This window comes from Littorina saxatilis, linkage group LG3 (genome assembly GCF_037325665.1).
Source record: "Littorina saxatilis isolate snail1 linkage group LG3, US_GU_Lsax_2.0, whole genome shotgun sequence".
In the NCBI taxonomy this organism is placed as follows: Eukaryota; Metazoa; Mollusca; class Gastropoda; order Littorinimorpha; family Littorinidae; genus Littorina; species Littorina saxatilis.
This window is the reverse complement of record NC_090247.1, coordinates 33,144,392-33,619,391: the sequence shown is the minus strand read 5'-3', so window position 1 is coordinate 33,619,391 and position 475,000 is coordinate 33,144,392. Positions and strand designations below refer to the sequence as shown.

At 42.9% G+C, this 475,000-nt stretch overlaps 9 protein-coding genes, 6 long non-coding RNA genes and 2 other non-coding genes across 21 annotated transcripts in view; 6 read left to right on the top strand and 11 right to left on the bottom strand.

Moving 5' to 3' along the window:
* The window catches only part of LOC138962194 (androglobin-like), a 248,118-nt gene extending 216,051 nt beyond the window's left edge, over window positions 1-32,067 (bottom strand). Inside the window, exon 1 of the mRNA XM_070333927.1 lies at window positions 31,671-32,067. Within this exon, the coding sequence (XP_070190028.1) occupies window positions 31,671-31,867 (197 nt within the window). The 5' untranslated portion in view covers window positions 31,868-32,067. The remainder of the gene's footprint in view (window positions 1-31,670) is intronic.
* On the bottom strand, window positions 15,153-22,779 carry LOC138962189 (uncharacterized). Of its 2 annotated transcripts, XR_011454437.1 has the most exons (3): window positions 22,111-22,779; window positions 16,372-16,485; window positions 15,153-15,979 (listed from the first exon to the last, which is right to left on the bottom strand). It is a non-coding gene; the product is annotated as an uncharacterized lncRNA (long non-coding RNA). The 2 variants fall into 2 exon arrangements; XR_011454436.1 differs by lacking the exon at window positions 22,111-22,779 and having other exon boundaries at window positions 16,372-17,546.
* On the top strand, window positions 25,489-29,539 carry LOC138962188 (uncharacterized). Its single transcript, XR_011454435.1, has 2 exons — window positions 25,489-25,786; window positions 26,356-29,539. It is a non-coding gene; the product is annotated as an uncharacterized lncRNA (long non-coding RNA).
* Window positions 32,068-60,159: 28,092 nt separating the features above from the next.
* LOC138962192 (E3 ubiquitin-protein ligase rnf213-alpha-like) lies at window positions 60,160-166,749 on the bottom strand. Its single transcript, XM_070333922.1, has 82 exons — window positions 166,588-166,749; window positions 164,232-164,528; window positions 160,532-161,130; window positions 159,879-160,038; window positions 158,968-159,185; window positions 155,726-155,866; window positions 154,968-155,159; window positions 154,347-154,553; window positions 153,868-154,034; window positions 153,084-153,370; window positions 152,466-152,679; window positions 151,742-151,884; window positions 151,072-151,146; window positions 150,147-150,262; window positions 149,687-149,819; window positions 148,994-149,195; window positions 147,780-148,017; window positions 147,295-147,438; window positions 146,791-146,896; window positions 146,459-146,636; window positions 145,975-146,143; window positions 143,213-143,328; window positions 142,760-142,957; window positions 142,208-142,357; window positions 141,800-141,920; window positions 138,276-138,520; window positions 137,928-138,010; window positions 137,107-137,240; window positions 135,563-135,658; window positions 134,931-135,134; window positions 133,779-133,960; window positions 132,530-132,752; window positions 131,993-132,163; window positions 130,048-130,110; window positions 129,697-129,806; window positions 129,132-129,269; window positions 127,960-128,119; window positions 125,975-126,048; window positions 124,954-125,086; window positions 122,648-122,755; window positions 122,043-122,128; window positions 121,570-121,761; window positions 121,045-121,168; window positions 119,315-119,488; window positions 118,475-118,608; window positions 117,751-117,946; window positions 116,914-117,153; window positions 116,291-116,522; window positions 115,493-115,634; window positions 114,778-115,124; window positions 114,378-114,541; window positions 109,596-109,820; window positions 108,862-109,136; window positions 108,446-108,566; window positions 107,809-107,909; window positions 107,118-107,306; window positions 106,629-106,769; window positions 104,792-104,902; window positions 104,279-104,420; window positions 103,532-103,824; window positions 102,956-103,076; window positions 101,420-101,536; window positions 100,880-100,987; window positions 100,128-100,178; window positions 88,190-88,387; window positions 87,675-87,747; window positions 87,155-87,189; window positions 86,694-86,788; window positions 85,830-85,983; window positions 85,342-85,519; window positions 84,944-85,032; window positions 84,361-84,418; window positions 82,964-83,172; window positions 82,572-82,707; window positions 79,764-79,844; window positions 77,732-77,927; window positions 68,519-68,750; window positions 68,128-68,202; window positions 67,539-67,733; window positions 66,699-66,788; window positions 65,126-65,319; window positions 60,160-64,666 (listed from the first exon to the last, which is right to left on the bottom strand). The coding sequence occupies exons 1-82, from the start codon at window positions 166,745-166,747 to the stop codon at window positions 64,462-64,464; spliced, it is 13,374 nt and encodes a 4,457-aa protein (XP_070190023.1). The 5' UTR covers window positions 166,748-166,749; the 3' UTR covers window positions 60,160-64,461.
* On the top strand, window positions 88,677-99,854 carry LOC138962196 (uncharacterized). 2 transcript variants are annotated; one of them, XM_070333929.1, is made up of 3 exons: window positions 88,677-88,977; window positions 90,730-91,013; window positions 97,010-99,854. In XM_070333929.1, the coding sequence occupies exons 2-3, from the start codon at window positions 90,731-90,733 to the stop codon at window positions 98,053-98,055; spliced, it is 1,329 nt and encodes a 442-aa protein (XP_070190030.1). In that variant the 5' UTR covers window positions 88,677-88,977; window position 90,730; the 3' UTR covers window positions 98,056-99,854. The 2 variants fall into 2 exon arrangements, with proteins under 2 accessions (XP_070190030.1, XP_070190031.1); XM_070333930.1 differs by having other exon boundaries at window positions 88,677-91,013; window positions 98,315-99,854.
* Window positions 126,215-127,919, top strand: LOC138960901 (uncharacterized). Its single transcript, XM_070332534.1, is given in 3 exon segments — window positions 126,215-126,531; window positions 126,823-127,129; window positions 127,905-127,919. Coding segments are annotated over 3 exon segments (639 nt in total).
* On the top strand, window positions 161,870-163,424 carry LOC138962200 (uncharacterized). Its single transcript, XR_011454443.1, has 2 exons — window positions 161,870-162,114; window positions 162,942-163,424. It is a non-coding gene; the product is annotated as an uncharacterized lncRNA (long non-coding RNA).
* Window positions 166,750-166,898: 149 nt separating the features above from the next.
* Window positions 166,899-175,345, bottom strand: LOC138962197 (uncharacterized). Its single transcript, XM_070333931.1, has 5 exons — window positions 175,153-175,345; window positions 173,808-173,863; window positions 168,022-168,319; window positions 167,673-167,780; window positions 166,899-167,115 (listed from the first exon to the last, which is right to left on the bottom strand). Exons 1-5 carry the CDS (start codon window positions 175,333-175,335, stop codon window positions 166,927-166,929), a joined length of 834 nt encoding a protein of 277 aa, XP_070190032.1. The 5' UTR covers window positions 175,336-175,345; the 3' UTR covers window positions 166,899-166,926.
* A 9,131-nt stretch (window positions 175,346-184,476) lies between these two features.
* On the bottom strand, window positions 184,477-184,595 carry LOC138963313 (5S ribosomal RNA). Its single transcript, XR_011454779.1, has one exon. It is a non-coding gene; the product is annotated as a 5S ribosomal RNA (ribosomal RNA).
* Window positions 184,596-187,953: 3,358 nt separating this feature from the next.
* LOC138961179 (E3 ubiquitin-protein ligase rnf213-alpha-like) lies at window positions 187,954-222,520 on the bottom strand. The gene is made up of 11 exons (XM_070332778.1): window positions 222,297-222,520; window positions 221,581-221,752; window positions 204,145-204,820; window positions 202,022-202,647; window positions 199,687-199,715; window positions 198,258-198,416; window positions 193,742-193,959; window positions 191,580-191,884; window positions 190,546-190,781; window positions 189,684-189,914; window positions 187,954-188,038 (listed from the first exon to the last, which is right to left on the bottom strand). Exons 1-11 carry the CDS (start codon window positions 222,518-222,520, stop codon window positions 187,954-187,956), a joined length of 2,961 nt encoding a protein of 986 aa, XP_070188879.1.
* Window positions 222,521-225,413: 2,893 nt separating this feature from the next.
* Window positions 225,414-406,466, bottom strand: LOC138961177 (E3 ubiquitin-protein ligase rnf213-alpha-like). The gene is made up of 84 exons (XM_070332777.1): window positions 406,362-406,466; window positions 405,537-405,650; window positions 392,047-392,212; window positions 390,089-390,385; window positions 383,253-383,866; window positions 365,884-366,043; window positions 365,063-365,280; window positions 364,706-364,846; window positions 363,642-363,833; window positions 362,947-363,150; window positions 362,552-362,718; window positions 358,135-358,397; window positions 357,268-357,466; window positions 356,548-356,690; window positions 356,133-356,207; window positions 354,680-354,792; window positions 354,264-354,396; window positions 353,301-353,502; window positions 352,500-352,737; window positions 351,985-352,128; window positions 351,518-351,623; window positions 350,892-351,099; window positions 350,009-350,177; window positions 349,485-349,600; window positions 348,889-349,086; window positions 348,358-348,507; window positions 347,585-347,705; window positions 346,558-346,802; window positions 345,081-345,163; window positions 338,231-338,364; window positions 337,612-337,707; window positions 337,133-337,321; window positions 334,423-334,592; window positions 333,033-333,255; window positions 331,634-331,798; window positions 329,772-329,834; window positions 318,923-319,032; window positions 317,963-318,100; window positions 317,215-317,377; window positions 316,514-316,587; window positions 313,766-313,898; window positions 312,610-312,717; window positions 312,415-312,500; window positions 310,744-310,932; window positions 309,892-310,012; window positions 308,685-308,843; window positions 301,019-301,152; window positions 300,560-300,755; window positions 298,863-299,105; window positions 298,062-298,293; window positions 297,144-297,285; window positions 296,656-297,026; window positions 295,155-295,318; window positions 294,680-294,904; window positions 294,050-294,306; window positions 293,637-293,757; window positions 282,413-282,513; window positions 281,609-281,800; window positions 280,767-280,907; window positions 279,852-279,959; window positions 279,210-279,351; window positions 278,052-278,347; window positions 277,571-277,691; window positions 276,210-276,326; window positions 275,479-275,589; window positions 274,086-274,136; window positions 271,892-272,089; window positions 271,465-271,537; window positions 270,716-270,750; window positions 257,868-257,962; window positions 257,281-257,434; window positions 255,733-255,910; window positions 254,789-254,877; window positions 254,074-254,131; window positions 245,159-245,367; window positions 244,569-244,704; window positions 244,289-244,369; window positions 243,771-243,966; window positions 235,476-235,707; window positions 235,007-235,081; window positions 234,346-234,540; window positions 233,505-233,594; window positions 232,352-232,545; window positions 225,414-230,654 (listed from the first exon to the last, which is right to left on the bottom strand). Exons 1-84 carry the CDS (start codon window positions 406,464-406,466, stop codon window positions 230,450-230,452), a joined length of 13,563 nt encoding a protein of 4,520 aa, XP_070188878.1. The 3' UTR covers window positions 225,414-230,449.
* Window positions 238,174-241,118, top strand: LOC138962198 (uncharacterized). Of its 2 annotated transcripts, XR_011454441.1 has the most exons (4): window positions 238,174-238,505; window positions 239,093-239,228; window positions 240,021-240,155; window positions 240,975-241,118. It is a non-coding gene; the product is annotated as an uncharacterized lncRNA (long non-coding RNA). The 2 variants fall into 2 exon arrangements; XR_011454440.1 differs by lacking the exon at window positions 240,975-241,118 and having other exon boundaries at window positions 240,021-240,556.
* LOC138962199 (uncharacterized) lies at window positions 248,939-251,315 on the bottom strand. The gene is made up of 3 exons (XR_011454442.1): window positions 250,984-251,315; window positions 250,271-250,406; window positions 248,939-249,478 (listed from the first exon to the last, which is right to left on the bottom strand). It is a non-coding gene; the product is annotated as an uncharacterized lncRNA (long non-coding RNA).
* LOC138963330 (5S ribosomal RNA) lies at window positions 307,403-307,521 on the bottom strand. Its single transcript, XR_011454795.1, has one exon. It is a non-coding gene; the product is annotated as a 5S ribosomal RNA (ribosomal RNA).
* A 4,463-nt stretch (window positions 406,467-410,929) lies between the features above and the next one.
* On the bottom strand, window positions 410,930-447,349 carry LOC138962195 (E3 ubiquitin-protein ligase rnf213-alpha-like). Its single transcript, XM_070333928.1, has 12 exons — window positions 446,997-447,349; window positions 445,681-446,066; window positions 443,743-444,191; window positions 442,300-442,331; window positions 440,600-440,758; window positions 436,049-436,266; window positions 429,820-430,121; window positions 429,065-429,312; window positions 426,082-426,297; window positions 425,028-425,226; window positions 418,188-418,252; window positions 410,930-411,339 (listed from the first exon to the last, which is right to left on the bottom strand). The coding sequence occupies exons 1-12, from the start codon at window positions 447,080-447,082 to the stop codon at window positions 410,964-410,966; spliced, it is 2,736 nt and encodes a 911-aa protein (XP_070190029.1). The 5' UTR covers window positions 447,083-447,349; the 3' UTR covers window positions 410,930-410,963.
* A 2,962-nt stretch (window positions 447,350-450,311) lies between these two features.
* LOC138962187 (uncharacterized) lies at window positions 450,312-455,506 on the top strand. Its single transcript, XR_011454434.1, has 2 exons — window positions 450,312-450,616; window positions 454,616-455,506. It is a non-coding gene; the product is annotated as an uncharacterized lncRNA (long non-coding RNA).
* A 5,327-nt stretch (window positions 455,507-460,833) lies between these two features.
* On the bottom strand, window positions 460,834-470,859 carry LOC138962186 (uncharacterized). 2 transcript variants are annotated; one of them, XR_011454433.1, is made up of 4 exons: window positions 470,280-470,859; window positions 469,411-469,766; window positions 467,398-467,544; window positions 460,834-463,037 (listed from the first exon to the last, which is right to left on the bottom strand). XR_011454433.1 is itself a non-coding variant. In XM_070333919.1 (3 exons), exons 2-3 carry the CDS (start codon window positions 469,760-469,762, stop codon window positions 467,498-467,500), a joined length of 399 nt encoding a protein of 132 aa, XP_070190020.1. In that variant the 5' UTR covers window positions 469,763-469,766; window positions 470,280-470,859; the 3' UTR covers window positions 466,485-467,497. The 2 variants fall into 2 exon arrangements, 1 of the variants encoding a protein (XP_070190020.1); XM_070333919.1 differs by lacking the exon at window positions 460,834-463,037 and having other exon boundaries at window positions 466,485-467,544.
* Between the last annotated feature and the right edge of the window lie 4,141 nt (window positions 470,860-475,000).

Genomic DNA, 475,000 nt, shown 5'->3' with positions numbered 1-475,000 from the left:
CTCTGGCCACAGCCCAACAGTACATGGCTGGAGGGAGTGAGAGAGAGAGGGAGGCGGGGGGGGGGGGTGGGGGGTGGAGGGGTAGCTGGCTAAACTCTGTGAGGTGTCCGGTGTCACTGCATGTCAGCAGGAAGAGCATTGGAGAGAAATAGAGAGGTGTACTCTTCCACACAATTTCCAAGCATCAGTTGTCACGGCTTGGGGTAGGCATTAGTGAGGGAGAGTGTGAGCTGTGTTATGTACAGTGTATTTCCGACTGAAGAGTGAAGTCCCAATCCTGGGCCAGAGGGCGTAAGTGTGTCACAGAGGTAGTGCGGGCATTAATTCGCTCCCGCCTCCTTTACGGGTGCGAAGCTTATTTCGCGACGCGCCCGGCGCTCATGAAAAAACTGGCTATTATAGAGTGCAGGGCGCTCAAAATAGCTCTGGGACTCTCCCAACAAGCGAGTAAGAGTCGAGTCTACAGCGAGTGTGGGTGGCTGCCCCTTGTGGATGAGATAAAACTCCGTTCAGCTCAGTATGCTGTCAGAGCCCACGCGGTAGAGAACTCTGCCTGCGAGGTCCTGACTGACTTTTTTCCTCAGCACCAAAATTATGAGGCCAACACCAAACATAGCACTCAACTCTTGGCCAAAACGCTACCCTTATCCGACACAGTAAACCGCATTCTAGCCGATAGCGGGGTGAAGGTCAGTGAGCTGGCCAGGGTCCCCCCGCCCTCCTACCCGCCTTGGCTTGAGGAAACCCCTACTATCATATACGACAGTGAAGATAATACTACCAAAAAAGATAACCCCGTCTACCTAGCTACTGTTACAAAAGAAACCCTAAACTACAAATTCTCGGAGCATTTAAAAGTCTTTACTGACGGATCCAAATTTGCAGACGGCAGCGTTGGCTGCGCCTTTGTGATCCCAGATCTCAAAATCTCAAGGAAATATACTCTTAATAAAGACATCTCCATATTCTCAGCCGAGCTATTTGCCTTGCTCATGGCATGCACTTTTATAAATGACCTCCCAGTCACACCGCGTGCGGTAGTTTTCTGCTCTGACTCGCGCTCTTCATTACAAGCTCTGCATCGAAACACATCAAATCGGGCAGAGCTACAAAGAGAAATCCTCTTTATATGTCACCAGTTAATCTCATCCGGCACATCCGTATCATTTCTCTGGGTCCCCTCTCACGTAGGGGTCCGGGGAAATGAACTGGCGGATGTCGCTGCCAAAGAAGCGGCAGAATCTAGCCCAGCTAACACTAACATCGGTTACTGAGTAGCCGATTTCTACAGTAAAATCCGTAAACTCATTCGAAGTCAGTACGTAACATCTCTGTCCTATCAACCCATTGATATGAACGATCTACACCCCGATCTCCCAACAAACCTCCTCACTATCTTCAGACGCCTCCGTGCCGGCGGCTGCCGCTTCCATATCTTTAACAAGTCCTGCCATTGTGGAGAACCCTATTCATTTCAACACATTTTCGCTCCATGCGCTACAAATAGAATTACCTTTAAAACCTTATATGACCATATGCAGCTCCATGGTCTGAGTCCCCAGGATTATCTGCGCAGTAGCAGTTCTCTAGGCTGGTCACACAGCTTGCTGCTGTGCCGACTGGTCAGGGACTCGGACATGGGGCTGTGGGTATAACTAAGCCCAGATTATCACATCAGCGTGTTTCAGTTTGAGGTCGAGTGGCTCCCGCCATCCCTCCTGATTCCAGCGACTACCTTCTAGACAACATATCCTCACCCAAGGCCCACTAGTCGCCAAACTGTACATATTGTTTTTATTACCACGGCCTTCGTGGCTTACATCTTAATCCTTTTATTTGTAAAAAGTTTTGAGATTTATTGTTCGTGTTCCTCTTACTTGCTCATCTATTTGGTTTTATTGGTGATCCTGAAAGGTTCCACTTTTTAACTCGATTTGAAATAAAAAAAAAATAATATTACAAGCCCGTTATTCAAGATATAGAATACAGACTTATAATTCTTACCAAGAAACATCTTAACTACTTTTCATTTTAACAAATTCCACAGAGCATTATCAACTCAACCCCACCCCCTGCCCTCCTCTCCTTATTTTTTGTTTCTTTCTTTCCTCTTTTTGAAAGCGGACAAACACTCAAGTCCTTAATGGCTCAAAACCGTAGGACTTTTAATATTAATTTTTAACTGAAGAGTGAAAAGTCACTGCCATGCCACATGATCGGCATGCAGTCAATAAAGCCAGACAAGATGAAAATAAATTACATGATTATGACATGCAGCTCTATCTGCTGCTATTTATTCGAACTGGTTTTCAAGCTTATTCTTGCAAAGCATCTGCACACGCTCCTCTGTGCTGTGTTTGTGTGGCTGCTTTCGTATGTCAGTGCATGGTGAGTGTGTTCACTGCCTTGAGGATTTATTTTATCTCTTCTTTTCAACACTTTTCATACAAATCATTTTTACAGAACGTTTAAAGAAGTATTAGGAGTTTATTGTTTAGCAGCCACAAGAAGTGATTAGCATATAGGCCACGGTCAAAAGATCGTGTAGGTTACCTAGCCCAAAAGTTAGGCTAGGATAGCAACTGATCAAAAGATCAGACAAAGGCTTAACAGCCTAAGTACCAGTCTGATAACATAACATAACATAACAACATAGACTCAATCCTGTTGTTTGTGTGTCTCTGTGTGAGTGTATGGGGGAGGGGGTGGTGTGGTCACCCCTCCCGTGACCGGACACCTGCAATGTACGGACAGTTTTGCTGTGGCCCAAGGGTGTCCGTTCATGAGAGGGACTGCTGTACATTGGTGCTCAGTGATTTACAAGCATGTTTTCTGTTGCTATGTAAATTCTCCTGTCTTATGTAGAACACACACACTTTGTATTACATTTTTTTTTTTTTACAATAATCTCATTTGGTGCTGGGTACAAATATTTTAAAAGTTTTCAGGTTCATGTTATTCTCTAGTTTCACTTTTTGTTTTACGCTCGACACGTGTTTGAATCTGTATCTGTCTGCAACTGTGAGTAAGTACACCTGAATCCAACATACTAAAGAGAAATAGAGAGCTTCAGTATTTAGTCTGTACTTTAAAAAAATTGTTATTGCATGCATTTTTCTTCCGTTGTATTTTTTATGTCTTGAAAATAATAAAAATTGCTTTGAAAATGTATTGTGTACCGCAGTCAGAAGTAATTTATTACTTTTGGGAGTTTAGTAACGTGATATCAGTTTTCAATTGTTCGTTCACTTATATTGCTTTCAGATTTAACACACAAGAAACAGCAGCACGGTTTTCGTTGCGAAAAAGGGCATTGGCAGTGCTACGCGATCGAATTGTGTATTATGTACACGCGGTGTTCTTCTGGAAAAGACCGAAGCGACATGTGACGTCAGTCGTTCAGCCCGCGAGCGGTGGGAGGGGGGTTCACATGGTTTGTTTGTTTGTTTGTTTGTTTCAGACCCACACCCATATACACACATTTCACATGTAAACCATTTGTCCGCCCCCTGTCGATATTTATCGACTAAGTTCCTTGGGTCTTCAGTCTTTGGGTTATAGCTTTCAGTGGAGAAGATGCCAACATGAAATTGCATTATGCTCTACTATTTATTGTCCTTGTCTATCGAACACGAAGAAGTGAAGCTACAATCGCCCCAGGCCATACATACTCTTTGTTTCCTGAGCCTGGACCATTGAGACGGTTACCTCATAGATCTGTTCATTCTTCAGTTTGTCTGTGTCAAAAGTTATACCCCCATTCCACACAACCGTTCTTTGTCCCGTTCCCGTACCAACCAAGGAATCCTGCCACAACAATGGAACGCTGCGCAAACGGCCGTTTTTTTGGCATCTCAGTTTCAGCAGCGTCTGACCATAGTGGCAGCCGTCCTTGGTCGGTAAGGGAACGGGACCCAGAACGAATGTGTGGAATGCGGGTATGACAACTCAGTGTGTGAGAGCGCTACCGTTGCGTCACCGTTGTTTTAAGTTCCTTTAACGATCCAAGCGTTCCGTTACCGATGGGTTCATGTTCCATTAACGTTCATTCTGACCGGGAGGGGAACGGCTAAAAATTTGAACATGCAGCCCAAACTCAGCTGTCCCTACCGACCCTACCGTTCAAAGCAGTTCCGTTAACGATCAGTTACGTTCATTGCGGTTCTGTCCCGATCCCTCCCGTGCCCGCACCGTTCCTTGGTTGTGTGGAAAGGGGGTATAAGACTCAACCACTTGGTTTATGGTGGAGACAGCTGGAAGATCTCTGAATATAATTGAAGAGGAGTAGTCTTCCTTTTAGAAAATGTGTACTCTGCCTTGCAGATTACAAATTTGTGCTGTCGGGGCTGGGTAAAGGGAGTGTGGAGGGTAAGGGGGTGGGGGTGGGTAAGCGAGGGGTAAGAGAGACGAAAGAGAAAACTGGACAGGAAAAAATCACTGCCTGAAGTATTCAATAAAGCCACACACACAAAAAAGAAATTACCACATAATTATGCAGGTTTTCAATTCATATTTTTGCAAAGTATCTGCACAAGCATGTGTGCCTCTGTGAGTATGTTCGTGGCTGCTTTCATGGGGTGCTTGTATCCTCAGGAATTTGAGGATTTCTTTTATCTCGCTTTTTCTGACATCGTTGATTCAACGTCATTTTTACAGGACAGTTTTTTTCCTTTCAGTTATAAGTTGTAGTAGTTTGACCTTATTGTTTTAGGACAAGTAGAGCTCGTTCACCAGTAGCAAAGACTCACTCAGTCCGTCAGTGTGCCTGAGTACAGTGTGTGTGATGGGGGGGGGGGGGGGGGCTCTCCCGTGACCGGCCACCTGCAATGTACGGACAGGTTTGCACTGGCCCAAGGGTGTCCGTTCATGAGAGGGACTGCTGTAACAGCAAGACTAGTGTGAAACATAAGTAATCAATTTATCCACTTGACAATATTCACAACAGGGACCTATCACTCTTCTTTGCATGTTTTTATGCCTACGGATTTTCAAATACTCTGCAACACATGTAACCCAAATTCAACATGTGCCCGTACAATACCGCTTCTTTTATGAAAACATTGCTTCGGCGATGTTGATTTTAATCAACCAATTTTCTTGTACTACATGCAGTGAGGACATACGGGCCTACAAATTGGCTTGCGCGTCCACTGTACCAAACAAGAGAAAATATTACAGATATTGACAACTCCCCGTGCACCAGGAAACATAATGACAGAAACTAACGAGCAATATCCACAAATCGTTTTTGGCTCACGTAAGTGTAGCCTATGCGATCGTAACTTTGTCTGTCTGTGCGTGCGTGCGTATGTGCGTGCGTGCGTGTGTATGTCTGTGGTAGAAACTCTAACATTTGAAGACGTCACATTACATTGACGTCACATTATGACGTAAGAGGGTTAGACGTCACGCGAAGGAAGTACTGAAAGTCTCGGTCATTATTATTTTGAGCGGGCCGAGACTAGTTGGCAGTCGTGTCCCTGTAAGTAGGCTACATGCAGACAGACAGATCTAGATCTAGTGTCTCGCTTTCTTGCACAGTTTCACCTATGATCTTTCTGTGGGTGTGTGTGTGTGTGTGGTGTGTGTGTGTGTGTGTGTGTGTGTGTGTGTGTGTGTGTGTGTGTGTGTGTTACTGTTTGTCGATTTCTTACGTGAGCCTTGATGGCTTCGCCTCTTGTTAGTTGATATCGAGATACGGGGACTATAGTAAGTATACCAAACAAAATTCAGGTATGCCCGCGTTGAAACCGCATAGGCAAACTACCGCCCCTTCCGACAGGAATCGTCACGAGTGCATTGAAATTTTAAGTTTTAGTGATAGGTTTTGCGTGTGTGTGTGTGTGTGTGTGTTTGTGTGTGTGTGTGTGTGTGCACGCGCGCGTGTGAGTGCGTGAGCATGCATGTGTGTGTGTTTGTGTGTGTGTGTGTGTGAGAGAGTGTGTTTTTATGTGTGTGCGTGCGTGCGTGCGCGCGCGTGTGTGTGTGCGCGCGTGTGTGTGTGTGTGTGTGTGTGTGCGTGCGTGTGTGTGTATGAGTGTTCTCGTAGTCTCACGTGACCAAGCCATCCTTCAAGATTTTACCTATGTTCATCTCGTCAGTGCACGTTCCCGGACAGTAAACACGCAGTGAGACACACGCGCGCGCGCGCGCTCGCACTGGCCAGCACGCAGACACTAGCACCCACGCGCAGACACGCATGTATGCATGCTCGCACACAAAGAGGAACACATACACACACATAGGCAAGCACGCACGCACGCACGCGGCACGCACGCACGCGCGCTAGCAAGTATGCATGCTCTCACACAAAGAGGAACACACACACACATACACACACACACCAACACACACACACGCTCGCTCGCTCGCGCGCATACCGTAGGCAAGCAGGCATGCAGGCACGCAGGCGCGCAGGCACGCAGGCATGCACGCACGCACGCTTGCATGTACGCATGCTCTCACACAAAGAGGAACACACACACACACACACACACACACGTGCCGCAATTAGTGAAACACTCACCGAATTTTTCCTAGACCCAGACCCAGTCCAAGACTCAGGGTCAGACTCCTGCGAGACTCTTTTGTTGTGTTGGTATTCATGATGAACACTGGTAATTCTCAGTGTCACGTAGCTGGGATTTGTAGTTCACTCTCACTGTCCACTCCAGAGAATTATCGCGTTTGTCACGCGCTTATTATCGGAGACGTACGTCACTGACCAGTGAGACTATTGTGCGATTGTTTTATGGTGATGGAACTCACGATATACACAGTGTCACAAAAATGTATCATTGAACAGAGAATGACGCCTCTCTCACCACTGTCCACTTCAGAGAATGGTCGCGTTTCTGTTGGGTTTGTATCTCAAGCTTATTATCAGAAATGCCACTGTCCAGTGGCACACGTGCGTCGGTTGCTTCCAATAAATGCTATCACAAAACTGTCAATCACAATGTTTGTTCTGGCTCATTGAAATAAGACAATCCGGACATCGTATATTGAACTGTGCAGGGAAAACTCTCGCAGTGAATTGTAAAAATAGCAAAATATGTAGATCGGTCAACTTTCCAGCTAATTGTACAATGAGTGAAATGCCTGGGCACAGTTAAAACTGAACAAAAAGAAAATACCTAAAATCAAAAATGTACTTAAAGATAGAGAATCACAGAACAAACCCAGACACCCAGATTCTCCAGAAAAAAAGAAGATGCGTCACAAAATGAGCACTCTCTGAAGAAGCTAATGGTAGAACAATTAAACTATTACACAACAAATACACCAGGTGCAACGTACATATCGTCTTGGTCACAATGTCTGGTATCAGTGAGACTTGAGACACAGTTTCAGCAGGCTCTGCCGCGCTGGTCGAGATTGACAATCTTACACCGGAGAAGTTGAATTGTTGCCACTATTTACCTGAAAGCCAATTATAGATAGTTGCTGCCAGTCGTTCTTCTTCCAGTCGCACTCCAGCCTCCTCAACCCGCATGTGTGTTGATACCACTAAAAAACAAGTCGCGTAAGGCGAAAATACAACATTTAGTCAAGTAGCTGTCGAACTCACAGAATGAAACTGAACGCAATGCAACGCAGCAAGACCGTATACTCGTAGCATCGTCAGTCCACCGCTCATGGCAAAGGCAGTGAAATTGACAAGAAGAGCAGGGTAGTAGTTGCGCTGAGAAGGATAGCACGCTTTTCTGTACCTCTCTTCGTTTTAACTTTCTGAGCGTGTTTTCAATCCAAACATATCATATCTATATGTTTTTGGAATCAGGAACCGACAAGGAATAAGATGAAAGTGTTTTTAAATTGATTTCGAAAATTTAATTTTGATCATAATTTTTATTTTTTTAATTTTCAGAGCTTGTTTTTAATCCAAATATAACATATTTATATGTTTTTGGAATCAGAAAATGATGGAGAATAAGATGAACGTAAATTTGGATCGTTTTATAAACAAAATATTTTTTTGACAATTTTCAGATTTTTAATGACCAAAGTCATCAATTAATTTTTAAGCCACCAAGCTGAAATGCAATACCGAAGTCCGGGCTTCGTCGGAGATTACTTGACCAAAATTTCAACCAATTTGGTTGAAAAATGAGAGCGTGACAGTGCCGCCTCAACTTTCACGAAAAGCCGGATATGACGTCATCAAAGACATTTATCAAAAAAATGAAAAAAACATCTGAGTATATCATACCCAGGAACTCTCATGTCAAATTTCATAAAGATCGGTCCAGTAGTTTAGTCTGAATCGCTCTACACACACACACAGACAGACAGACAGACACACATACACCATACCCTCGTTTCGATTCCCCCTCGATGTTAAAATATTTAGTCAAAACTTGACTAAATATAAAAACGATGGAATTTCTGCTACCCCGAGTCAGTGAAGCACTGAAACGTAACTGTGCAGTTGTCAGACTCTTGTTTTCAGTAAGTTCAGGATTGGAAACAGAATGATTCGGTGATTGGTAGAAACCACATACACTGTGAAAGTATATATCTGTAGAGGAACTTTGATTCCAAGGCACAGATGCATAAGCCAAGATCTTTTCTGAATCAGTATGTGAATCATTTTAAACCTGTGCTTCGAGTGCACTGAGAAAAAGAGGGAAAAAAAAGAAAACAAGTCGCGTAAGGCGAAAATACAACATTTAGTCAAGTAGCTGTCGAACTCACAGAATGAAACTGAACGCAATGCAACGCAGCAAGACCGTATACTCGTAGCATCGTCAGTCCACCGCTCATGGCAAAGGCAGTGAAATTGACAAGAAGAGCAGGGTAGTAGTTGCGCTGAGAAGGATAGCACGCTTTTCTGTACCTCTCTTCGTTTGAACTTTCTGAGCGTGTTTTCAATCCAAACATATCATATCTATATGTTTTTGGAATCAGGAACCGACAAGGAATAAGATGAAAGTGTTTTTAAATTGATTTCGAAAATTTAATTTTGATCATAATTTTTATACTTTTAATTTTCAGAGCTTGTTTTTAATCCAAATATAACATATTTATATGTTTTTGGAATCAGAAAATGATGGAGAATAAGATGAACGTAAATTTGGATCGTTTTATGAAAAAAATATTTTTTTGACAATTTTCAGATTTTTAATGACCAAAGTCATAAATTAATTTTTAAGCCACCAAGCAAAAGTTCAACCAATTTGGTTGAAAAATGAGAGCGTGACAGTGCCGCCTCAACTTTCACGAAAAGCCGGATATGACGTCATCAAAGACATTTATCAAAAAAATGAAAAAAACATCTGAGGATATCATACCCAGGAACTCTCATGTCAAATTTCATAAAGATCGGTCCAGTAGTTTAGTCTGAATCGCTCTACACACACACACACACACAGACAGACACACATACACCACGACCCTCGTCTCGATTCCCCCCTCTATGTTAAAACATTTAGTCAAAACTTGACTAAATGTAAAAACAAGCTCAACGTCTGTGTATTTAAGATTGAAAAGACAAAGGGAGGTTTCCATAAAATTACACTGCATGTAATAACCTATCCACCAGAAGAAGTACGATTCAAAAACGGTCGAAGATTCGCTAACCGCTCATAAACACGAACAAGCACCGGTTCTACAAAGGACAGTATGAATATATTCCAAACAGAATGTTCAGCAACGGCTACTCAGACAGCATCAATAGTACCATGGTCCCAATATGGCCACAAGAACCTTACACGACCCGAACTCTGAAGAACAATTAGGAAATGAGAGACATCTAGGTTATACCAGCCACCGCGGCCTTCAGTGCTGTTAAGGCGATTTGTCAAGAAAAGCAAACTGGGCCAGTAGCCTACCTTCTAGACGCAAATCGATACGAGAGAGAATCTGGGCGAGGTGACTTTGTCAGTCATCTTCGGGTAAAAATGGAGAGAGAAAAAACTTCAAGCCGCACACACACAAAGAAAACCAAACCAGCGAAGATATCTGTGCCGATGATTCATCATTGCACGCACAAAAACTAAACAAAACCTTGTGAGAAACAACAAGTCGCGTAAGGCGAAAATACAATATTTAGTCAAGTAGCTGTCGAACTCACAGAATGAAACTGAACGCAATGCCATTTTTCAGCAAGACCGTATACTCGTAGCATCGTCAGTCCACCGCTCATGGCAAAGGCAGTGAAATTGACAAGAAGAGCGGGGTAGTAGTTGCGCTAAGAAGGATAGCACGCTTTTCTGTACCTCTCTTTGTTTGAACTTTCTGAGCGTGTTTTTAATCCAAACATATCATATCTATATGTTTTTGGAATCAGGAACCGACAAGGAATAAGATGAAAGTGTTTTTAAATTGATTTCGAAAATTTAATTTTGATAATAATTTTTATATATTTAATTTTCAGAGCTTGTTTTTAATCCGAATATAACATATTTATATGTTTTTGGAATCAGCAAATGATGGAGAATAAGATAAACGTAAATTTGAATCGTTTTATAAATTTTTATTTTTTTTTACAATTTTCAGATTTTTAATGACCAAAGTCATTAATTAATTTTTAAGCCACCAAGCTGAAATGCAATACCGAAGTCCGGGCTTCGTCGAAGATTACTTGACCAAAATTTCAACCAATTTGGTTGAAAAATGAGGGCGTGACAGTGCCGCCTCAACTTTCACGAAAAGCCGGATATGACGTCATCAAAGACATTTATCAAAAAAATGAAAAAAACGTTCGGGGATTTCATACCCAGGAACTCTCATGTCAAATTTCATAAAGATCGGTCCAGTAGTTTAGTCTGAATCGCTCTACACACACACACACACAGACAGACACACACACACACACACACACACACACACACACACACACACACACACACACACACGCACATACACCACGACCCTCGTTTCGATTCCCCCTCGATGTTAAAATATTTAGTCAAAACTTGACTAAATATAAAAATCAGTACCTTCTACGGATGCCAATCGACAGAAAGAACGTGCATTGGCGAGGTTACTTTGTCAATTACCTGTTGGTAAAAGCAACTCCAGACACAAAAATAAAACTAGAAAAAAACAATGAAGACATATGCGTCGATGGTTGATATGATAATGCATTATGATAAATTATGAAATAAAATTAATAAGAACCAAAAGCGAACACACCTGTTGCTATTGTGTTTTTTTTACATTTAGTCAAGTTTTGACTAAATGTTTTAACGTAGAGGGGGGAATCGAGACGAGGGTTGTGGTGTATGTGTGTGTGTGTGTGTCTGTGTGTGTGTGTAGAGCGATTCAGACCAAACTACTGGACCGATATTTATGAAATTTGACATAAGAGTTCCTGGGAATGATATCCCCGGATCTTTTTTTCTTTTTTTCGATGACGTCATATCCGGCTTTTTTTAAAAGTTGAGGCGGCACTGTCACACCCTCATTTTTCAATCAAATTGATTGAAATTTTGGCCCAGCAATCTTCGACGAAGGCCGGTGTTCGGTACTGCATTTCAGCTTGGTGGCTTAAAAATTAATTAATGACTTTGGTCATTAAAAATCTGAAAATTGTAAAAAAAAAAAATTGTTTTTAAAACGATCCAAATTTACGTTTATCTTATTCTTCATCATTTTCTGATTCCAAAAACATATAAATATGTTATATTTGGATTAAAAACAAGCTCTGAAAATTAAAAATATAAAAATTATTATTAAAATAAAATTTCCGAAATCGATTTAAAAACAATTTCATCTTATTCCTTGTGGGTTCCTGATTCCAAAAACATATAGATGTGATATGTTTGGATTAAAAACACGCTCAGAAAGTTAAAAAGAATAGAGATAAAGAAAAGCGTGCTATCCTTCTCAGCGCAACTACTACCCCGCTCTTCTTGTCAATTTCACTGCCATTGCATCGAGCGGTGGACTGACGATGCTACGAGTATACGCTCTTGCTGTAAACATGCAGTGAGTTCAGTTTCACTCTGTTAGTTCGACAGCTTGACTAAATGTTGTAATTTCGCCTTACGCGACTTGTTTTTATTATGCAATGAACAAGGATTGTGTTAAATAAATCACAAGGGAACTTAATTCTGTGCTGCAACATTTTGTCCTTAAAAGAAGCAATTATATACGAAACAAACGTAAAGGTCAAACAAGTAATTAAAGGCACAGTGCAGCTCACAGCCTTCGTTTTGCGTTTTTGGTGCAGCTGAGTGCATTTACAGTTCAAAAATCCTCCTATGGTAGTAAAACAAACCCAAAACTACCCAACGACGACATCTGTGAAGCTCGATCGACAGTTTCTTGTTCACGCGATCGAGTGCATAAATTAACCTAGTTATTACGTGGTGTTTGGTCGGAGTTCGATTCAACTGAGTGATTCCGGCCTCCATTTTGTTTTACACAAACTCATGATGATGTCTGACATAGTTTGCTAGTGACGTGTCTTTTTGTGCATGATGTGGTGATCTACCTGATCTAAATTTAGATCCAAAAATAGGTCAAGACCAGCCGGGTCCGAGTACGAAATTAATTCGTAAAAAAATCGCAGTTCTTGACTCTTTGGGTGCAAGTCAATGAAACTTGGTAGTTCTTCTAACAGATAGCTGCCTGAGGTATGACTAAAAGCCCCAGGGGCTCCGTGCACCTGGATTTGACAAGTTCAGTACCTTTAAGCACTCAGGAACCGTTTTTAGGAAAATTATTGAACTGCGTCAAATGTAATTGTCTGCAGCAGGACACGGGATTATTCTTAATAAATAAAGTGAATACAAAATAAGCAGTACCAGTATCGTGCCTGACAAGTGAACAAAAAGCAATAAAGCCAAATAAATAAGGCGGAATAATTATTTTTATTTTTTTTATTTTTTATTTTTCGGTACCCCAGACGACCCTACGTTCGCCTCCCGGTGTCACGATTTCATCTTTCGCCTGTGTACATATTTCCCCCTCGACATATACAGTCAAACACGCTTAAAGCCGAACTCGCCCGGGGAATGAAAAATCGTTTCGCTTATCCGAGTTTGTGCATATCCGAGTTCGGATGAGCCAAACCTTTCCCGAGAAATTAACCTGCAGTTCGGCTTAAGCGAGTTTTTTTCAGGATAAGGTGTAAAATCACTTGGAATGTTTCTCTCTCTCTCTCTCTCTCTCTCTCTCTCTCTCTCTCTCTCTCTCTCTCTCTCTCTCTCTCTCTCTCTCTCTCTCTGCGTGGTGTGTGTGTGTGTTGGTGTGTGTGTGTATGTATGTGTGTGTGTGTGTGTGTTCACGCGTGCGGCTCGTGCCCACGTATGTGCGTGCATGCGTGTGTGTGTGTGTGTGTGTGTGTTTGTGTGTGTGTGTGTGTGTGTGTGTGTGTGTGTGTGTGTGTGTGTGTTTGTGTGTGTGTGTTTTCGATAGGGTGTACAAAAGTCCCAATCAAAATAGCATTTATGATAAAGTACCATACAATTCCTCTTCTGGGAGGCCAACAGATTGGGTTATTGAGGCGCAGACTATGTCACACTACAAAAAACAATTATACTACCCGTTTCCCTGTGAATACGTCAGCATTGATATCATCACAATTTCGCCATAGGATTAGGTGTGTCGTTGGCAAAGAATTGAGAGAAAACAAAATTAACGGACTTTTACATGACGATCGTGAACTGACACTTGTTAGCGTCATGGTGCATTTTTAGGCCCGTAGTAAAGAAAAGTTCAAAGTATTCATAATAATAGAGTAGAAGGGTTAAGGCAACTTAAGCATGGTATAACTTGTTCTGTGTGTGGAATATCCTATCTTTAAAACAAGCATGTATACATAAACATATATAGAGCATGAGCCATGTGATTTAACTAAAGTTCACATGTCCAAGAAAAGTGTCCTGTGGCGTTTTCAGCACAAGCTGTAACTTTTCCCATCCAGCGGGAGAAAAGGAGAATACTGTACTAGATGGCTTGCTGCGTGATAAAACGTTTTACACGAGTTGTCTCTACATTTATTCAAGTTTTGACTAAAGGTTTTCAGACACGGTGTATGTGTTTGTGTGTGGTTGTGTGGGGTTGTGTGGGGTTGCATGAGTGCGTGCGTAAGTGGAGCGCGTGTGTGTGCGATTCCAAAAAAACTACCCAACCTATTTTAATGAAACTAATCATTTGAATTTGTGCAAATGATTACCTAGCATGTTTTCTTTTTCAAGTTTTTTCGATAAATAACTTAGATGACGTCATAACCAGCTTTTAAACAAATTGAGGCAGCACTGTGGCGACCACTTTTTCAAGTTACAACTCAAATTTACTGACTTTTAAAAAATTATTATTCTTTGGCTCAGTCCAAACTATGGTAAATCGGTCCTATGTTCGCATGCTTTGCGGAGACCTACGCGACCCTTCCCGTTCTTCGGGTTGCAGCTAGCCTCCCTTGTCTCGGGTGATGACTCCCCAATAAACATGCCAGAACTGGGCCACTGCTGGCGTTTTGATGGCAATGCCAGTTGCCAGAACTACTGCCATCAAAGGCCCACCTATGGCCCAATGCTGGCATATTACCCGTATGCACATTGGCAAATTGATGGGCCATCACTGGCAAGCCAGCACTTTGCCAGCAAAAACCCATCATTTATTTGCTGGCTTTTTGATGGCTTGCCATCATTTTTCCAGCAATTTGCCAGCAATTTGCCAGCAAAAACCCATCATTTTGCCAGCATTTCGCCAGCATTTTGCCAGCATTTTGCAGGTTTTTAGTTCCATATAAAAAAAAAACTTTTTTCCATATGAGACTGTGCCAAAAGGTCAGGTGTCATGTCTACTGTCCCGAATGACACACGATTGCTGACATTTCACCATTGCCAACAGAATAAACAAATAAGAAATAGGTAGAAAATGAATGTGAAAACTGACTTTAATTGTTGATCAGTATTTTCTATACCACTAACAAATAATCTACTTGCACATAGCTGTTTGGCAAATGTATGTTGCATGGGACACACTGACATGAAAGTGGAAGATGTTTTTCCCTCTAGAGAAACTACATATCAAGTTACACTTTTTGTGCTCTTCCATTCCAGTTGGCAATCAATTGTTAACGCATGTTATTAGAAAAAATAGAACGAAAACAGATTAGATAGAATGAAAAATGTACTGGTGATGTCATTTGGGACATACTGACATGAAAACGTCACCTTTTGGCACAGTCTCATATATTTTCCGTTAATGGCCCTTTACCTGCTGAAATTACCGGGCCACAACTGGCCCGGCAAAATGCCATATTTCTGTCTTTACCATTGCCAGCAAAATGCCAATAAGTTGCAGGAAATATACCAATACCACTGATTCGGATAGAATGACGGCTCTATTCATGTACTCGATCTGCACAGTCTTGTTAGCCCATAGATGGTTGTTAGAAGTCTATAAATATGCTTTGTTTTGTCATTTTTTACTGTGAATGTAATAACAATAACAAAACACAGCACATCAATGGACTTTTCAACCCATGCTGGCGGCAAGACGTGCGCAAATAAAGCAAAGGGCAATGCTGTCAAGCTGTACATTAGCAATATGCATATGCGTAATTATCAAATTCATCAGTAAAATGCAATTGAAATGCTAATCACATTTGTCGTGTAACTTATCTGGCAAGTAAAGGCAGTGGTTTTGACAGAATATCGTCATCAACGCAGTTATAGTGGGCACAACAACAATACAGTAATATATATTAAAAACAAAACAAATGTAAAGCTTCCAAACAGCAACGACTCATTACCGAAACATTACAGAAACGTACGCTTTGTTTTCAGTTGCTCACTGTTTTATTTTATTTGTACAGCGTTCTAAATTTCACACTCGAGACATGATGACCAAAGGCAGGAATGTTTCTTGTTCACTTCCCAGTAAACCTCCGTAGGATTGTCTTGATTCTGTCATTTCTCTGTTCGCATCCGCAACGTTGAGATAACGCTTCTTTTCTTTGTCCTGACGTCGTAGCCTACGGTAAGCCATTGAAACTGTCAAGTCCTCCTGCCGTTCACCTCTTGAAACATGAAAGCAAACGAGTTTTGTTGGTTTTAATTCATTATTCCATATCACACACACACACACACACACACACACACACACACACACACACACACACACACACACACACACACACACAACCAAACAACCAAACAAACGCAAGCATACACGCAGGCATGCAAGCAAACAGCACACGCACGCACGCACGCGCGCGCGCTCACACACACACACGCGCACACACACACGCGCACACACACACACACACACACACACACACACACACACACATACACACACAGAGGCATTCTCACAGAGAGGACGACTTCTTGTAATCTATCATATTTTCTGAACTGACTAAAATGCCAAGCAGAAGTAAGGGGTCAACAGGAATATGTATTTTGATCTAACCTGCGAAGCTTACGTTGTCTCGGACAGCTCTCTTGCGTTTCTCTCAGGAACTGAGACCCAGGCGAGCTGCATCTTATCCAGTTGGGCAGTCAGACACTTGCACAAATCTTTGTCCTGGAGTGAATAGACACATACTCAATGTCAACATTCACAAGATGCAATTTGTTTGGTTACAAGTAAGCTTATGGTAATGCCTATGGTGCTTTTCTTTTGACAGAGACAAAACAAACTCAATCACACAAAGAAAGGAAAAAGGCACACACACACACACACACACACACACACACACACACACACACACACACACACACACACAACCGCGCGCGCGGGCGCACACACACACACACACACACACAACCGCGCGCGCGGGCGCACACACACACACACACACACACACACACACACACACACACACACACACACACACACGCGCGCGTGCGCGCGCAGATTCTTTCTTACAGAGAGGACGACTTCTTAAAGTCTATTATATTTTGCGAACTGACTCAAACGTCCAGCAGAAGAAAGTTGAAAAAAAGACCGACAACGGAGGAAAAGAACAAGAAGATACTAGATCTAACGCCGTTGCGACGACCTGCTCACACAACTGTTTGTGAAACTCACCACGCTTGCTTCTAGCCGGAGGAGATCGGACGCGTACTGAAATCGAAGAAGGTGCTTTGGAAATTCCTTGAAGTTGAATGCAAAACAAATAACCGGACATCTGCAGAACCACCGCGGGCCGGATTTAGTTGACAATGCGTCATCATCACGAGTGACGTCAAGATATTTCGACATTTGTTTGTACATTACGTCACTCCAAGTGAGAAAGTCATACCGCTGTGCTGTCGCAGATCTTCTTGCCAGCAATTATCCAGCATTGGCCCACTGCTGGCGTGCCAGCAAAAACCCACCTATAATTGCCAGCAAATCGCCACCTATGGCCCAATGCTGGCAAACAAGCACTGGGCCACCAATGGCGTGCCAACAGTGGGCCAATTAAGGCATTTTACTGGCCGACAATATTACTGGAATGCCAGAGATGGGCCAGTGATGGCAAGCCATAACTGGGCCTTTGTTGGCAAACCATAATTGGCCCAGTGTTGGTTTTTTTATGGCCAGCTTTACCAAACTTGCCAGCAAAAAGCCAGCAGTGGCCCAGTTCTGGCATGTTTATTGGGTCAGTGATCCCGGGTTCAGTTTCAGTGTTGATCTTTTAGAATCAACTAGGTTGACAGACCGACTGATGTCACGTTTTCATATTGCTTTACGCGACCTGTTCAAATATCGAAATGCGAGCGAAAGCGACTGATTTCCTGAGATCCTTAGGAACTTTCAGGAAGTAACAGCAATGATCCTACAAAGCACAACTACCAATCGTCCTCATTCTTCTCCTGGCCGAAATATCAACCTGTCCAGGAATGTTAGGACTGATTGAAGGGAAGCAACTGCGTAAGCGTTACTGCAGCAAGTTTTTTTCGGGTGGATTTTACCTCCCTTGAACTAAGCGTACTTTCACTCCACACCTCTAAATTCCCTTGTGAGAATTGTTCAAAAAGGTGTCAACAGTAAATAGCCGGGCGTAAGCATAAGTAGCAAATACATCGAAATTTAAAATTAAATAAACAGCAAAGAGAATGAGTACGGGAGGAATTCACCTTATGGTTGAAGCACAATGTGCAAACCCCGTTCGGGAAAGTTGACATCATGAGCTTTCAAACGGTTTACAGCTTTTGCTTACCATTCCTGTTGTGCCAAGATCACCATGAGGGGAAAAAATGAAATCTAACACTAAAATGCTCAGATTAACCACAGAGCTATATATAATAACGGGTTCGTGCGTCATGCGTACACACGGGGGTGTTTGTATACACAGGTTCAAACCCACCCGAATAAGCTACCGACTGAGCTACGTCCCCGCCCCATAAATCTCCAATCAAAGTGGAGTTAGGGGGGTGGGGGGTAATTTGGGTACCATCCTGGATGGTCTGTTATGTTTGCCATGCATTTGAAGCTTTGAGTATTCCCGCCCTGATGTTGTCTTGAAGATGCTGGCAATATGGGTCATTCTCTGGAAATGGTTGCCAGTAGTGGTGTTGTCATTCACAGCTAAATTAAAAGAGAACTGTGTGCTTCTGCTACGTTTACCCAACACCCTTTTGTTTGTCGCTTTTTAGAGAGATACATTTCTCAGGATTGTGCATATTTTTCACACCAATTTCTTGTAGGTGTGAACATTTAGATCGAAAATACATCGTTTTTGGTGCCGCCATTTTGTGACATGAGCCAGGTTGGTCTGAGCATAGATATCCCTTGACGTCTGTATAGATCTATGGTCTGAGCAAGACAACCGATCGCCTTGAGAAAGCAATACATGAAAGCAGTCGAGCTACTTTTTTGAAAGAATACACCTGTCCAAGTCATTTTATCGTTTATCGTGGTTACGCGGTACGCAACGGCTTGTCAGTCAACCGGCGAAATGTCTGTCCCGCTTGTCCTCTGCGATGTCCCCGCCCACTCTAGAATGTGTACTTTATTGCGAAATGCGATCGTACACGGCTTATGTGTGTTATTCACAATTCGACACGAGTTTAGATGCTTTTGAGTATAACTCTGTGCGAAGAATTCCAACGTTTAGTCCGAATTTCATCGAAATCAGGGTTGCTTTACAACGCGGTCAGACGCATGTTACGACCCTCATGTCTTAAAAGACTGTTTTCTCGTGAACTAGGGCACCCAACAGCATCACACTTTATCAGAATCTGCAAAGCCACGAACCGAAATTATGACGTAAATTTTAGATCTCGTTTTTGACACGTTTAGTCGTTTTACGTGGGGTTTTTTGCGTGACGTCTTTCGCGTTTGATCTGTTACGACCATGTTTTTCGGCGTTGCAACACGTTTCAGAACATTTTAATGGTAAGTTTTCAGCAGTAATGAAATTGTATGCTGAATTTCAGGTTTAATAAGTAGTTAAAAACTACATAGAATGGTTGCAGAGTAATTTGTTTCTCTTATGCATCGTATCAAAAGTCATTATCTTATTGTAGTACTGTGTGAAATAGCACTACAGTTGTTGTCTCCCTTCCACTGTTCAGATGTTTTATTCTGTACTTGTTTGAACTAATAGTGTTTTGTGCTACAGTAAATTATTTCCCTTGAACCATGTTTGAATATCAGGTGAGCTCAAGGGGATCCACTTTGAAAAGTTTACTACCTCCTTTTTTGAAGATAAGTACACCAAGCTGTAAATTGATTGCAGAAATCCCATCCTTTTGTATTTGTTAAAAGTTTGCATTAAATTTGATAAGAGCTGATAATTATATTTGAGCTAAAAGGATATTTTGTTCAGTCAAAAATTATTGCAGAAGCACTCAGAATTATTTGGAACTTTGGTGCGGCGTATTGATATGTGAAAATCATCTTGCCGGTACGGTTGCACTACTTTTAACTGGGAAAAGGTGACAGGCAGGGGAAATTTTGGTGTCCCTGAAACATCATTGTTGTATCAATGATTGTGGAGTCCTGCTTGTAGCAGGTATGTAAAACATTTTATTGATGATTAGTTCAAGTGTTTATAATCGTTTGGGTGTGGAAAATGACAGAGTATTCTAGAAACTTATTATTTTTTGAGTGCAGCCATGCAACCATTTTTTGCACCGGTATGCTAAGTTTTGAATAGGCATAGATCTACATGTTTCAAAGCACTTGAATGATTTTGTAAAATACTTAGAATTGTCAGCATAATTTGTATGTTGGACATTCTGTTATTTGTGGAAAACATAGAAATTGGATTTTGATTTAAATCTAAATTCAAAACGAATTAGCACTGAACATGTGTATGACGTCACTACCGGAAGTAGTCGTCCGTGTCGCAGTAAGTTGCTGTAGTTGTTAAATGCTTTCAGTATATGATTGATGCTGTGGACAAGTGAAGAGCATTGCTGGTTCTATACTAGATCTGATAGTGATAGAACAGAAGTTGTTGCATTTTTGACATGAGATGATGTCTTAACACTATTGTGACTAGCACTGCCACGGCGTTAACGTCCTGCCTGCCCAAGCTTGCCACCAAGAAACTTCCCAAAAATCAGTAACTGTAAAGAAATCTGTCTAGCAAGCTTGAATTAAGTCCAATCACCACCAAATTTTGTGTACTAATTCAAAAATGGATGCCCCGTTCAGTCGTGCTATTTATAAGTTTGTCACGCGATTTGTTTTAGCAAAGGGGGGTGAAAGGGGGATAATTTGTGTTTTTTAACGTTTTTTTGTGTGTGTTTTATTTTCCACTGCTTTTTTTAAAAGTTATTTTTTAACAGAAAGTATTATTAATAATGTTATAACCAAACAAGGTGTAAAACCTATGAATTAGCTGAAATATTGTTAACATTGTACACAGAAATAAGGAGACAGTACAAAGAAAAAAACAAGCAAATCACGCATTCACTCACAGCATCCTGACTCAAATGAAACAAAACTGTAACACTCACCAAATGATGTCTAGGTAATCCATATTGAATATAAGTCACATTTTCACAACAAAGTACCAACTGTCCACCTATGAACAATTCCAAAAGGATTTGAAGGCTCCAGCCATCCATTGTTATCAGTGCTGCCACGCCCCCATAGCTCCTGCACGATTCCGAGATACATGTTCGTCTAGCAGTATCACCCCCTACCACGTGTAGTTGCCGACTCGTACTAGCAACAACGGGACTGTTTCTTCCTCAATATCACTGCTATTATCGCTTTCTTGAGGCTAAAACGACACGATGTATCATGATCTACAGGATCCTCAAGATCCAACATCCGGAGAATCTCCTCCCGTGACAAGGCTCGCCTTCGATTCATTTTTTTTGTTCGAAAACACCACGCAAATCTGCATTAATTTGATCAAGCCGGAAGAGAAAACCACGTGTATCAAGGGAAACAACTCAATTTACTGCAAGCTTCAAAAACCGGGAAGCAATCACGAGTCGTGTACCTTGTATGTCTAATACTAAAATAGTCGCTTCCCGTCCGTGGGCGTTGCAGCGTTATTACTAATATAGTCGCATCCCGTCACGAAAGTGTTAAGAGAAAATAATCTTTCCTTGAAAAAGGGTAGAATTCTTTTAGTGAGTTTTAATGATCTCATTGTTGTGAATTATGGCAGGGTTCGACACTAACTTATTTGGCCTGGGGCCACACTGGCCCCGGAGATGGAAATTGCTGGGGCGGAAAAAAAAAATCTGGGGCCCACTCTCAGTATTCACGTGCGGCAATGCATTGTCTGTTTTTCTTCATCGTACTGAAGCCAGGGAAATTCTTTCAACCATTTGACATTGAAATTACGACAGCGCTTCGCGCTTATGGCTGCATCGGTCTCCTTTTTTCGTTTCTCTCCACCCTGTCAGGGATGTTCCTTGGATTTTGTCCTTATAGGACAAATGTCCTAGCCTTGCTGAAAGTATAGGACATTTGTCCTGAACTGTAAAAAACAATCGGTCATTTCACTTGGAAAGAAATAAGCCGTCCACATCCTCCTTTGGTACACACACACTGTGACACACACCAGAGAGAGAAATATATTGTAATTGTATTCCAAACTTGCCTTCTTCTAGTTCTTGTGTGTGTGTGTGTGTGTGTGTGTGTGTGTGTGTGTGTGTGTGTGTGTGTGTGTGTGAGTGTGTGTTTAACAGAAAGCAAAAGATCTCAGGTAAAGAAGAAGTCAAGGTCAAAAATGAACATTTTCTGCTGCACCTGATCGCGGTCTTGTTGTAACCCTGGAACAATATGGGCTGTCTGATGGTCATTAGTCTTGCTATGATCCGCGAGACTGCTTGTTCTGAAATTCGAGCAGCCACGTGTGAAGCTGTTGTTTCGGTTTGCTGAAATGCACACTGTGCAAAACATCAGTTTTCTCTCGCCATCGAAATTTAGCCATGGATAAAGTTTAAGCCATGAAGGCACAAACGTCCGTGGTGGTGTCGTCGCCGTTTTCGTACTCACAGTCACAGTGGGTCCGGTCACAGTCACACTTGACGACTGATCATGATCTGACTGTCGAAAACACAGCTTGGGTTGGTCCTTGTCCGGTTTCAATTTCTTCGCAGGCGGCATGATCGCATTCGCAGTTTCTAGAATCTATACAACCGGAAGTTGAACTTTCGGAAATTCTTAAACTGCGCGGTCTTCAAACGGCGAAGTTACTAAACCAAACAACAGAAGACGTTGCCGATTCGGAGATTAGGAGACGTATCATCTGATGCCTGATCTAAATAAACGGATCAATGTTGCCATGTCCGACGTGGCAATAAAACGATCGGTCAGTGTCCGTCTCTGACATAAACTTATCGGACATTTGTCCGCCAGAGACACAAGGTACCGGTCATTAGACCAAGGTATCCGGCCCAGGGCCGAGGGCCGACCCCTGGGAACATCACTGCCCTGTTCTTCATCTTCATTTCCATGTTTGTTTTACACCAGGGATGTGTCGCCACATTTTGCGTTTGGCATTTGAAGGCGTTACTTATCTGTCACGCAAAAGAGCGCAATCTGGGAGTTATTTCCCTTGCGGCATTGTCCTTCGACGATTTCAATGTTTTTTTTTCTTGACTGCGGCATTGATCGTAATGCAAATTTCAGTGACGACTTTGACTGGCGATTTTTAGTGATTGGCTCTGGCATTAGAATTTTCGGTTTGTCATTGTTGGAATTTATCCTGGGGCGGAGTGGGCCCCAAGCTTCGGCAATGTTTGGGGCGGAACACAAAACTCTGGGGCGTTCCGCCCCCCGCCCCCGCTAGTGTCGAACCCTGTATGGTGAATCTAGACCTCACATTTTCTTGAAGAAAATGGTAATCGCGCGTAAGGACTAGACTGTAATTATGCACATGTAGTATTTCTAGTATTCAAGATACTCAAGGCTGCATTATGGCAGGGAGACTTGTGATTTTAGAAAGAAACCTGCTCACAAAAACATTGTTCACAGTATTGTACGTTGCTATGGATACGAGATTGTCCCGCCACTGCTCTTCAGTTGTATTCAGTACTGTTAATGACGTAAAAGTACGTTAGTATTTAGTATGAGAGTATGATTTTGAGAAGAAGCCGTTAGTTTTACATTTTAATCTTTATAAGGAAACAGGAAACATGATTGATTGAAAGGGTCATGTATTGAGGATAGAATAACTTTTGTTGGTTGGAATTGAAGTTGAAGTTAGGATTTTAGGTTATAACATTTAAGGTTTTATAAAGTTTTGCAAGTAGAATAGTACTTGAAGAAGTAATTCACAGTGTGTTTTGATGTTGGAAACATATTTTTTGTCATGAAACCGTACACACCCGCACACACATATCAACACACATGCATACACAAACCACATACATGAAACATCAAGAAGTGTATTGTTTTGTTTGTTTAGACCAGCAAACATTGAGGTAACACATAGATAATGGTGTTGTGATATTTGTGTGTTACAGGATTCAGTTCTGGTCAGAGTTGTAGTCAGAGTTTTCTTTTAGAGTTTTTTAGGGTTGGAATATAGAATCAGAGTTTTTGGATTGAAATTAGAGTTCTACTTTATTGTTTACATCGAGAAAATAAAACAAAGAAAAGAAACAACAGACTTGTAGTTTGCCACTTGCGGATGAAAGGCGCACACATGATCCCACCCTTCAATGTAGCAATGAACTCACCCGAGTTGGTTACATTATGATATGTCGATATGTCTCACGCTTTCCTTATTTGCCAAGTGCTACTAAATCAAACGTGTGCAAGATTGTATGTTACACGCTTTGGAGCATGTGCAAGAACGGATTCGAACTCGAAATCATCCCTCCAAAAGCCCCAAAATGCACACACGACTTTTATTTCTCCTGCTGTTATCGTTTCTTCTCTTTACAAATTCTTCAACGCTGAGAATATTGAAAACGGCACCCCAGACGACAGTACTGTTTCCATACGCGAATTTAGCTGCCTTTGGAAAGTGGCTCGCTCACGAGGCCTGTTAGCCTGAATCTAGAAGGACAGAGTTCTGAACATAGATGACAAAGATCCCGGAATGGACAAACATTTCGCGGATGCAGACACAGAAAGACGTCATGAAGAATGCGATGCTTCAAAAGATACAGACTGTGACGATGACTGTGACGTCATTCACATACACCGAGACGTCATTCACAGTTGCTCGGTCACTTCCGTCAAAAAGTAGATCTCTCCACAATGGCTGCTCCTGTGTTTAGGTTTGTCAAGCTTGAGTACACAAAACGTGTTTGTTCTCTCCTCTGTTGAAGCTGTGAGACATAAATGCTATTCCGACTTGGTCGTGTGACAGAGTTTTCTTCCACACTCGATTAGCTGATGTCTAACTCAGCCTGACGGCTTCGTTAGACAATCAACGTAATCTCGATTAGCTGATGTCTAACTCACCCTGACGGCTTCATTGGACAATCAACGTAATCTCGTGTGGAAGAAAACGTCCGTCACAGGACCAAGTCGGAATAGCAGGTAATGTGTGTATGTGTGTGTGTCATTTTGCATGATTATCAGCAGGTGCCTGTTTGAGGGTTTGTTCGTTGCATGCGTGTACGTGTGAGTGTGTGTGTTTGTGTGTATGTGTGCCCCAGTTTCACACTTGAACAAGTGACTCTGTGTGTGTGTCTGTGTGTGTCTGTGTGTGTCTGTGTGTTTGGACACATGTCGCGTTATTGATGCGTATCTTTTTCTCAGTTGCTTGCTCATACTCGCTCACTTTGTTTTTCAGTTCCACTCCAACCATATTCCGCATAAACTAAACAACCCCCCTGAAAATCTTTACTTTCATCCCCATTTTAAAATACTGTAACAACATACTTTCAGAACTATAAAACGATCAAACGTGTTCTTTGTGTGCAAGTCTGCCCGGTGTTTTGTCCCCCCCCCCCCCCCCCCCCCCCCCCCCCCATATAGCATATTAACTCTAACTCTAAGACAGGCAAATTGGTCCTAAAAGACGCTATAACTTAGTCAGTCACTTTGAAAAAGTCATAGTAAAGGTAACTTTAACCACTTGACTGCCTTATGACGGGTATACCAGTCATGCGCTTGTGCAGCCGCAGCGCCTTAGGACGGGTAAACCCGTCTTCTCCGTTCCGGGATTTTCCAGAAATGCTACGTCACTGCTGACACACAAATAGCAGCCAATGGCTTGGTAGGATACCTCATTCTCATGAATAAACATAAATGGTGACGCGGTTTTGCGTTTGAAGGCTATTTTCGGCCTTGTCGACAGGGTATGGGAGAGAAATCTCGACTCGTCAAAATGGCTAACGGTGACTGTCGACCGGGCCCTAGTAGGGAAAAACAAAGCCGGACTGACGCTACAGGCGGTGCAAATGATTATGGATACTGACAGGGGAAGGGGGAGATCTTCTTTCGGACAATTCGTTGGAAACAGGTAGATGACAGTGATTATAATCCTTTCTTGGAGCGAGCAAAACAGCCACCTGTGTTTGATCCACAGGCACCGGAAGATGCGCCGGACTGATTTTTCAAAAGTTCATATTTAAACATCATTATAAGCCAAACTAATTATCATTTCCATGATTAGACACTAAAAACAGATTCTTGGTTCAATTTCCTTTAAAAACAACATAGGTTTTACTTACCTACCTACTGCCAGTTTGGAGCTAGATTTTTTTGTGAATTATTACACCCCAAACTCCAATATTCCCTGGCAGTCAGGAATGCACATACCCAAGTTTTGATTGGCAGCGAAAGGGTTAAAACAAATATTAGGGTAGGTATTTTTTTACTTCTCTTCTACAAGGATTACAATGTGTTGTAATTTCCTCACTCAAGTATAGTTGGTGTGTTGTAAAAGCGTATGGTGTGTATGCAAGTTTGTGTGTCTGTATGATTTTTAGCAAGTTTACAGGCGTCAGGAAATAAACTTGAGACTTTTCTCAAATCAGTGATAGTTGTTTGATGATCTAAGTTCATGTTATTTTTTGTTTTGTCATGCAGAGGCTGTTCCGTGAAGCTGTACGGGTGCCACAGGTCAAGACCTTGAAGACGGCCGTTCAAGACTGGTTTTTGGAAGCCTGTGATAAAAGAAAGAGACAACAGGCCATGGAAGAGCCTTCATGATTTGGTTTGCAGTAATTGAACTTTGTAATCTCTGTAGGCTTATTTACAATGCTAGTTGCAAAAATTTGATGAATGCAAGATTTGACTCGCCTGAGAAATTGCTAGTGAGTAATTGTATTTCACAGTTCAGGTCTGTGTGGCTGATGGGTAATGTACAGAAGAGTCTGGGTTTTTGTTGGACATTATTTAAGCTAAGCTTTAAACTTCACACTCTTCTACAGATGATGTTCAGACATGATGTACCCTTTTAGGTTGTGTCAGAACGACAGAAGACTAAACTGGAAGTGCTCAACTACCATTACTATCAGTGGAGACGCATGGATGCATTTGAACTTTTCTTGTGGGTATCCCGTACTAAAAATATAGAATACATGATTCTGGGAAAGTTGTTCAAGGGCACTTACACACTATATTCGATTTTTAATACACGACTCAAACCTTCAGAATAATTCAAAATGAATAAAATACAAGTATAAAGAGTTCAGAAAAGAAGAAAACAAAAAGTGAACAAATAGAGAGAAAAGGTTTCAACAATTCCTTGCCATTTATGGGAGTCGAACCCAAGACCGCCAGGACGGCTAGTGTACTACCACTGAGCCAACCAAGCACACAATTCCCACGCATGAACATAGGCAGTTGAACTGCAAACATTCATTACACTTGACTTGGGTTCTTGAGAGTGTGTCGACTCGTCGGTGTCAGACTTTCTCCGTTTGTATTTGGGTTTTGTAAGTTTTCTTAATCTCACAATTATTTGTGGTTGCGGCGATACCCATAGGGCATTTGAGGACTGGGTGGCCGAGTGGTAACGCACTTGCGCTCGGAAGCGAAAGGTTGCGAGTTCAACCCTGGGTCAGTGGTGGGTTCAAGTGTTAGTCTTTCTGATGAGACGAAAAACCGAGGTCCCTTCGTGTACACTACATTGGGGTGTGCACGTTAAAGATCCCACGATTGACAAAAGGGTCTTTCCTGGCAAAATTGTAAAGGCATAGATAAAAATGTCCACCAAAATACCCGTGTGACTTGGAATAATAAGCCGTGAAAAGTAGGATATGCACCGAAATGGCTGCGATCTGCTGGCCGATGTGAATTCGTGATGTATTGTGTAAAAAAAATTCCATCTCACACGGCATAAATAAATCCCTGCGCCTTGAATATGTGTGCGATGTAAATTGCATAAAATAAAAATATAAAAATAAATCCCTGCGCTTAGAACTGTACCCACGGAATACGCGCAATATAAACCTCTGATTGATTGATTGATTGATTTGACAAAGGCTGATGTTACTAAAAAATAGAATTGGTAATTCTGGGAAATAGTCCGCTGGAAGTACTCAATAATCATGCAACCTTTTGATTATTTTGATTCATTAAATAATCCAAAACGTTTGGAATGAAGAAAATACAAGAATTACAAATTACGAATTTGTTTGTTTAAAGTAATGGAAAAAAAATGCAGCGGAAGAGGGTCAAACCCGTGAACAACTATGTAAGAAAAAGCGATCAGGCGCTTTACCAGCTGAGCTAATTTATCTCACGGTTGATTTTAACTTCAAATATTACACTACAGTTCTTGAGCGTGGGTATCAGTATTGACTCAACTCAAGTGTCCAAATCTCCGTTCACATTAGTGTACTGTACATTTTCTTTATCTCACTATTTGAGTTAAGTTATTAACTGACCCTATTCTCTTGTTCACTTTGTTTAAGAATAAAAAGCAGTATCAAGTAGCGTTAACTTCAAGTGTGACCGACATTATGTTGCTGTCTGGCTCCAAAATGCATTGACCAATCGCCGAAAGGCGCTGACGCCATTGCATGAACGGAAGCTAGCGATTAAAAATGGGCGTCGACAGAGCCAATGAAGGGGGGTAACAACTTGCAGTTCTCATTCACTTGTGGTTGTGTTCAGTTGTAGTAAATGTTTACTGAGCCTGAATTTGCTGTGCATGTAAAACACGCCTGTGTTGCACAACATTGGAAAATTTGCCTTTGACAAGTGATTTTCATCAGTGCACTTATATTAGATTTTTTCATGTGTACAATTTTTGTGCTATTTGATGGTTTAAAAAAAAGTAAGCTTATGCTGCAACAAAAATTAATAGTAACAAGAGGCGAAGTCATCAAGGCTCACGTAAGAAATCAACAAACAGTAACACAAACTCAATCACTCCGTCACACACACACACACACACACACACACACACACACACACACACACACACACACACACACACACACACACACACACACACACACACACACACACAGAAAGAGCATAGGTGAAACTGCAAGAAAGCGAGACACTAGATCTAGATCTGTCTGTCTGCATGTAGCCTACTTACAAGGACACGACTGCCAACTAGTCTCGGCGCGCTCAAAATAATAATGACCGAGACTGTCAGTACTTCCTTCGCGTGACGTCTAACCCTCTTACGTCATAATGTGACGTCAATGTAATGTGACGTCTTCAAATGTTAGAGTTTCTACCACAGACATACACACGCACAGACGCACGCACGCACGCACGCACGCACGCACAGACAGACAAAGTTACGATCGCATAGGCTACACTTACGTGAGCCAAAAAACCATTCCGGTCAAAAATCCAAACTGATGTTAAGTGTTTATCTGCTTCACATCAAACATTTTTGTTTAAGTACAGCAGGGGTTATGTTTCTGATATATTTATTACACATGAGCAAAAGCTTTTTTTCACATTGGCCTTCTACGGGTGCAATTCAGTCTGCACTGCATGTGCTGGACTGCTTTTTATCAGTTTTGTTCTAGTTATCCTTTCTTTTGGTCATCTTGAAGCCTATTTGATAATGTTGAAAACTGAAGCTTCATTTTTTGTATTGGGTATTTTCCAGGTTGACTGAGTTGCTTGTTCATGCTTAAATATGTGCCTAAGGTTCACAGCCATATGTCAGGGAAAAATGTCCTTTTTTATACAGTATATTTTTTTTCAATTATTGGAAAGTTCGTTAGGGTTAAAATTATTTTTGATCAAATGAACACTTGACCTTTGTTTTCATTAATAAAATGTTGTGGACTGCAAATTATTTTGTTTGTTTAAGTAAGAGACTGTGCTCTTCGAATGCATTACAATTATTGTGGGATGTGCGTAAAGTGATCGTGTCGTCTGCGTGAGAGTGTGTAATTTGTAAAGCAATATTGTGGCCTGCGTGAGATTTCGTAAAGTGGAGGTGTCGACTGCGTGAGATTGCGTAAAGTAGTTGTGAGCATGCGTAAAGTAGTCGTGTCAACTTCGTGGGAGTGCGTAAAACAATTGTGACATCTGCGTGGTAAGTGCGTAAAGCAATTGTAACATCTGTGTGGAGAGTGCGTAAAGTAGTTGTGTCACCTGCGTGAGTGCGTAAAGCAATCGTGACGTCTGCGTGAGAGCGCATACTTAGTCTTCATGTTGCATAAGTGTGCGCTGGGGGCGCGTATGGTCTTCGTTATCTGAGGGAAAACGAATTCGTCACGCACTGATTTCGATTTGCAAAAACGCGCGCGTATCGAGTGCGTCTTTCGCAGTTGGAACGCATTATTTGGCGACTGCGAGACGCATTCGCTGCGCATAATTTTGCTGGCTGGGAGAGGCTGTTCTTTTATATTTGACATAATTTTAATGCCTTATTAAAACTAAAAAATAGAGTCTCATGTCACGCTTGTGGCAACCTTGTCGAGAGAACGACCCACATGGGAATGGGAGTAAGAAGGATATTGATCACTTAACCCATGTCAAACCGAGCATTATCCATCTCGGAAAGTCACAAGTGGGTGTCATGACTGAGCTCAGGTCAGTCGAGGAGCTCGATTACGTAAGAGCACGTGTGCCCAGCCTAGACGGGGGGAGGGGGTGCTTGGTACTGTATCTTCGAAGTTTTAACGGCCGGGGTGTCTAACACAGGCACCAGACACTGGTTTAAATATTTTTTTTAAACAGCTTTCTCCAAGTAATGATAAAAAAAGGTACCCTTAAAACAACCCAACCAGTGTATGGTGTGGTACGTTTTCTTGTTGTCAGAAATACACTAGAAATATCGAAAATGTTCCTCTTCCGACATTTATGTGCCGAGTTCAATATCGGGTGCCTTTGCCTTTGATGTCTCTGCAGATAAAAGTTACAGGCGAGGTGAGCGATTCCTATTTCTTCTTGTTCGTTCCGGGTCATTGACCACTAAGCTATCTATCCCAGAGAAGGAGCCTGATGTATCATTACGTATTCATGACCAGAATCGCCAGTAGGGGCTGGTTATACGCTCATGAAGGAATTGGTTTGATATGCGACGCATGCAGCTTCTTATCATTCTATCTCCACAACAGCGACATCCCATTCTTGCGACCATTTAAAAAAAAACCACTCGACTACCACAAGAAACAATTCTCTGACCATTCGATCCGGAATGTCGAGTGTTTGAATCCCGACCGCGTCTGGTGGGTTAAGGGTGGAGATTTGTCCAATCTCCCAGGTCAAGTTATGTGCGGACCTGCTAGTGCCTTATCCGGGCCTTCGTGTGCACACGCAAGCACAAGACCAAGTGCACAAGAAAAATATTCTGTAAACTACATGTATGTCAGAGTTCAGTGGGTTGTAGAAACACGAACATACCAATCATGCATCCCCAGAAATCGGCGTATGGCTCCCTAAATCGAGGAGTAAAAAGTGTCATACACATTAACACCCACTCCTGTAAGAAAACACTAGTGTACGCGGGAGTTTCAGCCAATGAACGTAGAAGAAGAAAAAGACCATTCTATTAACACGACATCAGCCATTCTCTTAATCCATAAATACGACATCGGCAGCTATCCGATCATTCCAAAATCGCGACATCAGCTATCCATGATCGAATCATCCAACAAACGCGACACCAGCCATCTATATCCCTTTCAGTTGTGACATCCATCGCAGTCTTGGCTCTGTCCAGTTCCAGGGCACCTTTCATCATCTTTCATCCCATTTCCGCGACATTCACATCAACGACATCTGAACGACATTTCACGTTTATGACGTACGTGTTCTACAGTAAATCCAACAACAAATCAGCTGAGTGTTACCGGTCGTTCGTTCTTCACGCAAGCTCAAGCAGTTTAACGAGAAATTAGTTACGTACGACGACCCCCCGGCATCTATTGCCGTACTGTCTCCGCAAAATCTTAAATTAGTGTACATGTACTCACCCGAAATGGGACACTGAGGCAGCAGACGATCTCCGACGGCTGCCATGATAGGAGTCCAACACCTTGAGAACACTCCCCCTTCTCGGTCCGGCACCGTGGGCTCCTGGGGTTCCGTGGCTCCCGCCCTGGGCATGGGGCACGTGCTTGGAGCCTCCACGTGCACGATGCGGAGAGGAGCCGCTACCACCGTCAGCCATTGTATTGTTGAACCCCAAAACTGTATGGTGGGCGCACTTGGTCACAGAAGGTACGTTTCCATCGTGGCAATGGTCTGCAGACAATGTCAAAACTGAGCGTAAGAAAGCTGTGACTGTGACAAGGGTAGGTTTTCGAGTGAAGTTTGGTGATGTATGAGGTTCAGCGAAGTTCAGTCACAGATGTGTTGCCATCATAAACTGAGAAGAATGCGTTTCAATTCTGTAACAAAAACAAAAACACATCATGAGGGGTTTTTTTTCTCCCGAAATGCAGCTTCAGAATGTAATCGTTTCCTTGGATCTTTTTCCTGAGCTTGTTCAATAGTGTCTCTCAATAGACTTGTAAAAATAAAGAACTGCACACACATAAATATACTGTCTTGACATAAAACACACAACATGAAGGCTGAATAGCGGCGGACAGAGACCCCTCTCTCACTCGTCCATTCCCTCACAGAGATGACTTTACAAAAGACACAAAACACCCAATCAAATCTGCAAATCCGGGGATTATAAGGCATCCGCAGTCCTAGTGTGAGCAAAACACCCAGAACCTTAACACACACTCACTTTTTTCTGGCCACTTACTGCCTGCAAAAAATCAAAATCATGCAGAAAGTATGCATTGACTTTGCAAAGAACAGACACAAACTTAATCCCTTCTTCTGTCCGCAGACAAAAATCAGAAATTCACTGCGGTTTAGCAGAATTTTAGATGTCTCTTTTGTAGGCTACGTACATCAAGCCAAAAGAAATGCAAAGCACATTCACCTTATCTAGCTTTGTGCTGGACAATTAACTTTTTGTTTGGTCTCTAAACCTTCATGTATACCATTCCTTTCAGGAAACAAAGCCTTCTTCTCACCAACCATCCAACTAACTCAACACTCCCCCCCCCCCCCCTTTTTGAAAGCAATCGTCTGCCAATTTTAAAGCCGACTCTTCAGGGTCGAAGTGTCAACGTCGTTCTTCCTGCGTTGAAAGGATTCGTTGGATATAAGCAGGACGTAAATCTTCCCGATCACAGCCACAACTAGCGTGTGTCCTTGCTGTAAAACACTTCTGTCTACACTTTGAAACAAGCAATTAATCCAACAACAAATCGCTTTGAAGATCCTGTTTGAAGGTTTGTCCCAGATAGGCTACGTCCCACTATTTGGAGAAAGAAAATTTACACGAACAGAACGCAAACATAAATACTTTTCGTTATCCAAAGCTCCCTGTGTTCATTTCAAGAATAAGAGTTCTTATCATTGCAATTAAATGTGTTTGCAGTCTTCGGGGGAGGAGGAGGAGGAGGAGGAGAAGGAGGATGAGGAGGAGGGGGAAAGGCATTTTTCTTCCCCTTCTTCCTTTCTTTGCTCAAGTTTTGGTCTGCAGGTCTAAAATGTCTTCGGGTCTCTCTGATGAGCATCTGGAAAAATAGCGATTGTATTTAGGCAACAACAAAAAAATATGTCTGTTTACGGTAACCCGACCGACCCTATTTTTTCGCGCGATCCTAGACTTTTTTTTGGCATTTGGGAAGAAAAAAAAGAAAAAAAAACGTAAAAGTATAGTTTTTTGGAGAAAAAAAAAATTCCCGACCTACCGACCCTATTTTTTTGGCCTATGTTACCGTAAACAGACCTATTTTTTGGGCCTTATATTGCCTAGCTCTGGCTTGCAAAGCCAGGTGCTTTGGTTGTTCACCTGTTTGAAAACTTCATCAGGACATTTAATGAATGCACAACAGACCTCGGTATATTTTGTAATGCCCTATTACTTGACTGCAGGAGTTCTCTTCCTGTAGGTTCGATGTGCCTGGACAGGAAACTTAAAGATACAATGTGTGTGTGTGTGTGTGTGTGTGTGTGTGTGTGTGTGTGTGTGTGTGTGTGTGTGTGTGCGTCGTGCGTGCGTCTGTGTGTTTGTTGTGTATGTCTGTGTTTGTGTATGCCTGCCTGCGTGCCTGTCTGTCTGTCTGTCTGTCTGTCTGTCCGTCCGTCCGTCCACTTGTGCGTGTAAGAACAAGTGAGTGTTTGTCACTGATGGTGATTTTGTTTTTGTTATACCTTCATGACGATATACACACTGAACCATCAAAGTAGTACATATAATAGTTATTCGTTGCCGATAACACGATGGCTTCTTTAAGTATTCCCCCCCCCCCCCCCCCCCCCCGGCAGGTCACTCTCGCTGCGTGAGAACATAATCAAGTAATGGGATCGTCTCTAACGGTAACTCGATATGTACATATCAACCCACTGCTGCATTAAGTTCATTACACAACTCTATATTCATGCACTCAAGAAAAGGGTATATAATTCGAAGCATTCAGTGGATTGAAATGAGACACTCTCATCAGGGCCGGACTAGGAGGAGGGGGGGGGTTATAGGGGTTGCGCAACCCCCCCTCCCTGGCTCAAGAATGTACCTCCCAAACGCTTTTTTGTGTGTGGGGGAGGGAGTTGCATCTGGATCATCATGAAATCCGAGGAGAAATCGCACCTCTTACCCCCTCAAGACATTTTTCTTCAACGATTTTTTGGATGAAAAGTATGAGTCCTTACAATCTCAATTCTTCTTCATTGCCTCATAACTCATATAACATTTTATTGATCCAACAAAGGAAATTAAATTGGTCATCAGCACATATAGGTCATTAATTCATAATTATAAAAGAATAAGAGAAGAAAATTCATAAAACCCATGATAACAAAAAAAATATCTAAAGTAATATATGTACAACTACAATACCCTTTTTACTTGCTGTTTGAATTTACCTTTTTCGTTCAAGGAGAGGCTTCCTTTCCCTCTAGGCAATCCCCACCAAGGGGGCTTCGCCCCCCCCCCCCCCCCCCCCCCTAGTACTTACCTAGTCCGGCCCTGCTTATTATAGTTTTCATATTTTCTCGCCTGATAATAACCTACTTCAAACGAGAATAAAGAACGATCTATCCAAAGAGAAGGTCTGACCTGCATACTCTATCACTCTTCAAGAGGAGCGAAATAGCATTAGTGTCGAAGCAGAAACACGGTTATTTGATTTACAAGTTAATAGTTTGCGCATACATGTATGTATTTGTGATTGTCGTTCTTCAGCTGTCACTTTATTAAAATTTATAGAGCTAAGAATGTGTCTCTGTGTGTATGTGTGCATGCGTGCGTGCGTGCGTGTGTGTGTGTGTTTAACGGACAAACTGAGTTTATTTGTTTAAGTGATTGTTTGATTGGGTGTTTTTGTTATCATTCCTCTCTTAGTTCATTATTCTTATATTCATCTACAACAAATCAGCAATGAATGGTTTGACATTCGATCAATACTTACTACATTTTCTCACGTATCTCAACGGCTTGACACTCCTTTTACTTTGGTTTTGCCCGCCAGGAAAAAAAGATAATAAAGCAGGGATAAGCCACTAGCAGGTCTGCACACAAGTTGACCTGGGAGATCGGAAAAATCTCCATACTCCACACGCCGCGGCCGGGATTCGAACCCTCGACCTTCCGATTAAGAGGCCGACGTCTTACCACCCCGCCACAGCGCCCGTCTTCTGTTCTTCATCAAAGGAGATAACATGAATAATCATAATATCGCTTTCGAATACTGAACTCCCTGGAGTTCGGTGTGTGTTGGTAGTTGAAGTACGCTTTTGTCGGGACGTCTATCACTAAATCATGATTCCTTTCACGCCTCCAGACTCGAAGAAAGATTAGTAAAGAGCTCCTATGACACACTCAAGTACGAGCGGCTTACACACACCCTTCTTCTCAATAGATATGAGGAGGTTTTGTTATTTGTTTTTTGTTTGTTGTTCTTTTAGTCTGGATTCTTCTGCTTCAGTTTTCTTTGATCGATTGATATAAGCCATTCGATCGTGCGAGGGAAAACGCAATCTTTTCCAAACAAAAGTCGACATATACAATATGTATGCAATGTAGGAGGATGTTATATTCTGTCTATTATTCTCAAATCAATAATTTTCAAACAAGAACTTTAGGTCTGAAGCTCGTGCGAAGGACTGTAACACAATATTTTCCAAATAAAATCTGATTTGAACAACATGCGTGTAACGTATGAGGAAAACATGTTCTGTCCCTCATTCCCAAATCCCATTTCACCAGAACCCTTATTAGCACATGCAGCCGTAAATCATATAACAACTACATTATATATAAATGTATGTATACATTTTACTTCAACCTTTTTAGAAGCGGCGGCATCAGCAGATAACTCTTAGTGGTCATTAACTTACATGTATCACCATTACTTGTCTGTTGTTTATCATGTTCGTCCACTTTAAAGGCAATTAGGTCAAAGTACTGGTTAATGTTTGTTTTGACCATACGCGTACCTTTCTTGTTCTTTTTACATTTAGTCAAGTTTTGACTAAATGTTTTAACATAGAGGGGGAATCGAGACGAGGGTCGCGGTGTATGTGTGTGTGTGTGTGTGTGTGTGTGTAGAGCGATTCAGACTAAACTACTGGACCGATCTTTCTGAAATTTCACATGAGAGTTCCTGGGAATGATATCCCCGGACGTTTTTTTCTTTTTTGCGATAAATGTCTTTGATGACGTCATATCCGGCTTTTTGTAAAAGTTGAGGCGGCACTGTCACACCCTCATTTTTCAATCAAATTGATTGAAATTTTGGCCAAGCAATCTTCGACGAAGGCCGGACTTTGGTATTGCATTTCAGTTTGGTGGCTTAAAAATTAATTAATGACTTTGGTCATTAAAAATCTGAAAATTGAAAAAAAACAAAAGTTTTATAAAACGATCCAAATTTACGTTCATCTTATTCTTCATCATTTTCTGATTCCAAAAACATATAAATATGTTCATTTTGATTAAAAACAAGCTCTGAAAATTAAAAAAATTAAAAATTATGATCAAAATTAAATTTCCAAAATCGTTTCAAAAACTATTTCATCTTATTCCTTGTCGGTTCCTGATTCCAAAAACATATAGATATGATATGTTTGGATTAAAAACACGCTCAGAAAGTTAAAACGAAGAGAGGTACAGTAAAGCGTGCTATGAAGCACAGCGCAACCGCTGCCGCGCCAAACAGGCTCGTCACTTTCACTGCCTTTTGCACTAGCGGCGGACTACGTTCAGTTTCATTCTGTGAGTTCCACAGCTTGACTAAATGTAGTAATTTCGCCTTACGCGACTTGTTCATTCTTGATTTTGAAACGTTAAGTGTCTATCTGTTTTGGATTCCCGAATCAATAATGTTCAAACAGGATGTGTGTATGGGTCTAGAGCTCAGTTCAACTCTCTGGCCTTGGGCCTTTCTATATTATATATATTCACTTCGGAAATGTTCATGAAGTCGGTCGTTAGCAAAATGAAATGTTCCATCGTGGGTAGATGGAGTATGATGAGGTAAGCGTCAACAACATAACTATACAAACGTAATACAAAATTAAAGTAGTTTTTGGCTGTGTGTATGTGTGCGTGTGTGTGTGTGTGTGTGTGTTTGTGTATGTGTGCGTGTGTGTGTGTGTGTGTGTGTTTGTGTGTGTGTGTGTGGGTGGGTGTGAGTGTTTGTGTGCGTGTGTGCGTGTCTGCGCGTGTGTCTGAGTGTTTGTGAGTGTGAAAAGTCCTCTTATACAGCTACCTATACTCTTAATACTGAACAGAATGCATACCCATGTTCTGTTTGTCCTGGGTTGTTGGGTGCAGTACCAAACAAAAATAGCAACCAGTTACAGAAATGTAGTGAATTATTTCATGCATACTTCACATGCGGATGTCCATAAAACGGCACTTGGCAATTCAGCTGTGGACAAGTCGCTTTTAGAAAGCCTTGTGTTGAATAGCGTCAATCGTCGCGTCTGACATTCACCAGTCTTACTTTCAGGTACTGTTCGACATTACATAAGAGCTATTTTCAACAACTTAATATAATCTTGTTTTGTTATATTCACGAATAATGTCAATGGTGCACCAAATTATCTCGCTACGTCAACAGTCCGCCTTGTAGTTATGTCCCTGGAATATGAAAATACGGAATGAATCAAGTTTCAAAGTCTGAGTTCCTTTCACCTCAGTTTAAACACATTGGCACGGCTTTCCCATCTGCAAGGTTTGGTACCTTGCAACAAGTTTCTTAGATTTGGAACAATAATCTATCTACAACATTACCAGCTCTTTGTTTGTTTTTATCGTTTAACGACAATCGTTTACCTTCACAACAGTCGCAAAAGCGTGAATCAGTTCCTTTAAACCAGAGCCCTCGGTGCCATCAGAAGGACAGTTCCTTTAAACGTCTACCAGACGGTTTTATTGAAGACATGAATGGTGTAAGTGCAAGGTTGCAAAGAAAGTGTAAGCTTTGATGTAGGGCCCTCTCCGCGCGTGCAATGTGGAATTAAACATAAATGATGTCTTTAAGTTAGGTTTAGTGGGAATCAGTAAATCTGGTACAGTAAGTATAAACCCTCTCATACTGGCCGAACCTTGGAATGTAAGTCAAATTAAGAGTAAGGAGCAAATAATTAATGTGTTAATTTTTGCCTGAACATGCTCGACAATGGTTTTGGGGATTTACTGCTTTCTTTCTTTGTTTCTTTCTCTCGTACATTTCTATAATGTCTTTCGTGCTTTCATGTCTTTTATGTGTTGCTGACTCTCTCTCTCTCTCTCTCTCTCTCTCTCTCTCTCTCTCTCTCTCTCTCTCTCTCTCTCTCTCTCTCTCTCTCTCTCTCTCGCTCTCTCTCTCTCTCTCTGTTGCATTATGTATTAATGACATGCAGCGATTCGATTCGCTTTCAATGCACAACCACTGATCGAATTTGATATTTTTCGTGCCCAATACTGTGGGCAGTGCCGTGTTGAAAGAGTTGAATACTTCAAAAACACATTCATACGACCCGAAGACAGTCTCCATCTGGTTCCAGGCAAGCTACCCAATCCTTTAGTTTTTGCACAGACATAAAAGCGGTCATGTTACTTCACTTACTGAAATGTTTTACCTGTTTCAAAAAAAAAAAGTTTCTTACGATCACTTCACCCAATTGCAGACGACATTTTTCGGTGGTGCATCCGCTTTGCCGCTCAGCCTGGACGGAATAGGACCACTTGAAATGGGAAATTGTTGCGGTACAAGAATTTACTAAATAGATCATGTATGTTATCTTATTTATTGCTGGTGAAGTTAATTATCCTTAGCGGATTATGACTTTATTCAGTTATTCTGCAGAAAAGACAAATGCTGGAGAAAAACTGTCTTTTCTGCAGCATTTCTGCATAATGTCATCTTTCGCCGAAGCAACGTTTTTTACTGCGGTAAAACAGTTTTTCTGAAGCATAATGTTTACTTGGTTTTCTGCAGCATTATTGCGATTAACTTTTTCTTCAGAATAGTCTGTGACAGTTTTTCTGGAGAAAAACGAACGACCTTGTAAAGTAGCGTTTGTATTCGTCGCCCCCTGGGATAGTATAATAGTTTGTTCCGCAGTGTACCAATAGACAGACAAAATACATTCGTGTCACGCACAACTATTGGTAATTCTGGATGATTCCATCTCTCGACAGAGGGGTGGCTCGCGTGCTCCAACATTATAATGAGCCAGTACAAAATGCTGCAGAAAAAGTGTAAACAGGTTTTCTGCAGTAAAACAACAGCACCGTTTTACTGCAGCATTCTTGATTTCAATTTTACTGCAGTAAAATGTTTTGCTCCAGAAAAACCCGTTGCTTCGGCGAAAGATGACATTATGCAGAAATGCTGCAGAAAAGACAGTTTTTCTCCAGCATTTCTGTTTTTCTGCAGAATAACTGAATAATGTCAAAATGCTGAAGAAAAAGTGTAAACAGTTTTTCTCCAGTAAAACAACATCACCGTTTTACTGCAGCATTCTTGATTTCAATTTTACTGCATTAAAACTGTTTTACTGCAGAAAAAAAACGTTGCTCTCGCGAAAGATGACATTATGCAGAAATGCTGCAGAAACAAACAGTTTTTCTCCAGCATTTCTGTTTTTCTGCAGAATAACTGAATAAAGTCATAATCCACTAAGGATAGTTATTTGCACCAGTATCAAAATGAAAGTTCTATAATGTTAAACTTTGACAGACAAACACAATTATAAAGCATAGGCTTGTAGTTTCCCGTTCGAGTTCACATCTTTACTCTTGAAGACGACAAGGGGGAACAACCCCTGATACAGACAGAGCTAACTTAGCCTCCCATTCGCCCGTGGAATTCCAAGAACTTGAACACAACCATAAAACATGGGCACGGAAATGGACCACAGCCCATCTATAATAATATAATGAAGAAAAAATTCAAACAAAACATCTAAAAAGTGCACACCGCACAAAAACGGACTGCTACAGCTATAAATTATGATTATAAGCTACAACTCAAAACAAAACAGTGTGTGACTCAAAGCCCTCGATAAGAAATGCAATTATGTTCTATTGACACTGTATTTACACCCCCGGTATAGGGGTGTGTATAGGATTCGGTCGATGTGTTTGTTTGTTTGTTTGTTTGTGTGTTTGTGTTCGCATATAGATCTCAAGAATGAACGGACCGATCGTCACCAAACTTGGTGAACAGGTTCTATACATTCCTGAGACGGTCCTTACAAAAATTGGGACCAGTCAAACACACGGTTAGGGAGTTATTGGTGGATTAAGATTCTACAAGGACTTATAGAGGGACATATTAATGGTCAAAGGGAAATAACCTTCTCAGTTGGTGGCAGTGAGAATGGTAAGGACGGGGGTGTTTTTCCTACCTCGGAGGAATTTCTTGTTTTCCTTGCTTTTCCGAGCAGTGAATTATGCGGCAAGGTCGATTGGTTTCATCCTCGGTGCAAACAAGGTAGATTTTTCCCCCAAGCGTCTGTCTGTCGTGGCCAATTTGTCAGCGTGTTAAGAGTGTGTCCTGCCTTGTCTTGAAAATACCACTTTCACCCCGTATATTCAAGGCTATACATAGCGTACGCCGCCGTACCGCCAAGCGATTGTTGGCTTGGGTGTGTTGTGCTGTTTGGTTTCCAACGCGCGGAGGCAATTTTATTCCGATCCAGACGTTGCGGCGGTGCACTTCCACACAGCTTTGACTGCTTCAATTCTTTTTAAATGTTTGCACAATACTGGCCATTTTGAATGGCAATATCTCACATATCAACGCAGAACACATCAATTAACATAATAGTTTGGCTTGTCATCCGGCATTTATCGACAAGAACTGATGGGATGAAAGAAGGCGATTATGCTGGAGGGAGGACAGACTCTACAGCAAATCGGTTCGTATGTTCCTTTAAGTGTATCTATATATATATACGACTAGTGTCTGTCTGTCTGTCTGTTCGCGATGCACGGCCAAAGTTCTCGGTGGATCTTTTTCAAATTTGGACACCGTATTCAGCTACACCCCGGACACAACCTCATCGATGAGATATTTCAACACGTTCTCTCAGCGCGCAGCGCTGTGCGCGCTGAACCGATTTTGGTCTGGATCCACTACCAGTAACTCTTCCTTATCTTCTCCAGTGTTTTCAGCCGCGATTATCTCCCTTCCTCCGTGTGGCGTCAATCCATATTCCCGTTACTACGTTACTATTTTTAGAAGGTCACTGCACGTTACTATTTTTAGAAGGTCTCCGGTGTTTTGCGCGTTTATCTCCTTTCCTTCGTGCGCCGGCAAAGCCGGCGTGCACCCGGCAAAGCCGGGTCCCAGGCGCAGCCTGGTATTCGGCCCTACTTCTTCCCGGCGAAGCCGGTACCCGGCGAAGCGGGTAATCATCTAGTATATTATATACTTCTCGTTGAAAACCACACATGTACTAGATACAAACCTTACTCATTTCCACAACCATCAATTTAAGCTGTAGTGGTTTCAAAGAGACACATTTTGTTTTGAATGGGGGACACTTGCTGTGACTTGAAGTTGTTTACACCTGGCGTCACCGCGCTCTCGGTACCGTATAGCCGAATATACGGCCTGACTTTGTACGGCTAATTTGCTTGGGGCACTAAGCCAGATTGATTCATGCCGCGCGTGATTTTGACCTTATTAGGTGTGGGTGTCTGCGCTTGTGTATGAGTGCAGAGGGGGAATTTTTCGTGTGTATGTGTGAGTGGCACACCCGCACGCGCAGGAGAGCACGTGTGCGCGCATACACTGACACACACACTGACACACACACGAGACAAAACATCTATCCGCGATCGACAGAAACCTGCAGGGCAAGGCAGACACTGACACACACACTGACACACACACGAAACAAAACATCTATCCGCGATCGACAGAAACCTGCAGGGCAAGGCAGACATTGACTGACACACACACTGACACACACACACGAGACAAAACATCTATCCGCGATCGACAGAAACGTGCAGGGCAAGGCAGACACTGAATAAAAGGAAGTAACACAAAGGACTAGATTACTCAAACAACAACCGGCCGCCTAAAAAGCGAAAGGTGATCGACTCTATAGTCAATTCATGGGTCTTTCAGAGTCTTTCATAATCAAAAATGCTTTGTCCCTCTCTCCTCAGTGTTCACTGACACTATTCACACACATTCTGTCTCTCTCTCTCTCTCTCTGTCTGTCTGTCTGTCTGTCTGTCCGTCTGTCCGCCCGCCCGTCCGTCCGTCTCTCTCTCTTTTTCTCTCTCTCTCTCATTATCTGTTTATATCTTTGTCTGTCTGTCTGTCTGTCTGTCTGTCTCTCTCTCTCTCTTTCATTTGTCCAAAGCATCAGTGTCTATATATCTATCTATCTATATATATCTATATATACGACTTGTGTCTGTGTGTGTGTGTGTGTGTGTGTGTGTGTGTATGTGTTTGTTCGCCATGCACGGCCAAAGTTCTCGATGGATCTGCTTCAAATTTGGTGTCCATATTCAGATACACCCTGCACAAAATCTGGTCGATGAGATATTTCAACACGTGCTCTCAGCGCGCAGCGCTGAACCGATTTTGGTTCCACCTGAGCTACCCGGGCCCCCATACCGACACACCAAAGCCAAAGTTCTCGGTGGATCTTTTTCAAATTTGGACACCGTATTCAGCTACACCCCGGACACAATATCATCGATGAGATATTTCAACACGTGCTCTCAGCGCGCAGCGCTGAACCGATTTTGGTTTTTGTGTTCATTTCACCATTACAAGTAACTCTTCCTTATCAATCCATATTCCCGTTTCTAAGTTACTATTTTTAGAATGTCACTGCGCTGTCCAGAACGCTTCCCTTGCACCCGTAAGTTGTTCTTACTGTCAAAGTGAAAAGGTCGAATCAATTCATAGCCACGCGAAAAATACACTCTCACCTATCTCTATATATTTATAGATATAGATATACATATATATATACGGCTTCTCTGTGTGTGTGTGTGTTTGTGTGTGTGTGTGGGCAAAAACCTGTGTATTGTAGAGTTCTGTTTGTGATGTGGTCTAGCGGCTTTTGTCTGTCTGTCTGTCTTTACTGACGGATCCAAATTTGCAGACGGCAGCGTTGGCTGCGCCTTTGTGATCCCAGATCTCAAAATCTCAAGGAAATATACTCTTAATAAAGACATCTCCATATTCTCAGCCGAGCTATTTGCCTTGCTCATGGCATGCACTTTTATAAATGACCTCCCAGTCACACCGCGTGCGGTAGTTTTCTGCTCTGACTCGCGCTCTTCATTACAAGCTCTGCATCGAAACACATCAAATCGGGCAGAGCTACAAAGAGAAATCCTCTTTATATGTCACCAGTTAATCTCATCCGGCACATCCGTATCATTTCTCTGGGTCCCCTCTCACGTAGGGGTCCGGGGAAATGAACTGGCGGATGTCGCTGCCAAAGAAGCGGCAGAATCTAGCCCAGCTAACACTAACATCGGCTACTCAGTAACCGAGTTCTACAGTAAAATCCGTAAACTCATTCGAAGTCAGTACGTAACATCTCTGTCCTATCAACCCATTGATATGAACGATCTACACCCCGATCTCCCAACAAACCTCCTCACTATCTTCAGACGCCTCCGTGCCGGCGGCTGCCGCTTCCATATCTTTAACAAGTCCTGCCATTGTGGAGAACCCTATTCATTTCAACACATTTTCGCTCCATGCGCTACAAATAGAATTACCTTTAAAACCTTATATGACCATATGCAGCTCCATGGTCTGAGTCCCCAGGATTATCTGCGCAGTAGCAGTTCTCTAGGCTGGTCACACAGCTTGCTGCTGTGCCGACTGGTCAGGGACTCGGACATGGGGCTGTGGGTATAACCAAGCCCAGATTATCACATCAGCGTGTTTCAGTTTGAGGTCGAGTGGCTCCCGCCATCCCTCCTGATTCCAGCGACTACCTTCTAGACAACATATCCTCACCCAAGGCCCACTAGTCGCCAAACTGTACATATTGTTTTTATTACCACGGCCTTCGTGGCTTACATCTTAATCCTTTTATTTGTAAAAAGTTTTGAGATTTATTGTTCGTGTTCCTCTTACTTGCTCATCTATTTGGTTTTATTGGTGATCCTGAAAGGTTCCACTTTTTAACTCGATTTGAAATAAAAAAAAATAATATTACAAGCCCGTTATTCAAGATATAGAATACAGACTTATAATTCTTACCAAGAAACATCTTAACTACTTTTCATTTTAACAAATTCCACAGAGCATTATCAACTCAACCCCACCCCCTGCCCTCCTCTCCTTATTTTTTGTTTCTTTCTTTCCTCTTTTTGAAAGCGGACAAACACTCAAGTCCTTAATGGCTCAAAACCGTAGGACTTTTAATATTAATTTTAACTGTCTGTATGTTCTGGCATTTGAGAAGCCACAACAGATAATATAGGGCTAAGAAATAAGCTCTAAGTTTCTCAATCCCGTGTGACAGGACTTCGCCTGCAAAGGTGATTGGGATGAACCGCCACGCTGTCTGTCTCTGTCTCGCGATTCACCTCGGCGAAGCCGGGTATTCCTCTAGCCGCGATTATCTCCCTTCCTCCGTGTGGCAATGCCGGGTCCCAGGCGCAGCCTGGTATTCGGCTCTACTTCTTCCTGGTGAAGCCGGTACCCGGCGAAGCGGGTAATCATCTAGTATATATATATATATATACGACTTGTGTCTGTGTGTGTGTCTGTGTGTTCGCGATGCACGCCCAAGGTTCTCGATGGATCTGTTTCAAATATGGTGGGCATATTCAGGGACACCCCGGACATAACCTGGTCGATGAGATATTTCAACACGTGCTCTCAGCGCGCAGCGCTGAACCGATTTTGGTTTTTCTCTGGATCCATTCCCAGTAACTCTTCCTTATCTTCTCCAGTGTTTTCAGCGTTTATCTCCCTTCCTTCGTGTGGCGTCAATCCATATTCCCGTTTCTATTTTTAGAAGGTCACTGTCGACAACGCTCAATCCATATTCCCGTTATATTATTTTTACTCTTCTCCAGTGTTTTGCGCGTTTATCTCCCTTCCTTCGTGCGGTGCGCCGGCAAAGCCGGCGTACACCCAAAGCCGGGTCCCCGGCCGGCGCAGCCGGTATTCGGCTCGACTTCTTCCCGGCGAAGCCGTACCCGGCGAAGCGGGTATTCATCTAGTATATATATATATACGACGTGTGTCTAGCTGTCTGTGTGTGTGTGTGTGTGTGTGTGTGTGTGTGTGTGTTCACGATGCACGGCCAAAGTTCTTGATGGATCTGTTTCAAATTTGGTGGGCATATTCAGGTGGACCCCGGACACAACCTGGTCGATGAGAATTTTCAACGCGTGCTCTCAGCGCGCAGCGCTGAACCGAGTTTGGTTTTTCTGTTCATCTTCCCAGATCCATTCCCAGTAACTCTTCCTTATCTTCTCCAGTGTTTTGCGTTTATCTCCCTTCCTTCGTGTGGCGTCAATCCATATTCCCGTTACTATTTTTAGAAGGTCACTGTCCACAACGCTCAATCCATATTCCCGTTACTATTTTTAGAAGTTTTCCTTCGTGTGGCGTCAATCGCGTACGGTGCGCCACTCACCCGGCGAAGCCGGCGTACGGTGCGCCACTCACCCGGCGAAGCCGGGTATTCGGCTCTACTTCTTCCCGGCGAAGCCGGCTACCCGGCGAAGCGGGTATTCATCTAGTTCATTATATCCACACAAAAACACTCAAAGTTTTAATAACACATTTACTCATTCATGTATATTTAGCATTGTTTTCACTACGTTACATTAACGATGCTTAATATTGTGTATAATATGTAATGTGTAAATATTCATATGTTGGGTTTTTTTCTACCTTTTTTTCTACGTGAATGTCCTTGTAAATATGTGATTAGATTAGTCCCCTCTCTGGTCGAGGGCTGGTTAAAAAAAAGCTCGTTGTATTGCTAATGCCACAAAATGCTTCGAAAAATAAAATTGGATTTGATTTGATCTCTCTCTCTCTCTCTCTCTCTCTCTCTCTCTCTCTCTCTCTCTCTCTCTCTCTCTCTCTCTCTCTCTCTCTCTCTATCTATCTCTCTCTCTCTCTCTCTCTCTCTCTCTCTCTCTCTCTCTCTCTCTCTCTCTCTCTCTCTCTCTCTTGCTCGGAGCAGTAGCTGAAGTGAGCTATTGGTCCCTTTATCGTTTACGTAGTACAAAAACCCATAGCAAGTCTCTATGTCTGTCAAATCAATTTGGACTCGCATGACTTTGTGCAGGTTTGCGATTCGTCAAGCTAGGCCACAGATGAAGCGTGGTTATGATTTTCATTCTTACTGTTATGGTTATACGGTCGACTTGTAATCTGTAAGACAGAGGACTTATTGACATTTCACTTCCATTGTAACCAAACTTTTTTCACACTGACCGACTGACTGGCCATGATTGACTTATATGATTCATTCACTCGTGTGTGTGTGTGTTTATATATATATATATATGTGTGTGTGTGTGTGTGTGTGTGTGTGTGTGTGTGTATCACTCTCCGCTCTCAAACACACACACACACACACACACACACAAGCACACACACTAACACACAACCACGCAATCACACACACACACACACACACACAAACGCACACACACACACACACACACACTGCACACACACACACGCACACCGCACACACGAACACCGAACGAATAAAAAACATAACAACAAAACGTAACCACAAACAAATATTTCTTTCAGATAATAGTCCACCCAGCTTTACCAGAAATCATTGCCTAAGCCTACGTAAGTATCATTTCAACAACAAAATGCTTCAAGAACATTATAAAAACACACTCATCAAAACACTCATCAAGTATAACAATATATCGTACTCACTTTTGGGAGCAGCAGGAATTAGCCTTTCCACACACAAAAAAGTGTATCGGATAGCCTACCTTTTCCTTCGAATACAATCAAATACTCCAAATGTCCAGAACACACAGACGAAATATGATAGTCTTAGAAAGTCACTTCAGTCCACTATTCGTTCGCCCAGGCTGGGACTGCCTAAAGGCCTGCAGCAGAGAAAGTATTCAGTGTCGTGTGGTTGCGATCACTCACGCCGCGACTGCCACTGGAAGTGTTTTGACGATCCCGATCCCGCGTGAATCACTGTCATTCTACAGACTGCCTGCCTGCGGTTCATGGCCCATTCTAGCACAGCCTTTGCCTTTCCCTGTGCTACCGCTGGAAGGGAAACTCTCGGGCCGTTCAAAATGTCATCTTTTCCGAGCGAGCGAGCTCAGCTAGTGACCGATGAAGATCGGTAAATTATTTTTTAACTGTGGTAGTTCTTAATATTATTTTGCATTCGTTTATGTCCCCTTCGCCTGAACTTGTTGCCTTCTCATTGCATTTGAACTCGCAGAAATAAAACGATTAAACTCAATCTTTCTAACTGAAAGTAATTAATAATCCGATCTACATGAATCCAACTTTGAATTACTTAAGAACTAAGACTTGTCACATTGACCAATGAATGCTTGAATGTCGTCTTTTTTCTTTGGTCAGTCCGGGCCAAATTTATTGAAGAAATCGTTGTTACATTAAGTACGTTTTGTTAAATGCGGTCGAACAAAAAACTTGTCACAGATGCCCCCACCCTCCCCCCTCCCCACCCCTCTCTCAGTCTGTCTATGTCTGTCTGCCTTCCTGTCTGTCTGTCTGTCTGTCTCTCTCTGTCTCTCTCTGTCTCTCTGTCTCTGTCTCTGTCTCTGTCTCTCTGTCTCTGTCTCTCTCTCTCTCTCTCTCTCTCTCTCTCTCTCTCTCTCTCTCTCTCTCATAAGGCTCCATATTTGCACTTTTTGTTGTGTCGCCTTTGATTCTTCTAGTGTGTGTCTATCCAATGTTCTGTGCCTGTCAGATCCTGCGACGCCATGATCCTGTGAGATTGGAAAAAAAGTCCCATCGGTCACTGTATTATTCTCAGACTTTCAGACTGACCTCTGTAACAATTCTGTCTTAATTTTATAGAATGTGATTGTGACAATTGTCTAAAGATGTATTTTTTCAACTACTTTTCTGTGAAAAGTTTCCATTTTTTGGTTTGACTCGTTTAGTTCTCAGAATTTCAGACAGACCCCCTTATCGTCTGTAGTCTTAGTTTTATAGCATTTGCTTCTGATATCAAATCTCAAGATCTGTTTTTCTTACTACTTTTTTGTAAATAGTTGAATGTCATTGTTTGATGTCTTGAAAGTATTGATTGGTTTTGTGTTCAGAATGCCCCGCTTATCACCCATGTCTTTGTTTTATAGCATGTGATTGTGACAATTATCAAACCTAACGATATCTTTTTAACTACTTCTTTTGTGTAAATAGTTTCATCTCTTGTTTGATTCCCTTGCGAAGGACTGGTTTCGTTCTCAGACTTTCAGCTAATGGCTGACCCTCTTATCAGCTCTGTCTCAGTTTTATAGCATGCCATTTCGACAACTATCGAATCTCAAGATCTCCTTTTGCCACTACTTTTGTGTGAACAGTTTCATGTCTTTGTTTGGTTTCTTCAAGTATTGACTGGTTTCAAGGGCACACACATTTTAACCGAACCATTCCAAACATAGCCTATATTTGTGTTCTTCAGCCACAAAGAGCACCCACACGTAATCCTATTTAGGCCCCCAAAAAATAGGTCTGTTTACGGTAACATAGGCCAAAAAAATAGAGTCGGTAGGTCGGGATTTTTCTTCTTCAAAAAACCATATTTTTATGTTATTGTTTTTAAATTTTTTTTTTTTATTCCCAAATGCCAAAAAAAAAGTCTAGGGTCGCGCGAAAAAAATAGGGTCGGTCGGGTTACCGTAAACAGACTATTTTTTTTTTGCCTTAGCGATCTCTCTTTGTTTCTACCGTGTATTTACATGCACAGTATTTGGATTTTTCAAGACCTGACTATAGGTTGAAGAGCATAAGAAGAAAAACACATGGAAAGATACCAACTTTACGCCAATCTTGCCATTCCTTCTTATAACTGAAGCATCCTATCAAACGTCGTTTTATGTTCTCCAAACAAACGAGCACCCAGCAAGCACACATACATGTTTTGCTTGAATGGTTGAGGCGACAAGCATCTATGTGTGTTTATTCCAAATGTTGGATTCGTCTTTTTCTTTCTTCTTCTAATTTTTAAAAATCATTTTTTTTTTAAAGTTTTTTTTAGGTTTTTTTTTTTTAGGGGGGGGGGGGGGGATTTCGAAGTTGATTCTCTGTCGACGTGTCAGTCCTCCTCTTCTTCCTCCTCTTCTTCCTTCTGCTTCTTCTGATACAAATACTTTCACAGTACAATGAGAAGGAAGGGTCTGTCGCTTTACTGAAAACACATGTGATGCCATTCGTCTCCAACAGCGCAACAACCCGAAACATGAAACCGTTGATGTTGTACATAATCGATACGCTTAATTATTCTTGGGCCATATATCAGCAGTGGCAACGCACAATGGCATGAACACAAAAATTGATTTTATAATTTTGATAGTTGGCGTGAGAAAACTCTCAGGGCCAGTTGCGTGGAACAGGCGGTTGAACATATTTTCTGTTCTTCTTGATGGTGGAGTTTTCGCTGATAATTTTATCGTTGTGCTGGTAGTGGTGGCGATGGATATAATGACGACGACAACCACGACGACGATGATGACGACGATGATGAGGAGGCGGAGGAGGATTATGATGACGACGATGACGACGACGATGATGATGATGATGATGATGATGATGATGATGATGATGATGATGATGATGATGATGACGATGATGACGATGATGATGATGATGATAAAGACGACGACGATGCAGCTGCTGTCACTGCTGCTGCTGATGATGATGACCACGACGACGATGACTTTTTAAAATGTTGTTGACACGCATGAGGGCGATTAAGGTGTTTCACGAATAAAGATCTGTACCGTATTGAGAAGGAAAGCAGACGAACAGGCACAAATGTGAAACACATACGTTGCAAAGGTTCCAAAACACAACAATCAAAACTCCAAAATGGTTATAAATGGAATGTTCTGTTCAAACAAAAGACAAAACCGTCGCCGCCATTTACACATTCGGCTTACAAACCTTTGAAGTGGCCCAACAAGACATACAAAGCAGACAAGTTAGCGAACGTTTAACGTCTGTTTCTACAAGAAGAACTGATACCAACAAAAACCAAGTCAAGTTAAAACTTTTACTTAATCCGTCTGCCTGAAACAAAATGATCAACACTGAAAATCCGTGATCATGCATCAAACGATCCAAGTGAGACTTGGCTAGCGAAAACCCGAAGACCGAGACGACCGAGACGTGTCACGCTGGTCTCCGCGAAGCATGAGGACATATTTTCTTTAATCTAAGTACAGATTTTCTTTACATTTGAGCACATTTAAACATGACACATCTAAACGTTTGGGATTCACGAAATCATCTTTGAAAATTAATACATGTACACTGCAATAACTTTTAAATATGTTACTTACATTTCAATTTTGATAAGAATGTTTTTGATTTTAATGAACCAATGAATAACATTTTTTAAGCTTCCAAGCTGAAATGCAACCGGTCAAAGATGGTTTTTGCGAAATTTCCATCAATTTGATTGAAAAATGCGGTTGCCCTAGTGCGGTCACAACTTTTGTGAAAAGCTAGATATTTTGTCATCAAAGAAACGTATTTATCTAAACTTGACTGAATGTAGACACGGCAGTCATTCTCACAATGTCGTGTTGGCAACGCTGGTAAAGGAAATTATTTGCGTTAGACATCAGCAACATAGTTTGGTTCAATTATCTCAGTTAGGTTGCGCTGTACTATAATTTCATTATCTATCTCAAAGAGAGAATAACAAACCCCGTGTGCCTGTGTTGCAGGAAACCCAACACGATACTGCTCCATTATCATTGTTATGTTATTATATTGATCTGAAGGACCCGTCCTTTTCACCTGGCCAAACAATCCCCAACCTCTGTGTGTTTGATACTCGATTTGCCAGATACAGTAAGACCCCCCTCCCCCCTTCCCCCTGTTAAAGGCCTCAAAAAATCTGAGATATCAGGTCTTATAATACAAAGGAGGAAGTCTGGAAATTGATGTAAACTTACAAAGGTGAACAGAAAACATTAAAAAGCAAAGCCTTAAAAAAGGGGGGTGATTCTTAAACAGAGGGGGGGGGGGGGAGACGGTGGAGGTGGATGGAGTTTGATGGAGGGAGTGGAGGAGGGGTCACTGTAGTATTGTCGGGGGCCCGTTGTTTGGGCGAACACTCTCCGTCAATCATACACAAGCTTATCTATGCTAAGAGGTTCGTCCAATTTTGCGCTCATCTAGTCACAGTCATGTCTTAGAAATGCTGAAAGAGAAACATGATCTCCAGGACGTGAAACCGGCGCCAGGTTGTTGAGAAATTTAACGAGATTAGGTTGAAGTTACTGTTCGCTAGTTCAATGTATACGTTTTTATTGTTCGACAAGTCGTTGGACATAAAACTTGCATTGTATTATGTGCTCACTCTCTCCGATGGCTCTGTACATGTATGCAGTACGTGGTTAATCGAGAGACTTCTATAACAAAACAAAAATGGTTCAAATTAAGGTGGTTGATATATCGCCGTTTAAAAATAATGGCAGACAAGCTGTCAGGGTGGTCGTGTTGAGACAGACGATCATCGGCGTTTTGTGGAGGAAAAAAACTGGCCTGCTGAATTTAAGGAGAAGAAAATACCCCACGTTTCCATTTGTACTGCATGAGTTCTTTAACATGATTTTTTAAAAGGCAATCAATGAATCGAAGCTCCATGTGACAGCGGCAAACATGCAGCCATTGTAAACATGCGTTCGTTTGTTTGCTGTTGATTTTCTTTCAACAATCGATGCAGCATTTTAGTGAAAAACCTGCAAAATTTGCTTCGCATGCAAGTGTGTGTGTGTGTGTGTATATATGTGTGTATATATATGTTTGTGTGTGTGTGTGTGTGTCTGTTTGTGATTGTGTTTGTGTATGTGTGTGTTGTGTGTGTGTATATATGTATGTATATGTGTTTGTGTGTGTGTGTGTATGTGTTTGAGTCTGTCTGTCTGTGTGTTTGTGTGTGCGTGTATGTGTTTGTGTTTGTGTGTGTGTACGTGTGTGTGTGCGTAGTATACGTGCGTGTCGACACCTGTACCTGTGTTCTCTGCCATAGGTCTCCAATGAATTCCAGGTAAAAAACAAAAGCATGAAATCGATACAGTCGTCATACCGTCGTTAAACCACCAGCCCAACAATGACGTCACCAACAGCGTTGAAGCGAATGACGAAAACGACACTCTAAACAACGAAACCTCCATTGACTTTTCCACCCCTGTTGGTCAGGCTCCAGACTTTACGAGTTTTGCTGACACTCACGTTCGGTCTGATGACTCTTCAGTAGTATCACCGCTATTGCTCCGTTAAACTGAACAACTAGGGGAAGGGCTCCTAATATGGACCGCTTTTTGTTTCATGCTGATAACTAGCTTGTTTTCTTGCGAAGAAGTTTCATTTTGTGTTTGGTAGTCCTGCTCTCTTAGGTTAACCGTTAGGCCTAATTAGAGTAAAATAGCTTTGATAGACATTAACAAAAAATTAAATACAGAAAAAATCACAAATGGTCCATATTAGGAGCCTGGGCGCCTAATATGGACCAGTGGAGAGGCCTTCACGAATCGCTGTAAAAATAATAATAATAATAACGGGCATTTATAAAGCGCCTTATCAGAAGTTCAAAGCGCGTGACAACAATACATGTATACAAAAATCATACAATCACTGTCAGATTCAAACAACACATCATGCACATCTCACATCCCCAGACTCTATTCTAAGGAACTATCCGTAGTGTTGTTGGAACAAGTGAGTTTTCAAATTGGACTTAAAAGATGAAATGGATGGAGAGTGACGTAATTGAAAGGGGAGTGAATTCCATAACTGAGGTCCATAATACGAAAACGTGCGGAAGCCATGAGCCTTGCGTTTAAAGCGACCTTGACAGAGAAGTCGAGCATCATCAGAAGAACGAAGGGTGCGAGAGGGAGTGTAGAGAGAGACCAGTTCAGAAAGATAGGCAGGTGCCGATTCAGAGATGATATTGTAGCAGAAGCAGGCAGCTTTATACCTAATACGTTCAGATACAGGAAGCCAGTGAAGTTCTTTCATGAGAGGAGTGCAGGGTTGTCGATGCTGTGCTCTGAAAATGAGACGTGCAGCAGAGTGTTGTACTTTTTGCGAGGGTTGGAGAGTGGAGTCAGGGCAGCCTATGAGAAGGGAGTTGCAGTAATCTAATCTGGACAGAATGCAGGATGTAACGAGAGTTTTAGTGGCATCAACAGTGAGAAATTTTCTTATGGAACCTATTCTTCTGATCTCAAAGTAACATGTCTGACAGACTTTTTTGATGTGTTGTTTCATTGAGAGGTGGGAGTCCATGATGAACCCAAGATTCCTAGCACTATCAGAGAGAGAAATGTCACTAGAACCTACTGTGATGGAGGCTGGAAGGGAAGTGGTCGAAGAGGAAGCTCCAAAGAAAAGAAGAAATTCAGTCTTGTCATCATTTAACTTGAGCATATTGTTTGTCATCCATGATTTAATATCTGAAGTGCAGTTTTGGAGAGTGTGCGTCACCGCTTGGATTTCTGTAGGCTTGCATGCTTGTTGGAGTTGTGTGTCGTCTGCAAAGAGGTAGTGATTGACTGCGTGTTGCTTGATGACGGCAGAGAGAGGAGTGGTGTATAGTACAAATAAAACTGGGCCTAGAACTGATCCCTGGGGAACGCCGAAACAGAGAGGAGATGGAGGAGATGAGAGATTATTGACAGACACATACTGACTACGGCCCTGTAGATATGAACTAAACCAGTGAAGAGCGGTAGAGTGAATGCCAAAAACAGATTCGAGACGAGAGAGCAGAACAGAGTGATCGATCGTATCGAACGCAGCTGAGTTATCCAAGAGAAGCAGAACTGATAGGTCATCATTATCCAGAGCAGAAAGAATGTCATTCACAACACGAAGCAAAACAGTCTCGGTGCTGTGGCCAGCCCTATACGCTGACTGAAGAGGGTTGCAGAGGTTGTTGGTTTCAAGGTGGGAGAGAAGCTGACTAAGCACTACTTTTTCCAGAATTTTAGAAATGAATGGCAAGTTGGAAACAGGCCTATAGTTTTTCAACTGATTTTTATCCAGAGATGGTTTCTTGATCAAAGGTTTAACTACTGCAGTTTTCAAGTCCATTGGCACAGTGCCAGAAGTGAGAGAAGAGTTGATTATGTTGGTTATGATGGGAAGAAAAAGGTCAAGGTTTTCATAAAACAAGTTGGTGGGGATGGGGTCTAGCTCACAAGACTTTGGCACTGTGTTCTTCAAAATCTTCAAAACAAACTGCTCAGATACAGGAGTGAAGCTATCCAACAAAGAACCAGAGAATTGTGAAGCCGGAGGCGAAGCCACTGGTGGAGGAAAGCTATTTCTGATGGTTTCGATCTTCTCAGTGAAGTAGTCAGAAAATACAGTTGGCAGGTCCTTGGGGTCATGGGTGGTGGGGAGGCTGGAAACCGTCTGTTTTCCAAGCAGAGAATTGAAATTTTGAAAAAGTTCTTTGCATGTTCTACTACCTATAATCTGGGCAGAGAAGAAAGCAGTTTTATACTTCAAAGCCCCCTATACTTCAAAATAACATGATACAACTTAGTGTGCAGGTCAGACTAATTAAAATATGCTTAAGATGTATCTGTTTTGGGTTGATGAGAGCATTATTTAAAGCACACCAGGAAACTAAAGAAGCTTATCAAAAACATAGTGAAAATAAGTGAAATTATCAACTTCCACGAAAAGAAGACTATATGTTATATTTTTTTGAAATCTCGAGGGCTAGTTATAGGTTATTTTCAGCAAGCTTCTTAATGAATTAATTAAAATAGCCTTTAGCTTTTATTTTCTTCGATTTGTTGAAGGTGGTCCATATTGGGGGACTCACACATACTTTGATATTTTGCTATTATGTTTTGTTTGCAGTAGAAACTCGGGGTCAACACTGCTAAAATGTAACAAATACGGTCTTAGCTGTCATATAAAGCAAGTTTTGTGAGATAAAATCTTTGGCTGTGGACAGAAACGAGTCCGTTTTAGGCGGCAAATTTAGAGTGAATGCTGCCAAAAGTGAACAAAATAGAAAAGCCTAACGGTTTTGAGGTTTGTGTTTCTGCAACTGTTTTGACGTGTGCAAGTTATCCAGAGAGGATGAATACAGCGAATGAAATTGTTTTGAGCGCTCTAGCGCCGTTAGTTTGTCAGAACTGGAGGTGGTCCATATTAGGAGCCGGTCCATATTAGGAGCCCTTCCCCTACGAACTCAAGAGCCGGGACTGAGAAGAAAAAAACACCTATAAGAGCTATATCATCGACCGACTCCTCTCCCCAGTCGTCAGGGTGTGATTTCTTTTTTTTTTAAGACACACACACACACACACACACACGCAGCCACACACACGCACGCACGCATGCACAAACACACACACACTATCTGTTGTATAGCACTAGGTTTTTTTTCCCGGAACAGGGACCTAAAAAGGAATCTGACAGAGATTAAGCAAACTTAGAATTTCCAAATAAATGTAGATTATGAAAGGTTGGCCGGTTTGAAAATCCCAGCTTCAAACACATGCAAGAAAAGTACAATTTAGTCAGGTGTGGGTTGTTTTTATTTTCCGTAGCTATATTACACCCAGGTGATAATGACCACCAAAAACAACTTGCAGTTAGTCAACTTATAGAATGTGTGATTTTCAAAAAAAAGGCCATATCTTCATCAAGTTTCAAAGCTTTAGCTTTAAAAACATATATGGAAACCTTCAAAAAGTGACTTCTTCTGTATGTCATTCAACGTCAGATTTGTTCTTCCTTTTGACAATAACGTCGGAAAAACGAAAAAAACAGTCAAAGAAGGAAATACAGAAACTACAAGAGTCCCTAACAACGCCAGCCAAGTATAGACGACCTTTCTGCTGACTTTCAATCAACTGATCCCAATATCAGTCACACTGGCTTCAGAACAACGAACACACACAATTACCGGCACTTGTCAGCAGACTGCGAAGTAATGGTTTCCCTTTCTTTACAGTCAGTGGCCGGTAGAGTCAGACAGTTCTCTCATTGAGTACAAGTGTACAACAGAGAGAATTTTCTCTTCACGGCCATTTCTGTGCTGTTTTGTGGGGACCCAGCGGTGAATGTAGGAGGTATTGTTTGTGAGAAGTCTGAATGAACCCTTTGTGTGTGATTGTTCTTTCTTTCTTTATTTGGTGTTTAACGTCGTTTTCAACCGTTCAAGGTTATAACCCGCGGGGGGAAGAAACAGAAACAAAAAATCTGAAAAAGCAAGGTCTTAACAGCAGAATATCATATAACAGGTGTCATTAAAATAAACAAGTCGCGTAAGGTGAAAATACAACATTTAGTCAAGCTGTCGAACTCACAGAATGAAACTGAACGGACTGCAATTTTTCAGCAAGACCGTATACTCGTAGCATCGTCAGTCCACCGCATGTGGCAAAGGCAGTGAAATTGACAAGAAGAGCGGGGTAGTAGTTGCGCTGAAAAGGATAGCACGCTTTTCTGTACCTCTCTTCGTTTTAACTTTCTGAGCGTGTTTTTAATCCAAACATATCATATCTATATCTTTTTGGAATCAGGAACCGACAAGGAATAAGATGAAAGTGTTTTTAAATTGATTTCGAAAATTTAATTTTGATCATAATTTTTATATTTTTAATTTTCAGAGCTTGTTTTTAATCCAAATATAACATATTTATATGTTTTTGGAATCAGGAAATGATGAAAAATAAGATGAACGTAAATTTAGATCGTTTTTTAAAAAAAATGGTTTTTTTACAATTTTCAGATTTTTAATGTCCAAAGTCATTAATTAATTTTTAAGCCACCAAGATGAAATGCAATACACTGTACCGAAGTCCGGCCTTCGTCGAAGATTGCTTGGCCAAAATTTTAATCACGATTTGATTGAAAAATGAGGGTGTGACAGTGCCGCCTCAACTTTTACAAAAAGCCGGATATGACGTCATGAAAGACATTTATCGAAAAAATGAAAAAAACGTCCGGGGATATCATTCCCAGGAACTCTCATGTATAATTTCATAAAGATCGGTCCAGTAGTTTAGTCTGAATCGCTCTACACACACACACGCACAGACAGACACAGACACACATACACCACAACCCTCGTCTCGATTCCCCTCTATGTTAAATCATTTAGTCAAAACTTGACTAAATGTAAAAAAAGGGGGGGGGGAGGGAGCGTTCATTGTGTCACTTTAACCGGGTTATCAACTACACACGTAAGTCATCGTGGGGCCGTGCGGACCCATGCTTCTCATTTCCTTCTTTGAGAAACATGGGTCCGCATGGCCCCACGATGTTTGTAGTCTAAATATAACCCTTTTTATATTTAGTCAAGTTTTGACTAAATATTTTAACATCGAGGGGGAATCGAAACGAGGGTCGTGGTGTATGTGCGTGTGTGTGTGTGTGTGTCTGTGTGTGTGTGTGTGTGTGTGTGTAGAGCGATTCAGACTAAACTACTGGACCGATCTTTATGAAATTTGACATGAGAGTTCCTGGGTATGAAATCCCCGAACGTTTTTTTCATTTTTTTGATAAATGTCTTTGATGACGTCATATCCGGCTTTTCGTGAAAGTTGAGGCGGCCCTGTCACGCCCTCATTTTTCAACCAAATTGGTTGAAATTTTGGTCAAGTAATCTTCGACGAAGCCCGGACTTCGGTATTGCATTTCAGCTTGGTGGCTTAAAAATTAATTAATGACTTTGGTCATTAAAAATCTGAAAATTGTAAAAAAAAATAAAAATGTATAAAACGATCCAAATTTACGTTTATCTTATTCTCCATCATTTGCTGATTCCAAAAACATATAAATATGTTATATTCGGATTAAAAACAAGCTCTGAAAATTAAATATATAAAAATTATTATCAAAATTAAATTGTCGAAATCAATTTAAAAACACTTTCATCTTATTCCTTGTCGGTTCCTGATTCCAAAAACATATAGATATGATATGTTTGGATTAAAAACACGCTCAGAAAGTTAAAACAAAGAGAGGTACAGAAAAGCGTGCTATCCTTCTTAGCGCAACTACTACCCCGCTCTTCTTGTCAATTTCACTGCCTTTGCCATGAGCGGTGGACTGACGATGCTACGAGTATACGGTCTTGCTGAAAAATGGCATTGCGTTCAGTTTCATTCTGTGAGTTCGACAGCTACTTGACTAAATATTGTATTTTCGCCTTACGCGACTTGTTTTTTTTTAATTACTTCTCGCTGAAATTTTAGGACATTATACGTTATTTGCGTTTTTGACCAAAATATGACATTTTACACAGAGAGTCGAGACAGTCATTGTTCTTCGAGACCGCGATAGCGGTCGAGGTGAACAATGACTGTCGAGATCTGTGTAAAAATGTCTTGACGATTGAACAGCACACACATGCAATCAAACACATGACGTGTGTTTTGTAGTTCCTTTGAAGTTTCGGTCAACCGGAAACGCCCAAATATGAAGTTTTGTAGGCCTCTGACGTCACATGGGCCATCCTGTGGGTGGACATCCTGACGAAGAAAACCCCCTTTGGAGACACAAGGTTTCCATTGCTGGGCAAGGTGATGCCCCCAGTCCTCTGCCTGCCCCACATGCACAGCAATGCTGACAGTGAGAGAGTTTTCTCCATGGTGAGAAAAATTCACACTGAAGCAAGAAGTAGTCTGGGAGCTGACACACTGACTGCCTTCTTGCAGGTCAAAATTAACTCTGATGCATGCTGCCATGATTTTAAGGTGACTGGCAGCATGATTGACAAAGCAAAGATTTGCACAGATGAATACAACAAAGAACACAAGTGACAAGTGAGAGAAAAAAATGAACGAACAAGAGTGCAGTGTAAATGTATTACATGTAGTGGTAAATAAGAGCAGTTTGTGTAGAAAGGAATTTATGTTTTACTTTTATTTTGCAAAAAACAATCTGATTGGTTTTGAGTGTGTATGCGTGAGAAGTTGAATTTGTGCGTTTAACCACATCCACGCATTATAACTATGGTTTTTGATCCCCAACTATGGTTTCTTAAGCCATTTACTATGGTCAGAGGCCAAAAGTACTTGACAGGTATGCATGGCTCAAAGAAGGGAAATCCAATGTCCAATCGATACATAAGAGCTTTTTAGGTGCCTGAGGCATTCTTAAAAGCTCATTAAAAAAATTCCAACTAGTTTAAGAGATATTTGCAATTAAACACCCTTCTGGGTCCACACGGACCCACGACCACCGGCGAAGGTTAAACCAGCACAGTCCATTGCCAGCCTGGCACCAAAATTCTGTATGTCACACAGGGATGAACACATTGTATGCTGGCAAGTGGACATTCCTGTTTATCAAGGTGTACTAGGCAGACACAGTAGTTCCCCCTGTCATAGTAGCTCAGTAGATATTGTCCACGTTTTGGAGAGCTATAGCTGTTGTATTTTTCTGTGATAGTTTTGCAAACCTTTGCGTTCAGCCATTACATTAGCCAAAACTCACGTCTGATTTGACTGCCTCTATTTCAAGAGATACTCAAGAGTTCAATTTAATGACATTCTGTTACAAAGGAATATCTTCAGATGCTGCCATAAGGGGTCATTAACGATGCACCCCCCCCCCCCCCTTTCTCCCTGTGAGGCTTCAACATGTACTCAAAAAAGCAAGATATGCTCACATAACACACGCACCTTGGAGTACAAATTCCCAGTCTCTGATCGAGTACCCAATTTAGAAGAAAATTAAATGTTAAAACATAAGACAAGGAGAGTATACTGCTAAAGCTTTATTTGCAAAAGAAAATAATTGTACAGCATGTGCAGGCAAAAGCAAAAGCTTGCGCAGGTATGTGGCATGATCATAATTCAAGTGTCATTTTACAGCCAATAGGTTTAAAATAGGTTTAAGATACAGGAAAGTAATCACACACCACCTGTAAAAAACAAAACTGTTCTTGTAATTAACTGATTTCACAAAAAGAAAATGTCATCAGCATACACCAGATCATGAAACTAATAAAACAAGAAGAGCAAACGCTCGATCGAGTCACTTTCGCAGTTCTGAATATTATATGAGGCATCAGATGGACAGGAAGAAATTGCTATTCACAACACAATGCATACCTGAAGCATACCTGTGACCTTGAAAAAGGTCAAAGGTCACCAAAGGTCAAAGGTCACCAAAGCAGACGTCAAAGTGTAGAGGTCACTGGGAGTCACGTTCACATAAAATTTGAGCCCGGTCACTTGTATAGTTTCCGAGAAAAGCCCAACGTTAAGTTGTGTGTTGCCGAACAGAAAAGGCTAGTTATCTCCCTTGTTTTTCTGATAACGTTCGTAAAAGGCTACAGATGTAAATACTTTGATGTAAAGAATAATCCTACAAAGTTTCAATCACATCCGATGAACTTTGTCAAAGATATAAAATGTCTAATTTTTCCTTTGACGCTGACCTGTGACCTTGAAAAAGGTCAAAGGTCAACGAAACCATCGTTAAAGTGTAGAGGTCATTGGAGGTCACGACTAAACAAAATATGAGCCCGATCGCTTTGATAGTTTCCGAGAAAAGTCCAACGTTAAGGTGGTGTCTACGGACGGCCGGCCGGACGGCCGGCCGGACAGACTAACACTGACCGATTACATAGAGTCACTTTTTCTCAAGTGACTCAAAAAATGGTTTAACTCTTATTTGCTCCCCCCCCCCCCCTCCCATCCCACCCCCAAAGGACTAGGGAAGTTCATGCATATACTGGATTATGGCACTCACTACTGGGCCCTTGCGCTCATAAATCTCCAAAGCCGGAGAAAATAACATCATGCCGCAAAATTGTCCCATACATGAACGGAGATTAGGATGGAGAGATCCCACAAAGAGATATTCTGATCAACCATGTGCAAAAGGAACACAAAGAGTCATCTTTTATTGTTTAACATTTACTCCTCCTAGTCCGCTGTCCCTGTTAACCTCCCTACAACAACCTCAACTCAGAGGTTCACGGAGTTGAATGTGTTCATGCTCCACTTATCTGAGCAATCAACCCTGAATTCAGGCAAGTGATTCCATCTTATGCACAAAACTAGAGTGAAGTATATATAAAGCGCAATATCCAGCATTCTGTGCACATTTATTTCAGAGCTTTACAAAAATTAAAAACATATGAATAACAATTATATAGTGTGTTCTTGATAATCCGGTACTGGAGTACAAGTTCAAACAACGAGGTCATCTAAGTATGAGAACAATAAAAAAGGCCAAATACATTGGTTTCATGGAATCATATCCTCACAAAACAAGCAAACAAATGTGAGAGAGATCCGAGAGAGAGAGGGATAGAGACCAGGAATGCTCACTTCGATCAAACAATAATGTGTGCACCTATTTGTGATCCATCGTTCCTTCACCGGAACGGATTAATAATGAAGAGACAGGGAGAGTACACTGTAACTACTGCATTACTCCATATTGTTGAGTACCAAGAGCTTCTTGCAAAAAGACTGTATCCACTTGCTGTCATTACCATACCACATACAGCTTTCCAAGTTCACCCTCAGTACAAACAGGATTTGTTGAGATGAAATTAGACATTAGTATTCATGTATGTTTACCTACAAGACGGTCTATTGAAATGAAGCCTAAACCTGATTATTTATGCACAAAAATATAAGTACATCTTTTCTGCAAAACTAAACAAACATACAACATTAAAATCTGTTTTAAAAAGAAAGAAAAAACACGCTCGTGACTAATCTTTGTATATTAAAATGTACTGTCAGTTATGCATTAACCATTTCAAGAAAACAATTGCGTATTATATATGGCAACACATATCACAATAAAAAGAACACTTGTGTAAACATATATCAAAAGTTGTAGACATAAAGCATTACGAACAGACTGTGCACATTGTGAGAATATGCATTCTTACAGTTATACAAACATAATAATCTCATCAAAACTGGTGTGACTCTTCCATCAATAAATACACAAACAGCAAACTTAAATTTTAAAACCGTGTACATGTACATGCAAAATATCCACCAGAACATATAGCCATCAAGTCTGAATATCATTAGCTGTTGATAATTGGTGTGAACAATATACTAAACAGTCAATCAGTAAGAAATCATGAAGACAAAGGTGAAAAATTACTGTATTGTACAGTTAGTAACCCTGTCTAGGACTGATCTGAGTACTGCGGTCAACAAAAAGTTTTTTAAAAACTTGGAGAGAAAAACCTCCCGCCTCCAATAACTGTAAGAAAAAACAAAACAAGGATAAATTCAATCAAATAAAGGAAATATGCACAAAACCAACCAGAAAGCTGTACAATACATTACGACCAAGACCACTGAGAACTTTATCAACATATGGACATAGCAATAGTAATTAAGACACCTTTCAAGACGGACTGACCCTTCATAATTTTGCTCAAGATAAAATGCAACCCCCCCTCCAAACATACACTATACATGCATGTATTGTGTTTGTTGGTCATTTTTGCAGAATCCATCTGATAATAAAAACAAAAGCAGCAAAAATAAACACAATGAAGCCTATCGGCGTGACACAGCACAGAAGTAAACATTGCAATCATACAGCCAAACAAAAGTTTTATATTTCTAAATAACTCATCCAATAATATGCAAAGACACAAGACCATTGCAAACTATTGGCCCAAACCACACTGAACCCTTCTGCCCAAATTAAACCAGGAGACTATCTGTTATAGGAGATACTCCCACAGATGGAATGCAGTTGCCTGAATAGCAGAGGCACAGCGAATCAAACAGTACAACAGTAAAGAAACAACTGTGAACCTCTGAGTACATTTAAGATGGTACATGAAGAGAAAAATACTACATGTTCTTCCCTTCCCTTAAATTAACCCTACCCTAACCCTAATCAGGTGCTTTATAGAAATGTAACTCTACTGAATGAGGATGCAGATATAAAACATGACATTTGTAAATAAAAAATGAAAGCAAAAGTAAAATAGAAAAAGCAAAATGACAGTACATGTATATCTAGGTAGGAAAACAAGATCTGTCAAAATCCAAAATTACCCAATAAAAACTGGATGTGATTGATATGGACAACATTGTCATAAAGGTACGTATTCATATGGCCAAACCCTATAACAACTCTACAGCTACTGCCTAATTGATATGCGCAAAGTCATCAAAAAAGTTCAATTCAAAATGACGAATTAAAAGACAATAATTTGTAACATGCCTGAAGTAGCCGGTAATTATATAATTTACACTGCCGCCAAAAAAAGAGGCAGATATGAACATCAACCACCATCAAAATGTTAAGTAATATAAAAATGAAATATGCAAATGCTCTGATAATACTCACATAAAATCAAAGAAAGTTTACGAATTAATTACTTCTACATGATCACAAGTGAGCAATGGATAAACTGTCCTTCAACCTATGGCTGCCAATACATGCTTTATAAGCTAAATGTCAAAGAGCTAAACACTAAAGTTAAATAACCTTGATTATGAAGAAAATATCACAAAAGCAGACACCTCGCCCTTTTATCAATCAATCCTAACCACGTAAAAATAAAAGAATTTACCTACAATGATTCAAGCCAAAATTAAGGATACAAAAAAGCTCAAAGCATAAGCTAAATGTCACATATTCTAGTCTGACACAGCACCGGCTTCTTGGATCCATGTCAAAAAGTTCAACAATAAGTCATCAACATTGAACTGATCATAATTCAAAATTAACTCCAGACATTTTAAAGGAGTCAATACACACACAACTGCCAAACAACGTCTGCTGACAACAAAAATCTAATAAACACAGTCATGTACTAAATACTTGTAGTCTGCAACACAAAGCAGTGCCCCTGTGGGAATGGCAACAAAACCACGGAACAACTACTGCAGTCCTGCCCGCTCTACAAGGCACTCAAGAAAGAGGACTTGCCAGACCCCACCCCATAGCGGCCTGAAAGCTGTGCGGCGCACTGCCATCTTCGTCGCAGAGTTTGGAGTGTCTATTTGACAAATGGAAAGCAAAAGAAAAACCAGTCATTATTTCTTGAAAACACAGCTTAAAACTGCGTCTGGTGCCGTTTGTTGGCCAGGTGAGCGTGACAGAGCAGCCAGGTAACTGCAGCGTGGCAACAGCGCAGAGAGTCAGGGAAGGCAGACTCGCCCTCCGTGAGGTCTTCAGGAGTCAGCATTCTGGACTGCACCTCTACCGGCTCCTTGTGGTACAGGGGGTACTCCAGATGGCTGGTCAGCATGTCACGCAGTCTGTATATAGGACAGAAAAGTTAATCTCTTAAATTCTGTTCAATACAATCAATTTTCACTGAACTGTCCAGACGAAACACAGCAAATCCTGGCTTCACAACCACTGAGAGCTGACCTTCAGACTAAACAGTGCATATAACAACACATTTTTTGTTTTTAGTAACCTATTTCGATAAAATGATCTCATGTCAAATAAGGGGTCATCCTTTCTTAAGCTACCAACATGATTTTCTTTCACACACATGCATAGTACACTGATGCACATATGCTTGAGTGCGGGTCCACACACACACACACACACACACACAAACACACACACAGGCACGCACGCACGCACGCATGCACGACACACACACACGCACGCACACACAGCACTCCATTCTCATCAGCGCTATTACATAGCTCAAGACGACACAGGAAGATTACTGATCCATAGCTACACTGCCTCCATGCACTCACTTGAAATTTTCTGGCCGAGCATCATCGCCTCCGTCATGGGGCTCTGACAGTCTCAGCATGATGCACTCAAACAGCTGCAGGAGCAGTAACTCCAGGCGCTCAATGGACATTCTCTGACAGGCTGCCTCCAGTTCTTTCCCTTGTTCCACTGTCAGCTCTTCTCGGAGTTCTTTCCTCAAAGTGTCAAATGCTTCCTGCATAGTGTTACACAATTTGTTAATCATCTTCATACCTATAGTCAATGTAAGACTGCAACAACAGCCAATTTGACATTATACGCAGTCATCTCTTGTACATGGGCAGTTGGTCACACAGTATATGTAGGTCATCTTTTCGTCATTATTGTGCACATTATCTAAAAGATTCTTGAAAAGGTCATGCCTACTGGACCAAGAATAAAATATGAAGCACGTATACACTGACAACAAATTCAAATCAGCTTTGCTTAAATTACTAACTCTATCTCACACACTTCCCTCCATACATTAATTATGAATTGCAAGAAAAGCAACTATGAAAAAATGTACATTATACTTTGTTACAATAACCAATATTGAGAAGTCTCCCGTACATACAGGCTCATACGCTTGCACACACACACATGCACACCAGACCTGTTTACCCTGAAATGAGGCAAGTGGAGCAAGGCCATGCTGAATGTGGAGTTTTGGGGATTCAAAGTGGAGTTTACATATATGTATAAAACCACAGAGTAAATATATTGCTGTGCAAACTGTAAGAAATTAAAAAAAAGTATTTTCTGACCTTTATTCACTGCTGTTCTTTCTTTCTGTCTTTATTTGGTGTTTTACGTCGTTTTCAACCACGAAGGTTATATCACGACGGTTCACTGCTGTTAAGTGTTTGATGAGAAGATAACTTTTTCATCAGTTTTCTTCAGATCTAGCTTGAGTTGACAGGGACTTGTAATAGGCACTTTTCAGTGGCAAACTGTGTATGGGATGCTGACTGCACGTGGTGAGTGCAGTCGAACAGACCACCGTGCTGGCAGGAAAAGTCCCATTTGCACAAGGAGCAGTGGACGAACAATTCTCCCTTTCTTGACGCTTGTAGACAAGGGTATTTGTCGTGATAGTTCTTTTTATATTTCTGTGAATGGACAGCAGAAGCACGGTTTTTTTTTCATTACATGTTTTGCTGGTATTTTCTTAACATCACTGTCGTCCGTCTCGCAAACGCGCTTTCCTGAAGACGCCATCTTTGAAAAAGAGAAAGATTTTGAAAACGAGGCTACGATAATGCGTTCAACGTACCAGCTGCCCGCTGGCAGTTGATTCGAAACTGACATGCCAGCCGCAGCGTGCGGGCAGAGATCTGATTGGAGCTATTGTTAGACCGCGCTGCGAAAAGTTGAGCCATTGTTTGCGACCGACTCAAGTTAGGCTTATGCACTGAACGATTGGTACTTGGCTAAAAACGGAGTTGGGGAATTCGAAATGCGGAGTCTCACTTTGAGCTGCGGAGTTGCGGAGTAAAAAAAAAATGCGGAGAAAACTCCGCTCAATGCGGGGGGTAAAAAGGTCTGTGCACACCCATGTGAATACATACACACCTGATAATGAGCAGTAAGGAAGCAAGCTCTCTGGTAACACAGCAACACCCACAGTGACTGCACGTGAGCCAGCTTGCACAGCTGTTGAGCCTGTTGATGTACAAAGCATCAGTTACAGAATTACTTACTGCAAGCAAAACATCCAAATTTGGCACCATGCAGCTGTTAAAAAAATGCCAACAATAATTTAAAATTGCCAACAAACTTTGCCATTATTTCGGCAGGATTGTCAAACTTTTTTGAAGTGGGGGAAAGATTAATTATGCCAAGTACTGCCTAAAATTTCCAAAATGTTCATGGCTATTTCGGAAAACTTGCCAAAGAAAACAAATCCTCTCAACGTCCCTGACTTTGATTCAGAACTTTCAATCCCCTGTATATATTCAAATCACTTTTAATCACGCCTTCATTCAATGCTTTTCTTTTCCGGGCGCAATAAGATGGCACCTCAAGAATTAATACCTGCAAAACATGGCTTTTGAAAACATGCATTCAAGACCCAAGTATTCACAATGTATCCTGAAAGTACGCAGGGAAACAATATTTAATCTTGATCTATATGCAGCTAACTTTCTACTAACATTGACTAATGCCTCCCTTTCTAACACCCTGCTGCAGAACAGAGATGTGCTTGGAAATATCCCTAAAAAACGACCCCCAAAGCTAATGTTCACTTCATAACAACATTGCCTAAAGCAATTAATGCCTTCCATCCCCACATCCTGCTGCAGAACATGCACTGCTGTGTACATGTACAGATACAATTCATTTTTACCCTCTAGAATTTCTAACATTGCAACCACAGAAAAAAATGTCCAACTTTTAGCTTAAATTCCTGACCTTGCGACTACAAAGTGTGCGCTTCATCCTGAGAGATGACGACATAAACTCATGCAGAGAGACATCAGGATTGCCCCCAAGAGCCTTGAGGAAAGACAGCGCAGTGTTCAGGTTGTCGATGGACTGACAGATGTCCGGCAGATTGTCTCGCAGGTCTTCCACGATCTGGCGACGCTCAGCAGGACTCAGGCACTCCTGAAAAGATCATCATAATTATTTTGCTGTATATTCTGAAAAGCTATGGACTAATCAGAAGAATATTATTAGATTCATAGCTGCACCCGTGTTACTCATTACGTGGCAGTTTACCCCCCACTTAAATTCCTGTTTTAACACTTCATGTAATAACATGTGCACAAACATGTCGGAACAAAAAAATCAAACCATTCCTAATTCTATCCATGATCGACCTCCAAAGAAGTTTACAATATAAAAATTATTCTTGCAGTAGTTTATAGTGTTAAAAAAAACCTGTGTCCATAATAATGTTCTACATGAAACCAGAGCAGACATCTGTTTCTGATACAAAATATATACTTGTCCACAACCAACTGCCCGGAGGCACTACAAAAAGCCAATCAACCTGTACCTGTTCAATTTTCTTTCTCATGATGTTGAACAGTCTGGAACTGGTTGTGTCTGCTTTGAAGACCATAGTTTCCACCTTCACAAAGAAAAGAAAACAAAACTTGTTACACTACACTACTGAAAGCATCATAACTAACAAGAACACTGGTCAGAACAAGAAATCTGACGTTGCACATTTTGCAATTCTATTTGATTGTCCGATAAGAATTTTCTCTTGTTGACAAAATTATGTGCAAATGTCCATGCTTGACACTCAGTATGACCAGCAGATCACTGATGAAAGCGATCAGGCCACATAGCGTCTAATTCACAGTGCATGCGAACCTTACAATACAAGTGCTGAAAATATGCTTGTCAAGGTAAAAGCAGCTCAACTTTTGACCACTACTCACAGGAATGTATCCTGCAGGAGCCCTGTATATCCTGGCCTTGCACTGCAGCAGGGAGTCAGTGAGGTGCTGTTGGAAGGCAGCAAAGTCGTAGTCCAGTGTGGCGGCCTGGCCCACCATCAGACTGTAGTTACACTGTGCCAGCACCAGGGGCAGCACGTCACGCTCCGCTGAACACCCCACCACCTGACGCTCTGTCACCGCCTTCACGCTCACCTCCGGCAGGCTCTCATACCTGTGATGACCAATTCAAATGTTAAGCCGCAACCAAATCCAGTCTTCTTTTTTTGAGTTCGCTAAACGACTTTCTCTTCTCTTCCCTTCAGAGCAGAACAAGAAAATATTGACCAAAAACAAAAACCTACAAAGGTGACAAACAAAGAAACAAACAAACTTCAAACCCCACAAAGATATTTTCTGCATGCTGTAGAGTACCCATCATGAGTGAACACCCTGGAGACTATAACAATGAGTGTCCTCAGACTGCAGGTACAAGAGGTATTATCTTTAAATCACAGAGGTCTGGATCTACATGTCCGCTGTTACGTGTCCTCAGTTCAAAAGGCTCCTTCATCACAATGTGCTGATTAAACGAAAAATAGAACTATGGAGTTGCTGCAAAGGCTTCTGCAATCATTGATATCCTGATTTCCTTAAATAAGTCAGAAAGCACAGAGAGAGAGAGAGAGAGAGAGAGAGAGAGAGAGAGAGAGAGAGAGAGAGAGAGAGAGAGAGAGAGAGAGAGAGAGAGAGAGAGAGAGAGAGAGAGAGAGAGAGAGAGAGAGAGTGAGAGAGAGAGAGAGAGAGAGAGAGAGAGAGAGAGAGTGAGAGAGAATGACAAGGGTACATGTATAATTGAAAATTTTCATCTAAATTTTAATTTGATTATATACTTACCCAACTCACATACAGCAATTTACTCCAGTTTAGTGCTAGGACGCTGAATAGCATCGCCTTGGTAACAAGGGGAGGTCACCCTAAAAAAGAGCTACCTTGACCCCTTAACATGACAAAGTCACGCGTGACTTCCTGACCTTGCCGCCATCTTTGAATCATTCAATCGAAAGCGAACATAGAAAAATTTCCCTCTTTTTTAGGAAAAAACCCCCATAACAACCCCAAAAGCGGGGCAGGCGGGCGGGTATCAACTATGTGAGTTGGGTAAGTATATAATCAAATTAAAATTTAGATGAAAATTTTCAATTAAATTACATTCTTATCCCAACTCACATACAGCAGAATGCTAATGAAGGAGGTGGGAAAACAAAATTCCACTTGTCCAGCAGCGACAAAGGCTGGTAGGGAGCTACTGCCACCATGACGAGTGCTGGCCACATCTCGCAGGTAAAAGTTGATGAAAACGCCCTGCGATTTCCAGTAGGCAGCGTCTAAGACCTCTGCCAGCACGCCTGAGCAGAGGACTGCCAGAGAAGTAGCCCAGGCTCTGGCTTCATGAGTTCCTGACAACTACATAGGAAGGACAGAATGCCCAATCCCAACTTGTCTGTGCCACCACGCATACGCTTGTTTAATAAGCGTAGAGACCCATCTTACCAAAGTGACCCGCGACAAGTCCTTGCTCCTTTCAGTGTCAACTGAGATGAAGAGCAGTTTTTGGTCCCTAGACCTAATGGGCGTGGTACGGGATAAGTAGCTGGTAAGAGTACAAACAGGACAATTGACCATATCAGGGTCACCAGACGCAAGAATCCTACTTAAAGGAGGAATGCGAATAACAGAGGAGGACAGACCTTGTTTTTGGTTTTGGCAAGGAACTCCGGCCAAAATCTTAAAACAAAAGAGCCATAGCTCTCAAAAGAAATATCCTTAGCCAGGCCTGAAAGAGCGTGCACCTCACCGCCTCCACGGGCAGAGGCTAACAAAACGAGGAACAAGGCTTTACGAGTCAAGTTAGCTAAGCTCGCTGAAGCTAAAGGTTCGAAATCCGAAGAGGCTAGAAACTTGAGTACCAAAAAATAAGTCCCACGCGGGAAGAGGGGACTTAGCCTTCGTAAAACCAATCGCTGCCCCCTTAAGAACACTAGCAATTACACCGCCCAGGTTAATGCTATGCCCTAATTGCTTCAGAGTAGAAGAAATGGCTGAGCGCCTGACTCTCAAAAAAAGAAGGAGCCAAGCCCTGAGCAGCCAAACACGAGAGATGATTTGCTACATGCATAGAGCGAGGTGAAGTAGCAGTAACTCCATTCTCCGAGCACCACTTTGTCCAAGCTGACCAGATCGAGTGACGCATAAACAGTGCTGGTCGATTCCCTGTGGGCCTTTTGGACAAAGCCTAAAGTAGCGTCTGAGGAGCCAGAACGGCGCAGCGACCTAGAAAGAATGGAGGGCCGTCTGCGAGGCGAAGGAGGACGGGGAACCAATGTTGGCTGGGCCACCAAGGGGCCACCAACACCAAGCAAGGCTGTCCCCGCTCCGCCTTCCTGAGAACCTTTCCCAAGAGATGAAAAGGGGGGAAAGCATAGGCTCAGACGCGACCAGTTTACTTCGAGGGCGTCTGTTTCCCTCCCCTCTGGGTCTGGAAAGGGGGAGATAAAGACCTGAAGCCTGCAGGAGAATCTTGTCACAAACAGATCGACTGTAGGCTTGCCGAAATGCCACCCAGACGTTGTAGGACCTGATGAGTCAGAGACTACTCCGTGTGCATCGTACACTACGGGCGACTGAAGTAGTCCGCAAGAACGTTGAGTATGCCTGGGACGTACTTCGCTGACAACAGAATAAGGTGCTGGCTGCCCCAGGCAAGAATCTGACCTGACCTGACAGAAAGAGCGAGAGACAAAGTGCCTCCCTGTTTGTTGAAATAGGCCGCCATGGTCGTGTTGTCTGTGCGAACCCCAATTTATTCGTTCCTGACCAAAGACAGAAACGATTGGAGTCCCAGGAAAACAGCCTCTAACTCTAGGGCATTAAAGTGCCCCCCACACTGCGTCTCGTTCCACAGACCTGACGCAGTGTGAACAGAAAGATAGGCACCCCAGCCCTCCATAGACGCGTCTGTGAACAGAAACTCGTCCGGGGGGGGCAAACGAAATTGGCCCTCCCTGTGAAATCCCAGGGAGCAGCCACTGCCTCGTTGTGTGCCGACACCAGCCTTCAAGAGAGACCACTGTCTCCCAGCCCTGAAGAGAAGGCTTCCACAGCGAACTCAGGGCAGCCTGAAATGGCCGCTTGTGGACTCTGCCTAAGGGCACAAGAGTGGCCATCGATTCCATTTGGCCAAAAAGAGAGGTCAGAACACGTACAGCCGCTCTCTTTATCAAGGACAGAGTACGAAACAGACTTTGCAACCTGTCCACCCTTCTCTGTGAAGGGCGTACCCGCCAATCGACGGTGTATGTCTTTGCGTGTTGAAGAAAAACAACCCCAATGCTAAAAACGTCTGTGCCAAACCTAGGCTTAGCCACATGATGGTGTTTAGTTCTTTCCGTAACCTCATAGAAAGAAAAGCTGAAACTAAGGAATTCCTGCGAGTCCTTTGTGCTGCGCAGCGAAAGTCGCTGACAGAAGCCACTGCCTCAAGAGGTAGGCTTAGCCGGAAAAGTTCCGACTGAGAGGTTACGAGCAATGGCTCAGTGAGCCTAAAAATTTAGTCAGAATGTGAGCCCATAATTTGGACATGTTCTGGCGACTTGTCAGAAACCAAAGCTTATGACCCTGATGAGAAAGCGCAATTCTGTAAGCCGTAAAAGCTGAGAAAGTTTTAACAGCTTGCCTTGTTTTCACCACAGAGGCAAAAAACAAAAATTGAGGCCTTAGCAACTTCACCCTAGAAGGTGAAAAATAAGAGGTATGCCGCACCAAAGATGGGCGTACATACCGCGAAGCTGCCTAAGGCAGAGGGTTTAACCCAATGTGTGTTTGCTTAGCTCCGCATCTTGCCTAAATAAAGGCCAAATGTGGCCAGCCGACGCAGATCACAGCTTCTCCCAGAAGATGGACCACAAAAAGCAAAGAGCGGAGTAGATCCGCCTCTTGTTTGCAACCTGAGCCAAGCAATATGCCAAGAAAAGCGCTGGGAGGCTCCGCTGTTCAAAAGACTTTAGCCAAAGCTTCTTTTTTTGAGAGTCAGGCGCTCAGCCATTTCTTCTACTCTGAAGCAATTAGGGCATAGCATTAACCTGGGCGGTGTAATTGCTAGTGTTCTTAAGGGGGCAGCGATTGGTTTTACGAAGGCTAAGTCCCCTCTTCCCGCGTGGGACTTATTTTTTTGGTACTCAAGTTTCTAGCCTCTTCGGATTTCGAACCTTTAGCTTCAGCGAGCTTAGCTAACTTGACTCGTAAAGCCTTGTTCCTCGTTTTGTTAGCCTCTGCCCGTGGAGGCGGTGAGGTGCAAGCTCTTTCAGGCCTGGCTAAGGATATTTCTTTTGAGAGCTATGGCTCTTTTGTTTTAAGATTTCGGCCGGAGTTCCTTGCCAAAACCGAAAACAAGGTCTGTCCTCCTCTGTTATTCGCATTCCTCCTTTAAGTAGGATTCTTGCGTCTGGTGACCCTGATATGGTCAATTGTCCTGTTTGTACTCTTACCAGCTACTTATCCCGTACCACGCCCATTAGGTCTAGGGACCAAAAACTGCTCTTCATCTCAGTTGACACTGAAAGGAGCAAGGACTTGTCGCGGGTCACTTTGGTAAGATGGGTCTCTACGCTTATTAAACAAGCGTATGCGTGGTGGCACAGACAAGTTGGGATTGGGCATTCTGTCCTTCCTTTGAAGTTGTCAAGAACTCATGAAGCCAGAGCCTGGGCTACTTCTCTGGCAGTCCTCCGCTCAGGCGTGCTGGCAGAGGTCTTAGACGCTGCCTACTGGAAATCGCAGGGCGTTTTCATCAACTTTTACCTGCGAGATGTGGCCAGCACTCGTCATGGTGGCAGTAGCTCCCTACCAGCCTTTGTCGCTGCTGGACAAGTGGAATTTTGTTTTCCCACCTCCTTCATTAGCATTCTGCTGTATGTGAGTTGGGATAAGAATGTAATTTAATTGAAAATTTTCATCTAAATTTTAATTTGATTATATACTTACCCAACTCACATAGTTGATACCCGCCCGCCTGCCCCGCTTTTGGGGTTTTTATGGGGGGTTTTTCCTAAAAAAGAGGGAAATTTTTCTATGTTCGCTTTCGATTGAATGATTCAAAGATGGCGGCAAGGTCAGGAAGTCACGCGTGACTTTGTCATGTTAAGGGGTCAAGGTAGCTCTTTTTTAGGGTGACCTCCCCTTGTTACCAAGGCGATGCTATTCAGCGTCCTAGCACTAAACTGGAGTTTCTAGCCTCTTTGGATTTCGCCACATCTCGCAGGTAAAAGTTGATGAAAACACCCTGCGATTTCCAGTAGGCAGCGCCTAAGACCTCTGCCAGCACGCCTGAGCGGAGGACTGCCAGAGAAGTAGCCCAGGCTCTGGCTTCATGAGTTCTTGACAACTTCATAGGAAGGACAGAATGCCCAATCCCAACTTGTCTGTGCCACCACGCATACGCTTGTTTAATAAGCGTAGAGACCCATCTTACCAAAGTGACCCGCGACAAGAAATTTACTCCAGTTTAGTGCTAGGACGCTGAATAGCATCGCCTTGGTAACAAGGGGAGGTCACCCTAAAAAAGAGCTACCTTGACCCCTTAACATGACAAAGTCACGCGTGACTTCCTGACCTTGCCGCCATCTTTGAATCATTCAATCGAAAGCGAACATAGAAAAATTTCCCTCTTTTTTAGGAAAAACCCCCCATAAAAACCCCAAAAGCGGGGCAGGCGGGCGGGTATCAACTATGTGAGTTGGGTAAGTATATAATCAAATTAAAATTTAGATGAAAATTTTCAATTAAATTACATTCTTATCCCAACTCACATACAGCAGAATGCTAATGAAGGAGGTGGGAAAACAAAATTCCACTTGTCCAGCAGCGACAAAGGCTGGTAGGGAGCTACTGCCACCATGACGAGTGCTGGCCACATCTCGCAGGTAAAAGTTGATGAAAACGCCCTGCGATTTCCAGTAGGCAGCGTCTAAGACCTCTGCCAGCACGCCTGAGCGGAGGACTGCCAGAGAAGTAGCCCAGGCTCTGGCTTCATGAGTTCTTGACAACTTCAAAGGAAGGACAGAATGCCCAATCCCAACTTGTCTGTGCCACCACGCATACGCTTGTTTAATAAGCGTAGAGACCCATCTTACCAAAGTGACCCGCGACAAGTCCTTGCTCCTTTCAGTGTCAACTGAGATGAAGAGCAGTTTTTGGTCCCTAGACCTAATGGGCGTGGTACGGGATAAGTAGCTGGTAAGAGTACAAACAGGACAATTGACCATATCAGGGTCACCAGACGCAAGAATCCTACTTAAAGGAGGAATGCGAATAACAGAGGAGGACAGACCTTGTTTTCGGTTTTGGCAAGGAACTCCGGCCGAAATCTTAAAACAAAAGAGCCATAGCTCTCAAAAGAAATATCCTTAGCCAGGCCTGAAAGAGCTTGCACCTCACCGCCTCCACGGGCAGAGGCTAACAAAACGAGGAACAAGGCTTTACGAGTCAAGTTAGCTAAGCTCGCTGAAGCTAAAGGTTCGAAATCCGAAGAGGCTAGAAACTTGAGTACCAAAAAAATAAGTCCCACGCGGGAAGAGGGGACTTAGCCTTCGTAAAACCAATCGCTGCCCCCTTAAGAACACTAGCAATTACACCGCCCAGGTTAATGCTATGCCCTAATTGCGTCACGACGAAACTCGAAGTTAACAAGAGCAGAGAAGATAGAGCTCTCTATAAAAAAATCTTGCAAAGTTTCCTAAACAGAGGATAACTTGAAAAGATCATGTGCTTATTCCCCCAGAGACAAGAAAGAGGACCCAGTATAACATACTGTTCTACTGTAGCCGTCTTCCCTACCAGAATAGTGACAACTTTCTCTACCGCATCGTCACGAAACCTGAATGGGTCTAATGACGATGCGATCAATCTCGCCAGAGATCTCTGCAAAGTCTCAGAGAGAGACGATAACTCAAGCAAACGTAAGCCAGTTACCCCAAAGACAAAAGAGAATTCTCCGAAAACGGGACTACTCTGTCTCTGCTGTATCATCTTGCCTAAGGACTGCAAGTTCCGGAAAAGTGGAACGAGGCAAGGCAAACGAGCCAATCAAATTGACTGAATTATGCAGCAGTGTAAACCTCTTAGCCAAACCAGCAGGCAAAGCTGAGGCTAAAAACAAAGAAGCACGGTAAGGCTGCGCTGAATCAGGAGCCAGACCTTTTAACCACGGTACAGCGTGAAACGCACCGCCATACTGCCCAGTAGTCAGTAGCATAGACAGCTCAAACGCTACCAACGGGAATTTCCGAAAACGGGAATTTCCGAAAACGGAACTGCTGTTTCCACAGTCCTTCGCAGAACGGGAATCCCCCAAAGCGGAAGGAGGTTGGGCAACAAGTGTTGCCGCAACCCTCCTCGAACTACCTTGAAGTAACTTCCGCCGCCAAAGCCAGTGCTAGCGGAAGTTCAACCAGTACACGGAAGTTGGCATCTTTGTCAACCTGAACAGAAGCACCAAAATCCGACTCATAATCCCGCACATCCGTGCAACAAGGCAACGAACTTCCGCCCTGACTACAATAGTCAGGCGAAGCGTCACCCAGAAGAGACGACACACGAGGGATGCGATACCCAAGCAGTGTGTCCCTAGGGACTGCTTTCCTGCCCAGAGGGCGGAAGCGGGGAATGTCACCCCCTCCTCAAAACGATACCGTGAAGCCACTTCCTCCGCTAAAGCCAGAGCTTGCGGAAGCTTAGTCGGTATGCGGAAGTTGACATCTTCGTCACCCTGGACGGAAGTGCCAAAATCCGACTCGTAGTCCCTCACTTCCGTGAAGTCAGGCAAGACACTTCCGCCGTGACTACCATAGTCCGACGAAGTGTCGCCCGGAAGAGACGCCCACGAGGGATTTTATACCCAAGCGGTACGTCCCTAGGGACTGCTTCCTGCCTGAAAGGCGGAAGCGGGGAAAGCTGTGAAAGCTGTGCTGCCGCACCAACCGCTCCTCTAGGGAGTGTCGGAGGACGCACTTCCCCTGTTCGGTCAGAGACCGAACGCGTGTCTGGGCTTTTCCCTCGATCTAGACGTTCACTCAATCGGAACGACGTAGACCTAGGGCCTAAGCTTTCGCGCACACGAACCGGTGTGGCTACTCTCTCCAAACACGCACTTCGTTTTGGCCGGAGAACCCGGTTACTGGCGAAGTATAAATACCTTGATCGTCGTCAGTCCAAGAGGCCTGGGAACGCAGCAGGGAAACACCACGGCTGCCCTCAAACGAGGCGTGAACGTCGGCGGACGTAAAAGTGGAGGAAGGCGGACACACACCCTGGCAAGGGAACGCACACCTCCCACACCGGAAGGCAAAGACACATCTCAGCCTTGGTAGACGAAAACTCGGCTGAAAGAGAGGATATCTAAGCACTCAAGGAGTGCAAAATAGCATAAACATCCTGCTTCTCGCTAACAGGGCCTGAACCGGACAAGACCGGTGACGCAGCTGAAGGCAAACTAGGCATAGCCGGAGAATAAGGTAAGTCTATCGCACATCAAACGAGGATTTAGTCAAGGATCTGTGACTTTAATCAAAGCTTAACATGCCGAACTCTACGACTTACGAGAAGGCTTCTTTGTGGGAGAAGGCTCGGCCACCGACTTAGCATTTTTATTCTTTCCTTATCCGACATGGCGAACGGAAAAAATGTAAACAAAGCTAAGTATTCGACCAAACCTAAGTCACAAAACGATAACAAACGACAAAAAAGCTCACCCAAACACACAGTAGGAGCAGAGGGACCGTGTGCAAGTACCAAGGCAGGGTCTGACAAAGGCAGAAGTCAGACAAACCGGCTGAAAGCCGGAGCAAAATCAAAACACGTCTGTAGACACAGATCGCTGGAGAGTGAATGATTCAAAGATGGCGGCAAGGTCAGGAAGTCACGCGTGACTTTGTCATGTTAAGGGGTCAAGGTAGCTCTTTTTTAGGGTGACCTCCCCTTGTTACCAAGGCGATGCTATTCAGCGTCCTAGCACTAAACTGGAGTAAATTGCTGTATGTGAGTTGGGATAAGAATGTAATTTAATCGCTTTAGATAAGCGATTTTTCTAGAAGGGGACAGAGAAAGAGAGAAAAATTTGATAGTCACAAAGAGAGACAGAGAAAAAAAGAGAAAACATGCCTCTGTTTGACCATAGGGCAGTAGGTCTGCATGAAGTCATTGTTGCGACCCAGCAGGAACTGCAGCAGGATGTAGGAACAGAGACCAAGGCCCTGTGTGGACGGCAGCAGGACGGCGATAGGACTGTCTGTTGTCATGCTGGCGTTATGATACTCTTCTGGCAGTGACACCAGGCCTTCCGCAGGGGTAACACATTCTGTAGAGTAGTTCAGATCTATGCTCACAAATTCTGCAGAGCAGTTCAAGTCTACATTATTAACATCATGATTATTTCAACCAGAATAGAAGAAAGAATCCCTCTGACCCAAAACGATAACTGCAACTGTTGCTAAATAAAAAGGATAAACAAAGGACATGAGCTTTGGTGCAGCACAGAATGTTAAGTGTGAATGCAGGCTTCCAGCTGAGCTGTATTTTTACCACACAACACAAAGAGTCATAGGAGAACTATGGACCTCTCTGATCTCGTCTTGTACTGTAAGTAAAGCAACTCTCATTAACTAATGACAGCCATGCAATCCCTCACCATTACGAATATACCTTAAATCTCATCGAACAAAAGCACATGGAAAACCATTCCACACATACTCCTTACTGTTTCTTCTCAGAAGAAGAGCTAGAGATCCCGAACTAAAGAGGTGGAATGACATGATATCAAACTTGACACACAAAAGAAAACTTTTTATTACCAATTCAGTGCCCCATATGGCTTTTTGACCAATCAGGACGGATTCTAGGTGACCCTCAAAATGTTATAACGTTCAGGCAGGGACCCTTTTTGTTTATCACGCTAAAAATTAACAAGACAAAGTAAAAATGTAATTCAACAATATCAGCGTGATTTATTCTAAAGAATGACACTTCAAATGCTGTCAGGCCAGTAATTACTTTCTTTATCTAAAAAATACAGAAAAGCGAGTTTTGTCGGTGGGTGCGTAACGGAACAGCAAGGCACCGCCCATCGTCTGAGTGTGCAATGCCAACCGCTCATTTGAAATCTAAATGATCAAAGTTCGGAAAAATCAAGTGAAATTGCGCCACTCGCTTTACATCAAATGTATCTTTACGTCATTTCCCATCCGTCTGGAGTCGGTTCTAAATCTGTCGCTCTCTGTTCAACGAGAAAAAGCGAAGCAACCGAAACGCATGTTCAACATGGTTTATCTTGTGAGATTGTTGTGTGTCAAAGGCATTTGACCTGTGAATATTCATCACGTCAGGTGTGTTACTCTGATTGGCTGACTCGGGTCACGAGAATTCTTTGACTGACATGCATAATAAGGTAGAAGCGCTCAAGTTCCCATTGCGGCTGTTCTGTCTAATTCGCGGTGTTGCTTCGAAATTTCTTTTGGTCGAATTAAACGGTAATAAAACCGTTATTTCTAATATGCTGACTGTTAGCAGATGATAACAGACATGTCTCACAAACGATATCAGCATTCGCCTAAAAGGCTCATGCTTGATATCTTTTTTTCTCGACATGTCTTGTTATCATTTGCTAACAGTCAGCATATTAGAAACTAGATCAATACCCGGCTTCGCCAGGAAGAAGTAGAGCCGAATACCCGGCTGCCCCGGGTACCCGGCGTACGCGATTGACGCCACACGAAGGAAGGGAGATAAACGCACAAAACACTGGAGAAGATAAGGAAGAGTTACTGGGAATGGATGTACAGAAAAACCGTAAAAACCAAAATCAGTTCAGCGCTGCGCGCTGAGAGCACGTGTTGAAAATTTTCATCGACCAGATTGTGTCCGGGGTGTACCTGAATATGCCCACCAAATTTGAAGCAGATCCATCGAGAACTTTGGCCGTGCATCGCGAAGTGACAGACAGACAGACAGACAGACAGACAGACAGACACACACAAGCCGTATATAGATATAGATAACTCAAAATAATGACAAAATTTACCTCAAGGATTGGTCCAGAAAATCTGTGAGCAAACTGGTCAGCTTGATATACCAAACATGTGAGTGATGCTTAACTGGAGATAGCTATGACATATAATGTTTTTAGCACTATACTCACGGAATCCAATGAGATGTTCCTTCACTATTTCCCAAGCCTGTGAGAAGTTCTTCAGTAGCTCTTGCAGACCACTTGTGCGAACTGTAAATGCACACACAGCAAACCAATACATTGGTGACTTATCTTCTTTTCTTTTCCACTTTTTTGTTTGTTTAATTTTTGTTCCTTTCTTTCTCTCGTGCATTCCTTCTACAGTCAAACCTGCCCTTAAGACCACCTGTCTAAGGAGACCACCTGTCTAAGGAGACCAACCCAAAGTATTCCCAAGGGTTTTTACGACTACAGTGGTACTCCCCATGTAAGACCTCCCAAAATCTGACAAATTTAGGTCTTAAAAGGGGGGGGTCTTACATGGGGGTGAGGTCAGGTCAGAAAAAGACAGTGAGAGAGAAAAAATCAGTGACAGAGAGAAATTAGAAATACCTTCAGGGTCCGTCGAAGTTGTGGCATAATTACAGTTGTGGTTTGGTGAATTAATTTGATAATCTAATTCAATAAAAAGCAAGAGGTATGTATTTTTTCTATTTTTTTTTTTACTTTAATTGTATCCTCTACATGTATTTAAAAAAATATTTGGGAGTCAAAAGAGTTTATGTTCATATGGGTGTCAGTATTTGGAAGAGGACTATACACCTGTCACATTTTACACTGGTTTGAAGAAAGATTTCATGGAAGTCTGAGAAGCTTGAGACTTTCTCTTCAAGTGGTCTTTCTTAATTTGACTGTCAAAATTGAGCAAGACATCAGCCATCATCACAAAACCAACTCCAAACGCGTTCGTTGAGGTCACCATAAATACATTTCCTTGCCTTGGAGTATTTGCGGTCACAATTTTCGCCGGTCTCCCATCGATTGACCACGTTTTCTTGGTCGCTGACGATCGATTGAATCTGAGTTTTTCCTACCTCAAACGACCGCGCGATCGAAATTGCCGTTTCGCCCTTACGGCTCCGTTTCACCACTTCCATCCTCTGTTCCAGAGTCAAAATTTTCCTCTTCTTTCCGCGCGATTGAGCGTTTGAAGTTGAAGGAGAGTTCGAAGCCATGGTCGAAGAAGAAGATCGTTGATGCTCGCGCGTGTGTTTGTTGATTTTTCGAAAGGAAGTGGACAAAGAAAAGGGCATGTTGGGATCAAAAAATTGTGAACGCCGGACATGCGCAATCGAGACCTAAACGCGTCGTCTGTTATATTTCCGGCCGAGTGATTTTTGCGATCTTTTTTCAGAGATTCAAGCAAAACGTTACGATTTTTTGTTAGGTTTTGATTTGAAAATGTCGTTACAAGGTCGCAAATTGTAACAACTAGTCGGTCGCAAATCGGGTTCTGGGGGGAGTCGGCCATGGGGGGTGATTTATATAGCAAAACTAATCCGTCAGCAAGAATGAGGTCTGAGAAGGGAGAGGGTCTCTGATGGGGGGGTCGTTCGTCGGGAGTACCACTGTATAAAAATCAACTGTCTAAAGAGACCACCTGTCTAAGGAGACCAACCCAAAGTATTCCCAAGGGTTTTTACGACTATAAAAATCAACTGTCTAAAGAGACCACCTGTCTAAGGAGACCAACCTAAAGTATTCCCAAGGGTTTTTACGACTATAAAAATCAACTGTCTGAAGAGACCACTTTTGCTCAGTCCCTTGGGTGGTCTCTTTAGACAGGTTCGACTGTATCTCTTTTTTCAGGTTCTTTTTTTCTTTGATGCCAATACTTTCTTTGAGAAATGACATGGCCACATAGGTTCATATCCAAAATAAGAGTTCATGTTTACTTTCAAAGTATCAAGACAAATTCAAAACACTAAAATAAATTCAAAGTATATTAGATACAGATGAACAATCCTTCAGATCATGTTGGTCTCAACACCGTCAGCAGAAATGTCAGGTTCTCAACTGTCAATCTGTCTCTCTAACCCTGGCGGCGATCTGAAGTGAAGACCCTCTTCCCAAAAACAAACAGACATTTTGTAATGTAAAAAAAACAAAGTCGCGTAAGGCGAAATTACTACATTTAGTCAAGCTGTGGAACTCACAGAATGAAACTGAACGTAGTCCGCCGCTAGTGCAAAAGGCAGTGAAAGTGACGAGCCAGTTTGGCGCGGCAGCGGTTGCGCTGTGCTTCATAGCACGCTTTACTGTACCTCTCTTCGTTTTAACTTTCTGAGCGTGTTTTTAATCCAAACATATCATATCGATATGTTTTTGGAATCAGGAACCGACAAGGAATAAGATGAAATAGTTTTTGAAACGATTTCGGAAATTTAATTTAAATCATAATTTTTATATTTTTAATTTTCAGAGCTTGTTTTTAATCCAAATATAACATATTTATATGTTTTTGGAATCAGAAAATGATGAAGAATAAGATGAACGTAAATTTGGATCGTTTTATAAATTTTTTTAATTTTTTTTACAATTTTCAGATTTTTAATGACCAAAGTCATTAATTAATTTTTAAGCCACCAAGCTGAAATGCAATACCGAGGTCCGGCCTTTGTCGAAGACTGCTTGGCCAAAATTTCAATCAATTTGATTGAAAAATGAGGGTGTGACAGTGCCGCCTCAACTTTTACAAAAAGCCGGATATGACGTCATCAAAGACATTCATCGAAAAAAAGAAAAAAACGTCCGGGGATATCATTCCCAGGAACTCTTATGTCAAATTTCATAAAGATCGGTCCAGTAGTTTAGTCTGAATCGCTCTACACACACAGACAGACAGACAGACACACACACACACATACACCACGACCCTCGTCTCGATTTCCCCTCTATGTTAAAACATTTAGTCAAAACTTAGTAAAAAAGACAAACCGTTCCCATCGAGGACTTCAGCCACAGTGAGAGTGGCGGCCTCAGCTCTGTCCAGACGACGGTGAAGCTGCATCATCAGACGTCTCTGTCCTGCCAGGATTGACGGCACGTAGTGCAGGGCATGCATGATATGACGCTGAAACACACAACATACATATCATCACACAGCGCTGTCCTGCCAGGATTGACGGCAAGTAGTGCAGGGCATGCATGATATGACGCTGAAACACACAACATACACATCATCACACAGCGCTGTCCTGCCAGGATTGACGGCAAGTAGTGCAGGGCATGCATGATATGACGCTGAAACACACAACATACACATCATCGGAAGATAAGGCTATGGTAACGTCTGAGAAAAAACCAGAAAAAAACAACAACAACAGTACCTGTGCTTTGAAAAGTCTGAGCACAGGGTATTCCTCTTTCATCTCTTTGCGTGTTTCCACCTGCAAGTGGAACTGCCGGAAGAAATGGTCAACGGTGATGCGAGGCCTGTAGCGCCACACAGAAGGGTTGGCTTGGAGATTCTTCACGTCACTGTCACCTGGTGTTTGGTCTTCATCTTCGTACACCAGTTTCAGCAGTGCGCTCTCTCCTTCAAAAACAAAACAAAAATCATTTTACATAATACACTGGCAAGTTAACATACAAAGAGAATTGCATTTGAGGTGAAGAGAGGAAGACAGAGACAGAGTAAATGTGTGTGTGTAAGCATACATGCATGTGTGTGTAAGCGTGCATGCATGTGTGTGTGCGTTTGTGTGTGTGCCTGTGTGCAGATTGTGTGTGCATGTGCATATAATATTATGTGGGTGTTTCTCATCTTTTTTTACATTTATTCATATTTTGACTGAATATATGTTTTCAGATAGATCAGGAATCTAGACAAAGGTGGTGGTGTATGTATGTATGTATGTATGTATGTATGTATGTATGTATGTATGTATGTATGTGTGTGCGTGGGTGTGTGTGTGTGTCAGTGTGTGCGAGTGTGTGTGTGTGTATGTATATATGTACGTACGTGTGTGTGTATGTATATATGTACGTACGTATCATACGTATTTATTTATGTATGTATGTATGTATGTACCCAAGTATGCATGTATATGTCATATGGATGTATGTGTCTGTGTGCATGTGTACAGAGATTCCAGGAAAACTACCCTACAGATGTGTGTGAAACTTTACATGCGAGATCTTCCCGACAGTATCCCCGACACGTTTTTCTCTCTCATTTTTTCTATAAATGTCTTTGATAAAGTCTTTAAAATTACACTCAGGGAAAATGAGTACTTTTATTACTTCTTTTCTTTTAATCAACATGTTCTGAGTGAGAAACACATACCTTTTAAAATCTCTGAATTGTACCACTTAATGATTTTTCTTGAGTAAAAACTTTAAAAAACTCCTCTTTAGCAAAATTCATAGAATCTATGCCTCATACTTCCATGGTTCACACCAAATTCCGACTCAATCAACCAGAGATCTAACAAACAAACAGAGTGAAACCTATACACCCCCGAATATACAAGTCGCGTAAGGCGAAATTATAACATTTAGTTAATCTGTTGAACTCACAGAATGAAATTGAATGCACTTCATTTTTTCACCAAGACATGCCAACAGCTTCGTCAATCCCCGCGATGAGGAAATCGCTCCCTTTTCCCATGCAACACGAAGTGAAATTGACAAACCAGTCTAGTGCAATAGCGTATTGCGTTAAGCAGGGTTGCTGGCGGCCTAGACTTGACTAATGTATAAAGACAAAAAAAGCAATCAATACCTTGACGGGTGTCGGACACAACAGCTCTGTTTCCATTCCTCACAACAGTGTCTACGCTCTGTTGAAAAGTTTTAAAAAAAGAATGAAAATTATACATTACACTAGCTTTTGAGGTCAACACTAACTGAGAGCAATTAATAATCAGAATTGAATCACTTTATATTGGAAGTTAGATGAGTACTCAGCAAATTATTACTGCATATTATTTTTCATTCCATCTACAGAGACTTGTGTACGTGTGTTTGATTAAGCTCTGACAGCACTTCAAGTAATAATTAATCTTGAATTGCTTACTTGTAGCATGCAGTTTTATATGTACGAACAAAAATTCTATAATCTGTATATTTCCATGAGAAAAAAAGTCATGTTTTCTGAAGTAATAAACGTCCATAACATGCATTCTAAATGTATACAAACCAGGCAATTTTTGAAGAATGAAAAATTAATAACCTTAGCAGAACACTTATTTCGAACTATTAAAGAAAGAAAACACAAAGACAGACTGAAAGAAAAGACGTAAAACTCACAAAAAGAAGGCATTTTGTCAACATAGCTATAATACGAAACAGAAAAATGTATAAACCTTAACAGCTGGTGCGATGAATTTAACTGTGAAATGCTTCTCCCACTGATCACGCTCCTCCTTTGTTTGCAGGTTAACTGCTTTTCCACCTGAAGAAAAAAATAAAAAATAAACATCAGGTAAATGATAAACAAACCAATATTTTATCCCAGGTTTTGTACGAAACAAAGTAAAAAATAAATACACAGAACAAAAACCCAAGAATATTCCTATGATACTTGTTTTCCAGAAACTACTGACCTGCCAATATTTAAAAAAAAACAGAATCTTATTACAAATAATTTCTGAAAAATGTCTACAAAAAAAAGAAGAGGTGGGGATTCTTAAATTGGAGGGTCTTAACAGGGGGGTTCCACTGCACTCTCTTAACCTCAGCTAATCAGGACAGTTTTACCAACCTGCTTGTGCTATGGCCATCTGATGGCAGAGGTGGTGCAACAGGAGGTAGACGTCATCAGCACTGCGACCCAGCACTCTCTGCAACACCTGCATGTCTTGCTGCACGTGCTGCCTGAAAAACTCTGCTGCTTGGTGTGGTGCGATGCCAGGCTTAACCATCTGAGACACTGAAACAAACTGCACACAAAATAAAAGACTTTGACACATAAAGCAAGGTAAAAGACTGTTGTCACACACCTATGAGGGATTGTTGACAGGCAGGTACAACTCAGCGTGAGTTAATTAGCAGTCTGAGCAAAGCTGGCTCTGCACTTAACAGTCAGGTGGGGAACCAAGTGCATGTTGCCATGTTGTACTGTGCAGTGTTGCTGGCGAACAGGTATTAAGTACAGCGTGAATCAGGAACCTGAGGACAGCACACTCCACAACTAGTAGACTAATAAAAGGGAGACAGTGAGAACGCACGGAAAGAAGTGTCTCCACAAACCTGTGCAGGGTTGCTGGCAGCCAGGTATAGCGCAGCGTGAGTGAGGAACCTGAGTACAGCACACTCCACGGCTGACAGCTGTCTCTCTGGTACAGACTCCACCCCTCTCTGGCCTGCTGATCCCAGGATGTGACCCCTCTGGGTCTGGTCACCACTGAAACAATCAATTCCCTCCTTCAAATTTGTCTTGGATAATTGTCTTCCCATTTCCTAAAATTGTCCCAGTCTATTTCCATTATGAAGCCTGTCGACCTAGCCCTGGTGACCATGCATCTCTCAATAACCACCACAAGCATAAATTACAACCACATACCAAAGGATCCCCAACAAAGGTTTTTTTTCCTAATAATTCAACTTTTCATACCAACCATCTGTCTACAGTACAACGACCACTTTTGGAATGTGCCTTGGGTGGTCGATCAGTACAGACAGGTTTGGCTGCATGTACATTCTTTCCATTTGAAACCCTCCAACCGTCCCTAATTCTAAAGTGCACGAGGAGAATGAATAGCATACCCATACCACCATGTCCTTACATTTCATCAATTAAAAAAAACACACAAAAAACAGTCCTCGAATCATGTTTATGAATCACCAACTTGCTTTTCACCTTAATGGTACAATGCTGGCAAGAGCTCATGAAAGAAAGGATCGAAATCTCTTTTGTTCTGGTTGCTTTATTTACATTCAACAGATTAAAGTGTCTCCAATTTGCACACAACCCAAAGCTACGTGTGACTAAAATCATGTTCAGAATCTTGCTATTTATTTAATGATCAACAAGCAAAGCAGCAAACTTGTTATGTGCACGTACATGTACATTCCTCAGCAGCAAACAGAGCAAGTCATGCTTTATGTGTATACCTTGAATTTTCAACATTCTGAGAAGCTGCTATGTGACCTGCTCCTCCAATCTTTTGTCCACAGGGGCACCTGCCCTCGTAATAGGGTTTTCCACACTGAAAATATTTCAATCATCAGACTATTAATGACTCGATCAAGACAATAATTTGTGCTTGTAAGCAAAGCACAGCATGGACGATACATTTTTCACTGATCAGTTGCAAGAAGCTGTTCAATAGTTCGCTGTTGTCTTTGATGATTGAATTAGTTAAACCACACACACACAGACACACATGCACGCACACACGCATGCGAAAGCACAAATAGTAAAGTCTTTAAGATGAAAAAAATAGAACTTGACAAAATCACTGTAACTTAATTACATTTTTCAAAGATAAAAGCAAAACTATATCAGCCAAAATTGTTACTGTACAGGAGACGGGAGGGATCAACATGTACCGAAATAAGAAGATGGGACTCACATCTCCAATCAAGTATCTGTGGCCGTTAGGACATTCTGAAAGTAGAAGGCAGAATTTGTGAAATATTTCAATTAAATTTGTGGGGTACTTGTACACTGTTTAGTATAACTGGTGTTTTATACTAAATTGCACTGCACCAACTGATACTGATCCAGCTTTGACTTAACCTTCAATCAGACTAACCTCTTACAAGGCTGTATGTGTGTGTCACTGTGTGTGTGTGTGTGTGTGTGTGTGTGTGTGTGTGTGTGTGTGTGTGTGTGTGTGTGTGTGTGTGTGTGTGTGTGTGTGTGTGTGTGTGTGTGTGTGTGTGTGTGTGTGTGTGTGTGTGTGTCAGTCTGTCTGTCTGTCCATCACTCTGTAAGGGAATTTTAATTTTTATAATGAATGATAGGACAGTCCTGAGTTTCACATTGAAACTGGTTTGACCTTTGATGCTGTCAGTGTACTGACACAGGCTTAATAAATTTTCAGTGAAAATAGACTTTATACCAATGAAAAACTCAGATTTCAGACTTACGCCAAACTTTTTCATTTAACACTGCAAGAACTTCCTGCAGGTTGTCCTGAGGCATGGTAGGAAGAAAGGCATTCTGAAAAATAAGCAAAAGAAATCATTTCTGGAGAGTATCACAAAACTTGTCCTTTTCCCTTTGAGATTACTACATTAGCAACACATACTTACGGAACAAATAAACTTACACAAAAAGCAACTAAACATTTAGCAAATTTTTTTCTATTCTACTTTGGATTACTAAATAATGTACCTCTTGCCATCCATATATAGGCCTCATTCTGCCTATTGAATACTGGTTGCAACGTTTATAATTTTAGGCGTTTCATAGTAAATATGTGTTCAGCTACACAGTAGCCAGCCCCGTTGACAACCTGAACCCATCATAGTTGCGACTGAATTCATCTGCTTAATACTCATAACTTATCAATTTACTTAATCAAGCATAACTTGCAACATGTTTGGATAGGTGGGGGGGGGGGGGGGAGTGAAGGATAGGGGGCAGGAGGGTGGGGGCTCACCATCATGGTTGCAGGCTGGAAGACAAAGTCAGACAGTGGATGCAACAGGTTGGAGGGGCGGGCACCAGGTCTGAGAGTCAGCCACAGATGAGTCAGCAAGCAGCCCAAGCTCTGTTGACCCAGGTCCTGTGTTTGCTGAACGTGTAGAGACGACCATGCATCTCCCAACTGGTTGTTGCACAGCTGTTGAGCCAGGGCCTGCAAGCACAGAAAGTTTGGTAACATTCTGTGAATTGAACACATGAGTGTGTTCATTATAAAAGATAAAAATGTTAGGCATGCTCTATTTTCACTGAGAATAGTACTGTTCTGGTCTGGATCCCGTACCACTGAATTTTGTGTCAGCTGACAGTATGAACTCATTCAAGAGCCATCTGAATTAGCATGGGAAAGATTTTACCTACGTTATACTAGCTAAGTTGCTGCAAGTCTTGCCAACAAACATTTTTGAATGCTAATAACAGATAACAGCAGCCGCAAATGTCACAAAAAGTCTTGTGGGAAACAAGGACATTTATGGGAAATCGGAATTCCTCTGCTGTAACCCCATGAATATTTATGAGTAGCACAAGGACCAATCGCTGGGTAATGCCAGAGATTGTTCCAGCCAGCTTAGCGTGGATGCTTTCCCTTTGACCTCGTTCGCCCACTCTCTCCTTTGTCTACCTACAGACAACATCATTTTTGCTCCGTCTACTTTTGACTTATTCTTCGTCTTTTCTCTTCTCGCTCTCTTGTGTACTCTATTCTTCTACTTGATCCCGTGTCTTCGTTCAGCGAACATCAAGGTACTGTGATTCATTCTCATTTTTCGTTGATTGATCGTATTATTTTGCCGTGATGCCGGGAAAGCACGCCGTGATCGTTGGCCATTCTATCGGCGGGCGGCTACGGACGGCGGTGTACTGTCGAACAGACGCTCGGTTGTCCCCCGATTTCAAACTTGCGGGAAAGGTCGATTCAGTAACGTTTTTGTGTCGCGGGGGAAAGACTTTGGACACTTTAGAAAAAGAAGACATTCCAGCCCTTTCGGCACGGACACCCGACTTGGTATTCCTGATCATAGGCGACAACGATATTTCCTTCAACACTGACCCGACCGGGTTAGCCGGTCGGATTCTTGCAGTTGCGTCCGTGATAGCAGCTCGAACCGGGGCTCACGTCATCATTTCTAAGCTTTTACCTCGACAACGTGCCCCTTCGTGCGTAATCAAACAAATGAAGGACGCCACTCTGGAAGAAAAACATGCCAGTTACTCTAAAATGTATAATCGTGCTGTGGACGTTATTAACACCGATCTCGCATCGTCCGTGCGGGGCTTGCATTCGGTTTCTTTTTGGAACCACAACGGAAAGTTTGACCGCTCGACTTCAAATTGGCAACTTGGTTCGAAATTCCTTTCTGATGGAATACATCTTTCTCCCCACGGTTCGCACCAGTTTTATAAATCGGTTCGCGGTGCCTTGTTGGCTTGGGCTAATAATGTAGAGTAACTGGCGCCCTACATTTGTTAAATTCAAACAAGCCCCCGCGGGTGTGAGTCACAGCCTGCCATGCCGTGCCCTACATTTTTCAATTCAAACATGTTCGGCGGTTTCCGGTATGACGTCATGATCGGCTCCCTCCGAGCGTACTGTTGTTTCTTTTAGTTGTTGTTGTTCCATCGGGCTATCTATAACTTGATTGTTATTTCGAATCCGTGCACGTTATGTTATTGCCAAGCACTGGCTACATGCCACCGTGCACTTTATGTTGATTACCACGCACTGGCTCTATGCTACCCTGCACTTTATGTTATTGCCTAGCACTGGCTCTATGCCACCCTGCACTTTAAGTCTTTATGTTGATTGCCAAGCACTGGCTATATGCCACCGTGCACTTTATGTTGATTGCCAAGCACTGGCTTTATGCCACCGTGCACTTTATTTTATCGCCAAGCACTGCCTCTATGCCACCTTGCTGCGATTGCCAAGCACTGGCTCTATGCCACCGTGCACTTTCTGTTGTTGACAAGCACTGGCTCTATGCCTCCGTGCACTTTATATTGATTGCCAAGCACTGGCTATTTGCCACCGTGCACTTTATGTTGATTGCCAAGCACTGGCTTTATGCCACCGTGCACTTTATGTTATCGCCAAGCACTGCCTCTATGCCACCTTGCTGCGATTGCCAAGCACTGGCTCCATGCCACCGTGCACTTTCTTTTGATTGCCAAGCACTGGCTCTATGCCACCGTGCACTTTCTTTTGATTGCCAAGCACTGGCCTTATGCCCCGTGCAATTTATGTGGAAGCCCAGCAATGGCCTTATGCCCCTGTGCCTTTTATGTGGAAACCCAGCACTGGCCTTACGCCTTCAAAACTCTCACTTGTCCTTCAGCCTAATTGGGCAGACTGGGCCACTACACTGTGAGTGAGGATGTGCCTCCTTCAAGATAGATCCATATTCTTCCTCCCCCTGCCATGTCTCAGGGCCAATGTATTCACACCTTCCAAACAGAACACTAGTTCCGCTGCCCGTTTGTATTCCTGGTTTGCAGCATGCCCCCTAAGCGCAGAGCTGCCGCTGGTGTTGCCTCGGCCACGGCTAAACTCGTGAGAACAACCCGGGGACCCATCAGAGCTCCAGCACAACCCGGTGAGGACGCCCCTCCGAGAGCCGGGCAACAACCAGCTGCACCCCAAGTAGCAGCTCCTGATCCGGCACTGGTCCAAGCTGTCACACAGGCCGTCCTCCAGGCGTTGGCGGCCCAGGCACCTGCCGCTGAGCCCTCCGAGGACCCGGCGATTAACGTGGTCAACGACGCCGTCGCCGATATAACAGGTACATACCCGACCGTACCCCCCGGTCAGTCCCACTTTATATCATCTTCCAGCCCAGTTACTGCCACTATTTCGGGAAAACTCAAAGACCAAATTTGGCAGGGTCAATTTATTGACCTACATGACCTACTGGAAGACCCCGCTAATGACCCCCCTCTCTTTGCGTTTGACCCGACTTCCCCAACTGGCCTTTATCTCCAGAAGCGCCCTAAAACGAAGCCCCAAATGGACCCAACTACGTGGACCCTTGCGTGGAACCGCTTCTCTGCCATCGTCACTGCCAGACAGCCTGAGCTAGCTCCTGGGCTAGCTCACCACATGGAGGTCGTGGTCCGGATGGCGGGGAAGCGGGGCGACTGGCGCTCTTACGACTCCCAGTTTCGTCGCTTGATTGAGCGGGGGGAAGCCATTTGGGGTACCACCATGGCGATCTTAACTACAGGCCTTGACAGCGTGCGACTGGGGGCCCTGACTGGAGGCCTGCGGTGCCAGAGTGTGGCTGCTCGCAGCGCAGCAGCTGCCGGATTCTCGCACACGCAGTGCACCGAATGCACTTTCACAGTCTTACCGCAAACACAAAAATAAATGCCAACTACAAGAATGACCGCTTACTTGCTCTGATTTTGATTGGAAAGTACATATCTAAGTCCTTATTGACCCAGACTGCTGTTTTTTGGGGGCAAAATAATAATAAATCTGTAGTTTACTTACTTTGATTTTGATTTCTTGCGGTATGTTGTGGTATGTTGCCACTTCCCCTCGCCGAAGATAACTTCCGGTTATAGCCAGTTTCGCGTGCGGTTTAAAATCACCATGGGGAGAAAATGTTCTGTGTACGGCTGTAAAACTAACTACAAGTCAGAAGAAGGATGCGGCAGTGAGAGGAAAGTGTCTGTGTATAGGCTTCCAAGTGATAGCGCTGAGAGAGCACTTTGGATTTCTGCAATTCCGAATGATAACTTCACCGCAAAGCAACACACCGTCGTGTGCGAACTCCACTGGCCTCCTGGGTTCGAAACGATCAGCAAAAACGGTAAACAAAGACCGAAACATCCACCCTCTGTTTGGCCAAATGTACCGTCCAGTCAAATACCGACCCCTGCACCTTCTCCTCGCCCCACGAAGCGCACTTCAAGTTCGCTGAGAAACACAGAAGCCGACCAGCTGGCGTGTTTTCTCAATAGTGACAGCGTCACATTTTGTGACTTGCAGAGCATATTGCTGGCCAGCAAGTCTCCCAAGAGGGATCTCCTTGTTCCCGTTTTTGCATTCATGGATGATAGTGTTGTGCATGTTCAATCAAAGAAAATGGTGAATGGTGTTCCCCTGTTTGTTGTGAGGATTTCACAGGATCTGACTTTTGTGAATTTCCACCTGGGTGTCCGGTGTACAGCTACTACTCTTTCTGCCAACAAGATCACAACATTGCAGACATGGTCAGCATTTGAAGAGAACATTCGGTTTTTGAATTCTCTTGAGCTGGACAACAAGAAGAAGGTTATCCAAGAACAGTTGCAAGCCATGGGGACCCAGCAAATTGGCAAGCCAGTGTATACCCCAGACATGATAATCAGAGCATTCACATATTTTGCGACATCACGCTGCTTGTATGAGAGACTCCGGCACGACTTCCAATTCCCCTCAGTGCGGACACTAACGCGCATCACATCAAAGGTTGCTAAGCTCGATGAGTCCGCATTTTCCAGTGCAGTTTTCAAGTCCTTGGAGGAGCGGCAAAGACTATGTGTGCTTCTTCAGGATGAAGTGTATGTAAAAAAAATGATGCTCTATCATGGTGGACAAGTCTTTGGCAGAAGTGCAGACAACCCACACTGTCTAGCCAAGACCGTGTTAGGCATCATGGTGTCGTGCATGTTCGGTGGGCCAAATTTTCTGTCGCGGATCTTGCCCATTTCCAAGTTGAACTCCACGTTCCTGCACGAGCAAGTCACACTTTCTCGCGACTCCATTCAGCAATCTGGTGGTCATGTGAAGGCCATAATTTGTGACGGGAACCGAAACAACCAGGCCTTGTTCAAAAAGCTTGGTGCAGACCCCCAAAAGCCCTGGGAAACTCAAACAGGCCTGTTCCTCCTGTACGACTTCGTCCACATTTTGAAAAACATTAGGAACAATTGGCTGACAGAGCCTACATGGGAGTTGATATTTGAGGATGATGATGGAGAGAAGAAGACGGCGAAGTGGCATCACCTTGTGGAGCTATACAAGCTGGAGGCTGAGTCCCTGGTGAAGTTATCAGACTTGGATGAAGTGGCTGTATCCCCCAAACCCATCGAACGACAGAAAGTGTCAACATGTCTGAAGGTATCTATCTTTCTTTCTCTCTTTCTCTCTCTCTCTCTCTCTCTCTCTCTCTCTCTCTCTCTCTCTCTCTCTCTTTTACACATATTAGATATATATTATAACTAAGTTCGCATCTCTCTCTCTCTCTCCCTCTCTCTCTCTCTCTCTCTCTCTCTCTCTCTCTCTTTTTGTGATGGGTGGGGGGATGGTAGACAGGAAAGAATGAAATGAATGAATAGGATACAATTATATATTCCTTTGTGACTGTGTGTGTGTGTGTGTGTGTGTGTGTGTGTGTGTGTGTGTGTGTGTGTGTGTGTGTGTGTGTGTGTGTGTGTGTGTGTGTGATCCTCTTTTGGGAGAGGGAGGTGCTGTAAGTTTGGTAAGCTGAACCTGAGAGACAGATCTGTAATCCTAAATAATCTATCTATGTCTAGGTGTTCAGTGAGAAGACCCACCAAGCACTCCTGAAACATCCAGGGATGGGCAAGTTTACCGGTGTTGAGGCCACAGCAAGCTTCATCATGAAGGTTCTGACATGGTGGAAGCTTGTTAACGTGAAGTCCAAGGGCAAGGATATTCGGCAGAACGATGCTCTCCAAGCGGCTGTGTCTGACCCCGGCGACCCTAGATTAGACATGCTGCTCAAGTTTGGGGACATGGCGCAACAAATGGCTGGGAACCAGGGGAGGAGGCAAAAACAACTGACGCGTGACACCGCACAAGCCATCTACCACACCTGCAATGGGCTTGTAAGTCTCTGCCGTCATCTTCTCTCCACTTCTCACGAGTATGTGCTGCTTGGCCAGTTTTCTACTGACCCCCTGGAGAAGGAATTCAGTAAGCTGCGCCAGGGGTCAGGCGGCACATACTTCATCACCGTGCAGCAGATCACAGAGAAGTCCAACATCGACCGAGCGAAGCTGCTATTAGCTCTCAAGACTGACAAGACTGTGATGGATAATGTGGTGCCAGGGCATGCCTGTTCTCAGTGCAACTTTGCTCTTGAGTCTGACGAGAGAGCATGCCAGACTATGGATAACCTCGAGGAACTGGAAGCTTCAGTCCCCCCTGAGACCAAGTCCGTGCTTGTCTACATCGCGGGCTACATCACCAGAAAAGACCCAGAGGAGGATGAACTGAGCCAGTTGGACCAGACAACTTTCTACTTCCAACAGTTTGGGAAATACACTGACTCTTTGGACAGAGGTGGATTGAACATTCCGTCCGATCGTGCATGTCAATGGACAATCTTTTGTTACGTTCTGTTCAACGTGGTGAAAGCGTCAGTGTGCCAACGTTCCTTCATGAAGATTGCCATGACAGTGTCGGATGAACTCCAGTTCCAGATGGAGGAAAGGCATGCCAGAATCATCTCAAACATTTTTCTCAGAAACTTTTGTTGTGCCTCAACCCCACGATCGACCAAAGAGCCTGCGCTGAAATGTTTGAAGCTGTCAGTGTCCTAGTGCTTCTACTCAGGTAAGCCTTCAATACCTCTGATAGATCTATAAAGAAAGTGTGTGATTGAACTACGCCCAGAAATTTACAAGCAGTGGTACATGAAAACATGCTTGTATACATAATATAGTTGTGCGGCCACAGCATGACATCGAAATAAACTTAATTTTAACACTATTTATAACAACAGATAATTACTAAAGCATTAAAAATAAGTCTCTAAACTTTCCTGTTATGTTGATTTAAGAAATAATGTTAAAACTTACAATTATTCACAAAAACACAGTAGGCCTCCAGTCAGGGCCCCCAGTCGCGCGCTGTCAAGGCCTGTAGTTAAGATCGCCATGGGTACCACCCACTTGGAGCTGTTTATGAATGCCACGATGTCAGCTCAGTCCACCTCTCTGGGGCTTCTTGACTCCCTCCCCCATACTTCCCAGCACGTCCCCATCCCCAACGGGGCTTGCTTTGCATTCCACCGGTCAGGCGATTGCACAGCAGGCAGGCGATGTCCATATCAGCATCGGTGTTTTAATGCCGGATGCAAAGCGTTTCACCCGATCACCCGCTGCCCCAAACCAGTGACCCAACCCTTTTCAGTCATGCCTCGATTTTTGAACACTCGCGGTAGCGGCAATCACTCCCAGGACTTTCAATTCGGATCACAACCCCAGCAATCCTTTCGGCCCCGTTTCTCTCACCCAGCCCAACCTAGATTCTCCGGACCACAGAACAACTTTTCCCCAAGATCACAGAACAGCCAATTCTCCTTCCGCCCCAGGTCCTTTAACCAGTAGCTCCCTCCCCACCCCCGTGCTGCCCGACTCCCTCAACGCGTGGTTAGAAGGGTATGATGAAGGGAAGCGAGCCTACCTCTTGCACGGATTCTCCTTCGGGTTTGACATAGGCTGTGACAGTGTGTCTGGGGAGGGAAGCAGAAAAAACCTTACCTCCGCGCTGGAACATCCTGATGTTGTCCAGGCAAAGCTCGATAAGGAGGTCCTCCTGGGTAGGGTTTGTGGTCCTTTTCAGCACCCTCCCATTCCACACCTTTTCACTTCCCCCCTTGGGGTTGTGCCAAAGAAAAACCCCGGCAGCTTTCGAATGATTCACCATCTTTCTTTTCCTCCCGGTTTGTCTGTAAACGATGCTATTCCTCAACATCTAGCCCATGTCGCGTACCAATCCATAGACGATGCCATTCAACTTATCAAGTTGGTTGGACCAGGGGCCTTTTTGGCAAAAACAGACATAGCAGAAGCATTCAGGATCATTCCTGTCAAACCATCCCAGTACCACCTGTTGGGTATGCGATGGAACGACCAGTTTTATTTCGACCGCTGTCTTGCCATGGGACTTAGTAGTTCATGCAACATATTTGAGAAACTAAGCTGTGCCCTACATTGGGTAGCCAATTTCCATCTCCACATTCCTCATATGGTGCACTTAATTGATGACTTTCTTATCATTGAGAAACAGAAAACTCCCTGTCAGGCTGCTTTACAACGTTTCATTCACTTTTGTCAAGATGTGGGTGTGCCCATTGCTGAAGAAAAAACATGCCCCCCTAGTCAGGTTATGTCCTTCCTTGGGTACGAACTCGACACAACTCTCATGGAAGTACGGCTTCCTCTTGACAAAATAACAAAGTGTTTGGAGCTCATTAACCAGTGCCTTCAGCGTCCCAAACTAACCCTGAAAAATCTGCAGTCCATCCTGGGCACACTAAATTTTGCATGCGCAGTAGTCCGCCCAGGCAGACCCTTCCTCCGACGCCTGATAGAGCTGACTGTGGGTGTGTCCAAACCCCATCACTTTATCAGAATTACGAAAGAAGTACGCGCTGACCTCTTCATGTGGACACTGTTTCTCAAAGATTTCAATGGCAAATCTCTTTTCCTTCCTGACAGATTCCTGACCTCGGATTCACTTAACCTGTTCACAGATGCATCTGGTTCACTAGGTTATGGAGCAGTCTTTGGCTCAAAGTGGTTCTCTGGGACATGGAACGACCTGTGGCGCTCCCAGTCAATCACCCTGCTTGAGCTGTACCCCATCGTGCTGGCAGTGGAACTGTGGGGAGAGTCCCTCGCTAACAAATGTTTGTCTTTTTATACAGATAATCTGGCCTTGGTGGATATTCTCAACAAACAGACCTCAAAGGATAGACTTATCATGACATTGTTACGGAGGCTTGTGCTCACATGTTTGCAACTAAACCTTGTCTTCCAGGCTGTCCACATTCCAGGCAAAGACAACACCTTGGCAGACCTGCTGTCCCGTCTGCAAGTGGACAAGTTCAAGCGATTAGCTCCTTGGGCAGACTCCAACCCAGTGCAGGTACCGCTGCTGCCCTGCTTGAACCCCTAACCTCCACGTTAAGCCTACTCCTCAAATCGTCACTTGCCCCATCCACTCAGACGTCATACCGTCGAGCCTGGACCTTATTTGTAGAGTTTGCTGACAAGCATTGCCTAGCAAAAGAACCTCCCATTCCAGTAGGCACCATTGCACTGTTCATTTCCTTTCTCACGAATAAGTCGTACAAGCCAGCTACAATCTCCTCATATGTGTCTGCCCTTGGATACATACATAAGATGTATGCCGTCCCTGATCCAACGTCCTCCTTCATGATTCAAAAACTATTGCAGGCAGGGCATAAGCGCACCCCAGCCCACGATTCTCGGTTGCCACTTTCGAAAAAACTCCTTCTTCAGCTGTTGGATTCACTTACCCATATTGTGGTGTCCCCCTTCGATAAAGCTCTTTATTCAGCCATGTTCTCTTTAGCTTTCCATGCTTTTTTGCGAGTGGGTGAAATTACAGTCAGAAATCGCCAGGATCCCAGCCCTCACCTCATCTCATCCCAACAAGTCGCCCTCTCCAATGGTAAAATCACGTTAAAGTTTCTTTCATTCAAGCACTCTTGTGGTCGCGCATTCACTCTCACCATCCAACCAGGTTCTTCGGCTTGTCATTGCCCAGTTGCACTTCTCTCAGCCTACTTCCAGTTGCGCAGTCCAGGTAACAGCCCTCTTTTTGCATGCGCTTCTGGCAGACCAGTCCTACGTAAGGAATTCGAAACAGTGCTCAAACGAGCTTTGGTCTTTTGTCAGGTTGACCCATCTCATTACCATAGTCATAGCTTTCGTATAGGGGCAGCAACTGCAGCAGCCGAGCGAGGCTTGTCCGATGCCCAGATCCGTCAGCTCGGAAGATGGAAATCGGATGCCTTCAAAACGTACATACGGTCCTCATGGCATTCGTCCGCACTCTAGTTCCAACCCTGCCTTGTCAGAGTTCAGTTATGCTAGGAAGGGCAGAGTGTACTCTGTAACCACCCCTTAGTGTTATTATGTTAATTGCATTGTTCGGTGTGTCTCTCAGTGGAGCAACAGCTAGGAAGGGCAGAGTGTACTCTGTAACCTGTCCCAGGTTATTATGGTTACTGCCCTGTCATGCATGTCTGTTTGGACTAACCTCCTGCAGAGATTTTTTCAGCTCTCCTCCAATAATTTCTTGTCTTTTTTTTTCCAGCTCCTTGGCAAAGGCAGACAGTATTATGACTCCGTACATTTTATGTGTCCATTTTACTGCCGGGAATCTCTCTGTTTCAATTTGTGCAGGATGTTCTCCTGCTCGGTATCCACAACAACAACATAGTCTTTACCAACCACACGGAGGAGGGCCGCTACCAGAACACTGCTCAAATCTACTCATATATGATGACACGTCTGTGTCTCCATCCGTTGGATTTCCCCCTAATCAGTGTTGTTGCATAGGCCACTATTTCTCTTAATTCCTACTTTTGGCGCTGCGCAGCCAATTGCCTGGCAATTGTCAGCGTTATGGCGGAACAGCCCCAAAAGCTTTATGGACTCTCTAGATTTTATAATGAAATTCAATTGTTGGATTCCATGAGAATCCCAAACTAAATTAATTAACAGGTTGGGCAATTAACTATCTATTCTTGAAAAACATAGGTAAGGTAAAATAATTACAGAATTTAATAAAATAATTGTCACTTCGGTGGCCTACTGCAGCAACACTATGCATTGATTCTGTTGTTTTTTGCTTGTATGTTAATTGTGTGAACTGTGTCTTATCTGCCTTGTCTCCACTGATTTCACATAAAAAGTCTTGTGGGAAACAAGGACATTTATGGGAAATCGGAATTCCTCTGCTGTAACCCCATGAATATTTATGAGTAGCACAAGGACCAATCGCTGGGTAATGCCAGAGATTGTTCCAGCCAGCTTAGCGTGGATGCTTTCCCTTTGACCTCGTTCGCCCACTCTCTCCTTTGTCTACCTACAGACAACATCATTTTTGCTCCGTCTACTTTTGACTTATTCTTCGTCTTTTCCCTCCCACCCATCCCTATGTTTACCAGTTATCCCCTTTGTTACATATTGCAATGCAAATTTAGATTCTTATCCTTGTCATGGTGTCATTATATTGCAAGCTATTATTGTTGTCACCTTGCTGAATACAGTATGTTAGTAAATTTGCTTGTACTTTTAGTTCCTGTCACTGGAATGAGTTAGCCTCTAGTCTAACGATGGGTTGTCCATGCCATAATGCTGTCCATGGTTTATTACATTTCATGCCCTTATTGGCTCCTATTCACTTTTGATTCTGACAATTTTTATTCTCCATGCTGCCAGGGTGTGCTGGCACCACCGTTTGAGCTTCGGTGCAGTACCATTATTGATTGGTCTGGAACCGAAACTTAGGCTATAGTCCACAGTTGCACCAGGTCCAGACTACTTCCCTTTCGCCCTGAGCGGTTTTTGGGCTGAGCAGCCGGCGACTGTGGCATCTGGCATAAACATATATCTAAATAATATCAAACTTACGTTTCAATTGTCAGCGTTATGGCGGAACAGCCCCAAAAGCTTTATGGACTCTCTAGATTTTATAATGAAATTCAATTGTTGGATTCCATGAGAATCCCAAACTAAATTAATTAACAGGTTGGGCAATTAACTATCTATTCTTGAAAAACATAGGTAAGGTAAAATAATTACAGAATTTAATAAAATAATTGTCACTTCGGTGGCCTACTGCAGCAACACTATGCATTGATTCTGTTGTTTTTTGCTTGTATGTTAATTGTGTGAACTGTGTCTTATCTGCCTTGTCTCCACTGATTTCACATAAATGTAAGAGTAAGTACCAGTTATCTACAAACCAGATTTGCTACCTGAGATTCACAATCACGCATACAAACAACCCAACAGTCAGGTAGACGCAGACATACACAGCACAAAATAAGAAGCATTTTGAAAGAGCATCTAAGGTTAAGCCAAAGATTGAAGAGAAAAAAAAGCGAAAGAACCGAACATACCTTTTCTCGCAGAACTGCACAGTCTTGTATGAAAGCTTTCACTGCATCAGCCTGAAAATAAAATATAGCATAATGCATTTAAACTATGAAAAAAATATACATTGCCTGTGATTTGTTTAAGAATATGTAGACTCTGAATTGAACAGTACAGGTAAAAGGTGGAGAGGGAGAGGAGAGAGAAATAGGGACCTTGTTTATGTGTGTGTGTGTGTGTGCATGTGCATGTGTGTGTGTATGTACGTGTGTGTGTGCGTGTGTGTGTCATGCATGCCTACTTGGCTACATGCGTGTGTGCTTGTGTTCCCATACGAGGCAGAAAGAGAGCGAGAGAGAAATAGAGAAAGAGAGATAAATAAAACGCTTGCTTTTTAACCTTAAACAAGAAAAGCAAATGCTTACATGTCAGACAAAATGTATGAATCAAAAACAAATTACCTGGTGCTATAGCTTCCAAAAATAATGTTCAAGAGAACAATGTTTTTGTACTTATTAACCCAAGCTTGACCCAACTGCTACCTGTATCATTATCTAGTTAGTTCTCCAATCCTAAGAATATCCCATGTGCAGATAAAAATTAAGATATCATAACTTGATGACATCACCAATAGTCTAGCCAAGACTAAAATACATCAGACACTAGGCTGGGAACTCAAATCAAACAATGACATCATAACCTAACACTGCTCAATACTAAGACTCTCCCTATTGCTCAGGTGAGTCAAAACTTTAAGAAGAAAAAAACATTCCCTTACCCGTTCACTGCGAACCTGTTGGGGCAGAGGGTGCAGCACAGACATAGTCATCTCCCTGTGAAGGGCCAGTAACAGCAGCAGCTCCTTCTGATCACCTCCAGGCAAGTTCTGACACACACAAATGAGATACTGAGTAGACCCTTCACCTCACAAGCTTATGAATGAATGAATGCAAATGAGGTACAAAAAATTCGCTGAAATATGTTTGAAGACCACCAGTACCTTTTTGACAGCATCACTCTTTCTTGATTCAGGCCTTTTCAGTCTTCATTCTGACACACATACACTCTTGTCAATATTGCAGGTAGAGCAAGAACACTGAGCTTGACAATTCAGAACAAACAATGCCATTGATACCTCAATCATTACTCTTTCTGGGTTAGGAACTTGACTTTCTTCACACACTCTTCCTGGAATGTCAGATTGATGTAATTTCAGCTTCCAGCAGTCAAATGCACCTATGGGGGAGGCGTACAATCCATACAGACAAGGATGCAAAGTTTTGGATGCAGTCAGGATAGTATATGACGTAGAACATACCTGCAGAGTATCCAGTAAGTCTTTGAAGTCTCCGTCCAGCTTGCACTGTGCTAGTTGATCGCGGATGGTCTTGTAGTCATGAGAGCACACCAGGTATCTGTCTGCAACTTCTTCCACCTAAACACAGCAGTCAACTGAACAACTCTTGCAGAATTTGTTCCCTGCTATACACACACACACACACACACACACACTTGCACACACACACACTATCACACACATAAACACACTCTCTATTTAAAAGCAATGGACGTAATTAAGTTGCTTAACCATCATCAACAAATCTAAATCCAGCGAGCTTTATAAACACCAAATGCATTTAAATTCACTTTAAAGCTTGGGAGAGGGGAACAAGGGGAGTGGGTTATGATGACCGCACGTGGTTGCGATGCTGTAACCAAGTTCTGTTACAAAATAAAATACAGCTGCTTGAGCAAACACTGGCTCTGATCCTTGATAAAGACTTCTAAATGCTATTATTCCCCCCTCTGCTTCTTTACCTCTGTAAACTTGTAGGGGTAGTTATTTTTCGATAATGACCCAGCAACCAAACAAATAACGACCCAGCAACAGCCTGAATCCTCGATAGTGCAATGGGTTGAGAAGTTGTTCTGTTTCGGTACTACTTTTTGCGACTGAAAAGTTCCGAACACTCTAACGTACGAAGTATACATCTCTGGAGCAAACAATACAAACATACCGCATTTAAATTAACAACTACAGGCCTGAACACATGAATCTTCATATAAAATCCATGAGTTCGGTTGTTTTCTGAATCTAGATTTGCCGTGCTCAAACGTTCATCACAAGCAATTTCCCGCAAGGCAAGTAACTCATACTTTGTCTAGCGACAAGAGTAGTTCCCCTTCTTTTCACTCAGTTTCTTCGACAACAGACTGCAATCCGACGGTCAGTTTTCAACAATATTTCATTTAATAAACAGATCACACGCAACCAAATGCACACATCTCATCAATTTAAACAACATAAAGCGGTTTCATACACTATTTTCCCCAGAAAACTGAACTTCATACAGTTTTTAACGTTGGAACACGGGTGCAAAAGTTCGTCTGCTAGTCCCATTTGACGAAAGAACATTATCCTAAGCGATACCAAAACATATACAGAACACACAATATCTGCCTTTGCCGCCACAGCAGAATAACAGCATATCTGTGTACTTGATTTTAGTCCAAAATAGGAAAACTGACAAGAAGTGTTAACAGAATGGAATGATTTGCACGGAACTATACAACCGCGCATTAATCGATCGCCTGCGCAGGTTGACTGGTTGAGTGAATAGGATTCGATCAAACTTTCGCAAAAGACCTCCTCTTTTCTATGAATAACTGAAGAAAGGAGGAATAAAGAGGTTACACACCTCGTCTCAGTGATTATAAAAAATAATGGTCTCAGTTCGCGGTCATGAAAAAGCTCGCTAAAGCTTGCATTTTTCATGATCCGCTAACTTCGACCATTATTTTTAATAATCACTGAGACTCAGCGTGTAACCTCTATGTACACATCCATCCGTACCTTGTTTGCAGGCTCCTGCACTATAATCCACTCCAGCAATGGTTGTTGTTTCGCAAGCTTTGCCAGGGTGGAGTAAGCCTGGATGCCATACTGCCTGCACAGTTGCTTAACCAGAAACTTCCTGCAAGAGCAATGAAAAGAAACTATAGTTGGACAAAGTGTTTACAGAGGTAACAGAGGGAAAGCCAGTCTTTTTTTCTGCGTTTGCAAAGCCAGATTACTAGAGAAGCGTGCATTAACAGAAAGTCAAGTTCAAGCAAAGATTTGACTTGATAACCTCAACATGAACAGAGTTGATGTCCAGCTGTAAAATTACCATCAAACCCAACGGAAAACATCCCCCCCCCCCCCCTGCAAAAAAAAATTTGGATCTAAGCCATAAAAATACAGCCCCCAACCTAAAAAAAATCCGTTCATAAAAGTTTTGAATTTTTAAAATGAAGGTTAACTTTCAGACTCTCTATGTTCACAAAATAAGGGGAAATATTCTTAAATCAGGCGGAAAAATCTATAATCTGGTGGGGGGGTCTAAAAAGGGGAGTCCCACTCTATCAAGCAACCTCTTCATTTACATACTTGGGCCAGTCTGTGGTGTTGTTGAGGCATAGCTCCTGTAGCTCTGTCAGAACATCTTCCAGCTCATCTGACATGTCCCCTGAAGTGCCTGGGGCCACAAAGGCCTTGTACACAACATGCACGCAGGCGTCCAAAGCATAACGCAGGCTCCCCAATGAGTATAGAGAGGTCAGCATGATGGGCGTTGGCTCCAAAGCGTTGGCCAGGTGTGACAGCGTGCCAGCCAGAGAAAGCAGGTTGGTGTCTGCATCCCTGGTGGAGCTGTTCAGTGCCTCCTGCTCGTGGTGAAGATCCTGTGAGGACATTATTTTTCTCTGATAGAGAGGTATATATCTTGTCTGTAGAAATACTAAAACAACTGAAAAACAACCAAAACAAGAAGAAAACTGGGTGGATCTGCCTTGTCTGTGCAATTCTCTGTCAGCATGTGGTTCTGCCTGTTTCCAGTCAGGTTTGAAGTAAAATGATGTGAGGTGGGATGCAAATCAAGGTACTAAGCTGAACACACACACACACACACACACACACACACACACACACACACACACACACACACACACACACACATTCTCTCTCTTGCTTATGTTAAGGACAGTTAGTTCTGAAATCACAGCTCCAATGGACTGTGTTGACCAGACACAAAGAAAGAGAGGAACAGATCGAGACAGACCGACGTATTGTCAGCGCAAATCAAAACAGATAGACTACTGCCACAGCAAAATAATACCAATATCTGTTGCCACCTACTTCTAGACAGTGAATGATGAGCAGGCTGAACTCCAACAGTGTGGGTGTCCCCACTGTGTCCTTGGATGCTGCTACCTCCTGGTCAACCATCTCTTCAGCATTTCTCAGGAACTCATCAAGATGACTGTACACCTCTTCCTTACTGAAAACAGCATGAACGACAAAAGTTAACCAAGTTCATCATGTTTGTACTATCAATCAATCAATTAATTAATCAATACAAGTTGCATACCAAACGATGAGTAAGTAACACCATGTCTGCGGCAATGTAAAGACTTAAACTAACAACCTTAACCTTAACACACAATGTCACCAAGTACAATATGTAACCTGAAAATAACGTTCACGCATACCTGGAAATTAAAAACATACCTTAATTGTTTGAACGTTTGATCATAAACAAACAAAACATGCTAGAACAGCTGTTAGAGCGAATATAAAAATGATATGATTCCTTCTCCAAAAACAGCGACAAAGTTTTGACTGGTAATGAGAGGTAACTAGAAGTTTCACCTGTGTTTGAGCAGCAGTCGCAGCAAGAATGACCTGAGGACAGGTGTGGGATCAATCAGGTCGTCATGCACTGTCATGTTTTTAGTCTGTAGCAGGGTCCTGCCTTTGGACCTGCACAGTAAAAACAGAATTTCCACTTTCCTGTCGAGCACAATTCACATGCAGGTTCATTACAGTAACAAGAAGGGCAAAGCCCATATGACTCACATGCTTTACACATTTTTCCTACCAAAATACATGTGACCCAAGGTCAAGGTCATCCAAGGTCATGCAACACAAAGCTGTTAATTCAAGACATAGGAAGTACAATGGTGCTTATTGGCTCTTTCTACCATGAGATATGGTCACTTTTAGTGGTTCACTACCTTATTTTGGTCACATTTCATAAGGGTCAAAGTGACCTTGACCTTGATCATATGTGACCAAATGTGTCTCATGATGAAAGCATAACATGTGCCCCACATAATTTTTAAGTTTGAAACAGTTATCTTCCATAGTTCAGGGTCAAGGTCACTTCAAAATATGTATACAATCCAACTTTGAAGAGCTCCTGTGACCTTGACCTTGAAGCAAGGTAAACCAAACTGGTATCAAAAGATGGGGCTTACTTTGCCCTATATATCATATATAGGTGAGGTATTGAATCTCAAAAACTTCAGAGAAAATGTGAAAAATGTGAAAAATAGCTGTTTTTTAGGCAACATTTATGGCCCCTGCGACCTTGACCTTGAAGCAAGGTCAAGATGCTATGTATGTTTTTTGGGGCCTTGTCATCATACACCATCTTGCCAAATTTGGTACTGATAGACTGAATAGTATCCAAGAAATATCCAACGTTAAAGTTTTCCGGACGGACGGACGTCCGGACGGACGGACGGACGGACGGACGGACGGACGACTCGGGTGAGTACATAGACTCACTTTTGCTTCGCATGTGAGTCAAAAATGGACACTAAAAAAATACAAACTGCATGGTAGCACTCTGGAGTCTATCTTCTTTGTTCTTCTGCGTTTGTGCTTGTTTTCTTGCATGAGTTGGCTTTTACATGTATAACCTTTTTTCATCTGCCAATAAACAATGTTTGGAAATACACTGTAATTCTGTCAGGATTTTCAAGCAGTGTGGCAGAGTTAGATACCCTGACATCGAGGCAAGCTTTTCAACGTGAGGCGAAGCAACTTTACGATAATGACCGGCTTTAACCTGCCATTGCAATGAACAACAAACTCTAATACAATTATGTTATGCAGTGTGCACACGATACGATACCCTTTCTTTCAAAAATATGCACATCGGAGGCACAATTCACTGCCAATTGCTTACAGATCACTGCCAGTGATCCCTAAGCACGTGTGTTTTCCTAAACTCATGTGACTTCAAGCCAAACCCGCGTGACCTCGGCCAAAACACGTTGTCAGTGATCACTGTGGGCCCGCTATCATGGCCGCAACAAATTGTAAACTCCGATGAGTATATTATCGAAAGAAAAGGGTTATTCATATTAAGCGCACACTGCATAACACACGCATCAGAGTTACTTGTTCGTCGCGATAGCAGGTTAAAGCCGGTCAGCAGCTTGATGTTGCTTCGCCTCCCTTTGAAAAGCTTGCTTCGATGTCAGGGGCTCTTACTCTGCCACACCGCTTGAGAATCCTTTGAAAGTTAATTTCAGAAAACATCTATTCAGGTAGCCATACTTTCTGTGTGTGTTGGGGGTGGGAGTTGAGTGGGGAGGAAGCAGCAGTATCAACAGGATAAGCATAACGTTGCAAAACAGTATAGGTCAAACAAGACTATTAAACACTTGACATTTTTTCATGTATCCTCCGCCCTTACTTGTGAATGATGTAACCAAAGATGTGCCTGACAGCCTCAGGTTCTGGAGGCTCCTTGCCAGCAAAACACAGCTGGGACACCACCGCCATCAGGAACCCACTGATCTGTCCTTGGTACCGTCCCAACAGCTCTACTGCTTCTCTGAAAGAAATTATGGTACAATGTTAATTTGTTGTAAGCCATGCTGAACATGACCCTGCAGCCACCTTGAAAATTGACAACGGTCAAATAGATTTGCGCCCTGTCTTTAGATTATCAAACCCTAGAAGTGTTTAAAGTTTCAAAGCTCCAGCTTCAATAACGATTCAGAGAAAACCTCATAGAGTTTCAACGTTTAAGTTTTATTTTACGTAGACAGACAGTAGGCTGGCTGGCTGAACGTATATACTGCTCATAACAAAGACTCTATTGATTTTTCAGGTGAGTCAATAAGGAATGTTACTCTCACCATTACCATTTATGAGCTCAAATAAGTATCTCATGTTTCACCTGTCCTGGCGTTTCGAAGCAGAGGGGTCAAAGTTGCGAGGCACCGGTTTCTCACACTGAGGACATTTTGCATCGGTGTGGCCATGACAACTGTCTCTGTAGCAACTGTTGCACAGTGTGTGCTTGCAGGGCAGTTCCACTGGTGCTGTTTCAAACTTCTGCTCACAGTATGCACATTGGCCAACTTTCCTGTACACAGAAAAATGTTGACTGATGAGTCCAAGATTTCTAGATCACATGCAAAATCCAGGGATGACAGTCTGTCAATAATGTCTGAAATCAGAAAAATCTGCATCATGTGACTTTGTAGCTCTGACTTTCGCCGAAGTTTTGATCTGTGATTGACACCCTGAACGATTTTAAAATTGCATGGTCCCTGGGATCAAAAGGATTTTTAATTTTAATGCAGATGTGTCTTAAACCAACTCTGGTAGTCTGCCTTTAAACTAAAATAATTAATTCTGTCAATAAATCTTGACATTACAACAGCAATTATCAGCTATGCATTACATAAGCTGCGTCATAATGACTGATACATATTCTTGCAGCTTAAACTGTAGGGCAAGCACTCAGGCACACAGACACAAAGACAGACAGTCTTAGACAGAGAGAGACACACAGACAAACACACACATACACACAGACAAACACACACATACACACAGACACAAAGCAGCAATACAATTCTTACCCAAGAAGTCCCTTGATCATGAAGCCATTGGCATGCCTGAGAAACTTGTCAATTTGAGCCAGACTCCTCTTGTCTTTCATACTGATCTCCTCATCCAACAACTATTAGTTATCAAAAACAAAAAGAATTGAGTATTAACACAAAGCCTATGTTACAAAGCAATGCTTGCCTCCTCTCTCGTGAACAATATTAATGTTATTCATTATATCATCAATGATTACGTAATTATGAATTTAATCTTGCTACTGCAAATTCAGTGTCCGCTTTACATTTCCTTTTTGCAAGTCTGAGGCAAAATCTATCAAACCAAAAAAACAGACAATAACCGACGTTTTCCAGAAATAACTCTGGTCGTCTTTTCAACTTGCAACAAATTTAAGTGATCATGGCCCCTGTGATTTTGAGTTATGATGTGCATATTTACTTAAAGAAAAGGCGTCGAATCAAGCTGAAAATGCACAAAATGAACATCGCAGTTCATATTACTGCCACGCTCACCCATCGCTTAACACAACATAATTATAGTTGCCTTATTTTAAAGGGGCGCATTTCTTCTACAGCCCATGAAACCCAGAACAAATTTATTTCTGAACATCCTCTATTGAAAGCATGATGTTCCAAGTATAGTTCTAGGTACCTTGCACATCAGCTTCATGTTGATCTTGCCAAGAGCTTTGTGCAGTTTTTCAGGTCCCTGCTTCAGTGGTACCACAAAGTCCAGGAACAGCTTCAGGGTGCTCGCTCGTGCCCACAAGCATCTTAAACAAGTTATCAAGAAATACAATTCATTTCTGCTAACTTTACTTCATCCCAGCTCATGAAAATGTGAAATTGTAAAGAAAAAAACACGCAGTTGACCACCTTCCTCCTCCTCCCCCCCCTCCCCCCCCCCCACACACACCTACACACATTCAGCTCTCACATTAGATAGAAAATGAGTAAGGACTTTTCAAAATATGCAAAAAGACCTGATTTTTCTCTCAGTTTTTTTTAGGTCTTAAAAGGAGGGGGGGGGGGGGGGGTGTGGGTTTCCACTTTGTAACAATCACCCACCTAATTGCCTTAAGCTGCTGCTGACATTTGTTTCCATAGGGAAGTGTGTTCACTGGCTGAGCTTCCTCTTCCTCCTCTTGTGCATTCTCTGCAGCAGCAGCAGGCTGAATGGGTGGCACCAGCATAGCATCGCTGTCGGTCAAAATGCGAAGCACCACGGGTGCCACAGAGCCGTAGTGGACCAGCCATTCCTTCATGGCTTCATCGTTTGATAGCTGATCCTGTCGCGGCTGCATCTCTTCCACCAGAAGTCTCAGCACAACTATGTCCTCAGTCTGATAAATTCAACAAAAATGATAAATCAATCAATTAATCAATAAGTAAAACAGTAAATGAAAGAGGAAAAAGAGAAGAGCAAAACAAGAAATTAGGATGCACGATTGATATCTACTGACAGAGGTATGTTCATGACTCTCACTGAATATAAACTCAACAAATACCTCTGGCTTTGACTCAAATCCTCAACCTCATGCTTCTGGTAACTTGGTGTTTTTTTAACATTCACCTCCACAGAAACCTTTAACTGGACCTGAAGAGACAGAACTGGATCTAAGAGCTTCCTGAATGCTTTTGTAACGCACATCTCCATATCACAATTAAGCTGCCCCAAACAGACAGACAGAGCATATGTCCTAAAGGAAGAAGTTTGACACACTGAACAGCTGTCCTAAAGAAAAGAAAAGTGAGACAGAAGAGCTGTCCTTAAGAGTAAGTACAAGAAATGTGATGCGTACCATCTCATCTGGAGTATTGAGCAGTTCAGCGCTGGGTCCCGCGGCCCCGACCCTCAGTGCCTCCACAGCGTTTGGCCTGACGCCCGACATGTCCAGCACCGCCTGTAGTCGCCCTCGCATCTGTTCCACCAGCATATGTAGCGCCACCACACCCCGCCCCAGTCCCAGCTCTGCCAGGCTGATGTGTAGCTGTTGAAGGCCTTTCTTTATACACCCACACAGCAACTGTGGACATGTCATCATCATCACTTTCATCATCATCATCATCACTTTCATCATCATCATCATCACTGTCATCATCATCATCACCACAACCACCACACCCCGCCCCAGTCCCAGCTCTACCAAGCTGATGTGTGGCTGTTGTAGGCCTTTCTTTATACACCCACATAGCAACTGTGGACATATCATCATCATCATCATCATCATCATCATCATCATCATGAACAGCAGGTGTACAGCAGGGCCGGACTAGGCTAAGAGGAGAGGGGGGGTTGCCAGTGGTGGTCCAGGGGGATGTTCCCCCTGGCAGCAGGGGCGGATCAGTTCATTTTATGGGGGGGGGGGGGGGGTTCAAAAGTATATTGTGAAGATATGGGTGTGAAGGCGCGAAGCACCGATCCGACGGCGCAAAGTGCCTAGCTTGCTAGGGGGGTCCGGGGGCATGCCCCCCCGGAAAATTTTGAAAAAAAGGATGCAAAATGGTGCAATCTGGTGCATTCTGAGGATGATCATTACCAGTTTCAGGCAGCAGATTTTGTCACTGAATAATACCCCAAAAATTGAAACTCAATGTAAAAAAAAGAAATGCATACCTCATTCAATATTTTTATTTTTTGGGTGGGGGGGGGGGGTCCGGAAACCCTAGAAACACCCCCCCCCCCCCCCCCCCCCCCCCGTCGTCCGCCCCTGGGCGGGGTCAAGGGGCAGAGCCCCTTGTGGGGGTCAGGGGGCAAAGCCCCCTGAAGCTGATGGGTAGGTCATATTCTGAGATAGGATAATGGTCGCTCCTTGCATGAAACGGCATAAAATAAGCAATAATAAAAAAAAAATTAAATAAGTAAGGTACATGTTTAGGCTAGGGGGGGGGGGGTTGCGCAACCCCCATAACCCCCCCGGTAGTCCGGCCCTGTACAGGTTAAACACAGACAGGCAAGTCACTTTCTCATGCTGTGAGGAGGTAGGACAGGGAACATGATAATTTTATACGGTTAACAGGTGTGAGGAGGCAGGAGGGAATGTGCCATACAAGTAACAGGTGTACAAGTCAAACAGACAGGTGAAGCTATGTATAGGTTACAACACGAGTGGTTTTTTATATGGCTTGTATTTCAGTCAAGACCCAGCGGATGAATATCATCGGGAGACACGAGCCTCTGGCGAGTGTCTCTCGATTGATATTCCCGCTGGGTCTTGACTGAAATACAAGCCATATAAAAAACCACGAGTGTTGTAATCTGTATATCCCATTCTACCATCAAACACAAAGTGTAGACTACTAGCGGCACTGTTGCGATCTGTGCAGGGTAAAACTGTTGCCAGCGAGACTTAGCCCTTTTGCAACCTTAAACTAAGTGACCGTCGCTGAAAAAATAAAACGAATGAGTGCATCGATAAGTACGCGGTAACACTACTTTCAGACCATTTAAAAGCTTTAAGTAAAGGTTCATAAGTTGCAAGAAAGTAATGAAGTCGAATAGAAATTAATTTAGTTGAAGCGCACAATTCTTTTGTTTTGCGTTTCAGGTCGGCAGAACGGGCGAAACGGGTTTGGGACCCATTTGGCTTACTCGATTCAGAATTGATTCCACGTTGTTTTTCTCGAACGTGTGTAATTAGGCTTATTGACAGAGAAGCAAATCTTAGGGAACAAATATGTAGGTTTAGATTTAACCATTTGCTCCCTATTTGAAATGTATCTACGTGATAAACTGTTTTGCGAGTGTGTTTGCATGGATGAACTTAAACTGGTATGGGTGAGAGGAAAACGCGACCGACACGTCTGTCACCGCCGATTGATTGCATTTTGAAGGAATATGACTGGATTACGGAAAAATATGTGGACTTACTGCAGAGCCAGGCAAAAGAGTAGACTTGCTCGCAAAACACGTGAAACAGCCGATGTTTGATAGCTGAAGGCGCACACCGGCAAAACACACTACCGACAGATTCTCAAAAGTCGTCTGCTAACGATGCAAGGGGAGGGTACTCGTGTTTTTGTTTTGGTTCGCCAGCATCTGGTTATCTTGTAAGTTGAATGTTCGTTTTTTTCGACCTGCATTGCTTTCATAAGGAAAGAAACTTTTGCTTATTGCATCTCATACATCAGATCAGTTCTGAGATTCATTTTTGCGTGCAACTGATATGGTTTTCTGAGCCGTGCAATACGATTTTAGAACTTCATACAAATGTGTCACATTGTTCGGCGCGAGCGAGGTCAAAGGTCGGGAGGAAAGTAGTCCTTTGCCCAAATCGGAATCTGCACTATCATATATTTTTTGGAGTCCATGATGTATTTATTGAGCTATAAAAATACAACATATATACCCATACTGAAGTAACAGAGACAAAGAAGGGAGGTCATGGGATATGTTTCAATATACTGTAAAATCCCTAGCAAACGCCCACCCCCCTTCCGCACAGATTTCGGGTAAAAGTAGGGGGTGGGTGTTTGCTAGGTATACACACCTTTGCAAGATAAAGTGTCATCACATTTTCACGAGAAAAAAAGTGATACAACCATGTCAGAAAAATACAGTGGGACAAGAAACACAAACAGACAAACACAGACACACACAGAGACACACACAAGCACACACACACACACACTCCCACACACATACACCAACAGATATCCACAGTTACGCATCCACAAACATGCGCACGAAGTACGAAAGCACACACACACACACACTTTGACAGATGTTGAGGCTGAGCTCACTTTATTTTGACTGAACAAAAAAATCCAGTGTCACAATAATAACAAGTCGCGTAAGGCGAAATTACAACATTTAGTCAAGCTGTCGAACTAACAGAATGAAACTGAACTCACTGCATTTTTACAGCAAGAGCGTATACTCGTAGCATGGTCAGTCCACCGCTCGATGCACAGGCAGTGAAATTGACAAGAAGAGCGGGGTAGTAGTTGCGCTGAGAAGGATAGCACGCTTTTCTTTATCTCTATTCTTTTTAACTTTCTGATCGTGTTTTTAATCCAAACATATCACATCTATATGGTTTTGGAATCAGGAACCCACAAGGAATAAGATGAAATTGTTTTTAAATCGATTTCAGAAATTTTATTTTAATAATAATTTTTATATTTTTAATTTTCAGAGCTTGTTTTTAATCCGAATATAACATATTTATATGTTTTTGGAATCAGAAAATGATGAAGAATAAGATAAACGTAAATTTGGATCGTTTTAAAAAAAAATCTTTTTTTTTTACAATTTTCAGATTTTTAATGACCAAAGTCATTAATTAATTTTTAAGCCACCAAGCTGAAATGCAATACCGAAGTCCGACCTTCGTCGAAGATTGCTGGGCCAAAATTTCAATCAATTTGATTGAAAAATGAGGGTGTGACAGTGCCGCCTCAACTTTTACAAAAAGCCGGATATGACGTCATCAAAGGTATTTATCGAAAAAACGTCCGGGGATATCATTCCCATAAACTCTCATGTCAAATTTCATAAAGATCGGTCCAGTAGTTTGGTCTGAATCGCATAAACTCTCATGTCAAATTTCATAAAGATCGGTCCAGTAGTTTGGTCTGAATCGCTCTACACGCACACACAGACAGACAGACACACACACACATACACCACAACCCTCGTCTCGATTCCCCCCTCTACGTTAAAACATTTAGTCAAAACTTGACTAAATGTAAAAACAAAACCTAAATGTTTTTTCTCTCCAGAAATCAATTATTTTCATGAATTAGCCTGATCTTCCCAGCGATGGTGATGATTTTGGGTTAGTGATATAGACACATTTTAAATCACTGTTGGTTTCTTTTGGGACTGTATACATGTATTTTGTAAATAAAAATAACCCACTATAACAATAGAATCAGGTACCTTATTCTATTAAAAAAAAAAATTTAAACCGGGGTGGGCGTTTGCTAGGTAGTGAGTGACCCCTCTGCACAACTTTTGGCAAAAAGTGGGGGGTGGGCGTTTGCTAGACACAGGGCGTTTGTTAGGGATTTTACGGTAGTGACGGCGAGGTGGCAGCAGCGGCAAAACCAATCGCAACAGTAGTAACAAAGAACACGTTTCCATATGCACAACGCGATGGTGGCGATGTGCTGCGCAACGGTTTTGGCGGCAAGATTTTGTTCCCTCCTGGGAGCAAAAAAAATTGGCATGGTCTTAGTCATTCCAAATATTCGGAAAAAAACCATAACCAGGTTTTTAATCTATTTTGACTGTTTTTTTACGTCAAATACATGTATTCCCTGAGCTGCACGTCATCCAGCAAGGATTCTTTAAAAGGTTGTCAAGGCATCAGGTTCATTCCGCTTTTTGAGCATTTTGTTGAAATAAAAGTGGATTTTTCATTTCATTTCTCGTCTTTTCAATTTTCTCACCAACATAACTAGCTTCAAATATAGTTGACCTTAAATACAGCATGGTTGAGAGAGATTTTGACAGATTCATCATCAGAAGTCAAGCCAGAAAGAAAAAAGTCTGCCTGCCACGCCACTTTATCAGCCTTTTTGTCGCTGCCGCCACCGCTGTCGCGTCGCTATATGGACACATAGCTTAAGTCACTCACTTCATGCTGTGATGCAGTCAGAGGGAAGGTGAAGTGCAGCAGGTCACAGGTGTACAGGTCGAACAGGTGTGGCAAGTTCTCCTCGCTGTCACCCAGAGCTCTGTTCACGCACCTGCCCAGAGTGGACTGTTCCACCACACTGCCTGCTGTGTCCAGCATTTCACCTGAACACAAAATTACATTTAGTTGTTCACTGTAAGAAGGAAATGGTTTCCACTCCTTGAATGGACTCAAGTTTGAATAAAATATTAATGTGCAACCTCGTTCATATATTGAACGCTGAATACAGAATTTTGAACAGCTTACACAGTCCTAAGAAGTTGACAGTGTCTGGTTCAGCCCAATACACACTCCCAAAAGCAAATATTTAACACCAAAACTAAAATTTAAAAAATTCTACCTTGCATGTTCTTGGCCTCACAGATGGTGCTGACTACCAGGTCCCACAGCAGCCAGGAGAAGGGGAGACAAGCAGAGAAAGGGAGAGCAGCGGCCCCTGTGTGGCGCACAGTGAACTCGTCAAGCTCATCCTTTCCCGACACAGACAGCAGCTGCTTGTAGTTGAGCTGACACACACCTTGCAGCACGCCCAGCCACAGCTGCCCCACCCACTCAGGTGTGGGAGTGTCCTGGCCGGAGGTGTAAGCGTTGTAAAGAATGTCCAGGTTGTGGTTGGTATCCAGGTAGGCGACAGCACCGGCAAGGACCGGCACCACTTTGTTCTCCACATACTGCATCCAGGAACTTCTGCAATTGAAAAAAAAATTGTGTAATCTCGTGGCACAATGCAAATACAGTTATAGCTGTGATGAAAGAACGCCTTGGGACCTAAGTGTCCCACACCTACATTGTAAGTTGCCTTTCATAACAGGTATATCTTGTGGAAGTTTATAGACAAAAGGACAACCGAGAGTGTCTTTTTGCGAGTTTGACTCTGTTCTTGCCATGCTCCAAAGCATGTAACATACAATATTGCACACGTTTGATTTAGTAGGGGTAAAGAAGGAAAGCGTGAGACATAACATAATGCACAAAAGAACAAACATGCACACACGGTCAGACAGAATTGACCACTTTAAAAAGGAGGTTCCACTGTAGCATTCTAGCACACAAACCTGAAAGTTCCTGCCTTATTGACGGAATCCAGTTTAGCAGCTTCTCTGGAGAGCCAACGTTCTGCTTCAACTGAACAAATCTCCTTCTGCTTTAGTATAGATCCCACCAGCTTGTGCAGTCCTGCAAAGAACTCTTTGTTTTCTGCAAGAGAAAGTAGCAAAAATGTTTTGTCTTCATGTTTTTCGAGTATTACAGAGACCTCATCAACGCTTGTGCTCCAATGCATCAAAATTGCCTTTGCACACACACAAGTTTGGACCAGATTTTGTTTTCACAATTAACAATTCATATGCATGTTATTTTATTAAAACTTGCTATGCTGAACAAGACAGAATCTTGTGCTTTTCAAACTGAGAGTTTCTATAACAGGGGTCTGGTGACAATGACTGAAATAAGGGTAACCCTAAAACTGACCCAGCCAAAACTCAACTTTTTAATTAGAACAAACAATTGATCACAGAACATTAGAACTGGCAAAATTCAGCGACTTCAGCGTACACAAAGTGGTAATTTTTGTACGGCTGTCTTGCATACTTTGTCATTATCACATGCTGACCAAGGTACGCAGATGTCCACCAAGAGGTTGAAAACGGGAAATTAGGGCATCATTTCAGGGAGTTTACATGACAAAAGTTGCCTTCAGGCCACATTGACCTGAAGTATTTCTTCCAAAATTGTAGGATACATGTATTTCCTTTTTTGTCTGCTGTATACAAATATCGGCACTATAATTACAGTAACCATATAAATATCCTTATTATTCATGCTTTGGCAGCAGAGAGACACACAATGCAAACCTTCAATCAGGTGGAGTAGCACTGTGATACGATGTGTTGCACGTGCCGTGCCCTCCTCAGTGTCCCTGACCTGAGCCGCTGCCGCCTGAACGCAAGATGTAAACAGCTGCTTGACGTATCGTGGATCGAACCCCTGAGGGTGGGGGATGTGACACTCAGTGGCAACCGTCTCAGTAGTAGGACTGGGTCCGGCTTCCACCAGTACTTGTATGTCATCCACATCAACCGCCATCTAACAAACACACCATCTCCTTGTGTTCAAGTTACAAGAATCAGGGAACAAACAGAAGGCAACATAGAGAGGAACCCCCGTTGACAACTTGAACAATTCTGAGAAAATCAGGTCTTAAGCGGGCGCACGGCTTGAAAATCATGTCAAAGCTGTATCTCCAGTGTTTATTTAACCCATCTTTATAAAACTTGGCATACTAATGTAAATAACTAAGATGATCCTTTATATAAAGTTTTAGCAAAATGTATACATTTTCAAATTATTGGCCCCCAGAATTTGTTTCATAAAAGTTAATGTTTTTTCTACCAGTGGAATTGGTTTTCTCATTGTAAAGATCTACACCATAATACATCTGCATAGCTTCTTTGGGCGAGCAGTAATAAAATCTTACCTCTTCAGGTTGTCCACTTTCCGCAGATTTTTCAGCTTCATCCCAAATCTTTGAGGCAGGCTGGATGCTGCTGGTGCTATCATTACTGCTGTTGTTACTATTTAGTTGCTCTGAATCAGCGGTGGATGCAGACGCCATGATAAGTTCGGCGGGTGTGTGTGTCTGGAGAACAGTGATGGAAGGAACATTCCCCTCTGGAGCCCAAAGGTCGTCGATGTGTAGGCAGTGCCAATTACCTCCCTGGATTGTAGAAATCTGGGGTTTACACAAAACGAGAGAGAGAGAGAAAGAAAGAGAGAGAGAGAGAGAGAGAGAGAGAGAGAGAGAGAGAGAGAGAGAGAGAGAGAGAGAGAGAGAGAATGTGTGTGTGTATGTGTTAGTGTGTGTGTTAGTGTATGTGTTAGTGTATGTGTGTGTGTGCGTGTGTGTGTGTCATCACAAATTCCCAACCTTGGGCAATTAAAGATTCTGTATTCTGTATTCTGTATTCTGTGTGTGTGTGTGTGTGTGTGTGTGTGTGTGTGTGTGTGTGTGTGTGTGTGTGTGTGTGTGTGTGTGTGTGTGTGTGTGTGTGTGTGTGTGTGTGTGTGTGTGTGTGTGTGTGTGTGTGTGTGTGCATGCATGTGTACTATTCATGTCATAAAGACGCTCGTGTAATTCCCCTCATTCCAACAACAGTCTGTTCACACTCTGGTGGCGGTCTGATGGTCTGATAGAACACACCAACTCGAACAGTCCTACATGAATAAAAACAAGGGATTGCCTTGTCATTAGCTGCAAGAAGTTGTAACATCAAACGAGCAGCATCATAACAAAACTGTCTCTTACGCTACCCACCAGGAATCCAGTGAAGCAGGCGCCAGCGAGGCGAGGCAGCTGGATGATGAAGACCACGTGATGGTGCCTGGAGTCTGGCGGTCGCAGGTCTTGCATGCAGTATTGGGCACACTTGATCAGGTTCTGGTTCAAGTCCCCACTGTCACACTGCACTAGCAGCAGCTTCTGGCCCTCCTGGTTGTCAGTGAAGAACAGTCTGGAACACAACGAGATTGAAACACTCAAGACAACTCAGCTTTTCTATGAATTATGACACTCTACATCAGGGTTTAGTTCCAGTCCCCTTTGTTGACAATGAAGAACTGTCTGGAATACAAGACTTAAGCAACCGTCAATCCAAGTGACTTTTTGAAACTTTATTCTGACTTTATATGTTCTTTATCTTACTCTACCAGATCTAAAATGTAAGAAAAGACCTAATGCAGACAAAAATCTTTATTGAGGGCAGATTCTCTCTCAGAAGCAGCGCAGCTGAACACTTCACAAAATCCTTTGCATATAAACAAATTCTTGGTAGTGTAAGGAAAGCTTTTTGAGCTTTAAAACTAAGCAGAATCTGAAACAGATAGACTGGGAACCTTCCTAAATCAAGAACCTGAAAATCAATATATTAAAACAAGAAAGGTTACATAAGTTATGTTCACTGAAACAAATACTGGACAATACTCCAGCAAGAAAAGTCAATAATGTTGCCCATTTAAACTGTGCCACAGACAACACATACCTGAGCTGTTGGCAGAACTGCTGCTCGGTGTCAAAAGCCTGCAGAGACAGCAGGGTGATGGAGCTGACACCTGGCAGACTCTCACACAGCTCCACTCTCTCTTGTTCCGTCAGCAGTTTGGAGTGGGTCGTCACCTGTACACAACACACAGTCTCTGTGAAAAGTCTTCAGCTTGGGCTTACACAACATAAACATCTGAACAAATACTGAACTATTGCTACATATGATACAAAATACATTGAAATTACTTCATACTGAACCTCCTCCAATGTTTTCTTTTTGGGGTATTTGGTATATCTTATTGTCATTGGGGAATTCCCTCAAGGATAATCGGGCTGTTATCCACAGGGATAGCATGCAGCGACATAGTCGTGCTAAAGAAAAGTTTTCCTGCATGAACATGTGTATTTGTGTTTTCAAAGGCATGAGACTTTTCGCTGTGACCTTGGTATCTTTATCATGCTCACGGGGGTGTTTAGACACCGACGAGCTAGAGTCTGCACAAAGTTGACTCTGGGAAATAAATGCCTTGCTGAACATGGGGTTTGTACTGACGTCAAAAGCAACAACTGGTTTCAAAACCAGCACTGCTACTAACTGAGCTATTCTTGTCCAAAGAACATTTTTCAAGTTCATTTCCTTGCAGCATTCTGATTGCTCCCAGACATAATAATCACTGTATCTATGTATTTCTTTGTCACTCAACTTGTTTCAAAGTTTTAAAAGCAAACATTTGATTTGTTTTTTGTTGTTATTCACTTATTTCATGTAACCCCCCGGTTCTTGAAATACATCTTGCCTTGCCTTGTTAAAGGATTAATTTGAAGTGAGAAGGTATACCTGTGCCATGATCATGGCGGTGGAGTGTAGCTGCAGTCGTTGTAGCAGGTACTGGTGTAAGTGTTCATGCTGCTGCTCCTGGTGGTAGATCTCACCCCACTCTTCCTCCTGGGACCTCACCACAGCGTCGGGTGTGGCACACCACAGCAACATGCGCTGACACTCTCCCAGCACCTGGTGTGGTCACAAGGCAACATGTAATATTAAACACAGACAGACACACACCGTCTGGTGTGGCACACCACAGCAACATGCGCTGACACTCTCCCAGCACCTGGTGTGGTCACAAGGCAACATGTAATATTAAACACAGACAGACACACACCGTCCGGTGTGGCACACCACAGCAACATGCGCTGACACTCTCCCAGCACCTGGTGTGGTCACAAGGCAACATGTAATATTAAACACAGACAGACACACACCGTCCGGTGTGGCACACCACAGCAACATGCGCTGACACTCTCCCAGCACCTGGTGTGGTCACAAGGCAACATGTAATATTAAACACAGACAGACACACACCGTCCGGTGTGGCACACCACAGCAACATGTGCTGACACTCTCCCAGCACCTGGTGTGGTCACAAGGCAACATGCAATATTAAACACAGACAGACAGACACACACCGTCCGGTGTGGCACACCACAGCAACATGTGCTGACACTCTCCCAGCACCTGGTGTGGTCACAAAACAAAATATAATATTAAACACAGACAGACACACACCATCCGGTGTGGCACACCACAGCAACATGCGCTGACACTCAAGTATTCATTTCATGAAAAGCCACATGCAATGTAGTGACTTTCTGCCGGCCCAAAGGGTGTCCTCTCATCACAGGTACCACTGTACCAAGAATGTACACTATACACATGTATATTTGTCCCACCATCCCACCATAGAGGTACCTGTGATTTGAGGCCCCTCCACTAAGATTGCATCTCCTAATTAAGGACACTTTCATTTGTATCCGTGAACAAATTATATTATTATGTAGCTGTCATGATAGGACACCTGGCATGAAGGGACACTTCTGTTGGGCGAGAAGGTGTCCTTTAACCTTTTAACTACCATACCCCCCGATACCGCCCGTCTTCCGCCATTGCCGCTATTCCCATACCGCCCGATACCGCCCCTCGCCGGTGTAGCTTCTGTTTCGGTTGTTTGCGGTTGTTGTGCGCAAGCAGTAGTAATAAGACGGTTGCAAATGCATTGTGGGATTGTCTCACTTCCGCCAAGTTGTGTTTGCAAGTGCTTTCGACTTCAGTGCGAGTTTCAATCGATCTTTTTTCACGGGATTTTTGTGTGCGTGTCTCCGACATGGATTCCGAGGACAGCGATCCAGAGTTCACTGCTCTGCTGGATAATCTCATCGAAAATCGACATGAATTGGAAGATTCTGGCTCCGACATCAGCGTTAGTTCAGTGAACACCGCTGATTTGACTGACTTCGATCATTTATCAATCTGACTACTAGAAGCTGAGTAATAATAATTTAAACAAACATACTCGTTTTTGACTGTCTTTGCTCAAAATAACTTGGGAGCTGAGGGATTCTACAATAAAAAAAAAGTTGGTAGTTAAAAGGTTAATCTAAGATACTATTGTTACAATTATACCTAATGCTGACACAAAGAGAAAGGCAAGATAACCTGCTTATCTTCCAATGGGTTGTTTCATCGGTACCATTGCACATACTGCCAACACAAAAAGAAAGACAAGTTACCTGCTTTTGTGCTGAAGGGTTCTTTGCGACTTTCAGCTCCTCCCAGACTTTTAGCACAATGGCAGGGGCTGTGTCGGGATGATAGCCCATGAAAGCATCACCCACTGCTTCCTCCTTCCGGTTTCTGTCAAGACAATATGATGGCACAATGCAATGGAGAAAAAAATGCAGAACAAACTGAGCAAAACACTGAAAACTGGTGTGTTGTTTTGGGGGACACAATTTCAGCAAACTTTATCATCTCAAACAAACTACCACTTTGAGCAAACCGAATCATCACAAACATCAGAAACTGCAGACCACCCGAACAGTTCAACACAAGGTAATATGAAACAGCTGACAGTCTTCATTAAGAAATGAACAGACGCATGTTAGAAGAAATCTACTGACAACAAAGACTCAGTCATACTCCCTGCAAAAACTATGGAATTGACATGATTAAGAAAGAGCTTCTGAAGGGATAACTCTATGAAACACATACATATGCATACTAAATGCACATTTTAAAAGGTATGTGACAATCACCTTGTCCTGAGGCGAGTCATGACACCAGGAGGGGTGACAAAGTCCTTGGCCCACTTCTCCAGCCTCTGAGCCATGGCCAACTGAGCGTGAGTCATGATGTTGTTGAGCGTCAGGAAGTGTTTCTCCAGTCGGTTGATGAGCGGGATGGGGAACTTGTCGTACACCACCTGCTTTTCCGCCACCACAATCAGTCTGCAGGTATAACAAATACAAATCAGAAGACAATGTCAGTGACAGCAAATGTATAACTGCAATGCTACTTCTTCAGCATCTTCTGAAGTGGTATAAATGCTTATGTGTCTGCTTTACTCCCCCACCTCATTCACATGCTATGTTCAAAGAATGTCATCTGTGATTTTTCTACAACTTATTATTTGGTACTCCACAACAGAAACAACATTGTACTATGATGCACAAAAATGCAGCAAATGGAATAAATGATAGCTTTCCTCCATACATACACCTCCACTTACCTGAACTGCCGATGGACCCTGCATTTGACACGGTGAGTCCCCAGTCCAAGATCAACGTAGCGTTCCCCTCCCAGCGTGGCATAGTACTGCACACAAGATACAGCTTTTATTATACAAAGCGCTCTCTTCAGTTTAACACACAGCTACTCAGTCCTCATCCAGACTCCCAACAAACTGTACTGTTAAAATACTGCTCATCTAGTACCATGTGTTGTGTCGTGTCGTGTCGTGTCGGTGTCGTGTCATGCTGTGGTGTGGTGTGGTGTGGTGGTGTGGTGTGGTGTGTGTGTATTGGTGTGTGTGTGTGTGCATGTGAGTGTGAGTGTGTGAGGGGAAAATACCCAAGATGAATGCATAGCACATCAAGGCAAACACGAATTCCGCTGACATGACCACAATCACATCACATACACCTTTGCAGGGTGTACTCATACACAGTCATAAGAAGCTGACCAACCTCAATAATTACCTGTTTTAGGTAAAATGTTCATGTGTCACAGAATTCTACACAAGTCAGGTTCAGCATCAAAATCATGTCTCCTGTCTATTCAATGGTTACAGCGAAGTAATTGTGTCATCAGATGGTATCAATATGTGAATCTGACCTGGTTGAGAGCGTCATAGAGACTCTCGTAGAGGTTCTCCAGGTTCAACAGGATCACTGTCTGTCCTGTCTCCATGCACACCTTGATGCGGTTGATGTTGCGGCAAATCTGTGATGAAAGAATAAGTAAAAAACAACAACAAAAACAAGAAAGGCCATTTTTTGGAGCCTTTGGACAAAGACACAAAAAAAATTTTAAAATAAAAAATTCTCTGGTATGTCAACATAGTAATCTTTAAAGTAGAAGGAATAACGCATAATGATGAGATAATCAGGGTTCAGCCTGGGAGAATAAGACGGGCCATTTGTCCCCCTTAAAAAAATTGTCATATCTACATAGTTGAAGGCCTGACATCCCCCAACCACCCCCATCCCCCTCTTGAACCCTTGAATTGTGTTGGTCAAAAACAGCTAAATACTGTGTTGTGTGTGTGTGGATGTCTGAGACAAGACAGACTAAAACATTTCACTATGTATAGGGTTGTCCTAGATTGATTATACGTTTGTGACAGGGTGACCAGTCACTAATTATAGAGTTAAGCTGTTGTCATTGTCCAGTTTAGTCTTTGTTGCCGATCATTTTGTGTTAGGTGTCTATTCATTGTTAACAAAAAGTACTGGTGTGTACCAGCCGTGCTCAAACATAGCTTGTTTACATTTGAGCGGCGGCCATGTTTGATTCTGTCTAAAAATAGATTGAGTGCATGTGCTATTTTATGCAATCTAAGGCTTTATATTACTTTTAGATGTTAATAATGCATGGATATAGATATTATGTTGCTGTATGTTCGTGCTTAAGTACTTTTTAAGGCCCTGTTGGTCCTTAAATTGCTTTAATGTTCGATCAGCTTCGACCCCAAACGTCCCACGCTATCTGAATTTTAGCGCCCAGTAGGTGACGTCTGGAATTTCCCTATTATCTCCATAATTGTAACTTTTCCATAAATCTAACTTAGTGCACTTCATTTCTTATTCCCTTAAGATACTTTTTGAGTTAAAGTGCATTAATAACTGTCTGGATCGAGTAAATCAAAGTTTTCCCCTCAGTTCGACCGGTGTCTCGCCGCGTGACGTCACACGCGTCATTTTAGTATCTGTGTTTCTTTATCAAGTTTAACGTCACATAACTCGTCATAAGTTCCATTTTACCACAAGTATGACACATGTATGGAAAGTTCAGGAGTTCATCTTGTAATGGAGTGAATTGTATTTGGTGCAGGAAGTGATCGAGTTTAGCAATCTTTATTTTGCTGGGTTTTGATCGTTAATCGGTCATTCATTCTGAGTAATTAGTCATAATTACTTTTTGATCTGGACTTCTAAAGTTATATTTTATAACATGTGTTATAAGTATTTTTCACGCTGGTTTTATAGCAACAAACCGATTTCTAATGTGTGCATTTTTTGTAAAGTTATTAGCTGTTAAAGATTCTAAACAAACACAGATTTGGCTATCAGGCAGTGCCAGACGGCCTTTTTGGAAATTGCTGAGAGCCGCTTGCAGTGCAGTCCGCGCGGGCAGTATAAATAGCATCCCGGTACCAGCATAAGAAGAGGAGTCATTCAGGAGGAGTCATTCAGTCATTCAGTCAGTCAGTCATTCATTCGTTCAGTCCGTGTCTCGGCTGACTGAGGAGATGTAGAGCAACTTTGTATGTTGTGGCTTGTAGCCACCGGCCTCGGTCGGGTTGGCGAAGAGGAGGAGGGAAGATAGAGAGACAGAGGAATAAAGTTTGTCATGCCAGTAACCTGCTGATGTTGTCACATGTGTCATCTGTTGTGTCCGAGAGAGTGAGTCCAGAAAGAGTCCGTAACACATCAAGAGAAGAGAAACAAAAGAAAAGAACAACAGAACATTCTTTTCCGAACCTCTACACGTTGATGATGTCTTGTGACATTTTATACTCGAACAAGCCCACTATGGCTATCTTCTTCGACATTCCTGCAGATAGGCTTGTCTCATCAAAGTATCAAGATAACAATCATATTGATGAGAGACTAGAGATAATTCATGCATGTCTTTGGGGATTTTCAAACCCTGAGACTTTTGCTGTGAGCTTGGGATCTTTATCGTGCACATGTGCGCACAAGGGGGTGTTCGGATACCGAAGAGTGTCTGCACCAAAGTTGACTGAGAAATAAATCTGTCCAAACCCACACTAGTAGAGACAAACTTGTTACAAAGACAGTACTACTGACTGAGCTACGTCCAAACTCCGTCCACACCTCAACACAAATGGATCATAATATTAACTTCTTTTTGTTTGCCACTTATAAAGCAAACAAGAATTCACTTCTGGTCCTTACCTGTGTGTACTCTTGGTCTTTGGGAAAGCTGCTGCCAAAAATGGGAACCACGCGACGATCAGCCAGCAGGTTTTCTGACAGAATGGTCAAACCTCCATAGTTTTCAGTCAGCAACAGCAGATAACGACTCTCCCTGCATGAGAAATAGTATACGTAAATGCACAGAAGTTTTGAAAAGTGGCAGAAAAATACAACAAACAATACAAAAAAGTTGTAAAGTTGAACAAACATGTGACTTATTTACGGCATGCTCTTTTTCTCCCTTGATGTCTTCAAATAGAAAAAGGTGTTCACACTGACAGAATATGCAAAGACTGTGAGCAACAGACACAGTAATATGCTACAAACATACAGACATACATACAAACACCCACACAGACACAGGTATATGCAACATACAGGCAGCTAGACAGACTGTCCCACACAGATAAGGTGGCCGAGTGGTAACGCACTTGCGCTCGGAAGCGAGAGGTTGCGAGTTCGACCCTGAGTCAGGGCATTAGCAATTTTCTCCCCCTTTCCTAACCTAGGTGGTGGGTTCAAGTGCTAGTCTTTCGGATGAGACGAAAAACCGAGGTCCCTTCGTGTACACTACATTGGGGTGTGCACGTTAAAGATCCCACGATTGACAAAAGGGTCTTTCCTGGGAAAATTGTACGGGCATAGATAAAAATGTCCACCAAAATACCCGTGTCACTTGGAATAACAGGCCGTGAAAAGTAGGATATGCGCCGAAATGGCTGCGATCTGCTGGCCGATGTGAATGCGTCATGTATTGTGTAAAAAAATTCCATCTCACACGGCATAAATAAATCCCTGCGCCTTGAATATGTGCGCAATATAAATTGCATAAAAAAAATAAAAAAATAAAAAAATAAAAAAATAAATCCCTGCGCTTAGAACTGTACCCACGGAATACGCGCGATAAAAGCCTCATATTGAGATACAGATATACGTAACACACAGACAGACAGACAATGATGCACACCCCCACACACATACATAAGAAACAGTCACTCACCCTCCCATACTGTCTCCGCTGAGAGCAGCTTGGATGAGACCAGACGGCGTGCAATCAGGGTCACCGTCACGACGCTGAAACAGCCAGAAACATGAATGCTTTAATTGTTATAGTGTAACTCCCCATTTAAGACTCCCACCCTGTCAGAGTGTGGGTCTGTGTGAGATTATATGTCTGTCAGAAGTGTGGGTCTGTGTGAGATTATATGTCTGTCAGAAGTGTGGGTCTGTGTGAGATTATATGTCTGTCAGAAGTGTGGGTCTGTGTGAGATTATATGTCTGTCAGAAGTGTGGGTCTGTGTGAGATTATATGTCTGTCAGAAGTGTGGGTCTGTGTGAGATTATATGTCTGTCAGAAGTGTGGGTCTGTGTGAGATTATATGTCTGTCAGAAGTGTGGGTCTGTGTGAGATTATATGTCTGTCAGAAGTGTGGGTCTGTGTGAGATTATATGTCTGTCAGAAGTGTGTGTCTGTGTGAGATTATATGTCTGTCCGAAGTGTGGGTCTGTGTGAGATTATATGTCTGTCAGAAGTGTGTGTCTGTGTCAGATTATATGTCTGTCAAAAGTGTGTGTCTGTGTGAGATTATATGTCTGTCAGAGTGTGGGTCTGTGTGAGATTATATGTCTGTCAGAAGTGTGTGTCTGTGTCAGATTATATGTCTGTCAGAAGTGTGGGTCTGTGTGAGATTACATGTCTGTCAGAAGTGTGGGTCTGTGTGAGATTACATGTCTGTCAGAAGTGTGGGTCTGTGTGATATTACATGTCTGTCAGAAGTGAGTGTTTGTGTGAGATTATATGTCTGTCAGAAGTGTGTGGCTGTGTGAGATTATATGTCTGTCAGAAGTGTGGGTCTGTGTGAGATTATATGTCTGTCAGAAGTGTGTGTCTGTGTGAGATTATATGTCTGTCAGAAGTGTGTGTCTGTGTGAGATTATATGTCTGTCCGAAGTGTGGGTCTGTGTGAGATTATATGTCTGTCAGAAGTGTGTGTCTGTGTGAGATTATATGTCTGTCAGAAGTGTGGGTCTGTGTGAGATTATATGTCTGTCAGAAGTGTGTGTCTGTGTCAGATTATATGTCTGTCAGAAGTGTGGGTCTGTGTGAGATTATATGTCTGTCAGAAGTGTGTGTCTGTGTGAGATTATATGTCTGTCAGAAGTGTGTGTCTGTGTGAGATTATATGTCTGTCAGAAGTGTGTGTCTGTGTGAGATTATATGTCTGTCAGAAGTGTGGGTCTGTGTGAGATTATATGTCTGTCAGAAGTGTGTGTCTGTGTGAGATTATATGTCTGTCAGAAGTGTGGGTCTGTGTGAGATTACATGTCTGTCAGAAGTGTGGGTCTGTGTGAGATTACATGTCTGTCAGAAGTGAGTGTTTGTGTGAGATTATATGTCTGTCAGAAGTGTGTGTCTGTGTGAGATTATATGTCTGTCAGAGTGTGGGTCTGTGTGAGATTATATGTCTGTCAGAAGTGTGTGTCTGTGTCAGATTATATGTCTGTCAGAAGTGTGGGTCTGTGTGAGATTACATGTCTGTCAGAAGTGTGGGTCTGTGTGAGATTACATGTCTGTCAGAAGTGAGTGTTTATGTGAGATTATATGTCTGTCAGAAGTGTGTGTCTGTGTGAGATTATATGTCTGTCAGAAGTGTGGGTCTGTGTGAGATTACATGTCTGTCAGAAGTGTGTGTCTGTGTGAGATTATATGTCTGTCCGAAGTGTGGGTCTGTGTGAGATCACATGTCTGTCAGAAGTGAGTGTCTGTGTGAGATTATATGTCTGTCAGAAGTGTGTGTCTGTTTGAGATTATATGTCTGTATGTATTTGTGTCAGTCAGTGTCTGTGTGAGATATGTTTGTCAGGGTGTGTGTTTGTGTGAGATTATATTTTGTTAGAATGTGTCTGTGTGAGATTATACGTCTGTCAGAGTGTGTCAGTGTGAGATTATGTGTCTGTCAGTGTGAGATTATGTGTCTGCTTACCTTCTCTTTACACAAACTAGAGGGCAGCTCTTTCCTGAAGGATTCCACGGGGTCGATGGAGTCCAGGCCGCCAAAGTTACGTCTGATTGCGGCGATCAGCTGACGGGGAGATGGTTGCTGCTTGGAATGTGCCGCAAACGCATACACCATCTTCACCAAACTAATGTCAAAAGAAAATAATTTTTTTAATTTTTGAGCTTGTTATCAGAACAAAAATAACATATCTCTACATTTGTGGGTTCAAGGAGTAATAAAGAATTTGTGTCTTATATTGTGTATTTGATTTAAGGTAAACTTTTTATCAGAGAAAATACTGATTTTAAAGCTTCAAAGCTGAAATGCAATCCCATAGTCCGGACTGAGACAAAGAATGTTTGACAAAAATGTCAAGGATTTTGATTCCTCCTTAACAACGGATATGATGTCATCAAACGTTTTTATACACAAAATTAAAAACAACCCCCGGGGTTGTCATCTGGAAGAAATCACATGCAAAGTTTCATAAAGATATATCCCATAATTTTCTGGGAATCGATCTACACAAACACATGCATGGGCATGACACACACACACACGCATGTAGTCAAGCAGGCATGCATGCATGACACACACACACACACACACACACATTCATAGCAATCTCTGCAACTGAATCTTGAATTTTTGTAACCAATCTGCATCAATTCCAGTTTTCAGAAACAGGCCTTATGAAATCCATGACAGGCAATTTGCAAATGACAGATTCCTTTTCGACTCTGAATTCATAACATAGTCATGCCTGACGAACAAGAGAAATATAAAAATGTTACCCTTCAGAGGACTTTTTATGTTATGAGACAAAATTTTAGTAGTGAACTTATGTTAAAATATGCTTTATGATCATGTGTTTGTGTTATTTGTGCGATGTGGTGCCAAAAGACAAATTTCCATGTTTATGTAAAATGAAAATGGACATTAAAGTTTTCTTAACTTATCTTATCTTATCTTATCTATCCAAAACCATATTAAAGTACAATTTTATTGCTGTCAAATTAAAAACTCTTGTCTTGTTCTCGATTTGGCAACAGCACACCAAAGGAGGAGTAATGGTTCAGGGCAAACATTTAACTGCACAGTACATTCAAATTCTGTGCTTAAATGTGTACATGAGTATTATAGCAAACAGATCTTACCTGTAGAAGTCCCGTAGTCCAAAGAACTCTCGCTTGAGCTTGGCTTCATCAAAGATTGAGAGGTATGCCTTTGCCATTCCTTGAATCAACGTCTGCATGTTAAATTCAGTCAGCGTATCTTCAGTTGAGCAGATGCCCCTAGAAAACAGAACAAACCGGCAAAACATTTTTGAAAATCATGTCACAGAAGCCTCAACCCAATATCAATACACTTGTGGCATGTTTGACGATAATTAACGTTTCATAATGTTTCATAATGATAAAGGCAAAAGTACTATATTCTTTACACATTTCAGATGGAAGATATCCCTCACAAATGGCTAACAGTTTGGCTGAGCAAATGAATGAATTATAAGCAAATACGTAAAGGTATCCAATACACACACACATATCTGCCGACACAAATGCGTGTATGCACTGATGACATAACAGAGAACATTTGGCACGATGGTGGAATAAACAAAAAGAAATATAAGAAAACAATGACAACAACAAATAATTTAAAAAAGCAACAACTTAAAACAAGCAAAAACAACGACAAAAACCAAGTACCTGTCAGACTTACTTTGCTGTCTCAATGAGCTCCTCTTGGTCAGGGACGTCTCTCTGCACCAGAATGCCACGGTTCATCTTGGCTGGGTCCAGCGCCCAGTTGGAGATGCCAATGAAGGCCACCTGTACCAACATTCAACACCTCCAAATTGAATGAGTCATTTTAGACCATGCTCTGTAGCTTTTGCTCTTGCTAACCTCTTTCATATGTAAGCTACGAACTTTTGAGACAGCCCTCATAATTATATCGGCAGGCATGTGTTGAAAAGGGAAGCAACTCCCAATAGGATTTATGAACTAAGTTGCCAAAGTGCCAGTAAATTCTCACTTGCTACAAGTGAGTCAATGATCACGCTGAACTGACCTTCTTGCTGTCTTCGGGCACCTCATCTCCTGGACAACCATCCTCCAGTAGCGGATGGAGAGTCTGCAGAAGAAAATCACATACCTGACGACAAAAGATTCAGGACTGCAGTACATGCAGCTTTATTACACCTAGTGAACATGTAGAAATGCTAACTTTTTTGGTAACACCCTTGTATGAATTGTGGTAGTTTCTGTAACTGCACTATCACCTGCTCTTTCAACCACCTTACAAACTGTATTGGTTGTTCTCGGAAACATGTGCGGTGTATATAGGGTTCACTCTTATTGAGAGCTGACAGTTCTGTCACAATAAGCAGATAGTTTTGAATATTGTTTATAATGATCTAATATTTTTTTTTTTAAAGAGTTTGATTTGATGTGTTTGGTAATAGGATCATCGTTTTTTTTTTATAGAAACACCCACTTTCGACATGCCGGATTTGTAACATCAGTTTGCTGAACAGAACAAATGCTCTTCCAGACAGGATATCGTCGTTGTAATTCACAAACCTTGTATCTCAATTTTTGCTGTTTTGAGAAAAACAGAAAAAAATGTTTTGAAAAATCCCAGCTTCAAATATAACTTCAATTCATGGGTTGATATTTTCTTTAAAACAGTGCAATACCATTCTTAATGTGTGTTAATGTCAGTTATTAATGATATTCCATACAACTGAGAAAATGTTAAGACATAGGAGCTTTTTATCCAATGGACTCATCCAGAATTGGTATATACGAGTTTTGTTTCATATATGCTAAAAATACAACAGCAGAAAGACCGTATCTTTCATATTATGACATACTTTCCGTCCAAGTGTGGCACGAAAACCTCGTAAGTTTAACTTGAGCTTTTATTTTTGCCGCTCACTTCAAACAAACAAGGATACGAGTTTTCTTCTCAGGAACTTTTCTTCACTTTAGAAAGAAGTTGAAGCTACGAGCTTTTATCACCACACGAGCAAACAAATAAGGGAGCTTACTATTGTTTTAGTTCCAAAACCTCAGAAATTGAGATACAAGGTTTGTGAATTACAGCAACGATATGAGAGTTTCTATCACATATTAACACCATCAATTGACTTAATACATGTTGCACAACACATTCATTTGCAGAAAAAAATCACTTTGAAGAAAATGTCATGAAATAGAGCGCGACAACATTTATGTTTTGGTTGGGACACAAGGACTCCACTTTCAGTCCTGAACTTCAGTGAACAATTGTGTGTATAGCTTGCCTCATCTGCATTCTTATTCATAAGCACAGGATAGCTGAGCAATAGTAGACTTGATATGGCTGATGGGGTCTATGTCGACCAAAAGAGTGGGATTCTCAGAGAGTCTGTAGGTGGAGTTCCTGTAGGAGGATTCCCTGTATACAGGGAATCCCACAGGGTGGAGTCCCTGTAGCGTTTCGGTGATCTCGCTGAAAGTCATGTGATGCTTAGCGAAATCGGTAGAATTTGATGTTTTTCAATCTTTTTTATATTATTTAGAAATTCGAGTATGGCTTGCAATTTTTTATTGAAAACAAGTTTAAATCGATAACTAAATGAAAGGAAATGCAGCTAAAATAAATTACTCGTATTAACGACAAACTGCAAAGCGTTCCATTAGCATTACACTTCCATTTGATGCCAAGGAGTTACTTCAAGCTTACGAGAGACAATTTGATGAAGTGAGATTACCTTAACCAAATCATTTCGAATCATACAACGTTCTTGCCAAAGCATGTTAGCTTGGCTGAATGCTGCTTGCAAATTCCAGAATTCTAACAGATTTTCTTGTGGAACCACCTTTTTCTACATGTGATAAACTTCTGTCTCCACTGGCATGTTTACTTTTTGGAGCCCATGTCACAGAAACAGGCACATGCATGTTTCCGAGAACAACCCATATCAGTTCTCTCTCTCTCTCCCTCACCCAACCCTCTCTCTCTCTCTTACCTTGAGCGGCATCTTAGGGGAGTCCTCAGCCAACCCCACCTCATCCAGCACAACGACCGACACAAAGTTGTCCTTATTCTTGCCGCTCTGGAACTGAGCACACTGTCGGAACGTTCCGAGGATGCCATCCGCTGTGGCCAGGGGACTGCACTGGAACGACACCATCTGGGCCTGGGGAAACAAAATGGGTTTTCATGAGTTTGAAGTGAGTGTGAACAGGAGCAGACACTGTGGCATATCCTTCAGACAAGCCCCCTCCCCACCCAGCTGCATGTTCAGGCCTGAAAGGATAACACAATCCGTAAGCAAAGTCTGTGGGGCACCACTGGAGAGCTTTGCATAATGTTCTTATTCATCTCATCAGTGGTTGTTTGAGTATAAAACAGCCGTCAAATGTAAAAGTAGAAGGATGAGTTAGAGTACAATCGAACTGTAGCTAGTTCAATATTCACATGGCTAAAACAGTACAGGAAAAATTTAAAACATCTGAAAAATACACAATGTTCAGTCAGCACAACACAACGCAATGCCAGTGACCTGTTTGAGAGTCTTGAAGAGCTCAGAGTATGCCGAGTTGCCCTGCATGCCGTCAGAGACGATGGTTTTGGCCAGGGACTTGGAGGAGCCAGGCTTGCCGACCAGGAAGAGAGGAATACGCAGCTCCACACACACCACCATCATGAAGACGTTCTCCTTCAGCGCCTGGTTGCGAGCGATGTTGTCTTCCAGGCGTACACTGTCCAGGAACACGTCCTGACATCTGAAATTGGACACATAGACTGGATTCACCAAGCTATTTAAACGACATCTGTGAAAATCTATTCAGAAAGGAGACAAGTTATCAATCCCTACTACAAGAAGCTTGAAAAATCTTCAAAACTGCCCCTGAGAGACTGACATTTTAACATGTTTTGTTTTGACGTCCACTAGACCTGTAGAAAACTGCTTTTCCTGCCTATTATGAGGAAGGCATACACCTGTCCATGGTAAGGCCATATCCCTGTCAATCATGAGGGTATTTTCCTGCCTATGAGGACGTATACATGTCTACGATGAGGGCACATACCTGTCTATGATGAGGGGGACATATACCTATGATGAAGGCATATATATACCCGTTTATGAGAGCATATACTTGTCTGTGATAAGGGCATATACCTGTCTATGAAGACATATGCCTGTCCATGATGAAGACAAGTACCTGTCTATGAAGGCATATAATTGTCTATGATAAGGGCAAGTACCTGTCTATGAAGGCATATACCTGTCTATGATGAGGGCAAGTACCTGTCTATGAAGGCATATACCTGTCCATGATTAGGGTAAGTACCTGTCTATGAAGGCATATGTATCTGCTTATGATGTGGGCACATACCTGTCTATGATGAGGGCACATGCCTGTCTATTATGAGGGCACATGCCTGTCTATGATGAGGGCACATGCCTGTCTATGATGAGGGCACATGCCTGTCTATGATGAGGGCACATGCCTGTCTATGATGAGGGCACATGCCTGTCTATGATGAGGGCACATGCCTGTCTATTATGAGGGCACATGCCTGTCTATGATGAGGGCACATGCCTGTCTATGATGAGGGCACATACCTGTCTATGATGAGGGCACATGCCTGTCTATGATGAGGGCACATGCCTGTCTATGATGAGGGCACATACCTGTCTATGAAGGCACATACCTGTCTATTATGAGGGCACATACCTATCTATGATGTGAGCACATACCTATCTATGATGAGGGCACATACCTGTCTTTAATGTGGGCACATACCTGTCTATGATGAGGGCAAACTGGTCCACACCCTCAGGTAGGGTGAACGGAGGCTGGAACTGCTTGGTGATGTGTTCGTCATAGTCACGTTTACTGCGCAGACATGCTCGGTAACACACACCCAATGCCAGCACTACAGCTCTTGTCAAGTCAGACAAGTCATCATCATCATCATCATCATCCTAGAACAAAACAAAGTAAAAACCGGAAAATAACTAAAGGTATTAAGACCAACATTTTCAATAATTGTATTTGTACATCTAAATGTCCTACAATATGTGTGTGTGTGTGTGTGTGTGTGTGTGTGTGTGTGTGTGTGTGTGTGTGTGTGTGTGTGTGTGTGTGTGTGTGTGTGTGTGTGTGTGTGTTGTGCATGCATGTGCGTGCATATATGTGTACGTGTAAGTGGATGCACACATGTGCAGGTTTGATCCTAGCATTTAAAGCCCAGATGACCGAGTGAGATGCACAAGAGCCAGTGATCTGCATGACTGGTATTTCAAGTTGCTTCCTGAATTTGCTTCAAGATAGAAACTCCTATCACACATTTAGTATCGTGAAAAAAACATAAAAAACAAATAATACATCGAAGCACTGCTTTTATAAGACACCTGATTTGAGACTTCACCCTTCTAAAACCTCAGATATTTCAATTCATAAACTTCGTAAATGTATCTCTCTTTTAAGATTACCAACTGTATAAGACCTGATTTTCTTAGATTTGGGATGTCTTTCTTTCTTTACTTGGTGTTTAACGTCGTTTTCAACCACGAAGGTTATATCGCGACAGGGAAAGGGGGGAGATGAGATAGAGCCACTTGTCCATTGTTTCTTGTTCACAAAAGCACTAATCAAAAATTTGCTCCAGGGGCTTGCAACGTAGTACAATATATTACCTTACTGGGAGAATGCAAGTTTCCAGTACAAAGGACTTAACATTTCTTACATACTGCTTGACTAAAATCTTTACAAAAATTGACTATATTCTATACAAGAAACACTTAACAAGGGTAAAAGAAGAAACAGAATCCGTTAGTCGCCTCTTACGACATGCAGGGGAGCATCGGCTAAATTCTTCCCCCTAACCCGCGGGGGGTTTGGGATGTCTTAAAAGGGGGTTCCACTGTAGCATTCTCCCTCCGGTCATAGTACCTCTTCTTCCTCATCATCAACCAAGTCCAAGGAAGATGAGCCAAGCGATTCCTCCTGGTCATCATTGTCCCTGTATTTGTGTGGATACAGTTTTCTGTCCAGTAGTTTGAAGAGTGTGCGTGATTCCTGTGCTTGCTGAAGGAACCAAGCGGTCACTGTCAGTGCGCGGTCCACATCACGCAAGCTCACAAAACTGCACTCATCCTACAGGCAGACAAATTATTAGGGTTTTTATTCGGGTTATTAGCATTTACAAAACGAAACCATTTTACCAGACTCAAGAGAATAACAAGATAAAAGAGTGTAACTCTCTGCATCTGCCAAAGTACTTCTCTACCACCCTCCCCAAACCTATGTGCACAAGACCATACCAGCACACACACACACACATACTCACACATGCACCCAACACACACACACACAGTTTGCCTTTACAAACCCTAAACAAGGCGCAGGGCACAAACATGTATACAAAGCAAACTTGAGGTATGGAAAATTGCCACCCTGCCAGCCCCAAGCCCTTACAAGTAAACAAAAGGAAAGCAAAATTTAATTAATGTAACCCAGAATGAAAGAGAAAAAAGAAAGATAAGGAAAACAGACACACAATGAAACTAAAAAATTAATCTTACTGCAAGCAAACGCATGAACTCCTGTGATTCCATCAGGATCTTGCACAAGACGTTCATACCCTCTTCGTCGAGGTCACCAAGTTGTCCATTTCGCACCTGCAACACATGCAAGGTTTGGCATAACAAAACCATCCATACAATGGTACCTGCGATGCGAGGATCCTCTGTTGATAGGACAGCTCCCATGAGAGGACCATCTCATCAAGTCCTTTGGTCTATTATCATGAGCAAAATGTACCTTTCACAACAGGCCACCTGCATTGTGCAGGGACTGGGTGGCCGAGTGGTAACGCACTTGCGCTCGGAATCGAGAGGTTGCGTCTTCGACCCTGGGTCAGGCCGCTATTTTCTCCCCCCTTTCCTAACCTAGGTGGTGGGTTCAAGTGCTAGTCTTTCGGATGAGACGAAAAACCGAGGTCCCTTCGTGTACACTACATTGGGGGTGCACGTTAAAGATCCCACGATTGACAAAAGGGTCTTTCCTGGCAAAATTGTATAGGCATAGCTAAAAATGTCCACCAAATACCCGTGTGACTTGGAATAATAGGCCGTGAAAAGTAGGATATGCGCCGAAATGGCTGCGATCTGCTGGCCGATGTGTATGCGTGATGTATTGTGTAAAAAATTCCATCTCACACAGCATAAATAAATCCCTGGGCCTTGAATATGTGCGCGATATAAATTGCATAAAAAAATATAAAAAATTAAAAAATAAAAAAAAATTAAAAAATAAAATTAAAAAAATCCCTGCGCTTAGAACTGTACCCACGGAATACGCGCGATATAAGCCTCATATTGATTGATTGATTGATTGTAGGCACACTTTTGGCTTGTCCCAAGGGTGTCCTTTTATTGCAGGTCTACTGTCATGTAACACATTGGTCCTCTATTTCAAGACCTTTAAATGTCAGAGAAAACTTAGGACTCAAAGAGGCAAAAGTTAAAAAAAAGGTACAGCTGTACCTGTGAAAGGGCACTCTGAGGACCAGGCTAAAGTGACCTTACATTACAGGTTGCCTTTCATGAGATGGATACTTTGGTGAAATTAGGTCCAACCAAAATGTCCTCACATTATGGGTGGTTTTATATCAAAGGGGTCCTTTGGTGAAATTAATAGAGAAGGTAGGCAACATGAAGTGTCCTTTATAGGGAGGTGTTCTCTCAACAGAGGGGCCTGGCATTACAGTTATCACTGTAACTATAACTTATTTATGACGAGTAAATCTAAGGAAATACGGTCTTATAAGAAGAGGATGCCTAAGAATGGTGAGTCTTAAAGCAGCTGAGTTGTCACTGTATGACAGTAAGTGAAAGTGACTCAAATGATGGGAACAGCTTGAGGAAGAAAATCAAGTACTCAATAAGTTCTTCAACACTGGATAACTCGCATACATGAACAGAAGACAACAAACTCCCACACTTTCAGTGGAATCACCTCCTCAATGCAAACTACTGAGATTTGTAGCGATTGGAGTCTGCCTCAGAACACAATTTCCGTGATCTCTGTAGCATCAGGCAATATAACAAAGTTGAAAATGACTTACATAGCGTCTGACCATCTGGCGGATGTAGAGTTCCTCCACGCGTGTGTTGAGCTGCCCAAAGTCCCAGACCAGCGGCAACATGCTCTGAGGCAGAGGCTGCACACGGTACACCAGGCGACGCATCGGCACTCGACCTGTGGGACAGCATACAATAAACTTATTAGTTTTGTCTTGCTCTAACAACAGGCTAAATTACCATATATGGGATACCGTATACGGTATAATATGTAAAGTGAAATTCTCATTTTTACAAAATGTTTACCGCAAGAACTGGTTTAAATCGGCAAGAGGTGTGTACTCAATAGACTGCCATTACTTACAATTATTCTGAACCTAACCAAGCTGTTAAAGAGCTGATGTCTGGACCTAGAAAAAAGTTTTTACCATTACATGTATTACGATACTTATGTTGTCACAGAGCACTTTGCTGTGATTGGTGCCATTGTTATTGGCAGTTTATTGATTTGAACCAAAATATTGAGCAATTCTAAGCTTCTTCTTCTTCAGAGTTCATGGGCTGCAACTCCCACAGACCTGCCAACCCTTAAGAAAGTTTAAGTGTAGCAATTAAAATAAAAATCAGAATTTTCAGCGTAGCATTTCTAAAATGTATCTGCACATCCACATTTAGGGTATTTTGTGCAAGAATAATACATTTAAAAAAAGTTTAATTTAGAAAAAAGAAACATAATGACAGTGCCACTTTTCCGTGTGGAAAATGTTTTATGAAACAAATTGGGACCGCTACACGGAGTGAGAATCATAAATGAGTACTAGGACTCACAAGAAAGAGCATGCTTGTGATTATTTATCCAACATACCCAGCTTGTCCACGGTCTTCTCAGCATCGACGTGATAGCCAAGTCCTGCGTTCTCCAATCGTTCAATCAGTTCATCAGAATGTCTGGAACATACCAATGCAACTTTCCTTGAGAAACTTGAACCTTCATCTTGTGTGCAATAGAAGGAAACTCTCTCCTTGAACAGTTCAAACCAGTTTAACAGGCAGTCTTGAACAAACATGTCTTGCAACGCAGGATTAATTCAGTATCACCCATTATGTATACGTGAAATGATAAGCAATGCCCATTGTGGGAACACCCGTTACGGGTAGAAGTGTTCAAATGACACCCCATCAACACCAATAATAGCACCCAGGCAGCACTCACTTTCTGTAAGGGTTGCAAGCAGCCACCATCTTCAGACTCTGACTCAGGTTGCTGTGCTGTCCGTTGAGTGTTCCGTCACACATGACTTCCTTGATGACCCCTATGGCTTCTGTGGTGTTGGCCTCGTCAAAGAACAGAACAGTGTACACTGGGCGATGTCCAATGGCCCCAGCATTTCTCTGCGCCACCTTATCTGCCTGTTTCACCTTCTTGATGATGTCTTCACCTGTGATTCCTCCATGGACCTGTAAAAAAACCAAAAAACGATGACATTAAGGGCAGACACCACAGTGAAAAAAGTGATTTTTTTGTTCCCTGGTCATTTCCGTTTTCTTTCTGATTCTGGATTTTGAACCTCTTCTGGTTACTCTGATGTACTGATTTTAGATCAGAATTAATCATAAACGGTCAAAACGGCTAAATGAACAATGTATGTGTATGCAATTGTGTATTGAAAACACACAAATCAGCAAAAAAATGCGTATGTTTGAGTGGTGACTGTGAGTCAAACAAATCGTGAACGGTAGTCACGTTTGCATGACTGGAATGAGTTGTCTTTTCTTTGCTAAGATCAGTTCATACCGCGGACAACGGGAATTTCCGTTTACTGGTTTCGCGCCGTTAGTAACAGCAACAAGAAGACATTCCAAAGAGCCGAAGAGAACCGATGAAGATTCCGGGAAATTCCGTATGAACAATTTTCGCTACTGACCAATCGAATCGCGGATATTAAACTTCGTTTATGCTCGGTCTCGTTCGGTTCGATTCGGCCTTCCCAGAATGCAATATTCTTCAATTTCCGCCAGATCTTGGCAAAGGCGATGTGAAACATCTACAGCTGCGATTTTCCTTGGATATCTTTGTGGAATCTTCAGTTTATCACACGTTTTACCCCGATTTCAGTGCTAGACACGCAAAGGATGATTATTGGGTAAAATCAGATCAGTTGCAGAGGCTGGCGTGACAGAAGTTTAAAAAGAAAGTGCGAGTCGATAGTGTCGTCTGCTATTGCTACGAACGAATCGGAAGATCAAGTTTGTGCATTCAACTTCGTCCAGAATGAAAATTGGCTGGAAACTATGCTGCTTCCCTTGCAACAGCTGGGTTGGAGCAAGAAATCACCATCGGTGGTGTACGTTTGAAGCACGTTTCCATGTGTGTTTTGAACCACGACTTATTTTAGAGTTGCGGAGCGGAATGTGTACGGCAGTAAGGACAACACGGAGTTCGCCATTTATGGCAACGAAAAGGCAGACCCTATATCTTTTTTCGGGAAAAAAGCAAATAAACTGCTTAAAAAAAGAACAATCAATACAAAAATGACTTTGTTCAGCCATGGTGCAACACCATGCATCTCCTGGGAAATCTGCTGCAGCTGAATACTAGCCCAAGCAGAGCAGTAAAGATTCCAAGCAGCTGATAAAGCTTGTAGTAGGTATGCATTTTTTCTTCTTTTTTTTGACAGAAATGTAGAAGTTTATACATGTGTTTGGTTATGTTTGCGGCTCTGGCTCTGTGTGTTCATGTGTGTGACTGTGTGTGACTGCTGAAGAAGAGAATCTTACAACACCCTGATGCAAAGAAACTGAATAGGATGCAAAGTCAGTAATGTGCGGCTACTGTGAAGCTTGGTTGTCACAAGGTTTGTCCTGTTGGGGCAAAACATCTGTTCTTTCCTCGTTTATTTTCTTGAGCATATTACTTATAGCTTCCTCCTGTGATCAAAGTTTTCTTGTGGCACAAACAAACATGCATTCACATGGACCAGTGAGTGAACATTGCTTGTGGTCATACTTCCCATGCAGACCATATGGTTTCTGCATGCAGTCAGAGACATACATACAGAGATGCGAAGCGAGGGCCGCTCGCATGAAGTATGTGCAATAGCTGTAGACCAGACCAGCACTGCCTTAGCACCGTTCACATGATTTTTCAACATCTTTTTGTTCACTGCTTGACTATTAGCACTGACATAAGCATGCGCCGAAATAACGTGTTATCACATATTACAATACCTGTTTTTCAAATGTGTGTGTAGGAGGGGGGGGGGGGTGTCATTGTTGGGAAAATGTGAATAGCCGTATTGAGTTTGTAATAGACATATCATATTATTAATTTTGAATTTATGTTCTCTACAGATGGTGAGGTGGAAGCTGGAGAGGAGCTTCCAAAGTACCCATGGCACTGCATGGCAATTCACAGAAGTCAACCCAAATATCGTAGTATAAAAAGTAAAGGACACTGTTATAAATTTCCCTGGTAAATCAAAGCAAGTCCAAAAGAGGTCCAAGATAAGAGGCTTCACTGGTAACAATTTGGGAATTATGGATGGGCATAATTTATGCAGCGTGCACATAACGGATGAGAGTTGATCATTGTGACCTTGGAACAGGTTCCTTGGTGCTTGCAGAACACTGCCTGGTTTTTTTTAACATTTTGTTGAATTTAGTTTCCGTTTTTCTTGTGGAACTCAGCAAGACTTGTTGTTTTGTCAGTGTTGTTTTGTTACATGTTTCGTAAACGTTTGTGTGAAAAAAAATCATTTTCTTCATGTTTTGTGCATTTTCTCAAAACTACTTTTTTGTCACTTCAAAAGCCTAAGGCTTTTTTTCTAATAAACTTGCGTTGTTGAAACTTTGCGTACATCTTGAGTGTGTTATTTTGCAGAAACTGATTGAGGGATTTGTTGAAAAAATTTTTTCTTGAGAAGTTATACCCTTTTTGGGGGCGTTTTTTCATGAAATTCAACATCACTCACTTTCATCATTGATATTTTTTAAATGACTTGAGATATCAAAAAAAGCCTCAATCAGTTTCTCGGCATTGTGCTGAAGTATAAATAACAAGCATCAAAACTAAATTTCATGCAGTTTTAAAAAAGCCTTAGGGTTTTAAAAAGGGGCAGTTTGGTGGCCATCTTGGATTGCTACCATGGCAACCGATGGTCCAATTTTTATTTTTTTTCCATTTTCTCAGGAGATAGACTGAGTACTTAAATTCTAAAACAATTGTTGACCCAAGAGTTATGAAACAAAAAAAATCACTTTTAACACCAGTGCCTCCCCTTAACATCTAATATAGCAGTGGTTTATTTCTCTTAGCTCACACAAATATGAACTTGCTGTCAGAGGTCAATAGAATGTAAAGCAAATAAGACCTAATTCAAACTTTTAGATACAATTTCTTTCTCTCCTTCTATGATGAAGCACTCATGTTGTGTCTCCATGTAGCCAGATCAAAATCAACAAAATAAAACAAACAAGCAAACAAACAAATTTGTAGGAAGACAACGCAGCTGTTTTTCAGTCACATCCATTTCCTTTGTCCTTACATGACATCAACTTAATTGACTTGCAGCACTGTAAAAAAGCCCTAATACCCTAATTCTTTACTTTACGAAAGAGAGTTTAATAATTGTCACCTTTTAGATTAGTGACCAATGCACTCAAGCGAAATTTAAAAAAATACATATATTTTTTCAAATATACAACAAAAAGCAGAGAAAAAAAAGTTAAAACTCGTACCTTGACCAGCACCATGGTGTTGATGTCTTTCTGTCGGGGAGTCTGCAGAGCACACAGAAACTTGACCAGTCGTGTCTTGCCGCACCCCGTTTCTCCCATCACGATCACTGGGATGTTGCACCTGCAAAACACATATGCAAGCTCAAGAAAACATTATACCAAATGTAAAAAAAAAAAAAAAAGACCAGCAGCTTGCTGAGAATGAGGTCAGCATTCTGGATAGTTTCATCAAACCAATGCAATAAACAGAAAAAACAACAAGCAGCCAACCAGCCAAGCAAACAACAAACAACAAAATCAAGACAATATTACCCTATGCCTATTCAAGCACGCCTCCTTTCCTACTTATGCAGATTGATATCTGCAAAGCAAAATTTCTACTCTGTTGCTACCTCTACAAAACTTCACCTGAATCTCATGTAGATGGCCAGGATTTTCTTGACATTGTCTGTGGTCAGTTCATAAGTGTTGTCAGGGTCGATGATCTGTTTGTGGTCGTCAAAGATTTCCTCGTCATACAGACCCAGCACTCTGTACAATCGCAGCAGCCTGTCCTCTCTGTAAAGAAAAGATAACATAATGTCAAGACAAGTTTGAAAACAAAAAGAGTAAAATAGCATTACATATTCAGATTTTTGTAAGCTGCATGGATACTTTGTACAAGAAATAGAATTTTTTTTGAAATAACTGTAAGAATTTGTATGTGGTGGGGAAGAGTTGTAATCGACAGTGCATAAAAACCCTGACAGAGTTAAATAGTTAAGGAAAATCAATCTATTCCATGTTTCCTGCTTTTCAGGAGATATACAAAAGCAGTATAAGAAGAACACTGCCAAGATGCTATAGGTGCTCAGAATGTATAAATATTCCTCCATATATGTTGTAGACTGGATTCCAATTACACAATTTTTTTAATAATCTGAAACATAAAAGGCTTTAAAGTAGCAAAAATATGAGTACCTTGGCAAAGCATCAAAGTTCTCGGTCAGAGGAACCCTGTTGAGAGCCAGGGCCTTGAAGAGCTGCTTACTCATGATGCCCTGTTCCAGCACCTTTCCTGTCTGTTGGTCCACCAGGTTCCCACTGGCTGCATCAATGGAGAATCCCAGGAACGTCATGGAGTGCCCATCCGGGTTGAAGAAGATGTATGGATGGGGGCTAGAATTAAACACAAAACAATAATTGTGGTTCATCTTTTTTGTGACCATCAGCAATGGGGATTTTGCATTGATTATCTCATTCCAATTTTGTGTTTTTTTCTTCTTAAGAAAGGACATCTTCTGACATCGTTTTGTCCGAGATCTTGACCAGAATATACCTATCAGGCAGGTCACTTACAATTTACGGGACCATTTAAACGGGCCCCAAGGATGTCTGTATATTGCAGGAACCACAGTACTAGAATGAACTTGCCTGTTTTCCCAAGTGCGTCTCATCTCGTACTGTTGAATGTCTGTGTCCTCAGGATCCTCGGCCACCAGGGCATCCAGCGACTCCTCACTAACGTTCAGAGACCTTGTGGCAAAGTCCTGGAAACAGAATTTTAGAACTTGTGTTGTTGCTTCTTCCTTCAGTTTGAACGAGTTAATATCTTTCAAACTGTGTTCTTGTTTTTACATTTAGTCAAGTTTTGACTAAATGTTTTAACATAGAGGGGGAATCGAGATGAGGGATGTGGTGTGTGTGTGTGATTCCGAGAAAACTACTGGACCGATCTTCATGAAACTTCACATGAGAGTTCCCGAGTATAATATCCCCAGACGTTTTTTTCATTAGTTTGATAAATGTCTTTGATGACGTCATATCCGGCTTTTTGTGAAAGTTGAAGTAGCACTGTCACGCTCTCATTTTTCAACCAAATTGGTTGACATTTTAGTCAAGTAATCTTCGACGAAGCCCGGACTTTGGTATTGCATTTCAGCTTGGCGGCTTAAAAATGAATTAATGAGTTTGCTGATTAAAGTTGTGATTAAAATCGATTATTCGCAAACAGATTTATAATTGATGGCATTGTATTCCTCATCTTCTTCTGAATTAAAAAATAGATAGATATGTCATGTTTACTTTAAAAATGTGCTCAGAATGAAAGACAAGAAGGGCAAAGCCCATACGACTCACATGCTTTACACATTTTTCCTACAAAAATACATGTGACCTTGACCCAAGGTCAAGGTCATCCAAGGTCATGCAACACAAAGCTGTTAATTCAAGACATAGGAAGTACAATGGTGCTTATTGGCTCTTTCTACCATGAGATATGGTCACTTTTAGTGGTTCACTACCTTATTTTGGTCACATTTCATAAGGGTCAAAGTGACCTTGACCATGATCATATGTGACCAAATGTGTCTCATGATGAAAGCATAACATGTGCCCCACATAATTTTTAAGTTTGAAACAGTTATCTTCCATAGTTCAGGGTCAAGGTCACTTCAAAATATGTATACAATCCAACTTTGAAGAGCTCCTGTGACCTTGACCTTGAAGCAAGGTAAACCAAACTGGTATCAAAAGATGGGGCTTACTTTGCCCTATATATCATATATAGGTGAGGTATTGAATCTCAAAAACTTCAGAGAAAATGTGAAAAATGTGAAAAATAGCTGTTTTTAGGCAACATTTATGGCCCTTGCGACCTTTACCTTGAAGCAAGGTCAAGATGCTATGTATGTTTTTTGGGGCCTTGTCATCATACACCATCTTGCCAAATTTGGTACTGATAGACTGAATAGTGTCCAAGAAATATCTAACGTTAAAGTTTTCCGGACGGACGGACGGACGACTCGGGTGAGTACATAGACTCACTTTTGCTTCGCATGCGAGTCAAAAATAGGTTCAGCAAGTACTACGGACGCGTGCTTCGCGGCGGCGAGAGTGACCCGTCTTGGTCTTCGGTATGGTTAGCCGAGACTATTTGAATGTAGTCTCGGCGATGATTGGAATTTGTGGTGTTGATCTTGACTACCGTATTTGACGGATTACAAGACGCACCGTTTCATAAGCCGCACCCCCGACTTTTAAAAAAAAAATTGGGATGAGCCACGTATAGGCCGCGTCACTATATTAGCCGCCGTCGAAAAAAATATAATCAGATCGTGTCAATCAATCAAAACAACCAGGCAAACGAAAGTACGGTATTTGGCGAAATCGGCTCCGAGAATAAACAAGTGAAACAAAGAAGAAAAGTGAAAAAGTTTGAAAAAAAATATCACACACACACAATTTGTAACCAACACACACATGTAGTCCTGCCCGGAATAAGCTTTTTTGGGATGATTTACGACTTTTGCGCACATTTCGAGCAGACGAAAACACAACAAGGCGGCTCTCGCTCCTCCAACTATCGCGAGACACACAAAAACGAAATCTCGCGCGCGCGAGATCCTGATACATCCGGTGTTTCTCTGTACGCTATCTTATCACGACGACTTGTTGACAAACGAAGATTCGCGAAAGAAAGAGAAAAGCGCCGAGACTTGAGTAGAGAGCTAATAAAGTACCGGTAATCGCTAATCGAGCGAAATGAAAATCCGCGGCGACTTCCATTAGGTGAATCACTGAATGCTATTCAAGTTTAGGTAACGTTTTAGCCGCATCTTTTTATAAGCCGCAATGCGATTTTTAAAAAAAAAAAGTCGCGGCTTGTAGTCCGTCAAATACGGTAAATGTTTTTATATCGTTTCACGCGACTTGTTTCTTTTGGTTTGAGTGTCTTCATGTCTCCGGGGCAAGCTGTTGTGCTAAAAGAATTAATAAAATTATTTATGTCGTTTTAACCCCCATTCAATAGGAATGAGTTAGCGTCACACAATCCACAACGGAAACATACGCAATTTTTATATATTGCTGTTTCTTCAATCCAGATTTGCATACACATACCATACCTTGTTCATTTAGCTGTTTTGACCGTTTATGATTAATTCTGATCTCAAAATAAATTGTCAGAGTAACCATAAGAGTTCAACATCCAGAATCAAAAAGAAAAGAAAAATGACCAGGGAACAAAAAAACCCAACTTTTTTTTCACTGTGTTGTCTCCCCTTAAGCTTTCAAAACCCTTTTTTTTGGCAAAGTGAAGCATTATTTGAAATGCAGAACCGTATAACTTTGGAAGCAATGTGAGGACCTTTTCCCTGAGGTATTTTCCCTTTAACCTGTAGGATAACTACACTTACCCTTGACATCTCGATGAGGAATCTCAACACAAAAACAGAAAATCCTGGCAGATCCTGGGTTGTGGCCATGCCACAGTAGACTGACTTCTCAAAGTCCCGAAGTTGTTTGTCCAGGAAGCACACAAAGTGGGTCAACTCTGACCATGAGGGATTCACAACTCCACAGTACCTGAAGTAAAACAGTTAAACAACTCTGTATTGGTCAATATCATTGTAATCCAGTATGTATGTAACCAGAACTTAAGCTGATATGCCTCAGGGTACTGTAAACGCATCTGAGAGTATTGCTATTCCCATTGCATAAAAACCTGACCACGTATACAAAATGGACTGAAATCATTCATTATAAAAATTACAACTCTTTCCCGGTTTTGGGACAACTTTTTTTTTACATTTTCAAGCCAGGCTTAAGCCAGGGGTACTGAAGGACTAATAAATCAGCCACCATTAGAAGTGACGAGCAAAGAAAAAGCCCTGTAATTACTTGAGAAGTGTAGCCAGACACTCTGCTTTCTTCTCCGCAGTGTCAAGCTGCACATTGGTCTGTTGTTTCGCCTGAGCTTGGCCCTGTGTTTCCAGGTCATTCAAGTAGCGGAATGGTCTCTGGTACGCTTCACTGCGAAACTCTTCATCATCGAACAAGCAGTCATGCTTCTGGTAATCTGTGCCATAAAAAGAGTGAACATAATAATTTTTACTGAATTAATAAATTTTGTAAAAGCTTCGAGTATCTGCTGTATAACACAGCTCTTTTCAAAAATCTTCTTTTTTTTCTTTTTCGTTTTTGATAGTATGAGAGTTGCTTTGCACATTTACCTGGCATTGCTTTAAGCTTCTTCATGATGGTCAGACTGTCCTGGGGTGACCAGCAGCTGAGGCTGGGCAGGACATCAAATATCTGATGGACCAGCGCCTCTCCTTTCTGCACAAACAGAATGCAGTCAGCACTCTCTCTTTACCCCCCGAGTGTTTATCATAATGCATCAAAACTCATATATAGTTTCACACTGAAAGAGTCTATACACGTATTTATAATATCATTTTTCCAACAAAAGTACTAATAAATACCTTCCATCAGATAAGGCATCCTTCTGAAAGCTTCCAGCTACACTCATCAAGAAGAAAGGTGACAGACACAATTAAGTCTGACAATACTTCATTTTGTCCAAGTCAATTCAGAAGTATATATTGATGGTTTGTCTTAAAAGATAAGAAAAGGAGTTAAACAAAATAGTTTTGATGTGAGAGTGATGGTGGTGAGTTCAGAGGTACAATCAAGGTGAGTTCAGGGCTTTGATCTCTTAAAAGAAGCCAACTTACTTGTGCATCTTTCTGGTCCAGTAGGGGCATGGTTTCTATAAGGTATAGGTCCAGAGGTGAGCGCAGCCACACCTGTCCATGATGATCAGTGACACGGCCCAGCACCAGCAGGTTGTACAACAGGTGATCCACACCTTCCTGTACCTATCATCACACACATATATATGTCAGTGACAGAGCACACCTGTCCATGACGATCTGCAGTGATAAAGCCACACCTGTCTATGATGACACAGCCCAGCACCACTAGGTTTTACAACAGGTGATCCACACCCTTTTGCACCCTCAGTGGCACAGCCAAGTAGCAGCAGGTAGTACAAAAGGTTATTCATACCGTTGTGTGCCTCTCATCACACACATATACATGTATATCATGTCATAAATGTAACATGGTAGGGACTGTCATTTTTCAGAGGGGGGGTATTGTTTTATCAATGGTACTACCAAGACAGAAATAAACTACTCAGACAAAATGAAGTACATACTTCGTAAGAGATGTCGAGATGCACGATGCGGGGGAGGACGTCCCCAGGGTGCAGTGTGTGGGGCAGCAGACAGGCAGCCATGTCCTCAGTGTCCGCCACACGCCCGTGCAGGGGGATCGTGATGGACACCGGTCTCCTTTCTCTTGGCACAGTTCTCTTCAGTTTTGCTGTCAACCGCTGCTTGTACAAAGTCTTCCCGACCCCTGAGCGTTTTGATCTCACCACGCGCACACACAGGCTGCAAAGACAAACGACAAACAGATTTTTGTTTTACAATAAATTCTTATTAAATCCAAACGAAACGCTTCATTACTTTCAGAAATGCTTTCTCCTTATCCCTTCCCTGTCCATCTCCTTGTCTTTATATTTGATGCAGAATTGCCAAGTTTAGATCTGGAGCTACACTCACAAACTAAACGCAAATCAAAACAATCAGATTTTTTTTTAACCAGATACTGTCATTCCTGTGACAATATTAGCCCCACTAAAAATCAACCAAAAAGAAGACAAGTTGCATGGCATAAAGCAAAATTAATACATTTAATCAATCTGTGGAATAACTCACAGAATGAAACTGAATGCACTTTCTTTCACCTTGGTAGAGAAAGCGCTGACACATTGTGTTGCTAACACAAGCCCAATGAACCTAATTTGCATATAATGGGGGTTTTCTTGATTTTTCAGCTTGTTTTTGATCCAAACACAACAAATGAATATATATTTGGATTCAGGAGATGAAAAAGAACCCAATGCAATCAATTTTAAATCTGGATCGATTTTAATAACAAATTTAATCAACAAACTTATTGACTAATTCTTAATGTCCTGAGCTGAAATGCAATCCTATCAGTCAGGACTGAGTCAAAGAATGTTTGACCCAAATGTCATTAAATTAGATTGAAAAATGAGGGCATGACAGTGCTTCCTCAATTTTGGCAAAAAGCTGAATATGAAGTTCTCATAACATTTATCCAACAAAAATGAGAAAAAAAGTACGGGTGGGGATATCACCTGCAAAAAATGTGTATGTCAAGTTTCCTGAAGTAGTTTTCTGGGAACTGCTACACACACACACACACACACACACACACACACACACACACACACACACACACACACACACACTCCACCACCCTTTCTTGATTCCTTGTCAATCTCTTAACATTTAATCCACATTTTAACAACAAAAACAACAACAGTGCCACAATGCGTACCTCTCAGGATCCAGAGTAGATGCAGAAAGTCCGTCCGTTTCACCATGGAGATGAGCAAAGCGAGATCGTAGGTAGTTGCGCACTCGATTAGTGTTGCTGAGAGAAGGCAGAGGCCGTCTGTACTTTTCCATGGCAGCCACAATGCGAGCACGATACTCATTCTCCGTTGCACAAACCACCACCAGCTTGTAGTCTCTGTCATCTTTGAAAAGAGGATTGACCAAGTGAGTAAAATAAATAAAAACGCAATGAAACTTCTAAGGACAAAAAAACAAAGCACAAAATCATTGCAAGGACAACACAGAATACACAATATAAAAAAAAAATTTAAAAATAAAACAGACTAAGAAAAAAATGAAATCTTGCATGAAGGCTGGACGGTTTAAAAAAAGGGGCAAAAATACCCTTGGAGCTGAAGACAGCAGTAAAATGAGCTAAGGAGAACAAATCTCCTGGCACCATTGACAATTAATAGTACTGAATGGAACAAGTGACCTTCATTTTCACCCCATGACATATCCCACTCTAACCTCTGTTCAGTGACAGCAGTTGTGATCTTGTTTTTTTCATCCTTTTTTGTGACTCTGTCTGAGATGAGATAACCGTTCCAGTGACTCTGAGTTGTTGTACAAGTTTCTTCACATTTCAGGAGTCATGCCTAATTATTTCAAAGCTGGGCACTAAAGTTAGTACCTGACATGGTTGTGTACTCTTTGATTTTCTTCTCCACTTTCTCCCCTACATCATAGTCCAGGCTGTCAGCAAAAGCCAGGCAGTACACCTTCTGCTGGGTTCCGAAGAATGCTCGCCTCAGGAATATGTCCACCTGGTAAGTATAGTTAAACTTGATTAACGGAATCTGTACAAAAGAAGTATATTATTGCCGTAAGCACAAATGCATCTCCGCCTCATCATACTTCTGTATGTGTTATTGTCTTCATGAATGTGTCAGTCCGTCTCCCTGCCTGCCTGTTCATCTGTATGTGTATGTTCTGTCTGCATGCACAAGCGCCCTTGGAGAAGGATAGAGACTCATGCAACAGCATATACACAAACTCAAGAGTTTGTGTAGCTATTGCATGAGGATCTCTATCCTTCTTCAGTTTAGCAGGTCAACGTTGAAACAAAAAAACTTCAGCAGACATCAACACACCTGTTGAAAGCTGGTATTCTCTGTACACAGCAGAACCTCATCCGGTTGAGGCAGCAGAGAGTCTGGGTTGTTTTCAGGAAACATGTACATGTAGGTCACTGTGTTCAGCACTTCACCTGTAATACAGCCATACAGACAACTGTTGAAAGTGGTATGATAAATTTAATTCCTTTGTTTTAATGACACTGATAAGTAAAATAATCAATTAAGGCCTAGGCGCCGGCCAATCTCTAGAATAAATGATGGAATAACCTGTTTTTTTATTTTTTTAATTGGCTGTGGAAGAGTTGTTCCCCTTTGAAACGGTATGCCAAACAATTGTTGCTGTAAGTGCACTCAAGCTACCATGGTAAGACAGTGAATAATTGGTTTCAATGTGCACAGTTGTGCAGTGTCAACAAAAAACCCCGACAGGTATTTCTGGAATAAATCTACTTCTTCTTCTTCTTCGTACATGGGCTTAGACTCCTACGTTCACTCAAGTTTTTAGCACAAGTGGATTTTTACATGTATGAACGTTTTTACCCCGCCATTTAGGCAGCATACGCCGATTTCGGGGGAGGCATGCTGGGTATTTTCATATTTCTATAACCCACCAAACTCTGACATGGATTACAGGATCTTTTCCGTGCGCACTTGGTCTTGTGCTTGCGTGTACACACGAAGGGGGTTAAGTCACTAGTAGGCCTGCACATAAGTTGACCTGGGAGATCGGAAAAATCTCCACCCACCAGGCGGCGGCACCCGGGATTCGAACTCACGACCTCTCGATTAGGAGGCCGACGTCTTACCACCACGCCACTGCGCCCGTCCAAATACATCTACTAATAGTAAGCAAATATGTTAACAAAAAATTTACAAAATAAAAAAGAAGAGAATAAAAAAAGCTTAACAAATAACACAATCACAAAGGTTCCATACTCACGTCTAGGACAGAGGATGAGATTTGGAACCTTTGGCTTGAAGTTTGGAGGCAGCGTTCTCTCAAAGGTTCTCTGGTCTGAAAGCAAGCACAAACATTTTTATATTGATCACATCTCTGATTTTTGTGCCAGAAAATATTTTCTACAATCTTGTACAACTGTCGAAATTAACAGTATGATCATATACTACAGATGTTTATCTTTAAAATGATACCAAACTTGACAAACCTAAATAAATAAAAGGAATAGCTGTGATGCAAAAATCACCACTGAGCAAAAAGATCGTCGTTTTGGAGACAATTAACAGACTTCTGACAAATTAAAGGAAAACGTGTTAATGGTGTTTGTAAAATAGGTTTGTTTATATGCTGTAGTCTGATCTTCCTTCACCTGACCATTGAGTCAGAACAATCGACCAAACTTTGGTCGTACTCTCTGACAGATCGAGCTCCTCGTGCTCAGATAAGCAAGTGAAGGTGCAATGAGTTGATCCTGTAGTCTGTAACTTGTTCTCATCATTTTGTTGTCTTAAGTATGTTTCAGGTTGACATCCAGCAGACAAAGATCAGACATATTTTGATAATTTTCAAAGATCGATCACTGTGAAGTTTACATTTCTAATAAGAAGTACAGCGAAATGTCAGCTTTTGCAACTATGTGAAGATACATTACCTTTTGCAGCAAGGCATCTGAGCACAATGCCAAGGTGTTCCAGACTGAGGAAATCCATTCCACTGGATGACACTGTCTCCAAGAATTTGGACCACACATTACCAAGGTTGCAAACAAGTGACTTCAGTGTCGTTCCTCGCTCCCTAAGAGCACAAAAATGTTTTACACATCACACGATGTAAGAATATTCAAATTATTTTTCTAAATCTAATTTTAATAGGAATACTTATCATACCTCAGAGAAAGTTTCCTGTAATAAGTAAAACTGCTGTTCAAGCTCAGCTCTTATCAACTATTCAATCACTAACTTGGACTCATGAGCTAGAGAAAGTCAATCAAAACTCTTGTTTGCTTTCCAGTAAAGAACTCTTTAGAAATAAAAGTTTGATTCAAAGTGGGGAAAAATGTCACCAAGTGCACAAAAGACATAATTGACATTTGAAGGCAAAGCCAGTCAAACAAGGTATTTTTCCTAAATTAATAGCCTTGTAAAAATGTGCTTTACTGAACCCAAAGGTTTCCAAGAGGATACCAGAAGAAAACAGCAGTCAAGACATCGATCATTCCAACCAGCGTCTCACAGCTGTTAAACATTTGAAGTATAAATAGCTCAATGCTCAAGGCAGACAACCTCTGCATAGTAGCTGCTGTGACAAGTGAGACTACTGCGTTAGCCTGTCATGAAAGCATTCCATAGTAAAGATAACCTGTGTTTACACTGTACCTTCTGTCCATGTTCTCCAGCCATCCAATGGCGCTCTGCGTGATGGTCTCTGTCCTGGTCACCCATTCCTTCAGCCGCTGACCCACCATCTTGTGACCCCTCTGTTCCTCCTCCTTCTCCCCTTGTTGGGGCTCTCTGTCCACGCTGCTTCCTTCTGTCTCGCTGTCCTGCTCATCCTCATCATCATCCTCGTGTTCCATGCACCATGCAATACCTTTAAGCACAAAAAATAATCATTGTTACAGATTAATTATTCAATTAATAACCAAATTAATCAATTTACTATAAAAAAAATTAAAAACAAAGCACACTTATATTATCAGCTGAAAGTTACATAAAGCTGCTCAAATCAAAATTACCACATCACACTATCTTTATACTCAGCTCATCTTCCGCTAGAGATCAATGGATGCGGAGGTGAATGTAAATCTGAGTACACATACTCAAAAAGGGCATCCTGAATTTTGTTCAAGTGATAGAAAAGTGAAGCAACGTACTTCTTAACACAAACATACACTACAATAACTAAATCAAAAATACAAAACCAAACAAAAACACAAGTCAACTTTTTAATTAAATGCAAATAGCTTATTTGTCTACACAAGTTTTTCTTCATACCTGCAGCAACGTCTTCCACATCAACTTCTTTCAAGGCTCTCAGTGCCAGAGGCTTGCTGAATCCAGCGTCAAACATTTCCATCATGAAAGTTTCAATGGTCTCCTTGTCATCCACAGCCTGGGTTTCTTCTGGCAGTTCTGATTGCTGCTGAGACTGTGGTTGTCGCTGTTGCTGCTGCGGTTGTTGTTGTGAGGCATCTATGAAATCCATGGCCTCCTGTAGAGCCTGCTCCAGGTCCTGAGGACTGCAGTCTGCCTTCAGCAGTGACAGCATGGGGTACACGTGTCTGTGGAACATCAGGGAAGAATTTATGTCTTCAACAAGCCACGGCAAGTAGTAAAAATCCACCCACAGCTTAGCTCTCAGATCATAAATAAGAGGAATATAAATCATCTGGACTCCCACTAATAATCTCCCCAAAACAAACAGAATCTTCACAGGAAAAGAGTAATGATCACTGAAACAAACGACGAATGAAAGAAGGCTGAAACAATCGTTTCTTTTCAACTGCAACTGTGATGAGCTCTTCTTGTACAAAAAGTCACTGCAACCAGATTTTCAACAATGGCATTTTTTCGGCTGCACAGTGACCCCAGCACCCCCCCCCCCTTCTCCTTTTAAAGACTGCGAAGTGAAAATCAGGCCTTAAAACGGAGAGAGAGTCTGAAATTGAGGTAAATTTGATGAACTTATAAACAAAACATCTTAAAACGCAGGGCCTTCAAATCTGGGAAATTTTAAGATCAGGGCATCTTTAAAGGTGCAAATACAACGACATCTTACTGTGAAACATCATCAGAGCCGACTCTGACCAGCTGTTGCTGTAGGAAGACGAGCTGTTCCACAGTGTAGACGTTGAGCTGTGGGTAGTCCTTGCGCTTCTTGTCCACGTACTGCAGCCACTCCTTGTGGCAGTGCTCCAGGAACCCCGCCACTCCAGCAATGAACTCCTGTAGCCAGATTAAAGTAAGTGAATTTCTGTTGACAGTTCACCACAATTCAATTCTGACTTTTTTTAAATTTTTTTTTTTTTTTACATCTGTGCTACATATATCAAAGGTATTTCTTGAAAACTATCCGCAAGCAAACCACAAACAGGCATGAACCCCTGCTCCCCCCCCCCATCAAGTACTTTAATAATGAGTAAACAAATTTAGCAATCTGGGAATATCAAGAATGATCTCTGGAGCTTTGAAAATGCTAATAATTCGTCAATTGTAGCAAAATGTCACGTCTAACAAATGAGGATTAACAACTGTTACCTCTAAATCTTCTCCCCTGCCTTTGCTGTGACCCCCCTCGTGGCTGCGATGTCCCTTCAGTTTGCCCTGACTGGAGAATTCGGAAACACAGCACACAGGTTTCTTCATGTCACACAGGAACTCCACACTCCAGTCCAGGAAGAGCACACAGCCGTCGCTACACAGCTGAACGTACGTCTTGCCCAGTCTCACCAGGCTCTCCATGATCTGCACAGTCATTTCTACTTGCATTCACAATCCTATCATATGCAATACCTGTTCAATCTGCAATTAACACAAAATACAATTTAGGATTTAAACACCCAAGCTGCTCCTTTGTGTATAGTCACTCAACAATAAAAATCTGTTGTAGTAAACCTTCATCAGCAAAAAGCATCAGTTGTAAGTGTAACAGATTTTGTGTTGACACCCCCAAAAAAAAAAACCCAAAAAACATGCAGTATAACTGCCAAAGAAGTTCTTTTCTTCCATCTTTGAATTTTCAATATTGACTCCACTCTGCACCAGACTTTTAAAGACAATGTATTGCTTACTTGCAGTGATAAAAATCAATTGATTCCCATAACAAAACTGATCATCCGGCAACACTGTACAAACACTAACAGAAAATCATAAACTCACGGTGATAAAGCGATCGACATTCTCCTTTCCTTTCTCAGCCTGGCCGGCCACCAGCATCAAACGACTCTGCAGGTCCAGCAACTCTTCGTATGTGTATCTGCGAGGAGGAGTCACTCCCCCACCTTCTTTCATGTTCCGCATCTCGGAGTTTTCCTCTTCTGACACCCTCAGCTGTATCACACTGTGGAGACTCTGAAACATGGGACAGATGTTTAGTGCTCATGTTGCTAGCAGTGATCAAGTCATGTCAAACTCAAAGATTTATTTGAATACACCCCTTTGGGGGTACATGAAAAATTGTCACAAAATAATCCCCTGGATTTGGAGTATGACTGCCTAAATGACAGAGGACAAAACCTGCTATACCTGTATAAGCCAACTCATGCCTACGAGTGTACGCGGGAGTTGCAGACAACAAAAATAGAAGAAGAAGAAATGTAAGTAAAATAACAACAAAGGCAGAAAACAGTGTTGTTTTGAACATAATTCATCTTCATCCCATTACCAAAATATCAAAGAAGAAAAGTTTTCCCTGTTGCTTTTGCTCACCATCAATTTTTCACAGAGAATATTCGTTTTTGGCTAACAAACAGCACCCTGTGATGCCTCTTTATGCTAAGGTTTGTAAGCAAAAGACTCCCCACTGAAATTGGGGATAAATAGCTACAGATTTTCATTTGCTGTCTCTGCCATTCTCAAACTGAAGACATATGCATGGACAACAGCATAGTTGTCACAGTAAAAAGTCCTTTACTTACAAGCTCTTGTTTTGCACCCCCACCAACTCTGAAGACGCCGCGTGCATTGATGTTGCCGACTTGTGAAAGTGAGGTTTTCTCCACAGAACCATGGGACTTCTGAACGTCTTTGAACCAGTTCAAGTACCTGCTAGAGTCCATCTGCGTTCATAAAGGTTAAGTAGTAAGTGTCAGTGCTGATATCTTCACATTCATAACCAATTGATCTGTCAGCTTTAAAGGTAAGGAAACACTTTTAAAAATATTTTGCAAGCACTTGGGAAGGTTTCACACAGCCACAAATCATTACTGAAAATGTAATCACTTTTTAAAATTCTATTTCATGATAAAATTTCAGAAGTGAATTTAAACTCTGTACCGAAGGTAATGTCTCAAAATCCAGGATAAAATGAAACACCCTTTATATAGGAGTTGTTCTTTGCTACTGGTGACAAGAGGGGGTCAGCTCACAGGGACGCATTTTTCAATATAGTCTAGGGGAGAAACTGGTCACAAAGCACCCAGTACATGCCAGAGAGATAGGAGAATCGCCACAATCAAAGAAAATACCACAATCATTCAATAGATATGGAAATGTTAAGATTTACTGTGAAAATGCTAGCAAAAATGGCGACCAAAAACGGGAACGCACACTAGGAGTGTCTTTGCCGACTTACCTCCCGTTCTGTGTTGTTGATAATATTCGTGTCTGTGCTGTTTTTGTTTAAATAGTATCTAATAAAACTGATGCAGTTCTTGAAATGTTGCAAATTATTGTTGTCTTTGTGAAATGCGAGTGTTCTGAGGCGTAATCTGCATACGGCTGATGTCACACATAGGGTACCCCACTTAGATCAGCGTATCACTCCAAATGAGCTTCATAGTAGAAAAGCAGAACACTGCATAACAGATCTACAAGACTGAGCCAGAATCATTGAAATTTACTTCCTGTATAAAATATTGCAATCAAATTTGTTCACGCCGTCACATATGCAACGCAGGTTACCCTCGCCTTCGATTCAAAGTAACTCCACTCTGACTGAATTACCATTGAAACGCAGATAACGAACTGATTCGGAGATTACACGCCACACATTTATGATGTTTTACACACAAATTTCAACTGTGTTGTTTCGCGATAAACAGCCATAAACAAACAAATATGGCGCCGTCACTTCGCCTCGGAAGGAGAAACGCAGGTTACCAAGAGGTTGTTTTCGATACCGATCTGATTAAAATCATCGTTTTTCACGAATGAAGGCTCTTTGGCAGATCTGGCGAGTTAGAAACTGTCTATGCATGTTTCATTTAATGTCAAATGCGTACATTCTTGTCGATATTGTTACCTTTGGGCTCATAAATGAAGTCAATGGTCGTGTTTTCCTAAAGTGACTTTTGTCAGCATAGAACTTACTGTGCTTCGATCATTGACTGAGAAGAATCTTCCGATGACACTAGTTCATTTCACTACGCGACTGCAGATCTGCAAGGAAACTTATGGCAGGGGAAATAAGCTTAACTGAAGACGAATAAGCGGAGTAACTGTTCTTCAACGGATTGCTCTATAAATATTTAGATCTTGTCGTCTGCTAGTCTGCTAGTAAGTAGTCTTCGGTCGTGTGAAAGTCACATCTATTTCGACTGTGTGCATCGATCCGTGTAGTGAAATGTTGATCTTTGATGATTTGGCAACATAACTTCGCTAAATGTGCTTCGAGTGTATCTCCCCGTTAACCATTTGAAAACGTCTTTTAACAAGACCATGTTTCGACAGCCCAGACGGGGCGGATCCTCGATAGCTCACAGGGTATATAATGTTTTCCGCCGTTTTTTAAAGAATCCTTTCAAATTTGCTATTCCAAAAGTACCCTATGACACGACTCGAGTGGCAAAGAACATTCTCTGCAATTCCTGTCTCAGTCCCTGCAGCCGTTTCGGGTCCTATCATCATCATACAAGCACACACACGTACAGACACACAAGAACCAGCTTTAAAAGTTAGATTATGTAAGAACCATGTGAACCAGTGATTTCTTCTTATGTACATCAGATAATACAGTATTTCTGCTTTATGAAAAGCTATATTTCTATAGATCCCTGCGCCTTGAGTCTGAGTCTGGAGATACGCGCGCGATATAAGACTTCATATATTATATTTCAAAAACAAAACTAGAGATTTGAATTTTGACCACTTTTCCCCCTTTCTGTCACCAGTACTGAAGAACAACACATAAACAAAAAAGCAAAATAACCACAAAAACAGCATGTAAGCATACAGTTACCTGTAAATGCAGAACAAATACAGAACAACAAGCACAAACTGAGTGGGCATAAATCCAGAGTACTATCAATCAATCAATATGAGGCTTATATCGCGCGTATTCTGTGGGTACAGTTCTAAGCGCAGGGATTTTTTTTCTTCTTTTTATGCAATTTATATCGCGCACATATTCAAGGCGCAGGGATTTATTTTTGCCGTGTGAGATGGAATTTTTTTTACACAATACATCACGCATTCACATCGGCCAGCAGATCGCAGCCATTTCGGCGCATATCCTACTTTTCACGGCCTATTATTCTAAGTCACACGGGTATTTTGGTGGACATTTTTATCTATGCCTATACAATTTTGCCAGGAAAGACCCTTTTGTCAATCGTGGGATCTTTAACGTGCACACCCCAATGTAGTGTACACGAAGGGACCTCGGTTTTTCGTCTCATCCGAAAGACTAGCACTTGAACCCACCACCTAGGTTAGAAAAGGGGGGAGAAAATTGCTAACGCCCTGACCCAGGGTCGAACTCGCAACCTCTCGATTCCGAGCGCAAGTGCGTTACCACTCGGCCACCCAGTCCTGTACTAGGCCTGACTTATGTTCAAACATGAAACTGAAAATCCTAGGAGCCCTAAACCTAAACATATATTGCTGACAGAAACATAGAATTAAGTGTGAAAGTCATGCCGGGAAAACAATTTTGACCTTTTTCCCAAACCAGAAATTGGGAATACACCGGAAAATGTGCAGCCTTGAAAAGATGAACCTACCCTGGCGAACACCTCTTGATAACGACCACCTACAAATTACAACCATCCCAAAGAAACCCAAACAAGTTCTTTCTAATACAATTCACCTTGCCATAATGACCACCTGTCTAAAGGGACCACTTTCAGTTGGTCCCTTGGCTGGTGCTTATAAACGGGTTCAACTGTAGATATCAAATTAAAAAAAATTGGCTCAAACTGCACTCAGCTGGCTGGCTTACCAGCTTTTCTGGCAAAGATGGATCCGCTGCAACATTTGCAAAGACCAGTTTGCACTGCTGCAGTAGATGCTTGCATCCCTTGTCCTTCTCAAGGAAAATAAGCGGAGCGTATCCAATGGCGGCAGCATGGAAGCAGTTGACTCGCCCAATCGCCCAGGGCTCCTCACCAGCAGAGATGAAGGCAAGGTCCACATACACATTCAGCTCTTTCACACCATCTGAGAAAAATAGACATACCCTTGTAACCCAATCTGGTAAGATATTAACCTGTTACCCGATGCCTAAAACAAAATTATTCAGCCCTGAAAGTCCAAAGAATGGTCCACTAGCTTTGGCTAGTGCTTCTGAAAATGTACTAGCCAGAGAGCATATTTTACAAGCCAAACCAAAAAGATTGTTTCAGCAACTTTACTTGCATTTGGCAAGTAGTTGAACATTTCTACTCGCCAGTTACATGTTTCTACTCGACATGGCAAGTAAAATAATCGCCACTTTTAGGCCTGTTAATGTTATTGAAAGAAAGTGAAAAAGGTCAGCCAAAAATATATGCACATTATGACTAAAAGACTTGCAAATATCAGAATTGTGCTCCTTGAAAAAGGCTTCAAGCCTCAAGCTAGGTGAATAAAATTCTTCCCGGGTTTAATGCTTTTTTTTTTACAATTTTATTTCAATGATAGTCTCCTTCCTAGAAAATTGTTTACGAAAATAGAAAAGAGACACTTGATAAAACATTTTGGAGACAGGTACAGAAAAAAACAAAAACGAGATAACAGGAAGGCACTAAAACTAAATTCTACTTTTACCCTGAAAGTCTTCTGCAAACAATACATAAAATGTGTAATGATGTACAAATAGCATATCAAGCACTTCACATTCAAGCTAATTAAAAGTGATTTTTCTGGAGTTACCCTTCATGTTCTCTCGCAGCCATTTCACAAAGTCCAGACACCGTGGATCAACAAATGTCCCCAAGCAGTCTATATCTTGTGCATCAATGTCTTTAAGTTGTGTGCACAGCTGAAGCACGGAACTGTTCACGTCTCGGATTGGCAGGTTCCTGTTATGACCCTGAAAGAATGATTTTTATCAGCTCAGCTTATTGGCGTTTCAAGGTCTGCCACAGACACAGGCACTCCACTTACCTCAAACTCTTCTGACCTGTTACTAATTGTTCCCCCTCACCACCCCTTTCTGAAAATCACATTGAATAAATACGCTTTGATCAGAATTACCCTTGTGCAGGGGTACCTGTGATAAAAGCTGGGGCATTCTTCAAACCAGCCAAAAGTGTCCTGGCTTACACTGCAGGTGGCCAAGCTTTCATGACAGTTGCCTTTACAGTTGTTGACCGGGAGGTGACCTATCATCCAGAGGGCCATATACAGAAGGTACCACTCTATACCCAAAGCACATTCTGATTTCTGAAAGGCCCTTTTAGGTACCCAACTGGAATCTGCTAGCAACCGCCCCACCCCTCCCCCCCCCCCCCCCCCCAAAAAAAAAAAACCCACCTGACAGGAAGAATTAAATTAGAAGCAACAAAGTACCAAGCTCTTCTTACCAAGTTGCAGATTTTCTCAATGTCTCCAAATTCTCCTTCGACATCATAGGCCTCTTTAAGCTTAAGGAGCACACTTGCTGCCTTGACGTGTTCCTTGATTTTGGTGAAGCAAGTGAACTGTTTAATCCTTTCATCAACCCATCCAGCTCCTGAAGCATTGCTGTCAAGTTTGTGGAGCTCATCTGCAATGTCGTTGAACCTGTACATTCCTCCTTCTGCTCGAAACATGCTGAAAACTTTCTCTGTGGCAGAGAGAGTGATTGTTCCTGCAATCATTTGTTCGCACAAGCTCTGCCATTCTCGGCTGACATCCTTCCAGAGGATCTGAAATGCCCTCCAAAACCCAACGCTTGAAAGGTCCGTCTTTTGTGCCATGTCACAGAACAATTTCTGAAAAACGTAAGAGGTGATTTTGCCTCCAAACTGAAGAAGAACTGCATGGATGTCTGCAGGCAGCTTCCAAGGGTTGGCACAAGGTTTGTATGTTTCAAGGCTTGCCACACTGTCAGGGGGGGCTGTATCACACACAGATGACAGGGGGAGAGTGTGAGTCTTGTCCCGCATCTCTTCTGCATTCCTTAAGACAGCATGGAGGTCCTCTGTAATCATACCAGTTGTTATGAAACTTAAATTGCTTCATAGCATCTGCTGCATAACTCATAACTCATAACTCATAACATTTTATTGATCCAACAAAGGAAATTAAATTGGTCATCAGCACATATAGGTCATTAATTAATAATTATAAAAGAAGAAGAGAAGAAAATTTATAAAACCCATGATAACAAAAAAATATCTAAAGTAATATATGTAAAACTACAATACCCTTTTTACTTGCACACTTGACACACCGACACACCAACACACATGCATACATACCTACATACATACCTACATACATACATACATACATACATACATACATACATACATACATACATACATTCCATGTTAAAGTGTAGTTAAGAACATCACAGTAATTATATCATTGTTTGGATTAACAGATAAGTTTTTATGTAAATGATGATAACAACAATCCATAATTAACGCTATTGCACTACCAAAAGAAGAGACCAACCAAACACATAAAACCAATCACAGTAATCATCATCAGTTATCACAGGTATCACAGTAGATTAGCCATCAGGTAGTTTGACTCAATTGGGCAAGTATAGTGTCAACACCATCACAACAGTGCTAAAGCTCATTATCACAGCACTGAAGATATCTGTTACATTCTCACTGATAGCTTCCAACTTTTTACCAAATAAATAGGATTCAAAAAGCAAATATATTTTTTTCTTCTTCACACAAGATTTGACCTGAAAGGTGATTAAATACATTTCGGCTTCTGCCATAAATGATTTTATGACGAGCTACAACCATCTTTTAGCCTAACATTCGATGGAGGCTAAAGAACACACTTATCCCTAAACGGTTCAGTTGTATGCAGACTCAGTGTCACGTGGGAAGAGTCTAGCTTTAGCCTCTTCGGATCCTGAGTCTACACAGAGAACAACGCTAAACGAATTTGCTACAAGGAAAAAGAAAAGACGACCAAGCATCCGCAAGCGACGATCAGGGTTTCAATTTTACTCTCTTTTATCTTTAGTAGTCTTAAGTTTATTAGGTGAAAGAATCGTGAATTTTGTCAGTAGATTAATGACTTTAACTTAATCGATCGGAAGCGTGGGTCGACAGAAGACCGGTTTCCTTTGTTCCCGGGATGGCAGAACGGGGGCTGGCACTAACAAGTAACAGCCACAGCGCTGGAAGTGTTTTTGCGCTGGAGGATATCGCCTATCGCTACACTAGAGGAACTCTTTAATCTGCTACCTTTAGTTGGGGACAGTGCTGCCGTCGGGCAACGTTTTCGAACTTATTCCTCCTGAATCAGTGAATGTCGTAACGAGCTAAAAATAGCAGTAAGCTTCCAGCAGCATGAGTTTACACTGTGCACGCGCGTGATGAGTCATGCGACCTACTTTGGACAAGCAGTGGAATCGGGTTGCTTTTAGAGTGGCGAGTTTCACCCCAAAGCTAACAAGCTTACCTGCCCAAGTTCGAACGAGAAATTCGGAAGTAATCAATTCCATCGAATATTCATTGAGGATGAAAGTAGCTTGTTCATTTCAATGCTTGTGATTCTCTCAGGTGCCAGGATAAGGTTCCGTTACTCTCGCTTACCCCATAACACATGCGTATGCATGCATAAAGAGCGATTACTTCCCTTTGTTTATTTGGTGTTGAATCACAAGCTTTGGAGTGCAAATGTTAGCAATACTAGTGGCGTAGCAGTAGCACTAACAAAAATTAGAAGTTCACCCAACAGCAAGAATAACAAGCAAGCCGAGTATGCAGGGCAACAACTGATAACCATGTTAATAATAATATACTAATTGTTTAACAGTTACTTAGTTGATCAGGTAACAACATGTTCGGGAGGCCGACCTCCTAGAGCAACCCAGGGGAAGAGACCGACAAGGCCACAGGAGGAGCTGCCTAGGCCGAGGGAGGCTGAGAACAAAATACAGCGCCGGACAGGGACCGCAGCTGCGTCTTCCCACGTGCCTAGCAGTGACAGTGACAGCCAGGGGGCCTGGTTTGAAGAGGCGGAGCACGCCAGCAGACAAGAACCTCAACAACAGCAAGGTACTGATGCGGGCTTCGTTAACAGGTTAAAATCCCTAGAGGTGGCGGCCAATCAGGCTACACAAGATTTTGAAGCCAGGATTACGGCGTTAGACTCAGGCTCAGAACTTTATTACAAAAGGATAAAGGTTTTAGGCAAAGCCTATTCTTCCAACCTGTCCTTTATACAACACATATCAATCAATAAATATGAGGGTTATATCGCGCGTGTTCCGTGGGTACAGTTCTAAGCGCAGGGATTTATTTTAATTTTAATTTTATTTTATGCAATTTATATTGCGCACATATTCAAGGCGCAGGGATTTATTTATTTATATAAAGACAGACGCACATTACAAATATGAATTCAATCATATAAAATACAGAAATACATTGTATGGAATGCAACACAATGTGCATTTAAGGAATTACATAAGGAGAACACAAAATTACATTGACATAGTTATACCTTTCATTGGGAATAAAGTTGCTCCGATCAGCTACACATCCGTCAACACTAGTGCAAAATGTTTAACAAAATAACAATCGAACAAGACATTTCATTCACGAATGATGTGTGAACGTGACTGTCTCTTAAACATTTTCACTGAAGTTGCATTTCTTATCGGTTGGGGGAAGGAGTTCCAGAGAAACGCTCCCGAGAAGGCTAAGCTCGATTTGTAGAGGTCTATGCGAGGTATAGGAGGGACGAATTTTTGGGACCCATACCCCTTTAGGCATGTTTGAAATGTGATTGCAAATATTTAGGACAGTCGTCATTTAGAATTTTATACATGAACACAGTCTCGTTTAACGTCAACTGATCTTTCAAAATCGCAAATTGACTGTTTATAACTGTACACTTTCTCTATCTTCTCTGCAGTTCTGAGCGAACGAGAGAGAGAGATAGAGAATGTGTGTGTGTGTGTGTGTGTGTGTGTGTGTGTGTGTGTGTGTGTGGGTGTGGATGGCCGGGTGGACAGGGCATGTGTATACTCATGCAGTCAACCCTTTTATGACCTCACAAATTCAACCCAGGACACAAAGTGACTACATGAATTATCCATACCTGTTTTCAGGAAATCCTTGCAGAAATCCAGCAGTTTGTCAAGGTTCTTGCTTGTGGTAATGCACATCTGCAGCTCATGACCCCTCAGATCAAGAAGTCTGGACACTGAAGCTTTGTCATGACCAGCCGCTTCCAGCAAGGCTAAGAATTGCTCACGATTGGCTGTCAGTAGCTGCAGGGTCTCTACCCGAATGTTGCCCTCTGTTAGATTGTCCAGCAAGCGTCCCAAACAGGACAGTGCTTGCTGAATGTGCTTTGCTGCCAGAGTTGACAGGCTGTCTGAGTTGGCCTTTTGTGCTGTTAAACAGAGAATGATTGAAAACAAGACTATAGCCAGCACAAAATGTCTTTTTTTACACAAAAAAGATAGTCACAGGATGTTGCAGTACACAAAACAATTAGGTGACCTGAGCTCCATATAAGCGTTAAGATATGATAAGTTATTAATTCAAAGGTACAAAACAAATAAACAAAGGCATAATAACTTTCAGAAGACTAAATTGGCAGAATGTAGATGGAAACAGTACTATACAAAATTAAGATTGCAGGTTCTGCACAAAACAAACACACTTTCCCATAAGAATCACTGAACGTCATGTAAAAATGTATACAGCAGTCCCTGCAATGTACGGCCCCCAGCGTGAGCGGACACCTGACATGTACAGACACATTTGCTCGGCACGGAGTGTTTTCCTTCTATATTTGTCCCCCCTTAAACGGACACCTGCAAAGCGTGGACGCGGACACTCATTTTCGGTCCCAACAGCAGGTCATACCTCCAATGTACGGACAGACCATCGTCAAATTTTCACCACAACAAAATCGATAACAGAGCAGTCCGGTTCTTGGTACAAAGATCACAGCCGCAATGGCGTGATGACAGTCACTGATAACTTGAGTGCACGTGTACCCATCAGGAGGGGGGGTAGTTTTGGTCAGGAATGGAGTACATGCGAAGATGCCAACATGAAACTGCACTGTGCTTTTTATGCTTGTCTGTTGGACGTAAACAACAGAAACCACAGTCTATGAAAGTCCTGAGCGAAAGAGAGTGAAAAACCGGCCACAGTTCTCATCATGAGTCGGTTGCCTAATCTGTGAACCCTTCAGTTGTCTTGCTTTGTCAAAAGTTACGACACAGTCAACTGGTTTTGCTCTGAGTGAACAGTGCAGCTGGCCTCTCTGGCCAAGCGGTACATGGCTGGGAGTGAGTGAGAGAGAGTGGTGGTTGGAGGAGTAGCTGGCTAAACTCTGTGGGGTGTCCGGTGTCACTGCATGTCAGCACTGAGCAGGAAGAGCATTGGAGAGAAATAGAGAGGTGTACTCTTCCACACAATTTCCAAGCATCAGTTGTCACGGCTTGGGGTAGGCATTAGTGAGGGAGAGTGGGAGCTGTTTTATGTATGCCTACAGTGTATATCCGACTGAAGAGTGAAAAGTCACTGCCATGCCACATGATCGGCATGCAGTCAATAAAGCCAGACAAGAAGAAAATAAATTAAATGATTATGACATGCAGCTTTATCTGCTGCTATTTATGCAAACTGGTTTTCAAGAATATTCTTGCAAAGCATCTGCACACGCTCCTCTGTGCTGTGTTTGTGTGGCTGCTTTCGTATGTCAGTGCATGGTGAGTGTGTTCACTGCCTTGAGGATTTATTTGATCTCTTCTTTTCAACACTTTTCAAGCATCTGCACACGCTCCTCTGTGCTGTGTTTGTGTGGCTGCTTTCGTATGTCAGTGCATGGTGAGTGTGTTCACTGCCTTGAGGATTTATTTGATCTCTTCTTTTCAACACTTTTCATACAAATCATTTTTACAGAACGTTTAAAGAAGTATTAGGAGTTTATTGTTATTGTTTAGTAGCCACAAGAAGTGATTAGCATAGACTCAATCCTGTTGTTTGTGTGTCTCTGTGTGAGTGTATGGGGGAGGGGGTGGTGTGGTCACCCCTCCCGTGACCGGACACATGCAATGTACGGACAGTTTTGCTATGGCCCAAGAGTGTCCGTTCATGAGAGGGACTGCTGTACTTTTAAATTTGTAAGTGTCCCCAAAAAGTATAGATACCACTGTAGTCTGACAAAATCAAGGTTGCCTAAAATAATACAGCATGGTTCCTTCGCTTATGGCATAATTCCGCATAAGACACACCTTTAACCTGCCTGTAATATTGTTTGTTTTTGTGGTTTTGTGTTATTGTTGTATAATTCAAACTTGAAAATTACAAACACATTACATATTTTTCATTAATACTTGTTAAAAATAATTAAAAATCACTATTTTTGTTCCTCATCAGATGTGCAATATAAAAATAACATACAGAACATGAAGATATAAGGTGAATCAGCTCACCAAATCGTTGTAGATAGTTGACCATAGGACCCCAAGTGATAACAAAAAGTGCAATGTTGTCTTCATGTGTGATGTTCTCTCTCCACTTTTGCTCAATGAAAGCAGACAGAAGACTAATCAGATGAGCACCTTGGTTCTGGCTGAGATGTCTCGAATCCATCTGTATGGCAAAATTAAAATTATGCCGAGAAGGATTGAAACAAAGTGCAAGCATGCATTCTAAAACAAGCACTGTCTCCATATGTAAAACAAATCAATTTTGCCAAATCCCTCAGTCATACAAAGAGTCAAAATAGTTACTTTTTATATCTGTTTTTCTTCTTCTTCTTCAGCATTTCTTCATAGTTGTTGGGAGTTATGGTACACTATACAGATCCTTTGCTCAGCAAGGGGGTTTGGATGTGAATATATACTTGCCTTAAAAGCTGCATCCAGGGATTCAAATGCCAGCTTGTTCAAGATGCCAGCAAAAGCAGGTGCCACTGTGTACTGCTCAAGATATACTTCAAGCTTCTGATCAGGAGACAACTGAAGACACATACAATTTAGTGCAAGATATAGGCAATCACAAAGAATCTAGCAAACCAAACAGCCTCGAGCACATAACAGAGTAAAACTGAGTAGCTTTTCTCAAAAAGATAGAAAACAAAAACTTTAAAAATTAAAAAATCAACAACAAAATCATTACTCTTCCTCCACTCAACATTCTGGGCTAAACAATATTTCCATGTGAACATTTTCATGCTGTGTTAGCATATATTTTTCCATAAGCTAATGGTTATCTTTTTGAACAACTGGAATGATCGAGTAACCTTATTATAGTTGCTGTTGCAGATGTGTATGAAACAAATTGGAAGGCAACAAACTAGCAAAGTGTAAATTATTCCTTGTGTCTGAAGGCCAATATTCTATCAAAAACCCTGTCCCTTTTAAGTGAAGTAAATATTAAAGTAATTTGGGAAAGATAACTGATGATAAAGACACACACACACATACGCACGCACGCACACACTTACATCACATACTTATAGGTCACCGAAATAAATGAAACATAAAAAGTGCACTTTATTCAACATAAAACCCACTTGATTCAGTTGTTTCTCAAAGCCTTCTGCTAGCAGTTTCTTCACAGTTTCCTTCAGGTGCGAGTTGTTCAGGTCCTCCTGAACTTTTGCAAGCAAGTTGTCCCACATCTGTAACACAGCCAAATATCATCCTTGTACGATTCACAAAATCAGGGAGTCTTTTATTTGACCAGTACATGGCTAACCATGAGTCGCTAACCATGCATGCATCTAACATTTTTACCAACACTTAGACACTGGCGCAGACATACTTCAGTTTACTCAAATTAATGTACAAAAAACACACTGCTTAATCTCGATCTTTTAAAGCATCTGAAAGCTTCTGGCAAAGTGGATTATGTTTATTCACCTGCAAGGTCTGGCGACGAGTGCGGGCAGAGGATTTTACAAAGGAGAGCCACTGGCAGGTATTGGCAGCTACTGCTTTCACATCTTGCCTCCACCCATGTGCAGACACACCATCATTCTGTTGGCACATCTTCTCCTCTAACACAGCCACTTGGTCCAGGGCAACAAACACCAGGTGTGTCCCAAGCAAGATGGTATCATCCGTAAGGTTTCGCTCGTTTGCTGTCAGCGCTTTGTGTAGTTTGTGGATGATCTCAGCACTACAGCTAACACCCTTCATATCCCAGCAGTCTGAGTTTCTGAGAAAAAATATTAGAAAAACACAAAGGAAAGATTTTAGTGGCTTCCTTTCATTGTGACTGGCTTAAACAAATGAAATGTTAGCAGGTAAAGTGCAAAGATATGCAGACCTGAGAACCCCTGGTTTGCGCTTGGAGTATTCTCAGACAAACTTGGTCAGATAAATGAGTGTATGTACTCCACACAGCATTTGAACAACCATGACTCAAACATGCTTTGCACACGTCCTTTACAATTTCTTTTAATGTTTAATGACGAAAACTGCAATCATTGAATGATCAAATGCAAAGTTATCTTTGTCATTCCTGTATATTTACTGGGGCATTGTTTATTTTAATTATTAATCTATGTGTGTAACTAACTGGGTGTGTAAAAATCCGTTTTGTGTGTGTGTGTGTGTGTGTGTGTGTGTGTGTGTGTGTGTGTGTGTGCGCGCACATGTGTGTGCATGTGTGTACTACTACTTTCAGCCAAAAATGGAAATGGCCAGAAAGAATTTCAATATCAATTTTGATATGTACATGTATTATGTTCATAACTGCCTGTTGCTGACAGAATACCAAGAAAAAAGTAACCATGGAAGTGAACTATAGTCCTGTGAGGTTACCCTCATGAAAATTCGGGCTGCTTTCTCCCAAGAGAAAGCTTAGCTGCCATACAGCACGGCGCTACCCATTTTTTCTCTTTTTCCTTCATGCATGTATTCATGTTTACAAGCCCCGAGACTTTCGCTCTGAACTTGGATTCTTTATCGTGCGCATGCGTGCACACTGGGGTATTCGAACACCGAGGAGAGTCGGCACAAAATTGACTCTGGGAAATAAATCTCACCATACGAGGGGATCGAACACACACCGATAGAGACACATGTTTTAAAGCCATTGCCGCTACCGACTGAGCTATTTCCCTGTTTGATCGTAGGTGAATCTTTTCTTCGGGAACACTGATACTTCCCCATGTTCTTGTCCAGAAATGCATGTTTGACTTCTGCTGTGCTGAAGCATGAGTTCATTTTTACAATCAGCTCAGAAAACATAGCTTCGGCAAAAACTGCGGCCTGCTCCTCAGGTATAATTTTTCGAGGGTATAAAGTCTGATGCTTCATATGCCCACTGCGCTTTTCTTGTTCATTTCACGTTCTTTGCGCGTATTCGACCCACAGCATCTGCCAATGTCAGAATGGGCGATAGAAAAGTCGACTTGACCAGTATTTGCAGTGCACATAGGTTTTGCCAGCATTCTTCAAGTGAAAGTCCTGTGCCCGACAGATTTCTTCTTAACCACTGGTTGTGAAGCAAGTGACAACTGTGTGGTTGTTTCGGCATAAATGGCGGCGAGTTTCGCTTTATCTGTCAATGAAGCGAGTGACAAAGAATATCTCTGACCCCACCCACCCTGCCAACCCCCTGTTTTAGGTGTGTGCGTGTGTGTGTGTGTGTGTGTGTGTGTGTGTGTGTGTGTGTATCAGTGTTTGTGTCACTGTGTGTGTGTGTGTTGTGTGTGTGCGCGAGTGGGTGAGAGGGGATGGGAGAGAGAGAGAGGGATAAGGAGAGTAAGAGAAAGAGAGAGCTTAGCTTTCACATGTGCATTTCATTTGTGCAATTTTATTATATACACTAACATTTGGTTACACATGTATATACATATATCTACAACAACTATTTAAAAGACATGATGATGACATGCCACGATAGCTGCAAAACGAGTGTGTCAAAATATTGGATTGGTTTTGAGATGCGCTTGTGAAGAAAAGAAGTCTAGGATTTTTTTTTTTTTCACGGACTGTACTGATTGCATTTTAGACAATCAAGCGTACAAAATACGGCAAAATTGTATGGGTTCCCAGATCTGCATATGGTATGTATTTTTCAGAATCATACAAAATACATAGCTATGTCATAATTATGCAGCCTGTCATTCTGTAGATCTCTCAAATCAAGTAAATGAAAGGCTGTAAATGTTTGAGTTCACTGCTATTTCTAAGTCATAACTGCATAAAAGTCATAAAACTAAAAACTGTTCTTGATCATCCAAAATTAAGATATGATCTGTGGACATTGTAAGAATAAAATAGTAAAGAATGCCTCATATTATGCTTTAAGCATTTTGTTAATCAATCAACTGAGTTGAGTGACTAAATGTCCAAACGAGAATGAGACATAAAAGCATACTTTTAGGTGTCGGTTGACACAGAGAGATAGTCAGAAAAAGCAAACACCTTAGGAGAATATATGTCAGAAAGAGAGACACCATGCACCTTAGGAGAATATATGTCAGAAAGAGAGACACCTTAGGAGAATATATGTCAGGAGAATATATATAATCAATCAACTGAGTTGAGTTGTGAAAATAATATACTGTGCCGTTAAATACATGCATAAAAGAAAGCCACCATTGTACATCCTTATGAAATTCGCCAGATAGTTTCGCTTTGTGTCGCTGCTGCTGAAGGGGTTTAATCGTGTCCAGTATCCGCCGCAGAAAGAATTTTCCTCCTCTGACAGCCTGACAGGCCCAATTAAGGGACCCCGCTATGCTTTGTAGCTGAGTTTTTGTCGCGCGCTTCTTTCCTCGGATCTGGAGGAGTCGCTGCCGCAGTTGCTGCAACTTGTCACTTCCAAGTGACAGGGTGTTGTTTCGCGTGTCGATGTCGACACCGAGAAACGTGATACGTTGAGTAGGCCCCACCACCTTCTTCCAGCTAATGTTGAAACCCAGTTCCCTCAATAATCTAATTAAAGACAGTAACATGTCATTGCACTCTTGTCTGGTAGCTGCTACCAGAAGAAAATCATCAATATACGCTAACACACCTGGCATGCCTTTCCGTGCCATGCATCTGCGAATAGCTTGCGACAGGCGATGGAAGTGTGACGGCCCTACATTGCTGCCAAAAGGCAGCCGACTGTCAAAGAGATAAGTAGGTTTCTTTTCACCTGTGAAATGCCATTTCAGCCCAGTCATACAATAATCGTCCGGACTGATGCATACTGACCGATAGGCGGACTGCAAGTCTACTTTTGCACACCAATACCCTGTCTTCGCTAGGGCGCACGCGTCAGATACGGTTTGAAATTTAGCTGACTCAGGTATAGAATAGTCGTTCATTGCCCTACCTGTGGGTTTGCTAGCGTCATGGATCAACCTGATGCTGCCATCATCCTTGGGAATCGCAGCGATAGCACTTACCACAGTTGGTTTTCTACTAGCTACAATGTAATAACCTTTTTCTATCTGATCTAATAGCTCTTTTTCCACAGCTTTATGGTGTTCGTTCGATGACCTATGGTTTGTTTGCTCTACGTCTAGTACGCCTGCCCTACTCTCTTCTGTTACACGGAAACCGTTTCTTATGCCATCTAATAAAAAGGTTTTGTCGTGATCGCCTTCTAGCACCTTGTGCCACATTTGAGATTTAGCATTAATGGAATCACTATTTCCGAGAAATTCGCACTTATTGGAATCTAGCTGAGGGAACGGGCTGTTGAAGGTGGGGCCTACCGTTTTGTCGGCAATTCGTTGCGCTGTGTCCTAGGCTGGGGAGGTGGTAGCTGTCACTTTGTGGTCCTTGCCGGGGTGGCCCATGCCGCAGGTGTCGCAGACGTGGAGGAATCTGCAGCGGGACCCATTGGGACAGTCGCCTTTGTTGGTATACAATAAGCACACTTCCTTCCCGTTGGGTCCCGCTGGTCGCCGGGAACCGCCGCTGGCCGTCGTAGCCTTGCCGCCCTTGTTGTCTTGGACGCCATGCTGGAGCCGGTCCCGCAGGATCACCGTGGACAGGTGGGGGTTGGGGGTTCCCCACTTGAATCCGCTGGACGACTGGCGCCTTCTATACTCGTCGTCGTACAGAAGCACCGACTGCCACAAGTATCTGGCCCCCAGCTCGCCTATCATCTCTGTGTACCGGAGGTAGGCGGTCGAGTCAAACCCGGGCTTCTCAGCAATCAACCTCGCCATGATGCGTGCGTTTGCCACAATCCAGTGGCAGGGGGAGACTTTGTCAAGTTTTGGTCTCTGGTTGAGTTTTAGGATGACACCTCCCCCGAGTGTCACCTCTTCCTCGGCCGCCATCGACCCCGGCACAAAATCCAGAATGGAAAGATAGGAGGTCTCACCTGTTGGCTGCAGTGACAAGCCGCCTAACAGTCCCTGGAGTGGTTCCACGCTTTTTTCCTCAGTCACCCGCTGGGATAGTGGCCCTCCCCCGCTTCGCTTTTGCAGGGCCGCCACTGCTACTCTCAGCGCTACGTAGTGGCCACGCTTGAGACCCAGGCCCTCCAAATCCTGGGCAGTCGCATTACTCAGCACATTGAGGGTGTTCAACTCCTCATCCTGGAGAACTTTAACCACCGTTAAAGGCAGATCTGTCGCCCACGCTCCAAATTCGAAGTCCATATTGCAGTAAGAAATAGTTGGCATATGCCCGCTGCGCCGCGCTGGTAAGGACTGACCACAATGTGTTGCTCGAGTCCCGTTCTTATAGACCCCCGCTGATGCATCACACGTGCAAGCCCCCCGGCAACATGGACATTGCGGCTGGACTCTTCTCCTTGACTTTCACAAGTCCTCCTCTCCCCTCTCTTTCTAATTACGGGCCTAAGTGTTGATATCCTGCTTTACTACCCTCTCTTCCCTACCTGCCAACACTGATCCCTTTAGGTCTACCTCAAGTATCTAACATCCTCCTCCTCCACCCGCGGCTAATCTGTCTCGTTTAAATAGAGTTTATCTGACGCTGTCCGCTCTATCTAAACTCACACAACATTTGGTTACACATGTATATACATATATCTACAACAACTATTTAAAAGACATGATGATGACATGCCACGATAGCTGCAAAACGAGTGTGTCAAAATATTGGATTGGTTTTGAGATGCGCTTGTGAAGAAAAGAAGTCTAGGATTTTTTTTTTTTTCACGGACTGTACTGATTGCATTTTAGACAATCAAGCGTACAAAATACGGCAAAATTGTATGGGTTCCCAGATCTGCATATGGTATGTATTTTCCAGAATCATACATAATACATAGCTATGTCATAATTATGCAGCCTGTCATTCTGTAGATCTCTCAAATCAAGTAAATGAAAGGCTGTAAATGTTTGAGTTCACTGCTATTTCTAAGTCATAACTGCATAAAAGTCATAAAACTAAAAACTGTTCTTGATCATCCAAAATTAAGATATGATCTGTGGACATTGTAAGAATAAAATAGTAAAGAATGCCTCATATTATGCTTTAAGCATTTTGTTAATCAATCAACTGAGTTGAGTGACTAAATGTCCAAACGAGAATGAGACATAAAAGCATACTTTTAGGTGTCGGTTGACACAGAGAGATAGTCAGAAAAAGCAAACACCTTAGGAGAATATATGTCAGAAAGAAATACACCATGCAACATTTCACCAATGTGATACATATCTGCCTTGAAACCCTGGGTCATTGCAATATTTGTCACATGATACCAGTGATTGAGCTTTTACCTTGGATGAATTTTTTTGAGGTTTGGAACCATCCTGCCAAGGCATGTATTAATTTGCTGCAAAAAATAAAAGTAATTATGATCAGTTGCAAGTATGAGCCCTAATTACCCACGAAAAACCTGTGCCCACTTCTTGCTCAGTATTTAAGAGTAAGTGACTGATTTGAAGAGCTGGTATGAGGCACGTGTACATGAGCAATAAACAGGTGGTAAATCTACCCGTCTCTCTTGATCACAGTTACATTCATGTGCTTTTTGACTTTCTGTTTCAGTTATCCTTTTTTAAATTTTACTAAATGTTTTAACAATAGATGGGGAATCGAAACGAGGGTCGAGGTGTATGTGTGTGTGTCTGTTTGTATGTGTAGAGCGATTCAGAGAAAACTACTGGACCGCTTTCATGAAACTTTATATGAAAGTTCCTGAGTATGATATCCCCGGACGTTTTTTCTTTTTTTTTTAGTAAATGTCTTTGATGATGTCATATCCGGCTTTTTGTGAAAATTGAGGCCGCACTGTCACGCCCTAATTTTTCTATCAAATGGATTGAAATTTTGGTCAAGCAATCTTCGACAAAGGCCAGACTTTGGTATTGCATTTCAGCTTGGAGGCTTAAAAATTAATTAAAGAGTTTGGTCATTAAATGTCTAAAAATTGTAATTAAAATTGTTTTTATAAAACGATCCAAAAATAATTTCATCTTATTCTTCATCATTTTCTGATTTCAAAAACATATTTGGATTAAAATCCAGATCTGAAAATTAAATATATATGAAAATTATGATGAAAATTAAATGTCCGGAATCGTTTTAAAAACAATTCCATCTCATTCCTTGTCGGTTCCTGATTCCAAAAACATATAGATATGATATATTTGAATTAAAAACAAGCTCAGAAAGTTAAAAAGAACAGAGATACAGAAAAGCATGCTATCCTTCTCAGCGCAACCACTACCGTGCTATTCTGGCTAGTCAATTTCACTGCCTTTGCCACGAGCGGTGGACTGACGATGCTACGAGTAAACGGTCTTGGTGAAAAAAAATGCAGTGCGTTGTTTCATTCTGTGAGTACGACAGCTTGACTAAATGTATTTTCGCCTTACGCAACTTGTTTTTTATTTGTCTCCATCCATACATACACGCATGCATACACGCATACACGCGCACCATGCGTGCATGTGTGTCTGTCTGACTGTATGTGTGAAATGTTCAGTTTTGTGTGTACAGTGAAGTGAGAGGTTGGTTGGGACTGACCATGTGTCTGTAAGTACCGCTTTCAGGCATCTCTTGAGTGTTTGTTATACAGACAGCTTTTCTGTAAAAGTATTGTATATTCAGCGAACAAACCTTTCTTTGCTCATCAAATAGATAATTTGTCTCCTGCACATGGTGTGTCAGAGTTGCAGCCATGACATCCACAGGAATTGTGCTGGATACAAGTACTGGCAGCAGTGCCTCCAGCCCCAAACAACCAACAAATGTTCTCACAAACAGAGGGTCCACTTGGAAAGCTGGTTCCAGCATTTTCATAACCTCCTTGTTGACCCTGCTGACAAAAGAAATCCTTGAAAAGGCTTTTTCAATGGATATGCACCGATGAGCGTAGTCTGTTTTCCATGATGATCACATGAATCCTGAAAAACAGTCCTCTATATCATCCAGTTTCAGAAACAGCATTATGTATTGTAAACATGGTGACATACAACAAAAGTGAACAAGTATTCCTAAGAGCTGCATTACATTTATTACAGGCTTGATGACGACTGGTGATGTTGTGATTTGCTATTACAATAGCCGTTAATACATTTCTGATTTCAGGATATGTATGTTTTGAACTTATAACAATACCAACTGCCATGTAGCTTGTCATATGTGTTTAACTCTGTTACTGCTGCAATTTACTATCAGTATAAGTATTAATGCTTTTGTCATTGTAAATCTGTGTTTGCTTGAATAAAAAAACTGTTGAAGAAATTTTTTTTTATTACAGGCTTAGGAACTTGATGAATATCTCAAGTCAAGCTTAACCTCATTTACATAGGGGTGGTATAAAGACATTTAAGCCTCAATCTTAAATGTTGTTATGTCGGGCGAACGATGCACTCCTGTTGACCTTACTGGGAGAATGCAAGTTTCCAGGACAAAGGACTTAACATTTCTTACATACTGCTTGACTAAAATCTTTACAAAAATTGACTATATTCTATACAAGAAACACTTAACAAGGGTAAAAGGAGAAACAGAATCCGTTAGTCGCCTCTTACGACATGCTGGGGAGCATCGGGTAAATTCTTCCCCCTAACCCGCGGGGGGTATTTGATTAGGGTCAACAAGACTTTGGTCATGTTGGGAGGTCATCCTTCCCTAGACGGTGTACAGTTTCAAAGCTCTAGCTTCAACAAGAAAAGCAAATGCTTATACGATTCATGTTTTGTCATATGTATTAAATGAATCAAAGATAAAATATTTGCAGTTGTAGCTTCATAAAATAATGTTCACGAGAACTTCAATTTTCGACTTATTGGAAGAACTACGGAAGCGTCTGAAGTTTCAAACTGTAACTTTAAAAACATTCAGTTCTTGACCCGAACACGACCCTGCTGTGACTTTGAAATCTGACGAGGGTCTGGACCAGGTTTGGTTAGTCTGGAGGTTATCAAATCCTGGAAAAGTGTGTAGTTTCATAGATCTAGCTTAAAAAACAGAGAAAACTTGAACAAGAAGCTTGTAAGCAGGACAGTCAGCTAGCACATCTAACAATACTCATTACTACTACTCACCGATTACTCAGCAACGTCAAAAACCAAATGTCCGATAACCGGCTTACCTTGGTAAAGTGAATATTCTTAACTACAATGCCATCACCTTATCTACCAGTCCCTACTATTCAGACTTTGTCACAAGACAGAGTTATCTACCACACAAGATTAAGTTGATTGTCTAACGATGTTGTCAGGCAGCTAGACATCAACTAATCGAAAATTTTTAATGAAATTTTCATTTGATTAATATACTTACCCGAATCACATAATTAGCATTGACACACTTCGAGATGCTTAGGTCTGATAAATGCTACCCGTCTAGGTATAAGGGAAGCAACCCCAACTAAACAAGTGACAGCACCATGGTTTGTTTGTTTGTTTGTTTGTTTGTTTGCTTAACGCCCAGCCGACCACGAAGGGCCATATCAGGGCGGTGCTGCTTTGACATATAACGTGCGCCACACACAAGACAGAAGTCGCAGCACAGGCTTCATGTCTCACCCAGTCACATTATTCTGACACCGGACCAACCAGTCCTAGCACTAACCCCATAATGCCAGATGCCAGGCGGAGCAGCCACTAGATTGCCAATTTTAAAGTCTTAGGTATGACCTGGCCGGGGTTGGAACCCACGACCTCCCGATCACGGGGCGGACGCCTTACCACTAGGCCAACCGTGCCGGTGACCGAATGATGTTATTCACACAATACCATTTGGCGATCTCTAAAAAATCATTTAAAAACAAACTATACTGTTCAAAAAAAGAAACGCATAGCTTGTAATATTTGGTTAATTTAGTTATATGGCTACAAGGATATCCACCAAACTGCAGAAAATGTTTATCTGGTCGTCGACCTTTCGTCCATTGCCACAAGTGAGCTCTGCACGTGACGCATGCGTTATCAGTGGCTACAATGTCAAAATTGCTCATTTGGCATGACCACTCGTCATGCTTCAGTGTAATGTCGTGAAACTCGGGGAATATTGAGCTCTCACCATGTCTTCCAAAACCCATAAAAGCGGATTGTTCGCCACAAAGAAATCAGACGACAATTCAGCGACGAAAGATGGCCCAATTGAGCAGAGAAGACCGCCAAATTGCATTGGGTCGTTTCAAGCAGACCAAAGTCAAAGTGCAATCGCCAGGCACTTCCACGTGTCCCAGAGCACCATCAGTAGACTGTGGGTCAGGTTTCAAGCCACTGGCTCCGTTGCTGACTTGCCACGAGCGGGAAGACCAAGGGCGACAACTGCTGCTCACGACCGCTTCATACGGCTCCGCCACCTCCGGAATCGTTTCCTGTCAGCCTCATCTTCTGTCCAGGCTCTCCCCGGGCCACACCGATTATCGGACCAGACCGTGCGGAACCGCCTGCATGAAGCTGGTTTGAGAGCTCGCAGACCTCACAGAGGAGCTGTCCTCACCCGCCGCCATCGCCAGAACCGAGTGCAGTGGGGCAACCAGCACCTTCGCTGGACCGTCCGGAATCACTGGAGACACGTGTGGTTCAGCGACGAGTCCTACTTCCTGCTCCAGCGACATGATGGTCGGAGGAGGGTCTACCGGAGAGTAAACGAACGTTACGCGCCCAACTGTGTGGATGAGGCACCCGTTCATGGTGGTGGAGGCGTCATGGTGTGGGGGGCGATCAATACCGCTGGAAGGAGCACCCTGGTGCACGTCCAAGGGCGCATAACTGCCCAGCGATACGTGGAGGAAATTCTGCGCCCACACGCCCTTCCTCTTCTGGCTGACCAGGATGCCATATTCCAGCAGGACAACGCTCGCCCGCACACAGCACGACTCACCACCCAGTTCCTCACCGACCACCATGTCCAGGTGCTTCCCTGGCCATCCATGTCGCCAGACATGAACCCGATAGAACACCTCTGGGATGAATTGGACAGACCTGTGCGCAGGCGAGAAGAAGCGCCGGCAAATCACCGCGATCTATTGCAGGCACTTCAGGAGGAGTGGGACACCATCCCACAGCAAGATATCCGGCATCTGATCCAGTCCATGCCCAGAAGGTGCCGGGCAGTTGTTGCTGCTCAAGGCAGTCACACCCCCTACTGACTTGACAGCCTCGGCACCCAATCGTATTGATTGACTGATTGATTTGAAGATGCAAATGAACTGTGTGTGCATTCAACTGTGTCCATACCAAATTTCAAACAAATAATCTAAATATTGGATTTTCTGTTAATTTTTTTGAAAAATAAAACAAATTTGGCAAGTAGCAACTATTTACTGAAATCAAGAAGTATCTTAGTTCTAGCAGTACATATTGGGCACACCCTGTCGAATGCACACTGGACTGTGTGTATACGCCGTCACAATCAAGGCAAGTAACTCAGTGAGAATAAACATTAGCAAGAACCGCAACTTGAACACACTCGTAACACCTTAACTCATTCGCTGCGTGTCGGAACTGGAATTCCGACACCTGTGTTTAGCGTTGGCCGCGTGCCTGTACTTGAGTTCCGACGAATATCACGAATTTTTAAAGGTGTAAACGGTCCTGCTGACCAAGGGAAACAACCCCTGCAATGAACTTCTATCTGTCTACAGTGAAACCATTCACTGTAAACAGTTCCTTCCTTTCAATTGTTGGGATTGTAAGGCTTCTTTTTAAGCCTACTGTCTATATGATACTTACCGAGACAGTACTATTCTTGCACATTATCTATTATAGGCCGAAAAAATTGGACAAAACGCTGAGTGGGTACAATTATCTCCCATAACCATGCGCCACCGTGGATCCCAAGCACTGTCCGAGTGCTTCCCCCTTACAGGATGTAGGTGGCGCGTCCTCTTTCTTTATGAGCTGCAGACCCTCAAAAAGCCCATAACATATCAAGAGGGGAGGCGGGAGGGAAACTCTAATAGTACTGTCTCGGTAAGTATCATATAGACAGTAGGCTTAAAAAGAAGCCTTACAGTCAATATAACACTTACCTCGACAGTACTATTCTTGCACAGAATACCAGAGTGGTGTGAGGGTGATATGTAGAGTATTAAACTCCTTAATCAAAATCACTTAAATCCAAAAATTAAGATACCCAGGTAATTTTCGAACAGTACTACCGTAAAAGAAAATATACCCAAGAAACATACCTTAGACTGACGTGACCATGCTGGCAACCACTGCTGTGTGGTGAACTCAATGTCAAAGTCCAGGCCACTCAAAGCTTGAATACCACTGAGTCTACGGCAAGTGGCTAAAGCGATGAGGAACAATTAGTCTTAAAAATCAGCAACTTGATACTGATGCCTGCCAGGGGTTCAAACTCATTGCTACGCAGGAGTTTGAGGACCAGAAAGACATCCCCCTTGGGAAATGAAACCCGAGGTTTAGACACCGCTGCATTGCTAATACCCGAAAGGACATTAGCGATGAGGGAGGACCTGATCAAGTGTTCAGGTCTGTGACCAGTAGCGGCCGCAATCGTGGAAGCGATGGCAGATCTGTATCCAAAAAGAGTCTTAGAAGAAAGACTCTTCTTTTGATACACTTCCACCAGGAAGTTGGCCAAGTCCTGTGTTGAGGGATAAAGCGGCTTTATCCCCTTGGACAAGGCGAAGGTGGCCCAAGCTCTCCAGCGTAAGTCGTAGAGCTGATTAGTTGATCGCCTCTTAGCGTTCAAGGAAAACTCTACTGAACTCTTGTGCAATCCTAGTGCAAGCAGTTTGGAGCGCACAAGAGCCATGCGGTCAAGCACAGACTCTCTGGACGTGGATGAGGGAGGCATGATCGAGGCTGGAGCAGACCTCCCCCGTCCAGATCCAGAGGTAGAGGGTCTACGTGGGTGAGACCGCGAAGATCTGGAAACCACGGAGCTGTTGGCCAGTAAGGCGCGACCAAAATCAGTCTTGGTCGTTCCTGCAGATATTTTGCCAGCACCCTCGGAATCAGAGATGTCGGGGGATAGGCGTAAGCATCGAGGAGCCTCCACAAGAGAGTGAATGCGTCCAAGTGGAACGCATTCATGTCTCGAAAGGGGCTGACGTACCTGGGAAGCCGAGCGCTGAATCGAGTTGCGAACAGATCGATCAGAGGACGGTCCCACCTTGCCCACAGACGCTGTAGAACGTTGTGAGCGATGGTCCATTCTGTGGAGAGAACCTGATCGCCCCGACTGAGAATGTCGGCCAGGGCGTTCAGTTTCCCCGGAACGAACTGGACTGACATCCGGACCTGATTGGTCTGGCACCAGAGCAGAATCTCCTCCGCCAACAGGGAGAGGGACCGAGAATTGGTGCCCCCCTGGTGGCGAAGGTAAGCTAAGCATGTGGTGTTGTTGTCCCCGTTGAAAATCAGAGGGGCCAAGGACAGGCCGAATGGGAGGGCCCGAAACTCGAACACTGTGCCCTCCCAAACGAACCGGAGCAGATGTCGGTACCCCGGGGCCACCAGGATGTGGAAGTAAGCATCCTGGAGGTCCCAGACATGGCCCAATCGTTTGGCCGGATGGCCAACCGGACCGACGAAGGGGTTTCCATCTTGAACTTGCACCTGTGAAGGTACAAGTTCAAGGTGGAGAGGTCCAACACCGGCCTGAACCGGCCGTCCTTTTTGGGGACGGTGAACAGGCGGGAGCAGAACCCCGGAGAAGGCTGAGAAAGGGGGTAGACCGCCTTCTTCTCGACCAACGAGTTCACCTCGTCCTGAAGAGCCTGCCATCTGGCAGGGTCTCGAGGAGGGGGGAACGTCCAGGGTAGAGCGGACAATGGAGGTTGTGACGACAGCGGTAGAGAAAACCCCGACCACACCACCCTCAAGAAAAACTGGTTGGAGACCAGTCTGCCCCACATGCCGCGGGCCCGAAAAAGGGAACCGACGGACGAAAGAGGGGCAACTTGAGGGGGCGTCAACGTAGGGCCGGGACTCACTGAAAATTCTGCTGGCGGGCAGGCGCAGGCTTGCGACCACCCCCCCTGGTGGTGCTGCTTCCCCTTACCTGTCTGAGCACCCTTCGTCTTGCTTGGGAACGCGACAGGCGCCTAAGAGGAGGAAGAAGGAGGCAGTGAAACTGGCTTCTTCTTCTTCTTCTGAGGCTGGGAGCTGGAGGTGACTGTAGCACTTCTCTTACTCCCCGCCGCCGTCGCCGAAGCAGCGAGGCCAACCATCAGAGAATCAGTGTTCCTCTGGCGTGTGGACTCCACCACAGAACGAACAGTGTCCGGATGAAAGAGGGAAGAAGGCTGAGGAAACGTGTTCCTCAGACTCTTCCTCATATCCGGAGGCACTATAGAAGTAGGCAGAAAATGATCACGGCCAATAAAGTGGACCCGTGTTCCAATGGCCAATTCTGCCGCAGACGTCACGCACGATCGCACGGCATGCAAAGCCCGATCCACTCGAACCGTGTCAAGGACCCGAGTGGAATCGGACTCTGCCCGATCGGGAGGGTCCAACAGTGTGGACAGCGTGCTCATCCATGTCAAGGCCTGTGATTGGGCCTCGACTGTGGAAGAAACGGTGGCCTCAAGATTGTGGAACGAAGCAGAGCTCAGTTCCACCTTCTTGACCGAAGGCACCTCCCCAACGAACACATCACCGTCAGCCCCACCCTAAACACTCGAAGTCTGGAAAGGGAGAGTTCGAGAGTCAAAGGGAAAAGGGAGGGACGAAACAGATTGGACACGAGGAAACAGTGGAGGTGCGCCTCCCGAAGGAAAGCATGGCACTGAACCCGCGTCCTCCCGAGGAACATAGGTCGCGTTTGCACGTGAATCTGTACTCCTCAGGCGATGTGCTGCCGCTTCCACCGTGGCACTAAGACTAGGGTGGAACAAAAATTGCCGGCGGCCGGATCGTTCATAAAACGAGCCGCCGGCAGACGCGGCGTGAGCCTCCCGCGCCCGGGCCGAAGCGGACTCAAAGGACGAGAGGGCGTCTCAGGGAAGGACGTCCTGAAACTGTTCAAACGTCCTTCTAGCTGTGCGAGGGCGAGCCTCCTGCCTCTCGTCCTCAGACCCCGGGTCCAGGTCCTGTGTGTCAACACTAGACGACAGACGCTTAAGAGAGGCATCCGTGACGTCAAGACGCCGCGTGATGTCTGTCATGTACTGTTGGAAAGTACGAAGCATAGCTTCGGAAGTTCCATCAGAAACCGGCAAGGGTAGAGGATCAGTGTTAACCTCAGGGCGACCCTGATCCTCCTCCCTATCGTCCTCCGACTCACTCTCCTCTTCACTTCCCGACAACTCCTCAAAAGCAGGAGTGTAGGGAGCTTGAGGAGGAAGAGCCGAAAGCGATGAAGCAGGCTGTGAAGAAACGCCCACAGAAACAAGAGGCCGCGAAGACCCCTGCCCCAAAGACGAAACGTCTCCAGCAGCCGAAGGGGGAGAAAAACAACAACCCTGCGACTATTGGGTCAGCCCAGCCAACGAACCCCCGCCATTTATAGACTGAACAGGAACCCATCGGGTCTGATCAGAAAAGAAATGGTCCGGTCCGGTAGGGTGGTCCGGTGTTCCGGTCCGGTGGTCCGGTCCGGTCCCGTACCATCCGGAGGTCCCGTTCGGCACCGAACCATCGTACCCACAGAAGTGTTCGGGTGGTTAGGTCCGGACGTGGACATACCATACCATCCGGACCCGTAGGTCCGGTGGTCCGGTATGGTCCGGTTCGGTGCCAGACCATCCAGACCAACAGAGGTGGTCGGGTGGTCCGGCACCGGACCATCCGGACCCGTAGGTCCGGACCCGTAGGTCCGGTACCATCCGGAGGTCCTGTTCAGCACCGAACCATCCGTAGGCACAGAAGTGTTCGGGTGGTTCGGTCCGGGCGTGGACGTACCGTACCATCCGGACCCGTAGGTCCGGTTCGGTGCCAGACCATCCGGACCAACAGAGGTGGTCGGGTGGTCCGGACCGGTCCGGTAGGGTGGTCCGGTGTTCCGGTCCGGTGGTCCGGTCCGGTCCCGTACCATCCGGAGGTCCCGTTCGGCACCGAACCATCCGTACCCACAGAAGTGTTCGGGTGGCTCGGTCCGGACGTGGACATACCGTACCATCCGGACCCGTAGGTCCGGTGGTCCGGCATGGTCCGGTTCGGTGCCAGACCACCCGGACCAACAGAGGTGGTCGAGTGGTCCGGTCCCGACCGGACCACTGGTCCGGTACGGTACCATCCGGACCCGTAGGTACCGGACCATCCGAACCCGTAGGTTCGGTCCGGTCCCGTACCATCCGGAGGTCCCGTTCGGTACCGAACCATCCGTACCCACAGAAGTGTTCGGGGTCCGTCAAGGGCCAGAGGTACTGTCCCGCACCGGACCCTAAGGTCCGGTACGGTCCCGTACCATGGGTCCCGTCCGGACCAAACCCGGAGGTCAAGTCCAGTCGGGACCCGTGGGTCCGGTTCGATCCCGACCCGTAAGCCTGGAACGTTCCGGACCCTTGGTCCGGACCATCCGTCACCCGAACACCAGACGCTAAGGAATGGCGTGGGGTCAAGACGGTCCGGTCGGAGGTGTCGGTCTGAGCAACAGAAACAATGTTCCCGTCGCCCTGACCATTCGACAGAAGTACCACGTTCTGTCGAACACCTCCACGTCCAGTAACTAGTCGGCCGGAGCGTTTCAAGAGGGACAGCCACCAGTCACACGGACGTCAGAGGGAACCGTAGTAGCAGTGGTCGTAGGCACGAAGCCTGAAACCCCTGCCCCCACAGGACCGCCCTGAACGGGGTCAATTCGCATCCCAACCCCAGCGGGGAGGGAATTCAGAGACCCCGTCATCTCCTCCGATCTCCCCCCCCAGGAGGCCGAAACTACTGTCGAAACAGCAGCAGACGACCCAGCGAGGGAGTTCAGAGGAGGACCCGTGTCCCTCCTGGCTTCCACAGCGGTGGAAACCGAGGAGGGCACAGGAGAGGCACCGGAAAAGGAAGATTTTAATGCCAACTGCACCCGGTGTTCCCAGGCGGTCACCCATCCAAGTACTAACCGGGCCCGACGTTGCTTAACTTCGGTGATCGGACGAGAACCGGTGTTTTCAACGTGGTATGGCCGTTGGCTGTCAAAACCTGAGTCTCTCCAGTAGCCCCTAGATCGGATTCACCAACCCCCAAAGAGGGTTGGGAATCGACCTGCCCCCGGATTCGAGCCAGGGAGGAGAAGGAAACCTTCCCCCCAGGCTTGAAACCGGGAGGAGCTGAAGCCTGAGACTGAGGGCCGGACAACGGCGTCGAAGGGGGGGAAGCCTGTTCCACTGAAGGAGAAGGAGAAAGAAGCTTTTTCTTTCCCCTCGACCTTCCCCGAACCTTCGACGGCGCAGCCCCGCCCGAAGTCCCAGGCTCAAGCCCAGCCTGTCAAGCTCAAACAGGCTTTCTCCGCCCTCCCTCGCCGCAAACGCAAAGCGTTTGGGGAGGGAGAGTCGGAGCGCCGAAAGGTCCCCTTCTCCGTGCGCAAAACATGACGCTGGGCGCCCGGAGAAGGGTTGCCCCCGGCAGACTCTGGTTCCGTAGAACCAGAGCCCAAAACAGGACGAGACATCCTACCTCGCCCTGTACGTACCCTTAAAGACCGAGAATTAACAAAATTCAAAGAAAATTTAGGTCAATACTCAAGTGAATGCGGCGAAACGAGAAGAAGACGACCGGTCACCACGAAGTAGGACGGGAGGCACGCCGAGTCCGCCACACAACAACGGAGGCACAAGTTGAAGGAAACACAACGTAGCCTCAAGCCAGAAGTGGAATAACACACAATAATCCAACAGGTGATAGTCCACACAGAAAAGAAGCCTCTTAGTCCAAAATAATCCGGGAGCGTAGCAGAAACACAGCCGGTCTGACACGCGCGAAAAAAGAAAGAGGACGCGCCACCTACATCCTGTAAGGGGGAAGCACTCGGACAGTGCTTGGGATCCACGGTGGCGCATGGTTATGGGAGATAATTGTACCCACTCAGCGTTTTGTCCAATTTTTTCGGCCTATAATAGATAATGTGCAAGAATAGTACTGTCGAGGTAAGTGTTATATTGACTAATTTGATTTTGTTGACGGTGTGCGACCCACGTGTTTTGACTTTTGATGGCGGATCGTTCTGCTGACAAGACGTAGTAACTTGAAAAGAGTGCTAGAACTTGTTATTCAGTACGGTTCTGATCTTGACCTTAGTGATGATGATAGTGGAGATGATACTTTAGATTCTGGTGACGAGTTTGTGCCAATGGACGATCATTTGGGTGATGATTCGAGCAATGAAAGTGTCGATCATGGCATTGTGTATGATGAACCCATGACGTAGAAAGTTGTTTGTTTTTTGCTTCAAAGAGGTAGTTTGACTGGATGTGAAGACAACAAAAGGTATGTTCTTTCAAATGTTTCATATATTTTCTAAAAGAGCAAGTTTCAAACTTTGCAAAAAATGTAAGGTAGGTAAGGTTATTTTGTGTTGTTGATTTTTATTATTTTTTTTAAAATGGGTCAAAATCGTGCGATTTGAGGGAACACAGGGACAATTTAACAATTTAGACGCGCCTCGATTATGCTTGACACTCACCAGTTCAAGTCTATTTAACAGTAATTTTTGTTTCTGATTCACCAGCAACACTCTTGACATTTGAAACAGTGCATATCAGCTTGATTTTGTGAGAAAAAAAACTGCAGCAGTGTGTTACTGGTGTTTCATTCAAGAACAAAAAAGTTTCAGTGTGCTTCAAATTGGATATTTTGCCTGGATATGAAGACAACAAAAGGTATGTACTTTCAAATGTTTCATATATTTTCTAAAAGAGTAAGTTCCAAACTTTGCAAAAACAAAGGTATGTAAGGTTATCTTGTGTTGTTGATTTTTTATAATTTTTTCAAAATGGCTCTAAATCGCGCGCTGGCAGGGAACACAGGGGAAATTTAGACGCGCCTTGAATGAGTTAATACCCTGAGGGTACGGGGCTTAGGAAGTCTTCTTGCCCCTAGCATAGATTGCTGAGTAAGAACGACCGTTGTGGCTTCTGTGAATGGAGCACTAAGCCAAAAGTTTTAACTGTTCTGAGTTTACTCTGGCCCTTGCCGAGAGCAGTGTGGCCACGTCATTCTCAGAAGAGTCGTCGCGAGAAGTAGTGACGCAGTCATGGCTCCTATGCGTGAACATAGAAGCGTCTCTGCCGTATGTGACAACTCAAAAGACGCATGCCCGACATCCTGTAGGGAGGAGAAGAAGGCGTCGTTAAAGAAAAACCCTGCGTTTTGGGGAGTAGGGCGAAAAGTTCCGGAAGGATCAGAAATGTCGTCCTGAGCAGAGAACACGTATTAAGCTAATGCGCGAAGACTTAGTCCGAGCAGGCCTGAAGTCATCCGATATGGAAGTGGGGTGGGGCGGAATGGCCGCCCAAAGAGATCCCCCTTCCGGAAAAAAGAAAACTAGACGAACCTCTGCCGTTTTTCCCTGGCTTGCTAAAAAAGCAGTCGGAAAAAGGACGTGGTTGGCCTCCTCCGCGTAAGAGAACTGAGTCCCCAAGAGCGGAGGAAGTGTCCTGCCAACATTCAGCCTCCAGTGGAGAAGCTTCTTTCTTTCTTTATTTGGTGTTTAACGTCGTTTTCAACCACGAAGGTTATATCGCGACGAGGGAAAGGGGGGAGATGGGATAGGGGAAAGGGGGGAGATGGGATAGAGCCACTTGTTAAGTGTTTCTTGTTCACAAAAGCACTAATCAAAAAATTGCTCCAGGGGCTTGCAACGTAGTACAATATATGACCTTACTGGGAGAATGCAAGTTTCCAGTACAAAGGACTAAACATTTCTTACATACTGCTTGACTAAAATCTTTACAAACATGACTATATTCTATACAAGAACCACTTAAGGGTAATAAGTGAAGAATTGTATGGGTGAGAAAAGGAAAGTAAAAGGACTTTGGGGAGGCAGAAATAGAGAAGAAACAAGAAAAAGATCCTAATTAGGTTCACGGCATCGAGAGTGATGCGACCTTCTCTCAGAAGTTAGTAGAGAAGGCTCCCCCATCCACCACCCGGGGGACGCGCCTCTACGCCAATTAGGGGGCGCGAGGAGCGGAGAAGCTGATGGGTATCCATCGCTGAGCCCCCGCATATGAACCCTGTGACCCGAAGCAGCTTGCAGCCTAAGCCTCGTTGAATTATTCATTTGTTCCGAGTAAACCTTAGAAAGCAATAAGGCCAAGTCATTCACGGAAGTGTTGAGTGACGTATAAAAAAACGTCATCTTCCTCTGAACCAGCAGCGTGACGGAGGCTGCCCGCCAGTCTGAAGAAAGCCACTGGCTAACTGACGGAGGCGCCTGGCTGTGTGCGTGCCGCCATGGCCGTGCAGGCCTAAAATCGCCCGAGGAGGAGGGGGTTTGTGGAGGCCTAGTCATCCTCCGAAATATGTCTCAGCACAACGTCCGACGCTTTCAACATGTTTGAAGAAAGTAAGAAGGAAGAGCGAAACGGTTGTCGTCCTCCTCGTAGGAGTCCGAGCGCTCTCGTGTGGAGGACCTGTCCAGCAAAAGGTCAGAGTCCAGCTGAGTAACAGGCGTACCACCGCTTGTGCAAGCGATAATCCAGCTTAAACCCCATCCTGCCTCAAGGGAGAGGGTGGGTAGCTGTCGCCACCTCCTGCCGAAAGGCCGGAGAAGAGAGTGTCTGTGCGAAGTCTACCCGTCTCCCAATGCTGTGAAAGCGAGAGTCTAGCTATACTCCTATCCTGCCCCGATGGAGGAAGGGGGTGAGAAGCTGAAGCAGCGTCCTGCCGAAAAGGCAGGGGTGAGAGGGTATGCCACGCAGCCTGGAAAGGTCGTTCATACTCCCCATAAAGCTAAAGTAGTCACAAAGCTTCATCCCTATCACCGCATCTTAGCCCCTATTGTTCCAGCTGAACAGGCTGGAAGGGGTAGGTATGCTCAGTCGTAGCAAGAGGCCTTGTATAGCTTCCTCGCTATGCTGTGTGACGCCAATCTTCACTCCTCCCCTGCCCGAGACGGGAGGGGGTGTGTTTCAAAAATTAGTGAAGCTCGCCACGCTTCCACGCTCTCCTGCCCCGAGGACGGTGGGTGGGTAGCCGAAACAGCCACCTGCCTGAAAGGCGGGTGAGTGGGGATATGTGTCACGGCCGGACCAGGCCTCCCATACTCCACCTGCTGTGCGAGTGGCAAATCCCAGTCCCTCTATTAAGCCACGAGGGCGGAAGAGGGTGGGTAGTTGTCACAGCGTCATACCTGACAGGCGGGTAAGCAGAGGGATGTGACCAAGCCTGAAACGGCTGCACGTAAACCCCATGCTGTGAACTCGCCAGGCTAGCTTGAGCCCTGTCACGCCCCGAAGGGGCTGGGGGAAGGGTGGCAAGACAAAACTGCATCCTGCCTCAGAGGCGGAAAGGACGGGGCATAGCCGTCCGAAACGCCCACCCCGTCGGGGAAGTACTTAGCGGCCACAGAGGGCGCTCTTTGCATTGCCAGCCGAAAATCAGAAGGCAGCGCTGTGCATTAAGCAGCATCCCCCCTGAAGGGTGGAAGGACGGGGTATGAGACGAAACCGTAAACGGCCGCCCAAACCCGTCAAGCTGCTGACGTCCCATAGCCCCACCGGTCTCCCACTGACCCCAAGGGGGGGGGAGAGGGTTGGTAGCCGTGGACAATACCCGCTGATAAGGTGGGAGAGCTCGAGCCTGCGAAGTAGCCCACCGACAGTAAGCTTTGTGAATGCCGAGAGTGAGTAGAGAACGAACGTCCTATCCATGTGGTGTCAAAGTCGAGAATGATTGGGCAGGAAACCAGCGCACACGTGGGGCGAGGTGCATGATGGGTAACCAAGATAGGGGTCAAGCCATAGCTACGGCCATGGTGTCTCTTTTTTAACTTGGTTACCACCCTTTCAAGGGCAGGTAATTTGAGTAGTTTTTGACACCTAACATGTGAGATCACAGTGAATGCATTTAGGAGAATTGCGGTAAGAATATGTAATTTAATGAAAGCGATGTGTACATTTTTTGGCAAACGGAGAGAGTTGTGAGTTTGACTTCGTTTGTGTCAGCTCTGGAATGTGGTACATACAATATCACTCACTTGCTCCAATAGCAACAAAGAAGAAAAACGTGAAATAGTGCAAGATCTGGTATAATGATGACTGTATAACCTGAACTTACGTCATAGTGGCATCCATAAAAGAGCGCTTCCGCCTGGTTAAATGTTCAAGTCCCCACCACTCTGGAGTCATGAAAGAAGCAGATGGTTCAAGATCCTGGTATGGAAAAGACTTCTCCTCAAGAAAATGCAGAAGAGGTACACAGCAAAGCCAGGATGGGTCAGATGCATGATTCAAGTAACCTCCAGGATCTGTGCGCTCAATCAGGGCTAAAACTTTCTTCGCAAGCTCACTGAAAACAGCACAAGAGGACATGGAATTAAATCACCCAAAGGACATGATGGATGTTGAACTGTTATTGACTTAACAGACTGTTTTCAATGCCATCTTTATCAGAATATCAATATGCAACAATGGCTGCGTTTTCAGAATGAACATGTATTTTGATCTGAACGAACTTCATGCACCTTATTTTGGACTTGTAAGAGTTGGGCTTGTCTTGTCAAGATATTGGACCATATCACCACACTGAAAACATTTAAAGCTTAATAAATGTCTTTCAATGTGTTTTTAGTGGTCTCCAGTCTTTTAGAGCAAGGAGGCATACATGTTTTGTCAGCTAGAGTTACATTGGGGTGGTTAAGCATCTTGCTGTATTTCTTTTGAAGTTTAACTTTAAGCATTGAATGTTACCATATGTCTTACCACTTCTCACTAGCCATATTCAGTTTTAATTCAAAACTGTATTTTTTTAATGATTTCCTTATAATGTCAGAACCCTAGAAATTCCAGAAAAATAGTTATTCTTTTCCAGAGCTAAAGAATTCTGGTCTATTATCCTTTTTTCAATAAAAGCCAATTACAGCTTACTCCATAACCATGTACATGTACTGCACAGACTACAAAGAAATGACTGCACTAACCTCTTGTTCATCATGTTTGCTGGATAATGTGAAGTCAGCATGTCAAGATCTGCACATGTTGTGTTGTTTATTTCTGGTCTGATCAGCAAGGAAAAGCACAGAGTCTGGGTGCAGTTGATCTTCAGATCAATTCTGAAATGTTCGACCAGCAGAAGCAGGAATACTCCTAATGTTACAGTTGCTTTTGTTGCAGTCATTTTTTTGATGACTGGAGTCACAAGCACAGTATCCAAGACCTGAAGAACAAGAAAAGCAAATGCTTTATATGACTCCCAGGGCTTTGTCATGTTTCATTACAGTGCCCCCCCCCCCCCCCCCCCCCAATAAAAGACTCTCTCTTTTATTTCCTTCATAGCTCAGTGGACATTTTCAGTAGTCATTCTCAACTTGAAGGTCCTAGTGACCCAGTATAATTAACAGACCCAAGGTGAAGGCTTGATGAGGTACAATGAACTTCCTGTTAAAAACACATGGACAAAACACGTGGAAACTTCACTAGAACAAGGATTGCTTCGCAGGAATGATCAGCACATAGAAGCCCTGTTCGCCCTAACCTAGATGGAGCTATACTCACTTTGCAAAAGTAAATCCTTAATAACACGTTCTCTCACAAAATTCTCACATGCTACACCGCGTGGGAAACATATTTGACCCTTTCGGATTGTACCTTCTGCAGAGACAGCGAAAGATTCACAATCACTTTCAGCTGTGGAAACAAGTAAAACGGTTACATCCCTTTGTTTAAAAACATGACATAATGGTAAATTTGATGCGGTTGTGAAGACACTTTTCTCAATTCTTGTGAAAAACATACCGGAAGTTTGTTGTCCCCCAATAAAGGGGATAGCCAAGACTAATAACGGCGGCCACCATGCGCAATGTCCCAACTCCTACTGGAAGTCGTGAATAGATCTTCTGCAGCAAACATTTTCATGCATTTTTAACTTCCGCATCCATGCCTTCCTTTGAGTGGTTTTAAGCTTCAAATCAAAATTTAACTTCAGGAAGAAAATTTAACATATATGATCAAATACCTGCATCATCATTGCATTATCAATGGACTGTAGAGTGGTATCAAGCATCTGATACATCAAGCTGCTCATGATCTGTGCTGTCTGATCCAGGAAGCTTTCCATGGACTGTCCGTTTGCAGCAGGCAAAAGACTGGCCTTGTAAATGTCCTCAACAGAAGGCAAGAACACCTCAGCAGCAGCAATGACATCTTGACGAAATTTTGTACTGAACTGTCCATATCCAAAGAATCCCCTCAGACGGTTGAATCCACTTTCTTTCAGAGCCCCAGGAAAGTAGGAAACACCATCAAACCTATGCCATGTCCCTGACAAATAAAGACAAAATTAAATTGAAAAATAAAACAGAATAATAACGCAAAATCATATGCAGTCAGAATGAAATGTGTTTGCACTGATGTATCAACATACATACAAAAAGAGCTTCACTTTTAAAGCGTGAGCTATGGACAGTACAGTGGGACTGCTGGTCCACTTTCTACTTATTCAGCATGTACCCTAACTTTCTTTCTTTCTTTATTTGGTGTTTAACGTCGTTTTCAACCACGAAGGTTATATCGCGATGGGGAAAGGGGGGAGATGGGATAGAGCCACTTGTTATATGTTAATTGTTTCTTGTTCACAAAAGCACTAATCAAAAATTTGCTCCAGGGGCTTGCAACGTAGTACAATATATTACCTTACTGGGAGAATGCAAGTTTCCAGTACAAAGGACATAACATTTCTTACATACTGCTTGACTAAAATCTTTACAAAAATTGACTATATTCTATACAAGAAACACTTAACAAGGGTAAAAGGAGAAACAGAATCCGTTAGTCGCCTCTTACGACATGCTGGGGAGCATCGGGTAAATTCTTCCCCCTAACCCGCGGGGGGTACCCTAACTTTGAAGTAACCTTAAAATCATCTGTGCATTAATAAGTCATACTGTATTTTTGTAAACAAATGTTACAGGGTGACACAGTTGTCCCCCTTGTCACAGCAGCTGTTCTGCAGAGTTGTATCATATGCCAGCCTTGTGTATGCATGGAGCATATGTAAAGCTCAAACGGTCGTGAGTTCGAATCCCGGCCACAGCCGCCTGGTGGGTTAAGTGTGGAGATTTTTTCGATCTCCAAGGTCAACTTATGTGCAGACCTGCTAGTGGCTTATCCACCTTCGTGTGTACACGCAAGCACAAGACAAGTGTGCACGGAAAAGATCCTGTAATCCATGTCAGAGTTGGTGGGTTATAGCAACACAAAAATACCCAGCATGCTTCCTCCGAAAGCGGCGTATGGCTGCCAAATGGCGGGGTAAAAACGATCATACACGTAAAAATCCACTCGTGCAAAAACACGTGTACATGGGAGTTTCAGCCCACGAACGCAGAAGAAGAAGAAGAGCAGCTCAAACGTTCAATTGCTGCCGGTGAGACACCTGCAGGTTTTTAGAGCAGTCTGTGAGAAAGTCAGACTCTTGTTTATTCCTAGAATGCTATTGCAAGCCTCCGTGTTCAGTAAAGCAGCGGGTTACTAAATTAGCTTAAATTCATTCCTGTTTTGCCTTCAAAGGTAATTCCAGTGTTTCATACACTTGGTTACATATGGCACCTTTAACTTTCACCGTGCTTCATGGGTCGTGGATGACCCAGAACCTCACAAAAGTGTCTGTATCTCTGTAACTATTGCGAGTTTTTGATTGAGACTTCATGTAATCCTCAAACAGTCCATAGGACCCTCCCATCGACAACTTTCTGGAGGATTCTCTTTGTAAACAAACAAATGAACAATGACGTAATTTGAACTGGGCAGTCTGGATGATGTGGGTTGTGGGCGACCCATATGGAATTAAAGAAGGAATTTTCTATGTTTATCCCTATTCGGTTGGCGTGGGTCGCGTATGACCCATTCTCTGCAAAGAGGCGATAAAAAAACTGTATCCCTATTCGGATGGTATGGTACCTTTTACGTTGAATCCTTCTTTGAAAGTATTGGTCGTAGACTGTGGAGTCCAAATCATGATCTGGTGAAGTTTAAGCTACTTTTGTAAAGCTGCAGAAGCTCAGTAACAAAACACGGTTTATTTAACACAGACTTTCCTATTAAGAGAGACAGATAAGACAGACAGAAAACACAGAGTTAGAACACATGCAAAGAGAAACACAGGGAAGTATTAGTTACCAGCCTTTCCCCTTCTGTTTTGTGGGATCGTGAAAATTCTGTTCACCAAATACGGAGCAGTGCCAAGAAATCTTTGTTGAACTACCTCCCATACAACTTTGAGTTGGTTGTTTTTCTTTGACATCTTCTTCACAGTATACTTGTACGGGAATTCTGAGTCTCTCACATGCTTGGGCATCAATACTTTTCCTTCATACAAAAAGCCAACTGCTGTTTTTCTGCAAAAGAATAATGTACAAAGACACATAAGCAATTAAACAGAAGCAAAATGCAGCACAAGCTAGAGTTAACGCAAGCTGCATCCTCCTAAAGAGCTGTACGTTACAACTCTGTCAGTGCAAGGTCAGAGGCCCGCCAATGACCTTATGCACCATGGCTAGTGTGCAGGATTTGAGTAGCATCAAAAAGATAAGTATGCATACAATTCCCCTTGTAAATATACCAGCATGCAACGCATTAAACTTTATGCAGGGAAGGGCAAACACTCGTCAATTACTAGTCACACCCCCTTTTAGCACTAGGGGATACTGACCACAAGTTTCGCAATTAGACCAATCAGTGACCACTCATTTAGTCATTATCAGTTCATATATGATGTTACTTTTTAAGTGTCACTTCCTCCATTCAAAGCGTAAACACATTAGACAAATTGTTGTCCTATAACAGTATAAGCTCCAACAGTGAACCATGTCAAGGTGAGTGCCTGAAGTTTGTTTTGATAAACGGTGCCTACAATTCTGGCAGTATGAAAATGACATTGTCTGCTGCCATTCCTTCTGCAAGAGTATGCACCATGTGATCAAGTCAAAACAAAATCCGAAGAATCTGTACATTAATTAAGTCACTCCTTCATGTTAATGACTGATTTTTGTAACATAGGTCCATCCCTTAAGTTTTCATTCACTTAAATTGCCATGCAAATGTTTTGTTCGAAACAATTTTCATGAAAATAATGTTATAAATTATTGTCACGTCTGTGGCCACAATTGCCAATTTTCTTTTTGTCAATGTCTTCTTTGATCACGTTGGAATCCTTGATGTGTGTTCAACCTAAGCTTCATAAAAAAAAGCTTTAAGTGTACAGTAGAACCCCCTGTTTACGACTTTGGAAAAACCTTGAAAATTAGGTCGTAAAAAGGGGGGGGTCTTAAAAGGGGGGTTCTGAGTTTTTGGCCGGTCGGTCATGAATTTGGTTGCAGTGTATGTACTGTCATGTTTACACACAAACACACAGTTGCAGTTTACTGTCATATCAACACACACACACACACACACACACACACACACACACACACACACACACACACACACACACACACACACACACACACACACACACACACACACACACACACACACACACACACACACACACACACACACACACACACACACACCAAACACATTACAGCAGAACAACTTGGAACTCAAATTTTAAAGAAAATTTACTCATGGCGTAATGTTCGCTCCCCGCTCGGCGCTGAGTGAAGCACATTTGACATTGTGGCGCAACCAGTAAAATCCGAATGTCATAACTCGATAGAAAGCATAACGACTTTTCTCCCGAATCATCTTTCCGCTCATATGAATGATTCGTCGCCTTGCATCGCTAAACTTGACCACGATCGTTGAGGTCTTTGTACAGGCTCCTCTCTTTGCGTACTTTCGCTTCGCTATCCTTCTCACCATCTAGATAACACCGAGTCATTATCCTTGACGACACACAGGATTTTCGTATTCCCGACGCCCAAGGAAGTCGCCGCGGATTGCCACTTTGCTCGATTAGCGATTACTTTATTAGCTCTCTTCTCAAGAGTCGGCGCTTTTCTTTTTCTTTCGCGAATCTTCGTTTGTCAACAAGACAGTCGTCGTGACAAGATAGCGTGCAGAAAAAACCCAGATGTATCAGGATCTCGCGCGCGAGATTTCGTTTTTATTTCTTCTCGCGATAGTTGGAGGAGCGAGAGCCGCCATGTTGGGTTTTCGTCTGCTCGAAATATGCGCAAAAGTCGTAAATTATCCCACAAAGCTCGGTTGTAAGTCGCGTTGTGGGTCATTATCCTTGAGGATACACAGGATTTGCGCCTTCCCGACTCCTGAGGAAGTCGCCGCGGATTCTATCGTGCGCGAGATTTAGTTTTTTTTCCGTCTCGCGATAGTTCGAGGAGCAAGAGCCGCCATGTATTGTTTTCGTCTGCTCGACTACAAATGCGCGAAAGTCGTAATTCATCCCCAAAAGCTCGGTCGTAAGTCGTGTTTTGGGGTGAGTCGTTCACTGGGGGTTCATTATATAGTAGAATGCATCCGTGGTAGCAAAATCGGTCGTAAAAAGGGGGTGGTCGTAAACAGGGGGGTCGTTAAGGGGGAGTACTACTGTACAGTCATTCCTGTGTAAACGATTCACCATCTCAAGCTGGCCAGGTGAATGCAGGCCTACATGGGATGAATTCCTCCACTTGGACACATACCAAACCATCAACAGCCTTGGTGCTTAATTTTTATGCAGAGTGGGAATTTTTGATGAATTAATTTCTTAATGGATAATTGTGGTAATCTGTAACATTAATTCATCACAAAATGTAACTCTGCACATGTAACAAACAGTCACAATATTGACTGCTATTATGTGTCCAAGTTGAGGGATATGTTCTTATCCCATGTAAAAGTCTGGCCAGAACTGAGATGGTGAGCTGACCTGATTTTATGGCAAGGGCTTTGCCATTAAACAAGAGGGTTGAATGAGTCTGTGAACTGAGATTATTTTGAAAATGATGACCAATCAATTCTAGTATCCTTTTTACATTTAGTCAAGTTTTGACTAAATGTTTTAACGTAGAGGGGGGAATCGAGACGAGGGTCGTGGTGTATGTGCGTGTGTCTGTGTGTGTGTGTGTGGAGAGCGATTCAGACTAAACTACTGGACCGATCTTTATGAAATTTGACATGAGAGTTCCTGGGTATGAAATCCCCGAACGTTTTTTTCATTTTTTTGATAAATGTCTTTGATGACGTCATATCCGGCTTTTCGTGAAAGTTGAGGCGGCACTGTCACGCCCTCATTTTTCAACCAAACTGGTTGAAATTTTGGTCAAGTAATCTTCGACGAAGCCCGGACTTCGGTATTGCATTTCAGCTTGGTGGCTTAAAAATTAATTAATGACTTTGGTCATTAAAAATCTGAAAATTGTAAAAAAAAATAAAAATTTATTTAACGATCCAAATTTACGTTCATCTTATTCTCCATTATTTTCTCATTCCAAAAACATATAAATATGTTATATTTGGATTAAAAACAAGCTCTGAAAATTAAATATATCAAAATTATTATCAAAATTAAATTGTCGAAATCAATTTAAAAACACTTTCATCTTATTCCTTGTCGGTTCCCGATTCCAAAAACATATAGATATGATATGTTTGGATTAAAAACACGCTCAGAAAGTTAAAACAAAGAGAGGTACAGAAAAGCGTGCTATCCTTCTTAGCGCAACTACTACCCCGCTCTTCTTGTCAATTTCACTGCCTTTGCCATGAGCGGTGGACTGACGATGCTACGAGTATACGGTCTTGCTGAAAAATGGCATTGCGTTCAGTTTCATTCTGTGAGTTCGACAGCTACTTGACTAAATGTTGTATTTTCGTCTTACGCGACTTGTTTGAAAGTAAACTGCCTTTTTTTTTAAGGGTATAGAGTAAACAAATGACGTGGAACCAAAATAATATCTAATGTGAAAGTTGAAAATTTTCACGATGGAAAATAGGTCTTTCAGTTTATTTTATTTTTCATTTTAAAAATACAAATAACACAAACAAACAAACACTTTTAGTACTGCATCTGTCCAAGGTGATGCCAATGTGGTTTGAGTATTTTTGGTTTTTTTCTTTTACTGCTGCGTCTTTTATACTTTTACTCTACCCAGCTGTATATAGTCTCCACCACAACCTCTGTCAGTCTGCTTCTTTAAAATTTCCCTCACAAACGTTATGCTGTCAAGTTCTATGCTTTGCAGCATATTGTATCAAATTAAAAAAAACTAATTGGGACACCTACCTTAATTCAAAACATGACTTTTAAGTAAACGACATTCGTCAAACTGCAAATCAAATGCAGAAGATACCTAGTATCATGCAGTCATCAGTCTGCAGTTTAACTGCCTAGGCCAAAAAAAAAAATAGGTCTGTTTACGGTAACATAGGCCCAAAAAATAGGGTCGGTAGGTCGGGAATTTTTTTTTAATTTTTTTTTTCTCTCCAAAAAACCATATTTTTTACGTTATTTTGCCAAAAAAACTAGATTTTTTTTCTTTTTTTTTTCTTTCCCAAATGCCAAAAAAAAGTCTAGGGTCGCGCGAAAAAACTAGGGTCGGTCGGGTTACCGTAAACAGACCTATTTTTTTTGTTGGCCTTAACACACAAAAAGTACTGGTGCTAAATGCCAAACTCAGATTTCTTTTCTGATTAAATAAGCTCTGCACGGAAGACACTTCCGTTGTTCCCTCTTTGTTGGAATATATACCTGACAAATTTCATCTTGTGCCTCTCCTCTGCTGAACTGAAATTCCCCAAATGTGGATGTCCAATAGAAATGTATGCCTGGCAGGTCGCTGGATCCATTGTATCCCACATGTCAGAGATGATGACATGGAAGACAACAGACACCTTCTCCATACTGTTTCTGCAGATTGAAATACAACATGTACAACATGTACGTAAAGTTATGATGTTGCGCTATATAAATGCTCATTTATTATTATTATTATTATTATAATATGAAACTCACATCCTAATTACTCAATGTGGCAAAGCAGAATTGGAAGAAGACAAAACTAAACACTAAGGATGGAACAGATGAAATAATCCTAACAGCACACTGCTTTGGAAGTATCATTAAAGCTCTCATGTATTTATGACTATCCGGGGGTCGAGTGTTTTAAAAACAGGGCCAGCCAACACTGCACAAAAACTGTACCGAATTCTGTACAATGCAGGCAGCCTGCACGCTTTATGCACTCCGAATCCTTTAAAAGCTACCTTCTCAATTACTCATTATTTCATAAACACGTTTCCCACGCAACAACTGTAACAGGTAGAGAACCGGTACATCACCAAAGAAAACAAGGGATAGGAACATTACTGCCCACCATGAGCTACAGTACAATGATCCACGAGGCCAGCAGAGAAACTACTGTAGAAGTGATTTTTGGCTCACGTAAGTGTAGCCTATGCGATGCTAACTTTTGTCTGTCTGTGCGTGCGTGCGTGCGTGCGTGCGTGCGTGCGTATGTATGTATGTATGTATGTATGTATGTCTGTGGTAGAAACTTTAACATTTCGTCATTTGAAGACGTCACATTATGACGTAAGAGGGTTAGACGTCACGCGAAGGAATTACTGAAAGTCTCGGTCATTATTTTGAGCGGGCCGAGACTAGTTGGCTGTCGTGTCCTTGTAAGTAGGCTACATACAGATCTAGATCTAGTGTCTCGCTTTCTTGCACAGTGTCACCTATGCTTACTGTGTGTGTGTGTGTATGTGTGACGGAGTGATTGAGTTTGTGTTACTGTTTGTCGATTTCTTACGTGAGCCTTGAAGGCTTCGCCTCTTGTTTTAAGAGAATGTTGCAGAAATAAGCATCCCTTCACAATTTGAGGGAAATGTGAGAAGCAAAAGTGAGAAACTGGCAGAAAATGTGTGCCAATGAAGGGATGTCACTTGACTCAGGAACAGCTGTAGTATTTATGAGTTAAGTGCTATAATAACAAATTTAAATGTAAATGAAACTTGTCAATGTATCTTAAATTAAAACTCCCAGAAATCTAATGTATACATGTATCACACTGAAAAGATTGGTGTGGACAAGAAAAAGTATAAGTATATATGTTGAGTATAACATAGTGAAATACATGTATTGGCACCAAACCCTGAGAAAACCGTCTTATACTCACAACAATGCATTATTCCCTGCACCGTTTTGCTGTTTCAACAAAAACAAAGCAATCTGTGTTTACAAAATATGATAACAATAAAATGTACAGTTTAACATATTTATTAGTACACCACATATATGTACCAGCATATAGATATAGTTACATGCTGCCCAAATAAAATAACATCCTCATAGTGAAGTCAGTAGGCTTATGTGGTCTAATTTCACCACTTCTACCCATAATAATAATAAAAGACGATTTCCGGGAATAAATCTGTTTTTATGGGTTGTGGAAGATTAGTTTTTGTCTTGCTTTAATTCCATTGAAACACTGAGGTAAGCTGCATGTGACATTGTACGCCAATCACTAGGGAGCTGAGTGCCTGAACAGGAGGCCAGTGATCTGTGAGCTTGAGGGACACAATGAAATCCGCAATGCCGATAATCATCTTCAATGTGTGTACTTTAAAACTAAAAGTGTTATATATCGTAAAATCCCTAGCAAACGCCCAGTACCTAGCAAACGCCCATCCCCCACTTTTGGCCAAAAGTTATGCAGAGGGGTCCATACCTAGTGTACGCCCAACCGTTTTTTTACAAATTTGCTTTAAGACAGTCGGCCTCCTTTATCTACGATTTGTGCACACTGTTCGATGGTTCGCCTTTTTTTCTGGGGGGGGGGGGGGGGGGGGGGGGAGGAATAAAGACCTACAACGCGAGGCGATAAAATTGGCAGGTGCTTTTAATGTGCAAGGCTTTGTAGCATCAGACATGTGGCTCAAGCGCTGGAAACTGCGCCACACGGTTTCTTCTCGACGAGGAACCACTGCCAGCCAAGGGGTCCCTGCCGACTTCGAAGATCAACTTCTTCAATTCCGTCGAAATATTCTGCGACTTCGTCATCGCCATGACTGCCATCTGTCCAATATAATGAACATGGACCACACGATGATTCGGGTCGGGTTCACCAAACCTTTTAAAGATGACATCAGAGACAGCTGGGTTGAGTGGATGAGAGAAGCAAGACCACCGACAGCTGCTGGCAACCTCAAGCAGCCTAGAATGCATGACGTCATCAACTGGGTCAGCAAGGCATGGGAGAACATACGACCTGAAACGATCATTACGTCCTTTCTCAGGTGCGCAATTTCAAACGCCATGGACGGTTCCCAAGATGATAAAATACTTGAGTGGTTTCCAGATGAAATCGGCGCTATCCTGCCTCGCGATCACGGCAATGGAGATGCTCCAGAAGAAGCTGAGAGTGGAGACGACAGTGAAGACGATGATGTTGACTTCGAAGGACTAGAATGAGCCCAGTATCATCAACCCTACCAGATCTCCAAACAAGAGAAGAAACTGTGTTTGTGCTGACGTTATTCTGAGAATTAGAAGAATCAAGGTCACTTGTGTTCTTCTTCTTTTTTTTCTATCACAGAACTTTGATCTTTATTTGTGTAAACAAACGGTGTGTTTATTTTTCATTAAAATTGCATAAATCACTTGGTTGTATCACTTTTTTTCTCTCGTGAAAATGTGATGACACTTTATCTTGCAAAGGGGTGTATACCTAGCAAACGCCCACCCCCTACTTTTACCCGAAATCTGTGCGGAAGGGGGGTGGGCGTTTGCTAGGGATTTTACGGTAATATTGAACGGACAGTGCAGAAAGTTCAGATCAAAGCTAATTTTCATTGGGATATCAGTCGTTGGCATGATTTGATGGGCCTATCATGTCACATGCAGCTTGACTCAGTTTTTCCAAGGAAAAGCAACTCTTTCACCAGTACCCATGCAACTTGACCGATTTATTTCCTAACGTCTACAATTGGTGTCCCTACAATGTGCGTTGCTTCTCTGGTTACATAAAATTGGCGTCACTGTTTGGTTTTCATCACTACCATAAACAAGTGTGAACCAGTTAAGGAGAGCGACGTTACCTTTTGCGCGAAAGATGGTGGTTGAAATTGTTCAAGCAAAATTGATGGATTATCTCCATAATTTGAAATTTGCCGTCCGGAATCCAGAAGGAAAACTGGTACAGGAAAACAGAAGGGACACACACTGTGGGAATGCCAATTGTGTGAACACCAATTACAGGTAGAAGAGGTCAAATAAGACCCTAACAGTGCAATAGTAGACTTCAGGTAGCATTGCAACCTTTGCACAGGAAGGCCTTGTTATTGCATATATAAAACAGTACGCCTCATTACAGAAAAGATGAATGATGCGTTCAAAACTCAAGACAGAAAGTTCATATCAAGGCAGGAATAGAATTAAAATAAACTTGGAAAACTCCTACACATTCAGAAGTCTATAACTTACAGTTATTGAATTAAAGGGAAAATAGTTACCCCTGCTTTTGTTTTTGATGCTGCCTGTGCGTAGCTTTTCTTTGCATCTGGCTGTTTGGGTTTAGTTTGTTCACCAGCAGACTGATCCCCTTTCGTTTTCGGCTCTGTGCTTTTGTTACCACCTTTTCCTCCTTGTTTTTGACCGACACCACTTTGGGAGCTGTTTTTCTGCTCTTTCTCTGCCATCTCTTTGTTGGCCTTGCCTTTTCCTGCAGCAGCATTTTTGCACTGTCCTTCTCCTTTGCTTTGTGCTTTTTTATCCTCAACATGTTTTTCTTTGGTTCCTGTTTTGGTTGCACTGTCCAACTCTGCTTTTAAAGGGTGATCTACAGGAGTACCAGTTGTTTCCTCGATGATCTCTGCCTGATTTGGATTGCTTGCATTCTCCTTGTCTTCTGCTTCATTTCCAGTCTTCTCTTCAGTTTTTGCAGCATACACACGAATGCCATCTGAGGTTGGTTTCGAGTCAGAGTCACTGGTGCTTCTAGATCTTTCCTTGGATTGGTCACATGACTGGCTGAATGAAGGGTCATTGTTCAGAGGAAGCTTGGTCTGAGAAATCGTTATGATTTCCTTTTCCACCATGGGTTGGTTTGCATACTCAGCAAAGTGGCTTTCCCATTCACCTGCAACAATAAAATAATGACAGAAAATAAATAAACAAGAATGTATTAAAGTGATGATAAGCACTGCATTTAATAAACAAGTCACATGAAGCAAAATTAACACATTTAGTCAATCAGTCGAACTCACAGAATGAAACTGAACGCACTGCACCGCTGATCGCTTGAAGTCACAAACCAGTATAGTGCAGTAGCATATAGAAATAAACAGGAAAGTGTGCCTTTTTATATTCTTTTTCACTGTTTGAGCTTATTTTGTATCCAAACATAACATATCTATATGTTTTTGGATTCAGAAATGATAAAGAATAAGACAAAATTGTTTTTGGATCAATCTCTAATTTGTTTTATTTTAATCACAATTTTTTGGAGATTTTGAATGATCAAACTCATTGATTCATTTTTAAGCTTCCATGATGAAATGCAATCCCATAGTCTGAACTTCGTTGAAGATTGCTTGACCAAAATGTCAATCAATTTCAGTATATAATGACGTCACCACAGTGTGGCCTCAACTTTTGCAAAAAATCCGGATATGACGCCATCAAAGACATTTATCGAAAAAATCATTGATATCAGCTGCACAAACTGACATGCCAAATTTCATAAAAATCTGCCGGGCTGTTTTCAAGGAATCACTAAGCACACACACACACATACATGTACACCATCACCCTCGTCTCGATTCCCAGTCTATGCTAAAACATTTAGTCAAAACTTGACTAAATGTAAAAATGACAATTGGGGACACATGAGTGTGATCAGGCGACATGCGTGGACCTTATGAAATACACTTCCCTCTAATAGGCTGCTATATTGCTATTTCATATGTTACGTGGATTTCCATTGGTCGATTGGGCAAAACTGAGCTCAGTGCAAAAGTGATATCGACGACATTTCCGTCGATATCAGTTTTGATATCGACGACCTCTTTATTGCTTCCCCACTTCAAAAACAAAAACACCTAAATTTAAAAACAAACCAATATATATATATGAAAATGTAATTATCCCAGAATTTAGTTGAGCAAGTGACTAAAGACTTTTTGAAAGGAAAGACATTTTAAAATACTGAAAAGTACAAGAAAAGAGTGAACAAAAATAAATAATTATCAGAGGGAGGGATATGGAACAGCCAAAACTGAGACAAATACTTTTGTAATTTCTTTACAGTACATACAAAATGTCCAGAGAATTAGTAATATATCTAACATTGACTGACTGTGTGACGATATCTTCTGCTATTGGTCTGTTGAGACAGTGATATCAAAATCGAGACCACTGTCTCAACAGACCATAGCAGAAGATATCATCACACAGTCCGTCAATATTGGGTAATATTTTATTTTTGTTGTTTGTTTTGAGTAATCCCAACATTGACTATAAGTTAGGAGGGTGTTTCATCTTAAAGGTGCAGAGCACTTCAGAGCACCATTGAAACAATGGTTTGTCTTTATATACTCCCTTTAACTTGGTGACTAATAAACAGTGCCATACAAACCTTCCTCAACAGCACACTGCTGTGAGTGTTGGTGCCACTCGCCACCACTTGATCCCTCAACTTCCATCGGGTGTTCAGAGCAAGGCACTGGTGCTGAAACCTCATCATTATGTACTTTACAAGGAAGCTCTGTTTCATCATTAACATCTGTTTCAGCATTCACTGCAGCAGTACCAGGTGTGCTCGTCTCATCTTCTGGTCTTTCTGTATTGAACAATGTTGTTTCCGTTTTCACTACCTGACACAGTGGCTGATCTGAGAGTTGCCCATTTGCACTGTCTGAGATTTTTTCAGCGCCAGGTATCTTTACATCAGGATTCACATCCCTCTTGACTGCGCTATTCTGATTTCCCTGTTCAGACACATCTTGTTCTCCTGGTTTTGTGCCGCAGAGTGGACAAAAATTCAGTCCTGGAATGAGTTCATATTCACAAAGAGAGCCATCATCATTCTTCCCTTTGCAGATGTCGGGTTGAATAGCGAACTGGTTTGGGTCAATCCTGGTCCCACAAGTGGAACAAAACTTGGCTCCAAACTCAAGGGCCTTCCCACAAGACAAACAGGTAAAAGTATGGTTTTTCTCTCTTCTTGTTCCACAATCTGGACAAAACGTCACATCGGGTGTTAATGTCCGGCCACACTCGTGACCATCAACTTGCCCTTGGCACTTCATTCTCTGAAATGAGAAATTAATCAATCTGTCTAAAAAACACCTCAATCTTGGCTTGTGAAGAGCAAGAATTTCCAATAATTAATACATTAAAAAAGATTGTAACAGGTGCAGTATTTTGCAGACCAGACACCACTCGGATCATTCTACTTTTAAACAAAGTACACAAATACAATTACTACTTATATTTGAAGCATTGCTATATCACAATCACCTGCAATAACAAAATACCTTCGCAACAAGTCAGTCATTTGCACTATTCATGCAACTGCATGTATACCAGTCCAAACCAGACTTTGCTTATAGTTATACTACCTCAAAGTCTACTCATCAAAACTGAAAGTAGCATAAGTTCTATGGCAGTTACAGCTAGGTTTCAGTTTCATGGTACAGTACAACATAGTTCTGCAAAACAAAAGTGAAACTAATTATATAAATGAAAACCAAAAGTACAATCTAGAGATAAGTATACCTGAATCGTGCCTACCTGAATTTTGAATAAGAATCTATTTAAGATCAACCAACCCTCTCCCCAAAACACTTGTCAGACCATTCTGTTTATCTGCTGTCCCATCGTACACATTTTGAAAAAGAAATTAATCTGTTGCAAGAATAAATCAAGATTTATTTACTGCTATTTTAACGTCAGAGCGCAAGATAGAGTAGCTAACACAGTAACAGATCTTTTTTTTTTTTTTTTTTTTTTTTTTGGGGGGGGGGCTTTCAATACCAACAATTTAATTAACACGTACTAAAAACTACTAAACTAAGACCTGGCACCGTACATACCTGTTAGACAAATTCATGACCCAAAATTAGTTTTTACAAAAATCATTCCACGGAAGTCTATCAGGAGGGCAGCTGGCACCAACCGCCGCCATGTTTAATCTATCTCTGATGCTGTGGTGTTTATACAGTTTATAAGAGCACTTCCGTGTTACACGTCTCAGTTCGAGGTGAAAAAACAACACTGACAACAATAGCAACCCTTTTTCAGCAGGAATTGTAAATTATATGCAGAGGTATCACTCGCGGTCGACCACTTACCTCAACCCATCCCGTCGCCTCCGTCGAACAACCAGACGGGAGTTCCCCGGACTGCTTTTTCCTTGCTACTTTCGGTTCCCTCCATTCCCGCGAAAGCAGAATCAATATTCATCCGCCGCTGACAACTTGGCACGAGCACAGGCCCCAAACACAACCTGGCGGTAGTATCGGCTTTCCATAGGCCTGTGCATATTTGAGACCTTCTGGTACTTGAATGTTCCCTTTAATTTCAAAAACTGTACATGTATTGCTCTTTCTTCATCTCAAAATCGATTCAAGGCAATCAGACCACTGTGATTTTGCGAGTGAACTAATTTTTACCTGCTTGGTATGTCACCTTTACAATCATGTGACTACTTCAGTACTAACAGCATTTACGGTCCTCGGCAGGGCCTCACCGTCAGCTGTATCACTTTTTTTTTCGACTCCCGTAAACAGTAAAATTAATTCCTTTCCAACGCATATTTCAAGTTACACGTGCAAACGACGGATATCAACTGAATTACAAGTCACTCCCCCGAAATCGGCGTATGCTGCCTGAATGGCGGGGTAAAAACGGTCATACACGTACAAATCCACTTGTACTAAAAACAATGATGAGTGAACGTGGGAGTCTAAGCCCATGAACGACTGAAGAAGAAGAAGAACTGAGTTTCACGTAGTTATCTGGTGACTTCAGTAGTGCGTGAGGTTTGATAGAGGGAAAGGTTTTCTGTGAAATTTAGTAGTCTTGACTGATGAACTCAGTTGAGACTAAATAGCCTAATATAGGCTAACTTGAGCGCTCACAAAACTGAAATACTGACTTCATTTGAAAACTGAATGAAAAGGGTCAGCTCACCAAAGAGCGGTTTATCGCAAAAATACAAGCCTCTGAACAAAACAGTTTGAAAACAGATAAGAAAAAACCAAATACAAATCAAATGTGCCTCAAATGTTCCGCCGGGAACAAGACTGTTGAACATTAGGCCACTGTCAGAGTATTTGGCGCCTGTGGCGTAAAAAGTGCGAGACGTCTTTGGTGTGTGTACGTGTGCGTCCGCGAGAAAGAGATCATGGTAAAAAAATGAAAAAACATCATGATCATGAACTTCTTATCGCAACAAACAGCGAATTAGCACACAAACACACACACACACACACACACACACACACACAAACAACTTGTACAATAAAAGAGAAACTCGGTGCATAGCAGGATGGGTGCATAGCTGTGCGAAAATGCTGAGTTGAATAAGAATTAAAACGGCCAGTCGCGTCAGCGAAATTAGTACATTTAATTCAATCTGTCAAACTGACAGAATGGTAGGGCCTACTGTACGCACTCCATTGCAGGAAGACCATGCATGCTTCGCTGATAACCCGCGTCCGAGACTAAAAGCGTTGACACAATGATATCAGTGATTCACTGGCATGAAAAAACGTATCTGATCGCTTGAAGTGACAAGCCAGTATAGCGTTTTTCTGTAGTCTTTTTTTTTTATTTTTTTTTTAACTTTCTGAGCTTTTATTTTTTTTAATTTTTATTTTTTTTTAAATTTTTTTAGGAGATCAGACATTGTTAATCACACATGTGCGTGCGTTTTTTAAAAATTTTATATCGGAAGGTTTTTTTTCTTATTTTTTTAATTTTTATTATCATTTTAATTCTTATTAAGTTATTATTGTTTTCCTTCAGTCTCACTCTTTCTCTCAGCTTCACACTCAATGGACAGTAAACAGATCATGGACAATTTTTATTTTTTTTTATTTTTTATTTTTTTTATTTACATTTACCCTCTCTCTCTCTCTCTTTCTCTCTTTCTCACACTTGTCCACACAACATCTCTCTCTCTCTCTCTCTTTCTCACACTTGTCCACACAACATCTCTCTCTCTCTCTCTTTCTCACACTTGTCCACACAACATCTCTCTCTCTCTCTCTCACTCTCTCTCTCTCTCTCTTTCTCACACTTGTCCACACAACATCTCTCTCTCTCTCTCTCTCTCTCTCTCTCTCTCTCTCTCTCTTTCTCACACCTCACACTTGTCCACACAACATCTCTCTCTCTCTCTCTCTCTCTCTCTCTCTCTCTCTCTCTCTCTCTTTCTCACACTTGTCCACACAACATCTCTCTCTCTCTCTCTCTCTCTCTCTCTCTTTCTCACACTTGTCCACACAACATCTCTCTCTCTCTCTCTCTCTCTCTCTCTCTCTCTCTCTCTCTCTCTCTTTCTCACACCTCACACTTGTCCACACAACATCTCTCTCTCTCTCTCTCTCTCTCTCTCTCTCTCTCTTTCTCACACTTGTCCACACAACATCTCTCTCTCTCTCTCTCCCTCTCACTCTCTCTCTCTCTCTCTCACTCTCTCTCTCTCTCTCACTCACTCCCTAGTCTGTCTTTCTCTGCATCCACTTTCTTTCTCTTCGACTTGTCTGTTTTTTCTGAATTTTGTTCTTCGGATTCTTCTGTCTTCTTCTTTGTGCTTCTTTTTTGTTTTGTCTCTCTCTCTCTCTCTCTCTCTCTCTCTCTCTCTCTCTCTCTCTCTCTCTCTCTCTCTCTCTCGCTCGCGCTCGCTCTCCCTCTCTCTCTCTCTCGCTCTCCCTCTCTCTCTCTCCCTCTCTCTCTCTCCCTCTCTCTCTCTCTCTCTCTCTCTCTCTCCTCTCCCCCATACTCTGTCGGTCTCTCTCTCCCCCTCTCTCCCATAGTCTGCCAATCTCTCTCTCTCTCTCTCTCTCTCTCTCTCTCTCTCTCTCTCTCTCTCTCTCTCTCTCTCTCTCTCTCTCTCTCTCCCTCTCTCTCTCACTGTCTCCTCTCGTTCTATCTTCTCTCTCTCCACTTACTATTTTTTTTATACATTTTGTCCTATATTTTCTTCCGTCATCATTTCTCCTTTTGTTACCTAACGTTTCTTTATTTCAATTTCACAGATAGCAACATATATGCGAGTCACAAGTCAATTATTTTTCTTAAACTTAACTCTTTTTTTAAAAATACATCCGATCTCTAAAGGGGTACCGTATCTATAAATACGTATGCACATTTTTGCAATCAAGATCAGCAAATTGACATAGTTTGCTTCTGCGGATGAAATAGAATTCCTAACTTTCTGAGCTTGTTTTCAATCCAAACATAAAGTATTTATTATGTTTTTGGAATCAGGAAATGGTAAAGAATAAAATCAAATCTTTTTTTTAGACGATTAGGTTTTAATTTTAAATAGAATTTTTAGATTTTTAATGACCAAACTTTTTCATTAATTCAGTGTAAGCTTCTGAGTTGAAATAGAATACCAGTCGAAGATTATAATGTAAGTTGACCAATAATTCAATAAATTTGAGTAAACAATGACATCACCACTGTGCGGCATCAACTTTTTGCAAAAAGTCGAATATAAGATTATTAAAAACATTCAAAAATGGAAAACAAGAAGGGCAAAGCCCATACGACTCACATGCTTGACCTTTACATGACCTTGACCTTCAGCTAAACCTAGCAATGACATCATACACTAAGAACTGCTTTACACATTTTTCCTACCAAAATACATGTAACCTTGACCCAAGGTCAAGGTCATCCAAGGTCATGCAACACAAAGCTGTTAATTCAAGACATAGGAAGTACAATGGTGCTTATTGGCTCTTTCTACCATGAGATATGGTCACTTTTAGTGGTTCACTACCTTATTTTGGTCACATTTCATAAGGGTCAAAGTGACCTTGACCTTGATCATATGTGACCAAATGTGTCTCATGATGAAAGCATAACATGTGCCCCACATAATTTTTAAATTTGAAACAGTTATCTTCCATAGTTCAGGGTCAAGGTCACTTCAAAATATGTATACAATCCAACTTTGAAGAGCTCCTGTGACCTTGACCTTGAAGCAAGGTAAACCAAACTGGTATCAAAAGATGGGGCTTACTTTGCCCTATATATCATATATAGGTGAGGTATTAAATCTCAAAAACTTCAGAGAAAATGGGAAAAATGTGAAAAATAGCTGTTTTTAGACAACATTTATGGCCCCTGCGACCTTGACCTTGAAGCAAGGTCAAGATGCTATGTATGTTTTTTGGGGCCTTGTCATCATACACCATCTTGCCAAATTTGGTACTGATAGACTGAATAGTGTCCAAGAAATATCCAACGTTAAAGTTTTCCGGACGGACGGACGGACCCACGGACGCCGGGACGGACGGACGGACGACTCGGGTGAGTACATAGACTCACTTTTGCTTCGCATGTGAGTCAAAAATGGGCGGGGATATTTTTGTTTGTTTGCTTAACGCCCAGCCGACCACGAAAGCCGAAGGGCCATATCAGGGCGGTGCTGCTTTGCCACATAATTATAACGTGCGCCACACTGTGACACAAGACAGACTGAACATGTCTCACCCAGTCACATTATTCTGACACCGGACCAACCAGTCCTAGCACTAACACCATAATGCCAAACGCCAGGCGGAGCAGCCACTAGATTGCCAATTTTAAAGTCTTAGGTATGACCCGGCCGGGGTTCGAACCCACGACCTCCCAATCACTAGGCCAACCGTGCCGGTTAGGGCGGGGATATCATCTGGGAGAACTTAGATGTTAAGTTTCATAAGGATCTGCCCAGTAGTTTGTTTTTTACATTTAGTCAAGTTTTGACTAAATGTTTTAACGTAGAGGGGGGAATCGAGACGAGGGTCGTGGTGTATGTGCGTGTGTCTGTCTGTGTGTGTGTGTGTGTGTGTGTAGAGCGATTCAGACTAAACTACTGGACCGATCTTTATGAAATTTGACATGAGAGTTCCTGGGTATGAAATCCCCGAACTTTTTTTTCATTTTTTTGATAAATGTCTTTGATGACGTCATATCCGGCCTTTCGTGAAAGTTGAGGCGGCACTGTCACGCCCTCATTTTTCAACCAAATTGGTTGACATTTTGGTCAAGTAATCTTCGACGAAGCCCGGACTTCGGTATTGCATTTCAGCTTGGTGGCTTAAAAATTAATTAATGACTTTGGTCATTAAAAATCTGAAAATTGTAAAAACAAATAAAAATTTATAAAACGATCCAAATTTACGTTCATCTTATTCTCCATCATTTTCTGATTCCAAAAACATATAAATATGTTATATTTAGATTAAAAACAAGCTCTGAAAATTAAATATATAAAAATTATTATCAAAATTAAATTGTCGAAATCAATTTAAAAACACTTTCATCTTATTCCTTGTCGGTTCCTGATTCCAAAAACATATAGATATGATATGTTTGGATTAAAAACACGCTCAGAAAGTTAAAACAATGTTGTATTTTCGCCTTACGCGACTTGTTTTTAATTGCTGTACACACACAAATACCCTCGGCTCGATTCCCGGTCTTTGTTAAAACATTTCATTAGAATTGACTAAATGTAAAATGGGGTAAAGGTAGGCAGGCGGTGGGGGGGGGGGGGGGGGGGGCTTGCATAAGAGAGTAGGTAACTGCCAAATCAGTACAGGGGCGGGGATGTAGCTCAGTCGGTAGCGCGCTGGATTTGTATGTATCCAGTTGGCCGCTGTCAGCGTGAGTTCGTCCCCACGTTCGACGAGAGATTTATTTCTCCGAGAGTCAACTTTATGTGCAGACTCTCCTCGTTGTCCGAACACCCCCGTGTGTACACCAAGCACAAGACCAAGTGCGCACGAAAAAGATCCTGTAATCCATGTCAGAGTTCGGTGGGTTATAGAAACACGAAAATACCCAGCATGCTTCCTCCGAAAGCGGCGTATGGCTGCCTAAATGAAAAGTAATGAACCAAATAAAATACATAGATCTACTTCAGAAAGGTCATTTTTTCCCCCGCATAATTATAGTATCGCTAATGACAATGTACCTACATTTTTTCGTCGGTGAAAGTAAACATTTCCCCTGTACTCATCCCTGCAAACAACCCAAATATTTTGTACGTCTGCTATTGCCAACTTCGAGACAAAAAGAGACTTCTGCGCAGGAGAGTGCTTAACACGGTCAAAGAGAAACAAGTCAGGTTGTTCTTAAATCAAATAAAACAGGAAGAGTTGTTTCCCATAACAATGTTCGGCCTTTTCCGGAAGCATTATTGATGACGTTAGATTCGTGTATTTCCGTAATGAATAAGAGTGATTGCTCTTCTCAAATTAATTCTCGTTTTGCCGAAGATGACGTAACAAGTATGTAATTATTCGAGTGTTTCCGCTGAATTTAAGAGTTACTTCCCTTAGCTAATTAATTCCCGCTTTTCACGGACATGACGTAAGAGCTACGCAATCCTTCGGCAATTTCCGTAGAAGTAAGAGTGACTTCCCTTGATAAATTAATTCTCGTTTTTTTCCGATTATGACGTAAAGTTGTTATTGACACTCGGCAGTTTCCGTAATTTTTAAGGGAAGTAACACACACGTTTTTTGGCAGAGGTTATCGTTCTTTCTTACAAAACAGGGGACTTAAATCAGTTTATTGTTGGACTTGTTTTTCTGTTATTTCCCTTTGACCATGGATTTGTATGGGTTCGAGGAGCGGTTTTTGGTTTAAGGTTTTCAAGATCAAAAAACAAGAAAGGTAGGTTGTTGGAACGTTTGTTATTGACAAAACATTCACAAATATATCGACCCAACGGTCTTTTAAGTGCATACAAATAACAAATTTGTTATTTTGTCAATAACAAACGTTCCAACAACCTACCTTTCTTGTTTTTTTATTCTGAATTTTGGAACGTTGGCAATCTCTTTGTTTTTGGATAAGGTTTTCAAGGTTTTAGCTACGAACAATCCCATTTACTTTATTCTGAGGACAAGCCCGTGTATGCACTCAAAATAACAACACAAACAGTTTATTGATTAAATTATTGTTGCATGTTGACAGATGTTTAAAACTATGCCGACTGTGTGTGTGTATGTGTGACGGAGTGATTGAGTTTGTGTTACTGTTTGTTGATTTCTGACGTGAGCCTTGAAGGCTTCGCCTCTTGTTTACTTTGGTTGCAAGAACAGTGCAAGTTCTGTCACGGAAGTTATTTTGTGTTTGTTATTAGGTGTATTTAGATATTTTTCAAACCAAACTATTACTCTTTGAGCTCAGAAGTCCTACTTTTTGACGTATTGGCATGTTTATTCAAGATCAGCTGGACGAGCCATTGTTATCAGGAAACTAAATGAAATTTAGATTTTATGTGAAAAATTAAATAATTATCAAAATGATATCAACAGATTATTAAAAAAATGAAACTGGAAAAAAAGTTATTCATGACGATTGTGTGCTGGGTTTGGCATGAAATTATGTAAAACGGTTAGCTTTCATCCACCAAAACTTCTTTCCGGTCTGTTTTTTCTTTTAATTCCTTATTACTGTTAACAAGAACATTTCAAGAGCTTCAATTTGATATACAACATGTGATAATTACCTGAAGAAATGAGCATAAAACTTAAACATTTGTTGGCCATACCCTTATTTCATTGTTTTCAGCATGAAATACCGTGAACTGGTTAGAGTTAAGTTAACAAAATACACAATTAAGTCACACATTCAACCACACGCACAATGAGAGTGCACACAGGCACAGCAAACACTGTCATCTTAATTAAGCAACAAAAGAAAACAGAACACACTAACAAACAAAAACCACATCTTCATCAATTAGAGCACTTATCGACAGGAATAGCCTCCTTTATGCTTGTTTTGCCAGTTAAAAAACCCAGAAGCAAAGACAGCTGCAACAAACAGTATTGAAGCAAAAATCAAACGAGCAAACAAACAAAACCAACAGCAAAAGTACCACAACAAAATACAACGAAACACGTAAATCATCTAACTAAACATGCTCATAATAACACTAACAAACTTAGCCATCTTAACCAACTTATTTTTGAATGTTACATTCATTAAAGCATTATATTTTATAACATTTGCATGATGCTGAAAATAATTTCCAATACATTTTTTTCGTTCCTTCATGATGCTATCATAATTGACAATTGAACAAAAAGTGAAATTCATCTCCTTTCTCACCACTTCCACACAGCTTACATACTCGTTCATCCCTCGGGATGTTCAAAAAACGTTCCAGGTGAATGGGCAACTTATGATTACTTAACCTAAATTGTTATAATGTTTCTCTCAGGGACCCAGTCAAACACATCGAATATTTTTCAAAACAAAACTCATTCTTATACAAACAATGATTATAACAAACGCTATTGCTGGCATTCCATTCCAGCATTGCAAATATTGGTCTTGCAATCTTTGTTAAAAACATTTAGTGTAAACGGCTGGACAAACCACAAATCTGAAAACCCTAACTGATTTAAAGGTATTGTCATATTTGTATTTTCAAAACATAATTGAAATTTTGTTTGCGTTGCGACCAGTAGAATTCTAAGAGACTCCAGTGAGCGAAACAAATTGTGAGGGGATGGATGAATGTTATTTGATTAAACGACCCACAATGATGTGCTTGGCAAATCACACACACACACACACACACACACACACACACACACAATAACATAATTCTATGAATAGCAGAGGAATAGCTAAGTTCTGTCAAAGTTCAGTGAAAGGGCTACTTTATTTCTTTAAATAAATTTCTGCTTGTGCATGATATTTCAACAGGGAAGACAAATTTGACAAACATTAACAAAATCCAGAACAAGATATTCTGCCAACATTCCAAAATTCAGAATTAAAAAAACAAGAAGGTCTTTTAACTTTTAAAGATGTAACGTTTTGTTTTGTCTATAATAAACGTTCCAATGGGCGGTTCTGGTGAGGTTATGCCCCCTCTTTCTTTCGGCTGGTAACTGGCGCCACCTCGCGGCAAGATCACACGAGAAAGGAAAAAAACTCAGTTGCATTGGTCCCAAATAGCGTATCGGTTTGGTAACAGTTCGTGTGTCGGAGAGAGAGAGAAAGAGAGAACTGAAGAGAGAGAGAGCCAGAGAGAGAGAGAGAGAAAGAGAGAGAGAGCCAGAGAGAGAAAGAGAGAGAGAGTCAGAGAGAGAGAGAGAGAGAAAGAGAGAGAGAGCCAGAGAGAGAGAGCCAGAGAGAGAGAGAAAGAGAGAGAGAGAGCCAGAGAGAGAGAGAAAGAGAGAGAGAGCCAGAGAGAAAGAGAGAGAGAGAGCCAGAGAGAGATCGAGAGCCAGAGAGAGAGAGATATTGAAAGGGGCGGGGTCAGTAACATTATGAAACTCCTTCAGTCTTTTCTTCACCATTCTCCTTCCTCCAACTAAGTCACAACAGAGACTATACTGCTTCTTGGATGCTACTTATCTATGTGGAGACGTAAACACATTATTTTAAGGAATGTAGGCCTATGGTTAAAATAAAGCGAAACCCCCTTCAAAAACCTCCGGCTTATGCTGATGATCCATTTTCTCGACATATCTGTTATCATTTGCTAACAGTCAGCATATTAGAAATAACTCATACTGTACGTTTGACAATATATATCTGCTCACCAACACTTGCACTAATTCTGCTTTTCTTTCGAGTCAACAGTTACAATGTTAAATTAAACAAAAAACACACACACAAAAACACACACTCTTTTCGTTGGTACCAGAGTTGAAATGGAAGATGTAAGACACATTTTCTCAAGGAAATCAGTGTCGGTGTCCTGTGCCTATATATGCGTGTCCGTGTTATGAGCCTGTGTGATTACATATCATATGTGGATATCATTCCAAACACGAACGCAAAAGTTGTCAGTCTGGCGGCTACAATTATCAGAGTGACCAAAAAATGTCAGCTTCTTGCAAGTGAAGCAAATTCGTCATGAAATTCGATTTCATCCCAAAATTCGATTCATCCGAAAACGCGCACAGTCAGTTCTGCCGGATCCCGGGCCTTGGGGCTCCGTATCCGACTTGTCGGTTTCCGAGCCACTCCGACATCACAGGTACGTATGTTTTAACAGCAATATAAGTATGTGCGTGCGTGCGTGCGTTCGAGCAAGAGTCAAACTCGGAAACAGATTTCAAACGAAACGGTTTGTGAACCAAAAAGTAAAATCAAAACACCAATAATTGTTTTACATACAGTGGAATCTCACAACATGGTGAGAATGGTGATTAAATCTGTCTGCGGCATGCTTTGAAACAATGCTTGGCTTGGAGTGTGCCAGACTGGTGTGTTTAGATTTTGGGCCAGTATGTCTTAAAATGACTGAAATTCATCTTCTGCCAGTGACAGCATCAAACCTTTTGGTACTTTCCTCGGGTGGTGTAATTGAAAATGTGTATTTTACTTTATAACTCTTGATCAAGTATGTTAATAGTAATAATTAATACACGAACAAGCTTTTGCTCTACTGACTTGAGGTAGTGTAAATGTGTCTCAATCCCTTCAAAAGTTGTCTCTGGCAGGTTTGCCTCGTTTCAGTAGCTTTTATATGTGCCTCTCTGTGTGTATTTGGGCAACTCAGTTGAGTTTATCAGTTTTAATTCGCCACCAGTCGCATGGACATGTAAAGTTGTTTCCTTTGTTGCATTAGTAAATGTTTTAACATAGATTGGGAATCAAGACGAGTGTGGTGGTGGTTGTGGTGTGTCTGCATCTGCATCTGCATGGGTAACGCCGGCAGAATCCAGAACTTCCTTTGGCTTAGTACCAGGGGAACTGGGGAGAGCACTAATTAGGGTTCGTACTGCCTTCTAATAAGGCAGCACGAAAACTGTCAACTGATGTTTTCTTGGCAGTCTCTTCTTCCAGGTTGTTCCAGTCAGCTGTTGTTCTTGGGAAGAAGGAGAACTCATACTGGGCGGTTTGAGCTATTGTTGGAACATAACTCAGCCATGCAGTTTGGTCACACTGTTCTTGGTCTGGTACATAGATATCAATACACATCTATGGTCTGGTAGTCTTGGTATCGTTGTGTCGGTTTGATACGTCTCTTTCCAGTAGCCTCCTTGGTCATGAAATTGGTTGCATGTAGTGCGGCTGGCATCAGATCTTTTGCTACTTTGAAGAAGAAGATCAGTCGCTGCTGCCGCCTTCTTTTCTGGAGGGTTGGGAGACAAAGGTCGCTCAGCATCTTGGTAACACAGCCGGGGGTGCTGTCCCTGTAGTTATGTGTGTGTAAAGAGCGATTCCCAGAAAACGACTGGAGCGATCATCATTAAACTTCATATGCGAGTTCCTGGGTATGATATCCCCAGACAGTTTTTTTTTCATGTTTGGTATAAATGTCTTTAATGGCGTCATATCCGGCTTTTAGCTAAAGTTGAGGCGGCACTGCCACGCCCTCATTTTTTGACATCAAATGAAATTTCGGCCATGCAATCTTCTACAAAAACCGGACTATGGAATTGTATTTCAGCTTGGAAGTTTAAATAATTAATTATGAGTTTTGTCATTAAAAATCTAAACAATTTTATAAAAATTAAAGTGTTAGAATAGGGGGGGGGGGGTATGATGTAATGTAATTTGTGATAATGTATGGGGGTTAAGATGTAATGTATATGCATGATGATGTATTCTGTGTCGATTGTGAATGTATGGTGGGGTGGGGGGGTACGATTTAATTTAATGAACGATGATGTACTTGGTGTTTGATAGTGTATGATTGTTTGTTAGTTGTAGATATAGTGCGATGTCTGATGTTGTAATGTTTGTGCGTGTGTTATAATGCAATATGTTATGATGTATGATGATGTATTCGGTGCATGATAGTGGAGGTATGCTTGTTAGTTGTAGATCTAGTACGATGTTTGAGGTTGTAATGTTTGTGCGGGTGTTATAATGCAATATGTAGCCGTATGAGGGTTCCAGTGTGTGAGTTGTACATGGCCGGGTGCTAGAGTGCTGCATGAAGGAGTAAGTGCATGTGGAGCTGTATGACTGGGTGAATTGTGGGTTGCGTACGTCCGAGGGGCACATGTAGCCTGTGTGTATGAAGTAGTGGGTATGTTGCGTAAGGGTGTGCTGATATTGAACTTCAGTTGTGTTTTGTAAATGTCTATGTATCAGTGTATCATGTCTTGCCACACACATGCCAAATTTCCTTGTATTGATGAGGACAATAAAACTTCTTGTATCTTGTATCTTGTATCAATCCAAAAACGATTTCATCTTACTCTTTATAATTTCCTGATTCCAAAAGCATAGATATGTTATGTTTGGATTAATTAATCAGTTTGGTAATAAAAAATCTAAAAATTCTAATTAAAATCAAAATTTTAGTAATCGATCGAAACATGATTTCTTCTTACCCTTTATATTTCCCCCCGATTCCCAAAACATATAGATTTGTTACGTTTGGATTAAAAACAAGCTCAGAAGAATAAAGAAAAGTGAGCTTTCTTGTGACGTGCTGTACGCTACTGCGCTATACTGGCTTGTCATTTCAAGTGAACACGTTTTCCACATGAATACGTCTGGTTTGCGGTTATCGTCAAAGTATATTGTCTGCAGTGCGCTCAGTATCATTCTGTGAGTTTGACAGATTGACTAAATGTATAAATTTTGCTCCATGTGACTTGTTTCTGTTCATGTCACAGCAGTGTGCGTTCCAGATGAGTTGGTATATCGTGAACCAGATCATGTTCGATAACTATCGGCTGTGATAGATTTTGCTCTGCATGTCAAGTTGATGCATCCTGATGGAGAAAATCCGTTTTGTTGTTTCCCTTTTCACCGGTGGTCCCATATTGTAGTGGCTGGCATGCAGTTAACTATGTATGTGTGTGTGAAAATATTTCATCCAAGACATACTTTTAGACGAAAGTGAAAAGCGAAACACTTAGTTCGTTTTGGGGAATGCACACGAACAGGGAAACGGCGGAACAGCGAAACGGGAAGTCACCCTCGATCCTCTTTCCCTTTTGGCCTTCAGTCCCCCTCTGCTCCTCGCCTTCCCCACCCTCTACTCGATCAGTGCTCTCTTCCTTGGCCAGTTTTCTGATGTCCATCGATATCAAACCAATATTTGCATGTGTTTTCTGTACTGACGTTGGTTATATACAAAATCCCCCCCCCCCCCCCCCCCCCCCCCCACACACACACATTTTTGTTTGTTAACTGTAACCATTTCTGGTGGTCAAGTCACTAATGATTCAGTGATCATCTTTGTTCCATCACAATTTATTGATTTATTCATTGTGTGGTCGCCCTTTATATACAGGTGGAAGTTGTTGAATTCAACCCCATTAGTGTGCATGAGAGGACCTGTCTAATTCTTTAACATCATAATTGTGCTAATTGGAAAATATCCTAGATAAATTTTCATTTAATTAATATACTTACCCGAATCACATTAGCATTGAGTCACCTGAGATGCTTATCACTGAAAAACGCTTACCCGGCTAAAAATTTTAAAGGGAAGCAACCCCATCACCAAAACGAAAGTGAAAGTAGCTTGGTAATGGGCCAGCACACTGGGAGTTACCTCCCATACGGGTGTGTGCCACGTCACTTCCTCTAGGAACACGTGCCTATTCTCATACGGCTTTAAAAATCTTAAAACCATACGCGGGGCAGGTGGGAGGGAATACAGTATGTGATTCGGGTAAGTATATTAATTAAATGAAAATTTATCTAGGAAATTTTCCATTAAATAACATATTCTTACTCCGAATCACATTAGCAGATAACATCAACAAGGCGGTGGGCTAGAAATGAATCAAAACTCACCATCAAGTTCTGGACAGGAACTGACCTGCTGCTATGAGAGCTGGAAGGCCTCTGGAGCCATCCTGTCGAAGAGCCGAGACGTCCCGAAGATAAAAGTTTATGAAAACATCTTCAGAACGCCAAAACGCAATTGTCAGCACCTCCTCTAGACATCTGGAGCGCAGTACTGCCAGAGAGGATGCCCACACCCTCATTTCATGGGCTCGGGCCGAGTCAAGTGGCAAGGAGGGCATGACCCCCCCCCCCTCTTTGTGCGACTCCACTCATAAGCTTGCTTAATGAGCGAGGACACCCACCAGGCCAACGATACCTTCGACAAATCTTACTCGCGCCTAGAAAAGGGCGAGATAAACAGCAACTTCTGAGAACTAGACCGAAACGGCTGAGTCCGGGCTAAGTACAGACGAAGAGCCCTCACAGGGCAATTGACCGAATCAAGGTCATCCGGGGCCAACGCGCTGATCAGAGCCTTGACTCTAACCAGCGGAGAGGCCTGCCCCGGAGATTGATTCTTGGCCAGGAAATCGGGCCGGAAACGCAAAGATGCGGAACCGTCCGACTAAAAGGAGATATCTCCAGGCTGACCCGACAGGGCGTGGACCTCGCTACCCCGTCGGGCCGTTGCCAACAAAAGAAGAACCAGCGCTTTGCGAGTGACATTGAACAGAATGGCCTCGCTCAAAGGCTCAAAATCCGCAGAACGTAGGAATTCCAGGATTAAAAACAAGTCCCACTTGGGAGCGGGCAAACGAGCTTTCGCTTCCTTCAAGAGCAGCCCTTTTAATGACTGCAGCTATAACGCCCCCGACTCGAACAGACCGACCGATCTGCTTAAGAGTCGCCGAGATAGCGAAGCGCCGGACCCTCAACGAGGAGCCTGAGGCGCCCTGCGAAGACATGAAAGAGAGGCGGTTGGCGACCTGAATAGAGCGCGGAGCCACCGAACTCACCCCTGTAGCTGAACACCAGGCAGTCCATGCCTTCCAGTGGGAAGCATAAACTGACGAGGTGGACGCTCTATGCGAGCGAGCCACCAAGTCCAGACGGATGGAAGCCATCAGGAGAGGCAAAGTGGAGCAAATCTGAGCTTGGAGCTTGTGCACCCTTCTCTGAGAAGGCTGGACAGTCCACGCGACCGTGTCGAAAGACATCCCCAGATAAGTGAATGTCTGTGACGGGGTCAGCTCCGACTTTCCCTGGTTGATCGAGAACCCCAACAAGTTGGATTCTCGAAGAACCATCAGGGTATCTTGCGAACAGCCGCTCTGGGACTGGTTCATGATGAATCAGTCGTCCAGATAAACCCGCAGGCGGATACCCTAGGACCTCACCAGTGCACAGACCTGTCTCACCACCATGGTGAAAATCCATGGTGCGAGGGACAGCCCGAAAGGGAGTGCGCGAAACTGGTAGATCTGATCTCCCCACCGGAAACAAAGCCATTTCCGGTCGGCCGGATGCATAAGAATGAAAGTATGCGTCCGTGAGATCGATCGAGGTCACCCAGTCTCCTGGGCGGAGAGAGTCTCGGACCGAGGCTGGCGTCTCCATCTTGTCTTTTATCTCACTCAAGAAAGTGTTGAGGAGAGATAAATCCAACACGGGACGCCGTCCTCCTGACGCTTTGGGAACGGCGAAAAGACGCCCTAAAATCCCAGGGAGCTATGGACCCGAACTCTCTCCACCGCGCCCTTCTGCTCCAGGGAGGCAATTTCCGACTGCAAGACGGAACATGCTTCCTGCGAGAAGATGGGCTTGAACCGCGGTGGCACTCGGGTAAGAGGCGCCTTTTCCTCCCGCCAGAGCAGGCGGAAGCCCGATCTCACCACTCCCACAATCCATTGGCTGTCTACTACCAACATCCAACGAGAAAGCACACGGGAGGGGCCTCCCGCCATCACCAAGGTGGAAGGCGGGAGGGGGGTGAGATCGGGAGCGCTTCATTGGGGGTGTGGCTTACTCCCAGAGCCGCCGCACCCCCTCCCCGATGCCGTCCTCTTCTTCCTGCCACGAGCGACCGGCAGAGCCTGCCGCTTCTGAGCTGGCTTGAGGTTCGACATGTCTGAGCCTGCTTTTGCTTAGAAGGCTTAGACTGTTTCACCCCCTGCAGAGTGAAGTCGAGGAACTGACTGTCCTTGTTCGACTGAATCTCCTTCTGTCTGGCATCCATTGCCAGAGAACAGAAGCGAGATTCCTCTGAGACCGGGGAGACTCTCAAGGTCTCCCTAGTAGCCAGCTCCGTGAACTGGGACTGCGAGAGGAAGAGATCCCTCCTACAGAGGACCGCTTGGGTGTACTGTAGAGAGGAAAGACGCAATTGTTCCTCATCGACCTCGGCCAAGGCGGTAAAAAAGCGCAGAGACATCGTCCGCATTTTGTTCTTCACTGAGAGTGAAAGGAACCAGCGAATCGATCAATGCCCGATACAGAGTCCGAACAAGAGTCTCCGCAACGGAGGACAGTTCGATCTGCCGACGTCCAACCTCCTCAGCAGAGAGGAGGGAAGCCTCAGAAACCGGCAGAACCAGATCAAGCTTGATCGGTTTAGCCAGAAGAGGCAGCAATTCCCGGGGAACCGGAAGGGTAGCCCTAGGGAGTGCAAAAGACGCCAGCCAGCTCTGGCTCTGAGTGGGCAAGCTAAGCTTCCTATTGCCCGTAGGCACAAAGGAAGAGGCTTGAGAAGCCGACGCCACCCACTGCTGAGCTGATTCCGGAACTGGACCAAAAGGAAGCAGTAACGGAACAGGCACTGGCCGAATACCACTCCCCGCATGTGCTGGACGAACCAGCGAATGCGAAAGTTGGTAAGCCACTGACGGAGACTCGGCGAACCGGAAGGAAGAAACATCTTCCTGTGCCGGCCGGAAGTCCGCCATGGCCGAAGGATCGAACGGAGCGGAAGAGTCCGCAGCCACCACCCCTTCGGGGAAAAAACGAGACGCTACTTCCGCCGCGATGTCAAGAACAGACTTGAGCTTCGACGGAAACACGCCCCGAGACTCCTCGTTGACCACTGATGGAGCATCAGAATAGTCACACATGGAACCATGACCAAAACCACCAGTTCCGGAAGCAGAAGCATGCCCTGGCAAACCGGAAACCGGAATGCCTGTGCACGAACATTATCCTGCAACCCAGAACCTTGTGAAGGTAAGGGTAGGCAGGACGACCATCCGTAAAAACCGGAGCTGGATGAGCTGACGTCACTCCCCCATCCGAGTGGAGTGATGCCTGCTCAAGCCTAGGCACTAAATGGCCGGAAGGCGTACGCTGGAATCCACCCTCTGATATCCGGAAGGAAGCACCAGAAGAGGAAGCAGCGTGTCCGGCCGAAACCGGAAGTGTAGTCGACGAAACCGCGCAATGCGGAATTGAAGGCTGCACTGGTTGACTTCGTGATCCGGAAGGACCGGAAGTCAGTGAAAACTCCATACTGCCGCAGCCGCCGTAGCGTGCCTGCGTGGACGGATCATCACCTCCGGCGAGTGCCGGTAGTGCAGCCGACAGAACCGCGCAATGCGGAAGCGAAGGCTGCACTGAAACCAAAAACACCAGTTCCGGAAGCAGAAGCATGCCCAGGCAAACCGGAAACCGGAAATGCCTGTGCACGAACATCATCCTGCAGCCCAGAACCTTGTGAAGGTAAAGGGTAGGCAGGACGACTATCCGGAAAAACCGGAGCTGGATGAGCTGACGTCACTCCCCCATCAGAGTGGAGTGATGCCTGCTCAAGCCTAGGCACTAACAGGCCAGAAGGCGTACGCTGGAATCCACCCACTGGTATCTGGAAGGAAGCACCAGAAGAGGAAGCAGCGTGTCCGGCCGAAACCGGAAGTGTAGCCGTCGGAAACCGCGCAATGCGGAAGTGAAGGCTGCACTGGTTGACTTCGTGATCCGGAAGGACCGGAAGTCAGTGAATACTCCATCCTGCCGCAGCCGCCGTAGCGTGCCTGCGTGGACGGATCATCACTTCCGGCGAGAGCCGGTAGTGTAGCCGACGGAACCGCGCAATGCGGAAACGAAGGCTGCACTGGTTGACTTCGCGATCCGGAAGGACCGGAAGTCAGTGAATACTCCATCCTGCCGCGACCGCCGTAGCGTGCCGGAGCGGACGGATCATCACTTCCGGCAAGTGCCGGAAATGCGGCAGCCGAAACCGACTGCCGCCGCTGTTCGATCAAATCCGGGGCCTCGTAGGTTATCGCCGGAAATGAAAGATCAGCATGGTATCGGTCGTGACCCGAAGCGAAAGAGCTGTCTCCCGAGAGAGAACGTCCAGGCGCCTCACGAGGGCTATCGGACCAGCTCTGCTTACCAGCCGCAGCTGAAGAGGGAGGACGCTGCTCCAAACCGGAAATGGAAGGCAAAGACACGGAAGCCAACGCCCGGACGTCACTGCCAGATGCCGGAAACGCCAAACAACTGGCGACGGAACGCTGGAACTCTGCCTGCACCAAGCTGCGGATTTCCGGAACCAGTGTCTAAAACAGAAAGGAACCAACGCACCCTGCACAGGTGCTAACAACGAGGACGAAGTCTCCGTAGTAGAGAACCGGAGCAGACGTAACAGTAGCGCTAGGCGCCGCAAAAGATAGCAGAAGTAGTAACAGCGCAAGGCGCCGAAATAGGTACAGACAACAAAGTGCTACGTTCTTGGTCTGTACAAGTAAAACTGCTTAAGAAGAAGCCTAAGGCTTAAATTTCCCCTTGGGGTCCGACTTGCCACAGCGCTTGTCTGAATCAGACATGCTGTCAAATCCATGTAAACAACACGAAAACATTTTACTGAACGTAAGTCTAAACGACTGAAAACTCAGTAAAAACACACACTTTCGCGTCAACAAATTACGATAGCTACACTTGCCTAACAAAAACAGAGGCACGTAGAGCTACAAACAAAGTCACACGAGCTAGTAAACTAACTCACACAACAAAATGGCGAAACACGCAAGTAACTGACACACAAGTCAACAACACGTGGCAACGCGAAAAAATTTACTGACACGTAAGTCTAAACGACTGAAAACACAGTAAACACACACTCTTTCGCGTCGACAAAATACGATAGCTAAACTTGCCCCACAAAAACAGAGGCACGTAGAGCTACAAACAAAGTCACACGAGCCAGAAAACTAACTCACACAACAAAATGGCGAAACACGCAAGTCACTGACACGCCGGTCAACAACACGTGGCAACGCGAAAAAATTTACTGAAACGTAAGTCTAAACGACTGAAAACACAGTAAACACACACACTTTCGCGTCAACAAAATACTATAGCTACACTTGCCCAACACAGAAAGGGGCACGCAGAGCTACGAGCAAAGTCATACGAGCTAGCTAACTAACTCACACAACAAAATGGCGAAACACGCAAGTCACTGACACACAAGTCCGCAAAAAACGGACAACGTACAGTAACGAAAACAGCGCAAACAACCAACAACAAACGGGAACGAGCTCACCAAACTGAAGGCAAGGCGAGCAGAAAAGCTGGGTAACGTGGCCGGCGGGTGTCACTCAAACACACAAGGTCAGCCACAGAGCGTCAAAAAGTGAACCGTCCTCTCTGAGGTGAAAAAGACGTATGAGAATAGGCACGTGTTCCTAGAGGAAGTGACGTGGCACACACCCGTATGGGAGGTAACTCCCAGTGTGCTGGCCCATTACCAAGCTACTTTCACTTTCGTTTTGGTGATGGGGTTGCTTCCCTTTAAAATTTTTAGCCGGGTAAGCGTTTTTCAGTGATAAGCATCTCAGGTGACTCAATGCTAATGTGATTCGGAGTAAGAATATGTTATTTAATTCTAGTTATGCTAAACCTATCACAGAGGGTTGCAATCTTACCATTACACACACACACACACACAACCAACCTGATGAAATACAAGACACAATGACATTTAGAAGGCACAAAACAAAAAGGCATAAATTATTACTACCAAGGCAAAAGCTTTATTGAAAGAAATATGATTCAGCAACATTGCATACATTTGTACTACAATACAAATTTGCTTTGCATGAAAAGAGTTAAATCAGATTCTTGTTATGGTTCATTAAGGGAGAGATACATGTACATGATTCCACCTGCTTATGCATATGATATACATTTAATCATTACTTCGTTTTGAATGAAATAGTATCGGCATTCATTTTCATATTGGAGATTTTGTTACATTTCAAACTCCATTTTAAGATGATAAAAAGTATATACAAAAAATAATAAAAAGGTATGAAAGAAAAAATTACACCGGAAGATTCTAACCTGACATATGAGAGAATAGAGTTATGGATGAAGGTTTTGCTGACAATACAAAGAGTATCAAAAGCACAATGGTACTGTATCAGGGAACTGCAATTATAACAACTTCTTACTGAGAAAATGTCTAGATAGCACATACGAAGATTTGTTTGTTTGTTTGTTTGTTTATTTGTTGCTTAACGTCCAGCCGACTACGTAGAGCCATATCAGGACGAGGAAGGGGGGGATGAAGGGGGCCACTTGTCAAGCGATTCCTGTTTACAAATGCACTAACCCATTACTTGTGTCCCAGCAGGCTTTAGTAAAACTAAATTAATACCTACTGGAAGATTACCAGTTTCCAGTATGTTAAAATAGGCTTAACCGATCTACTGCTGGGCTTACATCAGAACACTAACAGATTAAACTATACATGAATCGCGAGACAAGCGGCAAGAGAAGAGATTTTTTGGAAAAAATACAGGTGAATGAGCAAGAAGGCAGAAAAAAGAAAAGAATTCATGAAGAAAAAGAGAGCACGACAGGAAAGAGGAACCAAAAATCTACCTAACAGCAAACTAGAAAGCTCCTGCGGTTCCAAAAACAGGAGGGGCCTTTAATTTCATAACCGCAGTGCCCCACTGCGGGACATACGAAGATCACACCTACAACATCAGATTACATCAAAAGGAAAATAAAACTGCCTTTATGATTGATATATATAGTTGCTCAACTACAACCTATCCCTTGTCTCACAAAATGACTTGAGCATGTAGATGGCGTGATATTGCAAGTATCAAAAGTGTTCGGTTTTAAAGAACTGTTCCCTCCTCTACTGAATTCAGGCAACATATTCTGCTGGTTTTTCACACATACACGCATACACACACCTTCATTATATCTAGAATATACGGATCTTAACCAGATTACACATAAACCAAGTGGAAAGAAACCATAACACATTAGTATACAAATTATGTTTCAGTCAATATACATTTCTAGTCAATAACAGAACCCGGCCTACAAACAATAGTGAAGAAAACAAAAACATTAATATATCTATCAATCTTTCTTTATTTGGTGTTTAACGTCGTTTTCAACCACGAAGGTTATATCGCGACGGGGAAAGGGGGGAGATGGGATAGTCTAAGCCACTTGTCAATTGTTTCTTGTTCACAAAAGCACTAATCAAAAATTTGCTCCAGGGGCTTGCAACGTAGTACAATATATTACCTTACTGGGAGAATGCAAGTTTGCAGTACAAAGGACTTAACATTTCTTACATATTGCTTGACTAAAATCTTTAAAAAAATTGACTATATTCTATACAAGAAACACTTAACAAAGGTAAAAGGAGAAACAGAATCCGTTAGTCGCCTCTTACGACATGCTGGGGAGCATCGGGTAAATTCTTCCCCCTAACCCGCGGGGGGTATATCTATCAATGCAACCAAGCTAACAGATAAGGATTCAAACACAGTCTCAGCTGCGATTATTAATATCACAATTAGTTACTCAAGTATTACAACTGCATGTGCATGTTATGTATCATCATCATGGATATATGAGTGGCATGCACTCTTGGGTGAACGTTCAGTGTGCATTAAAAGTCTGCTGTCACCATGTCAGGGCTCCCCTCATGAAGGATTATACCTGCCAGAAGACTGTATCACCTTTCTTTATACTCTCATACCACATACAGTTTTCTTGCAGGCCACCCTCATATGCTATTGAGCCCACATTGGTACGGGTACCTAGACAATTAGATAACATCAACATCTCAACTGCAATCACAGACTTGATATACAAGGTACCCAAAAAATCTTCAAAAAGGCTGAAGCCCGGTCACCCTTTTGTTCTTTCTTTATTTCTTTATTTGGTGTTTAACGCCGTTTTCAACCACGAAGGTTCACCCTTTTGTCTGGCCAACCATTTTTATTATACAAAAGTCACTTCTGTCAAATTTGTGTTGTCCAGATTGCAAGCAATGTTTAATATAAAGGCAAGTGTGTGTGTGTGTTGGGGTAGGTTTGGGGTAGCAATACAAGTGAAGATTGAGACAGTACATTATCAAAATGTTACCAATGTTTGTACACAATACATGTACACACTTATAACAACAAATACACCTTTTATTTTTAATTCTCATATGTTACATGCAATATCAAATTCTAGCAAAACATTAAGAAACAATTTTGAATCTTCATTGGGTATGTATGTGAGCGTCCTGTGTGTGGTTAAACAAATATATGATTGTAAAAAGATATCAAAGGTTGAAGTGATAAACACAACAGAGCCAAAACAACCGCAAAGCAGGAATTATACACCTGTACAATATAGAAAAGTATTCATTGTACCGGAGGTATCAAATCCTTATCCAGACACAATTCTTATCAATATAAAATTTATCTATGACTCAAAACAATTGAGCAAATCACGTAATAGGCATGAAAAAATAATCTTATCACAATATAACCTGGAACAATCCTATAAATACGAACACCAAAATCCTACATACTCCTAAACCTCACTCAAAGTTCAAAGTTTTCAGCGCAAACATTCTACATGGGGTCTGCATGTCTGTAACACAACAGACTGACAACTGATGTTTTTCATGCAATAAACAATGTCTAGTGCCTTTATATTAATTAAACACAAAAAGCTAGGGTGTAAAATGACATTGGTTTTGATCAGGTTATGCTTCCAGGTTCAAATATTCAATATATACATCCACCAAATTGTAGTGCATTGCATGTGTATTCTAACACTTGAGAATACACCTCCGAGTACACATGTACATGCATAAAGTCATTTCAGTCAATGAAAGAAGCTAGGTCACAACACTAAAAGCCAAAATACTAAAAGAACATAACTTGTAGGATTGTATCATTTTCTTGCAGCTGGTGTGAACATTTTTACTGAACACCAATATTTATACATTCAATCAGATGTATGATTTGCAACTTCAACACTTGCTGAATATATTTCCGTCAAAGAATAATATGCAAATATGTAACATTTTCAGAAAGATCATTTCTGCCTGACACTGGAATGTGCAATGAAATCCAACACAAGCACCAACACACAAAGATCAAAGGACATATCAACACAACTACAGGTTGTAAAACAGCAGAAAAAACACTTCCATCAAAGGTTGCGTAGATTCTGAACAATAGATTAGCAGCTGTAAAAAGTTTAAATAACGAATAACAAACAGATGTACATATATCAACAAATATCAATGACAAATTTTCACTGTGGTAATGTTTACAAACTGGAGCCCACACGATCTGCTAAGGACAGGATGGTGTATAGTTTTCCACAATGCACATTCTGTAAAACGCAGCAATTATTCCTGTGGTAAATTAAAATAAGACATGTTTCTAGTGGTTGCAGAGCCCATTTAAATCAAATCTTGTACAGAAGAAATAACAATCAATGACAAACAGACAGACAAGCAGATTGCAAACCAGAGCTGGGTGCTCAAAAACAGAAGTCCGAACACAGCAAATCCACTTATACTCGGGTCACATCACAAGTCTATGCATATTGGCTAAAAGGCTCAGTTGACAAAAAAGTCTGTAATTCAGCTATCGAGTTCATTCATCTATCACAACTGATATACTTTCACACAAAGAATGCAGTTGCCGAATTGTAGAGGAAGCAGCAGTGACTGGATACGAACATACTGTTCAAACTGAACTCGGCCTGCTTGTACAAAACCTCTGCTGAAGGGGAAAATACCAATAAAACAATCCTCTTTAAACACAACTTAACCTCGAGATCACCTCGAAAACACAAGAGTTGTAATTAGTGGCGAGGGAGGGAGTTGAGTTCATATATTCATTAATGCACAAAAAGCAAATAAATAACATTAGGGGGAAACATTATAAAGAACACAATGATGTGCAGTACATGTAATGTCTGGCTTTTTTCAAATGAAGTACTTTAGAGAAAAGGGTGATAGAAAAAGCAACAACGGACACTCACACAACTGTGAGGTGCTTCTTTTACAGTTGCACAGTACACTTTTAAATCAACATTGATCCACTCCGACTCAGAGCACAATGACAATTTACATATACATTAGCAAAATGTACATCAACAGTTAAATGAAACAAAAGTGACACCCAACCCATCGCAAATTCATTATTAAAGTTAAAATGAACATGTAATTGCAAGCAAGAACTTGGTAACTAACCATAAGTCTAAAATAACCCTACACCGGAAATAAACATAAAGAAATAAGCACATCTTAATATGAAAGCTATAATAAACATAAAGAAATAAGCACATTTTAATATGAAAGCTATGTTCATGGAATTTGTTCTGCAAAATCTGAACACAATATGTATCATGATCTAATTTATGTTTTGCTATTGCAAAAATAAATGGCTGAGCAGAAAGTGACCACAGACACAAAAGTCTTCACAGACGTTGCACAAAAAAGAACAACAAAAATGTCTTTGTATAGCTGGAGAACAAAAAATCCTGAAGCTTGAACTTTTTGCCCATACTGCCAAGATTGGGAAAAAATCCTCATTTCAGGATGGGAACTTTCATCCGAGCACACTGGAAAAGACTGTTTCTTAAATCAGGAATTCCTGATGGTTTGAAAATTTAAAAAAAACATCAGCAAATCATTTCTTGAATCAAGAACTCCTGATTTCCAGCTGGCAACTTTCTTCCATACACACTGGAAAACAATTCGACATTCCATACGCAGCTCAAAACAGCGACTGCTGTCGCTTGTTGGCCAGGGAGGCGTGACACTGGAGCCAGGTGTTGGTGGCGTGACAGCCTTGCAAGGACTCGGGGAAGGCGGATTCCCTCTCAGTCAGGTCCTCTATGGTCAGCATGCCTTGCTGGATCTCCACAGGCTCCTTGTGGTACAGGGGGGTCTCAAGGTTGGTGGTCAGTACGTCACGCAGTCTGTTCATCACAGAAAAAGTTCAAAAATAACAACTGCAGTCTTTAAACAAAGTTGTGCATATCTCTTAACTCATTCGCTGCGTGTCGGAACTGGAATTCCGACACCTGTGTTTAGCGTTGGCTGCGTGCCGGTACTTGAGTTCCGACGGATATCACGAATTTTTAACGGTGTAAACGGTCCTGCTGACCAAGGGAAACAACCCCTGCAATGAACTTCTATCTGTCTACAGTGGTACCATTCACTGTAAACAGTTCCTTCCCTTAAATTGTTGGGATTAATAAAAATTTTGTTGACGGTGTGCGACCCACGTGTTTTGACTTTTCCAAGATGGCGGATCGTTCTGCTGAGACGTAGTAACTTGAAAAGAGTGCTAGAACGTGTTATTCAGTACGGTTCTGATCTTGACCTCAGTGATGATGATAGTGGAGATGATATTTTAGATTCTGGTGACGATTTTGTGCCAATGGACGATCATTTGGGTGATGATTCGGGCAATGCAAGTGTCGATCATGACATTGTGTATGATGAACCCATGACGTAGAAAGTTTTTTTTGTTTTGCTTCAAATTGGATATTTTGCCTGGATATGAAGACAACAAAAGGTATGTACTTTCAAATGTTTCATATATTTTCTAAAAGAGTAAGTTCCAAACTTTGCAAAAACATAAGGTATGTAAGGTTATCTTGTGTTGTTGATTTTTAATAATTTTTTCAAAATGGCTCTAAATCGCGCGTTGGCAGGGAACACAGGGGAAATTTAGACGCGCAGCGAATGAGTTAACTGAAACATAAAATGAAACTGCACATGCAATCTTTCTCTATGCACATCACAGTGCAACTCCCTCTTAAAGACGTAATTACACAAATCTGAGGAAATCATGTCTGAAAAAGGCGGTAGTCTTAAAACAGGTCAGTTTACAGATGTAATAAACAACAAGTCTGAATAAGCAAGATCTTAAAAAGGAGGACATTTCTAAAAGGGGGCTTCATTGTATATCATTCTCTGCAAAGCAGGTGGCAACTGGAACAAAAAAAGCCAGCAAATGAACAAAAGGCCAAGAGGATTTTTGCCAATGAGACCCAGAGACGTTTTTCACTCAACGCAAGCAAAAAGGGATGAATTGTTACCTGCGCAATATCTGCACTATCTTAATAAATACTGATATAATGATGGAATTTTAACTTTCTTCTTCTTCAGCGTTCCAGAATTTTCTGGTTACGTGTGAGCTCGTTTGCCCATTTGGGTTCCCCAAACTATACTCTGAGAGCATAGTCAGCTTCACTCCGCTTTCATTAAGTAGGCATGCTTGGTATTTTCGTGTTTCTATAACCCACCAAACTCTGACATGGAATACAGGATCTTTTCTGTGTGCACTTGGTCTTGTGCTTGCGTGTACACACGAAGGGGGTTAAGTCACTAGCAAGTCACTGGGAGATCGGAAAAATCTCCACTCTTAACCCACCAGGCGGCAGCGACCGGGATTCGAATTCACGACCTCCCGATTAGGAGGCCGACGTCTTACCACCACGCCACTGCGCCCGTCGGACTTTTAACTAAGCCGTAGCAAACAAGGATGCGTAATTTTTTAGTTCAACAAGGCAAAATGTTTACTCTAAGGATAAAGACAAACTAAAATCCAACATTGATTCAATAAACAGCAGGATGTGCAATATGAAGGTATACTGCTTGCACTCACTTGAAGTTTGCTGGTCGAGTGTCATCATCCTGGTCGCGAGGCTCTGACAGTCTCAGCATGATGCACTCAAACAGCTGCAGTAGCAGTAATTCCAGGCGGTCGATGGACATTCGTTGACATGCAGCCTTCAGTTCGTCCCCTTGTTCTGCTGTGAGTTCAGTGCGTAGCTCTTTGTCTATGGTGTCAAATGCTTCCTGTGATCACACAATGTTTTCTTGTAAGGTAAACATCCTGACCGATGATGGAGTGTCAAGAATAACCTAATTACAACTCAGTTCAACTGAGCAGACAAGGTTATCAACATTGTGATTAAACCTTCACCGTGCTAGCTTCCTGGGTCATGGATGACCCAGAGCCTAACAAAATTGTCTGTTTCTCTGAAACTATTTGGAGTTTTTGATTGAAACTGCATGTAATCCTAACACACCAAAGGACCCTCCCATCAACCAATTTCTGAAGGATTATCTTTGTAAACAAACAAATAAACAATGGCGTAATTTGAACCAGAAAGTCCGGATGATGTGGGTCGTGGGCGACCCATATGGAATTAAAGAAAAATTGTACGATGTTTATCCCTATTCGGATGGTGTGGGTGGTATACAACCCATACTCTGCAAAGAGGCGATAAAGATTTTATCCCTATTCGGATAACTTGGGTCGTGTACGACCCATACTTTTTACGTTGAATCCTTCTAAAGTATGGGTCGTACATGACCCACATTATCCACACTGTGTGGTCCAAAGTGTGATCCGATGAAGGTTAAACCCTTCATCAGGACAGACAGGTTAAGGCTATGCAAGTAGTACATGTACATGAATAGACAAGTTTCACAGAGTAAGATAAATCAATTACTGAATGGGCTCAAGCTAATCCCATCAGTGAGAGGGGATTACAAGAATAAGATGTATCCAGTACCTTCCCTCCTCCCCCCCCCCCCCCCACCACCACCACACACACATACAAACTAACAAACATGAAGCAAGTAACAACAATATGCTTTAATTGACAGTAATGTAATAAGAATACGTGAGTATCCCCCAACCCCAACCTCTTACTCTCCTCCCCCATTTCAGCTGCATCTATACACGTGGCTAATATTCCACCCAACCCATCTTCATTCCCTTGAAGTACGTAGCACAGGAACAAACAGACCTCATTATGAGCAGCCAGGATGCAAGCTCTCTGGTAACACAGCAACACCCACAGTGACTGCACGTGAGTCAGCTTGCACAGCTCTTTAGCCTGTCACACACATGTATACACACTAGAATTCAAGACAATTAAAATCACTTCAAAACCAGTATTTCTATGATTATTACTGCTCTCTCTCAAGTGATCTCTCTCTAAGTGATCTTTCTCTCTCTCTCTCTTGAGTGATCTCTATCTCTGTACATGCATGACTGCAACTGCTTCCGTGTTTCTGCAAGATCAAAACTTAAATTCTGAAAAAAAATACAGTGGTACCAGAGTGTGAGACCCCTCCAATGACAGCCTCATCCCCATAAAAAAACAATTCTGCGGTCCATTATCTTTACAAAAGTAAACCTGTCATCACAGGACACCTGCAATGTAGGGTCACTTTTGGATGGCCCCTATGATGTCCTTTCATGACAGGCACCACTGTTTAGTGATCTGTTTGATTTTTATTTGGTACAAAAAGCTTGCTGTCATGGCCAGAGTTAGAGTCTGCTGTAGGCATGAATTCACACAAGAGATAATTATATAATAACGAAGTTCAAGCCTTTATTTGTGCAAAGTGTTTCTCCCAATCAAAAACCCCATATCTAAGCTATAGTGGAACCCCCCTTTTAAGACCCCTCCCCCTAATTTAAGACTTACCCTTTTAAGACCTTGCTTTCACACATTTTCTGTTTAAACATCTTTAAATTTACCTCCATTTTCAGACCCCCTCCTTTCTAAGATCCGATTTATCTGATTTAGTTCTTACAAGGGTGTTCCACTGCACTGCTTACCATATTCCCTCTCCTCTCACCTTGTGACTGTGCACAGTGCGTTTCATCTTGAGGGCTGTTGACATGAACTCGTGCAGAGGTGCAGACGGGATTCCCCCGAGCGCCTTGAGGAAAGACAGCGCTGTGTTCAGGTTATCAATTGATTGATGAACGTCGGGCAAGAAGCCACGTAGATCTTGCAGAATTTGACGGCGCTCCGCAGGACTTAGGCACTCCTGAAAGTTTCAGCTTAGGTATAAATCATAGAAATGTGCTCCCCTTTCAGCAAAAAATAATCACTGTGCTCTCCTTGTTTTTGTTTGAGGCAAAATCTAAAACATCTGCACTAAGGCAAGCAGAGGATCAAATTTACATTGCGGCATGTACTTTTCTACCTTTGATGTCACAGTCCCGCTTTAATATGATGTCACAAGTACTAACAGAGTCCTATATGGGCCAATAACATGTTCTTTATTGTCGTAAACGAAGTTCACATTTACACCAAGCAAAATGTACTTTTTGCAGTTTGATGCAAAATCTAACACTCCATTTGCACTAACGCAAGTAGAGGATCTCATTTACATCTTGACATGTATGCTTTTCTACCTGTGCTATCACGGTTCCCCTTGTAAATGATGTCACACTTAGTACTTACAGAGTTATATGGGCTTAGAATACATTCATTATTATTGTAAAACATACCTGCTCAATTTTCTCTCTCAGGATCCTGAAGAGCCTGGAACTGGTTGTGTCTGCTTTAAACACCATGGTTTCCACCTGTGGAAAAACATCACACAAGGAAACATGCATGTAACAAGAAATCACTCTAATTAAGACAACTTCACAAACATTTTTATTTGATCCAGTCACTGTGTAAATACATTATATATTTAGAGTTATTGCAGCCCCCATGTAACACACTGTAGCAAATAAGCTTTTAAGTGCAATATGACGAAGCAACATCAGCAAGAAGTGGATGCCAACACATTACTGCACTGTCTATGAAATTCTTGGGGAAAGCCTACTCAGAATAACGTTAAAGACTCCATTAATTATTGCCCTTTCTTGCTTTTCAGGTTTCATTTTGGAAAATTGAAAATCTAGCTGTTTCCTGCTTTTCAGTCTAGATTTTTGAACATTGAAAGTCTACCTATTCCATAAGTCTACTCACAGGAATGTATCCCAGGGTATCCCTTTGTATCCTGGCCTTGCACTGCAGCAGGGAGTCAGTGAGGTGCTTTTGGAAGGCAGCAAAGTCGTAGTCCAGTGTGGCGGCCTGGCCCACCATCAGACTGTAGTTACACTGGGCCAGTACCAGGGGCAGCACGTCACGCTCTGCTGAACACCCCACCACCTGACGCTCTGTCACCGCCTTCACGCTCACCTCTGGCAGGCTCTCATACCTGGGGCAAAAAGGCTTGTTTTACCCTTACAGAAAAGAAAAGTCGCTGCGACCTCGCTGCGACCTCGTTGCGAGGTCGCAGCGATCTAAACACATCGCAGCAACTAGTCGCAGCTGGTCACGGCTAGCCGCGATGTTGGCGCGAGCCTCGCAACAACATCGCGGCTAGCCGCGACCTTGGCGCGAGCCTCGCGACAACATCGCGGCTAGCTGTGACCCTGGCGCGAGGCTCGCGACAAGAGCGCGGCTAGCTGCGACCATGGTGCGAGGCTCGCGCCAACATCGCGGGTAGCTGCGACCTTGGCGCGAGCCTCGCAACAACATCGCAGGTAGCTGCAACCTTGGCGCGAGCCTCACAACAACATCAAAGTTAGCTGCGACAATTGGCGCGAACCTCGCAACAACATCGCGGGTAGCTGCGACCTTGACGCGAGCCTCGCAGGTAGCTGCGATCTTGGCGTAAGTTTCCGAACAACATCACAGCTAGCCGCGACCTTAATGGAGGCTTTTTCAACATCATATGGAGGGGCCTGCTTATAGATCGATTATTGTGTCTGACTCTCTGAGTGGCCCTATTTGCAAATATTCTTACCATCTTGGCACAAGAATGAGACATGGTGGCAGCAAATATTATTCAGAAACATAACACTCAGCTTGCTTCATGTTTTAAAAAACTGTATGAAATATGTTTCATATTACAAAGTAAATATTTTCTTTTGTTTTTAAGCAAAAAGTGTATTTTGGCATTAATTCTTCTGTTAAAGGGATGTATAAATCAGCAGCCCGAAATTCTTGTTTGTTTACCAACTGCCAGAGACTTTTATTCTGTAGTTTCACACAAAATGTTGTTGAAGCAAAATTCAAGGCTTAAACTAAGGTCTTCTACATTTCTGCTTTTTTTTCAATAATCTTATGGTTAGATTTCGCTAAAAAGTTATGTCAGATGATGAATGAACCATGGGGAAATAATTTATCAAAATAAAAATAAATGTAAAAAGTTTTTATTTTTGAGAAGTACTTCCAATGTTTTGATTTCCATGTGGAGAGAGCATGTGTTTTAACTATAAATATCGACCAATCAAATTCATGTCACTATGCTGACAGCCACACCCACACAATCACAGCAACAGTTTGACACAGTGTATTAGAGCGCTGTCCACGATGTTTTGTTAAACGCACGGAATGCATGGTATTTGAGAGGACTTTTGCCCTTGGCATTTGCCAAATAAGGATATCGTACTACGCTGCATTACTTTCATGAATTTTCAATCGGCTACCCTGGCTTCGTCCTTCCTGATCGAAGGGGAGTGTATTTTTGATATTTGTAGGGAATAGCTAGACTTAGTATTTGATGCCGATTTCTGTATAAAAATGTAGACAAACACCTTTAAACTCGAGTATTATATTTTCACAAAGATGGTCGCAACCGTTTATATGGCATGTTGCATTTCCATTTAAAAATCAGGTAAAGTGTTATCTTGTGCTTCTTTAAAATTTGGGAGCTAGAAAGTACCATGGTGATGTGTTGCTAACTGCATTTAGCTTAGGGAGTTTACTATTGCCCATTAAACTCAAAGTGTACAACCAGCCTATATTATAAAGACTTAACAGAAATGATCAGATTCAGAGCATATATGACAGCACACGAATGGAAGCACTATATATATATAGCTTGCACACCAACAAACAAGAGAAATTTTAACTGGCAGTGTGACGATCAAACAATTCCATTAAAAAATATAGCTGGAACCCTAGCTGTTTTGCGCTTGGAGTATTCTCAAACAAATTTGCCTATTTGGCATATATATATATATTTTCAGGAAAAAAAAGGTGTACTCCATACATTTGACCGTTGCAACATTAAAAAGTTTACCAAAACATTAAACCAAATGCTTCTTTCAATGTGTAATGACAAAAGCGGTTACCATTGATCAAATGCAGAGTTGTAAAGTTGTTATAATCATTAAACCATACTGATCGTATTTTTAGACAAACAAGCATACATAGTCTAATACGGCAATAATTATGTGTTCCCAGGTCTTGATCACAGGCGGAAGGTATCGTCCACTGGTCAAACCTTCTTTGTATCACTTAGCTCCTAGCCGCAATCGGGATTTTTTCCACCCCATTTCAAAGGACCAGACCATGCTGTTTTAAAGGTTATTAGAACCACTAACCGATGACTGAAGGTAAGACTAAGAGAAATGCACCTGAAGATGCCAAAAATGTAAAGAAATTCACCGAATAAAATAAAAAATGTATACCACATCAAAATACATACCATTTTCGTTAGTTAATTTGTGTTTACTATGTGATTTTGTATGAATATTTTATTGAAGTACCGTTCAGCCTCACACAGCCTCCGCGCGCTGTGATGCGCAACATTTTTCAGTTCGGTCGTCGTACTTTACGCTCTCTTGCTCCGCGTCAAAGAAAAGTATCTACAATGGGTGTTTTGAAAGAGCAGAGCTAGCTCTATAATTTCGTATATTTTGAGAACTGGAAAACAAAGTGACCAAAAATTGCGGTTGAAGTTTTCAAAATCAAACTACCGACAACTTTATCACACTGCCAAATGAAATACACCATTCGATTCAGCTCGAATTTTTCTTTAAACAAGCAAAAAATGAAGTCAGTCCGACATGTGTCCTCCGAGCAAGACGCCCAAAACGAGGCTCGAATAGCTTTGCCTGCAGTTTTGAAAATGGCGCCCGGTGGCTCAAGCCGCGATTACCGACTCAACAAATTCGACCCAAGCATTCTTTTCGTCCGGCACATCGATTCAAGATGTTCTGTTCGGTAAGTTTAGACATATTAAAGTATTGATTGAATGTTTTTAATGGCGGATGTACGAAATGACAGAAGGTATTTTGTACTGAATTTGACGAAGCGGTTCGACTTCGATGGCCTGTCTGTGTTTCAAGCGGAAGGGTTGTGTTACGAACCGCTTTCGTTTTTTTCTCTAACCCAATAGAATCTAATGACGAAAATAATCATTGACAATGTATCTAAAGATATAAAAAAAAACTATTTCTGGTGCATCTACGAAATGAAAACATTGCATATTGTTCAAAAACTGATTTTATTCAGGTCACGTAACTTCTTCTTTTCTTGCACCAGCTGAGTGGAAACCAAAAGTAGAATTCACCAGCTGACTCTGAGAACGTTTTGCGGACTCGCAATGTTTCGCACATGTATGTCGACTTATTTCGTGTGAGAAAACAGATATTACAGATATATTTTTTATAAAATACTGGTAGCTGCTTTTTCATTTATTGAAAATGAAATAACTGACTTTTCTTCTTTGAGTTTGAATGGTGTTTTTCTTTCTGCAGAAGTAGTGTTTGATGTTATTGTTATAACTTACTTTTTGTTCTTTTCTCCAGATGACACACATGCACCAACAACTTGCTAACTATTTTCTTGCCTCTGGCCGTGGCAGACCTCCAAATCCACCGACCGGGGCTGACAAACAAGGTTTTGCTGCAGTTACAGAGGCAAAGTGGCAAGCCCTCTTCAGTGGTAAGTACTCGGTTGATCACAACTCTTTTTTGTCTTATAGATATGCTTATGTATTTATAAACAGGCTAGCAATCCTTTGCGTCTTTTCTTTATCCACTAAAATTAATTACAAAATAATAATAGACATTGATAATTTGTATTTATTTCTTTGGCTGTCCCTTTTACTATACTGCAGCATAGTTCATGCACTGGTATATTGCTATTTCATATGTTACGTGGATTTCCATTGGTCAATTGGGCAAAACTGAGCTCAGTGCAAAAGTGATATCGACGACATTTCCGTTGATATCAGTTTTGATATCGACGACCTCTTTTAAGTTTATTGCTTCCCCACTTCAAAAACAAAAACACCTAAATTTTAAAACAAACAAAATTAATATATGTATATAAAAATGTAATTATCCCAGAATTTAGTTGAGCAAGTGACTAAAGACTTTTTGAAAGAAAAAACATTTTGAAAAACTGAAAAGTACAAGAAAAGAGTGAACAAAAAGAAATGATAATCAGAGGGAGGGATATGGAACAGCCAAAACTGAGACAAATACTTTTGTAATTTCTTTACAATAAATACAAAATGTCCCGAGAATTAGCAATATATCTAACATTGACTGACTGTGTGACGATATCTTCTGCTATTGGTCTGTTTCGACAGTGATATCAAAATCTCGACCTCCAGTCTCGATTTTGATATCACTGTCTCAACAGACCATAGCAGAAGATATCATCACACAGTCCGTCAATATTGGGTAATATTATCTTTTGGAACACAGACTGATATTGACTTTTTTTCAGGTCCACTCCTGGTTTGAGAAGCTCTTCCCAGAAGTTACCTTTCCTGTGGATCGGATTGGTGGTGTCATTGATCGCACGGAGAAGCAATTCAAGGAGCACCTCAGTGGGGAGACAGGAACAACAGCATTTCTTCAGGTTGTCAGAGATCTTGATTCAGAGATGAGATTCCCAAATTTTGACATAAGAGGGTAAAGGAAGTTTGGCCCTTTGCGTTGCCCCTTGTGGGAGTCAGGGGGCTGAAGCTGATGCGTTTTTAGCATTTACATAACAAAAAATTGCTCAGAAATGAGTCTTAGCAGCAGAATATTTTGATTAGAACTTTGGGCATTGTTCATGCATTTCTAGAATGAATCTCACAAATAAACAACAGTCACTGAAAATAACATCACACTCACAGACTGACAAACACAAGTGTGCACACAAGGACAAATATGTGGTCAAATGGTCTTTCAACACGCTCTTGCCTCTCTATTTGTAGCCCAGTACTTTATTACACCACGTGCATTGTGCCTTCCCCGAACATTCAACTTTTGAACCGAATCTTCTTCGGTAGTTATAATTTCGTCTTTCCACGCCCAAACCCATTTGTTCTTTAGCCCTTTATCAATCTCAGAAGCTAAAGCATGTTCTGTTTCTGCCAACAATCGCATTGACGACGCCATCTTGCTAAAGTGGCTAAAGTCAACAACTAAATCAGCCCATTTAGGAACTTCCGCGATGAAGACACTGATGATGAGGAGAAACTTGTTCCCAAATGGACAGTTCGTACACGGGTTTAAAGTTCATTTCGTAGATTTTTGGTTTTGAGCTCGGCGGAGATTTTTTTGTCAGAGGTATTGTCGGTCCGGACAATCAAAAACCGGTCTAGTCTTTTGGGCGATTCAGTCATTGGCAGGTCAGATTTTTGATAATCAACCTCTACCCCCCCCCCCCCCCCCCCTTTTTTTTCTCAAGGGATCTGGACGATTCAGGAAAACGGTCCTGGGGATCAACTTTTGAGCAGAATTCCGCGAAAAAGGGGAAGAATCTCATCTCTGTTGATTTTGTTTCTGATGCACTCAGCCACCTTGGGTTAAGAAGGGGAGAACTTCTTGGAGAGTGCATACACTACAGGGGTCGACACTAACTTATTTGGCCTGGGGCCACACTGGCCCCAGAGATGGAAATTGCTGGGGCGGAAAAAAAAAATCTGGGGCCCACTCTCAGTATTCACGTGCGGCAATGCATTGTCTGTTTTTCTTCATCGTACTGAAGCCAGGGAAATTCTTTCAACCATTTGACATTGAAATTACGACAGCGCTTCGCGCTTTTGGCTGCATCGGTTTCCTTTTTTCGTTTCTCTCCACCCTGTTCTTCATCTTCATTGCCATGTCTTTTTACACCAGGGATGTGTCGCCACATTTTGCGTTTGGCATTTGAAGGCGATACTTATCTCTCACGCTAAAGAGCGCAATCTGGGAGTTATTTCCCTTACGACATTGTCCTTTGACGATTTGAATGTGTTTTTTTCTTGACTGCGGCATTGATCGTAACGCAAATTTCAGTGACGACTTTGACTGGCGATTTTTAGTGATTGGCTCTGCTGGCATTAGAATTTTCGGTTTGTCATTGTTGGAATTTATGCTGGGGCGGAGTGGGCCCCAAGCTTCGGCAATGTTTGGGGCGGAACACAAAACTCTGGGGCGTTCCGCCCCCCGCCCCCGCTAGTGTCGAACCCTGCACTACTTGGTAGGTATGCAACATATTATGTACTGGTTGGCCTGTAATGTACTGTCTTGATTTCATTTTCGAAATATAGTTTTTCATAATAACTATATCGCTGATAGCTCTACACTTTTACTTTTAGGGTGTATTGCAATTAACTTTGGAAAAAAGGTTAAGCAGCTGTTTATGTTTAAACAAAAAATTACTCACGAGACCTTTAGCTAAACCCATGTGACATTGGTAAAAAAAACCAGCATGAGCGATTGCTAGTGCTGGTGATCTTGTATTTCGGCAAAAAATTGTGAACTCTGATGAACTTGTTCGTCCTGATCGCAGGATACAGCTTGCTCTATTTAATCTGAATTTATGCCAAATGAGCTTTTATTAAATAATTTGAATTTAAACCAATTGTTTGTTTTACATTTGAGAATATGCGTCTGCATGTGTTGAACTGCTTCTGTCTCTAGTCAATTTAGAATGTATGTAGCACAATGGCCTGTCAGTGCAAAAGGATTTGCATGCACCCACAAGCTGGTTGCAGCATTTTTCTGGGAGGGTTTAGGTATATTTTAACTGGGACTTTAAACCATCTAAACAATGTTCAGGGTTTGGTAAAGCATTTCCTCCTGCATAAGCCATAACTGCAGTAAGTTATCACTCATCACTAGGTTGCAGCTCACTTGCTGTGAAATTTGAAGGTCGTTGCTTGATGATTTCATGGACATCGCAGTAAACCGTGACAACTGCACAGGTAGCTGCAGCTGGGTCAAGGAAAGCTTGTACGTGGTAAGAATTTGGAGGACAGGCCAGGGATATCCCGGCTCACCCTGGTCGTTGCTAGCTATAGCTGTGACATGGTCGCGGATATATAGCTGTGACTACCACATATAGGTCCGGGTAATCGCGGCTAGCTGCGAGGTAATCGCGGCTAGCTGCGACCTAATCGCGGTAGCTGTGACTAGCAGGAACAGGTCCGGGTTATCGCGGCTAGCTGCGACCTGGTCGCGGCCTGTAACCTCCTTGGGTCTAATAATTAAGACATCGCGGCTTGCCACGACTAGATCGCAGCTAGCTGCGACTACATCACAGCTAGCTGCGACTAGATCACGGCAAGCCGCAGCATGATCCCAGGAACATCGCGGCTAGCTGTGACCTGGTCGCGGCTAGCTGTGACCTGGTCGCAGCTAGCTGTGACCTGGTCGCGGCTAGCTGTGACCTGGTCGCGGCAAGCTCACAGTAAGGGGTCCAGGACATCGCGGCTAGCTGCTGCTAGGTCGCGGCAAGCTCGCAGGGAACATCGCAGCTAGCCGCGACCTCATCACATCAAGCTCGCGGGTGGGATCTCCATATAAGGATATATAACTACATCGCAGCTAGCTGCGACTTAGTCGCAGCAAACTTAATTTGCATGGTAAATTACGGCCTCGCAGCGACCTCGCAGCGAGGCTCGCTGCGACCTCGCTGCGAGGCTCGCCACAGGGCCTTTTTTTCTGTAAGGGTATCTCTTGAATATATAGAAACTCATCCAATATGAATAATTTTTTGCTCCTTATCTTTGATTCTCAATGGCAGTGTCTGAGCATATTGATGACTGAGGCATTGACAAGGAAAGGCATCCAAAACCATATCACAAACACACTAGCCCGTACATCGGCATCCATGTACAGTCTCATACTCTTTATTTTTATGTAAGACTTAATAATAAAATTCATATCGCTTCAGACCGATTTAAAATAAATCACAAAATTGTTGTGAAAAAAAGGTATAGCTACTGTGAAAAACTATAGGGCTCAATCTTTAGCCCCCAACCCTCCCCCACAAAACTGTTGCAATCATTTCATTACATCTGTGAAACATAAGCAATGCAGTGGAACCCCCTTGTAAGACGTCCACAAATCTGATAAAACCCATTCTTAAATTATTAATAGACAATCTGAAAAAATAGGGCCTTAAATGCAAGGAGGTCGTTCTAAAATGGGGTCTTTTGAAAGCCCGGGGTTCCACAGTGCACAACATTTCACTGATAAAGTTTCAGTAAGATCTGACCTCTGCTTGACCAAGGGGCAGTAGGTCTCCAGGAAGTGGTTATTCTGGCTCAGCAGGAACTGCAGCAGGATGTAGGAACAGAGACCAGGGCCCTGTGTGGACGGCAGCAAAACGGCGATAGGACTGTCTGTTGTCATGCTGGCGTTGTGATACTCCTCTGGCAGTGACACCAGGCCTTCTGTGGGTGCCACACATTCTGTAACGAAGGTTGATGTAAATAAAACTTTATGCCGACTATTTTGTCACTTGCACACTTTAATTCAAGATCATAACTGCATCCTGCTATCCATACTGAATGTTTCTGATTTCAACAATTACCATGTGAGGCAGTTCACTTCAAGGTCTCCTTTGTGGAAATATTGAGCCAATTTACTAGATGTCACTGCTTGGACTCATGTTAAAATGGTCAAGAATAGAATATTTGACACATGCTAAGGATGAGTCAGAAAATGCTTTTATTGTATTGCCATTTCTGCTCTTAATCACTGAACGCAGATTCTACATTTTGACATACTTACGGAATCCAATGAGGTGTTCCTTCACAATGTCCCAAGCCTTTGAGAAGTTGTGCAACAGCTCCTCAAGTCCAGATGTTCGATCTGCAAAAGCAAAAAAAGATTATGACTTTGCAGAAACAGAAAAACATGCACTTCTTCTTCGGACACAGAACCATGATCTAGCAAAGAATCTGAAGAGATGATTACTTTGTGCCTTTCTTTTAATACTGCAAAATCTTCTTGTGCATGTGTATAATTCTCTCTCCCAGCAAAACCAGCACTAGCAATGGGTGTTTCTTACCCTTTCCTTCCATGACCTTGGCCACAGTGAGAGTGGCGGCCTCAGCTCTGTCCAGACGACGGTGAAGCTGCATCATCAGACGTCTCTGTCCTGCAAGGATTGACGGCACGTAGTGCAGGGCATGTAGGATGTGACGCTGCAAAATACACACAATGGAGACATTTTTGCTACTGTAATACGAAAAACAAAACCAGAAAACTAGTTGACGGGAAGAATTTGTGAGAAAAATAAAGCATGGCAGTGGGGCATTCTCACCTCAACCATTGGGGCAAAGCATATCCACACACCATTTCTTCACAAGGTTTGACTATACCTTACAATAGGAAATGTTCTTCACAGTCTAACACATGCAGCCCATCAGTATCATTTAACCCTTTGTATCCCCTTTTAAGATCAACCAATTTAAGACCTCTACCTTCAAAGACTGCATACTTCTCATACTTTTTGTTCATAACCTCTGAAAATCCACCTCCATTATAAAACCTTTGTTTTATGAACTTTAATTTCTTTGATTGTTTTCACCTTAATTGGGACACATGCAAGGGTACCATAGTAATATTTATGAGATGTAAATCCATTAGAAAGTTTACCTGTGCTTTGAAGAGTCTGATGACAGGATACTTCCCCTCCTTGTCTTTGCGAGTTTCAACCTGCAGGTGAAACTGCTGGAAGAAGCGATCCACAGTGATGCGAGGTCTGTATCGCCACACAGACGGGTTGGTCTGGATGTGTGTCACATCACTATGGTCTGTTGTTTGGTCCTCGTCTTCATACACAAGCTTCAGGAGTGCACTCTCACCTGCAACCATAAAAAAAGCAATCAAGTCGAACCCACCTTTACCGTGCTTCCTGGGTTAGGGATGACCTAGAGCCTGACTTTTGTGTCTGCATCTTTGAAACAATTTGGAGTTTTTGATTGAGACTTCATGTAATCCTCAAATGATGGAGGGCTTTATCATCTACCACTTTCGTTTGACATGTACGACCATGCTTTAAAAATGAGGTGTTCAACACGATCCATATCGGGAGACTGCATGTAGTCCAAAGCGTGATCCGGTGAAGGTGAAGACACCCCCAGATTTAAGACTCCTCCCTTTTAACCTTCACCGGATCACGCTTTGGACTGTACTGAGTCCGGATGATGTGGTTCGTGTACGGCCCATATTTACTAAACAAGGATTCAACACCATCAGAACAGGGATAAACTCTTTACCGCCTCTTTGCAGATCTAGAGTATGGGTCGTAGACATGACCTACACCATCCCAATAGGGATAAACACCATAAAATACCTTCTTTAATTCCATATGGGTCGTCCACGACCCACAACATCCGGACTGTGAAGTTCAAAATACGTTATTGTTTATCTGTTTGTTTACAAAAATAATCCTTTAAAAATTGGTCGATAGGAAGCTAGGTTCTATAGTGTTTGAGGATTACATGAAGTTTCAATCCAAAACTCCCAATAGATTTAGAGATACAGACACTTTTGTGAGGCTCTGGGTCGTCCACAAAGGCCTTGCCTTCTCAGATTTTCTATTCATAACCTCTGTAAATTTATCTCTGTTGTTAATGCTCCCTCCTTTTTAAGACTTGGAGGTTTTTTTTTGGGGGGGGGCACTGTCATCATTTTCAATCTTCAATGTGCAAAAACTATGGAACGTGAAAGAACCATCATTATATCTGGATTGTGTTCTTCATAGCTGATCCGGCCACCCTTACAGAAAAAAAGGCCCTGTGGCGAGCCTCGCAGCGAGGTCGCAGCGAGCCTCGCTGCGAGGTCGCTGCGAGGCCGTAATTTACCATGCAAATTAAGTTTGCTGCGACTAAGTCGCAGCTAGCTGCGATGTAGTTATATATCCTTATATGGAGATCCCACCCGCGAGCTTGATGTGATGAGGTCGCGGCTAGCTGCGATGTTCCCTGCGAGCTTGCCGCGACCTAGCAGCAGCTAGCCGCGATGTCCTGGACCCCTTACTGTGAGCTTGCCGCGACCAGGTCACAGCTAGCCGCGACCAGGTCACAGCTAGCTGCGACCAGGTCACAGCTAGCCGCGACCAGGTCACAGCTAGCCGCGATGTTCCTGGGATCATGCTGCGGCTTGCCGTGATCTAGTCGCAGCTAGCTGTGATGTAGTCGCAGCTAGCTGTGATCTAGTCGCAGTTAGCTGCGATCTAGTCGTGGCAAGCCACGATGAATTAGTATAGACCCAAGGAGGTTACAGGCCGCGACCAGGTCGCAGCTAGCCGCGATAACCCGGACCTGTTCCTGCTAGTCACAGCTACCGCGATTAGGTCGCAGCTAGCCGCGATTACCTCGCAGCTAGCCGCGATTACCCGGACCTATATGTGGTAGTCACAGCTATATATCCGCGACCATGTCACAGCTATAGCTAGCAACGACCAGGGTGAGCCGGGATATCCCTGGCCTGTCCTCCAAATTCTTACCACGTACAAGCTTTCCTTGACCCAGCTGCAGCTACCTGTGCAGTTGTCACGGTTTACTGCGATGTCCATGAAATCATCAAGCAACGACCTTCAAATTTCACAGCAAGTGAGCTGCAACCTAGTGATGAGTGATAACTTACTGCAGTTATGGCTTATGCAGGAGGAAATGCTTTACCAAACCCTGAACATTGTTTAGATGGTTTAAAGTCCCAGTTAAAATATACCTAAACCCTCCCAGAAAAATGCTGCAACCAGCTTGTGGGTGCATGCAAATCCTTTTGCACTGACAGGCCATTGTGCTACATACATTCTAAATTGACTAGAGACAGAAGCAGTTCAACACATGCAGACGCATATTCTCAAATGTAAAACAAACAATTGGTTTAAATTCAAATTATTTAATAAAAGCTCATTTGGCATAAATTCAGATTAAATAGAGCAAGCTGTATCCTGCGATCAGGACGAACAAGTTCATCAGAGTTCACAATTTGTTGCCGAAATACAAAATCACCAGCACTAGCAATCGCTCCTGCTGGTTTTTTTTACCAATGTCACATGGGTTTAGCTAAAGGTCTCGTGAGTAATTTTTTGTTTAAACATAAACAGCTGCTTAACCTTTTTTCCAAAGTTAATTGCAATACACCCTAAAAGTAAAAGTGTAGAGCTATCAGCGATATAGTTATTATGAAAAACTATATTTCGAAAATGAAATCAAGACAGTACATTACAGGCCAACCAGTACATAATATGTTGCATACCTACCAAGTAGTGCAGGGTTCGACACTAGCGGGGGCGGGGGGCGGAACGCCCCAGAGTTTTGTGTTCCGCCCCAAACATTGCCGAAGCTTGGGGCCCACTCCGCCCCAGCATAAATTCCAACAATGACAAACCGAAAATTCTAATGCCAGCAGAGCCAATCACTAAAAATCGCCAGTCAAAGTCGTCACTGAAATTTGCGTTACGATCAATGCCGCAGTCAAGAAAAAAACACATTCAAATCGTCAAAGGACAATGTCGTAAGGGAAATAACTCCCAGATTGCGCTCTTTAGCGTGAGAGATAAGTATCGCCTTCAAATGCCAAACGCAAAATGTGGCGACACATCCCTGGTGTAAAAAGACATGGCAATGAAGATGAAGAACAGGGTGGAGAGAAACGAAAAAAGGAAACCGATGCAGCCAAAAGCGCGAAGCGCTGTCGTAATTTCAATGTCAAATGGTTGAAAGAATTTCCCTGGCTTCAGTACGATGAAGAAAAACAGACAATGCATTGCCGCACGTGAATACTGAGAGTGGGCCCCAGATTTTTTTTTTCCGCCCCAGCAATTTCCATCTCTGGGGCCAGTGTGGCCCCAGGCCAAATAAGTTAGTGTCGACCCCTGTAGTGTATGCACTCTCCAAGAAGTTCTGCCCTTCTTAACCCAAGGTGGCTGAGTGCATCAGAAACAAAATCAACAGAGATGAGATTTTTTCGCGGAATTCTGCTCAAAAGTTGATCCCCAGGACCGTTTTCCTGAATCGTCCAGATCCCTTGAGAAAAAAAAGGGGGGGGGGGGGGGGGGGGGGGGGGGGGTAGAGGTTGATTATCAAAAATCTGACCTGCCAATGACTGAATCTCCCAAAAGACTAGACCGGTTTTTGATTGTCCGGACCGACAATACCTCCGACAAAAAAAATCTCCGCCGAGCTCAAAACCAAAAATCTACGAAATGAACTTTAGACCCGTGTACGAACTGTCCATTTGGGAACAAGTTTCTCCTCATCATCAGTGTCTTCATCGCGGAAGTTCCTAAATGGGCTGATTTAGTTGTTGACTTTAGCCACTTTAGCAAGATGGCGTCGTCAATGCGATTGTTGGCAGAAACAGAACATGCTTTAGCTTCTGAGATTGATAAAGGGCTAAAGAACAAATGGGTTTGGGCGAAGATTCGGTTCAAAAGTTGAATGTTCGGGGAAGGCACAATGCACGTGGTGTAATAAAGTACTGGGCTACAAATAGAGAGGCAAGAGCGTGTTGAAAGACCATTTGACCACATATTTGTCCTTGTGTGCACACTTGTGTTTGTCAGTCTGTGAGTGTGATGTTATTTTCAGTGACTGTTGTTTATTTGTGAGATTCATTCTAGAAATGCATGAACAATGCCCAAAGTTCTAATCAAAATATTCTGCTGCTAAGACTCATTTCTGAGCAATTTTTTGTTATGTAAATGCTAAAAACGCATCAGCTTCAGCCCCCTGACTCCCACAAGGGGCAACGCAAAGGGCCAAACTTCCTTTACCCTCTTATGTCAAAATTTGGGAATCTCATCTCTGAATCAAGATCTCTGACAACCTGAAGAAATGCTGTTGTTCCTGTCTCCCCACTGAGGTGCTCCTTGAATTGCTTCTCCGTGCGATCAATGACACCACCAATCCGATCCACAGGAAAGGTAACTTCTGGGAAGAGCTTCTCAAACCAGGAGTGGACCTGAAAAAAAGTCAATATCAGTCTGTGTTCCAAAAGATAATATTACCCAATATTGACGGACTGTGTGATGATATCTTCTGCTATGGTCTGTTGAGACAGTGATATCAAAATCGAGACTGGAGGTCGAGATTTTGATATCACTGTCGAAACAGACCAATAGCAGAAGATATCGTCACACAGTCAGTCAATGTTAGATATATTGCTAATTCTCGGGACATTTTGTATTTATTGTAAAGAAATTACAAAAGTATTTGTCTCAGTTTTGGCTGTTCCATATCCCTCCCTCTGATTATCATTTCTTTTTGTTCACTCTTTTCTTGTACTTTTCAGTTTTTCAAAATGTTTTTTCTTTCAAAAAGTCTTTAGTCACTTGCTCAACTAAATTCTGGGATAATTACATTTTTATATACATATATTAATTTTGTTTGTTTTAAAATTTAGGTGTTTTTGTTTTTGAAGTGGGGAAGCAATAAACTTAAAAGAGGCAGTCGATATCAAAACTGATATCAACGGAAATGTCGTCGATATCACTTTTGCACTGAGCTCAGTTTTGCCCAATTGACCAATGGAAATCCACGTAACATATGAAATAGCAATATACCAGTGCATGAACTATGCTGCAGTATAGTAAAAGGGACAGCCAAAGAAATAAATACAAATTATCAATGTCTATTATTATTTTGTAATTAATTTTAGTGGATAAAGAAAAGACGCAAAGGATTGCTAGCCTGTTTATAAATACATAAGCATATCTATAAGACAAAAAAGAGTTGTGATCAACCGAGTACTTACCACTGAAGAGGGCTTGCCACTTTGCCTCTGTAACTGCAGCAAAACCTTGTTTGTCAGCCCCGGTCGGTGGATTTGGAGGTCTGCCACGGCCAGAGGCAAGAAAATAGTTAGCAAGTTGTTGGTGCATGTGTGTCATCTGGAGAAAAGAACAAAAAGTAAGTTATAACAATAACATCAAACACTACTTCTGCAGAAAGAAAAACACCATTCAAACTCAAAGAAGAAAAGTCAGTTATTTCATTTTCAATAAATGAAAAAGCAGCTACCAGTATTTTATAAAAAATATATCTGTAATATCTGTTTTCTCACACGAAATAAGTCGACATACATGTGCGAAACATTGCGAGTCCGCAAAACGTTCTCAGAGTCAGCTGGTGAATTCTACTTTTGGTTTCCACTCAGCTGGTGCAAGAAAAGAAGAAGTTACGTGACCTGAATAAAATCAGTTTTTGAACAATATGCAATGTTTTCATTTCGTAGATGCACCAGAAATAGTTGTTTTTTTATATCTGTAGATACATTGTCAATGATTATTTTCGTCATTAGATTCTATTGGGTTAGAGAAAGGTTCGTAACACAACCCTTCCGCTTGAAACACAGACAGGCCATCGAAGTCGAACCGCTTCGTCAAATTCAGTACAAAATACCTTCTGTCATTTCGTACATCCGCCATTAAAAACATTCAATCAATACTTTAATATGTCTAAACTTACCGAACAGAACATCTTGAATCGATGTGCCGGACGAAAAGAATGCTTGGGTCGAATTTGTTGAGTCGGTAATCGCGGCTTGAGCCACCGGGCGCCATTTTCAAAACTGCAGGCAAAGCTATTCGAGCCTCGTTTTGGGCGTCTTGCTCGGAGGACACATGTCGGACTGACTTCATTTTTTGCTTGTTTAAAGAAAAATTCGAGCTGAATCGAATGGTGTATTTCATTTGGCAGTGTGATAAAGTTGTCGGTAGTTTGATTTTGAAAACTTCAACCGCAATTTTTGGTCACTTTGTTTTCCAGTTCTCAAAATATACGAAATTATAGAGCTAGCTCTGCTCTTTCAAAACACCCATTGTAGATACTTTTCTTTGACGCGGAGCAAGAGAGCGTAAAGTACGACGACCGAACTGAAAAATGTTGCGCATCACAGCGCGCGGAGGCTGTGTGAGGCTGAACGGTACTTCAATAAAATATTCATACAAAATCACATAGTAAACACAAATTAACTAACGAAAATGGTATGTATTTTGATGTGGTATACATTTTTTATTTTATTCGGTGAATTTCTTTACATTTTTGGCATCTTCAGGTGCATTTCTCTAACCTTCAGTCATCGGTTAGTGGTTCTAATAACCTTTAAAACAGCATGGTCTGGTCCTTTGAAATGGGGTGGAAAAAATCCCGATTGCGGCTAGGAGCTAAGTGATACAAAGAAGGTTTGACCAGTGGACGATACCTTCCGCCTGTGATCAAGACCTGGGAACACATAATTATTGCCGTATTAGACTATGTATGCTTGTTTGTCTAAAAATACGATCAGTATGGTTTAATGATTATAACAACTTTACAACTCTGCATTTGATCAATGGTAACCGCTTTTGTCATTACACATTGAAAGAAGCATTTGGTTTAATGTTTTGGTAAACTTTTTAATGTTGCAACGGTCAAATGTATGGAGTACATGCACCTTTTTTTTCCTGAAAATATATATATATATGCCAAATAGGCAAATTTGTTTGAGAATACTCCAAGCGCAAAACAGCTAGGGTTCCAGCTATATTTTTTAATGGAATTGTTTGATCGTCACACTGCCAGTTAAAATTTCTCTTGTTTGTTGGTGTGCAAGCTATATATAGTGCTTCCATTCGTGTGCTGTCATATATGCTCTGAATCTGATCATTTCTGTTAAGTCTTTATAATATAGGCTGGTTGTACACTTTGAGTTTAATGGGCAATAGTAAACTCCCTAAGCTAAATGCAGTTAGCAACACATCACCATGGTACTTTCTAGCTCCCAAATTTTAAAGAAGCACAAGATAACACTTTACCTGATTTTTAAATGGAAATGCAACATGCCATATAGGCTAAACGGTTGCGACCATCTTTGTGAAAATATAATACTCGAGTTTAAAGGTGTTTGTCTACATTTTTATACAGAAATCGGCATCAAATACTAAGTCTAGCTATTCCCTACAAATATCAAAAATACACTCCCCTTCGATCAGGAAGGACGAAGCCAGGGTAGCCGATTGAAAATTCATGAAAGTAATGCAGCGTAGTACGATATCCTTATTTGGCAAATGCCAAGGGCAAAAGTCCTCTCAAATACCATGCATTCCGTGCGTTTAACAAAACATCGTGGACAGCGCTCTAATACACTGTGTCAAACTGTTGCTGTGATTGTGTGGGTGTGGCTGTCAGCATAGTGACATGAATTTGATTGGTCGATATTTATAGTTAAAACACATGCTCTCTCCACATGGAAATCAAAACATTGGAAGTGTTATACTGTACTTCTCAAAAATAAAAACTTTTTTTACATTTATTTTTATTTTGATAAAAAAATTTCCCCATGCTTCATTCATCATCTGACATAACTTTTTAGCGAAATCTAACCATAAGATTATTGAAAAAAAAGCAGAAATGTAGAAGACCTTAGTTTAAGCCTTGAATTTTGCTTCAACAACATTTTGTGTGAAACTACAGAATAAAAGTCTCTGGCAGTTGGTAAACAAACAAGAATTTCGGGCTGCTGATTTATACATCCCTTTAACAGAAGAATTAATGCCAAAATACACTTTTTGCTTAAAAACAAAAGAAAATATTTACTTTGTAATATGAAACATATTTCATACAGTTTTTTAAAACATGAAGCAAGCTGAGTGTTATGTTTCTGAATAATATTTGCTGCCACCATGTCTCATTCTTGTGCCAAGATGGTAAGAATATTTGCAAATAGGGCCACTCAGAGAGTCAAACACAACAATCGCTCTATAAGCAGGCCCCTCCATATGATATTGAAAAAGCCTCCATTAAGGTCGCGGCTAGCTGTGATGTTGTTCGAAAACTTACGCCAAGATCGCAGCTACCTGCGAGGCTCGCGTCAAGGTCGCAGCTACCCGCGATGTTGTTGCGAGGTTCGCGCCAATTGTCGCAGCTAACTTTGATGTTGTTGTGAGGCTCGCGCCAAGGTTGCAGCTACCTGCGATGTTGTTGCGAGGCTCGCGCCAAGGTCGCAGCTACCCGCGATGTTGGCGCGAGCCTCGCACCATGGTCGCAGCTAGCCGCGCTCTTGTCGCGAGCCTCGCGCCAGGGTCACAGCTAGCCGCGATGTTGTCGCGAGGCTCGCGCCAAGGTCGCGGCTAGCCGCGATGTTGTTGCGAGGCTCGCGCCAACATCGCGGCTAGCCGTGACCAGCTGCGACTAGTTGCTGCGATGTGTTTAGATCGCTGCGACCTCGCAACGAGGTCGCAGCGAGGTCGCAGCGACTTTTCTTTTCTGTAAGGGCAAGGTTTGTTTGTTTGTTTATTTGTTGCTTAACGTCCAGCCGACTATACGCAGAGCCATATCAGGACGAGGAAGGGGGGGATGAAGGCCAAGGTTAAACATCTCATTCTGCAGGATAATTTTCATGACAGCTGCCAATTTTGTCTGAACCTCAAAAAGTTTTCTTCAAAAGAAGTTTTTATAGTTTAACTACTGTCTTTGGGGAATATTTACCCACATTCTGTGTTTATGACTTCAAATTTATTATATCCATTACTGTTTCACACAAAGAAAGAAACATGTAAGTACAAAACAAAAGTGTACCTTTTCTGTTGTCTGATACAATGGCCTGGTTTCCAGTCCTCAAAAGTGTGTCCACGTTCTGTTGTGAAAGATATATAAATTGAAATATTTCAGCACTATCACAATTTATAATACACCAGCTACTTGCTGACAATTGTTACTATTATCACTGACTTGACAGCTGTCAGCTCACATCCTGAAGACAAAAGATTATACATGATTTATTTACTCTATGAAAGCTATACCCTAGCTGCACACACTTCAACACACACACACACACACACACAAACTCACCAGGGGCGGAGCAGTTAAGCCAGAGGGGGGGGGGGGGTGTTACAACCTTGGGTCCCTTGTGGGGTACATGGGCAAGGCCCGGTTGGGGGGTTGCCCCCCAGAAGCTGAAGAGTTTTAGCTATTTTATGAACAATTTATGGCTTATCCTTGATTTTAAACATGATCAACTGGTGTCAGCAGCCACTCATTATTTCTTTTAAAGTTAGTATTATTTTTTTTAAATTTTTGTGACAGCCGGGGGGGGGGGGGGGGGAACCCCTGTAACCCCCCCCCCCCTAATCCGCCCCTGCTCACACACACATACACTTGAAATGTACAATCAAAATATTGGAATCTGATACCAATCTGATAACATAGGTTTCTCATTTTTACATGTCTCGAAAATCTGTGGTACAGTTGTGAAAAGCCTGTCTACAATGCCCTCAGTTGTGAAAAAACTTACCATGACAGCAGGCCCAATGAACATGGCTGCAAATTGCCTCTCCCAATGAGCTCTCTCCTCTTTTGTGTGCAGATGAGTGTGGCGCCCATCTGTAAGGGAAACACATACAACCTAAATGACAAATAGCAAAACGCAACAAAAGATTTGATATGTACACAGGTACCTGCAATGAAAGACACCCTTCCAACCAAGTGAAAGTGTCCCTATATTGTAGGTAGCCTGTCATGACAGGTATATCATACACAGCTATAGGGACTGCAGAAGGTGACCTTTATTGGAAGGTGTCCTCTAATCGGGGGTGCTTCACATTGCAGGTACTACTGAAAACCACTGAAAAAGTAGAATTCTTTCCATTTTACTTTATCTAGATCTGTTGTCGGTTTGCCACATCTTTTATTTTTGCTTCATTAAGAGATCTCTATCTACGCCCTGTGTGTGAGACAAGCACAAAACTGTCCACAGACCATCTACATATGGTCTTATCCACAGCATCCTCCTGTCATGTTCTTCAATAGTGAAACAGTCCTGGTTAAAAAACAAAAAGCAGCTTCTCTCAATATACATGGCTTATAATATGCATACTTAACCGTCACCATGCTTCCTGGGTTGTGGACGACCCAGAGCCTCACAAAAGTACCTGTATCTCTAAAACTATTCAGAAGTTAAATTAAGACTTCATGTAATCCTCAAACACCAGAACAACAGCAACACAAACACATTCTCTCTCTCCCACTTCAGTGAAAGCATAACGTTATCTGGTGTTTCTACAAGCATTAATTGCTTTCACTGCACACCTGCAGTCTGGGCGCACAATAGTTTGTGGCAGTGGTGGTGAAAGAGAAGACATTGTCAGCACTGTGACACACACAAACTCTCTCTCTCTCTCTCTCTCTTCAGTGAATGCATTAGGTTATATGGTGTTTCCGCTAGCACATGTTACACACCTGTCTGTGCACATGATAGCTGGTGACAGAGGTGATGCAAGACGAGGAAGGAGTCGTCAGCACTGCGACCCAAAGATCTCTGCAACACTTGCAAGTCTCGCTGGACATGGTCGCTAAAGTACTGAGCTGCCTGGTTTGGCGGAATTCTTGGTACCACCATCTGAGAAACTGTTCCAGTCTGCACAGTGACAAATATGACATCAAAGACAATCTGAGCAAGTTTATGTTGCAAATCATCTGTTCTTGTTTACTTGTGCAGGATTGACCCTGTTGTGACCTTACAAATTTGATGAGGGTCAACCAGATGTACTTTTCCTCTGTGCAACTTATTTAGGCTCAGGAATTGTGTGAAGTGTCAAGGCTCCAGCTTTAAAAAAAAAGTGACCCTGCTGTGACCTTGACATATGCGGAGGGTCAACCAAACTTTCTCTAGCTTCAACAAGAAGAGCAAACGCTCGATCGAGTCACTTTCGCAGTTCTGAATATTATATGAGGCATCAGATGGACAGGAAGAAATTGCTATTCACAACACAATGAGTCACGTTCACATAAAATTTGAGCCCGGTCACTTTTATAGTTTCCGAGAAAAGCCCAACGTTAAGTTGTGTGTTGCCGAACAGAAAAGGCTAGTTATCTCCCTTGTTTTTCTGATAACGTTCGTAAAAGGCTACAGATGTAAATACTTTGATGTAAAGAATAATCCTACAAAGTTTCAATCACATCCGATGAACTTTGTCAAAGATATAAAATGTCTAATTTTTCCTTTGACGCTGACCTGTGACCTTGAAAAAGGTCAAAGGTCAACGAAACCATCGTTAAAGTGTAGAGGTCATTGGAGGTCACGACTAAACAAAATATGAGCCCGATCGCTTTGATAGTTTCCGAGAAAAGTCCAACGTTAAGGTGGTGTCTACGGACGGACGGCCGGCCGGACGGCCGGCCGGACAGACTAACACTGACCGATTACATAGAGTCACTTTTTCTCAAGTGACTCAATAAACAAGTGTACGTACAGCTACCTAAATGTGCAGGGTTGCTGGCAGCCAGGTATAGCACAGCGCGAGTGAGGAACCTTTGTTTGTTTGTTTGTTTGCTTAACGCCCAGCCGACCACGAAGGGCCATATCAGGGCGGTGCTGCTTTGACATTTAACGTGCGCCACACACAAGACAGAAGTCGCAGCACAGGCTTCATGTCTCACCCAGTCACATTATTCTGACACCGGACCAACCAGTCCTAGCACTAACCCCATAATGCCAGCAGCCACTAGATTGCCAATTTTAAAGTCTTAGGTATGACCCGGCCGGGGTTCGAACCCACGAAGTGAGGAACCTGAGGACAGCACACTCCACAACTAGCAGACTTAATGCAGACATACATGTAAGTTAGGGAACCAAATAGTGTGGTGTGACAAACCTGTGCAGGGTTGCTGGCGGCCAGGTACAGTGCAGCGTGAGTGAGGAACCTGAGGACAGCACACTCCACAACTAGCAGACTTAATGCATACATACATGTAAGTTAGGGAACCAAATAGTGTGGTGTGACAAACCTGTGCAGGGTTGCTGACGGCCAGGTATAATGCAGCGTGAGTGAGGAACCTGAGGACAGCACACTCCACGGCTGACAGCTGTCTCTCCGGTACAGACTCCATCCCTCTCTGCCCTGCTGCTCCCAGGATGTGACCCTTCTGGGTCTGGTCAGCTCTAAAAGATTTTTAAAAAATTGTTTGAACTGAGCGCGCTTTATTAAGGAAGTCTGAATAAAAGAATAGAGTAGTGTAGTAGCCCATTTCACCATATCATTCCATAAAGCTTAACACAGCAAGACATGTCGTAAAAATGTAAAAGAGTATAAACACTGGCTATAGTCAGGATACACAAACTGAATCCTGTCAAAGAGCTAAGAAAAACAGTTATACATCACATGATCAGCTTTCATCTAGTACACTTAATTTCCCTCTCCCAATGCAATAAAGGAGAATGTGAAGTGTGTGTCTGTCTGTGACAAAAACAATGAGAAAATCAAAGGTGACCTCATCAACAACGGCTAGTCATATACATGGCGAACTGGCACAGAGACCTACACATGCATGCATGCTCCCCTTACAACCAAATGAGCCACACAAACACTGATTACCCAGATCCTTCAACGTTTTCAGAATTGGGTCGATGGCTAACTCCTCCAATCCTGAGCCCACATGGACACATGCCCTCCTCTGTAGGTCGTCCACACTGAAAATCAATACACACAATGACACTGTATACCGTACTTTCAGGACTATCAGGTGCAACTTTTGTGGTCAACTTTGACCCCTGTACCTAAGTATGACCAGTAGCACCTTGTGTATGACTAAAGAAGAGTACACATGTACCTGCATCGCTATACAAGGAAAAACAACACTCCCTCTGTAGTGTAATGCATGTTTCTGCTAGTATGACCCTCACAAAGTTTCCTGGAACCATCATTCTAAGACATCAATGGCATTGGTCTCAGTTGAAAACTCATGCAGTCATTGACTCAGGTTCGGAAGGTCGGTATCTTTTTAATTAGAAGGGTATGCAGCTGGTAGAGTACAGTGGTGCACATCTGGGAACAATTTATTTCCACTCTGTACTTCCTATGGATTGCATGTCCAAAAGCCCCTATTGCATGTATTTTTCTCATTTTTACCTTCATAGAAAAAAAGCTTAAGCCTCTTCAGGCATGGGAATTGAAAGAAGTAAAAAAGGCTGAAAATCTATAAGTAATAGCTAAGTCGACGGCGCAAATCGCCTTGCCTTACTTGCCCCCCGAAAATTGTTTCTCTCCTAAGAACCCAAATGGTGCAATTTGGTGTCATCTGAGCTCCAAGTTTGCCATTAAATTCAGTTTTTAGAACCATTTTTGCCTCCCCCATTTATTTTTTCAGCGAACACTTTTGCTTTTTCGGCGGAACAAAAAAATATTTCGGCGGAAATTTGCCTTTCGTCAGACAATTCCCATGCCTGTTCTTACAACGAAGTGTTTTGTAGTCCCGAAAGTGCGGTGATCAGTTATTTTTAGGCGACATGCTCTCTTGTTTACTCATAATAAGATGTTCCCATCATTTAGTGGAATTCCTCTTTCAAGACCCCCCATCTCCTCCTCAATTCAAGACTCCCCACACACCCCCTTTAAGGCTGGAGTTCACACCTGAGGCCATATTTCAAAGTGGTTAGGCAGTTTTAAAGGTTTGTTTTTATGTTAGTTCAGTGTTTTGTTTATCAGAAAAAAACAAAATGAATAGAGCTTGTCGCGCAAAATTTTGAGATAGCGACTGAAGTTTGAGCATAGGTATGAGATTTTTTCACGCAAACCCTACTGAAGAAATTGTGATATTGTATTGTGAATATGTTAACAAAAAAACAATCGGATGATCAGAAACTGAAGAAGAGAAATAGGGAAGCAAAATAGAACATCAAACATAGTGATTTTACAGGTGAATTTGGAAAAAAAACCCTTATGTATCCATTTTTGAAGCCCAATTTGAAGCATGGAACACAGTCAAACATAAATCGAAAATTTTTAATTAAATTTTCATTTGATTAATATACTTACCCGAGTCACATATTAGCATTGACGCAGTCGAGATGCTAGGTTGACTGAAAAACGCTATCCCGTCTATAGTATAAGGGAAGCAACCCAAGCAAAAAAGTAGCAAGCTTGCTACCCTGGGTTGCCTCCCGTAGCGTGCATCACGCCACAGATCTCGTACCCGATACGAGACACCCTCATTCGACTTCTAGAATACAAAGAAACTAAAAGCGGGGAAGGTGGGAGGGAATTACCTATGTGACTCGGGTAAGTATATTAATCAAATGAAAATTTAATTAAAAATTTTCGATTAAATTACATATTCTTACTCCGAGTCACATATTAGCAGATAACTCCAACAAGGTGGTGGGTAAGATCAAAAAGTTCAAACTCACTCTAAAGTTCTGGAGAGACAAAAGCCAGCTGCCGCCAAGGAAGGAATAGGCCGAGACCCATCCTGACAGAGGGCAGCAATGTCTGCAGAACCTGATAAGACAAAATCCTAGCGCCAGAAGCTGTGCGCAGGACATCATCCAAACCCCATAGGCCAAAAAGGCCAAGGAGGTGGCCCAGGCCCTGGAAATGGGCTCGGGCCGAGCCGAGGGAAAGATAGCATAAGCTATGACAAGGCGGAGGGCAAGAAAATCCCTTGCCAAGAAACTGGCCCACTGCCAAAAGTCAGGAAAGGATCCCGTGAGAAAGCAACCACTGATTCACTCTAAACCCTTGCCAGGAACTGGCCCACTGCCAAAGGACAGAAACGGACCGAGAACCACCCTGATTGACAGCAGAGATGTCTCTCAGGCAAGAAATGCGAAAGACGACCTCAGAGAGCCATTAAGCTGTGCCCAGCACTTCTTCCAATCTTCTGAACCGTAAAACAGTCCAGAAAAGGACCCCAGTCTTGGATAACCCGACCAAGTAGAGGGAAGGACAAGCTGCCCCCCCCCCCCCCCCCCCCTTAAATGGAAGGAAATGCTAATGGCCTGGAAAAGATCCGTGCGTAAGGTTGCCGGCTAAGCCCTGAAAAGGACCGACCCTCACGGAGACCATAAGGCAACCATGCCAAAGTAAGAAAACTTTGGGATGGAGTGAGGCCCAAAAGGCCGTTGAGAGAACAGTCAGCTCCGGAAGAGTGACCAAACTCCAAACCGGAAAGAGAGAGACGCCTGAGTATCAAGTACCAGGGTCCAACTCAATGAGCAAAACTCAAGGGAGACGGTCACCGGTCGTCCCCTGCCCATCCCTGCGAAAGCAGAGAGAGGGGTAAAAAAGGGGACGAAGCGACCTAAGGTAGTGCATAAGCACCGCAAATGCGGACCCGCAGTGGCCAAATCCTAATGTGACCGGAGACCGGAAACAAAATGACAAAAGCCAGCGTGATCGCAGAGCAGACTGCTTGTAGGTAATTGAAAATGAATCAAAAAACCCGAAACAGAAAGGACGAAGCTGGTAAGAAAGACGGAAAACCGTGAAGCGAACCAGCCGTCAGCCTCCCGAGACCAGAGTTCTCAGTAATAGTCATAGTTGCAAGTGAAAAAGGGGTGACCAGGCCGGAAGCCCAACCCAGCAGAAATCGTCCCAACTCACATCATGCAAGCATGATGGAGAAGAGGAAGAGACGAAATCCGCAGTCACAAGAACCAATTGCCAAAGTCGCAACACGACAGGCAGGAGACTATAACACAGGCTAAGGCCGAGAGCCTTGCTGCCCGTAGGCCGGCCATTGCACCAAAGTACTCAAAGTACACAGGCACAGTAAGAAACCAAAAGTTTCGGCCGCCGAAAAAGATGCTGGCCTAGAGGCCAGCACCGAGAAAACTGGAACATTAGCTAGACCTCTGCCCAAAAAGGGGAGGAGTAGCCAAAAAACCTGAGAAAAAGTGACAAGCCAAGAATGACTTCTCAAACATGCAATGCCCAGACAATGCACCCTCAGGAAAATCTGAATGTTACTTCCGAGGCCAACTCAAGTGAACCTTAAGTTTGGACGAAACACCAGAACGCGTCTGATCGCTAGAGAAAGACAAAGTCAGACTCGGCGAAAGACAAACCTGGACCGAGTCCAGAAGCTCGTGGCAAGAGAAAACGGGGAAGCCCAAAGGCAGAAACCCCCTTTTAAACGGAAATCGACCTCTCAGCACCCATACGCTGGGAAAGAGAAAGAATGTCGAAGCCCGAAGCCACAAGCACAAGGAAAGCAACAACCACCACCTCCAACGGATGAAATGGCTGTTGCTCCCGCCGAGGCTAAAACCCCGAAGCCCTAAGGCCGGCTGTTGTTTCAAAAACCCAGCGTACCTATGACGGCTGTGAAAGAAACAATCTCACCTGAGCTGAGGACGTAGGCCGCTTAGGCTGAGTCCGCTTAGGTATAGCCTGCTTAGGAGCGGCCTGCTTTTGCTGCTTTCAAATTGAAGCTCAAAAGAAGGGAACCGCTGTTCTCTGTTGGTCTCAATCCCCTGCTTCTGGCATGAGAGGCCAGGCTGCCGGAGAGAGACCGTCCACCAAGGATGACGAACTGAGAATGTTCCTTGTCGACTCCTCAGAAAACCGGGAGTGGGCAAGAAACAAGTCCCTTCCGCACGAGACCGCATGGAAATAGTGCAGAGAGGACAGCCTCATCTGTGCCTCGTTCACCCTTGTAAGTGTGGAGAGGAGTGAGACACTTCCTCCGCGTCCTGCCCTTTACTAAGGGGAAAGGGCGCCAAGGAATCTGCCAGAGCGCGAGAAAGCGCCCGCAGGAGAGTCTCGGAAATGGAACTGAGTTCCAAAAGTTGTCAGCCCCCTTCCTCAGAGAATAGGAGATTCTGCCCATAGAACGGCAGAACCGAATCCTTCCTCAACGGCTTCGTAAGAAGCGAAAGAAGATCCGGCGTGACCGGAAACGGTGCACGCGGACGGGGAAAGGCCAACAGGCGGCTACGAGACGACCCTGGCCAAGGCAACTTCCTCTGGTCCGCTAAGGGCACGAAGGAGGAAGCCTGCGCAGGAGCGGCAAGGCATTCCGATGCCGGCTCCGAAGCTGAACCCTGAGGAACCAGCAACGAAACCGACGCCGGAGGCCACCCCCTGTCGAAGAGGGGGGCTCGGCGAAAAGGCAAAAAGGCGAAAAGCTACAAAGGGCGATTCTTCAAACCAGAAGTAGCTGCTTCCTCTTTGCCAACCGAAGTCCTTCCTGTTGGCAATCGATTGTGCTCATTCCCTAACTGAGGGGAGGATGAGAGGAATCAAAAACCAAGGAAAGTGGGAGAGAGGAGCTAGCGGCCACCACCGGAGTGTGTGGATGCTGCTGTCCCAACAGAGGCAAGAAGCCTGTATGCCCATAGGGCAAGCCTTGTTCGAAATTCACCGGCGACCAAACGGAAGCAGCGGGAACTGAACCGGAAAATCCGGGAGGAGCCGGAAGTGCGGCAGCAACAGCAGCGCTATGCCAAAGCTGGTGCTGAGCCACCTACGAGCTGAAGCTCGGAACCCAAAGGTAGGCCGTAGGCCAGAACCGGAAGTGACAGTAACCTGTGCACTACCCGCTTGACCTACCCTCCTGCCAAGGCCGGAAGCGAAGCTGCCGGAAATGGCTGCCGTGCAAAGGGCAAAGCTCAAACCGGAAAGGGCCATGGGCTGCCCACACACCGATGAACTAACATTTCCAGCCGGAGCCGGAAGAGAAGCTGTCGCGAACGACTGCTTACGTATAGCGCAGCTCAAGCAGGATGGGATCATTATTTGTCCACCTTCCAACGAGGCACTACTTCCGTGAACCGGAAGTGCCGCTGTCGCGTACGACTGCCGACGTAAGGCAAGGCTCGAACCGGACGTGACAGTAGCCTGTGCACTAACCAGTGAACCTACACTTCCGGTCGGAACCGGAAGAACAGCTGTCGCGGGCGACCGCTGTCATAGGACAAGGCTCGAACCAGACGTGACAGTAGTCTGTGCACTAGCAAGTGAACCTCTACTTCCGGCCGGAGCTGGAAGCGGCTGCCGCGAACGACTGCTGACGTAAATTTGGAAGCTGGCCAGAGCCGCCGAAGGCAGCTGCTCCTCGCACACGGACCCGAAGTCCGAAACGCCACCGGAAGGGGACGGCTCATAGCCAAAAGAACCCAACAAATGATGCTGCGAGGGAAGGCCGTAAGCCGAACGCCCATCCTGTTGGCCATCGGTGAAACTCGCACCCCTGACTAAGAGGAAGATGAGAGTCACCAACAACCGAAGGCAGCTGAAGAGAGGAGCTAGCGGCCACCACCGAAGTGGGTGGCTGCTGCTGTCCCAACAGAGGCAAAAAGCCTGTATGCCCAGGAGAACCACCGTATTCGAAATTCACCGGCGACACAACGGAAGCAGCGGGAACCGAACCGGAAAAGCCGGGAGGAGCAGGGAGTGCAGACGCAACAGCAGAACTATGCCATAGCTGGTGCTGAGGAGTCTGCAAGCCACAACCCGGGAGCCCTAGGCCGGAACCGGAAGTGACAGATGACTGTGCACGACCCGTTTGACCTACATTTCCTGCCCAGGCAGGAAGAGCAGCTGCCGGAAACGGCTGCTGTAGCAGGGCAAGGCTCGAACCGGAAGGGACCATGGGCTGTCCGCAAACCAGTGAACCAACACTTCCGGCCGGAGCCGGAAGCGAAGCTGCCGCAAGCCCTAGGCCGGAACCGGAAGTGACAGATGACTGTGCACGACCCGTTTGACCTACATTTCCTGCCCAGGCAGGAAGAGCAGCTGCCGGAAACGGCTGCTGTAGCAGGGCAAGGCTCGAACCGGAAGGGACCATGGGCTGTCCGCAAACCAGTGAACCAACACTTCCGGCCGGAGCCGGAAGCGAAGCTGCCGCGAACGGCTGCTTACGTAAAGCGCAGCTCGAACCGGATGGGACCATGGTCTGTCCGCAACCAGTGAACCACCACTTACGGCCGGAGCCGGAAGGAAGCTGCCGCGAACGACTGCTTACGTAAAGAGCAGCTCGAACCGGAGGGGACCATGGTCTGTCCGCAACCAGTGAACCACCACTTCCGGCCGGAGCCGGAAGGAAGCTGCCGCGAACGACTGCTTACGTAAAGCGCAGCTCGAACCGGAGGGGACCATGGTCTGTCCGCAACCAGTGAACCACTACTTCCGGGAACCGGAAGTGCAGCTGCCGCGGACGGCTGCTGCGAGCACATACCTTGTGTCGACCGTATCCCCAAAGGGACCTGCTCAGGTGCACTCCCGCAAGCGGAAGCCACCGAGCGCCGGCCGAGAAGAGAAACGCCTCCCTGTGCACGGACTCCAGAACCATCACAGAAGCCAGCAGGCTGGACAGGTGATCAGGAACAAAGGAAGCCAACGACCGAGGGTCGCACACCCCCGGGAGGGAGGCAGAGCTGGAAACAGGGTCCGTCCGCGACATTTCTGTACGAACGAGCGTCCGAATATCTGGAATCAAAGAAGACAAAAGGCTAGCAACAAGAGCGCCAGCCTCCGGCGCAGGTACAAGGGTAGAAACGGCCGTGGTAGCGGCCACACCCGCCGCCCGCGAGCCAGACGAAGTTTCCTCCGGAGCCTAAATAGGCACAGGAAAAACGAAGTTAGTCTTCGGGTCAGAAACGTGAACCGTGGGGTTCCAGCAGAAGAGGTGGAAGCCGAGGACTTAGGTTTAACAGGGCCTTTGCCCCTAACCTCGGCCTTAGCCGCTCGCTTTTCTCCCTATCAGACATGCTGTCACACAAGAAAAACAAACTACTGAAAATACACAAGTCTCTAGGACGTAAAACTTCAGCAGAATAACTAGCACTAACGTACCAGCTACAAGCAGCTACCAATGCTACTGGTAAACGCTCAAAGTCCGTAGCACGGACCCAAACTAACCAGCAAAAAACACCACGTGTAAGCGAAAAATGGCGACCAAAATGGCGGCCACAGCAACAAACTACTGAGCAAAATTCGTAAGTCCGCGGACGGAAAAATTCTCAGCAGAATGACAATGCAAACAACAACAAAAAGGAACAATCTCACCGCTAGAAACAGCTATGAGCAGACGGGGAGCCGAGGCCGGTAGGTGTCAAGCAGACAGCAAAACCGGCCTAGGAGCGAAATCAAGCACGACCTGTCTCTCTGGCTGAAAGATGTCGGATGAGGGTGTCTCGTATCGGGTACGAGATCTGTGGCGTGATGCACGCTACGGGAGGCAACCCAGGGTAGCAAGCTTGCTACTTTTTTGCTTGGGTTGCTTCCCTTATACTATAGACGGGATAGCGTTTTTCAGTCAACCTAGCATCTCGACTGCGTCAATGCTAATATGTGACTCGGAGTAAGAATATGTAATTTAATTAAAAGTGTTAAAGTGGTTACAGTGTTCAGAAATAGTGTTAAATAACAAGTTGAGTTATCCCTCTTCACAAATTTTAAGAGAAATACACCTCTTGTCGCGCAAAATTTTGAACTGTGATGCTTTCACTACCCCCACCCCCTACTCATTTTTCAGAAAAGAGTGCATATTATCTTCCAAATAGACAAGCAAGGTAGTCAGATGATCAAAACTTCAGAACAAAAATAGGGAAGCAAAATAGAACATGCAACATAGTGATTTAACTGGTGAATTTAGAAAAAACACACTTTTTTACTCATTTTATTAGCTGAATTTAAAGCTTGGAAGACAGAAATAAATAAATTAAAAATGCAAAACTGGTTACAGTGTTCAGAAATAGTGTTAGATACCAAGTTGAGTTATCCCTCTTCATCACAGTTAAAAGAAACGCACCTCTTGTCGCGCAAAATCTTGAACTGTGATGCTTTTACTACCCCTACCCCCTACCCATTCTTCAGAAAAGAGTGCATATTATCTTCCAAATAGAAAGGCAAGGTAATCAGATGATCAAAAACTTCAGAACAGAAATAGGGAAGCAAAAAAGAACACCCAACAGAGTTATTTAACTGTTGAATTCAGAAAAAAAAACCACTTGTTTACTCATTTTGTAAGCTGAATTCAAAACTTGGATGACAGAAAAAAATAAATTAAAAGTGCTAAAGTGGTTACAGTGTTCAGAAATAGTGTTAGATACCAAGTTTAGTTATCCCTCTTCATCACAGTTAAAAGAAACACACCTCTTGTCGCGCAAAATCTTGAACTGTGATGCTTTTACTTCCCCCACCCCCTACCCATTTTTCAGAAAAGAGTGCATATTGTCTTCCAAATAGAAAAGCAAGGTAGTCAGATGATCAAAAACTTCAGAACAGAAATAGGGAAGCAAAATAGAACATCCAACATAGTAATTTAACTGTTAAATTCAGAAAAAAACCCACTTTTTTTACTCATTTTATTAGCTGAATTTAAAGCTTGGAAGACAGAAAAAAAATTAAAAGTGCTAATGTGGTTACAGTGTTCAGAAATAGTGTTAGATACCAAGTTCAGTTATCCCTCTTCATCACAGTTAAAAGAAACACACCTCTTGTCGCGCAAAATCTTGAACTTTGATGCTTTTACTACCCCCACCCCCTACCTATTTTTCAGAAAAGAGTGCATATTATCTTACAAATAGGAAAGCAAGGTAATCAGATGATCAAAAACTTAAGATAAATAGGGAAGCAAAATAGAATATCCAACATAGTGATTTTAACTGTTGAATTAAAAAAACACCTTTTTTTTCTCATTTTTTGAAGCTGAATTAGAAGTTTGGAATTCCTCCGAAAGCGGCGTATGGCTGCCTAAATGGCGGGGTAAAAACGGTCATACACGTAAAAATCCACTCGTGCTAAAAACATGAGTGAACGTGGGAGTCTAAGCCCATGAACGAAGAAGAAGAGGAGGAGAAGAAGAAGAAGTTTGGAAGACAGAAAAAATAAATTAAAAGTGCTAAAGTGGTTACAGTGGTTACAGTGTTCAGAAATAGTGTTAGATACCAAGTTGAGTTGTCGCTCTTTATCACAGTTAAAAGAAACACACCTCTTGTCGCGCACAATCTTGAACTGTGATCCTTTTACTACCCCCGCCCCCTACCCATTTGAACACAAAAGAGTGTATATTCTCTTCCAATTAGAAAAATAAGTAATTTGCAACTGGACATTTTTAAAATACATATTTTCTGTCAGTCCAAGGATTGCTTAGTCCATTAAAAACAAACAGACTAGGATTTAGCGCACCCATTTTAAGAAAAAGTTAACATGATAATTGATATATATATATATATATATATATATATATATATATATATATATATCAGACTTTTTTTTATGCAATTACTACTGAAGATTCCAGACCAGGTAAAACAATCATTTTATATTCTTTGTCACATTTTTTACTTTTTTTTTAATAAATTTATCTATAGCGAGTCTTGTCTCTTTGTGTCATTTAGTTATTTTGAAGAATTCTATCCTGGCAAAAAAAATTAAAAATCCCTACCTACCTACCCTATTTTGTTTACCCATGTTATTAGAAACAGACAATTTATTATTTATTGGCCTAAAGATCTTGAAACATTTGTTTTAATAGAGAAATAACAAGTACAGCCCTTAGCTGTGTCACTCGAATTTCTTTGTCAGGCTGAAACTTAGCTGTTGCGTTGAAGTCTGCTGTGTGTGTCTGGGTCCAAAGCAACTTTCACATTCTCATCTACACATTCTCATCTACACACTCACGTTACTCACACAATTATACAATTCTACCCACAGAGGCGTTCGGGGATGGGGGTCTCGCACTCGGGCGAATCACACCACAAAATACAAAGTATAACGTACACAGATTTTTCTATTGAACCAAAAGGCAAATTAAATCATGAATAAATCAATCAAGCAAAACTTCCACACAATGACACATTCACTCTCGGTTCACACTGCGCTCTGGGCATGCACACTTGGCAGCACGTATACGTTCCGACGCCGTTTGTCTTCCTGCAAGTCCAGCACAGGCACACGATTGTCCAAGAATCACAATAATCCTCGTGAATGTCACAGCAGGCATAGTAAGGTTACGTAGAAAAGTCCAAAAGGGTGCGTTAATGGTGGTAATCCGGCACACACACACCGGGCACACACACACACACTGACACTGACACACACACACACACACACACACACACACACACACACACACACACACACACACACTCCGGTTTGGTAAGTTACCTGATAAATAATGTAGCCTGTAGATTTAACGTGGAGACTGATCAGACAGGAAGAGTAATACTTTCACATTTCCGATGTTCAGCGATAAACTTGTTTTCTTCGAGTTCGAGAGTTCGATCTTCGTGCGATTCTGGCGCGTTGTCACCAAGAACGTTAAAAAAACACAGGATATCATCATGATGCCTCTCTACAAAAACCAGGTCTAGGAACTCTTCATCTAAAGTCAGTCAGTATTAACCTCCTCAACACAATCCTCATCTTGTCCCATAGTGATTTCTGCCGCCAAAGAACATGTGGTTCTCAACTCAAAAGACCGATTTGTCGTCTTCCGGCATTGCGAAATTCAGATCTACCCCAACTTCGTGCGTTGATCTGAGCCGGCAATAAAATGTAGATGCGATAATCTGCAAACATCTCTTCAACACAATCTGCATCTTGTCCCATCGTGATTTCTGTCGGCAAAGAACATGTGGTTCTCAACTCACAAGACCAATTTGTCATCTTCCAGTGTGAAATTCTGATCTGCCCCAAGTACGTGCAATAAAATGTAGAAGCGATAATCTGAAAAAAATCTGTTCGCGTGAACGCTGCCACGTTGTCATCAGTCCAATGTCTTTTATCCAGAGCAGGGACGAACACACTTTTTCATCAGCAGTTTGTTATGTTTATCCGCAGACTGCTTTCCATTAGATCTACTTGTCTGTTTTAGATTGACTCGTATGGTTCTTCAGCCAGGCAAGAAGTGCTTGTTTACAGTGACACGTTCTCACGCACGACATGTCGTAAATGCAAGTTCTAACGATTGTTTTTTATTGCACTGATAGAGAATGTCGATAGTTGTAAACTTCTGACATTTCCTAATGTTTATTTCATTATTTTGCATACGGATATGGCTAATAAGTGGATAATCTGTTACGACACGAAACGCGTTCTAAATCCGGGAAGGGAGGCTACTCCAGCGTACTGTCAGGTGTGTTCTAATACCTTAAGACTCTGTTTTCTTTAAACTTTTTGTTTAAAATCTCTGAAATTCACTTGTTACATAATGCTACTGTTCATGACATCAGAACTTAATTTTCACCAGTCAATAACGATCGAAGATATCAAATTCAGGAGGTGTTGAGGAAGGAAGGAATGTGTGTGTGTGTGTGTGTGTGTGTGTGTGTGTGTGTGTGTGTGTGTGTGTGTGTGTGTGTGTGTGCGTGTGTCTGTGCATGCATGCAAGCATGCGTGTGTGTGTGCATGCATGGGTGTGTGTGGGAGTGCATGCATGGTAGAGACAATGACAATGAAAAATATGATTTTTTATTAGGGTAATAGATTTTTTTATTTTTTTATAATTTTTTTTTTTATATATTCAGTCCTTTTAAAAAAAAAATTTTTGTTTCTCTTTTTATTGTTTTTCATCCTCTCTTCTCTTGCTTGTCCTGACGCTTGTTTCTTCTCCCAGTATGCTCTCATGCCGCCCCTTCCCAGCGCTCACTGCAACATCCACCCCTGAACTTCGTTCCGCCGCCAGACTTGTTTTTTGCGCTTTCTGAGTCAACCAGTGTTGGTCAGACACCTGGGCACCCTCACAATCGCATTTGTGAATTCTAAAGACACTCCAGGGAAGGATGTCAGGCCGCTGCGGTAGTCTACCCTCGGAAGATGACACTGCACTGCTGCTGAGTCACTTCGACAGTGTTCAGTATTGGTCCTGTTCCTGGGCAATGGACACAGGCACCGCTACCTACTAAGCCCCCTACTAACGACATTGACTGTTAAGTCGCGGAGTCAGACTGAGTGAGCGTCTCCTCAGAGAGCAGACCGCCACTGCGTCCTTCCGTTGACCCCCCCCGGAGCATCACATGTTGAAGACTGGCAGCAGAATATTCAGGGATGGCTGGAACAGGACCACTGAGACCAAGGTCACCATGAGAGCCCTGAGCAGGAAGAGTCACAAAGTTTTTATTTTGCACTGGTCAGACACCTGGGCACCCTCACTTCCACTCTGGGTAGGAGCCGACCGAGGCCCGAAAAACCCATGCTCCCCTTATGGGATTCGAACCACGATCTCCCGGCCCGCAGTCCGATGCGCTAACCACTGCGCCACGGGGGCCGGTAGGGTAATAGAATTATCAGTGGTGTCATCTTTTACATTTCTATGGCCCTTGCCCTAAAGAGGGGAGCTAGTCTACAACAGCAACAAAAAGTTACTGGAACCTTGGTTCAATTACACATTCATACACACACAGAGTAATCAAAGTATAACAAGAAGAAAGTGCAAATAATGATCCAAAGCGCATACAACACCACATAAGAAACAAAGAGATAGAGAAAAATCTTACCTCTCCGATCAGGTATCTGTGACCTCTGGGGCATTCTGAAATCGAGGGGAAAGTTGCATGAGAAAGAACCACTGTGCTTAAAAATGAGATTTCAACTGTCAAAATTTGTCCATACAAAGTTAGCAGAAAAGATTACAAACAAAACAACTACACCATGAGGCAGTAGGTAGAAGATGAAAGTATTTCTGCAAGTGATTACCACCCATATGAATGCCATTTTGCTAAAAAAACATGATTTGTACCACATCACAACTATATACTGTTTACTATATCTTAACCTATCTGTTCATATTTAGGATGATGAATTAATTACCACACCCTGTATACAAGAAGCATTTTGATGCTTCGGGTGCATTAGCTACTATGCCGTTTCATTGACACTTCGCAAATGACATGTATTTTTTGTTTTGGTTATTTGCAGACCACTGGGACTTCATCTGGAATGCCAAAAGTCACATGCAGTCATTCATCTTCAGCACACAGCCCTACAACTCTTCGTGGAAAAAAATTGGGTAAAATATCAAAGCAACCCTATGTCCCATGTCACTGCCATATGGCACATAAAAGAACATTATTTTGTCAGAAGTGCAGGTAGCTGATTACACCTAAACATGCACACACCTGGGTATCGTGACTCTTCTTGCTGCTAGTTTTCCTCTGGGAAGAAGCAACTCGAATGTTTCAGCAATTGGACAATTTAAAGAAGTATGAAATGGAATGAAATGATATAAATGAAATTGCATACTTACGCCAGACCTTCTCTTTGATCACTGCCAGCACCTCCTGTAAATTGTCCTGTGGCATGGTAGGAAGGAAAGAACCCTGTCACAAAGAAATTGCATACATGAGAACAGCACATGTGTACGTACATGCACACACGCACACAACAATGTGAACTCATGCGCACAGGTTAAACCAGTGTCATTTCATACATATGGCTCCTACATACACAAAAAGAATGTACCACATTTTTCCTGTTTGACTGTAACCAGATATATGACTTTTGACAATACATTTCTGTAATGCTACCACAATAATCTGTTTATTTTGTTGCAGTTCAACAATCTAGCTCCCTTTGACTGTCAACATCTTCACACAATTCACAAACGTCAGAGCACCAGCTCACATCTGCATGGAGTTGAATGCCTGGTCTAGGACAGCTGCATGTGAACCTACCGCCATGTCTGCAGGCTGATTGACAAGGGCAGACAATGGAAACAGCAAGTGAGAGCGGTATGCACCAGGCCTCAGCACCAGCTGAAGGTGTGTCAGCAGGCACACCAAACTCTGTTCACCAAGGTCTTGGTTGGGACGAACGCGCAGCGGTGACGCAATTGCTCCCACCTTGTTTTCACACAGCTGCTGGGCTACAGCCTGTAACGAGACATATAATATGCAACGATCGTTCTTCTGAAAACTGAGACACAGAAACTGGCAGAGAGAGAGAGAGAGAGAGAGAGAGAGAGAGAGAGAGAGAGAGCACCCATTGCACCTCGGTTCGACCGAAGCTAAGTTAAGAATAAATTCCTGTTGTGCAGCGGGTTAAAGTATACCCTCATACCTCGGAGATATACCTTCACTCCGGTCTGAACGACCTCACGTGACATGTTATATGGTGGAAGAGAATGCTGTCGCTTATTTTCCTTCTGAGGATGAGGGTTTAACATGGATCGGGAACTTACAGGACAACCGCGGCTGTGCTTGCAAGTTTGGATAGTTCTTTCCGTGACTGAGCATCGTTTCAGTCTTACCGAACTGAGGGTGGAAAATAAGCGACAGCATTCTCTTCCACCATATAACATGTCACGTGAGGTCGTTCAGACCGGAGTGAAGGTATATCTCCGAGGTATGAGGGTATACTTTAACCCGCTGCACAACAGGAATTTATTCTTAACTTAGCTTCGGTCGAACCGAGGTGCAATACCGAGAGAGAGAGAGAGAGAGAGAGAGAGAGAGAGAGAGAGAGAGAGAGAGAGAGAGAGAGAGAGAGAGAGAGAGAGAGAGAGAGAGAGAAAGAAAGAGAGAGAGAGACACACAGAGAGAGAGAGACAGAGAGAGAGACAGAAAAATAGAGAGAAAGACAGAGAGATGGTTGTAGGGGGTGGGGGTGGGGAGGGAACAGATGAGACAAAGACACCTACCTACTCGCAAAAAGAGAGGGAGACAGGGAGACAGACCTGCAGAGATATTGACATAGACTTACATGCAGAGATAGGGAGACAGACAGATAGGGACAGAAAGAGGCAGACAGAGGCTGACAGAGGCTGGCATATGGGCAGACAGAGATGATATGCCGGAGGAGGTTAACACTTTCGCGACGGGAGGTGACTATATTAGTAATAGCGCTGCAACGCCCACGGACGGGAAGTGACTATTTTAGTATTAGACATACAAGGTACACGACTCGTGATTGCTTCCCGGTTTTTGAAGCTTGCAGTAAATTGAGTTGTTTCCCTTGATACACGTGGTTTTCTCTTCCGGCTTGATCAAATTAGTGCAGATTTGCGTGGTGTTTTCGAACAAAAAAAATGAATCGAAGGCGAGCCTTGTCACGGGAGGAGATTCTCCGGATGTTGGATCTTGAGGATCCTGTAGATCATGATACATCGTGTCGTTTTAGCCTCAAGAAAGCGATAATAGCAGTGATATTGAGGAAGAAACAGTCCCGTTGTTGCTAGTACGAGTCGGCAACTATAGTGGTAGGGGGTGATACTGCTAGACGAACATGTATCTCGGAATCGTGCAGGAGCTATGGGGGCGTGGCAGCACTGATAACAATGGATGGCTGGAGCCTTCAAATCCTTTTGGAATTGTTCATAGGTGTACAGTTGGTACTTTGTTGTGAAAATGTGACTTATATTCAATATGGATTACCTAGACATCATTTGGTGAGTGTTACAGTTTTGTTTCATTTGAGTCAGGATGCTGTGAGTGAATGCGTGATTTGCTTGTTTTTTTCTTTGTACTGTCTCCTTATTTCTGTGTACAATGTTAACAATATTTCAGCTAATTCATAGGTTTTACACCTTGTTTGGTTATAACATTATTTATAATACTTTCTGTTAAAAAATAACTTTTAAAAAAAAGCAGTGAAAAATAAAACACACATAAATTATCCCCCTTTCACCCCCCTTTGCTAAAACAAATCGCGTGACAAACTTATAAATAGCACGACTGAACTGGGCATCCATTTTTGAATTAGTACACAAAATTTGGTGGTGATTGGACTTAATTCAAGCTTGCTAGACAGATTTCTTTACAGTTACTGATTTTTGGGAAGTTTCTTGGTGGCAAGCTTGGGCAGGCAGGACGTTAACGCCGTGGCAGTGCTAGTCACAATAGTGTTAAGTCAGACAAAAAATACGCTTACCTTGTCTTGCAGAATGTCACAGCCCTGTATCATTTTCTTCACATTCTCAGCCTGCAAGAAAAAATAATATTGTATCAAGATCATAATTTCGCAAGAAATTTTGCAAATAAATTTACCAGCACTACTAAGCATGATGAGTCATGAATGAATAATTCTCAAAACTAATCGGTCACTGTATACAATTGGTTTAATTGTAAAAACAACCATAACAAGAAGAACAAACGCTCGATCGAGTCACTTTCGCAGTTCTGAATATTATATCAGGCATCAGATGGACAGGAAGAAATTGCTATTCACAACACAATGAGTCACGTTCACATAAAATTTGAGCCCGGTCACTTTTATAGTTTCCGAGAAAAGCCCAACGTTAAGTTGTGTGTTGCCGAACAGAAAAGGCTAGTTATCTCCCTTGTTTTTCTGATAACGTTCGTAAAAGGCTACAGATGTAAATACTTTGATGTAAAGAATAATCCTACAAAGTTTCAATCACATCCGATGAACTTTGTCAAAGATATAAAATGTCTAATTTTTCCTTTGACGCTGACCTGTGACCTTGAAAAAGGTCAAAGGTCAACAAAACCATCGTTAAAGTGTAGAGGTCATTGGAGGTCACGACTAAACAAAATATGAGCCCGATCGCTTTGATAGTTTCCGAGAAAAGTCCAACGTTAAGGTGGTGTCTACGGACGGCCGGCCGGACGGCCGGCCGGACAGACTAACACTGACCGATTACATAGAGTCACTTTTTCTCAAGTGACTCAATAAATCATTGGAATGATTCTCAAGTAGAACAATTACAAATCATTTCGAACTTTCAACTTTAATGAGTCAATGGCCAACGAATAACACCAGGCCTATAAAGCTTGAAGACAATGGCATAGTATACAATGAATAATCAGTTAATAGACTCATATTCCAGGCAAGGACGGATTATATTCAAACTGACTATACACAAACACAAAGGGAAAGTTCATACAGTTGAACCTATCAATAATGAGCACCCGATTGAGGAGAGAACAAAATTGGGCGACGTTATAGACAGGTTGTCGCTATGAAAAGGTGAATTATATTTGTGGAGAAAAGAAATACGGGAGTAATTTGTCTTTTCTTCACAAACAGTTTTCTTTATGATTTTGCTAGGTAGGTACGAAGAGAAATGGATAGGGATCAGAAATACATTATCTGGCTCAGTCTTGATTGCACAATATAAAATTGGGTTTGCTCTTTCTCTTAGTAAATGCTGGTACCATGACTAGGGTAGATTGTTTTTGCATGGTAGGTTTGATTAACTTACTGTCCCAAAACTGGTGATTTTCTCACTCTAGCTCCCTTGTGTGGGGGCGGTCTACGACCCCTCCTCCCCCACCCCTGCACGTTTTTTACTTTTTCTTACCATTGAAGCACGGGCTTTTTCTGGCATGGGGTGGAGTACAGACAGTGTGATCTCTCTGTGTAAAGCCAGCAACAGCAACATCTCTTTCTGCTCAGCTTGCACAGGTAAGTGCTGATGGAAAATATGTGTATGCAGAAATGACCATCAGTTGAATGTGACAGCAGGCAAACAAACTTTGTAGTGTAATCACACAAGGACAACATCATATTGTGGGAAACAATGGTCAATTCATAGTAAGGAAAGGCAAGAACAACTTCATAGTGTGGGAATATATAATAACAACTTTATAAACATGGCAAAGGGCATTAAGGCTCAAAATACAGACATAGTTCCAGCACATGTTATCACGGCAGGTCCTGATAAGATTTGAAAAAGACTGAGGGCTAGGGCCTGTTATAAACATTTAATGTCAACCTATTTCAACAGAAAATCAGCATCTCCTTTGTACACACAGTCACTCCATCAGTCATAAGAACCACACATTTTAAGACAGACAGACAGACAGACAAATCCCTATAAAGTGACATGCTGACTGCCACAGACCTATAAAGCCCCACATTTGGTGCCCAGGGCACCAAGCCTTGTCAAAGTAGAAGGCCACAGAGCTGAGCGTCGTCAGCTACACCAAATTTCATCCAGATATAAAACAGAGCTGATCTGTGCATGGAGCCTGATTACCAGTGAATACTGGCCTTAAACAATTGAGGTGTACAAATTGTTGCACAACAGACCTGCAACATCCGCATCAGGTCCTTAAAGTCTCCAGCCAGCCTGCACTGTGCAAGCTGATCACGGAGACCCTTGTAATGCTGACTGCATACCAGGTATCTGTCTGCAACCTCTTCAACCTGCACAAAAATGATTAGCACAATTAGGAAAAAATAACATATACACTGTTTTGGCATGCAATAGCATCATTACTAAACAGGATAATTGTGATCAAAGTTGGATGTTTTGAAAAGAGAACTGATTGTTCCTTTTACTGACAAGCAACAGTTGTTCACCTTAAGCTGTTCTGATTCTTTTTTTCCTCCATTTTAATGAGGGGAACTTACCGTATTTGACGGACTACAAGCCACGACCTTTTTTCAAACAAAATCGCATTGCGGCTTATAAAAAGATGTGGCTAAAACGTTACCTAAACTTGAATAGCATTCACCTAATGGAAGTCGCCGCGGATTTTCATTTCGCTCGATTAGCGATTACCGGTACTTTATTAGCTCTCTACTCAAGACTCGGCGCTTTTCTCTTTCTTTCACGAATCTTTGTTTGTCAACAAGTCGTCGTGACAAGATAGCATACAGAGAAACACCGGATGTATCAGGATCTCGCGCGCGCGAGATTTCGTTTTTTTGTGTCTCGCGATAGTTGGAGGAGCGAGAGCCGCCATGTTGTGTTTTCGTCTGCTCGAAATGTGCGCAAAAGTCGTAAATCATCCAAAAAAAGCTTATTCCGGGCGGGACTACACGTGTGTGTTGGTTACAAATTGTGTGTGTGATATTTTTCTTCAAACTTTTTCACTTTTCTTCTTTGTTTCACTTGTTTATTCTCGGAGCCGATTTTGCCAAATACCGTACTTTCGTTTGCCTGGTTGTTTTGATTGATTGACACGATCTGATTATATTTTTTTCGACGGCGGCTAATATAGTGACGCGGCCTATACGTGGCTCGTCCCAATTTTTTTTTTTAAAGTCGGGGGTGCGGCTTATAAAACAGTGCGTCTTGTTATCCGTCAAATACGGTAGCTTTCATGAATTTGACTTTTGGAGGTGTCTGTGTTTTCAGTTTCACCAAAAAGATACTACCTCATATAAAAGTAAGTTGTTTGTTGCATTAATGGTAGGGGAATCAATGACCTTTCTAGAACTACAATTGGTTTAAGACATGGATAAGCCTCATCACAAAGATCAACACCCAAAGGCATCTGCCTATTTGTTGTTGTGGTTGTGGTTGTTGTTGCATTAACTTAAATCCTTATCTGAGCATTTCACTATGACAGTGACGTTTGTTTTCTTCCTATTAATAGATCTGAGACACATTTAGACACAGCTACGACTCTGAGCAGCTCTAAATCATTCTGTGGAAACCATACCTTCCTCTCAGGTTCCTGGATAACAATCCATTGGAGTAGTGGGTTCTGTTTTGAGCGTTTGACAAGCGTCATGTAGGCCTGGATCCCATACTCTCGACACAACTGCTTGACTACAAACTTTCTGCAACGTCATGCAGTACCATCATTATAACAGCTGAATATCTTAAGCAAATCAAGACAGTTAATTGTAAAAGATGCATAGTTCTCTATAAAACTGAATAGGTAAGCAGAGGGATTTAGACACACACACATGCAAGCACGAACACATCCATGCACACACACAAACCCACGGAAACACACACACACACAAACACATATACAGGTGTACCCACACAAAAATAGACACACACATAAGCATACGCTTGTCATAAAAAAATCTGTGGGTTTAGTATTGAAGACAGCAAGTGCATCCTACATCCAGCAAACTGTGAAATAAACAAGTCATACACTGCACTAAAGCGTTCTCTCAGAAGCAACTTACTTTGGCCAGTCTGATGTGTCATTTTGACACACGTCCTGCAGCTCGGTCAACATGTCTTTCATGCTTGCTGTGACACGACACTGGGAGCCAGTGGTGGCTACAAAGGTGTTGTACAGGATGTGGACGCAGGCATCCAGAGCGTGGCGCAGGTGTCCCAAAGAACAGAGGGATTTGAGCAAATCAGGTGTGGGCATCAGAGTGTCAGAAAGATCCTGCAAGGTGTCAGCCAGGAAAAGCAGGTGGGCTTCCTGGTTGTCCTTGGAGCTGTTCACTGCCTCTTGCTCATGATGCAGATCCTACAGTTTCAAAATATAGTACTGTAAAAGTGTGTTGCACAAAAAAATCAAATTCCTGTTTCGAGGCAAAGCCAGCTAAACTGGTGTGACTTTCAGCTAAATTGGTTTAAGCTTGTTTTATTCGGTTTTTTTTATACACGTTTCAAACAATAACAACATTAAGAACGTTAACAAGCAGACTGCTTATGGACACGTTCTAAAAATTATAATCGGCTAAATCGATATCCCTATAAAAAAAAAATCTGCTTTGTGAAACACAAAGGTTTGCAAGAGCATATCAGGAGAAAAAAGCAGTCAGACCTTATCAAAAACAGCTCTCTAAAACCCACATGTATCTAAACCATGTCACAAGGAGGACTACCGGTTTGGTTTTAAACAAAGTTAACAGTGGAACCCCCTCTATTCATAACCTCTGTAAATTTACCCCCATTTTAAGACTCCCTCCTTTTGAAGACCTGATTTTTCAGATTCTTGGAGGTCTTAAAAGGTGGTTCCAATGTAGGAAAAATCTACATAATGCTAAAGGTACATCTACTACATGTATTTCATAACATCCAGTTAACTGTGCTCAATGCAAAAGATTGTTACTGTCAGTGTCAATCCATCTTGCAGCCAGGAATAATGCACTTATGCACCCACTGTTGTGAGACAAAAGATATTCCTCAGAAGCTTTTTGTTTCAAAACACACACACACATACACACAGGCACACACACACACAAACAACACTCACACACACATGCACAAACGAACATCACACACACAAACACAAATGGAACAATAAAACCAGTGAGTATTCTGTTCGCCAAAAAACAGGCTCTCCTGATCACTTATATAGTAGCGTCAATAACGGCAGCACACACCTCAAGGCAATGAATGATAAGCAAACTGAACTCCAGCCAGGTGGGTGCCTCAACTGTTTCTGTGGATGCACCCTCTTCCTGTTCCACCACTGTTTTGGCGTTCCGCAGAAACTCGTCCAGGTAATTGTATACCTCTTTCTCACTAAAAACATTGCAGAAGACATAAACAGTGTGAAGAATAGCAAAAGTAGAGCGTCCTATAGTTGTGTTCACTCGTGTGCACACATCCCAGGGTGAGCGAAGCTGATCATGTATAATTATGTAACAATTTTTAAGCAACATAATAGCTAGTTTCCCGTGAATAACCCAAAAGTTTGGTGGAGAAGAACTGATGTACACACGTGGCAGGCCTCCCACTGAAGAAAGGCAAACATTCCTCAAATGCTAGGTGCATCCAGACAAAAAATGAAATTGACATTGAAAAAAGTGTAAATTGGATGCAAAGCTGAGCACATTTCAAGTTTCACAGTTCTACATTTCTCAGAAATCCATGAATTTTCAGAAAAGTGGAAGCCCCAATGTGAAAGAAGTAGTAAACAAATATTATTCACAAGTTGCAAAAATTATACAATTAAATCAAGTCAGTCCATCAATTGTCTTTCGAAAAGATGTCTTACAAACATGGAAGTCAAAATGATATACCTGTGTTTGAGCAGCAGTCGCAGCAAGAATGACCTGAGGACAGGTGTGGGATCAATCAAGTCGTCGTGCACCGTCATGTGTTTTGTCTGCAGCAAACTGCCTTTAGACCTGAAGACAGTACAAACCTGGCTTTGAATGTTCATATTTTTCCAGAGACACTTTACCGTCTTCATAGATCTTGATAAGCAAGTAAGAAGAACACAATTTTTCCCAAAGCATAGTTAGTGGTACCTGTGATGAGAGGACACCATTGGGACCAGCCAAAAATGTCCATACATTGCAGGAGGCCTGTCGTGACAGGTATGTTTTGGTACAGATAATAGACAAAGGGACAAAAGAAGGTGTCCTTTATTGGGAGGTGTCCTCTCCCTGATGGGGCCTTACATTGCAGGTATCAAATTACCTTATCTAACTGCACTTATTTCAACCTCAGTCATTGAAATGAATTAAATCTGTGTGACGATCTTCTTATAACCGAACTGGTTTTTACAAAATTGAAGGTTCGGTGTAACTTTTTGCATACACGGGGGTCCCTGTAGTGTCAGGCCCCTTTAATTAAAGGACACTTCCCAATAACGGACACTTTGTCTATAAAGTTAACCAAAATATTCCTCTCAGTGTCTCACAAAAGGCCATCTGCACTGTAGGAACATTTGAGCTGGTCCCAAGAACTGTTCTTTCATGACAGGTACCCCTGTACGGCCTCAGTTGGACAATGCTCTGCATTGTAGACAAAGCACATCATGCATCAAAAAGCATGGATTGTATGTGCATTTATGCCCAAAACGGGTTGAGAGGCTTGTAAAAGGATACACATATTTTACCAAATCTAATAGAGGACTTAGAGTGGGAAGTACAGGAGAAAAGGGATGAATGAAACTCCCCTGACCCCTTTTGGCTCCACTCATCACTGACCTGTGGATGATGTAGCCGAAGATGTGTCTGATGGTCGCTGGTTCTGGGGGCTCCTTGCCAGCAAAACACAGCTGGGACACCACCGCCATCAGGAACCCACTGATCTGTCGCTGGTATTGGCCCAGCAGCTCCACGGACTCCCTGTGATTTGAATACAATGTTTAAGTTCTGTGATATGTATTTTTTAACATTAAAACAGCCAAAAATAACTCAGTTGCTTGATTCACAACAAGATCTATATTGCACTGCAATGTGTATAAAATGTGTACGGCACCTGAAAAATATGTATTTGCACAAAATGTTGTAATGATGATGACCCCCGATAAGTCAAATGTGAATCTGTTAAAAAATACTGCAAAGTAACTTAACAACAAATGTGTTTTCAAAATTAACTCTCTAGCTCTTTCTTTTGTTTAATATTAAGTTTTTGTGATGAAAACCTCTTCAATAGGCTGAAAGGAGTTCAGTGCTATTGTTTTGTTTAAACTTACACTATGTTGGGGCTAATCTGGGTGGTTTTTTTCCTTAATATCTCATTTAAAAATACCCCTAAGGGGGAAAACATTTGAGAAAAAGTAATTGTTCAAGGGAGATAATTTGAAGCGATTTAACACTCTCAAATGTAAACGACACTCCCTTCGTACATCCATCATAGCAGTTGTCAACACATAGACTTCTTATTTAATCTGTTCCAGATCCTGATGCTATTTTCATTCCTAGCTCTTGAGTTGATTTGGCATCAAAGGGTTAGGAGCTCCAGATACATTCATGTTTGATACATTTTCATCTTTACTGTTCAGTACAAAGGCAAACATTGCACGACAAATAATACAATTCTTCACCTGTCATGAGTTTCAGCAGTGGAGGGTTCAAAGTCAGGTGGCACTGGCGTCTCGCACTGAGGGCAAACAGCACCACTCCGGTTGCCGTGGCAACGATCCCTGTAGCAACTGTTGCAGAGGGTGTGTTTGCAGGGAAGTCCCACTGGTGCTGTCTCAAATTTTTTCTCACAGTATGCACACAGACCGACTCTCCTGAACAGACATATATACAATCATGCAAAAATGAAAACATTTCTTCCCCCCAAAAGTAAAATATTTATAGAGAACAGCATTTTTCTGTCAAAGACACAAAAATAATAACAAAATGCTTCTGCTGTACATTCAGGCATCATCTCACAATTGCAACTGGTCCCAGCACAACATACATTTTAAGTCATGGCTGTTTCTCTGTGCTGGAATTTGTTTTTTTTAAACTGGGGCAGGGAGTGGTGTGGGGGTGGGTGGCAGTGTACTTGACTCAAACCCATATTGCTCACAATTAATTGGGCAAATAAAAAGCATATTGATATGAAAACAAACACTGGGAGATAGAAATAGCAGTTGGAGGATGAGGTTGGACTAAGGGTTATCAACAGGAACATGAGGTATCCTTTCTTTTGAACGGTGAAGACTCAAAATTACTGTCAACCCATACTTAAGGAAAAGACATACAAAACACAATTGCAATTTCAACAGGAGTATATTGTCAAGGGGAGACTAGACAGGTGAACTTATTTACTAAAATGTTGGAAAGAAACACGTACTGAACAAAAACAAAAGAAGGGGGAAAGAGATGCATTTCAAGTTAGCTATTTATTTTCTTACCCCAGAAGTCCTTTGACTATCAAGCCATTTGTGCGCTTCAGAAACAAGTCAACCTGCTGCAAGCTTTTCTGTTGTTTCATGTTCACCTCCTCATCCAACAGCTTTTGGTTTGGCAGAAAACAAAGCATAAAAAATACTATGATTAATGAAGATTAACAATCTATCCAACACATCGAGAAGAACATTCATGCTGAACTTCTCTGTGTACAAAAGCCTTTAATTTATAGAATGTCATCCAATGAAGTTCTTAACACTCGCTTTCAAGGGAGTGCACAAACACACTAATGTGCTGCATTAGAGAAAAACACAAGTTGTGACCATGCAATAGACCATGTTTGCAAATAACTCTGCCAGGTTTGTATAATAACTGATCATGTTAGGAGACAAGGAGCTTGCTAGTAAATTGCCTGTAATGTCACGTAAAACTTGCCCCAATGTGTCATTTAAAAACAACTGTTTCACAACCCATACGTCTTCTTCTTCTTCAGCGTTCCCGAATTGTCTGGTTACGTGTGAGCTCGTTTGCCCATTTGGGTTCCCCACACTATACTCTGAGAGCATAGGCAGCTCACTCCGCTTTCGTTGAGTAGGCATGCTGGGTATTTTCTTGTTTCCATAACCCACCAAACTCCGACATGGATCACAGGATCTTTTCCGTGCGCACTTGGTCTTGTGCTTGCGTGTACACACGAAGGGGGTTAAGTCACTAGCAGGTCTGCACATAAGTTGACCTGGGAGATCGGAAAAATCTCCACTCTTAACCCACCAGGCGGCAGCGACCGGGATTCGAACTCACGACCTCCCGATTAGGAGGCCGGCGTCTTACCACCACGCCACCGCGCCCGTCCCAACACAACCCATACAAACCTGACAGTTATTTCCAGAATTTGACTTTAAAGGGAAAATGGCAATGCTACACTTTAAAATTCTACAGTCAGTGACCCATCCATATTTACCAGCAGGTCCCTTCAATGATAGTAATTTCATGTAGATAACCATTAAGGCAATAAGCAGCAGTAAAATTAAAGTTGGAGAATACATGGAATAACCTAGTTTTCTTAGTAGTTATTGAAGAGACTTATACAAATAAATGGAAAAAAATTAAATACCAATGGACACAGACTGCCGTTGCTATGAAAACAGCCGCCATATTGGATTTCTAGGAAACGATTTTACAGCAACATCATACATAAGAATTGTATGATATTTGACACAAGGATACACATGACTTGTATCTGCAATCATATAGAACGATATTGTGATTAAAGACTACAGTTGAATTTAAATTAATTTTTGTAACAAGGATTAATGAATTTCTAACTGCATATTCATTAATCTTTATTTCAAAAATTAATTTAAATTCAACTGTAGCTTTTTGTCAAAATATCGTTCTATATGATTGTAGATAAAAGTCTTGTGTATCTTTGTGCCAAATATTAAGCAATTCTGACGTATACGTTGCTGTAAAACCACTATGGCGCTGTGTATGCCAGTTTCCATAGCAACGGCAATCTATGTCCTTTAGTTTTCGCAATTTTGTCATTTCTTTATATAAGTCACTTCAATAACTACCCAGAAAACTAAGTTACTCCATGTATTTTCCATGTTTCATTTTGGTCATTCTAGTGCCGCTCATTGCCTTAAGGGGTTACTTGTGTGTTCAAATCGCTCGTCAGAAACATTACACATTTTGTGCACAGGTTCCTCTAAGCAATATGGACACATTTGTGCAAAGAAAAAAGGGGGTCGACGTATTAACTTTTTTTTTAGAATTTTTTTACTGGGGGTTGTCAAGTACGATTTTGCGAAAAACACTGCGATTTTTAACATGATCCCAACTGACATATTTAGCTCTACAAATAATAAATGAGACATTAGTTTGTGTATATAAATGAATGGAGAGTATAACTTTATCATAAAACGGTACTTATCAACGTGCATTTTCAGAAAATGATCGAGGTTTATCGAGGGCGTACACATAAAATTATCACTCCTTTAGTAGTAAAAACGTATTTAAAAAAAATTCGCGTGTGAGAAACATTACACATTTTGTGCACAGGTTCCTCTAAGCAATATGGACACATCTGTGCAAAACAAAAAGGGGGTCGACGTATTAATTTTTTTTTTAGAATTTTTTTACCGGGGGTTGTCAAGTACGATTTTGCGAAAAACACTGCGATTCTTAAGGGGTTACTTGTGTGTTCAAATCGCGTGAAAGAAACATTACACATTTTGTGCACAGGTTCCTCTAAGCAATATGGACACATCTGTGCAAAGAAAAAAAGAGGTTGACGTATTAACTTTTTTTTAGAATTTTTTTACTGGGGGTTGTCAAGTACGATTTTGCGAAAAACACTGCGATTCTTAACATGATCCCAACTGACATATTTAGCTCTACAAATAATAAATGAAACATTAGTTTGTGTATATAAATGAATGGAGAGTATAACTTTATCATAAAACGGTACTTATCAACGTGCATTTTCAGAAAATGATCGAGGTTTCTCGAGGGCGTACACATAAAATTATCACTCCTTTAGTAGTAAAAACGTATTTAAAAAAAATTCGCTCGTCAGAAACATTACACATTTTGTGCACAGGTTCCTCTAAGTAATATGGACACATCTGTGCAAAGAAAAAAGGTGGTCGACGTATTAATTTTTTTTTTAGAATTTTTTTACCGGGGGTTGTTAAGTACGATTTTGCGAAAAACACTGCGATTCTTAACATGATCCCAACTGACATATTTAGCTCTACAAATAATAAATGAAACATTAGTTTGTGTATATAAATGAATGGAGAGTATAACTTTATCATAAAACGGTACTTATCAACGTGCATTTTCAGAAAATGATAGAGGTTTCTCGAGCGCGTACACATAAAATTATCACTCCTTTAGTAGTAAAAACTTATTTTAAAAAAATGAAGATCTGTCCAGTAAATTTCTATGAATCGCACACCACACACACACACACACACACACACACACACACACACACACACATATATATATATATATATATATATATATATATATATATATACTAGATGAATACCCGCTTCGCCGGGTAGCAAGTAGAGCCGAATACCCGGCTTGAGTGGCGCACCGTACGCCGGCTTCGCCGGGTCCGAACCATGGACCCGCCAAGCTTAGGTCCCTCCCAGATTCGTGGAATGGGAACGCCAAGCTTAGGTCCCTCCCAGATTCGTGGAATGGGAACAGCACGAAAATGATTCAGTGGCAATAATGCCATTCCTGATCATTATCATGTCGAGTCCCATACTTGTCGACGCCGCCCAATGTAACCGAGTGCCGAAAGACCACAATCACCTTTGGAGACGAAGTCCACTCAAACAGGATTGAGAAATTTAGAGCTTATCTCTAAGCCCTTTTCATTCTGTGATGGCTTCTCAGAGGAAGGCCAGAACGTACAGACTCAGAAAAGCAGCCATACCACATCACAAACAGAACTCTACAATCCACAGGTGTTTTCTACAGACACACACAAACACACACACACACACAGAGAAGCCGTATATATATATATATCTATATGTATAAATATATAGAGATAGATGACAGTGTATTTTTCGCGTGGCTATAAATTGATTCGACCTTTGCACTTTTACAGTGAGGACAACTTACGGGTCCAAGGACACTGCGGTGACCTTCTAAAAATAGTAACAGAACGGGAATATCCGAAGATGCCCCTCATACCGTAGTGCATCATACGAAGGAAGGGAGGTAAACGCTGAAAACATGGAGAAGATAAGGAAAAGTTACTGGTAGTTGATCCCGAAAAAGAAAAAAAATCGGTTTGTGCTGCGCGCTGAGAGCACGTATTGAAATATCTCATCGACCAGATTGTGTCCCGGGTGAACGTGAATATGGCCACCAAATTTGAAACAGATCCATCGAGAACTTTGGCCGCGCATCGAACACAAAGAACAGACACACAGACACACACACAGACAGACACAAGTCGTATATATATAGATAAACCAGGGTAGATAAGTTTGTAAGGGGGGGTGTTTTTAGAATTCAAGAGTGTAAATCGAGGTCGCAGAGCGCCCGAGACTGATCAAGGAGCATACACCCCCCCCCCCTCACCCCACCCACCCCACCCCTTCTCCTCAACCCAAGAAAAAAAAAATCGCACGTGAAATCCATTACACATTTTGAGCACATGTTTCTCTAAGCTATATGTCCACAACTGCAGACAGACAAAAAACGTTGTTTTCTTATTCATTTTTTTTATAAGAGTTTTGTCAGTTTTGGGGGGTACCGGCCGGTGGACACATATGACCTTACAGAAAACACTGTAATTCGTAACGTCATCGTAACTGACATTTTTATCTTTAGAAAAGATCAATAAAACATTACTTTGTGTAGTTAAAAGAATGGAGAGTATTACTTTATTATAATACGGTACTTATCAATGTGCATGCCGAAAATTATCCAGGATTGGCGAGAGCGTACACAACAATTATCACTCAAAAACGCTGTAACACAAAATTGGCTCCACAGATCATAAACAAATTTGAACACAGCTAACTTCACTATATACCGTTGCAATACCTAAGAAAACCATAACGTGTTTCCTTATTGCTTACTCCACAATTATCCCCGCACCACCCCCACCCCCATATCTTGACTGACAAAAATTGATGAAAACATTCATTTGGGAGCCCAGTAGGTCAGGTGGTAGGGAGAAGTGTGCAGAGTTTCATAAAAATCTGTATAGTAGTTTTCTCTGAATCGCAATACAAACACAAACACCCAAACACTTGGTGCCTTTAGTGAACCGATACCCCCTGCCAACCCCTGCCCCCCCCCCCCCCCCCCCCCCCCCGATCCAATACCACCCCCCTCCACCACCCGCCCGCCCCACTAATCACAAATACAACACACACACACACACACACACACACACACACACACCAGGGTGGATCAAACAGTTTGTAAGATGAGTGTCAGTATTTATATATCAAGAGTGTACATCGAAAACGCGAAGAAAACCAGACTGTTTTAATTTAGTGGTAAAAACGTTATAACAAAAAATGTCATCACAAATTATAACCACATTTGAATACAGATAAGTTCACTGTTCACAATACCTTTAAACATTTTTTTTTTAAAGCGTTTCCTTTTTTCTTACTCAAAAATGTTTCCCGCCCCTCCCAGACCTGTTTACCCCCATAAGTGTTTTGGAGTAATGCTCAGCCCCAAAAATAGTAATCCTGGCACAAAAATAGTAATCATCCAAAATTCGTCGCCAATTACAACGCACATGACAACTGTGTCTGCGAAACGCAATCATGCACATATATCCACCATTCACAAACAAAACACATCAGTCAGTTTTTGTAGTCATCATAATTTCAAAGAAGATCACACCAAAAGCACATGCATCACTGATTCTTTTTCTTTTGCTCGTAGTAAGCCTTTCTCAGTGTGTCAAGCGCTTCTCTACTGTACTTGCGCTTGCCAAATGAGTGAGGGCGAGACTTCACCACTAGAATAAGGCTCTCCAGCGTCTCATCATACAGACATGATCTCTGGTCAGTCCTGTGCTTTTTCACCCCATTTTGCCATTGAAAAAAACAATGCCAAACATGTGAATTGATAAAAACAAAAACAAAAATAATAAAAATAAAAATATTTTTTATTTTTATTTATGAAAATCGTAGTCTTGACACGGATAGCGGAATGGCGTATTTTTTGCAGAAAATCGTAATAAATTACGCCAAAATCGTAAGGGTAAACAGGTCTGCCCACCCCATACCTTGGCTGAAAAAAGGTGAAGATACAAATCATTTGTGAGCCTAGCAGGTCAGTTGGAAGAGCACTGACCCAAGTGTTTGAATGCGGGTGAAGGGGTGGGGGTCAGAAAACTTGTTTGCAAGGTTACATAAACATCTGTCCCGTAGTTTTGCCTGAATCGCACTACAAACAATTAGTGTCCTTAGTGCCCCGGGGCAATCCCAACCCACCAAACACCCCCCCCCCCTCCCCCGCCCGCCCTCGTCAACTTTTGATCACATGTGCACACACACACACACACTTACTCTCACACTGACACACACATACACATACACACACACACACATTGACACACACAAACACGCGCGCGCTTTCAAGCGCACACACAAATTGAGTGAGTCTTTGCTAGCCACTGCTTGCACTAAAACGCTAAAATCCACCTAACAATGAAAAATAGAAAAGAAAACACTTTTCTATAACGCAAGTCATGATTTACAGCTCAAAGCGATTTACAATTCCAACAAGAAAATTGGTTGATTAAAGTGTTATTTAGTATAAATATAATTTAAACTCTCTTTTTACTGTGCCTGTGGCTGGTGGGTACCCTCGGTCTGCATGCTTGTATGGTGCATTTGTGTCTTAAATTGTGAGCTGATATTAGGTATGTTTGACCGACCAGCAGTGGGCCGCTCACTTGGCTTTTTACCTGCGCCCGCGTCGCAGCAGCGCTCTTCACAAGCTCTTAGAATGGAATCCAGCGGAGATCCTTTTCGGTTCGACAAATGGTCTGCGCAGCTCCCCAAGCACGGTGGCGGAGGAACTTTCTAAAGAGGGCTTTGACAGCAAACTAGCCCTCCTTCACGCCACCAAGGAGGACATTACTTCGCTCAAACTCAAACGCGGCCACCTTGTCGCTAAAATCAACATGGCCGAAGCAATGTTTTCATAAAAGAAGCGGTATTGTACGGGCACATGTTGAATTTGGGTTACATGTGTTGCAGAGTATTTGAATATCCGTAGGCATAAAAACATGCAAAGCAGAGTGATAGGTCCCTGTTGTGAATATAGTCAAGTGGATAAATTGATTACTTATGTTTCACACTAGTTTTGCTGTTACAGCAGTCACTCTCATGAACGGCCGTTTGCGCAGCGTTCCATTGTTGTGGCAGCAGCCCTTGGTTGGTACGGGAACGGGACAAAGAACGGTTGTGTGGACTTTTGACACCGACAAACTGAAGAATGAACAGATCTATGAGGTAACCGTCTCAATGGTCCAGGCTCAGGAAACAAATAGTATATATGGCCTGGGGCGATTGTAGCTTCCCTTCTTCGTGTCCAGCTCTCTCTCTCTCTCTCTCTCTCTCTCTCTTTGCGAATATGATTTTGAAGCGCATTACATAAAGTCGGTATCTGATATCTAAAGTCCTGATATTTTGGATGCGGAGGAATTTTTCCTGGTGATGATCTGAGGTAACGGAATTGTTCATGCATTCTGAGGGAATTTGACAGGTATCGGGGTGTGTGTGTTGGGGGGGGTGGGCTTTTGGTGTGGGGTAAATGATTAAAACGCTTGCACCCTAACTATGAAAGCAGCCACACACTATGATACTCACAGAGGCACAGAGGCACGCATGTTTGTGTGACGGTTTGCACGAATGACCATTGAAAATTAGTTTTGATAAAAACAAGCGACATTTCCTTTGAGCACACAGGTGCTCAGCCAATGTGTATTGAAACTTGTTCAATTATCCCAAAATGTCATAACGTTTGGCAATATAATTATTTAACAACAACAAAAAGACTACCGGATTCCGTACATAAAAAAGTCAGGGGCTGTAACAACAATTCGCGGCATTGGACTGTGGGAGCACGGACCTACATTCTAATGGATGGCTGGCTTTGGATCTAGGTCACTTTAGCGGGAATATCGGTCAACTTCGAAACCTGAGGACCAGCCACTTCCGGTTCCCCTTTCAGAGTAATGAGATTGCTGGGGCCGTAGAATTTTTCATCCAGTTTTGTCCTTTTTTTTCTCCAAAATTGATATTAGTCGGAAGAAACAAGCACACGTGTGACACGTGTGGTGGGGGTATTTCCCGGCGAGTTTTCAGTGTTGTTGTTGTTGTTGCGAAGCGAAGCGGCTTCCCAGTGCGGAAGGTAGGCAGTTTGTGCATCAAACAGTGTTGTTGTGATGGATGGATGAGTGAGTGATGAGGGTGAATGAGTTAGTTAAACTGTGACTGAATATCTATTGATTGATTGATATTAAAGTGAACATTAGGGGGGGGGGGGGGTGGGTTCGAAATGCACCATTGTGCACTCGCCTTGATGTAAGGAACACTACTGCAGTCTCCAACAGCTTCAAAGTGGGTTAGACAGGCTCTTGATAAAGACTGAGGCAAAATGTGCCAAATCACACATTAATTGTCTTGAAAGAAGGAAAAATCTTCATTTGTCACCTTTCTGCACTTTTTTGACTTTGAGTGCATAGCCACAATGGTCACAGACAAGATGCATCAAACAGATTTGAAAAAGACCCCAAACTGAACTTGTTATGACTATTTGTAACCCCTCTCACCTTTTTGACTTGGCCGTACCCAAGCAAAAGGCCAAAAAAAATCATAACTAATTCCATGTTGACTTTTTGGTGGGGTGGACCTATTGTTCCAGACTCGCCTTGATTAGCGCAACACTAGTGCAGTGTCCAACAGCTTTTAAAATTTGTTTTGACCTCTTGACAATGTACATGTCAACAATCCCTGACTGTTGTGTAGTAAAAAATCTTCATTTGTCACCTTTCTGCACTTTTTTTTACTTTGAGTGCATAGCCACAATGGTCACAGAAAAGATGCAGCAAACAGATTTGAAAAAGACCCAAAAGTGAACTTGTTATGACTATTTCTAACCTTTCCTACCTTGTTCACTTGGCCGTACCCAAGCCAAAAGGCTAAAAAAAATCATAACTAATTCCATGTTCACTTTTTGGTGGGGTGGACCTATTGTTCCAGACTCGCCTTGATTAGAGCAACACTAGTGCAGTGTTCAACAGCTTTTAAAATTTGTTTTGACCTCTTGACAATGTACATGTAAACATGTAACCCTAATCCCTGACTGTTGTGCAGTAATAAAAAATCTTCATTTCTCCCTTTTCTCCACTTATTTGTATGTCAGTGCATAGCCACAATGGTCACAGAAAAGATGCATCAAACAGATTTGAAAAAGACTCAAAACTGAATTTGTTATGAATATTTCTCATCTTTTTTGGACTTAAAAATAATTGGTCAAAAAAAACCAACACCCAAAATCTTCATTTTTCCCTTATTCAAAATTTGTCCAAAAAAAAACAACACCCAAAATCTTCATTTTTCCCTTCTTCACTTTTTGACTGTCAGTGCATAGCCAGAATGGTCACAGAAAAGATGCAGCAAACAGATTTGAAAAAGACCCCAAACTGAACTTGTTATGACTATTCACCTTTTTGACTTGGCCGTACCCAAGCAAAAAGGCAAAAAAATCATAACTAATTCCATGTTGACTTTTTGGTGGGGTGGACCTATTGTTCCAGACTCGCCTTGATTAGAGCAACACTAGTGCAATGTCCAACAGCTTTTAAAATTTGTTTTGACCTCTTGACAATGTACATGTCAACAATCCCTGACTGTTGTGTACTATATGTAGTAAGAAAAAATCTTCATTTTTCCCCTTTCTCCACTTTCTCTTTCATGAGGAAGGGATAATCACACATAGTACGCCAGTGAGGTTAGAATGGTGAGGTGGGGTCTGAGGCTGGTAAGGGATTTGGGGGTAGGACCGACGAGAGGGCACGGATTCGGCGGTTCGCCGTGTCGAGTCAACTTCATATAGATCTGTGTAGGCGATCAACAGCCCCAGCCGATCTGGATCTGTTCAAGTCAAAAGTAAAGTCAAGGATACGAAGAAGTTTACCGAAAAACATCGATCCCAAGGACTCATGTTGTAACTTTTCAAAGCAGTTACATTCAATCAAAGCTCTATCCACATTAAACCGAACGGGAATCGTCGAAGATCCACGCAACTTCACTGCAATGTCGAAAACGAACTCATAATGTCACCGCAGATCTATAGTTGGTTTTGGTTTTGTGTCGCAGCAAAGAAACGAAGCAAATCTCCGGCTTTTATTTCACACTAAAAAAACGTTCATTTAGCGGGTTATTAAAATATATTTCTTTGAGGTTGCAAGGCAATGGCATCGCTGAGATGTACTCCTTCGAACACACGACACAGGTTAGAAATTGACTTCATTTGGGCGCTTTTTACGGCCAAAACAGAGTGAGCTTTTTGACGGGTTTATGGAAAAATCACTTCGGGGGCAGGTCTAAAATCCTGTGTACAGTGCCAAATCATACATCATTCAAAAGAGCAAAGTATGTTCTTTATTCTAACATATGGGCTAGGGTAAGTCATAGATATAAATAGACAGTGTCTGTCTATTATATCTGTAGGCAAGTGTATTCCATTCCTTCGATAGTCTCGTCATCTACACTTGCGTGAACAATGCAATTTTGAGTCTGTTTTGCATAAAAGACCTGCGAGATTTGTAGAAGTCAAAACAACAACTTACAGTCCAGCCTCTCAACTTTCGTTCCATGCAATTTGTTTGTCTGTACGTATAGACTGAGGGGTGCCCCGAAATGATTTGTAATCACAACATTCACAGACTTCAAATACGCCATTGAAAACTCGTCCACGTGCGTTTTAGATATATACTTGGGTGACTAAAACTGTCGTACCTACCAAAGGCCGCTTCGCGTAAGAAAAATGACTACCAGAGTCGCAAGGCTCGGGATTTTTTTTACAAGAAATTTATATTTCGTTGTTCTAGTCCGAATGAATATGAAGATATGGCGAGTTGAAAACGCCGATTCTTTCGCCAGAAACACGACTGTTTCCACACCGGAAAGAAGGAATGGACTGAGCTACTAGAAGCACGGCGCCGTGCGTACAATCGATCGAATGATGTTATTCACACAATACCATTTGGCGATCTCTAAAAAATCATTTAAAAACGAACTAGTTGACATGTAATGAAACTATTTACTGAAATCAAGAAGTATCTTGGTTCTAGCCGTGCATATGACACACCCTTTCGCGAAAGCACACTGAACCGTGCGTATACGCATTCGCACCCGCAAACCACCAACCCAGGCGGGTTATCCAGATCCAGATCCAGATCCAGATCCAAGGGAAGTAACTCGGTGAGTATAAACATGAGCAAGAACCGCAACCCGAACACACTCGTAACACCTTAAGGCTGCAATACATGTAGTTTCAATATTATCATTTTTCCTATTTACAACAGCAAATGTTAGCGTACTAAAACCAGTAAGATAAACAGATGGGGGATGATGGTGGTTGGAGTAGGTAGGGCTAGATCACATATTTCCCAGTAAATGATTGGATCTGAACCAAATGTGATCATACCTTGCACATCAGTTTCATGTTGATGCTGCGAAGCGCTTTGCGAAGTTTCTCAGGCCCCTGTTTCAATGGGCCCACAAAGTCCAGGAAGAGTTTTAGTGTGGTAGCACGTGTCCACAGGCACCTGCAAATGGTAAGAACTGTGTCATGTACACTGACAAATTGTTCAAGAACAAGTGCACAACACTATCATAACAGTCTACTAGAACTGGTGGACATAACAAAAAAAGTGTTCAAAATGCACACTAGCAATAACCTGAGAGCAGATGGGTGTTGCTTCTATGTCTGGGGAGACAGAGACTAAGGGCGAGAGATCTAGAACAGGGTAGGAAAGTTAACAAGTGAAGGAGATGGAGAGAATGAAAAAGAATGAGCGAGGGGTCAAAGTGAGAGAAAGATGGAAGAAAAGAACTCACTTGATGGCCATCAGCTGCTGTCGGCACCTGTCCCCATAGGAAAGAGTTAAAGCTTCTTCCTGCGCTCCTTCTGCAGAGGCGCTTAACTGTTGGGAATGACCAGGCACGTCCTCACTGTCGGTCAAGAGGCGCAGCACCACAGGGGCCACAGAGCTGTAGTGCTCAGTCCACTCGGTCACGCCTCTCTCTTCGTCCAGCTGACTAGGGCGAGGCTGCAGCTCTTCCACAAGAAGCCTCAGCATAGCTATGTCCTCCGTCTGTCCAACAAAATGATGAATTCAAAATCTGTATTTTTAACTTTTTTTTCTTGGTCTTAATTGGAAGCCTCAGAGGTTCACTGTTTAAAAGCAAGTACAGTGGAACCCATCAGGATATGACGCCTTTGGCACCCACTGAAGTGTCCTGAAATTGCAGTCCTCTTGTAGCTGCTTACCTAAAGTCGACCAAACTGGTGCGATCTAAGTCACACTTCTACTGCAAAAATGCCTTCACTCAGCAAAGCTAGAGAGACCAATACCTCAAGTGCTGTGTCTTCCCATGTGTGCCTTACATGTGGACGATTCCTGGCTAAAATAATCCAAAAAAGACAACAAACGAACAAATAAAACTATGACAATGAGCAAAGCATACCATTTCATCTGGAGCATTTAGCAGCTGAGCTAAGGGTCCTGCAGACCCGACCCTCAGTGCCTCCACAGCGTTTGGCCTGACACCCGACATGTCCAGCACCGCCTGCAGTCGCCCTCGCATCTGTTCCACCAGCATATGTAGCGCCACCACACCCCGCCCCAGTCCCAGCTCTGCCAGGCTGATGTGTAGCTGTTGTAGGCCTTTCTTTATACACCCACACAGCAACTGTGGACATTTCATCATCAATGTTATCATCATCATCATTATCAACATCATCATTATCAACATCATCAGCAACATCATCATCATCATCATCATCATCATCATCATGCTTGGCACTATAAAACTGATAGGTAGCTTTTTCAAGCCTTTCTACACCCATTCACAGAACTACTACTGGGCATAGTGGAGCAGAAATGAAGTGTTTGCGGTGTGACAAGAGACAGGCACACACACACATTTAAATGTCACTAACTTTATGCTGTGAATCACTCAAAACAAAGGTGAAGTGCAGCAGGTCACACGTGTACAGATCAAACAGGTCTTGCAGGTTCTCCTCAGAGTTGCCCAAAGCTCTTTGCGCACACCTGCCAAGAGAATTCTTCTCCACCACGTCCCCTGCTGTGTCCCGTAAATCACCTAGGAACAGAATCAAGCGGGTAACTATGTAGAGTAGATTACCCATTGAGAGAGGACACCCTTAGCTGCAGGATGAATTTATGGATGTTACCTGTGTCTCCAATATTGAGTATAAATATGTAAGCAAACTTTAAAAGGATATTGCAAATTGCAAACATAGTCTGTACAATTATAGACTTGCATCTGGGTTTATAAGTTTCATAAATAAGTGTATCTAAATTTTTGAGGTTTTGGAACTAAAACAATAGTTAGCTCCCTTATTTTTTTGCCTATGTTGTGAGATAAGCTCAATTAATCTCCAACTGCTTTCTACAGTGAGAAAAGTTCTTGAGAAGAAAACTTGTATCTTCATTTGTTCCAAATGAGCACCAAAACCCCCCACTTTAGTTAAACTTACAAGGTTTTTGTGCCAAACTTGGACGAAATTAAAACTATGTCAAAATTTGGAAGATACGAGGTTGCTGCTGTTGTGTTTTTAGCGTGCAAAACTACATAATGAAAGTGGCCACTAATGGTTAGGTGACAAACTTTTACCATTTCTGGATGACTCTTTGGATGAAAAACTCCAATATCTCAATATTTTTGCAATTGTATCGAATATAATTTACAACTGACATTAACACAAACTAAGACTGCTGTTGCACTGTTTTAAAGAAAATATCAACCCGTGAATTAAAGTTATATTTGAAGCGGTGATTTTTCAAAACAGTTATTTTTGTTTTTCTCAAAATGGCAAAAATTGAGATACTAGGTTTGTGAATCACAACAACAACATGCTGTATCAGGCAATCTATTCAAGGAAGAATGAGTTTCAACGAATTAAAAAACGCCGGGGTTGCAGGGGCAGAGCCTCTGGTGGAGATCTAGAGGCAATGCCCCCAGAAGCTGAAGCATTTTGGCCTTGCAAATATGAATGTAACCCCCTCTGGTGAAAGAAAATAGTGCATGTAAAGAAGAACACTATGTTGTGCCTCTCACCTGGGTTAAAATATAAAACATGGTAGTTTCGAGACATGTACAGTTCACAATTTATAGTTTAAAAAAAAGAAAAAAGTTTTGCTTTCGCTGAAATCAGCGAAATTGCGGAGATTTGGATGTTTTGATGACGCAATTGCACCTCATTACTGATGGATGTAAGATCAAGCAAATGTTTGTACATTGTAAGGTGTCCTTTCATGACAGGGAGACAGATTAACATGCAAAGGGACTAGAAAATTTGTCCCTTATTCTGAGGTGAAATTTCATCAGAGGGTCCTGACATAACAGCCAATGCTGTAACAGCGACACAGCTCAAGACAATCCAGGAACTACTATTATGACATGAGAACACAACTTACCCTGGATTTTCTTGGCCTCACAGATGGCGCTGTCCACCAGCTCCCACAGCAGCCAGGAGAAGGGGAGACAAGCAGAAAAAGGGAGAGAAGCAGCCCCTGTGTGGCGCACAGTGAACTCGTCAAGCTCGTCCTTTTCGGACAGGGACATCAGCTGCTTGTAGTTGAGCTGACACACACCTTGCAGCACGCCCAGCCACAGCTGCCCCACCCACTCAGGTGTGGGAGTGTCCTGGGGGGAGAGCTGGGGAGGGTCACAGCTGGAGGTGTGAGCATTGTAAAGAATGTTCAGGTTGTGGTTGGTGTCTAGGTAGGCAACTGCACCGGCAAGCACAGGCACCACTTTGTTTTCCAGATACTGCATCCATGCACGTCTGAAAACAACCACAGCAGGATGTATGGTAAGATAAAGCAACGAAAAGGATCCCAGCATTTATCTACATTTTTTGTGTTAAACTTCTACAAGCTGGTAAAAACCTTGCTGTACACACCTGAAAGTTCCAGCCTTCTTGATAGCATCCAGTTTGGCAGCCTCTTTGGAGAGCCAGCGCTCTGCTTCATAAGCCCGCAGTTCTTTCTGTTGTAGAATACTACCCACCAGCTTGTGTAGTCCAGCAAAAAAATCTGAGTTTTCTGAAATAAAAGAGACAATGCCATATTTCTTCTTTTTCGTTTGTTGACCCAAACTTGGCCCACCATGACCTTGTGATTTGAAGAGGGTCAACAAGGCTTCTGTCAAGTGTACAGGTCAACAAATCCTGAAAGTGCTTTTAGTCTCAAAGCTCCAGCTTATTAGTACATACAACAAAATGACAATTTCTCAATATCTTTTTAACTGAAGTTGAACCCATAATGACCTTGTAATTTTTATGTCAACCAGACTTTCATCATGTCTCAAGGTCACGGAACCCTGGAAGCTAGAAGCACGCTAAGTTTCTCATATATCTAGCTCCCTATGCGGAAGGTCGCGGACTCAAACCCCGTCCTCGCTGGTGAGTTAAGGGGGAAGATTTTACTGACATCGCAGGTCAACTCATGTGCAGACCTGCTAGTGCCTTATCCCCCTTCGTGTGTACATGCAAGTACAAGACCAAGTGTGCACTGAAAAGATCCTGTAATCCATGTCAGAGTTTAATGAGTTATAGAAACACAAAAATATCCAGCATGCTGCCTGATTGGCAGGGTAAAACGGTCATACACATAAAAACCCACTTGTGCAAAAAACATGAGTGAACATCTGACAGAACTTCAATGTAAATTTTGTTGTCACCGGTTGACCATTGAAACCTACTTGAGACTCTCCTGATTGCCCTGACTAGTCAGAAAAGAACAGAAAAAAACATCCTGAGCCACTCATTTGACCTACAGTGGAGACACACAAATAAAAGAGAGCCCTGCTCTTCACGTACCTTCAATCAGCTTTAGCATGATAGTAATTCTGTGAGTGGCGCATGCTGTGCTGTCTTCACTGTCCCTGACCAGTGCCACTGCAGCCTGTACAGTGGTGGTGAAGAGATGCCTGACATACTGGGGGTCAAATCCCTGGGGTGGGCACTCTTCCACGCCTTTGACAGCTGCCTCAATGGTGGCGCTAACTCCAGCGTCCAGCTGCACCTGGACATCTTCTACATCCACCTCCATCTGGTGAAACAAACAACATACATGTATGATGGAAAATTTCTTAAAGAGGGAGAAATTATAGAAAATAGAATCCATCCATCGATCTATTCATCAACAAATCAATCAAGCAGTATCCTTCAATCAATGAATTACTTGACAGAGAAGCCATCCCATCTCTCACAAATTCCTTCAAGTGACTTCAGGTACGAGTAGCAGTTTATTGTACAAAATATCAAACAGAAAAAAACAAGAACATAAGACTTTCTTCAAAACTCTGCATCGACCATAAGAAGCAGCGCTGTTAGCTAGCTGTGCCCCTGCATCCTGCATGCTCTATAAGGAGTTCATAAAGAGGACCTGGCCCAGACCTCACCCAAGTGAACCCCTGAAACTCTAAAGCAAGCAGTCTGGAGGACCTACGATGTACTGCTCCTTTTGTCAGGGAGACTGGAGTGTCCATCAGACTAAAGAGCAGAAGTAGAAAAAAAACACCCCAAAAAACTTGCAGAAACTGGTGATTTCCTGAATGGTTGTTATTGTTGTTGTGTGGCACTACTAAATTCAGAACTTAGTTTCAGCCATGCCTTTACCTCTTCAGGCTGTCTTCCATCTCCAGTTTCTTCCCCTTCTTCCCAGATCATGGGGCCATGCTGTTGGTTTAGGCTGTTGTTGTTGTGGTTGGCGTTGTTGCTGTTGATGTGTTCCGGGTCTGTGGTAGGTACGCACGCCATAATGAGCTGGGCAGGCGTGTGCTGCCCCAGAAGAGTAATTGGGGGTAGGGGGAGCTCTGTTGCACGCAATTCGTCAATATGCAGGCAGTGCCAGTCCCCACTCTGAGTAAACAACAGTTAATTTTTGTAAGAAATGCTTAGTAAGGTATCTGTTATTCATCAAAAATATCTATGGACATGCTGTTTGTGAATCAATGGGGAGTGCAAGTTACCACTCTGGGTAGAAAAATCATCCATTTAAAAACAAGAGGCGAAGCCTTCAAGGCTCACGTAAGAAATCGACAAACAGTAACACAAACTCAATCACTCCGTCACACATACACACACACAGTACACACACACAGTACACACACACACACACACACACACACACACACACACACACACACACACACACACAGAAAGAGCATAGGTGAAACTGTGCAAGAAAGCGAGACACTAGATCTAGATCTGTCTGTCTGCATGTAGCCTACTTACATGGACACGACTGCCAAATAGTCTCGGCCCGCTCAAAATAACAATCACCGAGACTTTCAGTAATTCCATCGCGTGACGTCTAACCCTCGTATGTCATAATGTGACGTCAATGTAATATGACGTCTTCAAATGTTAAAGTTTCTACCACAGACATACATACATACATACATACATACATACATACATACGCACGCACGCACGCACGCACGCACAGACAGACAAAAGTTAGCATCGCATAGGCTACACTTACGTGAGCCAACAAGAAGAGCAAACGCTCGATCGAGTCACTTTCGCAGTTCTGAATATTATATGAGGCATCAGATGGACAGGAAGAAATTGCTATTCACAACACAATGAGTCACGTTCACATAAAATTTGAGCCCGGTCACTTTTATAGTTTCCGAGAAAAGCCCAACGTTAAGTTGTGTGTTGCCGAACAGAAAAGGCTAGTTATCTCCCTTGTTTTTCTGATAACGTTCGTAAAAGGCTACAGATGTAAATACTTTGATGTAAAGAATAATCCTACAAAGTTTCAATCACATCCGATGAACTTTGTCAAAGATATAAAATGTCTAATTTTTCCTTTGACGCTGACCTGTGACCTTGAAAAAGGTCAAAGGTCAACGAAACCATCGTTAAAGTGTAGAGGTCATTGGAGGTCACGACTAAACAAAATATGAGCCCGATCGCTTTGATAGTTTCCGAGAAAAGTCCAACGTTAAGGTGGTGTCTACGGACGGCCGGCCGGACAGCCGGCCGGACGGCCGGCCGGCCGGCCGGCCGGCCGGACAGACTAACACTGACCGATTACATAGAGTCACTTTTTCTCAAGTGACTCAAAAATGAACCAGTGTGCATGACTATTTGTCAAATTTCATTTCCAGCATTTTAAGATTTTCACAAGTAAAATACCTGAAATTTCGAGGAAAAGCAATCACTGCATAGCGTACTTCTGAAAACGTATGTGGTTGAGAAGGTTTTACCCATCACAAGGAAGTCTATCATTGCTAACCTAATCAAAACCGAACTACAGAATAAGCATTAAAAAAGAAACAAAGCTAAGCCATCCCTCTACCCACCAGGAATCCGGTGAAGCAGGCACCAGCGATGCGGGGCAGCTGGATGATGAAGACCACGTGATGCTGCGTGGAGTCTGGCGGTTGCAAGTCCTGCATGCAGTACTGGGCACACTTGATCAGGTTCTGGTTCAAGTCCCCACTGTCACACTGCACTAGCAGCAGCTTCTGGCCCGCCTGGTCGTCAGTGAAAAACAGTCTGGAACACAACGAGATTGAAATACATGTACTGACACTTTACAACAAAGACCCATAAAGACTGTGACTAGATATTGTCAGACAGTTGAGACAGACAAGGAATTGAATGTCAAACTACAGACTGAAACCTCCCCTTTACAGACCTACACAAATCTGAGAAAATCAGGTTTTTAAAAGAGTCCTCAAATGGAGGTCAACTCAGACGTTAGGAATAAAAAAGCTGGGTTGGGTGGTGGGGGTGTCCACTGTATTGCCAAAAGGTACCTGAGCTGTTGGCAGAACTGCTGCTCGGTGTCAAAGGCCTGCAGAGACAGCAGGGTGATGGAGCTGACACCTGGCAGACTCTCACACAGCTCCACTCTCTCTTGTTCTGTCAGCAGCTTGGAGTGGGTCGTCACCTATACACGTCACACAATTGTCACAGAAACGTCTTAACCAAAAATCCTTTCATGCCTAAACCTCTTTGACTGATGAGAATAAACAGACCACAGACTATATTGTTATGATGTCTTATGGTGTTTTCATGTTTCTGAGAAGAAAAATGAAATTCTGTATGCTATTTCATCTTTTGCACACATCTCCTGGTCACTTAAATGATATCAAACGGTATCATCACGGGAAGAAAGACTACAGAAAGGGATGGACTGGAATACTTAGAGAGAATGTAAGGCTTCTTTTTAAGCCTACTGTCTATATGATACTTACCGAGACAGTACTATTCTTGCACATTATCTATTATAGGCCGAAAAAATTGGACAAAACGCTGAGTGGGTACAATTATCTCCCATAACCATGCGCCACCGTGGATCCCAAGCACTGTCCGAGTGCTTCCCCCTTACAGGATGTAGGTGGCGCGTCCTCTTTCTTTATGAGCTGCAGACCCTCAAAAAGCCCATAACATATCAAGAGGGGAGGCGGGAGGGAAACTCTAATAGTACTGTCTCGGTAAGTATCATATAGACAGTAGGCTTAAAAAGAAGCCTTACAGTCAATATAACACTTACCTCGACAGTACTATTCTTGCACAGAATACCAGAGTGGTGTGAGGGTGATATGTAGAGTATTAAACTCCTTAATCAAAATCACTTAAATCCAAGGATTAAGATACCCAGGCAATTTTCGAACAGTACTACCGTAAAAGAAAATATACCCAAGAAACAAACCTTAGACTGACGTGACCATGCTGGCAACCACTGCTGTGTGGTGAACTCAATGTCAAAGTCCAGGCCACTCAAAGCTTGAATACCACTGAGTCTACGGCAAGTGGCTAAAGCGATGAGGAACAATTAAAAATCAGCAACTTGATACTGATGCCTGCCAGGGGTTCAAACTCATTGCTACGCAGGAGTTTGAGGACCAGAAAGACATCCCCCTTGGGAAATGAAACCCGAGGTTTAGACACCGCTGCATTGCTAATACCCGAAAGGACATTAGCGATGAGGGAGGACCTGATCAAGTGTTCAGGTCTGCGACCAGTAGCGGCCGCAATCGTGGAAGCGATGGCAGATCTGTATCCAAGAAGAGTCTTAGAAGAAAGACTCTTCTTTTGATACACTTCCACCAGGAAGTTGGCCAAGTCCTGTGTTGAGGGATAAAGCGGCTTTATCCCCTTGGACAAGGCGAAGGTGGCCCAAGCTCTCCAGCGTAAGTCGTAGAGCTGATTAGTTGATCGCCTCTTAGCGTTCAAGGAAAACTCTACTGAACTCTTGTGCAATCCTAGTGCAAGCAGTTTGGAGCGCACAAGAGCCATGCGGTCAAGCACAGACTCTCTGGACGTGGATGAGGGAGGCATGATCGAGGCTGGAGCAGACCTCCCCCGTCCAGATCCAGAGGTAGAGGGTCTACGTGGGTGAGACCGCGAAGATCTGGAAACCACGGAGCTGTTGGCCAGTAAGGCGCGACCAAAATCAGTCTTGGTCGTTCCTGCAGATATTTTGCCAGCACCCTCGGAATCAGAGATGTCGGGGGATAGGCGTAAGCATCGAGGAGCCTCCACAAGAGAGTGAATGCGTCCAAGTGGAACGCATTCATGTCTCGAAAGGGGCTGACGTACCTGGGAAGCCGAGCGCTGAATCGAGTTGCGAACAGATCGATCAGAGGACGGTCCCACCTTGCCCACAGACGCTGTAGAACGTTGTGAGCGATGGTCCATTCTGTGGAGAGAACCTGATCGCCCCGACTGAGAATGTCGGCCAGGGCGTTCAGTTTCCCCGGAACGAACTGGACTGACATCCGGACCTGATTGGTCTGGCACCAGAGCAGAATCTCCTCCGCCAACAGGGAGAGGGACCGAGAATTGGTGCCCCCCTGGTGGCGAAGGTAAGCTAAGCATGTGGTGTTGTTGTCCCCGTTGAAAATCAGAGGGGCCAAGGACAGGCCGAATGGGAGGGCCCGAAACTCGAACACTGTGCCCTCCCAAACGAACCGGAGCAGATGTCGGTACCCCGGGGCCACCAGGATGTGGAAGTAAGCATCCTGGAGGTCCCAGACATGGCCCAATCGTTTGGCCGGATGGCCAACCGGACCGACGAAGGGGTTTCCATCTTGAACTTGCACCTGTGAAGGTACAAGTTCAAGGTGGAGAGGTCCAACACCGGCCTGAACCGGCCGTCCTTTTTGGGGACGGTGAACAGGCGGGAGCAGAACCCCGGAGAAGGCTGAGAAAGGGGGTAGACCGCCTTCTTCTCGACCAACGAGTTCACCTCGTCCTGAAGAGCCTGCCATCTGGCAGGGTCTCGAGGAGGGGGGAACGTCCAGGGTAGAGCGGACAATGGAGGTTGTGACGACAGCGGTAGAGAAAACCCCGACCACACCACCCTCAAGAAAAACTGGTTGGAGACCAGTCTGCCCCACATGCCGCGGGCCCGAAAAAGGGAACCGACGGACGAAAGAGGGGCAACTTGAGGGGGGCGTCAAAGTAGGGCCGGGACTCACTGAAAATTCTGCTGGCGGGCAGGCGCAGGCTTGCGACCACCCCCCCTGGTGGTGCTGCTTCCCTTTACCTGTCTGAGCACCCTTCGTCTTGCTTGGGAACGCAACAGGCGCCTAAGAGGAGGAAGAAGCCTGGCTTCTTCTTCTTCTTCTTCTGAGGCTGGGAGCTAGAGGTGACTGTAGCACTTCTCTTACTCCCCGCCGCCGTCGCCGAAGCAGCGAGGCCAACCATCAGAGAATCAGTGTTCCTCTGGCATGTGGACTCCACCACAGAACGAACAGTGTCCGGATGAAAGAGGGAAGAAGGCTGAGGAAACGTGTTCCTCAGACTCTTCCTCATATCCGGAGGCACTATAGAAGTAGGCAGAAAATGATCACGGAACAGGGCCAATAAAGTGGACCCGTGTTCCAATGGCCAATTCTGCCGCAGACGTCACGCACGATCGCACGGCATGCAAAGCCCGATCCACTCGAACCGTGTCAAGGACCCGAGTGGAATCGGACTCTGCCCGATCGGGAGGGTCCAACAGTGTGGACAGCGTGCTCATCCATGTCAAGGCCTGTGATTGGGCCTCGACTGTGGAAGAAACGGTGGCCTCAAGATTGTGGAACGAAGCAGAGCTCAGTTCCACCTTCTTGACCGAAGGCACCTCCCCAACGAACACATCACCGTCAGCCCCACCCTAAACACTCGAAGTCTGGAAAGGGAGAGTTCGAGAGTCAAAGGGAAAAGGGAGGAACGAAACAGATTGGACACGAGGAAACAGTGGAGGTGCGCCTCCCGAAGGAAAGCATGGCACTGAACCCGCGTCCTCCCGAGGAACATAAGTCGCGTTTGCACGTGAATCTGTACTCCTCAGGCGATGTGCTGCCGCTTCCACCGTGGCACTAAGACTAGGGTGGAACGCGAATTGCCGGCGGACGGATCGTTCAAAAACGAGCCGCCGGCAGACGCGGCGTGAGCCTCCCGCGCCCGGGCCGAAGCGGACTCAAAGGACGAGAGGGCGTCTCAGGGAAGGACGTCCTGAAACTGTTCAAACGTCCTTCTAGCTGTGCGAGGACGAGCCTCCTGCCTCTCGTCCTCAGACCCCGGGTCCACGTCCTGTGTGTCAACACTAGACGACAGACGCTTAAGAGAGGCATCCGTGACGTCAAGACGCCGCGTGATGTCTGTCATGTACTGTTGGAAAGTACGAAGCATAGCTTCGGAAGTTCCATCAGAAACCGGCAAGGGTAGAGGATCAGTGTTAACCTCAGGGTGACCCTGATCCTCCTCCCCATCGTCCTCCGACTCACTCTCCTCTTCACTTCCCGACAACTCCTCAAAAGCAGGAGTGTAGGGAGCTTGAGGGGGAAGAGCCGAAAGCGATGAAGCAGGCTGTGAAGAAACGCCCACAGAAGCAAGAGGCCGCGAAGACCCCTGCCCCAAAGACGAAACGTCTCCAGCAGCCGAAGGGGGAGAAAAACAACAACCCTGCGACTGTTGGGTCAGCCCAGCCAACGAACCCCCGCCATTTATAGACTGAACAGGAACCCATCGGGTCTGATCAGAAAAGAAATGGTCCGGTCCGGTCGGGGGGTGCCGATCCGGTCCGGTAGGGTGGTCCGGTGTTCCGGTCCGGTCCGGTCCCGTACCATCCGGAGGTCCCGTTCGGCACCGAACCACCGTACCCACAGAAGTGTTCGGGTGGTTAGGTCCGGACGTGGACATACCGTACCATCCGGACCCGTAGGTTCGGTGGTCCGGTATGGTCCGGTTCGGTGCCAGACCATCCAGACCAACAGAGGTGGTCGGGTGGTCCGGCACCGGACCATCCGGACCCGTAGGTCCGGACCCGTAGGTCCGGACCCGTAGGTCCGGACCCGTAGGTCCGGTACCATCCGGAGGTCCTGTTCGGCACCGAACCCTCCGTACGCACAGAAGTGTTCGGGTGGCTCGGTCCGGGCGTGGACATACCGTACCATCCGGACCCGTAGGTCCGGTTCGGTGCCAGACCATCCGGACCAACAGAGGTGGTCGGGTGGTCCGGACCGGTCCGGTAGGGTGGTCCGGTGTTCCGGTCCGGTGTTCCGGTCCGGTCCCGTACCATCCGGAGGTCCCGTTCGGCACCGAACCATCCGTACCCACAGAAGTGTTCGGGTGGTTCGGTCCGGACGTGGACACACCGTACCATCCGGACCCGTAAGTCCGGTGGTCCGGTTCGGTGCCAGACCATCCGGACCAACAGAGGTGGTCGGGTGGTCCGGTCCGGACCGGACCACCGGTCCAGTACCGGACCATCCGGACCCGTAGGTCCGGTCCCGTACCATCCGGAGGTCCCGTTCGGCACCGAACCACCCGTAACCACAGAAGTGTTCGGGTGGTTCGGTCTGGACGTGGACATACCGTACCATCCGGACCCGTAGGTCCGGTTCGGTGCCAGACCATCCGGACCAACAGAGGTGGTCGGGTGGTCCGGACCGATCCGGTAGGGTGGTCCGGTCCTGTGGTCCGGTCCCGTACCATCCGGAGGTCCCGTACGGCACCGAACCATCCGTACCCACAGAAGTGTTCGGGTGGTTCGGTCCGGACGTGGACCTACCGTACCATCCGGACCCGTAGGTCCGATATGGTCCGGTTCGGTGACAGACCATCCGGACCAACAGAGGTGGTCGGGTGGTCCGGCTCGGACCGGACCACTGGTCCGGTACCGGACCATCCGAACCCGTAGGTTCGGTCCGGTCCCGTAGCATCCGTAGGTCCCGTTCGGTACCGAACCATCCGTACCCACAGAAGTGTTCGGGCGGCTCGGTCCGGACGTGGACATACCGTACCATCCGGACCCGTAGGTCCGGCATGGTCCGGTTCGGTGCCGGACCAACAGAGGTGGTCGAGTGGTCCGGCCCCGACCGGACCACTGGTCCGGTACCGTACCATCCGGACCCGTAGGTCCGGTGGTCCGGTGTGTTCCGGTTCGGTGCCAGACCACCCAGACCAACAGAGGTGGTCGGGTGGTCCGGTCCCGACCGAACCACTGGTCCCGTACCGTACCATCCGGACCCGTAGGTCCGGGGGTCCGGCAAGGGCCAGAGGTACTGTCCCGCACCGGACCCTAAGGTCCGGTACGGTCCCGTACCATGGGTCCCGTCCGGACCAAACCCGGAGGTCAAGTCCAGTCGGGACCCGTGGGTCCGGTTCGATCCCGACCCGTAAGCCTGGAACGTTCCGGACCCTTGGTCCGGACCATCCGTCACCCGAACACCAGACGCTAAGGAATGGCGTGGGGTCAAGACGGTCCGGTCGGAGGTGTCGGTCTGAGCAACAGAAACAATGTTCCCGTCGCCCTGACCATTCGACAGAAGTACCACGTTCTGTCGAACACCTCCACGTCCAGTAACTAGTCGGCCGGAGCGTCTTATCAAGAGGGACAGCCACCAGTCACACGGACGTCAGAGGGAACCGTAGTAGCAGTGGTCGTAGGCACGAAGCCTGAAAACCCCTGCCCCCACAGGACCGCCCTGAACGGGGTCAATTCGCATCCCAACCCCAGCGGGGAGGGAATTCAGAGACCCCGTCATCTCCTCCGATCTCCCCCCCCAGGAGGCCGAAACTACTGTCGAAACAGCAGCAGACGACCCAGCGAGGGAGTTCAGAGGAGGACCCGTGTCCCTCCTGGCTTCCACAGCGGTGGAAACCGAGGAGGGCACAGGAGAGGCACCGGAAAAGGAAGATTTTAATGCCAACTGCACCCGGTGTTCCCAGGCGGTCACCCATCCAAGTACTAACCGGGCCCGACGTTGCTTAACTTCGGTGGTCGGACGAGAACCGGTGTTTTCAACGTGGTATGGCCGTTGGCTGTCAAAACCTGAGTCTCTCCAGTAGCCCCTAGATCGGATTCACCAACCCCCAAAGAGGGTTGAGAATCGACCTGCCCCCGGATTCGAGCCAGGGAGGAGAAGGAACCTTCCCCCCAGGCTTGAAACCGGGAGGAGCTGAAGCCTGAGACTGAGGGCCGGACAACGGCGTCGAAGGGGGGGAAGCCTGTTCCACTGAAGGAGAAGGAGAAAGAAGCTTTTTCTTTCCCCTCGACCTTCCCCGAACCTTCGACGGCGCAGCCCCGCCCGAAGTCCCAGGCTCAAGCCCAGCCTGTTTGAGCAAGCTCGCATTGAGCTTGCTCAAACAGGCTTTCTCCGCCCTCCCTCGCCGCAAACGCAAAGCGTTTGGGGAGGGAGAGTCGGAGCGCCGAAAGGTCCCCTTCTCCGTGCGTAAAACATGACGCTGGGCGCCCGGAGAAGGGTTGCCCCCGGCAGACTCTGGTTCCGTAGAACCAGAGCCCAAAACAGGACGAGACATCCTACCTCGCCCTGTACGTACCCTTAAAGACCGAGAATTAACAAAATTCAAAGAAAATTTAGGTCAATACTCAAGTGAATGCGGCGAAACGAGAAGCAGACGACCGGTCACCACGAAGTAGGACGGGAGGCACGCCGAGTCCGCCACACAAAAACGGAGGCACAAGTTGAAGGAAACACAACGTAGCCTCAAGCCAGAAGTGGAATAACACACAATAATCCAACAGGTGATAGTCCACACAGAAAAGAAGCCTCTTAGTCCAAAATAATCCGGGAGCGTAGCAGAAACACAGCCGGTCTGACACGCGCGAAAAAAGAAAGAGGACGCGCCACCTACATCCTGTAAGGGGGAAGCACTCGGACAGTGCTTGGGATCCACGGTGGCGCATGGTTATGGGAGATAATTGTACCCACTCAGCGTTTTGTCCAATTTTTTCGGCCTATAATAGATAATGTGCAAGAATAGTACTGTCGAGGTAAGTGTTATATTGACAGAACTTTTCTTCTTCTGCATTTGTGGACTATACAACTAGCATGTACCGTCAAATATATTGCGAATAGAATTGACATGAGTGGCCACTTTCTACCCTGTCATAAAGACAGCTCACCATACTCCATTTTTACTCTAAAATGTGGGCAGCATCACACCCAAAAAAAAGTCACTCGCCTGTGCCATCACCACTTCAGGCTGCTCCTGCAGGTAGTGATGTAGGTGTTCATGTTGCTGCTCCTGTAGGTAGACCTCACTCCACACTTTCTTCTGGGACCTCACCAAAGCGTCTGGTGTGGCACACCATAGCAACATGCGCTGACACTCTTCCAGCACCTGGTGTGGTCACACACAAAACTTAATATTACACACAGACATATAGCGTCCAGTGCACACCACAGCTATATGCCCTGACACTCTCCAAGAAAAACACACATTTACAACTTCATATGGGTGAATGAACTTCACTGTGATAATAACCAGATGAACAACAAACCTCCTTGGAAGATGGAATATGACTACCCATATGGCGGAGTCATTAGGGAGATTTAATAAACGAAACGTCGGGACGTTTCGTTTTGAAGTTGTGGTAAACGTCATCATTTCGGGGGTCTCTCGCTGGAAAGGTGAAGGTCAACTGAAACGGAACGTGGAACGTCAAAACGCAGTCACGTTTTCCACCCCCAAAAAACGAACAATATTTCGTCAACTTTTGTGAGTATTTTTGCACACTAACAGTTTTATTTGTTGGCCATTTTATGCATTGCTAGATTCATCAACCCTTTCACAGTCTTTCAGCGCTGAGAATGTGTTCATTGGAGGTAGACAACTGTTGTGAACTGAAATATTTTGAAGGGTGCTGATCCTGGTACATTTATCCAACTTCATGGTGAAGAAAGCAAATGGCGAAGCAGAAGTAGGTCATCGCATCGAATTTTTATTCTGGCTTCGTATGTGATTTTGTATAAACAAAGTCTGTGTGATTTATTTGGACTGAAAATAATCAAAGTATGCCCGATTCTGGACCACCTCCTAGGGTTTTTTTTTCCATTCTGATCGAGGACAGACGTGATAATTTCACTTGAAGATTTATCGCCCTTCCTTCATTCCGAAACGAAACGTGAATACATCTAAATCTTGTCTGGGGCCTATGCCGTCTCGTTTCACGTTCCGTTTCGCGGGGTGACTCATTCACCAAACGAAACGAGCTGCAAAACGAAACGTGCTGTCCTTGAATCTCCCTAGTGAAAACATGAACACTCTTCCCACTTGGATGGCAGTCACCTTCTCTGTACCAAGTGTCCCTGCAAGTGCTGAACGTACTTAGAAATAAACTGCAAGGACAGCATTACAGAGGAATGAGTAAGAACACTAGCTATTATACCTGTTGCTCAGCAGAAGGATTGTTATCCACGTTCAGTTTGTCCCAGACTTTGAGCACAATGGCCGGGGCTGTGTCAGGATGGTAGCCCATGAACACGTCACCCACTGCTTCCTCCTTGTTCCTATAGAAATAGAAATAATGGCATCATAATCTAATACAATAAAACTCCCTCCTTCTTCTTCTTCTGCGTTCGTGGGCTGAAACTCCCACGTACACCCGTGGTTTTTTTGGTTTTTTTGCACGAGTGGAATTTTACGTGTATGACCGTTTTTTACCCCGCCATTTAGGCAGCCATACGCCGTTTTCGGAGGAAGCATGCTGGGTATTTTCGTGTTTCTATAACCCACCGAACTCTGACATGGATTACAGGATCTTTTTCGTGCGCACTTGGTCTTGTGCTTGCGTGTACACACGGGGGTGTTCGGACACCGAGGAGAGTCTGCACACAAAGTTGACTCTGAGAAATAAATCTCGCGCCGAACGTGGGGACGAACTCACGCTGACAGCGACCAACTGGATACAAATCCAGCGCGCTACCGACTGAGCTACATCCCCGCCCAAAAAACTCCCTCCTAATAATCCCTCTGGATTATGGCTTGAAGTTGTGACCAAGTTTTGCCCAACCGATTCTCTCCCCAGACCTTCAGCATGTTTCATGGAGACCAGCACAACCCGTCTTGGTTTACTGGTTTTGGCTTATAACCAGGTATTGGTAGTCTCGACAGGTTTTCAGAGTCGATCTTTTAGTTTCAGGCCAACAAGTTGACAAAATGTTTGATGCGACTTATTTCTTTTGTTGTTGCACTTTTTTGGTCTCTCTTTTTCTGTTATTTTCCTTATTTCTTCTTTTACCTTTCATTGGCACGGGTCGGAGAGTTGCTCTTGACAAAGTCCTTGGCCCACTTCTCCAGCTTCTTAGCCATGGCCAGCTGAGCGTCAGTCATGATGTTGTTGAGTGTCAGGAAGTGTTTCTCCAGTCGGTTGATAAGCGGGATGGGGAACTTGTCGTACACCACCTGCTTCTCCGCCACCACGATCAGTCTATGTGGAGGGAAAAAAAGCAAATGTGGACAATAGTACATCATTATGAAAAATCGACAAATTAATGTTATTAGGCCAGGCTGAGGGAGGCCTGGCTCACTTAGCATGATGAAGCTCATTCCAACAGAATTTCTCTTGAATATCCAAAAGAAACTCCATGTAGATGGGTACAGCAAGCAATTTTAACTTCAGCTCTTCAACAATAATCCTCATGAGATAGATGCATGTGACACAATCTCCAGTGGAACCGCGATGATAGTGGAACCCCTTTTAAGACCTCTTGATTTAAGGCCTTCCCTTTTTAAGACCTTGATTTTTTTACTTCAGATTTACTGTTCATTAAGTCTGTAAATTTACTTCCGTTTTAAGACTTCCTCATCTCTTTCAAGACTTGATTTTCACCAACATTTTGTAAGGTCTTAATCTTAAAAGGGGTGTTGTACTGTATCAATTACATCAATGCACAGGCTCAATCAAAAGCCAAAATCAATTCGAAGAAACATTTTTGAGTGCCATGCATTATGGTTGTTGCTACCTGCTACTCTGTCCAGGGACACTGGACCAAATGAGCAACAACAAAATTAAACCATATTCACTTATTCATAGCTACAAGAGGAATATGAAAACTCCACCTAAAAATTAGCCAAGCTTGTCTGCAGGTGAACTCCAATTCTGAAGACTAAAAACAATAACAATAACAATAGCACTTTTTGAAAACATTAAAATGAGTGTTGCTGACATAATGATGCAACACTTATTCCGGTTTACTCACAGCAGGCAGAGAAGACAGTAAAGAATGCATTTGGCTTTTTTCCCATAAAATATTTTCAAAAATATTGTCGAACTGCAGAAATCAATAGCGAGATCAAATACTGCACATTTTTATCTTTAAAACCGTATGAACCTTGACACACCTTAATGAATAAACAACATTGCTGTGACGTTAAAATCGCCTTATTTTTAGTTATTTGAGCTAAACAATTGACATTTTGGAGACGAGTAACAGGAAACGTGTAAATGGTGATGTTAAAACAGGATTCTTTATATAATGCAGGGTACTAGTCTGATCTTCCAGAACCTGGCCATTCAGTCTGAACAAGTTCACAAACTTTGCTCATACTCTGACAAGTCGAGCATTCCTCGTGCTCAGGTCAGATCAGTGATAGTGATAGCGGTACTAATACTAAAGTCCGCAACTTGTTCTTGCTGTTTTGTTCTCTGTGTGTTTGATTGTTGTTTTTTGTTTTTATTTTTCCTTTCTTAATCATGTTATGGGTTGATATCCAGCAGACAATTCATATTTGAATAATTTTCAACACGAGTTCACAGAAGAAAGAAACAGACTGCTAAAAATGTCAGATAATTGCTGAAACTTTTATGACCATATTTGCTGAAGAAAATAAATCCTACCAACATCCCTGCATAATAAATGTGCAAGTCATCCTTACTTTCTGCAGAAACACGCTCAAAGCTGTACTTTACCTGAAGTCTCTGTGAACTCTGCACTTGACGCGATGCGTTCCCAGTCCCAGGTCAACGTACCGCTCACCACCAAGCTTGGCATAGTACTGTGGACAGGAACAAAATCAGCATCAATTCATTTCCCTGAACTTAATATTTTAAATGTCAGGCTTTAAAATCTAATTCTTCAAATTTATATGAAATGCAAAGTCTGACCTGGTTGAGAGCGTCATAGAGACTCTCGTAGAGGTTCTCCAGGTTCAACAGGATCACTGTCTGTCCTGTCTCCATGCACACCTTGATGCGGTTGATGTTGCGGCAAATCTGAAAAGATCGAAGAACCTTAACATCAGCTTCGAGTGAGAACAAAACTTGATTTTTTTTCTCAGTTTTACATCATATCAGAAAATTCATGTCAAGTTCAAGAAGAGTTTTGTAAGGGCTACCTCCAACAATTTCAGTCACTCATTGTGCCTGTGGTAAGAGAGTCCAATAGTGACTTGAGATAATTACATAAATCTGAACGAATTACATAAGAACTTCTGCATCCAACATATTGTCAATTATACATTGATAGGCTAGCTTCCATTAAAGACTGACGTCGCTTCGTTCCGTCAGGCTTAAATGATGCTGTGGAAGGGCGTCAATCCACGATGACAACCTCGAAGCCTTTCAATGTTATTGTGATTCAATCTGACAACGATCTCTTTCAAGATTTCATGTGGTCGCAAACAGACCGAATTGGTGCAGTCCTGTTCACATACTCCTGTACTTTCAGTTCACTTACCTGCAAGGGTCAAGTCCCAAAGAAATGTGTTTCCATATTCCTATCTTATCACTCTGCTCCTGTTTTTGTTTTTTCACATACATTTTTTCCTCCTTTTTTGACTGGTCTCTAGACAGCAAACTCGCAACAATTTTCTTTCCATCCCAAAACATTGCCTGACGAAGCCCGGACAAATTCATGCATTAACTTACGTCAAACAATCAAAGTCATCACTTTGCATAACTTATGGTCTCGGTTTTTTGTTTGCCTTCATATTTCCTACTTGTAAAATGACCTTCAAAGCTAACCAAGACTAGTTTAGGTTGTATCATATGCGCCTCGCCAGCAGGTGATCATTGGCTTTTGTAATTAGTGTTCATCGATAATTGATGACCGGTAATTTGTAATGAGTTGGGGCAATCTGACCAATCACAGAATTTCTTTAATTGAAACGCCATCTTGATTGAATGACAATAAAGCTTGCACATGCTCCTTCGGTAGCTGCAACTACTGAACTAGTATTCAATCATATGATTAGAAATGGCTTCAATACACACAATATGACTGAGACATTTCTCAAAAGTCATGAACATACTGTTGCCTCACCTGTGTGTACTCCTGGTCTTTGGGAAAACTGCTGCCAAAGATGCGCACCACGCGACGGCCAGCCAGCAAGTTCTCTGACAGAATGTTTAGACCTTCATAGTTCTCTGTGAGGAGAAGCAGGTACCGGCTCTCCCTACAACATACAGTTGATTACCGAGTCATTTAACACCTCCAGCCCCATCCGTTCTGCTCCCACATTTCCAGCTGACCTTTACACTACAGTGGAAATGACGTAAGACCTCCAAAAATCTGAGAAAATCAGGTTTTAAAAGTGAGGGAGTCTTAAATTAGAGGTAATCTTAAACTGATTACATCTTTTCAAACAGTAGACCAACTGATCGACTTGGCTATTTTTAGGTCAAAGCTAAAAAGTGATTCTTTTATTGGACAAGTAGATCAAATGACATCACTGTGTTAAAATAGGCTGATGCTGAAATAGAGCATTGGGGCTATTGGGGTTATATACTATCAAGTCAGCAAGATGAATACTTAAAGATAAACAGTTTTATCTGCTACATTCAAAAAAAAGAAAGTCACACCCATGCAATATGAAGGTAGTTTATGCATTTGAACAACAAAAAGTATGCCCTACATGCTTGTATTCTTTCACTCTGGATTCAAAATAATAACATGCATTCTTTGAGAGATCTACTCATAACATTGCACATTTTCCCCCTTTTTATATTTAGTCAAGTTTTGACTAAATATTTTAACATCGAGGGGGAATCGAAACGAGGGTCGTGGTGTATGTGCGTGTGTGCGTGTGTGTGTGCGTGTGTGTGTGTGTGTAGAGCGATTCAGACTAAACTACTGGACCGATCTTTATGAAATTTGACATGAGAGTTTCTGGGTATGAAATCCCCGAACGTTTTTTTCATTTTTTTGATAAATGTCTTTGATGACGTCATATCCGGCTTTTCGTGAAAGTTGAGGCGGCACTGTCACGCCCTCATTTTTCAACCAAATTGGTTGAAATTTTGGTCAAGTACTCTTCGACGAAGCCCGGGGTTCGGTATTGCATTTCAGCTTGGTGGCTTAAAAATTAATTAATGACTTTGGTCATTAAAAATCTGAAAATTGTAAAAAAAAATAAAAATTTATAAAACGATCCAAATTTACGTTTATCTTATTCTCCATCATTTGCTGATTCCAAAAACATATAAATATGTTATATTTGGATTAAAAACAAGCTCTGAAAATTAAATATATAAAAATTATTATCAAAAATTTTTTCCGAAATCAATTTAAAAACACTTTCATCTTATTCCTTGTCGGTTCCTGATTCCAAAAATATATAGATATGATATGTTTGGATTAAAAACACGCTCATAAAGTTAAAACGAAGAGAGGTACAGAAAAGCGTGCTATGCAGCATAGCGTAACCACTACCCCGCTCTTCTTGTCAATTTCACTGCCTATGCCGTGAGCGGTGGACCACGAGTATACGGTCTTGCTGCGTTGCATTGCGTTCAGTTTCATTCTGTGAGTTCGACAGCTACTTGACTAAATATTGTATTTTCGCCTTACGCGACTTGTTTTTTTTTAACTGAGCTCTGACCCCATTGTGACCTTGATACTTGACAATGGTCAAATTCTTACACTTTATTTAGGTAATGCTCAGACATGGGATTCAGAAAAAGTGATAATTAAGGAAAAAGAAGGTGGGGGTCTGGGGGCCTTCTGCGGCCCCCAGTAGGGTCCAGGGGCGATGCCCCTGGTCGGGGTCTGGGGGCGAAGCCCCCAGAAGCTGAAGGTTTTTAGTGTTTTAGACACCCAAAAATGGCCCTGAAATGCATATTTCAGCTTAATCATAGCACTCCCCCCCCCTTTCTCTTCCTCCCCATGTTTCTCAAATTAATTTTACGCTAAGACTCAAAATAAGGAGGAGAAAGAGAGAGAGAGAGAGAGAGAGAGAGAGAGAGAGAGAGAGAGAGAGAGAGAGAGAGGCGGGGGGTGGGGGGGGGGGTGGGGGGGGGGGGGGGGGTGGTGGCGTGTGACGGTATGGTTTCAATGTTCTTACTTTGTCGGTGCCAAACGGCGACCCCAGTGACTGATTACCCGACTGGGTTTTCAGGATAGTCAGGTGCTTGTTGCTTTTCAAGTGGCTTTTGAGGGCAGTCTTTCCATTGGAGCCATAGTTGATAACATTAACATCGTTGCACAAAGTGCACTGAGCTTTTCCCGGCAAGTTGATTTTAGCAAAAGCATCGCCAACTTTCAGTTTCACGTCTTGTGTCTTCTGGCCTTTCGCGTATTTCCAGCTCAATGATACAACTTCATCGAGCCAGTCGAATCTCCAGAGATTTTTCTTGTACTTCTGCTGGTCAATTGCCTGGGCTAGAACGGTTTCGTCTCGCTTTAGCTTCCTCATCATTTTGGCAGGTGGCTCGAAGCGATGTAAAAATGGCGCCGAATCATTCTCATACGGTATGCTTATACTGAATCCCCGATAGCTACGTTGAAACGGTGACTGTAGGAGACAAAGAGCGCGTTCCCATACGGATCGACCAGCAACAGTCTGACCATTTTAGGAACCAACCGTTCAAGAATAGTATGGAATGGAGCGTCGCGATCAGCGGACCGGCCGAAAAACTTGGGTCTATACCTACATATACCCCAAAATTTTCTCAGCGGATTTGCACGAATCTCAAGAATGATCCCTGGAGCCTAAAAATTTAAGGAATTCCGTAAATTTACGGAAGAATCCCATGTCTGAATGCTGTAACACAAAAACAAAAAACCCCTCACCCTCCCATGTTGTCTCCTTCCACAGCTGCCTTGATGAGACCAGAAGCTGAACAATCCGGGTCTCCTTGACGAGGCTGAAATAATCCACGAGTAATAATACAGATACTGTGGAGTAATTCACAGTCTACTCACCATTATGCCATAATTGGTAGAGTTTGCAAAGCTAAATGCATATGTATGTGTGTGTGCATGTGTGTGTGTGTGCATGTGTGCGTGTGCATGTGCGTGTGTGTGTTCTTTTGAATGTGTGTTTATATATATATATCCATCTTTCTTTTTGTCATGGTTCAGATGTGTTCATGTCTTTATCTGAATGAGCTACATCCCGCCCCGTAATTGTACATTTTCATCACTTTATTATCCCATTGCTGGGACCACCTGCACCTATGGCAGAATGACCAAGGTCTTTTATGTGCCACTGTGGTGACATAGGGATGGGACATGTGTACCGTCTCTGAGTCTGCACATAAAGTTGACTAGTGTCTGTCCCAGCCTGGATTTCAACCCATGACCCAAGGATCACAGAGTCCAGTGCTCTACCAACTGAGCTAACGGGCCCCCGCCAGCATTCACTCAAACAATCAAAAAGTAAGCATGCATGAACAAGTTGGTTTCAGTTAACCATGAATGAGTGGATCTGTCACTTTACAATAACTTAAAAACAAATATGAATCACAGCATGCACAACTGAGATACTTAACCTTTTCTTCACCACACAAGCTTGATGCCATGACTTTTTTGAACAAGACCACAGGATCTATTGTGTCAAGGCCGCCGAAGTTACGTCTGATGGCGGCAATCAGCTGACGTGGGGATGGCGTTTGCTTGAACTTTGCAGCGAAAGCATATGCCATCTTTACCAAGCTGAAACAAAGCACAAAAAAAGAAATGAAAACTTTAAAACTCTACCATAATTAAACATTTGAAAAGGATCCTATTAAAAATGGTTCGACAAACTACAAGTCCTGTTTGATTTTCTTGTTCTATTTCAGGAAATGCTCTGACAAATAAAACCCTGGTTATATAAGTGTACAGTGTAACTGCTGACTACAGTAGCCAATCAGCAATGCAAACTGATGTAAATGTAAAAGTTCGGAACTCTCTACGGACTAACAAGTTGTAAATATACAGTTGTTAGTAAAAAACAACACCGAAATAAAATAAAAAAACAACAAGGGAACACCATTCAATAACAGTTTACAATCTTTTGATTGCCAAACTAACAAAGACTAAACGCTAGTATGACCATTTGCTGGTAGTGGCACAAGTAGGATGAAAATCACAATATAATATTGGTGAATGTTTCCACTAAAATAAACCGTGACTTTTGTTTTGACTGATAAGGCAGCCAAAATATACAGGTAAGTTTTCAAACTGGACTTTTTTCATGCGAGACTTTAACCATATTTATATTTGCTGATCATGCAAAAAAGAAAATGGAATATAAACCTGTAGAAGTCTCGAAGTCCAAAGAACTCTCGCTTGTGTTTTGCTTCTTCAAAGATCTTGAGGTACGCCATTGCCATGTCATGAATCAAACTTCCCATGTTCAGGTTGGCTTGCTGATCTCTGGTTGTGCAAATGCCTCTGGAAAATCATTTAACAATTAGGACTAGTACAGTGGTACATGTAATAAAAGACCTCTCAAATGAGAGTAAACCTCCCCATACAGGACACCTGTTTTGCTCATCTTTATAAATTTAACCAAACCTTTCGGAGAGGACACCTTCAAAATTCAGAAGCAAAATTAAAGAGAACTCCAGATTCAGATATGTGTATTGTGTAAGACCATTTTGTTCAACATATGTTATTTCATCAAATAGTTTACATTTTGTCATGAAATGCACAGATATCAAGAACATGATTCCAATGACAAAATAATATGAATGGAGACATTTGGCTGGTCCAAAGGGTGCACTAGCTCTCATCCCAGGTACCAAGGCATAACTTCTTTTTATTCTGTGTTCATGGGCTGAAACTCCCATGTACACTTGTGTTCTTTTGCACAAGTGAGTTTTTACGTGTATGACCTTTTTTGCCCCCGCCATTTAGGCAGCCATACGCCGCTTTTGGGGGATGCATGCTTGATATCTTTGTGTTTCTATAACCAACCAAACTCTGACATGGATCTTTTTCATGCGCACTTGGTCTTGTGCTTGCATGTACATATGAAGGGGGATAAGGCACTAGCAGGTCAAGATCAGAAAAATATGCACCCTTTACCCACCAGTCGCGGCCGGTATTCAAACAAGCGACCTTCCGCATGGCAGGCCGGCGTCTTATCCACAAGGCCCTTGTGCCCGTCCCAAAGGCATAACTACATTAAAGGTTTAGTCAGCCTCAGTCTGGTACTTAATAATCTACAAAATGTCTCAGCACTTTTGTTTCTCATTAACAATCTGTACTTACTTTGCTGTCTCAATGAGCTCCTCTTGGTCAGGGACGTCTCTCTGCACCAGAATGCCGCGGTTCATCTTGGCTGGGTCCAGCGCCCAGTTGGAGATGCCAATGAACGCCACCTGTCCACAAAGAGTTATGGCATGATGAGCGGTGTAGGTGTCGTTCCTCTCAGAAGCCCGAAAAAGGCGTTTTTTTAAGCCGTTTTAACGGGTAATGATACCAAAAAACATTTCAGTAACTCCTCATCGCATTGTTTTGAAACATTTGGAGCTTTGTTCTAACACATTTATTAAAAATTTTAGTAGTAAATTTTCATTTGATTAATATACTTACCCAACTCACATATAGCAATTAACCCTAGTTCAGTGCTGGTTACGCTGTACGCGTCCCCTTGGTAACCAAGGGAGACCACTCTAAAAAAGAGAGTGACCTATCCCATAATGCCAGACTAACCACTAGCCTGACTTCCGTATGCGCGCGCATACACCACCATCTTATCATTCCAAAACGAAGCCCAACTCACTTCTTTTTTAGACCCCCATACCACCACAGCGGGGAGGCGGGAGGGAATAAACGATGTGAGTTGGGTAAGTATATTAATCAAATGAAAATTTACTACTAAAATTTTTAATTAAATTACATATCTTACCCAACTCACATATAGCAGATTGCTATCATAGGAGGAGGGTACTCACCAAATCAACCCACCATAAACCGCCCTGCAGCCACCAAAGAGGGCCAAGCAGAGTGGGAATCTAGTGGAATTATGATATTAGGACCTGTCCCGCGGCTACCATAACAGATAGCGCGGAAATGTCGCCCTGTCTCAAGACACCTCTGAGGAAGAAGTTTCTAAAAAACCACCTCAGACCGCCAGTAAGCCTACTCCAGTCTTCAGCCTAAATGACCTGACCGGAGGACTGTCAAAGAGGAGGCCCATGCCCTTGCCTCATACGTCACAGCTACAGAGAGAGGCAAAACTGCCCTAACAACCCCAGACTATGTTTATCAGCAGGTAAAAAACCTGTCTGATCAAACTGGAGAAACCCTTGGTTCAAATTAAATTCACAATATCCTTACACCTTGCTGTGTTAAGTGATATCCTAAAAGATTCTGGCCTCCTGAACCAAGCCAACATCTTGCCAGTATCTAGCCTACAGCTACAATGGCTGGCAGAACCGAAAGATCTGAACTGCCGGGCACCAGAAACATCCCGTAGGTAAACATTTTAAAAGGCATTTCCTGATGTCCAGTAAACGTGTACTATAATAGCGGGTACCTAAAACATCCCGCCATTAGAACCTCATGCCCAAGTACTCGCACGTTCAATGAGCTGCATTAATGACCTATGTAAGTCTCTCGGACTTGAGAACAGGTAAAGAAGAGGCCCACACTCTGACTTCTTGAGTCCGTGCTGCCTGAAGAAGGAAGACTGATTGCCCCCCCCCTTTTCTTGCCACCACTGAAGGCATGCCTAATCAACGTGGCAGACCATCTAGCCAAGGCTGACTTCACTAAGTCAATGCCTCCACGAGAGTGATGGAAATAAATAAAAACCCTTGTTCTGATGATCTAAACTAATCAGAGCGAGTAAGAAAAATATTCACCTTGAAAAGTTCAAAAGGCTAATAGGGCTCTAGCAGAGCCGAAATAAAGCAAAAGGATTGAATTGTATTATCAGAGCTGGTTCCCCAGGTTTCTAAATACTCGTCCGAAATTCGAACAAAACCTAAGCACCATAGATCAGTCTTTCTCCAAAGAAATGTCTATAGCAAAACCCGATAGAAAAACAAACTTACTCCCACCTCCCTCGGAAGTTACCAGAGTAAGTATGACCGCTTCCCGTGTTAAGATTAGTAAGGCTAATTTTGCCAGGAATTCAACAAACCGATCTCAAAAGCTCCAAAACTAGGAGCCAATCTCAAGTCGGGACTGGAGATCTGCTTTCAGCCAACCAAAAGGGAGGCTTCCCTAGTCACGCTGGCTACAAAGAGCCCACGAGAAAAAATTTCCCAGCCTAGCCAGTTCAGTGCAACTGATATCGCGTAACGTCTCAAAACAGAGACATGGGAGAAAATTCGAAAGCCAAAATAGGATGTCCGCCACCTGCAATGAACGGAGAGAAATGGAGTTCTTTCCGTTAATATTACGTCCTTTGTTTCAAGCCAGTCAATGTGATATGAAAACTAAGACGCTGACCCCTATGGGATCTCTAGACCAAATCCGGAGTAAAGGCAGAAGCCCCTGAGCGTCTCCATGACTCCCGAACAGTAGACACCCGTGTGGCTCAAGTGTAAACAACGGCGCCCTCCCGACAGCCCTAAAGACCTTAAGGGCTGTCAACCAATGAGAATGGGCCCATAGTGAAATCGAGAGTATTAACCGGGAACGGGGAGACGAACATTTAGCAGAAGATGATAGTACCATGAGGCAAAAAACTTCTATCAGCGGCACCTCCAACACCACCAGAAGGAGTAGAAGCGCATAGAGAGATAGAATCCAAACCGTGTGGACCTACTCGGCCAACTGACTCAGAGAGTCTGCCAAGCCATAGAGCCTCTCCTGAAGGTACTTCACTGCTAAAAAGAACTCGTGGTGGTAACACCACAACAAAAACTCGCATGCCCGATGTGGCCACACTAAGGAGCGAGATGCCCCCCCTTTGCTTATTGAGAAACCAGGCCACTGAGGTGCTGTCTGACTGAAACAACACATGTAATCCCCTGACATTTGTGCCCCCAAACGTGGAAGAAAACATCAGCACGATCTTCGTAAAAGACCCAAGGAAGGACCCCAAAAAAGTGAAAGTCCTAATCCGCCTCCGGCCGCTGTGTAAAACACGAAGGCAGAAAGAAAAGTGAATCCAAGCACTCAGACTGCAGTTGACATAACTGTCAAAAGTATGAACGAAAACGTGCTATTGTTTGCCCACTGAACCCGACCAGTAAGAAGCCCCGAGGGGATAAAATGGTGGGTATTTGGCAACGTGACAAGCCGGGAAAAAGCTAACAGCAGAAGCTGAGAACAGCCAGCTTAGCGCTTTTCCTCGATCAGAAAGACCGAGGGCTTTTCTTTGCTGTGAGCTTCCCTTAGATAGGGAAGAGTCCACTCGCAAAGAAGAGGAAACGAAAGAAAATCCTCACGCAAGGGAGAGATTAACGACTCCCAACCGACCAAAACTGTCGGCCGAGGCCTTCTCCCATGCGAACAGCAAAGCTAAATCCTTTATAAATGTGTCTTCTACAGCCCGGGGAAAATTGTTCTTACAAACAGACAGTTTCCCCTTGCTATACACATCCCAAAAAAGGACGCCCGTCAACCCCAGGCTACCCGGAGGTAGTTCCGTAGGAAGAACAAAAGAAAACCTTAAGTTCCTAGGCTTGTCGCTAACCGAGCCTATACGCAACACGCTCGGCGAGCGATGCGCTACTTGAGCGGATGACGCAAGCTAAATCCACACCACAACAGGTGCTCCGCCAAGCGCTGCTCCGAAGGAAGAAGAGAGGAAGTAGACTCGTAAGAAACCTTCCGCAATTCCCCCACCGCCGATGAAGGAGCTAAGAACTAGACGTTCAAAGACTTCCCTTCAAAGGCTCAAATCAGCTAAAGAAGCCGCAAACCGCAGCAATCAAAGCCTCCCCAAAAGCCGCCAGCAAAGGCAGAGGTGGGGCCAAAACATCGCTAGAGTACGCAGATTGATCCTGAGGAGGAACAAACACGCCAAAAAAGCTGGAGAAAAGACGGCATATGACGATGCTACCGCTAACCCCTACGGGACAGTAGCGTGTAGCAACCCCTGCTGCCAGCGCCAAAAAGACGGCAGCTTAGCCGAAAAGCAAAAAGAGGTATCACCCTCTGCCACAGAAGCCACATCTTCTATACCCTCATCATCCTGTTCAGCAGTATCCCAACGAACTTCGAAAGGATGAGAACCGGCAACCAATCCCAACAGGGCAACACATGCCAAGAAGAGGGAAAGGCAGGGAAAAACCCCTGAAGCCGGAACTTCGTGAACAGATTCCCCATCCACTTGCCTCATCCCAGCTGAAAGACTGGAAGAGGAAGTGAACGCAGCCTGTGTAACGGCAGAGGAACCGCAGTAACGGAACCTAAAGCCGAAGGCTGACGAGAGCCGCCTACCAAACACCACCGTGTTAACGGCCGAAGCCACAGCCGCAAAAACGGAAGCGGAACCGGCCGTGGATTGCTGCCGTTTCAGTTGCAAGCACCACTGCGCTTGAACTTAGACGGCAACAGGAACCCGACGCCATCCGTCAAAGCGTAAGCACCATCGTCCAGACAGCCTTCATGCACCTCAGCGCAATTCGGAAGTTGACGCCCTGCTTGACTGCCATAGTCAAACAGAGAGCCATCTTTACTGTCCTCTTCCTGCCCCCAGGGCGGAAGCGGAAGCCGCACAGACTGACCAACGTCCAACGACGCGGCAGAAAGCCACAACCTTCCGTACGCTCTACAGTGTCCCTACCCCCCCCTGACCGGCCGCTTAGCGGTCGATGGCCAGGCGGAGTATCAGAACTTTCACCCGTGAGCGAAACGCCCATGGCTACTTTTTACTGTAGACGCGCTACACTTTCCCCGGAGAACCCGGGTACTCGTGTAGCAGACATACCTTGTGACAGCGAACCACCAGGAGACGGCACACCCAACGAAGGTGGGATAACCTAGTCCCCATCCTGAACAGCGTGAACATCCGCTCTGGTCACCGCAGCGGAAGAGCCCGCCACAAACTTGGCCAAAGATGACGACCCTGTCACCCCGGGAGGGAGTGCACGGAGTTCAGCTCGCGTAGACGAAAAAACTTCCGCCAGTGAAGATACCTGTGAACAAAGTGCAAGCAAAAGCGCAGCCACGACCGCGGCCGCCAGCCCAGAAAACAGCAGGAGCAGAAACCGCTTTAGCCGGCTCAGCAACATGAGCGGCCATAACCAAAGGCTACTCCGGCAAAATGGCCGCCGACAAAATGGCGGCATAAGGCATGTCTAGCAAAACATCAACACATTAGCCTGAGTCAAGTTCAAACACCGCCGACGGTTAGTTTAGATTATCTAGGCGTCTATTCGGAGGAGAGGACTCAGCAGCACCTGCTTAGAACTCTGCCCCAACCAAACGTTATCAGCCATAGCAAGACAGACTTGGTCAAAAAAATTTCAGAAAAAAATTTCAGAAAATTTCACAAGTCCAAAATGGCCAAACAACGCCTTCATACAAGTACAAAACAAGAACAATCTCACCTCAATACAGTAGCAAGGTAAGACGACGCAAGAATACCAAGGAGAAGAAACCCGGTCCCACAGACCAAGCAACATCGGCTGAACAACAGCCAGAGCGTACGTAAATGCGACCAGCCAGTCTGACGCTGAGTTTTGGAATGATAAGATGGTGGTGTATGCGCGCGCATACGGAAGTCAGGCTAGTGGTTAGTCTGGCATTATGGGATAGGTCACTCTCTTTTTTAGAGTGGTCTCCCTTGGTTACCAAGGGGACGCGTACAGCGTAACCAGCACTGAACTAGGGTTAATTGCTATATGTGAGTTGGGTAAGATATGTAATTTAATTAAAATACACACGGAATCTTAAGGGCAGGTGGGCCAGTGCAAAATTGATCAAATTGTTCAAAAACCTTTTTTTGATATTTTGGCAGATAATGGTTCCATAACATACCTAAAATGCATGTGTGTCTGTGTTTTTGTCAAAAGTGTCATATGTATGTGTCAATGAAGACAATATTTGAATAGTTCTATCTTTAACGTCGTTTTTCTTATGTCAGCCATTTTTGCGGCAGTTGCATCTTGGGGGTTGCGATTTCTGTGGCTGTAATTTAGCTAGAGCAATAATTTTGTGTGCAGTTTGTGCAGAATATAACATTCTGAGGGACTACGAAAGGTTTTTGTTGCCAATGTATTACAGTCAAAACCCGATTATTTCAAAACATAATTTTGCAGGGGTTACCCTAAAGTTTGACGGTTGTAACAAAGAAATGTCCTTAACTCCAAATATAAATATAATAATCAAAATCTGCTTTGTAATCCCCTAGAGCATACCCAGAAAGATAAAATATAACAATAATTAGAAGTGTGACAATCATATCTGCTGAAATATCATATCCCCCGTGTACTCCACTTTTGTCTGTATTTGACTGTTTTTGTCGCGTAAAACAAAAACCAGCAACCCAAAATACAAAAAGTGACTATTATTTGTCATTGCTTATTCATTTCTTTCATAAAATAACATTCAAACAAAATAAAACATTCAAATAAAAAACACTGGGCCACCTGCCCTTAAGTCATTTGAGACATTCGTCACAATGTTATAAACATAAAAATTTAAAAATAAGCAGGCATTAAGGGGGGACAGGGTAGGCAAGCACTTTTTTTTTTTATTTTGGAAACAGCTTGCTGCTTGTTTGATTTTTGCAAGCAGAATAACCTAATTAAGGGAAACCATTTTAAATTTTGAGTGAAAAGCAATTTTTGGGGGTTTTATTCACCAAAATGTGAGAAAAACGTTATAAAATGTGCTTTTTTTAAAATGTTGCAGTTTGTGAACCAGTGCATGTTTTGATCCAATTTTTCTTCTTTGCAGCAATATGTGTGTGTTTAATAATTCTGTGTATCGAAAAGCATTTCTAAGCAATATATTATTTTAATTTAGCATTTTCAGTTACCGGTTCAGTTTTGATAAGAAAAATACATGAAATCCTAACTGTCAGACTCATAAAAACCCAACCAATGCACTGAACTCTTATTCCATACACAGAACTGATGCTGTACAACTCATAAACAACATATACAAAAACTGAACAAATCCATCAAGCCTTTCAAAAGTTGCAACATTTTAATTGTAGCGTTTTGTCTGAAAATTACATTCAGAGAAAACAGCATTTTAAAGATTTGAACCAGTACATAAAAAAACCAGTAGCACAGTGCACCCTGAATTCATATGTTTTTATCAGAATGACCACTTTACTATGTAGGGAAAAGGATTTGACAATCAAATTATCAGGATTTTTTTTATATACATCATATGAAAACAGCCATCTTTGTTTGTACCGATATGAAAACATGAATCAGAACCAAACTGTCAGACTCATAAAAACCCAACCAATGCACTTAACTCTTATTCCATACACAAAACTGACGCTTTACAAATCATAAACAACATAAACAAAAATGAAACAAATCCATCAAGCCATTCAAAAGTTGCAACATTTTAATTACAGATGTTTGTCTGAAAATTACATTCAGAGAAAACAGCATTTGAAAGATTCCAACCAGTACCTCAAACTAGTAGCACAGTGCAGCCTGAATTGATATGTTTTTATAAGAATAACCACTTTACTATGATGGGGAAATGATTTGACGATCAAATTATCCAGACTTTTTTTAAAAAATCATTTGAAAACTCATCTATGTTAGTGCAGATATGAATCAAAACGAAACTGTCGGACTCATAAAAACACAAGGAATCCACTGTATTCTTATTCCATGCACAGAAATGGTGCTTCACAAATCATAAACAACATATACAAAATTGGAACAAATCCATCTTGCCATTCAAAAGTTACAACATTTTAATTACCACATTTTGTCTCAAATTACATGTAGAGAAAACAGCATGTAAAAGAGTCTCACTAGTACCCCGGTAAACTAGTACCACAGTAGAGTTTGAATTAATGGGGTGTTTTTTTTTTTAACCAGAATAACACTTTAACTATGAAGGGGAAATGATTTGATAATCAAATTATCAGATTTTTTTGATTTAAAAAAAAATTATATGAAAACATTAAAAAAGTCAATTATCTGTGTTTGTGCTGATATGAAAATATTGATCAGAACCAAACTGTCAGACTCATAAAAACCCAACGGATGCACTGATTTCTTATTCCATTGCATAGAAATGATGCTTCAACATCAACAACATTACATAATTATATATACACAAATGGAACAAAACTATCAAGCCATTCAAAAGTTGCAACATTTTAATTACAGTATTTCTGTGCTCAATCCTAACACTGCAGCAAATTTCTGTAAAGCTGAATGTCCCTTTCCATGTACCAACTTGGTCATACACGGATTATTTAAAATGCAACTTTACCACCCGAAGCGTTGCAAACACCGGGAGAAGAGTAAACAACTGCAGACTTGAATGGACACTCATATGCACTCCAGATGCAGGGCCTGTGCAAATCCTTGGGCTGATGCATCACCTTCTTTCATAATCAGACTGCTATCAGACAAGCATTCAGTACAGGATATAAACCTTTCAGCAATAGATTGAGCTGATCAATGTTGACAAAAGCCCAACACATGTCAGCGGAGTGACGTTGCACAGTACCAGTATCCATATCTGCTTGTGATGGGTCAGAAGATGGCAAAGTATCTGTATCTTCTTATGGTTGGTCAGAAGATGGCAAAGCTGATGTTTCTGCTGTGGAAGAGGGTAGTTCCGGTTTAGCAAACTTTTCCATCAGGTCAATCTTTCTCCTCGCTGCCACCACAGGAGGACTGGCTCTCCCCTTGCTCCAACCTAATAAATACACAAACACTGATTTAATATTTGATACAACTGTCCATGGTTTTTGTTTGTAATAAGCTGCAAATTTTAAGACTCAATATAAACGTCAACAAGTGCTTGTACTTTATTTTGCAAATGACCATGTTACATGGGGTGTACCTCAACTTTTTGGCTAGGCTGGTAAATCAGAAATCCCAATCAGCCCCCAACCACTGAACCAGGCGGGTTTTCTTACAACCACCTCAGCGGCTCGTACCCACATATGTCGGTTGACGAACACACACACACACACACACACAAAAGACATTCATTAATTGGCCCCTATCACAAAATGTACATGTCAAGTTTACTATGGGATTTGAGTAACCACACAATCACATACACACAGGAACTAATACTGAAACTAGCTGAATTATTTTCTTTCTTTCTTTTCATATTTTTCTTTTAAAATTAATTTATTTCATCACACTTGCTATGTATTTGCTTGTTTCTTGTCTGTTGTCTGTTTTGTGTGTGTGTGTGTGTGTGTGTGTGTATACATTTTCAGATTTCCTAAACCTAGCACTGTTTGCAGGTGATCTTTATGCTTTTGATTCATGAGTTGCATCCCCAGTCTTTTAGTTTAACTCTTTTTTTTTCTTTGGTGAAGTAAATTGGATCTATTTTTTTTATTCCTTAGTTAATGGAAAAGATTTGACAACAATATTGCTGTCAATGATAGGTTGGTCAGCCATGCTGGTGTAAACCAATCCTTTAGAATTTGAGAACGCTCTCTAGTAGGGTACTTATTTTCCTACGGTCAATGACCAGAAACAGAAACTGTGTCAGTCGTACATCGCTCAGATGCTGCTTCTCAGTTTAACCCCAGACAAAGAATACTGATGACATGTTACACCATAGTAAGCTCTCAAGGACTGGCCAGCGAAGAACAATAAAATAGGGGTTGTGAAGACGATATCACAGAGATGATCGAGGGAGGGAGGGGGGGGGGGGGTGTGTGCGGCGGCGGCATGGTCAGTAAATTGGATCAAGAAACCCGCAAAATACTTCAGACACAAACTGTTTATCATTTACCTGCAAACCCTAACACATTCTTACAACAACAACAACATAACGATGTGCAATAAATCACGTTGTCAAACAAACAAGATCGAAAAGAGAAAGAAGCAAAACCCACCTCGTCGAGTCAAGAATCTTAGAATGTCGTCTGCTCAAATACGATCATGTTGGTTCATTTCGGAGTGTTGTTACTTCCTTCTACTGTTCGCTGCTGCTGGTTCATCTTTCTCTGATATTTCTTGCCACTATGCCGAACATTTCCAATGTTAGGGTTGTTCTCCGCAGCTCAAAACTTTGAAAAATGCTGCTGAATCGGTGAAAACGTCATGGATTTGTTGACACCGGGGGACTGATAAGTTGTCTACTGCGCTTGCGCCAAATGCCTTTGACCTACATATATTTGCATATATTAATTCCGGGGTTTCGGTTGGAACGGATTCTCTCTCTTTGTGCCTATGTCAACGGAAATTCCCCAACGGTGATGACGTCATCTTGAAGAACGGAAATTTCCACACAGTTTGAACAGCGAAGGGTCATGTCATGTGCGCACATTTACCAGCACGGAGTATCCAAAGTTGACCATTTTTTCGATTTTTTTGATAAAACACAGACAAAAACAACAAAACATCGGTTTGAAAATGGTTTTATTTACATGAATACATGTCTAAAATGACAAAAGCAGATTATTGAATGCATTCCAGGATGTTCAAAGGTGTGAAAAATGCAACAACCCCAAAAAGGTGTATGAGACCAAAAATAACTCATTTTGCCTACCCGGTCTGCCCTTAAGAGAAATGAAAGCTTTGAATAACACTTTAAATGTGTACATATTTATCACAGGCTGTTCACAGCGCACTGGTTTAAGTTCGAGTAAATATTCCTGAAAATGCTTTTTCGAGGGCCATGCTCATTCAAGTGTGTCTGCATCGAGCTTTTATAGGCGTAGGCTGACATTAGCAGTCCGCGACGTGAAAGCGTACTATCTTTAAAGATTACTCTCATGTTGATATCCTCATGTAATGTTCATTATTGTTCTCGACGAATATAACAAATTTAACTTTTTTGTGTTGTAGGAAAAATTGTACAGACACTACCTCATGTAAAATCAATCTATTTACTGAATATGGTAAGATTATGGGTGGCCTTTTTCATTCTAATAACAGGTTTTACAATTAATGATCTCGTCACAAAGACCTCCACTTAAACGCATCTGCCTAGACGTAGACCACTGTGGGGACAGTACAACTCACAAAGGACTGACCTTTCTGTTGTCTTCAGGCACCTCATCACCTTGGCAACCATCCTCAAGGAGGGGGTGGAGAGTCTACATATTGGAAATAGAACATCACAAAAGCGATAAATAAAAAGTAATCGCATCACATAACGACTGTTCTCATTAATCTTCACAGCACTAAGCAAAGATTTTGGAAGCTAAATACAGAGCGTTAATATAGTATGTTACTCTTCTCTTTCTTTTTCTCTTGTACTCATGGGCTAAAATTCACATTAACATTCAAATTTCTTTGTGAGCAGACTTTTACATGAACAAACATTTTGTACCCTTCCATTAAAGTAGCCATAAGCTGTTTTGGGGAGTTATACAAGTTTTTGTGTCCATCTTTCTTTTGGCTGATTTTACACCGAGTATCTACTACTGAGTATGAAATACATCATCACAAAGCCTTCTGTCAAATGCTTTACACACAAGAGAAACTGGAATACAAATAACAAGGTAATAGGTACAAAAAACGCAGTATGGCATCAACAGCATGAAATAAAGGTGCTGTGGAACCTCCTTCTTAAGACCTCTACAAATCTGAGAAAATCAAATCTTAACAAGAGGCGAAGCCTTCAAGGCTCACGTAAGAAATAGACAAACAGTAACACAAACTCAATCACTCCGTCACACATACACACCCACACACACAGTAAGCTTAGGTGACACTGTGCAAGAAAGAGAGACACTAGATCTAGATCTGTCTGTCTGCATGTAGCCTACTTACAGTACACGACTGCCAAATAGTCTCGGCCCGCTCAAAATAACAATGACCGAGACCACACACACCACGCGAGAGAGAAAGACTACAGGGAGGCATGCCGTCATGATGCATTAATTGACGTCAAACACTTTTGACCGTGACGTAATCTTATGCGAGCTTTATCCATAGTCTTGGATAACCACTCACACATAGACTCGGAAATGTTAAAGTTTCTACCACAGACATACACACACACGCACACACACACACACACACGCACAAACGCAGACAGACAAAGTTACGATCGCATAGGCTCAGACCTGTTTACCCCCATAAGTGTTTTGGAGTAATGCTCAGCCCCAAAAATAGTAATCCTGGCACAAAAATAGTAATCATCCAGCATTCGTCGCTAATTACAACGCACATGACAACTGTGTCTGCGAAACGCAATCATGCACATATATCCATCATTCACAAACAAAACACATCAGTCAGTTTTTGTAGTCATCATAATTTCAAAGAAGATCACATCAAAAGCACATGCATCACTGATTCTTTTTCTTTTGCTCGTAGTAGGCCTTTTTCAGTGTGTCAAGCGCTTCTCTACTGTACTTGCGCTTGCCGAATGAGTGAGGGCGAGACTTCACCACTAGAATAAGGCTCTCCAGCGTCTCATCAGACAGACATGATCTCTGGTCAGTCCTGTGCTTTTTCACCCCATTTTGCCATTGAAAAAAACAATGCCAAACATGTGAATTGATAAAAAAATAAAAAATAAAAATAAAAAAATATTTTTATTTTTTTATTTATGAAAATCGTAGTCTTGACACGGATAGCGGAATGGCGTATTTTTTGCAGAAAATCGTAATAAATTACGCCAAAATCGTAAGGGTAAACAGGTCTGTAGGCTACACTTCGTGAGCCAAAAACGAGCGAGTCGTATAGTAGGGGTAAATTTACAGAGATTGTGGACAGAAAATCAGAGAAAAACAAGGTATGAAAAGGCAAAGGGAGTCTAATTTAGGGGTCACAAAGGGGGGTTCCACTGTACAATGTAACAAAGCAACGGGTACAGAAACCATGTTATAGCGTCAAGAGCATGGAATAAGGGTAATTCAGCTGGCCCCTCTTCCATCTGCCTCACCTTGAGCGGCATCTTGGGGGAGTCCTCTGCCAGCCCCACCTCATCCAGCACAACGACTGACACAAAGTTGTCCTTGTCTTTCTGGTACTTTGCGCACCGTCGGAACATTCCCAGAATGCCATCCGCTGTGGCCAGAGGGCTGCACTGGAACGACTCCATCTTGATCTGTAAAAGTAATATGCTGAGCCATGGACTTGTTTTGCTAAACTCCCCACCTAACAAGCAAGGCCTACCGAGTATTGTTGTTGTTGAGTGTATCTGCACTTAACACTCACAAGGCCACTTGATGCAGAGGTGACTTTGTCATCCAAATGAGAAGAACATACCATAAGCTTCACAACACTTACAAAAAAGGCTTAACATAGCCTCAAAGTGTTGTTTTTTTGTAATATTTTGTAGGTAATCTCAATGTATTTTATTTTTATATGCACAACTAGTGAATGTTTCTCTTAACTCAGGCTTATACAAATTAATTAAACCTAAGTGAACCTACCTAACCTTTAAAAGTGATTTAGTGACGGTCCCAGTTCATAAAAAGAAGGGCAAAGCCCATACGACTCACATGGTCACATACATGGTCAAATAACTAAACCTAGCAATGACATCATACACTAAGAACTGCTTTACACATTTTTCCTACCAAAATACATGGTCAAGGTCATCCAAGGTCATGCAACACAAAGCTGTTAATTCAAGACATAGGAAGTACAATGGTGCTTATTGGCTCTTTCTACCATGAGATATGGTCACTTTTAGTGGTTCTCTACCTTATTTTGGTCACATTTCATAAGGGTCAAAGTGACCTTGACCTTGATCATATGTGACCAAATGTGTCTCATGATGAAAGCATAACATGTGCCCCACATAATTTTTAAGTTTGAAACAGTTATCTTCCATAGTTCAGGGTCAAGGTCACTTCAAAATATGTATACAATCCAACTTTGAAGAGCTCCTGTGACCTTGACCTTGAAGCAAGGTAAACCAAACTGGTATCAAAAGATGGGGCTTATTTTGCCCTATATATCATATATAGGTGAGGTATTGAATCTCAAAAACTTCAGAGAAAATGGGAAAAATGTAAAAAATAGCTGTTTTTAAGGCAACATTTATGGCCCCTGCGACCTTGACCTTGAAGCAAGGTCAAGATGCTATGTATGTTTTTTGGGGCCTTGTCATCATACACCATCTTGCCAAATTTGGTACTGATAGACTGAATAGTGTCCAAGAAATATCCAATGTTAAAGTTTTCCGGACGGACGTCCGTCCGGACGGACGGACGGACGGACGGACGACTCGGGTGAGTACATAGACTCACTTTTGCTTCGCATGTGAGTCAAAAAGCACTCACAGAAATAATGCAACTCTTGAGATATAAAATAAACCCCAAAAGATGTAACACCTGTTTGAGAGTCCTGAACAGATCTGTGGCTGAAGAGTTGCCCTGCATGGCATTAGAGACGATGGTTTTGGCCAGGGACTTGGAGGAGCCAGGCTTTCCGACCAGAAAGAGAGGAATACGCAGCTCCACACACACCACCATCATGAAGACGTTCTCCTTCAGCGCCTGGTTGCGTGCGATGTTGTCTTCCAGGTGTACGTGGTCCAGGAACACGTCTTGACAACTGCAACAGAATATGCAGACAAAAGCGACTCCTTCACTCACTGAATCTGTACCATATAATATGATCCAGTCGTCTCAGTTATTGTCGGACCCGCAGAGATCATCTGATTCCGTAGGTTTTGAACATTTCTGGTGAAAAGACATTATGGTTTAGTAAAGGGAAATAATTCTCCAAAATTATATAACTTGCTTATTTGTTTTACAAGTTAACTTCTGTTTGTATTCAAAAACTGCTCCCACAAATAGTGGTACATGTAGCAGTTTTAAGAAAGTACTTGGACTGTCAGCAATTTTCAATTAAAAAAAAAAGGCGACCCCAAACTCAGCCAAAATGATGCTCAGATAAGCCCTAGATTTATGTTGGATTTAATCAATTTCCACGCAAGTTGTGACTCAAGCCATAAAAGGATAGATTCAGATAAGGATTTCAATGCTCCCTCTGTGTTCTTATTCACGGATGGTGACAATAGTGATTGTGAAGTGTGTGTATGTGTGCATCACAGTGTCGTATTTCCCCCGAAATGTAAAATTGTTATTGTTTAGTGGCCAACTTTGCAACACAATATGGAAGAATTAACATTTTTATAGATAACTCCATATGTTTGCATCATAACAGATCAGGTAACAAACGCTTTTGCTAAGCTTACTTTTTAAATCTAACTTTAATACTTTTTTTTAATAATAATTTTTTTTTTAACAGCTAAACATTTGGGCTTTTCCAAGTGAATGTTCTGCCATTTTAAACAGTTCACAATACAGCTATTAACAATATTCTCTCAAAACAATGAAATGGTGAAACAAAGTTCTGCAACATCTGCGATAAACCTTCACTGACTCAACATTAAATTGCACAAAATTTTAACAACACTGTTAATTGTCATTTATCCCTCTCTACCAAACGTACATCAAACATGTAATTTCATATACAGCTGCTTGCAACAAGAACAGGCCTTCGATCTCTAGTGTCAAAAGCCTTGGAACACCCTAATGTCAAAAGAATATCTAAGCCTCACTTGTTCAGTTCTATGCTTCTTACTGTCTCAGGTGCCAGGAAACTGGTTCATCATAAGTCTCAATAACTGTTGGTGACATTTAGAGTTCTGTTCCAATTGTTTATTAGATTTATAAGCCTCTCAAGAGTTCCACTTTATTTTGTTAACACACGCACCTTTCAATGATCAATGCAAACTGTTCTGGGCCACCTGGCAGTGTGAAGGGTGGCTGAAAATGCCCGACAATGTGATCGTCGTAAGCAGTCTTGCTGCGCAGGCAAGCTCGGTAACAAACATCCAGAGACAGCACGAGGGCTTTGGTCAGGTTGGACACTCTGCCATCATACTAAGTGTACACACATGTCAACACAACCATTAGTCCTCTGTAGTCTTTCAAAACACAACAAAAACATACACAACAACAAAGAGTGTTGGAAACAAATACAATGTGCATAACAAAGATTCTGAAGCAGAATCCGAAATTCTCACTTAATTGCTCTTAAGTCTGATATTAATTGGGTGAAGTCAACTTCGCCAAGTCTACTTCATGAAGCTCGCTGCACAAAGCTTGGGACTGAATTGTTGGTACCAAAATCACTTTGCGAAGGCTTCACGAAGTCAAATTCATGCTCAATTAAGGACAGCCTTTATTTGAATACCTTAAAAATAACTGCACATAAAAGAGAGGGCAAACCAAATGTCCAAATGAATTAGCTGGATTGATCGACTGATTCTGCAGCATGTAAATACAGCAGACTTCCACTAACTCGCGGTCCACTAAATCGCGAATTCGGCTATATCGCGGAGACCTCTTGGACCCCGAAAAAAACAGGACCGTCCTTTACAAAAAATTTTTTTTTTTTAAATTTAACAAAAAAAATAATTTTTTTTTAACAAAATTAGTCACGTAAAGGCCAAAAAATAGTACAGATCATGAAAAAATTTTCTATCATGACCACGCTATCTCTCTCTGGGTCCGCTGGCCTTTCATCATGCAGTAAGTTGTCATTTCATCTTATCAGTCTCTCTCTCTTTCTCTCCCTCATTCTCTACAAATAGTGTTCTACTTGTGTGTGTGTTTTCAGGTTGTGTACATTACGGGTTGATCAAGACCTGCAAACAAAAGAAAAACAAACCTTTCACGCGCACGTGCCCCACTCAAGTCAAGAACTTTCATGCCACGATCGGTATCATCAAATTGGCCACGTGCCTATAGAGGTTAAGTGTCTGACCAGTCAGTATGGCCAGTCAGGCGTGCAGTTGAACACTCGAGTCCAGCTAATTGCGATCTCTGCTAGACGGTCCGGGTGGCCACAGGCGCCAATCAAGTGCTTAAACTGCGCTTCAGTCTTCTGCAATCTAGTCAGGCATGCAATTTAACACTCGAGTCCCGCTGATCGCAATCTCAGCTAGACGCCCCGGATTTTCTACAGGCGCCATGAAGTGCTTCAGCTTCTTGCGTTATAGCAGGTGGCAGAAAAAGCAAACAATCAAAGAAGAAATCTACATGCTTTCTGCCAAAGACAAAACGCGTGTCAACTCAGACTCACACAAAGCAAAACAAAACAAAAAAAGCTTATCCATGTAACCGACACATCTAAAAACGTAAACGTCAACCAATGATTTTGATCCACCAATCATTCTGATCTAACTATCGTTGGTGTCAAATAGTATGTTGTCAATATAAGACCAGCGCTAAACCCAACATGTATTCATTATGAGTCGGAGAAAAAAGAAAAGAAATCGTCATCTGCTGATAAAAGAAAACGTGTCGTCGCAGTTAATCTTTTGAGAACTTAGTTGCCAACAGAAGCGTCACACTTGCAAGAAACGCAGTAACACATACACATGAACATTGTAGCACAACCACATGTCAGGCGTGCGTGCGCACACACACACACACATGCACGCACATACACACATGCACGCACACACACACATGCACTCACACGGCAAACGCACACACGCCAACGTGACGCTCACAGGCTTTTTGTGACCAACAAGGGAAATAACCGCGTTTTTCTCTGACTCAGAAGAGAATGCGGTTTCTTCCCTTTAATTGGACCCCAAACTGCATCGCGAATCGGATATATCGCGATCAAAAATCTTTGGACTCCAAAGACCGCGAGTTAGTGGAAGTCTGCTGTAAATGGTAATTGTTTCCATAACAGCCAGTCAAACGGAGATAAAACTCTCTTCTGAGAGGAAAACCTCCTCTCCTTGGGAGGTATGGGGGCATTCCCTGCCCCCTGCCGATAATTCTACAAGCAGAAAAATAAATTGCTCCAGCGGAAAATTTCTTTCTTTCTTTCTTTATTTGGTGTTTTACGTCGTTTTCAACCACGAAGGTTATATCGCGACGGGGGAAGGGGGGAGATGGGATAGAGCCACTTGACAATTGTTTCTTGTTCACAAAAGCACTAATCAAAAATTTGCTCCAGGGGCTTGCAACGTAGTACAATATATTACCTTACTGGGAGAATGCAAGTTTCCAGTACAAAGGACTTAACATTTCTTACATACTGCTTGACTAAAATCTTTACAAAAATTGACTATATTCTATACAAGAAACACTTAACAAGGGTAAAAGGAGAAACAATCCGTTAGTCGCCTCTTACGACATGCTGGGGAGCATCGGGTAAATTCTTTCTCGTCCCAACCAATATGGGACTTCCCCTAACCCGCGGGGGGTAGCGGAAAATTGCATCTGCAGAAAAATCTCACCCATGGTCAAACACATGTCACTGAAAAATGTTTCATACATTTTCTGTTAACAGGCATATCCTTACCATGGCGTGATAGCCTACTGCAGTTGTAAAACAGCAATTAACGTATGTGAAGTTAAAATCAAAATGCTACTAGCAAGGCAAATCCACTGATCTTTACCTCTTCTTCCTCCTCGTGTTGGCCACAGTCTTCAGTCTCTTCATCCTCATACTCCTCATCAATCTGAGGCTGCAGTTTTTCATCCAGCAAGTCAAAGAGTACATGTGAGCGCTCTGCTTGCTGAAGGAACCAGCTGGTCACTGTCAGGGAACGGTCAACGTCACGAAGACTCACAAAACTGCACTCATCCTGTACAAGGCAGTAAAACATTGATATAGTGGAACCCTTACTTTAAGCCCCCACCCCTTTTTTCCCCTACAAGCGAAATGTTCATTCGAAATCCGCATTTGAAACAGAATAAAATGATCATGAGACTGTGAAATGCAAATTAGAAACAGATCAATGGCAAGTATGCACAATTGCACTAGCTGTGAAATTGTATAATTGTATCATTAGAAACAGCATAAAATACTTGTTAATATAAAGGTATGAAGAGATCATTACATGCACTAAGAAATGCTAATTAGAAGCAGACTTACAGCAAGTTTTCGCATGAACTCCTGTGACTCCATGAGGATCTTGCACAGAGCGTTCTCACCCTCCTTGTTGAGAAAACCAAGCTGGCCGCTACGCACCTGCAAAGATTGGCTATCGATGACATAATGGAACCCCCATTTTCAGACCTCCAGTTTTAGACTTCTCCCTTTTTAGACCTGTTCTCTTGCATGGTCCGCACAAAGACTGTGTGACTACCTCCATTGTAAGACTCCCTATATTTCAAGATTTCATTTTCTTACATTTGTTAGGTCTTGGGGGGGATCTGCTGCACACACTCATAACGTTTAAGTGCACACATCGTCACCCTGCCTAACATACAGCTGACTATTTTGGTGATGGAATGATTGCAGTGTAAATCAATGCTTGTCATTCCATCAAACGAACCAATGTCTTTCACACATATCATATTGACACAGATTGATGTCAACATCCTTACAATCAAAAACTGTACAAAGATTTACCATCAATGTTACCACAATCATAACGCTTTTGTGTACAAATCATTGTCCTGACATCCAGTTGAGCTCTTGACCATATCAATACGTAACTGACTATTTATCTTAAGTAAATTGCCAGTGTCAAGATCTGCATGTAACTTACATAGCGTCTGACCATCTGGCGGATGTAGAGTTCCTCCACGCGTGTGTTGAGCTGCCCAAAGTCCCAGACCAGCGGCAACATGCTCTGAGGCAGAGGCTGCACACGGTACACCAGGCGACGCATCGGCACTCGCCCTGTGGGACAGCATAAATTCACCATTGGTTGAATTAACACCTTCCTTTGAATGATGCTCTCTTTGATACATCCATCCAAACAAGAAAGAAACCCAAAGACCTGTTCGCAGCAACAGAGCATTCACTGATGCTTGTCCCATGCCTAGCTACCGATGCCCAGCCCTGGTTCTTCTTCTTCAAAGAAGTTGTAACCTAAATTTTGAATGCCTTTAGACATCGTTAATTTCAGATCCAGGGTTGGTTGTTTTTACGCAATATCGGCCAGGTGCTCGCAAAAATTGTTTTTTCTTGATCTTGACACCGTCCTGGTATATATGTTTTTAGTTTTTCACGGACAAAATGGTTTTCGAACAGCTCTCTTCATCTTTTTCCATGCACATTTCTTGTGTGTGTACTACGAGAAAAATATTGAATGTTTCAACTCCACACCCTTAAACCCCATACCCGACTCCAAATCGCAACCTTCCTATTTTAGTCAACCAATTGGAAGTAAGCGTTACGGGCATATGCTTTGGAACATTATATTCGTGCATAGTTTTGTGACACATGTTTTTGTCATTTTGCTGATGGTTTTATTGTCAGGAGATGTCCACCCAAACCCAGGCCCGCCTGGTAGAGAGCATGTTAAAGATACCTCTATTTTGCATATAAATGTACGTAGTTTGCGAAACAAGATTGATATTTTACAATGTGAAGTTAAAGAGCACGATATTGTGACTTTGTCAGAAACTTGGTTGTGTGATAGGGAGGCCCATCGCACATAGCACAATCAGCCATTTTTACACCCTCATAAAACACAAACAGATTAGGTTATAACAGTCAAGCAATGTTTATCCGAATAATGTATATACTTTAAATAAGCACAACAAATTTCAAAGCTCTATGATTTCAGAAAAAAAAGTTACAGGCTAGCAAAATACGGCTAATCGGGCAAAATGACCAAATTTGGAATTGGGCAGAAAAATAGTGTGCAAAAGGTGTTTTTTAAGAATCCAACATAGAAATGATGTTATTGGTTTTTTTTAATGTTTAGGACATGTAACCAATAAAATATGAGAAATAAAAAAAATAAAACTTGTTTTGAATACTTTATAGATGATTTTGTTTTTCAGGCTGTAACACTAAAATGACATGAGAAATGAAAACTGAACTTTGAGCTTGAAGCTAAACCCATCCAATGATTATGTACATATGATATATCAAATTAAAGGTCATCACCTAAGCTATCCAATGACGTATGTTTTGAAATTGATAACATGATTCTGAAAAAGTGTTACATAATATTAAGATTTTTAACATCGCAAAATGTCCTTTCACGCCAACATGCGACAAAGGACCAAAGATTGCAAAAATCAATTAAATTCCTTTAAGAGATGATTCTTTGCTAAAACAGTCATTATAAAAATGTATCTGGCATATTTCATTCATCCTTTAAGCAGTATGTGAGACAATACATATACACAGCAGTTAACGGATTGCATCACAGACAACCATGACCAAAGGCAGAGTCAGAGAGGATACCTGTCACTCAAACAAAACAATTTTCCACAAATCTTCTTTTAACTAAAAGGGAAGTTGCCAATAAAACATAATTTTACCCAAAATTAAGATGTGTACCAAAAAAAAAAGAGTTAAAAACATTAATTTTTTTTTTTTTTTTTTTTTTTTTGCTTTGTTTTTGGATTTATTTCATCATTAAATCCATTTCGAACTCACATTGAAATTAAAATACTGTGAAGAGAATCGATAAAGGATATTACGTTTCTATGCTGTTTAAAAGCAAGTTAAAAGTCGCTTCAAAAAGTTAAAAAGAACTGCATTCATTACATGTGTCATGTCATTTGGAGTCGCGAGCGAGCGACAGTCACGGGACTGACGGAGCTGTTCAACATCAAACCGTCAAGTCTTGACGAAAGTTAAGGATGATTAAATCAAGAGAGGGGGCTGAAAGTTACTATAGTTTGATTACAACCAAGTATAAAGACGACGTGAAGGAAAATTTCAAGACAAAGTCAAAGAAGATGGGCAAACAAATCGATGGTAAAGAAAGCGGCCGTCTGCTTTGGCCTTTCTTCCGACACTTGACTGACCCGAAAAAGGGGGAGTCGGGTCTGAGCAACCGGTCAACTTAGGATGCTTTAGACTTTCTTTTACGAATGTTTGAATGAATTTGTTCAGAACAACAAGTAATTAAATAACGCAACACATCTAGGTCTTTATCCGAATGCGGATAACACGTAAACAAAAACTACAGAAGGACTTAACCAGTCTGTGTCCCCCCACGGAAAATAGACTCGACCGACCATTGAGAAAATTTCCGCGTGCTGGCGACGATGCAGCTAGCGTGGAGCTTCGTTGGTTGTTTTCAGTCACACGATTCACATTATCCTCACTTCGAATCGCTCGCCTTGGTTAAATAACTTACGAAAACTTTCAAAACTTGGCACACGGACTGATGATGATAGTTTCTTCGACGTGTAAACCGGTGAGAACAGATAAAGAACTGACTGAGGCGCAACACGTGTTCGCAGTTTGCAAAGCTGTGACGTCGATGTTGTGAACGTAAACGATCTTTTCATTGGCCTACCGGTTGCCAGAAGCAGCCTTGACCTATGAACTTACGGTACACCAAATTTCATTGGATGTATTTGAATAGTCTTGTTGGGCGACCCATCTAAAAATAGGCAAATTATACACAGTTTGTAGACCGTTCCAACACACCGCGGCGCGAGCTGACAATTTCCCTGCACAGCTCGCGCCGCTACCGCTGTCGCTGTGCGATGAGCCGTTTTCAAGCACAAATATCTCCGCTTTGGAATGATGTACATACTACAAAATCCACACACAGTAAGAAACAACACCATTGAAGAAAATCTTGTAATTTGGTTGTTTTATTACAAATAACAACAGAGTAAGAGGCGAACAAAAGTAGCAAAAATATGATGCGGCTACAGTCGCTTTGAGCTCGCAGCGGTGGGCCTCCCTATGTGTGACTCGATATCAAACGACAGTTTATGCCTCAAAGGATTTCATCCCCCAGTGCGTCTTGATAGGCCAGATGGATATGGAGGGGTAGCTGTTTATGTGAAAAACGATTTTATTTGCAAACCAAGGCCTGATTTGTTAATTCCAGGCCTTGAAGCAGTCTGGGTAGAAACTAAATTATTGCAAGAAACTGTGCTGGTTGGTTCATTTTACCGACCACCAGACTCTCGGATTGATTATTGGCACTTGGTTGACGAATCTGTAAAGCAAGTAATGAGAACACCACATAAATTTCTAATTCTTGGAGACTTTAACGAAGATTTTTTGAATAATCCATCTCCCCACTTTCTTAATTTAATACAAAAAAACAATCTGCACCAGCTCGTTACTGAACCCACACGTATTACAGAAACTAAATCCTCATGCATCGATCTGATCCTGACCACGAGTATAAACTTAATCAGTGAAGTTGTAGTGTTACCCCCCATTTGTAGTGACCATTCTGTGCCATGTGTAAAATTAACGTCACAGAGACTAAAGAAAGGTCAGTTCAAAAGGACTATATATAATTATGCCAAGTTAGATGTTGATACATTTTTGTTTGAATTGAACAAAATTGATCTTTTGAACACAGTTTTAAATGCGTCCATTGACGAAGCTGCTGCCTTGTTTTCTGAACATTTATTCCGTGTTGCAAAAACATGTATGCCTGTTAAGATAATAACAGTACGTGAAGATGATGCCCCATGGATGACTGAACATATTTTACAATTACGAAACGCAAAAAATTGTATACATCAAGTTGCTAAGCGCTTAAATACAACTGAGCAGTGGGCATTATTCCGCCTGACTAGAAATCAGTATACAGATGAAATTCGTAAAAGAAAAAGAGATTATTTTCTAGAACTTGATGAGAGGATAAATTGTAAACAGAACTTCGGAAGCAAAAATTGGTGGCAACTTGTTAATTCCTTCTTGAAGAAAAAAGGTGTTGCATGTAACGAAATTCCACCGCTAGAAGATAATGGAAAAATTATTGATAACATTTGTGAAAAAACGATTTTGTTTAATAATTATTTTGAAAGCCAGTCTAAAGTTGAAAATCCAGACGATCCCCTGCCCGAGGCAAATTGGTGTAATACATCTTTATCGACTTTTGAATTAACAGAAGCTGAAGTTGTCCAAGTGTTAAGGAATTTAAATTTATCCAAGGCCGTGGGCCCTGACGGAATACATAATAAATTGCTTGTAGATGGATTACCTGTTATCGTTCCACCGCTTACAGTTCTCTTTAACAGATCCTTGTCTGAGGGTATTTTTCCAGTTGTCTGGAAAACTGCTCACATTACGCCCATTTTTAAGAAAGGCGATAGGAGTGCTTGTTCCAACTACCGTCCAATCTCTTTGCTGAGTTGTATTGGGAAGGTGCTTGAAAAATGTATACAAATCCGTGTGTTTGGTTATTTGAAAAATTATGATTTGATTACACACTGCCAATCTGGTTTTATTGCTGGTGATTCGACTGTTTATCAACTATTGAGTATATATGATGATTTTTGTGTTGCACTTGATAAAAACATTATGTCACAGGCAATATTTTTTGATGTATCCAAAGCTTTTGATAAAGTCTGGCATCGCGGTCTGCTCCACAAGCTTGAGGCGATAGGTATAAGAGGTCCCTTGCTTGTTTGGTTTGAACATTACTTGAGCGATCGCAGACAAGCAGTAGTATTGAAAGGAACCAAATCAAGTTATGCTACCCCTTCTGCTGGTGTCCCTCAGGGTTCTGTCTTAGGACCTCTTTTATTTTATTTCTCATTTATATTAACGATATTGGTGTTGGTCTTGAATCAGTGTTGAAACTCTTTGCAGACGATACGAGTATGTACTTAAGTTTAGATAACGATGATGTACGAGCAGAGATTTTGAATTCTGATTTGGATAAAATTCGCACATGGGCTTCTAAATGGAAAGTCACTTTTAATTGTCAAAAGACAGAATTGTTGGACATTTGTAGGCTACAAAATGTTTTACTTCCACCATTGTATTTCGAAGATGCACACTTAGTTGATGTTGAAAATCACAAGCACCTTGGCGTCATTCTACAAGGTAATTGTAAATGGGATTCCCACATAAAAAGTCTAATTGCTAAATGTAGAAAGTCAATTGCGTGTTTTGGTTTATTCAAGCATCGTTTAAACAGAAAATCACTTGAAGTTATATATAAATCCTTTATGTTACCATTGTTTGATTATGCGGACGTTATCTGGGATAACTGTACACAGTGTTTGGCAGACGAGTTGGAGACATTGCATCTCGATGCAATCCGAATCATTGTAGGTGCAGTACGTGGCACAAGCCACCAAAAACTGTATAACGAATCGGGTTTTGTGCCCCTGAAAGAAAGGCGACGTCGTCATAAACTTTTGCTGTATTATAAAATTGTAAATCGTTTAACCCCAGAATATTTATATTCCAAACTGCCGGTCCTGGTTTCCGATGTAAATCCTTACCACAGACGACGCCCTCTTGAACGTAAGTTTCCATTGTGCAGAAGTGAGTTATATAAATCTTCATTTTTTCCTTCAACGACAGCTTTGTGGAATAATCTTCCAGAAAATATACAACAAACGCAGTCAGTTGGTGAATTTAAAAGGTATTTGACCGATGGAGATGTTGTTGTTCCACCGTATTATTATTTAGGCAACCGCCAGGGACAGGTACTTCACAGCAGGTTGAGATTAAACATGAGCGATTTGCAACAAGACTTAGTTAACCGACACCTCTCTGATAATCTAGAATGTACGTGTGGAGCATGCCCGGAAGATTCTGAACATTTCTTATTACACTGTCCAAAATTTAAAGAACATAGAACCATTTTATTCAATAGTCTGCCAACACACGTTCTGGACTGCAAAACACTCTTGTTTGGAAATACTGATTTAACTATATCTTTGAACACGAAAATATTCTCTGTTGTACAAGACTATGTTATGTTAACTAATCGCTTCGGCTGATATTATATTAACTGTGCAATTGATGTAGCCAGGCATTCTCTCCCTCCCTCTCTCTCTCTCCCTCTCCCTCTCTCTCTTTCTCTCTCTCTCTCTCTCTCTCTCTCTCTCTCTCTCTCTCTCTCTCTCTCTCTCTCTCTCTCTCTCTCTCTCTCTCTCTCTCTCTCTCTCTCTCTCTCTGTCTTTACCCTATTTGTATAAAATATAATTAAAGATTATCAAGATAAGTGTTGAAGCTATCACTTGTTCGCCATGTTTTGCTATCTGAATGTGTATTGATTATAAGTTCAAGAACGTGTCCATAAGCAATCTGCTTGTTAACGTTCTCAATGTTGTTATTGTTTGAAACGTGTGTATGAGAATTTGAATAAACACGCTTAAACCAACAGAGCATTCTTTTCATTTACACACCATTTAGACACAACCCTTTGAAAGTTACAAACTCTAAAAAACAAAGGGAGTGATGTAAAAGCTCTTAATTCTAAATAGACAATTACATTTAGAGTTATGCAGAAGCAGTCTCTAATGAATTTATATCTTTTATAAAACTTTAATTTCTGTTTTGTTGCCTTTCAACCCTCTTTCACAAAAGTTAAAATTCAAAGAAGCTTCAAGAGTGAAGTGACACACCAGATTAGCACAATGAACAACTGGAATTTCATGGAATTTTCCACAGAAAATTAATGTTCCCAAATCAATGAACTGCTAATCACTTACCCAGTTTGTCGACAGTCTGATCAGCATCGACATGGTAGCCAAGGCCTGCATTCTCCAGGCGTTTGATGAGCTCGTCAGAATGTCTGAAAAGTAGCAAGAAAGAATCCATGACTGACTATTGTCTGAACTACCTAAAAGAAAAATACACCAATTTCTAGGAAAACCTGTAACCATCTTTACTCGCTTATTCATGCTTTTATCTGTGTACTTTTGTATTAAAGTACGACGGTCAACTGAAAAGTATCGGACCCAACCAGGAATGAGTTGACTTACGAGTCTAGAAAAAGTTTACATTTCAACATTGTCCCTCCGGACCTCCACACACTTGTTCCATCTGTGCCTCAGATCCTTATTGTCATTGCTGCAGAAGCCTTTGTATTGCAACCGTTTGAAGTCCTCAAAAGCAGTCATGACGTCATTGTCCGTTTCGTAGTGCTGAACCCTGGGGTACTTCCTCATGGTTGAAAACATAATATCGAGGGTGGCAAATCTGGCGAATACAGCGGATGGTTAACAATTTCCAAGCCGCATTAATGATTTGTTGCCATGGAAACCAAGGACTTTCGGGCAGGGTCGTTGTCTTAACGGAACATCCAATTCCGGAGCGTTCCTCGGTGCTTAGCCTTGATATGCTCTCTTAGTTGACTCGGAAGTATGAAATAGAATTCACCGGTATCTTTTGGAACTAAGTCCAACAGGAAATACCCCTCTGCGTCCAATAAAAAAGATATGCCAAGTGTATCAGCAATGTCATAAATGCCTATTGGTTAATTTTGCATCACCAGCGCGCAGAAAGCATCAACGGTTTCTTGAGATGTAACCATTGGTGGTCTTCCACACTGTTTCTCATCTTAAACGGTTTTCCTTCCAAGCCTGAATTTCGCTAACCACCTTATTACTGTGGTCTATGAAGGGGGATCCCTGCCAAACGTTTACGTCAGGTTTTTATGAATTTACAGTTGGCTAAATATTTTTCTTTGCAAATATTAGATCACTGAGTTTTGTTAGTTTTGTAGAATGTGGGGTTAACAGTGGGGTATGGTACTTTGAGAAACCAAGGCACACAAACTTACCGGTGAAAATATGTATCATTTTGCATGAAATCTTCATAAGAACCTTTCTTAATTCATGCCAAGTTTTAAATGTCTAAGTCAATTCCTTCCTGGTCGGGCCCGGTACTTCTCAATTGGCCCTCGTACATTCCAAAAGAACATTTTTTACGGTTTAACACTGTTTTGTTGTCTTTCACAATCCAGCTGAGGCATCCTTAACTATGTGCTGTCATAATTTGACCTACATTCGTGTGTTGGGATAATTAATCCTGCATTATTTTTTTCATTATTCCAATGAAATAAAAACCAAAGTTGATTGAACAATTTCACTTCACTTTGTAAGCATCAACCTTACAGTTATTAGTTTAGTCAACTCTAGCACCCTAATCCTAGTTCTCGTTGCCACCTTCAAAAATCACACTCACTTTCTGTAAGGGTTGCAAGCTGCCACCATCTTCAGACTCTGACTCAGGTTGCTGTGCCGTCCGTTGAGCGTTCTGTCACACATGACTTCCTTGATGACCCCAATGGCTTCTGTGGTGTTGGCCTCGTCAAAGAACAGAATGGTGTACACCGGGCGATTTCCAATGACTGCAGCATTTCTCTGCGCCACCTCTTCTGCCTGTTCTACCTTCTTGATGATGTCTTCACTATTTGTGCCTCCATGAACCTGCATTGAACAGCTAGGTTTATTGATCTAATATTGATTATGAACTACACATTTTCCTTAAGCTTGTCATGAAGTCGCTATAAATGAATCACTGGTTGTTGCAAAAGAGTGTTTGTACAAATCGAATATGGTTATAACCTGTCTATATAATGACCACCAAGGGGAACGGCCGGAAGTGGTCAGTATAGAAAGGTGGTCGTTATCGAAAGGTGAACAATTTAAACGCAAAATTCATCTGTGGTCCTTCGGAGTGGTCATTGTGGGCAGGTGATTGGTTTCTAGAGGTGGTAGCAAGGGCAGGTTCCACTGCAACTCTGAACTAAAAGATTAATAGTATTTTTTTTACTCAATGGAGCGTTGTTCTCAAATTAGTGTTTATGTTAAAAACCCATTACCCTGATGTTTGTCATGCACTACACACTCATGAGATCCATACATTTCCCAAACATTTTGGTAACTATACCATACAGTTCTACAGAGGTTTTGTGATAAGACATGCATGGTTGGGACCAGCCCTTGGTGTCCTGCCACTATCATAAACTACCTTGTAAGCGCCCATCCCCCTTACTGGTGGCATACTATACATAAAAGGAAAGTGTGTGTGCGTGCCTGTGTGTGTTTTAACCTAAGGCAAATGTCGCCAATGTTTTTACAGAGTGACATCAAATAAACAATTTTAAGAAGAGTTCTGTGATCTGAGCTTCCTAAACCTTTCAGAGAAAGGCATATACAGAAACACACATAAAGCATACAACAGCAAATAAAAGTAAGTATGGAGCTACCTTTACAAGCACCATGGTGTTGACATCTCTGTTTCTGGGAGTCTGCAGAGCACACAGGAATTTGACCAGTCGTGTCTTGCCACACCCCGTCTCTCCCATCATGATCACTGGGATGTTGCACCTGTAACACCCGGAGAACACCTTTCAGCATGGCCAGAACACTTGAAAATTGGTTACTGTCATGATGAAATCAGGATAATACTTTGGTGGTTTTACACAATGAACTTCTTCTCATGTTAGAGCTCTTCTTCTTCCTTCCCTTATTTTTAGAATAGTGCAAGCAACTTAACACCATGCATGGAGCTGTTCATTCATTTGGTAAAGTAACCATGCCAGTGGGTCATTTACCTTATAGGTATTTGAAAAATGATTCCTCGATCTCCTTCCCTCCCTGTTCCACTTTACCTATATGCCCACATACCATGTTTTTGATGCCGATGTCATTTGCTTCTGCATCATTCTTTTCATCTATGACTCTTGCCATCATGTTCTCAAAGAGTCAACACATTACTGAACTAAGTACTTTTCTTTTAATCATCTCATTATTATTTATATGTCCGGCCACCACCAAGTCGACATACTTGTGAATGTTTGGTTTTGTGGATTCCTACATTCCCTAACCTTACCTTTCTTTCTTATTTTCTTCTTGATTATGGAATGATAGTGTCTTTATTTTGGAATTTTACATGTATTTGACCAATGCAGGGAAGTGATATTCGTAGCTGAGATTTGAGGAATCAGAGACAAAGACATGGTCATGCGATTATGCTCACCTGAATCTCATGTAGATGGCCAGGATCTTCTTGACATTGTCTGTGGTCAGTTCATACGTGTTGTCAGGGTCGATGATCCGGTTGTTGTCATCAAAGATTTCCTCATCATACAGACCCAGCACTCTGTACAGCCGCAGCAGGCGGTCCTCTCTGCAAGAGTGACCTTGAATTCTGACAAGGGTCAACCTGGACTTGTGTCGTATGGGGGTAATCAAACCAAGGAAGTGTGTGATGTTTCAAAGCTCCAGCTTCAATAACATCTTTGAAAACCTCAACATTATTTTTTTTGTAACCAGAACTTGACCCAATCATAAACTTGAAAGCTTGAACAGCAACATCAGAGATAACCTAAATGTTAAGTGTTTTTATTAACAGACAGACGGACGGCTGCCAATACATCCAAACACTACTAAATACCAAGACTCATTGATTACTCACACACACAAAGTAAAACAATACAAAACTGGAAAAGTAAAAAGCTTTTCTGATTTCTTCAAGTTTACGAACATGTTTAAAACAAGGTTCATGTACCTTGGAAGGATGTCAAAGTCCTCACTAAGAGGAACCTTGTTGTGAGCAAGAGCTTTGAACAGATTCTGACTCATAACGCCATGTTCCAGCACTTCTCCTGTCTGTTGGTCCACCAGGTTCCCACTGGCTGGATCGATGGAGAATCCCAGGAACGTCATAGAGTGCCCATCAGGGTTGAAGAAGATGTATGGATGGGGGCTGCGGTTTGAGAAATGAAGCAATCAACGTTCAATCCATGCAATATTTGTTTTTCTTCTTGCTGTCTTTACACATCCATGCAAATCAACATTGATATGAACTATAACTACTGGCATGCACATCTTATGAAATAAAATTAGTGGAAGGAAAACAACTCAAATCAGCTTTGAAAACTAGAATACACATTCAGGCAAAATTTTAACATGGCACTTTTCTTCAATATGGCAAGTTACTCACCTACTGTTTTTCTCTGAATCTAAAACTTTAACATGAAAAATAATTGTGCTTTAAAGCAACTGAGAACATACATTTAAAGACTCTTAAGAATATTAATTTAGCAACATCAGTCTTCTAACCTGTCTGATAACATATAATATCAAGGCACCACACATACAAACCTGCTTTCCCATGTGCGTCTCATCTCATACTGCTCAATGTCTGTGTCTTCAGGGTCTTCTGCCACCAGGGCAGACAGCGACTCCTCACTCATATTCAGAGACCGTGTGGCAAAGTCCTGGAAACAGTATTGTAATGTGGCACTGGGTGTAGTTGTTTTCAGGCATATAAACAAAGGCATTTTAATAAGTTTTGGCCAGTCTGTGTCTAATCATCCATCCACTGCACATCATGCACTGGCCGGCAAGGCCCAGCTTAATCATTTTCTTACGAACTTTGTTATTCACACACACACACACACACACACACACACACACACACACACACACACACACACACACACACACACACACACACACACAATTATGACATGACTGAGATAAGGTAGGATAGTGATCAAATGCTTGTTATTGATGATTAGGATTCTTTCTATTAATGTGCCACTTCCTTTTCCATCGATTAAATGTGTGCACTCAGAAGCAAGCATCAACTGAAATATGGCTAATGTGAAAACAAGCATGCTAACCCTTGACATTTGTATGAGGAATCTCAGCACAAACTCGGAGAAGCCAGGCAGATCTTCACAAGTGGCCATACCACAGTACACAGAGTTCTCAAAGTCCTGAAGTTGTTTGTCCAGGAAGCACACAAAGTGGGTCAGCTCTGACCACGAGGGGTTGCCTACTCCACAATATCTGATATGGAAGAGAAAATAAATCTAAACCATTGTCATCTTTCCTTTTCTGTTGGTGTCCTACAGCATCAACATTTTACAACTGTACATATTTTGTTTAATTGTTTGTTTATTTGTTGTTTAACGTCCAGCCGACTACGCAGAGCCATATCAGGACGAGGAAGGGGGGAATGAAGGGGGCCACTTGTCAAGCGATTCCTGTTTAAAAATGCACTAACCCATTACTTGTGTCCCAGCAGGCTTTAGTAAAACTAAATTAATACCTACTGGAAGATTACCAGTTTCCAGTATGTTAAAATAGGCTTAACCTATCTACTGCTGGACTTACATCAGAACACTAACAGATTAAACTATACATGAATCGCGAGACAAGCGGCAAGAGAAGAGATTTTTGGAAAAAATATAGGTGAATGAGCAAGAAGGCAGAAAAAAGAAAAGAATTCATGAAGAAAAAGAGAGCATGACAGGAAAGAGGAACCAAAAATCTACCTAACAGCAAACTAGAAAGCTCTTGCGGTTCCAAAAACAGGAGGGGCCTTTAATTTCATAACCGCAGTGCCCCACTGCGGGAATATTTTGTTTAAAAAAAAAAAAATAAAAAATAAAAAAATAAAAATAAAATTAAAACAATAAAAAGAATGTGATTCACTAACTTTTTTAATTATGGAGAAAAACCACACACAAATGAAACAATGATAGAGATATGAGTACACACTTGAGAATGGTGGCAAGACAGTCAGCTTTCTGCACTGAAGTGCTGTCCTGCACATGTCCCTGTGGTTGTTGTCCTTGTGGTTGTTGTCCTTTTGGTTGTCCTTGTGCTTGCACCCGTGTGGCCAAGCCATGAAGGTAGCGGAATGGTCTCTGGTACACCTCACTGCGAAACTCATCTTCGTCAAACAGGCAGTCATGTTTGTGGTAGCCTGCAGAAAAGGAAAAATGTTGCAAAGCTGTCATTCAAACATTGTTACCATGAAATTTGCCTGAAATTGTGATTTCTGATAATGTACGTAAAGTTTCAATGATATTGCGGCAACTAAGTCATGGCAAGCCATGATGTTCAGCAGCTATGCAGCTGTTGCTGTGATCTTACAGTGACCTGGTTGCAGCAAACTGTCCTTGATTATCTGTGACATGCTGCCGTCATCTGTTTAGAATACATCAAGGTCTTTGCACTCTCGCTGTGACTTTTCTGTTTTGAATGAAGCGTTTCGTTGATTCTTATTGTGCTTAACCCTCATTGAATAACAGTGCTTTAAGCAATGCCTCACAACTGAAAGTATGACCATTTTTTGTCTATCCATTATGAAATGCGATTTACAGTGAAACAACATACTGTACCTGGCACTGTTCGTGGATGTCTGAGTATAGCGAGACTTTCCTGGGGTGACCAACATTTGAGGCTGGGCAGCACCTCCAAGATGTGGTGAACTAGAGCCCTCCCTTTCTGCGAACATAAGCACAACAATTATATCTGTCAAGATTCAACAGTTTCAGAAAACTTGTGTACAAATTAAAAATCTGATTATGTCAAACATCTTGCAAACTTTCAAAGCTTAATCTCAATCTTTTTTAATCTCCATAGCCCTCTGCTGACAATATAACTGCAACCACCCCCCCCCCCCACATCTCCCCCCACCCCCCATCTCCCCCCCCCTCCCCCCCCCCCCCCCCAAAAACAATTCTGTCAGTTTCCTTTTGGCTTAAATTGCATAAATTACCTGACACATATATCATTCTGGATGCATTATCAGAGACATTTATTATCACTTTCCTGAGTATAACATTAATCAGTGGTCTATTTATACCTGTGGGTCTTTCTGGTTAAGCAGAGGAATTGTTTCCACCAAGTAGAGGTCCATGGGTGAGCGAAGCCACACCTGTCCGTGACGGTCAGTGACACAGCCCAGCACCAGCAGGTTGTACAACAGGTGATCCACACCCTCCTGCACCTGTCATCATATACCCGTACCCACTTATCTATCAGTGACAGAGTTAAGAGAATTAATGCGACAAACTGAAAACTACCTCACACATCCCAATGTAAACTACCAGAACATTATCTGCGTGACCAAGTGACAGCTAATTACAGACAGGGGGTGGGTTGGGGTGGGGGTGCATTTAGAGTAAGTGAAAGCTGCCAGCTACATATGACACAGTGTCCACACAAAAATAAAAATAAAAGACTGTGGGAGATTTTCGTAGACTAAGCATTGTTGCACGCCACTGGAAGTCAAAAGGGCATGAAGCATTAAAGTGACCAAGGAGGGGAACATGAAACACAAGAGCAAGTGATCAGTAAATCCTGAAAAGAAGATTCAACCTCATAAGAGATGTCAAGATGCACGATGCGGGGCAGGACGTCCCCCGGGTGCAGTGTGTGGGGCAGCAGACAGGCAGCCATGTCCTCAGTGTCCGCCACACGTCCGTGCAGGGGGATCGTGATGGACACCGGTCTCCTCTCTCTCCGTAGGTTCCTCTTCAGTCTGTCAGTCAGGCGCTGCTTGTACAGTGTCTTCCCAACCCCTGAGCGGTTTGACTTCACCACGCGCACACACAGACTGCAGAGGAAGAAACCATTCCAGGTAAATTCACAACAAACCATTCAGAAACACACACTAATATACGTACAGAGGCAATCAGTGATTATGAAGAAACACATGTCAATAATTATGGCTACCACTATTAAAATTAATGAAAACTGCCTTAACTTTTCTTGGACATCTTTGGAAACATAAGATATGAAAAACAATATGTAATGTGCTGTCCTGAATGTTAATAAGCAAGAAAACAGTCATGCAATCCACTCTAAATCTGTGATGGCTACGTGGGCTAACAGTCTTGAATCCAGTACCTATGCCTTGTGAATGTTTCCTTGAAGTTCTTTTAGCACAGAAAGCAAAAACAGAATGGTGTTTATGCAGTCTCTGTCTACTGAGACCCACTTTCTATAGTGTCTGAAACTACTTGTCAGAAAATGTCCTACAAGCTTAACTCTGTAGAGCTTTACTTGCATATAATTTGTCATCAGTGAACCTAAACTGACAAAAATATATGTATCGATTGAATGTTGGATTTCCCTATTTTGGTCTACAATACAAATAACGTATTATATAACCCCTACCTTTCAGGGTCCAGCGCTGAAGCAGACTGTGCACCAGCCTTGTTAGTGCGGTCAGTGAAACGTGATCGCAGGTAATTGCCCACACGATTATTGGTGCTGAGAGAAGGTGAAGGACAGCGGTACTTTTCCAGGGCAGCCACAATGCGAGCACGATACTCGTTTTCAGAGGAGCACACCACCACCAGTTTGTAGTCTCTGTCACCTAAAAATAAAAAGAATATCAAGTAACTTTTAATCAATTTGCAAAGGTTTGTCAAAAAGAGGGTTGGCAGATGGTAGCTCAGTCAGTAGCGCGTTACCTTTGAAATCATTTTGTGGTTATCGGCATGGGTTTGAATCCTAGATCTGGTGAGGGATTTATTTCCCAGTTAACTTGTGCAGACTGTCCTTGGTGTCTGAACACCCCCGTGTGCAACCATGTGCATGATTAAGATTCTTAGTTCACAGCTAAATTCTCATGCCTTGGAAAATACTAACATTTGCATGCAAATATATAGAAATTTAATAAGTAGCGTTGTACTGTATGGCAGCTGCCCCAAGGAGAAAGCAGCCCAAATGTCCATGAGGGTAACCTCACAAGACTATATGATATAACCTTTGTACTCTCTGTTATTTACTTGACAAGTTTATGTCCAGTCAACTACTGGGGTACCAGTGATGAAAAGACCGCAGAACCAGCCAAAAGTGTCCCACATTGCAGGTGGCCTTGAATGAGAGGGGTACTTGGGTTAAATTAAGAACACAAGAACAAAACAATGTGTCTTTCATTGGGAGGTTATGCCCCCCCCCCCTCCCCCCCCTTCGGAGGAGCCAGACAGTACTCACAAATACCACTGTCATTCTCCTTTTAGTTAAACCAGTTGCATCCAAAAAAGAAATAAAATCAGATTTAGCCTTTAATTAAAAGCCTGCTTATTTAACTTTATTTCTTTCTTCTATTTATATGTGCTTTGTTTTTCCCACCTGTTAAGTTGGTGTACTCTTTGATTTTCTTCTCTGCTTTCTCTCCAACATCATAGTCCAGGGTGTCAGCAAAAGCCAGGCAGTACACCTTCTGCTGGGTTCCAAAGAATGCTCGCCTCAGGAATATGTCCACCTGAACGGCACACACACACAATTAAAGTGAGCTGAGAGAAAACTGTATGCAGTTTATCTTATTGAATCTCTCTCCTCGGTGCATTGCATGTTTGAATGTGTTTTGCTGTTTCAAGCAGGGTACTTAGCTGAAGTAAAAATTTCCCTGAAAATTGTTGATGTTTGATTTAAGAACAGTACATATGGCCTTCTCCTGAAGCAGTTAAACCAAATCAAAACTTTAGGATTTGGTTGATTTCCATCATGCCTGGTGTTTGGGGGTGAAGAAATGTAAAGAAACGGACCTGTTCAAACGTAGTGTTCTCTGTGCACAGCAGAACTTCATCAGGCTGTGGCAGGAGAGTCGTCTCATCTTCAGGGAACATGTACATGTACGTCACGACGCTCAGCACTTCTCCTGCAAAACAGTCACTCAGGCTATTTACCTCTTGAAATAAAGCTCAAAGCTTACAAGGGAAAAAGGGGGAGGGGCGGTGAATGTTCAACACAACAGAAACAGCCTTCCTACAGAGCTGACGTTGTATCTGTACAAGCAATTTGCAGACATGGGATTCAGAAAAAGTGATAATTAAGGAAAAGAAAGGTGGGGGTCTGGGGGCCTTCTGCGGCCCCCAGTAGGGTCCAGGGGCAACGCCCCTGGTCGGGGTCTGGGGGCAAAGCCCCCAGAAGCTGAAGGTTTTTAGTGTTTTAGACACACAAAAATGGCCCTGAAATGCATATTTCAGCTTAATCATAGCCCCCCCCCCCCCCCCCCCCCCCCCCTTCTCTTCCTTCCCATGTTTCTCAAATTAATTTTACGCTAAGACTCAAAATAAGGAGGAGAAAGAGAGAGAGAGAGAGAGAGAGAGAGAGAGAGAGAGAGAGAGAGAGAGAGAGAGAGAGAGAGAGAGAGAGAGAGAGAGAGAGAGGGGGATGGGGGGTGGGGGGGGGGGGGGGTGGCGTGTGACGGTGTGGTTTCAATGTTCTTACCTTGTCGGTGCCAAACGACCCCAGTGACTGATTACAGTGACACGACTGGGTTTTCAGGATAGTCAGGTGCTTGTTGCTTTTCAAGTGGCTTTTGAGGGCAGTCTTTCCATTGGAACCGTAGTTGATAACATTAACATCGTTGCACAAAGTGCACTGAGCTTTTCCCGGCAAGTTGATTTTAGCAAAAGCATCGCCAACTTTCAGTTTCACGTCTTGTGTCTTCTGGCCTTTCTCGTATTTCCAGCTCAATGATACAACTTCATCGAGCCAGTCGAATCTCCAGAGATTTTTCTTGTACTTCTGCTGGTCAATTTCCCGGGATAGAACGGTTTCGTCTCGCTTTAGCTTCCTCATCATTTTGGCAAGTGGCTCGAAGCGATGTAAAAATGGCGCCGAATCATTCTCATACGGTATGCTTATACTGAATCCCCGATAGCTACGTTGAAACGGTGACTGTAGGAGACAAAGACACAGGACAAAGAGCGCGTTCCCATACGGATCGATCAGCAACAGTCTGACAGTTTTAGGAACCAACCGTTCAAGAATAGTATGGAATGGAGCGTCGCGATCAGCGGACCGGCCGAAAAACTTGGGTCTATACCTACATATACCCCAAAATTTTCTCAGCGGATTTGCACAAATCTCAAGAATGATCCCTGGAGCCTAAAAATTTACGGAATTCCGTAATTTTACAGAAGAATCCCATGTCTGAATTTGAAACCAGAAGGAAATGGAATAAAAGGAGAAACTGATCAAGAAAATACTCACTTTTGGGGCACACAATCAGATTGGGCACCTTTGGCTTAACATTTGGTTGCAGCTGTCTATTGAACTGCCTCTCATCTGAAAACAGAGAGAAAAAATCACTAGTAATCCCTCCGATACCAATTCTGCGTTCCTAAGCTTTTTAGTCTTTGGAACACCTTATGGTCAGAGTTTTGAATGCCTTGTGGGCAGCATGACACGGTCATCCAGGGTATATTCCCTCTGATACCAGTAATAGGAACTACCATGTACAACTGAGACTAACCAAATACTTCAAATCTAACTGTCATACCTTTTAGTTGTTTATTTTTGTTTCATACTGCATGAACACTGCGTTCATAATGTATACTAAATACATGTACATTTAGTTTGACCCAAATAGTGGCTTATAATGGCTTGTCCAGAAATATTCTCTCACCTTGGGCAGCAAGATATCTGAGCACAATGCCAAGATGTTCCAGACTGAGGAAATCCATTCCACTGGATGAGACTGTCTCCAGAAATGTGCACCACACTCTGGTCAGGTTGTCTCGTAGGGACTGCAGTGTTTTCCCTCTCTCCCTGGTCACACATCCACAAATTATCTTTTTACATGTGCATCATAAATCCAAATGTCAAAGTAAAAACAGAAGAGAAAACCATGTGCATAATTATAAATGAGTTTGCTAAATGAGGGGAAACAACAGCTCCATATCCACTGACTGCTGTCTGCTCCTCACTGGGAACCAAACTGATATTCATCAACCCTATTATAAACATTTGTACCACATGGACATAGTTTGACTACTATAAAGACACAATGTAGAGCTGGAATGTTTTTATTTGTTGGATCTAAAGCACTTGCGTGTAATCTTTCAGCTACAGGCAAGCCTAACACGAGCATAACCTGCCATGACAAGAGCAGTTAAAACATGAGGCGATGGATTTGCTGTAGTAAGGTCACAAGTGTCCCTTGAATGACAGACATAAACAGATTGGAGAGGTCCGTTATGCATACAAAATAAAAGAATTCCCATCTCACAAAGGAGATAACATTAAATAAGTTCACTCGCTGAAAAGTGTATCGTTCAACCCCAAGCAGTAAAATGCATGTGAACTCGAATATATAGAAAAACGGTAATAACAATTCCATAACTACCTCTTGTCTATTTTTTCAAGCCATCCAACGGCGCTCTGTGTGATGGTCTCTGTCCTTGTCACCCATTCCTTTAGTCTGTCACCCACCATCTTCTTCACACCTCCTACTTCCATCGGGGTATCTTCTTCTTCTTCACTCTCATTCATTTCCTCCTCTGGGTCCTCCATGTCTCCTTCATGTTCCATGCACCATGCGATGCCTTGAAGAAACAAAGAGAACAGAGGCACTTTTAAAACTGAGCAAAAAAAGTCTGTTCCATTCTTCAAATACCTACATCTATCTTCTTCTCAGTAGAACACATCGGGATTGCATAAACAGAACTGTTCTGCACACATACAGTGACATAATTATAATGAAGTATTTAAAAACAAATATTTTGACTGGTGCAACAGCCTGATGGTTCCGACATCAGCCCTCAATGTGGAAGGTTCAGGGTTTGAATCCCGGCTGGGCCTGGTGGCTTGAGGGTGGAGATTTTTTCAAATATATTCGGTCAACTTATGTGGAGACTTACACCCTTTCATTTGTACACATAAGCATAAGACCAAATATTTACAAAAACGATCCTGTAATCCATGTTACAGTTTGGTGGGCTATAGAAACACCAAAAATACCCAGCATGCATTCCCATTTTATTCTGAGGATCTTTGCAAGGTTATGGTTATTCCTATGTCAAGATATGCAGATGCAAGACCCTGCTGGTTCACATAGAAAATCTAATGGTTTCAAAATCACAAAAATAAGGGTTAATGCAACACTGTCACATGAACACTTTCTCCAATGACAACCACTCAAACACATGTCCCTAACTACAGCCACTCAAAGGAAAAATTCCTTGCAGGCAAATATACAATTTTTAATACTTGCCATTGTCAACATCCTCTGTTCCCACTTCATTTGCTGCCTTCATCGCCAAGGTTCTGGAGAATCCTGTTTCCACCAGTTCTTTCACAAACATCTCCATTTTGTCACTGCCACCCACTGGTGGGAGCTTGGGTGATGGTTGTGCAGCACTGCAATGCTCTTGTTGCTGCAAGGTGTCAACATGATCCATGGCCTCCTGTAGAGCCTGCTCCAGGTCCTGGGGACTGCAGTCTGCCTTCAGCAGTGACAGCATGGGGTACACGTGTCTGGTACACACACAACACAAACATCAACTAGATAATATGTACATGACAACATTTAGCAAAAGCTTAAAAAAACGACAATTATTCAACACATAAGATGCAACAAGCAGTGTCGAAGGCTGGTAAGTGAAAAGAAAGTTCTGCCGCGGGATATAAATCAATCAATCAATATGAGGCTTATATCGCGCGTATTCCGTGGGTACAGTTCTGAGCGCAGGGATTTTTTTTGATTTTTAAAAAAAAAATTTATTTTATGCAATTTATATTGCGCACATATTCAAGGCGCAGGGATTTATTTATGCTGTGTGAGATGGCATTTTTTTTACACAATACATCACGCATTCACATCGACCAGCAGATCGCAGCCATTTCGGCGCATATCCTACTTTTCACGGCCTATTTTTCCAAGTCACACGGGTATTTTGGTGGACATTTTTATCTATGCCTATACAATTTTGCCAGGAAAGACCCCTTTGTCAATCGTGGGATCTTTAACGTGCACACCCTAAATCAAATCAATGTGAGCTGCTTCTACGAGAGTCTGTAAGGCATCACACCAGAGCCATCTCCAATGGAAGGAAAAAAGTAAATGCTAAAAAAGTGGTCTTAAGCTTTTAGGACTATTTAGCACCACTGGAATTCACTATCATAGGTGAGTTGTTCTTTGCTACTGGTCACAAGTGGTGGTCAGCTCACACGGACGCATTTTTCAATACAGTCTAGGGGAGAAACTGGTCACAAAGCACCCAGTACATGCCAGAGAGATAGGAGAATCGGCACAATCAAAGAAAATACCAAAATCATTCAATAGATATAGAAATATTAAGATTTACTGTGAAAATGTTTACCTCCAGTTCTGTGTTGTTGATAATAGTCGTGTTTGTGCTGTTTTTGTTGAAATAGTATCTAATAAAACTGATGCAGTTCTTGAAATGTTGCAAATTATTGTTGTCTTTGTGAAATGTGAGAGTGTTCTGAGGCGTAATCTGCATACGGCTGATGTCCCACATAGGGTACCCCACTTCGATCAGCGTATCACTCCAAATGAGCTTCATAGTAGAAAAGCAGATACACTACCAAAACACTGCATAACAGATCTACAAGACTGAGCCAGAATCATTGAAATTTATTTCCTGCATAAAATATTGCAATCAAATTTGCTCACGCCGTCCCACATGCAACGCAGGTTACCTTCACCTTCGATTCAAAGTAACTCCACGCTAACTGAATTACCATCGAAACGCAGATAACGAACTGATTCGGAGATTACACGCCACACATTTATGATATTTTACACACAAATTTCAACAGTGTTGTTTCGCGATAAACAGCCAAAAACAAACAAATGTGGCGCCGTCACGTCGCTTCGGAAGGAGAAACGCAGGTTACCAAGAGATTATTTCCGATACCTGTCTGATTAAAATCATCGTTTTTCACGAATGAAGGCTATTTTGGCAGATCTGGTGAGTTGGGCACTTTCTATGAATGTTTCATTTAATGTCAAATGCGTACATTCTTGTCGATATTGTTACCTTTGGGCTTATAAATGAAGTCAATGGTCGTGTTTTCCAAAAGTGACTTTTGTCAGCATAGAACTTACTGTGCTTTGATCATTGACTGAGAAGAATCTTCCGATGACACTAGTTCATTTCACTACGCGACTGCAGATCTGCAAGGAAACTTATGGCAGGGGAAATAAGCTTAACTGAAGACGAATAAGCGGAGTAACTGTTCTTCAACGGATTGCTCTCACTGATCTAAATATTTAGATCTTGTCGTCTGCTAGTACAAGATACAAGATATTTATTCACCAATTTTGCAAAAGGATTTCATCTTGGCACGGCACGGTAAAAATAAAATAAAAACCAACCAGACACATATGCAGACACACATCACCATGCATGCATACATACGTACATTACACTGTCATGCACACACAGACACAACTCACACACACACACAAGTATTTACATACTCGTGCTTAACCCAATGCCTCCCGCAGCGCCCGCTAGCGCCCGCAAAATGAGCCTTTTATAGTTCCCGTAACGCCCGATAGCGGCCGCTAAACACTAGGTCGCTTACTTTCGGTTTCGCTTTGACCTATCCCATCATTCAATACCGCTAATACGCACTTCCGTTTCCGGAGGAAGTAAGGTGTTTTCCTGTGAAAACTGCATGGCAAAACTAAAAGTGGTTCGATTTTTGTGATTTTTTAAAGTTTGTCAATTTTTTGTGTGGCCAAAATGGAGAATCTTAGCAATGGCGACTTCTGGCGTGCCATCATGGGCGAGAGTGATAGTGATGAAGGTGGTTTTGAGGGGTTTTCTTTGGACGAAATTAACAAGAAGGACGAAAGTGACATTGACCTAGATGTTGTTGTGAACGATGAACAGCTTCTGAGGGAATTTGAATCGAGTGACAGTGATCGTGATAGTGATAACCATGGTGATAGTGGTGACAGTGATATAATTTTACCTGCTCTTGCTGCTCCAAATCCTCGTCGAAAAAAAAAAACGGCTGTCAAAACAGAATCGTAATGAACTGACAACAAGGTGGAGTGATAGAACTACTCCTGTCCAGCCAAAAAAGTTCGATGTTGGTGTGACACCTGTCGGTCCCCGAAACTGTCTTTGGGTGTGTCATCTGCGATCTTCACTTGTGCAAAGGAGAATGTTTCGCAGAGTTCCACCAGCACCTGGCTCAGTCCATCCACTAACTACTTTGTCTCTTATGTGCATCTTCTGTTAATTTTAGTGACTGACAAAATTAGCAAGCCAACAACGCAAAGTTTTGTATAGTTTTTATTAACTCTAATAACAGAATGTCATATCACTGATACTTTCGAAATGAGCATTGTGTAACGTAATACAAACTGGTCCTGAAAAAACACCTAGCACCATTATAATAACTGTTATTTTTATTAAATGATGTTGCTGACTGACTAGCAGTTGTGTATAATTTACAATTTTGCCACTTGGAACATTTTTGTGCCTAAAAAAGCAAGAGAAGGGGACTAGAATATATTCTGAAAACGTGGATTTTTGCATCAGTCAACTTTATCATTTTTTTCCAAGCTGTGGATTAAGGTAAAACTCTCCTGGTGTTTCATTTTAAAGAAGTTAAATCTTTCAGCAATTTTTAGATCCAAACTACATTAAAATGTGAACAGTAGTTATTTTTATATGATTTTTTAAAGTTGGTAACCGGGTGCCTTGTACGGAGTTACTCCCCTTGCACTGGGAAATAGATAAGCAACAGGCTCTCAGAATGCGGGAGGCAAAGGGTTAACCAGCCACATATCTACATCACAAATTCACATCGTCGCCTTGTAAAGGTAAAAGCCATATCAGTTTAAAAGGGGTGCCAGTAATATCAATGCAACATTAGTGAATACTAGAACAATACCTAAAAATTATAGTCTGCTAGTCTGCTAGTAAGTAGTCTTCGGTCGTGTGAAAGTCACATCTATTTCGACTGTGTGCATCGATCCGTGTAGTGAAATGTTGATCTTTGATGATTTGGCAACATAACTTCACTGCATGTGCTTCGAGTGTATCTCCCCGTTGACCATTTGAAAACGTCTTTTAACAAGACCATGTTTCGACAGCCCAGACGGGGAGGATCCTCGATAGCTCACAGGGTATATAATGTTTTCCGCCGTGTTTTTAAAGAATCCTTTCAAATTTGCTATTCAAAAAGTACCCTTTGACACGACTCGAGTGGCAAAGAACATTTTCTGCAATTCCCGTCTCAGTCGGTGCTGCCGTTTCGGAGCCTATCGTTATCATACAAACACACACACAGACACACACAAAAACCAGCTTTAAAAGTAAGATTATGTAAGAATCATGTAAACCAGTGATTTTTCTTTTTGTAAATCAGATACTACAGTTTTTCTGCTTTATGAAAAGCTATATTTTAAAAACTACAGATTTAAATGTTGACCACTTTTCCCCCTTTCTGTCACCAATACTGAAGAACAGCTCAGGTATAACACTATTGAACTGTCAAAATATGCTTTTATGGATAAAACTGCAGTCTTCCTGTTTCTGTAATTGTCCGCATTCAGTGTTTATTATCATTGCTGCACACGCCTTCACAATTCAGCCAGAGTCAACTGTTGAATATCAGCTAACCTCCTGTAAATAAATACATACTTCGAAACATCATCAGAGCCCACTCTGACCAGCTGTTGCTGCAGGAAGACGAGCTGTTCCACAGTGTAGATGTTGAGCTGTGGGTAGTCCTTGCGTTTCTGGTCCACGTACTGCAGCCACTCCTTGTGACAGTCTTCGAGAAATCCTGCCATTCCAGCGATGAAGACCTGCAAGAAGAAAAGATGAACACAAACCATCGAACAGATTCACACACACACACTAATGAGTCATCTAACAGATGCATAAAAACTCTAATGAGTAACACACCAAATGCACACATAACCCAATGATGGGTTGTTCATCTTGGTAACAGTAGTGATCTGAGGTGCAACAGGACTCGCACAAGAGCAAGAAAGTGAAAAAGAACAACCAAACAAACCAATCAATTACTGTACCTCCAAGTCATCTGCAATGCCGCCACTGTCTCTCTCCTTGCTGCGATGTCCCTTGAGTTTTCCCTGATTTGAAAACTCAGAGATGCAGCAGACGGGTCGCTCTATGTCACACAGGAACTCCACACTCCAGTCCAGGAAGAGCACACAGCCGTCGCTACACAGCTTAACATACGTCTTGCCCAGTCTCACCAGGCTCTCCATGACCTGTGGGATATGCATTACCATGATGGAACTCAAATTATACAGACATATTCAGTGTAAGAGTGATATATATGCTGCTTGATCTGTGTCATGTAAGAAAATAAGTTTTCCTTATTTTATCTTAACTTGGCCCCGCTGTGATATTGAAATTCAACGACGTTCAACAATAATTTAATCATGTCTGGAGGGAATCAAACCACAATATGCAAGAGCTTTAAAAGCTCTAGCTTTTAAACTATTTTAGTAAAGGACAATAATTGTCCGCACTTACTCCGTCCTTAACCCCAACATAACCCTCAAGAGTGACGATCTACCAGAATTTCACAAAGTTCTATGTTATCAAACACAGGAAACAAGTCACAGCCAAAGTTACAGTATCAGAGAAATCCTTCTGGGATTTAGGCTGCAAGAACTTGTCCTTCAGACCTATCATCGCTGCTAGTGTTACCATTATTGTTATCATGCCAGATCGACAGAAAGACACATTTTCTTACTGTGATAAAACGATCCACGTTGTCCTTGCCCTTATCAGCTTGCCCTGCCACCAACATCAGGCGACTCTGTAGATCCATCAAGTCGTCATAGCTGTAGACCCGAAGGTGAAAATCATGTGTGCTGTGCTTGCCTGCCTTTTTTGCGAGTGTCACTTCTTCTGATACACTAAGTTGAATGACACTCTGTAGACTCTGAGAAAGAGAGTGCAACTACATCAGTACTTGTTACTCACGTCACAAAGTAAATGCAACTAGATCAGTGTTAATCCAGTTAGAAAGTACCGCATTTTGGGACAACAAGGCACAAGGAGAAAATGAGAAAAATCAACACAAAAAATCTTCCGGTGTATTGGCCGCAAGTCAAAGGAAACACAGAGGGAAAATATTTTTGCTCCTGAATGTGCGGTGAGATCAAAGCCACTGCTGGCTGGCCTTGTGACCTCGGGTCAATGACCAATATTTTCAGCTGAGACCAGCAGCCTGCCTTAGTTGACAAACACAGATCTTCTGACCCCAATCAATGAACGTCCCAATTTTCAACTATGAGACCAACACCTTTGATGTCTGAGAGGAAACTTAGCCATGGTCATAGTAGCAGAAACATACATATCACTAGAGAATAGTGTTATGCTTCTTTGTGAAGTGATTTGGGTACATGTGTGCTTTTCTTTTTAGCCATACACCAGGCGATACCAGTCAATAGGACGCAGGGGTCAAAGTTGAGGACAAAAGTTGCGCCTGATAGTCCCGGAAGTACGGTAAGTGCAACTGTGTCACTGTTAATTCAGTCAGAAAGAAAGTACAACTGTGTCAGTGTTGATCAAGTCAAATGAATTTGATGGTGCTCAACTAAAAGAGTGTGTAAATGCTACACAATGACTTGAGATTCTATATCTTTCTAAACATGTTTTGCTTCATATCTTTAGCAACCATTTGATTTGGTCAGTTAGAAATGGCTTTGACGGTACCACAATTAAATGCATATGCGGAAATGAGTGTCAAAAAGAAAACTTTCTACACTAAAATACCACTTTTGAACTTTGTCCTTTTTTTAAAAAACTTACCAGATCAGGTTTTCCACTGCTGCAAACTTTAAAGACTCCCTTCTCATTGATGCTGGCGACCTGAGCCATTGATGTCTTTTCCACAGATCCATGGGCCATCTGGGCATCTTTGAACCAGTCCAGTAGGTTGCTTGTATCATTCTGAAACCATTTGCATACATTAATACACACATGCAAAAATGAACACAAATGTCAGAGCTTATGGGGGTGGGGGGTGTAGGGGAAGGTAATTGACCATACCTTTCAAACTGGATGCCACAAACTAAACACAAATCACGAACATGAAAGTCTTCTCTTTTGAAAGGTAATTATATTCTGACCAGAAAGCAACATTATCTTCTACATCACTGCTCTTACCAGTTTCTCTGGCAATTTAGGGTCCGCGTTGACATTCGAAAAGACCATCTTGCACTGTTTCAGTAAGTGGCTGCAGCCTTTGCATTTGTTCATGAAGATGAGTGGAGCATAGCCAGTAGCTGAGGCATGGAAGCAGTCAACTTGCGCAATGGCCCAAGGATCATCTCCTGCCGAGATGGATGCAAGGTCCACGAAGACATTCAATTCCTTCACGCCATCTAAAATGGAGAGAAAACGGACATCTTTTGTGTATATATACACCAATCACAGGAACAAACCCATAAAAAAACACATGAAGGCTAAAAAAAAAGGGGCAAGTTCTCCATAAAATTCAAATCTTATTTTTAAGTTGCAAGCTTTCCAGAGTAGTTTGAAGTCTGCAAATGGTACCTGCTAAAGTAATAAAACAGATGTTCCTATTGTGTAAGCAAGGGACAGGCTATGAGCATGTGGGTACTATTGTCACAAAATTAAGTATGGTTTCAGACACATTTTTTTTTCCTCTGAAGTATTTTCTGGTTCTCACAAAACTCCAGAAACCAAAATATCTGAAAGCAGGCGAGTGTCTTCAATTGACCAGCACAACCCACTCATGAACTATGAACCTTGGAACAAATACATGATGCAGGCAATAAGGACAGCTTAGTGCAGTCAACTTATAAGAGTTCAACATTGTACAAAACAAAACACAAAAAGTGCTCTTCCTTCCATGGCCATTCTTATTCTTACCCTTGAACCACACTGCTATTTTCCTTTTTGGATAAAAAAACCCACAACACATTGATTTTTCAACAAGGAAAGCTTAAAAAAGTAACAGCAACCTTTCATGGTGTCTTTCAACCAGTCTACAAACTCCTTGCAACGAGGCTCAACCAGTACTTGCAGGCTGTGAATGTCCTGTGGGCTGATGCCTTTAAGCTGCTTACACACACCCAGCATTGACTTGTCAAGGTCTCGGATGGGAAGAGACCGGGTTTGACTCTGCAATTTTAAACAAAAAAAGATGCAAATAAATATACAAAGAATTTTTTTTGGGGGGGGAGCATCACTAAAAAATAAATCCCTTTAGGATGACAATTCAAAGATCAACTTCAATGTTGGCTTAAGCAGTGTAGGCAGGTTTCACGGTATTGAGACATTCTATTGACTGCACAATGTGCTCTGATTTCTAACTTGCTGAACCAATTTTCTCAGTGGTTTTTTGGCTCACGTAAGTGTAGCCTATGCGATGATAAACTTTGTCTGTCTGTGCGTGCGTGCGTGCGTATGTATGTGTGTATGTCTGTGGTAGAAACTTTAACATTTCCGAGTCTATGGATTACGTCAGTCTCGGTCAAAAGTGTTCGACGTGTGTGATAGAAACTATTTGAAGACGTCACATTATGACGTAAGAGGGTTAGACGTCACGCAAAGGAATTACTGAAAGTCTCGGTCATTGTTATTGTGAGCGGGCCGAGACTTCTTGGCAGATCCAGGGTCTCGCTTTCTTGCATATAGTTTCACCTATGCTTACTGTGTGTGTGTGTGTGTGTGTGTGTGTGTGTGTGTGTGTGTGTGTCTGTGTCTGTGTGTCTGTCTGTGCGTGTGTGTGTGTGTGTGTATGTGTGACGGAGTGATTGAGTTTGTGTTACTGTTTGTCGATTTCTTACGTGAGCCTTGAAGGCTTCGCCTCTTGTTTTATATGCAATGCACAAATGTGTCATTTTGAATACAATTCTGAAAAAAAAATTCGTTTGAGTTGTTTTGTTGGCATTTTATGCACATGTGTTTGGTAGCGATCGTGTGAATCCTGACAGACGCCATTTCCTTCTGCATGACAGAAGCCAACCATTGATGTGAAAATTGAAACGAAAAGGCACTCAATTCACACTGAATGGTCATATTTGATAGCAGAGCTGCAATATCTAACCATACAAACAAAAACAAAAGCACAAATATGAATTTTGCATTACATATTTTGCACACAAAAAATCGAATCGAGAACTGGAAGCTGTCTGTCCGAAAAACTAAGTCTTCACAGATAAACCAAGTAAGCTTATTTTACCACAAGAAATGATAACATGATTTTATTTTGACATTGAAAACACACCTTTATAGTCTGTACTTCATAGGAAAGCATTTACAATGACCGAAATTCCGCGAAATTCCGCGCCGTGTCCATTTCTTGGAATGCCCGACCGTCGTCTGTCAGGGGTTTCCAACGATCGGTACTTTCACTTACGTTGTCATTCCCGGGCAATCCTATGCCGTATGTGACATATTACACACTTTTCACAGTTGAGGCCGAAGGCGGGATTTGTGATTATTTTTTTCAGGTGAGATTTTATTGTTTTTGTTGCCTTTTTGTCGAGTAATATGCCGTCTGTCAGCCAACGATCGCTACCACACGATCGCTACCTCTTCATGCTCGATCAGATTTTTAGCTTTTTCAATGATTATAGAAGTTTGATTAACGTTTCCTTTGCAGTTCTGGATCGGTAGGGTAAAGGTATCTAATTTCGACATAAGATCTTGGGGGTACCTAAATCCGACCGATTTTCCAAGTCACATCAATGACGAGGTGCGCACGTCATCACAACAGAAGGAATGCCATTCATACACGGGCCATTCATGAACCGGTTGATGACGCGACTTTACGGACCAATCGTTTTGTCGCGAGAGTTATTTGCGTCATCGGCACCGCGGCGCGAAAATTTGCCTTGCAAGTGTCTTCTAAAGTTTTAACGTTGAGGGGGGAATCGAGACGAGGGTGTGGTGTATGTGTGTGTGTGCGTGTGTGTGTAGAGCGATTCAGACCAAACTACTAGACCGATCTTTATGAAATTTTACATGAGTGTTTCTGGGAATGATATCCCCGGATGTTTTTTTCTTTTTTTTGATACATACCTTTGATGACGTCATATCCGGCTTTTTGTAAAAGTTGAGGCGGCACTGTCACACCCTCATTTTTCAATCAAATTGATTGAAATTTTGGCCAAGCAATCATCGACGAAGGCCGGACTTCGGTATTGTATTTCAGCTTGGTGGCTTAAAAATTAACTAATGACTTTGGTCATTAAAAATCTGAAAATTGTAAAAAAAAATAATAATTTATAAAACGATCCAAATTTACGTTCAACGTATTCTTCATCATTTTCTGATTCCAAAAACATATAAATATGTTATATTTGGATTAAAAACAAGCTCTAACAAGAAGAGCAAACGCTCGATCGAGTCACTTTCGCAGTTCTGAATATTATATGAGGCATCAGATGGACAGGAAGAAATTGCTATTCACAACACAATGAGTCACGTTCACATAAAATTTGAGCCCGGTCACTTTTATAGTTTCCGAGAAAAGCCCAACGTTAAGTTGTGTGTTGCCGAACAGAAAAGGCTAGTTATCTCCCTTGTTTTTCTGATAACGTTCGTAAAAGGCTACAGATGTAAATACTTTGATGTAAAGAATAATCCTACAAAGTTTCAATCACATCCGATGAACTTTGTCAAAGATATAAAATGTCTAATTTTTCCTTTGACGCTGACCTGTGACCTTGAAAAAGGTCAAAGGTCAACGAAACCATCGTTAAAGTGTAGAGGTCATTGGAGGTCACGACTAAACAAAATATGAGCCCGATCGCTTTGATAGTTTTCGAGAAAAGATATAAAATGTCTAATTTTTCCTTTGACGCTGACCTGTGACCTTGAAAAAGGTCAAAGGTCAACGAAACCATCGTTAAAGTGTAGAGGTCATTGGAGGTCACGACTAAACAAAATATGAGCCCGATCGCTTTGATAGTTTCCGAGAAAAGTCCAACGTTAAGGTGGTGTCTACGGACGGCCGGCCGGCCGGGGACGGCCGGCCGGCCGGACAGACTAACACTGACCGATTACATAGAGTCACTTTTTCTCAAGTGACTCAAAAATTAAAAATATAAACATTATGATCAGAATTAAAGGCACAGTAAGCCTCCCGTAAACCATCACAGATACGGTCAGGCTTTTACACACAGTACAAACACCCTTTCATTTAAACACTCACCGATTGAGAACATCCTAGGTGCCCTCCGTAAAGAGCGAACAATTTTCAAAGAATTTATTTTTGCGTGGTTTATCTTACCCCTGAGCCATTGTGAACTCGTGTCATCCAGTTTCCCTTTTTCACAATGTAGTCGTCAGTTAGTCATTTGAACGTGACTCGATGTGAGCTTATCTACAATAGCACGTTTTTATGCACGAAACAAACGACTGTGGTTCACAAGAACTCTAGCGATGGCTTTTGACTGTTGAGAGGAACGGCGATATGTACTGTAAACCGTCGTCTGCGACGACCCTTGCGTGACCCTGCTTCCGGGCTTTTCTGATCTTGTCTTGATGAAAAACAAATTCTTTTATGATTAAAGAATGTTGTAACAAGCTGTCAATTTATTATTTAGATTTTAAAAGTTAGGTCTAGCGCAAAAACGCACCACGGTCCAAAAACATTCTGATAATCATCGATCCACGGCTATCGACAGTTTACATCGATAGAAGGGAAGTAACTCATTTTTGACCTGAGTTCAGAATGGGTCCAAAAAGTGTTCGAGACAATCTGCAAAATTAATTCTTTAAAAATTGCTCGCTCTTTACGTAGTTAGGGTACCCACAGATGTTCCCGTTTGGTGAGCGTTCAAATGGAAGGGTGTTTGTACTGTGTGTAAAAGCCTGACAGTATCTGTGATGGTTTACGGGAGGCTTACTGTCCGGGCGTGATTTCCGGTATCATATTCATAACAGCCGTCCCGGCCAGCACCAAAACGAGGCGCAATCCAAAATTTTAATAATAAATTTTCATTTAATTAATATACTTACCCAACTCACATATAGCAATTAACTCTAGTTCAGTGCTGGTAACGCTGTACGCGTTCCCCTTGGTAACAAGGGAGACCACCCTAAAAAAGAGTGATCCATCCCATAATATCAGACCGATGTCCGGTCCAACATCCGTATGCGTGCGCATACACCGCCATTTGTATCATTCGAACGAAGCCCAACTCACTACTTTTTTAGAACCCAATACCACCACAGCGGGGAGGTGGGAGGGTTTAAACGATGTGAGTTGGGTAAGTATATTAATTAAATGAAAATTTATTATTAAAATTTTGGATTAAATTACATATTATTACCCAACTCACATATAGCAGATTGCTACTATAGGTGGTGGGTACTTACCAAAACTAGGCACGCAGGACCTGTCCCGCCGCTACCATGGCAGGCAGCGCGGAGCTTCCATCCTGTCTGACAGAAGCGACGTCTCTGAGGTAAAAGTTGACGAAAACGTCCTCAGAGCGCCAATACGCAGCTTCCAGTACCTCGGCTAGCTTGCCGGACCGAAGAACTGCCACCGAGGATGCCCAGGCTCTCGCCTCATGGGTTCTAGCCGCGGTGAGAGGCAACACTGCCCTAGCATCACCCGACTGCACTAGCCACCAGGCATATGCTCGTTTGATCAGAGTGGAGATCCATTTGGCCAGAGTCACCTTCGCTATATCCTTACACCTAGCCGTGTTTAAAGATATGAAAAGAAGCTTTTGACTTTCTGACCTAACAGGCCGAGTTCGAGACAGGTAACATCGGAGAGCTCTCACAGGACAATTTGCAATATCGGGATCTCCAGGAGCCAAAATCTTGCTCAAGGGTGGAATGCGCAAGATTGGAGAAAGCTGGCCAGGTTTCTGGTTTTTCGCGAGAAAGCCGGGAACAAATTTGAGAGAAATGGAACCATCCTTCTCGAACGCAATATCCTTGTCTAAACCCGACAAAGAATGCACCTCACTACCTCTCCTCGAAGTAGAGAGAAGCGTTAAAAACACAGTCTTACGCGTCAAATCGGCCAAAGTGGCTGACAAAAGAGGCTCGAACTCATCCGAGGCTAAGAAACGTAAGACCAGGAACAAATCCCATGCAGGGAGAAGCGATTTTGAACGAGCTGCTAAAAGGGCAGCCCCCTTAATAACACTAGCGATAACCCCTCCGAGCGAAATTTTGTGGCCTAATTGCGCGAGGGTCGAAGAGATCGCCGACCTCCGGACCCTAATAGAAGAGGGAGAAGCCCCCTGATCAGCCAACCAAGACAGATGGTTGGCTACATGAATAGACCTAGGAGAAAGAGGTTTAACCCCGTTAAGCGCGCACCACCTAGACCAAGAGGCCCAGTGCGATGAGTAAACCGAAGAAGTCGATTTTCTATGTGCATGTCCAACGAATCTCAGAGTAGGGGAAGAGGCCCCTGCCCTACGCAAAGCGCTTCGGACAGAATCCACGCGTGAAGGGCCAGGATCTGTGGGTTCTCGTGCTGAACGCCTGACCGAGGCTGCACGAGATCTCCTCTTTTCAGGGCGAGAGGGATTGGGGGCCGAACTGCTAGACGCAGTAGGTCGGGAAACCAGTGCTGGCTTGGCCACAGAGGAGCGACCAGAACCAGCGCTGGTTTCTCCAAGTCCACTTTCCTGAGGACTTTGCCTAAGAGGCAGAACGGAGGGAAGGCATACGCCGGAAGATCTGACCAATCCACTTCCAGAGCATTCACCTTCCAGGCCAGAGGATCCGGGAAGGGGGACACAAAGAGAGGAAGTCTCGCCGAAAACCTCGTCGCAAAGAGATCTATCTTGGGCTTGTCGATCTGCGACCAAAGCCGCTGCAAAGACTGGTGTGTGAGAGTCCACTCTGAATGAACAATCCTGTCCCCTCTGCTCAAAGTGTCTGCAAGGACGTTCAGACTGCCCTTCAAGTACACTGCTGACAACAGAATGTGCTGGGCGTGACACCACTTGAGAATGCGACATGCAATGTCGGAAAGACTGTGAGACCGAGTCCCCCCCTGCTTGTTCACATACGACGCCACAGACATGTTGTCGGTGTGAAGACGTACATGACTGCCCTCCAGGAAAGGCTTGAACGCTAGAAGCGCCAGGGAAACGGCCTCCAACTCCAGTACATTGATATGTAGGGAGGCCTGAGAGCAATCCCAAACTCCCGAAACCATGTGCTCGTCCAGATGAGCACCCCACCCCGTCAGAGATGCGTCCGTAAACAACTCTCTCTCCGGCGGTGGACGAACAATGGGAACACCCCGGAACAAATCCGGAAGAAGCCAAACACCTGTGGTCTGCTGAAACCAAGTTCCCAGTGCGATTGGAACACTCCAGTCCTGGGATGTCTGATCCCACCTTGACTGCAGGGAGGCCTGAAAAGGCCTCTTGTGAACCCTGCCCAACGGAATGAGGGAAGCCATGGATTCCATCTGACCCAGAACCGAAGTCAGAACCCTTGCACTGGCGTGATTCTCTCCGTAGAGAGACCGAATCAGACCCTGAAGTTTGTCGATCCGCCTTTGAGACGGACGGACAGACCACCGAAGTGTGTCGAATTCCATGCCCAGGTAAGTAAACGTCTGGGATGGTTCCAACTCGGATTTTGTCAGGTTGACAGAGAAACCCAGCTGTGCCGCCCGGCTCAGCACCCTGTGCGTATGAGCCTCGCAAATCCCCCTGTTCTGGTGAAGGATTAACCAATCGTCCAGGTATGCTCTGAGACGGATGCCTTCCTGCCTCACAAGAGCGCAAAGCTGCCTGACCACAATCGTGAAAATCCACGGAGCTAAAGACAGGCCGAACGGCAGAGCCCTGAACTGGAAAGCTTTGCCGCCCCATGGGAAGCGAAGCCACTTCCTGTCCGCGACATGTATGAGGACGTGAAAGTAAGCGTCTGTAAGATCGATCGACGTTGCCCAATCTCCCGGCCGTAAGGCCTCCCGAACCGAGGTTGGAGTTTCCATGGTAAACTTGATTACTCTCAGAAACTTGTTCAAAGGAGAAAGATCTAACACCGGCCTCCACGCCCCCGAGGCTTTTGGCACTACGAAAAGTCTGCCGTAAAACCCCGGGGACCGCGCGTCCAAGACCTCCTCTATAGCTCCCTTGAGCAGCAGAGCCGAGACCTCCTCCTGGACCGCGTTCCGTGCCACCAAATCCTTTGGCGCCCTGCAGGGCGGGATTATCCTGACCAGGGGAGCCTTCTGCCCTGACCAGAGAAGCCGGAACCCCGAACACACTATCCCCGTGACCCACTTGCTGGCCACCAGTTGCAGCCAGGAAGAAAGGGCCCTGGACGGGCCGCCCGCTACAACTAGCGCGGGGGCCACCGGGATGTGTTGTTCGGGGAAGTTTCATTGGGGGTGAGGCTTACGCCCCGACCCCCTGGAACCCCCGAAAGACTGACCCCTCTTAGGGTATGGAGCTCCACGCCCCCTACCCCTGGAGGAGAATGACTGCTTCTGGGCCTTCCCACCACCTGACGAAGACGTCTGAGGCTTAGCAGAAGAAAACGCCTGAGTCTGAGACTTGCCCTGAGGCTTCTGGAAGCCCTGTGAAGCCAAACGCGCGATCGCTACATCCCGCGCGTCCTGCGTCTCTTTCTGGAGTGCATCGAAAGACGCCTGCCCTAAGAGAGACCCCTCAGCAAAAGGGGAGACCTTCAGCCTCTCCACAGTCGCGGTGTCCCGAAATCTGGACCCCGACAAGAAGGCTGACCTCCTTGAAAGAACTGCGTGAGTATACAGCCGGGCAGACAAAGCAACCTGTTCTCTAGTCACCTTGCCCAGAGTAGCCAGCAGTGTCGAAACATCTGTCGGCGACGCATCAAACCGAAATTCAAAAGGATCAAGAGATGTGGCAATCGATCTGGACAAAGACCTTTGCAGAGACTCCGACACTGACGTGAGTTCCAGCAAAGACCTTCCAACTTCCTCCACAGCCGCGAGAGAACCGTCAGTACATGGGACAACTCTATCCCTACTGTACCCGTCTTCTCTCAAAGCAGCAAGTTCCGGCGTCACCGGAAGTGCCCCTGACGGCAGAGCAAAAGAGTCCATCAGATCCAAAGGATAAGGGGTAAGCTTCAACTTCGGAACACCGGAAGTAGCCCGAGCCCCAGGCTGAGCCAGCCAAGAGACAACGTCTTCCGGGGCCTCGCCGTGCTGAACCAACAACGGCACCGCCGGTTTGCGTTTACCACACAAGACGTTAGCCATCTCATAGGCAATAGTTGACGATTCCCGGAAGCGGAAGCGAGGCCTTTGCTCCTGTGCACTCCGGAAATCGTCAAAAGCAGAACAAGGTGGGTGAAGCTGAGCCTTGTCCTTCACCACCCCTTCCGGAAAGTATCTGAACGCCGTTTCCGCCGCCAGCGCCACTGCGGCTGACAGCTTCACGGGCAAATTCAGTTGGGAATCCTCTACCACTGAGGCATCCCCGTCTTCCGCCCTACACTCCGACTCGAGATCAAGCTCGGAGCCAGGAGGCAGAACATCAGACCGTTTATCGTCGGCAGAACCGACCACTTCCTGCCCCCTGGGCGGAAGAGGACTAAAACGGTCCCCGATATTCTCATAAAGAGACGTACGGAGGCGTTCGTCCTTTCGCTGCTCATAAGAACTCTCACGACATCCATCGCCAGAGAGAGCCCCCTGAGCTCGCACACCGGCAAGCGGTGTAGACATACCTTGTACTGGTGTCACATTCAGAAGAGACACCAACTTGGTACTCCCATCCTGCGAAGCATGGACATCCGCCCGAGTCACAGTCGCCGAAGGCTTAGCGGAAGTCGAAGCCGGAACTGCAGGAGACTGCCGTAACTGTGCTAAAGAGAGAACATCAGAAACACCCGACGGAAGCGCACGTAATTCCTCCCTAGTGGAAGATAATTCCGACGCAAGTGTCGAAACTTGAGCGCTCAAAGTCAACAATAAAGACGCAACTTCAGCTGGCGCTAATCCAGGGCAGCCATCTGAAGTTGAAGCAGAAGCAGAAGCAGAAGAAGAAGATCTTTTGCCCGAACCACCACTCTTGCCAGAACGTAAACAAGCCTGACCGGAAGTTAAACTGACGTCTGCTAACACGGGAGATTTAACAGAAGTTGAATCAGAAGAAACAGACGCGGATTTTCCTGCGCCCTTCTCTCTCCTCGAGCTACGTTTAGGAGGCGAATCGTCAGGCACCTGCCTCGAACTAGGCTTCCTATTCACGCTATCAACAAGCGCAGCCTCCGCCATAGCGAAAGAACTCACGAAAAATTTCAAAGAAAAACAATTTCAGAAAAATTTCACAAGTACAAAACGAGCGACGAAAAACGTCGCTAAAGTTATAACAAAACGGAAAGATCTCACCACACAGCGTAGGTAAAGGTGAACAGTTAGGCGACGACCAAGGGGAGATGCCAAAGCCAAAGACTATGACAAAATGCTGAAGACAGCAGGAGCGTACATCAGGAGCGTCCTTCCCAGTTGAACCGCTGAGAGAGAATGATACAAATGGCGGCGTATGCGCACGCATACGGATGTTGGACCGGACATCGGTCTGATATTATGGGATGGATCACTCTTTTTTAGGGTGGTCTCCCTTGTTACCAAGGGGAACGCGTACAGCGTTACCAGCACTGAACTAGAGTTAATTGCTATATGTGAGTTGGGTAATAATATGTAATTTAATGGAAAATTTCCTAAATAAATTATCATTTAATTAATATACTTACCCGAATCACATTAGCATTGAGTCACCTGAGATGCTTATCACTGAAAAACGCTTACCCGGCTAAAGAATTTAAAGGGAAGCAACCCCATCACCAAAACGAAAGTGAAAGTAGCTTTGGTAATGGGCCAGTACACCGGGAGTTACCTCCCATACGGGTGTATGCCACGTCACTTCCTCTAGGAACACGTGCCTATTATCATACGGCTTTAAAAAATCTTAAAACCATAAGCGGGGCAGGTGGGAGGGAATACAGTATGTGATTCGGGTAAGTATATTAATTAAATGATAATTTATTTAGGAAATTTTCCATTTAATATCATATTCTTACTCCGAATCACATTAGCAGATAACATCAACAAGGCGGTGGGCTAGAAATGAATCAAAACTCACCATCAAGTTCTGGACAGGAACTGGCCTGCTGCTATGAGCGCTGGAAGGCCTCTGGAGCCATCCTGTCGAAGAGCTGTGACGTCCCGAAGATAAAAGTTTATGAAAACATCTTCGGAACGCCAATACGCAGTTGTCAGCACCTCCTCTAGACGTCTGGAGCGCAGAACTGCCAGAGAGGATGCCCACGCCCTCGTCTCATGGGCTCGGGCCGAGTCAAGTGGCAAGGAGGGCATAACCCCCCCCCTCTTTGTGCGCCTCCACTCATAAGCCTGCTTGATGAGCGAGGACACCCACCGGGCCAACGTTACCTTCGACAAATCTTTCTCGCGCCTAGTAAGGAGAGAGATAAACAACAACTTCTGAGAACTAGACCGAATCGGCTGAGTCCGGGCTAAGTACAGACGAAGTGCCCTCACAGGGCAATTGACCGAATCGGGGTCACCCGGGGCCAACGCGCTGGTCAGAGCCTTAACTCTAACCAGCGGAGAGGCCTGCCCCGGAGACTGATTCTTGGCCAGGAAATCAGGCCGGAAACGCAAAGATGCGGAACCGTCCGGCTCAAAGGAGATATCTCCAGGCTGACCCGACAGGGCGTGGACCTCGCTACCCCGTCGGGCCGTAGCCAACAAAAGGAGAAACAGCGCTTTGCGAGTGACATTGAACAGACTGGCCTCGCTTAAAGGCTCAAAATCCGCAGAACGAAGGAATTCCAGGATTAAAAACAAGTCCCACTTGGGAGCGGGCAAACGAGCTTTAGCTTCCTTAAGAGCAGCCCCTTTAATGACTGCAGCTATAACGCCCCCGACTCGAACAGAACGACCAATCTGCTGAAGAGTCGCCGAGATAGCGGAGCGCCGGACCCTCAACGAGGAGACTGAGGCGCCCTGTGAAGACATGAAAGAGAGGTGGTTAGCGACCTGAATAGAGCGCGGAGCCACCGAACTCACCCCTCTAGCTGAACACCAGGCAGTCCATGCCTTCCAGTGGGAAGCATAAACTGAAGAGGTGGACGCTCTATGCGAGCGAGCCACCAAGTCCAGAGTCAAAGACGACGCCCCAGAGCGCTTCAGCGAGTCCCGAACAACTTCCACACGTGAAGCTTCAGAAGACTGGGCTCCTCGTGTGGAATGCCTGTTCGGGGCTGCACTAGTTCCCCTCGCACGAGTGCGAGAGGAATGGGGGGCCCTTGGGCAAGCCGAAGAAGATCTGGAAACCAGACCTGCGACGGCCACAGAGGAGCGACCAGAAGAAGAAGGGCCGGCTCCTCCATCTCCGCTTTCCGGATTACTCGGCTGAGTAACGGAAAGGGAGGAGTCTGAAGATCTGTATGTGCCCCCCAACCCTCCCTGGACGCATCTGTAAAGAGGTCCAGGTCGGGGAGGGGCACGACGATCGGAACACCTCTGCAGACCCACTCCGTGTGCAACCACGGAAGGGTCGCAGACCGGAACCATCCCTGCAAAGGGATGAGGGCGTCCCAGTCCACCAGAGGAGAGTCCACAAACGGCTTCAGCGCGAACTGAAGCGGACATTTGTGGACCCGGCCCAGTGAAACCAGAAGAGCCATAGACTCCATCTGCCCCAAGATGGAGGCGAGCGAGCGGATGGAAGCCATCAGGAGAGGTAAAGTGGAGCGAATCTGAGCTTGGAGCTTGTCCACCCTTCTCTGAGAAGGCTGGACAGTCCAAGCGACCGTGTCGAAAGACATCCCCAGATAAGTGAATGTCTGTGACGGGGTCAGCTCCGACTTTACCCGGTTGATCGAGAACCCCAACCAGTTGGATTCTCGAAGAACCGTCAGGGTATCCTGCGAACAGCCGCTCTGGGACTGGTTCATGATGAGCCAGTCGTCCAGATAAGCCCGCAGACGGATACCCTGGGACCTCACCAGTGCACAGACCTGTCTCACCACCATGGTGAAAATCCACGGTGCGAGAGACAGCCCGAAAGGGAGTGCGCGAAACTGGTAGATCTGATCTCCCCACCGGAAACGAAGCCATTTCCGGTCGGTCGGATGCATAAGAATGTGAAAGTATGCGTCCGTGAGATCGATCGAGGTCACCCAGTCTCCTGGGCGGAGAGAGTCTCGGACAGAGGCTGGCGTCTCCATCTTGAATTTTATCTCCCTCAAGAAAGTATTGAGGAGAGATAAATCCAACACGGGACGCCATCCTCCTGATGCTTTGGGAACAGCGACCAGACGCCCGTAAAATCCCAGGGAGCTGTGGACCCGAACTCTCTCCACCGCGCCCTTCTGCTCCAGGGAGGCAATTTCCGACTGCAAGACGGAACGTGCTTCCTGCGAGAAGGGGGGCTTGAACCGCGGAGGCACTCGGGTAAGAGGCGCCTTTTCCTCCCGCCAGAGTAGACGGAAGCCCGAACTCACCACTCCCACAATCCATTGGCTGTCTACTACCGACATCCAACGAGAAAGTGCCCGGGAGGGGCCTCCCGCCATCACCAAGGTGGAGGGCGGGAGGGAGGTGAGATCGGGAGCGCTTCATTGGGGGTGTGGCTTACTTCCAGAGCCGCCACGCCCCCTCCCCGATGCCGTCCTCTTCTTCCCACCACGAGCGGCCGGCGAAGCCTGCCGCTTCTGAGCTGGCTTGGGGTTAGACGATGTCTGAGCCTGCTTCTGTTTAGAAGGCTGAGACTGTTTCACCCCCTTCAGAGTGTAGTCAAGGAACTGACTGTCCTTGTTTGACTGAATCTCCTTCTGTCTGGCATCCAGTGCCAGCGGACAGAAGAGAGACTCCTCTGAGACCGGGGAGACTCTCAAGGTCTCCCTAGTAGCCAGCTCCGTGAATTGGGACTGCGAGAGGAAGAGATCCCTCCTGCAGAGTACCGCTTGGGTGTACTGCAGGGAGGAAAGACGCAATTGTTCCTCATTGACCTTGGCCAATGCGGTCAAAAGCGCAGAGACATCGTCCGCATTCTGTTCTTCACTGAGAGTGAAAGGAACTAGCGAATCGGTCAATGCCCGAGACAGAGCCCGAACGAGAGTCTCCGCAATGGAGGACAGTTCGATCTGCCGACGTCCAACCTCCTCAGCAGAGAGGAGGGAAGCCTCGGAAACCGGCAAAACCGAATCACGCTTGATCGGTTTAGTCAGAAGAGGCAGCAATTCCCGGGAAACCGGAAGGGTAGCCCTAGGGAGTGCAAAAGACGCCAGCCAATTCTGGCTCTGATTGGGCATGCCAAGCTTCCTATTGGCCGTAGGCACGAAGGAAGAGGCTTGGGCAGCTGAAGCCACCCACTGCTGAGCTGATTCCGGAACTGGACCAAAAGGAAGCAGTAACGGAACAGGCACTGGCCGAATACCACTCCCCGCATGTGCTGGACGAACCAGTGAATGCGAAAGTTGGTAAGCCACTGACGGAGACTCGGCGAACCGGAAGGAAGAAACATCCTCCTGTGCCGGCCGGAAGTCCGCCATGGCAGAAGGAACGAATGATGCGGAAGAGTCCGCAGCCACCACCCCTTCAGGAAAATAACGAGACGTTACTTCCGCCGCGACGTCAAGAACAGACTTGAGCTTCGACGGAAACACGCCCCGCGACTCCTCGCTGACCACTGATGGAGCATCAGAATAGTCACACGTGGAACCATGACCGAAGTCACCAGTTCCGGAAGCAGAAGCATGCCCTGGCAAACCGGAAACCGGAAAAGCCTGAGCACTAACGTCATCCTGCCGCCCAAAACCCTGTGAAGGTAAAGGGTAAGCAGGACGACCATCCGCAAAAACCGGAGCTGGATGAGCTGACGTCACTCCCCCGACTGAGTGGAGTGATGCCTGCTCAAGCCTAGGCGCTTGAAAGCCGGAAGGCGCACGCTGTAATCCACTATCTGGTATCCGGAAGGAACCACCAGAAGAGGAAGAAGCGTTTCCGGCCGAAACCGGAAGTGTAGTCAACGGAACCGCAAAATGCGGAAGTGAAGACTGCACTGGTTGACTTCGCGATCCGGAAGGACCGGAAGTCAGTGAATACTCCATCCTGCCGCGACCGCCGTAGCGTGCCGGAGCGGACGGATCATCACTTCCGGCAAGTGCCGGAAATGCGGCAGTCGAAACCGACTGCCGCCGCTGTTCGAACAAGTCCGGGGCCTCGTAGGTTATCGCCGGAAATGAAAGATCAGCAAGGTATCGGTCGTGACCCGATGCGAAAGAGCTGTCCCCCGAAGGAGAACGTCCAGGCGCCTCACGAGGGCTATCGGACCAGCTCTGCTTACCAACCGACGCTGAAGAGGGAGGACGCTGCTCCAAGCCGGAAGTGGAGGACAAAGACACGGAAGCCAATGCCCGGACGTCACTGCCAGATGCCGGAAACGCCGAACTGCTGGCGACGGAACGCTGAAATTCTGCCTGCACCAAGCTGCGGATTTCTGGAACCAGTGACTTTAACAGAGAGGAAACCAACGCACCTTGTCCAGGTGCTAACAAAGAAGACGAAGTCTCCGATGTAGAGACAGGTGCAGAAGTAACAGTAGCGCTAGGCGCCGCAAAAGAAGCAGAAGTAGTAACAGCGCTAGGCGCCGAAATTGGTACAGCCAACAAAGTGTTACGCTCTTGGTCTGTAACAAGTAACGTTGCTTTGGAAGAGGAAGACTTAGCCTTAATTTTCCCCTTGGGGTCCGACTTGCCACGGCGCTTGTCTGAATCAGACATGTTGACAACAACACGTGGCAACGCGAAAAAATTTACTGAAACATAAGTCTAAACGACTGGAAAATTCAGTAAACACACGCACTAATGCGTTAACAAAATACTATAGCTAAACTTGCCCCACAAGCAGAGGCACGGAGAGCTACAAACAAAGTCACACGAGCTAGAAAACTAACTCACACAACAAAATGGCGACACGCAAGACACTGACACAAACGTCAACAACACGTGGCAAAGTAAAAAGATTTACTGAAACGTAAGTCAAAACGACTGAAAACACAGTAAACACACACGCTTACGCGTCAACAAAATACTAAAGCTACACTTGCCCAAACAGAAAGAGGGCACGCAGAGCTACTAGCAAAGTCACACGAGTTAGCTAACTAACTCACACAACAAAATGGCGAAACACGCAAGTCACTGACACACAAGTCCGTAAAAAACGGACAACGTACAGTAACGAAACAGCGCAAACAACCAACAACAAACGGGAACGAGCTCACCAAACTGTAGGCAAGGCGAGCAGACAAGCTGGGTAACGTGGCCGGCGGGTGTCACTCAAACACACAAGGTCAGCCACAGAGCGTCAAAAAGTGAACCGTCCTCTCCGAGGTGAAAAAGACGTATGATAATAGGCACGTGTTCCTAGAGGAAGTGACGTGGCATACACCCGTATGGGAGGTAACTCCCGGTGTACTGGCCCATTACCAAAGCTACTTTCACTTTCGTTTTGGTGATGGGGTTGCTTCCCTTTAAATTCTTTAGCCGGGTAAGCGTTTTTCAGTGATAAGCATCTCAGGTGACTCAATGCTAATGTGATTCGGAGTAAGAATATGATATTAAATTGTTGTTTAGGAGAAGTCCACGAAAATAAATTCTTTGAAAATTTCTCACGCTCGACAGAAAGCAGCCAGGATGTTCCCGTTCGGTGAGCGTTCAAATGGAAGTATGCTTGTGCTGTATGTAGACGCTCGGGGAGCTCTGTGATGGTTTACGGGAGGCTTACTGTGCCTTTAAATTTTCGAAATCAATTTAAAAACACTTTCATCTTATTCCTTGTCGGTTCCTGATTCCAAAAACATATAGATATGATATGTTTGGATTAAAAACACGCTCAGAAAGTTAAAACGAAGAGAGGTACAGAAAAGCGTGCTATCCTTCTCAGCGCAACTACTACCCCGCTCTTCTTGTCAATTCCACTGCCTTTGCCACGAGCGGTGGACTGACGATGCTACGAGTATACGGTCTTGTTGAAAAATTGCATTGCGTTCAGTTTCATTCTGTGAGTTCGACAGCTTGACTAAATTTTGTATTTTCGCCTTACGCGACTTGTTCTTCTTTGTTTCTGTTTTTCGACGGCATAATTGGATGACCAAGCAGGCACGGCTACCTACTAAAGTCGTGTTGAGGCAGGCTTTGTTTAGGGATCCTTCTATCTCCCCCCTCCCTATGTGAGGAGAGTAGTTAGGGTACCCACAGTCTTTGGTGGTAAGCCTTCAGTTTGTGTGCGTCACTTATGTGCGTGTGTTTTGTTGTGTGTTTTTTCCACTTAAAATGAAAGTAGATTTGTTTAACATTCTGTATTCATATATGTATGCAATTGATTATTATTATTTTATATCAAAATGAGTGAGTGTCTTTTTATGAACAAAAAAGTGTTCCTTGTTAATGAAACAGGTATCTTGGCTCTTCTTGCCGTTTTCTAAATTAGGGGGTATCGATAGTATAAGTTTATTTCTGCCATTAAAAAAATGATAAAGAAGTACTTATCTGTTTTTATCTTGTACACACATAAATACACTTTCAAAACATGTGACTTTTGTTAGTGTATGGAGACCTTGAAATGTGAAAAAAAACCATTTCGCCGGCCGGTTTAGGTGAAAATGGCGTTCTGATCAAGGACAGCATCATGCAAACATATAGACAGCCTCAGGCAAGGAACTTTGTTGTGAAAATCTGTTATATGTTTAAACTTTATGTAAATCATTTAGTATTAGTGGTTTTCTGTCTTCTTTCTGGAGTCAGGCTTGCATCAAGTTTGTTTGATAGATTTTCACGTTTTGGGGGCAACTTTCGTTTCGCTTGATTTTCTATGGAAAATAAGACTCTGCGTATAATTTTTTTCTTTGTTTTGTGTGGTACTGATCCTAATTAATTACAATAACATCCATGTTCACAGTATTTCACAGTTTTATGTTTGACTGGAAGTGTGAGAAAATGGGAAATGGCTGAAATTAATACCGTGAAACCTGCCTGTACATATGTATGGGTCACAAGCATTTGAAATTTCTTGCTGTAGTTCCTGTTCTCTTTGAGCACTAAATGGGTTTACTACACATTGAAATGTCTTTCACTGGATGCATTCATTTTAGCATTAACTGATTTGTCACCAAGAGATGAAAAGTGCACAAATCATCTGAGCCATTATTGTTATCAAAACTGAAAAGGGCTCCATGCAACAGCTAACAGCTTCTGCAAAAACATCAATGTTTCAAACAGTATTCAGCACACACATAGTGCACACATGTGTATTAATTGACTCCATCTTTAAAAAAAGAAAACAGCATCAATTTTGCAGAGCAACTCTTACCAGGTTGCAGATCTTTTTGATGTCTTCAAACTTCCCAGGTACACTGAAAGCATCCTTGACTTTCAGCAACACAGTTGCAGCATCCACATATTTCTTCATGTCCATGTAGCAGCTGAACTGGTCAATTCTCTCTTGTACCCATTCTGATGAACAATTGCCTGCCACCATCTTGCTCAGCTCATTTTTCACCTCAATCAAGTTGTACGAGCCTTCTTCAGACGCAAACGGATCGAGTACTTTCTCCAGGGTGGTGATCAGAACAGAGCCATCAATCATCTTCTGGCTTAGGGTCTGCCACTGTTCAAGCACATTCTTCCACAACATCAGAAAAGTTTGCCAAAAGTTGCCTGCAAAAGCTTCTGGACCTGCTGCCTTCATACTCTTGGCCTTTTTAAGAAACATCCTCTTGAAGATAACAGACGTAACTTTACGTTCAAAGTCAGGCAAAAGACCCAGCACTTCTTCTGGGAGCTTCCATGGATTTGCCTTTGGCTTGTACTCAGAGAGCTTGCTGATGCTGTCCGGTGGAGCAATCTCAGCAACCTTGGAAACTGGTTCAGATGGGGAACTCTCTTGAATTTTCCTGAAGTTTGCATGAACCAGATCCAAGGTACCTAAAACAAAAAAGAACACATAAAAGATTAATAAACAACAGTAAAGCTGAAGCTGTGTGGTATGTACCATTTACTCTACCATGCAGAAGCCAATTTTTTTGGTGGCATCGTTTCTTTGACCTTAAGGTGCAGAACTGCAAATACCAAACCCATCAAACATAAGTATAACAAGGGTTTAGGCATCCTGAACTCAGGTCAAAATGAGTTCGGCTCATTCTCTCCCTGACCGAACGCTACAGTCCTATGTGAATCTATCAAAACAAAAATACAGAGTTATCTCCCATATGGTTTTCGCGAGCACTGATCTAAATTTGAGATCAGTGTTCGCGAGACGAAAATGATTGCAGATTGGCCGACTTCGACAGTGATCTCAAAACAAGTCGAAATTTTGGGACTGCTGCCGGAAGGAGACCGTAATATATGGTTTCATCACTGTCAACTGGTTACAGAAAAAATCGTCTGCTCCAGTGAGTGCCGAAACCAAACGGTTGATTATCACGTGACACTTTTGCCATATTTAGAGTTGTTTGCACAGTAAATACAGCCGCGAAAAATAGCTCGCTTCAAACTGTCTTACATATCAATTCCTTTGTAATTTAACAAGAAGAGCAAACGCTCGATCGAGTCACTTTCGCAGTTCTGAATATTATATGAGGCATCAGATGGACAGGAAGAAATTGCTATTCACAACACAATGAGTCACGTTCACATAAAATTTGAGCCCGGTCACTTTTATAGTTTCCGAGAAAAGCCCAACGTTAAGTTGTGTGTTGCCGAACAGAAAAGGCTAGTTATCTCCCTTGTTTTTCTGATAACGTTCGTAAAAGGCTACAGATGTAAATACTTTGATGTAAAGAATAATCCTACAAAGTTTCAATCACATCCGATGAACTTTGTCAAAGATATAAAATGTCTAATTTTTCCTTTGACGCTGACCTGTGACCTTGAAAAAGGTCAAAGGTCAACGAAACCATCGTTAAAGTGTAGAGGTCATTGGAGGTCACGACTAAACAAAATATGAGCCCGATCGCTTTGATAGTTTCCGAGAAAAGTCCAACGTTAAGGTGGTGTCTACGGACGGCCGGCCGGCCGGCCGGCCGGCCGGACAGACTAACACTGACCGATTACATAGAGTCACTTTTTCTCAAGTGACTCAAAAATTACACAACACCATGAAAAATCATTATCGACGATCGCGAATCTGCTTATATCAATAATACATTACAAAAAGCTCTAAATATGTAAAACAATCGGTTTCCTTGCCAGACAAGGAAACTCAAGGCATCCTGTCAGGGAGAGAATGAGCCGAACTCATTTTGACCCGAGTTCAGGATGGGGTTTAGGTTCTTGTCGTATGAAACGCCAATGCATGCAGTTATACGAGTAACACAGCTGTTGTCCTCTTTTATAGCTGTGATATGTCTTCATGAATATTTGGGTGGGGGATAGGGAAGGATACCCCCCCCCCCACCCCCCCCCCTAACAACAAAGGGCTACCAACACTGCACAGAATTTCTTTCTTTATTTGGTGTTTAACGTCGTTTTCAACCGTTCAAGGTTATATCGCGACGGGGAAAGGGGGGAGATGGGATAGAGCCACTTGTTAAACTGCACAGAATCCTGTACTAAATTCTGTACTGTGAAGGCAGCATGCACACCTGACTTATAACAATGTGTATGTACCAGCCAGCATCATTGTTCTTCTTCTTCTGCATTTCTAGGCTGAAACTCCCACATACACTTGTGTTTTTTGAAGGAAAGGTTTTTTTTGTGTATGACCGTTTTTACCCCGCCATTTTGGAGAATGCATGATTGATATTTTCCCGTTTCTATTACCCACCCAACTATGACATCGAGAATGATTATTCCGGATGCGGTGGGTTATGGGTAACCAGGTGGGGCAGGGCATAGCAACGGCTATGGTGTCTGTTTTTAGCTTGGTTACCACCCTTGCAAGGGCAGGTAATTTGAGTAGTTTTTTTCGACATCTAGCATGTGAGATTGAAATCAATGCATTTATGAGAATTGGGGTAAGAATATGTAATTTAATTAGTATTATTTTGCTAAGATCATCATGACAAAAAATATGTTGACCTAGCTGGGGGATCGGAAAAATCTCCACCCTTAACACTTTCGCGACGGGACACTGATAAATCAGTAACAGCGCTGACACGCCCATGGACGGGATGCGCATTTTTCAGTAACAGCCATAGAGGGTACACGACTCGTGATTGCTTCCCGGTTTTTGAAGCTTGCAAATAAATTGAGTTGTTTCCCTTGATACACTTGGCGTCCCCTTCTGCCATTTGCAAATTCGCCTGATTTGTGTGCGTTTTTTGAGAAAAAAAAATGAATCGAAGGCGAGCCTTGTCTCGGGAGGAGATTCTCCGGATGTTGGACCTAGAGGATCCCGTAGAGCATGATTCGGACGTATCGTTTTCGCCTCACGAAAGCGATACAAGCAGTGAAAGTGAGGAAGAAACAGTGCCAGTGCCTCGGCCTGTTGTTGCAAGTACGAGTGGGCAAACTTTACGTGGAAGGGGTGGTACTGTGAGACGCACATCTCAGAATCGTGCAAGGGGGCGTGGCAGTACTGACGACAACAATGGGTGGCTGGAGCCTCCAAATCCTTTTGGGCTCATCAACGAAGAGGACATACCAACATACACTGGTGTCTCTGGCATGGAAGTTCCACTTCCCACTGACAGGACCCCACTGGGATATTTCACACTGTTTGTCGACAATGTTGTCATCGATCGTTTTGTCTTGGAGACAAACAAGTTTGCAAAGCAGGTAAAGGAGCACTTGCCCGACTTCTATTACCTGAAACGATGGAACTGTGATACTGGCACTGATTCAACTGAGACGAGAAAGCTCATAGGAATATTGATGGCCATGGGTGTGGTCAGCAAGCCCACAGAAAGATCATACTGGTCGACGAATTCAATCATGGAGACGCCGTTCTTCAACAAGGTATGTCACGATAATGTTATAATTGTTTTCTTCCTTTTTTTGTGTGTGTACCACTGTACTGCTCTTTATATTATATTGCGGGTGTGTGTTTGTGTGTGTGTGTGTGAGTGTGTGTGTGTTTGTGAGAGAAGGAGTGAAAGTCAGAATGTGTGTGTGTATGTGTGAGAGAGAGAAAGAGAGAGAGGGAGAGAGAGAGAGAAAGAGAGAGAGAGGGAGAGAGAGAAAAAGAGAGACTCAGACTCAGAACTTTATTACAAAAGGATAAAGGTTTTAGGCAAAGCCTATTCTTCCAACCTGTCCTTTATACAACACAAGAGAGAGAGAGAGAGAGAGAGAGAGAGAGAGAGAGAGAGAGAGAGAGAGAGAGAGAGAGAGAGAGAGAGAGAGAGAGAGAGAGAGAGAGAGAGAGAGAGAGAGAGAGAGAGAGAGAGAGAGAGAGAGAGAGAGAGAGAGAGGCTGTCATGTTTGATATATGTACCGGTTGTAACGGGTCAGTTGGCCTAAACAATAAACTTTCTGAGTTCTGAGTTCTTTATATTATATTTATTATTTTTAAATTTATATCACTTTTGCAATTATATATATATTGTCATTTATGAATTATTTATTCCATAGTGTACATTTGATTATTACCTCACATACTATATAATTATCATATGTATATATATTGCTGTATTGCAGGTCATGCCACGTGACAGATTCCTCTCCCTCTTCACTTTCTGGCATCTCAATGACAATGAGGAAGCACCCCTGCCAGGCAGTCCAGACTATGACAAGCTCTACAAGATTCAACCGTTCTTCAGTCACCTGCAGGAAAGGTTTTCTTCTGTGTATTACCCGGAAGAAAACATGGCTGTGGATGAGTCCGTTATGCCATGGCGTGGACGTGTGGCCTGGAGACAGTTTATTGCCAACAAACCATGCCGCTACGGAATGAAGCTGTACTGCCTCTGTGAAAGCTCAAGTGGCTACATCGTGAAAATGAAAATGTACACAGGAAAAGATGGCAACAAAAGAGAAGTTGATCATGGTCCAAATGTGGTCAAAGCTCTAACAGAAGATTACCGCAACAAAGATCACACTATCTTCACCGACTCATTCTTCACCTCATCCGACCTTGTGACTTACATGCAGGAGAACGGCACTTCTTACATTGGCACTGTCCTAAAACATCGAAGAGGAAATTCTACCGACATTTCAAGCAAGGATATGAAAGTGGCGAAGGGAAAGACCGTTGTTCGGCAAAAAAACAATGTCGTTGCTGTTCGATACAATGATCGAAAAGATTTCATGTTGCTGAGCTCAAAGTTCACGGCGGAGCCTGTGGACACTGGCAAGACAGTACGACTGACAAGGGAGCAGCGCCAGAGAGGAGAAGAAGCCAGGAATGCGGTGAAGCATGAATGGCGTTGATCACTTCGACCAGCACCTCAGCTACTATTCTTTCAACAGAAAGACTGTGAAGTGGTGGAAGAGAGCGGCCACTCACTTACTCCACATGGCCTTGGTCCAAGCCATGATTCTGTTCAACAAATATGAGGATAAACTCAAACCCCAGGCAGATTTTGTCCTTGACCTCGTCATGCAGCTGACAAACTGTGGAGTAGCGGAGGGACAAGATCCCGCTGACCCACACGCGGAGCGACAGGATGGAGAGATTTTGGCTGGTGACGATGAAGGACAAGGTAATGATGAAGCAGCAGCAGGAGAGGTTGAAGCAGCAGCAGGAGGGGTTGAAGCTGAAGAACCACCAAAGAAAAGGATGCGGGTCAAGCCAATGGACTTCGAGCGACTCAGCCATGCTGACAACCCTCACAGACTAGTCCCTACCCCACGCACCGCAAAGAGCATGCGGGCGTCCAGAAACTACGAGTGCTGCACCATTGCTTCTGGGAAAAGACATACCTACCTCAGGAGAGTGCAGACCACCTACATGTGCAAGGCCTGCAAAGTCCCTCTGTGTTCAGACCCATGCTTCAGCATCTACCACTCAACGAAGGACTATAAGCGCGAAATGAGACGCTATTATAGCATCAATGGCGAAGGAGAGTAACCATTGTCCTGTGAAACTGAAATGTGCATAGGTGTACAGTTGGTACTTTGTTGTGAAAATGTGACATATTCAATGTATGGATTACCTGGACATCATTTGGTGAGTGACACAGTTTTGTTTCATTTGAGTCAGGATGCTGTGAGTGAATGCGTGATTTGCTTGTTTTTCTCTTTGTACTGTCTCCTTATTTCTGTGTAGAATGTTAACAATATTTCAGCTATTTCATAGGTTTTACACCTTGTTTGGTTATAACATTATTTATACTACTTTCTGTTAAAAAATACTTTTGAAAAAGCAGTGGAAAAACAAAACAAACAAAAACAAGAGGCGAAGCCTTCAAGGCTCACGTAAGAAATCGACAAACAGTAACACAAACTCAATCACTCCGTCACACATACACACACACACACACACACACACACACACACACACACACACACACACACACACAGAAAGAGCATAGGTGAAACTGTGCAAGAAAGCGAGACACTAGATCTAGATCTGTCTGTCTGCATGTAGCCTACTTACATGGACACGACTGCCAAATAGTCTCGGCCCGCTCAAAATAACAATCACCGAGACTTTCAGTAATTCCATCGCGTGACGTCTAACCCTCGTACGTCATAATGTGACGTCAATGTAATATGACGTCTTCAGATGTTAAAGTTTCTACCACAGACATACACACATACATACGCACGCACGCACAGACAGACAAAAGTTAGCATCGCATAGGCTACACTTACGTGAGCCAAAAACCGTTAAAAAACACATATTATCCCCCTTTCTTACCCCCCTTTGCTAAAACAAATTGCGTGACAAACTTATAAATAGCACGACTGAACTGAGCATCTATTTTTTAATTAGTACACAAAATTTGGTGGTGATTGGACTTAATTCAAGCTTGCTAGACAGATTTCTTTACAGTTACTGTTTTTTGGGAAGTTTCTTGGTGGCAAGCTTGGGCAGGCAGGAACGCCATGGCAGTGCTAGGCACAATAGTGTTAACCCACCAGGCTTGACCAGGATTCAAACCCACAACCACTTGGGAGGCTGGCGTCTTATCCATTGGCCACTGCGCCTGTCTCTACTGGTCATTCATTAGCAGAAATACATGCACAGTGATGAAAGGAAAGAAAAAGGAGCACAGCCAGAGATCAAGACATCTAACTATTCTGTTGGAAGGCAGAGATTACCTGGTGCAAAACAAGACTGGCAGTGCTGAATCAGCTGCTGCAGTTTGGCACTTGTTTCTGTGAATGCTTTCACCTCAAGACCTCTCAGCATTAGAAGTTTCTCCACGGCATTTTTCTCCACTCCAATGGCCACCATCAAAGCAGAAAATCGCTCACTGTTGGCAAGCAAAAACTGGACTGTTTTTAGCACCATGGTACCCTCAGAAAGCCGCCCCATCTCATTGTGAAGACATGTCACAGCTGTACGGATGTTGTTGCTTGCTTCCTTGCCCAGTCTCTCCATGCTTTCTTCATTCCCTGCAGAATAAAACTTTAAAATTGTTTACAGCGCACTTGTGCCAATGGGTCTGTGTTTCAAATCTGTAATGTTTGACTTCCCCAAAGCTTATTTATCAAATCAGCAGTAGTCTGTAAACTTCAGTTACTGTATTTGGTTCACAATAAAACAATTAAATAGGCCTTAGACATCTAAAGAACATTTTCATCGAGGATGAAAGTCAGCCTTGTTCATTTCAAGGCTTTCTCTCAGGTGCCAGTATAGTTGCACACAAGTCTCACCTACTCTTGTTGCATATGTCGGCTATATCTGAAGTGCTCACAACTCTGTTTGTTAGATCTTAAACATCTAGATTAATCAGCTGACATTTCATGAGATAACACTCCTCTGGTTTTTTCAGCTAGGTGTAAGCTGTCCATTGAGGTTTGTAATGATGACAAAAGTTTTCTCCCCAAATCTTTACTGTTTTAATGTATATTTCCAGAAGTTTTACACCAACATAACCATTCATTTGCTGTCCTTTTTCACTGATAAGGTTACTTGTTTTCAGATACCATTTTACTAGTCTTGGTGCGACATTGTACCTTAGTTTACAGCCATATTTTTATCCATTTACTCAGAATTGTGGCATCCGAGTCATTCTGTAAATACATTTTTGTAAAAGTGGTACTGCATACCTGTCAACCCATACGGTTTTCCTGTATTTTGTATGGGATTTATCCAAATTTAGGTGTGTACGGGCAAACCATATTATAGGGCAACAGCTCTCTTTAACTTGTCATTGCTGTGATCTTGACAACAATAACAGTTTACACATGCAAATGAAGATTAGCTTCAGTGGCCTTCCCTGTTTCAGATAATTGCATGATCTCTGACCAGTTCTGATTTGAGTTGGATACATGGAGTTCTTTTGAAAATTAGAAAGTGGAACAAACTTACTAGTAACTTGTTTTTCTTTTAATTCAATCTATGATTCAACCATCATTTGACAATTTAACCCCAGAAATGATGAATTGAAAAGCAGCATGAGAGATTATGCAAATGAGGACTAAAAATAGACCTGACAGTGCCTATGCCATTTTCCAAACCTTCTTCCTTTTAACCTGAGTGAGCCGTTTTGAAAGTTACCAAATGGAAAAAAAAATTTCATTCAAATTCAAGTTTTGAGTCAGTAGTTATTGATAATTTACCTCAAGACAAGGGAGGCAAATGTGTTATTTTTTGTGGTATTTGTCAGAAATTTTTTAAGCATGGTTGTTTTCTGTTCTGTAGTATGAACATTCATTCCGGGGGTAAACAGCTGGGTTTTGTCCTTTAAAAAAAATGTTACTGTTTGTAAGGGATTGTTTCTAGTCATATTAATTCAGGTTGGCCTTGGATGGGGTTGACAGGTCTGGTACTGCTGATAGGCTTGCGGGTAAAGTGCTACAGTTGAACCTGCCTACAATGACCATCCCTGGGACCAACCATAAGTAGTCCTTATAGATAGACAGGTGGCCATTTTGAAAGGTAAATTATATTGGAAAAAAACTTGCCTTACATGGAAGAAAATTTACTAACACTAAGAAGAGAAAGGTCTTAATGTACAGGGAGTCTTAAAATTGTGGCTTCACTGTAGTGACAAAATCTGCCTTATGCATAAACTTTCATACTTACTCACATGTACTGATGTTACACTTACTGTAATTCTGCAGGTAGTTGACCATGGGTACCCAAGTGACCACGAACTGCAGAATGTCTGTTTCCCACTTGACCTTTTCCTTCCAACTCTTCTCCAAGAAATTTGACAACAAACTGAGTAAGCGTCCATTTCCCGTATCACTTCTCAGGAGGTAAATGTGTTTGTTCTGTAACAGAGTCCATTGTACATACTAACTGGTATAGCCAAAACTTACAGAGAATAACAACACTGAAAGGCCACATTGAAACTGTAGCTTAACATTTTTTGATAAAAATGATAATTTTCAATTTTTTTTACCAGCACACGAGCCAAGCATGACCTTGAAATTGAACATTCTTCAAAAGGATATATAAAACTAAACTCTGCATTTGATTAAAGTTTAAAAGTTGCAGGCTTAGAGAAAAATTAAGAAAATGCTATTTTCCTTTTTACATTTAGTCAAGTTTTGACTAAATGTTTTAACATAGAGGGGGAATCGAGACGAGGGTCGTGGTGTATGTGTGTGTGTGTGTGTGTGTGTGTGTGTGTGTGTGATGTGTGTGTGTGTGTGTGTGTGTGTGTGTCTGTGTGTGTGTGTGTGTGTGTGTGTGTGTGTGTGTGTGTGTCTGTCTGTGTGTGTGTGTAGAGCGATTCAGACTAAACTACTGGACCGATCTTTATGAAATTTGACATGAGAGTTCCTGGGAATGATATCCCCGGATGTTTATTTTTTTATTTTTTCGATAAATGTCTTTGATGACGTCATATCCGGCTTTTTGTAAAAGTTGAGGCGGCACTGTCACACCCTCATTTTTTCAATCAAATTGATTGAAATTTTGGCAAAGCAATCTTCGACGAAGGCCGGACTTTGGTATTGCATTTCAGCTTGGTGGCTTAAAAAATAATTAATGAATTTGGTCATTAAAAATCGGAAACTTGTCATTAAAAAAAAATTGTTTTTAAACGATCCAAAAACAATTTCATCTTATTCTTCGTCATTTTCTGATTCCAAAAACATATACATATGTTATATTTGGATTACAAACAAGCTCTGAAAATTAAAAATATGAAAATTATGATTAAAATTAATTGTCCGAAATCGATTTAGAAACAATTTCATCTTATTCCTTGTCGGTCCCCGATTCCAAAAACATATAGATATGATATGTTTGGATTAAAAACAAACTCAGTACGCTAAAAAGAATAGAGATACAGAAAAGCGTGTTATCCTACTCAGCGCACCATTACCGCACTATTCTGGCTTGTCGATTTCACTGCCTTTGCCACGAGCGGTAGACTGACGAAACTATGAGTATGCGGTCTTGGTGAAAAAATGCAGTGCATTCAGTTTCATTCTGCGAGTTCAACAGCTTGACTAAGTATAAGTTACAGCTCTGTCCATCCATGGTATCGCTTGATATTTTGTCGAGACTGGGTCAATGAATATAATGACGCCACTCGAGGCTCTACCGAGAGTGACGTCATTATATTCATTCACCTGGTCGAGACAAAATATCAGGCGATACCATGGATGGATGGAGCTGTAACGTATGGCATGACCAAAGTAAAGAGAATTTGTCATGGGATGTGGAAACAAATCATTGGAAATTCACCATGGGCAATCAACCCAAGCCTAGAAGTTGTAGAACTATATTTTGTTTCAGTCTTGGCAAGGCCAGTTTTGTCCAGTTCCGGAAAAGACATCATGAATTCATTCACCCTGCCGAGACGAAAAAAACAACTTGATTCCATGGATGAAAACGTATAAGCTTATTATCCCGTGACGCATCAAAGCTAAATTTTGTTTTGAAATGTCTTCACAACGTACAGATAACTTATAACGACATAATCGCATTCACAAGACAGGAAAAACGCACACTTTGTTTTTCGTCTGCTACAAATCTAGTCTTGTTGGTTGACGGAGAGAATAAAGCTTCAATCGCACCTTCATCAACAGGAATAAATGCTCAATCCGCTGTCAGTTCGCAACTGAACCTTGTTTTTTTCTTTAACTTTTTGGCTAACATTGAAACGGCAATCCAAAAGAGTGTTTCAGCTGTTTCAAGACACAGGCTTAGCTCCTTCTTTTGAGTTGCTTTTCAGTCTAAAATGACACCGGAAGCGAACAAATTGTCGCGTATACTGTCGTCACAAAAAGACGTCATGACAAAGTTACACGCAAAGCAAAAGAGACTTTGACGTCATTTACTTTTGTTTGGAATTTTCCGTCTGTTCCTAGCTTGTCAGTGAAGACCTGACGTGAGTAAGCTTACCCTTTGCAGCTGTGAAATAATCAGTCTTGTGTCTCGGTCGTGTAGGTACAGAGTTTGCTTCTGCAATCATTGTGTTCGTGTTGATGACGGCTTCATAAGATTTCCATTTTATTGTTTCTGCGGCTGCGCAAGTTATTTTGCCTAGGTCATGGCCGAACTTTAGGCCTACGGAGAAATATCGCTGGATATTTTCTCCCTAGATTAACAGAGACAAAGAAGGGAAGTCATGCTGTATATGTTCTTATTTCGCCTTACGCGACTTGTTTATATTTGGTCAAGTTTTGACTAAATGTTTTAACACAGACTGGGAATCGAGACAATTAAGGGTGGTGGTGTTGTATGTGTGTATGTTTAGAGTGATTCCCAGAAAATTACTTAGCAGATCTTCATGAAACTTTACATACAAATTCTTTCAGATGATATCCCCAAACCATTTTCTTCCTTTTTTTGATAAATGTCTTTGATGAAGTGACATATTGACTTTCAGTGAAAGTTGAGGCAGAACCATCACGCTTTCATTTGACAATCAAATTGATTGAAATTTTGGTCCAGCAATCTTCGACAAAGTCCAGACTATGGGATTGCATTTCAGCTTGCAAACTTACAAATTAATTGATGAGTTTGGTTATCAAAATTCTCAAAGTTGTAATTAAAATTTTTAAAAAAAAAGAAAAAGAAAATTCAATTAGAGATTCAAACATGAATTCATTGTATTCAGCATCATTCCCTGAATCCAAAAATATATACATATATTGTGTTTGTATAAAACACAAGTTTATGGGACTGGGTGGCCGAGTGGTAACGCACTTGCGCTCGGAATCAAGAGGTTGCGTGTTTGACCCTGGGTCAGGCCGCTATTTTCTCCCCCCTTTCCTAACCTAGATGGTGGGTTCAAGTGCTAGTCTTTCGGATGAGACGAAAAACCGAGGTCCCTTCGTGTACACTATATTGGGGTGTGCACGTTAAAGATCCCACGATTGACAAAAGGGTCTTTCCTGGCAAAATTGTATAGGCATAGATAAAAATGTCCATCAAATACCCGTGTGACTTGGAATAAAGGCCGCGAAAGGTGAATGCTCGCCTAACATGCTTGAGGTTTGCTGGTTGATGTGAATGCGTTATATATTGTGTGTCAAAAATGTTTGTTTGTCTGTCTGTCTGTAAAAAAATTCCATTTCACACGGCAGAAAATAATATGTAAAGCGCGGAGAGCACAGTTAATTGTGGTTCGCGCTATATAAGCTCACCATAATAATAATAAAAAGTTCAGACAGTTAAAAAGGATGCAGAAAATTGCACTTTCCTGTGAAGCACAAACCCAACTGCTCTCTATACCTGCTGTCATTCACGCGATCGATAGCTGACTACTGGCTGTAGCCACGATTTCCACAGGTTATAGAAAGATTTCTTCATACAATGTGTCAGCACTTTCTTGGAATGGGGAACTCAGGTGAAGTCTTGGTGACAAAATGCAGTGTGTTCATGCAGTTCCATTAGTCGACAGATTGACTAAATGTATTCATTTTGCTTTAGGCAACTTTTTATTTCTTTTATTTTTCTGACCATGAACCCACCATGACCTTGAAATTTCAAAAGGGTCAACCAGAATTGTGCTACATCTGGAGGTCCTCAAACCTTTGAATTGTGTGAAGTTTGGAAGCTCTAGCTTCAAAAAGTTTCATTTTTCAGTTACCTGAACAAGGCCCACTGTCACCTTGCAATTTACCAAAGTGAAAGTAGATTTGTGTCATTTCTGGTAGTCATCAAACCCTGGTATTGTGTGAAGTTTCAAAGCTCAAGCTCCAAAACACACACACACAACAAATGACTGGGAAGTTGCAAATTGCCAGACAGCCTAATATCGAAAATTTTTAATTAAATTTTCATTTGATTAATATACTTACCCGAATCACATATTTAGCATTGACGCAGTCGAGATGCTAGGTTGACTGAAAAAACGCTATCCCATCTATAGTATAAGGGAAGCAACCCAAGCAAAAAAGTAGCAAGCTTGCTACCCAGGGTTGCCTCCCGTAGCGTGAGTCACGCCACAGATCTCGTATCCAATACGAGACACCCTCATTCGACTTCTAGAATCCATAGAAACTAAAAGCGGGGAAGGTGGGAGGGAATTACCTATGTGATTCGGGTAAGTATATTAATCAAATGAAAATTTAATTAAAAATTTTCGATTAAATTACATATTCTTACTCCGAATCACATATTTAGCAGATAACTCCAACAAGGTGGTGGGTAAGATCAAAAAGTTCAAACTCACTCTAAAGTTCTGAAGAGACATAAACCAGCTGCCGCCAAGGAAGGAATGGGCCGAGACCCATCCTGACAGAGGGCAGCAATGTCTGCAGAACATGATAAGACAAAATCCAAGCGCCAGAAGCTGTGCGCAGGACATCATCCAACCTCCTAGACCAAGAAGGCCAAGGAGGAGGCCCAGGCCCTGGAAATGAGCTCGGGCTGAGCCGAGGGAAAGATAGCATAAAGCTATGACAAGGCGGAGGGAAAGAAAATCCCTTGCCAAGAAACTGGCCCACTGCCAAAAGTTAGGAAAGGATCCTGTGAGAAAGAAACCTCTGACTCACTCTAAACCCTTGCCAGGAACTGGCCCACTGCCAAAAGACAGAAAACGGACCGAGAACCAACCTGATTGACAGCCGAGAAGTCTCTCAGGCAAGAAAAGCGAAAGACAACATCAGAGAGCCAGTAAGCTGTGCCCAGCACTTCTTCCAATCCTCTGAACCATAAAACAGTCCGGAAAAGGACCCCAGTCTTGGAAAAACCCGACCAAGTAGAGGGAAGGACAAGATGCCCCCCCCCCCCCCCCCCCCCCCTTATTGGAAGGAAATGCTAATGGCCTGGAAAAGATCCGTGCGTAAGGTTGCCGGCTAAGCCCTGAAAAGGACCGACCCTCGCGGAGACCATAAGGCAAACATGCCAAAGTAAGAAAACTTTGGGATGGAGTGAGGCCCAAAAGGCCTTTGAGAGAACGGTCAGCTCCAGAAGAGTGACCAAACTCCAAAAGGGGAAAGAGAGAGACGCCTGAGTACCGAGTACCAGAGTCCAACTCAATGAGCAAAACTCAAGGGAGACGGTCACCAGTCGTCCCCTACCCATCGCTGCGAAAGCAGAGAGAGTGGTAAAATGAGGACGAAGCGACCTATGGTAGAGCGTAAGCACCGGAAATACGGACCCGCAGTGGCCAAATCCTAATGTAACCGGAGACCGGAAACAAAATGACAAAAGCCAGAGTGTTCGCAGAGCAGACTGCTTGTAGGTAATTGAAAATGAATCAAAAAACCCGAAACAGAAAGAACGAGGCTGGTAAGAAAAACGCAAAAACCGTGAAGCGAACCAGCCATCAGACTCCCGAGACCAGAGTTCTCAGGAGAAAAACGTAATAGTCATAGTTGCAAGTGATAAAAGGGTGACCAGGCCGGAAGCCCCACCCCAGCAGAAATCGTCCCAACTCACCTCATGCAAGCATGATGGAGAAGAGGAAGAGACGAAATCCGCAGTCACAAGAACCAAAATGCCAAAGTCGCAACACGACAGGCAGGAGACTATAACACAGGCTAAGGCCGAGAGCCCTGCTGCCCGTAGGCCGGCCATTGTACCAAAGTACCCAAAGTACACAGGCACAGTAAGAAACGAAAGTTTCGGCCGCCAAAAAAGATGCAGGCCTAGAGGCCAGCACCGAGAAAACTGGAACATTATCTAGACCTCTGCCCAAAAGGGGAGGAGTAGCCAAAAAACCTGAGAAAAATGATAAGCCAAGAATGACTTCTCAAACATGCATTGCGCAGACAATGCACCCTCAGGAAAATCTGAATGTCACTTCCGAGGCCAACTCAAGCAAACCTTAAGTTTGGACGAAACACCAGAACGCGTCTGATCGCTAGAGAAAGACAGAGTCAGACTCGGCGAAAGACAAACCTGGACCAAGTCCAGAAGCTCGTGGCAAAGAGAAGACGGGGAAGCCCAAAGGCAGAAACCCCCCTTTAAACGGAAATCGACCTCTCAGCACCCAAACGCTGGGAAAAAGAAAGAATGTCGAAGCCTGAAGCCACAAGCACAAGGAAAGCAACAACCACCACCACCAACAGATGAAACGGCTGTTGCTCCAGCCAAGGCTAAAAAACCCCGAAGCCCTAAGACCAGCTGTTGTTCCAAAAACCCAGCGTACCTATGACGGCTGAGAAAGAAACAATCTCACCTGAGCTGAGGACTTAGGCCGCTTAGGCTGAGTCCGCTTAGGTAGCCTGCTTAGGAGCAGCCTGCTTTTGCTGCTATCAAATTTTGAAGCTCAAAAGAAGAGAACCGCTGTTCTCTGTTGGTCTCAATCCCCTGCTTCTGGCATGAGAGGCCAGACTGCCGGAGAGAGACCGTCCATCAACTATGACGATCTGAGAGTGTTCCTTGACGACTCCTCAGAAAGCCGGGAGTGGGCAAGAAACAAGCCCCTTCTGCACGAGACCGCATGGAAATAGTGCAGAGAGGACAGCCTCATCTGTGCCTCGTTCACCCTTGTAAGAGTGGAGAGGAGTGAGAACACTTCCTCCGCGTCCTGCTCTTTTACTAAGAGTAAAGGGAACCAAGGAATCTGCCAGAGCGCGAGAAAGCGCCCGCAGGAGAGTCTCGGAAATGGAACTGAGTTCCAAAAGTTGTCAGCCCCCTTCTTCAGAGAATAGGAGAGTCTGCTCATAGAGCGGCAGAGCAGAATCCTTCCTCAACGGCTTCGTAAGAAGCGAAAGAAGTTCCGGCGTGACCGGAAACGGCGCACGCGGACGGGCAAAGGACAACAGAAGGTTTCGAGACGACCTTGGCCAAGACAACTTCCTCTGAGCCGCTAAGGGCACGAAGGAGGAAGCCTGCGCAGGAGCGGCAAGGTATTCCAATGCCAGCTCCGAAGCTGAACCATGAGGAACCAGCAACGGAACAGACGCCGGAGGCAACCCCCTGCCGAAGAGGGGGGCTTGGCGAAGAGGCGGAAAGGTGAAAAGCTACCAAAGGTGAATTTCAAACCAGAAGCAGCTGTTTCCTCTTTGCCAACCGGAAATCAGCCATTGCCGACGGCCGGAAGCCGAAGGCGTGGCCGAAGACGAAGCTTCTTCCGGAACCTGAAGTCTTTCCTGTTGGCAATCAATTGTGCTCATTCCCTAACTGAGAGGAGGATGAGAGGAATCAAAAACCGAGGAAAGTGGGAGAGAGGAGCTAGCGGCCACCACCGGAGTGTGTGGATGCTGCTTTCCCAACAGAGGCAAGAAGCCTGTATGCCCATAGGGCAAGCCCTGTTCGAAATTCACCGGCGACCAAACGGAAGCAGCGGGAACTGAACCGGAAAATCCGGGAGGAGCCGGAAGTGCGGCAGCAACAGCAGCGCTATGCCAAAGCTGGTGCTGAGCCACCTACGAGCTGAAGCTCGGAACCCAAAGGTAGGCCGTAGGCCAGAACCGGAAGTGACAGTAACCTGTGCACTACCCGCTTGACCTACCTTCCTGCCAAGGCCGGAAGCGAAGCTGCCGGAAACGGCTGCCGTGCAAAGGGCAAAGCTCAAACCGGAAAGGGCCATGGGCTGCCCACACACCGATGAACTAACATTTCCAGCCGGAGCCGGAAGAGAAGCTGTCGAGGACGACTGCTTACGTATAGCGCAGCTCAAGCCGGATGGGAACATTGTCTGTCCGCTTTCCAACGAGGCACTACTTCCGTGAACAGGAAGCGCAGCTGCCGCGTACGACTGCCGACGTAAGGCAAGGCTCAAACCGGACGTGACAGTAGCTTGTGCACTAACCAGTGAACCTACACTTCCGGCCGGAACCGGAAGAACAGCTGTCGCGGGCGACTGCTGCCGTAGAACAAGACTCAAACCAGACGTGACAGTAGTCTGTGCACTAGCCGGTGAACCTCTACTTCCGGCCGAAGCTGGAAGCAGCTGTCGCGAACGACTGCTGACGTAAATTCGGACGCTGGCCAGAGCCGCCGAAGGCAGCTGCTCCTCGTCCACGGACCCGAAGTCCGAAACGCCACCTGAAGGGGACGGCTCATAGCCAAAGGAACCCGACAAATGACGCTGCGAGGGAAGGCCGTAAGCCAAACGCCCATCCTGTTGGCCATCGATGAAACTCGCCCCCTGACTAAGAGGAAGATGAGAGTCACCAACCGAAGGCAGCTGAAGAGAGGAGCTGGCGGCCACCACCGAAGTGGGTGGCTGCTGCTGTCCCAACAGAGGCAAAACGCCCGAATGCCCAGGAGAACCACCGTATTCGAAATTCACCGGCGACCCAACGGAAGCAGCGGGAACCGAACCGGAAAAGCCGGGAGGAGCCGGAAGTGCAGACGCAACAGCAGAGCTATGCCATAGCTGGTGCTGAGGAGTCTGCAAGCTACAACCCGGAAGCCCTAGGCCGGAACCGGAAGTGACAGATGACTGTGCACGACCCGTTTGACCTACATTTCCCGCCCAGGCAGGAAGCGCAGCTGCCGGAAACGGCTGCTGTAGCAGGGCAAGGCTCGAACCGGAAGGGACCATGGGCTGTCCGCAAACCAGTGAACCAACACTTCCGGCCGGAGCCGGAAGCGAAGCTGCCGCGAACGGCTGCTTACGTAAAGCGCAGCTCGAACCGGATGGGACCATGGTCTGTCCGCAACCAGTGAACCACCACTTCCGGCCGGAGCCGGAAGAGAAGCTGCCGCGAACGACTGCTTACGTAAAGCGCAGCTCGAACCGGAGGGGACCATGGTCTGTCCGCAACCAGTGAACCACTACTTCCGGGAACCGGAAGCGCAGCTGCCGAAGACGGCTGCTGCGAGCACATACCTTGCATTGACCGCATCCCCGAAGGGACCTGCTCAGGTGCACTCCCGCAAGCGGAAGCCACCGAGTGCCGGCCAAGAAGAGAAACGCCTCCCGGTGAAAGGAATCCAGAGACATCACGGGAACCAGCAGGCTGGGCAGGCGATCTGGAAACACCAGGAACAAAGACCAACGACCGAGGGTCGCACACCCCCGGGAGGGAGGCAGAGCTGGTCACAGGATCCCCACGCGACATTTCTGCACAGACAATAGTCCGAATCTCTGGAATCAAAGAAGACAAAAGGCTAGCAACAAAAGCGCCAGCCTCCGGCGCATGAACAGGGTTAGAAACGGACGCGGTAGCGGCCGAACCCGCCGCCCGAGAGCCAGACGAAGTCTCCTCCGGCGCCGAAAAAGGCACAGAAAAGACAGAGTTAGTCTTAGGATCATAAACATGAACCGTGGGGTTCTTAGAAGAAGAGGTGGAAGCCGAGGACTAAGGTTAACAGGGCCCTTGCCCCTACCCTCGGCCTTCACCGCCCGCTTTTTCTCACTATCCGACATGCTGTCACGCGAGAAAAACAAACTACTGAAAAGTAAACAAGTAGCACGGACCCAAACTAACCAGCAGAAACACCACGTGCTAGCGAAAAATGGCGACCAAAATGGCGGCCACAACAACAAACTACTGAGCAAAATTCATAAGTCCGGCGGACGAAAAATTCTCAGCAGAATGAACAATGCAAACAACAACAATGCAAGGAACAATCTCACCAGCTAGAAACAGCTAGGGGCAGACGGGGAGCCGAGGCCGGCGGGTGTCAAGCAGACATCAAAAACGGCCTAGGAGCGAAATCAAAGCACGACCTGTCTCTCTGGCTGAAAGGAGTCGAATGAGGGTGTCTCGTATTGGATACGAGATCTGTGGCGTGACTCACGCTACGGGAGGCAACCCTGGGTAGCAAGCTTGCTACTTTTTTGCTTGGGTTGCTTCCCTTATACTATAGATGGGATAGCGTTTTTTCAGTCAACCTAGCATCTCGACTGCGTCAATGCTAAATATGTGATTCCGAGTAAGAATATGTAATTTAATTGACGATTACTAAGACTCATGATACTCAGATGAGTCAATCTATACATATAAATAAAAGAGAGTGTCTGTCTGTCTGTGTGTGTGTGTGTCTGTGGTCGCCATACCTCTGAGATGGCAAGAGGCAGGAACAAGATAGTGTGCATGTACACTCCCTAGGTGCCGCAGATGTGCACCTGGGTTTTAGTTTCTTGATTCATTGTTTCCTTTCTCAGATTATGGACCTCCCATTTATTGAATACAGCCTATATGGTGCAAGACCAGTTCAGTGCCTACTGTTCACCTGTAGCAAGCACATCATGCCAGTGATATTAGAGACTTGCTATTGCTCCTATGAGGGGAAGAAATGAAGAATGAAAAATTAACTGGACAGTTCCGGAAATTTCTAGAAGGTAAGGGAGATAACTGTTCACCTGTAGCAAGCACATCATGCCAGTGATATTAGAGACTTGCTATTGCTCCTATGAGGGGAAGAAATGAAGAATGAAAAATTAACTGGACAGTTCCGGAAATTTCTAGAAGGTAAGGGAGATAACTCTTTTTTGTCTGTGGTCGCCATACCTCTGAGATGGCAAGAGGCAGGAACAAGATAGTGTGCACGTACACTCCCTAGGTGCTGCAGATGTGCACCTGGGTTTTAGTTTCTTGATTCATTGTTTCCTTTCTCAGATTATGGACCTCCCATTTATTGAATACAGCCTATATGGTGCAAGACCAGTTCAGTGCCTACTGTTCACCTGTAGCAAGCACATCATGCCAGTGATATTAGAGACTCGCTATAATTGCTCCTATGAGGGGAAGAAATGAAGAATGAAAAATTAACTGGACAGTTCCGGAAATTTCTAGAAGGTAAGGGAGATAACTCTTTTTTGTCTGTGGTCGCCATACCTCTGAGATGGCAAGAGGCAGGAACAAGATAGTGTGCACGTACACTCCCTAGGTGCCGCAGATGTGCACCTGGGTTTTAGTTTCTTGATTCATTGTTTCCTTTCTCAGATTATGGACCTCCCATTTATTGAATACAGCCTATATGGTACAAGACCAGTTCAGTGCCTACTGTTCACCTGTAGCAAGCACTTCATGCCAGTGATATTAGAGACTCGCTATTGCTCCTATGAGGGGAAGAAATGAAGAATGAAAAATTAACTGGACAGTTCCGGAAATTTCTAGAAGGTAAGGGAGATAACTCTTTTTTGTATCCAAACAAAGGAGGTAAAGCTAATCATAATGGGATAGCGAGCGTCTTAAATTGCAACAGGGCTCCGCTTACTCCCGGGCGAAGAGAAAGAGAGTGTCTGTCTGTCTGTGTGTGTGTGTGTGTCTGTCTGTCTGTGGTCGCCATACCTCTGAGATGGCAAGAAGCAGGAACAAGATAGTGTGCACGTACACTCCCTAGGTGCCGCAGATGTGCACCTGGGTTTTAGTTTCTTGATTCATTGTTTCCTTTCTCAGATTATGGACCTCCCATTTATTGAATACAGCCTATATGGTGCAAGACCAGTTCAGTGCCTACTGTTCACCTGTAGCAAGCACATCATGCCAGTGATATTAGAGACTCGCTATTGCTCCTATGAGGGGAAGAAATGAAGAAAGAAAAATTAACTAAGTTCCGGAAATTTCTAGAAGGTAATTTAGGGAGATACAGCAGTCCCTGCAATGTACGGCCCCCGGCGTGAGCGGACACCTGACATGTACGGACACATTTGCTCGGCACGGAGTGTTTTCCTTCTATATTTGCCCCCCCTTAAACGGACACCTGCAAAACGTGGACGCGGACACTCATTTTCGGTCCCAACAGCAGGTCATACCTCCAATGTACGGACAGACCATCGTCAAATTTTCACCACAACAAAATCGATAACAGAGCAGTCCGGCTCTTGGTACGAAGATCACAGCCGCAATGGTGTGATGACAGTCACTGATAACTTGAGTGCACGTGTACCCATCAGGAGTGAAGAGTACATGCGAAGATGCCAACATGAAACTGCACTGAGCTCTTTATTCTTGTCTGTTGGACGTAAACAACAGAAACCACAGTCGATGAAGGTCCTGAGCGAAAGTGAGTGAAAAACCGGCCACAGTTCTCAGCATCGTGTGTCTGTGTGTAACCTCTTTCATTGACAAGATACTCTTGTTTCCCCTCAGCCTTGACCAGTGAGTCGGTTGCCTAATCTATGAACCCTTCAGTTGTCTTGCTTTGTCAAAAGTTACGACACAGTCAACTGGTTTTGCTCTGAGTGAACAGTGCAGCTGGCCTCAATTAGCTGACACCTCTCTGGCCACAGCCCCCAACAGTACATGGCTGGAGGGAGTGAGAGAGAGGAAGTGGGGGTGGGGGGGGGGGGGGTTAGCTGGCTAAACTCTGTGGGGTGTCCGGTGTCACTGCATGTCAGCAGGAAGAGCATTGTAGAGAAATAGAGAGGTGTACTCTTCCACAAAATTTCCAAGCATCAGTTGTCACGGCTTGGGGTAGGCATTAGTGAGGGAGAGTGGGAGCTGTGTTATGTACAGTGTATTCCCGACTGAAGAATGAAAAGTCACTGCCGTGCCACATGATCGGCATGCAGTCAATAAAGCCAGACAAGAAAAAAATAAATTACATGATTATGACATGCAGCTCTATCTGCTGCTATTTATTCAAACTGGTTTTCAAGCTTATTCTTGCAAAGCATCTGCACACGCTCCTCTGTGATGTGTTTGTGTGGCTGCTTTCGTATGTCAGCGCATGGTGAGTGTGTTCACTGCCTTGAGGATTTATTTTATCTCTTCTTTTCAACACTTTTCAAACAAATCCTTTTTACAAAACGTTTAAAGAACTATTAGGAGTGTATTGTTATTGTTTAGTAGCCACAAGAAGTGATTAGCATAGACTCAATCCTGTTGTTTGTGTGTCTCTGTGCGAGTCGAGTGTATGGCCTGGGGGAGGGGGTGGTGTGGTCACCCCTCCCGTGACCGGACACCTGCAATGTACGGACAGTTTTGCTAGGGCCCAAGGGTGTCCGTTCATGAGAGGGACTGCTGTAACTCTTTTTTTGTATCCAAACAAAGGAGGTAAAGCTAATCATAATGGGATAGCGAGCGTCTTAAATTGCTACAGGGCTCCGCTTACTCCCGGGCGAAGCCGGGCTTAACTGCTAGTAAATAAATAAATAAATACATACATAAATAAATCTTTGATGCGAACTGTCCTGCCAGGTAGACACCCTTACGCATGTGACCACACTTAAGCTTACTGCAGTTCTTAATTTTATTTTTGTTTCCCTAAAACCATCTATCACAAAACGTGTACAGATGCACATATCATGAATATTTATAATTCTACTGTCAATTGTATTACCTTGAAAGCTTCTTCCAGTGACTCAAATGCCAATCTGTTCAGAATTCCCATGAAAGCTGGCACAATCTGGTCTGCTTGTTTGACAAAGATCTCCAATTTGTCCTCAGGAGGCAACTGAAATGAGAAAATAAAGCAAAGGGAAATTTATGGAAAATTCATATCAGGTTAAAATCATTGTCGCTACATGTATTTCAAGACTTTTTACTTTCACCTTTCCCTTCATTTGTTTTTTCCCAGTTTCACATTAGCTGTATTTTCCGATTCCAACTGGTTATATATCTTAAATCTCTGTTAATGCTATTACTGCATAGTGTACTTTGAATAAGTACAACTTTATGATGAGGAAAAAAAAACCACAAGTAAGTGTTTTCCATCCTTCTTACTATGTGTGAATATTGGAAACAAAAAAGCCTGATAAAGAACAAAAGACAAATGAAAGAGAAGAGAGAAAACATCCTGTACAAACTACTTTTAAGTTATAATGACAAACTTACTCAATAATAGATGAACAATTTGGTCTGAAAATCATTTGGTCCATAAATATGTAATAAGATTAGCTTGATCATCCTCGCAGAGCATGGCTTAAATTGTTTAACTTAGGAAATTATCCTTGTTTTTGCAGCTGAAAAAAATGTAATGCCTGAAATGTACCCCAAAATTCTAGAATGCTCAGTGACTGTTCATTTTCGGTATTCAGTACCAGTATTTTTAAAATCTTGCTGGCTTTAGCATCAATGGTTCAAAGCCAGCAAAACGCTATAATAGGAGTGCATGTGTGTTGTTTTACATTCATCTCTATTTCACAAAGAAATGTACAAAAATTACCATTTCCAGTTCCTGTTCAAATCTGTCTGCGATCATTTCTTCAGAGTCCTTCTTCAGGGCAGGGACGGTGAATGGTTCACACATACCAAGAATGACTCCCCACATCTGGATCAAGAGAGCAACTCAAAGACACTGACTACTGAAGTTTAATACTGGGAAATTAGGAAAACACCTATACTTAGCTCTTTATTTTCCTGATCACTATTGAACTCTGATCAATTTTATGTGCATCTACATTTTACATGACACAGTTAGCTGTAAAATGTGACACCCAGGGAACATGACAAGTATACCTTGGCTTGATTAGGTACCTTCCAACCAAAAGTAAACTATTATAGATTTATTCAGTATCAACGTTGTTCAACTATTAACACAACCAGAAGTTCATTAATTAGAAGTGGTCAACGACAATTACCTGCAGTCAACGTGCAGTGATACAATAGGCAATTGGGCTATTCCCAAAAGCTGACATTACTAAAAAAAGAATGGGTAATTCTGGAAAATTGTTCACTGGAAGTACTCGACAATTATGCAACCCTTTGATTAATTGATCTTCAATACACCACTCAAATCCTTTGGGATTAATTAAACTGAATAAAACACAAGAACTAAGAGTTCCGAAAAACAAGAAAGAATTGAACATTTTTAAAAAAATTAAACATATTTCGCCTGCAATAATATTCAAACCCGTGACTAACCCATGTTACGAATTTGCAATCTGCAGGCACTCTACCAATTGAGCTTTTTGGGCTCACTGTCTTCAGGGGTAACAACAGATATTTTGACTTTGAATATTAAACATGAGTTGTCGAGCATGAAGATCAGTATCAACTAGTTGATTTCCAAGTCGCTTCGTTCATATTTATGTACTGTACGTTCTATCGATCTCACTGTTAGAAGTCAGTTTAGTTGATAACTGCCCCTATGCTCTCCTTCACTACCTATCAGTTTGAAAAGCAAAATCAAATAGCATTTATTTTAAGTGTGACCGACATTCTTGAACAGGCTGAGTTTCTCCACACCCAGCGTGGGGGATTCTCAGTGACGCGACCACCCCAAACCAAGGGCGTCCCCAGGTGACGGATAGGGGAATAGCCCACAGATATGGGGGTTAGCTGCGAAATAAGCTATGCTTGCCTGGATGAATAAGCTATCGCAGACCAACTGGCGGTGATCATACCAGGAGAGGGGCGGGGCAACAGGTGGGTCTGTTTTCCTCCATGAAATACCCTATGTATCCTATGACGAGTTCATCACACGTTTTCTGCCGGCCAAACCTTCAGCGACCGGAAATCGTGTCATCAAATTCATGTGCGAAATGAGTCCCCTTTTGTCTTTTTGGTAAACGCGCCATAAAACGTCTGGTTTTGTATTCAGTCATCACTGCTGCTCAAGAAAACGAATTACAGAGATTGCGCAGTTCAATGCATTTGCAACTGTGCAGTTACCGGCCGGTTTCAGTCGGTGACCCAAATCAGTTGTCAGAGGCATTCGCCAAAAAGACGATTTTACAAGCGATGAGGATGATTGCTTAATTTGTGCTTATTCGAGCTGTTGTGCTTCAGTTTTCAAATTTGGATTACTTACTTCTTCAATCGTCATTTAGGTGAGCCTTACTTTGATGTCTGTCGTTCAGTCTTAGGCCAGTAAGTTATCTGTACTGTACTGCGGTAGTTTTGTCCTGCTGGTCTATTCAATGCAGGAACACTTGTAAATATATCTGCCTGCATGACCTGAACCTAGACACCGTTGTTTACTTTAAAGATGAAAAATAACACACGCAAGGTCCGACCTTCTTCGCCACCTTTTATTTTAACCGTATCTCCAACTTTGTAAGTGGCAATTTCCATGTTGCTGGTCAACTTGATCAGTAGCCGGTGATAGCAAACGACAGATCTGCAGAAGACGACAGATCTGCAGCAGACGACAGATGGGACAGCCTTGTTCTGTTGAACCAGATTTAGCAATCAATGCTCTAAAAGCGATAGCAAATGAACAAAACTGTAAGCATACTGTTTTGGTTTAATTCTTGTTTCGTCGTTCAGGATTTTGAATCAGGATTTTGTTGTCGGGATTGATCTAAGCGGTTGCCTATGAAGAGTACTAGAGTTGTGCGCCTTGAATCACTGTCTGCCTCTCTCGCTCGCTCGCTCTCTCTCTCTCTCTCACCGCTTCGGCCAACTCATAATTTCACTCAGCTCTTTTCATCCCAGCAGATTATGTGTATTCTTTGTTGTTTTCTTTATTTCTTCAATGTTAAAATGTATGTAGATCGTTAGCTAAACGTGAGTTCGACTTTTATACCGCAGAATATCTCAATCGTTTTGCTGAAGTAAAAGTAGTCCCTGTCACGGTTTCAGTGACACGAGTGGGAATTAAGGAACTGTTTGTGGGGCGCCTTTCCCAAATTGCAATGTAATGCGCCTGTGCTAGAACAGCTGCATTGCGGAAAGGTTCTGCTAAACGATCATGAAATGCACGAGGATTTTTGCCGGCGTGAAATCCGTACAGGCTCATGGGGTGATTCTTCGCTCACGGCAAAAATCACGTGTTCCTAGCATGCTATACGGTTGTATGGTAGGCGACCAGTGATTGGTCAGGGAGATCACTTGTCCTGGGACAGGCGATTGCTGATTGGTCAGGGAGATCACATGGTCTTTCTTTCCCGTCTTGCTTGCTTTCTTTTTCTACATGCTTTTGCAGACGGAGGTCTGGTTTGTTTCCGTTGACTAAGATTTGGAGGATTCCAACGCGTTGCAAGACTGGTTTAGGTCTACCAACGGGCTTCTAGTGTTAGTGCAATACACAGAAGGCTTAGGACGGAAGGATTTGGCTACATATTTGCGCTGACGAGCGGGAGCCAAATATTCAAGCGGTTTGCTTGGGAGAGCTACGTTTTACGAGCTGTTGAGGTAATTAGCCGTTACTTTACGCTGGTGACCGGTCAATGTCTGTGAAATGTAAACTCTGTTTTGTTTCTCCATGATAGCGTATAACTTGCTCATTAGAACGCTAAATCTGTACATGTTTTTTGCAGATATGGAGAGGAGGAGAAAATGTCTTGAGTTGTTATTAAAAGTCTATTCTTGCAGGTACCACGTGCTCGCTGAAGGGGGAAGTTAGATATGTTGAAGGGTGGAAAAAGGGGGGATTGTTGCCATGGTCACTGCACCAACTACTCTGTTTCAGCGTGTTGCTACACGTTTGCTGGAGGTTTGCTACCCAGTGCTACCCAGTTTCTACCTGGTTGCTGGAGACGTGCTACACTCTTGCTGGAGACGGGCTACACTCTTGCTGTTCCTTTGCTGTACGGTTGCTGTTCTACGGCTGTTGCTGGTGTTACTGCGACTTTCACCTGTATGCACCACTGCGCCACTGCGTTTTATCGAATGGACCCTGGCTACACTGAGAGTTGAATGCACCCATGCGTAAACGCCCCCCACCTTGTCATCTTTCTAACCCTTTATGAAGAACTTTGAGTTGTGACAACGTGGAGTGTTAACGCCTGTACAGGCTAAGACTTTTTACAGAGCAGCTAAGTGGTTTCTAACTTTACACGGTTCAGCGTGTTCTTATTATTTCATAAACTTTAACTGGCTTTTGTCAGTTATTTTTGTTTTACGACTGTCGTAAAAACACTTTTGGCTTCACGAGAAGAGGGAGGTGGAGAGTTAGTGTATTTAAACAGACGTCTAGAACTTATACCTTTGTTGATTCTAACTTTTTTGTGTGACTGCGGGAGTGGATCGTGGTGTGGTTAGTCAGTTAGCAGTAATTGACCGTATTAGGTCATTCATTTGACCTATAAAACGTGACAGTCCCCGAGTTAACGATAAATAATTATGCAGATGACCTCTATAAATTATTCAATTGTACTCTGAGATCAAAGACAATGACCAATGACAGGTGAGATCGAGACTCGGTTGGTTGTGATGGATTATCCAGAATAATCACCTCCTCAGCTAACAGAGACAAAGAGGCAGGTCATGGGATAACAAGAAGAGCAAACGCTCGATCGAGTCACTTTCGCAGTTCTGAATATTATATGAGGCATCAGATGGACAGGAAGAAATTGCTATTCACAACACAATGAGTCACGTTCACATAAAATTTGAGCCCGGTCACTTTTATAGTTTCCGAGAAAAGCCCAACGTTAAGTTGTGTGTTGCCGAACAGAAAAGGCTAGTTATCTCCCTTGTTTTTCTGATAACGTTCGTAAAAGGCTACAGATGTAAATACTTTGATGTAAAGAATAATCCTACAAAGTTTCAATCACATCCGATGAACTTTGTCAAAGATATAAAATGTCTAATTTTTCCTTTGACGCTGACCTGTGACCTTGAAAAAGGTCAAAGGTCAACGAAACCATCGTTAAAGTGTAGAGGTCATTGGAGGTCACGACTAAACAAAATATGAGCCCGATCGCTTTGATAGTTTCCGAGAAAAGTCCAACGTTAAGGTGGTGTCTACGGACGGCCGGCCGGCCGGACAGACTAACACTGACCGATTACATAGAGTCACTTTTTCTCAAGTGACTCAAAAAGTGATAAAGTGTAATTCTGATAGAAAAAAAATGTGGTAAGAACATATAACTCTTACAAGTTATTTCAAAACATCTGTGAACAGAAAACAGTGAAGCAAGTATATATGGACACAAACCTTCAAGTGCTCTTGGATTTTCTCCTTTTCATAGGAAAACAGCCTCAAAGAATAGTTTTTGACTATCCAGTCACAGGCTGTGCGAATGACTTCACGAGATGTCCTGCGCCACTCTTGTGCCTGGACACCTTCATTCTGCTTGCACAGCGCTTCTTCATCAGCTGCAGTCCGGTTCAGAACAAGAAACATCAATTGGATGGCAAGCATCATTTGGGGGGCTTCAATGTCTCTGATGCTGCATTCCAGAATCGCACGGTACATGGAGTAGACAACCTCACTCCGCTGTTTTGTTCTGTTCACCTGTGCCTCTGATAAGCCACTAAAGAAATGGCACGCACACACACACACACACACACACACACACACACACACACAGTAACACACACACACACCACACACATGCAGTCACACACACAGTCACACACATGTCATTTTTGCATCAAAGGTGTCAAAGGCAAAATCTCAATGTTTTAGATTTAAAAGGTATGTGTGCATATGTGTGTGTGTGAGTTTGTGTTTGTGTTTGTGGTTGGTGTTGTGGTTGGTGTTGTGGTTGGTGGTGTGGTTGGTGTTGTGTTGTGTTGTGTTGTGTTGTGTTGGTGTGTGTGTGTGTGCCCACTGTATTCAACCGAGTTTGAATGTTGTTTCTAAAGCTTAAAAATATTCCAAGTGCATTGCACACGGTTGTAATAACAGTCGGATGTTGATGTATGTCTTAATCAAACTAAAGGTCAAATAAAAAAGCAGCTGGAAGTGTCAAAAATCACACTAAATAGTACAGTCGAACTCGCTTAACTCATTCGAGGCGCGTCGGAACTGGAATTCCGACATCTGTGTTTAGCGTTGGCTGCGTGCCGGCACTTGAGTTCCGACGGATATCACGAATTTTTAACGGTGTAAACGGTCCTGCTGACCAAGGGAAACAACCCCTGCAATGAACTTCTATCTGTCTACAGTGGTACCATTCACTGTAAACAGTTCCTTCCCTTAAATTGTTGGGATTAATAAAAATTTTGTTGACGGTGTGCGACCCACGTGTTTTGACTTTTCCAAGATGGCGGATCGTTCTGCTGAGACGTAGTAACTTGAAAAGAGTGCTAGAACGTGTTATTCAGTACGGTTCTGATCTTGACCTCAGTGATGATGATAGTGGAGATGATATTTTAGATTCTGGTGACGATTTTGTGCCAATGGACGATCATTTGGGTGATGATTCGGGCAATGCAAGTGTCGATCATGACATTGTGTATGATGAACCCATGACGTAGAAAGTTTTTTTGTTTTGCTTCAAATTGGATATTTTGCGTGGATATGAAGACAACAAAAGGTATGTACTTTCAAATGTTTCATATATTTTCTAAAAGAGTAAGTTTCAAACTTTGCAAAAACATAAGGTATGTAAGGTTATCTTGTGTTGTTGATTTTTAATATTTTTTTCAAAATGGCTCTAAATCGCGCGTTGGCAGGGAACACAGGGGAAATTTAGCTGCGCCTCGAATGAGTTAAGACGAATCACTGGGGATCGGAAAAAAAGTTCGTCTTAGCCAAAATTCGTTTTAAGAAAATTGATTGATTTTTGTTTAAATTTTTTTTTTTAAGTCTTGTACATTTTATGGTGTTTCAATTTGTTTCTTTCGCAACTTTCATGCTGCTTCACGTTTGGACAATAAAGTGACATATTCAGTTACATGTTCATGTGTGTCTCATGTTGAGTGATGATTGTTGAGTTTGAGTGAGAGTGAGCACACAGATGTTTCATCCAGTTGTTACGTTTTTGGTCACACACACACACACACTGACACTGTCCACATTCGCGGTGTTCCTATCATTTGTCCGGAATCACTTACCTTGGCGACGGGTAGCAAACCTTGGCCAATTTATTTGTTTTTTGTTTTTTGGTTGCAACATGATGTTCAAATCCAAATCGAAAGCACTGACTGACTGATAAACTATCGCGAACCGGCGAACGTAAACGTTGAGAGTGTGGTTTCCCTTGTCCAAGGGAAACCACTCTGGCATCTATATTTTTTGGCAATGGCTTCCGTTCAAAACATTGATGTTTCGTTTTTGGTATTCGCGAAGGAAATAAACGTCAGTCAGTCATTCATGTTCAGTGTCTGAGCTATCAATCACTTTGATTCTAAATTTAAAATTGTTTTGTGAGTACAGTGTAATCAGTTTAACTTTATTCAGTGATCGGTTGAGCAATGGTTCAAGCAGTCGACGCAAGGGAAGACTTTGACACATGTATTCAAACTTCTCAAATTCCCATGATATGTCGATCTCGGGACGAGTTTAAAGATTTCGTCATAAGCGTGAGTAAATTACAGACATTATGCATGCTTGGGAATCCAAAAAGTGCTCGTTATAAGCATAAATTCGTTACAAAGAATTCGTTTCAAGCATTTTTTTTAAGCATGAAGAAAGAGGTATTCAGTTGGGAACTTAAAACTAATACGTTATAAGTCAAAATTCGTAACTAGCGTGTTCGTTTTAAGTGGGTTCGACTGTATGTCCATATATGGATACAATGCATATTACTCAGCAACAGGAAGTTTTGCAAGAAAATCACATGATGAAGGCTTCAGTCACAACAAACAGATCCCACAGCGTTAACTGTTCTTTGTGTGTGTTCTGCCTATATGGTTTATTGGATTTGTTAATTCTCTCTAACATGAACAGGGATGGGCAAATTACAAAAATTCAACTCGCTACCAGGGCGAGTGACTTCAAAAAAGTTACTAGCCTGCAAGAAATGTCACGAGCCCAGTACATATCACATTGACGTCAAATTGCGATGAGCAATCTATGTTTTGCGTGACTTAATATTTTCAAACTTGAGCAATGTTGTTTGAAACCAAAATGTGTAATTTTTCTCTTCCTAAGTTCTTAGAAAGTTTGAACAAAATAAAACCATGCACCATCGTCTTTCCATTCAACTCCAACGTGCCACTCTCCTCTCTGCTATAGGCAATCATGTTCATTGAATGGTCATGTTTTTCTCTTTCTTATGCTATAATTGAAGGGCGCTGGTTCTGTGCGACGCTTAGTTTTCAAGATAGGTGTGACTGACGAAGAACAGGACGTCACATTCCAATTAAGCACGACTGTGTTGCAGGTGGAAGCCGCTGAGATTGCATTTCTTTGGGAGGTGTCCGCAAAAATAGATATTACACGATATGCGCGAAACAGTTGAGAAGCAGACGATCTCTGAGATCTCTGTTCGTGTCGTGATAACGTTATTTTGTATGATAACGATTCACTTGCAAACTTAAAGTATACAATTTGGTGTGTTAGTGGTAAATGTAAATAGAAATGTGTAATACAGTGGAACCCCTCACAACGACCCCCCTCTCTAACGACTAGCCCGCCACAACGACCCTTTTTTTTTTTAACCGATGTGTTTCCTTATATAGTTGTCACCAGTGTAGCGACCACCCCGCTCTAACGTCTAAGGACCGACCTAACAGCTTGTGTAACGACTTTGTCAGACAAAGCCAAGACTCAGTCAGCGTAACGCATCACTGACAAACCGGTTATAACCAGTTATAACCGTCTTGCGTAAGCAAAGGCACTAATTAACCGCTGAGAGGTGTGATGGTTGGGTGGGCTGAGTAAACATCACAAACCAATCATCGAGAAAACAAACTCACGTGACCAACACACACCGTTCAATTCAGTCAGAATAGACAGTCTTTGGACAGAAGAGCAGTGGAGATCGACATGGCGTCTACAAAGAAAAGAAAATATTTAACTCTCGAAAATCGAGTGAATGTTGTGAACAGACACAAAAAGGGAGAAACTGCCATCGCGATTGCAAAAAGTCTTGATGTTGGAAAATCGCAAATTCAAAGAATTATCCAACTCCAAGAAAACATTCTGAAAAAGGTGGGGAAGTGGTGACAAGGCAGTGAACGCACTCACCATGCACTGACATCATACGAAAGCAGCCACACAAACACAGCACAGAGGCAGAGGCAGGTGTGCAGATGCTTTGTGAGAATAAGCGTTGAAAACCAGTTTGAATAAAAAACCAGCAGATAGAGCCGCATGTCATAATCATTCTTCTTGTCTGGCTTTATTGACTGCATGCCGATCTTGTGGCAGTGACTTTTCACTCTTCAGTCCGACTGTACACAAACCGCTCTCACTCTCCCTCACTGACTACCCTAAGCCCTGACAACTGATCCTTGGAAATTGTTTGGAAGAGTACACCTCTCTATTTCTCTCCAATGCTCTTCCTGCTGACTTCAGTGACACCGGACACCCCACTGAGTTTAGCCAGCTACCCCCCCCCCCCTCTCTCTCTCTCTCTCCCCCCAGCAGTACTGTTTGGTGATGTGGCCAGAGAGGTGTCACCGGCTAATTGAGGCCAGCTGCACTGTTCACTCAGAGCAAAACTAGTTGACTGTGTCTAACTTTTGACAAAGCAACACAACTGAAGGGTTCACAGATTAGGTAACCGACTCACTGGTCAAGGCTGCAGGGAAACAAGAGTATCTTGTCAATGAAAGAGGTTACACACAGATACGCGATGCTGAGAACGGTGGCCGATTTTTCACTCTCTTTCTCGGAGGGCCTTCATCATTGCAGGGACTGCTGTAAAGAAATGCTTGCTCAGAAACTAACTCTTTTTGCATTGAAACATGCACCAGAACTGGTGGACACCATCGACAATGTCAAACATGAAATCGAAGCAGTTTGCTTGAGGAAACGGTCGTCAGCAACTCAAACTTCTGTTTTCTTTTTTTAAGAAAATCTGAGGTGACTTTCTTTGTGGCCCCGCCCCCTCCCTCTCTAAGGACCCCCCTCCATAAGGACCGATTTTTGTCAACATTTTCAAGGTCGCTAGAGAGGGGTTCCACTGTACAGACAAAGCAAACAAATAAATGTGTTTTTCTCATGAAAATGTTGCGTTGTGCGGGTGGCCACGTGATGTACACAAAGCAAAGTGCGGGACGGACTCTGCTCTGTGCTGTAACACTGGCAAGTTCAAAACACGAGAAAAGAATTTCGTTATGCGGGCAGCCACGGGGGATGTATGTATTTTTCAAATGGTTGTAAAATAAGTCTTGTATTTATCACTGTATTCAGGCCCTGTTCTTTTTTTCGTCACACCTAAAACCGTTATTTCTTGTGAGCGACGCATTACTAGGCCTATTTGTTTTTTCCTCAGCATAAATTTGTTTAATCATTTTTACGCGGGTACACCTGACAATAGAAATATGCTTGATTGGAATCACTAGTGAAAGTAGAAACAGGCCAAGATTAGAGCCTCGTTCTTGTGTCAATAGAACATGGTGACAATTTTGCAGATAAGCGAAGTTTCTGCATGTGCAGTACATTGTATTAATTTGACTTTCAAAAATGAAACTCAATAGAACGACCAAAAAAGTTGCTTTGCTGGGCGAGTTGCCAGGCGATTTCTACTAGCCTGGCGGATGTTTTACTCACCCCTGGCGACCGGGGTAACCGTACCTTACTAACCGGACGCAGACCGTTTGTGTCAACGGCATCAAATCTCAACCTTCAGCTCTCCAGTACGGTGTCCCGCAAGGGTCCGTGCTTGGCCCCATACTTTTCGTTCTATATGCCTCCCCTGTGTCCGATGTTATCAGTCGCCATGCGTTGTCGCACGAGAGTTTCGCTGATGATACACAGCTTCATCAGTCTGCCCCTCTTGCTGAAGTTGACGTTCTGGTATCTCGGACACAGGATTGCATTGCGGACCTCAGTGATTGGATGTCTTTAAACAAACTCCAGTTAAATAGTGACAAAACCGAAGTTATGCTGGCCTGTCCCAAGAAATTTCTCAATCACCCTTCTCTTCCTGCCTCTCTCACTGTCAACGAACTACCTATCTCTTTCTCTCCGTCTGTCCGCAGCCTTGGCGTCACTCTCGATCCAACTCTCTCTTTCCAAAAACACATCTCTAACATCTGCAAGTCCGCCTATCTAGAGCTGCGCAAGATTAGTTCAGTCCGTCACTACCTCACCACTGATGCAACCAAAACGTTAGTGTGTTCTTTAGTCCTCTCAAAGATAGATTATTGCAATTCTCTTCTGGCCGGTCTCCCTAAGTACCTTTTAGATAGACTTCAAAGGATCCAAAATAACGCTGCCCGCCTGGTCTTCAAATCTTCCAAGTATGAACACGCCACACCCCTTCTTCACTCTCTACACTGGCTGCCTATCACTAAAAGAATCGAATACAAACTCTCCTCTCTTTCTTTTGCCGTCGTTTCTGGTTCTGCCCCAGAATACTTCTCAGAACTCCTCAATCTCTACACCCCCTCTCGTCAGCTTCGCTACGCCGCCGACACTTGACTCTTCCGACTCCCCACAGTGCAAACAAAGACATGTGGCGAGAGGTCCTTCGCCTATCAAGCCCCTGTGACCTGGAATAGATTACCTCTGCCTCTCAGACACACAGATTCTCTCACTACATTCAAGACAAATCTCAAAACACACCTCTTTCAGCGCAAGTGATTTTCCCTCCAGCATCTCCCCACCCACCCCATCCCGCCCCACCTCACCCCCTACCTAGTGCCTAAAATAACGTGTATATATATTTTCTGCGCTTTGTGTCAGCACTGTTTGTGTGTGTGTAAATAGTATTGTTGACACGTTTTTATACAGTAACCTTATGTGGTTCTTGTGCCTAGGCTGTGTATTGGATTGTCATTGTATGCCTGCATCATTAGTTGTCAGTAATTATTACATGTGCTGATTGTTCTCTTTGCCTGCGCGCGTATAGTATGTTGGTTATGATTGGTCATAGTATGTTTGTTTATGTTTGGTCGTTATCTTTGCCTGTGCGTGTATTGTATGTTTGGTCGTTTTCTTTGCATGTGCATGTATAGTTTGTTGGTTATGTTTGGTCGGTTTCTTTGCCTGTGCGTGTATAGTATGCTTGGTCGATGTATGTATTGTAAAGCGCTAAGAGTAGACATTTTTCTAGAATAGCGCTATAAAAGTTTGCATTATTATTATTATTATTTGGCCATCCCTGATCAACTTATAACTCAAACTTAAAGGTCCTTGTCATATTCTTTCTACAAGGAATTCATACCTTTACAAAAGCAAGCATGTACTTCTCGAATGTGGAATAAAGAAAAGAAAGAGAAAAAGTATACATGTATATCTACTCATCAGCCACAAACTCACATTGGGTCAATGGAGAGCTCATCAGTCCATATGTGAACAGCCTTCTTCAAAACAGCAGCAAGATCCTGAGAAAAAAATATGGTAGTCACTAAATCAGACCAGTGTACCAGCGTCCGTTTTTTTCATGAAAGAAACATCTCTGGAGAGAAAAGATAAGGAGAGACACACACACACACACAAAAGGAAAGAGATAAAAAAGAGAGAGAAATAGCGAGAGGGACATAGAAAGAGGCGGAAGAGGGAGAGAAAGGGGGTTGGGGGAGACAGACAGTCAGACAGGAGACTCAGATCCACTTAGTTCAATAGCAAAGGGAATACTCTTAGGCTAAATGGAAATTTGTGACATTGCACGTGAAAACCCATTGTAGGTGGTACAACTCTGGCATATATTAATGTTTTTCCATGGGAACCATTTGCTGAGCTAAGAATGTATGAATGTTGACACCTTGAGATTTTTAGATTGTACATGGTCAAACGTATATACATTATACGTTTTTTTTTGCACAAGCATGAATATGATGTTCAGCATCCTTTGCTCGGTAATGTTGAACTTAAGCATTGTACAGGGTGACCCAAAAAAAAGAGTACCCAAACAAAACGTCATAAATTGAACAAAAATAAAGCAATCTTCATAAAATTTATTTACACACACAAGTAGCCTCTGCATCATGATTTGCACAGAAAATTTTTGCGTTCTAGCTTGTCTTTCAGGAAAGTTATGCTCATTCTACAGAACATGCTCCAAATGGCCTCCGCGCCGATTCAGGCAAACTTGAACTCGCCGCGCAAAGTTATCAATCACCCGCACACACTCCTGTTGCGAGATTCCGCGAATGGTTGTTGTGATGGCTCGCTTGAGTTCTGCGATTGTCTGTGGGTTGTTCCTGTAGACGTTGTCTTTCAGGAACCCCCAAAGATAGAAATCTGGGGGATTTAAATCCGGGGGAGGCCATTTGGAGCATGTTCTGTAGAATGAGCATAACTTTCCTGAAAGACAAGCTAGAACGCTAACATTTTCTGTTGGAATCATGCAGAGGCTACTTGTGTGTGTACATAAATTTTATGAAGATTGCTTTATTTTTGTTCAATTTATGACGTTTTGTTTGGGTACTCTTTTTTTTGGGTCACCCTGTAAATTCAGAGCTTGCAATCAAGTGGCGTTATTGACTTATTTTTATGTTTGTTACAAGTCATTTTTATCAAAGTAAGGAATAATTCTTGTGAAATTGTTGACGGGGTGAGCTCCAAAATTAAGCATAGTTATTCGTTCGGGGAGAATGGCTGCCATGGTTATTCCTTTGCAGAAGAGGCATAGATCAACGAAGTTGTCTCCCTTCCTTTGTCAAAAATTGCTGTGGTGATGTTATTTTTCCTCTAAAACCCATGTAAATGAATGGAAAATTTCCTAGTAAATTTTCATTTGATTAATATACTTACCCGAATCACATAAAGCATTGTCACAGACTCATATGCTAGGTACTGAAAACGCTAACCCATCAAAACCCTTTTAAGGGAAGCAACCCACTCTAAAAAGGCTGAACTAGCCATGGCCATGGGCCCCGGGAGTTACCTCCCCTATGGCTACTTCCCATCAGCCCCCACACACCCTATCATACGGCTTTAAAGAAACTTAAAACCATAAGCGGGGCAGGCGGGAGGGAATTCACTATGTGATTCGGGTAAGTATATTAATCAAATGAAAATTTACTAGGAAATTTTCCATTAAATTACATATTCTTACTCCGAATCACATAAAGCAGATAACATCAACATGGCGGTGGGCAAGAGAATAAACCAAACTCACCATCACATTCTATCCAGAACCTGGCCGGCTGCCACCAGGGCAGGAAGCCCGCGTGAGCCGTCCTGGCGAAGAGCAGAGACGTCCCGAAGATAATAATTAATGAAAATATCTTCGGAACGCCAATACGCAGTAGACAAAACCTCGTCCAGACGTTTGGAGCGAAGCACCGCAAGTGACGACGCCCAAGCCCTAGTCTCATGGGCTCTCGCAGAGTCCAGGGGAAAGGCAGGCAGCGCCCCCCCCCCCGTTCGTGTGACTCCAGACATAAGCTTGTCGTATGAGCGAAGTCACCCACCGTGCCAACGTGACCTTAGAGATGTCTTTCTCCCGAGCGGTAAGAATAGAGAGAAACAACAGCTTCTGCGTGCTAGAGCGTACCGCCTGAGTGCGGGCTAAGTACGTACGCAGGGCCCGAACCGGGCAGTTGACCAAATCAGGGTCATCCGGAGCCAACGCGTTGGTCAGAGCCTTGACTCTAACCAACGGAGAGGCCTGCCCCGGAGCCTGATTTTTAGCCAAGAAATCGGGTCGGAAGTGTAAGGACACTGAACCATCCGACTCGAACAAGATATCACCAGGCAGACCCGACAGAGCGTGGACCTCGCTACCCCGCCGGGCCGTAGTCAACAAAATCAAAAACAGAGTCTTCCGAGTAAGGTTGTGAAGACTAGCCTCTCTCAAAGGCTCAAAATCCGAAGAGCGTAGAAAGGCTAACACCAGGAACAGATCCCACTTAGGGGTGGCTCTGGGAAGGGCGGACAGTCCAAGCCACTGTGTCGAAAGACATCCCCAGATAAGTGAATGTCCGAGACGGGATCAACTCCGACTTTGATCGGTTGATCGAGAACCCCAGCAGGGAGGCCTCTCGAAGAACCGATTGGGTATGCTGCGCACAACCTATCTGGGACTGGTTCAGGATGAGCCAATCGTCCAGATAAGCCCGCAGTCTGATACCCTGCGACCTCACCAGTGCGCACAACTGTCTCACCACCATGGTAAAAATCCACGGTGCGAGAGACAGTCCGAAGGGGAGTGCGCGGAACTGGTAGACCTGATCGCCCCACCGGAAACGAAGCCATTTCCGGTCGGACGGATGCATAAGAATGTGAAAATATGCATCCGTCAGGTCTATAGAGGTCGCCCAATCTCCTGGGCGGAGAGAGTCCCTGACCGTGGCTGGCGTCTCCATCTTGAACTTGATCTCTCTCAAGAACGTGTTGAGAAGAGACAAGTCCAGGACGGGACGCCAGGCCCCTGAAGCCTTGGGAACGGCGAAAAGACGCCCGTAAAATCCCAGAGAGCTTTGGTCTAGGACCCTCTCTACCGCGCCCTTCTGCACCAGGGAGACAATTTCCGTCTGAAGAACGGACTTTGCTTCCTGCGAGGAGGGGGGTTTGAAGGGCGGCGGCCGCCGGGAAAGAGGTGCCTTCTCTTCCCGCCATAGCAGACGGAAGCCCGATCTCACCACTCCCACTATCCATTGGCTGTCTACAGAGACCATCCAATTGGAGAGTGCCCGGGAGGGGCCTCCCGCCATCACTGGTGTGGAGGGCGGAAGGGGGGTGAGACCGGGAGCACTTCATTGGGGGTGAGGCTTGCTACCAGAGCCGCCACGCCCCCTTCCCGACGCAGTCCGTTTCTTGCCACCTCGAGACGGCTGCTGTGCAGGTCTCTTGGTCCCAGACTTGGGTTGAGACGACGACTGAGCCTTCACTGCTGTGAAGGCTTAGCCTGCCTCATGCCCTGTAGAGCAAAGTCACAGAACTGTGTGTCCTTGAGTGACTGGATCTCTTTCTGCCGAGCGTCTACCGCCATATGGCCGAACAGAGACCCCTCCACAACCGGGGATACCCGAAGGGCATCCCGGGTAGCCTGGTCCCTGAAGTGAGAATGGTCCAGAAACAGGTCCCTCCTGCTCATCACCGCATGTGCATATTGCAAGGAGGAAAGCCGCGTCTGTTCCTCGTTTACCTTCGCGAGAGCAGCGAGAAGGACAGACACGTCGTCCGCGTTCTGCTCCTCGCTAAGGGTAAACGGAACGAGAGAATCGGTCAGAGACCGAGACAGAGCGCGAACCAGAGTGTCGGAGATAGACGCAAGCTCCAAAAGCTGGCGTGCGATCTCCTCCAAACTGACTAGCGTCGACTCTTTTACTGACAAAACAGAATCGTTCTTGACCTGTTTTGACAAAAGAGGCAGCAGATCCCTAGTCAACGGTAACGAAGACCGGGGAAGCGAAAAAGACGCTATCAGGTTCCGGTTGTTCGAAGGCAGAACCGACTTCTGATGACCGGAAGTGCCACCGGAAGAAGATTGAGCCCCCGAAGCAACCCAAGCCTGTGCCTGCTCCGGAACTGGTCCGTACGGTACCAGAAGCGGGACAGGCACGGGAGGCAAACCACCACTCTGGCGCGAAGACTTCGCAAGCACCTGAGAAAGGTGGTAGGCCACTGCCGGTGACTCCACAAACCGGAAGGAGGAAGAGTCCTCCCCCCCGGGAAGGAAGTCGGACCACGCTGAGGGAGGAACGGAAGTCGAAACTCCGGCCGCCGAAGCCCCCTCAGGAAAGTAGCGGGATGTCACTTCCGCCGCGGCACTCAGAACCGTCCGAAGCCGAGACGGAAAGCCCGTACGCGGATCCTCACTTGCCAGAGACTGAACCTCAGACTGGTCAAACTGAGGATCGTAATCATCCACCGCCGAAGCCGAAACGTCCGCGACCTGTCCGGAGACCGGAAAGTCGTGACGCCGAAATTGTTCTCGGCTCACCCCACTGCCAGCAGGCAAAGGGAAAGCCGAAAACGAATCGGAAACGACCGGAAGTGGGTGAGCGGAAGTCGCCGTCACGTCCTGGGACAAAGACGACCGCCCCAGCTGTTGCACAGCATGTGCCGCCGCTGAACGCTGTTGTTCCCTCTCCGGGATCCAAGCAGATGAACTCGGAAGAGGGACAGCATATCCGGCCGAAACCGGAGCAGGCTGTGGCCGGGGGCCGTAAGGCCCTGAGGCCAGCCTGTAATCCATACCCTCACAACCGGCTGAGCGGGAAGTGAGGACAGGAAGTGTACTTCCGGCCGAAGCCGGAAATGCGGCGACCGAAAACGGAAGCTGCTGCTGAGAGTCACGATCCCAGACAAGCTGGCGGGGACGGACATCAGCGTACTGGCTACCAACGTCCAAGCCGAAACGGGAGGACGAGTCACCAGGAGAATGCAGAGTGCCACTCTGCCCCATTGACTTGTCTCCCAGCAGGGAGTGTCCCGACGCCTGGCGAGGGCTGTGGGACCAAGTCGACTTACTTGGATGTCCGCTGACAGAAGTGGTAAAGGCAGAGGCAGGAAGTTGCACCCCCGAACCGGAAGCCACCAGAGAAGAGAGGGACTGTACCCCCCCCACGGAAGGAGGCACAGCGGCAACACCGGAAGCCGACGAACGCTGCATTTCCTGTTGCACCAAAGACCGGATCTCTGGCACTAATGACTTAATCAAAGAGGACACAAGTGCCCCCTGTTCCGGCGCCGACAAAGGAGAAGGAGCCGAAACAACAGAAGAAGAAGGACGAGCCTCCGTAGCCTCCCTCGGAGGTGAAATAGTAACCGAAAGTACAGTATTGCGTTCCGCATCCGTAACCAGTACGACTGGCCTAGAAGAAGACGACTTGGGCTTAATTTTGCCCTTCGCGTCGCCCTTGCCCTTACTCTTACGCCCGTCGGAGTCAGCCATAATGACTTGACACAAAAGCACAAGCGTAAGACGGAAAGAAAATAAAAATGCAAACAACGTAAGTAGCAAACACGGACTGAAAATTCCGTAAACAAAACGAACGTTAGCAACAAGAAAACCAAGCTTGCAGAACAAATAACAGAAGCAAGCGCCGGTTACATGCCAAACAATGAAAACGACAGCAAGCTGGCGAAATGCAAATGGCGGCAACACCAACAGTAACTGATAACTACGTCCTAGGGACGAAATATCAGCAACAAACAACAAGGAAAGTTGAAACAAACGAGAACGAGCTCACCAAGACTGGCGCCCGCACGGGAGAACGACAGGTCAACGCGGCTGGCAGGCAAAAAGCTCACACAGTCAGCCGCAGTCTAGCGAAAATTCAGAGCACCCTCACACCACGCTGCTGAAAAGACGTATGATAGGGTGTGTGGGGGCTGATGGGAAGTAGCCATAGGGGAGGTAACTCCCGGGGCCCATGGCCATGGCTAGTTCAGCCTTTTTAGAGTGGGTTGCTTCCCTTAAAAGGGTTTTGATGGGTTAGCGTTTTCAGTACCTAGCATATGAGTCTGTGACAATGCTTTATGTGATTCGGAGTAAGAATATGTAATTTAATTGCTTTTGAGCAAATCATTCCATAACTTGAATGGGAACTAAAATAACTTTTTATGCTTACAAGAGCAAGTTCTGCAAAATTAGAGGATTAGATTGCAGTAGAAAAGGTGTCCCTAATTTACAACACTTAAGTTCAACATAACCCTTTGCCATAGATAGTATACAACTTTAAAAAACTATTTTGTTCAAGCAAAAGAAGAAGAAAAAAAGGAAATTCTATAATATCAGGTTTTCATTTGCCCTGTCAAATTCCATCACGTATCTTGTTGATTAGAATGGTGCATCTTCATATTAAATATCTGGCAAAGATAAAATGCCAAAATTGTACATGTAAACCATTCCATGTATGCATCCCACTAACAAATTAATGGTTATAACCACATTCACAAACCATGAAATAACATTTACAGTTTCTGCACTTAACCTTCACACACACACACACACACACACACACACACACACACGCACACACATGACACACACACACAGACACACACACACACACACACACAGGAACACACACACACACACACAGGAACACACACACACACAAAGGAACACACACACACACAGGAACACACACACACAGGAACACACACACAGGAACACACACACACACAGGAACACACACAGAGGAACACACACACACACAGAGGAACACACACACACACCACACACACACACCACACACCCACCTTTCCAGAGGAGATGCAGAACCAAGATTTCTGTCGGAAATAGTGAGACAGAGATGCTGCAATGACCTCTAAAGGTACATCTGTTTTCTGCAGAAATTCCAACAGCGGTTCATACTCCAAAGAGGCAACAATACTTTTTACCAACATCTGGTCTGCAAGGAAAACTGACTCCAGAAGCTCCACCATGTCACTCTGCAATCTGAAAAAAGCATAAATGTCAATATTCAGGTCTCATATTCATTTTACCTAAAAAAATATGCCATGCATTCCATCGTGATGACTTACATCTGTCTTGGATAGCAATATCTGCTGAAGAGATGATAACAAAAACAATAACCATCCATTCTGAATTTTTGTACATAAACTTCAGCAAGGCAAACAACAAGAACAAACATTGTATAAAGTGTATTACAAAGCAAAAATGTGCCTTTAGGTTTATCACATGAGACTACAAAACATATCGCATGAACAAGTATAACAAGCATAACACACACACACACACTCACACACACACACACACACACACACACACACACACACACACACACACACACACACACACAATGCGCATACATATTCGCATGTGCATATACACAGTCATTCAGGTACATATTTCATAGTTGAATCATTGGTACAACCCACCAAACCCTGACATGGATTACAGGATCTTTTCCACGCGCACTTGGTCTTGTGCTTGTGTGTACATGGGAAGGGGGATAAGGCACTAGCAGGTTTGCACATAAGTTGACCTGGGAGATTGGAAAAATGTTCACCCTTACCCCACCAGGAGCGGCCGGGATTCGAACCAACGACCTTCCGCTTGGGAGGAAGGCATCTTATCCACTTTACAGTTGCGCCCGTTTAGCGTAGCTTATAAAATTTAGTAAGGTATCAACGGGTTTTCTGATGTTCACTCAAAAATGTGGGAACATTTATTAAAAAATATGCTTTGAATTGGCAATTCAAATGAGCATATTTTGCTAAAATCATCATGAAAATTTTTTAAAATATGTGGAAAATGTATCGCAAAAACACAAACTCTAAATATCCTTACTTTTTGTCTTTTGTGGCCTCTTTGAATGTGCGTTTCCGTCTTTCGAAGCCAGTAAGCCCCCACCAGTCATCTTTTCTAAAGTCTGAAGACAATTCCAGCTCTTGGAAGGGGAGGGAAGTGCCATTCAAAAAGTGTAGCAGAGGAATGCAACAAAGCCAGTTTGGGTCATCACCAGAAGTTCGATTGATCAATGTGAGAAGACTTTGTGGAAGGGTACTGAAAGAATTAGAAGAAAAAGAACAAATACATTGTACAGTACTCTATTGTCTGTCGTTACAAAACAGATATTTGTCTTAAAGCCCACGTCACAATTACAGAATGATAACATTAAAATTATAACGATTAAACATTACATCAGACATTGTGTACCATAATTTAATAGTGTAAAATATTATTTCTCTTCTGAAAATGAAGTAAAATAATGTATATCAACATGCGATCTTATTTATTCTTTTTCCAAGAACAGGCATGCACAGTTATATTCGAGAACACATGCACATATGGACCCCCTCATCCCCCCCCCCCCACACCACACACACACACACACAACCACAGACCTGTGTGCATGCATACAACAATAAAATCATTGGTACTAATGCCATTGATAAGAATATCATCATCTAAAGACAGAAGACTATTTTTCAACTCAACTACGCATCGATAATAAATATCACAGGCATCTGTTTCGCGAGGGGTTTGAGGGGAATGGGGGGGGGGGGGGGGGGGGGGGAATGAGGGGAGGAACACATTTATCTGGCATTTAACATTGAGATAGCAGTTGGTGGGATTTAGGGCAGAGGGAAATGCTGAATTGTTACCCTCAAACATCGGCTGGGAAGCATAACAATTGATACATGAAATGGGACGGGAACACCACGTCCATCATTAAGAAGTGCCAGCAGCGGCTGCACTTCCTGAGACAGTTGCGCAAGTTCCGTATGTCACAGCAAATCATGGCGCAGTTCTATCGCGCAGTCGTTGAGACCACCCTGTGTTTTTCTATCACGGTCTGGTATGGCAGCACCACTGAGAAAGAGAAACAGCTACTGGAGAGCATTGTGCGGACAGCCTCCAAAATCGCGGGATGTGACTTCCCTTCCGTTGCCTCTATCTTTGAGTTGCGCTCAGGTCGAAAAGCAGGAAAGATTGTTCGCGACCCCTCCCACCCGGCAAACCACTTCTTCGAGCCTCTTCCATCTGGTAGGCGCTACAGAGCTTTGAAAGCCAGAACTAGTCGCTTTCGCTCTAGCTTCATCCCCCATTCTGTACTGACAACTCCTGTAGTGAAGACGTTGTAATATACTGTAGTTATAGGATTGGGGGGGGGGGGGGGGGGGGGGGGTTGTTACTTAGTCCTTTCACTGCATTCCATTACTGTTCTCATAACTTGTGATAGTGGAAATATGTGCAATGTGGAATGGTCCTTATTTTTTAGGTGCTGGAGTAGTTCTGTGATGGTAGTAGTTTTGTGCAATGCGACTCTAAGTTCAGGTGCTTGAGTAGATCTGTGATAGTCTGTTAATACTGTTGTTTTAAACTGTCTAACTGGCTAGATCATGATTATATAATTTTATGTGATGATCTGACTATATGATAATAATTACGTGTACTACTTACTTTTAAATGGATTATAAATTTTAGGTATTGTTCTAGTATTCACTAATGTTGTATTGATATTACTGGCACCCCTTTTAAACTGATATGGTTTTTACGTTTACAAGGCGACGATGTGAATTTGTGATGTAGATATGTGGCTGGTTATGTGTGAGAATGTAAATAATTGTGTGTGTGTGTGTGTGTGTGTGTGTGTGTGTGTGTGTGTGTGTGTGTGTGTGTGTGTGTGTGTGTGTGTGTGTGTGTGTGTGAGTTGTGTCTGTGTGTGCATGACAGTGTAATGTACGTATGTATGCATGCATGGTGATGTGTGTCTGCATATGTGTCTGGTTGGTTTTTATTTTATTTTTACCGTGCCGTGCCAAGATGAAATCCTTTTGCAAAATTGGTGAATAAATATCTTGTATCTTGTATCTTGTATGATGCTGAGTACTGTGGATTTCCACTCCCTTACTCTGAGCTGGTTTGGAGCAACTGTAGCTTCTGGTGTTTATGTCCGGCAGACGAGAAAACAACGGACATATTAGGAATGAAGGGGTGAGAAGTCTGACGCGTGCCATACACGTGCAAGAGTTCTTGTTCGTTGGCGAGGCGAAACAGTAGACAAGTAAACAAGAAGAGCAAACGCTCGATCGAGTCACTTTCGCAGTTCTGAATATTATATGAGGCATCAGATGGACAGGAAGAAATTGCTATTCACAACACAATGAGTCACGTTCACATAAAATTTGAGCCCGGTCACTTTTATAGTTTCCGAGAAAAGCCCAACGTTAAGTTGTGTGTTGCCGAACAGAAAAGGCTAGTTATCTCCCTTGTTTTTCTGATAACGTTCGTAAAAGGCTACAGATGTAAATACTTTGATGTAAAGAATAATCCTACAAAGTTTCAATCACATCCGATGAACTTTGTCAAAGATATAAAATGTCTAATTTTTCCTTTGACGCTGACCTGTGACCTTGAAAAAGGTCAAAGGTCAACGAAACCATCGTTAAAGTGTAGAGGTCATTGGAGGTCACGACTAAACAAAATATGAGCCCGATCGCTTTGATAGTTTCCAAGAAAAGTCCAACGTTAAGGTGGTGTCTACGGACGGCCGGCCGGCCGGACGGCCGGCCGGACAGACTAACACTGACCGATTACATAGAGTCACTTTTTCTCAAGTGACTCAATAAAATTGCTGCCATCAGAACAGATTGGTTCTGTCAATGGGTCCAAGCATGTCATCACAATATAGTGAAATTCGTGATGTAAGTGGAACACAATATAGTGGAATTCCCCTGTAACCTACACATCCACATTCGCACACAGACAGACACAGAAACACACAAATGCATACACACAACCAAAAAGGAAAAAGGAGAAACATTACACTCTTTCTTTCATTTTGAGAGGAAACTGCTTCTCAAGGTCGGTGAGGTCAGGACAGTGTTTTCTTTCGTTGTCAGGGATGAGAAGAAACATTCGGCACAGCTCACTATTGACACTGGTTGAAGCCTTGATGCCATTCTCAACTATCATGAGAAGGACTAACATGGCTAAAGTCACGGTACGCTTCCCCTCCTTTAACATGGAGCTCAGGCGCTTCAGAAGAGGTTCAATCAGGTTCTCTGTGAAACACTGCAAAAAAACAAAAAACAATAATACATTCATTAACGACAACAATATGTTCATTTAACAAAGAAGATCACTTTCTTTTAGTGACTCATTCTTTGTTACCATGTTTTAATTGTTTGAGTTAATAAGTGGAAAATTCAATTTAAAACAAGAAAAGCAAATGCTTGCACATGACTCACCTTCGTTACCCCCGCCCCTCCCTGAACCATCTTACCCCTTAGAAGACGCCTTTCCTTTTAAGACCCCAAACCCTCGATAAGACAATATTTAAGACCCTATTTTCTAAGATATTCTGTTCATAACCTCTGTACGTTTACCCCCGTTATAAGACCTGATTTTCTCAGGGTTTTGCAGGTCTTAAAAGAAGGATTCCACTACCTATGACCCCATCACCCCCCCCCCCCCCAAAAAAAAAAAAAAAAAAAAAAAACTGTTCCATCTTCATAAAATAATGTTCAAGAGAACTCCTTATGTGACCTGCATAATATATATATCAGAATAAGATCATGCCTGTTGCACAAGGTCGTCATCCACATTCATCAGATTGGAATCCAGCATCTGTTGCTTCAGACTCCTCATGACGGTCTTGGTCTGCCTGAGCAGGTCTTCTGCTGTTTGCTGGTGCTTTTTCTGAACAATAGTTTGATAGATATGGTCCGCTGATGGTAGGAATTCTTTCCCAGCATGATGAGATTCAGCTCTGACCCTTGCCACAATGTCTTTGAATCCAAATGCACTTTTCAGTGTGTCAACAGCAGCATCCTTGAAAGACATGCGTGGATATGAGATGCCATCATACACGTGCCATTCCCCTACAAAGAGGATAAAGGGAAGAAAACAAAGAAACATTAGCAAACCAGACAAGAAGAGGACATTCTTATACAAGTAGAGCAAATACTTTAAACTACAGTGTATTTGCTTATACAGTGGAGTCCGGGTACAACGAATCTCAAGGGAGATACATTTTAGTTTGTTATATCAGCAATTCGCTGTAGAGTTTTGAACCCTAAATGGCCTCAAGACAAGTTTTCCCACTCACCTTCAAATGATCGTCCCATCGATCTTTCCTTGGAGAGTACAATCTCTGAAAACCCCATCTAGACTAACTAAATGTATCTTCAAAGTGAAGTATTGGACATGCCTGTGAAAAGTAAGCCTGATTCTTGCTACATGCACCCTTATATTTGTGTTGAGAGACGGATTTTCGACAAAATCGATGCAACAATTTCAGTGCAAGGGAGGTAACTCTTGTTACTCGAAAGCACAAGTATTGATGACGTTATGTGATTAGTACTTCCGCTCCTTCGTAAATCCTCGCACAAACACACAAAAAAAGCCATGAACGGTGACAGTTGCAAATATAAGTTACGCTGCTCAGAATTGGCACACTTCTCCACTGTACACTCCAATTTGGAGATCATATCCAAGTCACAGACATCGCTGCACTTTGCCTGCAAGTAGCAACGTAGGGTATTGGCAGCAACACATGCTTCTGTGGCAGTCATAGCTCAGCACAGTCATAGCTCAGCAGCTGATTGGAATAGTGAACAAGAAGAGCAAACGCTCGATCGAGTCACTTTCGCAGTTCTGAATATTATATGAGGCATCAGATGGACAGGAAGAAATTGCTATTCACAACACAATGAGTCACGTTCACATAAAATTTGAGCCCGGTCACTTTTATAGTTTCCGAGAAAAGCCCAACGTTAAGTTGTGTGTTGCCGAACAGAAAAGGCTAGTTATCTCCCTTGTTTTTCTGATAACGTTCGTAAAAGGCTACAGATGTAAATACTTTGATGTAAAGAATAATCCTACAAAGTTTCAATCACATCCGATGAACTTTGTCAAAGATATAAAATGTCTAATTTTTCCTTTGACGCTGACCTGTGACCTTGAAAAAGGTCAAAGGTCAACGAAACCATCGTTAAAGTGTAGAGGTCATTGGAGGTCACGACTAAACAAAATATGAGCCCGATCGCTTTGATAGTTTCCGAGAAATTAGATATAAAATGTCTAATTTTTCCTTTGACGCTGACCTGTGACCTTGAAAAAGGTCAAAGGTCAACGAAACCATCGTTAAAGTGTAGAGGTCATTGGAGGTCACGACTAAACAAAATATGAGCCCGATCGCTTTGATAGTTTCCGAGAAAAGTCCAACGTTAAGGTGGTGTCTACGGACGGCCGGCCGGCCGGACAGACTAACACTGACCGATTACATAGAGTCACTTTTTCTCAAGTGACTCAAAAAACAGCGGCGGTGGCTGTTCCGTGCACCTCCCACTGTTTGTTCAGAGTTCGCTCATCACGCGATGTGCACTTGTGTTTGTGTATTTTTGTCTTTGGAGACAATTATTGACATCAGTTCGTTGTAGCCTTGTGACTTTTAGAGACAAAACGGCTCTGGGGCGATGGAAACGTGTTTGTTAAAAGAGGGGTTCGTTAGGCAAAGAGTTCAAAAGGTTCGATGTAGCCGGAAAACAACAAGTAAGAAATAGAAGGCTGTCTGCCAGGAAATCAATGGCAGTTTGTTAAAAGAGGGATTTCTTTATACCCAGGTTCGTTATAGCTGGATTCCACTGTATAGCGATTCAGCAAATCTTTTAATTTTAAAGCATGTGATTAGATCCTTAAAGGTGGTCGTCTACATTTTTGCTTTTTTTCAATAATCTTATGGTTAGATTTCGCTAAAAAGTTATGTCAGATGATGAATGAACCATGGGGAAAAAAGTTTTAGAAAAAAAAATATATGTAAAAAAAGATTTTATTTTTGGGTAGCGTGACTCACGCTTCCAATATTTTGTTTTCTGTTTGCTGAGAACATGTGCTTTGCCTAAAAATACTGACCAATCAAATTCATGTCACTATGCTTATAGCCACGCCCAAACAAGTGCAGCAACAGTTTGACACTGGAGCGCTGTCCACGCTTTTTTTTTTAAACGCACGAAATGCACGGGATTTGAGAGGAGTTTTGCGCTTGGCATTTTCCAAATAAGGATATCCTACTATGAGTACTACGCTGGAATACTACAATGAATTTTCAAACGGCTACACTGGCTTCATCTTTCCTGATCGAAAGGGGGGTGTATTGTTGATATTTGTAGATAATAGACTCTGCATTTTAATGGTCAAATGGCGATTTTGGTATAAAAATGCAGACAAGGACCTTTAAAGCCTTTGCTTCCAAAGCCTCATTGATGGCAAAACCTTGAAGGCAAAATCCAAATTTGAGTGATTTTTAATCCATGGCCAACTAATCTTAAAGTGACTATTAAATAAAAATGGGTGAGCTAACAAAGTATCACACAAGAAAACAGTGTTTGCTTATTTTATTCTTATTTTTATTTTTTTTAATGGTTCAGCCTTTCCAATGGACACAATTCAGTTCACCATCTCATATCTGGAATTAATTCATGAAGAAATTCAAACGGCACTGGAAATATTTCGGATGTTGATTTTTTTAATGTGTCCAAGTAGAGGGATGGTCTGGTCTCATTCAAAAGGATGGGCAGATCTGAGTTAGTGAGCAGAACTTTTTTCATGTAAAGGTATGTGCTCAACAGCTTTTAATCCTGTTCCTAAAAACGCTGACGTTGGCTTGAAGGCATGTAGGATTGAGATCAGGCATTAAGGCAATGTGCGGCACTAAAATTTAACTTGGAGAAAACATGGAATAAACTAGTTTTCTTGGTAGTTATTGAAGTGACTTATAAAAATGAATGAAAAAAATTGTGAATATTAATGGACACCGACAGCCATTGCTATGGAAACAGCCGCCATATTGGATTTCAAGAAAATGGTTTTACAGCGACATCATACATCAGAAATACAAGATATTTGGCACAATGATACACATGACTCATATCTACAATCATATGGAACGACTTTTTGACTGAAGACTACAGTTGAATTTAAATTAATTTGTGTAATAAGGATTAATGAATTTCTAACCACATATTCATAAATCCTTATTTCAAAAATTAATTTAAATTCAACTGTAGACTTTTGTAAAAAAAATCGTTCTATATGATTGTAGATATAAGTCATGTGTATCTTTGTGCCAAACATTCTGCATTTCTGATGTATGATGTCGCTGTAAAACCGTTTCCTAGAAATCCAATATGGCGCTGTTAACTCATTCGCTGCGTGTCGGAACTGGAATTCCGACACCTGTGTTTAGCGTTGGCTGCGTGCCGGTACTTGAGTTCCGACGGATATCACGAATTTTTAACGGTGTAAACGGTCCTGCTGACCAAGGGAAACAACCCCTGCAATGAACTTCTATCTGTCTACAGTGGTACCATTCACTGTAAACAGTTCCTTCCCTTAAATTGTTGGGATTAATAAAAATTTTGTTGACGGTGTGCGACCCACGTGTTTTGACTTTTCCAAGATGGCGGATCGTTCTGCTGAGACGTAGTAACTTGAAAAGAGTGCTAGAACGTGTTATTCAGTACGGTTCTGATCTTGACCTCAGTGATGATGATAGTGGAGATGATATTTTAGATTCTGGTGACGATTTTGTGCCAATGGACGATCATTTGGGTGATGATTCGGGCAATGCAAGTGTCGATCATGACATTGTGTATGATGAACCCATGACGTAGAAAGTTTTTTTGTTTTGCTTCAAATTGGATATTTTGCCTGGATATGAAGACAACAAAAGGTATGTACTTTCAAATGTTTCATATATTTTCTAAAAGAGTAAGTTCCAAACTTTGCAAAAACATAAGGTATGTAAGGTTATCTTGTGTTGTTGATTTTTAATAATTTTTTCAAAATGGCTCTAAATCGCGCGTTGGCAGGGAACACAGGGGAAATTTAGACGCGCAGCGAATGAGTTAACACTTAGTACCCCCACCTATGTTGACCAAGGTTTTTTTTAAGCCGAGACCAGCTGTGCTGCAGCAGGTCACTTAGAATTGTAGTAACTGTGCAGTAACTGTGTATCAACACGCTGGAATGCAGGCGTTAGATCGACGTTCCAGGAAGCGACTGAAGCTAACAGTCTGAGCAGATATATCCGTACCTGGTCAGATAGAGCCATATGAGTGGGTGCGGATATATCCGTACCTGGGATACAATGAGTTAACTTATTGTCTCCCAGGTACGGATATATCCGTACCCACTCATATGGCTCTATCTGACCTGGTACGGATATATCCGTACTCACAGTCACTTCAGTCGCTTCCTGTAACGTTGATCTAACGCCTGCATTCCATTGTGTTGATACACATTCTACACAGTTACTACAATTCTGAGTGACCTACTGCAGCACAGCTGGTCTCGGCTTAAAAAAACTTGGTCAACATAGGTGGGGTACAAAGTGTTAAGCCAGTTTCCATAGCAACGGCAGTCTATGTCCTTTTGTATTCGCAATTTGTTCATTTCTTTTTAATAAGTCATTTCAATAACTACCCAGAAAACTAAGATATTCCATGTATTCTCCAAATTTAATTTTGGTAATTTTAGTGCCTCACACCCGAACCAAGCTGAGTTTGTGTCACGCGTTGTGATTCGCTGTTAAATATGTATGTGCATTGTATGCACCCAATCCGGTAAACTAAATTTTCTCGCTTGGAGAATATAGGCCGACACCAGAAATAATATCTCCCAAGAAAAAAAGTTAAGTAAGATTATCGTCGGGTCAAGCAAGGAATACATTTCAACTTCCCTCGCCCGTCAACATCAGCTGACAATGAAATAACAGATGAAGGGGGATTGCGACGAAATCAGCGAACAACAATCCGACTACTACAGAATGATTCAGAAGAAACAACAGATTTTACAGAAAGTTCTAAAAACATTGACCGAAGCCATGAAGGAAAGACTTTTCTTCGATATAATACAGGACTTACGTTTTGTGAGGTAAATAAAACAAATTACAAAGGCCAATAGGTTCTGGCAATCTTTGAACTACCACATTAACAGCCATCTGACGATCAGTGACCATATGGACGATTTAGACAATTTAAAGCCAAAAGCAAGTTAGGAAAAGGCAGATAGTGTGGCATTCAAGGGCATTTATTTTGCTCTGCAAAGAAAACATGCCGGTTCTGAATATTAGTTCGCTGATGCAGTAGCCTGTGCCTCGTGTTAAAACATTTGAAATGTAGTCTTTTCTCTGACATCAACTACACACACACACACACACACACACACACACACACACACACACACACACATACAAACGCACACACATGCACACACACACACATGAACACACAAATAACACTATATAGTGGCTAATTCTCAGATGGCACCATATTGCATCATTTGGCATCTTTGGCCGACTAAGGCCTCTTCGCACTTTTTGCCCTCGACTATGTTCCATCAGAATTTGGTTGAGGGGGACACTCAGGCTGAACCCTACAAGGTAACGTTCAAGTGAGTCCTGAATGCCGGTAAACTTGCTTTAAATTGGCTTTAAAAATGCATATTTTTCAACCCGGTAAAGACTGACGTGGAGGAAATTAGGGCCTCTAAGTGTGATAGAAAATGAACAGCGTTCAGTTAGATAGTATTAAAACAGGGTTGTCATGATAAAACTGCTAAGCACAGAATCGACACAAGCATTTTTTAAACAAAGAGTTGTCCGTTGTAGAATTTCTGTACTGCACGAACAACAACAAAAATCCTACGCCTCTTTTTAATTTTTACAATGAAATTTTAAAATGGTGATTCATTAGAAAGTAGTATCTTATTAATCAGATTTCATTCGAACATCAGCTTTCATACGAACCACAGAACATGCGCTCTTCTGCAGGCATTTTGAAACGACGATTGACAGTTTCTTGACCTCCTGACCTGCGGGAGCTGAGGTCTCTCTTTTGCACCATTTCCCAGTGAACATCGTCCTTGTCATGCTTTTTCACAACATACTTGTAGGCAAAACCATTGTTTCTCAAATTCTTGTCCATTGCAATCTTCCCCTCATATACATATCCAACTTGGCATTTCCTGAAAAAGAAGAAACACCGAGAAAGAAAGGTATGAAAGATGGTACTTCTGAAAATCAAACTTCGCACAGAAACAACTTGTTTAGACTGTTGATTCTCATGCAACTGGTAACTACATATAATTGAAAATTTCAATAATAAATTTTCATTTGATTAATATACTTACCCAACGCTATATTTGCATTGACAACAATCTCACATGCTAGGGGTCAAAAACCTACTCAAATTACCTGCCCTTATGAGGGGGTTAACCAAGTAAAAAAAACGCCGTCTGCTGCTACCATGACACAGCCTTGGTTACCCATAATGCCCATCATACCCACGTGTGCGCTGGCTTCCTGCCGTAAGTCATTTGAGACTTCCAAAATCCCTTAGGAAATTAAGTAGCGGGGAAGGCCGGGAGGGTATTAACTATGAGAGTTTGGTAAGTATATTAATCAAATGAAAATTTATTATTGAAATGTTTGATTAAATTACATATTCTTACCGCAACTCTCACATATGCAGATTCCTCCTAAAGGTGGAGGGTACTTACTTATGTCCTAGAGAGGACTTGTCCTGCTGCGAATAACACGGGCAATGAACTAGACCCGTCAAGTTGAGTGCAGGAGACATCTCGTAGGTAGAAATGAATAAAGACGTCTTCTGATCTCCAGTAGGCTGTTTGCATAACCTCGCCAAGGCGACCTGACCATAAAACAGCCAGAGAAGAAGCCCAGGCCCTGGACTCATGTACCCTTGTCGAGGATAGAGGGAGGACTGACTGACTGCCCCACCCCCCCCCCCCCCCCCCCCCCTTACGAGTTAGGTTATGTAACCCGCTCAGAAGTGCACTCAGCCGACTGAGGGGTCAGAGGCAGGTAGGGAGCTGACCAATCCCCCTCCCAAGGGAGGGGGTGCTTCATATCGACCAAAGTTCTGCCAGAGGCAGGCGAAAGGGAAGATACGAGCTGGTCTGTTGCACCAGTCCGGTGCGAAGCTGAAGTGCTGCCTGTGGATGTGGAAGTGCCCTGCAAAGGCAAACTGGCCAGGCGATCGCTTGGGCCAGAGAGAGTGTACGTTGGCCGACGTCGCTGAGGCAGAAGGCACCAGGCAGGCCAAAGAGCTGCTGTCCCCCACAGAGGGGGGGGGGGGGGGGGGGGGGGGGGACTGTGGAACACGCCGCGCGCGCGCCTCAAGCTGTTTGGATATACAGTCAAACATTTAGGATCGCAGGGAACCTAGCGTGATCGAATAGACTGGTCCTCCTTAGTAGTAGGAGTTGCGGGCTGGGGGGAGTTAATGGCGCTAGCCCAAGGAATAGTTACTAGAAAGGTTGTTTTGTGTGCGGGATCTTCGACCCTAATGGCGGGAAGTTAGACGATCCTCTTCCTTCTTAGCTTTACTTTTGCCCTTGGATTTTTTAGGGGGGCTAGAGCCTTTCCTTTCTTCCTGCCTCGCACAGAGCCTCTGTTTACCGCCGTCTGCCATAATGGCCGACTAGCTGATACCAAGTCACCAAGTGAAAATTTTTCCGAGATGACTAAAAACAAAAGCTAATATTTACTGAACAATGAAATTGGAAAGCTCTCACCAAAATGAAGGGGAGAGACGAGCAGGTAGTGCTTCACAAGACGGGTAGTCCTCTCAGACAGTGGCTTGTGAATGCCCAGAGCGAGTAGCAAAATTCGTACGTCCTTCCAGGTGCAGGTCGAAGTCCAGAATGACTTACGGCAGGAAGCCAGCACACACATGGGTATGATGGTCATTATGGGTAACGAAGGCCGTGTCATGGTAACGGCAGACGGGGTCTTTTTTACTTGGTTACCCCCCATATAAGGGCAGGTAATTTGAGTAGGTTTTCAACCGCTAGCATGTGAGATCGTTGTCAATGCATATATGAGAGTTGCGGTAAGAATATGTACTTTAATCTGTATTAAAACGTGCATTGATGACAGAGCTTTTTCTGTTCTTTTCAATTCTTCTTTGAATCACTAGGCTGATTCACAGAAGAAAAGAAGGGTCAAACAAATGACAGGAAATTACAGGTTATATGACTGCCCTGGCGACCACCTGCCCATAGAGACCACCCCAAAGGATCCCTGATTTTTACTATATACTGTAAACCTCCTTTCTAAAAAGACCACCTGTCTAACGCGACCAGTGACCACTCAATTTAGGTCCCAAGTCACGGTTTCAACCTGTCATGAACGACCACCCAAATGTTGTTTTTTTAAACTCTCTAAACTGTGAAAAAGCTATACTCAACCCCACTTCACATTACAGGGCAGAGCCATCATATCCACCTCTCCCAGTGACATCCCATTTTTGCCACACCTTCCAAAACCGCTCTATTTTCAAAGCCACTAAACACATGCAGGTGAACGTGAGGTCAAGTAAGGGGCAAGGCTGACCTGATCTCATTCCATCAATGATAATGCTTCACTGTCACAACCCCCCCCCCCCCCCCCCCCCCCCCCCCATCAAACCAACACAGGACTGGGTGGCCGAGTGGTAACGCACTTGCGCTCAGAAGCGAGAGGTTGCGAGTTCGACCCTGGGTCAGGGCGTTAGCAATTTTTTCCCCCCTTTCCTAACCTAGGTGGTGGGTTCAAGTGCTAGTCTTTCGGATGAGACGAAAAACCGAGGTCCCTTCGTGTACACTACATTGAGGTGTGCACGTTAAAGATCCCACGATTGACAAAAGGGTTTTTCCTGGCAAAATTGTATAGGCATAGATAAAAATGTCCACCAAAATACCCGTGTGACTTGGAATAATAGGCCGTGAAAAGTAGGATATGCGCCGAAATGGCTGCGATCTGCTGGCCGATGTGAATGCGTGATGTATTGTGTAAAAAAAATTCCATCTCACACGGCATAAATAAATCCCTGCGCCTTGAATATGTGCGCGATATAAATTGCATAAAAAATAATCATAAAAAATAATAATAAAAAAATAAAAATTCCCTGCGCTTAGAACTGTACCCACGGAATACGCGCGATATAAGCCTCATATTGATTGATTGATCGATTGATTTGTGGCAGTTAATCGAATTATGTAAGACTAGCTGTACCCGTTGTCTATGTCCGTACGTGACTTATATGCACACAGCTATACGCACGCACGCACACACACACACACAGACACACAAACACTCGTTTATGTTCTCTGTCTCTCTCTCTGTCATTTGAATGACAGAGAGAGAGACAGAGAGACAGAGATAGACTCTCGAACAAAGAAATCGGATTGCTGTGAGTACGGTAACTGTCTTTGAAACTGAGACCAACATTTTGCCAGGGTCAAGGTAACCGAGACCAAGACTTTACCAACAAAAAAGTAAAACATGTGATGCGCGTGAAAGAAGTGGTAAAGTGATGAAGCAAAGTTTTGACTGCCCAGACGGGAAGGGTCCTTGATAGCGCATAGGATATGAACTTTTCCACCGTTTTTAATAGAATTCTTTCAAGGTTGCTTTTCCAAAAGTAGCAAGTGGCGAAGAACATACTCTGCAATTCCCGTCTCAGTCGGGGGAGCCGTTACGGAGCCTATCGTCATCATACAAACACACACACACAGAAACCAGCTTTATTTGTAAGAAGTTTGGTGGCTTGTTGTCAGACCAGCTTTTTTGTTGGTCCAAGGGGAGCCTTTTTTCTTCTATCTTTATCGACCAAGGCCGAAGGCCGAGGTTGATACAGTCGTAACAGAAGATGACATATGCTCTCTGAGGACCGTCAAAAAATGCTGGTCTTACTACAAACCAACAAACATGGTTTTTGTCATCAATTTGAAAGAGCAAAAGTATGGAACAATAATTGATGGGGAGCCATTTTCTGAATGTAAGTTTTACAATGCAATTCAGGGCTCCAAAGCGCGTCAGAAGTTCAAGTTGGTGACGTCAAACATAACCTATTCCTCGCTTTTCTGGCAGAAGCTTTCATGCTTTTCATGTTTGTTACTGACAGGGAGGAGTCGGATTTCTCAGGTTTTTATTTTTCTGGCAAAAAGACTAAGATGTGCAAACATAATTTCCCTCAGACACCATTGAATGTACATTTCTGTTGCTGTTGTTTTGAAATTTTCTTGATTTTTCCACTCACTGAATGAATGAGTATCTGAACGCATGCCATCCAAAACATTCTTTTGTTCTTAAAGTTTTTACTGAATGAACGAGTATCTGGATGCATGACTTCCAAAACATTCTTTTGTTCTCATAGTTTTCACACCATACATTTATTCTTCAATCTCAGAAATTTGTTATCTGTGACGTTTGCGTGTACAACATTTATTTATTTAAATTTTTTTTTACACAAGGGAAGCACCTAATGTGTAAAATGTGGTTATAAACACATACTTCACAAGCAGCATCCTGTGCTTGTCACCATCCTCCGGAATGAAGCCGCCAAGGTGGACTGGTTGACACCTGATGAAAACTTGATCTGTATCCGAATCCATCTTAAACAGCTGAGACATAATGACATGGAACACCACTATTCCATCATCACGTGCTCCCCTGAAATAAAAGGGTAATAAGTACCCAGTGCATCATCTTATTATGAAACTTGTTACCTAAAAAGAATCTAGACAATGAAACAACCTTTATAGAGAAACAAGTCGCGTAAGGCGAAATTCCTACATTTAGTCAAGCTGTCGAACTCACAGAATGTAACTGAGCGCACTGCATTTCTTCAGCAAGACCGTATAGTATTGTCAGTCCCCCACTCGTGGAAAAGGCAGTGAAATTGATAAGGCAGAATAGCACGGTAGTGGTTGCGCTGAGCAGGATAGCATGCTTTTCTGTATTTCTATTCTTTTTAACTTTCTGGGCTTGTTTTTAATCCTAACATAACATGTTTTTGGAATCAGGAACCGACAAGGAATAAAATGAAATTGATTTTAAATCGATTTCGGAAATTGAATTTTAATCATAATTTTCATTTTTTTTTTTCAGAGTTTGTTTTTTATCCGAATATAACATATTTTAATGTTTTTTTAATCAGAAAACAATGAAGAATAAGATGAAATTATTTTTAGATCTTTTTATAAAAGAATAATTTTAATAACAATTTTCAGATTTGTAATGACCAAACTTATCATTTAATTTTTAAGCCTCCAAGCTGAAATGCAATACCTAAGTCCGGCCTTTGTCGAAGATTGCTTGACCAAAATTTAAATCCATTTGATTGAAAAATGAGGGCGTGACAGTGCGGCCTCAACTTTCACAAAAAGCCGGATATGACATCATCAAAGACATTTATAACAAAAATGAAAAAAAAACCGTTTGGGGATATCATACTCAGGAACTCTCGTGTAAAGTTTCATGAAGATCCGTCAAGTAGTTCTCTCTGAATCGCTCTACACATACATACACACACACAGACACCAAGATCCTCGTTTCGATTCCCCATCTATGTTAAAACATTTAGTGAAAACTTGACTAAATGTAAAAAAGCATCATTTTACTATAAACACACAACAAAAATCTTTTTCCTACTTCATCTTTCTGTTTCCATCTCACAGGGGTGTGACAACAAGAAATTACACAACCCATTTGCACAAAAAATGGACAAGATACCATAAAACATATACTAAGATCAAAGTAAATACTAACATCATAACATTTTCAGTGCAGGTTCTTACTGAAATCAATTGCAATTGAAGTTGTGATGGCGTCATTACATGTGTAATAAACTCCTTCCTTCAGAAGTATTTTTACACAGTATTTTGAGAAGGCCTTTAAAAATACAAAGTTTGTTTCTGATGACAAGACCCAACAAATTCGGGTCGGCTACTGTTTTTGTTTGTTTGATTATTGTTTGCTTTTTGGTTACACAAGCATATGTCTATTTATTGGCCGAAAATCATGTGAGCTGTGTTCCGTGTATGTCAGAGAATACCACTGGTATGGAGCACTGATGGTCAATACAGCAATTAAAGACTGCAAAATTGAGGGTTCTTTTTTTTGTGGAAGGGTTAAAACAAAGTTCCAGGGTCAGGAGGAAACAATTGGATCAGTAACATTGCATTTTTTTCTTGGCCTGAGATTGTACTTACTCAAGAGACTGGTTCTTTGATCTACTGTTTTGCTGGAAAGTGAAAAAACAAGCAAAAATACATTAATTCAATATGTTTGCTACAGTCTACTTGTAATTCTTAAATATTCATCACAAAATCTGTCACCTTGTCCAGTATTGGCGTTAACCGGTAATTACCCGTATTTTACCGGTTGAAATAAGAAAATACCAGACAAAAATTGGCTGCCGGTATGACCTACCAGTTGATTTTTAGAACTACCGGTACAAAACCAGTACTCTGAGTTGGACTCTTACTGGTTCCAATGACCAGCCTACTGTTTTTTTCTGGAATGTTTGCATCATAAAGGTTTGCGTACCGGTTTGAAAAAATACTAGCGCCATCACTGCTTGTCAACAGTTAGGGATGGCCCAACCTCACAAACAAATATAACTTGCCTGCCAGTCGAGAAACTTAAAAAAAGTCACTAGCCCAACAAAAATGTAGCTAGTCCGGTACATACCACACACAAATATAATGACTGTCAGATTTCTTTATATAAATATATATATATATATATATATGTATTCACAAAATAGAAGTTTCGGCTAGATGATCCAATGTTCTTCATGCAAGTTTTACTCGGATTTGAGATAAATCTGTTCTAAACAACTTAGATTGTTCTACTTGTGAAATGTTGTTCCAGTCAAAAATGCGTTCAATTTGTCTTTCTGCGTTCTTGAAAATGTTCTTCAAAATAAAATTGAACTCTGACCAACACTAATGGTATTCCATCACCGGCATTCTATGAATGATCAATCACATTCTTACTGTTTATTTTCCTCCTTCCTTTCGGCATCAGTATCAAGTTATTCTTTGGTGCGGATTTTGGAATTAGTAGCAAAAGTTGAAACAGAGTGCCTGCAGTGCAAATGAAACGTCAGAACCGCGTCTGAGATAAGAGCCTCGTGTTTTTGTGGAAGAAAGAAGTTCCTGCCTCTGCAGTGTTTATATGGCTTTAAAACTCAACAATACAACAAAAAGTTGTTTTGCATTTGACTATAATTCTCATTGGCCATCCAGGCAAGCTGCCGTCTGCTACAAGCCTAGCAGATTTTTAACTTGCCCCTGGCGATTGGGCAGGTGATTTGGCCATCCCTGACAGTACATGTAGCATGTTTCATTAACACCAAATAAAAGCAATATCCCCCATCCTTTTTTTTTATTTAGTCGGGGGGGGGGGGGGGGGGGGGGAGCTCTCCATCGGTGTGAGTGTCATGAGAACAATCCCAAATTCAATCGTTTTCAGTCATTACGTCTAGTGATGCGTGACAACACCACAAGAACTCAGAAAACAAAAGTATATATTACACTTAATTACAGGAGTGAATAGTCTCATAGACAACACAAAATACACACACAACATTTGAGAAAATCAAGTCTTAAAACTGGTTATAGTTACTTTTAGTTTGAGTATCTAGTTACCTCTGATCTTCCTTTGTTCTTTTGTGCAAGCTTCTGCTTGTCCTTTGCATTTTCTTGCTCTTTGTTCTCCATAGTAGCATCACCACTCTGTTCATTCTGAACTTGAACAGGTCGCTGTGATGTGTCACTTGATGTTGCCTTCTCAAGCGGTTTCAACTCAGCTGAAGCTGTCGCTGTACTGGCATTTCTGTAGGAAGCTGTATCCGAACATCCTGAAGTCTGCTGACCTCTGCCACTGCCAGCAGACCTACTGTTTCTTCTGTTCCCTGAATCTGACAAGTTGATACTGGTGTTTTTTTCTTCAGCATTCACTCCTTTGGATAGTTCCTTGTTATTGCTGTCCTTTTTTTCTTCTTCTGCGCTGATGTTGGATACCTCAGCCTTCTTAACAGCGTTGATCACTTTATCAACAAAACTCATACCTGCATACTGGCTGAATCCTGCCATGTCTGAAAAACATTGTATTGACGAAAGCATGTTGCAAATGATCTTTGTAATGAAGCAAATCACACACACAGTGACACACACACACACTCACTCACTCATCTCCTCCAAACATAAAGCCTAACCTCAAATGTTATATTTTGTAACATTGCTTGAAATAATTTTTGAAGGGTAAGGTAGGTGTAGTACAAATTATCATTATATTTCTGTTTGATGCTCCCGACACAAAGAATTTAGTAACAATGTAATCAGGACTAAAAAAAATCTGCTTTACAAATAACATGCCCAGAGCTGACTGTTGAGAGAAAATGGTTCATAACAATCCAGTGTTGTTGCCAGGCCTCGGTCTTTGGTCTCTGACGCATTCCTGTCTGATTTGACGCATTGGACCTAGTCTTGTCCGGTCGATGGACCGATAGTTTTTACGTTTTGGTGGTCAACTGACCGATACATATTCGTACAAGGCGGACAAGGTCTGCAATGAATGGAATGGGAGTTGCAAAGTCGGAAAACAAACCCCGATCGAAATGCTCATGTTCGCTACGAGTGAAAATGCACTCGGTGCCGAGTCCGTGTTTGTCGTCATTGACACTCGAGGCTGTGTTTACGGAAATACTCGATCCAACCGGTGTACCTATTTACCGAAAACGGCGCAACCAGCGGAAAGTTCATCAATATAATACTACGGCATGGTAATGCGAAGATCAGGCAGGATCCCTACATTCGCACACCGGGCACTGTATTGAAAAGGGTATGCCAGGAATGTCAGGCTCTTTCTCCTCGCAAAGTTTATGAACAATTAAAACTAGGAAGCGACATCAAAGCAATGCCAAAGGACTTGAAACAGGTAAGTCAGTTTGGTACTATGTTCTACGAAGGGACAGTGGTCACTCTTCTCTCTTTTTGGCCCTCTGCTTTAGCTTTAAGTTGTACAAGCAGACATCAGCAAACAAAAGTGCAGACTGGAGCTGCTGACCAAGTTACAGTGACCGATCAGCTGAGCGCTGAACTAGTTGTACAATCAGATTTGACAATTCATAGTCATTAAATGGCTAATACTCTTATTTCTAGTCACTTACATTTGAAATAATGTTGTAAGTCTAGCAATGTTAACTTCATATTGTTAAGTTTTTTGTTTAAGTTTATATATTACATTTAATGTGTACTGCCAAAAATCAGCAAATGAGCGCCATACACTAATTTCTGTGAGAATCAGATAATAAAGTGTTATCATTGTTGAATTTTTGCGTAAAAAGATAGATTTAACTCCGGACTGTAAGTTATTTTGCATTGCATGTATCAAAGGTATGGCAGTACAATTTGGACCTATTGTTTTTTTAAAGCCAGGACATTTGGACCTATTGTTTATTTTTAGGGAGGTACAAATGACCTATTGTCCTCTTAGGCTGGCAACAACACTGCAATCATTTTCTGGTTCATTCTGACAATTTCATTTTCATTTCACAAGGGCTCAAAATGCTATTCAGTCAATACCTGACTGTGATGCCTGGTTTGAGGTTGCATCATTTCCACTTTCAGGGAGCCTTCCTTCTGTTTCAGGTGGTGACAGCCAGGGAACTTCGGTCAGACAAATTGGACAGGCTTGAAATTCTGGTTCGAGAAGGAATACACAGGGTTCACCATTTTTCTTTGTTCCTGCACATTGTTTGATCTGAACTTGCTGCACAGAAACGGCTTTTCCCACAGAGGAGCAAACGGTTTGTTCACAGTTCCCACAGGTTCCCCCCTCTCTAACCCTGACACCACACTTGCACTCGATTTTTGCAAAGTGAGCAGGATTACAAGTCGAGCAGATTTCTTCTCCTGGTTCCAGAGTCCCACCGCAGGTTTTTCCGTTCACCTTTTCTTGGCAAGACATGCTGGAACACACACAAATATGGCACCATCTCACTCTTAAAACCATAAAATACATCTTTGGATAATGTTGTTTACAGATAACTTATTCCTGTTCAAACGACCAAGTAAACCATTACAGATCAGTCAAGGCATTTACATGGGGTTGCAAAATTGTACAAGTTACATTTAAAACCATAAACATACAATTTCGATATCATTGTTCAGATCGAGATACCTTTCTTCCCATGTAAACAAAATTAATGTAAACCATCACAGATTAGTCCAATACATTTACATGGGGTAGTAGAGTCCTTCCATTTTATATTTGTAAACCAAAACTCTACAGCCTGGTTGCACCCTTAAAAGAATAAAGATTCCTGTACAGTGTGTGATTTTTATCTGCTGGATTAATTTTGCAGATTTGACAAGTGTCAGTTACACATATATATATATATATATATATATATATATATATTTATATACATGAACATGTACTTACTTCTGATGTGGGGTAAGCATCAAAGTGGTAGGATGCTATCATCCCACACAAAAGCCTGGATGGCTCCGTACGTGGTGATTTACAAGATGTTATAAAGATGAAGGAGGGTGTCTTTAAACTCACCCAATATTTTTTTAACATTTATTTATCTATTTCTTGTTAGTATTTTTTTTTACCTCAGAACTGGGAATTTGACTTTTGTTCTCAGAGTAGTATATTTAAAGGAATTAAACTGCTTAGTTAGAACCAAATTTGCTACTTCCATCAGAGAAATAGTAGAATGTTGTTAAATATGTGCCTTTTAAATTGAAAACAAAATTCAGAGGGGAAAGGCAGAGGTGAGTGATAATTGAGCATTTAAGGCCCCCCCCCCCCCCCCCCCCCCCCGAAAATGTTTGTTTCCCAGAAGGGTTAAAAAAATGTCTAGGATCGAGGCAAAGGAAACTTTAATTACCTGCTTGTTTCACGCAATCGTTTGGTTGGAACTGGAGTGTCGGCCTTACCAGCGCATGGCCGTTTCGGTTGTGGTCTCTTGCGCATCACTCAAGCTGTCAGAATAAGGAGCACTGCAACCAAACGCCCGCTTTGTTTTCAGTTTCAGTTTGAGGCTGTGCTGCCACGCAGTGCCAACATTTCATTTGACTTTTGTTCCATGTCAACCGTGTGGATCTTTCTAAGTTTGAAACAACATTCACCGTGATGGTTATTGCCTTCCAAAAATGTGTATTTCTGGTAAATGAAGATGTCTGCCGAGCAACGACAGCTCAACACTGACTTGTGTTTCTCTTTTCTGCCACGGTTCTCAGGAACTTTACTTTCGGTTTCCACAGAACCGAAATTACTGCGCGTGTCTATTTCGAGAAACAGCTAATTTCCGGAACTACCGTCTGCAACTACAACTGCATGTATCAGCCGTGTCACGCAGTGCAACACTCGTCGTATCGCACTGCAATATGTCTTCTTCTTCTTCTTCTAGTTTCCACCCGCCTTCATCTTTTTACATAGAGGGGGCTTCGAGACGAGGGTCGTAGTGTGTGTGTGTGTGTGTGTGTGTGTGTGTGTGTGTGCGTGTGTAGAGCGATTCAGAGTAAACTACTGGACCGATTTTTATGAAATTTGACATGAGAGTTCCTGGGAATGATATCCCCGGACGGTTTTTTTCATTTTTTCGATTAATGTCTTTGATGACGTCATATCCGGCTTTTTGTAAACGTTGAGGCGGCACTGTCACACCCTAATTTTTCAATCAAATTGATTGAAATTTTGGCCAAGCAATCTTCGACGAAGGCCGGACTTCGGTATTGCATTTCAGCTTGGTGGCTTAAAAATTAATTCATAACTTTGGTCATTAAAAATCTAAAAATTGTAAAAAAAAAAAAAAATTATAAAACGATCCAAATTTACGTTCATCTTATTCTTCATCATTGTCTGATTCCAAAAACATATAAATATGTTATATTTGGATTAAAAACAAGCTCTGAAAATTTAAAAAATTAAAAATTATGATCAAAATTAAATTTTCGAAATCAATTTAAAAATACTTTCATCTTATTCCTTGTCGGTTCCTGATTCCAAAAACATATAGATATGATATGTTTGGATTAAAAACATGCTCAGAAAGTTAAAACGAAGAGAGGTACAGTAGGGGAAGGGCTCCTAATATGGACCGCTTTTTGTTTTATGCTGATAACTAGCTTGTTTTCTTGCGAAGAAGTTTCATTTTGTGTTTGGTAGTCCTTCTCTCTTAGGTTAACCGTTAGGCCTAATTAGAGTAAAATAGCTTTGATAGACATTCAGCAAAAATTAAATACAGGAAAAATCACAAATGGTCCATATTAGGAGCCTGGGCGCCTAATATGGACCAGTGGAGAGGCCTTCACGAATCGCTGTAAAAAGCCCCCTATACTTCAAAATAACATGATACAACTTAGTGTGCAAGTCAGACTAATTAAAATATGCTTTAGATTTATCTGTTTTGGGTTGATGAGAGCATTATTTGAAGCACACCAGGAAACTAAAGAAGCTTATCAAAAACATAGTGAAAATAAGTGAAATTATCAACTTCCACGAAAAGAAGACTATTTGTTATATATTTTTGATATCTCGAGGGCTAGTTATAGGTTATTTTCAGCAAGCTTCTTAATGAATTAATGAAAATAGCCTTTAGCTTTTATTTTCTTCGATTTGTTGAAGGTGGTCCATATTAGGGGACTCACGCATACTTTGAGATTTTGCTATTATTTTTTTTGTGCAGTAGAAACTCGGGGTCAACACTGCTAAAATGTAACAAATACAGTCTTAGCTGTCATATGTAGCACGTTTTGTGTGATAAAAGCTTTGGCTGTGGACAGAAACGAGTCCGTTTTAGGCGGCAAATTTAGAGTGAACGCTGCCAAAAGTGAAAACAAGTCGCGTAAGGCGAAAATACAACATTTAGTCAAGTAGCTGTCGAACTCACAGAATGAAACTGAACGCAATGCAACGCAGCAAGACCGTATACTCGTAGCATCGTCAGTCCACCGCGCACGGCAAAGGCAGTGAAATTGACAGGAAGAGCGGGGTAGTACTTGCGCTGAGAAGGATAGCACGCTTTTCTGTACCTCTCTTTGTTTTAACTTTCTGAGCGTGTTTTTAATCCAAACATATCATATCTATATGTTTTTGGAATCAGGAACCGACAAGGAATAAGATGAAAGTGTTTTTAAATTGATTTCAAAACTTTAATTTTGATAATAATTTTTATATATTTAATTTTCAGAGCTTGTTTTTAATCCGAATATAACATATTTATATGTTTTTGGAATCAGCAAATGATGGAAAATAAGATGAACGTAAATTTGGATCGTTTTAGATTTTTTTTTTATTTTTTTTTACAATTTTCAGATTTTTAATGACCAAAGTCATTAATTAATTTTTAAGCCACCAAGCTGAAATGCAATACCGAAGTCCGGGCTTCGTCGAAGACTACTTGATCAAAATTTCAACCAATTTGGTTGAAAAATGAGAGCGTGACAGTGCCGCCTCAACTTTCACGAAAAGCCGGATATGACGTCATCAAAGACATTTATCAAAAAAATGAAGAAAACGTTCGGGGATATCATACCCAGGAACTCTCATGTCAAATTTCATAAAGATCGGTCCAGTAGTTTGGTCTGAATCGCTCTACACGCACGCACACACATACACCACGACCCTCGTTTCGATTCCCCCTCGATGTTAAAACATTTAGTCAAAACTTGACTAAATGTAAGGCGAAATTACTACATTTAGTCAAGCTGTGGAACTCACAGAATGAAACTGAACGTAGTCCGCCGCTAGTGCAAAAGTATGGAAAGCCGTTTGGCTCATAACTATTACAGCTGTAATTTAAAATAAATACACCTGTATTTAATGATAAATACAGCTGTATTTATTTCTTAAACGTATACAATAAGTATCATTATTAATTACAGGTGTATTTTTTTTTATTAATTACAGGTGTATTTTTTATTAAATACAGGTGTATTTATTATAAATTACAGGTGTATTTATTTTTAAATACAGGTGTAATTATTATTAAATACAGGTGTATTTATTTTTAAATACAGGTGTATTTATTATTAAATACAGGTGCATTTATTATTAAATACACCTGTATTTATTATAAAATACAGGTGTAATTAATGATAAATACACCTGTATTTAAAAATAAATACACCTGTATTTAAAAATAAATACACCTGTATTTAATAATAAATACACCTGTATTTAAAAATAAATACACCTGTATTTAAAAATAATTACACCTGTATTTAAAAATAAATACACCTGTATTTAAAATTAAATACACCTGTATTTAATAATAAATACACCTGTATTAATCAGTTATTAGTCACGTGGTTAAGCGACTTAAAAACTTGGACTGGGAATCCACATGAAAAACACTAAGCTTATACGCGTCTTCATCGCCTCGCTTTGCCGCCTTTTGACAGACTGAACAGCTCAAGATGGCGGGGGTGGCAAATGTCCCTGATGTTTTGGAAGGTTTGCGAGTGCAGTTTTAATTAACGCTGTTGCCCAGGCTCGCACAGCAGGGTAAGTTAATTGTTTTATCAGACGAATTCGGTTCTTGTGACGATCTACACCGAGTCAGTGGGGCATCCACATCCAGAAGTTGAACTTGAAGGGAGGCCTGTACGCGTTTTTGACCAAAGATGCAAAATATTGGAATTCGGTGCGAGAGACTAGCTGCTATATCGTGTTATCGGTAATCTTGAACTTTAGCGTGTTAAATTCATAGCTCTTAATTCAGAGGCATTTAAGTCTCCAAATTTGTAGAACCTGTACTTGTAATCATAACAAGTCATTTTAGATCCCTTTGAAGTTACGGAATGAACTCCGATGATGAACTGTACGAATGCATTTGACCCATCAAAGAAGGAATTATCCGTGTGACCAGACAAGGGAGACAAATCTTTCGTGTAGATGATGTCCCATGGTTGACAACGTACACCATTTTCGGTGCATTTTCGTCACGCTAAAGTTCAAGATTACCTTGTTATCTGTGTGTGTGACGTGTGTGTGTGTAATCCGTTGTAAAGTGTATATTATGATTATTTGGTGGCGGCGGCAGTGGTACGTATATAATCTCATATGGAAAGCCGTTTGGCTCATAACAAACCTTGATTGATATGGGTTAAAGCTGTGGTCTATTTATGACTTTCCGGGGCTACGAGTTTGAAAAATAGGGACAAAATCATGTACAGATTTCTGTACAGCAAACACTACCCGAAACCCCACCTATACGGCGTGTATGACCTTGAGAGCTTCAGTCAACGCTTGAATTTTGCAGTGGTAACATCTGGTTTGCTCTCGCAGAGCTGAGCATATTTGTTGTCAAGAAGAATCGAGCAGAAAAAATAAACGACTTGGCAGGGATTCGAACTCAAGGCATCGGGGCCTCGAAATGTCAGGGCCGATGTCTTAACCGCTAGGCCACTTCACCAGTATTGTCAAAGATAAAAAAATTGATAATTTTATATCATTCTACGCTTGAATTATCATTTATGCGTTGCAAAAACGTAAAAATTGACATTAAAATTTGCCTTTATTTGCAAACATGTTTTACAGAATCGCAGTACATGTTTACACCGTCATGCTACACGACATTCGCGCCATGCAAATAGCTGCGATATCTCTATTTACAACATGCAAGAAAATGACAAGAACAGTAATTGAATCTCTCCAAAGCCAGTTGAAACCAGACATCTAAGAAATAGTTATACATGTATTCACTTCTGAACAACCGGCACGGTTGGCCTAGTGGTAAGGCGTCCGCCCCGTGATCGGGAGGTCGTGGGTTCGAACCCCGGCCGGGTCATACCTAAGACTTTAAAATTGGCAATCTAGTGGTTGCTCCGCCTGGCGTCTGGCATTATGGGGTTAATGCTAGGACTGGTTGGTCCGGTGTCAGAATAATGTGACTGGGTGAGACATGAAGCCTGTGCTGCGACTTCTGTCTTGTGTGTGGCGCACGTTATATGTCAAAGCAGCTCCGCACTAATGTGGCCCTTCGTTGTCGGCTGGGCGTTAAGCAAACAAACAAACAAACTTCTGAACAATGGGCGGATAGAGATATAAATCATGCTGCTTCAAGAATAACATAACATGAATTCATATCAATGTTTTTCCTTCATTTTCTCAATTGGCGCAGTAGCCTAGTGGTTAGGACATGAGACACGAAGTCGAGAGTTCGAATCTTCGCCGGGGCGTTTATTTTTTCCCCTTGATCTCTCTTGAAGATAAAATATGAGAGAGCAAACCGGCTGTTATCCCTGAAAAATTCAAGCGTTGACTGAAGCTCTCAAGGTCATACACGCCGTATAGGTGGGGTTTCGGGTAGCGTTTGCTGTACAGAATTCTGTACATGATTGTATCCCTATTTTTCAACCTCGTAGCCCAGGAAAGTCATAAATAGACCACAGCTTTAATCTCCAGAGCTGTGTACCAGGGAAAACCATGTTATAAAGTAGACTTTTTATTAAATTTAACTTGAGACATTTAAGCTGTACAAATTAATTTCATTCACAAATACTAGTTTCATAAATATCCTTGGCCTGCAGAGATAGAATAACAAATTCTTGCACATTTTGTTTGTCTTAGTGTTCAGTAAATATACAAAGGTTTTAAAGTAAAGCACCTTCATAACATGGAAACCGGAAGTTGTGACATGAATTTGAATACTGCTAACACTACCAAGAAAATAATATATATATATTCTATGTTGTTTTGTTGCAAGTCTGCATCATTAACAACCTGGAGTATTACTGGAAAAAAAATTATTACTAAAGAAAATATGTATACTCTCGATACTCTCCATGCACATGATTTTTGTGCAGACGAGAATTTTTGCAATTCAATAAAAGGGCGACCACCCAGTAAAGTCTTGGTTCAATTATGTTCTTTTTATGGGTTAGTTGTTAGCAACAATGTAACCGACAAACTTCAAACAGAATTTTGGTGCTTTCCTCTAACATCTATATATATATACGACTAGTGTCTGTGTGTCTGTGTGTCTGTGTGTGTGTGTGTGTGTATCTGTCTGTGCGCGATGCACGGCCAAAGTTCTCGATGGATCTGCTTCAAATTTGGTGGGCATATTCAAGTAGACCCGGGACACGACACAACCTGGTCGATATTTCAACACGTGCTCTCAGCGCGCAGCGCGGAACCGATTTTGGTTCCACCTCAGCTATTTTGGTTCCACCTCAGCTTACCCGGGCCCCCATACCGACACACCATAGCCGCTACACCACATCACAACGCCAAAGTTCTCGGTGGATCTTTTTCAAATTTGGACACCGTATTCAGCTACACCCCGGACACAATATCATCGATGAGATATTTCAACACGTGCTCTCAGCGCGCAGCGCTGAACTCATTTTCGTTTTTGGGTTCATTTCACCATTATAAGTAACTCTTCCTTATCTTCTCCAGTGTTTGGCGTTTATCTCCCTTCCTTCGTGTGGCTTTCCCGTTCAGTTGTAAGTTACTACACTGCGCTGTCCACTGCGCTGAGCGTCTTCGGATATTCCCGGCGTTCTGTTACTGTTACCTATTTTTAGAAGGTCAACGCAGTGTACAGAACGTAAATTGGACCCGTAAATTATCCTCACTGTAAAAGTGCAAAGGTCGAATCAATTTATAGCCACGCGAAAAATACACTGTCATCTATCTCTCTATAGATACGGCTTCTCTGTGTTTGTGTGTGTGTGTGTGTGTAAGTGTGTGTGTCTCTATGTAATCAACACCTGTGCATTCTTCAGTTCTGTTTGTGATGTGGTCTGGCGGCTTTTGTGTAATTTTATGTACTGGCCTTCCTTTGAGAAGCCATAACTTGCTCAGTCCTGTTTGAGTGGAGTTCGCCTCCAAAGGTGATTAACACGGTTACATTCGTCGACAAGGATGGGACTCGATATGGTCAGGAATGGCATTATGGCCACTGAATCATTTTCGTGCTGTTCCCATTCCACGAATCTGGGAGGGACCTAAGCTTGGCGGGTCCATAGTTCGGACGGCTCTAAGTACTTCTTCCCGGCGAAGCCGGCAACCCGGCGAAGCGGGTATTCATTCTAGTTATATTATATATTTGAAAAACATCAATGTTTACCTGTGTCAAGTTTCTTTTTTGGGAGAGTATACATTCAAGTTGCCATTTAATACATGTTTTAAGGACTGAAAATACATGTCACAAAATGGGAAACGGCCCAGGAGAATAACTTGTATGTAAAGCAGCAAATGATAAACACATGGTTTTACCCCTGAAAGCTCCAAAGATTTGGGAAAATGAATCTCGTTTGCCTTCACATATCAAACTGAACGTCAAGCAGCTCAAAAAAAGTCTCAAGAAAAGTTACGCTTTCAAAATAGCATTTCATTCTGTGTCGCAAAGCATGCTTAACATTTCTACGCTTCTACAAATGAACACAAGCATGCAATAATTCCCTCTCTTTTGAGTCCTGGTACTTGTATGCTTATTAAGAAAGCGGGATGATGTTTCCTTTATTTCAGAATTTCTTTTTTGTCTTGTTTCAGATGGAAAGTGCGGAGAAACCACCATCTCAGATTTCGTGTTTTTCATGTCTGGGAGCCGGTCCACAGTACCAGGAGGGTACCAGAGTCCTCTGACCGTGGTGTTTGTGGACACACCCGAAAAGCCACTCCCCAGAGTGTCAACTTGTGCCCTCAGAATGCAGGTGTCTGCCCGACAGGTCAAGAACTGAGGCAGAAGCTGTCCCAGGCTGTTCTTGAAGGGGGTGGATTTTATTTATTGTAAAAACTTTCCTTCAATGGTGCGTTTAGTTTCTGCTTGGTAGCCGTAGCTGTTGGTGTTTCTATCTGTACACACCCTGGGGGGGGGGGGGGGGGGGGGGGGGGTGTTAACGTTGAACTTTGAAATCTTAAAATTATTAAGACAAGGTGTGTGTGGTTTTTTTCTCTCCGTAAAATAAGCTTTATTTTAGGTGCCTGTACCGTACATCATTTCTTACTTGCTATTAAATGCAAGAGAGAGACTTTCGAAGATTTGATGTTTGTGTTTCGCATTATTTTTGCTTGGTAGCCGTAGGTGTTGGTGTTTCTTTCTGTACACACCCTGCGAAAAAATGTTTGTTCTGCAATTTTGAAGAGAATTCACAAATGTATTCAAACTGAATTATTTGAGGTCATGCTGCAAAGGAAAAAAAAACATGACCCTGATTTAACCGGTTTCCTATACTCCTTTACATACCTTGTTTTTGTTTTGATTGTTTTCTTTGCTTTTTGCAGGGGGGGGGGGGGGGGGGTGTTTAACGTTGAACTTTGAAATCTTAAAATTATTAAGACAAGGTGTGTGTGTGTTTTTTCTCTCAGTAAAATAAGCTTTATTTTGGGTGCCTGTACCGTACATCATTTCTTACTTGCTATTAAATGCAAGAGAGAGACTTTCGAAGATTTGATGTTTGTGTTTTGCATTATTTAAATTGCCGTTGTGTTTCAAGAGTGTGTTCTGTTCTTATTTGTTTTTTTTGCACCACTGTTTGTCATTATGTTGCCTGCTTTTCGTGTTCCGTGTAACGCTGTCCATGGAAAACATGTAAAGCATTGTATTTCTCTCGACTATTGATCAAGTAAACTAAGCACTTCACATCATATCAGGTATCAGTTACCTAATGTACAGAATAAATGGTTCAACCCCCCTACTACACGAATAACACGTTGCCAGCAAAATATCAAAAGCACTCGGACTAGCGTTACAGTGTCCCATACAAAACTTGGCAATATACACCATAAACCGGATACAAACAAATCAATTGCTCGCTAACAACTTTGTTATACTGTCTCATAATGGTATACAAATTAATAAACTCAAAAGCGTTTGTAACAGTTATGATAATGTGATATTCGTGCCCTGTGTAACGATAGTCTGTTTTTATGTTTTACCAAATTAACCAAAACTGGCGTTGTCTACTGCTTTTCCTTTTATAGTTTTACACTCCTCTGTAGTGAAGGTCACTGCTCACACAAGGGCGGGGATGTAGCTCAGTCCTGTTGGCCGCTGTCAGCGCGAGTTCGTCCCCACGTTCGGCGAGAGATTTATTATTGCTCACAGTCAACTTTGTGTGCAGACTCTCCTCGGTGTCCGAACACCCCCGTGTGTACACGCAAGCACAAGACCAAGTGCGCACGAAAAAGATCCTGTAATCCATGTCAGAGTTCGGTGGGTTATAGAAACACGAAAATACCCAGCATGCTTCCTCCGAAAGCGGCGTATGGCTGCCTAAATGGCGGGGTAAAAACGGTCATACACGTAAAAGCCGTGGGAGTTTCAGCCCATGAACGAACAAACGGCTCACACAATTTCAGCTTTCTTGTCTCTGTAACCAGTATTAAATAGTGACTGTTTTGCTAACTGTTCAGCTGTCACCTGCCAAGTAGAACCGATGTATTCTTTATGATGTGATAAAATTAAAGTATTCATTCCACTTTGTGATGGATGAACTCGCAACTGCCAAGTATTACCAGTCTTATGATGGGATAAAAATTAAGTATTCATTCCATTTTGTGATAGGTTAACTCTCAACTGCCAAGTAATACCAGTCTAATGATGTGATAAAAATATTCATTCCATTGTGTGATGGGTTAACTCTCACCTGCCAAGTATTACCAGTGTGTCTTGTGATGTGATAAACATAAAGTATGCATTCCATTTTGTGATGATTTTCCTTATTTAAAGTGGATTTTCTGCATGACACTTGTTTGATTAAAATTAATTGTATTTGTGGCAGACAACTTGAGTTATGTTTTGTGTTTTTGTAAAAACAACTTGTTTTTTTTTAATATGACTGGAAATGAGACTAGCAGCCATGAATCCATAACTACATTTTGCTGTCCATCATAGACATCTCACTCGCACATGTTCATTGCCTCACCATACAGGAATCAAAATCCATACAAACAATTTGTATTATCCAATATTCAAACTTGTCATACACATTTATTCATACACAAGAATTATGTGTCATACACATTCAAGCAATCAAGATCCAATAAATGTATATAATTGATGTTCTTAAAAAGACTACACACACACCTAAATATATAGGTGATCTTTGAAATGGGACATTTACATGCAAAATTCAGAATGCAAACAGAGCTTTGGCTTGCAAATTTAATAGTCATTAACCAGCACATAATATGAATAATTTTTGAAATTGTTGTGATACTGATTCAATTTTTCACATAAAATCAGAATTTCATTTATTTTAGTTTCCTGATACAAATGATTCGTCTAGCTTACCTTGAATAAACATACCAATACGTCAAAAAGTAGGACATCTGAGCTCAAAGATTAATAGTTTGGTTTGAAAAATCTCTAAATACACATAATTACAAAAACAAAACAAAATTCCGTGATAGAACATGTACTGATCTTGCAACTAAAGTAAAAAGGGGACTCGGGTGTGCTGTTAAAATTGTTGGCACATTTTAGTATCTAAAACTCACCTTTGATTTTAGGGGGTGCCTATTCTTTCTTTATTTGGTGTTTAACATTGTTTTCAACCACGAAGGTTATATCGCGACGGGGGAAGGGGGGAGATGGGATAGAGCCACTTGTCAATTGTTTCTTGTTCACAAAAGCACTTAATCAAAAATTTGCTCCAGGGGCTTGCAACGTAGTACAATATATTACCTTACTGGGAGAATGCAAGTTTCCAGTACAAAGGACATAACATTTCTTACATACTGCTTGAGTAAAATCTTTACAAAAATTGACTATATTCTGTACAAGAAACACTTAACAAGGGTAAAAGGAGAAACAGAATCAGTTAGTCGCCTCTTACGACATGCTGGGGAGCATCGGGTAAATTCTTCCCCAAACCCGCGGGGGGTACCTATGCGACTGACCACAATGTTTACTTTCATCAGGCACAAAGTTCTTCAGCAGAAGAATGATTAATATTCTAGCAACAAACATGCAATAAATTCATACATGATTATTGATGTTCAAAAAATGCTCTACACTACTTCACCAAACTAAATGGAGAACTGAAAATGTTTAAAACACTTTCTTTCTTTATTTGGTGTTTTCAACCACGAAGGTTATATCGCCACGTGGAAGGGGGGGGGGGGGGGGGGGGGGGGAGATGGGATAGAGCCACTTGTTAATTGTTTCTTGTTCACAAAAGCACTAATCAAAAAATTGCTCCAGGGGAAAACACTAACCATAAACAATAAACACCACTATGAGGTTTGATAGGTAACTTAAAGGGACCTTGACCTTCAATGAACGTTGCAAAAAGCTTATGTTCTGATGAATATGGGTGAATGAGGCACCATTGAATATAAAAAGAAAAATAACTGATTTGACTCTAGTTAAACTATGGCGCTCATGGCATCATACCAAAGTTTGAACGAGTATCCCTTTCACTGTTCTGTACAGCTGTGAAAACACAGTGAGACATAATAATAATGAACATAAATTAATCACCCCTTCTCGCCAGAGCTCACGGCAATACACAATAGCAAAACAAATCAGAGCATTCACACACCGACACACACAAAGTCGTTAAAGGTTTATTGGCTGCGGCAATAATAGCCGCAAGAATAATCCTTTAGTTCGTTCAAAGTACCCAAGCATGTCCTGTATACAAAAGTAAGGCGATTGAGATTTTATTTTGTTTTTTTTACACAAGCCAGAGAACACCAGTGCTTGTGAGAGCAAAATGTTTGCCCGTAGGGAAGTGAACCTTCCTTATCTTTCGCACCAGAGAGCTGTTCAAAAGGGGTATTGTGCAAGTTGGCTATTAAACCATTGTAATTCGGAAAATGTCTTTAACCTTCGCCGGCACTCGTGGGTCCGTGCGGACCCAGAAGGGTGTTTGATTGCAAATATCTTTTAAACGAGTTGGAATTTTTTAATGAGCTTTTAGAAATGCCTCAGACACCTAACAAGCTATCATCTCCTAAAAGCTCATTAAATTTCAGTGATAATTAATTAATTAATTAATTAATGGTCAAATTTAGACTACACACGGAAGCATTTGTGGGGACGTGCGGACCCATACTTCTCAAAGAAGGAAAAGCGTGTATACCCTTCCGAGGCACTCGTGGGTCCGTGCGGACCCAGAAGGGTGTTTGATTGCAAATGAGACAGTGACAAAAGGTCAGGTGTCATGTCTACTGTCCCGAATGACACACGATTGCTGACATTTCACCATTGCCAAAAGAATAAACAAATAAGAAATAGGTAGAAAATGAATGTGAAAACTGACTTTGATTGTTGATCAGTATTTTCTATACCACTAACAAATAATCTACTTACACATAGCTGTTTGGCAAATGTATGTTGCATGGGACACACTGACATGAAAGTGGAAGATGTTTTTCCCTCTAGAGAAACTACATATCAAGTTACACTTTTTGTGCTCTTCCATTCCAGTTGGCAATCAATTGTTAACGCATGTTATTAGAAAAAATAGAACGAAAACAGATTAGATAGAATGAAAAATGTACTGGTGATGTCATTTGGGACATACTGACATGAAAACGTCACCTTTTGTCATTGTCTCAAATATCTCTTAAACGAGTTGGAATTTTTTAATGAGCTTTTAGAAATGCCTCAGACACCTACAAAGCTTTCATCTCCTAAAAGCTCATTAAATTTCAGTGATAATTAATTAATTAATTAATTAATTAATGGTCAAATTTAGACTACACACGGAAGCATTCGTGGGGACGTGCGGACCCATACTTCTCAAAGAAGGAAAAGCGTGTATACCCTTCCGAGGCACTCGTGGGTCCATGCGGACCCATACTTCTCAAAGAAGGACAATTGTGCAAACCCTTCCGTGGCACTCGTGGGGCCATGCAGACCCATAATATTTTACCAAATACCGTGTGCAGTCTAAATTTGACCATTAATTAATTAATTAATTATCACTGAAATTTAATGAGCTTTTAGGAGATGATAGCTTTTTAGGTGTCTGAGGCATTTCTAAAAGCTCATTAAAAAATTCCAACTCGTTTAAGAGATATTTGCATCAAACACCCTTCTGTGTCCGCACGGACCCACGAGTGCCACGGAAGGATATGCATATTTTTCTTTCTTTGAGAAGCATGGGTCTGCACGGCCCCACGTAAGGATATGCACATTTTTTCTTCTTTGAGAAGCATGGGTCTGCACGGCCCCACGAATGCGTCCGTGTGTAGTCGATAACGAGTGCCGGCGAAGGTTAATGGCTGAATAACAATGAGTTCCTTTATACGTTGGATTGGGCAAGCCATATTATATATATATATATATAAATATATCTAGCATCAATAAACCTAAAAATACACTAAGGTCTTTTTCAAAAACAATAGTCTGTTTTAAAAACTTTCAGCAATTTTCAACCTTATAAATCTATACTATAGATACATCAAAAGAAATTTGGTCAGACATGGGATTCAGAAAAAGTGATAATTAAGGGGAAAAAAAGTGGGGGTCTGGGGGCCGCAGAAGGCCCCCAGTAGGGTCCAGGGGCAACGCCCCTGGTCGGGGTCTGGGGGCTTCACCCCAGAAGCTGAAGGTTTTTAGTATTTTAGACACACAAAAATGGCCCTGAAATGCATATTTCAGCTTCATCATAGCCCCCCCCCCCCCTCCCTTCTCTTCCTTCCATGTTTCTCAAATTAATTTTACGCTAAGACTCAAAATAAGGAGGAGAAAGAGAGAGAGAGAGAGAGAGAGAGAGGGAGGGGATGGGGGGGGGGGGGGGGGGTGGTGGTGCGTGTGACGGTGTGGTTTCAATGTTCTTACCTTGTCGGTGCCAAACGACTCAAGTGACTGATTACACGACTGGGTTTTCAGGATAGTCAGGTGCTTGTTGCTTTTCAAGTGGCTTTTGAGGGCAGTCTTTCCATTGGAACCGTAGTTGATAACATTAACATCGTTGCACAAAGTGCACTAAGCTTTCCCGGCAAGTTGATTTTAGCAAAAGCATCGCCAACTTTCAGTTTCACGTCTTGTGTCTTCTGGCCTTTCTCGTATTTCCAGCTCAATGATACAACTTCATCGAGCCAGTCGAATCTCCAGAGATTTTTCTTGTACTTCTGCTGGTCAATTTCCCGGGATAGAACGGTTTCGTCTCGCTTTAGCTTCCTCATCATTTTGGCAAGTGGCTCGAAGCGATGTAAAAATGGCGCCGAATCATTCTCATACGGTATGCTTTAGCTTATACTGAATCCCCGATAGCTACGTTGAAACGGTGACTGTAGGAGACAAAGACACAGAGCGCGTTCCCATACGGATCGACCAGCAACAGTCTGACCGTTTTAGGAACCAACCGTTCAAGAATAGTATGGAATGGAGCGTCGCGATCAGCGGACCGGCCGAAAAACTTGGGTCTTTACCTACATATATCCCAACATTTTCTCAGCGGATTTGCACGAATCTCAAGAATGATCCCTGGAGCCTAAAAATTTACGGAATTCCGTAATTTTACGGAAGAATCCCATGTCTGTTTGGTGCAATTAAACAGGTAACCTAATGGCAAATCATTGTGTAAAACTTTCTTTACAACTTTCTTTCACAAAGTGTACATATTTTTTTTATTTTTTTTAGCAATATTGTTTTCGTGGTGCAGTACCTGTGTTTAAAAATAATAAAATACACAGCGGACATAATTTCGCTTTATTTGAATGACTTTCCACTTTACAAAGATTGGTTTAGAATTAGAGCGCAGATTTAAACCAATTTGAAAAAAACAGTTGCTTATACCTTCTACCATGCTTGGTACTTTGAACAAACTTTATGATTGTTTTTGAGGCTTTCATTGTTGCAGCCCAATGCTGCTCAGTGCAAATTAACTTTTTTGAAGGCGAAGTGTCTGCACCCAGACACATCCTTACTCTGAGGTCTCAAAGCAAACCCGCAAATTGAGGCACACCTCCCAACGCCATGCAAGATATTGCAGATTTATTGCACGATTACGTGGCTGGAGCGGATAGGGCAAGTAGCCTAATAAGTTTACAATTTAAAACGAATGCTTCTTTCATTGACAAAAGCAGTAATCATGTGTCAAAACACTGGATCGGCTTTGGAATGCGCTTGTAAATAAAAGTAGACAATGAATTTTTCTTGTGATTCCACTGACCAATCTGCTTGTAGTCTGGACAATCAAGCGTACAAAATATGGCAAAATCGTATGGGTTCACAGGTCTGCTATACACTTCAGGTTTGGGGTGTCCACAAGCTAACTTTTTTTTTACTCGAGCATGTTGGCAACGAACTGGAGAACAACATCTGACCATGTTGATTGGTGGGTGGCCCACTCCGAGGGTCAATGCGCTCCGTTAGTTGCACGAGCTGTTCCTCAGAGAGGGGGCAAGCCGTGGCAGGCACATCCTAACGACTGTCTGGCAAAGGATGGTCCTCGATTATCGATTGAAGGCTTCTCCCTTTCCAGAAGTCCTGTACTGCTGTGGATGTGCTGGCTCGTCTCTCCAGCATCCCCCTGAAGAAGAGCTGCAGGGGAGTTCTGTTGCGCTCTGTCCTCAGGGGTTGGTGGTTCTTCTGTTCCACAATCCACTGTAGGGACCGGTTCGGCAGAAAAACATAGTGGAGGGCCCACAAGTGAATGGGATTGTCCATGTTCAGTATCCCCAGACCACCTTCTGCCTGTGGTGTTCTCATTGCAGTAAACAGGTCATGGTAAGGGTTCACCACATCTTTCCAGACGTCGAGCCAGAGACGCTCGATCCTTTGGTTATGGTCACTGCGGCCTTGCATCGCACTGCCTCTCCCTTCTCCCCTGTGTTCATTCATGAGGGCGACGACATCCAGATTCTCGCCACCATGGTCCATGCGGAGTCCAAAGCGTTGGGTTCCACCCAAAAACAGATCCCGAACGGTCTCTGACCTGTTGTTTCGGTGGCATGGAGGAAGGTAGTGGCCCGGCTAAAGCCATCGATTGCCCCATGAATCACCATTTTCCACCTGCAATATAACAAACAGAGATCCGTTTCCATATGTGATTTCACCACACAAATTCTGATTAAAGAGTTATTGGGAAATAAGTACAGGTAACATGCTCAGTAAATATTAAAAAGTAATGGTCAAAGTGCTTTTTCATGACCGAGAATCAAGACCATTATTTTTAATATATATCATTGAGAAAAGGTGTGTAACCCATTTAATCCACCTTTCTTCAATTTTGCAAAGAAATAAATCAAGAAAAGCAATTGCTTTATATGACTTTTCTTCGTCATGTCCATAAGCCTTAAGGGTCTTGTAGGTCTTAAAAGGAGGATTCCACTAACTGCTGGGACTCTAAAATTTGATAAAAATAAGCAAAATTTTGGTAATGTCAGCTGGTTAATAACACATACAATTCAGTGAAATTTAATAAAAATAACTGAGAAAACCGCAATGTAAAGCTTTTACAAACTTGACCCCACTGTGACCCCAAAATGTGACAGGGATCAACCAAACTAGGGTCACGTAGGTAGATGATCAAATCCTTCAAGTGTTCAAAGTTTCAAAGCTCAAGCTTCAAAAACACCTGAGATAACATCAATGTTAAGATATTTTGATTCGAACATGACCCCCTGTGACCCCAAAACTTGACGAAGGTCAATCTTCTTCTTCTTCAGCGTTCGACGATGGCTGTGTCTAGATTCTTTGCCCGTGATGTTGACGAAGTGTGCTGTGACGAAGGTCAATCAACCTTATGTCGTCTTCTTCTTCTTATGCACTCGTGGTTTGCACGAGTGGAATTTTACGTGTATGACCGTTTTTACCCCACCATTTAGGCAGCCATACGCCGCTTTCGGAGGAAGCATGCTGGGTATTTTCTTGTTTCTATAACCCACCGAACTCTGACATGGATTACAGGATCTTTTTCGTGCGCACTTGGTCTTGTGCTTGTGTGTACACACGGGGGTGTTCGGACACCGAGGAGAGTCTGCACACAAAGTTGACTCCGAGAAATAAATCTCCGCCGAACGTGGGGACGAACTCACGCTGACAGCAGGCAACTGGATACAAATCTAGCGCGCTACCGACTGAGCTACATCCCCGCCCACAATCTTATGTCAAGTTGGTAGATTATCAAAACCTAGAAGTGTGCGTACTATTAAAGCTCTAGCTAAAAACACATCTGAGATAACATCAACGTTAAGTTTTTATTAAACGAACATGACCCCGCTGTGACCCCAAAATTTGATGAGGGTCAACGAAACTGGGGTCACTTCGTGAAATCATCAAACCCTAAAAGTGTGCAAAGTTTCAGAGGTCTAGCTGTATAAACTTCTGAGATAACAGCTCAACGTTACATTTTTTTGTCCTTGGACAGACAGACAGCCTGCCCACAGCACACATAATTATTTTGATCAAGTATTATTCACTCAGCCAGTCTACCTGCACAAGCATGTGATTAATCCATGGTTGAAGAGTTCTGTGAAAATTGCGCAATTCTGCAAACTCTTTATAGCAGTTAATTTAATTTCGAATAAAATAAAGTACATAGTTGTTCTGCTAAGACGATAAGGCAAATATTTTTGCGTTCTTTTCATGTTTAAGTATCTCGGGAAAAAAAGTTCTATTTATGAAGTGAAATATAATTGACCTACAGATTACTGTCTTTTTGAGTCACTTGAGAAAAAGTGACTCTATGTAATCGGTCAGTGTTAGTCTGTCCGGCCGGCCGGCCGGCCGTAGACACCACCTTAACGTTGGACTTTTCTCGGAAACTATCAAAGCGATCGGGCTCATATTTTGTTTAGTCGTGACCTCCAATGACCTCTACACTTTAACGATGGTTTCGTTGACCGTTGACCTTTTTCAAGGTCACAGGTCAGCGTCAAAGGAAAAATTAGACATTTTATATCTTTGACAAAGTTCATCGGATGTGATTGAAACTTTGTAGGATTATTCTTTACATCAAAGTATTTACATCTGTAGCCTTTTACGAACGTTATCAGAAAAACAAGGGAGATAACTAGCCTTTTCTGTTCGGCAACACACAACTTAACGTTGGGCTTTTCTCGGAAACTATAAAAGTGACCGGGCTCAAATTTTATGTGAACGTGACTCATTGTGTTGTGAATAGCAATTTCTTCCTGTCCATCTGATGCCTCATATAATATTCAGAACTGCGAAAGTGACTCGATCGAGCGTTTGCTCTTCTTGTTATTTGTACAAATGCAAATGGGAACAACTCTATTTTCTACACAAAATATGAGAGTTACTTGCCTTGAGACCTTGTGTCTGGTACAACGTAGATTTTGATTTAGAAAACAACCAAACTTATGGATCTTATATTGGATTCTGTGTGTTGAAACCTGAAATGAATAGTGTAAATGCAGTATGTATGAGCTCTTTCCTCTTTCGAATATTTGAGCATTCAGAACTTTTCAGTCACCAAGCAGTGACCACACAGTGTGGTTTCTCAACCTATGAGCTATCGAGGATTCAGACTGGTTGCTGGGTGGTTATTTGTTAGGACTAGGTAGCTGGTATTCACCGAAAAGTATTCCCCCCTCTGCTTATTTCTCTGTTAACTTGAAGGGGTGTTTATTGTTTAAAAAAAACACCAAGCAACCAAATTTAAATAACCACCCAGTAGAAATGGTAAGGTATAACCAGAATATGTTTTGTATTCCGTGGGGAAATCATCAATGGACCAGTCTTTCATTACATATCCAGAAAATGACAAAATAAAAAGAAAAGAAAAGCAAATACTTGCACACGACTCACCTTCGTTACCCACCTACCCCTTAGAAGACGCCCTTCCTTTTACGATCCCAAACAAGACATTTTCAAGACCCTGTTTCATAGCTGCCAACCCCTGTGAAGCCCAAAGAGTAGCATTTTGGAACTTTCACCCAATGTCAGAGTTGCAATTGGTGTTTATAAGCGTAGCACTCGCATAATCTTAAATTTGAATCGCAAGCCCGCATTTAAAATGCCATCAAAAACGTTTGTAAGATTCTGAGAGCTCTACGACATTACAACCGTCTAAACATAGTTCAATGTCACACGCTTTCCTTCTTTGCCACTACTAAAGCAAACGTATGCAAGATTGTATGTTACACGCTTTAGGAGCATGGCAAGAACGGATTCAAACTCAAAATCGTCACTCCAAAAAAACATAAAATGCACACACGACTTTTATTTCTCCTGCTGTTATCGTTTCTCTCTTTTACAGATTCTTCAACGCTCAGAATACTGAAAACGGCACCCTAGACGACAGTACTGTTTCCATACGCGAATTTAACTTCCCTTGGAAAGTGGTTCGCTCAGGAGGCCTGTTTGTCTGACACTATAAGGACAGAGTTCTGAACATAGATGACAAAGATTCCGGAATGAACAAACATTTTGCGGATGCAGACACAGAAAGACGTCATGAAGAATGCGATGCTTCAAAAAAAGATGTGACGATGACTGTGACGTCATTCCCATATAACGAGACGTCATTCACAGTTGTTCGGTCACTTCCGTCAAAAAGTAGATTTAGACAATCAACGTAATCTCGTGTGGAAGAAAACGTCTGTCACACAACCAAGTCGGAATAGCAGGTATTATTACCTATACACGCAAAGTCTGTCGAATTCTTCGGCAAAAATCGTTGAAAATGATTTGCCCGCATCGGCGTGGAACTTGCACCATAATCTTCACCACCCTTACGTTTCCCCGTTTTTATCCTGTCTCCCTCCAGTTTCCACTTCTAACACCGTCACTGTGCACAGCTTACAACTTAACAAGTGCATTGCATATTCTAATCAAATTCACAATTGGCGCATAGAGTCACCGGAAATGCGAATGCTTGCAATAAAATTCACGATTTGCTAAGCAAGTCACGTGGACAATATCGAGTCATAACGGAGTGGTTCCCAGCCATCGGTACTCGACTAGTTATGCAATGTTCATTGTTGATTGTCAAGCAATAAGTGAACATTTTGCACGCTTGTCATTTTTTTTTTTTTTTAGCGTAGCAGCTCAGGGCTTAGAGTAGCAGCGTAGCAATTCCTGCAAAATCGGAGCATGCTGCGCCAAAATCGTAGCAATTGGCAGGTATGCTGTTCTCTAAGATATTCTGCTCATAACCTCTGTAAGTTTACCCCCATTATAAGACCTTATTATCTCAGGGTTATGTAGGTCTTAAAAGAAAGATTCCAGCGTCATAAAATAATGTTTAAGAGAATTCCTTATGCCACCTGTATCAATCCACTCAAATTCCATGTTCAAACTGGCACAACCCCCAACATCCTCCCCACCACCGGACACACTCAACATTCACCAAATTTTGAAAAAGGATTTTTTTGTGCCCAGTGTATGTATTTGTAGCTGTACTCACGATATCAACTTGTGGTATCCGTCTAGATGCCAGAGAGCGTTTGGTCCTGATACTTGGTACAGACGACGTCTCGTGGGCCTCAACGCCAAAGCTCTGACAGCTACTCCACCAGGATCAACCCGCTGGATGGCTCCCCGTACTCTGTGCCTTTGTGGAGCGTGTAAGAATACAACTTATTACACTAACGTGACATACCACTCATGTCATAACAATACCATTCACTCTACATTGCATGTGTAAAGAGGTCTTGTCTGACAAGGACCTGATTTTTCACTGCCTCCAATACCGAAACAAGCGTCCTTCTTTGAACACTCGGAAGAATTTTAAGAACGTAAACACCACACCAGTGACATTTCCTTGCTTTGACATAAAAGATTACACGAGGCATTCGGAGATATCCAGGTTCAATTTTTAAGCTTCTTCAATCTGGGCGCTTCGACAAAGGGACATTTACAGCAATGAACATGCAACAGTATGTACAGGGTCCCCACTGGTTTTTAGAAACAAAATTCCATGACTTTTCCATGAGCCTCAATAACATTTTCCATGACTAGATCCACAGGTCGCCATTTCCGAACACGCAAACTTTTTACATCTTGTCACTGCCAGTTTTGACACTGGCTTGCTTTGCACTGAATTTGAGTCAGTTTCTACGCAGTGTCTCTTTGACAAGCAAGTCAAGCATTTGCTACGCAGTCAGATTATCGGTAATGTTTGCTGGTCCTGTCATTTCACTAAACTGGACCAGCCACTGTTTGTATCCATCTGCACTTTCGTAAATTCCGTTTCATAACCGTCACTAACACTGTGACTTGACGAACTGTCATTTTTTTCACCGCGATACACAGTTCATTGCGAAGATCTTCCTTGGTAATTCGTTCCAATTCCGCATACATTTTTGTTGTCAAGAAACAACTCGAAAGAAAGCTGGCGTGCTAAAGGTTAATTTTTTTTCTTTCTTATTTATGTTAAATTCCATGACTTGAATTGAAATTCCATGACTTGAATTGAAATTCCATGACTTTCCAGGCCTGGAAAATTAAAAATCAAATTCCATGACTTTCCATGACCTGTACGAACCCTGTATGTAGGATAAACAGAATACTACATGGCTTCCTGTTTGATACCAGTTTTACACTAGTGTTTTGAAATATTGTTCGCAGTTTAATAAAAAAAAGCACAACTTGTGTAAAACTGGTATTTCATAGGAAACCATATAGTATTCTCTATGTGGACAACAATGTCACAGGCTTACCCACTAAAGTTCTTTAGGAGCTTCTGACATATTTGCCTTAAAAACATGCAAAATAACTTGTGGAATCCAAAAGCACCATGCCGCATTAGTGGCCCAATTAGAGCTGCAGACTATTACGCTTTCGATGTAGCATGCTACTTGTAAAACAGAAAATGCTACTTCGTTATACAGACACTCTACAATGTTCATTTGTTCCTGCTGCTGTTTTCTTGTCTGAACACAGTTATTGCAACATTTGTGTCTTGACATATAAACATGTAGGTGCAGTGGATTATAAGATGATGCAATACTTAAAGATAAACACCATTTGCTACACTATAAATTCAAGATTGCTACACATGAAGCTTCATAGGGGCTGACAGCTCTGCATCATACACCTGCACATAAATCTTACTGACTGAGTTGATGAGTATTTACACATTGCACACCTCCCACATTGAAGTAAACAATTGAATATCTTCAGTTAATCGAAGTACACTTAAAGATGAAGTTCTCTCCATAGGAATACTGTGCATCACCCTTGCATGTAAGTGAACTCAAAGTACTATGTGAACAGAACAGAACCAATTCTGGTCTGTTTGCAACCGCATGAACGCAGGAAAGAGATCATTGTCAGATTGAATTACAATTAACATTGACACGCTTCCATTTGAAACTTTTCAGTTGTCATTGTGGATTGACGCCCGGGCCCCAGATCCTGCGTTTAACTTTATCCTCGACGAACAAAACAACAGGCACCAATTGGGTGGCCGCCTCACCTGTGATTGTGTTGACCAGGTTGGCAACCGAGCCAGACAGGGTAGAATTGCTGGTACCGGTTGTCATCGATCCCGATGTTGAGGCGATGGCCTCACGATCACCCGAAACAGCTTCTTGCAGACGTTGGTTGTCTTTCTGGAGCGAGACAATGGCCACTTGCCGCTCCCCCAGCCTGCGTAGTTCTGCCAATACCGCGGCCAAAGCAGTGGCGCTTTCTTCCCCTCCTGCTGTGGCTGACTCAAACCCACCGGGTTGTCGCTGCGAGGCTGTCTGGTTGCTGGCCCTCGGCCGACCTGCAGCGGCTCGGGTCACTTCGGCTACCCGCCTTGACGCTGCCCTCCTGGGAGGCATATTCCTGTGCATAAAAAACAGGATATGTGAACACAGCCTTATTTGTCAGATTACTGAGAATTACACATAAGCCTTGAACTTGTCTGCTGCTCCTTGCAGGAGTTAACAACTCTTCACTGTTCAGCCTGTAAAAGGTGTTTAATATCCCATACTTCTGAAGTTGTCACCAGATTTTGGGAGTCTGAAATACAAACCAAAGAAATTGATTAAAATCTGGCCCAAAGTACTTCAAACCAATTGTGTTTTCTGTGTCAAACTCAAATCCTGGCACCCAGTACCCCACCAAACGAGTTTGGAATCTCTGAGGCTCAATACATTTATGACAAACAGAACACCAACAGGAAATTACATCATGGTTCTCTGAACTGTCACACACCAACATAATACCTGGCTAACAAATCCACATACTAACTAATGTTGGAATCTCTGAGGCCCTATAGCTTAATTTGACAAAAAGAACAACAGCGAACCATGTTTTCTGATTCTCTGAAAAATCAGCCCCACCATGAAATATTACCTAGCCCACTGTCAGTCAGTCCGCAGATCATCAAGTGGATTATCGACTTCCTGGTGGGTCGATCTCAGTACGTGGCAGTAGACGGGGTCATCTCAGACAGCCTCGAGATCAGTACAGGGAGTCCACAAGGCTGCTGTTTGTCTCCGACAATCTTCACCCTGTACACCAACGACTGTAGAGCCACCAATGGCAAACTTTCGAAGTTTGCTGATGACTCAGCTCTGGTAGGCCTGATACAGAATGATGATGACACAGTGTACAAACAGGAGGTGGACAAACTAGTAGAGTGGTGTGACCAGAACAGCCTAGACCTCAATGTGGGCAAAACAAAAGAGATGATCACAGACTTTAGGAGAGGGGAAAAGGAAACAGAGCCACTAGTGATAGGGGGGAAAGAGGTAGAACAAGTACAAGAGTACAAATACTTGGGCTGCATCATCAGTTCAGATCTCTCGTGGTCAAAACACATAGCCAAGGTAGTTAGCAAGTGCAATTCAAGATTGTACTTTCTGAGGAAACTCAAGCAGTTCAAGGTCTGCCCTGAAATACTGGCAATGTTCTACAGAGCCAGCATTGAAAGTGTTTTTGACCTTCAACCTCATGTATATGGTACTATGGGGCTACTGTAGAGGACAAGAGCCATCTGGCAAGAGTGATCAGACAGGCAGAAAAGGTGGTTGGGGTTCAGTTCCAAGCTTGGATGAACTGGTGCATAAGAGAACAGCCACAAAAGCACGAAAGGTCGTTGAAGATGAATCGCACCCCCTGCATGATCAGTTTGCACTCATGCCATCTAGGCGTAGATACAGAGCTGCAAAGTGTAGAACCTCTCGCATGCGGAAGTCGTTTATTCCATCCGCCATCTCAGTTCTCAATGATACCACTTAGTGCATGCATGCAAAAATGTACAATGGAGTTTTCCTCAGAGCTAGCTAGGAATGCATTGTACACTAATGTTGTCATGTTATTGTTGTGTTTTTTTATCTTAATCTTAATGTTTTAAAATTATCTCCACAACTTATAAAGTATACTTTTACACTAGAATTATGTTTAAACAAATCAAGTATGTATGTTTAATATTATTCTTATGAAGTTTTTTACAACTATTTAGAATAGAACAGTCTGTTTTGAATGTCAATCACTGGGAGCAGTCAGAAGAGTAAGAATTCTGTTTGTTCTCACTATCATAATTTGCTTTGAAGATCATGATGTTGTTCCTTTGCTTAGTCAGTCCTAGAAATAATGTCCTAGACCTGTCTTACCTTGCTGTTATCAGTATTTTTGCCCTCTTTCATTACGATGCTATGGTATTTCTGTGGGTCTCCACATGTGTTTGTTTATAAGGCGGAAGTGACCTCCCCTTGTACACAATAGGCCCTCAGATGAGCCTACGGACAGACTAGAATAGAACATGCACATAACACAGAAGGTCTGCACAGCACACTCACACACAGCAATACAGCACACCGTCTTGTACCTCCTTCTGCCCTGCCGAAGTCGGGGTATCCTTTTTAATCCACCGAACATTAATATCCACAGCCATGTGTGTCTCCTGCCTCCGAACACACACGCCACAGAGCTCGACTCGATGTGCGCAGTTTCGTATAAAAATTATTTTCCAAATTTCCCCACTGTGTTTTATAAAATAATCATATTATGAAAGCACATACATTCTTATCTTAGTTATTATGTATTCATTGTTAGCAAACATCGGCATTATTCATGTTTTACTTTAAACGCAATCATTGTTATTTATAGATCACAGGCACTTGATGTAAGTAGGTCACACACGTGTGTAAATGTTGTGCCCAGTCCTTGTTTTTGTTTCTGTTATTATTTTAGTTAGCAGGTCTAGTTGAGCACGTATTAAGTATCATGTACCCACTACTAGTCATTGTGCATTTTAGTTAATGGACTGATGATGTCATTGTATGGAGTCGACGCACGTGCGAGGATATGTATATGTGGGAGGGGGGGGGGGGGGGGGGGCGGGAGATGGAAGCTTGCTGTATGTTATGTAATGTATATATTGTGTGTGATACGTGGAAATGTGATACTATTTATTTGCATGTATGATACAGGTACAAATGTGATAATTGTAGGCTTATACTAGTGATTACTGTGTGTGATACATGAAATGTGATATGAATGCTGTTTTTATATGTTATACTCTTACTTTCTCCCAAGCGCAAGACAAATTCTTCTATGAAAATTGAAGCCAATAAAATTTGAGTTGAGTTGAGTTGAGTTGAGTTGAGTACATGTACTTTAACCAAAATAGTGTTTGTAATCTGTGAGGCACCAGCCAACACAAGTGACAACAGTACCTCCACAGGAAAAACATTTCCCGATTCTCTAAGTCAAAAAACACATGAAATATTACCTAGCCCACAACCAAAATAAATTTGGAATCTCCTAGGCAAAATAACAGGTGATTGACAAAACAGTACTTCCACAGGAACCAATATTTCCTGATTCACTGAAATGACAAACACCCGAGGTAATTGACATACAGTACCTCCACAGGAACAAATATTCTGATTCTCTGAATTGACAAACGCTCACATGAAAAGGCATCGTAACACAACATGTTCATCAGAATCTCACCTGAAAATTATTTCCAAGTACTCTGGAAAAACACTGATCCATACTATCCACCAACACAGAAACATACTGTTGAAACATGTCACGATATCTTGATTTGACAGAACACTCAACAATCGTGTTGATCGAAGAACCATTCCACCTTGAACTGGTTTTTAGACAAGGGACATCATCCACAACGAGCCTGTCATAAACTCGAGTTACTTCCCATCTACCGATCTGGTTGACCCCATTTAGAGCCGTCGATTTATAATGCCACCACCCGCATCAAACAAAAAAGAAAATGTAAACAATTTGAAGATTCCCTGTTCCTATACCCGTGCTTTGTAAGCTGATCAGTCAAAACGCACAATGCAACCTGACCCGGCTACAACATTATTTAATCACACAAAACCGACTGTGTTTATCGCCTGACGAAGGGACTTGTACAACCTGGCCTGTCCTGACGTTGCTTGATCTTCTTGATCTTGATATGTTACGCCAACAGGTCCCAAGCTTGGGAATATACGTTTGCTAGATGCACACCATCACCCAGGAAATGACACTGCAAATTCAGGTAACGTAAACTGTTTTCCAGCGGAAAACATAAAATCATGGTCCCAAAATACAACTCTAGGGGAGTCCACAGTGCCCTGCCGAAGCAACGCATTGACCTCCATAGCTGCGGCGTTGTATGATGGATCGAAACACACACACAGACAGACAGACAGACACACACACCACGACCCTCGTCTCGATTCCCCCCTCTACGTTAAAATATTTAGTCAAAACTTGACTAAATATAAAAACGGTATTACTTAACTTTAAAATCAGAATCTGTGACTGTGAAACATTGGTCCATTTCTCAGTTGTTTTTCAACAGTTTAAAATTCCTTTTTGAAGCTTTACTATTCTAATATTCAGCACAGAAGAGTTACCTGAAGTACTGTCCCTGTCCTTTCAGACGAGCTTGTATCATTAAGGACCCAGTAAGCTTGTTGGAAGCAGTAATTGGTTCCACCAACGCATCCAACTCTTGATCAGATATCCTGGAATACACCATGCGTTGTACTTGTAGCATTCCATTTTCCCTGAAAATTGCCAAACACTTTTATTACTTGCGTTGTATCGATAAACGAAGCACAAGTAAGAAACAATAATAAAAGCAAAGAAAATAGCAACACGATATGCAAACATCTAACAAAGCCGAGCAAGCAGAAGGACAGGTCTAATGAAAAACAAAGAGGTACCGATTCGGAAACAAGATCGCGATTCTTTCCTTCGCTGCACGACGCAAATCTTCTGTGACCTTTGACCAAACGTAGCTTCCACATTCGATCACCGTGCTCAGCTTAATATTTACAACAGAAAGCCGAGGGGGTGAATACCGAGATGAACCTACAGAAATGTGCATCCTCAACCTGACATATTCATCCCAACATTTAATGAACTCCAAAACACAGAAAGTTGCTTTCACACGCCATTTTTGATTGCCACTGCCAGTGGTTATGAAACCGGGACCGGTACTCGTGTTTCAAAGATCACGCATTGTTTCTTCCATTAAGTCATAAATGAACAAGCAAACAAAACGTTGCTTACCTTCTTAAAACTTCTTCTGGCTCATTACCAGACTGCAACAAATTGACCGTGCAATGGCGGGCTGATCCAGTGGCGTCGCTATTGGAAGTGCATGGCGCAAACCGGAAGTAGTATCTCCACGAGATTGTCGCTTTGCATGTCGTACATTTTCCGATTCAAGTTCTAATTTATTTCAGCTGCATTTATTAAATACAGCTGTATTTAATAATAAATACAGCTGTATTTAAAAATAAATACACCTGTATTTAAAAATAATTACAGCTGTATTTATGATTAAATACAGCTGTATTTATCATTAAATACAGGTGTATTTATTTTAAATTACAGCTGTATTTATTTTTAAATGCAGCTGTATTTAAAAAATAATTACACCTGTATTTAATAATAAATACAGCTGTATATATTTTTAAATACAGGTGTAATTATTTTAAATACAGCTGTATTTATGATTAAATACAGCTGTATTTAACATTAAATACAGCTGTATTTATTTTAAATTACAGCTGTAATAGTTATGAGCCAAACGGCTTTCCATATAA

Coding starts and splice junctions, on each gene's coding strand:
- LOC138962196 (XM_070333929.1), top strand. CDS start 90,731: ATGCCCCCTAAGCGCAGAGCTGCCGCTGGTGTTGCCTCGGCCACGGCT. Junction 91,014..97,009: donor CGCCGTCGCCGATATAACAG/GTACATACCCGA, acceptor CTTGTCTTCCAG/GCTGTCCACATTCCAGGCAA.
- LOC138962192 (XM_070333922.1), bottom strand. CDS start 166,747: ATGGATTCGAGACATCTCAGCCAGAACCAAGGTGCTCATCTGATTAGT. Junction 152,680..153,083: donor TGTGGAAGACGTTGCTGCAG/GTATGAAGAAAA, acceptor TTGTGCTTAAAG/GTATTGCATGGTGCATGGAA. Junction 138,521..141,799: donor ACACCATGGTGCTGGTCAAG/GTACGAGTTTTA, acceptor GTTTTTTTACAG/GTCCATGGAGGAATCACAGG.
- LOC138962197 (XM_070333931.1), bottom strand. CDS start 175,335: ATGAAAATGCTGGAACCAGCTTTCCAAGTGGACCCTCTGTTTGTGAGA. Junction 168,320..173,807: donor CTCAAAAAAATTCATCCAAG/GTAAAAGCTCAA, acceptor ATTTTTTCTCAG/AAACTCAGACTGCTGGGATA. Junction 167,781..168,021: donor CTCGTCGCCAGACCTTGCAG/GTGAATAAACAT, acceptor GCTGTGTTACAG/ATGTGGGACAACTTGCTTGC.
- LOC138961179 (XM_070332778.1), bottom strand. CDS start 222,520: ATGTGTGACTATTCTGATGCTCCATCAGTGGTCAACGAGGAGTCTCGG. Junction 191,885..193,741: donor AAACAGAAGGGGAAAGGCTG/GTAACTAATACT, acceptor TTTATTTGTCAG/GGACATGGCATAGGTTTGAT. Junction 190,782..191,579: donor ATAATGCAATGATGATGCAG/GTATTTGATCAT, acceptor CTTGTTCTTCAG/GTCTTGGATACTGTGCTTGT.
- LOC138961177 (XM_070332777.1), bottom strand. CDS start 406,466: ATGTGGGGAGTCATTCTTGGTATGTGTGAACCATTCACCGTCCCTGCC. Junction 348,508..348,888: donor GACTTTGACATCCTTCCAAG/GTACATGAACCT, acceptor TCACTCTTGCAG/AGAGGACCGCCTGCTGCGGC. Junction 244,705..245,158: donor TCAGACTCTTCAAAGCACAG/GTAAACTTTCTA, acceptor TGTATTTTGCAG/CGTCACATCCTACATGCCCT.
- LOC138962195 (XM_070333928.1), bottom strand. CDS start 447,082: ATGCGCAAGAGACCACAACCGAAACGGCCATGCGCTGGTAAGGCCGAC. Junction 436,267..440,599: donor CACAGGATGCTGCTTGTGAA/GTATGTGTTTAT, acceptor CTTCTTTTTCAG/GAAATGCCAAGTTGGATATG. Junction 411,340..418,187: donor GAGCTCTCCATTGACCCAAT/GTGAGTTTGTGG, acceptor CCATTTCTTTAG/TGGCTTATCAGAGGCACAGG.
- LOC138962186 (XM_070333919.1), bottom strand. CDS start 469,762: ATGCCTCCCAGGAGGGCAGCGTCAAGGCGGGTAGCCGAAGTGACCCGA. Junction 467,545..469,410: donor CCTGGTCAACACAATCACAG/GTGAGGCGGCCA, acceptor CGCTCCACAAAG/GCACAGAGTACGGGGAGCCA.